Below are 574617 nucleotides of genomic sequence, written 5' to 3'. Positions count from 1 at the left end.
TGCCCCCTCAGGGGTATGCACTTGATGAGCCTCCAACCTGGGGCTCTGGGAAGCCTGGGATCCTCCTGGGGCCGTGACCGGGCACTTGGGGAACTTCTGAGGGCTGGGGGAGGAGGCGGATGGAGAGCAGTATCCTTGCCAGCCACCGAAGATCGCCTCACATCGTGCCAGCCTGTCTGATCCCTGCTGCTGGAAGGCAGGGTGTGCCCATGTCTCCAGGGTTTCCTGGAACCCGAGGCAGGACCCTGGCACCCAGCAACCAGGATGTCCCATATGGAGCCCCACTGCTCATCACAAAATTGAGGACGTCAGGAACTTTGAGGACCCCAGGCCACCATCCCTGACATCCCCTCAGCCCTGGAAAACCCCCTAACTCCTGGCATTTATCTAGGGCTTGCTTCTTCCTGGAAAGATCTGAGATTCTTTCATGATAATTCAGCTTCACATTTGCAGGACGAAAAGCCCACAGCGCAATGTGGTTGCAAGTCGGGGCCTTGGAATCCGCTGTGTGACCACCGAGGGCAAGCGACTTAACCTTCCCACAGCACCACGAGCAAAGGTCTCGTATTTCTAATCCAGCCCAGCAGCGCGGGGTGGCGTGAGGGCCCAGAGTTTGGGCCTTGCTCCTGTCACTTCCTGGATGTGAGGTTGTGTCTCCTTTCTCTGAGTCCTGGTTTCTCAGGACAACGCTGAGAGGGACCCGGAATGCAGGGAGGGGGTGCTGTCATCAGAAGGAGACCCTTCTTGCCCCAGTGGAGCCAGTGACAGGGCCAGCCTGTAACCTGCCCTTGTCCCCTGCCGGCTGGCTCAGAACTTATTTAAAGGTGCTAGCTCTCAGTTTCGTGGCTATTGAACCAAAAAAGCAAAGCAACCTTCTCCTTAAACGCAGGAGATGGCAGCTGCTTGAAGGGGCCTAGGATGGAAGGTGGGGCTACCAGGGAGCAGACCCAAGGCTGGTCTGTCTTCTTGCCCACCCTGTCCCATGTCCCACCTCTGGGCTTGCCTGTCACATCCTCCAGACAAGCTTCTTTTTCCTTCAGCTGGGAGGGCCTGTTAGGTGCTACGGTGGGGCCAGTAGGGCCTTCTCATCTCGAAGACAAGGTCTCAAACCCCAGCTGTGCCACTTCTCAGGAATTCACTGTCGCCTCTCAGTGTTCCCATCTGTGAAATGGGACTCAGAAAACTTTTTTGGAAAAGTTGGTGTGAGGTACAGAGAGGGTAGCAGGCTCACAGTACAGCCCCCCATCCCCAAGTAGAAGACCCTCTGGTCTCCCTCCTCCTGGCTGACCCTGGGGGCCCAGCCCTTACTGAAAAGGGAGAACCCAGTCCAAGCAGATAAGCAGGAAGATGCAGGAGTGTATCTGGGTGTGAGGAACCCTGGAACTCAGCGAGAGCTCCTGGGTGGTGGGCTGATTATCAAGACAGGGGGCAGTGGGGGGAAATAACCATTGCACACATGTTTAGTGGGGATCCACTTCAGGTGGGCCAGTTGGGGACTGTTCTAAGTGCTGTTCTACACCATGGAGCTTATGTGAAAGCAGGAGCTGGCAGATAAGATGCAAATAAGCATTCAGCTATGGTACTGGAGAAGACTCTTGAGAGTCCCTTGGACAGAACAGAGATCAAACCAGTCAATCCTAAAGGAAATCAACCCTAAATATTCATTGGAAGGTCTGATGCTGAAGCTGAAGCTCCAATACTTTGGTCACCTGATGTGCAGAACCAACTCACCAGAAAAGACTTTGATGCTGGGAAAGATTGAGGGCAGGAGGAGAAGGGGGCAACAGAGGATGAGATGGTTGGATGGCATCATAGACTCAGTGGATATGAATTTGAGCAAATTCCAGGAGATAGTGAAGGACAGGGAAGTCTGGCATGCTGCCGTCCATGGGGTTGTAAAGTCAAACACGACTTAGCTATTGAACAACAATAATGTCAGGTGATGTCTATCGAAAGGGCCAAGAAGAAAACTAAAGCCAGGAGTGGGGTGAGGGGAGGGGCAGGGGACCTGATATCTCAGAGAGGTGGTGAGGGACCTGAACACAGAGTGGGGATAGCGAGGATTTGGGGGGATTTCACTCTAAGCAGGGGAAATGGCCAGACCCTGGGGCAGTTCAAAGAAAAGGCCTGTAAGTCTAGGCTAGGGGGAGGGGAGAGGGAGAGAGATGAGATAAGGAGGGCCTGGAAGGCTGTGTTGAGGACTCTCAACTTTAGCTTTACCGAATGCTTCTTCTGACCCTGTTCTAAGATCTACCTGTATTAAGTCATTAATTCTCCCACCAGCCCTCCAGGGACTCTCCTTACTTCTATTACAGGTGAGGAAACGGAGGCTCTGAGAAGTAAAATCACTTGCTGAGGGTCACCCAACTGGTAAACGGGGAGCTGGGGTTCGGACCCAGGCAGGGTTACCTGTCCTCACTCAAGATACCAGCCAGGATGCTCCAAAGTGGACTCCAGCCCACACTGGTCTGTGTTCTGGAGAGGAGCCGTGCAGGGTGGGACAGGGTCTGAGCCTGGGGTCAGGCTTCACCTCAGTTCAGAGCCCCAGACTGGGCAAGACTATGGACTCCATTTGGCCCTGGACACAGGGTTTAACTAGAAAATCAGAACCTGGAACAGGAGAACCTGAACGCTCATACCACCAGGGGTGCTGGACGTCTCCTGCCTTACTCCTAGTCCGTGCAGTGGTGTTGCCTGCCCTTACTAGCGTCTGCCCGGAGAACACCTCTTCATCCCTGTCTGTCCAGCTCAGTTGGCCCCTCCTCTGCAAAGCTTTTCTTTATTTTTAAAAATGTATGGACTTATTTGGCTGCACTGGGTCTTCACTGCTGCACGAGGACTTTCTCTTGTTGCGGTGAGTGGGGGCTACTCTTCACTCTGGTGCTCAGGCTGCTCATTGCAGTGGCTTCTCTTGTTGCAGAGCACGGGCTCTAGAGTCTGGGCTCAGTAGTGGTGGTGGACGGGCTTAGTTGCTCCACAGCATGTGGGATCTTCCCAGACCAGGGATCAAACCTGTGTCCCCTACATTGGCAGGAAGATTCTTAACCACTGGACTGCCAGGGCAGCCCTGTGCAGCTTTTCTGATTCTGCTAAGCGGATTGGCCCCTCCTCCAGCCTCACTTTATTCCCCTCTAGCTTTCAGATCCTTCGATTTTGATTCTTCCTTTCTGTGTCTGGCTCCCAGGCTTGGCCCAGCCTGGGCGTGGCAGGCACAGGAAGAGTGAGTGGGTGGATGCAGCATCTCTATGGCAACCTGCTGGCCTGTTGCAGTGTGGTCCATCTAATCCATTACCACCCTATGAGGAAAGGCCAGGAGAAGCCCCATTCCACCACCCAGACTCCTAAGTGCGGAGTCAGTAGCTCAGTGTCACCCACCTCGTAAGCAGCAGAGTCTGGTTAGAAACCCAGGTGGTTGATTTCAGCCCTATCACACTCTAGCAAGAAAAAGACCTCAAGTGCCTCTGTGCAAATGGGCCCCTATAGCTCCCCGAATCCCTGGGACTCCCAGAGGCCCTGGGGTCCCTGGAGGTTAGGGGAAGTAGAGGGAACTGGATCTGAGCTCACCTGTTGACTGGGGGTCCAGGCTTCCCATCCACCACTCCTAGAGCCCCTCCCCCACATCCGCTGAGTCAGAGATCCAGGGAGCCTGATGCCTGCAGCTGCCTGGGTAGGGCCTGACCTCCCTGTAATTAAGGCAGCGGGAGGCTGGGCGCTGGGATCTCTGTCATCACAGAGGGGTGGTCACGGGTGACAGAGGAGCTTCCCCCAGGCTAGGCCAACCACGTCAGCAGCCACTGGCTGCTCTGGGAGCACTGGGCAACAGCAGGGAGCTGGGAGGGGTCAGGGGGGTGTTTCCCTCCCTGCCACCCCGGCCTGGTCCCTCCTGCCAGCCTCCCAGCTTGTCTCTATCTCCTATTTCACCCCTCTTTTTTTCTAAATTTTTTATTGACAATTTTGGGGGGTGACACCACATGACGTACAGGATCTTAGTTCCCCAAACAGGGGTTGAACCCTTGCCCCTTGCAGTGGACATGCAGAGTCCTAACCACTGGACCCCCAGGGAAGTCCCCCATCTCCCTCCTCTTTTTTAAAAAATATTTTCTTTCTTTATTTAGCTGTGCCGGGTTTTAGTTGTGGCATGCAGGAGCGTTTAGTTGCAATTTGTGGGATCTAGTTCCCTGACCAGAGATTGAACCCCAGGCCCCCAGCATTGGAAGTACCAAGTCTTAGCCACTGGACCACCCGGGAAGTCCCCATCTCCCTCCTCTTAATGTCCCCTCTGCCTCAGCCTCAGGGTCTGTCTCCAAAAATCTGGTCACTGAGGCTCAGTTTCTACTATCCCAGTGTTCTGTGGGGAACAGACAGTTTCTCTGCTGTAAGTGCAGAGTGTTAAAGAGAATTCTGGGAAATGGCTGTCTCCAGGGATACCCAGGTATCCACTGGGATGCAGGCCGTCCTCTGGACAGAGGGCTTTCGAGGCTGCTCGTGCCCCCTGGACCAAACCTGCACTCCTGGGCTGTGATTCCATGTCCACTGGTTCCAGCCCCAGCCACTCACCTGCTCCGACACCCTCCCGGCCCCTCGTCATTCCCTCTGCGTGCTGCTTCCATTTGCTTCGGTCACACCCTTCCTGCCTCTGTGCCTTTGCCTGTGCCATTCTCTCTGCCTGGGAGGCCCGCACCTTCTCGCACTCGCCCATCCCATTCCTGCTCTTCTCTCTGTCCTGTTCAGATGCCTCTTCCCCCAGGCATCCTTCCCTGATTGGGCCCAAATGACACTCTCCCTGTCCCGCAAGCCCCGGGGCCCTGTTGTATTCTGGGTCTGAGATGTGGATTGAAGTACTGCATCTTTGTCCTCCCCACAGCACCACCTCCCTCACCAGCATCTAGGCTATGACCTCTCTGGAGGTTCAGGCCTGGTCTGAAGGCCACTCACAAGCCTCGAACAAGTCACTTCTCCCCTCTCATTGGCCTTGTCCTCATCTGTGAAACAGGACGGGCAGGGTTTTGGCTGGCGGGGTCACTGAGGAGTGACCGTATCCACGTGGGGAACACTGGGACCGGTGCCCGGCTCTGGTGGCCGCTTAGTGAGTAGCACCCAGTGTTATTATAGCTGTGCCCGTAGAGGCCAGTGTCCCTCTCCCCTGGGGACTTGACAGCCCCCGTCCAGTCCTGCCCCAGCCTCTGCCCCCTTATACAGTAACCAGAGAGGCCTTTCTAAAGAACAGCCTGGAATGTCTCCCTCCCATGCGTCATCCCCTGGGTCAAACCTGAGAACCATCCCCGCCCATGAGGCCCTGCCTGATCCCCTCTGCTACTTCTCTCCCACCACCTCTGCCATGGCCGCTGCTCCAACTGCCTGGGACTTATCAAGGAGGTCACTGAACACCCCAAGTGCCATCTCAGTTCAGGGCTTCTGCACAGCACGCTCCCTCTACCCAGCACACCCTCCCCCTCACTCCCTCCTTCTTCAGCTGGCTAATTGCTACTCACCCATAAGGCCCCAGCTTAAGTGCCCAGTCCTCCAGGAAGCCTTCCCTGACCACCTCCCCCTGTCTGGGTGAGGCAGCCCTTTTTTTTTCAAGTTCCCACAGCTCTTAGTGCACACGCTGCATTGCACAGGCCTGTTTACCTGTGAGCTCCAAGAGACCAGATGCTGAGACTTGCTCCCTCCTGCAAAACCCAGCACCTGGCACGGTGTCTGGCGCCGAGTAGATGCTCAAAAAAACTCTAGTGTCTGACTGAATGGATGGATGAGTCAATTTCTGCATCCCCCACACTGCAGGAAATGTCTGTGGAACAGATTTGAGTGGGAGGTTCCAGCAGGGCCTGGGAGAAACCCCTGGGGTTTGGGCACTGGGCGGTGTACAGAGCGGACCCCCCATCCCTTCCTGTGGGTGGGCCAGCCTCCCCCCTTCCCACAGACCCCAGGGTCCCCCGGAGCCACCCTCCAGATGCTCAGCCCAGGCTCACTCTTACCTCTTAGCTTTTCCATTTGCGCAGGCCGGCCAGATCCCTGCAGCCAGCGTCGCGGGCAGCCAGGCCAATCGTCCCGGCGTCTTCCTATTTTAGACATCTCTGCTGCCTTGGTCCCTTCTAATGTTTCCAGCCAGGCTGCGGGGGGAGGAAAAAGAGGTTACTGCTACTTTAAATGTACTGTATGAAGGCGAGGGCTGGAAAGGGGCCTGCGTGCAGGAATACCCAGTCATCTAGTTGGAAAAGCCGCCAGATGGAATACAAAAGGAGAAACCCAGACGCTCATGGAGACAGCCTCGGTTCATAAATCAGGTGGGGCCAGGGGCTGGGGGCCCATACGCCATGGACCCCGACTCCCTCTTGGACCAAGACGACTCCTTCGGTAAGACCAGAGCGCCAGCAAAGTGGCAGAGTGCTGCTCAGGGAGACTTTCTCTGTTTGCTGCGGGAATCCAGGAATGCGAGTTGAAGCGGGGAGGAAGATGGGCACTGCCTGGTGTGGGGACCTGTGGGTCACGGGTGCCGGTGGTTGCGGGGCACAGAGCTGACAGGTCCCCGGAGCCGGCGTTCCTTGGGACCAAGCACCGGCGGGGTTGGGGGAGGGAGCGGGAGTTTCGGCCGCTTCTGTTTTGCTCCTGGAGCAGAAGGAAAGGAAGGAAGTTTGCAGCCCCCTGCCTGTCTGCCTCACTCGAGGTCGTCCCCAGGCCTGCTGGTTGCAGTGGGGGATTTAATTAGTGAGATCCTGCAGATAAATATAGATGGACCAGGCAAGAGGAACGCAGTCTGTAATTAAAGCCAGGCTGCAAGCATTCCCCGGTCTGCAGAGCCCCAGGGGCTGCCCCCGGGAGCGCCCCTGCCGCAGCCTCCCTGCAAACCCTGGGCAGATTGTTGCGCGAAAGTTGCTTGGGATAGAGCCCTTGTTGGGAGCTGGTGGCAAGGAACTTGTACATTTCCCAATGGATCAGCCATGGCAGTTTCTGCAGGCTGGGGGCTCCAGGGTTGCAGGGGTCTAAGACCCAGATTGCTCAGCCCGGTCAGGCTGTGCACTTTTGGTTAGGATGCCGGTGGTGGGGCGGGGTGTGTGGGGGGGTGGGGGGGCACTCTGGCCATCTCTGCGATGCGGGAAGATGGGAAGCAGGAGGGTGGGAGGGTGGCTGAGGGACTGAGGAGGGCTGGGCTGGGGGGACGTAGGTTTTAAGGCTGTGTAAGGAGGGGGCCCTGTTGGCCTCGGAGAGGAGAGCTAGTCAAGAGAGGCATCACTCCAGCTAGGATCAGCCTTTTGGGGACCTAGATCGTCCTGGGCCTATGGTTCCTGTTAAGAAAACTGTGTGCTTCTCCCCCTGGACCCCCACCCCCACCTCAGCCAGGCCTGGCTGCAAGGCACAGATTCAAGGCCAAATTTCCTCCCTCCTGCCGGCTCCAGTTCTTTCCAGGGAGAGGGGCTCTTGCCATGTTTAGAGCTGCACCCCTCAGGGGAGCTTGGCGCCACCTAGCCTGGCCTAGCCCACGGGCCTGGCATCTTCGAGAGGTCGGGTGGCCAGTGGATGCCTGTCAAGTGATCTCCACGTGCCAGGCTCTGTGTCAGGGTCAGGGGTGCAGGAAGAGAGAACTCAAACCTAAGAAACAGTTTGTGATTAGTGAATGGAGAGAGGAAAGAGAGAGCGAGGGAGCAAGGGAGGGAGAAGAGGGAGATGGTGCCTTGGCCCTGGAAGAGCTCCTGGCCTCCAATGGGAGACAAATGATATGAGGCTGGATTCTGAGTGATGAGTTCCTGGGAGGGAGGTGGAGCAGACAGTCTGGAGTGTGGGACAGGCCTGCCTGTCCGCAGAGGTGCCCACCTGAACTTGGCAGGGGGACATCTAGATGCTACCCCATAGAGGGCACAGACCCCTGTCTGGGGGACCAACCCAGAGCCAGGCAAGGCTCCAGATCCCTCTGTCTCCCTACCTGGAACTCACTGGTGTCTCAGAAACCCACAGTCTCCACCTGCTGTCCCACGGGTTTGCTAGCAGCAGTCCTGGGGCAGGGTAAGTCCGGGGCCCCTGGAAACGGAGACTGCTCGCACCATAACCGAAGGGCCCATGCGTCAGCTCCTTGTCCTCCCTTGTCGTGGGAGCCTGTGGTTGGCCTTCTGGAAGCTGGGCAGGCAGTGAGGTGCCTGGGATCTGAGGGGGAAAGACAAGGGGACAGGGGACAGTTCCTCAGGAAAGTGATGAGCAGGAATGGAGGGGAGCCCAAGAAGTCCTTGGGAGTGGCCCCAAGCTGAAGGGGCCATCCTGGCCAGGTCTTACAGTTATTCATCTAACACACTACTTTCAGATCCTGAACTAGGTTTTGGGGTTGGAGAGACAAGTCAAACCTTGTCTCTGCCTTTGTGACACTCCCAGGCTAGTCTGGGAGAGAGGTAAGCACTGATGGGGAAGGCCAAGGCCCCGAGGAATCCTTAACCCCACACTTGGAGTCCAGGAAGGCTTCCTGGAGGAGGTGACTCCCCCACCAAAGAAGTGGATGACTCCTTCTTTTGTGAAACAATTTCTTCACCTGGCTTCTGGGATAGGCCACCCTCCTGATTTTCTCCCATCTATCTCCCAGTCTTTTTTTCTGGTTCCTTCTCTTGGACCCTTCAGTCTCCCTGTTAACCACAAGGTCCCTTCAGCAAGGTTGATCTTTTCTGCCTCCCTCTGTGATCTGACTCTTCTGTCCTCATCCCCTGACTCTATAGGTTCCAGTGACACTGCTCTGTCCTTTCTCACACTCACCAAACTAGTTAATGCCCTCAGGGCCTTTGCATATGCTATATCCTTTGCCGGGAATCCTTTTCCTCTCTTTCTTCATTGAGCTAAATTCCTCCTCCTCCTCCCAGTCTCCAGTGAGAGTCACTTCCTCAGAGAGGCCCTCCTTCGATCACGTTAAAGTGAAGTGAAGTGAATTCTCTCAGTCGTGTCCAACTCTTTTCGACCCCGTGGACTGTAGCCTACCAGGCTTCTCCATCCATGGGATTCTCCAGGCAAGAATACTGGAGTGGGTTACCATTTCCTTCTCCAGGGGATCTTCCCGACCCAGGGGATCTTCCCGACCCAGGGATCGAACCCGGGTCTCCCGCATTGGAGGCAGATAACCTCTGAGCCACCAAGCAAATCACACACATTACTCTGTCAAATTAGAGCCCACTCTCCTACCCTCTCTTCCTTTATAGGACTGGTTCCTAGTCACACATGGGCTTTCCTTATGGCTCAGCTGGTAAAGAATCCGCCTGCAATGCAGGAGACCCTGGTTCTATTCCTGGGAAGATTGAACTGGAGCAGGGAAAGGCTACTCACTCCAGTATTCTGGCCTGGAGAATTCCATGGACTGTATAGTCCATGGGGTCGCAAAGAGTCGAACACAACTGAGCAATTTTCACTTTCATTTTCAGTCTCCTAGTTGCTCGACACCTTATGGTATGTATATGTGTTTAACCTCTGTCCCCCACTCATCTCTAAGTGTCCTGACAGCTGTTATCCCCAGAGCATGGCTCTCTGCCTGGCCTGTAGTGAGAATCCAACAAATGCTTGTGAACGAGTGAGTGAGCAGATGATTCGGTTGGCTCAGCCAGGGAGGTGAGAAAAGACATTCCAGGCAGAGAGAACCTCGGGGGGTTCTCTGACACTTCTGGTGAGAGTGATGCTTCTGGTCAAGGGATGGTGAGTTGAGCTCCTTGGGGACCCAGGATGGGGACAGGGTGGGGAGAGGCACAGCTGAAGGAAGGGCTCTGGGCCGCCCTTCTCTTCTTCAAGCAGAGCAAGACTTTCTTCCATTTGGTGGATATCCTGAGCTCTGATTCCATTCACCAGGTGCTCGGGGCTGAGAGGAGTTTGGCCGCATCCCTAGCCGCTGACTCTGATGTTCTGGAGGCCTCGGCACATTCAGGGTATCTTAGCAGACAGGGGTGAGTAGAGCCCCATAGGGTGTCCTGAGATGTGGGACCTTAGAACAAGATCCTTATGACAATGTCCTTAGAACAAGGTCACTGAGGGCTCAGACCACAGCTGGGGCGAGTGGCACACACAGGAGCAGAGATTTCTTTTATACAACAATCAGGGGCAGGAGGGCAAGTGCTTGGAGCCTGCACACTAACCCTAGCAGAGCCCTTCATGGAGGGGGCTCAGTTTCCCCAAGGGTAAATCGGGGTGAGGACCAGACAAGATCTGACTGACTCCCTCTGGCAAGGGCCTTTCAGAGCTGCATGGAAAGGCCAACCTAGAGAAGCAAAGCACAGTACTTCCTTCTCGTGTCCTCTGATAGCCGAGGAAGGGGACGAGGGGATCACCCAGTCACTGACTTGACTCCCACTCAAGATCCTGAGATCCTTTCGGGCAGGCACTGTGTCTCATTTGCTGCTGTATCTCTAGGGTCCTGCACAGTGCCTGGCCCTGAGAAGGTGCTCCATATGCATTCATGGGATGAATGAATGAATGAATGAGTGAATGACCTGGATCCTGCCCTTAACTTGATCGTGCCCTCAGGCATCTTCCTTCTCTCTGGGCTTCTGGTTCCTTAACTGCCTGATGAGGGTACTGTCCTCCACACCCCCGAATGTTTCCAGCTCTGACCATCTAAGAGTCTAATTCCGACTCAGCACTTGGCACCCTCTTGCCTCCCTGCGGCCTGAGCCACATCCATCCCGGGTGGCCTGGACTGAGTCCCTGCTCCTTGTTCAAACTCAGATTCTTCGTCCGACAAATGGACAGACTCAGCGCTGCCCTGCCTGTGTCCTGGGTTGACTGGGGTCTCCACAGGGGTGATTGAGATGAAACCACAAGAGGCTGGACACCTGTTGGGGGGAGTTTATGATTCATGGGTGAGGGAGCTGGGCTCAGACAGACGGTCAGGATAAAAGCTCAGGAAAGGGCTGGTTGCTCTGGCAACCCTGGGGGTGGAACAGACAGCTCAGAACCTTCAGTTTCTTCTGATGATAACCGCCAAAGGACTTCGGCTCCAGCTGGGGGCCCTGCAAAGAAGCAGATGGAGGTGATTTTGTAAACTTCCAGGTACAGCAGGTACCATAACCAGTCCCATTTATTGAGCACCTGCTGCACGCCGTCCCCCCTCCCCAGGCAAGGTCTTTTAGGTACACTGCCTACTTGAATCCTTACAACAGTAGGCTGATATTATGGCTCCATTTTCCAGATGAGGAAACTGAGGCTCAGGGAAGGGACGTGATACCAAGACCTAAGAACAAGGTCAGTGATTTAATCCAGGTTGCCACAGAGCCCAGGGGCTCCAAGAGCCGTCTCTATGCCAAAGCTGCCACCCAAAATCCTGTCTACCCAGGAGTGTTTGTTAGAGCCATTCAGGGGACGAGTGTGAGAGGGCACGAGCCACCACCGAAGGCGCTGTCAGCTCAGCTGGGGACAGTGAGTGCAGGAGCCACTGTAATGGGAGGGGGTCAGTCTAAAGAGAGGGCTATTTTGGGCTGGAAGCTGTCAGGGAGCTTGATGTCACCACTCCCTGGCCCTTCCCCCGTGAGAGGGGCAAACTGAAGATGTCATAAGAGACATGCCTCAGCTGGTAGCAAATAGAAAATAACCATAAAACAGCAGCTATGTAGCTGGCCACATGCCACACATTCACCATCTCGCTTCCCCTTCCCCTGACCCTGTGAGGCTGGTGTTGTCCTTCTCATGTTGAAGATAAGGCAACAAGTCCAGAGAGGCTGAGTGACTCACCCAGAATCACACAGCGAGGGAGTGGCAGAGCTGAGAGTCCTGTGGGTCTGTCCCACACAGAGCCCGTGCTCTGGAGCAGTACCCACTAGACCCTTCTCTGAGGCTCCTGTGTGGGTGGATCCTTGGGAAGATGGGTGCTGTTCACACCTGCGTTCCACCTCTCACAGGCAAGGGAGGGCCTGGGGCCTCCTCCCGGTTCTGCCACTCAGCTTACTCAACGGCAAGCCTCAGTTTCCCCAGCTGTCAGGCCACCCAGACTCCCTGGGGTAGGGAAGGGAGGACAACCCGGGATTCCTTCCATCTTGCTCTACGGCTCTGCTGTGGACTGGCTGACTGGGCCTCTGGGGACCAGAAAGGAACAGGAGAGGCTACATCCCCACTTGAGGTCCTTTCACAGGTGGAGGAGTCAGGCCAGAGAGGCAGAGTGGGGATCCCATTTCCTGAGCTCTGGCTACGTGTCCAGCTCTGTGCTAAGAGTCCACATGCAATCATCGGTTCCTCACACAGGAAGGAATAGCCCCACTGCTCAGATGTGGCAATTGAGGTTTGGAAGAGCCCAAGGCCACAAGTTAGTGGAAGTACTCATAATTCAAACCCAGGGCTCCTAGATGCCTGTGCTTCTGCCCATTACTCTGGGCTGCCTCTCGGGTATCCTGGCCCTGGTCCGCAGCCCTTCTGTGTGTCCAGAAGAGCCTCAGTCCTGCTGGCCAGCCTCGCCTGGGCCTCTGACCTTCTCCAGCTGGGCAGGTGGAAGAGGGGAGGAGCCCCCCTTCTTGCCCCAGAGGATGCTGGGAAGAGGCAAAATCAGGAAGAAGAGTCAATAAAAGAAGAACAATGAGGCCGGACAGGGAGGGGCTTAAATCTTGGATGCCCCCACACCCCAGCAGCTGGCTTCACAAGAAGGCCAGGGGGAGTGGCCTAAGGAAGGTGGGAGGAATCAGGCCGGCAGAGCAGGGAAGAGGAGCTGCTGTCTGCATGGTGAGGGGCTCCTGGTGGGAGAAGGGGGGAGAGGCAGACTCCAGGTGTTTAGGAAGCAAAGACATTTCACCCTGGGCCCCCCACAGGGGCCTGGGCTTCCATGCTGCTGCACCTCCCCCAGGTCTGGGCCACGTGGCTCATGCGGGAGGACCAGGGTGGTGCCCAGGCGGTGCCTTGTGGTACCCAGGTACAGATCCTTGTTGAATCACTCAGCAGCAGGGACCGTTCCCCTAAGCTTCCCTCCCACCTGGTATATTATTTCTTGGCACATGTTAATTTCCATTTTATGGATGAAGAAACAGGCACAAAGAGGTGAGATCACTAACCCAAGTGTTGGTCTTGTGAGTAATGGGCCCTAACTTATCCCCAGGCTGCTGGACCGTGGCTCTGGGCCCCCCTTATACCGAGAAGGCTGGTGGGCCTTTTCCATGAGGCCCAGTGTGTCCCAGCACCCTCACACTGGCTGTCCTCCCAAATGGACCACTGGGTGCTCTGAGACCCTCCTTGGTTCCCACTGCCCAGCCCGTTCTTCCTACTGTGGGTATGCCCTGGGCTCCTGACCCCACCTCAGGCCTTAAGAAGCTAGAGCTATGCTCCTCCCAGCTGGATTTCCTCCCAAGAGGTCATCTCAGAAGCCCTGGGAGACTAGAGCAAACAGAAAATGGCCCCAAGTGAACAGAGACTCAGGAGAGGGTCTTTGGGGGTCCTCCTGCCCACCCCCCACTACATGGTACAGAGATGAGGGCCTCAGAGAGGAGGAACCAGAACCCCTCAAGGGCCATTCTACTTCCTAAGTGGTCCTGAGCTCTGCCCTGACTATCCACCTTCTGCCGCCATCTCAGGCCACGCCCCATTTGGGACTCTTAGATAGCTGCCTTGTCCCCTCCTGGGGATCCCCATCTCCACCTGTCCCCCAAACTCATCCTCTGTGTGCAGCTAAAGGGGCCACTCTCAGGCATCTGAAAGTCACACAGGGCACTCCACTGCAGCAGGAGAGAGTCTAAACTCATTACCATGGCATCAAGGCCGTCCACCATCTGACCCTTGGATGACACCTCTGCCCTAGTCTCCAGCACACCCCTCTTTCTCTCCACTCCCTCATGATCAATTCATCTCACTTTGTATGTGCCATCCTCACCTTTGTGTGCTCCTCCCTCACCTTTGCACTTGTTCATGCCCCTTGCCTGGAACCCTACTCTATCTCAACTCTTCCCACTACTTCTCCCCCAATCTGGCCACTCTTACTCAGCCTGAGGTCTCAGTCTGGGTAACCTGGGTGTCACCTCCTCCAGGAAGGCTTCCCTGACCATCTTGCTTGACCTTCCAGGCACCCATATGCTGACAGGATAGTACAGTGCCTTGCTTCCCTGCCTGTCTTCATCTCTCAGCTGTGAGCTGCTCTACGCACCAGACTGAAAAGTTGGAGGCTGAGAGGGTGGTGTGAGAAAAGAGGGCAGGATGGCCTGGTGTCTGGCCTGTGTGGCAGGAATGTTGCTGTCTACGTGGAGAGGGGGACCTGGGTGGAAGAGCAGATTCTGGGCGGGAGGGCGAGTGATGTTCTGGGCTTGCTGTATCTGAAGGGCCTGCAGGGCCATCCAGGGGTTTTCTGTAGAAGAGTCTGTGACCTTCTACAGAAGGAGATGTGACCTCCACAGAGGCGCCAGCTCCAGGGCGGAGGATGGCAGCGTCAGGGGCTTTCCCAGCTGCGACAGTACCCCTCCCTTTCTTTAGGCTTTCTAAAATCTTCACTCACCTTGCCAGCCAAGGTGCTGCCACCTCCTCCAGGAAGCCAGCCCTGACCAACGAGGCTTAGGCTGCTCTGTTCTTTCCTTGACTGTCCCCTCCTGGTCCTCTAGTCTCAGGACATCTCGCGGGCTATGTATGTCTTGGAAGTCTTCAAGGATTGGCCACACCCCCTTGTCTCTTGTAGACTCCACGTACCCCCCCATAAGGATCGATACACAGAGACAACGCCAGTGTGGCCAGGAGCCCCGCCCCCTCCCCTGGACGGAGTCAGATTCCCCGCAGTCTCAGCCAGGCAGATTTTGGGAAAACCAAACAGAAGCCTAGAGAGCTTCGGGTCAGATTGACACAGGAGAGCAGTGGGGAGGCAGGCAAGGGGAGGGTACATTTCTGTCCAATCTGGAAGTGTCTGCCTGGATGGCTGGGTCTTCGCAACCCCAGGCCTGAGGCATTCCAGCCGGTGACCTACATCCCAGCGTGCCTCTGTGCATGCGTGCGTGTGTGTCCGTGTGCATGTGTGTGCACATGCACAGGAATGCGTGTAGAGGACACGAGCACCTCGCCAATAGGATGGAGCGCCTGCCTCTCGGCTGGCTGTAAGTGAGCTTATGAGGCTGCGAGCCCAACACTCCCACCCTGGGGTCCACAGACTCGGCACCAGAATGAGGGGTTGCTGGGTTCCAGAAAAACCAGCTCAGGGCACACAGTTCCTGAAATGGCTGGGGTGCCTGTCTCCCCCAGCCCCCCAGCCCCCACCCCACCTCTGCCCTGGGCTCTCTCTCTCCCTTGACCCAAATCTCAGATAAATGGCCTCCCCCCGCCTTAGCTAACGTGGAATGTGAGGCATGGAGAACAGGGCAGTGGAGGGAGGGGACCCAGAGCACGGCTGAACCAGGAGGTGGCGGGACAGCCTGGAGGAGGCACTGTGCCCTCTGGCCTCCTGAAGCCCAGGCTGCCAAATTCAGGGTCGTACTCAGGAGCCCTCCGGAGCTGTCCCAGGTCCGTCCCTGGTTTTCTTCCTGGTACCTGGTACCCCCGTCCCCAACACCTGCCTGGGAAGGGAGAGTAGAGACCCTCTGTCCTGGTGAGACTGTTCTTGATCAAGCGGCTGTATTAACTCCATGGCCTAGAAGTCAAGGCACCTAGGAGGGTGCCTGCTCTGAGATCCTTCAGTCTCCTTTGGCCGACTCTATGGTGGACTGAGTTGGGGTATCTATACCCTAGCTTCTGGGGCTCTTTTCCCAGACTGGGCCTCTGACTTGGAGATGATGGACAGCACCTGTCTCCTGCTGGGCCCGCCTGCTCCAGCCCTGCCCCCTCCCGCACCTGGCCTCATTCAGTTGCACAGACTCTGGGCTGAGGCTCCAGCTCCAGAAGCTTCCCCAGGCCCCTCCCAGGCCCACTGATGTTGGTGCTTCAGCTCTGACTCCTTCCCTCAGCTCCCTGTTGAGGACAGATGGCTCTGGGGTCTGCATCCCCCTCTCTCTGCCTGCCTGGGGACCCCCTGATCAGCCCCTCCACCAGCCCCTTTCTCTAACTTCACATCTCACCCGCTCAGTGCCCCCAGCCTGCTCAGCTCCCTCAGGGCAGCTCCCTCACCTCCCACACTGTCCTCTGCACCATTCCCTGCTCCAGACTGCTCGACCAAGGCTGCCAGTGGAGCCCCGAATGCAGGATGTCCTCCACAGGCGCTGGCTTGCTGCTCCTCTGGGCTGAAAGGCCCTGGTGGTGGGGGGGGCGGTGCAGGTTGCTCGGAGTGGGTGGCTCAGGGCAGGGTCACTCGACTGGTAGCCTGTCTGAGTCAGATCCCTGACCCTTACCAGGCGGTATGTAGCTTCAGGAAAATTGCATAACTTCCCCCAGCTTCAGTTTTCCCTGTCTGTGCGATGGGCTGATTACGCCAGCCCTGTCTACAGGTTACAGGGAAGAGTAAATACTTAGAAAACAGTCCTTCGACACGTTCAGACAGAGTTATTATTACTGGGTTTGTGACTGTTTGAATCTTTCACTACCCGCAAGCACGTGACCATCATGCCCCTCCCCACCCACATCTCTGGTCCCTTCTCAGTCTTCTGCGCAGGCTCCTCTTCTTCCTCCTGTGGCCAAGCCACCCAGATGCCCAACCACGACTCCTCCCTCTCACCACAGTCTCCACCCCTTCCTCACATCTGTGGTCTCCATCTCCCCCCACCCCTGCCCTCTTGTGGCCTGGTTCATGCCCCTACCCCCAACCCCATAGCCAGCCCCACCCCAGGCCTCCTGCCTTACCCTCTGCCTCCAGGCCCCAGCCCCCCAGACCAGGGGACTCTCTGCAAAGTGCTCCCAGTACCCCTCATCTTCCTCTGCTCCCTGTCACACGGGTATCAACCTATCCCTGAGCCCCAGCACATTTTGTTTATATTTGTTAAATGAATGACCCCATATAAGCCATAAAGGGCTCCTCTGATCAATGCAACACATGGCGGGTATTAAAGAGCATCGGAGCTCACTCTCCCGGGGTGTCCTCTTGCCCCCAGGAAGAGGGAGGAGACATGGGCTGATCGTGGTCATCCGGAGGGTTCTAATCCCTCCGGGTTGTCATCGCACCAGCCTCACCCCTAGGGATTTGGACTCAATTAGTCTAGAGGGGTTTGATTCCTGGGTTGGGAAGATGCCCTGGAGGACAGAACAGCTACCCACTCTAGTATTCTTGCCTGGAGAGTTCTATGGACAGAGGAACCTGACAGGCTACAGTTCATGGGGTCGGAAAGAGTCGGACACGACTAAGTGACTTTCACTTACACTTTTTTCACTTTTTCTGTCTACAGCAAGGCTTGGGAATTGGAGTATTTAAACTTTTCCCCTCCCTTCCTCCTCTCCTCCACCCCCGCCAGGGGGTGGAGGGGCAACCACTGAGACTGGGGGAGGAAGGCGCTGGAGCCTGGGGGTCTTCTTTCTCTGCACATGCTTGCGTATGTGCATGCTAAGTCACTTCAGTCGTGCCCAACTCTTTAGCAACCCCATGGACTGTAGCCTGCCAGGTTCTCTGTCCATTGATTCCTCAGGCAAGGCTACTGGAGTGGATTGCCATTTCCTCCTTCAGGGGACCTTCCCAACCCAGGGATGGAAACTGCATCTCGTAAGTCTCCTGCATTGAAAGGCAGGCTCTTCACCACTAGGGCCACCTGGGAAACCCCTGCCCATGTTTACGTCTCTTAGTTCAAGCTGAGCACTTCTCTAGGCTAGCTCACCGTCAGCCCTCGAGGTCCAGGAAGGCAGAAGGCTGAGTCCCTGTCTTCAGGGAAGAGCTCAGGGCAGTGACGTCCCAGGGCAGGCAGGCTGGAGAGGCCAGCAGGGGAGAGGCTAAGCTTAAAGGTAACCAGGGATTGGCCTATGGAAGGAGGTAGTGAGCAGGCTGGGGATGAGCCCACTGGAGACTTTTGAGCAATTTGGTGAGGCTGGGCCCCCAAATCCAGATGAGAGGGGTAGGGGAGTAGCCTGGAGAGGTTAGGGGTCCAGGCTCAGGGGCTTGGTTTCATCCTGCGTCCCAGGGAGCCATGAAGGGGTTCCAGCACGGGAGGGATGCAGTTGTGCTGTTTCCCTTGAATTTCTAGAACCAAAACCACACCTCTCCTCAACTCAGTGCCCGCCTCTGAGCCAGCTCAGCTGAGTTTGGCTGACTGTCTAGTCAGGAGGTCATAGCCCCAGTAGGAGAAGCCTAGTTCAGGGGTAAAGAAGCTGCCTGCGATGCAGGAGACATGGGTTCGATCCCTGGGTCGGGAATATCCCCTGGAGAAGGAAATGGCACCCCACTTCAGTATTCATGCCTGGGAAATCCCATGGACAGAGAGGAGCCTGGCGGGCTACAGTCCATGGGGTCGCAAGAGTCAGACATGACTTAGTGACTGAACAACAACAACAACAATCCTTTTCCAGTAGGAGAAGTGGGGGGTTGAGAAGCTGGGAAGAGCCCCCAGCAGGAGAGAGAGGCCAAGAAGGCCAGGAACCAAGAGGGCAGCAGCTCTGCTGGGACCGCCTAAACAGGTCTCCCAGGTTTCCTAAACAGACCTACTTAGCCTCTGGTTTCCTAAACCTCGGGCTTCAGGAGTCTCCCTTCCCAAGGTCCTTAGCAGCCCAGTGTGAGCTCAACTTCTAGGAAGAAGTCAGAGGACAATCTAATCCTGTTCTTCTTGGCCCCAAGAGTAGATGGTTCTCCACCTGAGATTGGCCAGATTGGTGGGAACCTCAACTAGGTAAACCAGCCAGAAAGGGAACAAGGGATGGGAGTGAGAGTACACAGCTCGTCGAGCTCTTGCTGGAAAACCTACCCCCATTTTACAGAGGGGGAAACTGAGGCCCTGAGATGTTTCACAATTTAACCCACACTGCTAGGAAATGGCAGAGCAAGATTGGATCCCTGGTTCTGCTGGCTTTGTGAGTCTGCACTGAGTCCCAAGTTACCTAGTCCTGTGCCAGGAAGAGGCAGAAGGGAAAGGGCCTGGGGTCCCTATTCACCTGGTCCGCTCATTGCATGTAAGTGTGTGCGTGTGTGTGTGTGTGTGCACGCATTGTCACTTCAGTCATCTCCGACTCTTTGCAACCCCATGGACTATAGCTGGCCAGGCTCCTCTGTCCATGGAATTCTCCAGGCCAGAATACTGGAATGGGTTGCCATGCCCTCTTCCAGGGGATCTTCCCAACTCAGGGGTTGAACCCAGGTCTCATACACATCCTGCATTGGCAGGCAGGTTCTTTACCACTAGCGCCACCTGGGAAGCCCCTACTCATTGCATAGATGTGCAAACTGAAGACCAGAGCTGGCAGTGGCTGCCAATCAGGGACGGGAGGAATTGGGATGAGGGAGTCAGAGCTGGCTACTGGGAGTGGGCAGCATGGGGTGTAGGAGAAGCAGGGGGCTGGTGTAGGCAGCAGAGGAGGGTCCCAACAGGTGGGAGGGGCTGGAAAGAAATGAGATTTAGGTAAGTAGAGGTCAGCAGGGAGGACGCTCCAGCAACAGGAACAGACGGAGCAAGGGTTCAGAGATGGAAATGAGTGTCTGGAGTCGTCCAGCCTCAGCCTGGGGGTGTGACTGGCTGGAAGGCTGAGTCACAGCTGAGGACACGGGGTGAGGAGGCTGTATCCTCAAGCGGGGTTTCTCAACCTGGGCACTATTGATCTGTGGGGCCAGAGAACTCTCTGTTGTGGGAACCAACCTGTGCGTTGGCAGGTGTTTAGCAGCATCCCTGGCCTCTACACGCCAGGTGCCAATAGCATATCCGCCCCCAACCCCCAGCCCATGTCATGACCACCAGAAATGTCTCCAGACATTGCAAAATGTTCCTTGCAGGATAAAATTGCCTCCAGTTAAGAATCACTGTCCTGGAAGCTCCGGTAGCTCAGCTGGTAAAGAATCCACCTGCAATGCAGGAGACCCTGGTTCAATTCTTGAGTCAGGAAGATCCCCTGGAGAAGGGATAGACTACCCACTCCAGTATTCTTGGGCTTCTCTGGTGGCTCAGCTGGTAAAGAATCTGCCTGCAACGCAGGAGACCTGGGTTGGGAAGATCCCCTGGAGGAGGACATGGCAACCCACTCCAGTATTCTCACCTGGAGAATCCGAATGGACAGAGGAACCTGGTGGGCTGCAGTCCATGGGCTCGCAAAGAGTTGGACACAACTGAGCAACTAAACACAGCCACACAGCACAGTCCCAGAGTCAGCAGGAGCCAAGGAAGGGGAGGGACAGGGTCCAAAGCTGTTGTCAGAAATGGTCTGTCCTCCAGCCCAGTCACCAGCCTCTCACTGCCCTCTCCACGCCTCTCCCTTCCCCTGACCTGGGCTCCCGGGGTGCCAGGAAAACCTCCACCAAGGCGGTGCAGGGCTGAGGGTCTAGCTGAGTGGTGGAACAAAAGAGCTTGTGTTTGGGGAAGAAAACTCCTCCCGCTCTCCCACCTCGGTGTGATCAGGCCACGAGGGGCTGCTAGGCTGGGCCAGGCGCTTGCCTGAGCTGGGATCTGGGTAGAAGGTGCTGGGTTGGGGAGGGGAAGCTGACCTGCGTGAGATCTTGTTCACAAACAGGCCCTGAAATCAAAGCATCCCAGTCAGTGGAGATGGGATCGAAACTCGTCCTGACCCTTGGTCCAGTGGGGGTGAAGGGGTCAAGGGCTGCCCTCTCGGGCGGGGGCCAGGCCAGGGCGGAACAGCCCAAAGCCTCTCCTCCCTTCTGTCCACGTGCTCTATCTCTGAGGGAGCCCAGGATGCAGGGAGTGTGCTGAGGGAGGGTGGGGGTGGGAAGGTGACAAAGGAGAGGGAAGTGTGCACACACACCCTCAACCGTGCACAGCCAGATGGAGGAGCTTCTGTAACCCATGTCTGGCCTCCCTATCTGGCCTGCTTCATTGCTCCACTGGCTCCCCGTGACCCTCGGGATCAAGGCTACAGCCCCTGGTCAGCCCTTCCAGGACACCAGTCTCACCCCACCTCCCATGACTCCCAAATCCACCTCTCTTCTGGGCATGGAATGCCCATCTCCTGCCCACTGGCAGTGGCTTCCATGCTGCTGTAACTCCTATTCACGCATTGGTGCCCCTTTGGTCACCACAGCCTCCAGGAAGCCTTCCTGGCTCCAGCGACTGAGTGCCTGAGGGCACTGGTGGCATCTGTCACTCCAGCGTGCAGCGGACTCTGTGTGTGAAGTCGGGCCATTCCCCTGGAAGCCTCAGGCCCAGAACAGAAAGCTGGTGACTGGTGAGCATTTGTTGAAGGAAGGAGGGAGTGGGGGAGGGATTAAAAATCACATGTTTTTAGAAAAGCGAGAGAGGAAACAATGGGCAGAGCTGGGCTGAGAGAGGAGTAGCCTGTCCTTCTGGCCAATATGTCAGGACGGACGGACCCCATGGGTCTCTGGGGAGAAGCCGGGAACATTTCTCTGTGCTGAGGCTCCTGGAAAGCTTCCCTGAGGGGCAGGGGCTTGGGCACAGCCTGGCTTTGCTGACGGGCGCCTTTCCGATTTGCCCCATGATGCTACCAACAAGGCAGAACTGGGGTTCAGGGGGTCGGGAGCTTGCAGGAGGGCATTTTGCGGCCCACCCAGCATTTTGGGTATCACCAGCCATCAGCGGATCCCAGATTCCTTGGTTATAACCTCAGAGCTGAGACACTCTGCCCAGGCCAGTGGTTTTCCAACTGTGTCTGAGAAGATGCCCAGAGGGTGCCAAACAGGAGAGACCCCAGTTGCCCTAACACAGCTCTGCCCAGAGCAGCTTCGCTTTCACCTGGTGTAAAACGTGGGCTTCACCTGACTTTTTTTTTCGTTTGAAATGAAGGTTCTGTAGCTCAGGCAGTTTAGAAAGAACCCTCCTCCTTCTGGAGCAGATAAGGCCAGGGAGGGCTTAGAGAGGAGTGCAATGACAGGGCCATGTGGATTTCCTGGCCTTTCCCACCACAGAACCACAGGGCCCTCTGCTGAAAGCATAAACATGAGTGAATGAACAGGAATCTGGAAGCAGGCTTTGTTTGGTAATGTGGGATGACAGCGAAGGACGCTTGGTTTCTGGGGCGAGGGGTGGGGGACGGGGAAGAGGAACTTCCCCAAAGCGGGAAGCAGAGCTGGGTGGCCCGTTACTGCAAACTTATTCTACATGATACCAGCCTGCGTCTGGAGCTGTTCAAAGACACTGCACAGAGTTCCGGTTTTAGCCAGAGCAGCACTGGGTAAAGAATTGGAATCTCAAGGTTCAAGCCCCAACGCCTCCACTTACTCACTGTGTTGACCTTGGCCAAATCAACCCTCTCTTGGGACTCAGTTTCTTCCTCAACAAAATGGGACTCACAACACTCCTCTGCCCCCCTGTTGCGTGAGGGGTAAATGAGAGCATAGAGTCAAGGTTGAACTATTCCTTGGGGGGGCTCAGATTCTTCTTTATCTGTGAACTTAAAGTTCACCATCTAACGTCTGCATCCCACCTATGCCCTTTACTAGCTGGGCGACTTGGGGCAAATTTTGTAGCCTCTGTGTCTTAGCTTTCCCATCCCTAAATGGGAATAAGAGTAGCACCTGCCTGCCTCACGGGATGTAATGAGTTAATACGTGTAAAGCATCAAGAATGGGGCTGCCTAAGGGTTCGTTATCAATATTTGTGCTCAAGTAACAGCAGAGGTCTTGCAGAGGAGAGATCCCAGAAATGGAGTACCAGAATGAAGAAGATAATGAATGGATGCAAGGAAAATCCAGGTTCTCCCGGGGAATGCCTTGTGGTCCTAATTCAGCCCAGCCCTCACCTGCTGGTGGTGTCTTCCAGGGGTTCCTCTTATCTGGGAGCCCCCCTGCACCTCCCTCTCTCTGGGCCTCTCCCCACATTTTTCTGCAAGCAGGCAGAGGTAGATTCCATTTCACCCCTAGATGACTTTGGGTGATAAAGAAGTAACTTCAGCCTCCTTGAATCGAATCTTCTCTCCAGAACGTGTAACAAACCTGGAAATTGGAATTGCCCTGGAGCTGATTATTCTAGGAGGGCACCTCCTGGCATTAAAACTAAATTAGATCAAGGTACCTCTGTTATTAGCAAAATAATTCCCTGCGATTAGAGAGTGCAGCTATGAATCCTGATGGCAGATGAACTTCAGGTGACTTACTTGAGACAAATAACTGTGCAAAAATCACAGGCTCATCTAATCGCTTCTCCATAGCGTTGCAGTCGGGTAATTATGCTAATGGCTATAAGAAATCACCTTTTGTGGTCTGGGATTGGCAGGGCTGGAGACAGAAGCGTGTGTGGCGGATATTACATGCTCCAAGCTGGAGAGGTTGGGAGTCACGCTTGGTTCCAAAACTGGTCCTTTCTGGGGAGCTGGTTTGGTTCCTTGTCGATTGGAACACAGTCAGGAAGGCAGTGGCTTCATTGTCCGCCTCTTTTCAGGTCATCTTCATATGAGAAATTGAATTTATCTAAGTTCCACTGGTGGGCATGATAATTCCAAGAAGCAATTTAAACGATGAAAGCTCGGGACTTCTGTGTTAATTCGACTCACACATGTGCATTTGTGCCCTGGCAGGATCTAGGCACGGGCAGGGGGAATGCCAACACTGGAGAGAGTGTCTGGCATTTTCTGAACACAATCTCTTGTCCCATTAGCCACTTAAGAGAGGCAGTATTGTCCCCATTTTAGAGACAGAGGAACAGAAGCTCAGAGACAAGCAATGACGCACCAGAGGTGCTACTGCTATTAACCAGAGGAGGTGACCACTCCCTTCCACCCAGAGGGGTCTGAGGGCTTTCTGGAAGTGTGGACACAGTACACAGTGGAGGGAATTGTAGGCAGAGAAACAGTTGATCAAAACCCCCAGAGGTGGGAGATTAAAAGGGGGCGGGTGTGTTCAAGGCTGGGAGGTGGGGTTGGGAGAGCCACTGAAGATCAGACAAGAGAGGGTCCCAAATGACCAACTGATGGTTGGACAATGGGGAGCCGCAGCAGGTGTTTGAGCAAGAGTGGGATAATCTGGACTCTGAGAAGTACCTGGGCCACAGCGTGGGGGACCCCTCCGTGAACCGCTGGTAGAGAGGGGGTCAGAAGGGGATGAGGTAAATAACAGGTAATTTTTTAGTATATCACAAATACAGCGTAGGACACATACTAAAAAATTATTCATTGTTTATTTGAAAGTCACATTTAATTGACTGTTTTGTATTTCATCTGGCAATCCTATCCCCAGCTGGGTTCTGGGCACCAGATGTTTCCTCTTCCTGGTATGACTTTCCCCACTGGACATGCAGCCTGGCAAACTCCTACGCACCCTTTGAGGGCCCGCATTCCCAATTACTGCTGTGGCAACATTTATCAGACACTATTACTGTTACTTTTTTATGTTATCGTTCTAATATCTGTCTTTCCTCTCAGCAGCCAGCCTTACTGACTGCATAAGAAAAAAAAAAAAGGCCAGGCAGGACTGTGTTTAGATCCTGACACTCTCCCCACCCCAAATTGCCTCCAATCTCCACTTCTGTCTCAGGAGGAGTTGGCCTCCGCTCCCAAAACCCTCCTTGTTCCCTAGAGTATGGCTCACCTTTCTCACTGGTGGCTTCAAAGTCACAGTCTCTTCTGGGTCATTCCACCAGCCGGGACACAGAGCAAGTTCTCCTAGGCACAAGGTGGGTTCCCCAGGCAGCAGGCTCTGAGACATATTAGGATGTAGGAGGTCCAGCAGGGCCTGCTGGTGGAAGGGCCTAGGCAGGGCAGGAGAGGGAGGAGTGGCTATACAGTCTGAGAGCAGATCTCAGCATCCCCTATGGAGGTCTGGGAAGGCCCAGGAGCAGGGCTGGCCTTCCAGAACTGTCCTGAGTAGTGTCAAGGGGCTGGGAGTTTATGTACCTGGGGTGACTGGCCACTAGACAGGAAGGAAGGGCACCCTGGGAAGGGGCATCACCTCCAGGGTGGTGGCTCATTTCAGCAGAGGCCACCCCCAAAGAGGGCCCTCTTGCAGCAGCCTCGTTACACCTGGAGGAGTGAAGCCTCTCTTCTCAAAGAGGGGTGTGTTACAAATCATGGTGTCCACCCCCTCCCAACCCAAACTGTTCCTCTTTGCAGTCACCCAATCTCTTGTCTTCCCTCTGAAGAGCTGTCTACCCCATTCCTCACTCCCAGTCAACCCTCCTCTGACTATGCTCTTCGAAGCCTCCAGGCTGCGCCCTTTAAATCTACCTTCCTCCCCCAGATGGAGGGATTTTTGTAAAATTCAAGCATTGGCTGTCCCTCCCTTACTTAATGGACATGAATTTGAGCAAACTCCAGGAGATGGTGAAGGACAGGGAAGCCAGGCGTGCTGCAGTCCATGGGGTCACAAAGAGTCGGACACGACTGAGCGACTGAACAGCTCCTACTTAAGACCTCCCAGGAGCTGCCTGAAGTCACTGCTTCTGGGTGTGGTGCTCGGGGCTCCCCCTGACCCAGCTCTGCCCTGTTTCCTGACCCCCTCCAAGCTGCTTGATCAGAACCCCTGGCTCGCTGGGCCAGGCCAGCTCAGACGGCCGTGCTTTGGCAGAAGCTGTTTCCTCTCCACCTGGTTAACTTCTCTCTCTGCTCCGTCAAGACACTCTCAGAAGTCACCTCCTTGGAAGACTTTCCCCTGGCCTGCCCTCTGGCGCATGAGGATGGCATCAGGGCCCTGACAACCACTCACCTGCCTCAGTCATGAGCACATGGGCTCAGCACCCAGGGGTGCTCCACAGGCCCAGGCAGTGTTGTTGCCTGTCTCTTACTCTGCACACAAGAGCAGCCCACTATTCTGTTGATCTGTGCCCTCAGCACCAAGCCCAGAGCCAGGCACAGAGGGAGACCAAGTGACATGGACTCTGGCGCCCAGGGAATCTGAGATCTGCAGGGGTGGGTGTGAGGAAACTGACAGAATCAAAGGCAGAATCAAAGCACTGGGGGCTGATTAAACTCAGGCAGGGCTGCACCCACCCCACTCCCCAGACAGGCTTGTCCTGGGAACCAGAGCTCCTCCTGTTCAGTGTAATTCAGTGTCCGACTGCAGCTGCATTCTCTGTGCATATTTGATTTGCAAACACCTCTGAGCTTGAAGCGAGGTTTGCATGTTTTACTATTAGTCTTTCGTGACCCTCAGGGCCCTGCACACACTGGATCAGAGCTTTGCTCTGCTCCCTTCTCTCCCTCTCCATTCATGTCATCCTTGCCCTGGGGGTGCCTGTGGACCTGGGTGTTCAATCTAGTGATACTTCAGTCTCTGTGGTTTTGAATCTCACTTCCGTCATTGAGTGAGGTCCCCTCACCCCAGGAGGCAATTGTCATTGGTTAGTTTCCTTGACTATAAAGTGGTTGTGTCGCCTCATAGGCTCTGTGTGCTCAGTTTGCTTTGCGACCCTTCGGAGGTGTAGCCCGCCAGGCTCCTCTGTCCATGGGATTTGTCAGGCAAGAATAATAGAGCAGATGCCATTTCCTCTTCCAGGAGGTCTCCCCGACCCAGGGATGGAACCCGCATCTCTTATGTCTCCTGCATTGCAAGTGGATTCTTTACCACTGAGCCATCAGGGAAGCCTATGGAGATTTGGACACACATGAGTTCAAGGACAGGCGTTGTATTTCCATGCTGTGTGATGTTCTGACAGTTGCTTAAACTCTCCGAGCATCCTCAGAGGTGGCTGTACTCCCACTTGTGTGCGTATCAGTGGGCAGAGGTGTAGAAACTTCTGACAATGAACAGTGCCCAACAATGATAAACAGAGTCCAGTGCTGGAGGTGCGCAAGCAGACTTGGGTTCACTCATTCATTCAACAAACACTCACGGAGCACCTACTATGTGCCAGGGCCTTTGCTAGAGGTGGGGAGTGAGTGAAAGTTGCTCAGTCGTGTCCGAGTCTTTGTGACCCCATGGACTACACAGTCCGTGGAATTCTCCAGGCCAGAGTACTGGAGTGGGTAGCCTTTCCCTTCTCCAGGGGATCTTCCCAACCCAGGGATCGAACCCAGGTCTCCCGCATTGCAGGCAGATTCTTTACCAGCTGAGCCACTGGGGAAGTCCAAGAATAATGGAGTGGGTAGCCTATTCTTTCTCCAGTGGATCTTCCCGGCCCAGGAATTTAAGTGGGGTCTCCTGCACTGCAGGCGGTTCTTTACCAGCTGAGCTATGGAGGGGTACAATAAGGAATAAAACCAGGTGTGATCCCTGTGCTCAGGGACATCTGGCCCTGGGAGGCCGATACATTCATCCAGTGGTCACATAATGGAGGTACAGTCACCAAATGCAATAAACACCATGAAAGACAGTGACTTGTGCCACGGAAGTATAGTGTGCAGAACCGGAAAAGGCTTGCCTGAGGCTGGGGAACCAAGGCTGCCGTGGAAGAAATAACTGAGGCAGGATGGGAGGGGACAGAGGAAAGTGGTCCACAGCAGGGAGCCTTGAGTGTGTAAAAGCTGCATAATGGGAAGGAACATCACATATTTGGGGACTTGGAAGCTGACTGGGGGGCTAAAGGCAGAGAGGGAGAGGGGAGACAGCAAGAAGGGAGATGGAGGAATGAGCAGGGCCGGACCACCCAGGGCCTGGTAGACCACATGAAGGCATCACGAAATCACTGAAAGCTTCCAAGCAGGGGTGGGATGATGGTGGATAGGATTGGATCTGAGCTTTAAAAACCTCAGAGGGCAGACCTGTAGGGAGGGGGCAATGGGGAGAGGGCCCAGGTGGAGGAAGGGAACCAGTTCAGTTCTTCCAAAGCTCAGGCAAGAGATGACAGCCAGTACCTGGACTAGCCTGGAAATAACCATTTGGGAATCACCAGCACAAGGACAGCAGTTGAAGCCAGGGGCCTGGATGCAGCTGAAATTGCCCGTGAAAGAGAGTCTGGAAGGATGAGAGGGAAGCAGACAATCTCCAACTGCAGCTTTTGTAGCCTAGTAATGTGAGGCAGCCAAGGAGAGGAAGACATGACCAAAGAGCTAGGACAAAAGCTGGGAGAGGATGTTGAGATGGAAGGGACCAGAGGGTGAAGTCTGGCCAAGAGATCAGGTGAGATCAAGATAGACGAGTGTCCTTTGGAGTCACCATCAAGGAGGTCATCAGTGACCTCCCTGAGAAGCATCAGGATGGCAGACCTTGAGCCAGATGGGATTTCTGCCTCATGTGGCCATTTTCATGGGACTAAGTGCCAACAACAGCTAATGTCCATGTTATCAGGATAACGTGATATTGTCTAGTGTGATCTGAATCAAAAAGGATCAGCTCATTAGTTCAGAAAATCTCATCTGAACCCATGAAACGCACAGCATTGCTCTTTTCCGGTGACCACAAAGTCCTGTTGACTTCATATATTTGTTTGCTTGTACAACTTGTAACACTGGCCAACTCATCTTCCGGAGTCTGGACTATAAGCAATCTGCCAGCCTGTACTTTGACTTGATGGAAGCGCCCGACAAGTGGACATATGTGGATTTTGCATACAGAGTAAAGACACATTTGGTAAATCGCCTTAGACGCGTCCCTGGGGAGGGTGCTACAGGCTCCGTCGCCCCTACAGATGGAAGCTGGCAAGGAAAAGACAGGTCCAGATTGGGATCCCTGGGCTACATGTGAAAACAGATTGGAGGGGGTCGGAGTGGATGTGGGGGGCCAGGGAGGGGGTGTGTGGTTCTGAAATGCTGTACAGACCCATACCCAGAGGTAGGACAAAGGATAGGAGGAAGGACCACACAAAGCACTGACTCAGAGCATACGTCTGACTCCTCTATCTTCTGGGTCAGCCTCCAGGTGCATGTTTTTGTTCAGAACTGGAGAACATTACCCAGGTATTTCTTTTACCAGCTCCCCACTTTCCTAGGAAACAAACGGTCCCTTCCACACTCCCCTCCAAACATCTCCTTCTTGGTCAATATTCCCATAATCACTACCTGTTCCAAAATTGGGGCCATGCATTTGGCCTCTATTACTTCGGTCAGTTTTAAGTGAAATCAATCCCAAATATTCACTGGAAGGACTGATGCTGAAGCTCCAATACTTCGGCCACCTGATGCGAAGAGCCAACTTATTGGAAAAGACTCTGATGCTGGGAAAGATTGAGGGCAGGAGGAGAAGGGGGAGCAGCAGAGGATGAGATGGTCAAATAGCATCACCGACTCAACGGACAGGAATTTGAGCAAACTCGGTGAGGTAGTAGAGGAAAGCGGAGCCTTGTGTGCTGCAGTCCTTGGGGTTACAAAGAGTTGGACACGACTGAGCAAGTGAACAACATCTCACTGAATCTTTGCAAGAACCCTTGCAATAAGCCCTAGTCCTTTCCTGGTTGTGCAGAAACTGAGCTCAGAGGGATGTAATAGCCTACCCTTGTTCACACAGCTGGCAAATGGCTCGGCCTGGATGTGAACCCTCTCTCTCTGACCCCAAAAGTCACAAAACCTCCAAGGATGCTCCATGAAGACCAAGCAGTCAATCTATATATTGGGATTGCTTTCCTTCTGATAGTTTAGCACGACCTCTTTTATTTCTGAGTATCTGGATCCACTTACCCCTGGTAACATTCAACAGATGTTTCTGAGCCTGGGTGGGACGGCTGCAGTGGTCGCTTAGACGGGGATAATAACCCTGAGGAGTTCACAGTCAGCTGAAGGAGATGGATCCATACACAGGAGCAACAATCCACAATGTGATCAACAAGGATAGTGGGGTGCGTGGGTGCGTGGGTGCATGCGTGGCCTGGGAACCCTCTGCCTGGGAGCCCTGAAATGCCCAGAACTGGATTGTAATAGGAGAAACAGACCTCGTCCCAGCAGAGATGGGGGAGGACTGGGCATTCCAGGAACAGTGAACAGTTTATGAAGGCATGTCAGAGGTTGGGGGTTTGGGAGACCTGATTGCATGGTGATACTTGAGTGAAGGAGTCTCAGCTGGCCGGAACTAGGGTGTGAAGGGCCCCAGTGGAGACTGGGGGGCAAGCTGTTCGTGTTCTTAAGCTCTACTGAGCACGTCATCATGAGTTAGCCTTGTGTTGAGCACTTCACAGACACGATGACCACATCACTTAAATAAGGAAACTGAAGTTCAGAGCCAGAGTGGATTTTATATTTTATATCATCATGCTTGCTCTGTATCTTTGAAAATGTTCTGAAAAGTCAAGGAAACACATGTTCTTCTTCATTCAGATCGAGAAATAAAATCTTACCAATCGGGGTGATGGCTTTTCCTGTCATCCTTCACATCTCCCTCGTCCCCAAGAGGTAAACACTTCCTGAATGGTAAGATCATGGCATCCGGTCCCGTCACTTCATGGCAAATAGATGGGGAAACAGAGGAAACAGCGGCTGACTCTATTTTTCTGGGCTCCAAAATCACTGCAGATAGTGATTGCAGCCATGAAATTAAAAGACGCTTACTCCTTGGAAGGAAAGTTATGACCAACCAGAACAGCATATTAAAAAGCAGAGACATTACTTTGTCAACAAAGGTCCGTCTGGTCAGGGCTATGGTTTTTCCAGTAGTCATGTGTGGATGTAAGAGTTGGACTATAAAGAAAGCTGAGAGCCGAAGAATTGATGCTTTTGAACTGCGGTATTGGAGAAGACTCTTGAGAGTCCCTTGGACTGCAAGGAGATCCAATCAGTCCATCCTAAAGGAGATCAGTCCTGGGCGTTCATTGGAAGGACTGATGTTGAAGCTGAAACTCCAATATTTTGGCCACCTGATGCGAAGAACGGACTCATTTGAAAAGACCCTGATGCTGGGAAAGATTGAGGGCAGGAGGAGAAGGGGATGACAGAGGATGAGATGGTTGGATGGGATCACCGATTTAATGGACATGGGTTTGGGTGGACTCCGGGAGTTGGTGATGGACAGGGAGGCCTGGCATGCTGTGGTTCATGGGGTCTCAAAGAGTCGGACATGACTGAGCAACTGAACTGAACCGAACTGAATGGTTTCTGTGTCATTCATCTGAATTTCCTTATACTTTTAGTACATGTATGCATTCCTAGCAACAGAGAGTATCATTTTGTTTTTAATGTTTTAGAACTCTACATGAGCGAATTACACAACTTGATCTTCTGCAACTTGCTTCCTATTCCCCCACTTATGATGATTCATAAAGGAATTTCTAGTCATTTTCACTGCAGTGTAGACTTTCACTGCCCTGTCTACCATTTGTTTAAGCATTTTGTCCACTGATGAGGCTGTTTTAGCTTTCTTACTAGGATAATGTGGTTGCAGTGAGCAAAAAGTCCTCCAGATTTATCCCAGAAGCCAAGTCTCTGGGTCACTGGGTATCGAGCATCATTTCTAGATATGGTCACCTTGTCCTCCAGAGAGGTGGTACCCATTCCCCCTCTACCGGCAGTGTATCAGAGTTGTCTGTGCTGTACAACATCTTCATCAACACTTTCTGCCATCCTCCCCTTTGCTTGTTGCCAGTCTCACCAGTGTGAAATGGCACTTCCTGTGGTTCTATTTTGCATTTCCTTGACTGAGTGAGGCTGAATCTCTTTTGATATTAGACATTCATGTTTCCCCTTCTTAGAATTGCCTGTTTATGTTTTTGATTCAGTTTTCTCTTGTCTCTTTTGAAAACTGACTTGTAGATCTCTAGTTATCACGTTTCACATGTCTTCTTTTGATAAACAGAAGTTATGCTCTAATTAAATGTATGTTTTTCTTGATAGTTTGTGCTTTTTGAATCTTTAAGGAATCTTTTCCTACTAAAAAGTTTTTGCATTTAAGTTTTTAATCTACCTGGAATTGATCTTGCTTTATGCATGGTGTGAGGTAGGGATTCCATCTAATTTTCTTCCAACATGGATGTCCAATTGTTCCATAAAAACCGTTTATACAAAAGTCTGCCCTTTCCCCAGTGGCTTGCAGTACCACTCTGCCACAGATGAAGTTCCATACATGTATCTATGTTTGCAGCCTCTATTCTAGCCCATTGGCCTATTTATCTATCCCTGGGCTAATATCATACAGTCTAGTTGTACCTTTTTAGACCCTTAGCACCTCCTTGAATTCAAAGAGCTAGTGGCTTCCCCTGATCAGATCCACGTCTATTCATCTTTATGTCTCTTTCATCATTCATTATATAAACATCCACATCATGCTTTTGTTTGCAAAAGCCTTCTGACACTCAATCTCTTGGGCTCCTCTTATGCAGAAGAGGAAACGGAGGTACAGAGGAGATGATCTGCCAAGGTCACACAGCCAGAAAGTGTTCTTGTAGGATTGCAGAGCCGCCCTGTCCATCCATCCATCCCATTTTGCCCAGGCTCTGAAGACCTCTATCTGATCCTCCAGCTCAGCTCATCTGGGGCAGGATTTTCACTTTTCTTTCTTTTCTCAGCAAGTCGATCCTGAGTGGTGTGTGTGTGTGTGTGTGTGTGCGCGCGCCCCCGCGAAATCCCACTTCCGGGAGGCTCTTCCCAGTACTGGAGACCAGTAGGGAGAGTGAGACCTAGGGTGGGCACATTTTCTGGGAAGTCTGAGGCCTGGAGTCTGCAGGAAAGTAGACCGGCGGGGTTTCGGAGTCTATCTAGTAGAGAGCCCTTTCCCTGGGCGTGCCCTTGGGACCCGGGAGCCGCCTTCAAAGAGGACGCTGGCTTCTCCCAGGAATTAGAGGCTTCCTCCCGCCCTCCCGCCTCCCGAGGCAGGAATGCGAAGGATCAGCTTTCAGCCGAGCAGCGGCTGCCGTTCCGGGGAGCTCCCGGTGCAGGCCTTTCCTGAGCTGTCGAATTAACTGGTTCTGTCTGTCCAACTGGGAGAGCAGCTCTTGATAAAAATAGCGCCCTGCCCAGCGCGACCCGCGCTCGCCGGCAGCCCGGCCGCGACAGTCCCAGGAGCCCTGGGAGCCCCGCACCAGGAGTTCCCACCCCGGGGCCTGGCCCAGGTCCCACCCCCGACGCCAAGGCCGAGGCCCCAGGGCACAGCGCTGTCCCTACAGGTGCCGCGGAGGGTGGAAGGCCCGCGGGCCGAGGAGCTGCTGAAGCCGTCCGGGATGGGAGCCGGCGGCGCGGCCTCCCACTCGCTCGCCTGGGCCTCCCTGCCGCTGCTGGGGCCTCCCGCCGGCGCCCTCTGCGAGGACACGCTTTGCTGCCGAGGTAAGACCGGGCCGGCTGCCGGCGCGCCCTTCGCTCTTCCCAGGCACTTGTTGGCGCCTCTTTCTCTTTCCCTACCGGGATCCACGGAGAAGGACGAGGGGCCGGCCCAGCGGCGGGGGACGAGGGTGGGGGTGGGGGTGGGGGGCGGCGAAAACAGGCGTCGGAACCCGAGCAGGGCTTGGGGAGAAGAATCAGGCGCTCTCTGCAAACTCACCTTTGATTTGAAAAAAGTCGCAGTCTCGCCACCACGTTCGAAAAGTTCTTCCCTCCCTTTGGCCTCAGTCTTCCTATCTGGAAAATGGGACAATAAAACCGTCCCGCTTTAAATTTGACTGTGATCCCGAAGGAAGTTGGGGAACCTGCTGAAACGAATCGCAAGCACATTCTGGAGATGTTTGCCCCAACTCTGCTGAGGTTGAGAATTTGTTGGTGGGAGGCCTGGACGTCCCTTCCCATTGACACAACCCCCGCCCTACCCCGACCCCACCCCGCCTCTCCCGGACCTCCGGACCTAGCATCAGTCCACAGCCACTGCGGGTGGAGATCGAAGGGAGGCGCACAGCAGAGTTTAAGGGGTCAACCGAGGGGCGAAAATCCTTGCGGGAGAGGAGGGTGAAGAGTGAAAGAGGGGTGGGTAGCCCACAAGGTTCTCGGGCTAAAGCTGGGATTAATTCCCAGGAACACCGGCCACACAGAGGGCCTCCGCAGGCTAGCCTGAGCCGGGGGAGGGGAGTAGGGGGTGTGGCCAGACCCAGATCGCGGGTGCGAGGTGGTGTGGGATGGGAGGGGGCGTGTGGCCCGGCCTCGATCCCGGGCCAAAGTGGGGACTGGGGGCTTGTGCGGAGAGCGGAGGGGATCGGCCCTGCCCAGTCCGGCCGGGGTGGGTGGTAGTAGCGGGGTCGATTGGCCAAACAGGTGCGCCCCCGCCTCTCCCCTCCCCGCCTCCGCTGGGTCCTGGCCGGGCGGGCGGAGCTGCGGGTGGCGGGGCCTGCGATTGGCGGGGCTGGGCCGGCCGAGTGGCCGGGGGAGCCCGGGAGTCAGAGCACCGCGGTGCAGGCGGAGGCGCGGGGCCGGCCGGAGCGCGCTACCGGGGGCCCGCTGCCTGCCTGGCCGGCTCCGCTCCTCTCGGCCTGGCCGACGCTACGGAAACTTTCCTGGGCTCCGAGACCCCCCGACCTCGCCACCTCGCGACTCCACTCTGCGCTGCTCGGGCTCTGGTGCCTTTGGGATGGCAGAGCCCAGCGCCCAGGCCGGCGAGTAGAGGTAAGAGCTAGGCACCCCCGAGTCAGTATGAGGGGGGTTTCCGAGGTCCTAGAGGGATCGGGGCTTGGAAAGGATCCGGGGACCCTGATGGGAGGTGTAGTGGTGCCTGACTGAGGAGTGGGCTGCGGCTTTGCTTTTCCTACCCTTCTACGCTACAGCCCCCTATGCCGCAAGGACCTTTGCGTGGTGCAGAGATCTTTATAAACTTTTAGTGCGCCTGCCTAGACCGCTGGGTCCTTGGGAGAGTACCGCGCGGTGTTAACAAGGGGTGTTGCAAGGAAAGCACCCCAGCTGGCGGGGGTTGACTGGGGGGTTTATGCAGCCTCCCAACCCCAACGCTTCCAAGTGGTCGCCCCAAACCTCGGTCCTTCTTCAGGTCCCCTCTGGAGGCTGATGACTGGACAGCCACTCCTCTCTGCCTGGAGCCAGGCACCCCAGGGCACCCAAGTGTGGGGTGTTGTTTTGTTCAACCAGTAGCCACTCCTCAGTTTTCAGGGGAGGGGGGCGGAGTCATTGAAGTGAGATTTCTTTTCTGTTTCCTGGGCTGCCTTGAACACTACCCTCCAGAAAATATCTTGAGCAAGCAGAGTGGGAACAGGGACCAAAGCCATCTAGGATCCAGTCCCCAGCCTGGTGGGAATCACTGTGGGCTTTTCTGGTTTCTGAACGGTCCGTTCTCTCCAGGTGTCAAGCTGTCTGGCTTGAGTCATATGGATACTGCACTTCTCCTCTCCTGCCCTCTTCTTTTATGTAAGGCAGAAATTAATTTTGATTTGAATTTAATTTTAACTGAGGATGACTAGGTAGGTCGCTTTTCACCTATGAGGGTCATCCTTTTTGATGATCATCATTATTGCTTCTCAATATCAAAGCCAAATGCCTTTCTATTTTCTTGACCTGAGATGGTCCACTTGAGCGTTAAAAAAAGATACCAGACACAAGCTTTGGAGCCCAGAGAACCTGGGTTCAGACCCCAGCCTGGCCATTCATCCACTGTGCGTCTTCGGGCCGGCTTCCTAACCTCTCTGAGCTCAAAGTTTCCACTCCTGGAGGCTGTGGTGAGGCTTTTGTGAGGTTAGGCATGGAAGGTATCTGACTTAAAGGACAACAGCTTTGGATTGCCAGTCTGCATCCTGGAACTTGGGCCTTCTTGCTGCCAGAGTGACCCAGATCCTTTGTGACTCAGTTTCCTCTTCTCTCAAAAGTCAGTGTGGACCGCTTTCTCAGCCGCTCTTAACTAGTCCTTTTGAGAAAAGTACACAAATGTATGTACCCACCTCCCCAAAGCATATGATTTCAGTGGGTTTGCAGGCCTCAGATTTAAGACAGTCCCATCCATCCCCATCCTTGTCATGAATTATTTGGAAGATATAAGGCCTTCTGTCTACCACAATCTGCTCCCACCCCTCTTGAATGCTAGGTGGTAGCAGCTGTAAATATCAGGGGAAATTAACCAGCACATGGGGAGAGGGGTTGATGTGCAGAATCTGGCCAAAGTCACCTTCAAGATCATCCACCCGCTCCATCCCCATTCTGCTTTGTCCAAGCTGCATCTCCACCTGGTGAGCATCTAGTCTTTTTTGCTGGGCTCCTCGAGTGGCAGCCCACCAGGCAGCCAGTTTCATGATTGGGCAACTCCAGTCTGTTCAAAAATTCTTCCTGTTTGGAGTAGAAGTTCTGTGTCTCTGTTACTTCTACCCACTGGTTCTGGTACAGACCTTCAGGCATCTCTTATTGGCTCAATTATTCACTGTGGTCCCCTGGTGCCTGCATTCTGTTCCTTCCCGGAGGCGTTCAACACACCGAACTGAATCTGGCAATGATCATAACACCATTTATTGAGTGTTTGTTATATGCTGGACCCAGTACTGAGCACTTCACACGTACTATTTCCATATAAGACAGCCCCATGAGGTGGGTTCTTTTCTTACCCTCATTTTGGAAATGAAGAAACACGTTTAGAGAGGTTAAGAGATCCACCCAAGGTCACACAACCCATAAGGAGCGGGGCTACATCCCAAAGGCAGCATCTGCCTTTAGGACCCATGGCTCCACTCCTACTTCTGTCCTGTGCATATAAGAAACACGTCACTCCCTTGAGCTGGTTACTTTCCCTTCCTGGAACATGATGTTATACCCACTGGGGCGGGGAGTGGGGAGGATGACTGCTCTCTGTGAAGGGCTGTGGAAGTCTCCTGGGTGGATGTCACACATTATGGGGTAGGCTCTCGGAGGACAGAAGTACCCTGATAAGGCCTCTCCTGCCACAGTGGATATGCATGGCCATGTGCCCTTGGCTCCCAGGAGGCCCTGAGTGCCATTCCCAACCCCACTTCCACCCCCATCCCTCCAGATATCGAGCCTCTGCTTTCTAGAAGGATTGGAAGATGTTGGATGAAGCCCAGGTGCACAGATTTCTCAGCCTGGGTGATGGGGACCCTGGACAGGTGGGTAGGACCTGCTCCACACACGCCCTCTTCCTCCTCCATGGCCCCACAATGGCCTCTGATCTCTCATAGAGGAGGTTCAGTTCAGTTCAGTTCAGTCGCTCAGTCGTGTCCAACTCTTTGCAACCCCATGAATCGCAGCACGCCAGGCCTCCCTGTCCATCACCAACTCCCGGAGTTCACTCAGACTCACGTCCATTGAGTCAGTGATGCCATCCAACCATCACATCCTCTGTCATCCCCTTTTCCTCCTGCCCCTAATCCCTCCCAGCATCAGAGTCTTTTCCAATGAGTCAACTCTTCATATGAGGTGGCCAAAGTACTGGAGTTTCAGCTTTAGCATCACTCCTTCCAAAGAACACCCAGGACTGATCTCCTTTAGAGTAGACTGGTTGAATCTCCTTGCCATCCAAAGGACTCTCAAGAGTCTTCTCCAACACCACAGTTCAAAAGCATCAATTCTTTGGCGCTCAGCTTTCTTCACAGTCCAACTCTCACATCCATACATGACCACCAGAAAAACCATAGCCTTGTCTAGACAGACCTTTGTTGACAAAGAAATGTCTCTGCTTTTGAATATACTGTCTAGGTTGGTCATAACTTTCCTTCCAAGGAGTAAGCGTCTTTTAATTTCATGGCTGCAATCACCATCTGCAGTGATTTTGGAGCCCCCCAAAATAAAGTCTGACATTGTTTCCACTGTTTCCCCATCTATTTCCCATGAAGTGATGGGACCAGATGCCATGATCTTCGTTTTCTGAATGTTGAGCTTTAAGCCAACTTTTTCACTCTCCACTTTCACTTTCATCAAGAGGCTTTTGAGTTCCTCTTCACTTTCTGCCATAAGGGTGGTGTCATCTGCATATCTGAGGTGATTGATGTTTCTCCCAGCAATCTTGATTCCAGCTTGTGCTTCTTCCAGCCCAGCGTTTCTCATGATGTACTCTGCATATAAGTTAAATAAGCAGGTTGACAGTATACAGCCTTGACGTACTCCTTTTCCTATTTGGAACCAGTCTGTTGTTCCATGTCCAGTTCTAACTGTTGCTTCCTGACCTGCATATAGATGTCTCAAGAAGCAGGTCAGGTGGTCTGGTATTCCCAACTCTTTCAGAATTTTCCACAGTTTATTGTGATCGACATAGTCAAAGGCTTTGGCATAGTCAATAAAGCAGAAATAGATGTTTTTTGGAACTCTCTTGCTTTTTCCATGATCCAGTGGATCATAGAGGAGGTGCTGTTCTCTAACCTCTGGAGGAGGGGAGTGGGGAGGGGGGCCACGTGTTCATTGGTGTTTTTTAAATTATTATTTTAATAAAAAATTCTTTGGCCACACCCTGCGGTATATGAAACCTTAGTTCTCAGACCAGGGATTGAACTTCCACCTCCTGCTTTGGAAGACAGAGTCTTAACCACTGGGCCACTGGGAAAGCCCTGTATTGGGGTTTTAAATTCACTGGAGATTCATTTAAATTCACTGGAGATCCATCCTTTCTGCTGGTCAGTGGGAAGGTCTGCTGACCTGCAGGGAAACAGCTGGAGGGCTGGACAGGGCTGGGGCCAGGAGGGGTGAGGGGTAAAGGAACCGCCTGCCTGGGCCTTGGCCGAGTCCCTGTCCCAGCCTCCTAGCTCTGCTGTACACAGAGCCCTTGTTCCACTTGATCCTTTTTGATCTCCTGAAAACACTGAATTAGTAAACACGCATTTTATGGACGAGGTCATTGGAGTCCAGGAAGCTGCAGTGACAGGTCCAAAGCTCTCCTGTCTGTGTGTGTGGGGGCGGAGGTGGTAAGGTCTAAACTTGAACCTGGGTTCCTTAACGATAGCACACGTGTTTTCTGCACTGTATCCCATGCCTCATTATTTTCTGCCCCACCTGTTTGGGACCTTGGTGCCAGAGTCTTTGACTGGGCCACCATGGGGCTGTGTGATCCTGAGTAGGGCTGGTCATCCCTTAAAGCTTTGGTTTCCTTGTCTGTAATGGGTGGGTGGGGGTATGTTTAGCTAGATCTCTAAGATTCTTCCCAACCTTGACATTCACAGGTTACCCTTTTTTTCTGCATTTCTGGGGGCAGACTTGGGGGTTACTCATGATGGGCTCAGGGCATGGGTGGCTTGTTGGGTGGGGTTGGAGGGCAGAGTGCTGCACGGGTGCTTGTTATGAAACCAGTCAAAAGGGCTTTTGTGGGCTCAGTGTCCAGGACCTTCAGGGAGCTGGGCTGGGGGTTGGGCAGCAGGAAGATTCTCAGGGCTGGGTGAGGTGGCTGACTCTGAACAGTGCAGGAGGGTGATGGTGGGAATGACTGGGGGTTGTGGATGGGGGCTGAGGGGGAGCACAGGGCTCTGAGATTGATCCAGCAGCATCCCGCTCTCAGCCCAGGACAACCTTGGCCGAGAGACCAAGAGAAGATCCTAGTCTCTCTGTTTCTTTTTTTGGCTGTGACACAAGGTATTATGGGATCTTAGTTCCCCTACCAGGGATCGAACCCATGCCCCCTGCATTGGAAATACAGAGTCTTAACCACTGGGCCACTAGGGAAATCCCTGAGAACATCGTAGCCTCTTTTACTCCTTCTGAGCCACTACCGTCTCTCCATGGGGCATCCCCAGCCTTCCCTTGAGTCCAGCCCCTCTCAGCTGGCGTCTGTGTTGGGACTGAGGGGTTTCCAATTGCCTGCTCTCCATGCCAGAGCCGTCTCCCACCCCCCACATTCTGGCTTCCTAAGGCAGGCCCTTGTCAACTGTAGCCTCTGCCAGCCTCCTGCTCTCAGCTTCTACTCCATCGTGCGTCTTCTTCCCTTCCTGGGGGTGGATCCTTGTCCCCCACCCACGAGATCAAACCCGTAACTCCCTGGCCTGGCCATCAAGTCTCCACGCCCACTCCAGCTTCCCTCCCTGCCTCTTCTCCCTCTGTTCTTCAAGCTGTCTGCTTCCCGGTCTCCGTCTGTGACTCCTGTATGGTCTTCTCTTTCGGCCACTGCTTCATTGCCCAAATTCTAACTGCCCCTCGGGATCTGGCACAAATGTCACTTCCACTGGGTCTCATCACCAAGGGGTAGCCATCCCCCTGTGCGGTCCTGGCTTGCAGCTCTTATCAGCTGCCTTGCTTTACACATTGTCATCGGCTTATCTGTCTCCTGAGATGGGTTCTGAACTTCTTGAGGGCAAGGCCCAGCTCTCTCTCTCATCTAGGTGCCCACGGAGTGGGTGGGGCTCGACGAGGGCCTTTCTTGGTCTGGTAAGTGCTCATAAAGCCTTGTAGAGTCGGACACTGGCTTGTAATTGGGCTTGGTTTTTATGCTCTTGGCTCAGAGCTTTTGCCTGCATCCTACTCCCTGGTGTGAACAGGTGGGGGTCCTGTCTATCTGTGTTCTGGGCTAAGCCGGCTCCAGCCGAGAGATGCACAGAGGCTTTTTGGAGAGGCTTTTCTGCCTCCTTTGGCTCGTTCTTGATCTGCTATTTAAGAAAGTCTATTCTGGCTTTGTGGCATCAAAGACAGAGAGGCCCGGAACCAGGCCTGAAAAGGGTACCTTGTCAGCACCCCCACCTGCAGGCGGAACCACAGGTCTCAGAGGAGCATAGCCAAGATGCACCTGATTCTCTAGAACTCAGAAGGGTTTGTCAGGTATATCCAAAGGGTCTGTGAGGTCCTGGGGATTGTCTTGGGGGTCCTGAGACATGGTTCCAGAGGCACCCGGGGATCCCGTGACTTTTCTAGGGCTGCAGAGACTGACTGTCTTTGTGTTTAGCAAAGGTCATTGAGCCAGGAGGGGGGCTTTCCTTGATGACGAGTCCCCATTCAGAATGAGGCTTTTTTCCTTCTAAACTTGCTTCCCTGCTAGCATCATTTGCTGAACATGGTCATAGGTGGTGGGAGGTGGGCAAGGTGGGCCGGAGGGGAAGAAACTTTGGTCAACACCCACACAGCTGGCCCACATGTCCAGGGAAGAGGTCTGTGTCCCCAAGTGCAAAGTCTTCATCTCCTTGTAGGTCACAGTGGCTATTAAAGACCCATCTTGGAGTAAGGTCCAAGGGATGCTGATGGTGCTGGAGGGAGAGAAGCGAGATTGGTGATGGTCTGGCTTTAGGTTCAGATGCTGCCCAAGTCCCTTGTCCGGTTAGAAGCCAGCAAGGGCCCTTGAAGTCCTGTCTCTCCCAGCGTGCCCTTGTTACTGAGTGTCCTGTCACTTTGGTTTTCTCCATTCACTGGTCTCCACCCCTTCCTCTAGCCCCAGACTGAGCATCCTAGCACGGGTCCCTTAGAGCTGACTCTTATCTAGGCTGTCCCAGGCCCCACCTCCTCAGAGAGCGTGGGGTGGGAAGGAGTGGTAAATGAATGGATGAATGACTAAATGCCTTTCTCAGCAGCTTTGGTGACCCTGTCTGTCACCGGCTGGAGAAGATGTGACAACTGAGTCCACCAGGAAATGGCTGTCTGACGGGGGGCAGGGGGACCCAGCCAGACATAATGGAAGCTGGCGCTGGCTGGAGTCGGGATCTGGGAGCCTTTCCCGTCCATCAAAGCTGGCGCTGCTTCCGGGAGGAGAGAATTCCCAAAGGCTCCGCCAGGCCCCCTGATATGGATCTGCCGGGTGTATGTGAGGGATTTGTTTTTCGGTCAGGATGTGGGGAGTTAAAAATAGGCCTCCTAATCCCTTGGGTTCGTGTCAGACTTGAGGCTGTGCAGGGCCCTTTGGCTCCATTATCTCACTCGAGTGGCTCGGCAGCGGCTGACGTGGGTAGAGGTCGCACTGCCCGCTTTATAAAGGAGCACGTGAAGGCCTGCGCCCGAGTTCTGCTTGAGGCTGAACCCAGCGTTTGGTGGCAGAACCTAGGTTTGTTCCCTGGCCCCCTAATGCCTGTGTTCTTTATTCTTGCCAGGGGCCCAGTTGAAGTCTAAAGCCAACATGCGGCAGGAGGGCAGGGGTTGGTTGAAACAATAGGGATAAGTTATTAAGAGACGCTTCCCTGATGGCCCAACAGTAAAGAATCCGGCTGCCAAGCAGCAGATACAAGTTTGATCCCTGGGTCAGGAAGATCCCCTGGAGAAGGAAATGGCAACCCACTGCAGTAGTCTTACCTGGGAAATCCCGTGGACAGAGGAGCTTGGCGGACTGTCGTCCCTGGGATCGCAAAAGAGTCAGACACAGCTTGGCAACTAAACAACAACAGCTGAGTGAAGCAGCAAGGGAGACTCAAGATGGATCAAGGCCCCAGGCGTTGGGGAGCAGCGGGGGGGGGGTGGATCAAGGCCCCAGGCATTGGGGAGCAGTGGGAGGCTGTAAGTGCTGAAGCAGGGATGTGGGGGGAGGTGGGGTAGCAATGAGAGTGAGGCAGAAAAGCACCATCAGGACCTGAGATGGAACCCCTTGCAAGTCATAATAAAGGGTGTGAACCTGATGCTGTAGGCAGTGGGGAGCCATCGAGGATTCCAGAGCACAGCAGTTGCTGCTTTATCAAAGGCGCAGTGCGATGTGCCCCTCTGGCTTTGCTATCTGTGTCCTTTTATAGTGTTTGGTAGAGCAGATTTGGGGAAGGGGGATTTTTTTTTGGCCACACCAGGTGGCAAGCAGGGTCTTAGTTCACCTAGCCAGGGATGGAACCCGCGCTCCCTGCAGTGGAAGCGTAGAGTCTTAATCACTGGATGACCAGGGAAGTCCCAGTAGAGCAAATTTTTATTTTGATCCTTCTTTATCCAGAAGACACCCTGCCCCTCCCCAGCTCTCTGTCTGGAACCTCGTGCTATAGAGGAGGGGGAGCCCCATGTTCTGCTGCCTCTGGGTTCCAGGGTAAAGTCTGTCTGGGCTTCTTGGCTTCCTCCTGTTTTTAATCTCATTCTCCTGCTTGTCTATCTGTCTGTCCTCGCTGTGGTGGGAGGAATTAAGGGAGAGGGAGGAGGCAGTGACTGAAGTTGGCGGAAGGTGCATCTGTCCCAGCCTGATTCACTGAAACTTTTACAGGCTGGGTGAGTGCCTCCTGGCCCCTGGCAAGCTCCCAGACCACCAGGCTCTCCTTCCACACATTTTAGTGACTTTTGTCCTCTAACCCATACCTTTATTGGCTCTTTGCTTCTTCCTCAGGTAGAGGGAGACCCTGGTGGGCAGGATGGGAGGTAAACCAGATCTCTCAGAGCCTTGGAAACCCGTCATCCATCCATTTTAGAGTTGGGCAGACAGAGGCGTAGGTTTGTTGGGACTTGAACGCAGATCTCCAGCCCCGTCCTGGCTGCAACACTGCCCTGCTTTTTTCAGAGCCATCTGCTTCTGGGTGCCAAGAGCAGGGGTTCCCAGCTCTCCATGAATCTTGGTTCTGCAGCCTGGGCTCCTCCCGGGGCTGGGAGCCAGCTGTGCTGAGCCTACGGGTTCCCGGAGAGGGCTCTTGGCGTCTGCGTCGGCTGAGTCACACAGATGAGCTCACTGCTCACCTCGGGATGGGGGAGGATGCCAAGGTTTGGGAACTTTCACTCTGAGCCACTTGTCGATTTTTTGTGTGTATATCTGTAAGAAAAACAAACCTGTGGGTTTGGACTTTGTACTTGGCCCATGAACTGCAGTTCTGGGCTATGCCATCTCTCAGATTCCAGGAGACTGGATCTGTGTCCAGAGCTTGAACCCAGCGTTAGTGTCTGTTCTGCCCCATCCTGGCTGGATGTGAGGGGCAGCACCTTCGTGGGCTGTACTAACCATTCCTAGCAGCTCACACTTTCTATGAGTACTTCCTGTGAGCCAGGATCTGGGCTCAAGGCTTTCCAAGTATCAGCCCCTCTGATTCTCAACAAGAGACCTGGGAGGTCCTGTTATCATCTCCATTTTGCAGATGAGAAAACCAAGGCCCAGAGAGGAGAAGTGACTTGCCTAAGCTCACCCCTCTGGAACGGGCCGAACTGGAGTTCAAATGAAAGTCTTCTCTGCTTCATAGCTTGAGGTGTCAGTCACTGTGCTTTTGTGCCTTCCAGCTGCTAGGCGAACTCCTGTGAAAGCATAAATACAGAGAAATTAGGTGTGATTAGCAGGCAAGGAGCAGGAAGGGGGTGAATGAATGAGGAGTCCTAGATTGACATCATCCCCCATATTCCTCTTCCAGCACTGGCCTCAAGCTGTCAGAGATGAGGAACATAGGAGAGCAGGTATGGCTGTATCCAGGCTCCGGGAGGGAAGGGCATGTTAGAAACCATGGTCCCACAGACAACCAGTCCTGGGCCTGTCTCTTTTCATCCCCTGTAGCTGTTGGCTTTTTCGGTGTTGATGTTAATTCCTTTGTCATCCTCCTCCAGAAGATGCCTTTAAGGCAAGATGGTTGCTGGGGGGCATTTCCCTTTGAGTGGAATTGACTGAGGCTATGTTGATTCAGATTTGGAATAGAGAGGTTTATTGTTGGATGCTAAATCCTTGGGGCTTGGGATAGGAAGTAGAGAAAGAGCCAAGCAGCTTGTTCCCACCCCAGAGGGGCCTGGTGTTGTGGAGAGGCTAAGGGTAGGGGTTAGTCTAGGGTCCATTAAACAGTCCTGGGTTGGAGTCCTGGCCGCTCCACCTACCAGCTGTGTGGCCTTGGACAAAGTTGCCTCACTTCTCTGATCCTGGGTACTCTCGTCTATACATTGGGAACAACAATAATCTCTGTCTCCTAGGGTTGTTGTTGGGGTAAAACTAGACTTGAAGCTAGAGAACACAGTACAATGTCTGTACCTTGTAAACACTTAATAAATGCTAGTGTTATTTACGTATTTATTGTTTTTGGCTGCTCTGGGTCTTTGTTGCTGCACATGGGCTTTCTCTAGTTGTGGCGAGCGGGGGCCACTCTCTAACTATGGTGCTCCGGCTTCTCACTGCGGTGGCTTGCTTGTTGTGGAGCACGGGCTCTGGGGTGCGTGGATTTCAGTAGTTGGGGTGTGTGGGCTCAGTAGTTGTGGGCAGGGGTTTAGTTGTCTTGTGGCATGACGGATCTTCTTGGATCAGGAATTGAATCTGTATAATTGCAAGAAGGATTTTTCATCACCAGACCACCAGGGAAGGCCAGTGCCAGTGTTTTTGCTCTTATCACCATTCATATTAGCACTGTTACTTGGGAACTTCTCAGTCAACTTTGCCTTGGTCTTGGGAAACTCTGGCTAATCCCCTTTCCAGAACTTACTGACTCCGGTCAAGGCAATTCTGAGTATGGAGAAGTCTGATTTAAAATGACTATATGAACTACTTATTTGTTTTTTCTTTTAAAGGTACAGAGTGACAAATTGGCCAAACAAAAACGTTTTTGAATGTGTTTTTTTAAGTGCGATACAGGGATGATTAGAGAAAGGGGATGATGGGGAAAATAGCTCTTTAAAGTGTTGAAAGTCTATCTTGCACGGCATTCACATTACACTCGAGCTTGTTTTTGCTGGTTAAGTCACTGTGGTGAGTGTTTGTCGAAGGAGCTCTGCTGGGTGAGGAGGGTGTGTGTGGGTGTGTGAGGGTGTGTGTGTATGTGTGTGTGCTCAGTCATGTCCGACTCTTTGTGAGTCCATGGACTGTAGCCTGACAGGCTCCTCTGTCCATGGGATTTCCCAGACAAGAATACTGGAGTGGGGTTGCCATTTCCTTCTCCAGGGGATCTTCCCAACCCAGGGATCAAACCTGTGTCTCTCGTGTCTCTTGTGTCGCCTGCATTTGCAGGTGGATTCCTTTCCACTAGCGCCATCTAGGAAACCCTGGGGGTGGGTGGGGAGATTCAAGTCAGTGTGAGGTTCAGCTCCTCCCTCCCTTCAGAGAGCCTCTTGGTCTGTTCCTAGGGAGAAAGCATGCCTAGTCTTTGGAGAGGCCACAGGTTGGTGTGGGGAGGGTGAGATATCAGGAGGGCTTCCTGGAGGAAATGGTGCTGGAGGCGGCCGCACTGGTTTCTGTAAACAGAATTGCAAAATCACTTCTCCCAGTGATTTCTCAGTGCCTGGTTCTCTGAGACAACCCTGCAGCCAGGTCAGCTGGGAGGTCCCAGGCCTGGCAGTCAGGACAGTTGGGGAGCAAGAAGATGTCCAATCCCTTCTGTTTCCCTGTTTAGACCTGTCCATCCCTAGAGCCCCTTTGTCTTGGGCATGCCTGTAGAGAGGGAACGGAGGCTTATGCATGAAGATTCGGGTCTGAAATCAGAGCTATATTTGTCATTTCCATTCTGTGCCCTCAGGCAAATCATTTCGCTGCCTGTGCCTCAGTTTCCCCATCTGTCTTACGAGGATAATAGTGACCCTCAGGTAACCAAGTTGTTTTGAGGATCGATGAGGTCATGCAGGTAAAGTGCTTATCACGGAGCTGGCGCAGGGTAAGTGCCTGTCATTAAAAGCTGCTCTCTGCCTGCTGTTGTTTTTAGCACAGGACACACCTCTCCACCCTGGCCTCTCCCCTCCACTGAGTTCCTGTTGTTGACATCCTCCTCACCATCTAGCTCAGGGATTTTAAGTATTTATATCCTTGCTGGAATTTCTCTTTGCATTGTCTAGTTAATTACCTAATTGAATGAAGGCAAACAATTTCGCTTCGCTTCCTTTCCTGTGGAAGTGCAGGAAGCGGCCGGTGCCTTCTTTTCTGTGATTGAGACGATTATTGAAGTATTTGATGATGATGGTGACGCCTTTCCCCCTTGAGAGGTCCTCTCCCTCTTAGAATAGCTTCTCGACCCTGTAAATCAAGCTGTAGCCACGTGCTTGGGAGGCATATATCTTGTTGAGGATGTTGATGGGTTTGGCCGCTGTTTCTTTGGGTGCCAACATGCTGTTTTGGCACCTTCTTGCCCATTCCAAGAGGGATAGTTGATAAGACAGCTTTTTAAAAATATTCAGAACTAATGACCTCTGTACGTATTTGGGGAGGACTGGCTGATGGAGCATGCATCAAAACCAAGGCTGGGGAAGAAGGCATCCCATGGCAAGGAATCACTGACTCCTCACTTCTGCTGGTGTTGGTGGCGTTGGATTCTGTCCTGCCCCTAGTGGCTCTGGGGTGGGGAAGTACAGTGATTAAGGTCATTTTCTGTTTGTTTGTTTTGGCTGTGCCATGCAGCTTGCAGGATCTTATTCCTGCAAGAGAGTTTGAACCTGGTCCCCAGCAGGAAACCTTCCGAGTCCTAACCACTGGACCACCAGGGAATTTCCAAGGGCATGGGATCTGAACTTGATGTGCTGGGGGCTTCCAGTCCCTGCCCTGCCACCTGGTAGCTGCGTGAAATGGCACAGCTGCTTAACTCGTCCTTGGCTCTAAGGTGAGGGTCCCATAAACCCCATTTCATAGGAGTTGTAAGAATTGTTCTACCCACAATGCTGGCACATGTAAGTACTCATACGAGTAAGCTGGTATATTCAAGGATCTTAAAAAAAAAGCATACCGTGTTCTTTACGCCAAGACCCTCCCCATTTGTCTTACCTTGTTCTTCTCCAGGTAATAACCCCAACCAGCAGGTCTGGGGCTCTCCCTACCTCTAGGCTGCTGCCGGGTGGTCCCTTCTATTTAGAATGTCCTTGTCCTTGCCCTCCCTTGTTCTTTCAAGACTTATCTCAAGTACTGTGCCTACATGGCATTTTCCTAGAGTTCCCGACCAGTCCCCTTAAATGCCCTACTACATCCTTGTTATGCCTTTTATCTGCAACTGTCGTTGGCCCAGGTATGTTTCATGGAAAGGCAGTCTGGAAGATACTTTGTAGAAAAGGAGTTTTGGAAAAGGCTGCATACTTGATGCCCATTCGTACAGTACCAATCCACACTAGCAATTTTAAAGGTTCTGAGAAGTTCTGCAATGCAGAAACCTGCTGAACTTTGCTTGCCCCAGAATTCTCCAAACCTCTGACCTTAGGAGACTTTCTTCTTCTTTTTTTAAAAAATTCTTTCTTTCTTTCTTCATTTTTGTCTGTGCTGGGTCTTCATTGCTGGATGGACTTTTCTCTAGTTGTGGAGAGAAGGGGCTACTCTCTCATTGTGGTGCACGGGCTTCCCATTGCGATGGCTTTTCTTGCTGTTGAGCACAGGCTCTGGGGTGCACGGGCTCCAATAGTTGTGGCTCCCAGGCTCTAGAGCACAGGCTCAATAGTTGCGGTGCACGGGATTAGTTGTTCCACGGCATGTGGGATCTTCCCGGGTCGGGGATCGAACCTGTGTCTTCTGCATTGGCAGGCGAATTCTTCACCACTGAGCCACCAGGGAAACCCTAGGATACTTTCTTCTCGGAATACCTGTTGACAAAGGCTTTGTGACCTCCTCGGGGGTGTGGCCTGTTGTAGACATCTAAAAGTTGCTCAGTCATGTCCGACTCTGAGACCTCATAGACTGTAGCCTACCAGGCTCCTCTGTCCATGGGATTTTTCAGGCAATAGTACTGGAGTGGATTGCCATTTCCTTCTCCAGGGGATCTTCCCAACCCAGGGATTGAACCCAGGTCTCCCGCGTTGTAGACAGACGCTTTACCATCTGAGCCACCAGGGAAGTCCAGTTTGATGCAATCTCCCCATTTTACAGTCAAGGAAACCAAGTAACTGGTCCCAGCTAAACCTGTGTGCCCCTCCCTCACCCCCTGGATCAAGTGGTGAGGTTCTTTATGTGGGTGTTCAGGGCCAGGTGACAAGGGACGGCTGACTGTGACCTGCTCTCAAGGGCCTTTTAGCCTTGTTGAAAGGGTGTGATGGACACATGAAATAGAGAGAGGTTAACTGCCAAACCACGCATCCCTGAGCTGCTGTGTAACAGGAACCCTGGTGCTGACCTGTCTGTATCTTGGCCAAGGAAGGACGTGAGAGTCAAATGTCCTCTGAGAACCTAGCAGTGTCCCCAGCGCTGGGACCCCAGAACTCAGCCACAATGTCTCCCACCCCAACCACCAGGAATTCCTGGGACTCCATTGTGCTCTAGTACTGAGGGGGCACAGTCAAGGAAGGGGAGAGGAGCCAGCAAGGAGGCAACAAAAGAAGGAGCAAAACCTTCTGTTTACCAATGCACACTGCCCCCTTCCTTTCTGGGGAAAAAAATACTTTCTTTTCTAGTCTTTTTTTATTATCAGACATTCTCAGGGGAGCAATTACCTGGCAGTGGGAATTATCTGCTGTCTTTATTCTAGTGCCTGTCTGCTGAAATTCCTTCTTGGAGTAATTGATTTTGGTAATTCAGAGGTGCTGAATATTATTTTAGGAGAGGGTGCCGGCGTAGAGGCAGGGGGATGCCCACGAAGGCGTGGGCGGCCAGCGGAGAGCTGCTGGTGATGGCTATGATAGGGGTGGGGCAGAGACCACAGATAATGCAGTTCTTGCCTTTGAATTTGTTCCGTCTTGTGTCGAAGGTGCGTGGGTTGCACGGGAAGTCACTTGACTGTGGAAACTGGGGCAGGTTTACCGTAGGAAATGAGCTGAGAGGCAAATGTCAGGTTTGGTCACCCCTCACCGTAGGGGCATTGGCCCCAGCCTGACCCTGACGCTGGCTGTCATCCTGTTGTCTCCCGGAGGGCCAGGGAGGTAGCGGTGACTCCTAGGAGAAACTTGAAGGAGAGCAGCTGGTGTGAATTGACCTGACCTTTCCTCTGGGCGGCCCAAGGTGCTGATTCTGGACCCTGGTGCCTAGGGCACCACTGTCCCCTGGGCGGGGAGGGCAGGTCAGGGCGCCCGCTTTGTGGGGATGCTAAGAAGGGCATGAAGGGAGGACCTCAGTGTTATCTGCTCAGTGGATGAAAAAGGCAAGCGTGGGGACTTCCTCCCGGAAATGGCCCCAGCAAATGCCCAGAAAAGGCCCAATTTCAAATGAGTTGAAATTTGAAATTCTAGCCTGGGCTAGAAGGTTACTCAGGTTTTTCTCACCCAGGGGCTTTGATGAGGGGGCGGTGCTCTGCTTCTCCGCTGCAATGGGAGTTGGGGAAGAGGGTCTCCAGGAAAAATTGGGGCACTGGCCCCAAAAGAAGAGGGAAGAAGCACAGGCAACAACAACAACAAGCCCAGAAACACGATGCCCATGTCATGAATGGTTAGTAAGTTCAATGGAGTACTGTAGACACTTTTCCCTCCAGAGAAGGAATTTACATCGAGGTCCATCATCTCCTGTAACAAAACCAAGCAGACCCTGGGCATTGCCAGGGATCTGAAGCCACAGCTTGGCTCAGCTGAAAAGAGCAGCATGGTCAGTTAGTGAGAGATGCCTGCGCCTTGCTGGAGGAGGCGGGACTGTGTGTGCCCTGACAGCCGGTGTGCCATCCCTTATTGGGTCTGAGCTTCGATGTTACAGATGTTTTTAAGGCTTGAGAACAACTGGGCTGAAACTATATCATGTTGAAAGACTCCTGCAAACTTTAAAGGTCCAAATAAAAGTCCTTGGAGCCCTTTGTGGCCGGATATAATGCTCTCTTACAGAGCCAACAGATAAATTACCATGTGATGGGAGGAGATGAAGGGTGATTGTGGGAAGGTGTGGCTCCTGACACTCCGTGGCTCCAGGGGGGCCTTCTTGTCCTTTGACCATGACAGTAGTGAGCTGCAAACCTCTGCCTAGAGGGACACGTTTATTCACTGCCAGGCACTGATTTAGTTTGAGTGCCTACTGTTTACCAGCTCGAGAACTGGTGTGATTTCAGGAGCTTTTCTAAACCAGCTCTTGTGCCTGAAATTCCACCATTAGAGATTGATTTCTTTGGGTTAAACATTGCCCTTTCTAGCTTAGGTGTTAGCTACTAAGGGGATGCTGAGTGGGGATCTCATTTTCTCTAAGCCCTCTCTGAGCTGGAAGTTATTATTTAGAAATGTGGAGATAGAGAAGGTAAACAGGGGACCAGGACACGACGTCGGGCTGGTGGTGGAAGTCAAGATTTGCACGTCATTTGTCACTACGCCTACCCCACCCTGAGCGCTAAACTTAGCAACAGTCAAAAATTTAAGTCATCAAATCATTTTTAGTGGCCATTGTTTTCCAAGTTTGGATCCTAAGGGCAGAATGAGAACTGAAGGTCCTTCCCGCCTCTGGTCCCTTCTGCTCTTCCAGATCCTTCCGCTCAGATGGGCGGCTCCTACTGTGGCTGCCCCGGCCAGCTGCTAGAGGAAGTTGCTGGAACTGCCCTCCCACTCTTCCCAGCTGGAAGAACAGTTGTCTGCCCCTACCTGGTCACCTTCTGGCCCCTAGGGACCCCTTCCGCAATGACAGTATCCACCACTGACCAGTCAGCAAACGCTGACCCTCCTCCGACCCCACTGTTGTTGTTCTAGTTGCTAAGTTGTGTCCAGCTGTTTGTGACCTTGTGGACTGGAGTCTGCCAAGTTCCTCTGTCCATGGAATTTACCAGGCAAGAATACTGGAGTGGGTTGCCATTTCTTTCTCCAAGGGATCTTCCCTACCCAAGGATAGAACGTGAGTCTCCTGCATCTCCTGCATTGGCAGGCAGATTCTTTACTACTGAGTCACCTGGGAACACCCTCCGCTCCCGACCCCAACCCCATACAGTGGTTTAAGTATCTGTGAGCTCTGGAGTCTGGCTGGGTTTAAGACCAGCTGGGTGAATATACAGACTTTGCGGTAAAATGGGATAACAGGGATAACAGTACTAACCCCAAAAGATTTATGGAAGTGTCATTGAGATAGATGATCACATCCCTAGTTCAAGGCCTGGCATGCATGTAAAAGAAACCTGATATGTGGGGTCTTTGATGATCATAATATTATTAGTGCTTGGGGCCTCAGCCAGCCTTCCCGGGGTGGGCACCAGCCTCTAGCCGCCATCCCAGACACGCACTTCCTGGCCCTTCTGACCCTTAGAAGGTCCTACCCTGGATACCCCCTCTTCTCACCTACCAGCTCTCACCTGGGAGCCCTGTTCGTGCCCACGGTGTCCACTACCCTTGAACCTGGACTACTTCCATCCCTGATGGTAAGTCTCTTACTCTAATCCTCCCCGAGTTTTAGGGGGAGCTCCTCCCCGAGTTCCAGACAGAGAAGTGATTTTTACCAGATGCTCTAGAGGTGTATCAATTAGTCCAGTGAGGAAGTCCTTTCCTTTCCACTAAAACCACCTCCTCCCACTCTCACCACCCATCCCCCACCCCGACTTCCCCCTTTCAGGTGAAGGCGGTGCTGACCAGCAGCCCCGAGCCAGGGAAGCCTTGCCTGGTGCTCCACCTCCTTTCCCTCCTTCCTCCTTCGTGAAAGACCAGGAGTTCCCTTGGCTCCAGGTTCTTATCTCCATCCCTGCCTGTACTGTCCACTAGGGGACACGCCGGTCACAGCCTCCTGATGCCCAGCCTCCCCTGCATCCTGCCTCCAGGGGACCTTTCTAAACCTTGATCTGATGGAGTCGCTCCCTCTGTGCCAGGGGCCTCTGCTTCCCATCTCTCTGCTTGGAGGTGATATTTCCATTTCTCAGGGCCAGGGCTGCTGGTGGATTGAGCAATGGTGTGGGTTGAAAGCAAAACAGGGGTGGACAAACTAATAATTAACAGATGTCAATTGTGAATAGCTTAAAAATACCACCAGCGCCGCACCCCCCTCCTCTGGCGAGGGAGGAAAAGCACACTGTCGCTTGGCCCCTTGGGAGCGATTGATTCCCAGCCAGCTTGAGACAGGTTTGGCGGAGAACGTGACAGGTACTGTGGGGTGTGTGGGGGAAAGGGGGGCGGGGTAAGTGCCTTGCCAAGGCCCCTGGGCTTTGACTTACTGTGCTTCCCAGGGCTTTTCTTGGGATGAAGAGAGTGGTTGCTGAATTAAAGAGGAAGATCAGGAGAAGGGGATGACAGAGGATTAGAGGGTTGGATGGCATCACTGACTCGATGGACATGAGTTTGAGCAATCCCTGGGAGTTGGTGATAGACAGGGAAGCCTGGCGTGCTGCAGTTCATGGGATTGCAAAGAGTAGGACACGACTGAGCAACTGAACTGAGGGACTGGTGGTCCAGTGATGAGGATTGCACACTTCCACTTCGGGGAGCGCAGCTTCACCCCTGGTTAGGGAACTAAGATCCTGCATGCTGAAAGGTGTGCCAAAGGGAAAAAAAGAGAAAGATCAGAGAGGTAATTAGGGAGAACCATGAGTCTGTCCAGAGTCGCGGCTCCCGGTTTGATCCAGATCCAGGCTGCTGTTTTCTCTCCTGGCTGATGCTTCTCACTGGACTCCCTCCTCTGTTTGCTCTCCTTGCAGTCTCATCTTTATGGTAACCAGTGTGCGTGCACTTTTCTAATTTAAGGTAGACTGGTTTGGGTTGCTTTCAGCTCCCACTGCTCTCGGAGCCACGTGTAACCTGCCCTTGGCTCCCAGGTCTTGCTGACCCATCCCGGCTCACCTCCCCTTCCCCACCTTCCTCACTGCTCTTCAGCCCTGCTGGCCTTCCCTTCAGTTTTGTCCACCTCTGGTCCCCTCTCCTCCTTGGAAGTTGCCACTTCAGCACTCACTGGAAATGACCCTCCTCCAGAACCATGTGTCTCATCGAGGGTGACCCTTCCTCACCCCGTTAGTCTCTGCCTCAATACCTGTTATTTCCTCTCTTGCAGACATCACAGTCTTAACTGACATATGTGTATACCCATGCTCACATGTGTATATTTATAGTTTCTTAATGCTTATTTTTGTGTGTTTCCCAGGACAGAAAGCCCAAGAGGACAGGCTCTCTGGCAGTTTCTGGTACATAGTAAGTAAAAGTTGCTCAGTCATATCTGACTCTTTGCAACCCCATGGACTGTACAATCCATGGAATTCTCCAGGCCAGAATACTACAGTGAGTGGCCATTCCCTTCTCCAAGGGATCTTCCCAACCTGAGGATTGAACCCAGGTCTCCTGCATTGCATGAAGATTCTTTACCATCTGAGCCACCAGGGAAGCCACTGGTACATAGTAGGTCCTCAGTAAATATTTGTCAGATGAATGCATGATGGGTAAGCAGAGACCTCAAGAGAGGCAGGCTGTTGCCTATGGTGACCAGTCATCTTGATTTGTCCAGGAATGGCAGGGAAAGGGTTCCTGGGACTTGGGATTTTCAGTTTTAAAACCAAGACAGTTACAGGGAAACCGAGATGAGCTGATACCCTGGCCCTGCCCAAGTGCCCATCCCTGGAGGACCGTGATTTTCGAGGTCCACATGTTTTTTAATATTCATAGTCTTTAGAAGGAGACCAGGGCAGATGCATTCCTAAGGATGGTGCGTGGAAGCCTAGGGGGGTGTGCACAGGGGGTGCTGGGCAGGTGGGCTGCCACTCCCCACCTGGCTGCTACGGGCCTCACCTGAGCCTCATGCCATTCCTGTTTAGCTTGTGGCCAGCTCCTCTCACCCCATCTTGGCAGATGAGGTTGACTTGACATGCCAAGGTCAGCTGCAGGTGGCCAGGGCAGGGGCCCTCTCTAACAGCAGGGCTGGATCCCATATGTATTCGTTTGCTAGGGCTGCCAGAAAAAATGCCACCAACAGCGTGGCCTAAACAATAGAAATTTGTTTTCTCATAGTTGTGGAAGCTAGCAGTCCATGATAAAGGTGTGGGCACGGTTCGTTTCTCCTGAGGCCTCCTTGGCTTGCAGGTGGCTGCCCTCTTGCTGTCTCTTCACCTGCTTATTCTCTCTGCACTTGGGCTCCTGGTGCCCCATTTCCTCTTAGAAGGACACCAGTCAGATTGGACTAGGCCCCACCTAGATGGCCTCATTTCAACCTAGTCACCTTTGAAAAAATCCTCATTTCCAAATACAGTTACATTCTGAGATACTGGGGGTTGGGACTTCACATGTGAATTTTAAGGGAACACACATTGGCCCATAAGACCACCCTCGGCCTGAGTGACCCCTCCCAAATATGACCTCGAGGGCAGTGGTGTCAGGCCGGAGGAGCTTCACCCTGGACAAGAGCCTTCCTTTTCCTGGGGGCTGGAGGAGCCCAAGGGTAGATTTTCCGTTTGAAGATTCTGCATTTGCCTCACCTCTGCACAGCTTCTTTCCATTTCTTCCATGTTTGCATATTCTCTCAAGAGAGAAACCACCACGGTTCTTTCACCTGCTTGGGGCCAAAGCAGGTTGGTTTTTCTCCGGACTGCAGTCCAAGATCCTGGTCTCAAAGCTTGGGGGCGGGTCCCTTCTGGTACCGCCAGCCTCATGCTCACCTCAGCGTCTCCTCCTCCTTGAAGCAGCTCTTCTAGGCTGAGTGGGCTCCCTGCTCCTGTGCCCCAGCCCCAGCTAGCCTGTCCCGAGAAAGAGTCTTGTCCCTGGCAGCCCCAGGACTCGGTCACAATCTGACACAGTGTAGGAATCACAGGGTTTGAGGAGACACAGAAGAAAGGTGCGTGAGGAGTGGGCTAGTGTGGCTGCCAAGAGCACTGGGATAGACTGTCTACAGCCAAAGCTATACCGCATTCTGGGTGACCTTGGACAAGTCAGGGCACTTCTCTGAGCCCTGGTTTACTCGTCTGTAAAATGGAGAGGTAATAAAGTTGTTGAGAAAGTGAAGTGACAGGAACGCATTTGAAGGGTTTCATATGGATGTGAGAGGTGAACTATAAAAAACAGCTGAGCACTGAAGAATTGATGCTTTTGAACTGTGGTGTTGGAGAAGACTCTTGAGAGTCCCCTGGATTGCAAGGAGATCCAACCAGTCCATCCTAAAGGAGATCAGTCCTGGGTGTTCTTTGGAAGGAATGATGTTGAGGCTGAAACTCCAATACTTTGGCCACCTGATGCTAAGAGCTGACTCATTGGAAAAGACCCTGATGCTGGGAAAGGTTGAAGGTGGGAGGAGAAGGGGATGACAGGGAATGAGATGGTTGGATGGCATCACCGACTCAATGGAGATGAGTTTGGGTAGACTCTGGGAGTTGGTGATGGACAGGGAGGCTGGTGTGCTGCAGCCCCTGGGGTTGCAGAGTCGGATACGACTGAGTGACTGAACTGAACTGATGTGGTGCCAGTCATGTTCTAAGTGCTCTGTGCATGTTAATTTCTGTTATGTGGGGACCTAGCAGTTGGGTGAAGAGTGTGCCTCTGTAACAGGCCTTCCTGGGCAGCTCTGCAGCTATCATTTCCTGCTCCATCAAGGGCATGGTTTGGGGCTGGTGGAAGAGGTTGGGGGTCCTGACTTTGCCATCCATCCCCTCTGTGATGGGTCTGTGTCCCTCACCTCCTCTAGGCTTAACTGTCACTGATGGTCACAATTCAGAATGAGCCCTTACAGGCTATGGGACCTTTCTTAGGTCCCCAGATCTTTCCCTTATGCCAGCCCAGCATCCACACAACGCCCTGGGAGGCAGGTACTTTTATTATTTTGCAGAGGAGAAAGCAGAAGCTCAGAGAGGTAAAGTCATTTGCTCCAGATCACACAGCTGGTGGCTACAGAGCCAACTGGGCAGCCTTCAGAATGGCTGGTCTTTGAGTGTACTTGGTGGTGAGGTTTGGGTATGGGCTCTGGGGCTGTTTGGGCTGCTGGAATGGCAGGATCTAGGAGGGTGGTTTTGTTTTGTTTCCTTTTTTCTTCTTTTTTAATTGTGAATGCTCTGAATTCTGAGCTGTTGCTCTCTGAGGCCACTCGAGGCAGGTGGACTGGACTGAGTTTGGCCTGCAGCCCTATTTGATGTGACCTGTTTGGTGATTGTTTTAAAATGTGAGTTAGTCGCTTATGTGTCAGGAGGTTTTTACACTAAAATATGGTAGCTGTTCTTGATCAGCTCTTCTGGCCATTGTATGCCTGCTTTCCGGCAGCCCTGCTGTGGGCTGGGGCACGAATGCTTCTGGCCGGCCTGCCTACCTCATTCTCCTCCTTCCCTGGCTTCCACTCGCATCAGCCCTCGAGATTCCTGAACTGGGTGAGCTAGAGGGCTGAGTAGGCACCGGGAATGTGGGCCTCGGAGCCCTCCAGAGAGCTCCCTGCTGCTCAGGGAAGGTAGAGTCATAATTCAAGGCAAAATGAGTGGCCCTGGAGAAATGTCCAGACAGTGCTCGGGGCTTTTAGAAATGTGTCCAGTAGGGCATGTGCTTAATGAACTCTGTGCCAGGCACTGGCCAACGCTGGAGGCTGCAACGAGGTGTTGGGGACACAGACTGTTCTGGGAGAGCCTGCGTCTCAGGGCATGAAGGTGCCCCGAGTGGGCTTTCACAGAGGATGGTGTTTGAACTGACAGAATGAAGGTGCAGCGGCACTCTAGGCAGAGAAAGTAGCACGAATCAGAGTTCAGAGCTGGGACCTCAACAGGGCTCCGCAGTCTGAGCTTTAATTGTCCAGGCCCACCTCCAGCCCCTCCCCACGTGGGAGCCAGGCTGGTGCTTAGGACTTGCCCAAGAATGATGAAGGCGCAGGCAGATTCAACCAGGAGCAGTACTGACTCGGGAGGACATAGTTCTGTGTGTTTTCAAATGTCTGAAGGCTTTTCATCTCGAATTCCCTTTTTAAAAGTGACTGTATTTTTTAGAGCAGTCTTAAGTTCACAGCAAAATTGAGCGGGAAGTACAGAGAGTTCTGTGTTCTCTGCTCCCTACATGCACAGGCTCCTCCACGATCAACATCGTGCACCAGGGTCTGTTTTTTTTTTTTTTCCCCCCAATATATAAGAACAGCTTATTCCATGATTTAAAATGAAATCATTCCAGAAGGGCATAAAGTGAAGACTAAACCTCTCCCCTTGCTTGCCCCAGACTCAAACACACACACACACACACACACAAACACACACACACACTCATCAAAGTAACCACTGTTTATTTTGGAAGAACGTGCAGAAATCAGTTTCCATGCTTCCACGGACCTATCCATCCAGGGGGTCATCCCACGTATCCTGCCCCTCACCCCGCAGTCCCTCCTGTCAGCACTTTCGTCTCTACCTCCTGCTGCAAGAGGGTACCACAGGCTTCCATCTTCAGAGGGGACCGTCATTTATTCAGTCAGTCCCCCAGTGATGGACATAGATATGGTTTTCAGGTTTTTTTTTTTCTGCTGCAAACAAGGGTACAGAAACATCCTTGTTCATCTGCTCTTGCATGCTTGTGAGAGTTTATCTGAGGGATGGGATGGAGAAAGAGATTACATGAATTTAAAGTGGACATTTTATGGTTTTAGTTTTTGATACACTTTGCCAAGGTGCCCTCCACACAGATTGGGATCATTTACACTCCTGCTTATAACGGGTGAGAGATGATGTGGTCGTGAGCTTCTGTGTCAGGAGTGGAGCTGGGGTAGAGTCTGGATGGGCTTTGGGGGGCAGGACCCAGCCAGAAGTGGGGGGGACCCTCAGGTGGTCTTTGGAGTGTGTTTTTCTCAGTGCTGTTTGGAGCTCTCGTTTATACATATGTATCCATGGAAAATCTATGATTCTGTTCAACAGTTTTTAAAAAATCATCTATCATTCTGCAAATTGCTTTTGTTTTTTTACTAAGATGTTTTGGAAAGGTTTTCCTAGTTAGGACATGAACCTCTACCTCACTCTTTGTATGTGCTACATAGAACATTCTGCAGTTCAAGGTGAGACGGTTGACTTAGGCCCCTCCTCAGGTGTCTGAGGCCCCCTGGGGTGTTGCAGGGAGCATCGTTTGTGGACCTCGACAGGCCCAGGTGCCAGCATCCCTTCTGTCTAGAGAAAATGCTTGTTGCTGGAAACGGCACTACTGTTTTTCCCCACTGTGAGCTCAGAGCGAAAGTCTTGGTTCTGCCTTGGCCTTGAACTTGGGTCCGGCCCTTCTCTGTGTTCTTCTCGAGCAATGCGTGAGTCCAGGGCATCTGCTGACTTAGTTCCTTCGGTGCAGGGCTCCCCTCTGCTCAGGGATTTGCTGCAATGCCAATTCCTATCTCCCTTAGCCATCCTGGTTGAATGGTCCATTACCCATTCTGGTGATCTTGGGGCAGCCACCCCCTGCCTGTGGGTAAACAGACCTGCCTCTGATGGGAGATTGGCAGGAGCATTGAGCCAGGAGCTCACTTATTCATCTGCCAGTATGACTTTCCTCATCTTTCCTCTGGGAAGAGCCCTGTGGTGTGTCTGGGTCTGGCTGAGAGCTTGGTGGTGGAGGTGATGGGGGGAAAAGACTTGTTCAGCCCTTACTTATGGGCTGTGCTAGTCGCCATCCCCGGCAGTTTCTGCTAAGGGCTCAGTGGCACTGGAAGGCTTCTGGCCCTGCAATCAGGGAAGGCTTCCTGGAGGAGGTGGTTTTGGAGCCAGTAGGACTTGGAGATGAATCTCTGGTCTCTGAGGGAGCCCCTGGGCAGGACAGGAAGGGCAGGAAGGGGCATGTGGAGGGGCCTGACAAACTTCCTTTAGAGACATTCTTTAGAGAGAATGAGGGGACCCCTCAGAGGCTGGAGGGCTGATAAAGGGGGATTTGGAGGCAGACAGACTAGAGCTCAAACTCTGGCTGTGTCATTTGCCTCCTGTGCACTCACTTAGACTCTCTGAGCCATAGATACCTTGTCTGTGGAATGGGCTAATAGTGCCTCATTCACAGGCTGGCCTTAGTGTTGTCTGAGCTCTTGCCTGGGCAGTGCTTGGCAGAGACCCACACAAGGTAACTGGTGTAGAGTCTCATGCAGGTGAATCAATCACCTGGGTACGGGGTGATGACCAGAGTCGGCAGTGGGGTCTGGGTGAGGCCAGAGACTTCCCGAGTGGCGTCCACAGGACTCAGCGATGGACTCGTGCTGGCACAGGTGACAAAAGCGACAGAGTTGACCCCCTTCCCTTCTCGGGTCTCTCCCCACTGGGGGACACTGTTTGGGGGCCCTGTCTGCAAAAAGCAACCCACTCATGAGTCTTTGCAGGCAGGACCCAGGCTAAAAGGTGACCCTGGGGAATCCCAGGAGGAGGGGAGGTTGACGGAGGGAGGGGAGGTTGACAGCTGCCCCCAGGCTTGACGCTGCACTCAGAAAACACGACCAGAGATGATCTCTGAGCAGCCTTTGGGCGCGTCGTCACGGCGCCCTTTCTTCCTGGGTAATTAATGGTGCTTTCATCCTTACCAAGAGGGCAGTGGTGGGTACAGCAGGGTGGCTGGGTGGGCGCCGGGCAGACAGTCTAAGCCCACTCCAGCCGCCTTTGGTGATTTATCGCCTGTCAGCCCTGCTCTTTGGGGACATAAAACAAGTTCCCTGGGAGGCGGCCAGGGGCCCCGAGGCTCTGGCTGTGCTGTCTGAGGGCACAGTGTCTCCAAGGGGTTATTCTTCAGGGGACGCTGCCAAGCCTACCACACTGAGGGGCTTCAGGATAAGCCGAAACTAGCAGACTTGAGGGCATGGGGCTTGGTTCCTTTGTGATCTGACCGCACAGGTGGGTGGAGACAGAGCTTTGAGAAGGTCAGGGACACTCAGGACGGCGCAGAGTTAGCATCTGGACTCCGGGACAAAGCTTGCTCTTTTCCCTTCAGCCCCTGCCTCTTAAGCCATGGGTTCTTAACCAGCTACCCCAGGAGTCTCTAGATGGAATCTGGAGTGTCCATGAACTTGGATGGGAGAAACTGTAATTCTTTAGTTTATGGATGTAGGTGGTAAACCACACCTACAGTGGTATTATTAACTGTTCTAGAAGTCATAGAAATCACAGAAGCTATCATGTCATAATATAGTTTTGTGGGTATCTTGAATTAATGCTTTTTTCTTCCTACCTCAAAATTATAGTAGTTCTTAGAACTGGATCTTGTTACTTAAGGTATTAATAAAGAAGCACACATATTGCTGTAATTTTTAATAATATTTTGATAGCCATGCATGCTCTTTGAGTCACTTCAGTCGTGTCCAACTCTTTGCAACCCTGTAGATCATAACCTGCTAGGCTCCACTGTCCATGGGATTCTCCAGGCAAGAAAACTGGAATGGGTTACCATTTCCTCCTCCAGGGGATCTTCCCGACCTAGGAATCAAACCCACGTCTCTTAAATATCTCCTGTGTCGGCATGTGGGCTCTTTACCACTAGCACCATCTGGGAGGTCCTTGTCCTTTGATCATCATGTGTGTGAGTGTTCGTCGCTCAGTCGTGTCCGACTCTTTGTGACCCATGGACTATAGCCTGCCAACCTCCTCTGTCCATGGGGGTTCTCCAGGCAAGAATATTGGAGTGGGTTGCCATGCCCTCCTCCAGGGGATCTTCCCAGCCCAGTCATTGAACTCAGGTCTCCTGTATTGTGTGTGGATTCTTTACTGAGTCACCATGGAAGCCCAAGAATACTGGAGTGGGTAGCCTATCCCTTCTCCAGGGGATTTTCCCGACCCAGGTATCGAACCAGGGTCTCCTGCATTGCAGGTGGATTCTTTACCAGCTGAGCTACCAGGGAACCCCTTGATCATATTTCAATGTAATCAGTTTCCTTTGTATTCTTCAGGGTTTTATTGTGTGTATTTAAAAACATTTTTCTTAGAAGAGGGCCTTAGGCTTTACTAGAGGCTGTGAAAGTCCATGGCACCAAAAAAGATGAGATGAGGCACTCCCAGGTTGGGCACCCAGGCCGCTCTTGCCCCCTCCTGACCACTGGTCAAGGTGTCCTGTTGCCAAGGGGACTAGTCTGCACGGAACCAGCCTTCCGGTGTACCCAGCCATGTGCCGGGCCCTGGGCAGGGCTGGGGAAAGGAAGGAGCACTAGTGAGGGAAGGCCTTGTCCTCCAGGAGTTCCTGGGCTCCTTGGTCGGGGAGGAGGGGAGCAAGATCTGCACCTAAACTGGCTAGGGGCCCTGGAGACCTGGTGCTGCTGGGATCCAGAGGAGGGAGAAGTCATTCTACCGGAAGAACCTGATCTTGGGATGACTTTGTAGAGAAGGTGGTATTGGACTTGAGCCTTGAGAATTTTGAAGTAAGAGACATGGGGAGAGGAACTAGCAGGAGCCAAGGCATGGAGACCGGACGGCTGGTGAAGGAGGAGGGAGGTGGTGGGAAAGAGAAAAGAGAGAGTGTGTGAAGGAGGAGGGAGGTGGTGGGAAAGAGAAAAGAGAGAGTGTATGCAAGGCAATGAGCTCTGTGCCCATGCTGTTGGCCCAGGGAGCCCCAGTAAGGCTTTCAGTGGAGAGGCTTGATCAGGTGTGCGGTCCAGGGCAGTCCCTCTGGCTGCCAGTGGAGGGATGGTGGGGAGGGGCTGGGGGCTGGGTGACCAGCAAGGAGACTGGGCAGTCACCTGGTAGGGGACGTGAAGACCTGAACTGAACCCAAACTGACTTGTCTCTTGGGGACAGAGTGGAAGTTGTCCCCGCTGTGGGATGAGGTGAGTGGAAGGTCCCTGAGACCTCAGGCGTTGGAGTCTGAAGTCAGCGTTTGAATCCTGGTTCTGTCTGTTACTGGGCTTCCCTGGTGACTCAGATGGTAAAGTATCTGCCTGCAATGTAGAGACCAGTGTTTGATCTCTGGGTTGGGAAGATCCCCTGGAGAAGAAATGGCTACTCGCTCCAGTATTCTTGCCTGGAGAAATCCTTGGACAGAGAGCCTGGGGCTATGGTCCATGGGGTTGCAAAGAGTCAGACACAACTGAGTGACTAACACATTCTGTCTGTTATTGGCTGTGTGGTCTTGGACACATCGATTACACCCTCTAAGATTCCTTTCCTCATCTGAGACCTTTGGTAATAATCCAGACCGCCTGGCGGGGTTGTCCTGAGTGGGACATGAGATGACACATTTAAAGCCCAGCAAGTGCTGTGCACAGAGGAAGCAGTGGACATGCTGTTACTATAAAAAGTGCGGTTATCTTTCTCCTGGGGACCTGTTGGGTGGTAGGGGCCGCAGGGAGAAGAGAGGCCACGTCTGAGATTTCAGATCAGCACTGAGGCCTGGGCCGAGGAGCTGGCATCTGAGACCAGGTCCACTGCCTCAGCCTGGGCTCAGGTGCCATCTTCCCTGAAGCCCCCGAGAGCTGTGGAGGTGCCCCTTCCCCTGGCTTCCCCTCCTCTGCCTAGCTGTCCCTCAGCCAAGTGACAGCTCTGGCCCCCCAAGTGTAGTCCCCCCAGGAAGGATCATGCCCCAATCTTATATATTTCTGACACCTCTGGTGGTATCTGACCGAGTTCTTTCCGTCTGGGAGGTCCCAGGGGCGGGAAGATGTAGTGAACGAGAGGGGTGCTCAGAGAGTGACATTAGGAGCCCCTCTTTGATTCCAAGCCCCAGAACAGGAAGCATCTAGACCAGCATTCAGCTGGGAGCCCAGGACTCTATCTCCCCGCCACCCCCCGACCCCTGGAAGCAGGGATATCCTAGGTAAGGTGAGTGTTGGGGGAGACTGAGCTTCAGGGTCTTGGAATTCCATTCGCAGCTTCCCACGCTCACCCCAAACCTTCACTGGGAATCCTGCACCCCACGTGACTTCCCTCCCTCCTGGGTCCAGGGGTTCCAGTTTTCACCCCCTGAGTGATTGTGCCACTCTGGGCAGTGGGAGCTCGCTGACGCCCGAGAATAAATTCACCGTGTTTTGTAGAGCATGCGGAAGCACAGTTGCCCGGGGCGGGGTGGGGGGAGTGTTAATCTTCTTAATAAATCGTTCTCAGGTTGTACACTCCTAAACCCCCAGAAAATTCATGAGCACGCTGGGAATAGAGACCTCATCGGGGAGGTTTGACATGAACAACACAGTTAAACGCAGCATCTAAATTGGGTCAGGGAAGCCTCCGAGGCCCAGAGAGAGGGCATTCCGCTCGCCCGGCCCTCCCCGGATCTGTAAATTAATTATGCACACAAACAGGGCCCTGTGCTCTCTTGTCAGAGCTGGGGCTTGTGTCTGGCTGCGTCTGTGCCCACTGACCCACCCCCACTCCCACCTTAGCTGCCAACTGCGTGCCTGGTGCAGCTTTTCAGCCTCTGTGCTTTGTTATTCCTGTGTCTCCAAAGCAGACTGGGTGTCCATTTCAGCAAGAGAGATGTAGGTTAGATAGGAGGACGAACTTCCTGGCTGACTGTGGGGTGGTGTGAAATCCCGGAATGGGCTGCTCAGGGAGCTCTTTTCTTTAGGGATTTTAAGACCAGAGGAGGGCACAGCAACTCACTCCAGTCTTCTTGTCTGGAGAATTCCATGGACGGAGGAGCCTGGCGGGCTACAATCCATGGGGGTCACAAAGAGTCGGACTGAAACGACTGAAGGACTGAGGACATGACTGAAGAGACTTAGCACAGCACGAAGACTTGGCAGGTTCCACCTCTCCACCCGCTTCTGCCGTCTTGGGTGACTTACCACCTGCCGGGCCTAAGATGCCCAGTTAATTCCACATGGGGCCAGCATCCTTTGAGCCCCAGTCTTTACCATGGTCTAACCACGGTGGCATTTGGAAAAGGAAAGTTAAGTCTCTGTGGTTCCCAGGCCGCCGCTAAACCTTAGTGGGTTTGTCCCTTTCCCAACACCATCTGCCTGTTGGAATCCTTCTCAAAGGATTCCTGGCTCAGATGCTGCCTCCTCCATGCAGCCTTCCTTGATTTCTCCCTGTCCTGTCAGTCAGAACTAGTTACTTGCTTCCTCTGCCTTGGGCCCTTGTCAGTGGGTCCCTATAGGAGGTCACACATCCCACCAGACTGCCAGCCCCCTGAGGACAGGGACTGTGTTGGAGCCCCCTGGGCCCCACACAGTGCTCCTCCCAGGATCCTGCCAGAACTTGCGTGGGTGCCAGCTCCTGGGAAGTGTGCCCCCCCAGACCGCAACCCAGTGTGGGAGCTGAATGACCTGGCTTCCCAGTGTTGGCTGTGGGAATCCTGGAGTCTTGAACCCGGAGCAGATCGGGAAAAAGAGGGGAGGCACAGGAGAGAGTCCCTGGCTCTGTCTTCACCCCCTTGATTCTGACATTTCACATTCTTCGGTCCTTTTCCTTCAAGCCTGCTCTGAGCCCCCTGACTCTGCAGGTCTTTGGAGGGAGGTGAAGCCACCCTCAGGCGTAGCCAGGAGCCCCTCCCGGAGCCGCCGTGGCTCTGGGCGTCCCCTGCGCAGGGAAACAAGCCCCATCCCAGCACAAGCCTGGGCAGGCGTGGCGGAGAGGTGAGCCATTTGCAAGGGGTGACGTGTGTAGGTCTGAGGCTGGGCGGGCAGTGGGGGTGAAGTTCGCTGTCAGCACCAGAGAAAGGAGGGGGGCTGGACCCTAGGGAAGGGGAGGAGACCTTTCTTCTGAGGAGAGCACCTCTGGAGGCGTTCCTAGAGCCTCTCACCGACCGTGAGGGAAAGGGGAGGGTCTTGGTGGTCCAGCCCCAGAGGCAGGCATGGAAAGGAAGCAGGTGGTGGAACGAGGGGAGAGGCAGTGGACAGGCTGGTGGGCTGCGCAGCCCTTTCTGCCCCCAGCACGTGGGCTTGGCTGCTCCCTGCTGACTCGGGGCTCAGAGGACCCCTCAGCCCCCTTGGCTGGAGTAGTTAGCCTGCTGCTACTGCTGCGTGTGTGTGTGTGTGTGTGTGCGTGTGTGTGTGTGTGTGTGTGAGGGAAGCTGGTGGCCATTCACTGTGGTGTGGATCACCGCCTAGAAAGGTCGGACCTTGGCATGGAGCTGGCCAGACACAGGCAGTACCTGCCTCGGGAGGTCAGCAGGTGGAGAGAGAGAGAGCCTTGATACCCACGGGGTCATGGGGGCCTCTGGGCTATTTATTGGACGGCACTAATCCAGTGTCTAAAAATAATCCTGGACTCAGCGAAACCCTTTAGAGTTTTCCAAGCTCTTTCAGACCCACAGACTCATTTTGGCCTCCAGCGGCCTGGGAGGAAGTGAATTCCATCCCTGTTCCCAACCACAGAGAACATCAAGTTCTAGAGCAAACTTGGGAAGGGTTGGTGGGTGGCTAGCTAGGGGTGGACCCTGACCTGGAGCCCCGGTCTCTTTGGCAGTGGTTCAGCGTGCGTTCCTGTAGGCGGGCTCGGAGATGGAGTGAGGGAGGCAACAGCTTTGCTGTCCAGAACACCCTGCCTGCAGGGCAGAAGGCCACCTCGGACAAGGGTTAGGATGAGGGGACTGACACAGTGGAGGAGAGAGAGGCTCTGATGGGGTGGGAGGGCTATGGGCCTTGCTGGTGGGGGACTTTGGAGCCAGGCCCTAGGAAAGGAAGGGTATGCTGAAGCAGAGAGTGTGGGGCCTGGGCGTGGAGGCCATCCAAACACAGGGCGCTTGCAAGTGAAGACAAGCAGACTGAAGCCCGGTCAGCTTGCAAAGGCTCAGCGTCCCATGCCGGGCCAGGCTGGGACTCTGTGCAGGAGAGTCACCTTTCAAGAAGCCCACTGTGGAGGAGCCTGTGGGCAGTCTCGCGTCCAGGGGTCATTTGGGGGCAAACTGTGGCTGCACCGGCCCCTTGACTGCACCCCGAAAGAGGTCACCTCTTCCCCAGCAGCCCTGTCCCTCTCTGCCCTCTTTCTCCTGGCCAGACCTCCTGCCCCCACCCCCTGTGATTCTCCCTTTAGCATGAAGAAGAGACTTGCTTGTAAGGAGGGTAAAGGGACTGAGGGAGGGAAACAATCAGAGGAAGAGAGGTGGTTGCTAGGGAAACTATAAAGTGGAAGCAGAAACTTTGACGAGCGGGAGGGCAGAGGGAAGCAGACCTAGTACTTGAGGGCCAGGGGAGTGGGCTGGGGCCGGCTGGACTGCAATGCCCTTCTCTGGCCAACACCCCCACATCCGCCAGCCGGGTAGCACTGGGCCCGCACGTCCAGGGAGCAGGAGGGCTGTCCGGTCGCTCCCAAGCCTGGAGGTTAGGTGCCTGGTTCCGGGGTGAGGTAAGCAGCTTGTGACCACAGGAGGAGCCCGTGTCTGGTAGCCATATCCCTTCACGGTTCAGAGCCGCCGGTCACACTTGGCCAGGAGCAGCCTAAGGGTTTCCTGCAGGTCTTTGCATGACGTCTCGTGCCAATGTCCTAACATGCCAGAGGGACGCAGCCCAGGACCGGACAGTTTACGAGGCAGCTTCCCACGTGTTGCCTCATGCAAATCCCGTGACAGTGCTGGGAGGACGGTATTCATATCAGACAGACGGGGGGCGGGGGGTGCGGATGATGAGGCCCAGAGAGGTTAAGGAACTTCGCCCCAGTCACACAGCTAAGGACCCCCAGGGGTGGGATCACAGCCTCTGACCGTACGGTCTCGAGCGCTCTCTGCCGCTCTGCCGCTTTGTGGTTTTGGGTGGGTCTCTCTGGCTGGAGCTGTGTGCTCCCTGGGGCCTCCAAACCCTTCTCATCCCTCACCCCAGGAGCAATTCCTCCGGACCACTGCCCATTTCTTCCTGTACAAGCCCAGGGAAGTTGCTTCTTTCTGAGGCTTGATCTCCCATCTGTAAAATAGCATAACAGCACTTTCTGCTCCTAAAGATTGTTGTGGTGAGAGAGTTCAAGCCAAGCGCTGGGTACAGAGCCAGCACAGAGGCTGTCCTCAGAAACCTCTGCTGGCTGCGTTGGAGCCTGGCAAGCACCCAGTAGGGGGAATCAAGGCTGGGAGGCAACCTCCCTGTATTTCAGAGACGCTTCTTCATCTGTAAAACGGGTCTGATGGGTTCCTGTCTTGCCTGGGGACTCGGAGAGGGAGATTAAGATCACAGCTGCAGAGCCTCTGGAAACCACTGAGGCTGGTTCGGGGAAGCACCAGAGTGTGCAGTCTGGTCCTAAAACTGGCTGTTAGGGCCCCAGTGGGCAACCGGACATCTGAGCCTTCATTCTTGCTGCCAGGCTTTCCTGCCAGAGGGAGGGGGCAGGGAGGAGTTGGGCTCCTGCCCAGTTAGCCCTGAGTGTGAGGCTCAGACCTGCTTCAGGTTTGGGTCTGAAAAAGAGCCCTGAGAATCCCACGTGGCCTCGTGGGTCCACTCCTGCATCACGGGGCCAAGCCTTAGATTTCTCCCGGGAGAGGCCCCGGCGAGCCAAATGCATCATTAAATGGCAGAAAGGCAGCACGCTGCATGTGAAAGATAATGGGGGAAATTTATTGAATGGGCTATAAATCACAGCATGAAAAGCACCGAAACCTATGGGAGGAGAATTAAAAAGTCCTGAGCTGTGGGACTTGTTTGGGGCGGAGGCCATGTGGCCCCATTCCACTGTGAGCCCGGGAGCTTCATGATGAACAGAGGCCCGGAAGTCTGGGGGCTCCAAAGTATCTTCCGCATCCTCTGATTTCAGGGAAACACTATGGTGATGCCCCCCACCCTGTCCTCCCTTTGATGGGCAGCAGCCATGTGACAGCGCCCTCCTGGGCACCAGGGTTATGACAGTGAGCCAGGCAGATGGGCCTCGACCCTTGGGGGAGCACTGTGCCAAGAGAGACAAATGTGAGATGAATCTTCAAAAAAGAGATGTCACGGCACAATGTGGTGGGCTCCCTGCAGGAAAGGGGCAGGAGCCTGGAGAAAATGACTTGGGAAGCAGTCTGGGGAGGGAAGGGGGATGGACCTTCTGGAAAGGAAGAGTGGGTGGGAGTAGACCAGGAGGCTGGGGTGGTGAGGGGGAGCGACGGGAAGGGTGGATGAGCTGGAAAGGGTGTCCAAAGACCAGTAAGGCCAAGGTGGCTGCTGTTTTCAAAATGCTCGCTCCGGTTGCTTTGTGGAAAATAGATTCAGGAGGGTAAGGCTGGATTTGTGTGCGCGCGGTTGGGGGGCGGGGTGCAGTCAGGGGCTGTGAGAGTCCCCAGAGCTCGAGATGGCGGTGACCTGGATGCAGTAGTGACGGTGGAGACGAGCGGGGTGGACAGACTCAGGCTGGAAGGTGGAGCTGGCAAGAATCCGCTTCACAGAGTCCTGTGTCCTGTGTCGTAGGAGTGGGAATGGTGGGAGCAAAGCCAGGAAGAAGAGAAGTTGGGGAAGGGGGCTGGGGTCACTGTGGCGGAGGAGCGGGAGGTGTTGGGAGTGCTGAGAGGTGACATCGGGGAGGGGTCTGGGGCTGCATCCACTGACCCCCACCCCCACTGGGACTGGAAGCCAACGTCCCAGCCTTTTTGCAACAGGACACCTTTTTACAAATGGCTCTGTCTTCTTGGTGTCTAGATAGGGGCTGACAGGTGAAGTACCTGGGACAGGTAAGGGGAGACCATCTGTGGCAGCACAGGGTCACTATTAGGAGCCAGGCTGCTTGAGATCGAGTCTTGGCTGCTTTCTGTGCCTGTAAAATGTGAGAGGAAGAGTGTCCGCCTCTTAGGATTGGGATAAGGACTCACTGAATTAATATGGCCCAGCAGAGACTAAGTGACTGCTGTGGGGTTAATAACTGTGGCCTGTGTGACCTTAGGCAAGGCTCTTCCCTCTCTGGGCCTTGATTTCCCTGGGTTGGTCTTTGCAAACACTCTGGGCAAGCCTCTCTAATCTCATTGTGCCAGCAGTGTCCCGCTCCACCTCCAGCTCCAAGCTGGCAGTGGTGCCTCCGATGGGACCACGTTCCTTCCAGCCTGTAAGAAGACACCAGGCCTATCGGGGCTGTAAGGGGATATTTTAATCAGCCCACAACCTGGTGAGGTCAAAGGGCACAGAGACCAGGACAAAGGGAGCCAGTCAGGGCTGCCGCCTGGCCTGAACTGACCTGCTGGGCTCCAGAATCTAGACTGGATTTGGGGAGCCCAGGGAGGGAGGTGGAAGCTGGGAGCTTCACTGTGGGATGGGGACAAACTGTCCTCTGTTCTTAGCCTCCGTTTGCCCCTCTGCACTGTGAGCCTGGGCTTCCCAGGTGGCTCAGCGGTAAAGAATCTGTCTGCTGATGCAGGAGAAGCAGGTTTGATCCCTGGGTCAGAAAATCCCCCGGAGAAGAACATGGCAACCCACTCCAGAGATTCTTGCCTGAGAAATCCTGTGGACAGAGGAGCCTGGCAGGCTACAGTCCATGGTGGGTCACAAAGAGTCAGACACAACTTAGCAACTAAACAACAACAGCAGCAATCCCCGCCTGCCTGCCACACACAGGTGCTGAGAAAGGAACAGGCTGCAGTTTGTAAAAGGATACTAACCCAGTTGAAGGGCTAGAGTTCCAGAAGCCTCCACATAGAGTCGAGGGCACCAAGGGAGAGCCATAGGTAGGTCAGTGTGGGACCTACCCTTACACTGCACCACCCCCTGCTGGTTAAAATGCAGATTTCTGGGCTCTTCCCAGGCCAGCTAAACCAGACCCTCCCCAGTGGGCTGGACACCTGCATTTTGACATGCGCCCCAGGGGACTGAAATCGCCTTGAAGTCTGAGAGCTGAGGTTCTGCTCGCCCTGCTTCCCACCCAGTGGGGATGGGGCACGGAGGGGATGGGCTTGTCAGTCACTCAGCAGACTAGGACCCTGTGCCAGGCCCCCCTGGGGCCCTTGGGGAGCACACCCTGGGAACCCTGGGTTGGGCCTCCCCACGGTCCATCCTGCCAGGGCCAAGAAGTGTTTTTTTCCCAGGGTCCTGCAGCCCGGTAGGGGGCAGCACTGGCCAGCACCTCCCAAGGGCTCCAGGCTGCTCTGTGGATCTGGCCTGGCAGGGCTTGGAAGGAGCTCCCGCCATAGGGCATGCCTGGGAAGGCAGGTCTGGACATGCACAGGAGGCTGTGTAAGGGGGGGTGGGTACGAGAGAGGGAGTGCCAGCAGGACACAAGAAACACGACGTCAGGCAGACCAGGTCTGGAAATACCTGAAACTGCCCTGCAGTTTGCTGGGGCAGAGGCCGCAGGGCAAGGGAAGGCCGTGGTGGGGTCAGAGGGGCTGTGTTGAGACCCCTGTAACCAGACTGCCTCCCTAGGGCTGACAGTGGGACCAGGATCAAGTCAGGACCCCTCCCTCTGTCCTCTGGGCTTGTCTAATAAAGGTCAGTGAGAGGTCAGCCCACCCCCTCCCCCAAGCCCTGGCATTTTAGCCAGGAGGGTTCGGGAGTGGGACTGATGCCCAAACATGCATCCCAGCCCTCCAGGTGTGCCTGTAACAGCTTCATCTGCTATTGGAAACAGGGAGTAGCTGGGGGCGTCTGGGTGACCTTGGGCAAGTCCCAGGCCCTCTGAGCCATGCTTGGAGAGGGGGTGCACGCTAGATCCCTGAAGGTCTTCTGCAAGGCCTAGCTGTGAGAAGGCATCTGCACGTTCAGCATTTCTGAGGACAGGGATCCAGTTCAGTAGTGAGCTCCCTGTCATCCAAGGTATGCTAGATGAGGCTACTTGAGATTTGCTTCTTCCTAGGCCTTTGCTGGGCTTCCTGGGTGGTATTAGTGGTAAAAAGAATCTGGCTGCCAATGCAGGAGACGCAGGAAACGTGGGCTCGATGCCTGAGTTGGGAAGATTCCCTGGAGGAGGGCATGGCAATCCACTCCAGTGTTCTTGCCAGGAAAATCCCATGGACAGCAGAGGTGGACACGATTGAAGCAACTGAGCTTAGCACAGGCCTTTGCCTGAGGTCCTGGACAGTCCGCCCCATCCCAACACACACACACTGTGCTATCATTAATTACCAGGAGAGACCCACCTGGGGAAAGGGGCAGGTCCCTAACCATGGCGGGGAACAGGGCACCGATTTCCAGGATGACCTTGACCCCAAACTTTCAGCTACTTCCTGTCTGAGCAGGCACAGAAATTCTAGGATTCCAGCCCTGCCTCCTCTCCCATGGTGGAATTTCCAGTCAAAATGCCATTCCTTGGGTAGGGGCAGAGCCACATTGTTCCCACTCTCAAGGAGAGTCGAGGGGTGACAGGTTGCAGAAGCTGTATTTAATTCTCACTCTGGATTCCAGCAATGGGCTAGGTGGGATCTCCAGGAAAAGCCATTAAGTGCGAGAACCATGGCTCTGGCACAGCCTGCCCCTCCTCTAGCACCTGCTGGGGCTCCCGTTTCTGTTCCAGATTGAGAACAGAAGCCCTGAGTGTCAGTGTGCACGGGATCTGAAAGACCACCCAGGCAACTCCATTTTCTAGGAGAGGAAACTGGGCCTATGAATGGAAAGGGCCTTGCTCAAAGGCACACAGCAAAGCAAAGGCATGTATTCATTCCTTCATTTCTTCTGCCAGCTCCTGCCTAGAGTCAGGAGTTCCATCCTGACCTCCCAACCGGTCCCAGGCTGCTGTGAGTGAAAGTCGCTCAGTCGTGTCCTGATTCTTTGCAACCCCATGGACTATACAGTCCATGGAATTCTCCAGGCCAGAATAGTGGAGTGAGTAGCCTATCCCTTCTCCAGCAGATCTTCCCGACCCAGGAATCGAACTGGGGTCTCCTGAATCTCAGGCAGATTCTTTACCAACTGAGCTTTTAGGGAAACCCCAAGAAATAAAGAGCTTCCCTGGTGGCTCAGACGGTAAAGCGTCTGTCTACAATGTGAGAGACCTCGGTTCGATCCCTGGGTTGGGAAGATTCCCTGGAGAAGGAAATGGCAACCCACTCCAGTACTCTTGCCTTGAAAATCCCATGGACAGAGGAGCTTGGTGCAGGCTACTATCCATGGGGTCGCAAAGAGTCGAGCATGACTGAGCAACTTCACTTTCACTTTTATAATAGCCAAAGACAAATTATCTCCCCACAAATTTAAAACATGCCCAGGCTGCTGCTTGATAGTAAATCGTGCAGTCCACCGTGCCCATGCCATGTGGAGGAGACCCAGAGAGGCGAAGTACCTTGTCCTTGGTTCCCTTCTTAGAAAATGAGTGGTGGCTTTGAGCCCAGCTCCCTTCGCTCTGCTCATTCATCAGCTGCTTTCTGAGCACTGCTGTGTGCACTGGGCACATGCCTGGGCCAGGACTGAGGAGGCCCCTGCCCTCATTAAAGTTTGGGGAAAGACAATTAGTGAACAGTCGAATGCTCAGATAAGACAGTTTCAGGAAGTGATAGTTTAAGAAAATAAAACAAGGCAGTGAGATCGGGTGTGGGGGGATTGGGACAGAGGTACTTGAGATAAGGTGGCAGGGATGTGATATTTGAGCTGAGACCTGAATGGCAGAAAGGAGCTGACATCTGAAGGTCTGAGGTTAGAGTGTGAGACAGTGGAACAGCATGTGCCAAACCCTGAGTGGGGGCCATGTACATCCCATTCAAGGGTTGGATGGGTATCCAGTCTTGTCTAGCACCATCTTAGCCAGTGGTTCCTCAAGAAAACTGCTGGGAAACTTCAAATTCTCCCACTGTGGTTCACAGGCATCTAGCCTAGCCCTAGATTGAAGAAAAAGACTGTAGGCAGGAAAAGAAGATTGGGAAAGATTGAAGGCAGGAGGAGAAGGGGATGACAGAGGATAAGATGGTTGGATGGCATCACCAACTCAATGGACATGAGTGTGAACAAGTTTGGGGAATTGGTGGTGGACAGGGAAGCCTGACGTGCCGCAGTCCACAGGGTTGCAAAGAGTCGGACACAACTGAGCGACTGAACTGAACTGAGCCTAGCCCCACCCTGCAGGCCTGCCGAATGGGACCAGCCTCTCCTTTCAGTTGCAGAGTGAGGATCAGAGAGGGCTGTGACTCATTCAAAGTCACGCAGCCACACAGCAGGCCTGGAGTCCTGATCCTCTGCCTCCCCAGCCAGAGTTCCCTCCTTACCGTTCTATTTCTCCTTCTGGCGGGGCTGCCTGGGCCTCATCCCTCCTTGGATCTATCTCCCATCTCTTCTCTCTACTCTTACCCTTACACACCCCATAGAGCCTGCTCCCCAGTCCCCTGCCTCATCCTCTGTTCTGGTCTCACAGTTCTATATGCTGCCCCCAGTATATGCCTTGCTGTTTTCCATCTTTGGGTCTTTGCTCATGCTGCCAGCCCCTCTAAGAATATACTCCTCTGCTCTCTGTTCCAACTCCTACTCAGCTTTCTAGCTCAGTCACAATGACTCTTTCCTCCAGGCAGTCTTCCAGGATGTCTCCCTCCTCCACCTCTACTCAGTGCTGACTCCAGATCAGATGGGCTCAGCCATTTTTCCCATGTTGCCACCATCTCTCCCAGTAAGTTTTACCTCAGGCTTCTAGCTCAGTCCAATGACTCTTCCTCCAGGCAGTCCTCCAGGATTCCTCCCTCCTCCACCTCTACTCAGTGCTGACTCCAGATCAGATGGGCTCAGCCATTTTTCCCACGCTGCCACCATCTCTCCCAGTCAGTTTTACTGAGAGCCTGCTCTGGGCCAGTTAATGTGCTGACCAGATCTGACTATCCTGCTCTCAAGGAGCCCACAGATTGGCGAGAAAGAAAATAACCTAGAGGGGCAGATGTCAGCCAGTCTGCCCACAGGGCTTTGGTTCACTATGCTATTTGACCCTCTATAACCCCACAAAGTGTAAGTATCATCATGCCCATTCCATAGTCGAGGAAACAGAGGCACGGAGAGGTAAAGGTATTAAGCTGAAGTCACACAGCCAAGAAGTGCTGGTTCCTCACTCCAAATCCCATACTCTTGTAGCTCCCTGCTGAGATGGGAGCCTCCTAGAGGCTGGCCACTGGGTAGGTGCATCTGTCCTCCTCAGTGGGATCTGCAGGGATGGCACAAGACCCCTCCCCTCCCCCCGGAACCCAGGCCAGTGCCAGCCATGAAGTGGTTCACAGATGACTAGGCAGGCCTGCCTGGAAAGGGAGGGGACTCTCTGACCTCACCCTGGGACCATATGCCACCCCCTCCTGTCACCCAGTGGGTGCGGAGCTGTCTGGGCCCATCAGCTGGAAGGGGCGGAAGGAGGCCTGAGACCTGGAGCCTCGGCTCCAGGCTGGGCAGGGAGAAAGAGGAGCCATGGGTCCACCTGGAGCTTGGCAGCGTTTCTGGGTCAGGGCAGGAGAGGAAGTACGCAGAGAGAGTCACTTTGGGCCTGGCCATCTGGGCTGAAATGCCGGTTGCTGGGGTGGGGGTGAGAAGGAGGGGCTGAGGCTGGGGCCTGGAGAGCGAATCCTCTCCTCCCTGGCTACAGACTTGGAGGACTGAGCTGCAGAGCAGTGGGAGTGGAGGCTGGGCACCTGTGGGCAGAACGCGTCAGGCATCTGGGAGGGGTGGTCCAGGTCATTGAGAGGGAAAGGGGGGTCTTGGCATCACTGTTTAAGCCCCAAGGTGGACTAAGCCCCAGCTCCCGTGTGTGACCTCAGGGGAGTCCCTCCCTCCCATGGCCTCATTGCCCCATCTGCGGGGAGCGATCATACTCCACCCTGACTGTGGGGGTGGGATGGGCCATCAGACTCTCCATGTGTGGAGAATTGATGCCAGATCCCAGCTTGCGATGAATTAAAGGCAGGCTTCTCTGGGCAAGTGGCTGTCCACAGCTTCCCCGGTTCCATCACCTGCTCTGAGGTTTCCTTCTAACCCCGACCTTCCAGGATTTACAACAGGCTGTTGACATGTACAAGAGAGATGTGTCCTCTTCTCTGGGCGTCTGGAGGGCGGGAGGAAACACCTAGGTGATGGTTTGGGACTGGAGGAAATTTCTAGATCCCAATGGGATCCATGGAGGTGGATTAGCAGAGATAACTTGTCGTAACATGTGACACCTGGGGCCCAGAGATGTCAAGGGACTTTCTTGGAGTTACACAGGGCCCAAAGAAACACAGTGACCCTGCCCACTGGCCTTTCACCCCCTTAGAGCTCTGCCTCTCCCAAGGGCTCAGCCCAGTTTTGGATGACTTGATTTCAAAAAAACACTCACAGTACCCGAGGCCCTATCTGTGTGTGTTCCAATATCCACGCTTGATTGGTCCCCTAGTTCTGACTGTGTTGAGCAGGGCAGGGCCATCTAAGCCTGGGGTCATCATAGCCCTGACTGGGCCATTTTTTATGAAGGATGTCATTAACTTTGTTGATGGCTTTAGGGAGGAAGTCCAGAGGCTGGTGGAGGTGGTGGACAGCTGGTTGGGCCTCGAGCACTTGAGCGTGACCTCTCAGGCTTGTCTGCCCCTCCTGCCGTGTTGGTGATACCCAGTTCCAGCCTCCCCCATCTGAATGAAGGTGCTACTCGTGGTCCAGCCATATTCCCGGATGAGCAGTGGACACAGGAAGCCGTCATTGCCTGTCAGACAGGCTGCCTCCCGGGGCAGAGACCCGTGACCTCAACCATGAATTTCCCCCACAGCACCCCCTTTCCCACCCTGCCCAGGGCTCCAGCGACTCAGAGATTGGGGCTGGCCTGGGAGGCGGATGTATGCAGGGCTGCCTGGCTGGGGACTTCCCCTGGTCACTACTGCGCACCCTCGTCCCGACAGGAAATCTGACAGGTCTGAACCCTCCAGACACCCATTGTGTGGAGCCTGGCGTGGGCTCCAGTGTTTCCCCTGTCAGGATTCCATCCCTTCTTGCCTCCTCCTTGCCTAAGCTGGTTTTTAAGGAAAGTTTCAGACTGTTGCCCCTCCTCCATCTCGGCATAAAGTCCTGCTCAATCTTAAGACCTTTGCTCTTTCCAGCCTGCTTGAGTTCACATCCTGACTCCTAGTGCAAGCTGTGTGACCTTAGGGGAATTACTTACCCTCTCTGTGCCACCAATATTTTCTGTAAAATGAAGGTGGTGACCATCAAATGAGATAATGTGCATAGCTAAAGTAGTAGTAAGTGCTGAATACAGTTTATTGCTATTAAATCCAAACTTCACCCTCAGACAAACTTGTAGTTTTCCTGTGTTAGAGGTCTCTGGCTCTGGTTCCCTCCAGGCGTGAGCATCTCTCCTCTCTGAGTGGAATCCAGTGTGAGATAATGTTTGTGTTGCTGTTTTTTCCTGCACAACATGGCCCTTCTGAAAAGACCAGCCCCTCCTGCTTTGCTGTGTGCTGTGCTCCATCGCTTCACTCGTGTCTGAGTCTTTGTGACCCCATGGACTGTAGCCTGCCAGGCTCCTCTGTCTGTGGGATTCTCCAGGCTAGAATACTGGGGTGGGTTGCCATGCCCTCCTCCAGGGGATCTTCCCGACCCAGGGATGGAACCCGCATCTCTTATGTCTCCTGCGTTGGCAGGCAGGTTCTTTACCACTAGCGCCACCTGGGAAGCCTGTTAGTTGAAGAATGGGTGATCTATCCTTACACAGGAGGAAACACAGTCCCGGATGGGCAATTTAAGGCTTTCCAGAGGGTAATTCTGATTGTATGCTGTGTTCTCCTTCCTCACACGACTGTAAATCTGACAGCCCATTAAGATGTGAGGCTGCACTGGGCTGGCCCCTCTCTGCCTCTGAGCCCACCTGACCCAGCCCTGGCCTGGCCTGCACTTGACCTGGACTTCCAGCCCAGCAGGATGCTATTCCCCTCCAGACCACTGGATCCTGATGGTCCTGTGCCCACATGGGGAATTCTTCATGTCCATCCTTCTCTGGTCTTCTCCTGTGTCCTCACTCATCAAACCTGACTGGTAGGGTGTGGCAAGGGTGGAGAGAGTCAGGTTGCTTTGATGAGGTGATGTCTGAGCTGGGTCCTGAGGAATGAGGAGAGTTCGCCAGGTGGGAGCAGAAGGGAGACCTTCATGGCAGCCATGTGGCCATCAGGGCAGAGGCTGGAGCCTTTGGAGGCTGAAGCCTTTGGAGGCTGAGAGCAGATAAATCAGAGTGTCTGGCATGGGTTGGCGTGCAGAGTGAGGGGGCTGGCTGCTTTGTGACAGCTTGGTCCTTTGTGGTACTCCGGGAGTTCACCTTTGGGGGCTTTTGAGGGATGATGAAGGTGATGTGCGGTCAGGTTGGATCTGACTTAACTAGCTCCCATCCCCTTGCCTGGCACTTACTAAACATGCAGATTTCCAGGCTTCATCCAGACCCACTGAATCATGCATCTTGGAGGAACCTCAGAAATACACATGTTTAACTAGCTGGGCCATTTGGGGGCTGGAGGCAACGGAGGCTGCAGCCTTGAACACCACCCAAAACAGCATGTGGGGCAGTTCAGGAGACCCTTTGGAGGCAAGACTGTGGTGGGAGAACAAGACCACTGAGGGACTACAGCCTGCAGGGCCCCTGGCTCACCGATCGGAAGGGTCTGGGGAGCCCTTGCTGGCCAGGGCTTCCCCCTGAAGGAAGGTCTGTGGCAGGAAGTGGTGGTGGTATGAGGGGGGGCATTTTTAGGTGCCCCCCCCTCCAGTCTGGGCAGTCTCCGGAAAGCAGCTGCTTCTGTTTGAAGGGAGGAGGCCACAGGGGCATCAGGAGGGGGTAGGTGGCTTGCTCCACAGCGGGATTGATTCCAGATGCTCTGCTGGGTGTGCAGGGAGCAGGCTTTGTCTGCCTGGGGGTCCTGGACCTCCTCTCTCACCTCCCACCCGGCCCCTCCCCTACTCAGCAGCCCAGCTGGTATCTTCTTGGTACTCATCTCAGGCCCGAGGAGATGTTCGGCTTGGATGCCTGGCAATGCCCACTCCATCCCAAGGCCAGAAATGCAAAAGCTCCTCCCTCCATGAGGCAGATAGGTTAGGAGTCTGTAACTTCTCCTTGTAGGCAGGGAAACGGAGGCACAGAGATGGACTTGAGAGCCCAAGCAAAGCAGAGTTGACGCCAGACCTTTGGAGCCCAGCTGTGTTTACAGATGAGATCCTGAAGTCCCCCCTCAGCACACAGTCTTCTAAATCTGCTAGTTGGGGGTCCCAGACCAAGACCCGCTCGTCCCAGCCTTAATCAGCTTGATCACTTGATCAGTCTCTCCTCTCCTTCAGGAAAGCTAGAGACTGGCTAGAACCTGGGAATTCCTATTTTGGGGGAAACTGGGCCAAATGCCTCTTGTCCCCATCCTGAGCTGGGCCTCCTGGGAGTCCTCCTCCCCCCAAAACTAGTGGGCCTGGCTGCAGAAGTTATTCTTTCTGGAAACGCCAAGGTGTGGGTAGGTGGCTGCAGGAGCCCCAGAAGAGTGGGAAGGGTCCAAACTGGATGTCCTGGAGGAGGCTCTAGAACCCGGCCCACCTCTCCTTGGAAGATAGTATTGCTCTACCCAGGGGCCTCTGCATTTGTAAAAGAGGCTCCTGGTAATGTGTGCTATTGCAAATGAGCTAGAGCAGTGCTTTAGCCAAAGGAGGCTAATGGGGGTCCTTGCAGCCCTTGTGGTTTCCCATCTTCCCCAGGGATTGGCCAGAGCTCTGGGGAGAGGGGCCAGGGGAGTTGATGGCTTCTGACAACCCAGACAGAGTTTGGAGGAGCAATACCCCTTCGGCCCCTCCCCCCTGGTCCTGGGAAGGCGCCTGGCTTCCAGCTGTGATCCAGGCTTCTCCTGACCTGGGGGCCCTCCCTTCTGGCTGAGGGAGCTAGGGAGGGGGTCTCCTTTGTAAGGTGCAAAACCTGGTCTGGATTCCTGCCGACCGCCCCACCCCCTCCAGGGCCCCACCTTTTCAGCTGTGCTGGAGGAAGCTGTCCAGACTACCTCAGGCCCCCCATCGGACTCTCCCACCAACACACCCCTAGGACTACTTGTCAGAGTCCCATCTGAGGTCCTTTGTCTCTGTCACTGAGGCAGGTAGCTCTCCCTGCCAGGGCCTCAGTTTCCCCTTCTGTACTTGAGGGGTTGGAATTTAGGCAGATGGTTATGAGGATAATTTTAAAAATAAATGCTGCTGAGGCAAGGTGGTGTAGAGACAGATACTCCCACAAATGGCCAGGGTGGCCAGGGAAAGCTGCAGGAAGTGGGCCCTAGAATGATGGACTTTGGCCAAGCAGAGAAAAGTCGGTAGGAGGCCAGTCCCTTCTCTGTGTGTGTGTGTGTGTGTGTGCGAGCGAAGTGTGTGGTAAGTCGCTTCAGTCGTGTCTGACTCTTTGCGACCCCATGGACTGTAGTCTGCCAGGCTCCTCTGCCCATGGGATTCTCCAGGCAAGAATACTGGAATGGGTTGCCACCTCCCCCTCCAGGGGTTCCTCCTGACCCAGGGATGGGACCCATGTCTCTTAGGAGTAAAGAGGCGTGAGAAGCAGGGGAAGAAAAGAGGTGAGGCTGGGGTGGTTTGAGGGGAACTAGATCGCTGGAGGCTCAAATACCAAAGAAGCTTCTTTGCACTTGTGGCTTTGGGACTCTGGGGAGCTATGGATGGTTCTTGAGCTGGGGAGTGCCTGACTTGAAGGCTTTCAGCAGGATGCCATAGAGGGAGCCTCAGTTTCCATCCCTACAGTGGGGTAGGGATGGTTCTGCCCTGGTCGCAGCCCTACCAGAACTGCTGTAAATGCCCAGCGAGGGAGACCTCACAGCATCTGAGGTGTTTCACTTGGGAGAGGGTTTAGATCAAAGGCTGCCCTTGTGGCTCAGCTGGTAAAGAATCCGCCTGCAATGCGGGAGACCTGGGTTGGGAAGATCCCCTGGAGAAGGGAAAGGCTACCCACTCCAGTATTCTGGCCTGGAGAATTGCATGGACTGTATAGTCCATGGGGTCGCAAAGAGTCAGACATGACTGAGTGACTTTCACTTTCACTTTAAATCAAAGGGACAAAATGTTCAGATTTGGCAAAGCCCCCACGGATACATAGGTGTTCATTCTGTTCTCTCTAGATTTTGTGCGCTTGAAATACACACCCTAATTGTAAATATATAAAAGTAATACATATATCAAACAGAACGATTTTTAAAAGAACAGGTGAATGTCCTGCCTGAAGTGAAGTGTTAGTTGCTCAGTCTGCCCGACTCTTTGTGGCCCCATGGTCAATGGCCCTCCAGGCTCCTCTCTCAATGGGATTCTCCAGGCAGGAATACCAGAGTGGGTAGCCATGCCCTTCTCCAGGGGATTTTCCGGGGATCGAACCCGTATGTCCTGCATCCGCAGGAGGATTCTTTACCGTTTGGGCCACAAGAGAAGGCTTTCTGCCCGGCAGGGCCCCTGGTGTGTCAGGGGGTGTGTTTGTGGGACGGTGCTCAGCCCACGGAGCCTGGTGTAGAAACCAACCCTGCCGCATCGGCCTCATTCGAACCCCAATCGAAGGTGACCAGTTCGAGAGCAGGGTGCCCCCCTGGTCGCCTTGGGTGCGCCCTGCCCCGTGCGGAAAGAGTGCACACACGCGGGTGCCTATACCCGCCGTCGGAGTGGGGCGCCGCGGGCTCCCAGAGGTCCGGCCTCAAGCTTTCAGGGTCGATGACCCTCCTGGGGACCCGCCTGGGGTCTCAGGCACTCCGGCCCGCCTGGCCCCGCCGACTCCAGGCCGGGATTTCTCCCGCACTGACTTTCCGGGCCGGTGCCAGCCCGGCCTCCCGGTCCCCGGCCCCCGCGGCGGGGCCGGCTGCTCCGCGGAGGGCGGGAGCGGGAGGAGGAGTTTGAGCGACTTTGTGGGGCAGCCTTGGCCTCGGCGGCGGCCGCACCGGCGCGCGGGAGAACACCGGGACGCCCGCCGGGCCGGCCGGAGCTGGCGATGGGGCCCTTGTGAGCGCGCCCAGGCCCGGCCCGGTGCCCGGCGGGCGGCAGCATGTCCGCGGGCGGCGGCGCCAGGAAGAGCACCGGGAGACCCTCCTACTACTACCGGCTGCTCAGGCGACCCCGGCTGCAGCGACAGAGGAGCCGCTCCCGCAGCCGGACTCGGCCCGCCAGGGGTAGGCGCCACCCCGACCCCTGACCCCCGGAGCCGGGCGCCCTGGGGTGCCTGGGACTCCAGGTCCTCCTGCTGTCGATTTACCCCGACCCTCTCACCCGCCCCCCGTGGTTGCCCCTTACTGTGTCTACTTGTTCCCCAATCCCCCGGCTTCTCCCCATCCACCACGCTGGAGGTGGGGGAGTCGGGGATGGGGGAAACTGAGGCTTGGAGGTCTCCTCTTGCCAAGGGCAGGCAAAGTGGAGATCACAGTTCAGCTTCTCGCCTCTGAGCCCCAGTTTGGACCTCTGCGCCTCAGTTTATTCAGTAGCGGTGGCGGAGGGGGGGGGGGAGGGATGGAGTCACCCTGAGGGGTTCTGGCTCAGTTCTGGCTCTCCCCAGGCTCGCAGGACCCTGCCCTCTCAGCCTACCCTCCCTCCAACCCCCTTGTGGCTCCTCTGGGACTTAACCAGGACTCCACCATCTCTTGGGTGGAGGGACACATGGGTGGAACTCCGGGGTCCTATTCCAGGGGTCCTTGGCTCCAAAGGAGTGGTGGCTTGTAACATCTGTCCAGGACCTCTCTGAGTGGGTGGGTGAGGGTGGGCGCCACCTCCTTTGAAAGGAGTTTCTCTCTTTCACGGCCAGGAGGCAAGACACAGAGGGGGGAGGTGCAAGCAGCATTTTCTTTTTCCAGTAACAGGATCCTCAGCTGGAAAGGCGTGTGATCCAGGGGGCTGGGTGGGGGCTGGGACTTCCTTCCCTGGCTGGGTAGAAGGGAGTGGGGAGGCCCCCCTGGAAGGAGGAGGCCTTCAAAAGGGCCCTGGGTAGGTTGGAGTCCCTGGCAGAGGCTCAGGCCCACGGAGGTGCCCATGGGTGGGAGGAAGGTGGGTGGGGGAGTTGGGAGGACCTAATGGATACCTGGGCTGTGTTTACATCATCGGGTTATCTTGGGAATCCGGAAGGCTGGCCCGGTGCCCAGCCTGACCCAGAGGAGTTTGAGCAAATCTGTGCTTGGCATCTGGTCAAGTGCCCCCTGCTCCAGGCTCTGGCTTTGTGGCCTGGACCCTGTGGTTGCCCGGAACCTCAGTTTTCTCGTCAGTGAGAGGATAAGTCCGGCAGGCAGGCAGTACAAGTTCATCTGCCTCCCCAGGAATGGGGAAGACTTTTCCCACAGTCAGGGCTCAGCAGCAATGCACGGGGCTTCCTCAGGAAGTGGTGAGTTCCTGAGGTAGTGAGTTCCCCGTGTGTGGAAGGGTTCAAGCTGAGGCTGGGAATGCATATGCGCGTGTGTTCTGGGAATTCAGTCTTCAAGTTCTCCCAAGGCTTGTGATCTCCTCCCCTTGCCTTCCTTGAAGAGGTCCCTGACTGCTCCCTCCCTCCAACCTGGCCCTGGGCCACCAGAGATCTGGGCTCAAGCACTGTGATGCTGGGCAAGGTTTGTCATTTTTCTCAGCTTCCCGGGCTGTCAAAGGGGGCTGGTAGTACATGGAAGATTTGGGGAGAAACGGGTTCAGGTTGTAAGAAGCAGGAGCTGTACAGATGCCCCTGCAAGCTCAGGTCACCGGCAAGCTCAGGGCACCTCCTGCACCTACCCCACCCCTGCCTCATGCCCTCTGTGACCTTCCCTTCACTCTTGACCTCAGCCCAGCTCTAGTCCCGCGGGCACAGAGAGGATCAGAAGCTCCCCCTCCTGCTTAGCCAACTGAGCAGGAGACAATCAATGCATGTCTGGCCATTGCCTGAGCCCCAGCTCCCAGGCTCGCTTGTGTGAGAGCCCCAGCCAAGCACCCAGCTTGCAGGGAGGTGGGAGGAGACTGTTCCTGAACAGAAATTATGTCTGGGGAAATCAGGGAGAACTTCCCAGAGGAGGTGACATTTGGACCGAGTCTCACCACCTGGCTGGAGTTTCCTTTGGCAGAGGGAGTGATTGAGTCAGATGGGAGTTCAAGCCCCAGGTCTGCACAAAGCCATCCTTTGGCCAATTACCTCTCGGCCTCAGTGGCCTTGTCTGGTAAATGGAGGTGATGACGGCAGGGTTGTTTAAGGACTGAGGGCAGGAAATATTGAGCTGGCCCAAAAACTTGTTTGGGTTTTTCCATAAGATGTGATGAGAAAACCCAAATGAACTTTTTGGCCAACCCCATACTTGGAAAGCTAGAAGCCTGTGCTGCTTGGGACTCAGGCCACAATTGATGTTGTGTGAGCTGTGGATGTCCTTACTCTGGACAGAGCAGCAGTCCTTACTGTTAAAGAGCAGAGTAAGTCTTATCCGTAACTAAGTCGTTATCCTTACAGAGCAGAGTAAGTAAGGATGTCCTTACTCTGGACAGAGTGCAAAGACGGGGAGTTGGAAAATGTCTTGATATGGTGGCTGAGATGGTGAATAGTCTGCCTGCAATGCTGGAGACCTGGGTTTGATCCCTGAGTCGGGAAGATCCCCTGGAGAAGGAAATGGCAACCCACTCTGATATTCTTGCCCGGAAAATTCCATAGATGAAGGAGCCTGGCGGGCTACAGTCCATGGGGTTGCAAAGTCAGACACAACTAACTAATTTTACTTTACTTTATTGTGGGCAGAATTCATCCTGGGGTGGCAGAGGGCGTGCATTGGTTAGAGGGGATAGTGGGAAACAGTAGTTGGGGCCTGATTACAGGCCCTTGAGCGATGTGGAATCATGGGTGGGAGCAGGGTAAGAGGTGGAGGTACCCGGCTGGGGGACAAACCTGCCTCCAGTAAACTCCCAGACCCCTGACTATGCCTCCAGGACCTCCTCTCCCCCTGAGGATAGCACCCCGACCCAGGTGGGAACTCTTGCTGGGGGAGCCATCCCGAGGCCTTGAGCTCATTCTTTGTGACCTCAGGCCTCAACCTCCCCCTCTGTGGGGGCAGAGGGGGGCATTGGTCCCACGGTGGTGACATCATCAGGTCCCCAAGTATCCCAGCCCTGATCTGACCCTTGCTTCACACCCATTCCGGCATCTGCCACCAGCAAGGAAGGACAATGACCGAGAACTCAGATGTGTGTTTGTTCAGAAACAGGAAGGAACAGGGGAGAGTTGGCAGGTGGTGGGGACCCAGCTGGGCCTGGCCAGGGGAAGGGTTGTGACCAGTCTGCCACCCGTCTGCCCACTGCCCCCACTGTCTCTCTGGAGTGGCTGGCAGGGAGCTCCCTGCAGGCTCAAGAGGAAGACTTTGTCTCTGGCAGGGCTGCCAGTGCGGGACTGTGTCTGCAGCCCCCTACGGTGTGACCACAGCAGGGCACTAAGCGAGGTTCCTCCCTTTGCTGGGCCCTGAATCCTTAGGAAAGGCAGAGTGAATCTGTTGCTGGTGGGGCTGGGGCACGAAGTTTGATGTGGCTGGAGGCAGGGTGGAAATGGTGACGCTGGTGTGGCGAGGGTCATCTGGCCACTTTACACTGGACCTTGTGGCTCAGACCACTTGAAGGCTGGATGTGACCCATGAATTTGAGGGGGTCCTGCCACCCAAAGTGTGTCACCAAGCCAGGGTACCTTCCCACCTACTCCCACCAAGGTCAAGATAAGCTTTGTCTGTCTGAGCTACTTGTACCCCTGGGAAAACTTGCATTTCCCCCCTGCGTGAATAAAGTTCGCCCATTCACTCAGCTAGCTAACACGGCTTGAGCACCTACTATATGCTGGGAATGGGGCCACATGGGGAGGAGTTGCACAGGCTCCCAGCCCTTGACAAGCTCCCAATCGGCTGGGGAGGCTGGCTTGTTGAGCTGCCATGGGGCACCGAGTCCTTTTTGGGGCACAGGGCAGCGGGTCGTGGGAAATGAGCTCAGATCAGCCACGAGCTAGTTATGTAACTAGGCACATCCCAGGGCCTTAGTTTCCCCATCTGTCAGTTGGGGCTAATCCTGTTAGTTGCCTCCACGTGTCAGGAGGCCTCTTGGAGTGCCCATCCCTGTACTCAGGGGAGGTTCTTTTCTTTATGTCTTCATCTGAGTTTTTCCAGGCATCCAGACACATGCCAGGCCCTGCCTGGGCGCTGCAGTGTTGGCCCATGTTTTCTCCGTAGATGGTCAGTTCCTTTGCCACGCCCCCACACACCCCATGGCATGGGCCTGTGCCTTGCTTGCTGTGTGCTTCTCCTCCCCTCCACCTGGGGGTCTTTCCTGCTAAGCTATGCTGGAGTCAGTGAGAGGGGCCTCAGGAGGGGGCTCCCAGGAGTGCCCCAGCACCCCGCAAGGAATGCAGGCAGGAGGACCTCACAAAGGTGCCCTGGAGGACTGGCGCTGATCCCCTGAGGTGGTGGTCCCCTGCCAGGACTTAGAAGTTGGCAGCTGAGTGATCCAACCCCTGGGGTCCAGAGGGAGATAGTGAGGCACAGAGGGGCCACCTTCACAGAGAGGGGTATGGAACCCCAGTAAGGTGGCAACGTGGTTTGGGGGGGTTGCTGGTTTGAAGAATCTGCTTCCTAACTGGGAGCAATGGTTAGAGAGGTGCCCGAGTGCCACCAGAGGGAAAGACGGGTGCTGGGACCACTCCTGGGGACCCTGGCTTCAGGCAGACCTACTGAGAGGCCCCTGGGCAGCGGTGTGGGCCCTGGGGGCTGGACAAGCCTGAGAACAGCCCTGGTGGGGGCTGCCTGTACCTTGTGGTCCCCTCGGTCTTTAAATGTCCATGCAAGGGCCCCCAGCTTGGCTGAGACCGCTGAGATTGTGCACATACCCTTTTCTGCCTTGTTTCTCCCTTTGTTCCTGCTGAGACATCCCTCCTTTGAGGGGTTGGCCCCAGCTTCCCCAGGCCCTCCTCACCTTGACACGCCCCAGGTCCTGGGAGTTTCACTCCTCCTCATGACAGGTAATAAAGTTCCAATGACTTCTGTCTGCTGAATGCCTGCTCCGTGTTGACAGTGGGCTTAACTCGGTTATTTGCCTTATTTAATGCTCACAGCAGCACTGTGAGATGGATACTGGCATTATTCTCATGTTTTAGGTGAGGAAACCGTGTCCCAGAGAGTGGGAGCCTTGGCCACCTTCAGGCAGCTCAGAAAGAGTGGAGCCCAACTGTGCCTCACTGCACATCCTGAGCCTGTGAACACACCACCTTGTTCCTCCTTAGGCAGATCCTTCTGAGGTCAGGCCTCGGTTTTGATAAGGCCACTACCTCCTCCTATCTGATTTGCACAGTCAACAACTCTACTGAGTGTTCACAGCCATCCTGGCCATAAATCAGGAGGAAGGCAGGGGAGTGACCCCATTGGCATCTGTGTGTGGGGGGCAGGGTCAGTCTTCCTGGTCCGCCTCTCTGTGCCTTGGATGACTCAGGCCATTCCCCAGGCCCAGTCTCTTCCCCTGTCCCCACCCCTGCTCCCATTCATGCCTGCCAACCATGTCCTTTCCCTGGGCAGGTCACAGGTCTTACAGCCTCCACCCTGTTTATCCACCGAGTTCCTTTGTGCTGAGGGCTTAGCATCTCTTGAGGTAAGGTCCCTGGAGACAGGCAGGTAGTTTGAGGCCCACTTCCCCAAGCGGTCTAGGCTCTTGAGGGAGGCCAGAGGCCCCAGTGCATCCACTGGAATGTCAGCCTCTTGGTCTTTGTGTTTCTGGCCCATCCTCCTCACCTCTAATAACAAGGAAGAAAATAGCTTCCTTTTCCCCACCTGACCATCTGCCAGGTCTGGTGCTTAGAGCTTCACCTGACCTTCTCCTTTTAACTTTCCAACCCTCCTAGAGGTTGGGGTCATCACCATCACTTCCCTTTGCCAGGTGAGGAAACGATCTCAGGGTGTGGAGGAAGAGGCCAGGTTCAAACTAAGGCCCATGGCCTCCTGAGCTCATGCTTAGAAGCAGACTTCAGTGGGTCAGGATGGAGCTCTGATTGCCGGGCCCCCTGTCTCTGGCTCAGTGCATTCAGTACTTCCTGAGACCTGGTGACATAGACATGGCCCCAGAGCGTGCTTTGCTTAGCTGCTGATGGGGGAGGTTGGAGGGATTGATCCTGGCCGTCTCTTGCAGCTCCAGCCCTGGGAGCTAACTGTTCCCCATGACAGCTGTGGAAACTGAGGCTCAGGGAGCCAAGGCCCCTTGCCCGAGGTTATGTAAAGAGGTTAACGTGATCCATGTCTGAAATCCACACTCCTTTGCATCCTATTTCGGTATTGATTTTGTTTGTTGCTTAAGATTGGCATGGATAGGGAACTTCCTTCGGCGGGGGCGGCGGGGGAGTGGGTGGCGGCGGTCAAGTGGTTAAGACTCTGTGCTTCCAATGCCAGGGGTGCGGGTTCAATTCCCATTTAGGGAACTAAGATCCTGCATGCCGTGCGGTGAAGCCAAAACATAAAAATAAATTTAAAAATTAAAAAAAAAAAAAAAAGGTTAGCCCAGATGGAGACATTGAGGCAGCTGGGTCTTCTTGGTGGTGGGGGGTTGGGGGAAGAGGGGTTGAATTCCTGTGTAACTTGACCCAAACGTGCTCACGTACCGAACCTCATACATGTTATGCTTTGAAATGACATGTAGCCTTTTGGCTATTTTTAAAAGAAAAGCAATGGCTGTGATATTTCCCCTGCACCTTCCTCTTGAGGCCACTTGGTTAAATGTCAGGAAAGGGAGAGTATTTCCTGGTCAGGAACATTCAGAGCTTGCGGGGAGCTGAAGTTTTGTTTTCTGTTAAGTAGGTGTTTGGGGAGTCAGTTCCCGATCTCCCCCGTCCCACCCCCGCCTGCCTGCCATTTCTCTGGGAAGGTTGTGTTTGACAGTTGCTGGGAGGAGGGTTTTGAGAGGGAACAGCGGAGATGCCCGCGCATGGAGTGGCAGGGTGGTTATTTTTAGCCGTCCCCATCCAGTAGAGGCATTTCAGCGTTTGTTCAATATTTAATTATCCATCTGAAACTGGCCCACGTGGCCTTGAGTTTGGAAGCAGTTCTCTGTGCTGTGGTTTCCTCTGATTGCATAAATAAGGAAGCGTGGGGAATCTCAATAGCCCTCCAAATAATACGAATGAAAAAAAATTAAAAAAGAGTAGACTCGGTGCTCAGGAAAGGATGGGCTTGGTTCCGCAGTCTAGACAGACCACCTGTACGTTAGCAGAAAAGCTGAGCCCGTGAGGACGCCGACCACGTCCTTGGAAACGCAGCCGTGCTTGGTCTCTGAATCCCAGACTCCACAGCTGCCCGGGTTTTTCTTTGGGATGGGCTCTCCCCCCACCTCTACTGGGTTCCTGTGTTGACTTTGACAGCTGCCAGGTACCCGAGAGGAGGTTTGGGGATTTTGGTTTTGGAAGTCTTGTTAGCTTTTATTTCCCTTCTCTCTTCTTCCTGACAGACAGGAGAGCTCTGTCGGCATCTGGGCTGTGTTATTTCTTTCTTCTTGGCCCTTAGAGGTGATGTGTTGACATGGCTGTGAAATGGAAAAGGCAGAGCCCAGGGAGGAAGGTGTGGGGGTGCAAGGCCTTGCCTGCTCCCCTGGGACTCTGGTGCGTGAGGGGAACAGAGGGGAGAGGAAGAAAGCTGTGCCAGAGGGAGCCAGGCAGCCAACGATGGGCCTCCTTTTGGTGTCCTTTGGCTTGGGGGTTTGTAGAACTTGGATTTAGAGGTTGGAAATCAATAAATCGGCATTCTGGGCTAGTCGTAGGGAAAAGGTGTTTTTTTTTTTTTTTAATCCATTTATATCTCTATCCTAGGGCTTCCCTGGTAGCTCAGCTGGTAAAGAATCTGCCTGCAATGCAGGAGATCCCAGTTCGATTCCTGGGTTGGGAAGATCCCCTGGAGAAAGAGATAGGATACCCACTCCGGTATTCTTGGGCTTCCCTGGTAGCTCAGCTGGTAAAGAATCCGCCTGCATTGGGGAAGACCTGGATTCGATCCCTAGGTGGGGAAGATCCCCTAGAGAAGGGAACAGCTATCCACTCCAGTAGTCTGGCCTGGAGAATTCCATGGACTGTACAGTCCATGGGGTCACAAAGAGTCGGACACGACTGAGCAAATTTCACTTTTACTTTTCACTTATATCTCTATCCTGGGGACTGGGTTTGGCTCAGGAGTGTGGCCAGGGTGGGAGTCCTCCTGAGTGCACCATAAATGCTGTGTAACTTCTGGGCTCCAGAGTACTTTGAACAAGTAGATGTGAAGCAACGTAGGGTATCGTTATAGGCTGGGTGAGTTGTCGTTATCTGTTCATTTAAAGCCTGAGGGGTTAATTGTAGCTCTGTTAGGGCTGATCTAGAAATAAAATGTGATGCCTGTGGCGATCGGAACCATCCAGATGGTTCCTTAGCATTCTCTCCCCGCCAGAGGCTGCTACAAGTGTTACTTGTACTTGTTCAGAGCAGCAGAGCTTTAGTGAGCCACCTACTGTTTGCAAGCCCTGTGCCAGGGGCTCCCATAGAGCGTACAGTCAGCCCCCACCCACAGGAAGCCGAGCCTAAGGGGAAGGTGGTCCGGTAAGCGGGTTAGCAGATGGTGTGACTGGAAGGGCAGGCAGGGCCTTGAATGGTGAGCCAAGAGGTTGGAACTCCCCCCTGGCGGGCCAGAGGGACTGAGAGGGAGAATTCTGGAAATAACAGTCATTATAACAGCACCAGCTTTCCCTTTTCGAGTACTCCGTGCAGGTGTCCGCTTCTGAGTTCTTCATGTGCAGTATTTCATTAAGTCCTCATTTTCACAGATAATCTTTGAAAAAAATTTTTTTGCTTATTTATTTATTTTTGGCTGCACTGGGTCTTTGTTGCTGCTTGTGGGCTTTCTCTAGTTGTGGCTGGTGGGGGAGCTACCCTTCGTTGCTGTGTGCGGGCTTCTCATTGCGGTGGCTTCTCTTGCAGGGCACAGGCTCTAGGTGCTCGGGCTTCAGTGCTTGCAACACAGGGGCTCAGTAGTTGTGGCTCTCAGGCTCTAGAGCATGGGCTCAGTGGCTTGTGGCACACCAGCTTAGTAGCCCAGTAGCACGTGGAATTTTCTCGAACCAGGGATCGAACCCATGTCCCCTGCATTGGCAGACAGATTCTTCTCCACTGTGCCACCGGGGAAGTCCTTTCTCACAGATGATCTTATCAGCTCTCTATTGCAAATGAGAAAACTGAGGCTCAGATGGATTACGTGACTTGCTCGGCATCACCCAGCTACTGAGTGGCCGAGTCCTTGATGTTTCACTCTCACTGTACTTACCAGAGCTGCGATTTAGGAAAATGATTTTAAGCCCCCAGCAAGCTAGACTGATGTGATCCAGGGAGCAGGGAGGTGGGGAGAGTGGAAATCAGTGATCGTAGATGACTGTGTCACCCATCCTGGTGCAAGAGGAATGGGTCTGAGCTGGGAGAGAGAGGTCAGGGGCCGTGCTCACAGCAAGAATAGTGGGGGCTGGTGGTGAGATAGGCCTTGGCAAGTGGGGAAAGGGGCCTCCAGAGTGGGGAGCGTGGCTAACAGGCCTGCTCTGACTCTTGATGCTGCAGGGGTGGGAGAGGGACACCGGCCTGCAGTGGTGGGGGGTGTTGCTTTGGGGAGCTTCTTCAGGAGAGTGATAGATAAAGGCTGGAGGCTACAGGGGGTCGAAAAGTTGGGGGTGGGGGTGGCAGGCAGAACTGGACATTGCTGGAGAAGTTGGGTGGATCTGGAGATCTGAGAGAAGCCTGGGTTTGCCATTAACTGTCTGGATAGTCACCGTTCCACCTGGTGTCTAGGGACCAGTTCAGAGCTGTGTGTTTAGCAGCAAGCTGGTTGGGGGCCTGGGGGCCTTCCCCCACTAGCGGAAACCTCTGAGTCCTCCTGGGAGGGGACCCTGGGCTTCTCAGGACCCAGGATGCAGCCCTCTGGTCCCGCCCCCAGAAGCAGAGCCGTTCAAAGAGGGAGGGGCCAGTTTAAGGAGTGGGGGGCATAGGCTGGGGGATGCGATGTTGTGAAAGAGGCTCCTGGGTCACCGATAGTCCCCAGGAGAGAACCCCGGCTATGGGCAAACTCCTCTGTCTCCTTTTTAAAGAATATAAAGTTTATGTCAGTGTTTTGGAGCTTCCCAGGTGGTGCTAGAAGTAAAGAAACCACCTGCCAATGCAGGATACATAAGAGACCTGGGTTCCATCCCTGGGTTGGGAAGATCCCGTGCAGGAGAGCATGGCAACCCACTCCAGTATTCTTGCCTGGAGAATCCCATGGACAGAGAGGAGCCTGACAGGCTGCAGTCTATAGTGTCGCATGGAGTTGGACAGGACTGAAGCAACTTAGCACGCACATACATGCATGTCAATGTTTTGCCACTTTCCCCTCAACCAATGGCACCCCACTCCAGTACTCTTGCCTGGAAAATCCCATGGGTGGAGGACCCTGGTAGGCTGCAGTCCATGGGGTCGCGAAGAGTCGGACGTGACTGAGCGACTTGACTTTGATTTTCACTTTCATGCATTGGAGAAGGAAATGGCAACCCACTCCAGTGTTCTTGCCTGGAGAATCCCAGGGACAGGGGAGCCTGATGGGCTGCTGTCTCTGGGGTCGCACAGAGTCGGACATGACTGAAGTGACTTAGCAGCAGCAGCAGCAGCAGCAGCAGCCTCAACCCCTAGAATTACAAAAGTAATAAAGAAATAACCATTATAGAAGAGAAGAAAATTTTTAAAATTGACTTTAATTCCAGCACCCAGTGATAAGCTCTGGGAGAACTTGGAAGGTTATTTCCAGGCTTTTTCCTTTTCTGAATTTTTGGAAAAATTCTAAAATATTTGAAAGTATAGAAAATCATATTGCAGACACCCATGCACTCATCTCAGACTAAGTGAATGTTAACATTGCCATGATTGTGTCTCTTCTTTTTTCCCTCTTTTCCTTAGAAATAAAATGATTCAGGTACAGCAGGGGATCAGCAAAGCACAGCTAAGAGGCCAGATCCCACCTGTTTTTATATGGCCCACCACCTGTTTTTGTATGACCTGTGAGCTAAGAATAGCATTTACATTTTTTCAAGGGTTGAAACAAAAATCAAAAGAGGAATAATGTTTTATAATGTGAACATTATAGGAAATTCAAAATTTCCATGTCTATAAGTAAAGTTTGTTGGAACACAGCCATGCTCACTCATATTGTCTGTGGCTCTTTTCACATTACCTTGGCAGAATTAAAGAGTTGAGACAAATCTAACATATTTGCTGTCTAGCCCTTTATGAAAAAAAAAAAATTTGCTGACCCTTGAGATATAGCTAAAGCCTCCTACACTCTCCCCAGGAATAATCAGCCTCCTCAAGGCAATGCCTGTCCTGCCCACATGTGCTATTATGCTTTTACTACATTTGCAAATGCTTCCAAATGTGTAGTATTGCACTGTGGGTTTTAAAAATGGGGAGAGAGAAATTGTACATGGTGGAGGAGAGGGAACACTTGTTTCCACGCTGGGACTTCCTTTAGTGTTAAGCGTTAGTCACTCAGTCGTGTCCGCCTCTCTGCAACCCCACGAACAGTAGCCCACCAGGTTCTTCTGTCCATGGGATTTCCCAGGCAAGAATACTGGAGTGAGTAGCCATTCCCTTCTCCAGGGGATCTTCTTGACCCAGGGATCGAACCTGGGTCTCCTGCGTTGCAGGTGGATTCTTTACCAGCTGAGCCACCAGGGAAGCCTTTACTATTCTGAATTCCGGCAACCTGGAATAAATGCCAGCTCTCTGTCTGGCCGGGAATAGGCCCTGTGGCTACAGAGGTGAAGGAGAAAACTTAGGAGTGAAAATGGAAAGGCGACACTCAGCTAAAGTTCTCAGAAATCCTCAGAAAGGCGCCAAAAGAGAATCAAGGACTCTTTGGTTTGTGTCTTTTACCTGGTAAACATCTGAGAAAGGATAGAACAAGCCCTTTTATATTTCAGAAACAGAATAATCACCATTCACCAGTTAAACTCAAATATGATGTTATAAAAACCAGATTCATATCTCTTATATTAAAATCATCAGGTAGAGTTTGTTGATACCTAGTTTGGTACCTCTATTGATATTTACATTTGTGGGATGTAGTGCTCTAAATAGATGTGTAGATTTAGTATCTCGGAAGCTGCTTTTTGGGGTGTTTTTTTATTTTAAACTATTTGGTTTGGGTCAGCCTGGGTTAAGAGAGAGGAATTACTTGTATGTCCTCTATTTATACTTGTGTACAATAAATTTGTTACATAATAGTTTACCTATAGTTAAATGAAATACATGGTTTATTAGCATGTGGTCAATGGTCTATTTGATAATTAAATATATGGCCGTGTACTGAAAAAAAGAAGGCTCAGGGAGGAGAGAAACCTTCAGGCCAGGTAATTCATCCTTGGAAAAGTGAAAGTGTTAGTTGGTCAGTTGTGTATGACTGTGTGCAACCCCATGGACTGTAGCCCGCCAGGCTCCTCTGTGCATGTAATTCGCCAGGCAAGAATATGGTAGTGGGTAGCCATTCCCTTCTCCAGGGGATATTCCTGACCCAGGGATTGAACCAGCATCTTCTGCATTGCAGGCGGATTCTTTACCAGCTGAGCCACCAGGGAAGCCAAATTCATCCTTTGGGAAGGCTGGGGATTCTTTGAAAGTGAGACACATGTCAGGATGAGGAATAGGAAGTTCAGTTCTGTTCAGTCATTCAGTCGTGTCTCACTCTTTGCGACCCCATGGACCACAACACGCCAGGACTCCCTGTCCATCACCAACTCCCGGAGTTTACTTAAACTCATGTCCGTTGAGTCGGTGATGCCATCCAGCCATCTCACCCTCTGTTGTCCCCTTCTCCCACCTTCAGTCTTTCCCAGCATCAGGGTCTTTTCCAATGAGTCAGTTCTTCGTATCAGGTGGCCAAAGTATTGGAGTCTTAGCTTCAACATCAGTCCTTCCAATGAATATTCAGGACTGATTTCCTTTAGGATGGACTGGTTGGATCTCCTTGCAGTCCAAGGAACTCTCAAGAGTCTTCTCCAACACCACAGTTCAAATGCATCAATTCTTTAGCACTCAGCTTTTTTTATAGTCCAACTCTTACATCCATACATGACCACTGGAAAAACCATAGCCTTGACTAGACGGACCTTTGTTGGCAAAGTAGTGTCTCTGCTTTTTAATATGCTGTCTAGGTTGGTCATAACTTTTCTTCCAAGGAGTAAGCGTCTTTTAATTTAATGGCTGCAGTCACCATCTACAGTGATTTTGGAGCCCCCCAAAATAAAGTCTGTCACTGTTTCCACTGTTTCCCCATCTATTTGCCATGAAGTGATGGGACCAGATGCCATGATCTTAGTTTTCTGAATGTATGAATAGGAATAGGAAGTATGGATGGTCAAAGGCAGTTGTTAAGGGAGTCAAGTTAGAGGGACGTAGAGAAGAGCTGGTGACAGTGTCTACAGATACTGAAAACTTTGCAGCACTTACCCTGGACTGTTATTTATGAGGCCAATCAGGGGCCAGGGAGTGAACACTGGTGCTGTCCTTTCGGAGAGACATACACAGGGGCAGGATCTTGGAACGCAACTCAGGGTGGGGAGGGGGCGCATCTTCTAGGCGCTTCCCTCCCACCTCCTGAGCACCTGCAGCCTGATCCCTCCATGTCTCCTCTGAGGAGCTCTCGGGCCCCCACCAAATGCTACATATTGAGGATTCCCAGGGCAGGAGATGCTGTGGACCTCAGCTCCCACAGTCCCCTCCATGCCTTTCTCCCAGCAGACGCCACCTCCACAACAGTGGGCAACCTCCACTGACTCTGAACCACACCTTGAACTGAAAGACAACTTGAACTCTGATCCCAATCCATTTGGAGAAAACAAGCTCCTGCAGTTCCATAGACTCTTTACTCCTTCCCTTCCCCACACCCAACATCGCAGAACCAAATGTACAGTTGAGTGAGGCATCCTTCATCTCTTCCTGCCATGGGTAGTGGGGCTGAGGTGGCACCTGGAGATGGAGAGAGTGGCCCAGGGCAGGGGGGTCACTCAGCCTCCTGGAGGACTTGGAACCCGTTTTACCACCCTGGGGCAGTCCTTTGACTTAGAGATCACCAGGCTAGAATCTCGCCTTCCTCATTTCCTAGCTGTGTGGTCACGGCCCTTTCCACTGATGCTGCTGAACTTCACATTCTTCCTATTAAAGTTGGAGCTGATATTTCCTACCTGGACTCAGTGTGAAGATAAAAATGCTCATCGGGTGCAGTCCTCATTTCTCTTAGATCTGTTTCTCCACATTTCTTGATGGTCCATTTTTATTACCTACAAATACAGTAAATCCCCTACATATGAACCTTCAAGTTGCAAGCTTTCACAGATGTGGACGTTCCCCTCTGTGCCAGCTGTTGTACAGTACTACTATACTTTTCAAGGTTCTGTACTGTAAGATTTAAAACGCTTTATGTTTTGGGGTTTGTTTTTTATGTATTACTTGTGTGAGAAGCACTATCAACCTGTTACAATACAGTACTATATGGCAGATTGTGTTAGTTGCATCCCTAGGCTAACTTTACTGGACTTACGAACCGGCTCTTGGAACAGAAATTGTTCACATGTGGGGGACTTACTGTATCCAATTGTTCTGCTGCTAAATCTGTCGAAAAAACTATCTTTTCCACCATCAATTTACCTTTGTACTTTTTTCCAAAAATCGACTGACTGTCTATATGTGGGACTATTTCTGGACTCTTTATTCTGTTCCATTGATCTATATGTCAGTCCCTGTGCTAATGTCATACTCTCTTGATTACTTTAGTTATATTTCCAGACTATAAAGTATCTCTTGAAACCCTGTAATAAAAGCCCCCAACCTGTTTCTAGTGTCTCCAGATTGCTTGGCTCTTCTAGGTCCTTTGCTTTGCCATCTAAATTTAAAATTGAGTGCCTGTAAAAGGCCTGCTAGGATTTTGATTAGGATTGCATTGAATCTGTACATCAGTTTGGGGAGAAATGCCATCGCAACAAGCCTGAGTCTTCCAATTCTTGAAGGTGGTGTATTTCTCCATTTATTTAGATTTTCTTTAATGTCTCTCAGCAATATTTTTTTAGTTATGTCTTACATTTGTTTTTGTTAAATTTATTCCGAAGTGTTTTTGATCCTCTTTTAATTACTGTGAAGGGTGGGGATTTTACCCTACTTGCCGACTAGCTACTTAGCCTTGTAGAGTTTCCTGGGTGCCCGCAGAAGACACAGGACTCATGGGTCAGAGACAAAGGACTCTACGATTCATGGCCTGTAGCGTGAGCTTGATATTTGCATCGATTTTCTTTCCCTCCAGTTTTGTAGGGCAGTCACACATGTTTTTGTAGAACATAAAGCAATGCTGCTCTTTTGTTTTTCCAAATTATAACTTCATGTACCTTATAGGACCTGATGTACAATCTGTGAGTCAACTGTTCCTCAAGCTAAAAATTATATAAAGAGCTGAAATTCAGTTTGCTTTAGTATTACATCCTCAAATTAGACATTTGGAGATTATTTATTTATTGAAGAACAGTTGATTTACAATGTTGTGTTAGTTTCTACTGTACAGCAGAGTGATTCAGTTATGCTTATGTACCTATCTATTCCTTTTCATATTCTTTTCCATTATGGTTTATTGCTGAATATGAACGTAGATCCCTATGTTATACAGTTGTTAGTTGCTCAGTCGTGTCCAACTCTTTGCGAGCCCATGGACTGTAGCCCACCAGGTTCCTCTGTCCATGGGATTGTCCAGGCAAGAATACTAGAGTGGGTTGCCGTTTCCTTCTCCAGGGGATCTTCCCGACCCAGGGATTAAACCTGCGTCTCTGGAGTCTCCTGCCTTGGCAGGCAGATGCTTTGCTGCTATCTGCACCTGATCCATAATCACATCTTTGAAGTTCCTTTGCCGGATGACACCACGCTTATGGCAGAAAGTGAAGAGGAACTAAAAAGCCTCTTGATGAAAGTGAAAGAGGAGAGTGAAAAAGTTGGCTTAAAGCTCAACATTCAGAAAACTAACATCATGGCATCTGGTCCCATCATTTCATGGGAAATAGATGGGGAAACAGTGGAAACAGTGTCAGACTTTATTTTTTTGGGCTCCAAAATCACTGCAGATTGTGACTGCAGCCATGAAATTAAAAGACGCTTACTCCTTGGAAGGAAAATTATGACCAACCTAGATAGCATATTCAAAAGCAGAGACATTACTTTGCCAACAAAGGTCCATCTAGTCAAGGCTATGGTTTTTCCAGTAGTCATGCATGGATGTGAGAATTGGACTATGAAGAAAGCTGAGCACCGAAGAATTGATGCATTTGAACTGTGATGTTGGAGAAGACTCTTGAGAGTCCCTTGGACTGCAAGGAGATCCAACCAGTCCATTCTAAAGGAGATCATTCCTGGGTGTTCTTTGGAAGGGCTGATGCTAAAGCTGAAACTCCAGTACTTTGGCCACCTCATGCAAAGAGTTGACTCATTGGAAAAGATTCTGATGCTGGGAGGGATTGGGGGCAGGAGGAGAAGGGGACGACAGAGGATGAGATGGCTGGATGGCATCACCGACTCGTTGGACATGAGTTTGAGTGATCTCCAGGAGTAGGTGATGGATAGGGAGGCCTGGCGTGCTGCGATTCATGGGGTTGCAAAGAGTCGGACACAACTGAGCAAGTGAACTGAACTGAACTGATTCATGGGTACTAGGATCAGGACATGGGCTCTTTGGGGGCCCTCCAGTACCCTCTGAGGACTACCTTTCCTCCTTCTCCCAAACATGGATGGCCAAAGCTGGAACTGGAAAAAGCATGTAGGAGACCTACCAATATATCAATACAGTATTTTGGCAAACTCATTGTTCATTTGGCCAACTGTTAATAGCAGATAAGAACAGTACAGATGTGCTTCATTCACACACATACACACACGCACACACACGGTAGCATCTACTGGACTGCTGTATCTGGAAGATTCTAACAATCTGAGAGGTCCATGATCTGCTGCCATGATGACCTTACCTTTGCCTCTTCCTGCAGTTTATCCAGCCACTCCTGCAGTGGGAGAAGATTGGGGCTGGGGACACCAGTTCATTGGCAGCTCTAGGCTTCAGTTTAGTTCAGTTCAGTTGCTCAGTTATGTCCATCAAGTTGGTGATGCCATCCAACCATCTCACCCTCTGTCATCCCCTTCTCCTCCTGCCTTCAATCTTTCTCAGCATCAGGATCTTTTCCAGTGAGTCAGTTCTTCACATCAGGTGGCCAAAGTATTGGAGTTTCAGCTTGAGCATCAGTCCTTCCAATGAATATTCAGGACTGATTTCCTTTAGGAGTGACTGGTTGGATCTCCTTGCAGTCCAAGGGACTCTCAAGCGTCTTCTCCAGCACCACAGTTCAAAAGCATCAATTCTTCGGTGCTCAGCTTTCTTTATAGTCCGAGTCTCACGTCCATACACGACCACTGGAAAAACCATAGCTTTGATTAGACAGACCTTTGTTGGCAAAGTTACGTCTCTGCTTTTTAATATACTGTCTAGGTTGGTCATAGCTTTTCTTTCAGGGAGCAAGCATCTTTTAATTTCATGGCTTGGGGAACTTCATTTCCTCACCCACGAGTTTTTTTCTAAATCTATTTTTTGGACTTTCCTGATCCACTTTCTCTACCTGGTCATTTGGGCTACTATTGATTTAGATGTCATTTGTCTTGTTTTCTGATTTTTTTTTCTTCTTTTCCTTTTTTCTCTTCAGATGTGTTCAGAGGGTATAGTTTGTAGTGAATCATTATACTATCTTTTTCAATTTTAATTTAATATTAAGTTTTGGAAGGCTGAATAATTCTTCATTTGGTAAATGATATTGCTGTAGCCCATCTTATTCTCCAAAGAAAATCGCTGACCAAGTTTTATGATACTGTTTACGATATTTTTCTATGTAAGTTCACACGCATACAAACAGTAAAACAGCATATTAGTTTCATCACGTAGATGGCAAATGTATTTCAGTCTAAAGAGTCCATGGTAAACCTTTGCAGTGGTGTTTACATTCCGTGCCTCTCGCCTCCAGATTGCTGACCACTCTCTCTACTCAGGTGACACTGGATATGAACACATTTCAGTAGTTAGTTTCTCGGATGGAAAATCTCAATTGTTTAGACAGATGTGATTCCATGTATTTCAAGTAGGCTATTTATTAACTTTTTATTTTGAAAATTTTTCCGACGTATAGGCAGTTGTAGAACTGGAACAGAGAGGCACACTTTTACCCGGTTCCCCCTGATAGTTACATCTCTTGTAAATGACACATGCCCTCCAGCTGAAGACCCGCCAGGAACACACCTCCGGCCGCACAAGGTTTATTATTTATTGGGCTTATTATTTATTGCAGTGACAGAGCACACATGCTGTGGGGAACCACAAGGCCTCTCAATCTGATTGTGGTAGAGAGAAACCACTCTAAGATTTGGGCTTTGATTGGGTGAGTTGGGGGGCGTCTAAAGGAAGTGGGGTTCACTCTCGACTGGCTGCTCTCAGAAAGAAGGGGCAAATCTGATCTTATCTTCTCAGATCTTATCTCCAAGGAGAGGAAGCAGCACTGAGATAAATCTGTCCTGGGTAAAGAAGCAGCAGACACTCGTTTTCACCAGGGTGGAGGGATGTTTAGCGTTTTGGGTGGCACGGTGACCAGGCTTTTGACAGCTGCTTAGACAACATGATGAAGTGGTCTCGTTTTGCCTCATTTTATCGTGGTAGGCTTGTCTGAGGTTGGTATCCTGTGAGGTTGTTTATATTCGGAAGGAGAGTAACGTGACAGAGCTGTGAATGCCAGGTCAGCTTCTGAATGTCAGTGCCCGCTTCGCTTCTTTCTCTTTCATCTTTTGTGTGCAGTGGTGCTGTGCGTGCGTCTAACTCTGTACCATTTTAGCATATGCTGATTTGTGCACCTTTGCAGTCAAGACACAAGTTAGAGCCACCTACCTGCCCCCTAGCATCCCTCACCCCTGGAGGGGTAAGGGATGGAAGGGATGGACAACCACCATCTGTTTTGCATCTGTGTGACTTTACCGCTCTGAGAATGCTATATATATAAGATCCTGCATCATGTGACCTTTTAAAAAAATTATTTTTTAGATTGAAGGATTACAGAATTTTGTTGTTTTCTGTCAAACCTCAACATGAATCACCCATAGGTATACATATATCCCCGATCATGTGACCTTTGGAAGCTGGCTTTTTCGGCCGTTTTCAGCAAGCGCGATGCCTTGGAGATCCATCCAAGTTGTTGTGCATTTCAGTAGTGCTGAGTAGTACTTTCTTTGCTGAGTAATGTTCTGTGTCATGTGTATGAGTTTCCCATTGCAGCCATACCAGGTTAAAACTTGTTATAACAGCTTAAACAACGCAGATTTGTCATCTCACAGTTCTGTAGGTCAGAAGTCTGGCATGAGCCTCGAAGGACTAAAATCAGGTATTAGCAGGCTGTGTTGCTTTCTGAAGGCTCCATTGCATTGCCCATTCCTTGTTGGCGGAAGTCAGTTTCCCGTGGTTGTAGGACTGGGGTTCCTGTTTTCTTGCCGGCTGTCAGCCGAGAGATGTTCCCAGTTTCTACACAGAGGCTCCCATGTTTCTTGGCTCATGACTCACTCCTTCCGTTATTCCTCTTGGGTTTCGGATCATTCCTGCCTCTTATTTCATCATCGAATCCCTCAGACCCATCCTTCTGCCTTCCTCTTCCATATTTAAGATTATCCCTTTGTGGGTAATCCAGTATGCATGCCCATCTCCAAGTCCTTAACCTTAATCACATATGCAGAGTTCCTTTTGCGATATCAAGTAACGTATTCACAGGGGACTTTGGGGGGAACATGATTCTGCTTCACACATAGTGGATGTACCGCAGTTTAACCATTCACCTATTGAAACACGTTTTATTTCCAATTTTAGGCTATAAAGCTGTTGTGAACATTCTTGTAGAAAAAAAAAGCATGAATGGATTGTACTCCGTTTGCTGTTGCAATTTACTCTTTTCACTCAACCTCATGTTTCTGAGCATGATTCATGCTGATCTTACAGAGCTGGGTCCCTTGTAGGGGTTCATTGTGTTCCACGTGGACATTGTCCCTTGGAGTCCTATCCGTCTTCCACTGAATGACTGCAGTCATCCACTGGGGCACCCACTCCCCTGTTGGTGGACATTTAGGTTGCTTCCCACATTCTGCTACTACAAACAGTGCTGTAGTAGACATCTCTGTGCAGATCTCCTTGTGCAAGGCTGAAGCATTTTTCTAGACCGTATATGTAGGAGTGGAATTTCTGGTCCCAGAGTATATATGTATGTGTCAGTTTCAACCAGCTCTTTTCTAATTGTTCTCAAATTCTTTTCCTTCTACCAGCAGGGATGAAAGCATTCCTTACAACCCTGTCGACATTTGGGGTCATCGTTCTTGTTCCTTTTTTGCGTCTCCGAAAGCTGTGAAATGGCATCTGGGTGTGTTAATTTGCATTTTCCCGATCACTGTTGAGGTCCAGCACACACACACACCCCCACCTCACACCTCCTCTTTTTAACATGCTGACTTCTTTTCTCTCACTGCAGGTGTTAGAGGTTGCTGCCTCAACCTGTTTTTAAACATTAAGGTCTGGGCAACCCAACAACTGAAATTTGGTGTCTTGTCTGAAATTACAGGATGTTCCTCAGGCCTCCGTGTCTCCATGGGAACAAGTAACAGTCATCCTTCATGATTAGGAGGTATCCATGGCAACCAAGCCAGCAGCATTTGAATGAAACCAATTTTATTTATTTATTTATTTTTTTGCAAACACATGAAGGTTAAAATGTGTTTCTCCAACTGTGGCTTCCAAGAGTAGGGAGGCAGCCTGGTCTGCCTGGTGAAATAGACTCTTTTGACCTCCTAGTGGAAAAGGGATGCAGGATCAGCTGGTCTTGTGACCTAATTTTGTAGACCGGGAGTCTGAGAGGTCATGTGGAGGTCATACAGTGAGTCTGAGCCAAGGGGAAAAGCTTGAATCAGTTCTCTGAGGTTTGGAGGGGGGCAGTGTGGAACTAGGCAGTAGATCAGTTCTCCCTTCCTGGGGTCTGTCCCTGAGGATGTTAGCAAACTTACCCAATGTCTCCAACGTCCTGCTTGTACCAGCTATGTTATTTAGAGGTGGAGGGGCATGAGCCCAAGCCTCCTAGTGTCTGCTTCCTTAAATTAGAAAGGACTTGCTACTCAGTCAAAGGCCAAAGTCAGCTGTGATTTTAGAGGCAGAGTTAGAACTCAGAGGTCTGCTTTCTGCCTTCTTTGTTGGTGTAAAATAAAGAGCAGATTTTTTTTTCTTTTCCTTTCTTTCTTTCTTTTTTTGGGGGGTGGTGGTGGTAGGGAATAGAGGGACTCACTGCTCTAACTCCCTGGCCCACTGGTTTGATGATAAGTCATGAATTCAGGGATGGAAAGGGGCTAGCCTAGAGTCACACAGCAGAGTCAAGGTTAAATCCAGTCTCCTAGTCCTGGCCCCATGTTCCAGGCATCCTCAGCCTTTTCTGAGCCCCTAAGTGTAGGTTTGGGAGGGACAGTTTCAGCATATACTCTTGCTTCTTACCTGGAGAAACTTTAGAGGAAGTCATTTTTGCCTCTCAGAACCTCAGTTTATTCATCTGGAAAATGAAGCTTCCCAAAGCTAAGTTGTTATGTGGGGATTATATTTGAATGGGTCTCAGTGGGGGCAGTATTGCCCATACTGCTGCTGCTACTGCTAAGTCACTTCAGTCGTGTCCGACTCTGTGCGACCCCATAGACGTCAGCCCATCAGGCTCCCCCATCCCTGGGATTCTCCAGGCGAGAACACTGGAGTAGGTTGCCATTTCCTTCTCCAGAGTATGGAAGTGAAAAGTGAAAGTGAAGTCACTCAGTCGTGTCCAACTCTTAGCGACCCCATGGACTGCAGCCTACCAGGCTCCTCTGCCCATGGGATTTTCCAGGCAAGAGTACTGGAGTGGGTTGCCATTGCCTTCTCCAAGTATTGTCCATAAGTGAACAAAAAAATAGATTCTTGGAAGGGGATGTGAAAAAATCTCACTCTTTTTCTGTATAAAGTCTAATATACATGTAGGCATTATATGTATATAAAAAAGAAGCAAGAGAATTCCAAAAAAACATCTGCCTCATAGACTGCGCTAAATCCTTTGACTGTGTGCATCACAACAAACTGTGGAAAATTCTTAAAGAGATGGAAATACCAGACCACCTGACCTGCCTCCTGAGAAACCTGTTTGCAAGTCATGAAGCAACAGTTAGAACCGGACGTGGAACAACAGACTGTGCAGAGGACATCATGCGAAATGCCGGGCTGGATGAAGCATCAAGATAGCTGGGAGAAAATATCAATAACCTCAGATATGCAGATGACACCACCCTTGTGGCTGAAAGCAAATAACTAAAGAGCCCTTGATGAAAGTGAAAGAAGAAAGTAAAAAAGTTGGCTTAAAACTCATTGTTCAAAAACTAAGATCATGGCACCTGATCCCATCACTTCATGGCAAATAGATGGGGAGACAATGGAAACAGTGACAGACTCTATTTTCCTGAGCTCCAAAATCACTGCAGAGGTGACTGCAGCCATGAAATTAAAAGACACTTAATCCTTGGAAGAAAAGCTATGACAAACCTAGATAGCATATTAGAAAGCAGAGACATTTTTTGGTCAACAAAGGTCCATCTAGTCAAAGCTATAGTTTTTCCAGTAGTCATGTATGGATGTGAGAGTTGGACCATAAAGAAGGCTGAGTACTGATGAATTGAAGCTTTTCAACTGTGGTATTGGAAAAAACTCTTGAGAGTTCCTTGGACTGCAAGGGGATCCAACCAGTCCATCCTAAAGGAAATCAGTCCTGAATATTCATTGGAAGGACTGATGCTCAAGCTGAAGCCCCACTCCTTTGGCCCCCTGATGTGAAGAGCTGACTCATTGGAAAAGGAAGGCCCTGATGCTGGGAAAGATTGAAGGCAGGAGGAGAATGGGATGACAGAGGATGAGATGGTTGGATGGCATCACCCTCTCAATGGACGTGAGTTTGAACAAGCTTTGGGAGATGGTGAAAAACAGGGACGCCTGGCATGCTGCAGTCCATGGAGTCGCAGAGAGTCAGACATGACTGAGAGACTGAACAACAATACATGTAGGACAAAAAGATGCTTTTACTGTATATCTATGGTGTTAGAATTTTGTTGAGGGAGAAACTCGGAAGTTAAAAAGACTCCTTAGAGGGAGTCTTAATGAATAAAAGGTAAAGAAACACTGGTCTGTGCCCCTACAATCCATGTGGTTATTTTTACTAACTTTGTGTTTGGAGCTTGTGTTGGCTGCTGGCTCAGAGTGGGGTGCCGTTTGGAGTGTCAGGTCAGGAGAGAGCGTGGCCTGACCCAGACACTGCCCCTATGGTTCAATGTGATCTTTGGGCACATCACAGTTTCCCATCTGTGTGTAAAGGCGTCCCACCAGGTCCATGGGTGGGGCCTGCTTCTCAGGCAGCTGAGATCCCACCTGGTGGATCCATGGGTGTCCAGCAGGAAGCAGATGGTGCTTATACAAGGATGATTTGAGGTGTGGGTGGGTGTGGGGAACCATGGAGAGGAGTGCAGGACCCCAGAGCTAGTAGCAGCTGGGGCTGGAAGGAGGGGAGGAGAGCGTGGTTACTGAGAGGTGAGAACCCAGGAGACCGGGTCATCCTGATGGTAGTCTGGACCTTCGGTGGTGGGAGGTAGCCAGTCCAGGTGATCCCCCTCCCTCCCCTGATCTTCCACCAGGGCTCCCCACTGGCCAATCCCCATGGTAGCCAGGGGCTTCCCTGCTGGTTCAGCAGGCAAATAATCTGCCTGCAACGCAGGAAATGAAGGAGACTTGGGTTCAGTCCCTGGGTCAGGAAGATCCCCTGGAGGAAGGCATAGCAACCCACTCCAGTATTCTTGCCTGGAGAATTCCAGGGACAGAGAAGCCTGAAGAATTCCATGGACAGAGGAGCCTGGAGAATTCCATGGACAGAGGAGCCTGGAGAATTCCATGGACAGAGGAGCCTGGAGGGCTATAGTCCATGAGGTTGCAAAGAGTCAGACACGACTGAAGTGACCGAGCATGCACACGTGCATGGAAGCCAGAGGGCCCAGACTTGGGTTGGTGTGGTCTGCATGGGTCGGGGATCTGCATGGGTCAGCCCCCTGGAGCAGAAGGTGGGGTGAAAGATGCAGAATGGAACTGGGGCCAAGCAGAAGCTGCCCAGAAAGGTACCCATGTTCCTTGTCCTCTGGAGTGCAGGAGAGGGCGTGGACGCCTGCCCTGTCCTGCCCTGCAGCCATCTCTCCATGCTGGGTTTCTACCTTCTGATGCAGATGGGGTACAGCCTGAGCTTTGTTTGCTTAGCTTTGGGTTTATTGGAGCAAAAATCAATTTGAATTGTGCAGTGCCAAACTGGAAGTGGTTAGAAATGCTCCCAAAGCATCTGAATTGAAGTTTATGGCTACTTTGGGAGCACCCATGAGGGTATTTGCTGTCTGTTTACTGTGTTAGGAGCTAGTGGGTAAGTTCCCTTCCTCTGGTCTCAGCCTCCTCCTCTGTAAAATGGGTGGTTGGACCAAGCAACCTCTGGGCACCTCCTAGCAGACCCAGCAGGCAAGGGTGGTGTTCTGCAGAGGTTGTGGGGATATCAGGCTTGATCTTGGAGGAGAGGCAGCCTTGCCAGGCTCTTTGAGTCCCGCCAGTGCCTTCTGAGGGCTCACCTGCCTGGGAAGGAGCAGTGAAGCCGTGGTCAGGCGTATGTGTGTGTGTGTCAGGGAGAGAGGACACATCCCCAAAGGCTTCTGAAGGCCGAGGGCAGTGCCTCACATGTGGATTGGACACCGTGGTTAGTCTGGGAGGACCCCCGGGCGGAGGTGACGGGAGGCACCAGGGATGAGGGGAGAGATGAAGGCAGACAGTGCGGGGGCACAGCAAGAGATTTCTTGGGGAAATCTATGGAGAGAAAGGGTCTTTCCTAGATTGTGACTAGCATAAATGGGGTAGGGGCAGAGATGAGTGAGGAAGGGAGGTTCTAAGTAGGACGCACCATGAGGGAAGCGGAGAGGCCCTAAATCATGGCAGCCAATGGGCCGGAGTGGAAGCCTCTCTAGCAGAGGGGGCCCCAGGCCTGCCTGTTGGGCAGGGGGCCTGAACCCCTCCCCGTGGGTGGCCCACTTCCTCCATTTCCAAAATGGCTTGCCAGGCTTGCCCACCGGCCAGGGCTCAGCACACCACCCTACTGTGTGTGGCTCAGCTCTGTCCTTCCACACCTCTGAGGGCTCCTGTCCAAGCCGGCTGCACGAGAGACTGGGCTGGAAGGTGTAGCACGGCCCCTGGCAGCCCGATCTGCCTTGTGGAAAAGCCTGCCCCTCGTCTGTCCTGTGTGTGTGCACGTCCACATGAGCACGTGTACTGGGAACGGGCCTGAGCGGGTACGCGTTGCAGTGTCTACGTGGATGCGAACGTGTATGTGTGTGTTTACTGGGTGTGCGCCTCTGCACCCGGTGTGTTCCCAGGGACCAGGGAAGTCTCCGCCCTGTCCTTTTTCTTCTCAGTCAACAGGTCTTTCCCAGGCATTCCCCACGCACCAGACTCCAGGCAGGGTGCTGGGGGTGTGGGGATGCAGCCAGCTTAGGCGTGGGCATCAGGAGTTCCACCAGCAAGCAGAGGACACACACACACACACACACACACACACACACACGAGTTTCACCAACAAGCAGAGGAGACACACACACACAGGAATTCCACCAGCAAGCAGAGGAAACACACACACATACACAAAGGAGTTTCACCAGCAAGCAGAGGACACACACACACACACACACACTGTGTGCAAAGTGACAGCAATGATAGGCTGCCCCAGCCTGGCTGTTGCTATAGGAGCCATAAGGGCTCCTGTAAGAGCTAGGGGCGGAGGAGGTTATCGGGTTTCCTCCAGGGCTCACTGAACAGGACAGGCTGGGAGGAACAGGAAGGGGGCTTCTGTGGGGGCCACAGCTGGAACAGTGGAACAGAGATGGCCAGTGCCAAGCACGGTTGGGGAACTGGGGCCGGTGAAGTGGCCAGGTGGACTGACCTGGTTGTTGAAACAAGCATGCTGAGGCTGAGGCTCCAAGTGTTGAATGAGCTGTCACCGTTTAAAAATCAGAATATTTCATATTAAAGTAAAAAACCAGATTCCCACATCCTCTTGAATCTTGGGAAGCTTTGGCTGCACTGAGCCCCCCCGTTGCTATGTCAAAATCACCAGCTGGAGCTGAGCAGCTGGCCGCTACCCTTGACCTTGCTGCCTGCCTGGCCCTCGCATTCCTCTCAAGTTTTAAAGCCTCAAAAAGAGAAGGTCCCTATTGGAAGCCAGAGATCAGAGTCTCGTGTTTGAAGGAACTACTTGTATACCTCCAGCAACAGGGAGCTCATTATCACATATCACAAGATGTGTGTCTTGAAGTGGGAGTTTTAGGAGATCTTTTCTTTTTTTTAAATCATAGTACATACATAGGAAAGATATACATGACATTTGCCATTTTAGTCATTTTTCAGTGTACAGCTCAGTGGTTTTAAGTATGTTTTCAACATCATGCCACCATCACCATAGTCCATTTCTAAATGTTCCCCATTACTCCAAACAGAAACTGTGCCATGAAGCAACAAATCCCCGTGCCCCCTCACCCCCAGCCCCTGGAAACCTCTAATCTACTTTCCTTCTCTAAGAATGTGCCTATTTGGGGTATTTTATACAAGTGGAATTTCACAATATTTGTCCCTCTGTGTCTGGTTTGTGTCAGTCAGCTTGTTTTCAAGGTTCATCTAGGTTGCAACATGGATCGGAAGTTTCGCGCTTTTAATAGTGGAATTACCTTCCATCCACACTGTGTTTATCCTTTCGTCTGTTGAGGGCCCCTTGGGTTTCTACCTTTTTGGCTATTGTGAATAATGCTGCTCTGGACATTTGCATACAGTGTTTGTCTATGTTCCTCTTTTCAGTTCTTTGGGGTATATACCGAGGAGTGAAATTGCTGGATCATGTAGTCATTCTGTCTTTAACGTGTTGGGGAACTGCTAAACTGTTTTCCACAATGGGTGGACCATTTTATGGGGACCAGGGGTGTGTTGTCCCAGCCTGGTCGGGAATGACAGGAGGGCCTGACTTGTTCAGTCGCTGAGTCCTGTCCGACGCTTTGCAACCCCATGGACTGTAGACCGCTGGGCTCCTCCGTCCTCCACCATCTCCCACAGTTTGCTTAAATTCATGTCTATTGAGTGGGTGATGCGACCAACTGGGTGGCCTCCGTTGTCCGTGCTTAACCACCCCTCTCTCTCTCTCTTTCTCTGTTGGCAGAGTCGCCCCAAGAAAGGCCGGGCTCCCGGCGCAGCCTGCCTGGCAGCCTCTCGGAGAAGAGCCCCAGCATGGAGCCCTCGGCCGCCACGCCGTTCCGGGTCACGGTAACTATCCCTGCGTCACCATCGCCACCTGGCCCGGGGGCTGCTCTGCGACCCCGCGGCCCCCCTTCCTGGAGCCTCACGGACCTGGGAGAGCATCCAGCCTCCCTTGCTCTAGGTATCCATTCACTCAGCTGCTCCCCTCTCTGTGGCTCAACCCCACCCCCCGGAGGCCACATGGGGGGCCTGTCCTCTAGGGAGGGGGCAGGCGGAGGACTGAAAAGCCCTGCAGGCTGCTGGACCCAGAGCCGAGCTGTTGTGGGATGAGAAAGGCTAACGTTAGGTCGGATAAGTGCACCCTGACGCATGCGTGCACGCAGCACGCTTCCTTACGATGTATCCTTTTTGTTTTCACATTTTAAAATCTCTCATATAACAGCCTGTGGTGTGTCATAATTTAATTGCTATTTTTTTCTTTCTTGCTGGTGCATAAAACAATGCTGTACCTTACAATCGATGATGATTCAGAATCAACAGAGAATAGTATATATACAGCTTAGCTATTGATTATGGTAGTCCTACCAGTCCACTCTTTTCTTTCAAACCTGAAGGACTTTATGGAAACAGAACCCAGTGACCCTCTATGTCCCCTGCGTCCCAGCCATCCTTCCACACACCTGCAGTTTTATGTCCTTTTACTGCCCTGTTTCAGCACATTACCTCGTGCCCCTCTGCCCATGTGCTAGCCGCTGGAGAAGTAGACAAGTTCTCTTCCCCAGGGAGCTCAGTCTATAGGGGAGATGGATGTTTGATTCATTTGTTCATCCATCCATTCATTCATTCAACCATCCTGACGGCATGCTTGCTGTGTGCCAGGTACCGTTCTTGACACTGGGGTCAAGTGAGAGGAGCTGGCCGAGACAGCGGCAGGTGGATAAAGCCCTTGACCTTATGAGCTGACATTCTTGTGTTGGAGCTATGTGCTGTGAAAGAGAAAAGTAGACTGCTGTGAGAGAGAAAACTAGGAGGGTTTCCTTGAGGCGGTGTGGTTTTCAAGTTATACTTGAGCTGAAGTCCAAGGAATGAAGAGCCAGTCCTCTGGGGATCAGGGGAAAGGAGGTTTTGATGGAGGAAACAGAGAGTTCACAGGCCAGGCTGTCGCTGTATCGTGTGACATGGGGTTTAAGGTGAGGTGGGAGTGGATATCCCCTGGGACTCTTGAAGGGTCCTTGGAAATTGAGCAGGCAGGGACAGTGAGAGAAGGAGTTCCAGGTAGGGAGGACAGCAGTTGCAAAGGCATGGAGGCATGCTAGAAATTGACATGTTTATGCAATGGTGAAATGCTTGCTGGGACTGGAGTTGAGGGGTCCAGAGGTCAGGGTAGGAGGTGAGGCTGGGAAGCTGGATCAGGTCTGGGTCGAGTGCAGCCTCAAGTCCCCAGCTAAAGGGATGGGACTTTCCTCAGAGCCACCAATTCTTCCGCCTGTCTGTGTGTCATAAAAACGCTCTCAAAATATTCTTGGATCCCTTCAAGATTTCCGTGCAATGGGCCAGGGGTGGGGCCTGGATATCTGCATTTTTAATAGGCTCATATAAAAGGCAGTTCTGAGCCCCAGGCTCTGGGTCAGATCAGCCTCTGAGAAAGGATTCCAGATTACCTCCCTGGGTGACCAGGGCCCTTAGGAGATGGTGTCCAGCCGCGGGGAGGACAGGAGGCTGGCACCTGGGAGACTCTGATGGAATCAGCTGGAACAGGCTGAGACCTGCTTTCCCCAGACCCCCCTGGGCCGTGGCCGCCAGGGCTGAGCCTTGGGGACGCCTTAGGGGATGATGACTAATCATCACGGCTCCCCTGCGCTATGTTCATCTCTTTTAATCCGTGAGACAACCCTGAAGCTGATGCTTCAATCACCCCATTTTACAGATGAGAAAACTGAGGCTCAGAGAAGTGAAGTCCCTCACCCAGACTCCAAGTGCTCACAATGTTGGAGCCAAGATTTGGACCCGGGTCTCCCTGACCCCGGTGCACGCGCATGTACTCCTCTGGCTGGACTGGAACCAGAGCAGGAGTACCCTTCCTCCACACCCTTCCAGAACCCCCTCAGCATCACTTTTTAACCTGCTTCCCTTTCTTTTGCTGTTCTAATAGGTGTATCATCACACCTCGACGTTGCTGTAATTTGCAGCTCTTTAATTGCCAGCTAGGCTTGGCTTCTTTCCTGTCGTGGCATCTTCACTGTGTTTCCTGGTATGGAAAACTCCTGTGGCTCAGAGCCAGAGCCAGCACCAGCCTTCTGAGCCACTGGGCCCCCAGACTCTTCATCCCGTGAGCTTAGGGTCTGCAGGATGGCAAGTGTGTTCTGCCGTCACTTTAGCCACTTCTCACAGCAACCCTGAGGGCAGGGACCATTAGTGTCTGCATGTCATGGATGAGGGGACTGAGGCTCAGAGAGGTGAAGTCATTTGTCGGGTGTCACAGCTGCTGTGTGACAGAGCCAGGCACGGATACCAGGACTGCCGGGCATATACTGTTTGTGTCCTTTCCAGGACCAGGGCATATGCGCCTTGGTCCTTTTCTGTGTGCAGCAGTTAAGGAAAGGGGCGTGAGTCGAGTTTCTATCCTGGGCTGGTGCTTGGAGCTGAGAGGGTTTGAAGAGGAAGCTTGGAGGTAGGGATCTGCGTTCAAATTCCAGCTCTTGCGTGACCCACGTGACCTCGTTAGTCGCTCATCCTTTCTGAGCCACGTGTCCTCGTCAGTAAAGTGTGGAATGACTGCTCTTTCTTGAAGGACTTGCCGGACCTTCATGTGTGCACATCAGCCCAGGTCTGACCCATGGTAGGTGCCTAACCCCTGTGCGTGCGTGTGCGTGCATGTGTGTGTGTGTGTCACTTCAGTCGTGTCTGACTCTTTGCAACCCCATGGACCACCAGGCTCCTCTGTCCGTGGGATTCTCCAGGCAAGAATACTGGATTGAGTTGCCGTGCCCTCCTCCCAGGGATCTTCCTGACCTAGGGATAGAACCCATGTCTCTTGCATCTCCTGCATTGGCAGGTGGGTTCTTTACCACTAGTGCCAACTGGGAAGTCCATAGAAATGATGGTGGTGGTGGTTTAGTTGCTAAGCTGTGCCCAATTCTTTGCAACCCCATGTGACTATAGCCCATCAGGCTCCTCTGCCCATGGGATTTCCCAGGCAGGTATACTGAAGTGGGTTGCCGTTTCCTTCTCCAAGGGGTCTTCTTGACCCAGGGATAGTACCTGGGTCTCCTGCATTGCAGGTGGATTCTTTACTGATGAAGCCACCTACAAGCTGAACTGTGTTTCCTCTTTTGGCTCCAGAACAGTGAAGATCTGCGGAGGACAGGGTGCCTTGGGGAAGGTCAGAGGTGCACCTGGCCTGGGCCTTAGAGACGGACTTGACACGACCCTGTGCAGGACCGGAAGCACACCCTCTCCCTGCAACCTGAACTCACCCCACCTGCTCGCACAGGCACATCCTCGTGCTCGATGACTGCTGCTCTGTGTAGCCCCCAAGGGAACCTGGGGAACATGGTTTTGCCTGGAGGAGGCAGGGGAGATGCCACAGGATGTACTTGAGTAACTGTCGTCTTCGCTGCCATTTCAAACCCGGGTGATGAAATGTCACCACCTCTCACAGCAGTGCCCTTTGGCAGTGATGCAGTTTAATGGTGAACCCATGTCGGGATCTATAGGCCTCATTCTTTCTACCTCCTCTGTGCAAACTGAGGCCGGGGAGGGGCTGGACTTGACCTGGGCACCACTCACCTGGGAGCGCTCCTGAGTCTGGGCTGTTTGCACCCCACATGCTGGCCCTCACCCCTTTTGTGAGTCAGTCTAGGACCAAAGTCGCCCCACAGGGGATCAGGGACCCAGTGTTGTTCGCATGTCTGTCTCTTGGAGATCATGTGGCCCTGGGAGAGCCTCAGTTTACCCTTCTATAAAAGAGGGGGAGTGGATTTTGTAGTTTGGCCATACAAAAGGTGCTTAAACACTTTGATGTACTAAGGGAATGAGCCGTAAAGTCAGCAGACCTGGGACCGAGTCTCATGCCAGCATTGTGACCTAGGCAAGATATGGAACCTTTCGCCTGCCTGGTACAACTCCCTTCTCCCTACAAGGGGAGTTGGGGGTGGGGGCGCCATTTCTCCAGGTCACCCAGTGCCAGCTGGCCATCCAGTCAGGACCCTGAGAGCTCTGTGGGGCCTTGGATGAGGGCAGGATGGGGAAGGAGCTGGGAACAGGGGACCAAATGGACCTCCTGCCCATCACTGGCCTCCAATACTTGGGCTCCAAAGAGATGGAGAAGGAAACCCACTCCAGTATCCTTGTCTGGAAAATCTCATGGACAGTGGAGCCTGGTGGGCTGCAGTCCATGGGGTCACAAAGAGTCGGCCACGAGTGAGCGACTAACACTAAAGAGATGGTGAGGCTGAGTTCAAGCGCCGCTCTGTCTTCTCAGCAGCGAATCCTGGAAACGAGAGAGGGTCAGAGGCAGGGACAGCAGGCAGGCAGCAAACTGGGATCTGCATAAGCTGTTGGGTTGGGTCCAGGGGCTCTGTGTGGACCTACTCCTCACCCCGAAGCCCCAGGACCCTCAGCAGCAGCAGCAGGCTGTCCCCGCTCACTGGCCACCCCATGTGTGAGGAATTCATGGTGTGATTGGAGGGTAAGGAGATGAGGACTGCTACCGGTCTCCCCATGTGTCCCTTCAGCCCACCACCCTGGGCAGACCTCACCTCCCCCTGGTGTGGGCTGGGTCCTTCCTCCCTCCTTCCTCTGCCCCCATCTCTCCCACCGACCTTGAGGAGAGCTGGCAGGGCCTGGGTGTGGGAGGTGGCAGAGGCGCTGGGAAACTTGACAGCCAATTGATTCCTCCTCGGGAAGTTGAAAGTGAAGAGTTGTGTTTGAAGGTTTAGCTGAAATTAGGTCTCAGGGCTATTTTTTGCGAGTTGGAGGAGAAGTGTCAGGGAGGGGAAGGCCCAGGGGGCTGGTGGAAGCTGCAGATAAACTCAGTACCAGTTGATTGCAGATGCTTCGAGATGCGGGTCTTGGTTCCTTTCAACCACCCACTTTTACTGGATGCTCAAGTGTGTGCACCCCAGGTGGTCCTGAAGCCTGGTGATGCTGGTGTGCCTGGGATGCTGTGAGAACCCAGAACAAGGGGCAGTTACCTCTTGTGGGCGAGGGTGGGGAAGAATTTCTCAAGGAGGGATCTTTGGGGCTGGGCTTTGAGGGATCTATAGGAGTTTGTCGGGAGCAAAAGGAGAAGAGTATTCCAGTTAGAGTGAGATCTAACTAAATAGGAACAAGCCAAAGGCTCTGTGTGATCAGATGATGTTGAATGAGTTGCAAATATGACGGAGAGGAGCCTGGAGAGAAAAGTGAGTGGGTAAGGGCTTTGGACTTTTCCCTACAAGACACAAGAGACAGAGGGGATGATGAGTGAGAGTGGATAGGGCAGGAGATCTCTGGGATGTGGATCTGAGGTTTCCTCACCTGCTCACCCCTCTTACCAAGGTTTCTCCAAACCATCCCCACATTTCAGCTGTCTTTCTTTCTCATATACAGAGAAACAGGTACAGGACCACAAACATGCAGGATTGTGCGTGACCCCCCTTAACACCATGGTGGAAAGGCTGTTGGAAATTATCTGATCCAACCCTTCCTTCTACAGAGCAGGGTCTGAGGCCCAGAGAGGGGAGGGTCCTTTCCTAAAGTCACACAGCAAGTCTGGAGCCGGGCGTGGGATGGAGCCCGGGTGTCTCTATTCCCCTGTCCTGTGTTCCTCCTGCCTTGCTCCCTCCTGCCCTCTCTTGCCTGCAGCCAGGCCCTTCCCCCGCCCCTGTCAGGTTTCCTGGGAGGAGGGGGCTGAAGGGAATGAACTTTGTGCATCTGACTACCCGTCTGACTACCCTTGGAGGCCCCCAAGGGCTCATCAGCACAGCACCTCCTCCTGGTCTGCCCGTCTGCCCCATTAGTGCCCTTTGTTGGCTAAGGCAACTCCCGTGGACAGAAAAGCTGGTCAAACCCCCAGATCACAGGGGCCAGCTCTGTCCCTGCACAGATGGGGCAACTGAGACCCAGAGAAAGTAGGTTTGCCTGGAATACCTGCTGGGCCTCTCTCCATCACTCCAGGCTGAAGCATATTTACACGGGACACGTCTGTCTGTGTCTGCGGCCCCCAGACTGGTGGAGGGATGTCAGCTACAAAGCATGGCTGGCAGATAGGAGTGCTGGACCCCGGATTGGGTGCCCCAGCACCTCGTGGTACCAGAAATTTGCCTGTGAGTCTGATGTCCCTTGCTTTCTTGAGCCATGTGAGCTGGTGAGCTGGAGTCTTCTAACCCAGTGTCTGGCCATTGTTCTGCAGATGAGAGGGTTGGTGGAGAGAGCAGGCCCCATATCCTCAACCCTCCTCCTCCCATGTCTTTCATGGAGCCTAATTGTTATTAAACTGTTTAAACCCCAAAGGCAAATTACTATCATTTTGGTCTGTGTCCGTTTGGTCTGTGTCTGCCTTCCTACAGGAGGAATGCAGGAGATGGGAACATCATCAAAGATAGCCCAGGGTAGCCAGGGCTGGCCAGGACAGTCTGCAGGGTGGGAGTATGGGGTCAGGGGCTGTTTGAAGCTTTCTGAATCAAGGCCAGGCCAGCATCTGAGGCCTGGGACTATGGACAGGCTGTGGTATTTGGTAGGGTTGGGAGGCTGCCTGCCCCATTAATAAACAAGAAGGCGGTTTCATCAGATCCATTTTACAGATCTGGAAAGTAAGTCTCAGGGAGAAGGGACTGGCCCAGGGTCCGCCAGCCCATGAGTGGTAGAGGTGGGAGTCAAGCTCTGGTCTGCGAGTCCTATTGTGGGTATGCACTAACTTACTTTCCTCCCTCCCTTCGCTGCCTTCCTTTTTTCTTTCTTTTAATAAATTTTTAACCAGCACCAACTATGTTTCAGGACTTCCCTGGTGGCTCAGATGGTAGAATCTGCCTGCAATGCAGGAGACGGGGTTTGATCCCTGGGTTGGGAAGATCCCCTGAAGAAGGGAATAGCAACCCACTCCATGGAGAACTCCATGGACAGAGGAGCCTGGTGGGCTATAGTCCACGGGGTCGCAAAGAGTCAGACACAACTTAGCAACTAACACTTTCAACTATGTTTCAGGGCCTGTGTGGGGCATTGACACACGCAGGAGTAAAAGGTAGTTTCTCCCTGCAGATATACAGGGTTTGCTTGCCTAACAGGCAGGGTTAACTGGGGCTTCATGAAGTCATTTCTGGGCAGGTGAGGAGAAAGGACTGGCAGCCAGGACGGCCTCTCTGAAGGCTGAGAGATGGGAAATACTTGAGCAAGTGGTAGTGGGAACAGGGAACAATGTGAGGGGCTAAAGTGTGAGGCCATGGCTGGAAAACAAGGATCAGCAGATCTATTGCAGCTCACAGAGCAAACAGGATGGGAGGCCATATTAATAGGAGTATGGAGTCCCCAGAGAGGGAGGTGAGGGTGGGCCAGAACTGGCCAGAGCAGATCTGGATGGAATGCTTGTGTCCTTCAGAGCAGCATACCTGACTCGGCTGAGAGAGTCTGGAGCCCCTGGTCTCTGCCCACTCTCCCCTTCCAGAGAGTCTGGAGTCCTGGCAGAACAGCAGTTCTGAGGGCCAGGGATTCCTGTGCCAGTTTACAGACGAAAAAAGAGAGGCTCAGAGTTGGAGACCTGGCCTGAGCGATCGCACAGAGGGAAGCCGTGGGGCTAAGATTCAAATCCTACCCCTCCCAAGTAGACCTATGGGAAGAGTCAGTACTATGTCCCTAGGACGGAGATAGGGGGTGCGGGGGTTCCTGGTGAACAGAGGGAGAAAGATGCCCCCCAATAGCATCAGAGACCAGGACTGAAGTGGGGGATAGAGGATGGGGAGCAAGCAAGCTGCTTTTCTCATCCCTGCCCTCAGCATCTGAGCTTAGAATGCCCTTGCAGGGGTCCCTGAGGGCAGGGCTGGAAGGAAGAACTCACTTCAAGGAGACCTGGAATCTGCTGCCTCATTGCAAGAGGTGCTGGCTTGGGTGGGATGATGGAGAGGGGAATAAGGACAACCTCTGCCCACCCCCCACCCCTTTATGCCCGGGGGTCCTCCAGAAGTACTTCTAGGACGTCCCTGTAAGGTCCTGCACTTGAGCCTGTTGGGCAACAAGGAGCTGGATAAACTGGTCCCCACTAAGGTGTCAGTGGCTGACTCCCTCTGTCCCTGTGTCAAAGGTTCCTTGCACAAAAGGAGACTTATCAGTTGGATGTTTGAGTCACTCACAGTGGAGTGTCAGGCTCTCTGTGATTGGCAAGTGAGATGCTATTGGGGGGCGTCTTTCTCCCTCTCTTCGCCAGGAGCCCCCCTCCTCCCCCTACCTCCTGGGGTCCTCCGTCCTGGGGACATAGTACTGACTCTTCCCATAGGTCTACTTGGGAGGGGTAGGATTTGAATCTTAGCCCCACGGATTCCCTCTGTGGGATCGCTCAGGCCAGGTCTCCAACTCTGAGCCTCTCTTTTTTCATCTGTAAACTGGCACAGGAACCCCTGGCTCTCAGGGCTGCTGTTCAGCCAACAATCTCACACCAAATCTCAGAAAGCCCCGATTGCTGGCAGGCGGGGCTCACCGCCCCCACCCCTTTCCTAGAGCCTCTGGTCCTCCCTGCCCCACGCCTCCTCCTGAAACAACATTGTTCACACAGAGCTCCCAGGCCTCCGCTCTGAGACCAGGAGGTTGAGAGGGGGCAGGGTGCAGGGGTCCCCAAGAGACCAGAGACCAAATTCCCAGGTGGTGAGTACAGATGGAAGGAGTCGGAGGTGTCCGCGCAGGGCACCTTCTGCCCAGTTGGGGGCAGCAGAGGGCAGCGAGTAGCTGCCTGGGCAGTAACTCCCAAAGGAGAGTGGAAGTCTGGGGATGTTTTGTGTGGCCCCCACTTTGGGGCCACGGGGTCCAGCGACACAGCCTGCGGAGCCTCCTGCCGGTTGGACGGAACAGCTCCAAACAGGAGTGCCCGTGGGCAGCTGGGTCTGGCACCGTTGGCTGAGCTGACCGGACTATGTTGACCAGAGAGCTTTAGGACCTGTGAAAGGGGACCTTCATCAGGGACATGGAGAGGGCAAGGTCTGGGGCCCAGGCAGCCTTCCAGCAAGAGGGTCCCATGTGCAGATGGGTGTGCAGTGTGTCTGCGCTGTGGTCACCAGGCTGGACTAATAGACACTCCATCATGGGTGTCCTCTGACAAAGTCCGGTCCACCTGGGTGTGAATCCCAGCTCCTTACTGTCTGCATAAGGAGGGGGGCGTGGTCATAAAGGCTGTTTTACGCAGTCCTCTGGGTCAGGCCTTCCCCTGAGCCCTCACTGGGTATCATCTGATGATACCATGAGGCACATAACACAAATCCCATTTTTTTTTTAAGTGACAAAACCAAAGCAGACAGAGAGTGAAGGACTTGCTGAAGCTTGCTCAGCTCGTGAGCCTGGACAATGAAGGTCTTGCAGAGCCTGGCCCACAACACACAGCCCAGTCTCTGCCGGCCAGTTTGCTAGTCCTTCCGTCTTATAGATGAGAACACTGAGGCTCAGAGAGAGGAGGTGTGCTGTCCCAGGTCACATAGCATATCAGGGATGGAGCTGGCATTTGATCTCATCATGTCCCGCCCGTCTGCAGCTGCTCTGGCCACCCCCTCTACCCCTCCATGTCAGAAGGGACGTGAGCAGGGCAGACACCCTGGGGTGGGAGGAAACTGCTCCCCTCTTCCCACCCCAACATATGGCCCCTGAAAGCCTTCCCCTCTCTTAGGGAACCCAGGAAACGGGGAGTGGGGGGCCAGAGCTCAGATACCTCCTCCCAACCCCATATAGAAATGAAGTGATTGCCTCTGTCACACCAAGTGGCATTTGGGTTGGATCACAGACATAATTATATCTGAGTCTTCGGGTGGGAATTGTTCCCAAGCCAGGAGGCCCTCTTTGGAAGTGGCGGCAATGACATCTGTTTCCGACACAAGGCCCTGCCGGGGGATGAGTAAGTTTTCTCGTGGAATTGCTTAAGGAACATCTAAAACGAGCCATGATTGTTCCTGCCCCCGTCCAGCGCCATCAGTGGCTGCCAGGAGGGGTGATCTGGCTCCCCGCCGGCATCGAGGCCCCCAGGCCTGTCCCAGGGTCCGTGCCTCTATGCAGGTTGGCCCTTCTGCCCATGGTTCCTCCCCATTTCTCTTCCTTGAAAGCTCCTTCCCTCCCCCATACCCACCCCCACTGTGGTTCCTGCAGGCATCCCCACCCCAGGCTCTCGAACGCAGATGCTGTGGCTTCACCATCCACCAGAGAGAGTGTTGACTTTCTTAAGGGCAGTGGCTATTTCTGATTTCTCTGAGCCCCGGGCACGGGGGCAGGGCCTCACCTGTGGCAGACACCGGAGGGGCTGGTGGGATGAAGATGTGTGAGTGATGAGAGGAGTGAATGCATCCAGTGAGTGAGTGTGGGGTGAGGGGAGCGGGTGAGCTAACAACCCCTGGCTCCTGATGGTCCACCACGTCTCCGAGGCCCAGTGGCCAACCACTTGGAAGGGGATCAGGACAGGCCACCTGGACCACTGCAGTCTTGCCTTGAAATTGACCTTGCCTCCGCTGCATGGGTTCCCATGATCCCTCAAGGGCAGGCGCCCAGGTGTGCCTGGCCTGTAGATGGTAAATCAACCCAGAAAGAGAAATAGCCTATAAAATCCTCTCCCTAAATGGTGCGTTTTGTATCCTGTAGTGAAAAGTGCTTTTAAACACACTGCTCACTCAGGTGGATTTATGGGGCTGCCCCCTGCTTCTTGCCTCCCCCTCCCGCTGTGTGGCCTTTGGGAGCACCCTGGGGTCCTGGTACTCCCTGGTGGCTTGTGGTCCAGGGAGAAATAGGATAGCTCCTTTCCCTGGCCTTGATGCTCCAGGGCTAGCCCTGGCCAGCAAGGTGCCTGGGAGTGGGGCAGGGTGAGGCCATCTTACCCAACAGAAGCTCCCTATGGCCCAGCAGGGCCTGAACTTCCACCATGAGCATCCTTCCTTCAGGCAAGCTGTTGTCTCCAGAAGGCCCCCCTTGCAAATGGGTCACCAGGGAGGGGAAAGATGGCATGCCTAAGCTGGAAAGGGATTTAGAGATCAGCTAGGCCATCTCCTCATTTTACAGATAGGGAAACTGAGTCACAGAGAGGCTAAGTTGCTTGCTTAGAGCCTCATACTGCAGTAATGGAATGATGGAAGGACTTGAGCTCTGGGGCAGACTACCTGGGTGGAACCCAGCTCTGCCACTTCCTGGCTGTGCAATCTTGTGCAAGTAGCTTAATATCTCTGAGCCCCCATTTTATTATCTGCACACTGGGCTATGAGAATTAGGGTAAGTCATGTAAAGCTTTGATATAGTGCCTGAAGCTGCGACAGAGCTTAATAAATGCATCTGGCTTACTCTTATTAATGCATTGGAATAGTTCTTGTTACCGTTAATTACAGAGCGGGGTTTTGAATCCAGATTTCTTGTCTCTGCGCATGGTTTTCTTGCTACTCCTGCCAGGAAGCCTCTGTTGAGAGCATTCTCTCACACAGAGCACACAGAGCACAGGACAGAGACGTGCTGATGGGGAAAAGCAGTGAGTCACCCCAGGAAGACTGGCCTGGTGCCAGGGCCTCAGTGACGGGGCCGGTAGGGATGCAGAGGGAGAGAGTAGAGAGCCTGCTGCAGGGGTGTGGCTCCCAGAGGGAGCTGGTTTTACTGAAGCCATGTGGCCTCGAGCTGGACTCGCCCGGAGGTCAGGGCTGGCTGAGGGCTTAAAGAGCTGATGAAGTGTATATGGCCGTCCAGATCTCTGGGGTGGGCTCATGGGGCAGTGAGTCACTCCTGGCTGCTCTGGGTTATCACGGTCTTGCTTGAGACGGTAGGAATGAGTGTCTGGTCTCTGGTCACTGACGTCGCTCAGTCCTGGGCACTGGCAGGTACTGGGATGGCCTCTCTGATGTCCTCATTTCCCCCTCCCACCTTCCCAACTGCACACCCCCTCCTCTATACTCTCAGGGTTTCTAAGGGCCCCCCTCGACCTGGGCATCCTCTGCATTGGGGAGGGGATGTGTAACTTGGAGGTCAGAAGACCTGTGATCACGCCAGGGCCTTCGAAGCCAGTCAGACCTGCTGCTGTCCTACCTCAGCTCTGTTGCCTGTACTGGGATTCTGCCTGGAATACCCCTTATATGGCTGCTCTGCCCCCAGATGATCTCAGCAAGCCCAACTGCTGCCTCACCTTCAGTGTTACTATTATGCCCTCAAAAGCTGCCTCCTCCAGCAAGTCCACTCATATTGACCCCAAGTGGACTCCCTTAAAAAGCCTCTCAGAGCACATTCTCTATCTGCCTTTCTCTTTTTTCTTTTATATCATAAATACTTGTTCATTCATTCAGGAAGTATATATTGAATACCTGCCAGGTGTCCAGCACTGGGGACCCAGGCCACGATGGCCCCCATAATTCTGTAGGGGAGGGAAGTCTGAAACAGACGTATAACTACAACTGTGATCGGTCTGCAGGGAGATCTCGTTCAATGTGAGGGCATCGGGGAGGCCCCTGAGAAGAGACTGAAGGGTGTGCAGGGCCCACTGGGCAGAGGGGGCCTCTGTTCTGGGCAGTGGCAACAGCCTGTGCCAAGGCCCTGTGGCAGGAGCACCGCTGAAGCCCCTGGGATCCGAGCAGGGGGAGATCCTGAGGGGCCTCGGGCCTCACCAGGCAGCTAGGCCTTCACCCCAGGAGCCCTGGGGAACTGTGGAAGGAAGTGCAGCTGGTCCGCGGCATGATCTCATCTGTTTTTCGAAGGGTCCCTCTGGATGCTCTTGGAGAATGAACAGGGGGAGGGTGGCAGGGTTGGAGGCGGCCAAAGCAGCCAGGAGGCTCCTGTGGGTGCCTAGGAATGGCCTGGGCCACCTCTCCAGCTGGACGGAGGGGCCTTTGAGGGCAGAGAGCCAGCTTTTATTGGGGTGCAGGGAAGTGGACCAGCCCCCTTCTCCATCACAGGAGCTCTGGGTCCTAGAGATTGCTCTGTGAGCTGCTGCCCTATGTTTCCTTCTGGCTAATCGCTGGGCTGGCCCCTGGGAGCTGAACAAAGTCTGAGCAATAAAAACAACGACAGTGACAGTCTGATGACAGGAGCTAATATTTCTGCCATGTGCCGGGAAATGGGCTGAGTTCTTTCCATGCATGATCCCATTGACTCATTCCAACAACCTGTGGGGTGGCTACTATCTTTCCCGTTCTACAGAAGAGGAAATAGGCTAGGGCAGTGAGGTCACTGGCCTAGGGCCCACGATGTTAACTGGGGGAACACGCTGCTACCATGCCTCTTGGGGGAGGGGGAGGGAAAGTACTTGCGTTTCACCCAGGGATTCCTTAGCCCTAAACAGCTGTGTCATGGCGGTGTTTCAGGTGCGGTGATGGACAGAGGGAGAGATGTTTGGGGCAGGGGTCTCCAGCTCTGGGTAGGGGTGTCATCCTGTAGAACAACCTGCCAGGCCTCAAGGCACCCAGAAACCATACGTTCAGGGAACCATGAAGGCAGTTATCAGGGTGCGAGAGAAGCAAGTAGGTCGTCCTCAGAGACCGCCACAAAATGATACCCGCCTGATTGTGGAGACCTCTACAGGGAGCCAGTTTCTCCCCTCGGGCCCAAGGTCTGGGCTCCTGGCTCTTTGTGCTTACCTGGCCACCCTCGTGAGTGCACGTGGGCTGGTGGGTTTGGCCTGGGTGTCAGTGTAACTCTACGCGTGCCTGATGACAGCTGAGCATGTGTGTCAATGTGTGAGCCTGTCCCAGTATATTTGTATGTTTACTTGTGTGTTTCATGGTAGTGTGTATTTGTGTGTGTGTTGGTTGGTGTGCACATGCATTTGTGTGTATATCTGGTGGTGTCGGGGAGACCTGTTCTGTTCATACATGCATTTCTTTGTGACCATGTTCCCCACCATATGCTCTGTGCATGTCCTTAAACTTGGGTGTGTTTCTGGCCCTGGGTATTTCTCCTGGGCTTCCCTGGTAGCTCAGACGGTAAAGAATCCACCTTCCATGCGGGAGACCTGGGTTGGGAAGATCTCCTGGAGAAGGGAACAACTACCCACTCCAGTATTCTTGCCTGGAGAATTCCATGGACAGGGGAGCCTGGCGGGCTACAATCTCCATGGGGTCGCAAAGAGTCGGACATGACTGGGCGACTGAGCACAGCATGTTTCTCTGGGAGAACATGTTTGAGTATAGTTATCCAGACACTGTTTTTTTTTTTAAATATTTATTTATTTATTTGACTATGTCGGGTCTTCATTGCCCCCCAGCATACGGGATCTTAGTTCCTCAACCAGGGATTGAACCTGTGTCCCCTGTATTGCAAGGTGGATTCTCAACCACTGGACCACCAGGGAAGTCCCTCTGGGCAATTTAATGCAAGAGTGGTCCTTGAGTGTCAGGCTCCAGTCCCGTCCTGGTTCTCACGGCCCGCGAATTGGTTCTCTTTGGCTGACTTGAGTAGACTGCTTTCTCTGGGTAGGGTGGAATGTGGAGGACTTATATTCAAAGGAGCACTGGCACGGGCTTAGGGAGGGTTCTATGGGCACAGGGTGGCCTGTGAGTAGGTGGCCACCGGGAAGGCACTAACTTGATCCTGCCTTAAAATTCCTCTCTGCTTTCACCTGTCACAGTGTCTGACATTCCCCCATTACTGAGTCATTCCCCAACTGGGACCCTCTTTGATGGTGTGTAGTTCCCAGGGGTCAGAGAAGGCGATGGCACCCACTCCAGTACTCTTGCCTGGAAAATCCCATGGACAGAGGAGCCTCGTATGATACAGTCCATGGGGTCGAAAAGAGTTGGACACGGCTGAGCGACTTCACTTTCACTTTTCACTTTCATGCATTGGCGAAGGAAATGGCAACCCACTCCAGTGTTCTTGCCTGAAGAATCCCAGGGACGGGGGAGCCTGGTGGGCTGCCATCTCTGGGGTCGCACAGAGTCGGACACGACTGAAGCAACTTAGCAGCAGCAGCAGCAGTTCCCAGGGGAGGCGGCCAGGAAGGCCTGGCAGCTTGCTGAGGGCAGAGCCCCCAGAGCCAGGAAAGAGGGCAGGAGGAATTGTGCATCTGAAGGATTGGGGCAAAGCCACAGAATTTGCTGGCGCTGCTAGTGCCAAGCATGGGAGAGCCCAGCTGTGGAAGGCAGCTGCTCTAGCTTCAGAGAATCGTCAAATGTCAGCTCTAGAAAGGAGCATGGTGATCACCCAACCCAGGCCCTCGTAGTACAGATGGGAAGACTGAGGCCTGGAAAGAGGAAACCCAGGGAGCTGGACGGTTCTGAAGCATGCTGATGATGCAAGAGCACTGGGCAAGGAGAAAGGGGAACCTCGGTTGGACCGTGGTTCTGCCACTGCCCTGCTCGGTGACTCTGGGAAAGTCCCCCTGCTCTCTGGGTCTCAGGTGACTCTCTGTGTCATGTGGGCGTTGGCCTGGCTGCCAGCTGTGGGCCCTCCTGGCTGTCTCCCTGTTATCTTGGAAGCAGAACTTCTTAACCACCCCCACCCCTCCCTGGAGCCTGTAGTCAGGTGGAGAGAGTGAGGTGCTCCTTTCAGCCTGCCAGAGCATCAGGTCTGCCTGCCAGCCTCCGGGAGCATGTCTCCTCATCTGGGGCACAGAGAGATGGCAATGTCTAGGTGGAATTGTCCCCTCCCTTTCCTGTTTAGGAGAGTTTTTGGCATTTGCACAGAGCCTCAGAAAGAAATGGAGAGACCTGCCTGTTCAGATGGCCTCCCCCTTTGAAGGATCTCTGTTTGATATGGCCACAAGGGAGAAGCTGGGCGTGGGCTAGGGGACACCATGGGCTTCTGCCTCCATCCTGAGCACTGTCACAGGTCAGGCCCACCCACCCATTGGCAGTGACTCGGAGTTGGTTTGTTAAAGGGGAGAAGGTGATGAAAGCTTACCTTCAGGATGCAGGACCAAATAGATGATGAAGTCGGGGGCTGCTCGAGCACCTACTATGTGCTATGCGTGGTGCTGAGTGCTTTACATTCAGGTGAGAAGTGGGCTGAGAGTCCAGTGGTGACCCGTGACTCCCAGGTGCCCAAGCGCTGTTGCTGGAATGCAAACCCATATACCACCCCCCCACCCCCGCCCTGCCAGATGCTGCCTCCTGGGTAGGGATGGATGCACCCATGAGGATGGGAGTGGGCGAGGCTCCCCTCTCTGAACCTCCAGATCCTCACCTGTGAGCCGCAGGTGACAGCCCTGCACTCAGGGAGAAGCCCACCTTCCCTCCTTTCCTCCCTTTCCCAGGCCCAGCATAGTGCCTTGGGTGTAGGGAGGAGGGGCTGAGCAGTCAACTTCTGTTCTGGCCTTTGACACTTGAGTGTGTGTGTGTGTGTGTAGCATGCATGTATGTGTAAGGGAATCCCTGCCCTGCACTCCTAGAGGCTAGATCTTTCCTGATTACTGTCCCAGCTCATCCACCTAACAGCTCTGCTACTCTCTGCAAGCAGCTTAAATTCTCTGAGCCTCTGCTTACCCACTTGAAAACCCCAAACTTCCTGAATTCTGAAGCACATGTCCTCACGAAGATTCCCCATCAGAGGCATCTGGCCCTCCTAGGATCGCCTCCCCGGGATCCAGACAGGTTGTGTGAGTGCCCCGGGCAGAGCGACTTGGCAAAGCAGGACCTCCATAACTGGTAACTGTATCATCATCATCACCATCACGTGGAATTGATTGAAATGGTGAACAAAGAAATCCTGTGTCTGGAATTCTGAAAGACCTTTGAGAAGGTCTCCCGGAACTTCCTGGAGAAGTGGGGTGCAGCGTAGGGGGACAGAGAACTGGAGTGTCAGAAATAGGGATGGGAGAGCAGCTAAGAACTCAGGTCCTGCCAGCCAGAGACCCCATGGCCTGTCTGTCCTCCACTCCGGACTTTCTTGCCCTTTGGTCATTGACATGGATGGAAGCCCAAGGGGCGTGGAACATTGACGTGGATCAGTGGGAGGGTGGATGTCCACATAGACAGTGAGTTGTCACAGAGATGGGCAGAGGCTTTGAGGGCTGTCCACACCCAGTCACCAAAGGGTTGGGGGTAGTGACACCAGACAGCAGCTCGTGCTAAAGCCCCTGGGGCCATGGCTGACCTAAGCGCAAGGGAACAGGGCTGTGTTAGCAGAGGCAGAGCACCCCATCTGGGGAGGGGGCAGGCTTGGTCCCCGCGGACGGGGCAGGCACCTCGCTGAGCTTTAGACATCAGACCCTGGGCGAGTGAATGAAAGCTGAGGCCTCCACCGGAGCAGCCCCGCCTGGCCGGGCACTTTGAACCTTCACAGTCTCTGTGAGATTGCTTTAGAAGAAAGTGCGTGTTTAAAAGAGTTCAAAACTACCAAACCGAGCCATATTCTGTGTCTGCAGGATAATTCTGCAAGCACGTTCATTCATTCACTGGGCATGACACCAGCCCTGTCCTTGCTGTCACGTTGCTTTTAAGCTCCTCAGAGAGCCTAGACGGACTCCCGCCTGGGGTGGTCACGTACCTTCTCAGGGCAAAAACTGATGGTTGTATCAGAGCCAGCCTAGGGAATAATGATAATAAACCTGGCAACTACTGTGTTTAGTTGCTTAGTATTTACCATTTTACTGACGATAACTTATCTCATTTAATCTTTTCCTTGACCCTACAAGCAGGGTTTCCCAGGTGGCGTTAGTGGTAAAGAACCCATTTGCCAATGCAGGAGACATAATAGATGGGGGTCTGATCCCTGGGTTGGGAAGATCCCCTGGAGGAGGGTATGGTAACCCACTCCAATATTCTTGCCTGGAGAATCCCATGGATGGAGGAGCCTAGCGGGCTATGGTCCATGGAGTCACAAAGAGTCAGACACATCTGAAGCAACTTAGCACGAATAGAGTAGGTATCATCCTTAACCCATTTCACAGGTAGGAACACTGAGGCTCAGAGAGGTCCAGTTATTTGCCCACGGCTTATTTGAACTCGGACTGGAACACAAGTGCTATGGTAGGACTTCAGCTGGCCTGAGGGATGTGATCAGCTGGGCTAGAATATGTAGTCAGAGATGGCCTCCTGGAGAGGTAGATAAACCCAGGCCCTGGGGGTGTGAAAGGCTGGGGGCAGATTTTTGTCTGTCCTACTTCATCCTCCCTGCAGGCCCCACACATTTCTCAGAGAGGTGAGGGGCCTTGCGCAGCATCTTGCAGCCAGCGGTCTCTGGAGCTGGATTTGAACCCTATTTGTGGGCCTCTGGCTCCCAGCGCTCAGCCGTTGGATACTGTTAGTGCAGTGAGTTTCGAGTACCCTTTTTTACTGAAAGAAGGGCTGTGATTTGCCTACTGCCTCTCACTAAAGATCGACTTGGCTCTAGAACAAGATTTTCTGATTTGAAGACCAGTCAGTCCCTCTTTCTGAGTTCAAGCCTGCAGCTGCTTCCAGAAATCATGTCTTGGGGCCTGCCCGTGAAAGGACGAGAAAAGGTCATCTCTCTTCATCCAGGGCTGGTGGGGAGCCACCCTTGTCCCTTCACCCCATGCAGGAGGTCAGTAGGCAAGCTGTGAGGCTGGACAGGGCAGGGAACTGGAGGCCAGAGTCTTTGATTACCCTTGCTGTGTGACCTTGGGAAAGACCCTTCCCCTCTCTGGGCCTTATTCACCCTTATAATACAGTCTTTTGGATCTGAGTCCCCTTGCAGCTGGGGCCTTCTGGGATGATGAGCATTTGTTCAACCTGCCATATGTAGAGCTCTGAGCTGGGTCCTCAGGGGGATTCAAGGTCCTCCAGGGTGGACATGTGTGGTGAGGTGGGGCTTAATGGGGGACTTCTCCATTCCCCCGAACAGTCACCCTCCTAGTGAATCTGAGCTCCCTGTCCTCTTCTTATTCTATATACTGCTCACCTCATAGTGTTCATGGTCTTGGTCATTGTGTCTAGCATGCAGTAGGCTCTTGACAGTGGTGAAATGAGTGAATGTTAGAGTTTGAGTCCGCAAGGTTATGATCAGTTTGGGTGGGTGCCGGGGGGTACATTCAGAATAGACTTCAAAGATGACAAGTAATGCTTACCAGATGAGTATTAAGGGTAACCTTGATGGGTGAGGGTGGAAAGACAAAGTGATATGTGTCCCATTCAACCTCCTAGAAGGAAGAAAACTTTTTTTTAAACTCAGGAATAGGACAGAACTGTCTACATTGCTACATGATGAGCTACATAAAGTGTGAAACATGCTCCATGGTTCTTTGTACCACAAGAGTGTAAAAACTGTAAAATTTTCATCAGGGTGGAGAATGAAAACCAAGAAAAACTATAAATAAGCCCATTGGCAGAACTTGCCTGATGACAACACCTGCGAGAGAACACCTCCAAGTTAGCCAGGTACTTCCCCCTCCTCCGACACCTGGCAAGAGGCCAAGGTTGGGAGAGGCAAGAGCTTATTTGGAGGTGCAAGTCCCTGCTTTGTTGCTGTGTCTCCCAGAAAGCATGCTGTTCCCCTGGCCTGCCACCATTTGTGATACGTCTGCATCATGCCTTGTACTGTCTGTGGGTCACCCCTCTGGAAGAGGGTCCCTCACCCTCTAGTTGTTGAACTGCAGGTGATTAGAGTACCTTGATGGGTAATACCAGACTGTAGAGGTGAGAGGCATTTGGACACCACTACCTGGGAAGGCCTAAATAAGATGGCATTTCAGCTGCGCCTTGAAGGATACGCAGAATTTTGACATGTGGCTACAGGAACTGGTCTTCTATGAACGGGAGAGATTGAGAAGGAGGGGAAAGTAGGGGCAGAAAGATCAGAAAAGGGTAAGCTTGAAGAAAGTGGGCAGAGGAGGGGGGTCCCATGGACATTAGGCAGGCCTGGAAGCTGTGTGTCCTTGGGTGAGTCGTTTCACCTCTCTGAGCAAGGTTTCTTCATTTGCAGAAAGGGATGTTACTCTGTCATTTCTCTTTGTGTGTGTGACCTGAGATGATGTGTGTAATCAACATTTGTCCTCATCACATCTAGGGTGCTAGGGTCAGGGAGATGGCCAGACCCAGCAAGGGCGTGGCCGACAGTAAATGTCCAACTCTCTCTCCAAACCAGAGAGAGCTGCCAAGCCTACCCTTTATTGTGTGATGGATGAAATGTGGTGTTCAGATTGTGTACAACGTTAACTTCTAAATGAGTTAATATCCCATTCCTTCTGTCCTTATATCACCTGGAAGTGAGGCTGGGGTAGGTGAGTCCCCAAAATCCCTACTGGACAACCTGACTCACAGGGAATCCCTCTTCCTTCAGTTTTCCCCTCCCTCCCTGCCTGAAGGTGCCAAGTCCAGAACACCCCAGGCTGTGGCCACTTCAGCCCCCAATCTACCCCATCACCTCTAAAGGGAACGCTGGTTCAACCTGCTGTACTGCTTGCTGTCTCCTCCCTGTCTCTATTAGACCTGGAGCTCTGGGGCTGGGCTCAGCTTAGGCTCAGGTCTCAGAGTCCAGCGCAGCCTGGTAGATGGATGAATGGCTACATGAGGAGCCCGGCTGAGATCTGCCATACTCCTCCCAGGAGCTGAACCACCCACCCCCACCCACCACTGCCCTGAGTCACGAATGGGCTAAGCAGCAGTCCCTCTAGAGAAGGTCCAGCCTCCCCCGAGAGGTGGCTCCAAATCTTGAAACCCGCAGTGTGGATACTCAGCAAACCCTTCAGCTCCTCCCTGAGCTAGATACTAGGTCACCCTGTCCCTAGGGGGGTTGCCCCTGCTGGGGTACAATGGTTCCAGGCAAAGGGGCCCCAAGGACCTGTGACAGTCACCTGCGAAAGGAAAGACGCCCGGGTTAGGGGTCCAGGTGACCAGGAGCTGCGCTGGCCGGCTGTTCCCCAGAGGACCCGACGCCTGCTCGTGGAGAGCCTTAGTTTCCCCCATCTGTACCAACAAGACTTAGAAGATTCACCTCTACCGGTCGAGGCAATCCCGGACCGGGACGGGGGCGTGGCCTCCTCCAGGTGGGTGGGGGGTGTGACCTCGTTACTCTTAAGAGGTGAGGGGGCTGCGGCCGCCGAGGGCCCCCCTAGGACCCCGCCCCTCTGCAGCCCCGCCCCCTCGGCCCCGGGGGCTCCCCCCGCCCCCGCGCCCCGGGGGGCTCGGGCATCCTCGGTCGCGGCCGGTGCGGCTCGGCTCGGCGTCGCCATGGCAACAGCGGCTTAGGGGGCGGGGGCGACGTGGCTGGCTGGCTGGCGGACGGGCGGGTGGCGCGGGGTGGGCTGGGCCGCGCTGCGCGGGCCGGGCCGTCGGCGCTCGGTCGGCAGGCGGGCGGCGCGGGCCGCGAGCTGCAGGGGCCGAGGCCGAGCCCGCGCCCGCCCTCGGCCGCGCGGCCGCCCGAGCCAGGGCGCGGGTCCCGCGCGGGTCCCGGACCCGCCGCCGCGCTAACCCCGCCTCCCCTTCCCCCTCTTGTCGCCCCGCGCGCAGGGCTTCCTCAGCCGCCGCCTCAAGGGCTCCATCAAGCGCACCAAGAGCCAGCCCAAGCTGGACCGCAACCACAGCTTCCGCCACATCCTGCCGGGGTTCCGCAGCGCCGCCGCCGCCGCCGCCGCCTCCGCCGCGGACAATGAGAGGTGAGCCCGCCGCCGGCCCGGCCTCCGTGCGCCGCCGCCCCGGGATGCGCCCGGGAGGGCGCGGGGACAAAGCGAGAGCCGGGACGGGGGCGCGCCGAAAGCGCGAGGGCTCCCCACGCCGCCCTCTGGCAACTTGTGGGGCCATCTCGGACCGGGGAGGAGCGACGGGAGGTCCCATCTCTCTTCCCCCGGGTGGGTGAGGACGAGGTGCCCGAGCCTCGGGTCGAGGCCGGGAGGGAAGTGCCTTCCCCGAGAAGTCCTGCCTCGCCTCGCCGTGGTGGGCATTGTTTCCCGGGCGGTGCAGTGCCCGGCGCTGGGGGCTGAAGTGGCACCTCCACCCCAGGATCCATCTCCCTGCCTCTGGAGCCCTTGAGTGTCCGATACAAAAGGCATTTCGGCTGGGTTTTACGGAGACCCAGCGGTGAGGAAAAGGGTGAACATCTGGAGGGGAGGAGCAGGGGGCTGGGTCGCTTAGGGGACACATCTGCTCTAAGTAGGGCGCGTGCTCCGCTGGGGGCTGGGGCGAGCGAGCGGGCAGTGCCCGAGGCCAAGGAAGAAGGGCCTCATCCTTTCCAGCCCCGGGCAGCTGCTCCCTCTCTCACCTCTCCACTCCCAGGGGTGTCTCCAATTCCCTGTTTCCTTTTCCCGGGCCAGACTGGAGCAGGTGTGGAAATTCCAAGGGGAGGTGGCTTGTGGGGCAGAGGAGAGAGAGGAGATGGTTCAGGCTGCCAGGAGTCACTGGCTAGAGCAGGCTTCAGCTCGCAAGGGCAAGCCATCCTGTCCGCGTGCAGGGGCACTGGGCGGACACAGCCTCTCCTTTCAGGGCCCAGGTTCCCCTCCTTGAGCATGCCAGCCCTGGCACCTTCCTGCTTGGGCACAGACATGGTGATGGATTCTAGTGCCAGTTAGAACGTGTCCCTGCTCGGCTAAGTGGAGGTGAAGGAATGGGCAGGCACTAAGGAGCCTTTTCAGCATTCAGCCTTGTGTCTCAGGCCCCTGGCATCTGCCTCCCTTCATAGGGCTGTGCCCCTGTGTATGATTGGCAAGTTGGCACTCCCTGTAGGGGAGGCACAGGTAGAATGAAAATGTCTCTCCCCTCCTCCTTAGTTCCAGCAGGCAGAGGAGTACAAGTTATAGCCTAACTCCTGCCCAAGGTTGACTGACTGTTTAACTGACCCCTAGCATCTTCCCAAAGAGTACCCCTTCCATCCTCTAGGAGAATTACTAGATCTTTAATTTTCACCCACCGGGAGCTGCTCTCTCTAATGCATCCTAACTGCTGCCTGCGGCTGGTTTCCTTCCCCACGCTGCCAACCCCAGTCCGAGGCAGGACCCTCAGCCTTTCTCTGATGGCCATAGTGCCCCAGGGGACCAGGCGTGTCCTGGCAGGAAGATTTAGCCAGGCCAGAGCTCGGTGCTGGGTGCAGCCACTGCGTCTTTGAAAACCTCGATTCCCATCTTTGTTATTGTCTGGGCGGCAGGCCACCCGGTTTGCTGCCTTCCTCCCTCCGACTGGCCCCTGCCTTCTCCGGCTTTCTCCCTCGGGAACATGCCCTTCGCTGCACTTTCCTGGGTGGTGGTCAGGACCCTCTGCACCCGCATGCGAGACCTTGTGTACGTACCTAGTTTTGTGTGCTTGTGTTGGTGGTCCGGGGAGCAGGAGAGATGGCAGGCGGTCCAGCCTCTGAGTGTGTCTGCCCTCCGGGAGCAGACAGCGTGCATGCTGTGTTTACCTCCCTCCAGCGGGCAGCCCGCACTGAGATGCTGCCGAGCAATCCGCTGGCAACCCCGGGCGGAGGTCGGGACGTGGTCGAGATGACCTGGAGCAGGTCCTGCCCAGCTTGACTTCAGGTCAGCTTTGCCACAGGCCGGAGGGGTGCGGAGTGGGGGCCGTGGTGGGGAGTAAAACTGTGAGTCTGTTTCTAGCGCCAGTGGTGAACGGTAGCTGGAGCAGAAGGTCACTGGTGGCGGTGTGGGATTGTCTTATTAATTTTCTATAAACAAAATCTGGCTTGGAGGCTTCTCTGGCACAGGAAGGGAGCCCAGATTTCCACGGACAGGCAGAGAGATGGAATTTGAAATCCTTCTACCCAGCCTTGGAGCTGAAATAGGCTCTGCTTAGACTGGGATCTCCTGATTTGCTGCCTTGCTTAGAAATAGATTGATCGCTGCCACTGGGATGGACGGGCAGGTATGTCTCTGGGGCAGTCCCTGGAGGCGTCCTGTTTGGAGTTGAGTGAGTAAAACCAGCTCTGGCGACCCCACCCCACCCCCCAAGCTCATGGTCAAACCTGGGTGAGTGCAGAGACGCCTCCCTGCCCCCCACTCTGACGTGGTGTGGTGCTGCTGAGGCTGGGTGGACAGATCAGCTGCCTTCCGACTTGGCCCAGCAGTGAGGAGGGGGTTGAATCCTGGCTCCATGGGACCCCGCCAAGCTGCCATGCCTCTCCCTGGGAAGGGGGTAAGTGCAGAGAGAGCAGCCTGCATGAAGGGATGGGCATGGGAAGCGGGGTGGGGGCCTCTAGGGTGACCAATGTGAGCTGGTTCCTGTGGCCTCCTCATATGGAGAAGGAACACCGGGCACTGGGGGGCGGCCGCCTGGGTTCTGACACTGGGTGAATCTGTCTGCTCTATGGCTGCTGCCGAAGCGGCTTTGTCGCACGCTTTCTGCCATGCTCCGCAAACTGCTGTGTTGGGAAGGTTATTTTTTGCGCCGGGTTCCTCTCATCTGGAGGTTGGGAACCAGTTGGTTCTGTTCTGGGATCTTTCGGCTCCCTGGGAACAGGAGTCTGGTCCAGGTGTGGAGGCGGCGGGGAAAGGGCTGTTGTCTGATTATGAGCCTGGAGTCAAGCCAGCCAGGGCTGGGGAGGGGGCACAGCTGAGCTCTGGGAGGTCCGAGGGCCATAGATTTGAGCCTTTATACTTATTTCCCTGAAAACAGCCTGGGGAGGTTCCCAGCTGGTCTCCAAGATCACTGGGCCCCTCAACATTCATTTCTTCTTTGGAGGTTCTGGAGATAAGCACCAAGGACAGGTAATCGTTCCCCGTGGATAATAGAAATGAATGCCGCTCCGAGGCATCCCAGGTGAAAGGTGTGCTGGCAAAAGCTTTTTTTTTTTTTTTGCAGACTGGAAATTTTCCTGCCTCATTTACAAGACAGTTTTAATGTTGGTAAAAGCGATCTTGGATGTGGTGTTTCTGCCCTCCCAGAAGATAATTTCGAACTCACTCATTTATTTATTAATGTTCCTAAGTAGCTGGGAGGGTCAGCTGGCAATACAGTGCCTTCCTCATTTTTTTCCCTCCGCGGTATTTTCTCTGGGTGATGCTGGCCCTCCACACAGGTGGGCAACCCAGGTGCCGGTACCCAAGGCTGATCACGTGGGGAGCAAGGGCCTGACTACCCCTTCCAGGGAGTATGTGTGTTGCTGGGAGTTCCCACACCTGAAAGTTACTAAGGTAGGATTCCAGGCAGTGTAAGACTAAGGGAGGGAGATAATTTGGAGGTAGGGATGAGGGCTTTCAGGGACCCACCACTGGCCCTATGTAGGCAGAAATCAGTTCTGTCCCTTTGGGTGAGGCATTTCTTGGAGCAGGGAGAAGGAGCTTGGTGAGGAACTGGAGAAAATGGAAGAGGGGATCTGTTTTCTGTTGACAGTAGATGCAAGCTGGGCTGGGCACCCAGGCTTGGGTGTTCTTGACTCTCTCCCTCCCCTGCTGTAGACAGCGAGTGCCTGGTCCTTCTCCGCCTTCTCTTGGGTGATCTCAAGATGATCATGCATTTCAGTGTCTGGGAGTAATGGGAAGTACATGATCTTTGGATTTAAAGCCAGGCAGTTCCTGGGGCAAGTCACCTTAACTGTTCTGAGCCTCAGTTTGCCCATCAGCAAAATGGGTCTGATGATAATCACGTCGTTGGAAACATTAATATTAATATATTCATCGTGCACTTAATAGAAAATGTCCTGTTCAGTGCTGTTTCCTTGGCAACTAACACTGGGTTTTGCACATTTCTTAAATGTTTCTAAAATTTTATTAAGTAAGTTATAACACATGAAAGCGGTTAGACAGCCGTGTTGTAGGTTTTCAGTAAGTGGAAGTTAATATTTGGAGGGGAAAGTCAGTCCGTCTTGGTAAGCCTCCGTTGTCTTCTCTGCAGTGTGGGAATAATAACGTGCAATCACGTTATTATTATTCAAGAGATGGAACTAGATGCTACTGTCCCTTGAAAGGTGAAGAGGGCTGTGTGGAGGATCACAGCTACTTTGAACACAAAAAATAGCCAAGTAGAAAGACCCTGGGACTTGTCTGCACCCGAGAAAGCAAACCTGTTCTATATGTGTTTTAAAAATCGATTTTTGATGTTTGGACCATACTTCTTTTTAGTAATCTAGGCGTTTATGTTATGTCTAGTTTTTCTTTATTAAAAATGGTGCTGGTATTTAATCCTTAAATATGCATCATTTGTCTCCATCTGTGATTGTTTCCATGAGATAAAGTCTTAGAATTACTAGGTCAAAAAATAAGAGCAGTTTCAGGCTTTTGATAAGTATGCTTCCCATCCAGAGCCTGTAGTAATTTACACTCCCCCAAAGATTTTTGAGGGTGCCCACCTGTTTCTTCGCGCCTTTGAAACATTGGGTGTCATCGGTAACACGATCTTTGTCGTTTGTGTAGGCAGAAGAGTGGCATTTCTTTGTTATTTGCGTTTCTTGCTGGTTAGTCACTGAACATTGTTTTCCTGGGTTTAATGGCCAGTAGTGCTGTGCTGCTGCTTTAAAGTCTTGTCTGTTCCTGTCCTTTGCCTTCTGAACGTTCTGACAAGCCCTTCGCAAGAGTCTTCCTTGCCCTGTTTGGCCTTCCTTGGTTCCTTCACCACCATCCATGTAGGTGGATCTTTGTTAAATGGGCCTCTGCCTTCCAAGTGGTATGGCAGGGAATTCATTAATGACCTGCAAGGAGTGCTCCCCAGCTCCCCCTCCCCTGCTCTGCTCTCCATAAGGGAACCAGATTTAATTCTTAATCCGATAATTATCGTAAGGAAGCCTCGCACTTACACAGCACTTTGAGAGGTCTGTTGCTGTGCAGCGCCGGTAAGCAGTGCAGGGGTTGTTAGATTCAGGGAAACTGAGGCACGTGGGCAAAGGCATGGCGGTGGGACCGGCCCAGAAGCCTGGCCTTGCGTCCAGGTCCCAGCCCCCCTGCAGCGTGGTACTCGGAGCCCCATGGGCACCTTTGGGGCAGGGCTGACTGGAGCCTTGCCAAGGAGCACGTGATTCTAGGCTTCGTCTCTAGAGGGAGGGGGAGCCACAGAACATGACCCGGACGTGGAAAAGAACCAATTTATTTCTGCTTTCTCGTTTTTATCGCCCTCCTTTTAGATCTGCAGCTCCCTCGTGTGTATCTTCCAGAGATCCGAGCTGGGCAATATTTTTAGGAACGGCGGAAATTAGCTAGTAAGGATGTGATCAGCCCCAAGCTGGGGTTTTAAAGGCTAGAGAAGCCTTTTCCTGTACAGGTGGCTGTAGGCATGTACACATGCCTTTGACATGCACACGAGTGCATGTCTTTATATGTCTTACAAGTATGCATCTGCCCTCATGAAGGTGTGTATATGTGAACATCCTTGTACGTGTTTGTAGCTCTGAAATGAGGAATCGCATGTAAAGCATTTGGAACAGTGCCTGGCACTTCATGTTGGGTTGGACCACATGAAGTGTTTCTGTAGGTCGATTATGGACATATGGTTCATTCTGAGCGCTCAAGGAGTTCTGGCTAATGTTCTTACTGTGTCTGTTTTCTCATGTGTACGTGTCTGCCGGCATGTACATCTACATGCCCCCTGTTTTACAGTGTGTGTGGTGTGTTCTGTCTTGAGCTCTCACATGTGGGTATCTGTGTGCAGGTGTGCAGTTGCTGTCTGGGCGTGTGGCCGCTGAGCCAGCCAGTTTTGTGAACAAAACTGCCTGCCTTCCTGGGGAAAATCTCCCACGACTCAGCACCTCCCCAGGTCGTCAGGAGACCCCTCGTGCCCATAGGTGCCAGCAGAGCCCAGCCCTGGATGCCAGGCCTGGGAGGTACTGCAGGGCCTTGCCCATTCTCCTAGAAAAACCCTGTCTATTTCCAGGTCCCAGGTCTGAGGATATGCAAATCGACTCTTTAATGGAATTCCTTTGCAAAATATTACTCGAACCAGAAAGTTAATTACCAGGCTCTAATTAATGGCTATTTTAGAGGGCCACAGAAGAGAACTGGAGATCACAGGAAGACCAAAAAGGCAAGAAGGAAAACATCCAGCTCCCACGGCTGGCATGGTGACCTCTCCCCAGGCGGCCGGGCCTGCTTAGCTGCTTGCCAGCCAGGCCTCCTGGGAGATCGGCCACGGTGAGTGGAAAAAGGGCTTCTTGCGTGAAGAACCTCACATGCTGGGTCTTCTGGCCGCTGGTCTATCAGCCTACAAGGAGTGACTTGGGCTGCATTCCCGGCCTGGGGGTGGGGTGTGCAAATGGCCGAGGAGAGCCCGACCAGATTGGGGTGAGGCTGTACCACACCCATCCCCACCCTCTGAAGCCCCCAAAGCAGCCAGGCAACATATCCACAGCCTGGGCTATGGACGGGGCAGTCACCAGCCACTCTACATGGAAACTGACCCTTGTTAGTTAGTTAGTTAGTTAGAACAACTAACCCCTGAGTCGGAAGGAATCTCCGTCCTTTGTGGGCCTTTGCGGGTAGGAGCCTGTGGGTGGATACACAGCGTCTCACACATACCAGGGCACAGTCCTGCCTGCAGGCCACGCCACATGCCCCCACCCTGGGCATACATAGTAAGAACCTCCCTTTGTCACCCCACTTCCTTCCTGCTGCCACTTGAACCTGGAGAGCCTCAGGCCAGGCTGGAGCCAGCGAGTGCAGGGTCACAGGAGCCTGGCTTCTGGCCTGCCCCGCTAACTCACTCAGCGCAGTCTACCTTGGAATAGTCTGTTTCCCCAACTCGTCTCTCCGGATGGGCTGGCAGGGCAGAAATTGACCCAGATGAAGGTTGGGTTTGCACTTTTCCCCACATCAGGCACTCGGAGGGGTGAGTTACTCTTTGTCACGATGATTCCCCCCTCTCTTGTCCAGTAGGCAAACCCCCATGGGGGTCCCGTCTAGCTCTGGCCACCTCCCAGTTCACCCTGGGACCGTCACCTGCCTCCAGCCCTGACCTTTCTTCCAGCCTCAGGCCCTTGTTTGCAAAGCCTGCTTGTAAGAGAGTGCTACGGGCAGAGATATAGATGCCAGCCTGGCAGCACAGGCTCTAATTTGATGCGACATTGTCGTAGGGAGTTTTCATACCGAGGGCAGTGAATGAGTGCAGCGTCTCCCTGTGCCCACTGACTAAGGGGAAGTTAATTTCATGCTCTGTCTTGTTGACATTCGTAATCAAAGCTTCGTGTTGCAGCTGCAGACTGTTAGCACGTGAAGGATGTGTGCGCCTCAGCAATTACTGTTTCCGGCGGGGGAGGAGATTAATAGGTTGTTAACAGCCCCACCCCTCTGCTCCTATTACCTTTCTTTCCCCCTTTCCCCCTTCCCCAGATTTCATCAGGAAACTCTATCCCAGCATCAGCTCTGATAAAATCCCACTCTTGTCTTGGAAACTGAGGGCCTGGCCCCTGAGCCGGACTGACCACCCCACCCCAGGAAGATACCCAATAAAATGTAGATTCTTGGGCCCCCACCCTGGACCTTCTGAATTAGACTCTTTGGCCTAATTGTGTCTCCCCAAGGTGTGAGAACCTCTGTCCAAAGTTTGTGCCTTTTGCCGAGGGCAGGGCTCTGTCCAAGCAACTTGCTTCGGCTTTGCTATATTCTTATTGATTCCTCATGGTAAGAGTGTTTTGTGTTTCTCTTTTCACTGAAACTCCAAGAGGAGAATGTTCCTGGCCCAAAGTCACATACTGGGGGGCCCCAAGCCAGGCGATCCACTTCCTGGTTGAGACCTAGAATCCTCCCATGAGCATGCTGTGCCCTTTTTTATTAGGTTTGTGATGTTTTTTGAAATTACCTTCCCCCTTTGATAGGAGTCCTTCCTGCGCTTGCCCAGGGCTCCCTGCTGTAAAAAGCACTTTCACCCTGTGCTCCAGGTCTCCAAAGGGCACTTGGAGCAGTTAGGGCATTTATGACTATGGTCTGCTTTCTACAGGTGAGGCTCAAAGAGGTATAGGGAATCCGAGCTGGAGCTGGGATGTGTCTCCTAACTCCAGGTCCAGTGCTTGGCCCACCCGAGCCACTGAGGCTCGCTGCTCTTGCAACTTCCCTGTTATAAGTGGTTCAGAGAGGTGTACTCGGTCCTCTCTGGAATTACCAGGATCAAGTGAATAAGATGATTCAAGCCCAGGCCCACTGGGTCAGAGCCCATAGGATAGGACTAGCTAATTTAGGGCTGGACCAGGTGTCCTTGGCCCCACCTGGGAGTGGAGCTCTCTAAGGACAGCCTGGAGAGGCTCAGGGATGAGAGTGGCGGTCTGTGCAGAGGCCCTGAAGGGGCCAGGCGGGCAGCGTAAGCTGTATCCCCAGCTGGGGAGGCCAGATGCCTGCTGAGGTTGGGGAGAAGGCTGGGGGGTGAGGCAGAGGAATGTGAGCCTGGAGGGTGTGGAGCTGGAATATGAACCCACGACTGCCTTACAGCCCCATGCCCTGTACTGCCAGCTGCCGGGGAGGTCAGCAGGTGTAGGCTGGTCCAAGGCCAGCTCCACCCACTGCTTCTCTTTGAACCTCAGTTTCCCCATCTCAACAAAGCAAAACAAAGACTAATATCTCAGTGCCTGGGACTCTGATATTCCTGGAGGGAGGGCGCCCAGCACAGGGGAGCGTCTTGTTTTTCCTGGGCTTTGCTACACTGCCTTCGGGTCGTGAAGTCCCTGGAGGTGGCGTGGAGCTAGGGGGGCCAGGATGCCTTTCATCTCTGCACTCTTCATGGCAAGCTTCTCTGCTGAGTGTTACAGTATCACCACCACCCACTGCCCTGCGTGGCCACCTGCTTGATGGGCCAGGCTCCATGCCCTGTGCCTTTCCTGTGCTTTCTCATGTCATCTTTACACCAGCACTCTGAACGATATTGCTTGTCCTCATTTTTCAGAAAAGAAGATTGAGGCCCAGAGAGACTGAGCCACTTGTCCAAGTCACACAGCTCATGGGTAGGATCCAAACCCAGGCAGTCAGGCTCTATTATCAAAGGCCCCTCCATCCACCACTGTTCTCATGGTATCTGTTTTCCAAAAACAGCCTGCTCAGTCGCTAACGTCACTAACCTGCCTGCCCCTCGTGGAGCGTCTGCCGCGTGCCAGGCGCTGTGTGTTGTCTGTAGGTCATCTCTAATCCTCTTCACTCCCCTCGTTCATCCTCCACCCCCAAGTTACAGGCGCTGAAACTGGCCTCAGAGGGGTAAAATAACTTATTAGGGCTTACCTCATGATGGATTTAGGATCTAGGTCTCTGGACTCAAAGCCAGGATCGTCTCCAGTGTAGTAACTGACATGATGGACAGATCCCGTGGGCTAGGCCTGCTCTCAGCACTTCACAGAGAGGGACTCACTCCAACCTCACGACAGCCCGCGTGCTGCTACTGATTATTGTTATCCCTGGTTTACAACCAGGAAGCGTGGCCTGCCCAGCCGGAATGGCAGAGCTAAGATCCTAACCTAAGAAGCCTGGCTCCCAAGTCTGTGCTCTTCACTACTGCACAGGCCTGCCCCTTCCTATTTTACAAACGAGGAAACTGAAGCTCCAGCAGGTGAAGGCACTTGCCCTGATCAGACTGCAGGTGGGTGGCAGAGATGGGGTCTGTACTTAGATGTTTCCGGAGTTTTACTGGCTCCCACGGGCTTTCTTGGTGGCTCAGCAATAAAGAATCCACCTGCAGTGCAGGAGACACAGGAGACATGGGTTCTATCCCTGAGTCGGGAAGATCCCCTGGAGGAGGAAATGGCAACCCATTCTAGTATTCTTGCCTAGAGAAGCTCATGAACAGAGGAGCCTGGCAGGCTACAGTCCATGGGGTTGCAAAGAGTCGGACACGACTGAAGCGACTGAACACGCACACATACATGGGAGAGTGTCCTGGGCCACCCCAGGCTCTGCAGGAGGCTACTATGGGTGCTGAAGTTCTGGAAGAGTGGAGGAGTGTGGCAGTGCAGGCGGGCCTTCCTACTGGTCTCTGTGGGTGGGGTCCCCATGGTGTGAGGCTAGGGCTGGCTCAGGGACCATACCCCCATTTGCAGTTGCTCAGTGCTTATAAGTGTCTTTCTTCATGGGCACCCCCAGCAGTCTGGGCCCCCACACCTCTTTTGCTCTTGGCAGAGCGAGTGAGCACAGCTGCATTTGGGTCTGTTGATTGATGATCTTGGGTGAGGTGGGGGGGTGACAGAGGTCTTGGGTGGGCTCACTGGCCTTGCATAGCGCACCACCCCCCTACCCCAACCCCCACACTTCCCCAGATCAGCATGATCACTCTCCTCACTGCCCAGGAGGATGAGAGAAAGCTGTGATGCTGGTGGGCAGGGCCTCCCAGTCCAGGCTTTGATCTGCTCATGTGGGAAGACGGGTGCGTCTGGCACCGAGACCTCTGGCTGGATGGGCTGAGGGGGCTGCTATAGTCATGCAGCCAGGTTCCCAGCCCACCCAGCCATCTGTGGACCTGAGATGGCGCTGGGCACCTGCACAACTGCCTGACCTCAGGGCGGGGACAGAGCCGGGGTGGTGACAGCTGGGCCATGGGCGGGGGCTCTGCCGAAAGCCCCACCAGCGCGCGCTCGGTGGTCATGTCTAGCTCCTCTGTGCACGTGAAGTTCACATTTATTGATGATGGTTGTTTATGAGGCTGCTGCTGCTGCATCGCTTCAGTCGTATCCGACGCTGTGCGACCCCATGGACTGCAGCCTACCAGGCTTCTCCGTCCATGGGATTCTCCAGGCAAGAACACTGGAGTGGGTTACCGTTTCCTTCTGCAATGCATGAAAGTGAAAGTGAAGTTGCTCAGTCGTGTCCGACTCTTAGCGACCCCATGGACTGCAGCCTACCGGGCTCCTCCATCCATGGGATTTTCCAGGCAACAGTACTGGAGTGGGGTGCCATTGCCTTCTCCCCTAGTGAAAACCTATTCCACAAATTTCAGAGTCAAGGGATGTTGAACCTGGCGGGGAATTCTGTGAGCAATCCATCCAGAGTTCATCAGACTCAGCTCCTGGTTCCTGGGGGTGAGACTAGAGGTTCCCCTCCAAAGGCGCCGTGGGCATCCTCACTCTAGGCCCTGAGAAGTCCTGCAGGAAAGAAACTGGTTTCATCTTTTTTAATCCGAGGTTTCCTGTCCCCCACCCCCACCCCGGGAGCAGTAGTATTCTGCAGAACCTTCTTGGGTAAACACTAATTTGAGGTGTTACCTCTCCTTAGAAGCGTGGTTTTTAAGAGGAGACTTTGGAAGTATTCCATGCCTTGAGGACCTGTGGGAGCAAGCCTTGAATGCTGGCCTTGCTGGCCTGGCAGCAGCTTTGGGGATATATTATTTTTTTGGAAAAAGGCACCCCCAGGTCTTCAGAGTCAGCTACTAGCTCTTCTGAGTGTGTGGTGGGGTCTAGCTCTGTTCAGAGCCCTCTGTGGGCCCAGAAGGGTGAGGGGTTTATTCCCCCTTTCCTGGGCTGGGTGACTCCCTTCTTGTACCCAGCTGCTTGGGCTCTGGGCACCTCCTCCCCCCTGGACTCCTGCAGAAGACAGCAGTCGGGCAGAGGCTGCCCACTGATTTGCATAATTGCACCGTCCCTGAATAATTAATAAAGCTCTGTCCTTGCTGGGAGCAAAGTCTGTGCCATTATGGATGGGTTTGCCATGGATGGGTTTGTCTGAGCTCTTCCAGGGAGCCAGTGGTTCCCGGACTCATCAGCCGATGCTGGCATGGAGCCCCCCCAGGGAGAGGAGAGGGCACTGGGGTGGAGGGGTGTATCCACGCGGCAGCATCGTGGGCGGGACCGGTCCTGCCTGCTGCCTTCTTCTAGGATCCACACCTGGGGCCTGGACACACAGGCGATTTGAGGTTCTGTTTCACCCACTTCCTGTGGTCCCATAGACTCTTCTACTCAGAAATGGTCAACTGTCGTGGAGCCTGAGCCCTGCTTCCAGGTAGCCTGGAGGAGGCCCTTGCTGACCCAGCGCATGAGGGTAGGGATGGTGAGTTTTCAGGCAAGAGCAGGGAAGGAGGCATTTCTGCTTGAGGCTTGCTCCTTCCTGAGTCCCTCCAAGTTTCTGGGCTTGTTAAGTCCAGAAAAAGCCTGGGAGTGACTCCTCCTGGACATGTCTAAGTCCTCTTTTTACGTTGTCTCACTGAAGTGAGTGTTCCCTCTGGTCATATGGGTTTGTCTCCCTGTCATGCTGGAAAGGGAGGTTGAGGGCTGGGTCTGCCCCTGACTTGTCACTGATGCTGGGGAAGGTCCTATAGTCTGTCCAGTCAGGGTTGTACTTGAGAGTACATTGTACTTGAAGGTTGTATTTGAAAGGCCTTGTTTTCTTCCCTACGTCCCCTATCCATTATTCAGAGCACCCACAGGAACATTTCTCAAACTGGGTTCTGTGGAACCCTACATCCTCGCAGATGTAAATGGGCATTTGTGATGAGGGAATTCAGTAGTCTAAACAGGTAGAGGAGCATCCAATGAACCAAAGCAAGTAAATTGTTTCACTGCTTGACTGCTGGGAGCCTTTCCTCTGCCATTGTGCATCTGGGTACACAGGAGGGGAAACAGGATGCTTTGCTTCCCATATTCATGGGCTATCCAGGGTCTGCTTGCTCATCACCAGTAATGGGGAGATGCCATCCCCTTGGCGAGCAATGCCAACTCTTGGAAACCTTCCCTTTGTTAAGCTTAGCTGGCCAGCATTTAGGTAGCACTTTATCATTTACTGCATGGGGCTCATACCCGCTAGGCAGATGTCAGGGCAGGCATTATTCCTTTTACAGATAAGGAAACTGAGGCTCAGAGAAGGTCATTCGTTATTCCACCCAAAGCCACGTAGAAAGTAGCAGAGCTGGTACTTAAACCCAAGTCTGCCAGCTGGATCTTCAGCTCTTTCCCTTAGCCACCAAGAAGCCATTTGCTCCCAGGGTAAAGATCAGTGTGACTGGTGGCTTTGATCCCTAGGACCTTGGGGATCTGTTACCCCTACAGCCCCTGTCCCACCTTGCCTCGAGGGAGTTTCTGGAATTTGGAGGTAGGAGAAGTGTTAAACTCTGGTTTGATGGGATCCCAGCTGTGGGGCCTGGTTTGGGAGCCATATGAAGATATGGCTCATCACAGATGCCCAGTTCATCAAACCGTCCCTGGCTCTCACCCTTCAACTTTTTGTTTTTACAGGTGGGCCACGTTTGAGGTGCCCCACTAGCTGGTAGGGCCCTTGTCTTGGGCCGGAGATGGTGGTCAGGGGGTAGAAGAGGAGGAAGGTGGGGGGGGGTCCTGCCATTGTGTCTTTCCTTGGGCCTTTCTGAGAGCTACTAGCCAGGCCTGGTGGATGGCCAGGGGAAGTTTGGGGTGGGGACCTGTTTACATCAGGCTGGCTTGGAGGCTGCACTGAGGCAGAGGTGTACAGCCTTAGGACTTAGACCAAGTGTTTCATGTCTCAGGAGTCTCCTTGGGTCAACAGTGCCACATGCCCCAAATCCCATGGAGAGCAAGCCACACAAGGGCGCCCTGATGGACAGAATTTTGCCCTGCCAACACCTCAACCTAGGTCTGGATCCGGCACCCTAACTTCCTGTGTGATCTGGGACAAGTCATCTAATCTCTGAACCTCCGTTTCCTCATCTTTAAAATGGGTGTGATGATGGTGCCTGCCTCCCAGGGTTCTGTCCCTGGGACAGAACACAGGGTCATGTATGTCCCCTGATGACTTCATCATATCATCTCATGTGCACTCAGTCTCACACGTGTGCACACAACCGTGGTTTTGAGCTTCCCCTGGAGACCTCGGAATCCTGTCAGCAGATCCAGCCCCACTCTCCTCACGTCCAGCCCATCATGTAGGAGGAGGCAGCCCGAGACAGGCCTAGAGAGCCGTCGCGCGGACACTTCTCCCACTTAGAAAATCAATATTCTGTGGTCTGCCTAATTGCTCTGTTGCTGCTAAATGAGTCATTATGGAGGGAAAATAGCAAATGCATTGTGAAATTAATGGGAAAAAATAGTTGGCAAATGACTTGCTTTGCTTTTGAAACTCCAAGAAGGTGTTACTACGAGAAATCTGGAGAGCCACGTGGGGCCAAGTCCTGGGAAGCAGCCTCTGGTGGATGGCCAGGGGCAGTTTGGGGTGGGGACCTGTTTACAGCAGGTAGCCTCTGGGGTTGTGAGGCTCCAGAGGTGTCAGACAGCCTGAGAGGGCCCGTGCAGGGCAGGGCGCTGACTGGGGTATCACGGGTTGGAAGCGGGGGTGCCTGAGTGGTCAAGTCTGGAGCCGGGGCGGAACACAGAGCTCCAAAGGCCTGTTGCTGGATATCCTTCAGTTAGGGCTCCCTGTGGGCCAGACCTGTCCTGCAGGTCAGTGTGTGATTGCTGTGAAGGCCTGTGTCCTGAAGGCACTGGGAGCCCTGGAGGACTTGATCTGTTGGGGTGGTGAGGGTGGTGTCCCCAAGGAAGAGAGGGGTGGGCTGAGCTCGCAGTGAAGAGCCTTTGCAGGTGGAAGGGCTTGTGCAGACCTGTGGGTCTGGGAGCAAGGGGTAAGAGAAGGCCTCATAGCATTCCTAGAAAATGCACATTTTCTTCTTTTATGTGTGAGGAATCGGAAGCCGAGGATGGCTAAGAGACTTTAAGAGACCTGCACAAGGTCCTAGAACCTTTAAATGGCCAAGTTTGGACTTGAACCTGAAAAGAAAGAAAGTGTTAAGTCATGCAGTGTGTCCAACCCTTTTGAGACCCCATGGACTGTGTAGCCCGCCAGGTTCCTCTGTCCATGGAATTCTCCAGGCATAATACTGGAGTGAGTAGCCATTCTCTTCTCCAGGGGATCTTCCCGACCCAGGGATCAAACCTGGGTCTCCTGCCTTGTAGGCAGATTCTTTACCATCTGAAGCACCAGGGACTTGAACTGAGGCCTAGGTAACTGTCCATTATGGTGGGTGCCCACCTAACTTCAGGCACCTGGCTTAGGCACTTGCTGCTCTGCAGCCAGCATCAGGGACCCACCCCTGCAGGGCAGGGCTCTGCAGAGGACCCTCCTGAGCTGAGGAGGTACAGAACTCCAGAGGAGCTGGGGGGCCCTACCAGCCGCAATCCAGGCCTCTCTGTCATTACTGGGCTTTGCTTTCTCTTAATGGCAACATGACGTGGGTAATTTTCTTATGATCAAAATACCAAGACCACTAATGGCTCCTCTTTGAAAAAAGATCTCTGTAAGCAACACATTTCTCCCCCATGAATTGAGTTGATTTATTCCCTGCCATTAATCTCAGCTGGCCTGATCTCATTGGGTGGGGCCTACCAGCTGCCTGCAGGTTGACCAGAGGCATGGTCAGCTGAAGGTGCCGTGAGACTGTGGGCCCCAGTCCCACAGGAAGTAGCCGCAGCAGATAGGAGAGACCATGCATGCCTTGTGGGCACTGGGAAGGGGGCCTTGGAAGGCATCAGAGATCACTTTGTGAGCAGCTCTGGGATTTTCCCATCCCTGGCAGGGACCCGTGCCTCTGGGGGATGTTGGCGGTCAGGTGCTCGGTTATCGGGCTACAGAATAGCCCTGGGGCCGGAGATGCCACTGGCTGCTCCAGCTTGGGGAGCCAGGTGGGCAGCTGAGACCCCGACAGGCAGGAAACCTGCCCCGGGTGCTCTGCTCCAGCTGTTGGCCGAGAGTCATTTCAGCCCAAACTCAGCTCGGATTGGCACTTCCCTTCCCCTCATCCAAATATGAACTGCAGCCTCGCTGGTGAGAGGCTGAGTGTTTATTTGGTCTGGTTGAAGAGCCCCAGCCAGGGCCCTTTGTCCTGCTCAGATTCCACTTCCAAAAGAAGTCAGCTGAGTTCTTCTGCTAAACAGCAGGGCGTCTACTGTGGGGTTCCAGGCAGGCCGGGGGCTGACCCTGAAGATATAAAGGGAGTCCAACTGTGACTGTGCTGCCCGTGGCAGGGGGACACCAGTGGCTCCCTGGAGTTGGTGCCTCTAGGTCTGCTTTCTGGTCTTGCTCCTGCTTCTCAGGGAGCTGGTCCCTCCCTCAGAGAGAAAGGCAGACCAGACCAGTGCGAGGGCTCTGACCCTGGGTACCAAATCTCAGGTCTCCTCATAGACAGTCCCTATCCCTCCATGAAGGCAGACTTGGACCAGTCTGGGCCAGGCAGATGTGAAGCAGAAGAAGCCAGGTCAAAGCTTGTCCCATACTTTTTATTCTGCCTGGGCCATGAATGGATTCCAGACCTTAGATCCCTCGATCTCTGCCCGAGCTTGGGCAACGTGGACATCTGCCTTGTTTGCATCTGCTCTGTTAATTTGCAGGAAGATGGTGGGCTGATCTCAGGAGGCTCCATAGCTTCCTACATGGTCTTTGGACAACTTGCTGGTACCCAGGGAATCAGCAGGCAGCCTGGTAATTCGTCACCATTTCCAGTTGGCCATCCTTGCTGTTGTTGTTATTGTTCAGTCACCAAGTCTGTCCAACTCTTTGAGATCCCGTGGACTGCAGCACGCCAGGCCTCCCTGTCCCTCACCATCTCCCGGAGTTTGCCCAAGTTCATGTCCATTGAATGGGTGATGCCGTCCAACCATCTCATCCTCTGTTGCCTCCTTCTCTTTCTGCCTTCAGTCATTCCCAGCATCAGGGCTTTACCATCTGAGCAACCAGGGAAGCATCCTTGCTGTCTCTACCTCCTAAGCCCGAGTGGCCACTTAGCCAGCTGGGTTCCTTCGGTAAATCTCTGCAGCTACTAATGATTAGTGATGGCTGGGACTCTGTCTCTTTTGCTCTTAGTGATTACCTGGAAGTGAGTTTCAGTGAAGGCAAGACTCATACCGTGCCCCGCCCCCAGGCATACACGTTTCAACCATCTCTCCTCTCAGAAGGACAGCCCCATGGCCTCTCGTGTTCAGTTTAGTCACTCAGTCGTATCTGACTCTTTGTGACTCCATGGACTGTGGCACACCAGGCTTCCCTGTCCATCACCAACTCCCAGAGCTTACTCAAACCCATGTCCATCGAGTCTGGCATCCCCGTCTCCTCCTGCCTTCAGTCTTTCTCTGCATCAGGGTCTTTTCCAATGAGTCAGTTCTTCGAATCAGGTAGCCAAAGTATTGGAGTGTCAGCTTCAGTGTCAGTCTTTCCAATGAATATTTCCTTTAGGATTGACTGGTTTGATTTCCTTGCAGTCCAAGGGACTCTCAAGAGTCTTCTCCAACACCACAGTTCAAAAGCATTAATTCTTGGGCACTCACCTTTCTTTATTGTCAATCTCTCACATCCATACATGACTACTGGAAAAACCATCGCTTTGACTAGATGGACTTTTGTCGGTAAAGTAATGTCTCTGCTTTTTAATATGCTGTCTAGGTTGGTCATAGCTGTTCTTCCAAGGAGCAAGTGTCTTTTGATTTGATGGCTGCAGTCACCATCTGCAGTGATTTTGGAGGCCAAGAAAATAAAGTCGGTCACTGATTCCATTGTTCCCCCATCTATTTGCCATGAAGTGATGGAACTGGATGCCATGATCTTTGTTTTCTGAATGTTGAGTTCTAAGCCAACTTTTTCACTCTCCTCTTTCACTTTCATCAAGAGGCTCTTTAGTTCCTCACTTTCTGCCATAGGGGTGGTGTCATCTGCATATCTGAGGTTATTGATATTTCTCCCAGTGATCTTGATTCCAGCTTGTGCTTCATCCAGCCCAGCATTTTGCACGATATACTCTGCACATAAGCTAAATAAGCAGGGTGACAATATACAGCCTTGACGTACTCCTTTCCTGATTTGGAACCAGTCTGTTGTTCCATGTCCATTTCTAACTGTTGCTTCTTGATCTGCATACAGATTTTTCGGGAGGCAGGTCAGGTGGTCTGGTATTCCTTTCTCTTTAAGAATGTTCCACAGTTTGTTGTGATCCACACAGTCAAAGGCTTTGACATAGTCAGTAAAGCAGAAGTAGATATTTTTCTGGAACTCTCTTGCTTTTTCAATGATCCAGCAGATGTTGGCAATTTGATCTCTGGGTTCCTCTGCCTTTTCTAAATCCAGCTTGAACATCTGGAAGTTCATGGTTCATGTACTGTTGAAGCCTGGCTTGGAGAATTCTGAGCATTACTTGGCTAGCATGTGAGATGAGTGCAATTGTGTGATAGTTTGAACATTCTTTGAGCCCCTGCTTTGTCGTTCTGTCCTGGAAAGTGCACCCTGGGTCCTCTCCAGGTGATGCCTGTGTTCCCATGGCAGGAACTGCCATCTTTCTCACTGACTTGGGGACCAGGGTCTTCCACTGAGTGGTGGCACTCAGAGACAGACAGGATTCTGGCCCCCAAGAGGCCACTTGTGAAGGGCTGGTTTGCTGAGCTTGCCTGACTCTCAGAGCAGGTGCAGACACCTTGGCCATGCCCTGTGGGCTTTTTATCAGTGGTCACTTTGGAAGCCACTCATCCCCGTGGTGGAAACACATTTCTGAATGAGAGGAAACGCTGCATCCACGTGGTGCAGTCGTACAGAAAGCCATTTAATGGGCTGGCTTGTCGCTGCCCCCGCACATCACAGTGCTGCCCGGGGGCTCCTGTGAGTCTGCCATGGGTAAATTCACTGAGTTTCACGCGTGTGTTTGTCACATGTCAGTCACCCACCCAAGCGTGCTTTAGCGTGGCCGACATCCTGCTTCCCAGCACACTGGGCTCACAGAACTGCCCGGCACCTTGCCTCTCCAGGCTTGGTCCTCTCCCTGAGCAGTTATTCTTGACCCGGAGGGGTGTGCTAAATGCTGCGAGAAGCCTGGGGAGCCTCCAGGCAGGAGAGCAGCCTCCCCTAGCTGCTCTCCGCTCAGCTCCAACCCCTCCATCACCTTCTTTCTCCCCCCTCAAACCCCCCAATCCAGGCCCCTGGGTTCCCTGCTGCCGCAGGGCTCTCAGTGGAGGGGCAGGGACCCCTTAGTGGTGAGTAACCTCCTGGATTGGCCTGGGTTGTTGAAACTCCTGCCGCAGAAGCCTCAAGCCCCCAGCCCCGTCCCTGTTTGGGATCGTTATGACAAGGGGCTGGTCTCCATCCCATGAGGCAGGCGTGCCCACACTTTCTGTCCGGATGGCTTTTCCTGCCAAGGTTTCAGAAGAGCCAGGCACCGAATGGGCAGGGGGAGGGGGGCTAGCCTAGCCTAGCCGGTGGCCCAGGAGAGAGCAACTGGTTCTAAACCACCCTGCCTGGGAAGGCAGACTCTCCGGGCTGCCCTGGCAACAGCTCGGAGCCAGCCTGTCGGTGTGGCCGCTGACAGCCGCAGCTCCTGACTGGCTGCGGCGCCCTGCTCCTCCCCTGCTCCACGCTCGCTCACTCTCAGCAGCTCCTGCATCCTTCCTTGAAGCAGATGGTGCAAAGGAGGTGCGTGGCTGGGGGTCCTTGGACTCTGTGTGGCTTGCACGCTCCCACGCGTGGGTGGGTCACCCTCAAGGGATTTCACCAACACCACTGGCCCGGGTTGGGTGCCATTCATTCAAGAGCAGGCTGCAGGGAAAACAAAGCCTGACTCTGAAATCTTCACAAGCAAGACTCTCGGGAGTGCCCAGCCTCCCTGCGTCTCCCTCCCCGGAGCCTCTGTGCCCTGGTCACCCCTGTTTACTCGGACACGGCAGGCGGATGCCTCGGATTGCATCCTGGCTCCACCACCCCACAGTGCTGTGACTTTGGGAAACTTGCTTAACTCTGAAATGGAGACACTAGCCATGCCTGTCTCGAAGGTGGTCAAGAGGAGTAAATGAGGCTTGTAGCTAAATGCTTAGCTGAGCACCCTGAGACGTGCCCAGCATCACCAAAACATGTTCACTGTCACTGTGTCAAGGTGTCTGTCTCAACATTGTTCCCTCGCTCTGGAATCCTCTCTTCCCCCAGCTCTTCCTACTTTGATCCTACCTGTCTTTCAAGCCCTGCCTCCTTCTGCTTGAAGCCGGTGCTGAGCCCCCCTCGCCCAATCCCAGGTGAACCTCCCTTTGCTCCCTATTTTCTGTGCTTCATTTTTGGGTCTGCTCCCCTGGTGACAAGTAGGGTCTCTTGAGGGCGCTGCCTGGGGTCTTTTGAACTGTACTTGTCCTGCTCTCCGGAGTGGAACAAGGCTGGATCTGGGTCTAGCTCCTTCCCAGCCTTCCACGACCTTGGGGTGAACCTGGAGACGCTCTCCCCACCCCCAAATAGAGCCTTGTGGAGCTTAGACTGAGGGGGTCTTGAGATCCCTTCACAGGTAGGAAAGCCGTGGCCATGAGTGAGAAGGGGGCTACCCAGGGGCACCAAGGAGTCCAGAGGCACAGCACCCCCTGCCCTGCACTTCTCTGCTCGGGGCATGGGCAGGAGTTGGAATCAGGGAGGGCTTCACTGAAGTGGCAGGAGCTGAGGGTTGAAAGAGGATGAGTTCATCAGATGGCAAAAGAGGGGAGAAGAGCAAGAAGGCAGCGGGCATCCTTGAGTGAGCTCGGGGCGGGAACTTTCATGTCCTCTTGGGACCTGAGGCTGCTTTGGGAGGCAGGAAAGGGCTCAGAGCTTCAGGGGAGTGGGGAGTCATTCAGAGGAGCAGAAGCAGCAGGTGAGGAGAGGAGACACAGGTGAGCTGGGCTCCGGGTGTGGGTGTGTGGGTGTGTGGGTGTGTGTGTGTGTGTTGGGGGGCAGATTATGCGGAGGATGGGTGTCAGCTGAGCACTCCCTCCGTGCCGGGTGCTTTGGGACCTGAGAGATGGGAAACCAGGTGCCCAGATGTTTGGTGAACTTGACCCAGGTCACACGGGCTGGTGAGGGGCACAGCCAAATGGGGGACCCCAGGAGCTGTGACTCTCCAGGCTCCGGTGAATACCACCCTTTGGGGATGGGGCAGCATCACCTCTGGGGGTGGGGCCCATGCGTCTGTATTCTTTAAACCACTCCCCTAGCTGGTGTTGGGGCCACAGAAAGAGTGTGGCCTTAAAAAGCATTGCACAGAGGCTGGCCAGTGTATGTACTGTGTGACTGTTAGTTCCTGGCACACATGTCCGGGTGTACCTGCACAGACGTGGGTTGCTCGCCACACCTGGCAGCTCTGTCTTTAAGCTCAGCTGTCGGGAAATGGGTAGCACGCCATTTCCTACAGCTGGGTGGCCCTGATTCTGGTCTCCACTGCCAGGCAGCCAAGAGGTGGGGGTCTTGTAAGACATGGGTCTCTCACCCCACCTCAGGGAGCCCAGGCCCCCCACAGTGGATCTCATAGCATCCCAATCCTTACTTCTGGGCAGTTTTTCATGGTATGACAGTTGTCTGCAAGCCCCACTGAAAGGCAGACCCTTTGTTCTGGGCCCGGGTACCTTGCAAGCATGGGTACGTGGGCTTCTCCGGTGGCTCAGTGATAAAGAATCTGCCTACAGTGCAGGAGATGTGGGTTCGATCCCTGGGTAGGAAAGACCCCCCAGCCCGCAAAGAAGGAAATAGCTGCCTGCTCCAGTATTCTTGCCTGGGAAATCCCATGGACCAAGGAGCCTGGTGGGCTGTAGTCCATGGGGTCGCAAAGAGTCAGACACGACTGAGTGACTGAGCACAGCAGCACCTTGCAAGCAACCTTGGACAGCGAGGGGCCCACTAAACGTTTAGCCCACAGACGATACATTGATTAGCCCACAGACGATACATTGAGCACCTACTGTGTGCTGGGCGCTGTGCCAGGTGCTGGAATAGTTAAATTCACAACGGCACTCCGTGACTCACAAGCTCCCCCGGGTCCCATTAGGAGAGCGATCGTTTTGGAGCAGGTGTTTATCTCCCCATTTTCCAAATGAGGAAACTGAAACTCCGAGAGAGGAAGCAGGTAGCCTGAGGTCGGCCAAGCCCCTTCTCCTGGTGGGTGCCCCTTCCCGGGCTGGGAGTACACTCTAGGGGCTGTCAGCTGCTGCCCTCCCATCGGCCCTTACTGAGCATAGTGCTGTGGACCAGAGAGGGTGCTCCCAAGTTGGCAGGGAAGCCAGGCCCACAGGGACGCGGTTTCCCAGGAAGCAGGGCCCCAGGGGTGCGACCAACACCTGGCTGGCTGTCAGTGATCCCCTCTCGCCCTCCCCTGCCCAGAATTAGGGCCATCCTCTGCCACCCACTAAGGACCTGGCCGTTGGGGACAGTGACTGTGTCGGGGTGAAGTCAGAGGCAGGAGAACAAAGAGAACCCTTGCAGCCAATGTGACTCTGACCTTGAAAACCCAGAAAAAGGGAAGAGCTGGCTATGGGCTTCAGAGGGGGGCAGGCCTCCTGCAGGTGGGAATGGAGGAAGCCTTGGCTTTGTTAGTTCTTGCTGCCGAATCTCTCCTTCTCAGTTTAATAAAAGTCCTGGGGATCGTTGTTTGTGGGCCGGCTTGGAATCCCGCCACTTTGATTGAAGGCAGGAGATGCCAGGAGCTCTATCTACTCTCACCTTGGCTGGACTCCAGAAGACATGGCTTCCAAAGCAAAGATGAGACATTGGTGAACGTCTCGTCACAGCCCTAGTGTCCCCTCTGGGGGTGTGCCCAGCTGTGTGAGAGGGACGCAGGACGGAGGAGCATCGTCCCTTCCCAGCTTGCGGTCCTGCAGGGAGGCAGACAGCACTCGGGTCTGGGCCCGGCCAGGCTGAGGCTGTGTGTCTCTTTATAATTCCACACGTGATAAGTGAGTCCTTACCGTGCGCCAGGTGTGTCCCTGGGCTGTGTGGTGGGCCCTGCCCCATCCTGCTGGCCGCCACACAGGACCCCCTGGCTGAGGCAAGCGCAGATGTGGTGGACACTGGCAGTCTGGAGGGTGGGTGTCCTGCTAAGGGACAGCAGCTCCCGCCCCATGGCACTGGGCCTTTGGACTCACAAGTCAGAAATCTCTAGTGGGCTTGGGTGACATTTTGAAATTTCACATCTTTCAGTGTTGGTAATGGATTCGAAACTTAAAAATGTCAAACACCGTGTGGGCTAAACAAACATGAGTGTGGACCAAATGTAGCCCGTGGTTTTTAGTTAGCGAGCTTTATCCTAAAGGCTGGACAAAACCCAGACGGGCAGTGGGGAAGTGGGCACAGCGTCAGGGTCGGGGAGCCACCTGGCAGGGGCGTGGCCGCGGGAAACCTGCAGGACCATTGGGACTGAAGCGGGGGGGAGGGGTGGGGGGACTGCAGCGGCAGACAGATGGGGCCATGCCTGTTTGTGGAAGCGGGGCGTGCCTCGCTGATGGTCCCAGTCCTGTGCGGCAGGTCTGACCCAGGCTGCCCTGAGCCTGCTCAGCTGTGTCCCTGGCCCCAGGCCAGGTGCTCCTGCCCACCCTGTCACAGTGCATGAGAGGCTTTGGGGAGAGAAGAGTGCAGGCAGAAAAGGCCGTAAGTCTTCCAGAGGAAGCCCCAGACGCAGGGTGTCTCAGAGGTGTGACTGCACGGCTCTGGGGTCTGTCCCTCTGCCTGTGTGCCTGTGATGCTGTCCACCCCCCTGTCCTTTGCACTTGCTCTCCTGCCAGCTCTGCAGCTCCTCGGGCTCTATAAACCTCTAGAAGCGGGCTCTCCCCGCCCCCCTCACCCCCCACAGGGATCCTGCATTCTTCTGAGGGTTTGAACTGTTGTGGCCAAAGCCTTGTCTGGGTTTCTTCCTGTTCAGACCTAACTTTTGTTTCTCCACCCTGTCTGCCACTCCCTTCATATCCTTTTTTTTTAAAAAAAAAGACGTTTTATTTATTTTTAAAAGATTTATTTATTTATGGGCTGTGCTGGGTCTCTGTTGCTGTGCGGGCTACTCTGGTTGTGGTGCGCAGGCTTCTCACTGTGGTGGCTTCTCTTGTTTCGGAGCACAGGCTCTCGGAGCACAGGCTCTCGGGTGTGTGGGCTTCAGTAGTTGTGCGCCCCGGGTCCTAGAGCACAGGCTTAGTTGTGGCGCGTGGGCTTAGTTGCTCTGCGACATGTGAGATCTTCCTGGCCCAGAGATCGGACCCGTGTCTCCAGCATCGGCAGGCAGACGCTTCACCACTGAGCCACCCAGGAGACCCTGTATCCACGTGCGAGTTTTTTTTTTTTTCTAACTGCTCCCCAGCAGTTTGTCCAGCAGACTCTCATGGGCATCCACCATGCACAGGACCCTGGACCAGAGACAAAAGGGTCAGAGAAGCCCAATGTGGCCAGGGGTGGAGGGAGGAGCCAGAGAGGGACAGCGCAGGCTCCACCTCCAGGGCCTGTGCCAAGGACAGTCAGGCAGCAGATTGGGACGAGGGGAGCTGACTCTCCGGGGAGGTGGCTCCATGATCCCCACGTGGGTGTGTCTGAAGGTGGCGGGGTAGGGGAGGGATGTTCTTGGCTGGTTTCCAGCCCCACCTCCTCCCACTCTTGGTCTCCCACTTAGGCGTTCAGGGCGGCAGCTGGCCCGGGCGAGGCCCCGGGCAGGAGAAACGAAATGTGAGGCCGGCACTTGGCCTTCCGGAGGAACAGGTGCCAGCGCCCGCCAGATTCCTCACCAGTTCTTCTCACTCACTTCCTTTTCCTTGACTTGGCAGTCTTCTTTTTAACATAAAGGTAGTTGGGAACACAAGCACAGAGGGCCGAATTCCAGCCAGAGGAGGAGTGTGAAGCAAGCAATGCAGTTTCTCCTTGCACACCACTGCTACCCCGACCCCGAACCACCACTGACTATTGCTCGGGGCTTCCTCTGTGGCTTATAAAAGAGTTTTCTCTGCTTGTGTGCTCGAGAGTGTGCCGTCTGGCTTAATCTTACCTCCTCGGCCAGTGGAGGGGAGAGGAGGAAAGCTGGCTGCTCCCTGGGTTCCCACAGACCCCAGGCTTCCCCTGCTCAAACCCTTCCTCCTGGCCTCAAGCTCTGGGGGCAGGCTCCACGGGTTGGGGAGGGAAGTGAAGTGAAGTGAAAGTCGCCAAGAGTCGTGTCCAACTCTTTGCGACCCCATGTACTATACAGTCCGTGGAATTCTCCAGGCCAGAATACTGGAGTGGGTAGCCTTTCCCTTCTCCAGGGGATCTTCCCAACCCGGGGATCGAACCCAGGTCTCCTGCATTGCTGGCGGTTTCCCAGGGGAGAGGGATGGTCATTTCCTAGTAGCTTTGCTCAAGCTCAGACATGGTGGGTGAGAGAAGGAAGGAGGCAGGCTGGCCGGCTTCTGGTGCGGACCGGACTCCTCCACAAGGGACCTTTGGGATGGAGTTTTCTGTTTTTGCTCACCCGTGCCCGGCCCTTGGGACAGGTACAGGAGTCAGCTGCGGGGAGGGGTGTGCGCATATGTCTTCTTAGGTGGGGCAGGCTGCAGTGCAGAGGCCCGGGAGCCCGGCCCCTCAGGAGGGCTTTCCTGGGCTTGGAAGGCGCCTAAGATTCCAGGATGCTTTCCTCAGCTTTCGTTCTTCATATATGCCAGAGCCTGAAATACCTCCCTCTCAGCAAGTGAGAACGTGGGCAGGAAAGAACTCGGAAACCTGTGACGCGCAAACGCGGGTGCTGTTGCTTGTTTGGAGTCCAGTGTTTTCCCCAGCTAGCCTGTGTGCCTTGGGCCCTGGTTGGGGCAGAGGAGGGCTGCGGGCTGGCCCCGCCTGGCCCTGCTCAAGGAGCCTGGGCACCTGTGAGGTGGGGCGAGGAGCTCTGCCCACCCCACAGGGCTCTGCTGGGCAGCCCTTCAGCTTTGAGACCAGCAGCGTCCTGGCCACTGCTAGGGGTGACCAAGATGTTGATGGTGACGAGGAGAGAGACGGGAGGAACAAATACTGAGGGTTCCCTCTGTGCCAGGCGCGTCTGAGTGCCTCACAGACAGCCACCACTGCCGCCACGTCAACGCCACCATCACCTCCTGCCGGGACCCTGTGGCCGAGCCCTAGGCTGGTCTCCACCTGCAGCTTCACTCCCTTCCAGTCTGCCCTCCACCCCTACTGTCTAAACAGCACAGCATCCAGGGGTCTCACCCTCTCCCTGGTCCTGTATGGGCAGCTCACGCCTGCCCAGCTCTTCCCCGCCCGGCACCCTGCAGTGCCCCAGCCCTCGATCTTTGCCCTTGCCCCCTCTTCCTGGGTCACTCTTCACCCAGATGTCTGTGACCCACTGCCACTTCATCCAGCCACGCTGTCAAGCCCAGCCTCCTCCCCTCTGGCCTGGACCCTCCTGTGAGTTTCCTGTTATCACTCGAGTTCCCCTGATAATGTCACCAACATGTTTGTACGCCTCTCCCACGCTGGGCTGAGGCCCCAGGGGACAGGGGGTTATTGTCTTGATCCCTAATCTGTCTCCAGTCCCTAGCACAGTGCCTGACACAAGGCTGGCAAGTGAACAGATGAACACAGTTCCATTGCATCTTTCTCCATGATTTGGTGCATTGCTGTCTGCCTTTTACAGATGAGGATGGTAAGCTCAGAGAGGTGGGCTGACTGGCTCATGGTCACACAGCTGCAGCAAGACAGAGCCAGGCTTGGAGGCTGGTGTCTGTAAGCCCAGAGCCGTGTCTTAGGCACTGGACGCTCCCACCTCCTTGGAATCTAGGCAGGCCTGCCCTGCCAGGGAGGACAGAATTGTGAGGGGACAGAAACTAGGTTGGGGGACGACCCCCGGAAGAGGTGAGGGGTGGGGCCAAGGAGGGAGTGAGAGAAGAAACTGGAGGGCTCTGAGGGGGCCCAGGGGCAGGTCGGGGACTCAGTGCTGGTCAAGACAGGGTGCCTCTTCCAGGGGGTCCCCAAGGAGAGTACCCCCTCGGGCATCAATGCTCCTGAGACTGTCGTGGGGCCCAAGTCCAGGCTCCCTGCACTGGCTCTGTTTCCTGGCATGATCTCAGGGGAAGCTCAGGCGTGGCCCGGCTTCCCAGGGCAGAGAAACATGGTGAGAGCATGCATGTGTGTGTGTGTGTGTGTGTGTGTGTGTGTGTGTGTGTGTGTGCGTGTCCAGCCTTGCTGTTTGCGTTGCCATCACATCTTCTTAATCAGCTATTTCTGGGAGCAGTGACTTCATCTCCCGTGATTCTTGACACAGCCATTGTCCAGCGTCCACGGAAAGATCAGGCCTGGCACCATCCACCGTCCCCTAATGAGCTGGGTTGGGAGATCCTGACCCAACCTGATCCCGGGGCTGGGGGTCAGGTCTGCCTCCGAGAAACTCCCCTTTCAGTGGTCTCCCTTAGATCTGGGCTCACCCGCAACCCCAGTGTAGCCAGGGCACACCCTGTGCTGTGGGCTGAGGGGGGAGGGCGGTCACACCCAGACTCTGCCCCTCAAAAGCGTCTCTTGGATGGAGGAGGCAGATCAACGGGTAAAGGGGCTGAAGGGGGATGGGAGGGAGTGGGGGCTCCGCTGAGGCTCAGGGACAGCTCCTTGGAATTGGTGATTGGGTCCCAGGGTGAAGGTCAAGGCTGGTGGGAGGGTTCCCTGGGGAGAGAAGGGAAATCCCCTCTGTTGCTGCACACATGTGGTGTGTGTGGGCCTGGGGAGTGGCAGGGATGGAGGGGAAAATGCTGGGAAGTCCGGACTCTATCCTGAAGGTTGGGATGTGAAGGATTGTAAGAGGAGCTGGGTGGGGGTGGGCCTGGTCAGACTGGTGATTTGTCAGCCCCTCCCCCCCGCCCCCCCTACCGCTGCCCGCATACCACACCACACCCACACCCCCCACACCCCCACATCCCCCCCTCCTCTTACCCCCCCCACCCCGCCCCGCTGCCCATGTGAGGGTGGGGGTGGGAGGGGTCTGGGAGGAGGAGGAATGAGCTGACCATTGAGAGCCCAGCCCTCTTTTCCCTTCCTCCCCCTTCCTCCTTGTGGGAGAGAGTGTCCTCCCACAACCCTGCCCTACACGGCCAGGCGCTCCAGTCCCCGCTCCGAAGGCTGCTGGACTAGGGAAAGGAGGTGATAGGAGGCTATGGGGGTAGGGATTTATGGTGGTCTCTGGAAAATGTTTTGTCTAGGTTTGGGCAGCTCCGGAAGAGGCCTGGGACCCCCACCCTGAACGTACATGCTATTCCAGGCTTATTTATAGCCTTGTCTGGAGGCGGGGCGGGAGGTGGGTTGAATGACTCCTGGCAGGATATTACCCCTGTGAGGGGTAATACATGGTGTCAGAATCTTGGCCAGGATGTGGAGGTGGGGGTCCCCCCACCAACTACCCATCCAGGGGTTCCCTGGGCCCTACCATGGAACAGGCCCCTGAGTGAGACTGCCTGCCTAAACCCAGTTCTAGAGCCTTGAGCGTGTTACTTGCCCGAACTTCACTTCCCCTCTCTGTTAATGGGACACTTGTTCTACCTACTTCTCAGGATATTTGTGAGGATTATTTGTTTTTCAAGGGGGAAGGGCTTAATAGTGCGGAGTTGGGAGGGGTGATGGGAAAGCCAGCAGGTGGAGAGGAGAGGGGAGCACCTACTTGGAGGAGCAAAAAAGGTGTGGGTCCTAGTCTTCACCACTCCCAGACCTCAAGCAAGTCTCTCGTCTCCCCCAGCCTCAATTTCAGGGATCAGGGAAGGAGCGAGAAGAGGCTTGATGGTGGTCTGAGCCCATAGGAGCGGGTGAGGGACTGAAATATCTGTTAAGACTTCTGTTTTCAATTCTTCCAATATTGAGAGTCAGCTAACTGCCTGCCTCTTGAGTAGACACACAGTAGGGAGATCCTTTGAAAAGGGCCCGTCCCAAGCTGAGGGTGGCCATGCTGTCCCTCAGCGGGTGGTCCGCCTTCACCCCTGCCCTGGCCCCACCCATCTTCCTTCGCAGGCCTTTACGATCCCAGCTGTTCAGCCATCGTCTTTTTTGGTAAGAAAAACAGTTCAGCTCAACAAACATTTCCTGAGCATCTTTTGTCTTCCTGGGTCCTTATTGGTCCCAGGGGATATAGGGATGGTGAAGATACTGACCCAGGTATTAATGAGGAGGATGACTGTTGAACCATCTTGTGTTTAAAGGTCTGAATGTGAAAGCAGCCAACTGACGGAGACAGGCTCTGGGTTCTAGTCTCTCCTTTCTGCCTGTGGTACCGTGGGCTAATTATAGGACCTCTGAGCCTCAGTTGCTTCGACTCAGAACCGGGGTCAGTCTCTGATCATCTCCCCTAGTACGAAGGCTCTGTGATCACTGTTGGATTAACTTACTCTGTCCATTCCTGGTAGGTGCTAAGTGCAGTTAGCAGAGCTAAAGAGCAAACTCCAGAGGTGGTAGGCTGACCAGACCCAGGGTTGGATCCACTTCTGCAACTTAATGTAACATCAGGCAAATTACTTCCTAAATCTCTTTGGGACTGGGTTTTCTCACATGTAAAGTGGGTATGATGATAAGCCTGGTATACTATGGCCTGACTCTTGGGGAGCTCACCAGTCATATTAACCATACTGTGAACCTCTTGTCCTGAAAACAGTGCCTGGTTAATGCCAAACACACCCCCAAACCCCCTCTCCTCTTTCCAGCTCTGCACGTCAGAGGGGAACCAGTTAGTAGAGGTCTTCAGCCTGCCCTGCTGGGAGAAGAGGGCTGGGGAGGCAGGAATTGGGAACCCCAGGCCTGCAGCTGACTCAGGAGCCTGAGGACAGGCCCCCACAAATAATTCCAGATGGGACATCAGATCAGATCAGTCGCTCAGCCGTGTCCAACTCTTTGTGACCCCATGAATCACAACACTCCAGGCCTCCCTGTCCATCACCAACTCCCGGAGTTCACTGAGACTCACGTCCATCGAGTTGGTGATGCCATCCAGCCATCTCATCCTCTGTCGTCCCCTTCTCCTCCTGCCCCCAATCCCTCCCAGCATCAGAGTCTTTTCCAATGAGTCAACTCTTCGCATGAGGTGGCCAAAGTACTGGAGTTTCAGCTTCAGCATCATTCCCTCCAAAGAAATCCCAGGGCTGATCTCCTTTAGGATGGACTGGTTGGATCTCCTTGCAGTCCAAGGGACTCTCAAGAGTCTTCTCCAACACCACAGTTCAAAAGCATCAATTCCTCGGTGCTCAGCCTTCTTCACAGTCCAACTCTCACATCCATACATGACCACAGGAAAAACCATAGCCTTGACTAGACGAACCTTTGTTGACAAAGTAATGTCTCTGCTTTTGAAAGAGCAACTCCCCTCCACCCCCCGCCACCAGTGACTGGCAGGGGCCAAATGGTTTTAAACCACCTTGGTTTGAATATATACTAGTTTGGCATTCTGTCTTGCTTTATGAAAAACTGTTTACTAATGAAATTAATAGTGTAAACAAGATTTGAGGAGGGCAGGCGGCCAGGGGAGGGGTTATTTAGCACACACTTCAAAGGACACCCCGCTCCAGCATCTCCGCCGCGCCATTTGCATAGGTAATGATGGTGCTAATTATAGGTGGCCTCATCTGTTAACAACAGAGTTTGCCAGGCTGCGCTACATTATTGTAATCACCCAGTCAGAATTCTCTGGCATGCTTTTCACTGAAGATAACAAGAACAATAATAATAATGCCTATCATGTTTTCCCCCCTTGCTACGTGCCAGGCATCCTACCAGGCCCTTGACAGTCATCATCTCATGTATTCGTCACCACGGCTCTGTGTCCCAGAGATTCTTATCTCCTGTGCAGAGGATGAGACTAGGTACAGAGAGGTTAGATAACTTCCCTGGGCGCACACAGCCTAGAAGTGGAGGGGAGAACCTGGGGTCTCGCTGACTGTCACGCTCCTTCCACTCTGCAGCACTGCTGCTCTGGGAAGACCTGTCATGGGCTCCCTCTATCTGGTTCTTATTTGGTCCTCTCAGGAGCGCCCCCCTTTCTGCAGAAGAGGGACCTGAGACCCTAACCGGTTGCTGGAGGCAGTGCAGGAAGCAAGCCCATGACCTCTTAATTTCTAGGGTAAAACCAGCCTCGTATCTCCATCTACCTGTGTGTGTGTGTGTGTGTGTGTGGCTGGAGGAGTTGAGGGAGAAGGGGGCCCCTCCACCTTCCCAAGGTCTTAGAGGCCTTTATTTTTAAAAAAATAAATTTAATTGGAGTATAGTTACTTGACAATGTGGTATTCGTTTCTGCTGCACAGCAAAGTGAATCTGCTGTACATACACATATATCCCCTCTTTTTTGGATTTCCTTCCCATTTAGGTCACCAGAGAGCATCAAGTCGAGTTCCCTGTGCTGTGCAGTAGGTTCTCATTAGTTGTCTGTTTTGTATGTGGTGGTGTATATACGACAACCCCAGGCTCCCGACTCACCCCACGCCCCCTCTCCCCCTTGGTGTCCATACGTTCGTGCTCTACGTCTGCGTCTCTGTTTCTGCAGTTTCCCCTGAGGTCTGGAGAGACTGGTGTCCCTTGCCTCTCCCACTCCAGCAGGGCTGGGCTTGGCCTCACTGCCAAGGACGATTATGAGGCAATAAACAGGTGGGAGGACACCGCACATCCTGAACGGCTTTCCACGCGTTGTCACTAAGTTGGAAGTTGCACATGGGTGGCTCAAGGCCACGCGTAGCCCATAGGCAGGTTTCGTTTTGGTCTGGGAAGGTGGTAAGGTGATTTTTGGTGTGTTTTTAAAAAATCAGTTTCCAATATTTAAGCACTCCTAAAACATTCACCTTCAACAGTCACCAAAAAAATCTGGATTTCCAGCTTTTCTTGAAAACTATCCAAAAACACAGATGCAGTAACACTGGGCCTATGTTCCTGCGGGGCAGAGAACTGGCCTCCGTGGTTTACACCAGACTCCTTTACTCCTTGGAAAGCCTTCGAGTTTGCTTAGTCTGCACCAGCTCTTCCCAGTGATCCTAGGACGAGTATACGGGAGGATAGTGTTCCCATTCTGTAGATGACGAGCTTGAGACCCGAGTGGACCACCCCACAAGGCTGTTGTCAGCTTGGCCTTAAACCTCCATCCGCACTGACCACCTCGTATGGTTTTCACTGCACCTCACTGCCTCTCAGCCATGTCCAAGCCCACTGTCCGCCAAGGCAAGAAGGAAACCTTTCACAGGCCTAATGACTCAAAAATAACCAGCAGTGAGCCCAGGGAACCGTTCCCGTCTGCCCCCCACCCCCGCCATCTCCTTTTCCACCCTTCCCGAGGCCGGAGGGGACATGGGAAACCTATTCATTTAAACTCAATTATTTTCTCGAAGACAGAACAGAACTGAATTGGGTCAACGGCTATATTTGCTGTGCTCAGCGCTTTCCTGTGCAACAGCATCAGCCACCGGCTGCGTTGCTGGGCTCTGTGCCGCCAGCCTCACCAATTAGAACTCCCTACTGGTGGCCATTCCTTGGCAGACTTGACCCTGAAGGAGGTCGTTCACCCAGCAGGCGGTAGGAGCGGGGTCTGGTGGCCGCCACTTTCCAGTCCCCGGCTGGCTAGCTCCAGTCTGCAGGGGGAGGTGTCTCTGACCGTGGAGCATCTTACAGATGGGCAAACAAAGACCCAGAGAAATTAAGCACTTGCTGGAAAGGTGGGCCCGGAGCCAGACACTACAGGGACCTTTCCTAGCCGTGGTACTTGACTGCTCTGCACTTCTGTCTCCTCGTCTTGTAAATGAGGCATAAGACCTCGACACACCTCCCGGGGCTAGGCAATCACGATGTCCACGTGGCACAGTGTGCCCGGGGCCTTCCCCCAGTCAGCCCATCTGTCCACACTCGTGTCCTCGCACGGGGCGCCAGGCGTAGAGTGTGGCGGGGGACCCCGATCTTAGGAGGAGGTTGCACTGGGATATGCCTCCTCTCTGTGCAGCCTTCCCCAGTTGCTCACACCCAGACTGGGGCTCTTCTTGCCGTCGTCACAGGTCCTCCGTTGGGCCACACCTGCCCTGGATACTTTCACGGGTTCCCCTGGGCCCATGGCCTGGTAAGTGTGTTTTTGCTTGGCACCAGCATCTGTGTGCAGCCCTCCCCCACTGGACTGCCAGCTTCTCAAGGGCAGACCGTGTGTCTCGTTGACCTGCCTGTATCCTGGGGCCCCTCCTTTTCTAGCTGTGTGGCCTCGGACTGCATGTTTAACCTCAGCGGGCCTGTCTGTAAAATGGGAACAGCGGTGCCTCCCTCTGATGCACGTCACAGAGAGGAGGCCAGTAGCGTTCAGACACAGCAGTGCTGCAGCAGCTTCTCAGAAAACATGTGGAAGAAATCAAATCAGACACTTGCTCTCCACCCCTAGACCCAGGAATCTCCGAGAGCGGGGCTCTGAGCGATCCCGGGAGGGGCTGTCAGTGCCGTCTGGCTGCACAACTGCTGTCTGCTCACGTGGAGAAGTGAGGACAGGGCCGTGGCCTGCGGGCCTCCCCTGCCTGCCTCCATCATGTCTTGCTGCGGACAGAGGGCTGGACTTTCGCAGGGGCCTGGCCGCGCCAGCCTCGCGGTTCTCCCCAGGTCACAGGGCCTGGCAGCGTACGTCTCCTTCTGGCAGCATTAGGGCCTGGAGGTGGAGTGGGGCCTCCTCTCTACATCCCCATCGCCAGTTCCAGGGGTCGGGGAGGGGTAAAGGGGACAGTTCAGAGGGGTTTGAATTCCCTAACCTCTCGGGGTGGTGGTGAAATGAGGGGACATGTGTGACCTTGGCCTGATGGAGACGTGGTGTGGTGGTGGCTGTGAAGGAAGGGCCCCACTCCGATGTGGTGGGGCCTGGGCAGTAGGTGACCCCGTCAGAGACCCAGAAGCTGGGCTCTCGATGGGAGTGCAGTGAGCAGCACTGGCATCTCACTGGGACCAGGAGCTTAGGAGTGAGGGGGAATTGACCACAAACTGATCCTGTAGCCGGGGAGGCAGTCACAACCTCGGAAACTGGACCCAACCCCTCTCCCTGGCTTGCTGACAGCACTCAGGCCCTGGAACACCGTGCGGGCGTAGCCCAGGACTTGGCACCGTGACAACCGAGGAAGAGAAGTGCTGACCATGTCTCACCGCTGGTTCGAGTCAGTTTACTCCTGTGTTTTTGCACGAAGGCATCACAGGGGTAGGAATTTACTCCCCCTAAATGCTTAGATGGAAACATTACCGTGTTTTGAGTGAACATGTGTCAACATCACTGTGGGGGGGAAGGTTCCAGGATTCTCTGCCAGCTGAAGTCATTACCACCAGACACTGGTTGGGGGCCTGGCAGATGGGGTGGAGGCAGCCAGGCTGGTTGGGGGGAGGGGGTAGCCAGAGGGTAGGAGTCCTCATGGGAGCGGGGCAGGGGGTCTGAGCAGGTGGAGCGGGGGAGGGAGCTGGTTGGCTGCAGGCTGACAATATACATTAACCTCTCTCTCCCAGGTCACGAAACAGTGGGCTTGGGGAACTTGAGGGCTGGGGACAGAGTACAAAGGCTCTGGAAGGGTAAGCGCTGGCAGCTCAGGCCAGGAAGACAGTCTGGGGTCAGGCTGTTGAGGGGCCTGTAATCGTAGCTGCGACCAGTAACTAGCTGTGTGACCTTGAGCAGCTTTTCCACCCTCTCTGTTTCAGCTTCATCTTAGTAAAACATTTCTGTGGCTACCCACAGCTTAGGGCTCTTTGGAAGTGTAAGAAGGTAATGTATGTAAAATACCCAGTGCTGGGCCTGGCACAGAGCAGGTGCCAGGACACATTTACTGTTTGTTGGTGATGATAAAACCTCACAAGTATAGATGTGCTCACATAAATTAACAGCTGGGACACACTGAAACTGCTACTCAGAAGTGGCCCAGAGTCTGATACCAAGTTTGTTTTCTCACCGTCCACTCAGTGCAGCAGTGGTCTCTTCGGAAGCCCTTGTCCGTGAAGAGCCAGGGCCCGGGGCTGACTCTTCTCTGCGGGGCATCCCTCTCTGGTCCGGTCTGCTTTTGCCCTGCAGACTCGGGAGGGGGTGGGGGAGGCAGTGGGTTACAGCAGTGCCCTTCTCTGGAGGGGGCAGTTCTGGGCAGGCCACAGAGGGCTTCTGTCCTCTACACGGGCTCTAGAAAGGAGAGGCTCCATAGTCACAAGAGAGGTCCTCCCTCCCAGGGTCTGAGCATCACTGTCCCCAAGGGGATGTACAAGCAGTGCCTGGAAGTGTTCCTTGACAGCCTTGGGGCCAGCTCCTTCGCACCCCAGAAAATGGGAACCTCCTTGAGGAAGGCGGGTTCCAGAGTCCCCCAGAGAGCCTGGCCCAGCTGGTGAGACACCTTCAGGTCTGGAAGATAAGGCAACATCTGGGCTCTGAGCTTTTGGAAGAAGACGTCCATCACACATTTATGGAGTCCTAGGACTTGAAGACGGAGAAGGCAATGGCAACCCATTCCAGTACTCTTGCCTGGAAAATCCCATGGGTGGAGGAGCCTGGTAGGCTGCAGTCCATGGGGTTGCTAAGAGTTGGACACGACTGAGCAACTTCACTTTCACTTTTCACTTTCATGCATTGGAGAAGGAAATGGCAACCCACTCCAGTGTTCTTGCCTGGAGAATCCCAGGGATGGGGGAGCCTGGTGGGCTGCCGTCTATGGGGTCACACAGTCGGACACGACTGAAGCGACTTAGCAGCAGTAGCAGGACTTGAAGAACCAGAGATGAAAAGACCCCAGAGAGGGTCTGTTGGGACAGACAGCAGGACCCAGGAGAAAGGGAGGAGGACTGGGGATTTGGGAAGAGAGAGAACAGTTCCTGGTCCTGGGCACACTGAGAAGGCGGTGGGGCAGTGAAGCTGGGTCTTGAAAGGCGCATGAGAATTGGAAATTGGGGCGGGAGGGGAGATCAGGGGGAGCGGAGGTGTGGCTCCCCCTGAAAGAGAGAAAGGGGAGGGGTGCAGGATGCACAGAGAGAGAAGAAGAGGAAGATCCGTGGCTGGAGCGGGTGGGTGTTGGGGGGAGGAGTGTACAGTGGGGCCTAATAATTCAGGAGGTCTGGCCACTGGGGGTACTGAAACCAGGAATAACTGGATCGGGGCAGTCTCTGAAATTCCGAGGATGTTCCCCGTGTTCTCACTCCATTTTACATATTATTCAAGATGGCTCTGAAGGGATCTTGCAAGAGGTTATGCAGTCCCCTGAGCTGAGGCTCGAAGGATTTGGAGGAAGCACCTTATTCAAGGTCAAATAACTGGCAAGTACATCTTCTCACCCCCAGAGAGAAGCTTATTTCTCTTTAACTTGTGACCTTCTCCTGTGACAGCTATCATGCAGAGGGAAAGCCCTGTCACAGGGGCCTGTTTTATTATAAAAAGACATTAGAACTGTGTGGATCCACCAATGGGGATGGCTTCCTGCCTGGGGAAAATCTGGGAAGGCTTCCAGGAAGAGGAGGGTATTAGAATTAGAGAGGGGGTTAAGAGGGGACCAGCATTTAAATAGGTGCAAATGAGTGTCTGGGCTGAGGCAGATCTACTTTCAGATTGTGGCTCACCCAACTTAGGCAAGTGATTGAGCTTCTCTGGACTTGATTTCTTCATTTGTAAAGTGGTTATAGTGTCCTTACCTGATTAATGCTATTATTGATCTCCAGTGAGAGGCCTGCTTGGGGCCTGCACCCTGAAAGAGAGCTCAGAGATAGGCTCCACCCCCTCCATCTCTGGTGCCTTGCATTCTCTAGGAGGGCAAGGGCTTCTTCTGCCCTAGGGCCTCCCTTGGTGACTACAGCCTCACCTCTCCCTTGTTTTGAAATTTTATTCAGTTCAGTTGCTCAGTTGTGTCCAACTCTTTGCGACCTCGTGGACCGCAGCACACCAGGCTTCCCTGCCCTTCACTATCTCCCAGAGTTTGCTCAAACTCAAGTCCATCGAGTCAGTGATGCCATCCAACCATCTTATTCTGTTGCTGTCTTCTCCTCCTGCCTCAGTCTTCCCCAGCATCAGGGTCTTTCCAGTAAGTCGGCTCTCCGCCTCAGGTGGTCAGAGTATTGGAGCTTCGGCATCAGTCCTTCAGATGAATATGCAGGGTGGATTTCCTTTAGGATTGACTGGTTTGGTCTCTTTGCTGTCCATAGACCCAGATGAAGCTGGGAGGGGAAGCCTCACCTCAGAAGGAAGGGACCCACCAATAAGGACACTGGCTAGGAGTTCTCTGGGGTTTGGGGGTGTGAGCAGATGGAGCGGGTGGGTCTTTTTGGATTACCTGTGCTCAGAACAGAGCTGAGCCCAAGCAAGGACACCCCAGGGGATGGAGGGAGTTACTTCCCATGATGGGTATTGCTGTGGGGCTACAGGTAGACAGACCTCTTGATGAGTCCTACAGGTGTCCTACCTGCACACAATAGGTGCCTGACAGTCTGGCACTTAGTAGGAGCTCAGTTGTTGCCAAGGGTCTGGAGCAGGCTGAAACCACATGGACTGGACTGGAGCTTGTAAGCCTCTGGAGTTGAGGCTGTGGAGTAGGCAGGAGCGACCTCAGATGTTCTCCCACCCACCCGTTCATCCGTATTTACCTGGAAGGGGTGGATTACATGATCCCATTGCACCAGAGAGTATACAGCAGCCACTCTAGTTTGATTAGCCCCTCCAGGTGGTGGCTATAAGGGAAGTAGGAGTGATTCTGTGTGTGTGGTGGAGGCTCAATACCTGGAAAAGATTGCTGTGGCTTTCCAGTAGGATGGAAAAGGGGGTGACCCCAGGCAAAAAGGTCGGGCTGGTTGGCTGTGCCTTTCCCAGAGGGATTTTCAGTTCAGTGAGGGTGGTATCAGTGTGACTCAAGGGTGAATCCTAGGCCAGTGGGTCGGGCACCATTTGGGCTCCTGGGTCCGTCTTGTGGCACTCAGAGACCTGGGCAGCTCACTCCCTCTCCCTTCTGCTGCTGCTAAGTCGCTTTAGTCGTGTCCGACTCTGTGCAACCCCATAGACGGCAGCCCACCAGGCTCCTCTCCCTTCTGCTGCTGCTGCTGCTAAGTCGCTTCAGTCGTGTCCAACTCTGTGCGACCCCATAGACGGCAGCCCACCAGGCTCCCCCGTCCCTGGGATTCTCCAGGCAAGAACACTGGAGTGGGTTGCCATTTCCTTTTCCAATGCGTGAAAAGTGAAAGTGAAGTCGCTCAGTCATGTCCGACTCTTAGCGACTCCATGGACTGCAGCCTACCAGGCTCCTCCACCCATGGGATTTTCCAGGCAAGAGTACTGGAGTGGGGTGCCATTGCCTTCTCCGCCTCTCCCTTCTACCAGGCACTAAACCTCCTGCTGGCCCAGCCCAGGACAGAGGAGAATAACCGCCCTTGGAGCTTGAACCCAGTTCTTCCCAGCGAGGGGACCTGTCTAGCTATCTAGTTCCAAGCTGGGGCACGGAGTCGGGTGTCCGGTTTTACTGGGTGACCGTGGTAGACAACCCCTGTGGGTTTGCACCTCCGTCTTTGTTCGCATTTTTTAAACGTCCCTGGAGAGAGAGGGTGGAGAGCCTCCCGGCTGCTGCTGCTCTGAGCCCGACGAATTCCGGCCGGGCATCGTCCCCGCCCGCGTCCGGAGCGTAGCGGCGGGTTGGGATGGAAAGCGGTTGCAGCTGGGGCAGTTGGCGGCAGCTGGCCGCGGAATGTCCCCTGCGGCCGGCCTGGGAGGGCAGGGCCGGAGGCTCGGGGTGGGCGGGCTGGGGGCGGGGCTGGCCGCTTCCGGCCTGGAGCGCGAGGGGTGTGGTGCCAGGTGGGCAGGGGTCGCACCCTGGACCCTCCGGGAGCTTGGGTTGGGGGGAGGTGGTTTGGGTGCACCCCCGTCTTTTGGTCAACACCCCCTCCACGGCCGCTCTCACTTAGACAGCTTTGGCCGGCCTGTATCATACTAGCCAGAAGGAAAGCTAGTGTTCGTTCAGGACACCTGTTAGTGCCTGCTTTGTGCAAGGCATGGCCGGAGGTGTGTCGGACCTACCAGGTGAACAGGTCTGGACATTCTCCCAGGGGGAGGAGGAGGGGGCCCAAGCAAGAGCGTTTCAGATCCGTGTCATCCGGAAGCTGAGTGATAACCTGGGGGTGGGGGGTGGAAGTTACTCCTTTGGTTAGAACAGCCTCTGGTAAGGCGCGCAACGTTTGATCTGTGAGCCTGGCCTAGAGCCAGGGCCACGCGGAGGGAACGGCAAGTGCAAAGGCCCGGAGGCGGGACTGGGGCAGGGTGTGGCACCTTGGAGGCGGAGCGGCTCCCAGAGGACCCAGGGCTAGGTCCCGGGATCTACACCCTGCCCGTGTTCCTTGGGAGGGCGACGTGCTTCTGGCTGGAAGTGCGTATCTTTCCGGACTTCTTGCACCTGGAGGTTGTGCCATGTGGTTACCTGTATGGAAGGCTGTAATTTTCCACTTGTTCCCTGGAGGACCCGGAAATCTCTAGATGTCACCGCTGTGTTTTTTTTTAAGTCATTTTTGAAGTTTCAGCTTGGAAGACAAGTCAGCGTGTGCTTTGCGGGAAGGGAAAGCCCACCTGGTCAACTCCTGTTAGTTGCTGGCTTTGGCTGAGAGGTCCCCAGGTCTGGCCAGGAGAGGCACCTCGGTGCATGCCGGCCGCAAGAATGAGCCTCTGTGGCTTCGGACTCCTCTGTGACAGCCTCGGCAAGATCATGGGCCGGGCTTCTCTGTGGAGATCCCACCATCCTCGAAAGCCAGATGTGGCTCCCGGGCTCCTGGTACCAAGACCCTGTTCAGCCCAGAGGCCTATCCCACTGCCAAGGTCTGTGGATGGCTCTGCCCTGGGAAGCGGGTGCAGGAAACTTCCTGTCCTGTGGGTGGGCTGGCTGGATAGCTGTGGGTGGGGGCTGGAGGGTGTGAGGGCTGTTTCTCCAAGGAGGCCCAGCCCTGGGACCTCACCCACCCTCCGACCAGGGCCTGGTTGATCCTCCACAGTCATTCCTGTGCAGCCTGGTTTCCACACTGACCCGGGTAGAATGAATGGGAGACTCCCTTGGGCTTGGAAGGAAGAGCGAAGGTGGGGACCGGCTCCTGCCTCCTGGGAGCCAGGCCGTGTCCTCCTGGGAGCTTTAAGCGCAGGGGGAGGGGATGGTGAGACACCCACTGACCAAGGAGGTGGAAGCAGACAGGCAAAGCTGTGGGGAAGGAAATCTAGGCGCAGGGAATCTGTGGGGTTGGAAGGTGGGCTGTGAAGAGGGGGGTTTCTGAAACCCCAAGTTTCAGAGCCAGCGACAACCCTCGGGCTTCTCTTTACCTAGCCTGGGGCTCCCAGCCACTGCCTCTTGGAGACAGATTTAATAATCCTAGGCTGTCTCTGTGGCGGTTAGTATTGCAGGAGAGAAGCTTTACTCCTAAAACTTTTATTGATCCAGACACTAATAAAAAGTAAAGAATTTTTTGGAGCAAGGTTTTTTTCCCTTTTTTCTACTAGCGCAAAGAACATCAGGGCCCTAAAACACGGGAGTGTTTTCCTCCTCCTCGTAGATTTGGTGGTGGGTAGGGTTGGCCTCTTTCAGATTTCACCTCTCCAGGAGGCTTCCCTGATCCTGCAGGTCTGCTTTGATGTTTAGTCGCTCCGTCGTGTTCCACTCTTTGCGATCCCATGGCCTGTAGCCCGCTGGGCGGCTCTGTCCATGGGATTTTCCCAGGCGAGAATACTGGAGTGGGTTGCCATTTCCTTCTCCAGGGGATCTTCCCCACCCAGGGATTGAACCCTTGCAGGCAGATTCTTTACCGCTGAGCCACTGGGAAAGCCCACAGTCATCTGTTTTCTCAAGCAGTTAACAGGCTACCACTGTGCCTCTAGTCTGTCCTGTCCCCCAGGAGGGCTGGAGCGTTACCGAAAGCTTTCCTGTGCGCCTGAGACCCCCGGGCTGTGAGCAGCACTTGCTTCAAGGTGGCAGAGGCGTGGCTCTTGACTTCTTGTGTTTTTCTGGGTTGGTGTTCTTTGTTTCTTTGTTTTTACAAGTTCGTTTCATACATACTTACTGAGTTTTTACACCTTGCCGGACCCTTCCATAGGATTTAGAAATACAGCAGAGCTTCCCTTCTGTCAGGAGAGACAGAGCATCATAAATGAGTGGAGAAACAAATAAGTAATTCCAGACTGGGGGATGTGAGTCAGGGTTTTTGTCTGCTTTGTTCAGCACCTAAAATAGTGCCTGCACGTTGTTGTTGTTGTTGGTTTGCACTTAATAAATATTTGCTGGCTGAACGAGCAAGATGATAATGAAGGAAACAGCCAAGTGTTTCTGTGGGGAGGAGCTGGGGTGAGGGGGGCAGGGCGTGGGGAGGGGGCCAGAGCCTGTTGTAGCCGATCCAGCCGATTTAGCAGAAGGGGGTGGAACTGGAGCTCCTGCCTAGGCGTTAGAGAGGACAAAGTCCCTGAGGCGGGAAAGCCTCTGCTTCTAGAGGCAGATGGGGGTTGCCAGATGAGGTCAGAGGAAAGGCAGGTCACACTCGGCCAACTTCTGGTCCTGGGGAGGAGTTTAGTCAGTTCAGTTGCTCAGTCATGTCCGACTCTGAGACCCCGTGGACTGCAGCACGCCAGGCCTCCCTGTCCGTCGCCAACTCCCAGAGTTGACTCAAACTCATGTCCATTGAGTCGTTTGGAGTCAAATTGCTGTCTGGAGTAATTGGAGGGTTTTTAGCCCAAAAGTTAAATAATAGGATTTGCGTTTCTGAAGGGTTCCCCCTGACTCCCAGGTAGGGGGTTAGGGTCAGACTGATAAAGAGGCTTGGACAGGTGTGAGAGACTTTAGAGGTGGTAGTGACAGGATTTTGGCTTCCTTAGTGGCTTCTTGGGCTCCAAAATCACTGCAGATGGTGACTTCAGCCATGAAATTAAAAGACACTTGCTCCTTGAAAGAAAAGCTATGACCAACCTAGACAGCATATTAAAAAGCAGAGATATTACTTTGCCAACAAAGATCTGTCTAGTCAAAGCTATGGTTTTTCCAGTCGTCATGTATGGACGTGAGAGTTGGACTGTAAAGAAAGCTGAGCGCCAAAGAGTTGATGCTTTCGAACCATGGTATTGGAGAAGACTCTTGAGAGTCCCTTGGACTGCAAGGAGATCCAACTAGTCACTCCTAAAGGAAATCAGTCCTGAATATTCATTGGAAGGACTCATGATGAAACTGAAATACTTAGAAACTCCATGATACATGATGGAACTCCAGTACTTTGGCCATCTGATGTGAAGAACTGACTCTTTAGAAAAGACCCTGATGCTGGGAAAGATTGAAGGCAGGAGGAAAAGGCAGCAACAGAGGACGAGATGGTTGGGTGGCATCACCAACTCAATGGACATAAGTTTGAGTAAGCTCCGGGAGATGGTAACGGGCAGGGACACCAGGCGTGCTGCAGTCCGTGGGATCGCAAAGAGTTGGACACGACTGAGCGACTGAACTGAACTGAGTGGCTCAGTGGTAAAGAAATCGCAGGAAACTCGGGTTCAATCCGCAAATCGGGAAGATCCCCTGGAGAGGGAAATGGCAACCCACTCCAGTATTCTTGCCTGGAGAATTCCACAGATAGAGAAGCCTGGTGGGCTATACAGTCCTGGGGTCTCAAAGAGTCGGACACGACTGAGCAGCTAAACAGCAGAGAATGACAGTGATGGGGTGTGTTGATGGATTAGGCTCTGAAGGCCAGGGAGAGGGAGGGTCTGGCCTCTGAGACTCCTGGATTAAGCCCTGAGACAAAGCTCCACTTCAGATATTTCAGATTTGAAGTTCTGTGAGGTGTCCAAGGGCTGTCAGGCCAGCATTTAGATATATACGTCTGGAGCGCAGGGAAGGGGAAGGCTGGGAGAGAAGCTTTGGAGTCTTGAGCACTGGAGGTGTCTAAAGCTGAGGAGTGGATGAGCTCCACAAAGGAGAGGGTTTCACCAAGGGAAGAGTGCCCCCACATCAGCGTCTGACAAACTCCAAGACCAGGAGGAAAGGTGTGCGGAGAGGGGAGGGTGGCGGCCTGGGTCTCAGGGAGGGAGCTAGCTACCCTGTGGAGGAAGGAGGGGACTGGAACTGTGGTTGGCTCTGGTCGCCTGTGGGGCCATCGGGAGAAGGGGGTCGGGCCATGTGTGTGCTGAATAGAAAAGAAGTGAGTTGAAGAGGAGGCAGCAGGGCCTGAGGAGGGCGAGGCAAGTGGGCCAGCCCAGGCAGCCGGGGAGGGTGAGGCAAGTGGGCCAGTCCAGGGAGCCAGGGAGGGCGAGTGAGGGGCTCCCATGCCCTCCGTCCGCACCTTGCTCTCCCGGCCGTGGGCCTCCCCCAGGATCCTCTGAGCGGGATCCCTAGAGTTCAGATTGGGGAGGGCTGGACTGGGCCCCCCTAAGTGACGTCCAGTGGCTCTTTGAGCTCTCTCTCGCTCTCTCCTTGGAGGGCTCGAGTCCCACCCTGTAGTGTCACCTGCCCTTCTTCCCCTCTTCCCACCTGATCGCTCTTTGAGTCCAGGCGCCTAAGGGAGAGCACCGTGAGCCTGGCTCTCCTTGCAAGGCCCTCTACCTTTCCCAGAGCTGAGCTGGACTTGGGCTGCACTGATGGCTTCGCTCTGGATGCTTCTTTTGTGGGTTTGGCCTCCAGAGAAGTTTGAGGTCTATTTCAGAATATTTTGGTGACCCAGATCTTGATCTCTATGCAACACTTAGCCGTGAGGCAGGAACGGTGGGGTGGGGGGCAGTTAGAATGTGTTCGGCTCATTGAGGGGACAGTGTAGAGCTGGGGACAGCCCAAGAGCTAACAGTCTCCAGATGGATTCTGAGTGTCTGTTGAATGAATGGCACTCAGATATTTGAGTCTTTGGGCTCCCAAGTTGTTTTGATAAATGCTTTCTCTGCATTTGGCTAGCCACTGTTTTTACATCTTTTCTCTTCCAAGGATAGCTTGTTTCCTCATTTTATACATGAAGAAACTGAGGCACAGGAAAATAAAGGATTTTCGCAAAGTCCCACAGTTGCTGAGTAACACAATCAGAATCACTACTCAGCCCTGCAGACTTCCAAATCACTCCACCTCCTACTGACAGATGAACCCTATGGACAAGGAGATGATGGTGTGAGTTTAAGGCACCCAGGTCCCTCCCTGCCCCCTCAGAAGCGGTCGTATGCTCTGCCGGGGCTGTCGGGCATGCCTCCTGCCTCCTGATCCCTGATTCTTCTGGTCCCCGCCCCCGCTTCTCCTTCCCCTGCTCACCAAGAAGCACACACACCAGTTGCTTTAGGTTCTAGGAAGATAGAAGAGGCTTCCCAGGTAGCTCAGTGGTAGAGAATCTGCCTGCCGATGATGGCTGCTCAACTCCTCGATAGAAAGGCAGCTTAGCGGCAGCACATCCCCTGGGAGACTCTTAAGGAGGCGAGGGTTCACTCCTCATAGTGGGGAGACTGAGGTCCAGAGCTGGCCAGGTGGGCTCTGCCTGGAGAGGTGATGCCTTTTGCTGCCTCCTGACATGTCCTGTGGCCTGGAGCCTTTGCACCCTCTCACTCCCAACAGATCCCAGTTAGCCTGGGGGTGGGGTGGGGTGGGGCGGGGCAGAGGTAGGGCCTGTTTTCAGGTCGCAAAGAATTCCAACTACAGCCCAGCCTTTTGTGACCTGGGTGCTTCTAGAGGAGGGTGGGCAGCTGGAACGTGTTAAAGGGTGGTCTTGCCTGGGAGTCACTGAGGATCCTGGGTGGACCCCGTCTTTACAGAAATCAGCTGAGGCCCAGAGAAAGATGTGACTCTTGCCCAGAGTCACTACTCAGAAAGTGACCACTTTGTGTCTCCCAGCATATCCTGGGGCAGTGTCCTTCAGCCTAGCTAAACAGGCTGGCCTTTATCAAGTGCTCCTGAAAGTCAGCTTTGTTCTGTAGCTTATTGAGTCCTCACAGCAAGCCCTGGGGGCTGAGCGCTGTTGATGTTATTGCAGAGGGGGAAGCAGGCCCAGAGAGGTGACCTGACTTGTCCAAGAACACAAGATTGGAAGTGGCACAGTCCAGATTTGAACAGTCTGACTTCAGAGCCCATGTTCCTAACCACTAGGGTACACAGCTTCAGACTTACTTGACTGCCAGGCTCCATAGAAACAGACCAAGGGTGGTACATCCTTGAATGACCTGGCCCCTGCAGAGTTAGGCCTGAGGACTGTGCCTGGCCTTAGCCTTTGTGATAGGATGGCCATACAGCACCTCTGGGCTGCCCACCCACTCCTGGTGTTCAGAAGTGGCCCACTCTTCTTGGAGGGCTTGCTAGACCAGGTACAGAGGCCCAGGCAGTCAAGTCTCTCCTGTCCTCTGCTCTGTGTGTGTGTGTGCGTGCTCAGTCATGTCCGACTCCTTGCGTCCCCATGGGCTGTATAGCCCAGCAGGCTCCTCTGTCCATGGGATTTCCCAGGCAAGAATCTGGGAGTGGGTTGCCATTTTTCTTCTCCATTCTTCTCCTCTGCCTGCTCCTATTTTAGCAGCTCACAGGCTATGCCCACTCTTGGAGCCTAGGGGGCCCCAGAGGGCCCCCACCCTTGCAGTCCCACCTCTTCTCTTCCTGTGGACCGTGGTCAGCTTGCCTGAGCCCTGAGCCTGGAAGGATGGGGTACCCCTCCTCTGACTTTGGAGCCAGTTTGGGAGGGAGGGAGGGCCTGGCTGTCAGGGCCTGTGTGCAGGGCTCCAGACCTCCCTCTTCTCTTCCTCCCTCTCCCTGCCGTTCCCGTGCTCATGGTCACTAGTCTTTTCATCTGTGAGAAGGGGGAAAGAACACAACCAAGCTCATAGGGTTTTGAGGCTTAGACTGGAAGCCCAGTGTTGGGGCACCTGTGATGAAAGATGCTAGTGGAGGCGGAACAGATGGGGCCTCCAGAGGGCAGGTGGGAGAAGACGCCTGGCCCTGGCTGACCTCATGTGGCTGGGCCCTGGCCGCGGACTGTGCCATCCCGAGTGAGTCGGGAACCCTCGGGCACCATGACTTCCTCCTCTGAAAGATGTGTCCAGGTGCTACCTGCCTGGCATAGTTGTGAGGAGTCATGAGATGCTGCCGTGAAGGAGTGTTGTGCTGGCCTGTTGTGAGGGTTGAAAAATTTGTCTTTCCCACTCTTATTCTTGAGATGTCGCCATCCCACAGAAAAAGAAGGGCAAGAAGGCAAAGTGGTTGTCTGAGAAGGCTTTACAAGTAGCTGAAGAAGGAAGAGAAGAAACAAGAGAGAAAGGGAAAGATACACCCAACTGAATGCAGAGTTCTAGAGAATAGCAAGGAGAGATAAGAAAGCCTTCTTCAATGAACAGTGCAGAAAAGTAGAGGAAAACAATAGAACGGGAAAGACTAGAGATCTCATCAAGAAAATTGGAGATATCAAAGAAACACTTCACATAAGGATAGGTGCACTAAAGGACAGACATGGTAAGGACCTAACAGAGGCAGAAGAGATTAAGAGGATGTGGCAAGAATACACAGAAGAACTATATAAAAAAGTTGACCCGGAAAACCATGATGGTGTCTTCTCACCTAGAGCCTCAAGTGGTCCTTCGGAAGCATCACTGCAAACAAAGCTAGAGAAGGTGATGGAATGCCAGCTGAAATATTTCAGATCCTTAAAGATGCTGCTGCTAAAGTGGTGTACTCAATACGTCAGCAAATTTGGAAGACTCAGCAGTGACCACAGGACTGGAAAAGGTCACTTTTCATTCCAGTCCCAAAGAAGGAGCAGTGCAAAATAATGTTCAAACTATTGGACAGCTGTGCTCATTTTGTGTGCTAGTAAGGCTATACTCAAAATCCTTCAAGCTAGTCTTCAGCAATACATGAACAGCGAACTCTTAGATGTACAAAATGGGTTCAGAAAAGGCAGAAGAATCAGAGATCAAATTGCCAACATTAATTGGATCATAGAGAATGTGAGGGAGTTCTAGAAAAACATCTACTTCTGCTTCATTAACTATGCTAAAGCCTTTGAATGTGTGGATCACAACAAACTGGAAAATTCTTAAAGAGAAGGGAATACCAGACCACCTCATCTGTCTCCTGAGAAGCCTGTCTGTGGGTCAAGAAGCAACAGTTAGAACTGGACATGGAACAACAGACTGGTTCCAAATTGGGAAAGGAGTATGTCAAGGCTGTATATTGTCATCTTGTTTATTTAACTTACATGAAGAGTACATCATGCAGAACGCTGGACTGGATGAGTCACAAGCTGGAATCAAGATTGCCGGGAGAAATATCAACAACCTTAGATGTGCAGATGGTAGATACCACCCTAATGGCAGGATTAATGAAGGGGCACTAAAGAGCCTCTTGACAAGGGTGAAAGAGAAGGGTGAAACAGCTTGTTTAAAACTCAACATTTAAAAAACTAAGATCATGGCATGTGGTTCCATCACTTCATGGCAAATAGAAGGGGAAAAGTAGAAGCACTGACAGGTTTTATTTTCTCGGCCTCCAAAAATCAGTGTGGATGGTGATTGCAGCCATGAGGTTAAAAGATGCTTGCTCCTTGGAAGGAAAGCTATGACAAACCTAGACAGCGTATTAAAAAGCAGAGACGTCACTTTGCTGACAAAGGGCCATGTAGTCAAAGCTATGGTTTTTCCCGTAATTGTGTACAGATGTGAAAATAGGACCATAAAGAAGGCTGAACACCAAAGAATCGATGCTTTTGAACTGTCGTGGTGGAGAAGATTCTTGAGAGTCCCTTGGACAGCAGGGAGCTCAAACCAGTCAATCCTAAAGGAAATCAACCCTCAATATTCATTGGAAGGACCGATGCCGAAGCTCCAATACTTCGGCCACCTGATGCAAAGAGCCGGCTCACTGGAAAAGACTCTGATGCTGGGAAAGGTTGAAGGCAAAAGAAGAGGGCGGCAAAGGATGAGGTGGATAGATAGCATCACTGGCTCAATGAACGTGCATTTAAGCAAACTCTGGCAGATAGTGAAAGACAGGAAAGCCTGGCCTGCTGCATTCCATGGGGTCACAAAGAGTTGGATACAACCTAGCAAGTGAACAACAACAGGTGAATTTGGATTTTTACTATTGGGCATTTTGTCTAAAATCTTCCCGAGACTTCTAATCTGACCCTGACTTTTGAGGGATTTGGGGATTTTTGCCGTGTTGTGTCCTGTACAGAAAAAGGGAGCTGTGCCTTTAAGTCCTCAGCAACCCCAAGTGGGACACTGGCCCTTTAAAAGCACATTACAGAGAGTTGGAACTTAGCCTTTGTTTAACTAGCCATGTTCAGTCCCAGCGGACAGGGCTGGAGCGGTATGTCTAGGACCAGAGTGGGGTTGGACTGGCTGGGCCCAGTGGGGGACAGCAGGCAGCGGGGGTGGCTGGCCCAGCCCCTCGGTTTCCCAAGCCCGGTGGCCGCACTGAGGGATGGTGAGTGACCTGATGGCCCGAGCGGAGGTCGGGATGAGGGAGGCCGAGGAAGAGGGCGGGGGGTAGCCGCCAGCCTTGGCCCCTGAGCAGCCTCTCGGGCCCAGGGAGCAACTAAGGCCTGTGGGAGCGGCCCATCAGAGAGGGTGTCTGGCCTTGGGAGGGCTTCGGCTGTTCCCCAGCAATGGTGTCTCTGCCCCGCTGCAGGCATCTCCCGCCGGCCCAGAATGTGGAAGCAATTAGGATGGCCCGCCAAAAAAGCGAGGAACGGAGGAGTGTTGTTGCTGTTTTTAGTTTTTAAAAGAGAGGAAATCCAGTGTCAGTGGCCCCTTTCCGTGAGCAGGCCCAGGGGCTGCTGTGGCTGCTCCGAGAACCGGGAAATGAGGAGCCCGGCCTTTGCTCAGAATTGCCGAGTCCAGGGCTGCGCTGGGTGGGGCTATGCTGGGGTTCAGGGGCCGTGTCAGCTCTCCCCCAGCCCCGGCCCCCAGCTGGAGTCTTTCTCTCTCTCTCTCCATCTCCCTGCCTCTGTCTGGTCCCTGATCCGGAGGCTGGCCGTGGGTTGAGCTTGGGGTGTGTTTTGCTCCAACTTAAATGCTTCCAACAGTTGTCAGGAGCCTGTGATGCAGAAGTGTGTGCCCAGGAAGTTACCTCCTCTCGGGGGAAATAGGGGTTTTGGCTTGTCTCGTACTGCCCTGTGGAGGAGAGTGAGCCAGCGCTCTGAAGGTGAAGCCAGCCCTATGCCTGGCTTCTTGCAGGTATCTGTGGTCCTAAACCCTGCCCACCTTCACTGCCACGGCTGGGGGGCTGCCGACCCCTACCAGCTAGGTGGCCTTCTCACTGTTTTCCAGACAGGTGACTCAGGAGGTGACACACCAGCTCTCTCTGGTGACTCACAACTTTTCTAAGTTACCTGAAAGCTGGTGTGTTTGATCGCACAGTTTCTGTAAGTTTGGTGAAAGTCTCAAAGGCATTGACAGGCAGTGGAAAGAGTTTGGAGTTGGAGCCCGGATGCCAGGCCTCCAGCCCTTGCCCCAGTGCCTGTGAACTGTGACCTTGGGCAAGCTCCTGGACTTCACTGAGCCTCTGCTTCCGGGGGAGCGGAGTGTAGAGGGGAAGCCCTGGGGGGAGGAGTCAGTTCAGCTGGGATGGGCGGGCAGCACGGAGGTGGTGGTCTTTGAGCCAGGCATCGACGGGTAAGGCTCACCAGCCTCCTGCGTGTGTTCTAGGTGGAGGTGCAAAACCCAGGATGCCTGAGTTGGGACGTGCCTCGGAGGCTGTATATACAGTGTACGGCCTTACTAGTCGGAATCCCGTGGGCCAGTGGCAAATGACAGGCAGGGCTAGCTTATCCTAGAGTCAGCAGTGTGGGGTGGGAGAAGAGGGTGGGCTCTTGGAGCCTGGCACCCTCTCTGGCCTTGGGAAGCCCCTCAAGGCTTCACAGTGTGTTTTCTTAACTGAGGTTGGGTCGCTGGACCCCCTAAGTGGCAGTGATATGGAGTCCTTTAAACAAGGCGCCAGGGCCCTTCGAGGTGTGCAGGGTGTCATGGGTGAGGTGGGGTGCTGGAGAGCCACGGACGGCTTAGAATCGCTGAGGTCACAAGGAGCAGGAGGAACTTGGCAGCTGCGCCCTGGGCTTGACATGAGTCTGTGCCTTTGCCTGCGACCTGGGAGCTGCTGGCTTGTTGGCAGCCACCCACCCAGCTGTCTCACGCGAGTTTCAGCCTGGGAATCGGAGCTCTGAGGCCCCGCTGGGACTCCCAGATGCCAGGCTTTGGGAGGATGGGGAACCGGGCTCCCTAGGCCCCCCGGGCTCAGCGCTGGCATACTGGAGAGGCGCCCAGTGACTGTATACTGGGGCGCCAGGTTAGCTCAAACCAGGGTGGGGTTGTTAGCGTAACAACCTGCAGCAGGCTCCTGGAGGTGAGGGCAGCCCACTTGTCAGGTGAGAAAGCTGAGAGGCCCACCTGAGGGCTATGCTCCCTCGGCCTGGTGCCCCTTCTCCTTCGTGTCTTTGCCCCTTGTCTCCCTGAAGCCACAGAGCCCCCTGTCCTAAGCGGTGGCAGGACAGGAAATGGACACTGCTGCCAGAACCTACAGAGAAGGCAATGGCACCCCACTCCAGTACTCTTGCCTGGAAAATCCCATGGGCAGAGGAGCCTGGTAGGCTGCAGTCCATGGGGTCTCAAAGAGTCGGACATGACTGAGCGACTTCACTTTCACTTTTCACTTTCATGCATTGGAGAAGGAAATGGCAACCCACTCGTGTTCTTGCCTGGAGAATCCCAGGGATGGCGGAGCCTGGTGGGCTGCTGTCTCTGGGGTCGCACAGAGTCGGACATAACTGAAGCAACTTAGCAGCAGCAGCAGCCAGAACCTACAATGCCCGTCACTCCTTAAATAGGGACTGGGAGGTACCTACTTAAAGCTGAAGTGCTGCAGGGCAGGAAGGGGCTGAAAGCCCCAGGAAAGCAGGGCTCCTGCATGTCAGGTTACACCCGTAACCCCAAAGGCAGTGTTGCCCCCACTTTACAGATGAGAAAACTGAGGCATGCGGGTTAATGAATTTGACTGAAGGCAGAGGAGTGTACATGTGTGTGTTCTTAAGGAAGGTTACCACATTAGACCAGTCACAGCCACACGATGCCAGGAGCTGGGCTGTGTTGACGAGTGATCCGTCTTTGGTTGAGGCAGGAAGTTTAGTGCCCAGGCATGGGGGAAGGACAGTCCCCAGGTCACCTTGTCACTGTAATGTGAACGCACCAGAAGGCCACCTGGCATGACAGTTGTGTCTCGGGTGGTGGAAGGGAGAGGGGAGATGATGACGTTCTTCACAGGGGTCCACTGAGCCTAGGAGGGCTTCCTGAAAGTGGACAGCTGGGAGGAATTAGATGAGCCAGAGAGGAAGTTGTTTCCTTGGGGAGTGGAAGTCCTTGGTTCTTCAGTTCACGCTTCTTTTTCATTTCGTCATCCTTTCCCACTTGGGTCATGAGTCCCCAGGGCCCGAGGCAGCTGTTGGAGGTATTTATGGTCCCGGTGGGGGTGGGGGAGCCAGTCGTAAGCTAGTTGCACCCTACATGATCCGCGGTGCGATCCTTGGGGCCAAGGGGATTCAGGAGCGTGTTCACGCGTGCAAGGAGGAGCAGGGTGCAGCCTAGGCTCACAGGGAGGGACAGCACTGTCCCTTCATCAGGGTCCTCCAAGTGGAGGGGCTCACAGTCCAGCCCCGGACGGGCAGCAGCCTGGTACTCTGGCCCTGGCGAGGGTGGGGTGCGCCAGATGGGGCTGGTGCCGTGCTCCCACATTGGGGTGCTTTCCACGGAGACCTTGGGGCTTGGGGGGTCACTCTGCTTAGTTTTGCTGAGAGGCTGGACAGTTTCTCCTGGGGACCAGGAGTGGGGTGAGGTAGGGAGCTATCCCTACTCAGAAGCAGAAGGAGCACCCAGCCCTCACCTCACTTTCCATTTGCCCAAATCGCATCCTGTTCAATGAGTGTTCCTCAGATGCTCTTCTCTTAAAATTCAGGGCACTTCGCTGTTCTTCTGAGGTTTATGAATGTTTAAAAACTGCTTTGCGGTCCCCAAAGTAATTTGACAAGTCTGACAGCTATTGATTAAAAACCCAAAATTATTCAGGCTGCAGGATAACTTGGGGGAATAGATGGAAAGTGTTTTGTTTCTTCTCTCTCTGTGTGCCCCTTGCCCTTCCTGCCCAACCCACCCTCCCCCCGCAAAATGACATGGGGATGTGGGGAGGTAAATGTGTTCCTGAATGTTCTCTGAAAAGTCCATTAGGCTGCAGAATTAGAAAGGGGGTGTGGGGGATGGTCAAGATGCTGAGGGGCGCCCCTCCTGCTCGGGGGGCTGCCATCAACACCACTCACAGTGGTGGCCTCACCCCAAGCTGTCGTGGGTCAGGTCACCAACAGGGAAGGAGGTATCGCTGACTGCCTTGCAGGTGACAGAGGAGGAATGGATGTGGTTAGCATGTGGTCCCTACGTTAATGGGGAGTTGACATGTTGGGGATTTGGTTATAGTCTCTGAAGTGAAGAAGCAGCAGCCTGGAGAGAGTTCAGAACTTGTTCAGGGCCCTGCTGATCCAAGCAGATCAAAGGTGGAGAGGAAGAGGAAGGAGCCCAGGACCCGCCGGCCAGGTTCCCCTCCCCTCCCAGTGAGAGGGCCGGGCCCCTGCCGGGGTGCAAGGTTGACTGGATCCCCGACCTCCAGGCCTGTCCTGGCCTGGTGTGGGGTGGGTACCATACTGTCCCAGCAGAGGCCGATCGGGCCATTGGGCTCCTGTCTTTCACTTCCTGACGCTGCGCCCCCAGCCAAGCCCCTCCTCTCCCAGCCTCAGTTTCCTCTGGTGTCCTGAAGCCTGCTGCGTCCAGTCCTGTGGATTGACAGGCTGTGTCCCGGGAGGGCCGCTCCATGAGCCAGGGCTCATCAGGTCTAGTTGAGTTCTTTACCCCCTTCCTGCTTGGGTGATCCCTCCTTTCATGCAGGGCGGTTGGGAGAAGACCATCTGATGGTGTGTGTACCTTGGAAAGAATACCTGTGGCAGAGCCGGGCATGTGGTAGGCACTTTGTGTCTGTTGAGTGCAGGCTGCCGTGGCATCACTCATTCAGTGTACACGGGGCACCATGGGAGCGAGGCTTTGGGCTGCATGGAGCCATGGGCCTGTGATGAGCCATCCTGTCCTACTGTCTCGGTCACGGGCACGCACCCTCCTCCTCCAGCTCAGCCCTGCGGTGTCAGGGAGGTGCAGGCTTCCAGGGTGGGGCGAGGCCAAAGACCGGGCACCTCCCAGCCCAGGGAGCTCCCAGCTCAGTGTGCGCACGGGGATAGGGTCACACCAGCTCCAGTGACAGCTGGCATCTGCCCCTTGGCTTTGGATGGCGAGAACCCTGGCTGAGAGGGGCCATGCCTCCAGGCACTGTCATCCCAGGAAACCTTCCCAGGCCAGGCAGCCAACCTCCCTGCCTTTTAAGGACAGGCTCTGTCTCCCCAGGGCCCTGGGGACCACCAGACAGCTGCATTCTTCTCCCCGCCCCTGGGACCCCAGCGGTTCCCAGGCCAACAGGGCAGGCCGGGCCTGGGGAAGATATGACTCTGCTGGATATCCTGGGTGTGTGTGTAGGGGGAGAGGGGGGGTGCTGCCCTGTTTGTGTCCTGCTGCTTGATTCCCAGGAGGTCAGCGCCCTCACCCTGACTGTGCCCAGGACCCGCTCTTTCCCCTGTGGATACAGCTCCCTGGACCTGCCTGCCTGTGACAGGCGAGAGCACGGTTGGCATGTTCTGACCTGACTCGAGTCCACAGGTCCTGCCAGCCCTGCAGTGGGCGCCTCCTCCGTGGAGACCAACCTTGTCCAGGGTGTCTGCCCTTTCCAGGCCTGGCTGTGGGCCGTGATCCAAGACCACACAGGCAGGAAAGTGAGAGGTTGGGGGAGTCTGTGCTCAGAGTCCCAGGCAGAGGGGCTCACCTGGCCCCTCCGTGGGGTCTCCTGCCCCCTCCAGACACCCTCTTTCATCCTTTCACTTTAGGAAGTTAAGAGTTTTTATTGGGGGGGGGTTGTTTGTTTTTGAAAGCATCCCAGAACATTTGGGTAGGTGCAGTTTGTTTACGGGTGGGGGAAGCATGCCTGGCGAAGGTAGGAGGTTTGAGTGGTCAGGGGAAAGGAACAGAGAATTGCCCGCAAAGCCCCCACCTCGCCACCCCAGATGTCAGAAGCGTCAGCTACCCTAGAAACGTCAGTCTTGATACAACACGGGTAACCCTTAATCGGCCTGTTCACAGCTGTGCCCTCGCTCCTTACAGGGCTGCCTGGCATGAGGCAGTGAATAGAGCAGGGGCCAGCCTGCGTAACCGCTGTGGCCACTGGCATTGACCCTGGCTCCCCGGCCTTACCTCAGTTGGCCTCACAGCAGCCCTGGGAGGAAGGTATGTCAGCCCTCCCTACTTAGAGTCGGAGACACTGAGGCCTGGACAACATGTTAAAAGTCCTCAGGGTTGTGTGTTTCACAGGGAATGGAGACTACGTGTGCTCCTGTACCCGGCACCCTTGACACTAGGCTCTCCTGCCTGTTCCCAGCTGCAGGTGTGTGGCTGTGTGTTTACCCCTGGGGCTTACTCTGCTGCCGGTTTGTTATGCCAACAGTCCCCAGCAGCGCGGGCAGCCCCTCCTCGGCATATGTAAAGCTTCCAGCTCCTCGAATGCCTCCAGAGACAGCGTGCCCTCTCCTCTAAATCCAAACTGGGCTGGCCCACCCATCCCAAGGACAGTGTGTCTAGCTGGAATCTGCCCATCCTGTTCTTGGCCCCGCCTGCTGGAGGCATGCACCGCAGCTCCCTCTGCCCCTTTGAGATTTGGAAGGCGATTCTGAGCCTCTGGCTTTCCAGGCCATCCAGTCCCACGCTCCGCTAACCCCACCCGCAGCTGGAAACGTCTTCCCCGTGTGGTCTCATAGGGCTTTTTAATTATCACACATTTTATTTTCAAGTCTCCTCCCTCCTTGAAATAATAGGGAATTTGCTAAACTTCTGTGTCACTAACCTTTTCAGAGAAGAAAGGATGGAGTTGAAAAACAGCTCGTGGGTTGGCTGGAAGGCTATCAGATAAGGCCGAGGCCCTGGAGCCAGGACAATGTCCCCTTGTTCCCGCTGCCCGCCCTCACAATGGACTGCTGTTGGGGCCTGGCCATATCTCCAGCCCCAGCTCCACCCGCGCCTATGGCGAGCCCAAGTTTCCCTGGGCCCTGGGCACAGGCTGTCCGACCCCGGCCAGCCCCCTGGTTTCTTCCTCCCTGACCTGGAGTGAGGGGTCACGGCGAGCAGGTCAGCTGACTGTGGCCCCAGAAGGCCGCCAGCGGGGAGATGGAGGCTCGGGCGGATGCCGTTAGGCTCGGAGTCTGCCGGGTGGGACTCGGGTCCCCCTCGGCCACTTGCCACCTGTGCCATCCTGGGCGAGCTGCCTGGCCTTTCTGAGGCGCAGTCCCTCGGTCCTGACGGTTCTCATGAGAATCGGGTAAGGAGTCGGGTGGGAAAGTGTACGGAGTGGTGTTCAGCCACCCGGCCTGGGTGTGAGCGCTCATCTGTCTAGGGAGACCGGGGACGGTATGATGATGGCCACGTTCAGACTGGGCTTTGAAGGCCGAGAAAGAAGGCCGTTGTTGGGGGAGAGAGACTGGAGGGAAGGTGGGACGCAGAGGAGAGTCTGGGTCACTTGCTGGGGGTGTTGCGGGGGCAGAGTTGCAGGGCGGGTCCAAGCCCAGGTTGAAGCACTGCGGGCCTGCAGGGGCGGGCAGAGGGGCCCATCCGGTGGGAGGGTGCCACCCCTCCTTAGCTGCCCCCAGGCCTGAACCCGGACACCTCCCAGAGGCAGGGCAGGGCAGGGCAGCCTTCCTCCCCTGTGGCCTCGCCTCTCCTGCCTATGGCCTGAGAATCGTGGCATCCCTCGATTCTTCCTTTATGGGAATTGTGAGGATTCCATGCATGGAGAATACAGGTAAAGATGTACTGAGCAGCTGGCCCAGGTGGGGAAAGGGGGACATGGGGATCTCTAGGGGCTGGGGACTGTTGAGGGTCCAGAGATCAGCTGGGTCTGGGACAGTCTTGGGGTGCGGCTGCCCGAGACCAACGCTTGGGTCGTTTTGTCCCTTCTCCTGCTCACCAGCATCTGAGGGCTGAGGGAGGATTCTCCTCTATCCCAGCCGTCCTCCTTCCCTCCCCACAACTCACCTGACCTCAAGGCCTTGGTCCTGGAACTCCGGGGCCCTGAATCTTAGCCCTGTTCCAGATGCCGCCCTCCCAACAAGGAGCCTCCTGCCTGGCAAGGAGACTGCTCTGCCAGGGGTCTTCCAGCACAGCCTGATAAATGTCAGGGTTCAGGGTCCATCTCTGCCCAGGGAGTCTGGGAAGGCTGCCTGGAAGAAGAGGTGCTTTTTGCTGGGTGTTGAAGGTTTTGCTGGGTGCCAAGGAGGCCTGCCTGAGGAAACCATGACTCCTGGGGGAGAGGAGCCCAGGGTGAGGTGGACCCTGGCCAGCAGGGCTGCAGCTGAGCTTATATGGCCTTGATGAGAAACCCTCTCTTCATGACTCCAACGCTTGGGGAGTGCCTCTCCCTGCAGACCATCCTCTGTGCTTGTTACCATTTATTTCCATTTGAGACAGAGGAGTCCTTTCTGTTTCAGATAAGGAAAAGGGTCCCTGGGGGTGGGGGTTGCTGGGGTGCTAAGTGACACCAGGAGGGAGCTGAGACCCTGGGCAGGTCACCTGCTTTCTCGGAGGAGGCCGCTCCAGGGTCAGGTCGGTGTCCACCCCTCAGTCTGTGAGGATTCAGCCAAGCACTGTGTGGTGTCGCCTGTGGGCACGGCCCAGGACAGGCCAGGCCCGGGGAGGAGGGCCAGGCAAGCGGAGCCCACAGCCTGGCGATGAGACCCGGTTCTGTAGCCTCTCTGACACACTGCGGTCATGCAGCGTCCCTGGCAGGGGTGGGTGAGAAGTAGCCCAAACCTGGGCTGTGGGGGTAACCTGCACGGGCAGAGCCCCCTGCGAAGGCCTTTGCCCTCTTCGGTGCCATGTCACCAAGGACAAGACTCTGGTCCCCAGAGCCCACGGGGGGTCCCTGGGGGCAGCCATGCGTGGGCGTGCTGGGCCACCTTCTCTCCCACCCCCGCCTCAGCGCAGCAGGGAAGGGCCTGACCTGGGTGGGGGCCTAGCATACGATAGCCTCCGAGCCCAGGCCCCCAGACCACACAGGACAGCCGTGGGCAGGGCTCCCAGACCAACTGGCCCCCCTGCCCGCAGGAGCCTTGGGCAGATGCAGGGACTGCCGCTCCCCGAGCCCATCTTACCTTCTGTGAAATGGGCAGATGAGTGTTCCTGGCACAGTTGTGTGCCGTGGAATGTGATCAGCAGAGTGCCCTGACCTAGAGGAGGTGGGCGCCCACGAACAGGGAAGGAGCGGGGCACTGTCTCATCACCTTACCAAGCTTCCTGGGAAGGAACATGGTGCCCACTCACTGCCCCCGTGGAGTCTGGGAGCCTGTGATGGCCTGTGCCCTCCCTCCCTCCCGGGATGGGCTTCGGGCCCAGCCTCGGACAAGGCAGGGGCTGGAGGTGAGAAAGGAAGTGCTCAACAATGCTGGCCAGAGCAGAGGCGGGCTGGGTCGAAGCCTGCCCTGGTGATGGATGGGGCTGGAGTCCTTGAGTGGAGTGTTAGGTGCTGTGCTGTGGGCCTGGAACAGAGCTGGCCAGCTTCCTGGAAGAGGTGGTTCTTAGGCTCTGAGGTGGGCCTCCTGGGTCCAGGAAGCATCCACGTGACCTTTTCCCCTCCCTGAGTCCCAGTCAGTCATCTTATCAGTCACTTCCATGGACAGATTCCTTCTGCCAGGAAGTCCCACCCTTCAGGGGCACAACAGACCGGCTCCCCTCTGGGCCCAGAGCTGCATGCCAGGGCCTGATGGATAGGTGCCCCTTTCCCCCACGAGCCTTATGGGGAGCTCGGGGGCAGGTAAGAGGGAAGACTAAGCGTCTGCATGTGAGTCAGAGAGCACAGGCCCACTGGGCCTCCCCATTATGGGGCAGTGGTCAGAGCCCAGCCCTTGACTTCTGTCCCAGAAGCACCTGGGAGATCTAGGAGTGGCCACTGAGCCTCCCGGGGCCCCGCCCCACCCCTCCTCCTGCTGGTCAGCTTGGGCTGCAGGGGTGGGGTGGGGCCCCTGCTCCAGGTCCTGCCACCGAGAGGCTCCCTGGGAGGTGGGGAGGATCAGGGCTAGCCCAGGATGCCTCAGCCGCGAGCTTCCCACAGCGCCTCTGTGCCATCAGGAACCTTCCAGGTGAGGCCCGGGCCAGCCAGGGCATGTTTGTGGAGCAGGATGGTGGGGAAGGAGGAGGGGGGTCTGCAGCCACAGCCTCCAGGAGGCTGTGGCTGCTTTGAGGTCTGCCCTGGGCGTGCCAGGCCTCCTGGGGCTGTAGAACCAGGACACTCCCCCACCACCACCACCACCGGGGTCTCTGTGGGCAGGCCCAGTCCATAGAATAGGTCTCCCTTGCCTTTCCCCAGCTGGCTGGTTCAGGTGCCCCAGGCAGGAGGCGGCCCCAGCCTGCCAGCTCCTCCCCGTACTTCCTGGGTCTGTGCTCCACCCGCTCCGCTCCCAGTATCTTACCTGGACCTGGCAGGGGTTTCCAGGCTGGGCCAGAAAGCAGCCGGATCTTGGTCGATGGGCTGGATCTTCAGCCCCAGCTAGTCTAGGGGCCTGAGTCCCGGCCCGTCGGAGGCTGGGTGATTTCCTTGGTGTCTGAGGCAGGGCGTCTCTTGCACTGAGGTATGGAGCCACATTCCATGAGGGAGGCCCAGGGTGGAATCTCAGCTCAGTGGACGGCAGCTCCACCCACGGCACTGGTCAGCTCTGGGAGGGGAAAGGAGGTTAGGCCACTCGAGCAGGACCTGGGGGGCTCGTCACGGTAAGAAGGCTGTCGGCGCCGCCTGTGGCGTGGCGTGGCAGTGTGTGTGTGTGTTTGTGCGTGTGTGTCTGCATGTACGCAGTGCTGCCTCCCAGAGAGGGCACTGGAGGTGCAGGGGCACCACAGCTGTGTGTGCCATTGGCCTTAGTTCTTGAGCGGGTCCTGGGGAGGTTTGGGTGGGTTCCAGTCGGCTTTAAGACTGTCTCACAGCTTCCCTCTGGTCCATTCATCTGGGAGCCTTCACAAGTCCTGCCTGAGGGCATTGGCTCTGCTCCAGCGACCAACCGGAGCCCTGCCCTATGCCTGCTTTCTGCTGGGCATGGGGGAACACTTAGGGGGAGTCTGACTGGTTCTCTTGGTGGGGCTGTGGGGTCCACAAGAGCTGAGATCCCATTTCTAGCTCTGACTCCCATGCCGCGCATACAAGAGGACCGTTGCCAGGGGAGATGCAGAGTGTTGGGGCTAGAGGGTGGCCTCTGTCAGTCAGCCTGTGGGGCCTTCTAGGTAGGGCCAGTCGAGCTCATCTCTGAACTCCTGGGTCCACACTTAGGGGCCTCAGCTCCTCTTACTGCAGGTGCTTGTAGAAATGGGTTCCAGGGTGTGTGCCCTGAGGGGAGATGTGTGGTGGTCCCACCACGCCTCACTGACCTGAGTGAGGGAGGATCTTTTTTGGTGAGGCAGGGAGAGGCGGTGGCTTAACCCTTGGAGGCCAGGAGCTGAATGGCTGGAGGGTGTTGGAGTTGGGGAGGTATAGGTGAGCTAAGCGCAGAGTTTGGACGTGCAGAGGGCCGTGGCCTGCCCAGCCTCTGCCCTGGGGTGGTCTTAGCAGGCCTGGCTGGTGCTCTGGCTTTTCCTGTGCCCCCGCTGTGGGAGAGGGGCCCGGGTGTCTTGCCTGCTGTGTCCTGTTGACTGTGGAAAGGGAGCTTTGCCTCTCTGGGTGGACTTCCATCAAGCACCAGGTGCCATCTGAGATGCTTTCCGTGGAAAGGGGAAGCCAAGGCTCAGGGAAGGGACTTGCTCAGGGACCCAGGTCCACAGCCAGTCAGGGCCCATCTGTGCTGGGCCCCCTGACCCTGGCCTGGCCTGAGCCCCAGCGCATGCACCCTGTCTCCCTCTTAACGCTCACTGAGTGCCTCTCAGCACTGCAGAGATGGCTCCATCCCTTCCGTTTTGAGCCTCATGGTCCTCGGGTGTGAGGAGGGAACAGAGTCCCACGGCACACCTGCCTCACCTGGGGCCGGTGGGTGGGTGTGCTGGTGTATGTGAAAGGGCTCCGTAAGCAGTGGTGGCCTGGAGAAATGTTGGGACAGGGCGATTGCTTCTGTCTTGCAAGAGGACCAGGAGGGTGGGGAGGGCACCCAACCCTGGAAGACTGCCTGGGTCAGGTCTGCTCTTCCCTGCGGGTCTCTGACTGCCGCACCACCATCACCCCCCACCCTACACACACACACCCCTGAATCTGTCTTAAGACAGAAAGGACTGTGGGCATTGAGAGGTGTGATGGCCTCTGCAGGGGGTTCTGGGCAGGCCTCCTGGGAGAAGAGGGGAAGGGAGGGGACAGGGCAGGCTGACCTGACAGCCCTGCTGCCCGCCCCCAGGTCTCATCTGATGCCCAGGCTGAAAGAGTCTCGCTCCCACGAGTCCCTGCTCAGCCCCAGCAGCGCGGTGGAGGCGCTGGACCTCAGCATGGAGGAGGAGGTGGTCATCAAGCCCGTGCACAGCAGCATCCTGGGCCAGGACTATTGCTTCGAGGTGGGTCTGGGGCGGCGAGGTGGGGCAGGCCCAGGTGTCCTCCCGCAGGAGGCCAGTTCTCCGTCAGCTGCCCTCCTGGAGGGTCCTGTGGCCTCCACTCTTTGGGGGCAGTGGCCAGAAACTGTCAGTGCTTTTGGACTCCCAAGAGACCAGGTGGAGCTGGGAGATGGGGGCTTCCTTCCTGCCCTGTGGTCTTCTTGGAGACTGACCAGCACTGTCCCCCACGTGGGGATGTGCAGGAGTCCCGAGCGGGTGGAAGGGACGTCCAAGGCATGTGTGGAATGGCTCAAGCCTGCTCACCTCTCTGTGAAACCCCTCCAGTGTGGTGTGGGGCCGTGGAGAGAGCACCCCCTTCTCTGGCCTCTGCATGGTGAGAGCCAGGATCTTTCCTGCCCCGCCTTCTGTGACCCGAGGTGTGAGGGCAGAGGGGGTGCCACCCCACCCGGCCAGGCTGTTCCCTGGGGATCCCTGTCCAGTGCCTCCTGTAGACGGGTAATCTGGCCCAGAGATGTCAGAGCTCACAAGGCCAAGTCAGGACCCGGGTAACTAATGTCGCAGGTGTTCCTGGGAGTTCCTAATTGCTTCTCTAATTATTCGTTTTCTCTTCCCACCTCTGTCTCTGGGAAGCCTCCCACCCCCGACGATCTTGCATAATTAGGGGAGCTTTCCGATAGAGGCATGAGCATGGAACTGCTGTGGCAACCTCCTGGCGCCCCCAGCTCCAGGGGAGACTGGGGTGGTACCTGGCACCTTGCCCCAGCCCTGTGCCCCCTTGGGTGCTATTTCTGGTTCAGGACTCCTGGCCGCACTGGAATCCTGGGTTCCGACTTCTCTGTCTGGGGTGGGGGAGAGCCTGATGCTAGTTGCCCACTTGTGCACAGCAGGGGATGCTGTGGCTTGTATGGCCCATGAATGGCTGGATAGGGCCCTCAGCAAGATGCAGGGGACAGCGGGACAGAGTAGGAGCAGCTTGGGCTGGGCTTCCTCTCCCAGAGAAAATTGGAGGATGAGCAAGCCAGACAGGGCAGGGAGGGTAAGGGTTCCAGGACAGACCCCAGGGCCCAGCACACCCAGAGAGACCATTCTCGGTTCTCTAGTCCGGCCTCAAATAGGTTAGCCCTTTGTGACCACCACTGCCGTCACATTCAGCAAGAGAAGCATCGTCAGCAGGTGTCAGCTGAGGACTGAGGCGACCCTCAGGCCGACCCGGGGCTGTCTCCGGGGTGCCTCTGGCGCCAGCGATAGAGGGAGACCTCAGTGTCCTCCGATTCATGCAGAAGCTGTGCCTTCTGTCTCCACCATCTCCAGGAGAATGAGGGTGGACTCAGAGAGATGCTTTCCTGAAGACAGAGGGCCCAGAGGCAGGGCTCAGGCTCCAGTTGGCACGGGGCTGGACGCTATCCTGTCACCATCCTGCTCTGGGACCACAGGCCTCTGGGCACCACCTGCAAACATAAAATCCAGGGGGCACCGTGCATCTCGTCCTGCCTCCTCCCTGAGGCTGCGGTGCCGTCAGACCTGACAGCCGGGGTCCCTCCTCCCACCCCAGCCCCGAAGGTCCTCCATCGTGCCTCCCCCTCCCCGTGACACTGTGCCACCCCCGCAGGTGACGACGTCCTCAGGAAGCAAGTGCTTCTCCTGCCGGTCAGCAGCTGAGCGGGATAAGTGGATGGAGAACCTGCGGCGAGCCGTGCATCCCAACAAGGTGGGCCTGTGTCCCCAGCCCCCAGGGCACGGGGCGGAGGCTGCACCTGGAGCAGAGCACAGGCTCCGACTCAAGAGAGCAGAGGGCGGGGGCTCTGGAGGGGGCTGGGACTGGGGTGTGGTCGGGGCGGGAGCGGGCCATAGTGCTGGGCTCGGAAAGAGGCTGAGCTGCACACTGGGGCGGCCAGGCCAGAGAACCCAGGCTCGGCCTTTTGGATGCCGGTGTCCTGTCTGGAACTCTTGTGCCCCCTTCCCCCCATGGCCAATGCCTGCCTAGCCCTCCATGTCTAGCTTAGCCACCAGTCCCCTCGTCCAGGCAAGCACTGCCGGCCCAGGCTGGCACCCACTGCCCAGTGTTCCCACTGCCGCCAGGCCTCTCCCCAGCTGTCATCACTGCTTTTGGCCGACTCAGCCTGGAGCTGAGTCCTGGTCACCGCGCCATCACTGAGGAAGGACCTCAGCAGTACTTGTCTCCATGTGACTCTGTGGACCAGCAAGCTTCCCAAGAGCCAGTCAGTGGCCGCCACGTGCCAGGCATCGCGCTGGCCTCTTAACTTGCTCTCAGCTTGTGGACTTGCATGACAGAGGGACTTATGGCTTAGATGATCATAGATGGTTGCTTGCCCAAGGTCAGTGAGCTAGTGTACGAGGCAGAGCAGAGATCCGGCCCCACGTCCTTCAGACTCCAGAGCTGGCCCTGAGCAGTTCTGAGCGCTCTTCCCGGCTCCAGGCTGGGCAGGGGGCCAGGTGCCGGGCTCCTGGTAACTGTGCCCCTCTCCCCGCCCATGCCTGTGTAGGACAACAGCCGGCGTGTGGAGCACATTCTGAAGCTGTGGGTGATCGAAGCCAAGGACCTTCCGGCCAAGAAGAAGTACCTGTGCGAGCTGTGTCTGGACGACGTGTTGTACGCGCGCACCACGGGCAAGCTCAAGACCGACAACGTCTTCTGGGGCGAGCACTTCGAGTTCCACAACCTGCCGCCCCTGCGCATGGTCACCGTCCACCTGTATCGTGAGACTGACAAGAAGAAGAAGAAGGAGCGCAGCAGCTACCTGGGCCTGGTGAGCCTGCCCGCCGCCTCTGTGGCCGGCCGGCAGTTCGTGGAGAAGTGGTACCCGGTGGTGACTCCCAACCCCAAGGGCGGCAAGGGCCCCGGGCCCATGATCCGCATCAAGGCGCGCTACCAGACCATCACCATCCTGCCCATGGAGATGTACAAGGAGTTCGCCGAGCACATCACCAACCACTACCTGGGGCTCTGCGCTGCCCTCGAGCCCATCCTCAGCGCCAAGACCAAGGAGGAGATGGCGTCGGCCTTGGTGCACATCCTGCAGAGCACGGGCAAGGTGAAGGTAGGTGCACAGGCCTCTGGCGGGACGCCACCTCCCGCGGGCCCCGTGGAGGCTGGGGGACAGGCGCCAGATGACCTGCCGGTCCCCGCGTCCACGTCATGGATTTCAGCTCTGCTGGAGGCACCAGTCATAGCTAGGTGGGGCCCCTCAATCTGGAGCTGCATCCTGAAGGGTGAGGGCTTTGTGCACCCGCTCCGTGGTTGGAGCTGATCTCAGAGGCTGGTGTGGAGCCCATGGTCTGCAACATGGCTTGCAGCAATGAAGTGGGTTTAGGGCCTCCCCACTGTCCCAGAGGCCCGCCCCTCCCTGAGGCTCCAGGGGAGCAGGCCATGAGGCCCACCTCTGCCGGCACAAGGGTCCCAGCGACCCAGACACGCACGTCTGGTGTGTGGAGTTATCACACATCGCAGCAGGTGACGGCCAGGGTGCAGCCGCTGTCTGAGCCCCAGCCTCCCCCCACTCCCAGTGCACGCACACGGGGCACACAGTCACCGTCGCGGCCGTCTGCTTGGTGGGCAGCCGCCCCAGCTCTGGAGCCCCCTGGAGCAGAGCTTGCCTGAGCCCTCCAGCAGGCCCTGCTCCAGGGCTGGAGGGCCCCTGCTGTCCTCCCCACTGCCTTCCACCTGCCGCCCTGCCAGGCCACGCCCAGCCCCACCCACTCACTGGCCTTTGCAGACAGGTCGGCTCCTCTGGAAGGCTCCGCATGCCTACCTGCCCATCACAGCAGAACATGGTTCCACCCTGTCCCCTGCCCTGGGGGGGCCTTGGGGGAGCTGCTCAAAAGGTGTGCGGTGGAGAAAGGCTGAACATGGGGTCCATCTGCGCTGCAGAAGGCCTTGGGTGCCTGCCCTGGAGGCGAGCCTCTGCCCTCCAGACGTGGCATGACTTGTGGCCTGTGGTGGGGGTGAGGGACTGCCCTCCCTGGTCAGGGTCCCGAGCCCTCAGCCTGGGCTTCGGGGGAGACACAGGTTGGGGCTCAGGCCTCAGCCCCCAGGCAGAGGCCAGGGTACGCAGTCCATCTGTGCTCTTATCCTCTCTCTCTGCCTGATCCAGAAGGTCCTGGCCTCCTTTGGGCCCTTCAGAGCCCCTGCCCGTTGGGCTCGTGGTGGGGGACCAGGAGCGGTACTTCGTGGACGTGGGGCACTCCGTTCCTCTGTGGTTGGACCGCCTCCTCCCCTGGAGAGGGAGGGAAACCAGAGGGAGACCAAGGGAGGCAGCAGAGGCTCCAGCGGCCTCCTTTCTGCCTCTAGTCTGTCCTTTCAGTGAGCGGCCCCTGAGGGCTGGGCCGGCCTGGGAGGCTGACTCTGATCTGAAGGGACCTTTGCTCTCAGGCTCATAGCTGAGACAGGAGAAATCAGGGTGCTCGTTGTGGAAGGAGACGGAAGCCGGGGCTCTGGCTCTTCAGCAGACCTTCTGTTGGGTGGGGGGAGTGACTCAGGCTGCTGGGGTGATGTGCATCTGAGCTCTGAGCCCCTGGGGAGCTAAGGGGTGAGATGCCTCTCTCTGGAGCACGTGCCAAGGGCTCCGAGTCCCGGGAGAGGGCCTTGGGCATGCTTCATCCCTTGTCATCTCCCCCCACTGCCCCCCTCCCCCAACTCAGTGCAGTAGGAGAAATGGGACCTTCATAACAAGACACTCAGGCCAGATTTGGTCCCGGTAGCTGTGTGGCCTTGGACAGGTCAGTTTCCTGTTCTGTGCCTGTTTCCTGCCCCCGCCCCACCCCAGCCAGGTCCTGGCTCTAAGGAGAGCCCCTCCTCACCCCCGCCTGGGCCTCGCACCTGCCCCAGGAGCTCAGGAGGGCCCGTGGGCATGAGCAGAGCAGCACACGCAGTACTGACGTCTACTGTGTTCAGAGAAGGAGGCCCTAGAGGTCACCAGCGGTCAGGAAGGGTCCTCAGGCTATGTGGTCTCCGGGGAGACCAACTGCCACTCTCCCACCCTGGCCCTCCTATTTCTTCGTTGGCCAACCAGGTCTCCAGGGCCCAGAGTTCAGTTCTGTATTTCAAGGCCCACTTGTGATTTCAGAGGGCCCTGAAGTTGGGTGCGTTGGGTGAGGCATTTCTGGAGCATCAGTAGCCCCGGCACAACTCCAGCCACCCGGCCTGCTCTGGCCGGCCCCTGCCTTGTGCCCCCACTGCCCTGGGTCCCTTCCTCTTGCCTCCTGCCTGCCCTCTCCCCTCCCCAGGTCACAAGGCTGGCCGTGGGCGTGAGGAGGCGCAGACTCCGAGGTGGGGGGTGTTTCCACCTGGATGGGTGCAGCAGGTTCCTGTAAGCCTCCCCTCAGTCAGGAGGGAAGGCGTGGGCTCAGGCTCCCTCCTGGGTCTGCCCAGGGAGCTGTGCTGTAGCCAGGCCACCTTCCCACCCAAGCCGAGGTCCGTCTCCCTCCGTCTGAGCCCCGGCTCACTGCCTTTCAGGGCAGCTGGCCCGCCTCTGCCTCTTGTCTTTCTTCCCTGTGAGGCTGCACAGAACGAGCCCCTGTCTGGCGTGGGAGACCTCATCACAGTGATGGGCGGACGGTCGCAGCTGCTTGTACGAGGAGGCAGGGCAGCCTGTTTGTCCTCCGCCCTGGGATGGGGGTGCTCTTTTCGGTCACCCCACCAGGCTGGGGCAGGGCTGAGCAGAGATTTGAGTCCCACGGGTCTGGCCATGATGCGGGGGCTCTTGCCTCGCTGATCCGGGGTCCAGCTCAGATGTCACCATGTCCCCTCATCAGGCTGCCCTGCTCTCACGCCCCGGAAGCCCCCACAGGTGAGACCCAGCAGCTTGGCGATGGAGCAGCCTCCCAGAGCAGGGGCTCCTGGCCAGGGAGCGCGGGTCTGGACCCCTGGGGCCTTACTTGCCAGGCCTGCTCAGGTCTGCTCTCCTCACCTGGCTCCACAGGACTTCCTGACCGACCTGATGATGTCGGAGGTGGACCGCTGTGGGGACAACGAGCACCTCATCTTCCGCGAGAACACGCTGGCCACCAAGGCCATCGAGGAGTACCTCAAGCTGGTGGGCCAGAAGTACCTGCAGGACGCACTAGGTAGGGGGTGTGGGCCGACTCGGGGCAAGAGGGTCAGGGTGGGGCATGCTGACTGGCTCCTCACAGCCCCCTCCTGCCCTCTCGGCCACAGGGGAGTTCATCAAAGCGCTGTACGAGTCAGACGAGAACTGTGAAGTGGACCCAAGCAAGTGCTCGGCCGCTGACCTCCCTGAGCACCAGGGCAACCTCAAGATGTGCTGCGAGCTGGCCTTCTGCAAAATCATCAACTCCTACTGGTCAGTGCTGCCCCCACGCCCACTCGGCCTCTACTGCCCAGGGTCCCATCCCACATCCCTCCCTCTCCCCCCATCCTTCTGTGTAGGCTGGGTGCCTAGAGCATGCTGGGCGCTGGGCTGGCCCCTGTGAGCGTCATCCCATCCCGAGAGCTCGGTGAGGCGCTCTCCTCTGTCATTGCCAACAAGAGAGCTGAGGTTTAACAGGGAGAGGGCGGGTAACACAGCTTCAGAGTCGGCGCCCTGGGATTGGAGTGCACCTTTTTCCTGACCCCGCTGAGTCCGACTGGTCCTTTCTGGGCTCAGACGTTGGAGTGTTCCAGAATGTGTAGGTAGGATGTGCATTGTTGAGGATTCAGACCCAGCAGTCCCTTACACATGCTGGACAGTGGGTACTGCCTGGCACCACTGTAGGTGCTACGGCTGGACAAGAAGCCAGACGCACAAGGCTCTGCTCAGGCACCCCTGGGGTGGGTGGGTGGCTTCACCTGGCCATGGAAGCTGGTGCTCAGGTCACAGGCTTGGAGTGGCCCCATCACGCACCTGTGTGGGGCCTGGACACTGGGTGGGCCTCCTGCTGGGACCATAGAGAACTGAGGAGGAGGACTGGCCTTTACTAGGACCGAGTTCTGCAGGCCCCTGGCGGCCCCAGAGAGGAGTGGAAGTGTGCAGGGCAGGCTGCTCTCACAGGATTGGGCCACAGTCAGTCCCGGGCCATTCCGTGCAAGATGAACGTCCCGGCACATGTGAATGGTGGCCACTGAGCTAGTACAGCCTCATCAGAGACGGCTGTGTGACTGTCCAGGGGACCATACTACCAGCCCCCAGGAGTGGCTTTATTTTCACACTGGAGGAGCTGCCCAGGCTTTTTCCTCGGTCACTGCTCCAGCTCAGGACCTACGTTCCCTTCCCCACCCGAGTGGCTCTCCTGGCCCCATTCCCCCGTCCCGCCTCTGGCCGTAGCTTGCTTCTCTCTTTGGTCGTGTTCTTTCCTGTCCTGTTGGAGGGCCTGTATCTGGCTCCCCTTTCTGGCCCTCCTTTATTATGTCACCAGAGACGGTAGGCTCACCCCCGCAGCCACCCTGGCTCACAGCTCTGCTCCCATCAGAGTGCCCTGAGCACCCCAGGGCTGGGCACCAGAAGGACCTAGCTGCTCCCGAAGGACAGGCACAGGCAGAGGCGGGCCTGCGAGGAGAGCGACAGCCTTGGGTCAGGGCAGAGCCGGCGGGGTCGACGCTGGCGGCCCCAGTCCCCCTGCCCCAGGGTTACACAGGGTGCTCACTGGGCCTCCCTGGCCCTTTGGGCTGAGCTGAAAATGACCCTTGGCACCAGGCCAGGAGGGACAACCAGAGAGTTTGAAGTCTGGAACACACTTCCCACCCTTGGGCTGTGTTTTCACCCAGGGCGGGCCGGGTGTGGGACACGGGGAAACATATCCGTGGACAATGGTTTTCCATTTCCTCTTTCTGGCGTGTGTGCAGGCCCCTCTCAGTTCTGAACGAGGCCGCTGATAAATGTTATCACTCAGCGCCTGCCCCCTGCCCAGTCCTGGGCCAGGCGCTTCAGGGGCCGGGGCTCAAGGTCACCTGCCCTCACTTCCTCTCCAGCCACGTCCTTGTTGTTCAGCCATGTTCACTGCCTGAGTCTGTTGGGCTTGTTGGGCAAAAGCTTTTCAAGCTGATCAAAGCAGCTTAAGACCTTGGGGGTCCCCACCTTCGGATAGATGGCTGTGTGAACTCGGCAGGGATGGCCTTGTTCCCCTTGCGGGAGTGAGGAAACGGAAGCCTGGGGAGGGCCAGGCCCTGGGGCAGAGCACCCTGGAGCTAGTGGGAGAGCCAAGGGTAGGCTGGGTTCAGGGAACACCCATCTTCCAGAGTGAAAAAGATAGGAAGGCCTCTGAAAGGCTGGCCTGGTGGGGCCTCACTGAGGCAGGGTGGAGGTGCTCAGCGGGGACAGCCCCCAGACAGGTACTGAGAGCCCTGCCCACCCTCTCCAGGTCGGCCTAGGGAGGTCGCTGCCTCCGCTTCCCTCCACACCTGAGTTAGCGAGGACCTGTGTTCTTAGCCTGTGGTTAGGATCCGCCCCTCGTCTTGATCACCCAGCTCTGCTGAGAACCTCAGATCCTGTAACGTTATTGGAGCAGAGGGGGTCCCTCTCAAAAGCCGGGGACAAGAACTGAGGAGCGGTGCTCTGTTTCTACCACGTGTCCCTCCCTCTGCAAAAGACCCCACGCCTGCCGGGTGGGGCAGGGGTGAAGCCCCGTGGGACCTGGCCCCAGTGCTGATGTCATCTCTCACTCAGGCCCTCTGAGATACCCACCAACCGCGGCCTGGGCATCCCTGCCCTGTGGTGGCCTGGCCCTGCCCAGCGGATGGTGGATGGTGGAGAAGTGGGCTCAGAGAACTTGGGCATTGGGCCGTCATGTAGCCATCAGGGTGGGCGCGGGACAGAACTCGGTTCCATCAGACCCAGAACCAGCTCCCTGCTCTGGTCCCAGCCTGGCGACTGACTCCCCGACTCCCCCCCATGACCTGTCCCCACACAGCGTCTTCCCCCGGGAGCTCAAGGAGGTGTTTGCCTCTTGGCGGCAAGAGTGCAGCAGCCGTGGCCGGCCGGACATCAGCGAGCGGCTCATCAGTGCCTCCCTGTTCCTGCGCTTCCTCTGCCCAGCCATTATGTCCCCCTCGCTCTTCAACCTGCTTCAGGAGTACCCCGACGACCGCACCGCTCGCACACTCACCCTCATCGCCAAAGTCACCCAGAACCTGGCCAACTTTGCCAAGTGAGTGCCACGTCCCCCCCAACCCCACCACGGCAGGTTGGAGCCCGTCCCTGCCTTCTTGGTCCCGCCTCCCTCCGTCTCTCTCTCCTCTGCACCGCAGGCTCCCCTCCTGTGGTGCGTTTCCTTAGTTTTCAAGGGTGATAAGGCAGGGTATTATTTTTCCTTCTGCTTCTTTGAATGAACGTTTTATCATAAGGATTCTCCCACATACTTAACATTCACGAGCTTCCTTTTGAAATGAGTGACTAATATGCCTTCAAGGGAGAAGGGCCCATGTCTCCTGAACCCGTCTGCTGCGGTTGGGCACCCGGGTGGCTCCAGACTGTCCTTGTCTAAGGCTGCCAAGGACGTCTGTTCGTGAAGCACTTCAGTGTTCTCGCTGTACCTTAGAGCGAGTGGGTGGACACAGATGGGCTGGCTCAGAAAGCGGCTCTCACGAGGTGTGGGTCGAGCCCCTCCAGGCCTTCGCAGGGCTGGGCCATGAATCACCGCTGGTCCCCACCCTCCCAGAGCCAACACTTCAGCAGGGAGAGCGGTGATGGACAGGGGCGTGGCCTCCTAGGAGGGCCATCCGCTTGTTGGAAGAGGAGAGAGGGAGGCTTCCTAGGAGATGCGCTTCCCAGCTGAGTTCAGGACGAAAAGACACAGAGGTGCAGGCCAGGGAGGGACCAGACTCTCTGCCGTTCCTGAATTGTCACGTGCTAGGTAGAGAGAGGTCGGAGACCACCCTAGAGGACAGCAAGGACTTGGAGGCCAGGCAGGGCAGTAGGAGCTGCCAGAGGGCTTTGAGCAAGGTGGCCCTCATCTGTTCCAAGTCCTGCCAAGTTCAGCCCAGCAGCAGAGGGGCCAGGAACGGAGGGAACAAGACTGGCAGCCCTGAGACCAGGAAGAGAGCAGAGTTATGGTCCTGGTAAAGGCAGAGCGGTGGAAGGATTGGGTCAGGGATGATACCAGAAGTGATGGTGATACAGGAGGCCATGGCTGCAAGTTGTGGGGTCATCAGATGAGGCCAGTAGGCCTTGCCGGTTGACGGGGAGGCAGAGGGAGCAGTTGAACACGTCCAGGCTTCTGGATCGGTCTCCTTGGGATGGGGAGCTCCAGAGGAGGGTGTAGGTTTGGGGTGATGAAGGTGACCCCAGACTTGGCCAAGCTGAGGACAAAGGAAGGTGCCTGAAGAGGAACATGCGGAAGGCTTAGCAGAGAGACCTGGCCAAGTGTGGCTTGAGAGTCAGTTGTGCATCAAGGGTCACAGACATTTGGAGGGAAAGAGGAAGGAGATTGAGACTGGCCATGAATGTGGAGTGAGGGCCATGGAACATTCCAGATCCTGGGAGGAAAAGTCCAGAAGGGGGTCTCCAGACTTAGCCATGAGCGCCCTGAATCTGTGGGGGTTGGCTGGCTGGGGAGTAAGTGGCGTGGAAGGCGGCCACAGAGGAGGGATGGGAGCCCAGGGGGCGAGGGTGTCTCCGAGAAGTAGGGGGGCTCCCGGGTAGGGCCCAGAGCGCTCACCCCATCTGCTTGGCTCCAGGTTCGGCAGCAAGGAAGAGTACATGTCGTTCATGAACCAGTTCCTGGAGCACGAGTGGACCAACATGCAGCGCTTCCTGCTGGAGATCTCCAATCCCGAGACCGTCTCCAACACGGCTGGCTTCGAGGGCTACATCGACCTGGGCCGCGAGCTCTCCAGCCTGCACTCGCTGCTCTGGGAGGCCGTCAGCCAGCTGGAGCAGGTGCCTGACCACTTGGGCCATGATGGGGCAGTGGCTGGGCCCTAGGGCACTGAAGCTGCAGGCTGCTCCTCCCGGAGTAACCACGAGGCCCGAGGCTTTGCCTGTGCGGTAGAGATCAGCGGCCCCACCAGGGCGCCAGAGCCCAGGGATCCAGTGCAGGCCCTGTCAGCACGTGCTGGGGAGGGATCTCGGCCGTTATCCTTGGTGGCGAGTGCCACGTTCACGCACTGACATCTGCCAGGGTAGCCCACTCGGTGTACTGGGGCCTCAGCTATGCCTCTGAGTGGATGGCATCCATGGGTGAAGGCGTGCTGTGCTCCCTACCCGTGGGAAGTATGATCAGATTTAGCTGTGTCTCCTAAAATGTCCTTGCTCTGGATTTTAAGGCCACTGATACAAAAAAGATGGACTGGAGATGCTGCACCTCCATGTGTCAGGCAGCAAGTTGCAAAACTTTCCAGAAGTGCCCTTGACCATCTGTTGAAACAGTCATTCCCTCAACACCTCTGACACTGCTACAGGGCCTGTGGCCTGGGTTCCACTGCCCACAGCAGGCCCAGCCTGCACAGTGGGCAGGTTCTGGGCAGCAACTGCCAGGCCTGCCAGGACCCACTTCCAGAACTTCTGCTGCCCCCCAGGGCTCTGAGAGCCCATCTTACAAAAGTTCAGTTCAGTCGATCAGTTGTGCCTGACTCTTGGCGACCCCATGGACTGCAGCACGCCAGGCTTCCCTGTCTTTCACCAACTCCCAGAGCTTGCTCAAACTCATATCCATTGAGTCGGTGATACCATCCAACCGTCTCATCCTCTGTCATCCCCTTCTCCTACTGCCTTCAATCTTTCCCAGCATCAGGGTCTTTTCAGTGAGTCAGTTCTTCACATCAGGTGGCCAAAGTATTAGAGTTTTAGCTTCAGCATCAGTCCTCCCAATGAATATTCAGGACTGATCTCCTTAGGATTGACTGGTTGAATCCCCTTGCAGTCCAAGGGACTCTCAAGAGTCTTCTCCAACACCACAGTTCAAAAGCATCAACTCTTCAACACTCAGCTTTCTTTATGGTCCAACTCTCACACCCATACATGACAACTGGAAAAACCATAGCTTTGACCAGATGGACCTTTGTTGGCAAAGTAATGTCTTTGCTTTTTAATATGCATCGGTCCTTCCAATGAATATTCAGGACTGATTACAAAAGTAGCTGCTGCTGAACCAGAGCTGGAAGGCCTCCTGCTCCCGTCCCATCCTTAGGGGTGAGCACTCAGGGCGCTCTGGTGCGCGGCCTTCTAGGCACTTCTGTGCACATGTTAGGTACCCACACAGGCAGTTCTTACCCTTTTCTGTTAAAGTGAGAACGTAGCGTGCACTGCTGCATGCATTGCTCACTCTTCTCTCATGGGCATCTTTCCCCAACCATACGTGCCACACACCACTGTGACCTTTCTAATGGCACAGACTGTCCAATCATGTGACTGCACCATGCAGTTCACTGGACACTCAGATCAGTCCCAGCTTTTCACTATGAATGGCCATTGCAATCGTTTTTGCTCCTTTATGTCCATTGCCCTTTGGCTCTGAGAGACCCAGGAGGGAGCAACGGAAATGAGGCTCAGAGCCCTGTCTTCTTCCACAGCTGCCAACACCTGTCACTCTGCCACCACTTCCAGAGCCTCTGTGCTGGGGGCCACCATCCCCCATGCGTGCATGACCAGGCGGGAGGTATGGACGGTGGTTTGCAGCCGTCACAGCTGACAGTGTTGCAGCAGGATTTAAAGTCGAGCTGTTTGCTGCTCATGTCTCCCCTCTGTGGACCACATGAGTTTTCATGCTTGCTTTCTGCACATAGCCGTTGGTGGAAGCCGGGACATAATCCAGATGAAGGCAGAGTCCCCCCAACCCCCAACCCGCTCGGCCTAGAAGCTTTACCGCCATTGGTCTAAACCAGGACAGTGGGCTTCAGAGGAGCCCAGGCACCACCCTCTGCCTGACTGGCCACTTGTTTGTCTGACAGGTGAGCAGGAGTGCCTGCTCTGTGCCTGGGCCATCACCCCGGGGACTCGGGTGTTGAAGTGGGTCGGGCCTCAGCCCGCCCTGTGCAGTAGATGACGTGGGAGGGGGCCACCCCAGAAGCCTCTCCACTGGGGAGACAGAGGCAAACTCCAGGATCCTCTGTGGGCCCCTGAGACAGGACAGACCAGGGTGAAAGGCTTGGACTAGGTTAGTGTGTCTTCCTGTGGGCCTTGCCCCCATCCTACAGATATCCAGGGAGCTGATAAAAATGTAATTTGTCGTTTCTGGGCTCCCTACCCCTCCCCAGACCCACTGAATCTGATTGCAGGGGAGCGCGAGCCTGCAGCTCTGACTGGCTGCTTAGTGATTTTGAACACGGTGGCTCCAGTGCATTTGGCCTCCCCAGGTGCCCCCTGGCTCACACCTGCCCCCTTTGCCGTGTCTTTGCAGAGCATCGTATCCAAGCTGGGGCCTCTGCCTCGAATCCTGAGGGACGTCCACACAGCTCTGAGCACCCCGGGCAGTGGGCAGCTCGCAGGCACCAACGACTTGGCCTCTACACCTGGCTCTGGCAGCAGCAGCGTCTCGGCTGGGCTGCAGAAGATGGTAATCGAGAACGACCTGTCTGGGTAAGAGCCGCCAGGTGTGCTGGGTGTGGTGGGGTGCAGGTACAGACCGGGCAGAGCCCATCTGCAGTCTCCTTTGGGGAGGAGGAAACCTATACTGGTGTTTATGAAACAAGTCGAATGAAACTCAGGGTGTTCCTTGGGCCCTAAGGAGTAAGAGTCTATTTGGGAAAAATCAGGGAGGGCTTCCTGGAGGAGGTAGCACTATAGTTTTGAGCTTAAGAAAAGTAGCATTTCCATTGGTGGAAAAGGCATTTTAGGTAGAGGGACTAGCACAAAGGCCTGGAGAAAGACAGTATCTTTTGTCGAGGAACAGTTACTGGTCCCAATCAGCACTAGTCACAGTCACTTTTTTATGTGTGTATGAGCTCGTATTTCCTGGGCCTGAACCAGAGTCTCTGGAAGTAGAGCTCCAGGGTGTGTTTTCAGGAGGAGTTCAGGTGACTCCACGAGGCGTAGAGGCTGGGAGCCCCAGGAAACTAGAGGGATGCTGAGGCCCAGCTCCCACTCTGCACGCCCAGTGCTGGGATGAGTGCCCCGTCAATACACAGTGGAGGGGGAGGCAGAATGTTCTCGAGTGTTGACGTCAGGACAAGGACCTTAGCATTTACAGCAAGCTACCTGTACTTGGGGTCAAACACTCCCCTCGTCCAGCAGGACCGTCTTGGACCGGCTCACGAGGCTGCGGCTGGAGCAGCAGAGCTGGGCGCTGTCTGGGTCTGAGATGGTGGGGACGGCAGGCTTTTAGCAGGCGAGGGCATTGAGATCAAGGACCTGGGGATGTGGTGTGAGGGACTGGAGGCCCAGGAGGAGGCCGGAGATGCAGAGACCTTGATGCCCCTTCCCCCCGGGTCCCTCTACGTCTTGAGGGGCCGTCCCTACAACCTGCCAAGTGAGGCAAAGCAAGAGTTCAAGTGGGGACACGCCTCGGTCGAGAGGTCAGGAGAGCTGACCTGGGCGTGTGAAGGGTGACCCAGGCCCAAGGCTGGTCTGGGTTTCTCCCGACTCCAGCTACTTCCCCCGTCCACTTCTTCTCAGCCCCCAAGTGCCGTGGCCTCGAGTGGCCACAACCTGCCCTGTCCTGTCCCATCACCCCTGGGATGGACTTCCTCTCCATCCCAGGCTAAGCCACCTCCTTTCTAAGCCCACATCGAAGCCCCAGGTTCCTGCTGCCTCCAGCCCACTCAGCCTGTTCAGCTCCCCCTGATCCTTCCCTCCAAAGCCCCCCTGGTTTTGTGCCTCCTTCCAAGGAGCAGGCTTTTCCTGGAAGGGGCCAGGGAGAGGCTAGGGGCCTGGGGTGGAGGGTCAGGGACGTGGCCTACGGCTGCAGGCACAGGCCCTCCCTGCCTGAGTCACGCCATGAGGATCCTCCTCTGATACCTTTTTTTTTTGCCGGAAGCCCCAGCCCCCGCCTGCCAGTCAGACAAAGGGTGGCAGTAGGAGGCTGCAGGTGGAGGCTTCTCTCAGCACAGGCCCCCCACTTTGGTGAGCAGCCTGACTAGGGACGGGAGGGAAGAGGCAGAGGGAGCCCCCCGTGGCTTTGAAGTCATCATTCCTGGTGCAGGACCCTCGGGTAGCAGAGAGCCACTGCACTGTGGGTTTGGATTTAGCTCAGGGGGACTTTCCAGAACACCCCAGGCCCCAGAACCTACTGTCCCAAGATGCCGTGCTGAGCAGGGAAGGGGCCGCTGCTAGGCAGCCTGGCCTCGTGCTGGGAGCTCGGGCCCCTAGTGCAGCGGTTCCGTGTAGGAGCAGCCATCCGCCCCACGCCTTGGTGGTGGCTTCTGCCAGACTCGGTGGCTGTGGTTTGGTTTCGCAGCTGCGCCCCGGGACTCTCCCCTTCTTGCAGCCCCCTCCCCTCCTCTCTTCTCCCCTCCCTGCCTCCCCTGCCTTCCCTCCTCCCCCCTTCCCCCTCCCCGGCTCAGGCCACGGGCAGCAGGTTGGCGGGGCTCTCAGTTGGTCGGGACCCGCCTGGGCCGCATTCACAGTTCTTCTCTTCCCCCTTCTTTCCCTGTGTGTGCTTGTCTCCCTGCAGTCTGATAGATTTCACCCGGTTACCGTCTCCAACCCCCGAAAACAAGGACTTGTTTTTTGTCACAAGGTCCTCCGGGGTCCAGCCCTCACCTGCCCGCAGCTCGAGTTACTCGGAAGCCAACGAGCCCGACCTTCAGATGGCCAACGGCGGCAAGAGTCTGTCCATGGTGGACCTCCAAGACGCCCGCGTGCTGGATGGGGAGGCGGGCTCCCCAGCAGGCCCCGACGCCCTCACCGCCGATGGCCAAGCGCCTGCCACTCAGCTGGTGGCCGGGTGGCCGGCCCGGGCGGCCCCCGTGAGCCTGGCGGGGCTGGCCACAGTGCGGCGGGCAGGCCAGACGCCCACCACGCCGGTCACGTCAGAGGGCGCGCCAGGCCGGCCCCAGCTCCTGGCACCGCTGTCCTTCCAGAATCCCGTGTACCAGATGGCGGCTGGCCTGCCGCTGTCTCCCCGCGGCCTCGGCGACTCGGGCTCTGAGGGCCACAGCTCCCTGAGCTCCCACAGCAACAGTGAAGAGCTGGCAGCTGCCGCCAAGCTGGGCAGCTTCAGCAGCAGCACTGCCGCCACCGCCCCCGAAGACCTGGGCCGGCGCCCCGGGGAGCTGGCACGGCGGCAGGTGTCGCTGACCGAGAAGGGTGGGCAGCCTACAGTGCCACGGCAGAACAGTGCCGGCCCCCAGCGGAGGATCGACCAGCCGCCGCCGCCACCCCCGCCGCCGCCCCCTGCGCCCCGCGGCCGGACGCCACCCACCCTGCTGAGCACCCTGCAGTACCCACGGCCGTCGAGCGGGACGCTGGCCTCGGCCTCGCCCGACTGGGCTGGGCCCGGAGCCCGGCTGCGGCAACAGTCCTCATCCTCCAAGGGCGACAGCCCCGAGCTGAAGCCTCGCGCCGTGCACAAGCAGGTCAGTGCTGCTGGGCAGAGAGCAGGCCATCACCCCGCCGCCCCAGGGTGGGGGCGGGCTGACCCCCCATGTCGTGCTGCTCCTCCCGGCCACGTCATCTCCACCCGCACCCAGCTGCCATCCCATGCTGAATGCCACACTCGGCCCCCTCCCACCAGCTACTTGCCGTGACACCCCCACAGTGGCCCCTGCCTAAATCCTGTGAACCAGCTTCACTGTGGCTTGGGGTCCCTCTGCCAGTTTCCCCAGAGACAGCTGGAGTCAGGGAGAAAGAGGGAGGGATCTGTCTGCCCATCTCCAGTTCCAAAGCCTGTTAAAGCCCAACCCAGGGTAGGAGTCCACCTGGCCCCTGGTCCCCCTCCTGCTCTGAGCTGGTCTTCAGGGCTCTGCGCAGAGTTATGGGTTCTTTGGGTTAGACACCCACCTGCCAGCCCAAGCCCACTGGCTCTCCCCCAGGTGGCAGAAAAGCCATGTTCAGCTAGGCTCCCCTCCGCCCCGGGCTCATGACAGCCTCAGGCTGCGTCAGGAGGCGAAACTCCCCGGGGCCGGGGGTTGTATCAGAGATGCCCATCCATCCCTGTGCCGCACCCGGGACCACCCCCTCCCCACCCCTGCCCTCCCGCCCCAGTCCCTCACAGCTGTGTTTCATCGCAGGGCCCTTCACCCGTGAGCCCCAATGCCCTGGACCGCACGGCTGCCTGGCTCTTGACCATGAATGCGCAGTTGTTAGAAGACGAGGGCCTGGGCCCAGACCCCCCGCACAGGGATAGGCTAAGGAGTAAGGAGGAACTCAGCCAAGCGGAAAAGGTAAAAACCAGACCCTGGCCACTTGGGCAGGGCGGGCTGCCTCCCCGAGGCAGCCAGCAGGACACTGTCTCCCCTCAAGCTGTGAATTCTGGGTGCTTCTCATTCCTGCACATGTCCAGTCCTCTCCCAACCCCTGGTCCCACGTCAGGACGGCAGTCGGGAATTTGGAGGATTTAGCATAAGCCTGAGGTTTCCTCTATGGGCTGCATGTGAGACTTGCCCAGGAACTGTGTTGAATCAGATTCAGGAGGCACATTCCCTCGGTGACTGAGCAGCCAAGCTTCTGGGGCTTGAGGAGAATCCAGGACGTGGGGCTCAGGGTTGCCCGAGACACGCATGGAGACCTCGTGCACCAAGAGGCAGGGAGATAGCGAGGAGGGGGCGCTGCCAGCTCTGGGATGGCCCCTGCCTGTGGCCTGGCTCTGCGCCCTCCTCTCCACCAGGGTCTGGGACAGAAAGCCAGGGGGCGGTGGTGTCCCATGGCCGTGGAGGTGTTTTCTTTCTTCCAGGAGGAAAATCTCAGTCCTAAAACCTCCAAACCCCAGCCCTAGATTACATCTAGCATTTAGTGGGCAGTGGGGTGCTTCCGTTCTCCAAAATTCTTCTAGTTAATGTGGCAACTTCCCCGGATCCCTCATTTCCTGGAGGCCAAAGCTCATACTGTCACAAGGCCCCGCAGAACAGCAGCCACTTGCCCACACGCCTTGGGTGCCCGCAGTCCTCTTGGCCCTGGGAAAGCCTGTCACAGCCTCTCGGGTGAGGGCACATGAGTCAGGGTGTTTGCTTTCCCTCCCACCGGCCTGGGGCCAGGGGTTCATGTCCATGCTGCATTCCGCCGCCTCCGCCATCCCCCTCCTCAGTCCACCACATCCACCTGCTTCCACCATTATTACGTGAAGGGGACCAGGGCACATGGGGCACAGTGCTCCCAGAGCCAGAGTTTGGCTGGGGAGCAAGGAGGGCTCGCCTCACTCCAGGCTCTGCGCCTTTCTGAGACTCCGTTTCCATGTGTGAGTTACGGGGATGGCTCGAAGGATTTCAGGGCTCAGGCTGCAGCTGGTGTGTTCTCTTCCCTTGTTCCTTGGCCTAGGGAGCTGCTGTTTCTCAGACTTCCTTTGCTGTTAACCCTGGCAGGCAGATCCTGGACTTACCTTGTACTCCTTGGACTCTGGTCCTGCCTGTGCCGGGGAGGGCCCTTCTGACACCACTCTGAGCAGAAGACCCGTGATGGGCCTTTTCTCCTGGAGCTGGGCTCTCCTCTGGGGCCAGTTTTGTTCAGGACATAGCCTTGCCATCTCCTGATCTTTGGGCCACCCTTTATTGAGGAGGGAGACCCAAGGAGAGGCCCTTCCTGCTTCCCCACTCTCTGGATTCTCTGGGCCCCCACCTCCCACCTCCAACCCTTTGATTCTGGTCTTGACCCCGCCTCCTCCTCTCTTCAGCTAAAAGGCCTCCTAGCTCACTGCTTCTCTTGCTAATGTACACATCCCTTCTCTTCCCCAAAGGCGGGGAGTGCCAGGCTGAGTCAGACCCAGAGAGCCCTGGACCACTTTGCCTTTAATCTCTCCCTGCACTTGCCATGCGACTCGCCATGACTTTAGGGTCTAATGGAGGCTGGGAGGCTAGTATCTCACCCCAGTAGTCACTCTGCTCCCCATGTGCTTGGTTCACTTCCCTTCTGGACCCAAGTTTCCCCTCCTGTTGAGCCCCCACCTCTCAAAGTGCTCTGATTTCCTTTGTTTACCTTTGTAAGGAGAGGTTTACCTTTGTTTATTAGGAGAAGCTGAAGACCCTTACTTGCGAGATCTGGGCTTGAGTCTTCATCCCGCTCATAGGTGTAGGTCAGGCTTGGGGGTGGGAGAGCCCTGGACGGGGGCCAGGCGTTGAGTCTCACCCCGTACCCCAGCTCTAGCTGGGGTCCCTGGGCGTCTCCCCGCTGTGTGAACTGGGCTGGGCTAGTGATGACCCCTGGGGCATTCCGAGCCAGGCTTCCTCCCACTGGGCTCATGAGCCTGTGCTTTCTGTCCTGGGTGCTGTGCCCGTGGCACGCTGCCCTCCTGGCAGGACCTGGCAGTGCTACAGGACAAGTTGCGAATCTCCACCAAGAAGCTGGAGGAGTATGAGACCCTGTTCAAGTGCCAGGAGGAGACAACCCAGAAGCTAGTGCTGGAGTACCAGGCACGGCTAGAGGAGGGCGAGGAGCGGCTACGACGGCAGCAAGAGGACAAGGACATCCAGATGAAGGGCATCATCAGCAGGTGAGCACGGCCGTCTGGTCCCTGCTCCAGGCCCAGCCCTGGCCCCACACGCGCAGAGTGGCAGACCTGCCCGCTGCCCTCCAGGAGGCCCCAGATCCCCGGGACGGGCTGCTCAGCTGCCTTGATGAGCTGAGTGCGGAGAAGAGTCTGAGGTGGCGGGAATTGCGTGGCACCAGCCCGGAGGAGGGCGGGAGCTTGGAGTGCAGGGCGTCCCCCGTGGTACAGCGTGGGTTGATGGTAGAGTGTAAAGGTGGCCTGGCAGAAGCGAGGTCAGCCGAGGCAGCATGCAGAGGGCCTTGGGGCCCCCACGGGGAGTCACGTTTTCTTAGAGTTTAGAAGCTGGATGGAGAGGGTACCAGGAAAGACAATGAGGACCCATCCAGTCCAGGTCAGGAGAAGTAGGAACACATGTCAGTTACATGCAGCTGGTGAGGGTGGGAGTGAGAGGAGGGAAGCAGACAAAATAACCCTCATTCTTACCAGGAGCATCCAGGTGTGTCATGGTGCCAGCTACTGAGATGAGGACCTTTGGAAGAAGAGCGGTTTGGGTAGGGAGGGGGAGAGGTGAGGCCAGTGTTGGGTATGTTGAGTTTTAAGGTGCCTGTGGGCTACGCAGGAAGATTTCCAGGTGGACCAGTGACTTGAGTGCTGACTCTCATCTTCATTGACGGCTTGTCTTTGTTTCCGTGTTGATTTGCCTCTCTCCCGCTCTGCCCCTGTCGGTAAGCAGGGAGCGTCGTCGAGGTGTAGCCTCCCTCTTCATGGCAGTAATACCAGGTGCGAGGAGACAGTGTGCATTTACGAGTTAGTTTCCGTGGTACAGGGATCTGTCCTGAGCGTAGATTTAGCAGGTGTGCAGTAAATATGATGTTTCCCCACCTGGCCTCGTGCTTTGTCCACTACAAACAAATCCTTCCTTAACCCCTCCTATTTACACTACCTGCTTCTCTGCTCCTGATTATTGTTTACTTGCTTCACCTGTGGGTTTCCTCTTTCTAAAACGGTTAGCGTGAGCAGAGGGCCTGTAACCGGGGCGACAAGGAGCCCACTGTTCACTTAACTGCCATCTCTGCTCTTGGCTCACCTCCTGTGTGTGATTCCAAACAGGAAAACACTTTTCAACCTAACCACTTCCTTCTCACCCTGTTCTCTGAGCGATGCATCTTTTCCTGAATTCGGTGGCTGACTTAACGTTTATTTCTACGACCCAGTCCTGGTGTGTTTCCTCCTTGCTATAAAGGTCAGCCAGGTCAATTTGGTTGATGGTGTTGTTCAGGTCTTCTGTATCTTTAGTGGTTTTTCTGTGTACTCATTTACTGCTCTGCCAGTTATTTAGGAAAGGATAATGAAGTTTCTAATCATAATTACGGATTTATTTCTTCTTTCGTTTCTGTTGGTTTTTACTTTATAGTCACTGAAACTTTTAGGTGCATACAGATTTAGGCTTATTATGTGCTGTTGATGAACTGACCCTTTATCGTTACAAGGTCACTTCATAACATTCCTCATAACATCCTCATAATTATCCCTTATAATATTCCTTTCTGTGAAGTCCACTTTGATATTAATACAGCTACCCTTAACTTTTTTTTTATTGACATTAGCTTGTTATATCCTTTTTCATCCTTACACTTTCAACAAAGCTATGTCCCTCACTCACTACATAAAGTGAGTTTCTATCACAGACACCTTATTGTTCCTGCTTTTTATCTAATCTGATAGTTTCTGCCTTTGAGTTGGAATGTTTAGACTTTTTACATTTAATGTAATTATCAGTATAATTATGTTTAAACCTATTATCTTGCTACTTGTTTTCTCTTTGCACCATCTGTTCCTTTTCCTGCCCTCTTCTAGACTGAGTTCTTTTTATGACTCCATCTTACCTCCTTTATTGGCATATTAACTTTATCTTGTTGCATGAGGGGCAGAGGTTGGAAACTTTTTGTACGGGGTGGATAATAGATATTTGGCTTTGCAGGCCATAGGATGTCTGTCACAGCTGGGTACCTCTGCTGTTGTAGAAGAATGTGCATGGTGTGGCTGTTTACCAAAACTAGCAGTGGACAAGATTTTGCCTTTACATGGGCTATAATAGTAGGGACTATGATAGTATTTTTGTTCCTCTGTCCTTAATGTATTGATATCACTTTTCCTCTGGCTGATTTGCAGATTTTTTTCTTTATCGTCGATTTCCAGCAATTTGATTGTGAAGTGCCTTGCCATGTTTTCTTCACGTTTCTGGAGTTTGTTAAGCTCTTGGGTCTGTGGGTGTAGAGTTCTGCCGCCCCAGCCGTTCTCTGGAATTCTCATTGGACGTGTATTAGTCTTCTTTATATTGTCCCACGTCCTGCTGGTGCTGTTTTATTTTTAAATTTTTTTTCGTGGTTTTATCTTAGATTGTTACAGTGTGCCGTCAAGTTCATTCATTGTTCCGTGTCTAATCTGTTACTCCTATCCAGTATTTTTTTCACTTCAGATGTACTTTTTGCCTCTGAACTTTCAGTTTGGTTTAAATCCCATCCGTTTGTCTTCTCATCCTGCTCATGCTTTTCCTCTGTTCGCTTGAGCACGTAGAATACATTCACAGTGGTTGTTTTAATGGCCTTATCTACTAATCCTGTTGTCTGACATTTCCAGGTCTGTCTTGATTGATGTTCTTCCTGGTTAAGGGTTATGTTTTCCTACTTCTCTGCATGCTTGGTGATTTTTGGTTAGATGCCAGACATTGTGATTTTTTTACGTAGCTGCTGGGTGTCTTGTGTTCCTTTAAGTACCTGGGGGCTTTGTTCTGGGACACAATGAAGTTGAAAGAGTCTTGTTTGATTCTTTCGAGGTTTCTTTATTTGTAAGCTCTGTTGGGGTGGGTCTTGGTTAGTCTTTAGTCCAGAGCTAATCTGGCTCTGCTGTTGAGGCAGTTTCCTTCTGGGGATTCTACTTGATGCCTCCTGTGTTTACTAACACAGGAGTGTTTTTACTGCCTAGAAGAATCGTAAACTATTTTAGGGGTAGTTTTGTGTATTCCTTTCCAGTGGCTCTGGCCTGTTTTCTCACAAGCATGCAGACCAGTTTCCAGCCAAAGCCCCAAGGGGGGCCCCTCAGAAGATAGAGTCTTCTCTGCATTTTCGCCTCTCCACGCCCACCCCCACCCTCCCATCCTCCACCACCACCATCTCATCCTCCCCCACCCCAGCCCCCCATCCTCCCAGGTAGCCTGTCTGTGATCACTTCCGTCCTTTGCTTGCCTGGACACTCTCAGCAGCGGGCGGGGCTCCCCTCACGTGTTCCCATCTCTTGGGAGTCCCGTGCTATACCACGCTGCCTGTGTTTCAGTGTCTGGAAACCTTTGTTTCATATATTTTGTTTCATTTTCTAGTTTGGTGTTTCTGTGGCAGGAGGTTAAACCCAGTGCCTGTTATTCCACCAGAGCCGGGAACAGAAGTTTCTCCCACTTCCTCCGTTGCTTCCACCTCCTCTTCTTCATCCAGGCTTTGCTCAGTGTCTTACATTCCTGTGACAAAGGAATGCCCACCCCCGACCTTGGCAGGATCCCACGCCCCTTCCTCCTCAACCCCGATCCCACTGGCTTTTCACGACGGTCCTGTGTGTCTGCTATGAGATGGACTAAGTGCTTGCCGGGGGGTTAGATGCTGTGCTGCAGGAAGTCCCGAGGGTAGAGACAGAAGTAAAGCTGTGCGTGCTCAGTCGCGTCTGACTGTTCTGCAACCCCATGGACTGTAGCCTACCAGGTCCCTTTGTCCATGGGATTTTCCCAGCAAGAATACTGGAGTGGGTTGCCATGTCCTCCTCCAGGGGGTCTTCCCAACGCAGGGATCCAACCTGCACCTCCTGCATTGCAGGCTGATTCTTTACCCCTGAGCCAGCTGGGAAGCCCAAATAAAGCAGTAAGTGAACTCATCTGAGAAGAGCAACAAGAATGACGGGCTGAGGCAGAGCCCTGGGGAGCCTGAGGTCCTCGGGGCAGACAGGACAAGGCGTCTCCAGAGCAGTGGCCAGGGAGCTAGGATGCAGACCCAGAGAGTGTAGTGGGAAGCTGGGAGTGATCAGCAGTGACTGACAGGTGTGTGAGAGACAAGCAGGGTGAGACCGGGAATGGTCACGGCATGAGCAGCTGGCAGCAGGCCCACGCTGGCCCTCGTTCAGGACTTTTGGACACCGTGATCCTCATGTCGTCCCAGCTCGTCATCCACCCAACAGCCCTTGCCTGCCCTTCGGTGTCCCATTCAGCATGTGCAGCACACTCCACCCTGCGGGACAGTTAGCCGCTTCCTGGTCTCCGTTCCCACGGCTCCACAGCTTCCCATGCAGAGGGTAGCTGCTGTCTCCCTGCGCCTTGAGGCTTTATCCTCCCACCTCGAGTACCTGGTGCAGCCTCAGTGAATACAGAGTGGGTGGAGAAAGTTCTCTGGCCCTGGGGTGCGTGAGGATCTAATACCCGCCCCACCACCTCGGCTCCTGGAGGAACATCAGAAGGGGGCCACGCCAGGGGCTTCTGGGGATTTGGGGGCAGAATCTGGGGCAGGTGAAATGTAAGGAAGGAACAGGCTCAGCCCATGTCGGGTGGCGGAGGCCACCTCCATCCCAGGCAAGTGTGGGAGGTGAGTCTGTGGCCCAAGGAGGGGCTCTCCTAGTGTGTCCCCCTCTGTGAGGGTGTGATGACTTGTTCCCATGAGGCCCCACACTCAGCCCCTCACTGGCAGCCTCAAATGCCGGCCTGATGGTCCTTGTCTCTGGTCACAGGTTGATGTCAGTGGAGGAGGAGCTGAAGAAGGACCACGCGGAGATGCAGGCAGCTGTAGACTCCAAACAGAAGATCATTGACGCTCAGGTGTGGGGCGCTGGCCTTTCGGACAGCCACGGGTGTCAAAGGACCTGGGATTAGGAGCGGGTGGCTTTGGCTTCTTCACATCCTCAGTCATACCCCACTGCAGAAGCGAAGGAGGATAGGAGATCAGGATCTCTGCCCCAAGAAGTCAGAGTCGAGGGTCTCAATGGACCACATGCTCACTAGGACAGGCTTTGAAAAGGGCAGGGCTGCTCCTCCCCTGCTTGGGCAGCTTAGTTAGGTATTACCTTTCACCAGGTGTTCTGACCAGAGTAGAAGCTATTGGGAGGGGAATGGGGAAGGCTGGGTGACAGCCGGTGGGGAGAGGGAGCAAGGGAGCTCTTGTTCAGACCCTTGGCTTCCCAACTGCTTTGAGGGGGGAGGACAGTTGAGAGACTGGCTTCCGGTCTCCTTCATCCAGGTCTGTGCCCTTTTCCTCTCCAGCGCCAGTCCTTGCTCAGTCAGGAAACTGCACAGGCTGATGGGAGCTGTGACCTCTGTGTTGCACACACACATGTACACACACACGTGCACACGCACACGAGTGAGGGTGCCTGCTCTCAGGGCTTCAAGGAGCTGGTACATGACACCACGAGGGCCGCTCGTTGGGGTGAGAAGCAGGTGATGAGGTAGAGACACGAGGAAGGCGGGCTCTGCGCGGCCCTCTCCCATGAGGGCAAGCTGCCTCCTCCCGGCTTCAGGACCTCTGCATCCTCGGTATTTGTCCTCCCAGCCACCTCCCTCCCCTCTCTTCTTGTAGGCAGCCACAGCTCTGGGGAGACCCCTTTCCTGGCACGGACCCCGCGCCCCCCCCCAACCTAACCCCCGCTGACGCCTTCTTTGTTCCACAGGAGAAGCGCATCGCTTCACTGGACGCGGCCAACGCGCGCCTCATGAGCGCCCTGACGCAGCTCAAAGAGAGGTACAGCATGCAAGCCCGTAACGGCCTCTCCCCCACCAACCCCACCAAATTGCAGATTACTGAGAACGGCGAGTTCCGAAACAGCAGCAATTGTTAACCTGCCCGAGGAGGGGAGGACTCTGGTGGCCCAGGGCGGGGTCTCGGCCTGGGGAGGAGCAGCGCCGGGGGCCCAGAGGCCGAGGCTCGCCTCCCCCACTCCACCCACGGCCCAGGAGGCGGCTGCAGAGGGAGCCGCGAGAGACTGACACAGCGCAAGCGGGAGACACCAGCCCGCTCCCCTGAGAAGCGTGTTGGGTGCAGGCTGGGGAGTGGGTGCAGCCTGGCGCGGGCAGGGGCCTGCCGCAGTGTCTCTGTTTTGGGTGTTGAACTTGGTGCACGTCCCCTTTCCTCCTTCACTTGGCCGAGTGCATGTACCTCCTCCCCCACCGACACACCCCTCCTCCGCACAGGGGGAGCCGCCTGAAGAGTTGGAGGGTCAGAGAGCCAGGGGTCTCCTGCCGTGGCTTCCCCTCACCTCCCAGGGACCCAGGACTCCTGGGTAGCCAGGCGCTGCCCTGTGGGACCTGTCACTCAGTTCCAGAAGCCAACCGGGTGGTCAGCAGGCAGGCAGAGGGTGGGGAGGTTGGAGCTGCCAGAGCGCTGTGTCCCCCCGGCCTGTCTCCACCCTGAGCACCTGCCAGTGCATGCTCGGGGCCCCCTCCTGGCTGTGCGGAGCCGAGGCGTCACCCCCACACCTGTCCCCAGCCCCTCGGCCCGCCCCTTCCTGCCCTAACTCTGTCAGATAGTCTATAGACCCAGTGAGGATCTCAGCTCTTTCTTCTGGGCCCTCGTACCCGTGGGAAGATCAGAGCCTCCCTCACTTGCCGCAGGGGCCCAGGCTGATGTGCTGCCCCGCCCCCCCCCGCCCCGAAGCCAAAGATCTGGGCAGAGCTGGCCCAGGTGGCACAGTAGCGGTGGCTGCCTGTCTCCCAGAGCTCGAGTGCCGGCACGGTGGCCCCACAGGGAGTGGCCAGCAGGTGCGCCCCACCCCAGCCCCCCCACCCTCCCAAGAGACAGGCTGAGCTTTCCTGGTGGATGGTTAGAAAAAGAATTCTAGTGCCCACAGGCCCTGAGAAGGTGGATAACTGTGATTTTTTTTCCTTTCACAGTATGCATTAGAAACAAAAGCCCGCTTGCTCGCTTGCTGGAACACAGGGGCCTTTTAAATTGAGCGTGCGCACTGCATGGGAAATAGCGGCCCTGGAGGATGTTAGACTTGCTCCCTCTCCAAGACCGCGGCAGCCTGCACCCACCCCCGTGCGTGCGGCCGGCCTCTGCCTCACCCTCCCGGGCCCACCGAGGACCCAGGCGCTGCAGACAGGGGAGGGGCCCACCCACGGCTGGGGCCGGTTTCCCTCAGCCCCAGGCTGTTCTGTAGCTTGTGGGCCCTCCCCACTGCCCCCCGTACCCAGCCTTGCGGGACGTAAGTGGGCAGGAACTTGGGTCTCTCTCGTCCTTGTTCCCACCCTGACCCTGGGGAATCTGGGGGCCAGAGCTGGGGCGTCCATCCCGCAGCCAGGAGCCACCCCGACTGCCTTCAGCCGTGGGAAAGCTGGGGAGACACCCCTTCCTGCCTCTGAGGCGGGAGCCGCTCCACCAGGACCCAGAGTTGGGGAGCAACAGGGGGTGGGTGACTCAAGACCGCTCTGCACCCCGTCCTGGGGTGGAACCTGCAGTTCAGTTAGCCCAGAGACCTGCTGGTGGGGAGAGGCCAGGACCCCCCGAAAGGTCACAGACCTCAGGAAGGCAGGCCGCGGCGGGTGGAGGCCCTGCCCCACTCTTCTGGCTGCGTAGGCAGGGCCTGGCCCCAGGGACGTCCGCCTCTGGTTCTGACGCACCCCTCTTCTGCCTGGCGAATCCTCCCCACCCACCCCCCACCCCTCTCCCGCCGATGCCTCGTTGAGCGACCTCGGACTGAACTGAGCGCCTCTTAGCAATACAGGGGGAGGGTCCCAGGGCCTGCACAGCCTGACTCCGGAGGCCGGTGCTGGCGGCCCTTGGCCTGGGTTGCGAGCTCTCGGGCCGAGAGCCTTATCTACTTAGTGCAAAAACTGTAAAAGTGTACAGACTCTCTACAGATTTTTATCTGATCTGCAAGTCTGACAATTTTTGTAAATGTTCTTGGTGTTTGACTGTAATGTAACTATTTCACCCAATGGTTGTACATAGTCCTTCCGTCCTGGTGCTGCCGAGGGCTGCCCGGGACCGCTGCTCTCCGACAGTTTTTTATTTTATTTTTAATCTAGAGAACAGTATTGGGCAGGAGGCAGAGGTCGGAGGTCGGGGATCTGGGGGTTGGGGTTTTGCAGCGTGCTGTCTGGGTGGCTGGGGAACACGCGCCCCCTCCTGGGTCACCCGGAACCCGCATCCCCAAGGGAGGGGTCGGGGGGCAGGGGTCCCAAGGCCAGTGCCCCGCACCCCCGGCCACCAGAGAAGGCTCTCCCCCAGCCCTCTCCTGCCAACAGAGAGGCCTGACTTTCTGCCTAACTTTTATGTTTAGGGTGAAGGAAACTGCCAAACTTCCTATGAGTGAAGACTCTTTCCAACCGCCCAGAATGGGGGTGGGGAACCCAGGGCAGAGCTCCAGGTGACCCCCACCCTGCAGAGCATCTGCCCCGGTGTACACCTCTCACCCCCTCCCACCCATCCGTCTGCGTAAGGCAGACCCCAGGGAAACAGCCCCTCTTTTTCTACACACTCCCCCAGCTCCCCTAGCCCCACTCCACCTCCCGCCCCGCCTTTTGTAAGTATGTGAAAAGGAAAAAAATGCAAACGTTGGAGTCTGGCCAGAGTGCCTCCCTCCAGCTGTGACTCTAACTATGTAATAATGTACAGAGAAAGTTGTTGGTGTCTAAGACTGTGTGGCTGTGCAATTTCTGTACATTTGCAATTAGAAATATTAAAGATTTATTTAGCTATTTTAAGCCTGACTCGCCTCTCCATGCAGCTGTGTCTCGAGCTTTTCCAGAGGTGACCCCCAAGTCATAGACTGACACTGTTCTGTACCAGGGGCCCCCAGCACTTGGTTCACCCCAGTGGCAGTTGAGGGCAGGGAAGGAGGATGGGATCTCTTCCTCCCTCTAGTCCCCCAGAGCGTGACCCCCTGGGCTCGCCTGTAGTGGACACCAGCTTCTGCCAGACTCTGCTGCCCCAGCCCCTGAAATCCGGCTCCAGGAGGGAGGGAGGTTGGTCCAGGGTCACCAGCAGGTTGTGACTGAACTAAACATAAAAAAACCCCTGATACCTGAGATGCCCCAATGCGTGACCTCCTTCCTGCCCGCAAGGCTGAACCCAGGGCCTTTGCTGGGAACAAGCCAGTGCCCAAGCCCCTCGGCTGTACCTGCACAAGGTGAGGACTGCAGAAGAAGCACTCCCCTTTCAGACCAGGCCCCTGGGCTCCCATCTGCCCTGTTCTCCACCGTGGTGCCTCTTCTCAGACCTCCCAGCCAGATGCTCTTGCTGCTCTGAGAGCCACCCTCCTACCCCAAGGGGCGGGGGTGGGGGGCGCCACAGTGACCCTCTGCCCTGGTCACCGCCAGCTGGGCAGCCCTGCCCTCACCGTTCCATCCCTGCAGTGGCGATGAGAGAGGCAGCCCCGGCCACCTGCTTTCATCCGTCCTCACTCTTCGGCCCCTGCTGCTGCTGCTCACAGCATTTAGAACACCAGCTCTCCACCTGCTCATCACCTGCTCCAGGAAGGTTTTCTTCCCTCAGACAACGTTTTTTAAAGTGTACTGCCTGCGGGGACCAGCCATCTCCACCTCCTGCCCTTTCCCCAGCCCTCCGTCACCTGGCTTACCTGTCACACTTCTACCACCTCATAGCCAAACCATGGGCCGCCTCAGTGCTTCTGCACCACTGACCCTGGTCCCTCTGCTGGGGTGATGCTCTGTAAATACAAAACTCAAGGAAATAGCAATAGATGCAACAGAAAAAATTTTCTTGTTGACAGAGGCACTTACAATGAAGCTACAGGAGCCACGAACTTCCACATGTAGATTAAGGAGCATCGGATAGAAAGCAAAATCTGCCAGAAATGCAAGAGGAAAAAAATCAACAAAAACACAATTGCATTTGAGACTAACACACCACCAGTATTAGTTTATGACAGATCAAGGAAACATTAAGAATTCAGAGGATTTTAATAATTAATAAAGTTTAATAAGCAGGAATACATCAAGCTCTTACCCTAGAGAGAACACACCTTCTTTCCAGTATACTTGGAACATTACCCAAAACTGACTGCATACATCAAGATAGGAAAACCTTAGAAAGTCGGCCAAAGAAACAGTTTGGGCCACATTTTGTACCTTGAAGCAATAAAACTAGAGATCACTAAAAAGATGTTTACTTGGTTTTTCTATCAGAAAGTTTAAAATCTATTGAATCAGTAAGATTAGGTTTTTAAGAGAAATAGTCTCCTAAACAAGGTATATTGATGACATGCATTCATCTCTTTTCCTTTGCAAGCACCACTCTATTGACAGGAAAGGACCGAAAAGATTCTCACTCACAAGGTCAGAATTAATGTGGAAGGAGATAGCAGAATTTAAGAGAATTTGAAAGGCTTTGGCTGCTGAAAGTTGATGAAAGATTGTTGACTACATTAGCAGAGAGAGAGATGAACCAGAAATGAACTGATTAGCCCTGTGGGGCCCCAGCGTGATGTGGGGCCAAGCAAGCGTCATTGCTTAGTCACTAAGTCATGTCTGACTCTGCAACCCCATGAACTGTAGCTCCCCAGGATCCTCTATCCGTGGGATTTCCCAGTCAAGAGTACTGGGGTGGGTTGCTGTTTCCTTCTCCAGGAGATCTTCCCAACCCAGAGATCAAAGCCATGCATTGCAGGTGGATTCTTTGCTGCTGAGCCACCTGGGAAACCCTCAAGCAAGGGTACCAGGTTGGAAATGGGGGAACCAGACTCCAGTCTTCTCCCTGTGTTCTGCACAGCCAGGAAAAAATCCTCTTTGCCACCTCCCCTTGTAAGGAGCTGGACATCGCCTGGAGCAGTCGAGCCAGGTAGGCTCCAGACGTGGGGACACCAGGCAGAACAGAGAGCTCTGAGAGGTACAGGTCTAAAAGGGGGGAGGGATGAAGTGAGCTGCCCTCCAGAGTGCCCAGCCCACCAGCACCTGCAAGGCTCCTGGAATGCCCAGGACCAGGCATCTGTCCCCAAGACAGATGACTGGAACATTCTTCATTGGAAAAACTGGCTTCAGAGAAAAGACCTCCACATATTTCTCAATGTAAAGACTGTATCACTGTTCCAACATCTTACAATGACACAGATCAGTGTGTACTGGGCCTTTGCGCACATGCACACACACACACACACGCACACACACACACACACACACACACACACACAAAGAGCACAGACAGCCAGGACCCCTCAGACAGCAAAGCTTCCAACAAATAAAAGAAACTAGATATGAATTTCCCCAGGCCTTTGCTTCACTAGTCCTAACAAACTCCCCTATTTGCAAATATAATAGCTTTAAAAAAAAAAGTTTCAAGGAAGAGTCCAAATCAACCGGCCAAAGAGAAGAATGAGAGATAGAGACAATGTAGGAAAGAGAAGAGCATTAAAAACAACCCTCCCACAAAATATAATATCCTTAGGGAGATGATAATAGGATTAAAAAAAAAAAGCCCAGATCACAAACGAGCTGCTATTAGATTTTTCATATCATCCAAAGATAAAATACCTAATGGGAGTGACAGAATACAAAGCTGAAGTATTCTTCCAAAAATAGGAAATGGGCATGAGACCTAGTCTTCAGCCAACACTACAAAGCTACAGTTATCAAAACAGCATGGTATTGGCACAAAAACAGACAGACGGCTCCATGGAACAGAATCCAGAAATAAACCCACATAACCACAGTCAGTTAATCTTGGACAAAGGAGGCAAGAATATACAGTGAGAAAAAGTCTCTTCAGCAAATGGTGTTGGGAAGGCTGGACAACTCTACATAAATCAGTAAAGTTAGAACACACACTCACACCATATACAAAAATAAGCTCGAAATGACCTAAAGACTTAAGTATAAGATGTGATCCTATAAAACTCTTAGAAGAGAACATAGGTAAAACATTCTCTGACATAAATCATACCAGTGTTTTCTTAGGTCAGTCTCCCAAGGCAATAGAAATAAAAGCAAAAATAAATGAATGCGACCTAACCAAACTAGCAAGCTCTTGTACAGCAAAGGAAACCATAAACAGAATGAAAAGACAACCTGTGGGATGGGAGAAATATCTGCAAATGATGTGACTGACAAGGGATTAATTTCCAAAATATACAAACAGCTCATACAACTCAATATCAAAAACAAAGAAACCAACCCAATCAAAAATGGTCAAAAGATCCAGAAGTAGACATTTCTCCAAAGAAGACATACAGAGGGCCAATAGACGCATGAAAAGGTGCTCAACATTGCTAATTATTGGAAATGCAAATCAAAACTACAATGAGGTATCACCTCACATTGGTCAGAATGGCTTTCACCAAAAAGTCCACAAATAACAAATGCTGGAGAGGGTATGGGGCAAAGGAAACCCTCCTACACTGTTGGTGGGAATGTAAATCGGTGCAGCCACCATGGAGAACAGTATGGAGGTTTCCTAAAAAACTAGAAATAGAGTTACCATTCGATCCAGTAATCCAACTCCTGGACACATATCCAAAAATGATAATTCTAATTCAAGAAGATACATGCTCCCAATGTTCATAAAAGCACTAATTATAATAGCCAAGACATATAAGCAACCTAAATGTCCATTAACAGATGAATGGATAAAGAAGATGTGATATATATACACACTGGACTCTTACTCTGCCATGAAAAAGAATGAAATAATGCTATTTTCAGTAACATGGATAGACGTACATTCATACCAACTGAAGTCAGAGAAAGACAAATATATGATACCACTTATATGTTGAATCTAAAAAAATGATACAGGTGAACTTACTTACAAAACAGATTCAGAGACATTGAAAACTAACTTATGGTTACCAAGGGGGAAGAGAGGAGGGATAAATTAGTTTGGGATTAGCAGATATACACTACTATATATAACGTAGATAAGCAACAAGGACTTACTGTATAGCACAGGGAGCTATATTCTATAACTTGTAATAATCTATACTGGAAAAAATCTGAAAAACTATATTTTGAATATATTTTATATGTATATAACCAAAATAAGCATGTGAAATGAGCACAATTGTATAGTAGTTTGAATATTCTTTGGTATTGCTCTTTCTTTGGAAGTGGAATGAAAACTGGCCTTTTCCAATTCTGTGACCATTACTGAGTTTTCCAAATTTGCTGACATATTAAGCACGTCGCTTCAATAGCATCATCTTTTAGGATTTAAAACAACTTAGCTGGAATTCCATCAGCTGCACTAGCTTTGTTCATAGTAATGCTTCCTAAGGCCTACTTAACTTCACACTCCAGGATGTCTGGTTCTAGGTGAGTAACCACATCATTGTGGTTATCTGGATCATTAAGACTTTTTTGTATAGTTCTCCATATTCTTGCCACCTCTTCTTAGCATGTTCTGCTTCTGTTAGGTCCTTACTGTGTCTGTCCAATATCGTGCCCACCCTTGCGTGAAATGTTCCCTTGATATCTCCAGTTTTCTTGAAGACATCTCTAGTCTTTTCCATTCTGTTGTTTCCCTCTAGTTTTTTGCATTGTTCATTGATGAAGGCCTTGTCTGTTCTTGCTATTCTCTGTAACTCTGCACTCAGGTGGATATATCTTTCCCTTTCAAGCTAGGCTTCAGCAGTATGTGAACCAAAAACTTCCAGGTGTACAAGCTGGATTTAGAAAAGGCAGAGGAACCAAAGATCAAATTGCCGACATTCACTGGATCATAGAGAAAGTAAGAGAATCCAGAAATATACCTACTTTTGCTTCACTGACTATGCTAAAGCCTTTGACTGTGTATATCACAACAAACTGTGGAAAATTCTTAAAGAGAAGGGAATACCAGACCACCTTACCTGTTTCCTGAGAAACCTGTATGCAGGTCAAGAGGCAACCATTAGAACACTACATGGAACAACTGGTTCAAAATTGAGAAAGGAGTACAACAAGGCTGTATAATGTCATCCTGTTTATTTAACTTCTATGCAGAGTACGTCATGTGAAATGCCAGACTGGATGAACCGCAAGTTGGAATCAAAATTGCCAGGAGAAATATCAACAACCTCAGCTATACAGATACCACTCTAATGGCAGAAGTGAAGAGCAACTAGGCCTCTTGATGAGGGTGAAAGAGGAGAGTGAACAAGCTGGCTTAAAACTCAAGATTCAAAAAACTAAGGTTATGGCATCTGGTCCCATCACTTCATGGCAAATAGATAGGGGAAAAGTGGAAACAGTGGCAGATTTTATTTTCTTGGCCTCCAAAATCACTGTGGATGGTGACTGCTGTCATGAGATTAAGACACTTGCTCCTTGGAAGGAAAGCTGTGACAAACCTAGACAGTATATTAAAAAGGAAAGACATCACTTTGCCAACAAAGATCCCTATAGTCAAAGCTATGATTTTTCCAGTAATCACATATGGATGTGAGAGTTCAACCATAAAGAAGGCTGAGCACCAAAGAACTGATGCTTTTGAATTGTGGTGGCTGGAGAAGCCTCTCGAGAATCCCTTGGACTGCAAGGAGATCAAATCAATCAATCCTAAAGGAAATCAACCCTGAATATTTATTAGGACTGATGATGCTGAAGCTCCAATATTTTGGCCACCTGATGTGAAGAGCCAGCTCATTGGAAAAGACCCTGATGATGGGAAAGATTGATGGCAAAAGGAGAGGAGGGCAACAGAGGATGAGATGATTAGACAGCATCACTGACTCAATGGACATGAATTTGAGCAAACTCCGGGAGATGGTGAAGGACAAGGAAGCATGGTGTGCTGCAGTCCACAAGGTCACAAAAAGTTGGGCATGACTTAGTGACTGAACAACAACAAAACAATATAACCCAGCATGCAGTTGCTCAGCTGTGTCCAATTTTTTGCAACCCCATGGACTGTAGTCCGCCAGGCTCCTCTGGCCATGGGATTCTCCAAGGAAGAATACTGGAGTGGGTTGCCAAGCCCTCCTCCAGGGGATCTTTCCAACCCAGGGATCTATCCCAGGTCTCCCGCATTGCAGGCAGATTCTTTACCATCTGAGCTACCAGGGAAGCCCAAAAATAAACTATACTTCAATTTAAAAAAAAGAGATACATGTTCCCCAATGTTCATAACAGCAATATTTATATTGCTTGGTTTTATATTTATATTGCTTGGTTTTTCATAACAGCAAAAACCAAGACATGGCCATCTAAATACTTGTCAAGAGATGAATAGCTAAAGTATACAGTCTCTATATATATACATACAGTATATATACTTACTATATAGCACAGGGAACTATATCGAATATCTTGTAATAACCAATGATGGAAAAGAATCTAAAAAACAATCTATATGTATAGACTCACAAAGAGTTGGACACAACTTAGCGATTGAACAACACTCTATATATATACACACACACATAAAACTGTCTCACTTTGCTGTATGCCTGAAATGAACAAAATTGTAAATCAATTATAGTGTAATTTTCAAAATATTTTTAAAAGATAAAATATTAAAAGATGGATAGATTTGGAATGATGTTCGTGATATATTACGTATGCAAGTCAAGCTGTAGATTGGTATACTCATTCTTTTAGAGAAAATTAGTTGGACTTGACTGAGCCACTTAACTGAACTGAAATTACATCACCTATAATGAGTTACATAGAAGAACTAAGGGAAAGCAAATACATACTGTTAATGGTAACTTCCTCTGAGGAGTGGGACTCAGCAGGATGGAAAGAAGACTTGCATTTTCTACTTTATATTCTTATTATTGTTTAAATATTTTATGACCAGTCTTTATTTCTTGTTTTGATATGGAGCCATTTAAGAATAAATAAACCATACCCATATAATGAAACTCCATATAATAAAACATATAATGCAGCCATTAAATCTGTAGAGGAATAATAAATAACATTGAAGATGTTAATAATATTTAGGTGTAAAGCTGATAAAGAATAATAGGTTCAGAAGGATTCTAGATTAATTTTAAAAATCTATTTTCAAAAAAAGTTCTGGATTAGGAGATAGTAATGTAGATAAGCAGAGAAGGTGATGGCACCCCACTCCAGTACTCTTGCCTGGAAAATCCCAAGGACGGAGGAGCCTGGTAGGCTACAGTCCATGGGGTCACTAAGAGTCGGGCACGACCGAGCGATTTCCCTTTCACTTTTCACTTTCACGCACTGGAAAAGGAAATGGCAACCCTCTCCAGTGTTCTTGCCTTGGAGAATCCCAGGGACAGGGGAGCCTGTTGGGCTGCCATCTATGGGGTCGCACAGGGTCGGACACGACTGAAGCGACTTAGCAGCAGCAGCAGCAGCAATGTAGATAAGAGCCGGCGCTCAGGCATAGGGAGGCCTGGGCTTGCTCTTCGTGGCTGTTGATCGGCCTCTGGTCGTAGGTAAACTGGAAACGTCCTCGGTCTGTTTCTTTAACTGTTGTTGTTCAATTGCTCAGTTGTGTCTGGCTCTTTGAGATCCCATGGACTGCAGCACGCCAGGCTTTCCTGTTCTTCACTGTCTCCCAGAGTTTGCTCAAACTCATGTCTATTGAATCAAGATGCCATCCAATTATCTCATCCTCTGTCACCCCTTCTCCTCGGGCTCTCAATCTATCCCAGCATCAGGGTCTTTTCCGATGAGTCAGCTCTTCACGTCAGGTGGCCAAAGTATCAACATCAGTCCTTCCAGTGAATACAAGGAAATGAGCTGATTTCCTTTAGGATTGACTGGGACATGGTGGTAATAGTATCTATACTATAGAGAGCTACTGTGGAACAATTTGCTGAAATAATGCTGGTCACTTCAATACTCAGCACCAAGATTCACACCTGATAAATAAGTGCCACGTGCTCTGGGAGCAATAATTATTATTTTAATAAAATCATAATTATTATTAATGACACATACCAAAGTGTTAACAAAACACTGACCTAGAGATAAATGAGAAAATGAATGACTTTTTATTCCTCCCCACCATCTTGGGACTTAATCATTATTTTTTAAGTCTTTTTTTTTTCTGACCATACTTTTGTTTTTGTAATAAAGACACATTTAAAAACTAGAATATCTGAAGTCAATAGCCAACATTATCCTTAAGAGTAAAACATAACAGCCCTTCCCAATGAGGTAAGAAACAGGCTTAGATACAGGATTCTGCCACATTTCAAGGCAAAAAGGCAGGAGAGAAGATAATTATAACTATTGGGAAAGAGAAGGCAAAAGATAGGGTCATCTTAGAATTTCCCTGGGAAGCAGCCAAAAAGTGCTCCTGGTTCAGTCAAGTGGCTGAACACACAATAAGTACACAAAATTGAAACTGCTTTTCCAGACACCAGCTGGTGCCTGTTAACAGGCTGGGGCTGTAGGTATAAGAGGCAGGTGGACAGGAGACCTCAAATCTGGACAATCTGGTGAGGTTGTACGCACAAGGTAGATGGTGGGTGTACAGGAAAAGGCGAGTCTCCAGAGTATACCTCCGTTCCAATGAATGCTACAATTATACTTTGCTGTTACTGAATTTGTATTAAAACATTTGTGGATTCAACATAAATGTTTAGCATTTACTGCTATTTTTGTGACTCTCCATTGGCATCTTTTTCATATATCCTTGAAACATCCAGAAAGCAAATTAGCCTAGGATGTATTGCCTTTTGAGAGGCCCAGCCAGTCAGAAACATAAATAGTTCTTTCTCCCTAGGATGGTAGTTTGATTTTGGCCACGCCCTCCCTGTAAGCCAGTGACTCTGGTACTGAGAGGACTGGGGACCCCACTCACCTGAGGCACAGAGTCCCTGGGGAAGGCTGGGGTGGGTTCTTGGGGTGTCCATGCTTGGCTGATGTGTGAAGTTTGGCTTCGTGCTCATCGGGGAATCAACATTGCCCAACTGGAAGGGAGACCTCCCTGCAGATCTGAGTTAGATCTCTGGGGAGTCTCTGGAATACTTTCATAATGTTTCTAGGCTTTACCTGAATTATAAAAGTAACAAACACTTGTGTTAAAGGAAAATTTTTTTAATAGGTAAAAGCATAACTTTCACACAAACATAAGTTAAACATATATTTAGTGCTTTTAACTCATTAATTATTTCCCTGGTGGCTCACTGGTAAAGAATCTGCCTGTCAATGCAATGGTGGATTCAATCCCTGGATCAGGAAGACCCCCCTGGAGCAGGAAATGGCAACCCACTCCAGTATTCTCACCTGGAAAATCCCATGGACAGAGGAGTCTATCGGGCTACAGCCCATGGGAGTCTGCGCATGCACAACTCATTCATTAAGGAGGGAACCAGCCAGCTGTCATAACCAATTCAAAGAGCCACACTTAACAGAGGCAACCACAGATACTGAAAAAATTTTACAAATAGAAACACAGGACTAGTTCATCCGCAGGCAATAATCAAGTGTATTCCACCAGACAGAGTTTATTTTGGTTTCTAAGGACAAGTATCACGTGTATTATGATCAGTTTTTTTAATAATATAGTTGACAGAGTTGCACAGTTTCTCAAGGGCAATGAAACTGGTTATGGATTTAGGAGGCCCAATCATCTTTTTTATTTCAATGTTTTTCACTCTTTTTCCTGACTCCCGTTTAAAAACAAAACAAAACAGAAACATACAAAGTTAAAAGGAACTCTGTCATCCACAAATCCCTCTCTCTATGGCTGTTGTTGTTAGCAGTTTATCGAGGCTTCTGGAAGACTTCATTTCTGCGCATACAGATGGTTTTTTTCTTCCTAATGATTATTTTTGCACTTTGTCTAAAATTTCAAGCCCTAGGGTCTTAAGTTTTAAAAGAAAACTTTGGATTTGGAAAGAATTTCAAACTTAGAGCAAGTTTTCTAAAATCAGCAGTATAGAGAACACCCATGTGTCTTTTAATAGATTATCCTGTTAACATTTGTTTTGTTGTTCCCCGTTTATCATTTCCCACCCTCTTTCTCTCCACACACACACACAGGTTTCCCCACCTTCCCCGCCCCCAAACTCCTGATGATAAGTTACATTTGTCCCAGCCCTTTTTACTTCTAAAAACTTCAGTGACTATTTAGTAAGATTAGAGATATTCTCTTACATAATCACAATATACTCACCCACCTCAATTTAACATCGGTACAGAATTTTCTCTCATCTAGCGTTCACATTCCAATGTTCTCTGTAGAACCGACAATATCCTTTTATACTATTTTTTCCCCTCCAGCACAGGATCCAGTCTGGGGGTCAGAGACTGCATTCAGCTGTCATGTCTCTTTAGCCTCGTTTAATCTAGAACGCCTCTATGGTGTTCTTTATCTTTTACGGCATTGACATCGCAAGAATACGACCAACCATTCCTCCCCACACTCCCTTTTAAAAATAGCATTTTGCATTTGTCTGATGTTTCCTTGTGACTAGTTTCTGGTTATTCGTTCTTGGCCAAAAGACTACAGAGAGCATATGGAGTTCCTTCTTAGAGTAAGGCATGTGGAAACACCTGATGTCTGCCTATCCCTCCCTGGTGATGTTAATTTTGATCAACTCATCAGGGTGTCATCCAATTTCTCCACTGTATATTTACTGGGTATTTTTTAAGTCTTGCTTGCAACTAACACGCAGTCCGTGGGGAGATAGTCTGACACCGTACAAATATCCTGCTCATTACCAAAATTCAGCAACGCTTAATGATGGAGTGATCCAGCCTTTACTAGGATGATTGCAAAAGAAGACTTTCCAATTCTAAAACTTCCTCTTCAATGGTTGCCTCAGATATTTACTGTCAGCAAAGGTCTTCCCTTCTTCCCAAGTCAGTGTGGACTCAAATGTCTGTTTTTCAGGGCTTACAGTTCATTACTCAACTTGATTGTTTTGGTGCTCAAACACTCCCCAGTTTGGCCATTGGGAGCCCCTCCAAGCTGATGCCCCTGTCCTGTGACATGCCTTCAATGTGGTTTTTGAACATTTCCTTACTTTCTAGCTTCATCACATGTTCCAGGCTCATCTTGCACCTACCCTGCCCCAGATCTGAGATTAGTCATTTCTCCGTGGAACTCCGGGGAATGCAATTATAGACCAAGATCTGAGAGCTGCTAGAATGTCCTTTCTTTTTGACCTTTCCAGCAGACAGAGCTAGGAAACAAGTATACATTCAAACACATATACATGTGCACATTTTAGAAATCACAAACTTGCATCTGTATGTCTAGTTCCATGGAATCTAAAGTTTAACAAGTGTTCCAAGAGACGCCTGTGTCAGGTGTCAGCTGCTCAGAGGAGGGGGAGAGGGACCTGCTCCCAGACCCTTGCCCCCAGTTGTTGGGGGGGGGGCGGTGCAGGTACAGCCTGAATGGAGGAACAGATGAGAACGCCAACCTCGAGGGCAAATTCCCAGGGAGATTCCTTCCCGAACTGTCGTCTCCACTGGCAACAGCGAGTCTTGCTTTGCTCTGCGCGGTACAGCAGGTCTGAGTGTGTCAGCCTGCGGAAACCTCTCCATAGGTTCTGAATGACGCTGAAATACCTAAAATGATGCTTCCTTTATACATGGGAATGTGCCGAGAAAAAGGTGTGACTTGAAAACAAACTTGGGATTAAAGCGTGTTATTGCTTAGAGTGAAACAGAACACATGTGCTTAAAAGTCGAAGTCATGGTCCTTGCTAGCATATCAGCTTGAAGAATTATCCAAGAATATTGCAAAAGGCAAATAATTGGAAATTTGGAGAATTAAACAGTCATACTAGCAGAAAAGTTGGCAGAGGATATGAAATGGCAGGTCACATAGAAGGCATACAAATGGATAGTAAAGAGAAGAAAATATGCCCATTCACACCAGTAATTCAAGAAAAGCAAGTGACTATAGCAATGAAAATATTTTTTTGGTTAGTAGTGTTTAGGTGATGGAAACAAAAGAAATCTAAGTAGAGAAAAATACATAAAACATTAAGAAAATATAGGTGCTGGGATTCTGCTGTATCAGATGTCACATCAGATTTTCAAAGTGAATTTGTTTTCTGTTATTAGGCTGTAGGATCCAAGTTCATTCAACTTTGCACACTTAGCACCTAACACCATGCTAGGCACAAAGTAGGTTCATAAGAGGAAAGGTCATATTTCTTGACCACAGAGCAATGAAAGTAGGAATTAATAACAAAGCTTTATCTGCTGCTTGGAAATTCAAAATGTGTGTAGAAGTGTATATGTGAGTCTGCGTGTGTATGGGTGAGAGAGTCAGGAACACAAACTGTGATGGGTGCGGCATGGGTCTGTGTAGCCTACATGCTGGGATGGGAGCCGATATCCAGGGGAGTGTTTGAATGCGGTTCTGTCCAGGTGGTCTGTATATCAGTGTGGGTATATGTTGGGCTGTGCCCCGCAGGCCTACAAAACTTGTAGATGCCCAGCCTCTGGACCGAAGAAAAAGAGTCTGGACAGAGCCACAGAGACATCAGTGGCTTAGTGGAGCAGACCAAAACAAAGGGTCCTGGAGCAACACCCCAGTGTGCAGCAGATGGCAGGCAGGAAATGGTAGCAAGCTTGGCTCCTTGGGGGAGGAGTAGGCTGCCATTTATGGCGGGGAATTGACGTCAGATTGACTCAGTCAGCAGAGAAACCAGCAGCTGGGGCACGTCCCTCACTGCCCCTCAGGTTAACGACCATCACAAGGGCGGATTATTTCCCTTGAATAAACTAGCAGGTGGAGCCATTCTGGCCTAGGGACTAGAACAATCACTATGTGCACAGGTGATAGGGTGCAGGAGAAGCGGGGCCTGGTCGATCTGGGAATGCAGAGAGAGCAAGAGAGCTGCCATCTTGAGTGGCCTGACCACACACCCCTCCCCTACATACCCCGCACAACCCTTACAATTTTTTGGCCAGCCCCTCCTTAGAGATATCACGGAGATCAGGTATACAGAGGTGCACGGCAACCAGAGCCCACAAATGCAAGCCGGATACCAGCACTAATGAGGATCGAGAGTAAGCCAGGCACTTATCCGGTCAATTTTTCATGGCAGTCCAGAGGAGGACGACCACAGCCTGTCACTGTAAAGCCAGCTATCAGACTCCTTTTGCAGAGAGGCCACCGTTGTCGCCCAGTCCATGAACAGACTCTCTCCACCCAGCCTGCAAATCTAAGATGTTTAATAGGCATGATACATGGGAGATGGTGATCACTGAGCAGAATACGAGCAGTGATCACATCCTGAAATGACGTCACCCCTGCCGGTAGCCTCTGTCCTGCAGCGTCATATCACGTAACAACCGACTGCAGGGCTAATACAATGCTTTCTCCAGTAGGGGAAACCTGTCCTGTTCCCCACAGGGTAGGGAACCCTAGCCACCAGGGACTTACCTGTTTCAGCCCCAGAACCATCTCATAATGTGCTCCCTTCACAAGGGCAAAAGTGAGTGACTGCCCTGACCAATAGCTGAGCTTGGATGGTGACCAGTTGCCTCTGGGTGAACGTGGCGTAAGTCCTGGGATGATAACTGCTGGGATTCTCAGTGATGGTTCCTGGTCCACGGCTGAGAGTGGCTCCCATCTCTATGGTTACATGGTCCATCATGTTTTCAATTAACCCCGCAATAGTGGGGCTGCAGGACGAGCTGAAACGCCAGCCTGTGGCATTCTTATCAGCCCATTTCTCAACTTCAAGGTGGCTCCTTGGTCACCACTGATGTCCATGGTGGTCCCATATGGTGCACACAACTGTTCTAGATCCCCAGTAGTGGATTTTGCATTGTTCAACCACTTGAATAGGCCTTTTGTAATGTCTCTCCCCTGGAGTAACACACCATAGGCTGCGTATAACTTTGCCCTCTCCTGTGGCTGAGACCAGAAGCCCCAGGCTACTCTATTATTTTGCTGTTGCCACGGGCCCCAACCAGTCCACTCTGGGTAACTAGCCATGTCCAGTTGCCCTCTCTGAGTTAGTGTCCCTAAAGTGTGTCTGTAGTTGTTTAGGGGTGGTGCGTGGGGGCGTATCTTGTCTTACCCAACCAGAGAGCACCCAGGTATTTGATAGATAATCTAGGTCCGTGCATTTTGTCTGTACATCCCCATGTGGTCAGATGAGCCAGGAGCCCGGGGCTACTACGCTTAAACTGGAAAGAGACTGAGTTTAACAGAACGTCATCAACATGGTGGGAGGGAAAGATATCTCTCAGGGCGGTCAGGGGTTACAGGGCCCCATGTGCTAGGGAACGGCCCCCGCCCCCGATGACTCCACAAGTGTTGGTTCCCCATCCTTACTTCCACAACTCTCAGTGTTCGTGGGAGTTTCCTCCGCTTCCTAGAACGTGCTTAGCCACTCAACTGTGTCCGACTCTTTGTGACCCCATGAACTGTAGCCTGCCAGGCTCCTCTGTTCGTGGGACTTCCCAGGCAAGAGTACTGGAGTGGGTTGCCAGTTCCTCCTCCAGGGCATCTTCCTGACCCAGGGATCCAACCCTTGTTTCCTGTGTCTCCAGCATTGCAGGCAGATTCTTTACCACTGTGCCACCTGGGAAGCCCTTGCCTTCCTGGCTGACATACCAATTATTGGGCTGCAGGCCTGCAAGCCTACACGTCGCCCAGCCTTGAGACTGAAGAAAGCCCCTGGATACATCCACAGAGATATCAATGGTTTATCAGATGGGGGAATCTTACACGTCCGAAACAACACCCCATTGTGAGCACAGGCAGGGTGTGATGGCCATCTTGGCCGCTCTGGGGAGAAGGAGGCTGCCATTTATAGGGAAACTGGCTTTGCGTTGCCTCACCAGTCTCCAGGGAAACCAGTGGCTGAGGCCCATTCCTCACAGTGCCTCAAGTTAATGACCATCTCGAGGGCAGATGGTTCCCTTTGATAAACCAGCAGGTGGAGCTGCTCTGTGGCCTAAGGACTAGAACAATCACTAGGGGGTAAAGAAGCTCAGGTGATAGGTGTGGGGGTAGCAGGGCGTGGTCAAGCAGGGGGTGCACAGAGGGCGAGAGAGCTGCCATCTTGAGCAGCTGATCATAAGGATGTGCCACAGTGTAGTCTGAGCAGAGCTGTGACTGGTGCACACGGCACCTGCTGAAGGCAGACGCCCAGGCCTGTGGAGTCCCAGAAGGTGGGACAGAGGCAGACGCACCAGGCTCTGGCCAGGCTGTGGGCATCAGTGGCCGAGTCCCTGGCTAGCCTGTCCGTAGGTGTTGCTGCAGCAGTGGCCAAGGGCCAGGAGACCCGGGGGCAGAGGTAGATGAGCAGGGAGACACAGGACAGGGGTAAGAAGTGTGGGCGACAGAGGGCAGTTCAACGCCTCGAGACTCTTTCTCTGCAAGCAGCATCCAAAGTCAGCCCCAGCACTGGCCCCTGACCCCCTCGCCAGCCTCCCCCTTCCCAGTCATCCCCTCTTCCTTTCAAGCCGTAGACAGGGAGTGAGTTCAAGGTCCTCCCACCCCCACTGGAGGTGTGGGGGAGCGGTCCTGGCAAGAGGCGGGGGCAACGTGTTCATTATAGGAAATGAGCAGCAAGATTGCATTGTAATAAATCAGCGCAGATTTCCGAGCAGCACGGGGTCTCGCGGGCTCCGCGGGCCGTGGAATTCAATATGATATGCTTCAGCCTGTCAGCTAATGGGCTGCTGCTGGATGCCACGTGATCCACCCTTCCCGGGGACGTTAAACGATGCTGAAAAGTGGCCCAGATTTATTTATTGGGACGGTGCGTGCTCCTGCCTGTGGGTGTGTGGGGAAATGACAAGTTGGGAAAACAGGTGTTTGTGAGCAAGGTGGAAGGGGATGGGGTTTTCCAGTTGCCCTGGGGCTTGGGCAGACAGTCCGGGGTCTCCCCACTGGCCCTGCTGCTGGGCTGTGTCGCGCACCGGGGCTGTCACCAGCTCACTAGGTAACACACTGCCCCATGATGCAGAGCATCAGTTCTCCACCTGTTAAATCCTTTCATTTGCTTACTATTCCCTCTCTCACCTCTCCTTCCTTCATTCATTCCCAGAACACTTCACCTATTACGTACTGAGTTGTACTGGTGGGTGCTACCAGGGCTGCCAATGGGATGGTCAAGGCCCTGCCGTCCTGGATGGAGGGGAGACGGCATTAAATGGTGCCATGAGAAGTGCCATCAATTCTGCCTCCTGCAAGCCTCTTGAATCTGTGCCCTTTATCACCCGGGCTGCTGCTACCAGGACTCCTACACAGCCTGCCAACCAGCCTCTCCACCCTACTTCGTAGTCCACCATCCAAATCCTAAATTGAGATATCTTTCAAGCCACAGTTAACCCCTGTTCTTAGTTAACCCCTGTCCAAACATCAGCTCCAGGTGGGCAGGGCCATGTTGGTTTTGCTCGTCTCCTCACCTCCCCTGGGGCAGGCATGGGGCTGGCCCAGGGAAGGTGCTCAGGAGTTAATGACTGGGAGGAAGGGGCAGGAAAGAGAGCGGACTGAGTTGGAAGCAGGCCTTAGCCAGGTCAGAGGGGCCCTATCGGGGCTGGAAGAGCTACAAATCCTCATGGGGTGCGGGGTGAGGGGTGCGGGAACCCAGAGGAGCCGCAGGAGCCAGGCAGGGAAGTGCAGCTGGGAGGACCAATAACCTTCCCAGAGAAGGACTGGTGGCAGCTGGAGGCCTGGAGGTGGGCGGAGCAGCAGGAGGTCTTGCAGGCACATGGGGGTGGGGCGGGGGCTGGTGCAGGGGCACCGTCCTCACTGGAGGGGTTGAGGGCTAGCCCAGGTGGACGAGGGGAAGGGTCTGGGGTTTAGGAGGAAGGACCTGCTTTAGAGCGTCCATGCCACTGGCCCCTACAGACCAGGAAGGGTCCCTGGGTCCCTGTTCCCCTGCGCGTGCCCCGTGGCAGCGGTGTCTGTGCCCACCGTGTCCTCCTGCAATGTGCACCCCCCAAGGGGATTTAGAAGGGGGAGAATAACCTGCCCCTTAAAGGGCTTTTATTTATAATCTGGAAAGAGCCCTAGACCCACTAAATAAAATGGCCTCAGTGCAGACTCTCAGGGGCGACTATAATTACCTGGGAAGAGCCACTTTGCTGCTTTTTAAAAAAAATTGTATTTTTCAAAGTGTTCAATGGATATTTATACAAAAGGACAGCCTGTTGGGTAAGTGCACAAGTTTACATTAGGCTGAGAAGGCTGAGGGGAGGCTGGGTCTTCACCTCTCACACCTTATGTCCACTGGGTTTGGCAGGCAGAGGCCCCGCCTTCACAGACTGGCAGATACAGAAAATAAGCTAGTGGTTTTCAGTAGGGGGAGGGGTAAGACAGGGGAGAAGAGAAAGAGGTACAAATTATTATCTATAAAATAAGCTACAGGAATATATTCTACAGCACAGGGAATATAGCCAATATCGTATAATAACTATAAATGGAGTATAACCTTGAAAAGTTGTGAATTACTATACCTGAAAGTTATATAATATTGTATTGTATGCGCTTGTATACGTCAACTATACCTCGATGTTTTAAAAGTTTCAAAAAAATAAAAGGCCTGTCTTCACTCAGTCCCTCATTTATTCATTACACAAGCATTTCCTGAGCACCTCCGCTGACCGGGGATGGGATCCAGACGTGAATGCTCACAGCCTTACCCCAGAGAGAAAAGCACAGTGCGGTGGGGTAAACGGACGCACCAGTGCTGGCCACGGCCCCCGGCCCCCCACCCCCACCCCCGCCAGCCAAACTGTGAGAGCGAGGTCAACTTTGCAAAGGAGGAAGCTCACCATCACAGGAGAGGAAGTGTGTCAGGGGCAGAAGGAAGATCCTGGACGTAGCCCTGGAGGAGTGGAAGAGATGGGCTTTGAGAAATGGCCAAAGTGTATTGTTTAGTCGCTCAGTCGTGTCTGACTCTTTGCGAGTGCATGGACTGCAGCCCGCGAGGCTCCTCTGTCCATGGGATTTTCCAGGCAAGAATACTGGAGTGTGCTGCCATTTCCTTCTCCAGGGGATCTTCCTGACCCAGGGATCGAACCCGCATCTCGTGCCTTGCAGGTGAATTCTTTACCGCTGAGCCACTAGAGAAGCCCGGGGGAGTCCTGAACTAAGGTTCCTGGACTTATGGGAAGGGGCAGCCGCTTGTCAGGCTGTCCTGTTGTTCACCTCCAGGGGGCGCCCCCGAGGCCTTTTTCCAGATGTCATTGCCCCTTGTGCTGTTCATGACCCTTACGGCTGCATCTGGTGGTCCTGTTGGTCGGACTGTGGAAAGCTGGGCCTCAAATGGGCAGGTCCCCCAAACCAGGTGGGGAGTTTGAGCTGGATCCAGGTGGCAGGAAGCTGTGGTAGGAAGGAGGGTGACACAGTCAGATTGGCATTTCGGAAAGGCCACTCTGGCAGTCTGTGGAAAATGTGTTGGAGGCAGAGAGACAGTTGGCTGCTGAAAAATGGCCCATATAGAACACATATTTTGAAAAAAAAATGACAAAAGGCTAACTCTTTTCATCTGCAAAGTGATGCTACAAATCAACAGCAAAAGACCAATAGGAAAATGGTCAAAGAGCAAGAAGAGCCAGTTTGTAGAAAAGGAAATAGTAGTGGCTTTGAAACACAGAAGAAAGCTTCTCAACCTCATTCGTGAGAGAAACAGATTAAATCTATGAGTGGTACCATGTTTTTTCACCCACCAATGGGCTGTTAGCATTTTGACAACATTCTGTATTGGGGAGGGTGGGGTGATCTGGCCCTTAGCTCGACTGGCCTTATAGCTTGAGTTGGCTTCCTGGACCACCTGTCCCTAGAACTGAGGACCCCAGAGCCTTGGACTGTGTGCTTTACTCCTGCCTGAGATGGGCACACTGTCTGGATTCCTCATCTATTCTCCAGTCCTGGCTCCTAACTCTCTCAAGGGGAAATTTCAGTGACCTGCTTCGGACTGAGTTTTCCAGGGGATGGGAAGTTTTCCCCAGGAGCTTGGAGCTGAACTGCAGCCAAGCTACAGAGCCTAGGATTGGAATTCTTGGTGGGAAGATCCAAGATATTCCCAGAATTCCCTGCAGTCTCAGGAACCCACGTGCCCTCCATCATGTTGTGCTTCCCAAATGGAAAGTCCATGATGGGGGCGAGATGAGATGCTCATGCAGCTGTAAGATAAACACAGTTGTTTTCTTGGAGTAGCAATTTTATTTGAAGATGGAAGGAGAGAAAAGCATTTTTTATTAAAACAAATATGAATTGAAGAAAAACCATACTATGCGTCCACTGAGTCCCATTTCATTTTTTTCAACATGGATACACAGGAAGAACACACTGCCCAGTATCCCCTGCACTTAGATTAGGGCCAGGTAACCAAGTTCTGGTCGAGTGCACGTGTGTAGAAGTGAGGTCAGCGCTCCCTGAACAACCCACTCCTGCAATCCTCCTGTCTTCTCTTCTTCTCAGAGGCAACTGGGAGACCATCCTTGAGGGGAAAGAGCCTAGGCAGGAAGAAGCTGGGACCCTGTCCAAATAAGTGTCATCCTTGATCCGGTGAGATTTGCACAGGGAAGAATAAACCTCAGGGTGAAGCCACTGTGATTTGGGAGTTAGCATCATATGAGTCAGCATCCTGACTAAAGTATGGATATAATATGGAGCCCAAGGCAATAGTTATAGGATTTTTAAAGCTAAGATATGAGGCTTCAAGTAAGTAGCTGCTTGCGCCTGGCATTTCAGCCATGCCCACAGACTTCTGACCTGCCGATCTGGGCTATATTTTTCTCCAAGACCGTCAGGGATAGACCCAGTGACCCACTGGTGCCACAGCCACTGGCCCTGGAAATGGCTCAAAGCAGATCTAATTAAGCACCTGGGGAGGAGCTATTGAAGTTGAATGTCCAAGCAGATCAAATGGCCAGTGCCTGATGACTAGAGCCAAGTGAGAAACAAACCCAGCGCCAGCCTCCAAAACCATTCTCTGGTGCATGAGGGAGAATGATCCGGTTCCTGCCTCAGACTCCGGGGTGAACCCACCCAGTGACTGGTCACTGTTGCCAGCCTGATGCATGCCTTCCAGGATCCAAGTGGCTGGAGCAGCAGCAGGAACCATGGCTGGGCTCAGAGGGTTGGGGGAGGAGGTTGCTATGGTCATGACTTCAAGCCAGGTACTTCTCCCAGACCTCCAGCTTCCTCTCAGGTGAAAAATTGGAAGTGATGATGATGATGATGGCATTTGAAGCTTTTTCCTTACATGCGACTACAATATATAAAACAGAACAATGAGCAAAGAACAAACAAAAAAGAAACAAACAAATTCGGAATTAGCGGAGCTACTCTTGGCTACCATGAAATCTACTTTAAAATCTTTGAACCAGAGGCTGATGCTGGCTTCTGCTCTTCAGATCCCCTTGCTGAGGAGGCCTGAGTGCACATCCCTCCCTTCCCCTCGGTGGGCTTCCGGTGCCCTGTCTCTGAAATTGACTTGTTGGAAAGGCTGTGGCAGCGGATAGAGTCTTGTAACAAAACCCAGGACTTAGAGAGAAAGCTGGAGCTGCCGGGGTTTAAGACAGAGTTGGGTCTGAGCCCTGACAGGCACCACCACATGCCCAGGGCATCTGGGGGAGGCAGAAGTGTGGAAAAGGCCCCTGGAAGGTGTGCCCAGGCTGGCTGCCGAGGGCCAAGGCTGTGCTAACCTCACGTGCGGCTGCGGGGGCCTCCCCACCTGGTGCGGGGGCCGCGGGTGGCAAACCTGGGTTTTTCCAGCAAGGAGTAGGGTGGTAGCTCTACCCTTTGGCTGAGCCATGACCTGCGGGCACAGGCGCTAGGACGAAGGGGCTGGCACAGAGTCAGAGCACGAGGCGCGTGCAGGGTCTGACCCCTTAGGGATCCCCAGGTGGAGACAGAGCCCTCCTGAGTGAACCTCCTCCCGCCCCCCACACTGTGGGAAATGACACCCCTCTGATGCCACTGGGTGTAGTTTCTAGGGGGCAGAGATTCCACTTGATTTATCACTCAAGGCTCTGTGCCTTTCTCGTGCCACCAAATGGTCCAGAGCTTGGAAAGCGTTCTGAGCAGACCTAGGCTGCTCCCACAGGGTCAAGGGCAGGGGTGACGCCAGGATGGGGCCCCCAGGTGTGTCGGCAGCCCCAGGTGGCCTCTTGGCTGCAGTCTGAACCCTCCGTTCTCCAGGGAGCTGCCCTGCCCCAAGCCTCCCCGTGGGAGGAGGCAGACCTTGCTATGCACCCCCACCCAGCCTGGTGCTGTGTGCAGTGGACGCTGCACCCACAAAGCTGGAAGGGGCCACCCTCTCCCCCAGGGCCGTCGCTCCGCCAGTCTCTAAGAGGTGGCCAGTCTAGGGACCCATCACTCCCTCCCTTGGGAGACTGTCCCCAGTGGATCAAGCGTTGGGGGCTTTTCCAAACTCCTTTCTCCATCTCCCCCAGAATCTCACAGGTTCCTTGAGGCAAGATTTAGCTCCCCCCACCGCCAGGCAAACATTAACCATTAGGGGAGGAAAAAAAGTAAAACAAAGGATCCCCTTTCTCCTCAACTGACCCCAAATGAACAAGCCCTGTCCACCTCGCTGGGTTTGCTGCCACAAATTATCACGCAGAAGAAATGGCTGGTACTTGGCAGCCGTTTCTACGAGGGGCCTGTGTGCAGCAGCACTCTGCTCGGTTTTATTATTGCCTTTTACGAAGTTTCCAAGACAACTGAGGCCAAGTAACAGAACCTTGACTTTATGTGCCATGAAAATTTAATAAAGAATTTTTTAAAGGCTTTTAAGAGGCAGAAGCTGCGGCCCAGCAGCAGAGCCCTACGGAGGGAGGAGGCGCGAACGCGCGGCCGCCCACCAGACCTGGAGGAGCCGGGCCTGTCAGGGCCCTTCAGCATGGGCAGAAGTGATCTCTGGCTTCTGTCTAGGCCAAGCCTATGGAGATCGGTCCTTTGCTCAATTAACATTTATTAAGAGTGCCCAGTGCCAAGTCCACGCCAGCCTCTTTCCATTGGTTATGACCCACGTCCACGGTACAGGCCAGGAAGCGGGCAAGGGGCTGGAATCACTGGTCCATGGTCATGGTCACATAGCCAGAGAGCCACAGAGGCAGCCAAAGACCCTCTCAGGGTCCCTGCTGGGATTCTTGTTTTCCTTGTTCTGATGCTAAGGTTTCTGAAGGGAAATACCCGTGGCTGGCTCTTTTCATCGCCCAGCTCCTTGCCTTGTTTCTGCAGCCTGCGAGGGGGCTGGGGGGAGAGGGCGAGGTGGGGACATGGTGAGGGGCAGGCAATGTCCCCATGGCCCGAAACCAACATCCTGGTTGGACTGTTAGCAACCGCCTCATCAGAGGAAACATTCCCCACCAGCCTCCTAAGCATGTTCTATCACTCCAGGGCTGCAAAGACCCCCTTCCGTCTGCTCTCTGAATAAGGCTCAGAAGCAATTTGCTAGAAATGAGCAAAAAAAACATCAGGAATTTTGCCATTTTATACCAAAGCTCAATGGTGCTCAGTGTGTCTGGGCGCGCGCATGCCTACATGTGGAAGCTGTGTGCTCCGTGGATTTCCTAGTTACAGGAAAAGCAAGACTTTTGGTTACTAGAGATGGAGGTAATTGACTGTGTTGCCTGTTCTGCAAAGCTCCTTTGCCCTGGGAACAGAAAAAAAAAAAAAAATTGAACTTATTTCATGAGGGAGAAATTCATATACCATATGGGAAAACGTCTCCCGTATCTGTCAGACTCAGTGGGAGATGGGCAAAAATATCAATCAGAGCAAGCTGGATTTTAGGTTAAAACGCATCTTGCCAGAAGAGGAGAGCTCTGAGCTACTGATGGGGGAATTGCATCATCTCTGAATTTTATTGAAAGGGGCTCAAATGCCAGACAGTCAAGCCTGGTTCTCAATGCCGGGACTGAGGAGTTTAGGATATTTATCAAGAAATGAAAAAAAAAATGTTTAAGCTATTTTTAAAGTAATAGTCTGCCAATCACAAGGCAAATTCCAGGTGTCAGAGGAGCAGCAGAGACCATTTTTCAGCCCTCATGTCTTCAAATATGCAAGGAAAATGAAAGAGGGTGGAGCGGGAGGGGAGCTGAGTGTCTCGACTTCGTTTGTCCTGATGGATTACAGTATTCAAGGAGGAACCTTCTCCCTTTATCCTTTTATACTTTGCAGGAAACCAGAAGCCGGTCTGAGGCTAACACGGCACTCCAGCACTCGGGTCTGCAAAGCGCTCTCACGCGTGTCATGCTTTCCAACTTTCATCTTTTGTTCCCAATGTGAGAGCAGATGTCACCCCCTGGTGCAGCCGAGGAACCTGGACCCCATAGAGTGTACAGGCAAAAGAGAAGGTAGGACCTCCACAAGCTGAGCCCCAGAACCCCAGGACTCCCTGAGCCATCACCCAGCCTCTCTGAGACATGGGTTTCTGCATCTGTGAAAATGGAGCCAAAGCCCTCTCCCTCCTGGCCTGTAGGCCTGTTAAGCCTCCATGCAGAGCGGCTAAGGGGCGGAGAAGGGGTTGGGGGCTGGGCTCTGCCTTCCACCAGCTGCGAGGCCTTAGGCAAGTCACCTGACCTGGGCATTGGTGCCCCTAGCTGTGAAAAGAGGGCAATGAGCAGCCTCACCCTTTGCGAGGTCACTGGGGGGATCAAACGAGAGGATGGAGGCAAAAGTACTGTGTAAACTGTGAAGCATCAAACAGATGTCACCCTCTCGTGGGAAATACTCTTGGTTCTAGAAACGCACAGAACGCCATGCCAATGTCTGGGCTCCTCCCCAGCCTGGTCCTACTCACCCTAACTACATTCACATCAGCATTATCTGCTCTGAACTAACCAAGCCCCTACAGAGGCTGTGGGGCTGGAGAGACAGGCCAGATGTCTGATGGAGGAGCCGTGGTGGACACGATCCAGCCCGGTGACCCTCGGTCTCCGAGACTGAACGAGAAGGGGGTGCCCATGTGGGATGGAGCCCACACCTGGATCCAGGTACAACGGAACCGGGAGAGACTGCCCAGGGTCAGAGGAGCCACTGTCGTGCCCAGGACACGGAGGTGTTCACAGATCCAACCCTCAGGGCTTCTGCAGGGGGAGAACTCAGGCTCCTTCCCCTGGTCCTCTGAACAGTCCTATTATTTCAACTGTACCTGAAGGGCCCCAGCTTGGTGCCCGAGTGGCCAGTGTCAAGCCATCACCCGCCTGATCGTGAAGGAACTCACAGCTTGGCGGACGCGAACACTGACACCACACAAGTATGATCACAAAGGACTTCCCAGTTCTCACGAGGAGGAGGAGGGGGTGGCTTATTGCTTGAGGGATGGCAGTGGAGACACGTGAGCTGGACTTTGAAAGATAAGTGAGTTTCCACTTACTTATGGAAGCTGGACAACAAAAAAGGCTGAGCGCCGAAGAATTGAGGCCTTCGAACTGTGGTGCTGGGGAAGACTTTTAAGAGTCCCTTGGACAGCAAGGAGATCAAACCAGTCCATCCTAAAGGAGATCAACCCTGAATATTCATTGGAAGGACTGATGCTGAAGCTGAACTCTAATACTTTGGCCACCTGATGTGAAGAACTAACTCATTGGAAAAGACCTTGATGCTGGGAAAGATTGAAGGCAGGAGAAGGGGGTAACAGGATAAGATGGTTGGATGGCATCACCGACTCAACAGATATGAGTTTGAGCAAGCTCCAGGAGTTGGTGAAGGATAGGGAAGCCTGATGTGCTGCAGTCCATGGGTTGCAAAGACATGACTGACCGACTGAACAACAAGTTTCCACTGGGCAGAGGGAGGGTCCAACAGAGAGGACAGCTAAACCTGGAGCGCATGGAGCAGATGCGGGCCCTGTGACCACCTCCCAAAGGGTCAGGAATCAGCACCTTCTCTCCAGAGTGGTAACAACAGACACACAGGGCTGTAGGAGCACAGAAGCTCCTCCTGAGATATGGGGGCTGAGCATGGATTTAGGGTGGAAAGGGAGGAGGGGACTTAAAGGTCAAGAAGCTTGGGCTTCATCTGGGAAAAGAGGAGGGTCAACAATTAGGGGATTCGGCAATCAGCATTTTGGTTCTGAGTTCTTCCTGAAATGATAGGGATTGAGGGGGTTAAGAGGCAAAAGACTGATGCAGGGTAGGCCAGAGATGATGAGGTCTGAGCTGGGAGGACAGACGGAGGACAAACAAGAGGGATTTGGGAGTTCTGGGGATGGAGGCGCCTGTCTCCGGGAGGCCCTGCCTCTGCACCTGGGGTGGGGTCCGTTGGGACCAGCGCTGCGAACAGTCCACCTGCATCCTTCACAAGCCCCTGCGGCAAGCTCCACTCTGCCCACGCTGTGGAGACGGAGCTCCTGATGGGAAAGGCAGAGAGGCCAAGGACAGCCCCGGGAGGCAGGAAGGAGGCGAGCAGGCAAGGCCAGCCCTGAAGAGGGAAGGGTAGGTACACCAGAAGTGGCACGGCAGGAAATGAGGCGGCGGGCAGGGTCCAGGGATGCATGCAGCCCAAGATGGATGAGGCTGAACCTGATCTCATCTATTCATTGAACCTGCTCTGGCTGCGGGCCATGACAGTGGCGGGGTCAGTGTGGCCGGACTGTGTGTGAGGGGGGCACCAGCAGGAGGGGAGGAAGGGCAGGAGAGGGTAGGGGGAAAGAGGTACAGATGGCGTCCGTGGGCCCTTCTTGGGGACGGGCCGATCCTACGGGCAGAGAACAGGGACTCAGCTCCACATGGAGCATCTCTCTTCCCGGAGGAAGGAGACGCCTGCTCTTGTGATCACTCCAATTACCCCCTACGCAACGAGCAGCTAATTACCGAAGAGGGTTAAAACAGTGGGACTTCCTATTAAGAACGAGGCGGTGGGGGAAGTCTCCGATCACTCGCTCCGATAATGGAGCAGCCTCTGGTTCTTCCTGATCAGTGGCATCAAGAAAACGCAGGGTCCGCTCTGTCACTTGCTGACCTCCTGTACTACGGCAGCCTTGGTTCCCCAATGCTCACTGAGGGCCACGGGGCTTCTCAAGCCCTGTCCTGCCCTGGAGGGGCTCCTTCTAGACCGTGACCACCCAGCAACCATGCCTCTGGGTGAGAGGCGAGGGGTGAAGGGAGGACGGTCCTCATCCTAGGAGCTGAGGTTCACCCCAAACAGAGCAAGGGGAATTCAGCCTATTAAAACAATTTTTTTATTGATTTAATGTCTTCTTGGCTGTGCTGGGTCTTTGTTGCCGTGTGTGAGCCCTCTCTAGTTGTGGCGAGCAGGGGCTGCTCTCCAGTTTCCGTGTGAGGGTCTCTCTTGTCGCAGAGCTTGGGCTCTAGAGTGCAGGCCCAGTGGTTGCGGTGTACGAGCTTAGTTGTCCTGTGGCACGTGCAATCTTCCCCGATCAGGGATCGAACCCACGTCCCCTGCACTGGCAGGCGGGTTCTTAACCACCGAACCAATAGGGAAGTCCCCTAGAATTCAGACGACTGGTTATTTTTTTTCTAAAAAATTCAATGTGTTTGGTTGGTTTGGAACCTGATGATGGCATCCCATTTTGTCAAGGGCATGCTTTCTGGAAACCGACTTCAAGAAATGATATCAAGTTAGAACTTTGTCTAAAAGATGCTTTGCTGCTCCCAGCTGCTAATAAGCGTGCAGGGACCATTTACTTGGGTCGTTAGCTGTGAAATCCATCTGCTGTGGTCACAGGGTTCTGGGAGAGCGGACAAAGGGTTTTCAAACTCATTTTCTCACAGTGGACAGTTTAGGAACACTGACGGTCCTGACCTGTGACACCAGATGGCGTGGCAGTGTGCAGAGCCCTGGGGGTCCCCAGGCAGGAAGGACCCACCAGTGCTCTGTTTGAAGCTGGATTCATACTCACCTGGGGACACAGAGGGGATGGGGCTCTGGAGTCGACTGACCTGGACTGACACCTGACCTCCCACGTGACCTCCCAGGCCTTGTTTCCCTTCTCTGAAAATGGGAACGGCCTTACATAAGTGCCCTGGACGACTGGAAAACAGAGCTGATGACACCGCTAAAATGGCCCTACTTGGGAGGCACTTGCTGCTCATCAGGTACCTCCCGTCCTTCCCACCTGTGGCCACCCCCTGCTTTTTGCTGGGAAAATAGAGGCATTTATTTTCTTTATAGAAAGACAAAGTCTCCCATCACTTAACAGCCCAGCATGGGCCCTGCAAGGCTCGGGGACTGCCAGGGCCCCCTGGGCGGTGGACGGGCTGCAGACCTGGGTCTGCCCTGGGCTTCTAGGAGAAGGAGGGGAGAAGCAATGGGATGAGGGCATCACATGGGAGCCACCCTGTGGGGGCGGGGGAGGCAGACTTCACACCTTGAGGGAATGGGCGTCTGCCTAGAGGGAAGGTGAGGCAAGGATCAACAGACCCCCACCCCACCCCCTAAACTGCCCAACAGCTGGAGCGATCTTAGATTAACAGCCTTCCCTTTGGGTTGAAAAAAATTCCAGAGAGGATGACTCCCAGCTGGGCATTTCAACAGACACTTTTTGAACACCTATGAGGGACCAAGGTCTGTGCTGGACCTTGATGCAACTGCTCCCACTGGTTGGAGTGAAGGGGATTTGGCTCAGAGACAGGGAGGAGTGTTAGGAGGAAGAGGAAAAGCAGGGGAAGGAAGATGTCTGTGCTGGTCTAGGACACATCTCTGACCCTTCCTGGATCCTACATTCGTGAGCGTTTTCTGAGCCTTACTGTGTGCCAGGCACCATGCTAACGAATGCTGTCCAAGACCCTTCATTCTCCTCCCTCAGAGCCTGATGGTGAGCTCCTTCCAGGGCCCTCCAGGGTCCTTTATAAGTGGGGACCTTCTGGGAAGGGCCATGTTAACCCCAAACCCAACAGCGTTCTGGGGAGATTGGCTGTACAAGGGCAGCTTCTCGTCTGCCTGTGGTCAGCGGGCCCTGGACCCTGACTTGCCTGTGGCCATTTTCCAAAGTGCTCCCTTCCGCTGCTTCTGAAGCTTCCCCTCTGAGACGGGCAGGGTTGGGAGGTGGATATCTGGGGACATGAATGGTAAGGGTCTTGTTGAAGGGAGAATGTGACTCCCCTTTCCCCAACACTTCTAATGTCAAGCTCTGACTCGCTCTGATCCTTACGCAGGGCTTATAGACACATTCCTCCCCTCTGAAGCCTCCACCTTCCCCAGGGCTCCCCACACACTCTGGGCACACATGGTGATTGCCCTACCGTGGAGAGCTGTGATCAGAGGACACATGACTGGGGAACCCCTGCTGTGGGGTCAAACCAAATGGGACAGAAGGTGGCTCACAGGCTGCAGCCAGCTCTGAGACTCCAGGAGCCTTCCTGAGCTGCCTCTCAGTGAAATCTGTATCTTAATGAGTAACACACGGAACACTGCTGACAACAGACAAGCTCATGAAATCAGCCAGGTCGGTCTGTTAACTGCACCCACGCAGCACATGATTGGGGTGGGACAGCGTGCAGGCCTCCTGGGTATTTCCACTTCATTTTCACAGAATGGGGTGGTAGGAAGTCAAATATGATGTTCCTAGGCTCTAACCATATTCTCCCTGGGGGGCCCCCCCGGGCAGACCCCAGATGCAGCTGCCTTGAGTTCTTTCCATGGCCCTCCGTCTTGAGGTTGTTGGTGCCCCCCACCCTGCCCCAAACACAGCAGCTTTTTATCCCCAGTTGTGGCTTCCCACGAGCCTAGAAGAGAAGAGGCCATCTGTTATGTTTTGGATATCATATGTCCGCTGATGGCTTGCGAGCAGGTGGGCCACCAAGAGGTGCTGGGAAGGAGAGCGGGCGAGAATCAGGCGGGCTCGCCAAGCGCAGCTCAGCGGAACGCGGAGACGAGGAGCGGGATCTCGGGCTGGGACTTAGCATCCTGCCATCTCTCCACTAGCAGGAAGCCCGGGGGTGGCGTCTTTCAGGCTCAGCCTTCTTCCGGGAAGACAGAGCGGCCCTCAGGACAGGGTGTGTCTGGAGTGGGAGACCTTGTGGGCGCCGTCTGTGCAGGGCTGGGGCCGGCCCTCGGCCGGTGGGGCTGGAGGCGCGGCCTCCTGCGGGGTTCCGCTGGGCTGGAGCCGGCTCCCTGACGATGTGCCGCTGCGGCCACACACTAGGCGCTTCTCGTCCAGCAAGGACAGGTGATATTCACACAGGTCGATCAGCGAGGCCACCTGCTCGTGGAGCGGCAGCATCTTGAACTTCCTCTGGGCCAGGTAAAAGAAGGCCTCCACGAAGGCCTGCAGGCACATCCCTGTGGACGAGAGACCGGCGTTAGGGGGACTTGGTGTGCGCGCGCAGGCGCCCTGGCTTCCCGACGCCAACCACCAGGCTCTCTCCCCACCGCCGTTTCCTTCGGAGAGGAAACAGGGCCGTCTCGGCCTGCTTGACCAGCGCCCGGCCAGCTGGGCATTCACAACCGCTTGCAGATTCACCCTTTAAGCTGCCCTGTGAAGAAGGTTCAATAACCCAGTTTTACACATGGGGAAACTGAGTCTCAGAGAACTGGAGAGACCTGGGCAAAGTCCAGTGGTAGAAAGCCGTAGGGCTGGGATTTAAACCTAGCCCAATGCCTTATTCTCTTGCATCGCCATCAAATGTTCCCATTAAAACCCAGCCCACAACTTTTATAATAAGGGAGAGGGTGTGAAGATGAGTCCAACTTGATGGCCATTCTATAACCTCATGGAAAGTGCTAGGTGCTCAGTCATGTCTGACTCTTGGTGACCCCATGGACTGTAGCCTGCCAGGCTCCTCTGTCCCTGGGATTTCCCAGGCAAGAATACCAGAGTGGGTAGCCATTCCTTTCTCCAGGGGATCTTCCCCACCCAGGGATCGAACCTGGGTCTACTCATACTGCAGGCAGATTCTTTATCATCTGAACTACCCAGGGAAAGCCCTCATAGGCATGTCAGTTACATTTCTCGAAATCCACAAATTGTACCTTAAGTTAAAATCTGTGCATTTTGCTACATGTAAATTTTACCTCAAAAAGTAAAACATATCTGACCCCTCCTCTATACTCAAAACTATATTCTGAAAGGTATTAATAGGAAACCCCATTTTGTGCCTGGAAGGTTCTTCTATTTTGCCTCGTAAATTCCTACTCCTTCTTGGGATTTGAGCTGAAAATCACTTACTCAGCAAACCCTCCTCTGAGTGCCAGGTAAGATCCAGCCCCTGGTAGAGGCTTCTTGCCTTTTTCTTGGTAGCACCTTTGGCGGCTAGTTCAGGGTTTTATTTGCGCGGTTCACTGACAATCTCTAGCTTCCCTGCTGGACTGTGGGCTCCAGCTCACCTCAGTCCCCCCCAGCGCCAGGTCCCCAGAAGATGCTCCATACAGAGGGACTGACTACGTGAGTGAATGAACGAATGAGTCAGCGCTAGGCGCTTCACAGACATGCCTTTGCAAGGTCACTATTATGATGTCCCATTTTACAGATATGGAAACTAACAATCAGAGACGTTGAGTAACTTCCCTAAGGTCACACAGCCAGAGACCTGTGGCTTGGAAATTCACACTCTGACTCCCAATTCTCTTAACCAAGTTGTGCCTCGCAAAAGGTTCTGAGTCTTCCCAACATCCTAGTGAAAGTGAGCTCCATGACCCAAAATCATGGGGCTCCCTGGGCTCCTTGGGGAAGATGGCTCTAAGGCTGGACCAAATGCCACATGGTACTTTTAGAGAAGCCAGCTCCCACTCGTAATCCACACCTTCCCAGGGGCCTTGCTTCCTTCTCAGACAAACTGGTTGCCTGCTCTGTCACTGTAGGCAGAAGCCTGGCCTGGAGTTCGTAAATATTGGATGATATATGGACCCTGGGATCTGAGAGATCTTTTTGTGTTGGAAACTTGAGCTGAGCAAAGATGTTGCTTTTTTGTTTTTTGTTTCTAATCTTCTAAGTCCATCAAAGCTTTTTTTTACTCAGCTTCTCTTGACTCCAGACGCTCTGCAAGTCCCCTGCTTGGTCTTGACAGGAGCTGATACAAAGAACAGTAACCCTTTTAATGTAAACAGAGGCCTGGTACCGACCAAGACGGAGGGGATGAGGCCTGAGCCTGTATGAGGAGACAGACGTTTTCTAATCACTGACTCTGGGCCAGGGCTGTCCTAGGGTGTGCGTGCGTGTGTGTGTGTGTGTGTGCACGCACAGTCAGCGGGAGGGTCCAGGACATGCAGGCTGAAGAGGCTGGGATCTAAAACCAGAGAAAGCCGGGGCAGTCCCAGCCCCCAACTTCACAAGTGTGTGATCTCCAGAGCGCCGCTGCTCCAAGTGTGGTCGGCAGACGGGTGCCGGGTCCAGGAACGGCATGTCCCTGGTCGCTGACAAGATAAGGAGCTCAGGCCAGAATAAATCACCCTCCTCATCAATCACATTGTTCAGTTCAGCTGGCAGCGCTTTGCGGCAAGACTTTCCGTTTATAAAGGAAGCCGCACGTATTTACATGCTAGCTCGAGTCTCCTATCCAGGACTGGAAAAACAGTGCGTGACTGCAAGTTTCATAGCTCTGGGGTCTACAACCCCCCACCCTCAGTTTAACCACAGTCTTGTCAAAAAATTCAGATTCCAGGATGGGGCCCAAGACCCTGCATTTCTGCCAAGCTTCCCAGTGGTACCCAGGCTGCTGGTCTCTGGAGCACACACTCTGAACAGTGAGGACTGAGCACCTTTTACTCAACAAACACCCATTTCCTTCCCTTAATTGGAGGCAGACTGTGATTAGAGCAATAACACACCCCCCAAAATACAATTAAGACCTCTTTCGGGAGAAAAAAGTATGGCTAAATCATTGAGAAATCATTATCAATATCTCATTATTGATAAAACGAGAAATGGGGTTGACTGTGATATCCTTGGTTTTCTTTTTGCTCATCTACATTTTCGGATTTTCTATTGTACTGCCTGCCAAGTCGCTTCAGTCGTGTCCGACTCTGTGCGACCCCATGGACTGCAGCCTACCAGGCTTCTCTGCCCATGGGATTCTCCAGGCAAGAACACTGGAGTGGGTTGCCATTTCCTTCTCCATTCTATAGTACACACATGTGCAATTAAAAAATAATGCAACTGGAAAATCTAGAGAGTGGAAAAAAGTGATGCTGGGACAGCTGCTTCTAATCATGAAGACTGCTACTATTTGAAGTCATTGCTTTGAAAAATTAGAGTGCAAACTTTCTGCATACATGTTCTGCTTTGATAAAAAGTTTATATAAAGTATACGCACGAGGATGAAGGGGAATGGACATTACTGACTCCTGCATGGGTCACGTACACGATGCCAGTGCTCCGACCCTCACTACACGTCCCACTGTGCAGATGAGAAGACTGAGGCCCAGACAGATCACATAACTTGCCCTCAGGTCACATGCTGGTAAGCGGCAGGGCTGGGATTTGAACCCAGGCCTCAGGCTCTGCTGATTCTGTTCAGAAGCTGTGTTGGAATACGGACTGCAGCTCCACCCCAGGGTTCTTGGTTCTGAAGGTCTGAGAACTTGTGCTTTGAACACATCCCCAGATGGTGACGAGGCTCCTAGTCGGGATCCGACTTTGAGAACCTGTCCCTGCCTCGCCTCCTCCTGCTGCCAGGTTCAGTCTGTTCTTTCTCCACTCTGAAAGCCCATCTGCAAAAAGGGGCCTGCTTGCAAAAGGGCTGGCCCCTGAAACTGACAGAAGCTTGACTTTGGGCTAAAAATGTCTGCCTTTTAAGACACTCTGATTGAAAGCAGACTTGCAATCAGTTATTTTTAAAAGACTAATGATGGAGCTGGAAAAGCATGAACTTGTTCCAACTCTGCATTAAGTCCTCTCTTGGTTTCTGAGAAACCACACATCCCCAGTTTCTTCTAGCGTCACGGCTTGACCACTAATCGGGGGCGGGGGTGGATGGGCGGCAAGCTCTATTGCCCTCTGCCAGGCCCTGCCCTTCTCTGTCTGTGCTGATGGAGTGTGGGCCTGAAAGGTTCTGGTAAGCCAGGCCATAAGGGCCCTGTGGACCAAGGTGGGACTTCGCATCTCATGCTGAGGAAGACAGGTGGCCACTGGGAGGTTTCCAGGTGACATGGTCAGGTGTGTGCTGTGTTGACAGCAAGTGGCAGGGGCACAGGAGAAAAAAATCGGGAAGATGCATTAGGGGGTTGCTGTGCTGGTCCTATCAGGCGAGGGCTGATAGCGACTTGGACAGGGCAGCAGTGGGGGGTGGTGGCGTGGTGAAAGGTGATGAGGTTCTGGATAGAATCTGGGGGTCGTGCCTATGTCTCTGAGGGGCCAATGGGGTGGATGGGGGCATGAAGGCAAGTCAGGAGTCCTCACGAAGAAGGGGCTCTAACAGCAGGCTGAGGGGACTGGCCTTCCCCTCAAGGCCTGTGTTTTGCTAACATTTTATCTGTAAAATAACCTGGGGACCTTGCCGGAAATGCAGGTTCCTGTTCCTGTCCCCTGGAGGCTGTCTGTTGGTGATGAGGCCCAGATACTGCTTGTAACTGCAGCGCTGGGGATCCGACACTCAAGGGTGATCAGGAAGCTTTGCGATGAACATTCCCTCTTGGCTGTCTCTTGAAGGGCTCTTGAGGAGGCAGTGGAGTGAAGAAGTTGAGAGCATGGTCTTTTGAGAAACCTAGCGCTGGACTAGCCCTGCCATGGGTGATCAAGAACCTCTAGGGGTGCAGAGAACAAGCTCTCTCCTCTGAAATCCCACTGCCCACCTGTCTCTACCATCTTCATCTGCATGAGCTGCCAAATATCGTAACACAACACCATAGCCAGGGTGGCTCAGACAACAGTTGTTTATTCTCTCAACAGTTCTGGGGGTGGAAAGTCTGAGATCAGAGTGCTAGCATGGTGTGGTTCTGGTGAGGGCTCTCTTCTTGGCTTGCAGACAGCCACCTTCTCTCTGTGGCTTCCCAAGGCAGAGAGAGAGAGAGAGAGAGAGAGAGAGAGCCAGCAATTTGGCATCTCTTCTCATAAGGACACCAGTCCTATTGGATCAGGGCCTCACCCTTATGACTTCATTTAACCTTAATTACTTCCTCAGAGGCCCCAACTCCAAAAACAGTTATACTAGGGTTCCAACATATGACTGAAAGTGGGGGGTAGGGCATGCTTTAGTCCATAGCGCCCTGGTCTGTAGCTTGGTTCTGCTGAGGTGCAGCCAGTACTTGCAGTCTCTCCTGCCATTTACCAGGTCTTCGAGATTACTTGAGCTATTTAGGAGAAAATGTAAGAAACCCTGCCCCTCTCCCCTGCTCCTCCACCAGCCCTGGCGGATCACTCCTTACAGCTCTGATGCAGAGCTGGAAGCATCTCTTTGGTAACATTGCTTCAGTGACCCATTACAGTAAAAGGGATGAAAGGAAACAATAGCACTTCATATTCTTTGACCCTTCATTATGTGCAAGCCTTGGGCGAAGGGCTGCACTTGCATTATTTAACTGAACGAATCTCTCAGAAATCTCAGGGAGCAAGTGTGACCATCAATCTCGTTTTATATTCAAGAGACTTGTCAAAGTCATATAGCCAATAAGGTGCCTGAGCCTAGGATTGTTCCCGTAACTTTTTGACTCTGCTGAGGCTTCAAGAGCCGTCAAAGAGATGGCCAGGTCAGGGTGTTAATTCCAGTCACTTAGAAGGAAGAAATGACGCTGCCTTGCAGTGAATGAGGGAGCCCACCTCCCACCACTCCCATTTCTGCTGGATGCCAGCAAGGAGGTGCAGAACCGTCCCCCAGGTTTCGCAAACAGGCTTTCCCCTCCTGCCCGCTGTGCCTGAAGATCAGCTGCTGAGTGTTTTTCTAAACTTCATTTGGGTTCATGGATCTTGCTGGAGAAAGCAACCCTTGGAACCTTCCAGTGTAGCCATCCACGTGGCTCTCGCCGAGATGGCCACTTGCATATAGGATGCAGCCCCTGACAGGCTGTGGCCTCATTCTGTCCATCAGCCTGGTGAGAGAGGGCCCACTGGCTCCTGGCCCCCAGCCTGCTGCTCTCCACGCCCAGGGAGGGGCTCTTGATCACTGGACTTAAGGACAGTGCTGGCGGCTGCGCCTTGATAATCTCATCATCTACTCTGGGGCTTAAGGATGGAAACAAGAATAATGTGGTCCGTGTGTAGAGCACCTGCCAGTTTACAAAGAATATCCGTTTTCTCATCTGGTTCTCTGAGTCGCTTTCAGAAGAGGATGTTATTACAAGGATTCCCCACTTACAGTTGAGACCCAGAAAGGCCAAGTGGCTTGTCTAGGTCCCCTTAAGTGGATGAGGCGGCATTTAAACCTTAGCTGACTCTCAAACCCACAGTTCTCTTTCCAACACAGTGTTCTTTCTTAACATCTGACATTTATGTATTATTTTATAGTTTATAGAGCACATTTGCATATATGATATAATTAAATCCAAATCATTGTCGACAGCCAGAGATATTACCCCACACTGAATATGAGATATATTTTTTTTCCCTCTCAAATATACCTGTGCTTCCTTGCTAGTAATTCTATTTCAAAATATTGGTGTGCTGGGTTAGGACAGCTATTCGCTGATTCTTTCTCTCACCCCAACCTTTAAATCTCTTTCTCATTGCTCACCTGGAAGAGAGGTTTCTGTCTCATAGTGACTTTTTAAATGTGCAAGTATACAGGCTTTCTGTTTGGAATCGGTGGTGGGAAATAAAGCTGAGTGATCTTGACTAGAATTACTTTAGTGGTTCCTCTCTGTGCAGCAGAACGCTCCCCAGAAGAGCTATGTGAAGGCTGCACCGACTCAGAGGTGGTTAATCACGAGGATCTGTCTTCTCCCCATTGTTGGGGTGGCTTGCAGTCTGCTCTGATCTGTAGCTGCAGTTGGTCCCCCGAAGCATTACCATAGTCCTTCCCCCAGGCCTGGGGCTGGGGTCTCAAAGGGCTCCACTGCGGGAGATGAAAACTGGGCCTTTCCCGAGAAATGGCATCTGGCTCCATGGAGGAATGACTGATTGGGCTGGCCTGGTTCCCGCTCTGCTGCGTGCTAGCTGTCTAGTCTTTCGGGAGCCAGTTCTCCTCTGGAGGGCTTGGTTTCTATGTCTGTAAAGAGTGGCTTTTATCAAGCACTCCCTAGAAAAAGCCCAATGCAGAGCTTGAAAAATACCAGTCATCTCCCTGCTTTAATGCCTGCCCTTTCACCTCCCGCTGCCTGGAGCGCTATCATGACGCTGGCTTCATTTGCTTCTTCTACTGCACTAACCAACCGGCTCATCTCCACACTAGGCTGTCCTGCGGCTGGGGAGCCTGCGCCCCCATCTCTAGCTGGCACAGAGCAGGCTTTCTGGAAGTGTTTGTGGAATCAATGAGCCATCTGACTGGGATTACAGGAGGAAAAATTATGCTGCAGGGTTAGAGGACCTGGATTATCACCTGGTCTCTGCCCTCTGCGTGTCGTGGCTTTGGGCCAATTACTCCCCCTCTCTGGGCCTCACGTTCCCCTTCAGTAAAATGGGCAGAGGATTGGGTCATTTCTCAGGATTCCAGAAGTGTTAGGAGGGATAGTGGCTTCTGAATGTTTGAAAAATAATAACTGGGCTTCTCTGCTGGGTCAGTGTAAAGAATCTGCCTGCCAATGCAGGAAACACGGGTTCGATCCCTGATCCAGGAAGATCCCATATGCTGTGGAGCAACTAAGCCTGTGCGCCACAACCCCCGAGCCTGTGTGCCTAGACCCTGTGCTCCACAAGAGAAGTCACCGCAGTGAGAAGCCTGCGCACGAACTAGAGAGTAACACCCTGCTCTCCACAGCCAGAGAAAGCCCACGCAGAAACGAAGACCCAGCACAGCCAAAAATAAAATAAACAAATTGTTTAAAAAAAGAATATCTTTAAAAATTCTATTATAATAATTAAAACCTCAAACCACGTTTATTGAAGATGTTCTGCCGCCCCGACTCACGCTGTGCATTTTCCCTGCACGTGTCCCTTCAATCTCACAACAACCCTGAGAGCCTGGTCCTGCTGATATTCACACTGTGCAGCTGAGATGGCTGAACCCAGAGAGGCCTGGCCACTTGCCCAGGGTCACATTTCCTGTGCCCCAGTTCGCACTGTCCAGGGTGGCGGTACTGGGTCCCCCACTGCTGGTCTACACTATCTCATCCCAAAACAGGTGGAAACTTCCTCAAGGCTCAACCTTTAAGGGACAGAGGAGACAGCCATTCCCCTATAGCTGGGGAACGGAAGTCTCACGCACAGAGTTCTTGTATCTAGGCATTGCAGCAGCGAGTCACCATCACCTTGGTCCTTGGCTAGATGGAAAAATTACTAAGTGTCAGGAGTGAACCATAAATAGACCTTGGATAAAAATCATTACCCCCAGAAGCCCGCAGCACCCACATAGCAAACATAAGCAAAGATGAAAGCAGTTATTCCATCATTTCATTAATCGCAGGTCACACCGCTGGCGGGCACAGAGTGGCCTGAAGGTCCCGCTCCAGCCCCAGCCAGGGTCACCCCTGATTCCATCACGAGGCAGATGCAAACTCCTGAGTCATCGTCTGGGGAGATGGGCTGCAGGGCTGGTCACCACTTCCTGCCACCTCCTTGGTGCTCTTCCAGATGCTTCTGGTGGGATTAATGGCTCCCATGGACCTTCTGAGGCTCAACATTCATCCCTCAGCAGGGGTCACGATCTCTGGCTTGGAAAGGACTTCAGAGATCACAGAATCCAGGCCCTTCGAGCACCACAACACCACTCGGTAAGAAGTAATGAGTAGCTGGCATAGAGCGCATGCTTTGTATGCATCAGGCACTGGGGTGAGCTCTTTATGGGGTGCCTCTACCTCACCCTCAAAACAAAATCTAGGGACTTCCCTGGCGGTCCAGTGGTTAAGACTCCACGCTGCCAACGCAGAGGGCATGGGTTCAATCCCTGGTCAGGGAGCTAAAATCCCACATGTCATGCAGTGCGGCCAAAAGATAAATAATAATAGTAACTTTAAAATAAATAAATAAAAACAAAAATACAATTTTTAAAAAGCAAACCTCTTAAAAAAAATCCAGGTGGCTGGTGCATTTCTGATTTCCATTTCACCCTGTGGTTGTTCACCTGTGTTTAGTGATATAGCGAAATTTTGCTTTTGTCTTGGCTGTTTATTAGTTGGATGCTACAGCTTCTGGGGTGCAGGAGATAGAGACGGTCACCTGGAGCCCCACAGCCTGGAGGTGGCGGCGGGGATGCGAGCCCAGCTCTGAATCTGCCCTCCCGACCCCGGGTCACACAGAGAGGCAGGGAAGGGGCCGTAAGTCTCGGGCCAGCAGGAAGAGCATGGTTTCTGGTGCTGTCTCTCTGGCTCCTGCCATTTCCCTGTGAGGTGCTGAGTCAAGGATGCCCACCCTGACATTGCTGATGGTGGTCATCTATCCCTCAGTTGAACATTTCCAGTGATGGGGGGGGGCAGTCTCATCACCTCCCTAGGAGGCCCTGTCTCGCTGTGTGCTCTCTGCCACTGGGGTGAAATATGCAAAGCTTCTGTACTGGCTCTGCTTTTCCAGAGAACAAATCTAACTCTTCCCCACCATGGACTTGCTCTGAGAGGATTTGTGTAAGGCAGCAACTAGAGCAATTCAATTCCACAGACTTTTGCTGACCACCAATCAGGGGGATAAGGAGCCAGGCAAGCCCTCATCCCTCATCTGAAAGGAGGGAGGGAGGAGAAGGGAAGGGAGGGGAGGGAGGGGGTGGGACCAGGAGAAGGAAAGGTTAGACAGCAAAGGAAGAAGCAGATGATGCCTGTGAGAGGCAGGAAAGTGGAAGAGCCTAAGGGAGGAGGGGCACGTGGTCTGGAGTCAGTGCCCAGTGCCCCCAGATCATCAGGGTCTCCCTCCCGAATTGTGCCCACTGGCCAGCAAACAGACCCGGTCTTGCGTTAAAAGGCTGCTTTGACATTGCATCCACAAGTCACCTTTCCATCTCTGCTCCATGCTCAGCCAAATTTCCCAAAGGGATGCTGGTGCAGGCCCCGTCTCCACAGCCTCCCCTCCGGAGCCTCAGGTGGCTGGTTCCCTACCTCGCCACCAAGCTGCTGTCGCCAAATGACTGGCCACCTTCCCTCCCCCATCTTCTTAGCTCGCTCACTCTCTGCATTTGTCCTTGTGGAAGTGACAGGGACAGAGTAAAAGGACAAAGTAGGTGATCACATGGTTAATTCCCCTAGGGGGATTGTAAGTAGAAAAACCATGGGAGACCCCCGTAAGTTAAGGATTACTCAAGAAAGCAGGTTTGCTTAACCATAAAACCAAGCGGGCTTAGCCACAAAAGCAGGTAACACTGGCACGAGACGTGCCCCCAAACAATAAAACAGCAGTGGCAAGGGACCCACATCCTGCCCGGTGGGCTCAGAAAGTTAATGACCCCCAGGATGAAAAGGTACTCTCTGTACAGAGACCTGAAATAATTTTTACAGTCCCGGCTTGACCGTGTAGGGACCAAAAAACTCCCGTGTCCAGCCTGGAAAAGGAGCTGAAGATGGAAGCACGGCATCTACTCAAGAATGAGAAAGAAAGCGGTCTTCTCCACTGCCCCCTCCCCCCCCCCCCCCAGTTTTCCTTTGATTATAAAACTGTAGCTCAGTAAGTTCTCAGGGTATGGCACTCTCTCGCTAGCCTACCTGTAAGCCTCATAAGCATCCTATTGTAATAAATTACTTCTCATCCATCACTTTGCCTCTCACTGAATTCTTTCTGTGCTGAGACATAAGGACTATGGTATTAGAGTTCTTCAGAGCGGTCCCCCCCCAACCCCAGAAATGCCATCTAATGGTTTCAGCAGCCCCTCCTGGGACACTCTCTCCCCTGCTTTTCTTTGTCTGTCTCTGGGAACTCCAGGCTCGGGCTCTCCCAGGCTTCACTGGCTCTGCTGCGCATGGGGTCCTGCAGGGCTCTCCACCTGGGCTCAGCTCTTGTCTCTCCCTGTCATTCATTCCCTAGGCTTTAAATATCCTCTGTGAAATCAATGCCATTGAATCGTTATTTCCAGGCCTCACTACTTTTTCTTTTTTGCCCACTGGGGTGTCTCATCAGCATCTCAGAGAGCCTGTTAGCAATGGATCTCCGGGTCTTCTTTTCCTGACGTCGACCCCATTTAAATAAATTATCTTCACCCTCCTGGTTGCTCTAGCTGGAATTCTGAGAGCCATCGTTGAACCCTTCTCCCACAGTCCCTGCCTCCCCCCAGCACCCCAAATACTTTCCACCCAGCTCCCTACCTCCCTCATCCTCCCCACCCTCTGCCTGCAAGACCATCACTCTCCTGAACCCCTACACAGCCTCCCAGCTGGCTGGTGTCCCAGCTTCTAACACCGCATCCAGAATGACCTTTCAGAAACATGAGTCAAGCTGTGTATTCCCCTGCTTTAAGATCTTCAACAACGTTCAGAACAAATCTACATCCTTAACGTGCTGTCAGCGCACGGTAAGATCCAGGTAGGATCCAGCTCTTGCCTGTCTCTGCAGCGGGGCTGCCCCGTGAGCCGGAGAACCCCCTGCTCTGATGAAACCCTCTTTCCCACCGCCTCTCCCTGGGGAGCACTTGGATCTTGGCTCCAATGTTACTTTTACTGACAGTTTTCCCTGACCCATTTCCTTATTAGGTCTTCTCTGCTATCCTCTTTAAAACTCACTTCCTGGAACTCATGGTAACATGTAATTAAGTGTTTATTTCTGTGTTTCTGTGCTTAATGTCCATCTGTCTTTGCTACCATGCTGTCAGGGGTGTGGGGTCTGGGGGGGTCTGTCCTATTGGTCACTTGCACCTGTGCCTGGCAAGTGGTAGGTGCTCCCTGGCCATTAGCTGACTAACTAAATGAAATCAGTTAGTATAAAGATGTGGAAGCAACAGATGAATGGCTAAAGAAGACACACACACACACACACACACACACACACACACAGTAGAATGTTACTCAGCCACAAAAAGAGAATGACATTTTGCATTTGCAGCAACATGGATGGGCGTGGAGGGCATTGTGCTAAGTGCGATAAGTCAGACAGAAAAAGACAATTCCTGCGTGATATCACTTATATGAGGAATGTAAAAAATACAACAAACTAGTAAATGTAACAAAAAAGGAGCAGACTCACAGATACAGAGAACAAACCAGCGTGTGTGGGGAGGGCCAAGATAAGGGTTGGGCGGGGAGACATACAAGCTATTAGGTGTAAGGTAGGATGGATTGTACACCGTGGGGAATATAGCCAATATTTGGAAATAACTGTAAATGAAAAGTAACCTTTAAAGTTGTATAAGTTTTTCTAATTAAAAATTTTAAATTAAACAAATGAAAAATAAATCATTCTACTGCTCAAAAAAAGAAAGAAATCTATAGGCGTAGTGCGTGGTACACAGTAGGTGTTTGGTAAATGGCCGTCCTCTCCTCCCTTCCTGCTGCTTGGGTCGCTGATGCTATGAGCACACTTTTTAAAAAAAATAATTGTATTTAGTTAGTTATCTTTGGCTGCGCTGGGTCTTCATTGCGGTGCCCAGGCTTCTCGTTGCGGTGACTTCTCTTGTTGCGGAGCACGGGCTCTAGAGCATGTGGGCACGAGTAGCTGTGGCACATAGGCTAAGTTTATGAGCACGCTTTTAGCATCTGTTTAGTGCAGAAGGAATCCAGGCTTTACGCCACACACATCTAAGGTCAATGGCAATAGGTGGCCTCTGCTCATTCACTTCACTCTCAGAGCACATTTTCTGTGTACCCTATCTGGCTCTTGGGTCAGTTCAGTCAGAGGACTTAGATGTTAAGGGGGCCCAGTCTGGCACTTGGAAGACACCCCACAAATCTGAGCTTCTTTCCTTATTATCTTTAGATGATGAAAGGGGCCAAGGCTGGCCCAGAAACAGTGTGCTGCGGTCCTGGAGGGCAGAGGCTCAGAATCACCATCCCATTGTAGTTGCTCCTTATTTCCAGATAATAGGTGACCTGGGGGACGTTAGGTCACCCCTGGTGGGTGGTTCAGTGGTAAAGACTATGCCTGCCAATGCAGGAGATGCGGGTGCAATCCCTGGGTTGGGACGATCCCCTGGAGAAAGAAACAGCCACCCACTCCAGTATTCCTGCCTGGGAAATCCCATGGACAGAGGAGCCTGGTGGGCTACAGTCCATGGGATCGCAAAGAGCTGAACATGACTGAGCGATTAAACAACAATAGGTCACCCTAACTCACCCACCAAATGCAGCCCTCTTCCCTAATCCCCAGGACCAAGGCCTGTCTGTCCTCAAGAAGAAGCCCCGCCAAGGAGCTCCGAGGACCCAGCCTGTCACTTGGAGAGATGATGGGAGGCAGATCAGTGTCAAAAAATAAGACAGAGAAGTGGGTTTCAACTTGACTTCTATTAAGAATGTCACTGTAGAGCACAAATGAGAGAGAGGAGAAATGCTCTTTTATGCGGGAGTTTATTTTTGTCACTTTGTCAGAGAGAAATCGCAGCCCCGAGGGCACTGGAGCTGCAGAGAATTACCCAAAACATTAACATGCAAATTGCCTTCTTTGGAGAAGGTAATTTTATTAGTGCACGAAAATATTTCTTTCATTGCACTTGAGCTTAGAACGGTGCCGTTTGGGGGCCAGTTGGGGCCACAGCAAATGGAGAATTAGGGAGAGCTGTGACCTTGGTTACGATTTTATTACTTCCTGGACCGGAGATCATGCCTAGGACAGGGTACCACGTTGCAGCTGGCTACTGTGGGTGTACCCAGAATGAAAGTGAAAGTGGAAGTGTCAATCGCTCATTTGTGTCTCACAACCGCATGGACTGTAGCCCACCAGGCTCCTCTGTCCCTGGAATTCTCCAGGCAAGAATACTGGAGTGGGTAGACATTTCCTTCTTCAGGGGATCTTCCCAACCCAGGGATCGAACCTGGGTCTCTTGCATTGCAGGCGGATACTTTACCATCTGAGCCACCAGGGAAACACAAGTGTAGAGAACATGTATGTTCAAGACCATACAGCATCCATGGCAGGAGAAGCAGCAGACCAGAAGTCAATGTGTCCTGTGTCTCAAGTAACCAAGGGAGCAAAAGGGGATCATTAGGGGGCTCGGACGTGGCCACTCTGAGAACAGGAAGCGGAGACATTCCATCCAAGCACTTGTTCATTCATTCACTCCTTCAATAAGCTTTTGCTGTGCTAGGCCCTAGGCCCCCAGTATAAAGCACGTATGAAGCACGCCTGAGCATCAGTATCCATGCAGGCAAATGCAGAGGGGACACAGACAGACACTAACACTTATGATCCAGCAAAGTAAGACCTGCAGCGGGGTGGTGTGCCAAGAACCCACAACACAGAAGGCAGTGTGACTGGCAGGGCGGGGGACCTGGAAGCTTCACAAAGGAGGGTCATGCCTGGGGGCATTGCTCAGCCAGTCAAGTTAGGGAAGGTAGACTGCAGGCAGGGAGGCAAGCAGGAGCAGAGCAGAGGTGCAGAAGGAAGCACTTTGGCCTGGCCCCTGAGAAGCACCATGTGTGGCGGAGAGGAGAGAGGGGCTGGGGCGCTGGGGCTGCAAAAGATGGACAGGAGGTTGGCCAGGCCCAGCCCAAAGGCTACAGAGCACAGATTTTACCCTGCAGGTGGCTAGCGTCCCTGCCGGGGCTGTTCGGAAGAGAGCCACGTTCCCTCGAGACTTTAGGAGGGAGGGGTTCCCCCGGCCCTGGAGTGCCAAAATGACAGAAGGTTGCGTGAGGCTGCGCTTATATAAGGCTTCCTCCTCCCTCTGCAGCCGTGATCAGCGAGGAAGTGTGGGCAGAGACACCCACCTGCTACCAAGAAGAAAGCACCTCAGTCATGTAAGGTCTTGCAGAGCACTTTGGGAGCGCACCCTTCCTGGGAGGCTGCTAGCCCTCGCCCTGAGTTGATTGGCAGCTACATCACGTGACCACGGTGGGGCCCCCAGGGAAGTGCTTCCACGCCCCAGGAGCTGTCTTTTAGGAAAGCTGAAGGGAAAATGTGGCCGTTTCAAGCACACAAAGAGCTACTGAGGAGATCCTGACTGAACACACTCCACCTCAGGGCTTCTCGACCTTGCCAGCTTTTTTTAGATTTGGGGCCAGAAAGTTCTTTGTTGGGGGAGGGGGAGTGTCCTATGCATAACAGTGTTTAGAGCATCCCTGGCCTCTACCCACTAGATGCCAATAGCACCTTCTCTCCTTCCTTCCCCAGTTGTGGCAAGCAAAGATGTCTCCAGATATGGCCACACGTCTCCAGGTGACAGGGAGTATCAGCTCCAATTGAGAACCACTGGTCTATCCAGACCTCAGAGAAGACTGATGGAGGTCAAGGAGGCCTGATGACTAGAAGTCTCCTAAGTCTTGCAGTGAGATGGAGGTCACCCAAGGGCATGGTGTCTGCCTTCTCCCCTCTCCCATGGGGCAAAGGATGCAGCAGAACACAAGCTTTAGCACGTGACTATGCATTGACTATTTCAAAAAGAAGTATGTCTAAATTATTCCTAGAAAGATCTAGGACAAACAGCAAGTTAAGGAGGGAGAAAGCCAATGGACAGCAGGGAGTTCAGAGTCTCAGCGTCCTTCACCTGTAAAGCATGGAGGTTGAATAGTGGATCTCTAAGGCCTTTCTGATTTTAAAGACTCTGATTCCATACCAGTAAGATGAGCATACATTAAACGATGCTATTGGTGAATACTGAAGTCGGCTCCATGCGAGAGATGATGAACTAGGCTGGATAAGGTTTTATCTTGGGTTAATTTTCTTGTCTAGAGATGGAGAACTGACGAGATGACTCATGAAGTTCTTACTTCACTCTCAGGTTTAATGATTAAGCCCAGATTTCACCAGGAATTCCATGGAAAACTATGGAACGGGCCTGTATGGTAAACACTTCTGGAATGCTTGGGATTGGTACAGTTTCTTAAAGACCACTGGAGTGGAAGAAAGAATTTTGGCTCTACCACCCATCAGCTGGGTGACCCTGGGCACATTTCTTAACCTCTCTGAGCTTCATCTCTCTCTTCTTTGCAAAACAGATTGGTGTGCAAAGTATAAAACGGTTAGAGAGGACTTCCAGATACAGCTCTGACACATAAAGAGCTTGGAAATCACTGCCATCCTTACAGCAAGAAAAAAGATGAGCAAACCAGAAATGGATGGCTTTTCTTACATCCGTCAGAGAAATGAGGTCACAGGGCAAACTGCCAACCTGAAAATTGGACAGACAAGTGAACACGGAGAATCACAGCTGAGATCAGCTTGCTGGGAACAGAAGTTTCTAGAGCCAGTAACTGATAGGAACATTTAATTGGTAAGTGAAGAACTTCTGGGTGGACTAGACTGAGAGTTAGAAATTCTTGGGCGCTCAGTTTTAGGGTATCCCTGACATCCAGAACCTAACCAGGTTCTTAAGGTGACTATAAGAGAAAAATCTCTCATGCTTCAGGCAGGGGTGAGGAGAAAGCAATCATTTTGACATATGTCCAGAGTATTCTCCATAACAAAAGCCTGCCCTCAAGGGGCAGGCTTTACCTGAGGCTTACCTGACCCGAGGGAAGGGCAATTAGACAACTCCGGCCTCTCCAGCCTTCCTGTCTCACACAAGGGGAGAAAAAAAAAAAAGGCTTTTTTTTTTTTTTTTTTTTAACATTACAGTTCAAGGACTCAAGCCTAGTAAGAAACTGAGATTTAAACAGGTTATCAAATGCTCTCTCTCCCCAACATCTTATCACCACATCAACAGGGCTCCAATATAACAACAATGGATACAAACCAAGAGCTGCAAAACAATTTAAGAAGGAGTTTTTAGGGAAACCCAAAGACAATTGGAAGTAGAAAATAAAACCAAGGAAACTTAAGCCTCTGGCACCTACAGCTGCAGCAAACATTAATTACAGTCCAGCTCCCAGCCAAGTTAACATAAGACCTCACACTTACAGCCTGACTGTCTCAGTTCTTAGTACCTGATACATCACATCCAGCTTTCAACCCCAAATTACAAGATCTGCTAAAAGATGAGAAAAAAAAGTGGTCTGAAGAGACAAAGTAAGCATCAAAACCAGATTCAGATATGACACAGAATTGGAATTATTCAATGGAGAATCGAAAATAATGATGATTAATGTGTTAAGGGCTCTGATGGAAAAAGTACATTCCATAACAGATGGGTAAGGTAAGAAGAGAGATGAATACTTTAAGAAAGAATCAAAAGGAAATGCTAGAAATTAAAAACACCATAATAGAGATGAAGCCCTCAGTGGACTCAGAAATAGATTATCTAAGGAAAGATCAGTGAGCCTGAAGATATGTCAATAGAAATGTCACAAACTGAAATGCAAAGAACAGAAGAATGGGCAAAAAAAAATCAGAATGTCCAGGAAAAATGTCTTTGGACAACCTAGAAGAAATGGATAAATTCATAAAAACAACCCAGCAATACTTAGTCAAGATGAGATCATCTGAACAGGCCAATTAAGTAAGAAAATTGAATCAATAAAAAACCTCCCAACAAACAAAAGCACAGGACCGATGGCTTCACTGGTGAACTCTGCCAAATACTCAAAGAATTAAAACCAGTCCTTCTCAAACCCTTTTAAAAAATAGAAGATGAGGGAATTCTTCCAAACTCATTTTATGAGGTCAGCATTACCTTGATACCAAAATCAGACAATGATGCCATAAGAAAAAAAAAGTATAGATCAGTATTCTTGATGAACATAGATGCAAAAATCCACAACAAATTATTATCAAACTAAATTCAACAATACATTAAAAGGATCATACACCATGATTAAATGGGATTTATTCTAGGTACACAAGGATGGTTCATCAACTGCAAATCAGTCAATGTGATATACAGTAAGTCCCCTACATATGAACCTTCAAGTTGCAAGCTTTCAAAGATGTGAGCTTGCATTCCACTATCATCTGACATGAGTGAAATTGTGGCTTGCCCTCCATCTCCTATTGCTGACGATCCTTCAGCTCCACCATCTCCCACCTCTTCTTCCTCCTCCAGTCAGTAACTCTTCTTGCCTGTTCACATGACACAACTCCTGTATATCAGCTGTTGTACTGTACTACTATACTTTTTAAGGTACTGTACTGTAAGATTAAAAATGCTTTCTTTATTTTCTTGCATTTGTTTTATATGTATTATTTGTGTGAAGAGTATTATAAACCTATTACAGTACAGTACTATAGAGCTGCCTGGGTTAGTTGGGTACCTAGGCTAACTTTGCTGGACTTACAAAAAACTTGAACTTATGAACACATTCTTGGAACAGAACTCATTCATATGTAGGGGACTTACTGTACCACATTAATAACATGAAGGATTAAAAGCATATGATCATCTCAATAGATGCAGAAAAAGCATTTGACAAAGTTCAACATCCATTTTTGATAAAAATTCTCAGCAAATCAGGTATAGAGGGAAGGTATCCCAGCATAATAAAGGTCATATATGACAAACCCTCAGCTAATATCATGCTCAATGGTGAGAAGCTTAAAGTTCTTCCTCTAAGATCAGGAGCAAGACAAAGATGTCCACTCTTATCAGTTTAATTTAATATAATAGGAACATAATAGGAATTGTCCTATCCAGAGAAATTAGGCAAGAAAAAGAAATAAAAGGAATCAAAATTGGAAAGGAAAAAGCAAAACTGTCACTATTTGCAGACGACATGATATTATATTTAGAAAACCCTAATGAATCCATCAAAAAACTGTGAGAAAAAATAAATGAATTCAGTAAAGTTGCAAGATATAAAATCAATACACAAAAATCTGTTGCTTTCTATATATTAATAACAAACTATCAGAAAGAGAAATTAAGAAAACAATCTCATTTACAATCTCATCAAAAAGAATAAAATAATCAGGATGAAATTTAACTAAAGATTTGAAAGACCCATATATTGAAAACTGTAAGATATCAACAAAAGAAATTAAAGAAAAATAAACGCAAAAATATTCTGTACTTGTGGATTGGAATAATTAATATCGTCAAAATGTTCATACTTCTGAAAACAGCATACAGATCCAATGCAACCCCTATCAAAATTCTAATGGTATTTTCCACAGAAATAGAACAAACAATCCTAAAATTTGTACAGAACCAAAAATGACTCCAAATAGCCAAAGCAACTTTGAGAAAGAAGGACAAAACTGAAGGCATCACATTTCCTGATTTCAAACTATCTTACAAAGCTATAGTAGTGAAAACAGTGTGGTATTGGAATAAAAAAAGACTTCCCAGGTGGCACCGTGGTAAAGAATCTGCCTGCCAGGAGATGCGAGAGACATGGGTTTGATCCCTGGGTCAGGAATATCCCCAGGAGTAGGAAGTGGCAACCCATTCCAGCATTCTTGCCTGGAAATTCCATAGACAGAGAAGCCTTGTGGGTTACAGTCCATGGAATTGCAAAGAGTTGGATGCAATTGAACACACACTCATTGGGATAAAAACAGACACATTTATCAGTAGAACAGAGAGCCCAGAAATAAACCCATGCATATATGGTCAATTAATTTACAACAAAGAAGTCAAGGATATACAATAGGGAAAGGACAGTTTCTTCAATAAATGGTGTTGGAAAAATTGTACAGCCACATGCAAAAGAATGAAGCTGGGCCACCATCTAACACCACACACAAGGAATTAACTCAGCATGAAAAAGACTTGAACCTAAGACCTGAAACCATTAAACGTCTAGGAAAAAAACAGGCAGTAAGCTCCTTGACATAGGCCTTTTAAGGATTCCTTTTTTTTTTTTTTTTAATCTGCACACCAAAAGCAAAAATGAACAAGTCAAACCACACCAAACTAAAACATTTCTGCACAGCAAAGGAAACCACCAGCAAAATGAAAAGGCAACCTACTGAATGGGAAGAAATAATTGCAAATTATATACCTAGTAAGGGGTTAATATTAAAAATATATAAGAACTCATATGACTCAATAGTCAAAAAACCTATCAGATTTTAAACTGGGCAGAATATCTGAATAGACATTTGTTAAAAGAAGACATACAGATGGCCAACAGGTACCTGAAAAGATGCTCAACATTATTAATCATCAGGGAAATGAAAATCAAAACCACAATGAGTCATCACCTCATGTCTATTAGAATAGCTATTATCAAAAAGACAAGAAATGATGAATGTTGGCGAGAATGTGGAGAAGAGGGAATCCTTATGCCCACTTGGAGGGAATGTGAAATGGTGCAGCCATTGTGAAAAACAGTATGGAGGGTCCACAAAAAATTAAAAATAGAATTATAATGTAATCTGGCAGTTCCACTTTTGAAAGGAAAAAAGGGAGAAAATCCTGAAACAGTGGAACAATACAAAAGGCTTGAAATACAATAAAAATACCAGAAAGAGAAACAGGAAAGGAACAGAAGAAATATTTAAAGTTATAATGGCTGAGAATTTTCCAAAATTAATGAGGCACCCAAACCACCAATCCAAGATGCTCAGAGGATGACACACAGGAAGAAGTTTATACCTATACATATTATATTCAGACTGTAGAAAACCAGAGACAAAGAGAAAACCTTGACAGAAGCCAGAGGGGGAAAGCATCTTACCTATAGAGGAATAAGAAAAAAAAGTTACATTAGCCTCTCATCAGAAACCATGTAAGAAGAAAATGGAGTGAAACATTTTAAATGTTGAAAGAAAAATCCCATAAACCTAGAATTCTGTATCCAGAGAAATCACCCTTCAAAGGTGAAGGAGAAATAAAGACTTTCTCAGATGAACAAAAACGGAAGGAATTTGTTGCCCATAGACTTGCTTTGCAAGCAGTGTTAAAAGAAGCTGTTCAGAGAGAAAGAAAAGGATCTAGGTCAGAAACGCAGATCTCCATAAAGAAAAGAGCATCAGAAAAGGAATAAATGAGGGTAGAAGAAATCCTTTTTACTTTTCCCATTCTTAACTGATCTAACAGAAAACTGTTCAAAGTAATAATAGCAACAATGTGTTGGTTGGTTACAGCTTAAGAAGAAAGGAAATGAGTAACAGCAATGTTATTAGGGAAGGGAGCGAGGAATTGTGAATGCTGTTTTACAAGGAACCTGCGCTCTCTGGGAAGTGGCATAGCACTGTTTGAAAATGGACTTATTGGATGAAAAAGTACACTGCAGATTCTAGGATAACCACTAACTTTTTTTAAAAAAAGAAGTATAATTGATATATTAAGAGAGAAAATAGAATCATATAAAATGCTCAGTTAAAACCAGTGAAAGTGAAAGTCACTCATTCGTGTCTGACTCTTTGCGATCCCATGGGCTATATATACAGTCCATGGAATTCTCCAGGCCAGAATACTGGAGTGAGTAGCCTTTCCCTTCTCCAGGGGATCTTCCCAAGCCAGCAATCAAACCCAGGTCTCCCACATTATGGGCGGATTCTTTACCAGCTGAGTCACAAGGGAAGCCCAAGAATACTGGAATGGGTAGCCAATCCCTTCTTTAGCAGATCTTCCCGACCCAGGAATCAAACCAGGGTCTCCTGCAGTGCAGGCAGATTCTTTACCAACTGAGCTATCAGGGAAGCCCAGAAAAGGCAGAGAAAGAGGGAAAGACAACAAAGAACAAGGGAAATAAATAGAAATGGTTACAAACATGGTATATAGTTACCAGGTCACCTGACCTGCCTCTTGAGAAACCTGTATGAAGGTCAGGAAGCAACAGTTAGAACTGGACATGGAACAATAGACTGGTTCCAAATAGGAAAAGGAGTATATCAAGGCTGTATATTGTCACCCTGCTTACTTAACTTATATGAAAAGTACATCATGAGAAACGCTGGGTTGGAGGAAGCACAAGCTAGAATCAAGATTTCCAGGAGAAATATCAATAACCTCAGACATGCAGATGACACCACCCTTATGGCAGAAAGTGAAGAAGAACTAACGAGCCTCTTGATGAAAGTGAAAGAGGTGAGTGAAATAGTTGGCTTAAAGCTCAACATTCAGAAAACTAACACCATGGCATCCGGTCCCATCACTTCATGGCAAATAGATGGGGAAACAGTGGAAACAGTGGCTGACTTTATTTTTCTGGGCTCCAAAATCACTGCAGATGGTGACTGCAGCCATGAAATTAAAAGACGCTTACTCCTTGGAAGGAAAGTTATGACCAACCTAGATAGCATATTAAAAAGCAGATACATTACTTTGTCAACAAAGGTCCGTCTAGTCAAGGCTATGGTTTTTCCAGTAGTCATGTATGGATGTGAGAGTTGGACTATAAAGAAAGCTGAGCGCTGAAGAATTGATGCTTTTGAACTGTGGTGTTGGAGAAGACTCTTGAGAGTCCCTTGGACTGCAAGGAGATCCAACCAGTCCATCCTAAAGGAAATCAGTCCTGGGTGTTCATTGGAAGGACTGATGTTGAAGCTGAAACTCCAATACTTTGGCTACCTGATGTGAAGAGCTGACTCATTTGAAAAGACCCTGATGCTGGGAATGATTGAGGGCAGGAGAAGGGAATGACAGAGAATGAGATGGTTGGATGGGATCACCAACTCAATGGACATGAATTTGGGTAAACTCTGGGAGTTGGTGATGGACAGGGAGGCGTGGCGTGCTGCGGTTCATGGGGTCGCAAAGAGTTGGACACGACTGAGTGACTGAATTGAATTGATGGTATATAGTAATCTAACTGTAGCAATAATCACCTTAAATGTGAATGGTTTAAATATATTAATTAAAAGACATAGACTGTTAAGAGTGGATAAGAAAAGCAAAATCCAACTATATGGTGTTTACAAGAAACCCTCTTTAAACATAAGGACATAGATAAAAACTAAGGAGATGGAGAAAGATATCGTGCTAGCACTAACTCAAAGAAAGTTGGAGTAACTATATTAATTTCAGACATTGAAGACCGCAGAACAGAGAAAATTATCAGGGATTAAGGTGGGCATTATTAATGAGAAAGGGGTCAGTTCTCCAAAAAGACATAATCCTTAACATGTATGTATGTAGCTAAAAACAGAGTGTCAAAATATGTGAGGTAAAACAGATAGAACTGCAAGGGAAAATAGACAAATCCACTATTATAGTTAGAGATTTCAACACCCCTTTATCAGTAATTGACAGATCCAGCAGGCAGAAAATTGGTAAGGACATAGTTGAACTGAACAGCACCATCAATCAACTGGATCTAACTGACATGTATAAAATACTTTACTCAACAACAGCAGAATACACATTCTTTTCAGTTCGCACAGAACATTAACCAAGATAGACTACATTCCCAGCCATAAAACACACCTTAACAAATTTAAAACAGAAATCATACAAAGCATGCTCTCACACCCCAGTGAAATTAAACTAAAGATCAGTAACATAAAGATAGCTGAAAAGTCCCCAAATATTTGGAGATTAAATAGCACATGTCTAAACAATATATATAACAAAAAATATATATAACATATTTTATATATGTGTGTATATATGTGTGTGTGTGTATATATATATATAAATACATATATATAACAAAATAATAAAGAGTCAGACACAACTGAGTGACTGAACTGAACTGAAACAATATATGGGTCAAAAAAATAAATCTTAAGACAAATTAAAAAACATTTTTAACTAAGTGAAAATGAAAATAGAACTTATTGATTTTGAGGGAAGCAGTGAAGGTAGTGCATAGAGGGATATTTAGAGCATCTAATGCATATGTTAGACAAAATGAAAGATCTTAAATCAATTATCTAAGCTCCCATCTTAGGAAATTAGAAAAAGAAGAGTAAATTAAATCCAAAGTAGACAGAAGAAAATAAGTTATAAAAATTAGAGCAGAAGTCAATGAAATTAAAAATAAGAAATCAATAAAAATCAATTAAGCCAAAGCTGTTGCTATGAAAAGATCAATGAAACTGATAAACCTCTAGCCAAGCTAAGCAAGAAAAAAAGATTACTAAACTATTAGTTGGTAATTTAAAATTACTAATATCAGAAATTAGCACTACTGATCCCATAGTCATTAAAAAGAAAATTAAGAAATATTATGAATAACTTTGTGCCCACAAATTTGATAACTTAGATGAAATGGACCAATTTCTTGAAAGACGCAATTCACCAAAACTCACACAAAGAGAACCAGATAATCTGAATAGGCTTATATTTATTAAAGAAATTAAATCAATAATTAATAACTTTCTAAAAAAAGAAAGAACTAGGCCCTGATGGTTCCATTGATAAATTCTACCAAACATTTAAGAAAGGAATGATACCACTTCTCTACTATCTCTTACTGAATATAGAAGCAGAGGGAATATGTCCTAACATATTTTATGAGATCAACATTACCCCAATACTAGATAATGGCATTACTAGAAACAAAAACTATGAACTAATAACTCTCATAAACATAGACGCAAAAATCCTCAATATGACAAACAATGAGATTTATTCCAGGTATGCAAGGCTGCTTCAACATCAAAAATCAAGTGATGTAATCTATCACATCAATAGGCTAAAGGAGAAAAATCATATGATTCTATCAATAGATGCAGGAAAAGCGCTTGACAAAATACAACATTTTTTCATGACAAAAAATTAACAAACAACAAACCTAAACATCTATGCAAACTAGGAACAAAGGGGAACCACATTCATTTGGTAAAAAAAAAGCTACCAAATACAGTTACCAAATTCATTCTTGATGCTGAGAAACTACACACTTTCTCCCTAAGACTGGAAACATGACACGGGTGTCCCCTCTCACCATTCCATTCAACACTGTACTGGGAGACTTAGTTCACACCGTAAGACAAGACAAAACAAGACAAGGGTGGAAAAGAAAAGATCGACCGATGGGAAAGGCAGAAATAAAAGTGCCTTTACTCCCAAATGACACAACTGCCAATGCATTAATAGAAAATCCCAATGAACTGACCAAACTTCTGGAACTAAGTGCTTACAGTGAGGTTGTAGGGTACAAAGTAGTTACATAATAGTCAACTGCTTTCCTATATTCCCTGAGCTTCCCTTGTGGCTCAGCTGGTAAAGAATCTGCCTGCAATGCAGGAGACCTGGGTTCAATCCCTGGGTTGGGAAGATCCCCTGGAGAGGGGAAAGGCTACCCAATCCCACATTCTGGCCTGTATACAGCCCATGTGGTCACAAAGAGTCGGACACGACTGAGTGGCTTCTCACTTTCACTTCCTATATTCCAACAATGAACACTTGGAATTTGAAATGAAAAACAATATCAAGGACTTCCCTGTTGTTCAGGGGCTAAGACTCCCCGCCTTCCACTGTAGGGGTGTGTGAGTTCACTCTCTGGTCGAGGAACTAAGGTCCCGCATGCTGAGCAGCATGACAAAAAATTTTAAAAAACAAAACAAAATTCTCATATCATCATTTACATTAACACCCAAATAAAATAGGTATAAATCTAACAGAACATATGAAAAGTGAAAATGAAAGTTGCTCAGTCATGTCTGACTCTGCAACCTCATGGGTATAGTTCATGGAATTCTCTAGGCCAGAATACTGGAATGGATAGCCTTTCCCTTCTCCAGGGGATCTTTACAATCCAGGGATTGAACCCAGGTCTCCCAAATTGCAGGCAGATTCTTTACTAGCTGAGCCACCAGGGAAGCCCAAGAATACTGGAGTTTGGGTAGCCTTTCCCTTCTCCAGGAGATCTTCCTGACCCAGGAATCAAACTGGGGTCTTCTGCATTGCAGGCAGATTCTTTACCAGCTGAGCTACCAGGGAAGCCCTTAACAGAACATATGGAAGATACATATGAAGAAAACTAAGGCTGGTTCAACATTCAAAAATCAAGTAATGTCATCTATCACATCAGTGAAGAACTGATGCTTTCGAGTTGTGGTGCTGGAGAAGACAGACTGCAAGGAGATCGAACTGGTCAATCCTAAAGCAAATCAACCCTGAATATTCAAGGCAAGGACTGATGCTGAAACTCCAATACTTCGGCCACCTGATGCGAAGAGCCAACTCATTAGAAAAGACCCTGATGCTGGGAAAGATTGAAGGTAGGAGGAGAAGGGAATGACAGAGGATGAGATGGTTAGAGAGAATCACCAACTCAGTGGACATGAACTTGAGCAAACTCTGGGAGATGGTGAAGGACAGGGAAGCCTGATATGCTACAGTCCATAGGGTTGCAAAGAGTCAGACATGACTTAGTGACTGAACAACAACAAACCACATCAACTAAAGGTTAAAGAATAAAAATCAGATGATCCTATGCCTATGCATAGGATGCAAGAAAAGCACTTGACAAAAATCCAACACTCATTCGTCATAAAAAGCTAGTAAAGTAGGAACGGAGAGGACACCTTCAACTTGATAAAGAACATGTGCAAAAAACCTATAGGGAACGTAATACTTAATGGTGAGACACTAGAAAGTTTCCCACTAAGATCATGAACAAGGCAACTCCTTTTCAGCATCTTACTGGTTCCTGCTCTTACTAGTTCCTTTACCTGACCCTTCTTTACCACTCTGAGCCGGTTTCCCCCTCTGTGAGTGGGGTCTTGGGAACAAGACCACACTCAGGGGGAGTGTGAGCTTTCAGTGCAGAAGCAGATTGGAAAACTGTTTTGAAATGTGGAAAGCATGCATACACATCAAGAATGACAAAAGTGGTTAAAATAAAGTAAAAAAGAAAAAAAGAGAGAGCCAGGCAAACACTTCCTAACTCAGTCCTTACAACAAACCAAGGTGGATGTCATTGACCTGTTTAAAGGAAACTGTGGTTCCTGCAGATGAAGTGCCAGCACCCCCCGTCCCTGCCACCCCGGGTCTCCTAGATGGGAGGTGGAGGAAACCAAACTCAGCCTGGGTGACTCCTTGGCTCCTGTTTTTCCCACAGCCTCCATCCTGCTGCTGCTGTTTCTGCAGGATCTGGGATGGTGAGCAACAAGTACAAAAAAAGGAGATGGCTCCATTAAAAAATCATCATCCCGCTTTTTCCCTTTTGTCTCTTTTTGGAGGGTGGGGGTAGAACCAGACAACGGCGGAAATCCCCAGGCCCTGGAGGTGAAGGAGAGGATGAGGAAGATCAGGTGCTCGGAGGAGGGGGCTGTGGGGGTGATGGCAGTCTCCAGGCGACATGCGCTGAGGGGAAAGTCATTACAGAAGGTGCAGCGTGCGCGGCAGCAGCCCCAGATAAGCGTCTGCGTGGGGAGGGCTCGCTGGCATTTCTGTTGGCTCGCCTGCTTTTATTAAAAATAATTCTGACGCCGACTATTTTGTAAGCGTGGAGGGCACACATCCAGGGAGGCCCATCTGACTCTGAGATAATTTCAAGGCTGAAGAACGTCGCCCGTGCCAGACACAGCACCGCATGAAACCTGCCTCCCGTCCCGTGGAGGGAGGGGGCCATCCATGTATATGTATAAGTCAGGCTTCGCTAAACCCTCCAAGTAAAAATACTTTTAAATATTTCAGTACGTCGTTAACCACATACATCTCAGTTGGGGCTCATTCCAGCTGGGGGAAAGTAAAGGAGGCAGATGATTTGCATAAGTCGACTGAGGAAATCTGGTGAGAGACTGAACGAGACTCAGACACCCACAGATGTCAGCTGATCGTCAGGGCCCCGCCCCTCGGCCATCCCCCACGTGTGCTGAGCACCTACTATGTGCCAGGCACAGCGCTAGGCTTCCTCAAGGCAGGAACAACTTGATATCAGGGTGATGAGTCTAGCTCAAGGGCCAGAGGCCACACACTCATTCCACAGTGTGTAATTCGAGCTGTGATCAGCATTGTGCATCTGATGGAACCGGATGGGAGGCTATTGGAGCTGATGGAAAGCGGGGATTGGTCCAGCCTGAGGGCGGCTCCTGGAGAGGAAGGCTGGGCAGTAGGGTGTGATGGGAGGGGGCCTCGGGCAGAAGCGAGTGCCCCGATGGAGGGACACCAAACTGGCCGGCCACCTTGGCTGGAGCAAGTGCCTGTCAGGCTAGTGATGAGAAGGGTGGCTGCACCCGCGGAAGGAAGTTGACTACAGGCAGTTGATGGTTGGCTCTGGGTTGAGGGGTGATGCAGGAAGCGGGCTGGAGGCCGCCGCAGCCAGTGGATGGCAGGAGCGCCTATGAGAGTGAGAGCAGATGGGCGGAGGAGCAGGGAAAGCTGGTCTTCGGGGACCAAGACACAGGCCCGGGGCCCCTGATGTGGCAGTCCCACATTTTCTGCTCAAGGTCCCCAGCTTCACAGTATCTACTCTGCCCTGCCCCCACTTGCCTTGGACGCATGGGTTCCTCTTCCTAGCCACCCCCCGCATCAGTACCATGCAAGAGGAAGGGGCAGGGAGGGTGAGGAGGGAGCAGCCAGGCTCCAGGGTGTCACAGCAGTAGCCCAGGCCAAGGGCGGCTGAGGGCCCGCTTGGAGGGAAAGAAAGGGAGGGCTGGCACTCCGTCGGCTCTGAGGGAAAGTCTGTTGCCACCACGTCCCATCCCTCTCGCGCCTGCGAGCATCTGCAGGCAGGCATTTCTTCCTGTCTGTTCCCAGCACCTACAGAGCGCCTGGCACAAGACGTTGCCCAGGAAGCATGTCCCGGGAGACGGGTGCAGTCAGAGCCAGGTGGTCGCAAGGGAAGCAGCCCCTGCTTAGTGAGCGTTTCCAACTGAGCGCCTGCTCTGAGCACTTTCTGCTTTGTCCCATTTCATCCACATCCTTGTCTTTGTGAGGTGGGCACCTTTATTATCTCCACTTTTCAGGAAACGACTGGGAGGCTCAGAGGGCATTACATAACCTGTGGACATCACCTAGTTTGCAACTTATCAGGCTCAGACTTGAAGCCAGGTATGTCTGATCCCAGAGCCCTTGGCTCTGGTTATGCGCGTGTGCGTGCTCAGTCGCTTCAGTCGTGTCCGACTTTTTGCAACCCCACGGACTGCAGCTGGCCAGGCTCTTCTGTCCATGGGATTCTTAGTCAAGAATTCTGGAGTGGGTTGCCATGCCCTCCTCCAGGGGATCTTCCCAACCCAGGGGTCAAACCTGAGTCTCTAGCATCTCCTGTGTTGGCAGGCAGGTTCTTTACCACTGGCGCCACCTTGGGTTAGCCCGGCTTTGGCTACACCGCCAATCAAACCCAGGCAGCCCCACAAGGGCCCGCACAGAGTTTAGGAGTTCTCCAAACAGTGGAAGAAATGTTTCCTATCTTGGCCCAAGAGTCCACAGCACATAAGAGACATTAGCTATGCCACACTTTGATTTCCCGCCACAGGCCAGGTGTGCACTGTGCACGCATGTGTCACACGTGTGCTCACATGGGTGAGGAAAGACTCCAATCCATTCTTCTTGCTTTGCCATCATGTTTCCATTGCTTACTGGGAGGGACTTCTAGCTTGTATTTTTTTTTTTAATTTGTGACTTTTCCCATATAATTTTTTAAGTTGATATATTGTATTTCCACTTTATTCAGTTTAATTTTCTTTCTTTCTTCCTTCCTTCATTTTTTTTTCCCCCACCTTGAAGCATGTGGGATCTTAGTTCCCTGACTCAGGATCAAATCCGAGGCCCCTGCAGTGGAAGTGCAGTTTTAGGCACTGGACCACGGGGAAGTCCCCTAGCTCATATCTTAAAATAGCCAAACATCTGGCTGCTAAGTGAACAGAGCTGTTCTGAAACCCCTAGTTGTGGGTTAGATGAACCAGATACCCAGATGCTGAGCTCAAATGTTCGCTTTGCAAGTGAAATGTTTGTCTCACATAGATGCTGCCAGTGATACTGCCTTTTATTGCCCAGTCTTGATGCTGTCCTTGTCTCTCGCCACAGAGGAGTGACTTCCACTCTGGGAAGAGGGTAGAGCAAAGCCTCAGTGATAAGGAGGCATTCATGAGTGCAATTTCCGTAACAGAACAGAACTGCATCTTCACTGACAAACGTGTTTCTTCATTCGATTCTGGGCAATGGGAGGGCTGCCACACCCCATTTTTGCCGATAACATCCTTATTTAGATTTCTGTGTTCTGTTAGAGGTTCTAGAATTGGAAACTGAAAAAAATTTTTTTTTCTTAATTGACAATTACACTGGCCTGCTGGAGAGTGGGAGACTGCCTCTTATGAAATTCCACTGAGCTCCTAAACAGTCATTGGCATTCTAACAGAGAGGAAGACAGTCTATTTAGGGAGCCATGGGCATGGGATCCAGATGAGGACTCCTCAGGTAGAGAGAGGCAGGAAATGAGCTGGTTTGGCTGGGGGTGCAGAGGGGAGATGAGAGGGAAGAACCACGCGTGAGATGCATGTTATCATCAAGTCCTAGCTTTTGCTTTGGGTCATGAGAGTATGTGGATGCTTATGTCATTCTTAAAAAGAACTAATTCAAGAAGCTAACTAAATACAGCAGGCTATGTGCATGGTTCTCCATGGAAGTGTCTCATGAACCAAGGATTATCATTAACCCAATTCTGTGCACCTGGGGTCCAATTAAAAAGCAATCAATAACAAGCCTATTTAAAAGGATGGTCTGAGATTTAGATTGCACAACAGGCATGCTTTTTCTTACTAGTTGTTGTTTTACTTTTTTTTCCCCCCCTAATCTTTTCAAACACCATTTTTCTTCTCCATTTCAACAGCAAGTTCTCCTCACGCAGGTCAAAGGTTTATAAAGGCCTCAAGCATCAGGAATCTGTTTAAGCCCCTTGGTGGGTACCAGAGTCCCATCAGGGCAGGAGGAGGGTCTCGGCTGGCTTCCAGAAAGGGATGGCGCATTAGCACCTGGACACACTGGGGTCTGGGTGTGGGGCGATGGTCTTATTCCAACAGGGCTGGCATTTTTATGCCAGACAGTAGGATAGCAGAGGGAGACCCCTATAGACCACTGCTAGTATAAGCCATGCTTCTCATCCTTGGAACACCCTGCTTTGGGGACGGGGATATTTTTTATCTTGGCACTTGTCTGCTCACGGAGCATTCACCGGGCACCAAGTGAGATGCATTTGCATGCTCTGGGCGATGTGCCAGGCCCTCGGGGATACAGAACGAGTAGTGAGCGCCTTTTCTGGGCTGCTAAGTGCTCTGCTTGTGTTCTCTGTTCACCCTCACGGCCCCCTCCATTGTGGCTTCCCCCATGGGAGCTCTGGCCCCACCCTGTTACAGCTGCACCCTTTGCATCTGCGTGGCTGGTGACGCAGGGTATCACGGAAGGGCTGTGGCTGAGCTCCGAAGGCTGACTGCTCTTGGTTCAGATCCCAGGCTCCTCACTGTAAGATTTGACATGCTGGCTTAAATTCACCCCTCTGAGCCTCAGATTTCTCGTCCATCAAATGGGAATAACCACCCTTATCTCACAGGGCTGTGTGAAAATTAAATGAAACGATTCACAACAGGCACTTTTGGTTCCTATCACATAGTAAATGTTCAGTACACAATCTCTATTGGTTTTTTTTTTCCCTTGAGAATAGTGTCCATAAAATAATCTCTTTCTATTCCCATAGGACGTGATATGTGGTAACATGTTCATTGCCTGCTTGTTGAATGAATGAATAAGTGCAGCCCTTTGGGACTGAGATCTCATGCTCTGTCTGTCTTCTGACTTCTTTCTTGCCAGCCCCTTTCTCACACAGCACTCACACCTCTGGCCAGGCCTGTTCTAGAACCCAGGGCCTGAGAATCCCTCGGCCCTGCACGATGGAGGGAAGGAAGGAAGGAGGCCTCCCTGGTGTCTCTGCTGACCTTTGCCAAGAGAAAAAAGCACCACTCAATCACAGTGGTCTTCTTTGGACATCCAGTAGCTTTCTGCATGGTTCTGAGAACGCGGCTGACTTCAGAAGCCCCTTCTCCTTGAGAAAAGGAGATGCTAGAGTGAGCTTATTAGGGGGCACTTGGGCCCCAGCCTGCACCGGCTGAAACGGCAGTGGCCCTGAGTCCACGGGCACAGACCAGCTTCTCATCTCTGGCTTTACTGTCTAGCCCACTGCCTATATGCTCCCCCACACCCTGCCTCCAGACCCTGTTATTTCCTTTCAGGAGTGATGGAAACAGGAGTATAAGCTCTGAGGGTGAAGGAAGGGGAGACAAGTGCACGGACCTGGTACCACCTCCCACTCCAGTTCTGTCTTCCATGGGCTCCGTGAGTTGACCTTTCCCTTACTGCCTCACAGGCTCCACCTTCTCCCCTATCACTGCAATGAACAAGCACCATTCTGTGGGGCCCAAGGTTGGGGATCAGGAGGCAGAAGGCTTGAGTTCCAATCTGGCTTCTGCAACTCACTGTCTATGGCATTTCAGACAAGTCACCTTTGTTCTTGGAACCTCAAGACCCTCCTCTGTAAACTGAAAGTGAAGTCGCTCAGTCATGTCCGACTCTTTGTGACCCCAGGGACTGTGGCCTACCAGGTTCCTCCATCTATGGAATTTTCCTGGCAAGAGTACTGGAGTGGGTTGCCATTTCCTTCTCTAGGAGATCTTCCTGACCGAGAGATTGAACCCACGTCTCCTGCATTGCAGGCAGATGCTTTACCTTCTGAGCCACCGGGGAAACCTGTAAACCACGATCTGATTACACATCTCGAAGGTGTGGTGTGAGCATTAGTGCTGATGTTTGCACACCGGAGGTGATCTCAAAACTGCAGTTCCTACTAAGGATTGTTGTTCCACACATCTGGGGGCTGAGGCAGGGCGGAAGGACCTCGAAGGTCCCAGCCCCGGATTCGCGCATCAGTATGTTCTAAAAATAAGCATTTTTTTCCCACCTCCTCAGCACGGTCAGCAGACGGAGAGACCCGGCAGACCCCAGAAAAACCTCACCCGAGCCTGTTATTGTGGGCAGCCCCTGTGGATTCCGCTTACGGGGAACAATTTGAGAGGCAAACAAAACATGAAAAGCTACTCAGAATTAACAATGGGCCAGATGGTAATGCTAGTTTGAAGCAATAAAACATGATAAATAGCTTCCTGCTGCTACTCCTGATCAATTTCAATATTTAATAATTCCACTGCCACCCCACCCCCTCATCTGGCCCCCTCCACAGGCTGCTGTGATAACGACCCGCATTCAGCTCACAGAGCAAACACTCCTTCACTTTCTGAAGGTGTCAGCAGAAAGCTGGCGGCCCGACTGTCAGTCCGTCCTCGAGATAATTCAACTGCCTGCTTCTAAGACACTCCATCTCCAGCCTCTCCTGGTTGCCGGGGAAGGCTGGGAGGGAACTCCGACGATGGAGATGCCATGGAAGCAGGCAGTGGGTGTTAGTGTTCCCTGAGTCTTGCTTTTGAATTTAAGAAAGGGAAGTGGTAGGGAGCTGGGTGGTCCTCTTACTCCAGGACCAATTAGCAGGAGGAGGAGGCAACCAGAAGGGGATGACGGCAGCTTGGTCTTAAAGCCTTACCCACTGGCCATGCTTCTGAACCTCAATCTCCTTCTCTGTATGAAAGAGAGAATCACATCTACTCACAGGAGGAGTCCAGCCTGTGCTGCATGGGTCAAGTGCTGGGCAGCATGCTCTGAATGTGGGAAATGACTTGCAGCAGGAAGCATCATTATCAAACATGAAGCCAATTAGCAAATGATGCCCCAGCACCACTACCCGTGGGAAGGGCTGCTGGTCCTTGTGGTCAGGGAGCTGTGGCCAGGGCAGACGTGGGGTGTGGGGCAGGAACTGGCAGGGAGCACCCAGGGTTCTCTCCAAGTGGAGCCTACAGGCCTTGAGACCCTCTGACACAGGGCATCCCAGAGAGCAGGTGATGCGGGAGCCGTTTACGGAGGAGGAAATGGACAGGACGAAGCGAAATGACTTCTCAAGCTTACATCATATGAAGTGGCATCATCAGTTTTAGTCTGGGTCTTCCAACCTGCCCCCCAAACCCCTCTGATTTCACATCCTCGCTGCCCCACTGCAGGAGAAAACTGCTCCCTGAGACCACCCCCGCTGCATTTTGTCCCTTTTGCAAGGAGGCAGCCGTGGGCTTGCCATCACCTGAGCTGTAGGTTACTAGGCTGTGAAATGCAAGTGGTAATACATACTGCACTGGTTCACAGGGACGTTTAATGAGGGAATATGCATGAGAGCCTGCTGTAATTTTGTGATGAGCTGTACAAATGTCAGGTATGGTTATTACGACTTTTTAGGAAAAAATCCTCTGGGAGGAAAAAAATCAGAAATTCATCCACCAAAGGGTGGATTCTTCTTACCAAATCCTTCACTGGTCCCACATCCTCTAGGGCAGTGGTCCCCAATGTTTTTGGTACCTGTGACTGATTTCGTGGAAGACAACTTTTCCATGGATGAAGTGGGGGGTGGTTTCGGGATGATTCAAGGACATAATATTTATGGTGCACTTTATTTCTGTTATTATTACATCAGCTCCACCTCAGATCATCAGGCAGTAGGTCCCGGAGGCTGGGGACCCCTGCTCCTAGGGCATTAAGATCAAGCTCTTTGGTGTGACCTTCAAGGCCTCGACAGTGCCTACAACCCCATCTCTGCCCCTTTTCCCTTCCATCCTTGCTGCAGACCCTCCAGGCTACTTAGGGTGACCTGAGCCTTTTACCTGTGTCTCTGCCTAGGCCGGGCAACACCCCTGCAGGAGGGGACTGTCCCACTCTGTCCCTCAGCTGATCCCACTCCTCCTTCTACAAGAAGTCTTCCTTGGGTCCCCCCCTTGCTAAGAAGCTCTTCTGCTGGGCTTCCTGATAGCCTCTCTGTGCTTGCCGCCATCCTAGCATGCAGCACCCTACCTACTGCTGCATTCTCATCTGCCTCCCAGCTCTACAGCCCCTCCCTTCTGGGTCAGAACCAAGTGCTGTTCACTCCAGTCTATCAGCGGCCTGGCCCAGCTTATGTCCAAGAACTGTGCACCGAGGAACCAACCAACGAGTAAGTAACCGTTCCCAATATTAATGGAATCAAAGCTTTAGCCAAAGGATTCCAGTGGTGGAATTAAGAATTTGGGCGGGCACAGCCTTGCTAAAGTTACAATACTTTGACCACCTGATGTGAAGAGCCAACTCATTAGGAAAGACTCTGAGGCTGGGAAAGATTGAAGGCAGGAGGAGAAGGGGTTGACTGAGGATGAGATGGTTGGATGGCATCATTGACTCTGAGGACATGAGTTTGAGCAAACTCTAGGAGATGGTGAAGGGCAGGGAAGCCTGGTGTGCTGCAGTCCATGGGGTCGCAAAGAGTCGGATATGACTGAGCGACTGAACAACAACGGCCTTGGTAGCAGAAGTCAGAACCGTGCTTCTGAATTCAGACTCAGTCCAATCCCCTTAGTCATGTCTAGAGCGGGTGGCGTAACCAAGACTTCCCAGGACAGGCCCCCACCCCACTCTATATCCTCTGTCTGCTTTTTGTTTGTAGAAAAACTTTAGTTGCCTAGGTCTTCCCCTAAGTTCCAAAGAGTAAATTTAATCAGAGAAGTGAGAAAATGCAGAAACAAAGGAAAACAGTCAAGCACGACAAACTAATCATCGTGAAGCCATTAAACAAAGTCAAGGACCTTTAGTTCCTCCTCAGAAGGGCTATAGGTAATATTCTGAGCCATATCCATTGAGCTGTTTTACTGAAACCCCCACCAGGTGAAAAAGTTAACTGCATGCCACCCACAAGCACAGAGACCCCAGACAGGTTGGAACCTGAAGGTTGATGATGTGGACTCCTGATTAGGTCACAGCCAACCAATCAGAAGAATGTCCACGAGCTGATCATGGATGGACCCTGCCACTCTCTCTCTCACCCTGCCTTTAAAAACCTTTCCCTGAAAACCAGTGGGGAGTTCAAGCCTTCTGAGCTGCTTGGACCCCTCACTTGGCCTGCAGTGAACACCGCACTTTCCTTTACCACCACCCTGAGTCAGTAGATTTGGCTTGACTGTGCATGGCCAAACACACCCAAGTCTGGTTTGGTAGCAATAAGATGATCATCCTCCTCCCCCATCCTGACCCTTAAGAAGAAGGAAGAGAAAAGGTACTGCCCATCCCTGTCTGTCCTCCCGCAGGACATGAGGGGGGCTGGTGATGAGGTACCTGAATCCCGCTGGTCCATGGTCATGGAGTTCCACCTCCTCGTGATGTCGATGTAGAGGATGTCCACCGCGGCCATGGACAGGCTGCTGCTGCTGAGCTTGCAGCTCCTGCCCAAGATGGGAGAGGACACGTCACTGCCAGACCCGAGCTGACCTGTCCTGCCTGGCCTCCATGCCTTTGCTTGGGCTCTGTTCCCCTCCTGGATGCTGCCCCACCCCCACCCCCGCAGCAGGAACTAGCGAAGGGTGACTGGCAGCAAACCGTTCGCTGCCCTTACAGGTTCCTGTAATGTGTTCATAAGGGCTCTAAAGGGCTGGGAAGAGGAGGGACTTTAGGATGGCAAGTCTTGAGTTGAATCTGGCTCTGCCACTTAGGAGCAAATGGCCCTGATTAAACTAGTTCCCCTTCTTAAGCCTCAGCCTCCTGACCTGTTAACCAGGCAGTCTTTATTATAGTCACTGTGGGCAGGCACGCTGCAAAGAGCATGATTTGGGCATCAGACAGACCAGAGTTAAAATCCTGGCCCTGTGGCTTCTTCTAGCTGTGTGACTGTGGACCATTGCTTTGGTGCCTATATTGGCTGGTCTCTTAAATGAAGAGGATAACACCCGCTCACACGGCCGTTGTGAAGACGACATGAGGTTGTGCATCCTGGGGCCTGGCACCTGGTTGGGGCCATGACAACTGCTGATTTCCTTCCTCATCCCTCTCTAGTTTCCCTCTTTCTCTGCCAAAGCTAGAACCATCTCAGCCCTGTCGGAGGCTACCTGAGGGGCCTTTCAGTGAGGGGCCCTGTCCACTCTGGAGAAACGGGGCTCACCAGTCAGAGCATCTGGGTATGAGGACGAGGGGTCTGTTAGAATGGAGGCAGAACTCAGCTGGTGCAGAGGCACCACCCTTTTGAAGCGGGTCGTGCTGGGAGGGGACTCCCCACCCAAGCTGGATTTGCCCTGGGAATCCTGAAAGCTACACCCTGGAGCCAGCTGTCTGTTGGACTGAACCATATTCCATGCTGCTATCAACCTTCCAAACGTGTCCACGTCCATCGCCCCAGCTAATGATAAAGTGGTTCTTTGGTTTCCCATTTGTCATCATCTCTTGTGTGAATAGCTCCCTTAGGAACCTGAGAGGCTAGGGGTTGATTGGCAAGCAGGACTTGGGCATTCCAGGGGACCCTCTCCAAATCCATGCACACCCCTGGCTTGACTGGGTGGGTGCCCAGCATGGTGCCCAGATGAGGCTGGTGCTCCTTATATGCCAGGAACCTCCTGGCCTCTCGCCTTCCCTCCCTCTTTCCATCCCTCTGGCCCGTCTCTCCTTTCTTCCCCGCCTGTATTCCTCAGGCCATCAATTCACATCCTGCTTCCTCCTGAGCTCCGCTCTGTATTTCCATCACAAGTCACCGTGGCAGACTTCAAAGCACATCAGCGCAGTTATTGAGCCCCAGTAACAACATGTCAGTGGATGCAGAGCTTTTCACATCACCTGTCACCGAGATGGCTATCTCTATTGGGTCCTGCCGGGGACCCGCTCCAGTCCCTCCCAAGGTATTCTGAAAACCCGCGCTGTTCATTTCCCAAGCTTAATTAGAAGCAGCTATGGGTTTTCTCTAATTATCATGTCTGTATTCTCTGGACTACCTGTTCCCCACAGGACAGGCACTCTGCCTGGCTTACCCTGTGGGTTAATAGAGTATAAAAAGGGAAACAAGACTGACCACTGGTATACAGTTATTTTTTTCCTGACAGGCAGAAAATAGAAGTGTCAAATCTTGAGTAGGAGCTGTAATTTACCAAAGATGATTCTCCATCTATCCCCTTTCCAAGGTAACTTGTTCTCCCTAGTGATACCTGGAAATACAGTTGATCATAACATCTGGACTGGGGCAGGAAAGGGAGGGATCCATGCTGGCTGCAGTTGACATGAAATGTTTGTGAGAGTTCTGATTCTGTAGGCACTTTCTTGGGCACCATCTGTGTGCCAGGCTCTTTCCTGCTCATTAGCTCTCTGGAGCTTTATAACGTTTTATGAGGGAGGTGTTCTTAGAGCCATTTCAATGCTGGGTAAACTGAGACTCAAGAGAAGGGACATGACTTGCCCAAGACCACACAGCTGGGATTCACATCTAGGGTTCCCCTGGAGGATAGAGCTGTGGACTTGGGAACTTTGGGAAGAAGTGGCGAAGTGGCCCAGCCCAGAGCTGCAGGAAGAACCAAGATTCCAGAGACAGAGTCTCAAGAAGCCCAGAAAGGCTGGAGCCTCTAGAGAGGCCCTGTTGGGACATTTTGGGATATAAGGCTGGGGGATGGGGTAAGACAACCAGGATCACTAAGTTTTCCTAGGTTTGTCCCCGCGGTCACAAATGGACTCAAGCAGGGAATGTCTTCAAGGGATAAGACTTAGGAGTGAACTTTTCATCCATCCATTCTCAATACAGAATTTATTTTGCGTCTACTATGTGTTCAGTGGTATTCTGGGTCCAGTAAGTGACACAAAGCTTGGATCCAGATGAGTCTTGGATAAGCTCTTGGACGGTAGACGTCATCTCACAGTCTGGGATAAAAACCTGAGGCCTTGGTAGCTCTTGATCATTTGAACCATTTCCCCTTAGGCCCTGGGAGGCAGTTCCTCAAATTACTAATGAGGGATGGGATGAATTCTTCAGTGGAGGAGAAGTCCAGGAAATACAGTAACATGAGGAGCCAGAAAGATTCCTAAGAAAGGATGGGCTAGAAATGTACATGATAAAAATGAGCTTTGGAATCAAATGCACATGAGTTTGAATCTTGACTTTGCTATGAGACCTTGAGCAGGTCATTGATACCCTGCATCTGAATTTCCTTATTTGTATGACGATGTTGTGACTCACTATACAAAGTTATTTTAAGGACTAGCTCAGTGCCTGGCACACATGACGGCTTTCAGCCTTCCTTCATGATGCAGAGCCAGTTTCCAGAAAGGATTTCGGGGTTTTTTTGTTTCTTCGTTTCTTTCCAGAATCAGGAGAACACGGGTGCACAGGATGAGAATCACCAATCGTTCAAGTTCATTAGGAGTCTAAGATTAGAAAGATTTGAAATTATCATCCCCATTTCCTCTCAACAACTACTGACATCTCATGGGAAATTTAGAAACCAACTTTTTCCACTCCATAAAATCCTATTTATAGAATTTCTTTTGTGTTCATCCTTCTCTGTGAAAGAAAAGACGCTTATTTTTTTTCCTGGAGAGCTTTCTGTAAGGTGAAAGTTAACAAATAATCAGTATTTGTTTAAAAAAGAAAAAAATAAACACTATCTAAACACCTTGGCTGGTGGGGATTGGGAAAGGCCACTTTGGTTTATAACTTATCTATTTTTAAGGGCTATTGATATCCCAAGCATAACGTCTCATGATATTACTGGAAAGAGATCATCACGGGAACAGAGGAAATTTTCAAAGTCACTGAGGAGTTAATGACAGAGGGGGAGGCAGGGCCCCCTGACACTTCTGTTCCAGAACATTCTCACACACCCTCCTGCCTCTCAGAGAAGAAACCTCCCCCCCTCCCCCTCCACAGCTACACATTAGGAAGCATATTAATATCTCCTTACGAGAAAAGGCAGCGGAAGGAGGAAAAAAAAAAAAGGCAAAAGAGAAAGCAGTTTTCTAATTTAGAAGGTGCCTGGGATTAGAAACCACAGAGAGGGGTGGGGGGTCTCCAGGCAGTGCGGCCGGGCGCGAGGCGAACGCTCGAGGTATGGAGAAGCTGCCTCCATTTTCCAGAAATAAACTCCGGTTTTGGCGAACCATTTCATCTTCGGGCTGCGGAAATGGAAACCGCAGCCTGTGCCAACTGATGTCAGATTCCGATGGAGGATACGTCTGAGAAACGTGTTCTTAGTGAATTACACAGAAAGCTCCGCAAATGAGGAACCCGATGGGAGGAAAATAACAAAAATGCATTTCCCTCAGAGAAAGCTGTCAAACTGAAGGAGCAGATCATTTCCATTTCTCAGAAAAAGAGATGTCTCCACACCTCAGCAATTATCATGAAATTAAAAAAAATAAAAGGTGCTTAATTCACGGTGATACTTGCTACTGTTATGTGCCTCCTGAGGAAATGACACGACAAGCTGGTTAGATAGAGTTAACTCTAGACAAGAGGACGACAGTTCATTATTTCTCATTTCTTGGCGGAAAAGAAAAACAGAATACGGCCAGACTTGCATTAGCATAATTCACTCCTAAAACTGCTGATCTATGCAATACATTATGAGAGATGGTCACTGGAAATAAATTCAATCGGAATGTTTATTAGTTCGTTCCCTCCAGTTCTCTTCCAGGAACTTGGAGAGGAAGAGTGGGTAGGACAGATGAAAGCCAAGTTCAACTTCTGCCGTTTGTGTGGGAGCTCAGAGAGGAGGGTCTCTAGCCAGCAAATATGTCTCTAGCATGGTGCTCCAGAGAAGGGCACTTGGTTTGATTTAACATATGGCACAAATATTATCAATTCATAATGAAGTGAAATTTAAATCTAAGTGGAAAAGACAGAATAGTTGTTAGCAAGAGAAAACGCTCGCTGTCAAATTTAGCTGGCAAGACGGAATATATTCAGATACAAATCTGAAAGCAGAGAAGATCACCTTTTACGACAAAGTTGCTGTGGGATGTCTTAGTACATTTTTAAAGGAGAAATGTATTGACTGTGGTGAGATGTGTTCTTCGTGTCTTCCTTCATCCTTAATTACCCGGGACGTGTGCCGGGGGAAGTGCTGAGGGAGGGGAGAGGGGCTCACTGTCTGGGTCCCTCTGCTCCAGCTGCCTCTTCTCCCCCTGGAAACATCGTCACCTGTCACAGTCACCACAGCTCCCACTAATGGCACTCGGCCACAGATTGGGAAAGATGGCCCCAGGACCTGCTGGTTGCTAACATCACGTATTCGAGTTTTTCGTGCAAACACTCTTAATTAGAGAGAACAAAGGGATGGAAGAATCATAAAGCCTCTCACACAGAGACCCAAGTTCTAGCAATATCCCTGATATCATCCAGTTCCCGTCTGACTGCCTTTTAAGAACCTTCTTTGCTAGAATGGTTCTCAAATCTTTTCAAGAATCTCCTTTTCCAGATTGTGTATGAGCATAGCAGCCCTCTTAATATATACCTCGGCCTCTCACAGGTCACAGACCGGTGCACCTGATGGGCAGTCACGCTTTGGTTGAACCCCAAATAATTTTCTGAATCACCGACATTCTGTATATATATGAACTGAGATTTCACATAAAAATCGGTATTTCTAGCTTCTCTAGAAAAACCAAAAACTCTAGTGATACTGTTCCCCAACAACCTTTCTTTGTGTCGCAGTTCTGCCCTCCTCATCCTTGTAAATCCCACCGGCTGGTTTGTTTATCCTTCCTGCCTGCACTCTCCCCCCACCCATCCCCCCAGGCAACTGAGATGTGATTCCTGTAGTCTGTCATCTTTTCAAATCTCCCCTGCTCTCTCACAGCTTCATAGCACTGTATTGACACCAGGAAATAAAAGGAAGCATCTGACTGATGTCTTTCGCTCTTCCTTCCTTCTTCCTTTTTCCTGCCTGGAATGTGACCACAGTGGCTGGATTTTGAGCAGCCATCTTGTAACCATAAGGCAACTCGGAAGCTTGAAGCACATGCTCAGGATGGGCAAGCAGAAAGACAGAAATTGGGGAGTTGATCACATTTCAGAGTCATTAACCAGCCCTAGAAGCCCCACTGCCAAGCTGCCTGTTACATGAGAGAAAATTAGACTCACTATTTAAACCACCTGTAGATGGGTATCCATTCCTACAAGTCAAATGTAGTTCCCAAATGAGTCAGAGTATCACGTCAGGTAGTTTTCTCAGGGAAATAACAGTACAGGCCTGTTGACTTTCTTGAAAATTCCCTCTGCCTCTTGGAAATAATAACCACAAGACTCCCATTTCACAAACAGCTCCTGTAAACCAGGCAGTGGGCCAGATCCTTTATCATCTAATACATCCATCCCAACCTCATCACAACCCTGCGAGGCAGGAGAGATGATTACCATTTTACAGATGAGGGAACGGAGACTCAGAGAAGACAAGGGATTTGCTCAAAGCCGCACAGCTATTAAGTAAAGTGCTTGGCTCTGAAGCCAACCCCCCAAGCCTGTGTTCTTTCCACTGGGCTTTCTTCCCACCTGAAACTAACACAAAGCCCTTCTCAGAATCACTGTGTGAGGATGACTTCAGGTTTATTGAGACGGCAAAAATTCCTGCTGATGCTTCTGCATGCTATCCTATCAGGAGTATCAGGGGGCTAGAGTTAGAATTTATAAAATTCGTTTAGAGTAAAGCACACGGCAAAGCGGTCTAATTATTTGCCTTCATGAATAAAACTATGAAGAGGGTGACTTTGAGTTACTAGATAGAAATATTAAAACCAATGATGAGGTAAACAACAGCAACATTGAGCTCTAGCAGACAGTTTCTCTGAGTTGTATAACATACAATCCTAGGGCACTGGTAGTTTCATCCCCATTTTCTAGGACCATCGAGGTTCAGAGACCGTCATTAACTTACCCAAAGTCACACAGCTAATAAGTGCTCCTGTACTGCCCTCAAAGTGCCCTAGAGGGTACAGGCAAGTTAATGAATAATCTGAGGAGGTTAGGCCTGTTTTGTAGGATGTGGCAAAAGCACAGTTTCTTTGTCTTGTTCTTCATGCAAATTTTGTATTATACTTCATAATATAACCACATTATTTTTATGCTAGAACAAATGTATTAAATTATTTATCAACTGAATTATTTAACTTTTCTCTCCTGAAAATGACACTTTGGAAAGATAGGCCTTGCTTCTCTGCTGTGGCTTCATAAACGCTCAGCACTCAGCCATGCACCCCTGGGAGAACTTCACCCAGTTTAGGAAGCGCGAGATCTGTCTGAGTCCAAGGGGCGATTATTCATCTCTGGTCTCAGGGTCCTGCTCAAGGTAGCCCGGAATTGTTTTTAATCACAAGCACAAGGTTGTGAATGCTCTCACATCTGTAGCATTCATTAATTCGTTCAACGAACAAGAGTGTACTATATGCCAGGCCCAGTGCCAGCTGCTGGGCCAATCCCAACCCAGTGGGGCCCAATCTGGCATCACAGATTCTCCCAGGGGCAGTCTGGGAGAAGGGGCCAGCCAGATGTCAGGCTGGTCTCCAGGCTGCCTGAACCCCAGCCAGAGGGGGCTGGTCTCACTGACCTGATGAAGGTACGGAAGCCTGTTGGTCCCAACTTCATCGTCCCCTTGATTCCCAGGAAGCGGATAAACAGGTTTGCCATCCTGTCCACCAGGCGCAGGTAGTTGAACTGCTTTGCATACTTGGGGAACACCTGCTTGAGGCAGATGGAGGGCAGGTGGGCGTCGGGGTTGGCGTTGCCCTGTGAGGCGCTGGCCAGATCGCTGTGAGGAGGATTTTCTTTTGAGGCTAACGACTTCCCCAGCAGCTGAGACCTGTAACACAAGGAGTTAATAATAGAACCAACATTTAGAGTGGGTTTGCACACAGAACACTTTCTCTTGCAAATTCTCCTTTCCTTTAGATTTATAGCAATGGCAGGCGGTGGTGGGGAGTATTATTATTATTCTTTTCTTTAATTAATTAGGCTGTGCTGGGTCTTAGTTGCAGACCAGAGATTGAACCTGGGCCCCCTGCACTGGGAGCCCAAAGTCTTAGCCAACGGACCACCAGGGAAGTCCCTATTATTACTATTCTTAATGTATAAACCAGAGAATTGACCTCAAAGAAGCGACCTGCCCAAAGAGTCATACCTGTATATACCTATGGTATATATATGATACCTAATTCATGTTGATGTATGGCAGAAACCAACCCAATATTGTAATTATCTTTCAATTAAAAAAAAATAAAATTTTTTAAAAAGTTAAAAAATAAAAGTGACCTGCCCAAGCTCACATGGCGAGAAGTTGGGCCCAAGACAGAGTCACGGGACAAGAGATGTACACTTCCCCTGTTTTACCATCTTAGTTTCCCAATATGGACAACTTCCTTTCCTGTACTCATGATTCAAGAGAATACTCAATTATGAAGGAGTCTGGGTATGGTTTCAAATTCCTACTTATGGGTAGTAATTGAATAATTAGGAAATATAAAAATCTCATTGAGGGCTGGCAGGAAGCCATAGGCACAGTTCAATGAACAATTTGCAAAGATACATCAGTTACCCAGTTCTAGGAATAGGCACAATTACGTTTTCTGGCTTAACTATTTTCTTATTTGGAACTAGTACAAAAAAAAAAAAAAGAAAGAAAGAAATGATTAGAGTGTTGTGATTCCTGTCTGGATATTTTATCCTGAAATTTTCCTGAGAGTCAAGAAAGTTCACAGCCACTCACACTCAGATATGCTCCTCCAGCTGGAATGTTCTCACCTGTAGACCCAATGATCACCTGTTTACCTTCCAGGATAGCCCGCAGGTACCTCCCACTGACACGGCTATTTCCCCTCCTCCCCAAACCTGCATTCCCCGTCTCCTGGAAGGTCACCACCATCTGTCAGTGACTCAAGCGGGAAACATCAGAACAAACATCAACCCCTCCTTCTCGCTCTGCCTTCGCAGCCTCCCTAGTGTTTCCTGGAACCCGGCCCACTGTCCCCACTCCCCTGGCCTTGTCTGTCCTCTCCTGGACTCTGGCAATAGGGCCTCCAGCCTCCATCCTCCACAAGGTATCCGAGGCCACCTTCTAAAACAGACCTGGCCGGGATGCCCACTTCTAACACTGGTCATCTTTGAGGTTCCTGAGCGCCCATGTGATCAAGTCCATAGCCTCCCTCTGGCATGCAAGCCCCTTCTTGGTTTCCTCTCTGCCCTCCTCATTTCTTGTTACTGCCCTGGACATGCTGTACCTTTCAAGGCCTTGACAGCTGCCACCGCCCCAGCCTGCTGCCCTCTGGCCTGGCCTGGAGGCAAAGACTCGCGCTTGCTGGACAGCCAGTTCCCTTCCACAGGCAGTGCCCAATCTGCACCTGCAGCTCCGCTTCTTTCCTTGTCTCCTGTCCTGCCCATAGCTGATGGGGTGAGGGTGGGGGAGGCATAACCCTTTCCACCTGTGTGTCCATTCCAGAGACAGAACCCTTGTAATGGGGAAGAACAAATCTGACTCCATATTGCATCTGTTACTTTTAATTTAGCCTTTGTGTTCTATTGTTTTTGCTGCAAGACCATCACTAAAGGGATGTTGCCGATAAGCTTAAATGACACATAACCGTCTGTCTCTGGGAAGGCTGTCTCCCATGGAATGAGTGTCAAGCTAAAATACCTTTATTTAGTTCACAGGAAACCTTCTGACTAGGCCCACCTCTGAATGGCTGCAGGAAGGAAGAAGTTAACACACCCCCTCTGGGGTCTGACTGGAACCAGGACTTTAGCCATTCCCCTTTTAGTATTAAAGGAAGCCTGAATTCTAACTCAGGGAAGATGGCTCTTTGTGATGCCGGTCCACCATCTTCTCGGTCTGCTGATCTTTTGAATAAAGTCACTATTCCTTGCCCCAACAACCTGTCTCTCTATTTATTGGCCTGTCGTGTGGTGAGCAGTATGAGCTTGGACTCAGTAACACCCTGAGCACGGTGTACACAGCCAATAAATACTGTCCAACTGGCTAAGAGATCCAGGAAAAAAAGAGCCGCATCCCACGGCACTGAGATCAATACCAAGGCCATTTTCTGCTCTTCTTTATTAAATGGCCTCATTCTCAGAGCTCCCACTTCCAAGCATGCCATCAGTCACCAAGTCAGGCTATCTTAGTATCTTCGTACCTGCTTTCTGACTCAGCCTTTGAAGTCTTCCTCGGCCCTGGCTGCCTGGCACATTTCTGCTGCACTTTCGGAACCAGCTCATCTGTTCCCTTGACCACACTGAAGATCGTCTTTCAGGTCCACTCCGGGTCCCTTGGACGTCTGCATTTCTCGAGTCACATGCACTGTATTTGCTTACGTGCCAATCCCTCTTGCTATTTTGTGAGCTCATTGAAGGCAAAGGACCACATCTTATTCAACCCTATTTCTATAGGACTTGATACGTATTAGGTGCTTGGGAAATGTTTCACTGAATTCATTGCATTGGGAAAGTGTGCTTTCAATAGCAAGTGAAAGTGTTAGTCACTCAGTCGTGTCCGACCCTTTGCGATTCCATGGACTCTAGCCCGCCAGGCTCTTCTGTCCATGGAATTCTCCAGGCAAGAATACTGGAGTGGGTTGCCATTCCATTGTCCAGGGGATCTTCCTGACCCAGGGATTGAACCCCGATCTCCTGCACTGGAGGCAGATTCTTTACCATCTGAGCCACCTTTAATAGCAAGGTAAGCGTCAAATAAAATATCAAGCTTATGATGCTTTGTATCTACCCCATAGGCTCGTTTAAATAGGAAAGCAGTTCGATAGAGAAACAGTGTACTTGACTACTCTGCCAAAATGGACTTTTGTTCATGCTGGTTCAAGGAGCCCAAGTCTGAAAGAGAACCCCCTGGTGTGAATAAAGGGTCTGTAAGCTATGGTTCCTTCAAAGCGGGTCTCAAAGCCAGGACAGGCAGAACCAGAGCAGCTCAAAACCCCTTCTAAAGTTCAACGGTGTGGATGGTTCAAGGAAACAAACGCACCCTCCTACAAAGGGAAGGGACCTGACTCCTCCAGAGAGCACTCGCTCCCGGGGGGTGGGGTGGGGTGGGGGGAGTGGGATGGGATGGAGGTGGGGGGTGCAACTTCCCTTCAGCTAAACTGGTTTTTATCATCACCTCCTTGAATTTAAGACTGTAAATAAAAGTCAGGTGGTTACTCTTCAGATGAAATAAAATGTTTTCACATTAAGGTTACAAGAAGAAAGATATGAACAAAGAGCAGCCGCGTTACCGGAAATGAGCTCTTAAATTCCTGGATAAGTGGCAATCACTGACTTTATAAGCACTCATTAAGTTTTTGTTAAAGGAGATTTTGTTGAAGGAAATGTACGGTTTGAATGCACTCCATGACAAAGAAAACGGGCTGAGAACTCTTCAATCAACAGAACTGTCCCACTTTGGCGATCTCATTTGCTCTTCTCGAAACATGTGCAGTCCGAAGTGGTTTCTATAGCCCTGTTCCAGATGGAGAAACTGAGGCCCGGTAGGGTGAAGGGGCTCTTTGCCCTGGCTGAACTGGAATTACACTTCAGTTCTCCTGACCAGGCACTTCCCACTTTGCTGCCCTGTTTTTCCAAAGCACATCCTGGTTCACACTGAGGGTTACAAAAACCCAGAGGACTGTTATTTATTTTTTTGTTTTTAAGTAGTTTTTTTTTAAATTATAATAATCATTATGCTCTTTGTAGCCATGTTGAAAACTGTATAAAGGGATAAAAGGAATCAGAATCATTTGCAATCCCACAGTTCAGGGATAAACACTAATGTTTTAATTTTTTAATCTGTATTTATAAGTTAGGATCACACCATGGGTAGTTTAAATCCTTTTTCTTACACTTTACCATTATATCATGTTTTCCTGTGGCCTTAAGCGTGTTTTCATGAGCATAACCTCTCATGGACATAGGCATGTGCTAAGTTGCTTCAGTCATGTCTGACTCTGTGGGACCCCATGAACTATAGCCCACCAGGCTCCTCTGTCCACGGGGATTCTCCAGGCAAGAATACTGGAGTGGGTTGGCATGCCCTCCTCCAGGGGATCTTCCCAACTCAGGGATGGAACCTGAGTCTCTAGTGTCTCTTGCATTGGCAGGCAGGTTCTTTACCACTAGCACCACCTGGGAAGCCCATGTAATATTCCATATTATGTCTGAACCAGAATTTAATCGGCCATTCCCCCCTCAGTCAGATATTATCTACATGGCTTGTCTTTGCTCAATAAGAGTCTGGTGACATACGTCCCCTAAGCCATGTGATCCCTCCCAGAAACATTATACATTATAGCTAGAAACAGCTTTGAGATCATTCTGTCCAATGATGTCATCTATTTTGTTGTGGTCTAACGCACATAACATAAAATTCACCATTTTATTTTTAAATTTTTCTTGCTCTATCTCAAGACATGCTAGCTCTTATTTCCCAACCCAGGAATCAAAACTGCGCCCCCACGCCTTGAAAGCATGGAATGTTAACCCCTGGACTACCAGGGAAGTCCTCAGATTCACTATTTTAAAGCGCACAAGGCACAATGTTATGCAAACCACCGCCTCTGTCTAGTTCCAGAGCGTTTTCACAACGACGTCATTTTAGAGGGAAAAAAATGAGTCCCAGGTAGACAGGACAGTAGCACTGGTAGGTCATCTGACTGCCAGATCATTCATCTGGGGTGGTGGCCGGAGCTTGGGTTGCCTGCTGAGGGGGACCCCACCACCTCCAGGGCACCTCTCAGGCTGGGATGGTTTCCCGGACTGCATGTCAGAGGCTGTCTCCCTCCAGTGTCTGCAGCCTGCCTCCCATCCCACCTCCAGAGCTGCCCAGAAGGAGTCTGCTTTCTCCATGACAGCCTCTCACATTTCCTTCAAGGGTTGCTGCACTTACTGGGTGATTACTATTGCCCTTCCTTCCTGAATTGCAATTAATAACCTCAAGATGAAAAGGGCCCTCAAAGCCACAGATATTTTCATGAACTTGAAACCACAAATTCAGGCGGAAAGGGTTTTACTCAACTGGAAGAAGGCAGTAAAGATACAACTGATACAGAAGAAGAACTAAAACACAGAGAAATGATATTTTGCTCCAGATAATTCCAATTATCACATGGAGATCCAAGGTATCACAAGTACTGTAAAATCCTGTTTTTAGTTAATAGCATTTTAATGGAAAAGTCAGACTTATGAAATAGAAGTGACTGGTAAAGAAAATATAAATCAAGCTTACTAGTCCTTTGGGGCATTTAAAAACAATTGAATTTGGTGTATCTTTGATTCACTAAAATAGGGGAAAGAATCCTGTAATGTTTTATCTATTATGGTTTTTCAAATAAAATGGAGTTTTGCTTTATTAAAACTCCTGTGAAAAACCCCCTACCACCATTCTGTCTGAAAAGAAAATCACTAGTATTTATCGGAGACCCACTCCTGGGGCTTCCCAGGTGGCGCTAGTGGTAAAGAATCTGCCTGCCAATGCAAGAGACGCGGGTTCAGTCCCTGGGTTGGGAAGATACCCTGGAGGAGGAAATGGCAACCCACTACAGTATCTTCCCTAGGAAATTCCATGGACAGAGGAGCCTGGCGGGCTACAGTGCACAGGATTGCAAAGTTGGACATGATTGAGCGACTGAACACACTGTACACACTCGATGTCGAGCAGCTTACTTGATATATTGATTTCATTGGTTTCTCAAGACAATTCTGCAAGGTAGGTAGAAATTAGCCCCATTTTACAGATTAGGAACCTGAGGCCCAAAGAAACTCGATACTGCCCAGTCTTGCCCAATTCCATAAATCAATAGGGGAATCAGAATTTGTCCTCAAGGACTTCCCCCAAAATCCAGTGGATAAGACTCTGCCTTCCAATGCAAGGTGTGTTGGTTCAATCCCTGGTTGGGGAATTAAGATCTCACAGGCCGTGCAGTGTGGCCAAATACATAAACAGAACTCTTTGGAAAAAAAAAAAGATTTTGTACTCAGGACTATCTCAGTACACACCTGAGGCTTTGCTCACTACATAACTCTTGTGATAATTTGATTTAAATCAAACCAAAGACTTTTCTTTGTTGGCAAAGTAACGTCTCTGCTTTTCAATATGCTATCTAGGTTGGTCATAACTTTTATTCCAAGGAGTAAGCGTCTTTTCATTTCATGGCTGCAATCACCATCTGCAATGATTTTGGAGCCCCAAAAAATAAACTCTGCCACTGTTTCCACTGTTTCCCCATCTATTTCCCATGAAGTGATGGGACCAGATGCCATGATCTTCGTTTTCTGAATGTTGAGTTTTAAGCCAACTTTTTCACTCTCCTCTTTCACCTTCATCAAGAGGCTTTTCAGCCCTGGGATTTCCTTGGAAGGAATGATGCTAAAGCTGAAACTCCAGTCCTTTGGCCACCTCATTCAAAGAGTTGACTCTTGGAAAAGACTCTGATGCTGGGAGGGATTGGGGGCAGGAGGAGAAGGGGACGACAGAGGATGAGATGGCCGGATGGCATCACTGACTGGATGGACGTGAGTCTGAGTGAACTCCGGGCGTTGGTGATGGACAGGTAGGCTTGGCGTGCTGCGATTCATGGGGTCGCAAAGAGTCGGACACGACTGAGGGACTGAACTGAACTGAACTGAAAGACTTTTCTTCTGATGTTTAAACAATATATATATATTTTTTTCTTGTAAATTAACAAAATAGGAAGGTAAATAATGAAAGAGCTAGTTTCACAGAAGATGCTTGAGTGCTCTCAGAGAAATAATTCCCTTTTTTTTTTTTAGTGAAGCATCTCTTCAATCATTTATTCATTTATGAACCACTTCCCTAGCTCTTGTCTGTCCCATTGGCCTGGGTTACACAGGTAAGGTTGACACAGTCCACCTTGCTACCCAGAAGCATGTGACCCAGAGTGGGAAGACTAGACCCATCCACAAACAATGTCTGAGCCAGGTGAGAGTGGCTAGGTGAGCATCCAGAGATGGGACCCGGAACATATGGAAGGAGGTCAGTTTAGGGGTCTTAGTCATATACCTATTAAAAAGCAGAGATACTACTTTGCCAACAAAGGTCCATCTAGTCAAGGCTATGGTTTTTCCAGTGGTCATGTATGGATGTGAGAGTTGGACTGTGAAGAAAGCTGAGCGCCAAAGAATTGATACTTTTGAACTGTGGTGTTGGAGAAGACTCTTGAGAGTCCCTTGGACTGCAAGGAGATCCAACCAGTCCATTCTAAAGGAGATCAATCATGGGTGTTTGGAAGGACTGATGCTAAAGCTGAAACTCCAATACTTTGGCCACCTGATGTGAAGAGTTGACTCATTGGAAAAGACCCTGATGCTGGGAGGGATTGGGGGCAGGAGGAGAAGGGGACGACAGAGGATGAGATGGTTGGATGACATCACCGACTTGATGGACATGAATTTGGGTAAACGCCGGGAGTTGGTGATGGACAGGGAGGCCTGGAGTGCTGCGATTCATGGGGTTGCAAAGAATCAGACACAACTGAGCGACTGAACTGAACTGAACTGAGTCATATACATGAAAGCAAGCAGGTCTTTATAGGATCTCACATGTTAAGACTATCAAGCTTGGACTTGGCAGTGTAGGAGATGACAAGGTTGTGGTGGATTTGGGGGAGAAGAGTGGCAAAATCAGAAGTTCAGAGAAGAGGAATGAGTCTGCCAGAGGTATGTATGCTGAATCGAGGGGGCAGGGGGTTGATGATGTAAGGAAGCCATCAGAACATTCAGGGTCAGTGATTCTGAAAGCATGGTCCCCGGACCAGCAGCACCGGCATCACCTAAGACCTTGTTAGAAATGCACATGCTTGCCCCCGCCCCAGACCTATGGCCTCAGAAACTGTCTCAGCAAACCCTGTGGGTGAGTGTAATGAGGAGTGAAGTCTAAGAATCACTGGTCTAGGTGCAAGAAGATGGATTTGGTGTTTGATCACAGGGGACAGAAAGGGAGGGAAGGCCCTGGATCATGTTCCCGGGCAATCCTGTGGCTTGGCAGGAGAACCTGGTGGGCAACGAGGCTGGGCTGGCACAAGGAGGTCGGCAGGTTCCTTTCCCCACCGCTCGGCCAAGTTGTGTCCCCTCAGCCCCTTGGGGGTTTCAAATGCACATTGGCATTCCAGGAGAAACTGCCAACCATGCATCAGAGAAATCCCTTAAATTAGCCTGGCAGCTAATTTAAAGAGTTGGAGGCTGAAGTTACTAAAAATAAACATAACTACCATGCAGCCTGGCTCTGTCATTTGATAAATCTCTTCCATCACAGAGGCTCAATTTGCTTGATGGTGATGCTATCCTATTTGAAGAGAAGGCGATAGATGGGTGAGGCATGTGTTTCAGACTGATGAGGAGAGGGACTTAATGAGAGATCTGGCTGATGTTCCAGTCCCTGTAAGACCTAGATCCATGCTGGGTCTGTTCCCACTGGCTTCCCTTTATGCAACATTCCTCAGAATGCTCATCTGGCCACTTTTGAACCCCCCAATCACTTTCCTCCATAGCACATTGTAACATCAACACCAAAACACAACGGTGATGATACCGGTTATGTGCCAGGGACTGCCATTCTAAATCATTTAATCTCGATAAAATCCTATGCAGAAGGTATTGTTATTCCCATTTTACAAATGCAGAAACCAAGGCACAAAGAGAGAAACTAATACGTTATAAACCCCAGATACAGACCCAGGCAGGCAGGTGCCAATGTCCTTGTTTCTAACTACTGCGCTATGCTGCTTCCATACACAGGGAGTTATCAGGCACTGAGTACCTGAGAGTCAGGTGGGTTATTTGTAACATCTCATTTGACCCTGGCAATCATCCTTATGAATTAGGTATAATAATAAGTGGCTCCATTTTGCTGTTGAGAAATGAGCTTCAGAGAGATTAGGCTACTTTTCAAAGGTCACTCAGCTGTTAAATGGCCGAGTGATATTTGAATAAGGATCTGCTTGAGTTCAAAGCCCAGGCCATTTCCACTCCATCATGTTACAACTCAGTGTACTGATGAAATCTCATTTTCTCCTCCCTTACAATGGAGGTCACTTACTTACGAGGGAGAGTGACTGGGTGGGTGGCAGGGGGCACTTAGTCTAAGCCTAGTTCAAACTTGTTGCATTCTTTAGAATCAAACGCACAGATGATTAGACCTCCAGATGATTCTGCTGCAGCAGAGTGGGTAGGTGGGTGGGTCTGTCTGCTTGTAACTGACCGCAGTATATGTGACAACCAGCGTCTATCAGAATGGGGCTGTTCTGACTGTCCAACAAATCAAGCCCTGTTTCACAGTCACAGGCCCACACAAGTCACTGATGCGCTGCTTCGTTGTGTGTGTGAATGAACAGAGGCCCCCAGCGGCAACAGCAGCGGACTAGGTCCTCTTCCCTGCTTGGGATGAATTCTCTGAGGCACCAGGCTGGGGTGCTGCAGGAGCATCCTCCTGTCGGGCCAGGCAATGAATTAACAAAAGAACAGACAAGTAGATTCAGTCTAATCCCCCCTTTCCCACAGACCCAGAACTTGGGCTGTTTCCAAGCTGGAAGTGCCTTTAGGGTCACCGGGCCCAGCCCCCTCATTTTGCAGATAGAGGAACTGACAGCTCATTTTGCAGGGACCACCCCGCCCCCAATCCGATTCTTTTCCAACAGGGCTCTCTCTGCTCTGCCCCTCTGCCCAGAGCAGGTGTCTTCGCCCCGGTTCCTCTGGCTTTCTTTGTCTTGGGCATGGGCAGTGAGAGTCAGTGAAATGCACGGTCACTCAGGCCAAGGAGTTGGGGAGATGCTGCCAGGCAGCTCTGCCCCATGCGCACGGGTCTGGGGAATCAGGGTGTGGGCTCTGGGGATAGTCTTAGGCATCGTTGGAATCCCAGTTCCATCATTTTAAGCAGGTCATATAACCACAAAGCTTCAGTATCCTCTTATATAAAATGGGAAAAATAATAGTACTTAAAAGCGGCACCTAACTTACGCGTGCGTGCGAGCTGAGTCGCTTAGGTAGTGTCAGACTCTTTGTGACCCCAAGGACTGTAGCCCGCCAGGCTCCTCTGTCCATGGGATTCTCCAGGCAAGGATACTGGAGTGGGTTGCCATGCCCTCCTCCAGGGGAATCTTTCCAACCCAGGGATCAAACCCGCATCTCTTATGCCTCCTGCATTGGCAGGCGGGTTCTTTACCACTAGTGCCACCTTGGAAGCCACCTAACCTATAGGACTAATGTAATTATAGAGAAAATGGATACATGCCACTTTGATTATAATCACCAGCCTCTTTATCTCCCATGTGTCATCATCTGGAGAGGCTCACTGCCGAGTCCCCAGCCTCAGTGGGAGAAGTCCACACATACCTCCAGGAATACAGGGGGATCGAGCATTTCTTTAACCACTTTTGGACATTCTGCCCCACTCCCAACCCATGTAACTAGACACCGGCCTGTCCTCGTGTTCCTCGGACTGCCCAGAGGCCGTCTGGGGGATCTTGCTGCAGGCGGCCTGCGGTCCAATTGCACCTGCCCTCTGTCTGAACCTAAATACATCCCTCCTACATAAGTGAGTCTCATTTTCTCGGGCCTCGCTGGGTGACGGCCCTTCATCTGATAGCCTGGCTCTCAATGACCGTTGTCACAGAATCATGAACACAGAAATGTTCGCTGCGCCCCACATAGAGCAAAAGTTAAACGAAGAGTAGAAGCGACCCTAGTGATCCACTCATCTCAGTTTCCTTTTGAAATAATATTGGAAAGTCCAGGCAAAGTCCTTTGCTTGAGGGGTGGCATCAAGTGAAAGGTGGTAGCAAAGGCAGGCCCAGTTCTCCTGACTTCCTGCTCAGAACCTTGAAAAAAGAAGAAAGAGAAGGGGAAAAAAGAAACCCAACAACCCTACACCACTGTTAAACTAAAACACCAGAGTGGCCCAAACTCTGATTCTGAATGAGAAGCTTTAGACTTGCCGGACCACACTGGCAAGAACGGAGAAGAATCATTTTGCCCCAAGGGCTGCAGAATTCCTCTTTAAACCCACTAAATAGTTGGCCCCTGTCTTTGTGAATGACTGGACTTGTGCTTAGCTTTCCACTGGATCCCGGAGGAACGGTTTTCAGATGACAAAGCCTGGCCCACACGAGCTGCCTAGGCGCTCTGGGCAGGCCCTTACTCCCGGCCAGAGAGCTCCAGGTCTTGTGGGTCTGATCACTGCCTGCTTCGCCTGCCTCATCATCCAAATTCCACATCCATGCGTGCTAAGTTGCTCAGTCATGTCCGACTCTTTGCAACCCTATAGACCATAGCCCTCCAGGCTTCTCTGTCCAGGGGATTCTCCAGGCAAAAATACTGGAGTGGGTGGCCATGCCTTCCTCCAGGGGATCTTCCCAATCCAGGGATTGAACCTGCCTCTCTTACCTCTCCTGCATTGGCAGGCTGGGTTCTTTACCACTAGCACCACCTGGGGCATCCCTCCCTATTTTTGTAAAGGCTTTTCCCCAAATTATCCACATGAGAAACACTCATCCTTCAAATCTGAGATTCCAGGTCACCCTTTTCAAAAAGCTTCCCATAACTTCCAGAGTTAAATGAACCATGCCTTTACATAGGACTTACAGGCTTTGTCCATCATCATCGTTATCATCATCATCACCATTGTTTTTTCTTCCGAGTCATTATCACAATTACACCTACATGGTTATTTGTGCAACCGTCTCTTTGATGCCCGTTTCTCTCACCCCAGACTAAAAGCCCAGGAGGCTGACACCTACAGTTTATGACTGTAGCCCCCATGCAGTTCCTGACACACAGTAGGTGTTCAAAACAGCTGTCAGTGAATATAGTCATCCTTTCAGTGAGTACCCACGACCATGCTATTCGGCCCCAGTCAACATCTAAGGATGCTGAAGCTTTGAGAGGTCAAGTCAGCTGATTAAGGGATGAAGCTGGGACTGCAACCCAGCAGCCTAACTCCCGAGGTCATATTTTTAACCCCTGCACTGCCACACCCCTCCTTCTGGTTGCTGGAATGAATCTTTCTCCTACTTCTCCTCTCCCAGTGACTAGGAAGATCCTGTCTATGTTTGGGGAGAACAAAGATTTCCTGGAAGCGACAGCAAGGCACTGTGTCACGGTTGTAATTAGTGGTTGTATTAGCCTCTGTTTTACCACCTCCAAAATTAGCAGAAAAGGCCAACTTGAGCTTGCGTCACGTAGTTCTGCTAATGAAGGGATCCTTTTAATTACACACTCAGAGCCTATCTGAGATACAAAGCGTTTTAATGCTTAAACACAGCTCTGCACCAAAGTATAGGGCTGCATGAATCCAGACAATAAGTGGGAAAACTCATGTGAAGAAGTCATCCTTGGCCCAGACTCTAATTCTTCTTGGCATTCAATTTCATCCAAATCCAGATCCTCTCCAATGTAATCCTAATTCCCTTTTGTATACAGTGTACACCCAGTGAACCCTTATTCAGGGATTCAGTAGGCATATCCTGGTCAAATATCCTTTTTCCTCCAGATTTCAGTTGAAATCTGTTCACTTTGTGAATTTCACTTGTCACGGACTTGCAGGTCGGCAGCTGGCCAATCTCTGCTGCGAGGGTGTTGAGAGCAAAACCAATCTCACTTGGCCCTGCCCCAGGGGCTCATGGCATTTGCAACCAATTTCACGAGACAAATCTGTGTGTGTCCCTCCCACGCGGTTTTCACTAGTGTCACTCATGGGGCTGGTCCCATAGGCCTCTCTCAGGCCAGGCCTCCCTGACTTCACATTTGCGGTTGGTCAGGGAAATGGAGTAATTCATTGAGCCTCCTTTAGGCCAGGAACCTTCTCGTGCCTTGATCATTCTGCCTAAGCTATGGTGAGACCTTCAGTTCAGTTCAGTTGAGTCGCTCAGTCGTGTCCGACTCTTCGAGACCCCATGAATCGCAGCACGCCAGGCCTCCCCGTCCATCACCAACTCCCGGAGTTCACTCAGACTCACATCCATTAAGTCAGTGATGCCATCCAGCCATCTCATCCTCTGTCATCCCCTTCTCCTCCTGCCCCCAATCCCTCCCAGCATCAGGGTCTTTTCCAATGAGTCAACTCTTCGCATGAGGTGGCCAAAGTACTGGAGTTTCAGCTTTAGCATCATTCCTTCCAAAGAAATCCCAGGGCCGATCTCCTTCAGAATGGACCAGTTGGCTCTCCTTGCAGTCCAAGGGACTCTCAAGAGTCTTCTCCAACACCACAGTTCAAAAGCATCAACTCTTTGGCACTCAGCCTTCTTCACAGTCCAAATCTCACATCCATACATGACCAATGGAAAAACCATAGCCTTGACTAGACGGACCTTTGTTGGCAAAGTAATGTCTCTGCTTTTGAATATGCTGTCTAGGTTGGTCATAACTTTCCTTCCAAGGAGTTAGCGTCTTTTACTTTCATGGCTGCAGTCACCATATGCAGTGATTTTGGAGCCCCCCAAAATAAAGTCTGACACTGTTTCCACTGTTTCCCCTTAGGACAGATATATTAACATAAACTCTGGAACCTTGATGGACTGGGCAAGGTTGGAATCCTTGCCCTGTCCATCACTAGCTGATGACCTTGGGAAAATGTCTTAACCCGCTTGTGCTTTGGTGTCTTTATCTTTATAATGGGGATGAAAATCCTACCTATTGTGATGATTAAATGGGCTAATATATGTGGAGCATTTAGAATTATACCCAGTACGCCGTAAGCACTCAAGAAGCGATAGCTCTTGTTATCTATCAGATGAAACTGAGCTCAGGAAAAATAAAGCACGTACTCAAGGTCATGCCCCCCGTACATGGTTATCAGTTGGTGATCTGGGTTTGTGTGACTTGCAAGAGTTGTTTTTCTTTTCTAGGCTTCCAGCGAGGTTGGGCAGCTCTGGGGGTTTCTCTGACAGCCCTCCACTAGGACTGGAATCACAGCCCTTGCTGGGTGGAGCATGACCTGGAGAAAGTTACTCTGTGCTGAGCCCCTCCTAGCCTCAGGATGAGCAGCTGGCTTCTGCTTTTACTGCTCCAGACTGCCCTCTCAAAGGTTATCCAGGGGCCTCCGCGGTACCCCTAACCCCCTGCTGCTGCTGCTGCTGCTGCTAAGTCACTTTAGTCGTGTCCGACTCTGTGAGACCCCATAGACGGCAGCCCACCAGGCTCCCCCGTCCCTGGGATTCTCCAGGCAAGAACACTGGAGTGGGTTGCCATTGCCTTCTCCTCCTAACCCCCTGACCTTTCCTTAGTTCATTTTCTTCATTGCGTTCCATGCAGTCAGTCACTCGCTTTCTGTAACTCTCGTTCTAAGCCCCTGCATTCTCCCAAGTGTTTTCCATCCTCTGCTTTTCTTCTTCTGAGGACCCTTTGAGGTAGATGGTCCGCTAAGCCTCTGTCCTTGACCTGCTTCCTGCCTGCCGAATCTCCCTGGGTGATCTCAGTTACATGTGGAGATGTGTGTGGCCCCCGAGCCCGGGAGCCTGTGTCCTGCTAAACCCTGCTCACCAGCAGCCGGGCCCCAATCCTGCTCATCCTGCAAAGCTTGCTTCCCTGATCCCTCCTACCCGAAATACTCTCCTCTGGATTCCCCACAGCACTTCATTGGCAGCTCTCTTGTGAAATGTGTCATCTTTTGGACTTATATGATGGCCATTGAAGTCTGTGGCTTCTGTCCCCCTGAGACTGAGTTTGCCAAAAATAGAATCCACGTTTGTTCCCAGTGCTCTACATCTAATAGGTGATGAAAAAAAAAAAAAAAAAGACATGCTGATAAATGACTGTGCAAGAGCAGTATTCTTTAAGACAAATAACATGAAGAATTTGCTATAATCTTACCCGAAGGCAAGAAAACGGGCAGGGTGAACTCTGGGTGTCATTTTCAGCTTCAGGTTCTCTAAAGCCACTTTTAAGGTAATAATGCAACAGTAATAATTTATGATAATAAGAATAATAGTCATTCTGGTTCCACTCCTTACTGAGGGCGTGGCTTTGGGGAAATGGCTCTATCATCCAGCCTCCATTTCTGTTCTGTAAAATGGAGACAGACAGTAGAATCTTGCTTGCGGGGGTGTGGGCAGATTCAGTTGGGGGGGGGGATGTAAAATGAGGTGCTAGCATCTTGGCCAGGGCTTAGTAAGTGAGAAAGTGATTGTAACTGTTATCATTCATTTGATACATATCTAGCAAACACCCTCCTCCAAAATCAAGGACAGAGACTATCCTAGTGGTCCAGTGATTAAGAATCCACCTTGCAATGCAGGGGATGTAGGTTCGATCCCTGGTCTAGGAACTAAGATGCCACATGCCATGGGGCAACTAAGCCCATGTGCTGTAACTACTGAACTCACCACTACACTAGACAGGCCATGCAATGCAACAAGGGATCTGCATGATGCAATGAAGATCCCATGTGCTGCAACTAAGACACAATGCAGCCAAATCAATTAATAAAATACTTCAAAAAATTCGTATAAACTAAAAAAAAAAAAAAGATCATGGAGATCAGGTCAGCTCAAGCCCAACCTTCTCCAAGAAGATTAAACTTGCCTCCTCCAACCCACAACTTTTTTCCTCCAAGAACTTTGGTCCTAATAAAACTAGAGTTTTTAAAATGCAGCTAATAAATTAAGCATGCATATTAGTAATCAGGTCCAGAGAGAAAGTCTACTTTTTTTTTCTTTATGCAATTTGAATTCCCCCAACATAGAGTTGTTGTCAAAATCCATTAAAGTATTTAATTTCTCTTGTCATTGCCTAATTCCCCAAGCAGGCATCCGACAGTTTGCAGTGGTGTTTCTCACAGAGTACTAAATGTTTAGTTATCATGGTACATTTTTTAGACGATGTCTCCCTGATGGCTCTAGAGACCCTGAAGAGATCGTATAAGTTCAAGTACAAGGTTAAGGCGGGATGTCAGAAGGGCAAGAGTTGTAGGAATTACGCAGCAAACAGGTCTGGGTTTGAGCTCCAACACAGCCACTTACCAGCTGAGTGACCCTGGGAAAGGTCCTTAGCCTTTCTGAGCATCAGCTTTCTCATTTGCAAAAGGGGACAATAATATCAATGCACAGGGTCATAGTGAGCACTAAATGGAAATCGAATATGAAGAAGCTCATAAAATGCCACATGTATAAAAGGCAGCTTAAAAATCCCAGCGACCTGGACACACACAGATTGGGGTCTGAAGGCCACGGCGCCCACTCACCACCCCTCCCGGAGGAGGAGGGTATTTATCATGTCACAGTGGCCAGAACCATCGCATCCTGATGCTTTCTCCTTTCACCGTGGTCTCTCCAGGAGCCCGTTCAAATAAATTAATCTCCCCACTTGATGACCTCACCTGGTGGGAGTGAAAGGTTTCCATGCCAACGGGAACATGGTAGGGAACCCCCTCCCCAAGAAAGAAAACAGAAGAGAGTCTGTCACTTAGTTTCCCTGAAACTAAGAGCTGAAGTCAGGGCTGGCCTCTTCCTTGGTCGTCATGGCAACGTTGCTGGACCAACCCCCATCCTGCAGACACAGGAGCTGGAGGGCAAGTGGGACTCCTGGGTGGTGGCGCCCAGGCACGAGGACGGCGCAGCAGAAGCACTCCACGAGGTCCACGAGAGAAGCGTTCTGCCTGCTTTTTCAAAAAACAGAAACCAGTGGCAAAAGTATTCCCCTCGCCAGGGAGTGGGGAAATTCTAGTTTTTATCATACGGTTCCTTGGGTGATGATGAATAGATTTAGAGTCCACCATCAGAGCCAGTTCAAACCTAGTGAACGAGCAGTTATTACTTCCCCAGCCATGACGTAGAGCTAGGAAGCTTGCCCCTGTGCCTCTCCTGTCGTGCTCGGGGTCGGGGGACGTGGCTGAGGCCCTCGCCTGCTGCCCATTGCTACAGTTTGGTGTGCAATCTCTGCAGCGATTTCCCATCCGTGATCTAACGCAACCTGAGCAACAGCTTGGGGAGAAAAATGCAGCATGCCCCTTTTACAGGCAGGAAAATGGAGTGCTGTGACCACGAACCAATGTGTGTGAATATGACTTTCATTTTCTCTTTTCTAGTTTGCTCTCTGCCCCTTCCCACAAAATGCTTTCATCTCTGACAGCACTTGAACTTGCCAAACATGTTCAATTCTTTCCCTTACTCTTAAGCTCTGTGTAGCTTTTAAAAGTCACCTTCTAGACGTCCCTGGTGATCTAGTGGTTAAGAGTTCCCCTGCCAATTCAGGGGACGCTGGTTTGATCCCTAGTCGGGGATGATCCCACACGCTGTGGAGCCACTAAGTCCATGCACCGCAACCACTGAAGCTTGCGTGCCTAGAGCCTGTGCTCTGCAACAAGAGAAGTCACTGCAGTGAGAAGCCCAAGCACCGCATCTAGAGAATAGCCCCCGGCTTACCACAACCAGAGAAAGCCCGAGTCCAGCAACGAAGACCCAGCACAGCCAAGAAAATAAATAAATAAAATAAAAACAAAAACCAAATAAAAGTCACCTTCTAAGTCCAACACCTGCCAGTCAAATCTACCCAGATGTCCCCCTTGCACCTAAGTGCAATAGAATTTATTCCCTACCTATCTCCCATCCCCTATCTCAACCAGCTTCTTGCTCTTTCCATGTTATTATTGGCAACTTCATCCTCCCAGCGAGCCAAGTTCAGAACTCTTAAGTCAGCTTCGGCTTCCTCTTCTTCTTCACCCTGGCTTCTGGGAACCTAAACAGAAACCTCCCCCTGTCCTTCTTTCATTGAGGAGCTCTGATTCGAATATTTGAGGAGTTCCTACAGATGGAAGTATGGAGCATGGTGGTTATGGGCAGAGGTTGTGGAGTCAGGGTGCCTGGGATCTTGCTGATTTCGGGCCCCTCTCATTTGGTCCCACCATAACCTTTGGAGAGTACTGCTATTCTTACTATGATTCCCGTTTTCCACATGGCTCACTTTCCCTTTGAGACACAAGAGTGTTGACATAACTTGCCCAAGGTCATCCGGATCGATGGGACTCCCTCATAACCAATATGCAAAGCTCCTTCCCACCCAGTTGCAGGTTTCTTAAGAGCAGGAACCTGCCTCACAGTGTCTGGGGAGGGAGACGCTGACTGAGAGCCCCTCAGAGCCAGCCAGCCGGGGTCTACTCCCCACAGCAACCCTTTCTCACTGAGTGGCCTTGGGGACACAACCAGATAATAGCTAGAGGTCTGCAGCGAGCCGAATACTGGCCATACATCCCTGGAATCTGTCAATGTGACCTTACTTAGAAAAGGGTCTTTGCAGATATAATCAAGCTAAGGATCTTGAGATTATCCTGGATCTAGAGTAGGCTGTAAGTCCAGCGGCAGGTATCCTTTGACAAGAAAAGCAGGGGGACATTTGACACAGATACACACACAGAAGATGCGGCTATGTGAAGACAAAGGCAGAGATTGGAGCGATGCCGTCACAAACCAAGAAACACCACCCAGATGTGGGAAGAGCAAGAAAAGACTCTCCCCTCGGGCCTTAGGAGAGAGCACAGACCTGCTGGTATCCTCAGATTTGAGACTTCTTCCCTCCAGAACTGTGAGAGAGCACGTTTCTGCTGATTCAAGCCACCAAGTGGGTGATAAACTTATTATAGCAACCCTAGGAAATCAGGGCAAGGTCTCAGTTTCCTCCTCTCTGAAATGGGTGACCTTGAACAGTTACTGTGAAGCAAGGTACCTGAAAGCAACGAGAACAGTGCCTGGTGCCGGAGGCCCTCGATAAATGTGGGTTGGACCAAATGAAATATATTCTGAGTCATTATCTTGGACACTTCTCCCCAGGGCACACCTGGCTGGCTGCCTCTGTCTACAATAATCCCAGGCTTGTGAAATGTTTAGCGTCAGAACCCAAGAGCCAGAAGGAGGAGCCACAGGGAGTCTCTCCTCTGGCCTAGGTGTCTGGGGGGTGAGTTGCGCAGCGGGGGGAGACGGGAATGGATGGGAAGCTGGCTGGGAGGTGTGTGCCCTTGTGAGGCTGGTAACCAAGCGTTGGCCCACTGCCAGCTCTGATGAGCCTGTCACTGTAGGTTTTACAAAACATCTGTTTCAGGAACAAGCCGGTTCTTTCAGGCAAGCTCCAGAGATAATAGTATGTTTTTCCTAGACAGAGCCATGACATGTTCGCTGAAGCTGAATATTTCTAAATGTGACCAATTTCTTAAGTGGCAGAAGCCCATCAGACTCTTCAAGAACATGGATTGCACGTGGGCAGCCGGAACGGTGTCCTATGCCATTCCAGACCTGGGGCCACATCTGCTCTGGCCTATAGGGAAACGGCCGGGGTAGAGGGGCAGGGGGTACTGAGCATTCAGATGCTGGTCCCTCTGAAGGTCACACCTGCTTCTACAAGGGAGTCAGGTTCCTCGGGTCCATGCATATGGACGGTGGCTGAGGCTGAAGGATAATGTGCTGTTTATCTTCCCCCTATTTGGGTTGGCTACTGAGAATTTGACTGGGTAACACTATGATGGTATGCATACCAAAGATGCCCAGGCCCTGATCACAGCTTTGCTGGTTTTGACTCCATTCCAGCCCGAGAGAAGAAAGCTCAGGTGTGGTGTCCTGTGTGAAATGAGCAGACGGCGCCGTGGCATGAGATACAGGTAGGACCAGAAGGCAGACAACGATCAGGAAAGTGCTGGACGCAGCCCTGCAGGTCGAAGGGCAACGTGGGCCGTGGACGAAGCAGACTCCCAGACACCCTCCAAGCAGGAGGCTCCTGAGATGAGACACACAAGTGGTCCACAAGCCATGCCCATCTCCCAGTTAGCTCGGAGCTTCCCTGGCTGAGGAGTCTCCGCTTCTAATCCTTGCACAGCTTTGGCCTCCCATCCTTACCCGGGGTCTCTGCATCCCAGGCTCTTCTTGATCCTGGCATCCTCTCCTTCCTCGTCAACCTGCTGCCGGGGTCCCAGCATCCATGGGTCGGGACCATCCTGGTGGTCACTAAGCTCCCAAGGCCAGGTTGTCTGGTTGATCACAGAAGGCTGTGACTCTGGTCCAGAAGGCTGCTCCCAGAGGGAGCACTGGGGCAACAGAATCAAGGAATTTCGAAGGAAATAGCTTCAAGTCAGAGACTGGCAAGTTCAAGGTCCTCATTTTGTAAGCAGATAGAAGACTGAGCTCTGGAGGTGGGAAATGATTTATCCAAGGTTTCCCAGCACGTGGGTTTTCGCAGAAAGTAAGAATGCAGGTTTGCCAACTGCTCTTGCAATTTGCTAGGACAATGTCCTTGGCCCTTCCTACAGCCTGGGTCAGCTCTTTGCAGCTGGGGCCCCTCTCTGACTCACTGCTGGCTCTGTGGCAGTAGCTCAGGGCCAGACCCAGACCAGTGCCCCTGTGACTATTACTGAGACATGGTCGAATGGGTTTCCTTTGTCAGACAAATCAAGAGACTGACGTGTTAGTGAAACCAACACAAAGGTTTCAGGATTCGGTAAACACCTAGACTACCAGAAGGGAGGTGCTGTTTCTACTTACAAAATAGTGTGGAAATCAATAAAAAATGTTAAATTTACAAATCATGTCACTGTTCATTTTTCCCTTGCCTAACTGTCATCTCAGGTCCACAGAGTAATGGCCTCTGTTTATTAGAGGGAGACCCAGGTTCGATCCCTAGTTTGGAAAGATCCCGTGGAGAAAGGGCTGGCTACCCACTCTAGTATTCTTGCCTGGAGAATCCCAAGGACAGAGGAGACTTACAGGCGACAGTCCATGGGGTCAGACATGAATGAGTGACTTACACTCTAACCTTTCCTCCCGGTCTGGTAGGAACTCTCACCTTTCTTTACAGATGGACACTGAGGCTCAGGCAAGTTAAGTGGCTTGTGATCCAAGGTCACATAACTCACAAGTGCTGGACCATGGATTCCAGTCTGCGCTGTTTTACCAAAGTCAGGGCATGCTGATAGAAGAACGGTAATAAAATGTAATGAGATGTAAGGAGAGTTTTCTCTCTGCCAGGCCTGTGATGTGTATGAGCTCATCTAATCCTCACAACCACACCGTGTTTTTCCTCTCCTGAGGGAAAACAGGCCCAGAGATTTAAGGAACTTCCTCGGGTGATCCCAGCCAGTCTAGGAGATGGGAACAGCTAGAGGCAGAGAGCTCAGGATAAGAAATAAGGGTATGAGAGGACCCTTGGAAGGGGGCTGGATTTGCTGGTTGTGGGATTTGGGGCAAACTGCTTAAATATTTTTTTTTTTAATATTTTCACAAAATTTACCATTTGTATGGATATAGTACCATTAAGTACATTCATATTATCATGTAAGCATCACCACTGTCCGTCTCTAGAACTTTTTCGTCTTCCCAAACTAAAACTCTGTACCCATTAAATACCAACTCCCCATCTCCCACCCCCCTCCACTCTCACTCCTGGCAACTACCATTCTACTTTCTGTCTCTATGAACCGGACTCCTCTAGGGACCTCTTATAAGTGGAATTAGGCAGCATCTGTCCTCTCATACCTGGTTTGTTTCACTCAGCACAATGTTCACAAGACTCCTCTGTGTGACAGCTTGTGTCAGAATTCCTCTCCTTTTAAAGGCTAAATAATATTCTATTGTGTGTATAGACCACACGTTGTTTATCCAGTCATCTGTCAGTAGATAGCTGGGTGACTTCCACTTTTTGGCTATTGCGAATAGTGCTTCTATTCGCAACAACTGAGGCTCATCTTTTGGGGTCTTCCACACCTGAGCCTCAAGCTTTGTCCAAATGCAGAGGCCCATGCCTGGGTCAGAAGCCAGAGAGAGATCCATTGTCCCTCACCCCCACATTGAGTAGCCCGGCCTTGTTCATTCACCTCGATTCGCCCACTCTGCCCATCCCCACTGCTCGCTCCATAATCCAAGCCGCCATCACCTATCACCTCATCGACGGGTCGCCTGAATTCCAAAAGCCCCTGTGCCAGTCTCCTGGCTTGTAAGCTTCCCTGCTGACACAGCCTCTGTGTCACGGCTCAATTGCAGATCCGAGTGGGTCCCCGGAGACCCTACCCTGGCTCTCCTCCTCCTTTCGTTCCAGTGCTTGTAGCGACGGCCCCTCCTCAGACAGGCCTTCCCGACCTCCCGCTCACAGCTTTAACCCGCACTTCCCCAGTGCCCCGGGCCCTTCCTGGCTTCATTCCCCACAGCACTCATCACCATCTACGGGACAGAAATTGTACTCATTTATTTTGTTTACTGTCCACTCCCTGCCTTTTCACTCCAGTAAAGTACGTCAGTTGCTCATAAGCGGGGATTTCCAATGCTTTGTTCACTAATGACTCCTCGGTCCTGGCACAGAGCGAGCACTCAGCGAACACAGGCCGAGTGAGGGAATGCATGAATGACCAACCGTTCTCTGCCTGCAGGTCAGAGCCTTCGCTCTCTGGCCTGGTCAAGTCCTTTCACGTTCTGGCTCTGTATTCTGCTCCCACCCATGTCCCACCATGTTCCCAGGTAAACTCCAGGCAGACAGCACCGTTGGCCACGTCCGCCTGCCATCTGCTAGCTGAGGGCCTCTGCACGTGCTGTGGCCGCTGCCTGGAATGCCATCCCTCACCTCGCCCCGCCCTTCACCATGCTTTACAACACCCCTCTTTACACAGCTTCTGAAGCCCTTTCACATGGTACTATGATCAAACTGCCAGCCCTGAGTTGGGGAGGGGGGTCATCTTGATCTCTCGATTCCCAAGGCCGTGGCCCGAGCACACAGTAGGTGCACAGAAAATGACTAGTGAGGAAAGGGAGCCAACGACTGGAGCCTCAGCTGCTTCAGCCGTGAAACCAGGCAAGGCTAGTCCTGCAGACGCCTGAAGATTAGAGACACCCGTTACCGTAACACCTGCCACAGTGCCTGGCACACGGTGGGCATTTAATCTCTAGTAGCTCAGTCTCCAGAGAAGGCAATGGTACCCAACTCCAGCTCTTGCCTGGAAAATCCCATGGATGGAGGAGCCTGATGGGCTGCAGTCCATGGGGTCGCGAAGAGTCGGACACAACTGAGCGACTTCACTTTCACTTTTCACTTTCATGCATTGGAGAAGGAAATGGCAACCCACTCCAGTGTTCTTGCCTGGAGAATCCCAGGAACGGGGGAGCCTGGTGGGCTGCCATCTGTGGGGTCGCACAGAGTCGGACACAACTGAAGTGACTTAGCAGCAGCAGCAGCAGCAGCAGCTCAGTCTCAGAATAAGGATGGTAAGGACTTGTGCAGGATCTGCTGTTTCCATTGTTCAAGGAGCCTCTAGCTGAAGTCCTGCCATCATGTATCACCTCTGGGGGCCACACCAGTAAGTGTCCACCCAGGAGAGAATTCCTGTCCTGTCCTGCCTTACCCACATTGGGCAGAGGGCAGCTGGCCCGCTGAGCAGAGAAAAACTCCAGTCCACCATCATCTCAGAACCGACTGCATTTATAATCAGCATGCCATGGAACTGAGCACTTCCAGGGACATCAGGAAGTAACTGTGCCCATCTCTCATTTTACACCTGAGGACACAGGTTTTCAGAGAGGTTGACTGACCTACCCACAGTCACACAGCTGGTTTGGGATTTTGCTTTTTCTGTCCTCAATGCAGAATTTTACTTCTCTCTGGTTGAACCTACTGGACTCTGAAGAATTTGATCATTTAGTCTTAAACTCTAATTTGGGCTAAATCTGGATCATTTTCATCACTATACTGATAATTGAAGAAAGTAGTTGTTGTTTAGTCACTAAGTCATGTCCGACTCTTTTGCAACCCCATAGACTGTAGCCCATCAGGCTCCTCTGTCTGTGGGATTTCCCAGGCAAGAATACCAGAGTGGGTTGCCATTTCCTTCTCCAGGGGATCTTCCTGACCCAGGGATTGAACCGGAGGCTCCTACATTGGGCAGGTGGATTCTTTACCACTGAACCACCAGGGAAGCCCAATTGAAGAGAGAGGGGCATGTTTTTAACTTGCATAATCTTCCAACCAGCAGCATCAAGTTAGTTTTAAATGCTGGGCAATGTGTTTACCGAGAATCTCCTCTGCTATTCAAACAGACAAAATAGAGGTGAACCTCGACCCTCTCACTCTTACTGTCTCCCTAGACAGGCGACCCGCCGTTAACACAGGGACAGCAGCGTCCTGCCACAGGCACTGCCACTCTCCTTGAATGAGCCCCTCCGTGGAGAGCCCCGTGGGGAACACCTCTGCCGTCTCCTCTTGGTCTTGGGCACAGGAGCTCTGGGCTCAGCTGTTTGCGTGGAAGGACGCAGCAACAGCAAGCTTGTGGAGCCCAGGAGCCCAGCGTGTTGGCAGAAAGATCAGGGAGACAAGTGAGGGGTGGCCCCGGCTGGGAGTGAACCCAGAACTCCCCTTCGCTGTGAGTCATTAGCCACCAACAGACTAATTCACAACCTCTGGTCCCAGAGGAAATCATTACTCCTAATTATTATTATTAGGCATAATGACTAATTAGTAAAAATAGCTACCATTTACTGGGTGCCAACTTATGCCTGGTACTTAATGCATATTATTTCTTTTTTCCCCCCCATTTCATGCTTCTTGGTTTTCTTTCTATTTTTCTAATTATAAACTCAATATATGTTCAAGGGAAAAAATATTTAAAGATATGGAAAAGCAGAGAAAGGGGAAAAAATTCCCTCTTTGTTTCACCACCTACACAGAGCCAGCCACAGCTAACATGGTGGTGTTTTCTTTTCAGGATTTCTCCTCTGTCTGTCTGTCTGTCTATCCATCTCATAAGTGTGCAAATGTATGTGTGTGCGGTATATAAGGTTTAACATAGCTGTCATCATATTTTTACAAAAAATTACTTTGAACTCTCACAGGGATCCCAGGAGTTGGGTACTAGTATCTCCATTTGACAGATGAGGACCCCAGACTCAGAGAGGGTAAGGAACTTGTCCAAAGTCACACAGCAGATAAACGGCAAGAGAGGGATTCAGATCAAGTCTCTCTGTGTCACCAAAACCGGTCTTTTCCCCATTCTGCCGTGTTGTTTCCCACTCGTGAAGGGAGAATCGGGGATAGTTCTGATTCCATCTCAATCCCTGCTACCCCAACTCCTCTGACCGTGCCGGATGGACCACCCTTTACTGGGAGACACGGCTATAGATATGGGAGACACAGGCAACTCCAGCTAAGTCCACTCAACTGGCCAGTACCTGACTATGGAAAGCTTCGAAAGCTGAAGCTTCAATGAAGACATTCTTTCAGAAACTGGAGGGAATCTGTGTTTTCTGTCCATATAGATATCTGGAAAGCTGAAATCAGAAAGCATAATGAACTCATTTTTGCAAAGCATTTTGCACGAGACAAATACAAGTAACTTCTACAGAGTAGGTGCTGGGGGGCTCGGAGGGCCTTCCCTGGCCTGGCCTGCAGCATCCATGGGGAGCGAACAGTGAGGACCTGGAGAGCATGTTTGCGCAAATGGTTTGAACAAAACTGTAGGTCCTAGACATCCTTAGGCTGGCACTGAGCAGGTCGGCACATGGCACCTCCTCTGTGTTGAACCCTGGCACAGGGCATCTAAAATCAACAAGGCACAGTGTCTGCCTGCAAGGAGCTCACAACTGTTACAGGGAGAGAGGTCCTGAAGGCTGTGGTCAGTGCCAAGACACAGAAACCTCTTCTGTTTCCCAAACCTCAAGGGCAGATTCCTAAAATCTTTAAGATGGGAGAATTCATGGTGGAGAAGAGAAGTTCAGTTCAGTTCAGTCGCTCAGTCGTGTCCAACTCTTTGCAACCCCATGAACCGCAGCACGCCAGGCCTCCCTGTCCATCACCAACTCCCAGAGTTTACCCAGACTCATGTCCACTGAGTCAGTGATGCCATCCAACCATCGCATCCTCTGTCATCCCCCTTCTTCTCCTGCCCTCAATCTTTCCCAGCATCAGGGTCTTCTCAAATGAATCAGCTCTTCGCATCAGGTGGCCAAAGTATCGGAGTTTCAGCTTCAACATCAGTCCTTCCAATGAACACCCAGGACTGGTCTCCTTTAAAATGGACTGGTTGAATCTCCTTGCAGTCCAAAGGACTCTCAAGAGTCTTCTCCAACACCACAGTTCAAAAGCATCAATTCTTTGGTGCTCAGCTTTCTTTACAGTCCAACTCTCACATCCATACATGACTACTGGAAAAACCATAGCCTTGACTAGACAGACTTTTGTTGAGAAAGTAATGTCTCTGCTTTTTAATATGCTGTCTAGGTTGGTCATAACTTTCCTTGCAAGGAGTAAGCATCTTTTAATTTCATGGCTCCAGTCACCATCTGCAGTGATTTTGGAGCCCAGAAAAATAAAGTCAGCCACTGTTTCCACATCTCTATTTGCCATGAAGTGATGGGACCAGCTGCCATGATCTTTGTTTTCTGAATGTTGAACTTTAAGCCAACTTTTTCACTCTCCTCTTTCACTTTCATCAAGAGGCTCTTTAGTTCTTCTTCACTTTCTGCCATAAGGGTGGTGTCATCTGCATATCTGAGGTTATTGATATTTCTCCCAGCAATCTTGATTCCAGCTTGTGCTTCTTCCAGCCCAACGTTTCTCATGATGTAGTCTGCATATAAGTTAAATAGGTAGGGTGACAATATACAGTCTCGACATACTCCTTTTCCTATTTGGAACCAGTCTATTGTTCCATGTCCAGTTCTAACTGTTGTTTCCTGACCTGCATACAGGTTTCTCAAGAGGCAGGTCAGGTGGTCTGGTATTCCCATCTCTTTCAGAATTTTCCACAGTTTAGGGGGACCAAAAGTGGGAACAAATTGATTAAAGGCCTTTATGAAAATCCTCTGTTCATCGAAAGAAAATAATAAAGGGTGAGGACTAAATAATATCCGTTAGGTTGAGCTTCTATATCTTAAATTTAGGAACAAGAAGTTGTCACACTTTGGCCCCTGGACAATTTTCAGGATCTCTTGCAGTTTGAACAAGATGCCTAGAATCTTTCTGGCTTTCCTGCAAAGCAGTGTTTACATGGAGAAGGCAATGGCACCCCACTCCAGTACTCTTGCCTAGAAAATCCCATGGACGGAGGAGCCTGGTAGGCTGCAGTCCGTGGGGTTGCTAAGAGTTGGACACGACTGAGCGACTTCATTTTCACTTTTCACTTTCATGCATTGGAGAAGGAAATGGCAACCCACTCCAGTGTTCTTGCCTGGAGAATCCCAGGGATGGGGGAGCCTGGTGGGCTGCCGTCTATGGGGTCGCACAGAGTCGGACACGACTGAAGTGACTTAGCAGCAGCAGCAGTGGTGTTTACATGGAGCCACATTTCTGCGTGTATGTTTCTGTGTGTGTGTGTGTGTGTGTTTGCACGTGTGTGTGTTCCAGCACCTAAAGGTTCAGACATCTCTAACTGAATATCCAAGAACTGTTGAATTCTACCTTCTGGATCCTAGCAGAGCCACAGGAAGCTGTGAGTGTGAAAAGCTTGTAATGTTCCCGCCTCCAGTTAGGTGCTTAGATACTCAGCAATTTCCCAACATGCCTGCTCCCACATTCTCATCCGTAATTAGTGTGGGGGAACTTCAGCCCTACCTCCTGCCTCCGGGCCAAGGAGCCCACCCCATCGCCCCCTCGCCAGGGCATCCTCTTGACGCGTGTCCATCATCCAGAGCCCCCTGCACCGTCCTCAGCACCCTCATCTCCATCGCAGCTGGAGCTGCCACCGCTCCAGGCCGCCTTGCTCCTCTCCCTGGTGCCCCTTGGCTTCCCACGCCCAGACCGTCTTTTTCTAATCTTTCCCAACAGGAGTGACTCAAGCTTCGCATCTGTGGGAAGGGAAATGCCTGGACTCAGTGAGGGGGCTGGGAGGGCCTGTGAGGGTAGGTGCGTGGACCCCAGCACAGTAGGAGCACAGCCGGAAGAGGAAGAGACACTCACCCTAGCTGGGTTCAGATCCCAACAGTGATGCTGAAATGCTGTGTGACTTTGGGCAAGTAACTTAGCTCTTTGACTGTCTATTTTTTCATCTTTAAAATATAGATTCCTGGGTCGGGAAGATCCCCTGGAGAAGGAACTGGCAACCCACTCGAGTATTCTTGCCTAGAGAATCCCATGGACAGAGGAGCCTGGCGGGCTACAGTCCATGGAATCACAAAGAGTCCGACATGACTGAGCAACTAGATGACATGAAAATATAGATAAAATCGCCTTTGCAAAGTTGTTGTGAAGATTAAGTGATACTTTTTGTATATATATATATAAATATATAAAATATGAGATTATGCATATATATTTTTATAAAATGTTATAAAACACTCATTTTGTGTACACACACCCACACCCCAGGTACAGACAATGGCTGGCTTAGGGCAAGCACCAACTTCTCTGGGTTGGCCATGTCTATACTTCCTAAATCTGTCATGAAGAACAGAAGCCACAGTGTAATTGAAAGGGTTCAGTTCAGTTCAGTTCAGTCGCTCAGTCATGTCCGACTCTTTGCGACCCCATGAATCGCAGCACGCCAGGCCTCCCTGTCCATCACCAACTCCCGGAGTTTACCCAGGCTCACGTCCATCAAGTCAGTGATGCCATCCAGCCATCTCATCCTCTGTCATCCCCTTCTCCTCTTGCCCCCAATCCCTCCCAGCATCAGAGTCTTTTCCAATGAGTCAACTCTTCACATGAGGTGGCCAAAGTACTGGAGTTTCAGCTTCAGCATCATTCCTTCCAAAGAAATCCCAGGGCTGATCTCCTTCAGAATGGACTGGTTGGATCTCCTTGCAGTCCAACGGACTCTCAAGAGTCTTCTCCAACACCACAGTTCAAAAGCATCAATTCTTCAGCGCTCAGCCTTCTTCACAGTCCAACTCTTACATCCATACATGACCACAGGAAAAACCATAGCCTTGACTAGACAAACCTTTGTTGGCCAAGTAATGTCTCTGCTTTTGAATATGCTATCTAGGTTGGTCATAACTTTCCTTCCAAGGAGTAAGCATCTTTTAATTTCATGGCTGCAGTCACCATCTGCAGTGATTTTGGAGCCCAAAAAAAGAAAGTCTGACACTGTTTCTACTGTTTCCGCATCTATTTCCCATGAAGTGATGGGACCAGATGCCATGATCTTTGTTTTCTGAATGTTGAACTTTAAGCCAACTTTTTCACTCTCCACTTTCACTTTCATCAAGAGGCTTTTTAGTTCCTCTTCACTTTCTGCCATAAGGGTGGTGTCATCTGCATATCTGAGGTTATTGATATTTCTCCCGGTAATCTTGATTCCAGCTTGTGCTTCTTCCAGCCCAGCGTTTCTCATGATGTACTCTGCATATAAGTTAAATAAGCAGGGTGACAATATACAGCCTTGATGTACTCCTTTTCCTATTTGGAACCAAAGGATTAGGTAAATGTGAAATACTTAAAGGAAATACTGAGGCACATTTTTTTCCTTCTTTGCTTCGAATGGAAAGATATCCGTCCGTCACTTTACAGCAAGGGCTTTGTGGCTTTTTTAGCACAGTGCAGGGCTACCAAATCCGACATGGGCACAGCACACAGCCCAACTCAGCTTCACACACAAAGTCTGAAAACAAAACCCAAGTGGCTTGAATTCCCACATTCATGACAGTGCTCTCTTTGGAAACAGCATGTTCTCTTTGAAGAAGATGCTCACAGCTAAGAACACTTTCACATTTCATAATGATCATCAAAGGGACATCTACAACAGCTCAGCTCATATATTATTATGTGTTTGATACACTGCTCAATTAGACACATCAACCAGCCCCTCAAAGCTGGAGTCCCGTAGTCCTGAGGCTCCACTGGCCACCTCAGACCTGTCCAGTCTGGGCCATGCTTGGTCCAGCACCTGGATCCTCGGATGCCTGAGCCCCAGTCTTGTTTCTGCTGTCAGCCGGGAATCCTCAGGCCTAAGCTGAACCTGAAGCTCTAGCAGCTCCCAGCCCCATCCTCATAGAGGAGGTCAGTTTCATTTGCTACTTCCCCACTAGTTGGATGCCCTGACCATTATCCCTGCCTTTTTAAAATATTTATTTATTTTTGGCTGTGCCGGGTCCTCACTGCCGCATGAGCTTTTCTCTAGTTGTGGCGAGCTGGGGCTCCTCTTCATTGCAGGCGCAGGCTTCTCATTGTGCTGGCTTCTCTTTGTTGCAGAGCACAGGCTCTAGGATGCACAGGCTTCAGCAGTTGCGGCTCCTGGGCCCGATAGCTGTGGCACGTGGTCGGTCCTTGGCATGTAGGATCTTCCTGGATCACGGATTGAACCTGTGTCTCCTGCATTGGCAGGTGAATTCTTTACCCCCGAGTCACAGGGAAGCCCATTCCTGCCTCTATGACACAGTCCTGCCAAGTCCTTACCTACTTCCTCCACCAGGGCGGCAGACAGCATTGTGCACACTCCTTGGTGCTATCCGGGTCTAGCTGTGAATGATCTGAACTCATGGAACCAGGAGGTCATTATGACTGGTTGCCTACGCCTAGCCTTCCATGCTCCTCTGGCCATCATGGACCCACAGCCATGGACCCCGGTGAATCCAAGTCTGTTTGGTTGTGCGCTTTCATTTGAAAAGCTTTGCTAACTCTCTGTATCATGCTGCCCAGGGCCCCCGACCTCAGACTACACTGGCCTCTGATGTACGTTCCCACCCAGTGGTTCAGGTTGTGGGGGGTCCTCTCAAATATTGTTGGTGTTATTACTGAAAAATCATATCTCTTGATAAAAGACACAAAAAATGTAGAAATATGTAGGTAAGAGAACAAAACTCTCATATATAATCTCACCATCTAGAAATGATCATTTTTAATATTTTGGTAAATTTTCTTCCCTTCTATGAATATAATTTTTTCACACAGTTGAAATCTTACTATGCATACAATTTTGTAGCTTGATTTACATTTAACATTTTATTATAAGCATTTTGCCATATCACCAAAAATTATTTATAGATATCTTTAATAACTGAATGACTATCCCCCAAGTTAATGGACATTTAGATCATTTCGGATTTTTCACTACTTAGAAAGCATGACAAATTTTGCTCACCATATAAAGACCCAGAAGTGAAATTTCTGAGTCAACAATTATGAACATTTTTAAGGCCTTCAATATATAATATGGCTTTAGTCTATGACCCTAGTAAGTTACTAAGGAATAAATTCGTAGTCTCCAATTCAAAGTTTTTCTATCTATAATCTTTTGTTTGCCCTGAAGTTAACTACTGAGATCACAATAAAATAGGGTGACACATTTTTCTATTAATTTCAACACAAATATGGGTTTAAAAATATTTCACATAGGAGTGTGTGAAACTAGAAGTGAAGAGATTAAGCAATATTTTCAAGTGACCCATAGTCACTTTCCCAATAATGGGAAATAGTCATTGAGATTTGTATCTTTAATTATTTTTTAGACTTGTCTTCTCAAAGCTATGAATCTGGGTCTGAGTCAGCACCCTAAACAACCAGAATTGGAAACAGTGAACTCTATTTTTGAGTTTCTTGTGCAGATTATGAACTTGGGATGTCAGCTGCTCAGAATCCATTTATGTAATAAATTTTCCTTAATATCTATCTTCCCATGAACCCTCCCTGGATTCCTCCAGGCAGAATTAATCACCCTGCCTCCCCAAGCTCATCGCCAGTGTCTCATTTAACACTTACTTCGGTCTTTTTGTATTTGAATTATTTGTCAAGTCGCCCACTCGGCTGGGAGCTCCTAGAAGGCAAAAGCTGGTGTGGTTCCCAAGACTAAGCATAGAAATCAACTCATAACAGGATAAGGATTGATGTTCAGCTTGCCAGTAAGCACGTGGGCTGGGCCTTGTTAGGAATCTGGCGTACAGAACACTTCCAAAAGGGGAAGTGGAAGGAGATTCAGTGCCAGCCCACAGGCTGTCCTCAGCAATGGCCAAGAGAAGAGACTATTTCTTCTAAAATGTCCATGGCTCCAAAATGAAAGGAAAATTCACTGGTTATTTTACAGATATTTATGGAGTACTTTCTGGATAGTAGGACTGTGCTAGGTGATGGGATCCAGGGAGGAATAAGAAGTTCTTTCTCCCTTCCCAGAGCTCATGGCAAAATCTACAACAAATAGAGGTTTCCAAGGGCTTCCCAGGTGGTGTTAGTGGTAAAGAATCACCTGCCAATGCAGGAGACATAGGAGACATGGGTTCGATCCCTGGGTCGAGAAGATCCCCTGAAAGAGGAGGGCATGGCAACCCACTCCAGTGTTCTTGCCTGGAGAATCCCATGGAACTGAAGCAACTTAGGACATATGCATGCATGGTCTTACTAAACAGTTATCCACAGGTGAGGGTAAGTATACATGCAAAGACCAACATAGGATAGGAGATCACCTGGTCTTCCACTAACTAGAGACCACCCCCTTTAGTCAGTTGGCTACAAATCTTTATTCAAGATGCCTTCCAGCCAACTCCACGAGCATCTTGAGCATCAGCTCACTTATTTCCATTCCGAAGTAACCTTCCAAGGATAAGTCAGACCTTTGAAATCTGCTAAATCTTACTGCAGATTTCTCTAGGGATTCTCACATGCACGCTGGTTTGCCATGAAAAATTTATTACTTTTAACCAAATGGATATTTTAAAATATGTTCTACATAATTGGGATAAAATGTCGAAGGCCTAGGGATAAAGATCCATTAAGAAAAAGCATGGTGTGGTGGAAAGTTTGGGAGTGAGATGGCTGGGGATAAAACCATCATCGCCACTCTCTGATGAGTAATCCTGTGACACTGATAAGTTACTTAAACTTTGTGAGGTTCTGTACTGTCATCTGTATAATAGGGATAACGAAACATACCACCAGAAGGAGAAAGGAGGAAAAGAAAAGGGAGAACAAAGAAAAGGGCCATCTGGGCAGGTGAGACGGATGCCTAGCATCCAAGCAGAGGGCACGTGGACCATTTAAGAGAAGGGAGGAGGAAACTTCTTCTAGTGGGTGGAAGGATGAGCAGGAGATGTGGCATCCCATGATGCAGATTCCCAGGCTAGCCTGAGTCCCAGGGAAGTCCGTTTCCCTCTAACCACCTCGGTTTTCCCATCTGTAAATTCCACAGGCTGGAATATGTCCTGAGAGCTTGTCCCAGTTCCTACATTCTATCAGGCCCTTTGTTTCTCTCTTCTGAAGTGGGCGAGGCAGGGGACAGATATACAGCTAAGGGCAGTGCCAATGCAGACCTACATCAAAACAGCACTCCCTCGGGCTCTCACGGGTCCAGATTAGAAACCGCTAGCCTAGCTGACCAAGCGGAAGATTTCATGCTCCTGAAAGAGCCTGCTACGTGCTCGTGTTTCGTGAGCAAAGAAAAAAGATCCATCTCCCATTCTGACACTACTGCGCCGGAAATTCATAAAATATTGAAGTGACTGATACAGTCATTTTTCATGTCAGCGGTGGTTTTCTCTACTTCTCTGCATTTGCCTGTCCACCCAGTCACAGATCCCTTCAAGTAATCAGAACATCCATTATGAGGACCACCAAGCAGAGATGTGGCTTGTCGCCTAGGAGCCCGGGTTCCAGGCTTTTCTCTGTGGCAGTCGACTACCTATGTCCCCTCATCGTTTTCTCTTGTGTGTGTGCCTGTGCCTGAAATCTCCTCTCTGTATACAGACGCCAGCCATATTGGATTACAGCCACCATAGTGATCTCATTTTAACTTGATTATCCAATGCCCCTATGCTCCGAATAAGGTCGTATTTTGAGTTACTGGGGGTTAGGACGACAACACAAATTTGAGGGAGGGGGAAGGTGTGACACAATTCAGCCCACAGCAGGCAGTCCGTTTATTCATTCATTCATTTGTCCATTTGCTTGTTCATTCATTCTTCCAACCCTACCCAAGTACATCACATGTGCCAGGCATTGAGACAGGTACTAGATACAAAGCTGAACAAGAGAGTCCTAGCTCTGGATGAGCTCCTGTTGGGTGGAGGCGTGATCCACCCACAGAGGGTTCACTCCATATGGCGTAAGTGTGGATGGAGAGGTGGGCACAGGGACGGGGGGGGGGGGCACTCTGCTCCCCTGGGAGTGCAGGGCAGGCTCCTGAGGCTCCCAGGAGGTAACTGAGAGATGAAAGGCTTGGGTAGAGCCTTCTAGGTGGCAGACAGGAAGAGAGGAAAGCCGGGATTCCACCCAAAGGAAACCACCTGTATAAACAAACTGAGCATGGGAGGAAACAGCCCAGTACTGGAACTCAAGAGATGGGGATGGAGCAGCAAAGACAGGAGAGATTCGGGGTACAGGCTGACTCAGGCCATCACCATGAAAATACTAGGAAGCAGAGAAATCTCCCCATCAGAAGTCAGGCACCCAAACCCCTCCTCCATGTACTCAGAACACAACTAGGAGGCAAGTTGAGGAGTCAAAATCAAGATCTCCAAGTTTACGACCTGAAGTTCCACCCTGTAAGTGGAAGGAGGGCCTCTTGGGGCCTCACTCCATACCTATGTACTCTTACTTTACCCATACTTCTAACACACATGGCGCTCTGATTCTCAGACGGTCACACAGCACCGCTCAGCCAGAAAATGATTAATATTCATAGAAGAGATGAGCCAGGATGCCACAGCCACGCAATCTGCCATACATGAAGTGACAGCTGCCGGCCTGAAAATGGAGGAGGAAGCAGAAAAACTCTCTGGAGCTGATGCAAGACATCTTGGGGCTCTTCAGGGGCACCAACGCATCACAGGACAATCTAAAACCAGTTTGCGAAATCATCATTCAAGTAAAAAGTCAAATTCGCCTAAATATATTTAAGAAGCCAATATTCCCAATAAAAGGGAAAGGGTTTAGTGCTTAAAGGATTAAACACAAGACCAATTAGAAAATATGGGGATCAAAGCCTCATTCCCCCGAGGGTCTCCAACAGCCCAGGTTTCACTGTATTGACAAGGACCAGCTGTGGCTGAACTGTGCTCAGGGACTTCGTTTTCTGTAGGAAGCGACTTCAGAGACCACTTTAGCCAAATCTTCATTTTCAGATCCCAGAAAATGAAGCCCAGTGTGGGGAAAGGACTTGCCCAGAATGGCTCAGTAAGAAAGGAATAGAGGGGCTTCCCTGGTGGCTCAGTGGTAAAGAATCCTCCAGCCAATGCAGGAGATGTGGGTTCAATCTCTGGTCTGGGGAAGATCCCACAGGCTGCAGAGCAACTAAGCCCATGCCCCACGAGTACTGTCTGTGCTCTAGAGCCCGGGGGCCACAACTACTGAGTCCACATGCTGCAGCTACTGAAGCCCAGGGGCCTGGAGCCTGTGCTCCGCAGCAAGAGAAGCCCTCAGACTGCACCGAAGAATAGCCCCTGCTCGCCTCAACTAGAGAAAAACCTGTGCAGCAACAAAGACCCAGCACATTCAAAAATAAATAAAATTATATATATATATATACACACATAAAGGAACAGAGCCAGAGCTGGAGTGGGCTTCTCTTGAACCTGTCTCCTGGGACTCAGGGAGACCCCGGGATGAGCCTGACTGGGGCGGCTCTCCAGAAGCAGAGCCAGTGATGTTTCCAGACAAGAGAAATCTGGAGGGCGTAGAGAAGGGAAAGGGGCATGTAGGGTCGTCAGGGCGGGGGGTGGTGGGGATGGGTTCTGCTAAAGACACACCTTAAAGATCCTTTCTGGGATGCAACACTTCTGTTTGTACTCATCACCTCAATGGACCCTTACAGCAAGGCTGGGAGCAGGGCAGAGATGACTACTCAACGTACAGACTAGGAAACTGAGGCCCCGGGTGGGTAACCAGTTGGTCTGCACAATACAGGGTCAAGTGCAGGACCACGTCATAGAACTGTGGTCTCCTACTCTCTGGAGATTCTGAGGCCCCAGCAGTAGGTCCTTGGGGAAACCAATCTGCTTGCTTTGTGCACATGACCTTGAGTAAGTCTCATACTTGGACACTCTCTCTCAAGGCACATCTGAGATCACTTAACCGTCACTTGGGCCAAAGTAGGTTGTTTATCTGCTGTGAGCAGTGTGGCTTGGTTTCGATTCTCATCCTCAGAGTAATAGTCCTTTAACATTCTGCCTCCGCAGTAACCGTCCCTGTATTTTGTACAGTGCTTTTTAGGAGCTTTGCAACTCCTTCACAGCTTCCTCATCAGCTGAGTCTAACAGTTTGGAAAACAGTGCGCTACCACTACAGCTTCCAACCAAACACCGATTCTAGCCTGGGACAGCAGTGGTTTTCTTTAGAAAACATTTAACGTTAAAACAAAGGGTTGTGGGTTTGGAGAGAAACTGATGTTTTGAGCTGTCAAGTCAGCTGAAAATGCTTGGGGAAACATTGTTTTTAAGATAATGCTTGTTTTGTACAAGTTCAGTGGGTTGGTTTTTTTCCCCCATAAATTAACATTTTTTAGATTACATAGGAAACAACCCAATACCTTTAATAGTCTCAAATATAATAATTGTTTTGACTAATGAGTCATTTTTGCAATACTAAAAAGGCAAATCATTAAATGTAACTATGTGGTTTGCATTTCTTTGTATTTTTAAAGGGCATGTGCTGGGTTTCTTCAATGAGAGAGTCAGTGGTAATTATACAGACATTTTTTTAATAGGTGAGGAAACTGGTTTTTCAACATTGGTGCGAGTTCTAATTGGTATACAACTCTTTGACGATTACGGTGATGATCACAAACCTATATTTCAATAAACCCTGAGACTTTGCCAAGTGTGTTCACCTCTGTGCTACCCCTAGTCCTTAGCGACACTGTGAGGGAGGCAGGATAAAGATGCTCAGATGGGACGTCTGAGCATTTACTCAACAAACATCTGAGGAAGACACAGTGCCCCTCCACCCGGGAGGCGTGGATGAGGTCACAGGCCGGAAGGTAGCCCAGGGACTGGGGGCTGGCCATCTGGACACCTTTTCCAGTGCATTGTCAGCTCTACCACCTGCTTCCTCTCCAATCTGCAACTCCACTGAAGCAACAGCTGGAGTTCCTTCTAGAGGATAGACCTTCTGGTCTGAATGTTTTACACACCTCAGTGGGGTGGCGGGCACCCTGTGGTCCCTGCCCGGCCTGGTGGCCCAGCTGAGGATTATTCAGGGCGCTTTGAATCCAGCTCCCCAGAGGATGCGCCCACATCAAGAGACACTCTGTCCTCGTGGTTCTCCCTCCCCACTCCTCCTCCCTGTCTAGAAAACCACTCTGCCTATAATCCTCCAACTATGAGACACCTCTCTCTACACACCTTTGCCTTTGCCTAAGCCATCCCTGCTGGGCTTCTCTGGTGGCTCAGACAGTAAAGAATCTGCCTGCGATGCAGGAGACCTGGGTTCTATCTCTGGGCCAGGAAGATCTCCTGGAGAAGGGAATGGCTACCCACTCTGGTATTCTTGCTTGGAGAATTTCACAGACAGAGGAGTCTGGCGGGCTACAGTCCATGGGGTCGCAAAGAGTCAGACACAGCTGAGCAACTTAACACTTTGATTACATTTTCGTGCTCAGAATGCCCCTATCTGCTGAGGTGTCGTGCCAGCCTCTCTATGTCCTTATAATTTAGTAGATGTCCCCACTCCCTTCTCTGTGTCACCCCTGTGCCTTGTTGGACTTGTCACTCTCAGCTGTGATTCTCTTATTTCTATGTCTCAATCCCTTCTTGGGTCTGTGAGCACCTTAAGAGAGTCGGCTGTATTTTATGACTTTCTGCATCCTCAGCACTCTGTCTCAAATCTGGCATGATTCAGATATTCAGCAACTATTTCTTATATGTATAAATAATATTAAGCATTCAGCAAGCATCCAGGAGGTGATGAGTTCTAGGCACTAAGGTTATCTCCAACCTTCACAATGATCTTAGGAGGTGAGCATTATTCACCCCCTTTTACAGATAGGACCTTGAGACTCAGAGGAAATATATGACTTGTTCAAGATCAGAGTCTGAAATAAAGAACCAGTATCTGAAGACAGGTTTGTCTGCCTTCAACGCTCAGTCTACACCACCACTCTGATTCAGCTGGGTTTCCTTCACGGGGGTCTTTCCTGCAATGTTAATAAGGAATGCAATGACCCTGGTCACTGTTTCCATTTTCCACTCCAGAGAAACAGAGGCCAAGTCAAGGAGGGGCTTCTGTCTCCGATCTCTGGGTGATGCATTGCTGATACCTCTCTTTCTGTTTGTTTTTTTCCTATGAGCACTTTCTACAGCATAGATCAGAACAACAAGATTTGAAGAACCTTGCTGCTAGTCATCCCGACTCTGAGCTTCATTTTATTGGGGAACAGTCTGACTGATTCTGAAAATGGTCAAAGGCCAGATCTTACCAAGACTAATTATTTCCTTAAGACGTACAGATACATCCGTTGGTGAAAAGAAGACCAGGAGGCAAAGTTAAATTACATAGTACATCACTGTCCCCAGCCCATTCATCTTGCCACTCTGTCAGTGTAAAAATTTACAGCAGAGATTATCTCTTTGAAGGAGTTCGGGTCCTAGAAAATACAAGGTAAATTTTAAATAGATTTTTAATTTTAATGAAAGCTGTAGGGAATGCTGTTTATGTTGCGTATCTTTCATACCTGGTGATTAAGTTAATTTATGCTTAATGGAAAAGGATATTTCTAATCCCCAGACAGGCTTGACATCTGTCTAGGACTGTGTTTTTGGAAGCCTTCAGCTCCTTGTGATGGATGTAATAAAACCAAGATGCTACTCAACTGACACCTGAAGGCTGTGTGCAAGGAGGGCCAGGGATATTTAGTCTCTGCCCAGAACTTGTGTTGAAATAAAATCAAAGTCCCATGCATTTCATTCTGTCAGCCCTTTAAAAATCTTGTCTCCTGCTCTTTCGTGTTGTTCCTTAGACAGGCCTGAGGGAAGGAAGCTGGGCTCTGGGGCTCTGGATGGCTTTGTGCTCCGTGAAAATGAGCAGTGCTGGAGCCCTCCTCCATCTATGCACCTATGCTCTGCACGCACTATCTCATGTAACCCTACAGCAATCCTGAAAGCGATCCTGACGACTACTATCCCCACTTTATATTTGGGGTTCTTTACCACTAACACCACCTGGGGAGCCCATATTTGGAGAACTAAAGCTCAAAAAGGTGGTATATCAGGACTTCCCTCATGGTCCAATGGTTAAGAATCTGCCTTCCAATGTAGGGGACTCAGGTTTGATCCCTAGTCAGGGAACTAAGATGCCACATGCCATGGAGCAATTAAGCCCGATTGCCCCAACTAGAGAGCCCATGTGCTGAAAGTACAGCACCCACGTGCTCTGGAACCCATGTACCACAACTAGACAGACAAGCCTGCACACCACAATGAGAGGTCTCGTGTGACACAGCCAAAAATAAATTAAAAAAATTTTTTTTAGAAAAAGGTTGCATACTAATCTGGAGGATACAGCTTGTACGGGACCAAAGTGGCATTTGATTCTAAGATAGGCTGCTCTTGTTCTTTCCCTGATATTACATACAGGGTCAGTTCAGTCACTCAGTCGTGTCTGACTCTTTGTGACCCCACGAATCGCAGCATGCTAGGCCTCCCTGTCCATCACCAACTCCCGGAGTTCACTCAGACTCACATCCATCAAGTCAGTGATGCCATCCAACCGTCTCATCCTCTGTCATCCCCTTCTCCTCCTGCCCCCAATCCCTCCCAGCATCAGGGTCTTTTCCAATGAGTCAACTCTTCGCATGAGGTGGCCAAAGTACTGGAGCTTCAGCTTTAGCATCATTCCTTCCAAGGAAATCCCAGGGCTGATCTCCTTCAGAATGGAGTCTGCAAACTGTGGCCCTTGGGTCAAAAACGACTTGTCATCTGGTTTTTGTTCTTTTCTTTTGGCAGCATCGCATCAGGTGGGACCTTAGTTCCCTGACCAGGCATCAAACCTGCAATCCCTGCAGCAGAAGTCTTAACCACTGGCCCGCCAGAGAAGTCCCAGCCATCAGTTTTTATAAATAAAATTTTATTGAAACTCCGCCACATCTGTTCATTAATGTATGTCTGTGGCCAAATTAACTAGATGAGACAGAAATAATATGGTCAAGGAGCTTAGTTTACAGGAAGGACTTTCAGATGAAACAGTAAGTCCCTGTGCTTACCATCTCAGCCACCATCCACCAGTAATATCCATTAATGGAGCCAGAGTGTGCCCTGCCCTGTGCCCACCCAGCACATCACTCAGGCTTTCCAGAGAGCTCCTCATGAAGACCTCAGGAGCACCCATGACTGGGGCCGAGCTCTCATCACCAGGCAGTCTGCCGTGCTTCCTTGCCTGCACAGGCTCCCAAGGGGCCGCTTCCACTGCCCACAAGGCTGCTGGGAGAGGAGGCCTCGTTTCTGATCTGGACTGTCACATGAGTGCTGAGCCAAAGGACTGGCTCTCTCTGTTTTCTAAACTTCCAGGCCTTCCACGGAGAGACGAGGAGGGCTAAGAGACGCTGGGCTGGAAGAAGCACAAGCTGGAATCAAGATTGCCGGGAGAAATATCAATAACCTCAGATATGCAGATGACACCACCCTTATGGCAGAAAGTGAAGAGGAACTAAAAAGCCTCTCAATGAAAGTGAAAGAGGAGAGTGAAAAAGTTGGCTTAAAACTCAACATTCAGAAAACTGAGATCATGGCATCTGGTCCCATCACTTCATGGGAAATAGATGGGGAAACAGTGGAAACAGTGTCAGACTTTATTTTTGGGGGGCTCCAAAATCACTGCAGATGGTGACTGCAGCCATGAAATTAAAAGACGCTTACTCCTTGGAAGGAAAGTTATGACCAACATAGATAGCATATTCAAAAGCAGAGACATTAATTTGCCAACAAAGATCCGTCTAGTCAAGGCTATGGTTTTTCCTGTGGTCATGTATGGATGTGAGAATTGGACTGTGAAGAAAGCTGAGTACCAAAGAATTGATGCTTTTGAACTGTGGTGTTGGAGAAGACTCTTGAGAGTCCCTTGGACTGCAAGAAGATCCAACCAGTCCATTCTAAAGGAGATCAGCCCTGGGATTTCTTTGGAAGGAATGATGCTAAAGCTGAAACTCCAGTACTTTGGCCACCTCATGCGAAGAGTTGACTCATTGGAAAAGACTCTGATGCTGGGAGGGATTGGGGGCAGGAGGAAAAGGGGATGACAGAGGATGAGATGGCTGGATGGCATCACCGACTTGATGGACATGAGTTTGAGTGAACTCCGGGAAATGGTTATGGACAGGGAGGCCTGGCGTGCTGCGATTCATGGGGTCACAGAGAGTCAGACATGACTGAGCGACTGAACTGAACTGAACTGAAACTCCTTGAAGCCATGGATTATGTCTTCTTCAACTTTGAGTCCAAGCCTTGCATGTAGTAAGCACTTCCTCAGGGAATTTTCTTGGGATGGTCGAGGCCCTATTCTGAGGGTTGGCGAACTGGTCCTATAAAGAGCCTAACAGAGAATATTTCAGGGTCCAGGGGATATCCTGGGGTCCCCTGCTTTTGCCAAGTATCATACTGGTCCTCTCACCCAGATACATCAGCTCTGCCTCTCACCTCCTTCTCTGTAGCCTCTTAAAAATCAACGCAAAGGACCAAGGACAGGAACAGATGTCGTTTCATCTACATGCCCACCCGCCATGCCGCTCCTCATGTGAACAAGTCCTCTTTCCTAGTGACAGACTGGACAGACGCTGGCGGCGGTGGTGGGAGGGAACCGCTGGTCACTGACTCTATGCAGGTGATCCCTGGATGTGAGATTAAATATTCACCCATATGATGGGTGAAAAGAGAAAACAAATAAGGTGTGTGTGTGAATGAACACGTGGGTCCCTTCTTTCATGAAATCATGCTGACGGTATTAAGTTAGACCATATTCAATTGCAAATATTAGACGATTTTGACATATAAAAGTGTCCATTTCACATGGTTCAGACTAAAGATTGACACTTAATTTTTTTAATGTCCTTAGCTGGAAAAATAAAATGTTGCTTATTTTCTTTATGTTGTCTCCACAATTAGAAAAAAATTTATTGGTTTATAAAGTCTGAAAGTCTGGAAATTACTCATCTTATACCAACAGCAGCTGGTTCCAAAACACACTTATAAAATTTGGCAGTAGCTATCAAAATTTAAAAATCACATACTCTTTGACCCAGAAATTTTCTTTCTAGCAGTCTAGCCTGCAGAAATCTTGGTATGTGTAGACAAAGACATAAGCGCACGCACACACACACACACACGCACACACAGGGATTCCTGGAAGTACTGTTTGAAATGTGGAAAAGTGGAAATAAGTTAAGCACCCAAAATCAGGGTATTGGGCATAAAAAGTATGTTAACTCCCCCAAACTGGTATAAAACTCAGGCCAGAGAAACAATGTCTAGCTCTGGATCAATTGATACTAAAGATGCTTTTACTATATTGATAAGTAAAAAGAACAAGTCATAGAATGCCATGTGTACATTACAGGTCAGAGCATGATTCCATTTTTTGTAATGATTACAATAACAGAATGAATTCAAATAGAAGTTAAGTATCACATTAAAAAGTTGGGAAGGATAAAAGCAAACTGATTACAGGATTCATTACTGGAAAGTAGGGTTGGGATTGAGAGAAAAGCTGAATGGGATGATTTGCCTTTTCAACTTACACAGTGTATATTTGTTTAAATTATTGACAAGGAAGAATTATTATTGCTTTTATCACTTTTTAAACAAACAAAGAAAGAAAAACAAAAGCCTGGATAGACAGTGGTTATACAAAGCAGAATGAAGGGGAATATGGAAAAAGGGAAAATTCATTTTGATTCTGGGGTTCAGGGGGGATGTCAGAGGAAATGCTTTCTGAGCTGAGCCTGGAAAGATGGCCAGAAATAAGAACAGAAGAATAACATCACAGTTGAAAGAATTGTGAACTCACATGAGTCCTGAAGACAGCTAACCGTGTTAGACTTTGATCTGTAACTGATGACAGTCAGAGAGCTGGAAAAATTGTTAGGAAACTTGGTCTCCAGTTAAGATTCTTATTACTTTATTCAGACAAAACTAATCTCTCACTAGGTAAGTGCCTCTTACTTAGAACCTGGGCAGATTTATTTTCAGGTTGGGAAGTTCAACATGACTGACGGCCCATCCAAGGCCTATTTCCTCCCTTCCCTCTTCCTACCAGAACTCACATCTTGTTGAGGTAGCCCTGCTCTTCCTGGTGGCCATGTGCTTCAGAGGAGGCTGACCCCAGCCCCAGGCCTAACCGAGGGAGAGCTCTGATTGGTCTAAGCAACCTTGGCGAGTCCATTCCCCTTGACGATATGGTTGAAGTGTGCTCAGTCGCTCAGTCTTGTCTGACTCTCTGAAACCCCGTGGCCTGTAGCCCACCAGGTTCCTCTGTCCATGGGATTATCCCGGCAAGAATACTGGAGTGGGTTGCTTATTTCCTCCTCCAGGGGAGCTTCCTGACCCAGGGATCAAACCCATGTCTCCCGTGGCTCCTGCATCGGCAGGCAGATTCCTTACCACTGATGCAGCTTGGGACTGTGACCCAATTCTGGCTAATGGCATGTCTGGGTAATGGGATGTCCACTGGGGGGCTTCTGATAAAGGTTCTTTTGTTCCTTTAAAACAATTTTTACAGTAGTTCTTTGCTGGTTATCTATTTTATTTATATTTATTTATTCGACTCTATCAGGGCTTAACTGTGACATGCAGGATCTTCCTTGGGGCTCACAGACTCTCCAATTGCAGTGAGCAGGTTAGTTGCTCTGACACATGTAGGATCTCAGTCCCCCTAGCAGAGATGGAACCTTTTTACTCTGCACTGCAAGATGGATTCTTAACCACTGGGCCACCAGGGAAGTCCTCCTTCACTCCTTAAAGACACATGAACAGATGTTGTCCCCTTTCCTGTCTCGAGATGCTGCTGTCTGGGGATATGATACCTGAGATAGCTGCGGCCATCCTGAGATTAGGAGGGGAACAAACCTGGGGACAAAGCCACCAAGCTGGGGAGGGAAGAACAAAAGGACGGAAAGCCCCTTGGGCATTCAGTGACATCATGAAGCCCCCACACTAACCAACTTCAGAGCTACTAATACTTTTAACTTTTTGACATCTTTTCATGGAAGGTAATACATTTCCTTGTTATGTATGCCAAATTAAGTCAGGTTTTCAGTTACCTGTAGCCAAAAGCATTCCAACAAATTCATAAATGTTCTTTCCAGTGACAGGATTGAATCACATTTGATTCAAATACTCTTGTGTGGGCCAGGAGTCAATTTTAACTTCAATAAATACACTCACCTTTAAAATCTCCTAGAATTGATGGTTAAACAGCATTGTGAATATACTTAGATGACACTGAACTGTACACTTTAACAATAGTTAAAATGATAAATTTTGTGTTATGTATGTTTTACCACAATAAAAAAAAAAGAAAGAAAGAAAGAAAAGCAATCCATAGAACCTGGTGAAGCAAGCCTGAGTAAGGGGTGAGAATGAATATAATCTCTACATCTTAAATTTCTCATTGCTCTACAGGAAATAAATTGCACTTTAAAAATCCACTGGAGTTAAGTGGCTCAGCTGGTAAAAAATCCACCTGCAATGTGAGAGATCTGGGTTCAATCCCTGGGTTGGGAAGATCCCTGGAGAAGGGAAAGGCTACACACTCCAGTATTCTGGCCTGGAGAAGTCCATGGACTGTATGGGGTCACAAAGAGTCAGACACAACTGAGCGACTTTCACTTTCACGTAAAGGAATAATATAAGGCCATTAAAAAGATGTGACTTCCCTGGTGGCTCAGACGGTAAAGCGTCTGCCTACAATGCAGGAGACCCGGGTTCAATCCCTGGGTTGGGAAGACCCCCTGGAGAAGGAAATGGCAACCCCCTCCAGTATTCTTGCCTGGAAAATCCCATGGACGGAGGAGCCTGGTTGGCTACTGTCCATGGGGTTGCGAAGAGTCGGACACGACTGAGCAACTTCACTATCACTATCACTATTAAAAAGATGAGGATACTTTGGGCCATGACAAAGTGATAGCAAACTCACCCCCTAACCTAGATGATTGTGAAACTAGGCATGTTTTTTAAAGTGTTTCAAGCCATTGGACAGCAGGCAGCTTGAACAAAGAAAAATAGGAGGTGAAGCCCAGGTACCCACTCTTCAGCCTGTAGACACTTTATAGACCACAGGCCAGAGATGCATTAAGACAGCGCCTCCCTCTGAGATCCTGAAGCAGGATCAGCATCTGGGGAGTTGAGGCATCTGGAGACGAATGAGTCTGTGCGTGGGGTGGGGGTGGGGGTACCCTGAGCATCCTTGGTTGAGGACTGAATGTTCAGGGAGAGACTCTGAGAGGCCCACCAGAGAAAGTGGATGCTACAGGGCACAGCTCTGCACAGAGTGATGGAAAGCATCAGAGTGGAGGCGGGGAAAGCCCACATTCCTGGACTTCCCTGGTGGTGCGGTGGATAAGACTCTGTCTGCCATTGCAGGGGACACGGGTTTGATCCCTGGTCTGGGAAGATTCCACATGCCACGGAGCAGCTAAGCCTGTGCACCACAGCTACTGAGCCCACACTCTAGACCCCTGCACAACTACTGAAGCGCAGGTGCCTAGAGCCTGTGCTCTGCAACAAGAGAAGTCAATGCAGCAAGAAGCCTGTGCATCACAATAGAGTAGCCTCTGCTCACTGCAGCAACAAAGCCTAGCACAACCAAAAACAAATAATTTCAGAAACCCCCATTTGTTCATTCACTCATTTAACTTGATTTCTTCTATTCCCCTTCTTGTTCCCCCCAAAAGGACATGAAACGACAGCCAAATGCTGGAAATAACCCATCAGTTATAGAATGTAGAAACATATTGTGGTACAGTAAGTATAATTCCATATGACAATAAAAATAAATTTCTGCTACATGCAACAACATGTATGAATATTGCCAATGTAATGTTGAGTGAGAGAAGCCAGAGACAAAAGAATTTATATTGTCCAGCTGTATTTATATGTAAGGTTCAAAGACGGGCAAAAAGAACAGATGAGGTGAGAAATCAGGATGGCAGTTACCTGCGGGAGGAGGCACTGGGCAGCGATTGGGAGGGACCGTCAGGAGGACCCAAGTTCTGCCAGTCCTGGGTTTGTCCTCCTGGATTTAATTACCCCAAAGAGTTTACTTCATGATAATTCATGGAGCAGTACGCTTATAAATGACACACTTTTCTCTGTAAATGGTATGTGTCAATAAAAAAGTGTCAATTAAAATTGGAATATTTTACAGAGATCAGAAGTTAGACTAAATGATGAAGAAAATGGGGGCTTATATTATAAATTTAAGAGTACCCTTTTTTGTGTTTCTTAGTAAAATCGATATTAGACAACTTTAAAGATGGCAATTAAAACTTAAGGGGTTTCATCCCTTTGAAAGATCTTAAAACAGTGTGGGTTTTTACATTGTATTCACTTTAGTTCAGTTTAGTCGCTCAGTCATGTCCGACTCTTTGCGATCCCATGAGTCGCAGCACGCCAGGCCTCCCTGTCCATCACCATCTCCCAGAGTTCACTCAGACTCACGTCCATTGAGTCGGTGATGCCATCCAGCCATCTCATCCTCTGTCATCCCCTTTTCCTCCTGCCCCCAATCCCTCCCAGCATCAGAGTCTTTTCCAATGAGTCAACTCTTCGCATGAGATGGCCAAAGTACTGGAGTTTCAGCTTTAGCATCATTCCTTCCAAAGAACACCCAGGACTGATCTCCTTTAGAATGGACTGGTTGGATCTCCTTGCAATCCATGGGACTCTCAAGAGTCTTCTCCAACAACACAGTTAAGAAGCATCAATTCTTCGGCACTCAGCTTTCTTCACAGTCCAACTCTCACATCCATACATGACCACTGGAAAAACCATAGCCTTGACTAGACGGACCTTTGTTGGCAAAGTAATGTCTCTGCTTTTCAATATGCTATCTAGGTTGGTCATAACTTTCCTTCCAAAGAGTAAGCATCTTTTAATTTCATGGCTCCAGTCACCATCTGCAGTGATTTTGGAGCCCCCCAAAAATAAAGTGTGACACTGTTTCCACTGTTTCCCCATCTATTTCCCATGAAGTGATGGAACCAGATGCCATGATCTTAGTTTTCTGAATGTTGAGCTTTAAGCCAAGTTTTTCACTCTCCTCTTTCACTTTCATTGAGAGGCTTTTTAGTTCCTCTTCACTTTCTGCCATAAGGGTGGTGTCATCTGCATATCTGAGGTGATTGATATTTCTCCCAGCAATCTTGATTCCAGCTTGTGCTTCTTCCAGCCCAGCGTTTCTCATGATGTACTCTGCATAGAAGTTAAATAAGCAGGGTGACAATATACAGCCTTGACGTACTCCTTTTCCTATTTGGAACCAGTCTGTTGTTCCATGTCCAGTTCTAACTGTTGCTTCCTGACCTGCATATAGGTTTCTCAATAGGCAGGTCAGGTGGTCTGGTATTCCCATCTCTTTCAGAATTTTCCAGTTTATTGTGATCCACACAGTCAAAGGCTTTGGCATAGAACACACATAGTATATACCACCTTAGCCATCTTTAAGTGTATAACCCGGTAGTGTCAAGTACAGTCACACTGCTGTGCAGTCAAGACCACCATCCATCCCCATTACTCTTTTCCTTCTGTAAATCTGAAACTCTACACCCTGCTCTCCCCAGCCCCCTGGCCACCACCACTCTACTTACTGTCTAAGATTTGGGCTGCTCTCAGTATCTCATATGAGTGGAATCAGACAGTACATCCCCTTCTGTGTCTGGCTTATTTCACTTAGCATCATATCCTCAAGTTTCATTCATGCTGTAGCCTACTGCACAGTCTCCCTCCTTCTTAAGGCTAATATTCCATCATAGAAATATGCCACATTTTGGTGATCTATTCATTGGTGGATGGACACTTGGGTGGCTTCATCCCTTTGAAACACTTTAAAATATTGTGTGTTTATTTAGAGAAACATATACATGTCCTTTAAAAAGAGTCTAGGAAGTGACTTACAGAGATAGAGAGAGAGATAAAACACTTTGGATAGGGACCTGCATGTAAGTCGTGGTAGATGAAGAGCCTGGGTAGCATCAAAAGATAAAGTTAAGGATGACGTCAGCACAGACAGACACAGGCTCCCAGGGTCTGCACAGGTGCTGGAAGGGGTGGGGTGGTCACAAATTTGGCTCCTAGTGTCCTAAAAGCCAAAGGAAAGAGGGAAGCCGAAAAGTTGAAAGAGGCACATAGACAACAAGACGTTATAATACAGAAGATGTCCCAGTTGCTCAAGGGGAAGGCCCGCTTTTCCTGGAACTGATGCTGGAGAGTAATATTCCCCATGGTGAGACAGCGAGTGACACAGGGCGTGATGCCTCAAAGGCATTTCAGCAATGCTAACAATATATAATGTAAGTTTAAAACAAATGCTTTTTTAAAGTCTCCCATTGCAGGGCAAGCACCAAAGCAGAGTCGACTGAGACAGGCTGCTGGAACGACGATGTATGAGAGCAAAGCCTTCGGACGGTTTGGCTTGATCCAGTGATCAAGACCCGTATCCTCCAAGTAAACCGCTATGGATGTCACTAGGCAGCAAATCACTGGGATGCAGACAGCCTTCTTGCAAATCTAACCCAAGCTAGTTTCTTCCATAGCCAATCAAACTGAAGGGCAGGGTTGATATCCTTTTCTTAAGTTGATGTGTCTAAGAAGACTTGTTCTTTTTTAAAAGTTGTAAAATGCTGTATTTATTTTCTGACTGTGCTGTCTTTGCTGCTGTGAGAGGACTTTCTCTATTCGTGGTGCATGGGCCTCTCGTGGTGGTGGTTCTCTTGTTGTGGAGCACAAGGTCCAGAGCATGCAGCCTCAGTAATTGTGGCACACAGGTTTAGTTGCCCATGGCATGTGGGATCTTCCTGGATCAGGGATCGAACCCATGTCCCCTGCACTGGCTGGCAGACTCTTAACCACTGGGCCACCAGGGAAACCCAGAAGATTTGTTCTTGAAGAGCTGGCCACCCCATCTCAACAGGAGTGGGCTGATGGGGGAATCTGGGGCCAAGCCCAAGATTTCCCTCTGGAAACGGTCATGGGTCTGCTTTGACACAAACACCAGTAGCTAAGACTGCAGCCCCCAAGTTTATGCCACCAAATGGAACCACGGTCATTTCAACCTCTTGCATGATGCGAATGTGTACAGCCCCATTATAGGAGAGGAAATGCTCTCAAAGAGGGAAGAAATCTTTACCCACTATAAAGGGTCAGGGACCCCTTTCCTGGGGAAGGTAAGGAGAACAGGTAAAGTGTGAACTGCCTGCAGGGCATCCTCACGCTTTTGATTTACTTTGACTCCTGCCAACTAATCTTAAAAATTTACCTCTCTGTTGGGACTTCCCTGGTGGTCCAGGGGTGAAGAATCCACCTGCCAATGCAGGGGACATGGGTTTGATGGGCTCGATCCCTGGCCCGGGAAGGAAGATCCCACTTGCCACAAGGCAACTAAGCCCACACACCGTAAAGCCCATTGTCTGCAACGAGAGAAGCTGCCCCAATGAGAAGCCCTTGCACCCCAGCTAGAGAGTAGCCCCGCCCACTGCAACTAGAGAAAGCCTGTGCACAGCAATGAAAGCCAAGTTCAGCCAAAAGCAAATAAATAAAAATTTTAAAATAGATCATCTCCTTGTTGCTAACAGAGGGGTTTACGTAAGGGATAAATTAAGAGAAGTTAACTCGTTTTCAGTTGCTTACTCATCCACATATCTGCTGAGCTGTGGAAGAGGGAGCTCCAAGTAGACCCTTGCTATTTCTATGCACAAAAAGAAAAAAAAAAGAATTAAATCAGATATACTTCTTTCCTTCAGGGAGTTGAGCCTAATTTACAGGTTCCTTCTTTCATTGATTCAACAAACATTCATTTCACATCTTTTTTGTGCCAAGATCTATTTATATCACAAGGCAGATTGGATCACGTGCTAGGCTGAGGCATCACCAATACCCTAATGTCGCTCAGATGAAGGAGTAATTAATCCAGACAGGGCAGAGAGGGGGTGATCAGAGAGAGCTTCAAGGAAGACGTGACATCAGAGCCGGACCTTGAAGGATCAGTAAGATTTGTTTTACAAAAGAGCTCGCCATAGGATTTCTCTAAGTAACAATTACTTTTCCCAGTGCCTTTCAATTACCCCTGGACTGATTTACACACCCTTTTAGAAGCACAGTTGTTGTGAAAATTAAACCTCAGTAATCCCTCCCCAGGGTTGAGTCCCCCTTAGGAGAAATGCTGACACCTGCTGATTTATTTCTGTGTACTTGTTCAGCACCTTGAGAATTTCAGCTTCAGTCATCGCAGTGGGGATGGTGAGACAAAGTGGGAACAGGAGATGAAACAGAGAGTAGGAGAAAAAGCAGACAGCTGAGAAGGGTAGAGTCCTGTAATGATGCCTGGGGCCAGATAAAGGGAGTAAGCCTAAGCTTTAGATGTGCAGGGCTGCCTCTTCAGTTAGAAGGCAGGAGAGCTGAGAAATGGATAAGAGGGGCTGATGGTCCCCCCTGGAGAGCCGACGATGGAAGAACCAGGGAAGCTGGATACCTTCACACACTAAGCCTTCTTCATCTGTGATTCCACTACTCTGAGATAACATCTTTAAGGAGTTTAGCATGCACCCTGGCAGATAGCACTCCTTAAGCTTTAGCTGCTGCTGTGGTGGCTCTTCAATTTCACCTCCTAGTTCCAGAGGAGATTTCAGGAATTCAACCAGTTAGGCTGAAGCAGCTGCATGGGAACAGCTGTGTATCTGTACTGACCAGGGTACCCCAAACCCTGAGGAAATCTCCCATAGACCAGCATTTTTAGCGAGATCCCTGTGGACTCCACAAGTATTTTCCCCTTCTGTATTCATTTACTGATATTCTTCTTCAAAAATGTGAAACAGGTATGTTGCTGTCCCCTAGTTTTCTTTGTGTGCACTTAGGCTAACTATCTGTAGCCTTGGAGCTAAGGAACCAGCTCAACTGTTGAGTTTTTAATGGCACATGTCTCACTGGGGTTCCTCAAAGTATTCTTGGGGTCCAGGAGTCCTCAAGTTTGCAAGCTGCTACATTAGGCTAGTAATTACCTTGGAAACAAGCTGTCCTTGAGCCAGTGGAGACATAAAGCCCACAGGGACAGTTCAGTTCCCCTGGAGTCAGTAGAAAGGCCTCGTTGGCTAATTGCAAGTTTGAGACTTTCTGCATCACTATCACAGCAGCAGGGGCTGCCAGAGGATTTCCAGAAGTTAGTAATAGGGATAGAGTAAAGGGACAGAGTAGGTGATTAAATAGTTAATCCCCCGAAGGGACTGTGAGTTAAAAATATGGGAGACCCTTGTAGGTTAACAATTACTCAAGAAAGCAGGTTTGCTTAACCACAAAACCAAGCCAGCTCGCTTAGCAATAAGACCATGCGACAGAAGCATGGGACATACTCCAAAGCAATGAAAAAAGGGTGGCATGGGACCCACATCCTGCCCAGTGGGCTCAGTGAGTTAAAGATCCCTAGGACATGCTCTGTACACACATAAAAAAGGATAATTTGTGGATCTAGCTTGACCATGTAGGGACAAGAAAATTTCCCTGCTCAACCTGGAGGAGGAGCTGATGATGAAAGCATGATGTCAACTCAAGAAAGAAAAGAAGTTCTTCTCCCCTCCCTGCTCTTCCTTCAGATACAAACCTGTAGCTCAGTAAGTTCTCAGGACGTGGCACCCCCTCACCTGCCCGTTTATAAGCCTCACAAGCATCCTATTGTAATAAATCACTTCTTATCTATCACCGCCTCTCGCTGAATTCTTTCTGCATTGAGACATAAAGGAGCATGGTATCGAAGTTCTTCAGGGACCCCCAAATGACACAAGAGGCTTCATCAGTGCCCCGAATAGGTCCCCATTGCTGTGTGTTTGTCAACGGGGGACTGTAATTCCCTCTGCCAGGCCACATCCACATAACAGTGTTTAGGATTCAGGGCAAAGGGTTAATAACTATACTGAGTGCATACCTGTGTGTGTTTGTATCAAACCTCAAAATCCCAATGGCTAAATGGACAAGAAACATAGGAAAATAACTGTCCAAGTTCCATAAAATAAAATATAAATAGTAAACATTGACAGTTACCAGGAAACATGTTCATACTCATTAACAACCAAAGACACATATGTTTTTAAAATGACCTTCTGCACCCTAAACTGGCAGCTGGTTTTATAAAGGCAGCACCTAATGCTTTGCAGGGGAAGGGGCACACAGGCATGAACAAAGAGTGGCGACAGCCCTTTGCAAAAGCAAAATGGCACTTTGGGGCAAGATCTTCAGAGATAAGCATTCCCCTTGACTCAGTCATTCCCGAGCCGGGTCTTAGCCAAAGAAGGACAAAGTCAAACGCCACAGAAACGTCCAGTGATGGCGTAAGTGGTGGTGAAACAGCCCCCGGGCATAGTCTCCACTCACCATGAATGAACCGGAGGACAGCACAGCCCCGGGGAGGAGAGCTTAAGCCACACCGTCCCTTAAGAACCAGCAGAATTCAAAGAGCTTGTGCATGACAAGAAGATATTAAGGTTCACTTGCCAGTAGACACAGTCCAGAGAAGCAGGAACTTTGTTGGTAGAAGTTGGGGTTGGAGGTGGGGGGCTTTCCTTTTTTTTCCATTCCTCCCCCCCTAAAATTTGGTTTTTAGCGTTACTTTAGTTACTCAGGGCTCAACCCGGTTTGTCTGGCTCCAACTTGAACTTTCTATCCAAGGTCTCACAGCCTCCCTTTGCTCTTGGGAAGTGACACTCTGGTTTTCGTCCTCAAGGGAGAGAATTCTTCCTTCAGGGGCATTTGCTTTCATGCTAGAGTAGACGTTGGTTTCCCACAAAGCTTCCCCAGACATCCCTAACTCTAACCCTAACCCCACCTCGCCTGAGGTCGGCATCTAACTCAGGCTCCCAGTGCTGGACAGTCTGGCATGTAGTAGGTGGCCGGTGCCTAGTGACGCCACTGAATTGGACCCTTGAGGGTCTCCTCCCCTTCCCGGCTCCCTAAAACTGCTGATTTACAAGGCAGGGCAAAGAGGCGGGCAGAGAGCAAGCCGTGGTTTTTGCCCCCATTTCCTGAGTTCCCTACTCTGCAGTGTGCTGTTTGCTGGCTTGTTTTCATCATGATATAAATTCAGAGTTAGAAGTTGCTGAGAGGCAGCCTTTCAGAGGAAAAGAAAAAAAGAAAAAAAACACTTGGCAAATCAAGATGCAGGTGGTGGAAGGGGCAGCTGAGGGTTCCGCAGCAGAGGACAAGAAGTTTGAAAATGAAAAGGAAGATGGCAGGTGGAGGGAATAGCTTTGGGGAGAGCCCTGGAGGGAAAGGCAGGGGTCAGAGTGAAACTGGGCCCTTCCAGAAAGAGGAAAGAAAAAAACACAGGCTCAGGCAATTTCCTGCAGAAATACCTGTGGGGATAGCAAGCCATTTTTTTTTTTTAAACCTGAGCAAAATCGTCAAGCCTGGCTACATTTATCATCTAAAATTCCTTCTGGAGGCTTCCTCCAGCTCTCCCTGAGACTGTCATTCATTACAAGGTGGAAGGAGGGGAACTCACCAAAACGTCTATAAGCAGGTGAAAGAAGTGAAAGCATTAGTCGCTCAGTTGTTTCTGACTCTTTGCAACCCCATGGACTGCAGACCGCCAGCCTCTAGGCAAGACTACTGGAGTGGCTTGCCATGCCCTCCTCCAGGGGATCTTCCCGAATCCGGGTCTCCTGCTTTGCAGGCAGATTCTTTACCATCTGAGCCACCAGGGAAGGCCCGTAAGCAGGTAAGGGGGCTCTACATACTGAAACACATGGCAAAATACTGATATTGGTTTTTTTTTCCAATCCTGTTTTAATCCAACTCTATCAGATTATATCTAATGACAGGAATTTTCTCCCATCACAATGAGGAGGCCAGGCTTTGCTGAAGAAGTGAGACCCAGGTGGCTGGCTTTCTCTGAAAGCCTCTTTTTGCTGCATCTCTAACATCACCAGCACAATTTCATTTCCAATCTTCTTCTATGACATTTCTGAAGGAAAGACCGAGGTATGGAATAATGTGACAAAAGAGGTTTTGTGGTTTCCCCCCAGGGCTGGAGATTAGAAAAAAATGTATTTTTAAACCAGAGAAAGTGAGTTGCTGTCCTTCTGTGTAGGTTGACTGCTTGGAGCCCAGGGCTCAGCCTGGAGCCAGTGCACGCGAGCCTCCTGGCTGCCCTGTCAGCCTCATCCCCATGATTATCTTCACCGTGTTCTGGACACGCCAGGCATGTTCATGACTCAGGGCTTCTGCTCTGCCCTCCCTTCTACCTGGGCTGCCCTCTTTTCTTCCTCTCATAAACACCTACTCGGTCTTCAAATTCCGAGTCTTCCTCCTCCAGGAAGCCCTCCAGACACTCTCAGGCAGAACGAGCTGCTTCCTTCCGAGGCGCACACAGCTTCCTGTACCAAGACTCTTCTCGGGCTCCCTGGGAGCTTCAGCGGCAGGGACCGGTCTTCTGAGTTTGTTCATGGAGCCCAGTCCAGGGCCTGGAGCTGCAGGGTCAGCTCAGGGCAGGCTTTTGGAATGAATGAATGCCCCGCTCCCCTCCCCCAACCTCCTTCTTTGTTGAAGTTCATTCACCCATTGAAGGGAGGAAGCCTGGCATCCAGGGCCTCTAATCTCAGGATGAAAGGCACGGCTGGCTCTTCAGAAGATGAAGCATTCATCTCTCTTTTCCATTTTTCTTGTGCCACGGGAGCTCTGAGAATCCCGCCACATCCATTGCTCCCCGGTTCTGTGTTCCTCTCCGAAAGGTACCCGTTTACCCACGTGAAGGCTCTGTGGTGACTTTGTCTCTTGAGGGGTTTTTTCATCTTTAGAAGCTTTCAGGGGATCCCGACACACACTTTGAAGTGCCCTTTCACACACGCCTGCCAGGAAGTAGCCACGATTTTTTAGATGTGAAGCGACTGTGCTTCAGAGGGGCCCGGGGCTGGGGTCCACTGCCAGGACTGTCCGACACTGCCCCTGTCCCGTTCCCAGCACAAGGCGCTGGGCAGAGGGAGCCAGGCGCTCCGAAACTCTCACTGCCGTCCATGCGCTCTCTCCACTGGGCCCCTGGGGCCCCGCTGGCTGATCTATCTTTGGCTTAGAATCTGGAAATATCTCCCTTCTGTTTAATGCCATCCAGTTTACTAAGGAAATACGTTCATTGATTCCTTTCATTCTCAGCGTTGCCCCACGGAGGGAACAACACCTGGCATCTACTGAGCATCAGCCACATGCCAGGTGCCAGGCTAAGGATGTCACAGACAGGAGCCCCCATCCCACCCATTCGAGCAGGCCCCCATCACCAGTGCACAGGCCAGGAGCCTGTGGCTTAGGGTGGAGTGGTCAGGGTGGGCAGCAGAAGCAGTGTCTGCCACGTCTCAGAGTTGCTCAGTGGACGGCATCTTCCTGCAGCCTGGTGTCTCCCTCCAGTGGTCCCTTCTCCTCCAGGTGGGAGCAGGAGCTTCGGGACCAGACAGACTGGGCTCTGAACCCTAGCAGCATGGCTAGATTTAGGCACAGTATGGCATTACCCAAAGCCTCAGTCGCCTCACCCATCTAGTGGGGAAAACGTGAGTGCCCCACCCTTCAGCACTGTTGCAGAAGTTAATTGAAATAGTGCTTAGAGAGCTCTCGGCGGTGTCTGACTGGGTGTCTCTCTGTGCAGATACATAGCTACACGGACAATAGATAGACAATAGGTAATAGAGACATAGATAATAGGTAGACAAATGGATAATAAATAGATGATAGATAATACAGATACATGGATAATAAATAGAGGATAGATTTTTTTCATTGTCATTTTTATTGTCTCTCTTTATACCTTCCCCTAGAATTTGACCTTCAAGGTGAAACGGAGCAGCAGGACCCTATGGTCCTTGCCCCTCAGCCGTGTCCTCTGCCTGCCTTTTGCCTTGGAAAACTTTAGCCAAAGCATAAGTTTAATCAGAGAAGGGAGAAATGGGGAAACAAAGGAAAACAGTCAAAGGAGACTAAATAATAATAATGCAGTCATTAAGCACAGTCAAGGACCTTCAGTTCTTTCTCAGAGGCTATAGATAATATCCTGAGCCATATCCTGTGAGCTGTCTTACAGACACCAAAACACCAGGGGAAGGAGTTAACTACATCATCACCAGACTGCACCCAGGACTCGAGCTGCCACAATTCTAAGAACTGATCACAAAGAAATGAGAACAAATGGACCCTGGAACTGAAGATTAACTGTACCTAAAACAATCAAGATGATGCTGGTCAGACCACTCATGACCAGTTTGAAGATGACTGTCAGAGATGACTGTGCTGTTTCTGCGTGTAATTCTGCCCCCCCCCCCAGCCACCCCCCCCCGCCACACACACACACACACTCTGTCTATAATACTCTCACCCCCTGCTTGTCGGGGGAGAAGGGAGTCAGCCTTTGGACAGATGTCCACCACCCTCCCGACAACTGTCGGCATCTGAAATGAAGCAAACTTCCGTTTCCACCAACCTGGTCTGTTCACTAACTTTCGAGCAGCGAGCAGCTGGACCCCACCCCGCCCCCCACCACCCACGCATACCTTTCGGTCACAACGGGGACAATTTTTGTTCAACAGATGTCAGCACCATGATCTCTACCAACTGCTAATCCTCGCCCTGAACTCTGATCCAGCCTTTTGGATCGTAAGTCTCAAAAAAAGCACTGATGGAATTCCTGCAAGTACAAGACCTTTTCTTTGCCCCCAGGAAGTTCATAGTCTATGGGTGAAAAGAACATGTAGATTGATAGTTTTGAAAAAAAAAGAAAAAAAGTAAGTGCTGTAAGAGCACAGAAAACGGGCGATTTTTGAAGCTAGGAGAAGACAGGGAAGACTTCTGCCGGACATGGTTGTGAACAGGACAGTGATCCAAGTGGAGGAGCTCGCTGGGCAGAGAAAGGGCTGAAAGCGGGAAGAGCAGCCGCGGTGCTGGGTGTCAGTTACCGTCGTGCGGTACCGCAGTCGGGACGACGGGAGGCGGTGGGAGATCACCTCCTGGTCACGGAGGGGCTTGTGTATCCAGTGGAGTTGAGTTCGGATCTCACCGTGGTGGCCAACAACCCTCAAACTTTAGTGTGCTTAGGCAATCACCCAAGGAGCTTAGTAAAATGCGTGTTTCCAGTCTCAAACCTGGAGACTCTTTTATTGAATTATGCAGCAGTGGGATGCACCAGGAGCCACAAACTTCAGGGTTCGCATTAGATGGTCAAGAACCATGGGGAGGTGGGGAGGAGGGGGAAAGGGGTATCTCACGATTTAGAAAGATCAAGAATTCTGTTTCATATCTACATTCAGTTCAGTCGCTCAGTCGTGTCTGACTCTTTGCGACCCCATGAATCGCAGCATGCCAGGCCTCCCTGTCCATCACCAACTCCCGGAGTTCACTCAGACTCACGTCCATCGAGTCGGTTACCATATGTAAAACAGATAGCAAGTGGGAAGTTGCTATGTGACACAAGGAGCTCAAACCACCCGCCCCCTCCCTGCTCTGTAACAACCTGGAGGGGTGGGGGGAGGGAGGTAAGAGGAAGGGACATATGAATACTGACGGCTGATTCACATTGTTGTTTGGCAGAAACCAACACAACATTGTAAAGCAATTATCCTCCAATTAAAAATTTTTTTAAATAAAATGAAAAAAACTAAAAAAAAGGAATTCTGTTTCAGAACTATGTCTCAACCAGCCACTCCCCGGCAAGCACTATAATCTCCAGAAAATGTGATGCTGTTTCTTTGTGGTCATGATAGATTATCTTAACAACTTTTATTCGATTTTATGTATACATACAACGTGCATTTGTCACACTAGTATAAAATAAACTTATGTCTTCTCATTTGGACAGAAAAAAAAAAAAAAACAACTTGAACCTACTAGAGACAACCTCTGAGATTTTAAGTAGAACATGCACTTTGAGGCAATTTCAACTATCAAAACATAGCCTCCAAACATGAAGTGAGCCCCAAAGGGCCCAGAACTGCAGAGAGTTTCCATAAAATTTACGCGTTTTATTTTAGGAGCGCCGGGGGCATTTGTAGCTTCCCTCCCAGACAAGTAGTGTGTATGAAGGATGTTGTGGGGAGAGGTGGACAAAGCGTTCAGGTCAGACACCAGTGCTAGAAAGCAGAGCTGTTTATGGGGCTATGAGCTGATTCACTCACTGCTTACACAGTGATTAGTGGGCTCTCCGAGCTGGTCCTGTGCAACACAGGCGAGGTCTCAGGGCAGCAATTCATTAGAAGGAGACAGACAGGAAGAAGATGCTGTGGACAGGAACACGAGGCCAGCTCTGAGGACCCACCCTGTGCTCCTCTCCAGCTGTGACCTGACTTTGCTCCTTAAGGCATTTGCAGGAGAAGGGGGAGGGTGGCCATTCTCTTGGGCAGTAAGGGCCTACATACAGTTTCAGTGCAAAGTGACGATCCTAATTCATCAAGAGCATGTTTAACATCTACAGTTGTTAAGAAAACAAATGTGTGTAAGCCTCTGAAAAGATTTCCAATTTTACGTGACTAAACTGTTGAATTTTGGAGATTAGTGGGCTGAGTACCTGTCCTGTGAAAAGAATCCACTTACAGGGACGTCTGCACTCCCCAGACGAGAACAACGGGAGGGCGAGAAATAGCAAATCACAGACTTTGAGCTCTAGGAGTGTTCATCAGAGGGGACCCGATCTACTTCCATCATCTGAGAACACTGATATCCAGGGAAACCAACTCTGACCACACAGCAAGTTCAACGCAAAGAGAGAAGTAGGCAGTGGTCCTAGTGGACCAGGATGAAACTCAGAGGTGTACTACGTCGCCATGGTTTCCAGACCGTGGAGTCAAACGTGCCGTAGCAGCAACTGGGCTCAAGGGGCGAGAGAAAAGCGTTTAGGTATTCAAGATGCTTTGCCCTTAGGAGCTTACTCAAATAGACTGAGAATTTAAGAAAATAGCCCTGAGTGATCATTTGGAGGAAGTACATCTACAAACTGGTTCATTTTCTCAGATATACAATTATAAAGCCATGCTCCACATCTCCAAAGATAACACTTATGAGTGTGTGCTAAGTTGCTTCAGTCATTTCCCACTCTTTTCGACCCCATGGACTTAAGCCCCCCAGGTTCCTCTGTCCGTGGGATTCTCCAGGCAAGAATACTGGAGTGGGTTCCCATTCCCTCCTCCAGGGGATCCGACCCAGGGATCAGTCTGCATCTCTAATGTCTCCTGTGTTGGCAGGCAGGTTCTTTACCCATAGCGCCACCTGGGAAGCCCAAGATAAAGTTTATGGGTGCTGATAAATCAAACTCAATCCCACATCAACCAGAAGCAGAGAATGCTGGCCCTCAAGGCCCCTGGGTGCAGAGGAAGTGGCTGACCAGGGCCAGCCAGCTGGCCGGCAGGAACAGAATCCCAGGCAGAGGATCAGAAGCACCAGGTCTCCTAACTGCTGTCACAACCCTGCTTACTATGGGTTAGAGGCATGCCAAGATGTGGGCACCTCAGCCCTCGAGGGCCCAGGCCACTTACCCCAGTGTGGACACAACCAGACTTTCCAGGAAGTTGAGAAGGCACCTATATCAAGCGGAAGCGGACTCAGCCTGTGACCCCTCGAGCAGGCTCCAGCCAGCAACCCGCCTCTTTCCCCTCACGGGTGAATTCAGAATGAACACCACCTCTGTACCCTGCAGAGTAGCCTGGTGGGGTGAAAGGAGACATGTGCATGGAAGCCACGTGGTTCACAATGGACAGCAGGGAGGGAGTCAGAGCCTGGACTGTGTGGTCAGCAAGTCCGGGTTCGAGTCCCGGGTCTGTCACTCAGCCAGCTGGTCCTGGCGGTCACTACATTTCTCTCTACTACGCTGTTTGCATCTCTTAAGATGGAGCTATTACACCATCCACACCTCACAGGCCAGCTGTGAAGATAAATGCAGACAGAAATGCCTACTTCCTGGCACTGACTCTGGCACATAGCAAGTGCTCATTTAATGCCTCCAGCAGAGGGCAGCTATCAATGTTAAAAGTATTATAATCCCACACTGCCCTTCCTCCTCGTAATTGAATTTGTACTCAGCTTGACACAGTAAGGAGATGGGAGGCACTCAAGCAGAGAAGCACAGCCAGTGGGTTGGAATCCATCTAATTGCTCGTTTCACTTTATTCTACCATTAATTGGTAACATGGCAAGGTTCAAAGACCTAATGATTAGTATTAGCTTTCCCTGTTGGGTAAGGCCAGCTATCTTCCCACTCCACCTGGCTCAGTCATTCACTAGGAAATGGCCTGAGCGGCAGCTGTCGCATCTGTCGAATGCGGAGGGCGCTCGGTAATGATCTAATGCGCTTGGGGCTGGGAGCACAGTGCTAAAGGCACTGGCCCGCTGCCGGCCTCAGAGGCCCTTGTGGGCATGTAAACCTCTCCGGATAGACGCGGAGGAAGCTAAGTGCCAAAGGTTAAAATTAGCTGCCCTCTTCCTAGACTTCTTGTTGGAGGGAGAGTCATGCGCTCTCACGTCTGGCGCTCCCTCGCCAACTCAGCCCTGCCCTTCCAGCCTATAATAGTCACCCTCCCCCACTCCAGATAGAACTAAAATGCCCGTGAACTGTAAACAATTTTGTGAGCGTTGGGAATAGGCTTCAAAACACGGCAGAGGATCCTCCTAGAGCAGCGGTCCCCAGTGTTTTTGAAACCAGGGACTAGTTTCAGGGAAGACAATTTTCCCACGGACTGGGATGAGGGCGATGGTTTGGGGATGATTCAAGCGCAGTTCACAGCAGGGTTTACACTCCTATAAGAATCTAACGCCATCCCTGATCTGACAGGAGGCGGAGCTCCAACAGTAATGAGAGTGATGGGGAGCGACTATAAATACAGATGAAGCTTCACTGCTCACCAGCTGCGCACCTCCTGCGTGTAACCCGGTTCCTACCAGGCCACGGACCAGTAACCGGTCTGCGGCCCAGGGGTCACGGACCCCTGTGTTAGAGGGCCTTGTCCCATTGGACTAGCCACCACAGTCACCCCTCAGTCAAGCTGTCCATTTTTCAGAGGGTTCCACCAGCCCCATCGCACTCTCAACAGAGAAATTCTGGGGCGAACCCCCTGGGCATCATTTCTCAGTGACGCCAGCACACTCAGAGGGCCCTGGGTTCTCTCCTTTCTTACAGCCTGTGCCCTGCATATTGCGGTGTGGGGTCTGGTGAGCTGATGTTCATTTCCACTACAACCCTGTGAGTTCTTGAGAGCTGACCTTCAATACGCTCTTCATCTGCCTCCACTCAGGCCCAGCTGGTAGGCCGCAAGGGGCTTGGCACAGATATGTGTATAAAATAAATATATAGATACACATATATATACCACTGATCCTTGAACAACTCGAGGGTTAAGGGTGCCCACCCTCCCAAGGTTGGAAAATCCACGTTTGACCTAGAGTCGGTCCTCCGTATAGTAGGCTCCTCCATATCTGAGGTTCCCCCACATCCCCAGATTTCAACCACTGTGGATCGTGCAGTACTGGAGGATTTACTACTGAAAAAAATCCACCTCTAAGTGAACTCTCGCAATTCAAACCCACGTGGTTCTAGGGTCAGCTATATTATCGCTATAAAACGAATACGATTCCATATTGCACCTGATGTTTTCAGAGATTTAAATGTTTGGTTTCCAAGGACACCGTGCTCTTCTCTGCAAACCCAGGCTTGTTTCTTCCGGCATCCTTCTCCCTCCTCAGCAGCGAGCACAGCCGGGGAAGGTGCTGGGTTCCCAGGATGCACTTGGATGACACAGTCCTGGGGCAGGATGCGCTGTAGCAAAGACCCCCAGCCTGCTCATTTCACAAATGAGGAAACCAGGTCCTGGGAGGAAAAGAGGCTTGGCCAGCATTATTAGCCTCTAGAAGCTTCCCTCCCAGCCCTTCCTCACCGACAGCACAGAGAGCCTACGCTGTTACAAAGGCCTTCTTAGCAGTTCAAAAAGAAAATCTTGTCAAACCTTTCAGAGCAGGATGGCAGGCTGATAGATCTAGATAACCCACTTTTTTTTTCTTTGCTAAGAAAAATCGAATAATAAGGCTAATTCCCACTGATCCTGTGGAGAGGTGAGGTCTGAGTTTACACTTCAAGGGGTTGGAGCTCAGAGAAAAGATGATGTACCATTAAAATGGGAAGTTTGGCAGATACAAAAAAAAATAAGAAGCAGCAGCACATACTTCAGGGATTTGCAACTACAAGAGACAGGAAAATCGGCCTCATTAATGACAAAATGCAGATGCTTTTCTTCTCAAGCTGAAAAAAAAACCACAGAGTAAATTACACCGGAGCGTGTAAAGAGGGATGTGAGAACCCTCTTAAAAATGTATGAAATCTCAAGGAAAAGATTGATCAATTGGCTCCCTTGGCATTGAAATGTCGGTTAGTTTTTCCTCTCTCTTGCATCAGACAGGTGGTGATTAATAGAATACAACAGACAGCGGAGGAGGTGGTACTTGTAAAATAGGCACAAAGAGGAAATGACAGAGGAGGGACATAATAAGAATTTAAGTCTGAAGGTAAGAGTAAAAGAAAACAGATGAACTATGTTAACACGGAGCCTGTGAAAGGGAGGGAATCAGGCTGGATACGATGACCACAGGGAAAGAGAAGGCCTTCCTGAGCAGTGATGCTGAGAATGAGTAGAGGTTAACAAGAGAATATTGAAGAATAGGGAACAAATATGTTTTAGGCAGGAGGAACTGAATGTTCAAAGGCCTTGTGGCAGAATCTAGTCAGACTGGAAACACTGATGGAGTTATGGAAAGAAGACAGTGTGGAGGGAGCTCAGGAAATATTAGGAATGATGAAAGAAGAGGCTGAAGACCTGGATCTCTGGCTCTAGGGTCTAGATCTGCTAAGTCACTTCAGTCGTGTCCGACTCTGTGCGACTGCATAGATGGCAGCCCACCAGGCTCCCCCATCCCTGGGATTCTCAAGGCAAGAACACTGGAGTGGGTCGCCATTTCCTTCTCCAATGCATGAAAGTGAAAAGTGAAAGTGAAGTCGCTCAGTCGTGTCCGACTCCCAGTGACCCCATGGACTGTAGCCCACCAGGCTCCTCCATCTATGGGATTCTCCAGGCAAGAATACTGGAGTGGGGTGCCATTGCCTTCTCCAGGGTCTAAATCAGTGCTTCTCAAATTTGGGGATCTCAGGAGTCCTTTACACTTACCATCTATCGAGTTACCATAATAGAAATTAAAACAGACAAATTTAAAAAATATACATTTAAAAATAACAATAGGGGGCTTCCCTGGTGGCTGACAATGCAGGAGACATAGGTTCAATCCCTGGTCCAGGAAGATTCCACATGCCACAGAGCAGCTAAGCCCATGCACCACAGCTACTGAGCCTATGCTCTAGAGCCCAAGAGCCTCAACTAGTGAAGCCCATGAGCCTGGAGCCTGTGCTTTGCAACAAGAGAAGCCATGGCAATGAGAAGGTGCGCCTCAGCTAGAGAGTAGCCCCTACTCACTGCAACTAGAGAAAAAACCTGTGCAACACAGCCAGGAGACCCAGCACAGCCAATAAATAAATAAGATTATTAAAAATAACAATAATAAATTCATGACATAAATTAATGTTAATAACATTTTCTGCAAAAAATATTTTTCCCAAAACATCACCAAACATGTAGTGAAAGAGGAACCCTGTGTTAATGAGTCTTTTGCAAACCTCTCCAATGTCTGGCTTTAAGGAAAGACAGTTGGATTCTCCTCTCTGTGTCTGTGTCATCTGCTGTGATATGTCTGGGGTTGAAATACATGAAGGGAATCTGGCATCTACCAAAATCTTGTCAAGTGGTGCTTTCTTAATGGTCAGTTGAAAAAAAAAAAAAAAAGCCGGAATCAGATCAATGAACGTTTCAAAGCAGGTTAGGAAAACCTGTTGACCTCTCGGACCCTTCCAGTAGATCTTTTGCTTATGCAGAATTTTATCCCATCATGTGCTGGACATTTGAATACTGGTTTATACAGATCTTCCAATGCTGAGCACTTCCTTATAGGAAACCAGAAAATTGCTTTCATTAATAGCGCCACTGATCTCATCAGAGAAAAATCTTTAAACTTTGCAAAGCTGTTAAGCTCGTCACGGTGGCAGATACAAATTTCCTAAAATTCTAATTTTTTGTGTAAACATTCTAATTTTATCATTGGCGGCAAATTACTGTTGGTTGGTTTCCTTGAAAAGAGAAACTCACTTCATTTAGTTTCAAGAAAATGTCTGCCAGATGCCCAAATTGGGATAACCGTAGTTTGCCTGCCAATCGTTCGTTCCATGAAAAAAGAACTTTCCAATCATGCCACGACAAAAGGGGCTAGTTCAGCTTGCAACCCAAACAATCACACACAGAGAAGCACTTTAAGCCGACTTGCCATTTTGCCACAGGGAACATTAAAAAGAAGCATACTCAAGGGCTGAGATTTAATTAAATTCATCATCTGTACAGTTTCATCAAGGACTTGCTTAAGTGAACCTGTTTTTGTGTGTGTGTTTGTTTTAACTGTGAACGAGTGCGATGCAGTGAAGAACACAATAACTACAGATGCCGTTTGGCACCACTGTCCTCAGTGGTGCTAAGGAGCCAGCAGTTTTACTCACCATTGCTTTTACACTTTCGCTGCAAAAGTCAACACGATGAAAGGTAAAGAATGTCTTGGTATTATAATGATAACAGTTCTTTCCAAGATACCCCGCACGTATCCTGGAAAGATCTCGGAGAACCCTGGCGGTCCAAGCACCTTACTTCCAGAAACACTGGCCTAGATTCGATCACTGGAAGACATTTAAAATGATTTTATCTGTAGCCCATGAGAAAATGAAAAGATACAGGAAGGGTTTTGAAGCAGAAACCTAATCCAGTTAGATTTAGGTTTGGAAAGGGTCACTGGGGCTGAGTGACATGGATGGAGAAAAGGACTGGGTGAAAGGGAAAGAGTTAGCCAAACTACAGAGCACAGTGACCTGGATGAGAATTAAGAACCCTCATAGCTCAGTGAGTAAAAAATCTGCCTGCAGTGCAGGAGACCTGGGTTCAATTCCTGGGTCGGGAAGATCCCCTGGAGAAGAAAATGGCAACCCACTCCAGTATTCTTGCCTGGGACATCCCATGGACAGAGGAGCCTGGCAGGCTACAGTCCACGGGGTCACAAGAGTCAGACACGACTTAGTGACTAAACCACCACCACTACCTAGGAGGTGAACTCAAGAGGACTCATTGAGAGCTCCTGAGAAACTCCAAGGTTTCTGGCTTAGGTACCAGGATGAACTGAGAAAAGAGCTTAAAGAAATCAAGCCTGTAATGCACAGAGCACAGTGCCTGGCTCTCAGTAAGAGCTGATTGAGAGCCAGCTGCCTAGACCTAGACAGACCACCAAGTCTCCGAAGTCTCCAGGTACACTGACCTCTACTGGCTGTTCCTAGAAAAGCAGTCTCAGGTAGTTACAGTATGATTAGTGACTGGCTGAGAATGAACGGTTCTATGACAACCTACAAGACCTTCTAGAACTAACACCCCCAAAAGATGTCGTTTTCATCATAGGGGACTGGAAAGAAAAAGTAGGAAGTCAAGAGATACCTGGAGTAACAGGCAAGTTTGGCCTTGGAGTACAAAAGGAAGCAGGGCAAACGCTAACAGAGTTTTGCCAAGAGAACACACAGCTTCCAACAACACAAGAGAAGACTCTACACATGGACATCACTAGATTGGCAACACCAAAATCAGAATGAATATATTCTTTGCAGCCAAAGATGGAGAAGCTCTATACAGTCAGCAAAAACAAGACTGGGAGCTGACTGTGGCTCAGATCATGAACTCCTTATTACAAATTCAGACTTAAATTGAAGAAAGTAGGGAAAACCACTAGACCATTCAGGTATGACCTAAATCAAATCCCTTATGATTATACAGTGAACGTGACAAATAGATTCAAAGGATTAGATCTGATAGACAGAGTACCTGAAGAACTATGGATAGAGGTTCATGACATTGTACAGGAGGCAGTGATCAAGACCATCCCCCCAAAAAAGAAATGCAAAAAGGCAAAATGGTTGTCTGAGGAGGCCTTTCAAATAGCTGAGAAAAGAGAAGTGAAAGGCAAAGAAGAAAAGGATGCAAAGATCCAAAAAAGGCCAGGAGAGATAAGAATGCCTTCCTCAGCAATCAGTGCAAAGAAGTAGAGGAAAACAATAGAATGGGAAAGACTAGAGACCTCTTCAATAAAATTAGATATACCAAGGGAACATTTCATACAAAGATGGGAACAATAAGGGACAGAAATTGTATGGGCCTAACAGAAGCAGGAAATATTAAGAAGACATGGCAAGAATACACAGAAGAACTACACAAAAAAGATCTTTATGACTCAGATAACCACGATGGTGTGATCACTCACCTAGAGCCAGACATCCTGGACTGCAAAGTCAAGTGGGCCTTAGGAAGCATCACTACAAACAAAGCTAGTAGAGGTGATGGAATTCCAGTTGAGCTATTTCAGATCCTAAAAGATGATGCTGTGGAAGTGCTGCATTCAGTATGCCAGCAAATTTGGAAAACTCAGCAGTGGCCACAGGACTGGAAAAGGTCAGTTTTCATTCCAATCCCTAAGAAAGGCAATTGTCAAAGAATGTTTAAACTACCACACAATTGCACTCATCTCACATGCTAGCAAAACAATGCTCAAAAATTTCCAAGCCAGGCTTCAACAGTACATGAACCATGAACTTCCAGATGTCAAGCTGAATTTAGAAAAGGTAGAGGAACCAGAGATCAAATTGTCAACATCCACTGGATCATAGAAAAGCAGAAGAGTTCCAGAAAACCATCTACTTCTGTTTTATTGACTATGCCAAAGCCTTTGACTGTATGGATCACAACAAACTGTGGAAATTTCTGAAAGAGATGGGAATACCAGACCACCTGACCTGCCTCTTGAGAAATCTGTATGCAGGTCAAGAAGCAACAGTTAGAACCAGATATGGAACAACAGACTAGTTCCAAAGGAACTCCAAAGGAAAGGAGTATGTCAAGGCTGCATACTGTCACCCTGCTTATTTAACTTATATGCAGAGTACATCATGTGAAATGCCAGGCTGGAGGAAGCACAAATGGGAATCAAGATTTCCAGGAGAAATATCAATAACCTCAGATATGTAGATGACACCACCCTTATGGCAGAAAGTGAGGAAGAACTAAAGAGCCTCTTGATGAAAGTGAAAGTGGACAGTGAAAAAGTTGACTTAAAACTCAATATTCAGAAAACTAAGATCATGGCATCCGGTCCCATCACTTCATGGCAAATAGATGGGGAAACAATGGAAGCAGTGACAGACTTTATTTTGGGGGGCTCCAAAATCACTGCAGATGGTGACTGCAGCCATGAAATTGAAGGACTCTTGCTTCTTGGAAGAAAAGCTATGACCAACCTAGACAGCATATTAAAAAGCAGAAACATTACTTTGCCAACAAAGGTCTGTCTAGTCAAAGTGATGGTTTTTCCAGTAATCATGTATGGATGTGAGAGTTGGACTATCAAGAAAGCTGAGTGCCGAAGAATTGATGCTTTTGAACTGTGGTGTTGGAGAAGACTGTTGAGTCCCTTGGACTGTAAGGAGATCAAACCAGTCAATCCTAAAGGAAATCAACCCTGAATATTCACTGGAAGGACTGATGCTGAAGCTGAAACTCCAATACTCTGGCCATCTAATGCGAAGAACTGACTCATTTGAAAAGATCCCGTGTTGGGAAAGATTGAAGGCAGGAGGAGAAGGGGATGACAGAGGATAAGATGGTTGGATGGCATCACCGACTCGATGGATATGAGTTTGAGCAAGCTTTGGAAGTTGGTGATGGACAGGGAAGCCTGGCGTGCTGCAGTCCATAGGGTCGCAAAGAGTCGGACACCACTGATCGACTGAACTGAACTGAACTGAACTGAGACTGAATCACTTGCCCTCCAAAAGATATCTACACAAAGGGTGGTTTGGTCAGTGCAGTTAGACCCTCCCTGCTCTAGATAAGAGATAAGAGGCTGGAGAAAAGAAAAACACCGAGATGGAGCAGGAAGAAGAAAACCTCACATGGGATTTAGAGTAAGGTCTCTCTTACCTAGGACTACCTGTGCAGGTACTGCTCAGCAAGCTGCAAGAATCAAAGCAGCCCAATCATTAAAGGCTCACAGTATAATCCAGACCATTAGTATCAAGCTGGGTTTGGAAACAAAGGAAACAAGATTCCACTTTTCTTCTGCCCTCCGAGGGCCCACAGCTGGGTTTCTAAGCCCCCGCCCAGCTCCAGCACATGCCTGCAAGTAGGGAGTCCCACCGGTCCCAAGTCCTCTGAGACTTGAAGCCAAGCTGCCCTCTCACAGGTCTGACAGGCAGGCCTTGGCTCCCTGTTTCCCTCCCAGAGCAGACTCATTGTGGAAACTTGGAAAATACAGCAAAGCTTGAAGAAAAAATTAAAATTATGTATGACTTTACATGGTCATCATTCTTAGTGTGTTTCCTTCCCATACATTCTATGCACGTAAGCTATATTTTTTTTTTAATGAATTGGCACTATATGCAAATAACTTTCAAAATATTTACTACATCATCTTATAGATATTTTAAAATATACTGGTAACACCTAAATATTATTTTTTCAAGTATTATTATTAAATGATACTTGCAATCCTTTCTCTGATATTATTATTAAATGACATTTTCAGGTGTCTCTCCTTTTCAAACACCTCAGGCTGTTTCTCTGGGGTTTCTACATGATTTTAAATTCCATAACAACACCTCTAAATGCCAATAAGAATGTGGGTTTAAACCATCTCAGAGAATGACATTCCCTTCCGTCTGCATGATGGTTTACATTTACCACAGCTCTTTTATATACATTAATTTAAAAATCAACATGTTAAGAATATTCTACTAAATGTGTCCATGTGCTCCTATAAGATCTGTCAAACAGTAATAATAACCCATCTCATTATGCAACTGTGAGGATCAAGTGGGAAGATGGACACAGATCATGACAACAGCTCTTCGTGACTGGCTCTCACTCTGTGCCAGATGCCGTGCTCTGGATTTTATGGTACCTTCTGATGCGCTCTGTGAAGCAGACAGCTATTACTAGCTCACTTCAGTGGGTGAGGTTAACTGGATGCTTTAACTAACTTGCTGATGGTGACATAGTTAATAATTGCTGGAGCCAGAATTTTAATCCAGATTGATCTGACTCCAAACCCTGGGCTCCTGGATCCCTGCTGTGCAACGAATTCCCAAACAGGGAGCACTAATTGACAGATTCTTGGAGTCCAGGGACTTGCCCTTTCCCCATCCCACTCTACTGGTATGTGAGAGTTGCTTAACAAACGTGAGCCAATGGACGCAGAAGACAGGCACAGTGTGAAAAGCACACAGAGACGGCTCTCTGTGGAAAAAAAAAAAAGACAAGGCAAACCGCAAGATCCTGAAACAAGTAGGTTTAAAATAATTAAAATTTCAAACAAAGGAAACCAAATCCTAAGGGGAGAAAAATGATTAGGAAAGAAAATAATAGCTTTAAAAAACGAACCAAAGAGATATCTGAGAACAAATCCAAATGAAAAAATAATTTACCATTACCAGTGTTTATCCTAGGTTTGCAAGGATGGTATAAAATAACCCGATAAAAGATGTCTAGCAAAACCAACCACTGACATCATACTCAGTGGTGGAGTGTTAGAGGCATTCCCTTTACAATCAAAGCAAGAAAAGTTCGTCCATAATCATTAGAACAAAAAGACCTTTAAAGAGAAGCAAAAAATATTAGAATTAGGAATTAGAAGAAATAAAACTACCATTCTTAGCAAACAATAAGACTGAAAAACTCTACTATATAAAATTGAATAAACTTCTGCTTATTAAAAGGCAAACCCAAATAAGGTAAAAGGCAAATTACAGCTTGAGTGAGCTTAAGTATAGCCCACATAACCATCAGGGAGTTTTAGTCCCAGCTAAACAAAGCATTTCTACAAATCAGTAAGCAAACAGGAATGGCAAAGAATATGAATAGGTAATGCAAAGAGGAAGCGATCCAAATGGCCAAAAATCTATGATAAGATCATCAATCTCATTAATGATCACAGCGATGCAAATTAAAACAATTTGACACCACTTAATATGTATCAGATTGGCAAGTGTTAATAAATTTAATAAACAAGTGTTGGCAAGAATGTTGGAAATGGAAATGCTCCTATAAATAAACTGGGTGGGGGTGTAAGTTAGCACTATCGTTTTGGGAAGGGATCTATCAGTATTTATTCTTTGAATGGATGTTTACTGACTACTTACCAGGCACTGCTTTAGATGCAACGGCTATAGCAGCAAACCAAACGGATAAAGTCTGATGTTAGAAAATGACCCAAACCAAAGCTCCGCTCTTTCCCGCTTCTAGGTAACGATCGCAGAGAAACGCCTGCATGCGTGCAGGGCATTCACGGCAACACTGCTTGTCACGGCAAAGATGAGAGCAACCTGGCTTTTCCTTAGAAAGAGTAAACTAACAAGGAAGGGATAGATAAACTGTGGCTTATTAAATGAAATATTATGCAGCAGCTAAATCATATGGATCCAGCATAGATCCAAATTAATCATACTGGATAAATATCAGAAACATAAGGTTAAACAAAAAGGCTGGTTGCTAAAGGATACAAGTACAATACTACATCACGTATATAAAAATTGACAAGATAAAATAACCACGTGTATATACTGTGGGAAAGTATATACATATACTTAGCGAAAGTTAAAAAAAAAAAAAAAAACACCAAAAGTGGTTCCTGGGGGCACTGGGGAGGGGGAAGAGAAGGGATGCTATATCTGGAAATGATTTCTTTAAAAAAAAAAGAGAGATCTGAAATAGATAAGACAGCATTGTTCACATCCACAGAACCTCAGAAAAGAGTATGTAAATATGTACTATATTGTTTTCTGAATGCTTAAAATATTTCATAATAATTTTTTTTAGTGTTATAATAGGAAAAAAAAAAAAAAACAAGACAAATCTCCAGCCCTAGGTCAAGCCCCAAAGAAATCCCTGGTACTCCTGGGCGAACCCCTCTTCCTGCACCAGCCAGCCCAGCCTGTGCGCTGCAGGCCAAGTACCTCACAGACATGGTGACAGCTTTGAAAAGCAGTTCATCTGTCTGGCCTTGACTTCTGCCCAGCACAAGGAGGAACAGCAGGCAGAGGAGGGCAGGGAAGAGAGCCTGTGGGGACGAGAGGTGAGCGCATCTCTTGCACCACCTGAAAAGCGAAGGGACGTTCGCTTTCCCTCCTGCAGCCTCCCAAGCAGCCTGGCTTGCCTGCCTTCCTCACCAGGACCTGACAACCCAGCTCATTTTCGTGGTTTTCAACAATGACACGGGTCAAGTATTTAATCCAGTCTCAAAGCACAGCTTACCAGCAAAGAGCTTGTAATAGCTATGTTAGATTTTCTGAGTATGTGTTTGATTGACGGTCATAAATCCTATTTCTAAATTACATGAAACTGCATGCTCGTGGGCAACCGGCAGCCTCGTCCCTTGCCCCACCCCCGTCTCTTTCCCTCCCTTCCTTGGAGTTCTACCCATCTGTGATCCATGACCTCCCCCTTCCTGATTTATCCCTCTCCACGTGCCCACTCCTCATCAGCCGTCATAGGAGAGGTTAATGCGTCTCCAAACTGTCCCCAGGGCTCAGTGCCTGGTTCAGACCTCCTCAGCGCTCCCTGGACCACTGTGACATTACCAAACTGGTCCCGGTTAGACTGGCATCCTCCCCCTTTCTCCCTGGTGTCCTTCCAGGCCTCCCTCAAATGTCACCTTCTCCGGGGATGCTTGCGGGCTCACCTGGCAGTCACTTTCCCCCTCTGAGCCCTGACAGCAGCTTATCACCACCGCTTATCTCCTTGAGTCGATTTCAGTTTCCAGGCTGCCTCCAGTGGCAAACCCTGGGCTGCCTGAGGACCCGGGCCAGGCCTTACTCCTCTCTGGATACCCTGCGTCACCACAAGGTGTGGAGCAACAGCCTCCATAAATATCTGCTGATCCCTTCTTCTTCTGTTTCATATAAACCGGAAATATAATTTTAATTAGATGACTAACCTCTTAAAATATGATTCACCGTTGAACCCGAAATGTTGGCTAAAGGTAACAGGAAAGCTGGAAGCTCCCCAGAACCCCAATTACAGCAGGAGCAGGCTATATTTGGGAGCCAATTAATCTCACAATGTTGAAAATTAATGCATTTAAGATTCTGACGTTCACACTCACTTCTCCCCATTAAAACATTTTTACTGTGCTGAGCCTGTCATTATCTTACTCGTGTGTTCAGAAGAGCTCTCATGAAAAGGGAACCACAGGATTGCCGATTCAAACCATGGCTTACTCCTTGCCTTCTAATTGCAGTTAATTTTGAGAAACTTTCAAGTCAAGCCACATCCATGACAAAAGTGAGCCCTGGATCCCAGAACGTGCCCTTTGCACTGGCTTATTGAAGAAATGGAGGCGGAAGCTGTTTTTTCCCGCTACTCTCCTCTCTTGCTCTCCACACTCTGCCTGGCAGATCCCATCTTCTGCAACGGCCCCCACTACCCCAATGAGCTGATGGCCAGGAGTGACGATGACAAGGATGATGATAGCCAACATTTACTGAGTGCTGACAGCTGGCAGGCACCCTGCTAATCTCGCATGTGTCTCTGTCTCATGCAGTCCTCTCAATCTGTAGCGTAGGTGCTGCACATGCCCCCATTGTAAACACAGAAGAAACTAAGGCTGAGTACCTCACCTTGGCCACTCAGCTGACTGAGTAGAGTTTGCATGCCTGTGGTCTGGCTTCCCAGCCCGTGTTAAAATGTCTCTTGTCTCACGTCTTCGACAGCCTCTAGATTGGTTTGATCTGCATGTCTCTCACGTAACTTAAAGTCAACCTGTTTCAACTAACGTGATATTGTAAATCAACTATACTCCAGTAAAAATTGAGGGCTTCCCTGGTGGTCCAGTGGTTAAGAATCCACCTTGCGATGCAAGGGACATGGGCTTGATCCCTGGTCTGGGAAGATCCCACATGTGGTGTTTCACAACTATTGAGCCTGAGTTCTAGGGCCCGTGCTCTGCAACAAGAGAAGATACTGCAATGAGGAGCCCACGGACCATGATGAGTTGCCCCTGCTTGCTGCAACTAGAGAAAGCCCTTGGGTAGCAATGAAGACCCAGTGCAACCATAAATAAATAAATCTTTTTGGAAAAATTGAACCAAAAAAAAAAAAAAAAAAAAGTCGACCTGTCCCAAATGTCTTTCCCAACTTCTTTCCTTCCCCTGAAATCTATTCTCCCAGCTGCATCCCTGACCTAAATTCATCATTTCACTCTCAACCCTGGCATGAGTGAGTCCTCTACCTTCATACATCAGATCCCAGGGACTCCTCCAGCCTGCTGAGTCGAGCCTGGCAAGGTCTCTATGGTTGATTCCCCTTTCTCTAGCTCTACTGCCAAATGCTATTTCTCATCTGTCAACTGGCCCTGCAGCCTTCGAGCCCTCACTGTCCGGCCCGTCCTGGGGTCTGTCCCTGAAGGGGTATTTGTGTGATACAGATCAGCGCCCCTGTCTTCCCAGGCTCCATGCAGTGGCTCAGGCCAAAATCCCAGAGCATCCTTGACTCCTTGCTCCCTCCCTCCTCCACTGCAGCCAGCAGGAATCCTGTCAACCTTGCCTCTGAACATGCTCCGGCCTTTCCTCTGCTGCTTCCCACCCCCGTTTCCAGATTCATCTCCTGCCAACTTCCCGCTCCGCCCACGTTCCTGGTCTCTGTTGTGCCTGAATGTACTGTGGCTCTCATACTTCCTGCCTCTGCACACATGGCTCCCTCTGCTTGCTGCCTCCCATTCTCTGCCTGACGAGAACACCTCTCCTTCTGCAAGACCCCATCTAGTGCCCCCTCCTTCGAGAAGGCACATCGAGGACCTGCAGCATCTGAACTGTTCATGTTCCCATAGCCTCTCATGCCCGTGCTACAGACCTCAGGATGGATGACAGTAAGCCCTTGGCATCGGCCATCCTGAAGGCCTGGCAAGTAAGGTCGAGTGAGAGGAAATGATAATCCTGCTCACGACTGTGGTTGGGATGAAATGAGACGACATGGGGACCGCACCTCTCCCTGAGGCAGGCATGAATTAACAAGTCATTTAACTAGTGAATGGGCCCAGCTGACCAATGAGCAATTGGTGCATTTCTGCCTAACAGTTAGTAGCACAGTGCTGTGCTCTGCTTAGTCACTCAGTTGTGTCCAACTCTTGGCGACCTCATGGACCGCCAGGCTCCTCTGTCCGTGGGGATTCTCCAGGCAAGAATAATGGAGTGGGTTGCCATGCCCTCCTCCAGGGGGTCTTCCCAGCCCAGGGGTTGAATCCAGGTCTCCTGCACTGCAGGCAGATTCTTTACCAGCTGAGCTTCCAGGGAAGCCCTAGTAGTGCAGTACGTCCCCTACATACGAACCTCCAGGTTATGAACTTTCAAAGATGTAGATGTGCATTCATGTCAGGCATGAGTGAAATTGCAGCTTGCCCTTCATCTCCTATTGCTGACGATCCTTCAGCTTTACCGTCTCCCGCCTCCTCTCCCTCCTCCAGTCAGTAACACTTCTTGCCTGTTCATTAGATGCCAGTCCCTGTATGCCAGCTGTTGTATTGGACTACTGTACTTTGCAAGGTACTATACTGTAAAATTTAAAATGCTTTATTTTTTGTGTTTTGTGTGTGTGTGTGTGAAAAGTATTCTAAACCTATTACAGTACAGTACTACACAGCCAGTTGTGTTAGTTGGGTACCTAGGCTATCTTACTGGGCTTACAAACTCACTCTCAGAACAGAACTCGTTTGTATGGAGGGGGCTTCAGTTCAGTTCAGTTGCTCAGTCGTGTCCAACTCTTTGCGACCCCATGGACCGCAGCACGCCAGGCCTCCCTACCAACTCCCGGAGTTCACTAAAACTCATGTCTGTCAAGTCTGTGATGCCATCCAACCATCTCATCCTCTGTCATCCCCTTTTCTCCTCACACCTTCAATCTTTCCCAGTATCAAGGTCTTTTCCAGTGAGTCAGCTATTCCCATCAGGTGGCCACAATATTGGAGTTTCAGCTTCAACATCATTCCTTCCAATGAATATTCAGGATTGATCTCCTTTAGAATGGACTGGTTGGATCTCCTTGCTGTCCAAGGGACTCTCAAGAGTCTTCTCCAACATCACAGTTAAAAAGCATCAATTCTTCAGCGCTCAGCTTTCTTTATAGTCCAACTCTCACATCCATTCGTAACTACTGGAAAAGCCATAGCTTTGACTAGATGGACCTTTGTTGACAAAGTAATGTCTCTGCTTTTTAATATGCTATCTAGGTTGATCATAACTTTCCTTCCAAGGAGTAAGTGTCTTTTAATTTCATGGCTGCAGTCACCACCTGCAGTGATTTTGGAGCTCCCCAAAATAAAGTCTGACACTGTTTCCACTGTTTCTCTATCTATTTGCCATGAAGTGATGGGATCGGATGCCATGATCTTCGTTTTCTGAATGTTGAGCTTTAAGCCAACTTTTTCACTCTCCACTTTCACTTTCATCAAGAGGCTCTTTAGTTCTTCGCTTTCTGCCATAAGGGTGGTATCATCTGCATATCTGAAGTTATTGATATTTCTCCCATCATTCTTGATTCCAGCTTGTGCTTCTTCCAGCCCAGCATTTCACATGATGTACTCTGCGTATAAGTTAAATAAGCAGGGTGACAATATACAGCCTTGACGTACTCCTTTTCCTACTTGGAACCAGTCTGTTGTTCCATGTCCAGTTCGAACTGTTGCTTCCTGATCTGCATACAGATTTCTCAAGAGGCAGGTCAGGTGGTCTGGTATTCCCATCTCTTTCACAATTTTCCACAGTTTGTTGTGGTCCACACAAAGCCTTTGGCATAGTCAATAAAGCAGAAATAGATGTTTTTCTGGAACTCTCTCACTTTTTCCATGATACAATGGATGTTGGCAATTTGATCTCTGGTTCCTCTGCCTTTTCTAAAACCAGCTTGAACATCTGGAAGTTCACAGTTCACGTATTACTGAAGCCTGGCTTGGAGAATTTTGAGCATTACTTTACTAGCGTGTGAGATGAGTGCAATTGTGCGATAGTTTGAGCATTCTTTGGCATTGCCTTTCTTAGGGATTGGAATGAAAACTGACCTTTTCCAGTCCTGTGGCCACTGCTGAGTTTTCCAAATTTGCTGGCATATTGAGTGCAGCACTTTCACAGCATCATCTTTCAGGATTTGAAGTAGCTCAACTGGAATTCCATCGCCTCCACTAGCTTTGTTCATAGTGATTCTTCCTAAGGCCCACTTGACAACTGAGACTAAGCACAGCAACAGCTCATAGGCTCTTCCGTCCATGGAATTATCTCAGCCAAGAATTCTGGAGTGGGTTGCCATTTCCTCCTCCAGGGAATCCTCCCGACCCAGGGATCATACTTGTGTCTCCTTTCGCTTCAGCCTTGGCAGGTGGATTCCTTACCACAGAGCCAGCAGGGAAGCCCAAAAGATAACTTCAGAGATCAGTCGCTCAGTCATGTCTGACCCTTTGCAACCCCATGGACTGCAGCAGGCCAGGCCTCCCTGTCCATCACCAACTCCCAGAATTTACTCAAACTCATGTCCATTGAGTCGGTGATGCCATCCAACCATCGAATCCTCTGTCATCCCCTTCTCCTCTCGCTTTCAATCTTTCCCAGCATCAAGGTCTTTTCAAATGAGTCAGTTCTTCGCCTCAGGTGGCCAAAGTATTGGAGTTGCAGCTTCAGCATCAGTCCTTCCAAAGAGTATTCAGGACTGATCTCCTTTAGGAAGGACTGGTTGGATCTCTTTGCAGTCCAAGGGACTCTGAAGAGGCTTCTCCAACACTTACACCTCAGTAAAATGACAAATGGCTACATCTCACAGATCTCCATATTGCCCCAAAATACTCAAACTTGTACATGTTAAACCCCCAAATGCCCAGAAACTAAATTTGTATTCATTTGTTGAAATGCCTGTCTCCCCCTCGCAAAGAGAGCACCTCAGAGAAGGGCCACTTCTCTTTGTGCCCATTGCCATCCCACGACCATGCTCACTGGCACCACAGCATTTTTTTTCCTACTTCTCCTAGGTTTGTTTACTGAATGTCTGCCCCTCCTTTGGAAAGTGGGCTCCATGAGAGGGGACCTCACGGGGCTGCTTCACGGCTCGATCCCTCCCCCTAAAACAGTATCCGGCACACAAAAGGTGTTCAAAAAATGTTGGTTGAATAAATGAAAAAAGTGATTCTACAGTCCCGCCCATCTCTTTTTTTCATGTCTGATCAAGGAATACAAATCTATCCTCATATTATAAAAATGTAAACAGCTAAGAGTGAGAGAGTTTTTATTTAAAAAATCAAGTTAATATGATGTTTTTGAAATTCCAAATCAAAAGTGACTCTATGAAATTACCATTTTCCTGGAAGGAGGAACAAACTCTGACCAAATTAATGAAATGATGAATATAGCCTAGGAAGGCTGGTTACACCATGAATAATCATAGAAGAACTAAACTCTTGCCTGTGGGGTAGTTTTAGAATTTGGAACTTCAATGCCGTAGTAGGGAAATATTGAATTTGTTCCTGTAAGTGAACCCAAATGGAATGACAAAAGTCTGGGGAAATATTAGTGGTATTTAATCTACCTCTGTACTATATTTTTAAGTTACATTTAAAAATTATTTTCATTATTTTCCAGATGCTATTGGACTAAAATACAAATTCCTACGTCATAAAAGATGGTCAGTGAAACACAGGCAAGTGGATAGCAACAATACAGAAAAGAGGTTATAGCATAGAACATGGCCAAGGGCCCAGCCTAGGGCTGAGCTTGACTGGTTCTGGCTGCATGTCCTGGGGTGGTGACTCAGCTCTCAGAGACGAGAATTTCCTCTTCTGGGAAAACAGTGTCTGCAAAGGTCCTATGAGAATTCAACAAGACAATAATATTTGCAGAGCACCCAGTTCCGCCCCTGTGCCATAAATAGTAATAGTAACACATAACAGTAACAATGACAACAATCTGACAAGGATCTCAGAAAAATGTGGCAGCAGCAAAGAACCGGATATGCTTTTGCTCAGGGTGGGGGAAAAAAAATTACCATCAGGGTTTCCTCATGGAAAAACTAGCAATTTTAGCAGCCCAATCTGGAGGCCTGTGGTTTAACAAGCAACTAATTAGAAACTGTTGCTCTCTGAGCTCTGAGTGACACCTGCTTTTCCAAGTGCGCACACAGACGGAAGTCAAGGGCAAGGGCAATCATTGGCCATGCCCCCTCTGGAAAATGCAGCTGAAAACAAACCCCAGATGATCTCTTTTTAATAAAATTTTCCCTGAAAGATACTCGGGTTAATAATAGGAACTAAGGAGGTCTTCTGAGGTCCCATCAGTTAATTCCACACTGCATCAGACCAGCCCTGCCAGTTCACGCTGTGATAATGAAAATGATGAAAGCCATAATAATAAGTAAAGGTAAATTATGCAAATGGAGGAAGAGCAGGAACACAAAATGGAGGGGTGGGGGAGGGAGGGGGATTGCTCTTAAGGATGAATGATTTCAGCTGATCTAACAGACCAATCACAGATGAGCCTTATCACAGCAGTGCTGTCCCTTCCCTGACGTGTCTCCAGGGTCCTCCCCTCTGCCCACAAGGCAAACGAAAACCTCCTTGGCCTGGCATTCAAGGCCGTTTATAATTCAACCACTGCCAACCATTCTACTGTATCCCCTCTGCTTCCTGCACATCCCACCTCCTCCATCCCTATATCAAACTATTCAGTTTTCCCAAACTCACCCTAGGTATAATGTTTTCATTTAGGATAATATTGGAGAGGGAAATTACTTTAAAAGTCAAGATCTAAGTCCTTTAAAGCAACAATCCCCAACCTTTTTTGGCACCAGAGACCAGTTTTTATGGAAGACAATTTTTCCAAGGACCAGGGTGGGGGTCGGGGTGCGGGGGCAGATGGTCTGGGGATGATTGGAGCAGACGACAATTACTGTGCACTTTATTTCTATTATTGTCATATCAGTTCCACTTCAGATCATCAGCCGTTAGATCCTGGGGACTGGGGATCTCTGCTTTAAAGAAAGCAGTCCACAATTAATACCATAGTGAGCAAGTCCTGTCATGGGGATTGATCTCCCTGTGGAATTTTTAGAAATGACAACATTCCACTTATTGCCTCCCCCAGACATTCTGGTTTAACTGGTCTGAGATGGAGCCCAGGCACATATAAGTTCACCAGCTCAGCTTGAGAACCGCTGTTTCAAGTATTGTCCCAACTGCCCATGCACAAGCTGTGGTCATCATGTCACTGGCTTGGCCCCCAGAGCACTGAAGTTTGGGACCCATGACTTAGGTCACCTTGTTGAGTCCTCACCATCACCGTGGATTAGTCATTTTTACCATGGTTCATATGAAGAAACCCCAGTTAAGTAGCCAGTCCTGGGTAACCCAGCTCTCAAGGGGGGAAAAAAAAACAGGATGAAAGCCCAGCAATCCTAGGGCTGAAGTTCAGGTCTGAAGCATAGCAGCTGCACACTGCCCCCTTGTGGTGGGGAGCTCAGATCTCAGGCATTTTCCAAACTGGTTGTCACAAACCATCGACAGCTTGAAACGGCAGCAGGAATAAATTTACACCACGGAAATGGGCAAACACTAACAATGAGAGTTTTGTTCTGTTCTGGTTTTTGAGAACCAGTTCACAGAACCCCTCTTAACTCCAAGATACCAAAAAGAAAAAAAAGGGGGGGGGAGGTCAAATTATGTTTTGTTTTGTTTTTAATTTCATGAAGCAGGCATTTTGGAAAGACAAATTCCAAACAATTAAAATTGAAAAAGTTTTTTAGTTTAAAGAAATAAGTCTCGAGTATCTGAAAGGCACATATCTGGAATTTTTAATCTGATACCACCTGGGTATCAATGCTTTATACATGCTTCTATTTGCTAGGTGCCCCAGACTCAGTGTCAGTGAAAAGGAAAATATAAGTGGAACGAGTTATCTGGAGGTGCTCCCTGCCTCCGCCAGCGGGGGCACAATGCAGAAACATCCTCTGAAACGACCCATCCCTCCGGCAGCCCTGCCTCTGCCTCAGCCACGGGATGTGCAGACTTCCAATACTGAACACTAGAGTGGAGCCTCTGAGTAAGGGATAACAGGAGGGCCCAACAGGAGTTACCTGCTCCCTGTGGTCTCTTACCACCTCAGCTGAGTCCAGCTGCACATGCTCCCCACCGTTTAAGACCCAAGTTGTTTTCCCCTCACAGCATGTTCCTGTAATAAGAACAGCTCAATAGCCATAAAGCCTCGTTGTGCTGGTATGATGCTTCTAGAGGATAAAGGAGAGTGTAAACTGAAAAAGAATAAGGCAGGCTCCTGCTTACTGAGTGCCTATGTTTACAGCCAGGCGCTGAGGTAGTCCCTTTCATATAGGGTACTCGAACTGACGTTTATGGAACGACTATTGCGTATCAAGTCCTGTTTCACGTGATTATCTTATTTAGTCCTTAGGTATTAAAAAGTGTAGAAAGACAGGTCGATAATGAGTAGATAGATATATACACACAACACAGATACAGTAAACATATAAACTCAGATGGACCTCTGCCTGCTATTGCATGACTCACAGGCTAATGGTTTTACATTCTTTAATGGTTGAAAAAAAAACCTTAAGAATAATATCTCATGACATTTAAAAATTATATATAATTTTGGAAATTCCCTGGTGGTCCAGTGGTTAGGACTCTGTGCTCTCACTGCCAAGGGCCTGGGTTCAATCCCTGGTCAGGAAACTAAGATTCCACAAGCCATTCAGTGCAGTCAAAAACAAAATAATATAATATATAATTCAAGTTTGTGTCCCTAAATAAAGTTTTATTTGAATATTAAAAAAAAAGAAAAAGATTTGTGAATTGAACCAACGTTAAGTTCCTGTTTTTGACATGTATAGTTACATGAAATGGTCCCAGTGGGACATTTGGTACACAGCACCTCTCTGTAGTAGTATTTGTGCAACTTCCGGGTGGGCTTCCCAGGTGGCACTACTGGTAAAGAACCCGCCTGCAGATGCAGGAGACCCAAGTGACTCGGGTTGGTCCCTGGGTCAGGAAGATCTCCTGGAGGAGGGCATGGCAACCCATTCTAGTATTCTTGTCTGCAGAATCCCATGGACTCAGGAGCCTGGCGGGCTACAGTCCATAGGGCTGCAAAGAGTCAGACATGACTGAATCGACCTAGCATGCATGCCTTCCTGTAAGTCTATAACTTTTCTAAAATAAAAAGTTTAAAAAAATTTAAATCATGGAGTATAGTATATTAAGCTCACTGAATCCTCTCAATTACCCAATGAAGTAGCTACAATTACCCCCCATTTTACAGATGAGAAAATTTGAGGCCGAGATAGCTGTAGACTCTTTCTTAAGGTAGCTCATCTGGAACGAGGCAGTGGCAGAACTAGAGTAATGATTCTGGGGCAGCTGTCTGTACAGGCACACTTCACATTATTGCCTTTCACAGACACTGTGTTTTTCCCAAGTTGAACTTTTCTAGCAACCCTGCAAGGAGCAGGTCTATCAACACCATTTGTCCAACAGCATTTGCTCACCTCGCATCTCTGTGTTACATTTTGTTAATTCTCGAAATAGTTCAAACTTTTTCATTATGATCGTATTTGCTGTGATGACCTGTGATCAGTGATCTTGGATGTTACTACTCCAGCTCCCTAAAGGCTCAGGTGATGGTTAGATTTTTTTCAGCAACAACGAATTTTTTTTTAACTAAGCTCTATGCATTGTTTTTAAAGACATAACGCTACTGCACACTTAATAGACTACAGTATAACGTAAAGGTAACTTTTATATGCCCTGGGAAACCAAAACATTCATGTGACTCACTTTATTGCTATATGCACTTTATTTCAGTGATCTGGAACCAAACCTACAATATCTCCAAGGTCTGCCTATACTGAGAAAAGGAAATACTTCTTTTCTCTCTCCCGTCATTGACTTAAACTCCCACCTTCACTTATTTAACGTTTGTCCCCAAATTGTGTACCTCGATATTACACTCATGGAGAAAATGGTTTTATGTACATTTCTGTAGTTTGGCAAGTTATAGTAATTACACACGGTAGCAACTGACCATGTCTGAGAACCCGAGCACTCACTTTGTTGCTGGTGATGCTATGGCATTCTCTGAACCCTACCATTGCTTGGCACTGGACTAAACAAGCATTTAACAGTGATCCTCACAGTAACTATATATTAAGTAGGTATGGTCCTGATATGGACAGATATGGAAACTGAGGTTTTGAGGGCAACTTGCCCAAAGTCATCAAGCCAGGAAGAGGCAGAACCACTGGTCCCCACAGAGATGCTCAGGATCGCAGAATCCACAGCCCTGACTCTAACTGCCAAGTGGTGGGGCTGTTGCATCCATTCCTGAGTGGGTGACGCTGCAGGGTCACCCAGAACCCAGTGCAGCACTGCTTTCTGAGCACCCCCTCCACCCCGCTGTCTGCAGGAGGTTAATGCAGACACGGAGTGGTACAGGAGCAGGAATGGGATCTAAAAATGCAAGCTGAGGACTGACTCTCTGGGTCCAAATAGACATGCCATAGTCCCAGGGTGAAACATTTCTCACCAAGACTGTAGCTGCCCCAGAAATGCAAACTCTCAGATGAGAGTGACCCACAGGCCAGTGGGACCAACTTCCCATCCAATGCCACCATCACCATTACAATCCTGAGTCTGATTCTCTGTCTTCTGGGGCCATCTCACAAGACTGTGCTTAGAATTAATTGAGATCGATAGCAGTAGTTAATGTATTTAATCTCTCCTTCACTCATTTATTCACTCGACACATTGTTAAGTTGGAGCCTACCATGTACTAAGCTTTACAGATGGGATGCAAATTCAAGTTTAAGGGCCAGTTTTAGGCAGAAAATCATTGGCTCATTAATCAATTCAATCAACACACATTTCATCATTAGGAGACGAGTAGGACACGCTCACCAGTAACTGCAGTGAAACCACAATGAGCATAATTAACATTTTGCAAGATGTTTCCCGGTTCATAAGGCACCTTCACACTTGTCATTGGATCGCTGCATGAAAAGGAGATTCAGATGAGGCAAGGGACCTGCCTGGGGTCACACAGCAAGTGCACAAGTTTGATTCCACTCTGGGTCTCCGCCACCAAAGCCTAGACTCTCTCCTCTACCTCCTCCCTGACCTGGCTCTGCATGGGCCCTTCTGTGACAGACAGCAGGATCCCGAGCAGCCCTGCTCCACTTTAGAGAACCCTGATTATTAGAAAGCTTTTGATGAGACGTGTCCAAAGTCTGCCCCCTGGTATATTCTGTTAGTCTTAGCTCTTCCCCCTGGAGCCCTATGGAATAAATGTGGCTCCCCCCGAATGAGGGTTTCCCAGGTGGCACTAGAGGTAAAGAACCTGCCTGCCAATGGCAAGAGACATAAGAGACAGGGGTTTGATCCCTGGGTTGGGAAGATCCCCTGGAAGAGGGCACAGCAACCCACTCCTGTATTCTTGCCTGAAGAATCCCATGGACAAGAGGAGCCTGGTGGGCTACGGTCCAAAGTGTTGCAAAGAGTTGGACACGACTGAAGTGACTTAGCATGCACGCACGCCCCTGAAAGGACTTCCCACAGGTGGGGATGGTCACTAGTCTTCCCCAAGCCTGCTGTGCCCCAGGCTGGATGGCCCAGGCCTTAAGTCCTTCCTGGTCTGACAGAGCTACAAATCCTTCTCCAGCCCATTCTCCACTTTTCCCATCTGGTCAGCCTCTTCTCAGCCTGTGCCCTGTGATGCTGCTCTCACCGAGCAATACAGGAATCATCGTAAGTGTCCTTCCTGCCCACCGGGAGCTCCCAAGGCCCCGAACTGCTCAGTACTGATAACCACATCACGGCTGCCCTCCCCGAGGGTCCAGGAGCACCAGCCATTGTGGCCCACGACCCTCAGCCACATGAGATGGATTCTATTGTTTCATTTCCACCCTGGGCCTGGCAAAGGGTAGCAGCTCATACATTTTTTTCATAATTGAACACAACTCCAGTGATTCACCCTCACACCTGGGGCCAGAGCACGTGCTTTCTTCACTGCAGCAGACGGCAAGGGGCTGCCCTGAGGACAGAGTGCGGGACTCAGGCCCTCCAGACGGCTCACTCCCTGCAGCGATGCTCCCGTGCTCCCGGCTCCACGCAGGAAACAAATGCTATTTAAAAAACTAAGTAAAACCAAAAATGAGGCTGCTTTTGACCTTAGCAATAATGAAAAGTGAAAGTATTAGTCCCTCAGTTGTGTCTGAATCCTTGCAACCCCATGGACTGTAGTTCACCAGGCTCCTCTGTCTGTGGAATTTTCCAGGCAAGAATACTGGAGTGGTTAGTCCTTCCCGTCTCCAGATCTTAGCAATAACAGTTGTCAGGAAAATGTTCCTGCCTGGTATTGGTGACACAGAAGCAGCAAGGGTCCCTCCAAAGCTTCCTTTCAGGTTTCAGGTTGTCACCAAAGCTCCCGATGAAGAGACCACAGGCTCTGGAATGAATCAAACCTTTCCAGTCCTGACTCTGCTCAAGTCAGTGGGCAAATATGATACCAGTAAAGTGCAGAACTGTAGAGCTGGAGAAGACTCTTGAGAGTCCCTTGGGCTGCAGGGAGATTAAACCAGTCCATCCTAAAGGAAATCAGTCCTGAATATTCATTGGAAGGACTGATGCTGTAGCTGAAGCTCCAAACCTTTGGCCACCTGATGAGAAGAACCGACTCATTAGAAAATAAAAGACCCTGATGCTGGGAAAGACTGAGGGCAGGAGGAGAAGGGGACGACAGAGGATGAGCTGGTTAGATGACATCACCAACTCAATGGACAAGAGTTTGAGCAAACCCCGAGAGATGGTGAAGGACAGGGAAGCCTGATGTGCTGCAGTCCATGGGGTCGCAAAGAGTCGGATGTGACTTAGTGACTGAACAACAATGATAACAAAGTGCGGATAATAAAAACCATACATAGCCAAAATTAGACAAAAAAAGAAGCTGGCCACGCAACACTGAATAAATGTGGTGTGGAGGATGATGACAGAGAAGGATGAAGAGGAGGCAGAGCGAAGCTAGAACAGACCCCTTGACCCCCACCCTGGTTTTCTCCTGAGGGAACTTCAAGGGCTCAAGTCAAAGGGAGCTGTCCCTTGAAGCCTGGTGGTGGAATATGGGCTTGAGAACACTCCAGGCCTATGTCCAATTCCCACTAATGATTTTTCAGCAAAAATTAAATGGAGTGAATATTTTCTAATGACTGCTACAGAATTACATGACAGCTTCCAGAAGAATCTACAAAAATAGCTGAAATCAGAGGACTGGTCATTCGGCTGCATGGGAGCGTCTCGTTAATTCAATTTCTTCTTTCTTTCTGGTGTGTGGATTCTGCTTCGTATTAAGACTTGATAGAAAAGAGACACGTAGCAAGCCACCCAGTACTGAGCCTATTTCAATCAGCCTACATCGGGAGGTGCAAACAGTATTGTATAGCAAGTGGAATTCAATATTATACTAATAACACCACCATCAATGATAATACTTCTTTATATGAAAGTGAAAGTGAAGTCGCTCAGTCGTGTCTGACTCTTTGCGACCCCGTGGACGGTAGCCCACCAGGCTCCTCCGTCCATGGGATTCTCCAGGCAAGAATACTGGAGTGGGCTGCCATTTTCTTCTCCAGGGGATCTTCCCAACCCAGGGATCGAACCCAGGTCTCCTGCATTGCCGGCAGACACTTTAACCTCTGAGCCACCAGGGTAAACTGTATAATTTACAGAGCATGTTTATATACATCTCTTTTGACTTTCTACTCTTTATTGAGTACTTATCATGTGACTTACATTCTAATGGATTATCCTGCTTACCTTGCACAATGACCTTTATTATCACTCCTGTTTTACAGGTGAGGTTTAGCAAGGTGGAGGAATTCATCTAGGATCACACACAGCCTGTGAAAGGAGGCTGGCATTGGAAACCTGGGTCTATTGGCCTCCGAAGCCTATTCTTTTAATCCCTGCTACTCTGCTTCCTGTGAGGTAAATGTGACTGGGGAAGGAGGGGAACCTGGGGAGGCACTTTTCCTCCCACCCACTCTCCGTGTGACAGGAGTGACTTCAGATAACATCTCTGGACTCTGCCCCACCCCTGCTCTACTCCGCTGAGGAAATGAAATGCCTTTTGGATTGGTGGATTTGGAAGAAGAAATTGGATGAAACTAGTTCAGTCCCTTCTTCCTTCCTCCTGGGAGCACAGGTTCTGCTGCTCATCAGAGAGCTGGACCTGGTTCCCCAGTTCTGCCTGGGGATGGAGGGATAGCTGTCTGCATGAGTCTCACTCTGGATCTGACATCAGGGGGCTCATTTGCCCATGGACATAAGACACACTCTCAACATCACCTCTTCCTTGATGGAGGTGATGTTTTAGTCCTTATCTTCTTTAGTCCTTTGTCTTACTCTCAATCAATTCAGAACTTAGGGAGAAAGGAGGCTGCTGATTGGGCCTCCTTCATGGGTTCTCATGATTATAATCCTCATTTTACAGATGAAGCTTAGAAAAAGGCTGAGATCTTTCCTAAAGAAAAAAATGGCTTAAATGTCAGCACATAGGTGATAAATAGCCCAAGACATTATTTGCCATACAAATGTAATTTCTTTAATTCAGATTGGGACACATAGAGAAAAATGGGAGAATAGGGTGATATCACCAAAAGTAACTCAAATGTGAAACAAACCAAAAGAGAAAACACAACCTCAAATGATGGCATCGTAAATCGAGAAAATGTCAAGCCCCCACCAATTCTGAGATAACACATAAAGCAACTTGAATGCTACTAAGAGTATGGAATAGAAAATTAGCCAAAGCACTTTTCATGGCCGTCACCAAAAAGTCTACAGATAATAAATGCTGGAGAGGATGTGGAGAAAAGGGAACCTTCCTACACTAATGGTGGGAACGTAAATTGGTACAGCCACCATGGAGAACAGCATGGAGGTTCTTTAAAAGCTAAAAATAGAGTTACCATATGATTTAGTAATCCTACTCCTGGACTATATCTGGAAAAAATGAAAACCCTAATTTGAAAAGATATATGTACCCCACTCCAGTACTCTTGCCTGGAAAATCCCATGGACAGAGGAGCCTGGTAGGCTGCAGTCCATGGGGTCGCTAAGAGTCGGGCACGACAGAGCAACTTCACTTTCACTTTTCACTTTCATGCATTGGAGAAGGAAATGGCAACCCACTCCAGTGTTCTTGCCTGGAGAATCCCAGGGACGGGGGAGCCTGGTGGGCTGCCGTCTACGGGGTCGCACAGAGTCGGACACGACTGATGCAACTTAGCAGCATGTACCCCCGTGTTCATACCAACACTATTTACAATAGCCAAGGCGTGGAAGCATGATTGTCCATCGATAGATGAATGAATAAAGATGTGGTGTATAAAGGCTTCCCCAGTGGCTCACTAGTAAAGAATCTGCCTGCAATGCAGGAGAGGAAGGAGACGCAGGTTCGATCCCTGGATGGGGAAGAGCCCCTGGGGGAGGACACGGCAACCCACTCCCGTATTCCTGCCTAGAGAGTCTTATGGACAGCGGAGCCTGGCGGGCTACAGTCCGTGGGGTCTCAAAGAGTCAGACGCAAGTGAAACAACTGAACGCACACGGTGTGTAAATACACGATGGACTATTACTCAACCACAAAAAAAAAAAAGAAAGAAAGAATGCCATTAGCAGCAACATGGATGGACCTGGAGACAATCATACCAAGTGAGCTAAGGCAGAGAAAGACAGATGCCATATGGTATCACCTACATGTGGAGTCTTCAAAGATGATACACATGAACTTATATACAAAACAGAAACAGACCCACAGACGCAGAAAACAAACTTACAGTTACCAGAGGGGGAAGCGGGGGTAAATTAGGAGTTTGAGATTAACAGACGCGCACTACTATATAAAAATTAGATAACTAACACAAACCTATTGTATAGCACAGGGAACTGTATTCAGTACCTTGTAATAACCTGTAATGGAAAAGAATCTGAAATAAATACATATGGATAACTGAATCACTTGGCTGTATACTTGAAACTAACAAAACACTGTAAATCAACGATGTTGTTGTTCAGTTGCTATGTCGTGTCTGACTCTTGGCAACCCCATGGACTGCAGCACACTTCCCTGTCCTTCACCATCTCCCAGAGTTTGCTCAAACTCAAGTCCATTGAGTCGGTGATGCCATCCAACCATCTCATCCTCTGTTGTCCCCTTCTCCTCCTACCCTCAATCTTTCCCAGCATCAAGGTCTCTTCCACGCCCCAAATCAACTATACTTCAGTAAAAATAGAAATTAAAAATCCCAAAGCATCTCTACTATGAAAGAGCCAAGAACCAGTTTATGGAGACCCTCCTCCCAAAAAAAAAAAAAAAATGCCAACAATAAACCTCATGAGTGGAATAACCAAGCTCAAAAACTAAGCACACTTTTCAGAGCCATGTGGAATTTGAAACTCATCCAGAGATTTACCTGCTGTCGGAATTCTACCAAAATGCCTACCTAAATAACAAGCCTGAGACTTAATTTTATTAATAATTGATTGAACAGAATGTTGGAACAGAAACAGTCCTCAGCAATCAAACCCAAGCTCCTCCATGAAGGAATGAAAAAAGGCCGGATGATAGAGCTGGACGGAGGAGCCACGCTAAATTTCCTTACAATCCAGAGGTTCCACCCAGAGAAGCAAGTCGGTACCAGAGCCAAGACCAGGACCCAGGTCTGCCACTCCAGCCCTCCTTCCCTCTTCTATGCTTTGCGGCCCACAGAAATACTTGTATGTCCACCTCACGCACACCATGCCTTCAACACTGTTGGGAGTATCACAGGCCATGTCTACAGGCTTCTGAGACCAGTGTAATGGGTGCCCACGAACACCTAGCAGATTTAAGATTTAAACCGTGGGAGACACTGGGCCACTTCTATGACAGCTCAGCACAGAGACGTGCGTCATTCTACCCCCTGATAGGAGCACTGGTTCCCCGATTTCAAAGATGCCAACATTGAACTTGGGCAGAGAATAAAAGCAGAGCCAGCTACCCTCATCCTCACGAAAGCACCCAGATTATAACAGCACCAAAAAAGGCCTTCGGTAGCAGCACTATTTTTAGGAACACAATCCTGTTTCTCTTCTTCAAACTAATTAACGGTTGTAACCGGGACTAAAGTGTCTCTTCTGAATGCAGTGGAGAAGCAAATCATTCCGGTTGGAAGCAAGTAGCTGGATGGAGAGAGACTGTCAAAACCACATTTAGTGCGTGCACATACACTCCAGATGATAAACACAACTTCCAATTAAGCCACCCTCAAATATCTGGCACCTAATACCTAGTGGTTTAAAAGCAACTGGCAAAATGTGCAGTCTAAGGGTTTTTAAAGGATGAAATCTCCCTTTTTTTTAATCTCTCTCATTTTAAAGGGAATAAATCACATGCTCTTAGAGAAGTGCAGCATTTTTGCATCAGACAGACTCTAGAGATGAACAGACCATAGCCCAGAGAAGTGTGGGGACTTGCCCGAGGTCAAGCTCAGAGTGAGGCCCAGGACCTTGATTCCCCCACTTCCCGGCCCTAGTCCAGGTCACCTCCCACATCAGAGCTGCCCTTCCATAGGAAGACTGTTCTTATTTAAAGTTCCCAAACCCGTGCACCAGAGAAGGCAATGGCACCCCACTCCAGTACTCTTGTCTGGCAAATCCCATGGACGGAGGAGCCTGGTAGGCTGCAGTCCATGGGGTCTTGAAGAGTTGGACATGACTGAGCAACTTCACTTTCACTTTTCACTTTCATGCATTGGAGAAGGAAATGGCAACCCACTCCAGTGTTCTTGCCTGGAGAATCCCAGGGATGGGGGAGCCTGGTGGGCTGCCGTGTATGGGGTCACATAGAGTTGGACACACCTGAAGTGACTTAGCAGGAGCAGTAGCAAACCCATGCACAGCAAAGAGGAATTCCTGAAAACCTGGGGGACCCATTTTTATTTTGAGGCACAAATTGAACAAATGTTTTGCATCAGGGATTATCTTAAACTATTTATATGAGCACCTTCGATTTACTTTAATCTTGCTGAATTGCATTTGGCTGTCCATTTATTTATATAAATTCCTGTTGGCTCAAATATCTTAAAAAATAAAACACGTATGCTTTGCATGGTGGAAGATTGTATTTTCAATCTATGTCCACCTGTGAGAATTATAATAATGGAGAAGGGGACGACAGAGGATGAGATGGCTGGATGGCATCACTGACTCGATGGACATGAGTCTGAGTGAACTCCGGGAGTTGGTGATGGACAGGGAGGCCTGGTGTGCTGCGATTCATGGGGTCGCAAAGAGTCGGACACGACTGAGCGACTGAACTGAACTGAATGCTAATAAATGACCATTTATCAGCTTTCCCTGGTGGTCCAGTGGTTAAGAATCCACCTGCCAATGCAGGGAACATGGGTTCAACCCCTTTCTGTAGTCTGGGAAGATTCCACATGATGCGGAGCAGCTAAGCCTGTGTGAAACTGCCGCTAATGCCTGCAGGCCTAGAGCCTGCGCCCTGTAACAAGTGAGGCCACAGCAGCTGAGAAGTCCATGCATCGCAGCTAGAAAGTAGCCCCTGCTCGCTGCACCTAGAGAAAGCCCCAGTGCAGCAGTGAAGACCCAGCGCAGCCAATAAATAAATATTAATGTAAAAAAAAAATGGCATTTACTGAGCACCTGCATGCTCAGTACTGCGATAGGCACTTCACAGAGTAACAACAAGGATAATTATAAAGTAACTATCACTTACCGAATACATAAATGTCCAGTCATTATTCTACGTATTTAAGTACTTTAATTCATGTAACAATCAAAATCATCCTGTTAAGTAGTTATTATCGTTCACATTTTACAGATGAAGACATTGAGACCTGGAGAAGTAACTGCCCAAAATTTCACAGTGAGCAAAAGGAAAGTCAAGATTCAAACCGAGGCCCGCGAGATTCTGGAACCCTTTGTTTTCCATTCCTACCATGCAGTGCTACATCCGCTGTTCAGAAGTATTGCTTCAGGTTCTATTTCCAGCAAGGACGTTTACAGATCCAAGGACAAAGTAAATGACGCTAAGAAGACCTGTTCCCTATAAGTGTCTCAGACTTCTTCTTGATTTGGAACAAAGTAACTCTGCTACCAAATTCCCTGAAGAAAAATCGAGCTCACAGCTTCAGGGCAATCAGATAAGGCTGAAATCTGAAGTGGTTCCAAAATACAATGAAATTTGGGCGTGAAAGACAATTTGTCTATTGTTCCACATTAAAATATTCATGAGGCAAGGAAGCATTCCCATTTTCAATAATTAAATGGCTAAAATCTGCAACCTGATATATTTACTGTTCACAAACAACGCATTCCTAGAAGGGCCTAAGTTCGAATTAGCAGCCCCACAAGCTGTCATGTTACAGAGCGAAACCAAACAAATGAGACAGAAATGTTGCCGTTGCCTAGAGAGGAAATTTTCCCCACCACTTGTTTGGCTGTAGAGAGAGCCTGAGTCAAAATTAAGAAATCATTGAGGACTTTGCCTGCAAACCAGCTGGAAGAGAAGAGACGGAAAAAAAGAAAAATAATAATAACACAACATTTTCCCTCATTAGAAGAACTGTTTTAAAAGGGTTTGATTGTGCCTTAAAGGTTAGATTTTACAATCATTTAATATTTCTTGTCTTCAGAAACCTGCACAGAAAGGCAGGGAAGGGAAATATATTAATAAAAACACGCATTTATGAAGTGGCCCTGTTTTGCTTTTTCGGTCCTGGGATCACATGCAATATATGTGACACCTATGAGCAGAGCTGGGGTGTCTTGTCTCCGTGTTATTGGCAAATTATCTCCAGTGTCTGTCTTCACCAGGGGCATCATCCATGTCTTCTGCATAAGGATGAGTCCTACTGGCTGCCCACCGTCTCCCCCATGGTGCCAAACCCCAGCAGGGGCGGACGGGCCACTGCCCTGAGTCCTCAAGCAGTTTGGGACAGACCCAGGACCTGGCGCTGGCAGGCAAGGGGTTCTCAAATTGTCCTGTTGTGCCTGGACTAACAGTGTTGACATTACCTGGGATCCTGCTAGAAATGCAAATGAATCAGAAACTCTGACGCTGGGACTCAGCCAGCTGGGCCTTTTGGTTTGTGTTGTTGTTCTTTTTTGGCCATGCTGCAGCATGCAGACTCTTCATTCCTGGACCAGGGATCAAAGGGACTTATGCCCCCTGCAGTGGAAGTGTGGAGTCCTACCGCTGGACTGCCAGGGAAGCCCCCAACTGGGCTGTAACAACCTCCCCACCTCTGGTGATTCAGGTGCCAGCGCAGCCTCACCCCTCTGCTCCTGCTCAGTTCTGAGGTCCCGCATCCAAGGACTCTGCCTCCAGACAGCCTCTCCGCCTGTGCTGGCCTCAGCAAGGAGGACAGATGCCAAAGCCCCAGAAGGGGATCTGGGGTAGTCTTGCTGACTCAAACCCAGGATCTGATGCCCAGTTGTGCCATCCCTGCCACCACGCTGGCTATTCTAATAGGGCTGCAGTTGTGTCTAAAACTCCAGGTGAGATGGCTGAGGCCTGTCCTTGGCACCCTCCCCCTGACCTCCAGCACCAGCCCCACTCCCAAGGGGAGGTACTCATGCTCTCACTTCTTCAAATCGGCTGATAGTCTAGAATCAGGGGGCTCCTCCCTGCCACTGCCCGGGAACTCCTATAGCGACCCCCTGCCCACAGATCCTTCCGTGATCATGGGAATGAAACCCTGACCCAGGTTACAGTTAGGGCTGCTGGCCCCATCCCGCACCTCCCCAGCCACCTGTCCACTCTCCCTGTTTCCTGACTTTGTCCCCTTCCTCTCAACCTGTCGCTGAGAACCCAGAATGGCTCATAGAACCAGCATATGCAAGATCACTAAGCACCACCTTAGGAATCTGGCAGAAAATACTGCACTCAGAAGACCTGGCTGCTGAGCCCCTGTCCCGGCTCTACGCTTGAGAGGGTCCTGCTGCAGCCCAACTCAGGCAGATCCCTTCCCAGGGGGCACGGAGTCCTCAAGGCCAAGGAGACATGCTCACCTGGGACCCGTAGCCCAGCCCCTCTGGACACTGACTCTGGATACCAGGAAGTGCCCTCCTAAGTGGCTGGAGTCCACCCTCCCAAGGGCAAATGGTTTTCTGCTGTCCTGTTTCCTAGACAAGGAGACGTCAGGAGAGCCTTGTGGGGCAGGGCTGGTGTGGACAGAGCTTGCATGTGTGAACTGGAGGACCTGCCTAGCCCTTGCAGGGGGCAGTCAGGAGTGGGAAGAGGAGGAGGGCTGGCAGGGGGCTGAGACCACAGGGTGTTCTCTTTCTCAGGCCCCACAAATGTTAGGGGCAGGCCAGCACACAAACTGGTGATGATTAAGCCAGACAACAGACATCACACACAGTCCTACTTGCAGAATGAGTGCACCCAGAGGGCTGCTCTGGCCCCCACTGGACCCTCACAGCCAGCCTGCACCATGACCCTGCCATGCAGATGAGGAAACTGGGATTCAGAGGGGTTGGGTGACCTGCCCAAGGTCACACCATCAGGCACTGAACCCATATCTGTGCTTCTTCCCTACACGTGGCCATTCAGTCTTGGCTTGAATATTTCCAGCTACATGGAGCTCACAACTCACTACTACTTTGAGTCAACCTTTATCATTTCAGGCAAAGTAAGGAGGTGGTGATTTTTACCCCCATTTCCTTAAAGAAAGCTTAAATCTCTCTGCCAATTTCTTTCCTGGTTCTGCCCACTGCGGCCCTCAGAGCGCTTATCCCCTCTCCACATAACCACTTTTCAAGCTACAAATGGTAAAACTGTCCCCTGGGCTGTTTTATTCTCCTTCACTCTCTGCTGCTGGCAGAGGAATTCAAGAACCACTTCCTAATCAGGCTGCTGAGGACAGATTCTGGTCACCACCCATTATTGCAACTTAACGGGTCATGATGTGTAGAAATGCAACCTATCTGAGGCCTTGGCTGGTGGATCTGCATAAACATGCAAATGTTCCCATCACTGGTAACCTCCTGTCATGTGGAGCGTCCAAGAGACCCAGGCCTGTGGAATGTCCCATTGATTCTGTGAGTCTTGTTTTCCTTACCTGTAAAATGGGAAAATTAGAAAAGACCCTGATGCCGGGACAGACTGAAGGCAGGAGGAGAAGGGAACAACAGAGGATGAGATGGTTGGATGACATCACTGACTCGATGGACATGAGTTTGAGTGAGCTCCGGGAGATGGTGAAGGACAGGGGAGCCTGGCGGGCTGCAGTCCATGGGGTCAAAAAGAGTCAGACATGACTGAGCAAGTAAACAACAACAACAACAACAAAAATGGGATGATGGCTCATACTCTGCCTACTTTGCATGGATGACTGACTCTGAAACGACTCTGCAGAACACTGAACAGGTATGGGGGTGGGGAGGTGATGCTGGTGATGACAATGAGCAGAATAGGAGGAAGCTGATGGAAGCCCTGCAAAGCAGTGCTGCAGAGAGAGCCTCCTTGCCCACCCACCCCCAACCCCCAAGCTTACTTCCTCCACCACTCTCCCCACCAGGGCACAGGGCCCAGTGCTTGTGAGAGACACCAAGGCACCTGCAGCGCTCCAAAAGCCGAAAATTAAATTAAGACAGCATGATGGCTTGCAAAAGATGCCCTGAAGACAGGATGCTCCTATGCCCGGCAACTAAGCCAACAAGCAGGGCTGAGCTTTGTGAGCAGGATGCTGGGAACAGAATTATAGAGGGTCAGAAAGACCAGCAGAGTCAGGGTCCGAACCCAGACCTCCTGCCCCAGCTCAGCCCACTTTACCACAGTTGCCGCTGAAATCACTTGACAGGGTTGGGTGCACCATATGGATGTCCGGGTCTACTCCAGGGAACAGCTATCCCCATAATGGGCCCTACCCCCTCAGAAGACCCCAGGCCCTGTACCCAGCTACCCAGCAAATAGTTTACTGGAGATGCGGGAGGTCTCATGACCTGGTATCACTGCCCCCCAGATGCTGCATCCCCAGGGCTTCCTGCCACCAACAGCCGCTCAGTTGCTCAACCAGTCCCCATTTTTGACTCCTCTTTCATCCTCACCTCTCACATCCAATGCATCCCCAAATCCCACCCACCCATTCTCCTAAAGTCCTCTTAAATACAATATTTCTCTCTGCCCCTTCCACTGCCACCCTAATCCACATAACCACCATCTCTCACACCTCTTAGCTACCCCCCCACATCCTCCCTAGCCCCACTACAGTTTGGTGTTCACGCCGCAGCCCAAGTGACCTTTTGAAAACACAAATCTCACCATGTCACCCTGCTGTTTAAAACCTGTCCGTGGTTGAGATGAACAGATGCACACTACCATGGATAAAACAGATAACAGAGGCTTCCCTGGTAGCTCAGTGGTAAAGAATCCGCCTGCCAGTGCAGAAGACACGGGTTTGATCCCTGATCCGGGAAGATCCCACATACCTCGGAGCAACAAAGCCCGTGTGCCACAACTACTGAGCCGGTGCTCAAGAGCCCGGCAGCTGCAACTGCAAAGCCAGCGCCCTAGAGCCCGTGCTCCGTGACAAGAGAACCACTGCGACGAGAAGCCACTGCAACAAAGAGTAGCCCACACTCTCCACAACTAGAGAAAGCCAGAGCACAGCAATGAAGACCCAGCACAGCCAAAAAATAAATAAAATTATTTTTAAAAATAGATGAACAACGACGATGTGCTGTATAGCACAGGGAACTATATTCTGCATTCTGTAATAAACTCTAATGGAAAAGAATCAAATAAAGAATATACATACATACATATATATGTCCAAATCACTTTGCTGTATACCTGAAACTAACACATTATTTTAAATCAACTATACTTCAATCAAAAAATGAAAAGCTTTTCATTAGGATGAAAAGCAAAATGCCTGGTCTGCCCCATTAGACCCTGCAGCATCTGTCTCCTGACCCCGTCCCTGCTTACCCAACATAATCTTACCACACAGACTTCATCTGCATTAAGAGATTGAACACAGCCAGGATCTCAATGACACACCTGTATGTACCCCTCACAGGTCCCTCTCCCACCTATGCCCAGAAGCACCCATCTTAAACTCTCTGATCCTTCTTCCCTTGCTTCCCTTCATATTTTTGCCATGTAGGGTTACATCTCTATAAAATAAAGTTTATGCAACCAGGCAGACTACTATAACTCAGTTCAGTTCAGTTCAGTTCAGTCGCTCAGTCATGTCTGATTCTTTGCGACCCCATGAATTGCAGCACACCAGGCCTCCCTGTCCATCAACAATTCCCGGAGTTCACCCAAACTCATGTCCATTGAGTCAGTGATGCCATCCAACCATCTCATCCTCTGTCGTACCCTTCTCTTCCTGCCCTCAATCTTTCCCAGCACCAGGGTCTTTTCAAATGAGTCAGCTCTTCACATCAGGTGGCCAAAGTATTGGAGTTTCAGCTTCAACATCAATCCTACAATGAACACCCAGGACTGGTCTCCTTTAGGATGGACTGGTTGGATCTCCTTGCAGTCCAAGGGACTCTCAAGAGTCTTATCCAACACCACAGTTCAAAAGCATCAATTCTTTAGTGCTCAGCTTTCTTCACAATCCAACTCTCACATCCATACATGACTACTGGACAAACCATAGCCTTGACTAGACAGACCTTGTTGACAAAGTAATGTCTCTGCTTTTTAATATGCTATCTAGGTTGGTCATAACTTTCCTTCCAAGGAGTAAGCGTCTGTTAATTTCATGGCTGCAGTCACCATCTGCATTTGGAGCCCAAAAAACTAAAGTCAGCCACTGTTTCCCCATCTGTTTGCTATGAAGTGATGGGACCAGATGCCATGATCTTAGTTTTCTGAATGTTGAGATTTAAGCCAACTTTTTCACTCTCCTCTTTCACTTTCATCAAGAGGCTCTTTAGTTCTTCTTCGCTTTCTGCCATAAGGGTGGTGTCATCTGCATATCTGAGGTTATTGATATTTCTCCCAGCAATCTTGATTCCAGCTTGTGCTTCTTCCAGCCCAGCGTTTCTCATGATGTACTCTGCATATAAGTTAAATAAGCAGGGTGACCATACACAGCTTTGACGTACACCTTTTCCTATTTGGAACCAGTCTGTTGTTCCATGTCCAGTTCTAACTGTTGCTTCCTGACCCGCATACAGGTTTCTCAATAGGCAGGTCAGGTGGCCTGGTATTCCCATCTCTTTCAGAATTTTCCACAGTTTATTGTGATCCACACAGTCAAAGGCTTTGGCATAATCAATAAAGCAGAAATAGATGTTTTTCTGGAACTCTCTTGCTTTTACATAGCATTTAATATTTTTCTGTTAAGAAAGTAGAATCTTTGGTTTTTATTAAAGTAGAATAAAAAATAATAAAGTTTAGTTTTTCCCATTTTGAGTTGGAACTATACTCTAGATATTCTTTTATGATTTGCTTCTTTTTCTCAGTGTGAATATCACCGCACTGGAAGTACATCCTTCATGCATTTCCATTGATGTATAGTATTCCAGTGAATGAATACCCATCAATGCGGGTATTTTCCTGTTGGTGGATAGATTGTTTCCAGCTTAGAGCATTTTACAAACCCCATGGCTGGAGTTCTGGAGCTCTTCCTGTGCTTTGAGAGTCCAGTGCTCTGGCCTGCCTTCAAGCCCTCATGGGAACCATTTTCCCTGCCGAGGCCTCTCTTGCCAGCTCCATCCCGCCCACCTTGCGGAGCTCCTACTCCCAGGCATCCTGCATCTCACAGAGGCTCATCCTGACCCAGCCTCTAGCCGGGCCTGACGCTCATCCATCCACGCATGCGCGCACACATTCATTCACACAGGTCTCAGCAGCTTCTCCAGGCTGACCCCGGGTGCTGCCCAGGCCTGGACAGACTAGAGGAAGAAAGCGAGCCTCTCTGAGCAAATGAAGGCTCCCCCGAACAAGCAGTCCCCAACCATGACCTCGCCCCACAGGAAGCGCACACCCTGAACAGGCAGTCTCCCACTTCGCCCTGTTCAGCTAGGATGCCAGCGCAGCGCAGGATGAGCTGGGGGGCGGATGCCAGCTCTCCGAACTGTTGGATTTCCACCCTCTCCCCACTCCCTCTCGCAATAGCCTCTGTGATGAGAGTTTCAAGGGTCTCTTCTACTGCTTAAAAAGGGAAGGAAAAAAAAGGAAACTGAGTAAAAAGGAAAGGAAAGAAAGCAGCTGGAGAATGCTGCCCAGCATTTGGTGTAATAACCAGGGGCTTTCCAATAACAGCTAAAACTGGCTTTGATTTCAAGCTTTCCTTTCTTTTAATCTAGCAGATAATTAGAGGGAAATCAAATCCAGCCTGGCAGCCGAAGATCAACCTGTCACTGTTGGGATCAATTCCCACTTATTTTACCATCTTCTCCTTCACACATTTAAAAAAAAACAAAAAACAAAAAAAACCACTTCCCCAGGTTGTATATATCATTTGACTTAAATAATGTACTTATTATTTAAATACTACATTTAGAATGGATATTTCCCATGATAAATACTCTCTTAAGAATAAGCAGCATCTTCTCTCCCTCCAAATAAAGAACTCCTTGCTTTGCAGATTTAAAAACATCCAACTGCAAACACCCTTAAATAGATGAGAAAGATCAAAGTGCAGAGAGGGGAAGAAACTCTGTACCATTTATGGCTGCAGATGGCAGTGACGGGATTCACCCCAAAGCACCGGCTCCAGGGCTCCGATTCTTACCACTCTGCTCTCCCACCAGGGCATTGAGAACAGCAGGGCCTCTCCAGTTCCGCTTCCTGAGGGGCTCTCTCTAGCCTAAGACGGACTTCTAAATAGCACACAGAGGATTTCCCTGGTGGTCCAGCGGTTGGGAATCTGCCCACCAATGCGGGGCACACAGTCTGCTGTGCACCGCAACTACCGAAGCCCTTGTGCCTTAGAACCGGTGCTCTGCAATAAGAGAAGCCACCACGACGAGAAGCCCGTGTGTGACAGCTGAAGAACAGCCCCTACTCGCTGCAACTAGAGAAAGCCAGCGTGCAGCAGTGAAGAGTCAGCACAGCCAAAAACAAAATAAACAAATAAATAATTTTAAAAGTAAAATAAATTAGTAGCACACAGAGCTTTAAGCACAAGATGTTGGAAATAAACCAAACATTGCTCCATACGGAGGCAGACTCTGACCCAGCCACTGATGAAAATGATGTTTACCGAGCTCTTAATAAGAAGGGGAAATTACTGTTGCATAAAATGGAGAAAAATAAAAACAGTATACAAAAATTAGATAGAGAGTATGGCCTCAGCTATAAAACAATATAGAAAGAAGAAAATGATACCATTTTTATGAACTAAAAAGTTAATCATGATTAGCTCTGGGTGGTTGAATTTGAGGGAGATTATTATTTCATGCTATGCACTTTGGTATTTTCCCTTTTTTTTCTATAATGAGCATGTATTACTTTTATAATAAGAAAAATTTCAAGAAGCATCTGTCACAGAAGCAAGATCTGTCCTCTCCAACCCCAAGTGCGATTTTGGAGGCCTGATGGATTGTCCTCCGGGACCCTGCCTAACTCCTACGCTCAGCTTCCTGCCTCCATCCTTCCCTCCCCCAAGCTTATTTATATCTTTCTCACCCAATCAAGGCCAAGAAAATGTAAGCCCCACCTCATTCACCATGGTTGCCTTGAGCACTCCAGGCCAGCTATTAGTTGAATCATAGGAAAGTGTCAGTAGTTGTGGGTCAGAGAAAAAAGATCTAATACCTGTAATTTCGTACGATCCCACCTCATCTGTGGCTCATCCTGCCCTCTTCTGAGCTTCTGGCATGTTCCCAGCCTGGGATGCCCTACTGTACACAGATAGTCCGGATCTGTTTCATTTGTTAGATGGTGCTTTAAGCTGGTCGTGCATTGGCTTACATTTCATTCATTGTGAATCTTCATTAATTGAAGCGTAGTGAATATGAAGCAGCCACCTGGCTGGCCACGGAGCTCCCGCACGTGGACCTGATCGATCTCTCACGAGCACCTACTTACGTTCAGTGACTGAAGCTAAAGGGATGCGTCCCTGCCTTAAAGTCTGGGTGAAGACAAGCCCAGTCAGGTAAGGACAGTGCCGTGTGGGTGCACAATCTCCTCAGTGCACTTAATACCTTCACATCCACTCTCTCGAGGCAAGATCTAGACACACTTGGCTTTGAATCTCAGGCTGTCGCTTTTAAGTGCTGTGGTCTTTGGCCTGTCACTCACCCTCCCCAGGCCTCAGTGTCTGTCCTCTTAAAACAGAAGCAGCTACAGCATATGGCCATTGGGAGGACGAAACAGGAATAAAGGTAAATACCACCGTGCCGTGCACAATAAGCCGTCTACAAACAGTCCCTTGTAACAGAGGCAGAGCTGCTACTATTACTCCCTTTTTTCCCCTTATTTTGTTTGTTGTTGTTTGCTTTTTTTGCTTGTTTTTGGTTTGGGTTTTTTTGTTTTGGTTTGTTTTAATGAGGAAACTGGGTTCAGGGGAGTCCAGTGACTTATCTGAGGCCAAGCGGACCTGGTATCTAAACCTCCATCCTCAGCCCAGACTGCAAGGCGTCCTTCCAAAAAGCCAACGACGCCTCATTTAAGAGCCCATGAACATTTAAAGCTCACTGGCACAGCTCATGAGGAAATTTCCAAATACATTTGCTCGCCCGTCACTACCTGGAATAACTCTGGAAGGGCCCACGCAGAATTCCACTCTGCCGTTTCCCCAGAAGTGCTGACTGACGGGCCATATGCTCATCTCGGTGCCCATCTGCTCGGCGCCCGGGGGGACAGGGAGGAGCAGCCTGCCCACTGGCGGAGGGGCCCGGCTCCTGTCTAATGGTCCCCGAAACGGCTTTTCGGCCCAGGAAACCCGCCTTCCCCATAAGCCCCGAGAATGGTTCCTGCTCAACACGCTGCAGGCAAAAGAGGCTTTCTACTGGTTACTGCTGACTTAATGCTTAAACGTTTATGGATGGGAGAGAGCTGTCTGGTTTTATTTCTTGCACATAACGCACGTATCATTAGTCATTTCCTGTCCATCCTTACTTAAAAACACATGCGTGTTTTTCTAATTTGCTGAACGTGAAGCCTGGCCAGGTACGGTGGGCGTGACGGATCCTGAAGCCATGACACCCCGAACCCCGAGGGGGCAGATCCCTCCAGCTCCCTGGAGTCTCCAGTGGCAATAGGACTGATGGGTTCTTAGCTTTTTGAAAATATGATGAAAAGTTTCTGACCTTTTCTCCAGGAAAAAGAGACACGGACATGAAATTTTGTGTCGTTACGGGGATCATGGACCCTCCGGAGGCCTTCGTGTTTCTGAATCAGGTCGAAGACAAGCTTGGACTGGCTCAGCCTGTCACCCCAGGTCACCCACCTCTGGCCTCTGGATCTGCATCTCCCTCCCCACCAGCGCCCCTCTCTACTCATCCGCCTCTGCCTCACCAGCTGACTTAACTCCTCACATTTTCCCCAACAGACTCCCGTGCCTTTGTTTCCTTCACCAGGGAGACTCTTCCATCCGCGTGTTCCAAACATTACTCATCCTTTAAACCTCAGTTTCCTCGCCACCTCTTCCTTGTCTTTTTTTTTTTTTTTTTTTTAACTCTTCTCATCAGGAAATTATCTTTCCTTACATTTTCTTCCCTCGTTACTTCATCTTTATATTTCGGGCGCCTTGTAACTTTCCACCTCATAGATATCTGTGAATCTTGCCTCCCTTACTGACCTGTGAGCCAATTCACTTCCATAGTCTTCTGCCTGGGGCTTTCCCTGGTGGTTCAGATGGTAAAGAAATTACCTGCAGTGCGGGAGACCCAGGTTCGATCCCTGGGTCAGGAATATCCCCTGGAGGAGGGAATGGCAACCCACCCCAGTATTCCTGCCTGGGAAATCCTCTGGACAGGGGAACCTGGTGGGCTGTAGTCTGTGGGGTCTCAAAGAGTCGGACACTGTCACTTCACTTTCAGTCATCTCCCTGGCACACAGTGAGTGCTCAATAAATGCTCTAAATAACCAATAGATGCTCTAAATAACCAGTATCTGTGTATGTGATCCTGATACAGGTTGTAAAATGAAACCCCAACAAGTGTGCAAATATTCATCTCTTTGTGACTCTGATTTATGTGAAATCTTCAGAGGTTCTTGGGGTCAGGGCATGCTTGTCTGTAGGGGCTTGCCACAAAGAAATCATTAGGGGGTCAACAAAGCCCCAGAATTTCAACAAATGTCAGCTATGTGCAAGTGGATGGGCCATTTGACAGGGTGGTTGGATGATTCTCCTGAAAGAATGCTTGCTTCCAGAAGACTACTCTGAAAAGTAAGAAAGATACTGTTCTACATTCACAAAGGCATGTTTAGTCCAAATAGTTTAGAAACCCTTCTTTTCTATCACTGAGGGGATTTCAGTTGGGACGTACTGCCAATTTAAGGGGTAGAGACCTGGGCTTGAGGGAATTTCTGGTTAATGTATTTTTGATACTGTTCCCCAGGACAGGACGGAGTTACATTCCTTGATCAGACTACAAGCCCTCAGCTGTGAAATCGAACCACTGGGAGATTCCTTGATCTCTGTTCTCTTAGAATGCGTGTGTGCTAAGTCACTTGAGTTGTGTCCGACTCTGTGTGACACTATGGACTGCAGCCTGCCAGGCTCCTCTGTCCATGGGATTCTCCAGGCAAGAATCCTGGAGTGGGTTGCCATGCCCTCCTCCAGGGGATCTTCTGCACCGAGGTATTGAACCGGCATCTCTTTGTGTCTCCCGCATTGGCAGGCGGCTTCTTTACCGCTAGTGCCACCTGGGAAGCCCTAAGAACAGAATGTTATGTTAGAATGTTTCACCTTTATTCTCGATTCTACATAGAACCAACCTAATTTGAGGATTCACCTAGTGTGTGGGTTCTAAACACGTCTAAACAAGATCCAAGGGATACACTTGAGAGTCAAGGTAAGAAGTGAAGCCTGATCTCCCAGTGAAGCCTTCAGAGGATGAACATCTCTGAATTGGGGATGAAGCTGTACTGGCAGGCTGACTCCACCCTTCATATAAACTTGGTTGTCATGGTGATAGGAGGTAAGTGAAGCTGGGAGAGGACCATGAAACACTGCTGTGGGAAAAGGGGCTTCTGTGACTTACATAGTCATGTTCCAAATGTACACTTTTGAATAAGAGGCAAGCGGCTCACAGCTACCCCCGGCTCCCCGGCACTGAATGGCATCAACAAATCCCCTCAGAGTCCTCCAAGCCTGTCCCCGGCTTTATATTACTCTGGGGTCCTAAAGGGTAATGATCCCTAAGAAAGGAAAATGGCTACTAGAAACATCTACATCCAGGAAAAGGAGCAAAATGCTAGTAAAACGGTTCCACCAGGGGGTAAACCCATCTTCCAAAAATTAATCAGTTGATGGAATAATCACTTTGTTTATAAAATAGGAAAGCAATTTATCCTCTTCTGGTTCTGACAGAAGTGTTTCAAAAGAAAACCTTAGGCTCCCCAAATACCTTGAGAAAAGAGGATAGCTTCTGTTGTTTTTCCTGATTTCCTCCCCCTGGCAAGTGATGGATCTTCTTCATCTTAGTTTTGTTTTGTACAATTCAGACAGGTGGAATCATTACATACACAACTCCAACAGGCTGCTCCAGGAGCTGCGACTTACGTGTCACTATCAGCATAACTTTCAAACAAAGCCTGATTGACCACGTGGTGACCCTAAGAACTAGCATTTGTCCAGTACCCTCAGATGCCATGAAGGCCTCTCGTACGTGTCATTTCACATGATGCCAGTGACAGTCCAGGCAAGGAGAGCCCTTGAGCCCTTGATCATTTCAAAGATGAGATCAGAGAATAAAACGACTTGGCCAAGCTCGTCGTGCACTGATCAGAGATTAAGGACTTTAATCCAGACCTGGCTGATGCCAAGTCCAGTGCCTCGTCGGGACACAAGCTGCTCCTCTGACATGGATGCTTATGAAGGACGTTCTTGAGCCCAGGAGCTGGTTTCTAAGGTCCCTGCAAGTTCTGTGCCTCTATCGATAAAATGATGGGGCTGGATTAAACCAGGGGCTTTAGAAACTTCTTGTAGCAGAAAAGATCCTTCCCGCTCAGAGGAAATCTAGAGAATGCCAAAGTATAAAATAGGTCATCCCAGCTCCCCTCTGGTTAAAAAAGAAATGACTCCCCCGGAAATGTCCATCAAGTGACGAATGGATAATGTGGTATATCCATAGAATGGAACATTATTGGGGCATAAGAAGGAATAAAGTACTGACACATATTATAACATGGGTGAACCAAAAACATGCTAAGTGAAAGAAGCCAGCCACAAGAAACTCCATTTACATGAGATAACCAGAAAAGGTAAATCCAGAGATAGAAAATAGGTTGGCAGAGGCGGGAATGGGGAGTGAGTGCTTAATGGATAATGGATTACCTTTTGGAGTGACAAAATATTTTGGAGCTAGAAAGGGGTGCTGGTTGTACAACATTATGAATGTGCTAAATGTCACTGAACTGTATACTTTTGTAAGGCTAGTTTTATATTGTGTGAATTTTACCTCCATATGTGTGTGCAGAGATGTATGAGAGTTCTAGAATCCTATCCCATCAATCGCCCTTCCCCCGCCCCTGCAGTGCCTCCAAGGACGCCTAGTAAGTAAATCAATAGAGTCATCAGATATTACAAAAAGTCATCATAGTTCAAAACAGCTCTCATATGACAGCTATTTTGTTCCTTCAGGGGCCAAAGGTATATTTTCTCCTAACCCAACAAATAAATTTGTCTGGGCGAGTGACATCATACTACATGGAAACAAAATTTTCCATTGCAGTCAGCTCCAATGTCAAGTCTAGTTGCAGTGGCCCAACAGCTTTGGTTTTAGGATATGTCATTGGTTTTAAACTCGAAAGTCTATTTAAGTATACCAGAAAAGAGCATGGTAAGCACTTTCTGTTTGTTGGTTCAAATTATAGTAGATAATTTTATTGGTGAATCGTAAACTAAGCATTATTAAGTGCCTACTATATAGTAAGGTGGCTCAGCAGTAAAGAATACGCCTGCAATGCAGGAGACCATGCAGGAGACTCGGGTTCAATCCCTGGGTGGGAAAGATTCCCTGGAGAAGGGAAAGGCAACCCACACCAGTAGTCTTGCCTGGAGAATTCCATGGACAGAGGAGCCTGGTGAGCTACAGTCCATGGGGTCACAAAGACTCGGACATGACTGAGCATACACACACTATATAGTAAGTCTTGCATGTTGCCTCACTTAAACATCATTATCTCCATTTTATAGAAAAGGATACTGAGGCTCAGACTAGCTCTCCACATCTTCAACATCAAGATTTGAATCTCAGTCTCTTCAGCTCAGGAGAAAGTTCTATCTACTACACCCACTCAGTAGGGTCACAGGTCCTTCTCCCCGTGGAAGGCATGAGGATTGCTCTCTGCCCCATCAATATATGGACCCCAGCCTATATGACCCCCTACTTCTGGGGTGTGTGAAGATGCAGGACACACAGACACAGGTGTCTGATACCCTTCCAAGGCCTCCTCTGCACCTTTCTAGAGCAGTTTAGAGCAGTTTAAACCTTTTTGCTTCAGTCTGTGCAGGAAAAGTGAAAACTATCTTCAACAGTCTTGCTGGCAAAGTGTATTCAATGAACTGATGAGGGACACATCAAACTGCCTCTTGAGAAATCTGTATGCAGGTCAGGAAGCAACAGTTAGAATTGGACATGGAACAACAGACTGGTTCCAAACAGGAAAAGGTGTACGTCAAGGCTGTATATTGTCACCCTGCTTATTTAACTTATATGCAGAGTACATCATGAGAAACGCTGGGCTGGAAGAAGCACAAGCTGGAATCAAGATTGCCGGGAGAAATATCAGTCACCTCAGATATGCAGATGACACCACCCTTATGGCAGAAAGTGAAGAGGAACTAAAAAGCCTCTTGATGAAAGTGAAAGACGAGAGTGAAAAAGTTGGCTTAAAGCTCAACATTCAGAAAACTAAGATCATGGCATCTGGTCCCATCACTTCATGACAGATAGATGGGGAAACAGTGGAAACAGTGTCAGACTTTATTTTTTGGGGCTCCAAAATCACTGCAGATGGTGACTGCAGCCATGAAATTAAAAGACGCTTACTCCTTGGAAGGAAAGTTATGACCAACCTAGACAGCATATTCAAAAGCAGAGACATTACTTTGCCAACAAAGGTCCGTCTAGTCAAGGCTATGGTTTTTCCAGTGGTCATGTATGGATGTGAGAGTTGGACTGTGAAGAAGGCTGAGCGCTGAAGAATTGATGCTTTTGAACTGTGGTGTTGGAGAAGACTCTTGAGAGTCCCTTGGACTGCAAGGAGATCCAACCAGTCCATTCTGAAGGAGATCAGCCCTGGGATTTCTTTGGAAGGAATGATGCTAAAGCTGAAACTCCAGTACTGTGGCCACCTCATGCGAAGAGTTGACTCACTGGAAAAGACTCTGATGCTGGGAGGGATTGGGGGCAGGAGGAGAAGGGGATGACAGAGATGAGATGGCTGGATGGCATCACTGACTCGATGGACATGAGTCTGAGTGAACTCCGGGAGATGGTGATGGACAGGGAGGCCTGGCGTGCTGCGATTCATGGGGTCGCAAAGAGTCGGACATGACTGAACTGAACTGAACTGAACTGAACTGAAGAGAAAGGCAAGGAAACTATTTGTTTTTTAAATATTTAGGTTGGATCCTATTCAAACACAAGAAACTCCAGCTTCTAAAGTTAACTGCTGGCCTAGAAGTCCTTGTGACGTCACTTCCTGCAGTTGGCATGACCTGGTCCCAGATTTGAACACACAGTTCAACCCTACAACACTGTGCCTTATCTATGGGCACAAATGCGGTGCTTTTCCAAGTTATTCTGAAACATTTAGAATTGAGAATAATTTCAGCCTTTTGGTTTGTATGAAAGTGTTAGTCGCTCAATCGTGTCCAACTCTGTGATCCTATGGACTGTAGCCCACCGGGCTCCTAAGTCCATGAAATTCTTCAGACAAGAATACTGGAGTGGGTTGCCATTTCCTTCTCCAAGGGATCTTCCCTACCCAGGGATCGAACCCTGGTCTCCCTCATTGCAGGCAGATTCTTTACAGTCTGAGCCACCAGAAAAACCATTGGTCTGTATAGCAAAGTTATCAAAATGCTGATAATAATTCTGTACATATAACGCACTTTACAGATTACAAAATGCTTTCATGGACAATCGTTGCTTGTTTTTGTTTTTTTAAAAAAAGGTATAATTAAGGAAAAATATCAGTAAATGCCATTTAGGTATTAACATACACCCTTATATTGTAGGTGGAGAAAGGGTGAGATGAAAGCATTTTTCTATTAAGACTGAAGTCAGGTTCTTGAAGCTCTAACTGTTCTTGGTTATCAGTTAGAAAAAAAAAAGAAAAGTCAATGCTTTTTAAATTAAAAATGAGGTGCTGCTACTTATGACTTGATAAGTCGTAAAATGCCTTTCCCATCCCTCCCAATGGTCCTGGGCCCATTTAAATTGCTTTTAACTTTTAGATCTGCAGCTCATATGGATCACATCGAATGCCAGGTGCCAGTAAAAAGGAAAAAAAAAAAAAAACAACAACTAGAACCAGAAAATGAAAGCTGATCATGTTTTGAGGCCATCTAATGTGAAATACAGCAGTCCCCTTTCCTCTCTTCCTGGTTTTGGTGGCAGAGGTTAAGAAGGCTTAGGCCACACAATAGCCTTTGAACTTGTTCCCACCAAAGGAATCAGAGGGTTAACGTGTCAAGGTCCTCTTTAAAAATCTATCCCCCTGAGCCATCCTGGCATGATAGCCACCAAAATCTCCCTGCAGTGCCCCCCTGTCACTCAAGACCTAATCTCTACCAGTGAGATCAATAACCATTAGAAAGTAGATTTTTGAGAAATGAATTACATTGCAATGAATCTGACCAAACTGCAATTAATCCACTGCTTTTCCTCAAGGATGGCTAAAAAAGGCAGCTGCATGTGGGTACGAGTAGATCCATTATCCAGCTGCCATGAGCTGCTACCGGGAGGGGTTCCGCAGACCTGACCCACCACCACTTTGATGCCCCCGTCAGTGGAGGCCACGCCTGGCAGGATCAGCCCACGTGAACCACAGGTGAGCGTTCTCAGTGAGCCTTGCTGGCCTTGGATCTGTGCCTCACACAGCAAAGAATGCTCTGGAGGAGAACTCAACCAAGCAGGCACCATCCAGCCTGACTCAGAATATGACAAATGCTCCTTCAGAGTGACATTTCCTGCAGGGCAGCGGTGCCCAGCCTTGGCTGTGAGATAGACTTACCTGGGGAACCTACACTGTTTCCATGGTCAGGTCTCCAGCCCAGGCTGATTAAAAGCAGCATCTCTAGAAGTGGGGGCACTTGCACTGGTATTTACGAGAGCTCTCCAGATGGTTCTGATGTGCAGCCAAGAGGAGAAGCTCTATCAGAGGGTGATTCTGACAATATCTGGGCTTGAGCCCAGTTGGTGAGGGGCAGCAGTAAGAGGAGCCTGCGAAGCACCACTTGCTCAGGCAAGTCAGGGTCCTCATGTTCCTAAACCACAGCTGACACATGCTTTACTTGTCTAGGGGGGTGTCGGGGTCCAACTGATGTGTCAGGGGTACCAGGAGTGCTGTTTGAAATGCTTGTCTTTGGTTTTTCTGCCTAAAACAGGCACCATGATATTTACTCAGTCCTCACTTTGCAAAAGCCAGGAATTTGGTGAAAACAAAACCAACAAAATACCCAAGTGACATTCCATGATTCATGACATCATGGAATCAGGGGTGATTCCATGGAGGGAGGGGCGGGCACATACTCCCATCAATATTCCAGTTAGATGTTAACTGGGTGGGTGGGATGAACAGGTATTATAAGGTTGTAAATATTATAGAACTGCCACAGGTTCGACAATTGGTTCTGCAGATTTTGAAACAAAAAGTTTACGTTGCAAGAGAGTTAACATCATGAAGAAAATTAAAAGAAAGCGATCCTTACTACACACGTCCAAGTTACCCGTGGCCCCATTCTCCAGCATTTTGTACTCTTTGCCTATGTTTGAGTGTCACAGAGAAGCACCACGTGGGCAACGGTGAGGAGGGGAGATTCTGTCACTGGGGGAGAGTGGGTTTTCAGAAAGACTTTCCAGACTCAGGTAAGGATTGGATAAAAATTCACCTGCTGAACTGCAAGTGTCTCCATCTCTTGACTCTGAGTCACTATATCTGGAGGGTGATACTCATAGGTGAAAATACGATTTATTAGATTGTTAAAGGTATAAATCTCACTCACGATGCTAACATGTTTTGAGAACTTGGCTTACCTGCTTAGGACATGGGAAGCAGAATTGATAGAAACAAATGATATAAAAAATACTTACTGGCTCTCTCTTTTCTTTTTAAGTGGGTCCATGAGACGCAGTGTGTCTCTGATCACGGCCACTTTCACTTCTTCATCGACAAGACTGGGGACATTCTCAAATACCCCTGGAGAGAGCTTGAAGGGTAAGGATTCCATGTTATGGTAGAGACAGTGATTCGGCACCAACTGACCACAAGCACCAGCCCCAGTGGTTGTACTGTCAGAATTGTTTAAAGGCTCCCTTCAGTCTACCTTTAAAATGTCAGTTTCCTTTTACAAATCAAAATACACGAAGGGGGAAGAATAGCACTGGGTTTTTCTCATTATCAAAATGATATATGCTCATTGTAGAATATTTGAATATATGGAAGAGGTGAAGAAAAGAACCTTCATAATCCACCCCCACCCAAAACCCAGGATTAATAGTCGGTGTATTTCCTTCCAGTCTTTTTTAATGCATTCTTAAGAGGGGGGTGGAGGGGCAGGTGGGGGGAGATAAGCACTGCTCAATGTACTATTTATCTTAGGGACTCAAGCATGTCGACATGGCTAAATCATATTCATAGAATTTCAATTAGTTCATCTCCTGAGGCTAACTAATTAGTTCACGTCAAAACTGATGGAAAGGCTCAGCTGCTTCTCCATTTGCAGATCTTCAGAACTGGAGAAGGGCACGCGGGGAAGTCACCATAGGTCAGATAGGTCTTATATTAATAGACGATGTTCTGAGCTCAACAAAACTGAAGTTATTTAGGCAGGAACAGAACTTGGCCGGGCAAATCTGGCAATGTCGAATCTTGTTTAGCCAAGGGAGCAGCGAGAAGAGTGGGACCATTCAGTTTGCCTGGTACTATATTCAATGAGATACTCAAAATACTTACTTCTTGCTCGTGTTCGATTCTCATGCTGGGATTTGCATTTACTTCAAGTAGTATAGGCTTCAGATTTTTCATGAGAAGAATGTCAAAGCCTAAAATCTGGATAAACATAATTCAGAATTAGTTGCAGTGTCTTTTCAGGAATTAGGTACTATATTAGGGGTATTAAGGTGAAAGTAAATTCCACCTCCGCCCCCAACCTGGGCCTTGACCCTGGCTTCTCTCATCCATAGCCCCTCTTCCTCTGGATGGACTTGTCAGGCCAAATGGACAGCAGAAAATTTTATAGGGGTCTTGGTAATGGGATGAGGTCCCATGGTTCATTTCAGCACCATCGGTGTTGTCTGAAGGGCTGTAAGATGATGACCTCGCTCTTCTTTAACAGGTTTTTTATTATGTTAAGGATCAGTAATTGTCCATCAATTTCTCCCTCTCCTTCTGTTCTCCTCTTTTAAGTTGCCTCTTAGCTGGATCTCTAAAAAACCCGAGACTATGTTTCTTAACCTCGGGTATATATCAGAATCACTTAGGGACCCCTTTCAAAACCACTGCTCATCCCTAACCCACACCTGTGAGTCAGAGTCTTTCAGAGTGGAACGCAGCCAGTGTATTTTCAGTAGCAAATCCCCTGGATAATTCTGATGGACCCTCCTACCCAAGAAGAAGGGAATATTTATTAGGTGCCCACTAGGCACCAATTATGATACAATGCACCAATTATTCACAATCTTGATTCATTCTCAAGACAGCATATTTGAAGTAGGGATTGTGCTCTGCATTTCACAGAAGCAGAAAGTGAGTCTTGGAAAGGCCAGTGGGTTTCCCTGAGACTGCTCCTCTCATAAAGGACAGAGCTGGATTTCAGAACTGCAGAACTGCTATGCAGTTTGTGGGACCTGGTGCAAGATAGAAATGCAGTGTTCAAAAAGTATTAACAAATTTCATGATGCTGAAACAAGAGCATTAAACCAAGCATGGAACCCTTTGGAGTGTGGGGCCCTCTGTGACAGCCCAGCCCATATGCCCCTGGAGCCAGCCTGCACCCATGGCCAGCTTTAGCACCCTTGCCAACCGGCCAACCTCCTGCTCTTGAACCCGGCATTCTGCCTCAGGTGTGGCTTTGTCTTGTGGACTGTTTCAATTCCTCAGGAGTCCCCTGCTTGGGATAAGTCACCCTGTGCATTTCATTCCCTAGGCCTGAAATAGCCCTTTATCTAGATAACATCTCCTCACCCTTGAGATCGCAGTTTCTAATTGGATTCAGACGTGGACTATGAGGATGCAAGATTCTCGGGAGGACTGTCATTATCTCTCTAGGAGATGATAAGGTAGAAGAAAACTTCTAATATGAGTGATATCATTCCAAAGCTTCCAAAAGTAACATGGAGAATAAAGGAGGGGAGAGAACAAAGACACAGCTGCATCGCCTCCTCTGTGGACTCAAGAAGAAAATATGAGGGGAAATCCATTTACTTGTCTATCTAGAATATGCATTAGTTAAATGATAATTATTAAAGTGTAGCTTCATCCTTATTAATGAACTCAGAGCCGGAATGACCATTTGGGGGTGGGGGGCAGGGTGTGTAATTCAAGATGAGGCTATTCTTCAAGAAAAGACAATAAGGATGAAAAGTTGGGAAAAGTCATCCTCACTCTATTTTTCTTTTCCTGGTCATAAGAAGAAAGGAATGGAAATTCAGTAGAAAATGTTACATGTATTATAGATCCGCTTAATAATATATGACAAGTGGATATGAGTAATGAGGCCTGTAAGAGACTCTGGTGACATCATCAGTCTAACTTCAGACCTGGTCTGAGACCTGATGTTGATGAGCCTACAGAGAACAATGGGAGGCAGTGTCAACGTTTATCATCCTGAGTCACGGACGCTTACTTTTTGCTACATCTTAGAAGCTTGGACTTGTCCTTTCTTGGCCTGGTGGATTCATCTCAGCTTAGTGCACAGGGATTTCATGAATCCACAGCTATGGGAAAGCTGCAGAAGAGGAGTAGCACAGCTTCGCCAACCGTACAGACCCGCACCCAGCAGCAGCACAGAGCTTTCCAGGGCCTAAACTTTGGTGCATGGAGTTGACTGTGTTGAGTCTTGTGTACGAGTGCTTTGGAGCCAGACTTGGGCTTCAATCCAGTTCAGTCTCTCATATTTGCTACACAACTCTAGGCCTCTGTGAGCCTCACATAACTCATCTGGAAAAAAATGGGCCTAACAACAGCTACCTTGCAGGGTAGTTGACAATGGAAGCAAAAATGTCCCTAGAGTTATGCCCATCTTAAAGAAAGCACTCAATATACACTGGCTCCCTTTCCGGTTTCCTACTGATCCCATCAACAAGAAATGACATTGTTAGCTTTGGAGTCCAGGAGAACTCATTTCAAATCTTAGTTCTGCCTTCAACTTGTGTAACTACCGGCAAGTGACTTAGCAGCTCCAAGCCCCAGTTTCCTCATCTGTAAAATGGGCATAAGAATAGTGCCTACCTTAGTCCATTCATTCATTAAGTACTGAATGCCTCCTGTGCCCTAGAGGCTCTTCCAGCTTCTGGAAATACAGGAGTGGACTAGACAAAGTCCTTACCCTCATGGAGCTTACACTCGAGTTGGGGAGATAGGAGGAAGTAAAGATAATGGGATGTAAAATGTTTTGCATGGTACTTGACACATAGTATTTAATGAAAGTCATCTTTATAGTTCTTCACGAGTTCAAGGAAAGATGAATTTTCCCCCAAAGTTTAATGAAAAATGCAGCAGCAGTGGATCTCAAGAAACAGAATCACAAAACTTGGAGGAGCCAAAAGTTGGTCTTTTCATAAGATCCCAGAATGTCAGATCTGGCAGAAAATCAGGAATTTATTTGGTTCAGTGCTTTTCAATATGAGATTATTTTGAGGGGGAAGCACTGGGGAGACCAGATCAGATCAACTTTTATCTTTTTTACATCCTGGGGTTCCCATGGGAAAAGTATATATTTATATCTACACATCTATCTATACTAGATTCAGTTCAGTTCAGTTCAGTCGCTCCGTCGTGTCCGACTCTTTGCGACCCCATGAATCACAGCATGCCAGGCCTCCCTGTCCATCACCAACTCCAGGAGTTCACTCAGACTCATGTCCATTGAGTCAGTGATGCCATCCAGCCATCTCATCCTCTGTCGTCCCCTTCTCCTCCTGCCCCCAATCCCTCCCAGCATCAGAGTCTTTTCCAATGAGTCAACTCTTCGCATGAGGTGACCAAAGTACTGGAGTTTCAGCTTTAGCATCATTCCTTCCAAAGAAATCCCAGGGCTGATCTCCTTCAGAATGGACTGGTTGGATCTCCTTGCAGTCCAAGGGACTCTCAAGAGTCTTCTCCAACACCACAGTTCAAAAGCATCAATTCTTCAACACTCAGCTTTCTTCACAGTCCAACTCTCACATCCATACATGACCACTGGAAAAACTATAGCCTTGACTAGATGGACCTTTGTTGGCAAAGTAATGTCTCTGCTTTTCAATACGCTATCTAGGTTGGTCATAACTTTTCTTCCAAGGAGTAAGCGTCTTTTAATTTCATGGCTGCTGTCACCATCTGCAGTGATTTTGGAGCCCAAAAAAATAAAGTCTGACACTGTTTCTACTGTTTCCCCATCTATTTCCCATGAAGTGATGGGACCAGATGCCTTGATCTTCGTTTTATGAATGTTGAGTTTTAAGCCAACTTTTTCACTCTCCTCTTTCACCTTCATCAAGAGGCTTTTTAGTTCCTCTTCACTTTCTGCCATAAGGGTGGTGTCATCTGCTTATCTGAGGTGATTGATATTTCTCCTGGCAATCTTGATTCCAGCTTGTGCTTCTTCCAGCCCAGCGTTTCTCATGATGTATTCTGCATAGAAGTTAAATAAGCAGGATGACAGTATACAGCCTTGACGTACTCCTTTTCCTATTTGGAACCAGTCTGTTGTTCCATGTCCAGTTCTAACTGTTGCTTCCTGACCTGCATACAAATTTCTCAAGAGGCAGGTCAGGTGGTCTGGTATTCCCATGTCTTTCAGAATTTTCCACAGTTCATTGTGATCCAAGTATATATACATATATATACTACTAATCCTGGCTTCCCTTGTGGCTTAGTGGTAAAGAATCTGCCTGAAATACAAGAGACCTGAGTTCAATCCCTGGGTTGGGAAGATCTCCTGGAGAAGGAAATGGCACCCCACTCCAGTATTCTTGCCTGGCGAATTCTATGGACAGAGGAGCCTGGTGGGCTACAGTCCATGGAATTGCAGAGTCAGACTGAACAACAACACTACTAATCTAATCTAACATCCACTTTGCACATTAGAAACTTGCAGCTTAGAAACAGGAAAACCTCCCTCTAGTTTGGTGGCAGAGAAGGAAATGTCAAATGGAAAGAGAGAAAAAACTTTTCAATTATGTGATACTCTCCACCCTCCAAGTCATTCAATCAGCAATGATGTGTTGCTACTTACAGGGTGCCCTGGGGACTCAAAGATATCTTGTCCTTCATCCCTCACTTCCGGAAGCTTCCAAAGCAAGCTGGAGAAAAAAGGGCCCTGAGCCATTCATTGTAAACTCAGGTAAAGCCTCCAACCTACATTCCAATGAGGGAATTACCTCCTGAGCCCCAGAACTACACATCCATCTGCATCCAGAATATTCCCAACTTGGAGACCCCACACCCCTCACATTCAACATAACCAAACTCACTATCTGTGATCAGCAGACTAAGATAGTCCCAATGATACCACCTCCTGTATTCACACCCTTTTGTAAGCCCGTTTCCCTGAGAGTGGGCTGCACCTAATAATGTTTTTCTAACAAACAAAACAAGGCAGAAATTATGGGATATCATTTCAAATATGGAGAAGGGAATGGCACCCCACTCCAGTACTCTTGCCTGGAAAATCCCATGGGTGGAGGAGCCTGGTAGGCTGCAGTCCATGGGGTCGCTAAGAGTCGGACATGACTGAGCGACTTCCCTTTCACTTTTCACTTTCATGCATTGGAGAAGGAAATGGCAACCCACTCCAGTGTTCTTGCCTGGAGAATACCAGGGACGGGGGAGCCTGGTGGGCTGCCATCTATGGGGTCGTACAGAGTCAGACACGACTGAAGTGACTTAGCTTAGCATTTCAAATATTAGGTTATATAAAAAGACTGTGGCTTTCATCTTGAGATGCATTCTCTTACTCTCTTGTTCCCTCAACATTAAGGGAAGCCAGCTTCCACGTTGTGAGCTGCTGGATGGAGAGGCTGAGATGGCCTCTGGAACTGATGTCCCAGCCGATAGCAAGGGGGACGTGAGGCCTGCCAATAGCCATGTGAGTGAGCTGGGGAGGGGATCTTTCCCCTGTAGCCTCAAGATGACTGCAGTCCTAGACAATATGTTAACTGTAGCCTGTGAGGGACTTTGAGCCAGCAGCAGTCAGCCAGAAATCTCTCCTTCCTTCACATCTAGCTGTTCACAGGCTCTGTACATTCTACCTCCAAAACAGCTTTCTAGACCTGGCCCAATCTCCCTGTTCTTAGTCTAGATCAAACCCACACCATCTTTCACCTGGACTACTTTAATACCTTCCCCCATTCATTTCCCTGCTCTCAAAATCACCTCGCACAAAGGGCTACCAGAGTAATTTTTCTAAAATGCAAATAAAATGTTAGGACCCCCTCCACCTAAAATCCTGGCTTACAGGAGGAAGCACAAGTTCCAGAGCATGTCCAATAAGTTCCTCTATGACCAGCATCTCTGTCAAACTCTAGCTTTATTTCCTCCAACTCAACGCTGCATGTCTTGGGCTCTAATTGTGCTGAACTGTTAGTAATTCTGGGCTTCCCAAGTGGTGAAGAATCTGTCTGCCAACGCAGGAGACCCGAGTTCAATCCCTGGGTCGGGAAGATGCCCTGGAGAAGGAAATGGTAACCCACTCCAGTATTCTTACCTGGGAAATCCCTTGACAAAGGAGCTTGGCAGGTACAGTTCACAGGATTGCGAAAGAGCTGGACGTGACTTAGCAACTAAACAACATTAGTCGTTTTAGAATGCTTTCCTACTCTCTGCTGTCTTCTACTTGGAAGACAACTTTATTTATCAAATATTTATTGAGCAGCACTACGTAGTATTCCAGCCACTGGGGATAAAGCAGTGAAGAAGACAAGGTTCATTTTAACTCCCGCCCTCTTGGAGCTTACATTCTAGAAGAAAGACCACAAGCAAGTAAGTATCTATGACCAGGTAAGAACACAGAGTGTGTGCAGTGGATGGAGGGAAGGGCTTGGTGGTCAGGAAAGGCCTGGGATTTGTGAGATTTGTCATCCTGCTGTCTTCTGGTTTGCACTGTTTCTGATGAAAGGTTTTCAATTATCCTTCATTCCTCTGAACATAATGTGTCTTTTCTCTCTAGCTGCTTTTAAGATTTTCTTATTGTCACTGATCTGACTTTGATAAGCTTTGGTGTGTGTGTGTACACATTATTGTATGTGTGGCCATTTCTTCAAATATTTTTCTGTATCTTCCTTGTCTCCTCTGCTCAGGAAACTCCAATTACACAGATGTTAGACCATCTGATATTGTACCATAGGTAACTGAGGGTCTGTTCACTTATTTTTCCTGTCACTTTCCTCTCTGTTTCATTTTGAATAAATTCTATTGCTATGTCTTCAAGTTTGTTGATCATTTCTTCTACAGTATCTAATTTGCTGTTAATCCTAATCCAGTGAAATTTTCAATATAGATATTGCGTTTTCTTCCATTTGGTTCCTAGAAGTTCCATTTGGTTCTTTTTCATAGCTTCATTTCTCTCTACAGTAAACTATTTTCCTTTAAACTTTTGTACACAGTTGTAGTAGCTGTTTTAACATCCTTTTTCTATCAGTTTCATTATTTCTAATATTTATGGGACTGTTCCTATTGATTTTCCCCCTGGGTATAGGTTACCTTTTCTTGCCTTGGGGAATATCTAGTGGCTTTTTATTGGATACTGGACATTTAATGCTCAGTATCTGGATTTGTCTTCTTTTTAAAAAGTGTGAAGTTTTTAGGCCAGACCACCTTACCCGCCTCCTGAGAAACCTGTATGCAGGTCAAGAAGCAACAGCGGGAACCAGACATGGACCAACAGGCTGGTTCCAAATTGGGAAAGGAATATGTCAAGGCTGTATATCATCACCCTGCTTATTTAACTTATATGCATAGTACATCATGTGAAATGCCAGGCTGGATGAAGCACAAGCTGGAATCAAGATTGCTGGGAGAAATATCAATAACATCTCAGATATGCAGATGACACCACTCTTATGGCAGAAAGCGAAGAAGATCTAAAGAGCCTCTTGATGAAAGTGAAAGAGGAGAGTGAAAAAGTTGGCTTAAAACTCAACATTCACAAAACTAAGATCCTGGCATCTGGTCCCATCACTTCATGGCAAATAGATGGAGAAACAGTTGAAACAGTGACAGACTTTATTTTCTTGGGCTCCAAAATCACTGCAGATGGTGACTGCAGCCATGAAATTAAAAGATGCTTGCTCCTTGGAAGAAAAGCTATGACCAACCTAGGCAGCATATTAAAAAGCAGAGACATTACTTTGCCGACAAAGGTCCATCTAGTCAAAGTGATGGTTTTTCCAGTAGTCATGTATGGATGTGAGAACTGGACCATAAAGAAAGCTGAGTACCAAAGAACTAATGCTTTTGAACTGCAGTGTTGGAGAAGACTCTTAAGAATTCCTTGGACTGCAAGGAATCAAACCAGTCAAACCTAAAGGAAATCAGTCCTGAATATTCAATGGAAGGACTGATGCTGAAGCTGAAACTCTAATACTTTGGCCACCTGATGTGAAGAATTGACTCATTTGAAAAGACCCTGATGCTGGCAAAGATCGAAGGCAGGAGGAGAAGGGGACAACAGAGGATGAGATGGTTGGATGGCATCACCAACTCAATGAACATGAGTCTGACTAAGCTCTGGGAGTTGGTGATGGACAGGGAAGCCTGGCATGCTGCAGTCCAGGGGGTCACAAAGAGTCTGACACAACTGAGCGACTGAACTGAACTGAAATTTTTAGGTACTCAGTTATTTACAGATTATGCTGATACCTTCCAGGCCTATTATTTAAGCTTTACTAGGAACCTGGAAGGCTGCTGTCTATGGGGTCGCACAGAGTCGGACACGACTGAAGTGACTTAGCAGCAGCAGCAGCAGGTTGAGTCTAGAGTAACTTTCATCCCAGGGAAGATTCAATCCATTAGGACAGAACTTCTCTGCAGTCTCCCTTGAATGTGTCCAGTAACCACCAAGCACTCTCCACACTGACTCTTTGGAGCTTGGACATCTCCCTGCTCTGTGTGAGCTCTGGTTCATCTTCTCAGTTCCCTGGTCATTCTTGCCCAACGCTATGGATTAACCCTCTACATACGAATAGCCCAGCACTCAGCAAAGGTGTACAGGGATTCCCATGCAGGTTCCTGTAGCTCTTTTCCTGCTTGGGTCCCTCCTTTAAAGAATTCTGCCCACAGAATTCCAGCCACCTTGGCATCACTAAAATGCTTATCTCCATCTCCTCAACTCACTGAGGTCACAGGACTCTGTTTAGGTGCACTCTCACCCCCGCCCGTGTCTTAGAGAGTGCCCCCAGACAGAAAGCTGAGGCAACGGTAGACACATCTCGGCTTTTGTTCCCCACTTTCCTTTGGGATTATGATGCCGAGCTGTCTGTGGTACAAAATCTGAAAACACTTCTTTCGTGTATTTTGTCTGGTATTCTAGTTGTTTTCAAAAGAAGGTTAAGTCCAGTCTTTGTTACTCCATCACGACCAGAAGCCAAAGACTCAGGAGGTGATGTATGAACAGGGACTGAGTGAAGTGAGCAAATAAGTCATTTGAAGAGCTGAAGAAGAGCGTCCCAAGCAGAAGGAACGGCAAGAACACAGGCCACTTCTGATGAACAGCAAGGAGTGAGAGGGAGGGAGACAGGAGATGAGGTCAGACAGAATGGCAAGGGATAGATCATGTAGCATCTTGCAAGCCATGGTAAGGAGCCAGGATTTTAAGTGCAATGAGAAAGCCATTGGAGACTTTACACGGGGAAGTAATTTAATCTGACATGTTTTAAAAGAATCACTTTAGCTACAGTGAGAAAAATAGGCTACAAGCAGCAAGGGTGGGAAAACGAACATCAATTAGGAGGCAATTGCAGTGATACAAGTACAAGATGACGGCTGTCTGGACTGGGATGGAGGCAGCGGTGTTGGTTAGAAGTGGTCACACTGGGATTTCCCTGGTGGTCAGGTGGTTAAGACTCTGCACTTCCAACGCAGGGGGTGCAGACAAGCTGCCTTGTCTGTGTTCTCCCATAATCCTGCACATGTCCCTCCATGGTGCTCACGACTCCCACGTGGCAGTGCTCCCCAGCACACCGCGCACCTCTTAGGAGCAGGACTGCAACCTCGCCCATACCACACGCCCACAGCTAGCTCAGGGCTTGTGTCAGTGGGCGGCCAGCATATGTGTCTTAAAGAAGGAAAAAAAAAAAAGCTTACATGTCAAAAGTGGTCGAGGAAGGCTTTATGGAGAAGGTGGGATTCAAGCTGTACTTTGCCAGCACTAGATTTTACAAGAGAGGGAGAAGATGAGAGAGCGTGGCAGAAGACAGAGTGTGGCAGAAGGGGCCAAGCCAGGAGAGAACAAAAGGGCAGAAGTGGGGAAACATGGAGGATGTCCAAGAGACAGGAGTCAGCTGTGTTTGGCAGACTCGCATGGATCTGGGAGGAACGGGGAAGCGAGGCTGGGGCCAGGCTGGGAGGCAGCGGGGGTCAGGACCTGTTTCTCAAACTGTGCTCCTTGGAACACCAGTGTTCCATTAAGTTGGAAATGTGACTTGCTTCCTGGTTTCCCCCTAAGTTCAAGGCACTTCTTCGTAGACTAGTTCGAGAACAACTGTCGTGACCGATAGCAAACGATATGACCTTATTTATTAAGTGATTGCCTGCTGGGTACTCTTCAACACAGTTTTCTCTCACTCAGTCTCACAACAACTCTGTGAGGCAGGGACCAATATTCTATTTGCAGATAAGGAAACTGAGTCAGAGAAAGGTTAGCTTGCCAAGCTCTCCAGCTGGAGCTGCTGGAAGCAGGAGCTGGGGTTAGCTCAAATCCAGGGCATCTGAGAACTAAACTCAAGCCCATGTGTGAGCGCTGGGATGTTCCTTCCCCTCCTTCCTGTGGGGTGTTTGGGGCTGATGGTGGGGGAGATCAGAAGAGCAAAGAAGGGAGAGAAGAAGCACCTTAGCACTCACAGAAGGTGCCTCTTCCAGACACTGAAGGGAAAGGATCACAGCTAAGGAGAGAAGTGGACCCAGAGCGAGAGGACGACAGAAACCCAGCTGCAGAACTGAGATAGAAAAGTTCACGAGAGCTGAACTCTGCTGGAAAGCTCTCCGCTGCGTGTGCATTTCTGCCACATGAATCGTCTACACCCAGACGGGCCTGACTCTCTCAGCCGGGGTCACAGAGCTGCCCTCCAGAAGACTGACAGGGGGAAATGTTGCTGAGGGCTGTCTGGGCAATGACAGGGGGACAGACCAGAATGACAGGGCAGCCACGTTCCTAGGCAACAGATTACAGGAAACCTGCCCACAGCCCAGCCACGCCAGCCCCTGCTCCGGGCCATCACAGTTTCCCAAGTAGTTATTGTGGCTGTGATTGGAAAGGGGTCACAGTCACATGTTTAGGATAAATGTAATTTTGTTGGCTTAGAGTGTATGTTCTGGAATGCTGCAGTCTGGGCCAGGCCTGGCTACAAGCAAAAGGGGCGTCCATGACAAAGAAAAAATGCATTATATATGCACAAAACATTATAGTTTGCAAAGCCCTTTATCATCTTGATCTCATGTGAGTTGGACGACAACCCTGTGATGTAGGTGAGGAAACGGAGGCACAGAAAAGTCAAGCGGCTTATAGAACGTCACACGGCAAGTCCATGTCAGAACCATGTGCTATCCCCAGATCTTTGGGTTCCAAGTTAGTTCAGGTGTTTGAGACCTAAACTAACAAGTGTTTCAACAAGTGATAAGGATAAAGAAAGCAAGAGAGGACTCCAAGGAGAACAAAACACTGTTTTCTCAATCACTGTGAATCTGAAATGTACTTTAAAACAGATTTCAAGTATCTAATGCTTTGTGGGCTTCCCTGGTGGCTCAGTCGGTAACAAACCCTCATCCAGTTCAGGAGATGTGGGTTCGATCCCTGGATCAGGAAGATCCCCTGGAGAAGGAAATGGCAATCCACCCCAGTATTCTTGCCTGGAGAATCCCATGGACAGAGGAGCCTGATGGGCTACAGTCCCTGGGGTTGTAAGAGTTGGACACGACTGAGCAACTAAACCACCACGTGCTTTATACCACATCAAAGGATTTCACCCTCATTACTTCACACTGCTCCCAAGATGGCAGGTAAGGAGGTGAGTGTAGGTGATTCACAGAGAAAGAAACAGAGGCTCGGGGTGGTGAGGAAACGTGCCCACGGGACCCCCAGCCGGGAAGAGGATGAACTCCTCCCGGAGGGTTGCTTCCGGCGCTGTGCTCCTCTCCTGACCCCAAGCCTGGCAGCACTCAGCGTGGTCGAGCAATGGAAAACGCTTACGGGCCTGTGGTTCATGTGCCAGCTGTGCTCTGTCCAAACCAGCGGCTCCCTCTCTGTCTGCCCTGCAGCTGGGGCCCTAGTTCCAGCCCATGGCCTCACCATGCCACTGGTCCACAGCAAGACAGGCAGAAAAACCACGGCCTGGCCCTCCACCCTGCACCCTCGCTGTGCCAGGGCTCTGCGGCTTGGCCACTCACGAGGGCCCACATGACGCTCCCGGAATAGCTGTCACTGTCGAACAGATGTGACCACGCAGTCCCCTGGGATGACCCCTGGATGCCTCCACGTTGCAACTCTCTCCTTCGCCCTCACCTTCCTGTGGCTCAAGCCAGGATTTGTTTTCTCTGGTCCTGCCTCTAAGTTGTGCCCACCTCCCCTTTCTAATGCCCTAAGCCTGATGGCTGAGCTGGACATCCTGCCTGGGGTCCAAGTGCCTAAGGACAGATTTTGGATGACAATTACCTCCACCACCACGACCCCCCACCCCACCCCCCAAACTGACCACTGCCTGAATGCCCCGTCAAAGGCTTCCACCGGCCTTCCCAGAAAGCCCGCTGACTGGTGCCCACTACTAGGGTAGCCTCTCTGGATCTGGGGCTGTATCCTGGGGCCAGCCTCCTCTCCTGCTGCCGAACGAGCATCCTCTCCGTCAGAGATGCCGCCCCGCTGCCTCCCCCTCCCCCTTCCTGTTCCACGCTACCTGCGTCTCTCCTGCCACAGCCTTTAAAGGACTAGAAACAACTCAAACGTTCAATGATAGAAGAACCGATGAACAAAGCGTGCGTATTTACAACGGGATGTACAACCGTGCAAATGAAAGCGAACCAACGACCTACCTCCACATAGAGCCGAAAAGAGAGTGGTAGAAGACTATGTGCGTGATTGCAGTGTTTTTATGATGCTCGGAAACAAGCAAAACCATATATTCCTCAGGGATATATTCGCATATAATAAAAGGTTTTTTTTTAAGCAAGGAAATGATAACGAGAACATTCGGGACGATGGTTACCTCGGGGTGAGGAACGGGATCAGGGAGCAGCACTATAATTGGGGACCTTGGGTTGGGAGGTAGGTTGGAGATGATGGTTTCCTGCTTCTGCTTCATAGGTTACACACATGTTCCACGTATTCTTTCTTATATACTAACTGCTTCAAGATTAGATCACGGGGGTCCCAGAGGTGGTGTTTCGTATCATCTGCTCCCTACTCTAATTTATCTGCAGGAAACTGTGTCCCCACCAAGCACCTAGACTCCAGGTCTCCCCCCACCACCTTCATGGCCAAATGACCTGGAAGGATGCACCACCCCCGTGTCCATCTCCTCCCTGCCCACTGGCTGAGCCAGTGCTCCACACATCACCCTGTCCCTTACTGAATGGCGGTGCCCAAGGGGGTCTTCTCTGGCCTCTGCTCACCCTGCAGCGTCTCACGGCCCCATGACCATCTGAACACTGATGCTCCCCATCTCTGTCCCGCCCAGCCCTCCCGCTCCTGTACTCCAGGATCAGATGCCCAATGTCCACCTAACCTCCCCACTTGGATGTCACACAGGCCCTTCAGAGGCATGTTCAAGTCCAACTCCTGACTCCTGCCCACAAGCCTGGCCCCCTTCCGGCGGCTTCTCTTCATCCATCCAAGCACCTAAGCCAGCCAGGAGTTGGTCTGGGTTCCCTGCATCTTCCCCGCCACGGTCTCTCCACTGTCCCCCAGCCGCAGCCAATCACCAAGTCTGGTTGTTTGACCCCTTTCATAGTTCTCACATGGGCTTCCTGCAAAGCTCAGTCAGTAAAGAATCTGCCTGCAATGCAGGAGACCCGGGTTCAATTCCTAGGTTGGGAAGATCCCCTGGAGAAGGAAAGGGCAACCCACTCCAGCATTCTTGCCTGGAGAATCCCACGGACAGAGGAGCCTGGTGGGCTGCAGTCTGTGGGGTTGCAAGAGTCAGACATGACTGAGCGACTATACCACCACCACCACCATGGTTCTCACATCTGTTCTTTCCAACACCACCAAGCCCTTCACAACCCAAGCTGGCATCCTCTCTTGGTCATAGGAAAGCACTCAGCTCACCAGTTCTCCCCACAACCCTGCTCCTAGCCTCCCCTCAATCTGGTCTTCACCCTGTGGCCAGTTTGATCCTTGTCACATGCAAACCTGAGTGCATCTGTGTCCGTTGGGCACCCTCCCGTGGACCCCATTGCCCTCAGCTTTCCATGACTTACCCCACCGACCTCTCCCACCTCAACTTCCTCATCTCCCTCCATGTCTCTGCTTCAAACCCCACCCTCCATCCAGACTCACATCTGGGGCTGCAAGCATGTCACCCCCAGGATTCTTTGTCTCCCCAGCACTCTCCAGTCTAGCCTGCTCCATCTAACTCTTACTCCAGGTCCTAGTTTAACTGCTGCTACTTCTGGGAAGTCTTCCCAGACCACCCTTGTTCCCACTCAGAAAATGTTAGATGGCCCCACAATCTCACAGCACCTGGTATGTTTCCTGGTGTGTTTCCTCTATTCCAGCACTCGTGACACTTCATACTAATGGCTTTTTTTCCGTTTTCTGGCCATTCTACACAGCATGTTGGATCCTAGTTCCCCCACTGGGTAATGAACCCAGGCCCCGTGCACTGGAAGTGTGGAGTCCTAACCACTGGACCACCAGGGCAGTCCCTATACAAATTGCTCTTTAACTTATTCATCTCCCACAAGAGCACAGATTCTCTGCATCAGCCAGCAGGGACCTGACTTCCTGTCTCACTAGTACCTCGAACAGTGCCTGGCCCCTGCTAAGCAGCTGGTGAAAACTACAGGAAGAAAGAATGAACGGGAGGCACTGGGGCTTTCCACACTGCTCATTTGACTCTTACAAGCATCCTTTAAGGGAGGTTTACTCTTAGTCTCATTTTACAGGTGAGAAAATGGAAGTAACTTGCCCCAAGTCACACAGCCAGCGAATAGAAAGCAGAAAGTTGGACCCTGCTTTCACACCAAAGCCCATTCGGGCAACCATCCCTCCACCCCTCTGACCACCCCGCCCCCATCCCTCACCCCACAGGAGACCAGGGAGAGCCGGGTCAAGACCAAGAACTCCGGCTGGGAACTGGCGCTGGTTACCTGGAAGCAGGTGGGGCCCGGCCTCCCCGCGGGTATATCTGACTGGTGGAACACTTTGAGTTGTGGAGTCAGGGCAATGACGGTCTTGATCACCAAGGAGATGATATCGGACCAGACCTTCTTGATGTCAACACCCTTGGAGGACAACCTATAGAGAATGCTAGAAAAAGTCCTTTTGCTGCCCGTGCTAGTACTGTCCGAATGGACGAAGTTCCCACTGTGGACGTTCAGGGAGTAGTTGGTCAAATGCATGAAGATGTGGTGCAGGTTTTTGGGGTTGGGCTCCTGGTACGGCTCCGTACAAAACCGAGAGAGTCCGTCCTTGGCTATGTAGATCTCTAAGGGCTCTAGAGACTTTAGCAGGACGTACAGACGGATGTCGAACTTGAGTTTGTCGATGAGGAGGGGCTTGCAGATGTACTCCTGGACCACCGCCGGCCTACTCTGGAGCGTCCCTGACAGGCGGATGTCACTGGGGTCTTTGATGAGGTAGATTCCGTCACCCTGACAACCACTGTCAGGTTTCACAATAAAAGTGGGCTTCCAGGAGGGGTCCCCATCTTTCACCATTTGAACCTGGAGAGAGAAAAAGGACGGTTAGCACCATATTCCTGTCCCCTGTGGTCCCCGAGACACAGCAGGACCTTGGCAAATGGTGAATGGGTGCAGAATGACCCCACCTATGTAAGGACTCACTCAGCACCTGCCAGACGTAACTCTGTGCCAGGCACTGAGACAGTCACCCGCAAATGGCCCCCGATCTTGTTCCTTTCAATGCGGCCAGTTTGCAATCATGAGACCGGGGTTCCACCCCAGGTATTGGCTGGTTATTAGCTATCACCCTGCGCAAGTCCTGATAGCTCAGTTGGTAAAGAATCCACCTGCAAGGCAGGGGATCTGGGTTCGATCCCTGGGTTGGGAGGATCTGCTAGAGAAGGGATAGGCTACCCATTCCAGTATTCTCAGGCTTCCCTAGTGGCTCAGCTAGTAAAGAACCCACCTGAAATGCAGGGGACCTGGGTTCGATCCCTAGGTTGGGAGGATCTGCTGGAGAAGGGATAGGCTACCCATTACAGTATTCTGGCCTGGAGAATTCCATGGACTGTATAGTCCATGAGGTCGCAAAGAGTCGGACGTGACTGAGTGACCTTCACTTCACTTATGTGTGGGGACTATTTGAGGCACTTTACAGAAGTTATTTCATCCAGCCCTCGCAGAACATATGGTTGTTCCCTTTTCGTAATATAGGAAACAGGGAACGCAGGCCTGGAAGTCAGACTGTCTGGGCTCAGATCCCCGCCCTGCTACTTCCTGTGTGACCCCATGCAAGTTACATAAATTATCTGTGTCTTTTCCGTCTGTAAAATAGGAGCAAGATTGTTCTGAGGATTAAATGAGAACACATGCAAAAGCTGAAGCCCACTGAAGCTGACACATAAAAGGCAGCCATAAAGCCTGGGTGTTGCTGGTTGTGTTTGTTTGGTTTTTTTTTTTTTTTGAAACTTTATAAGAAACTCCAAAGTCTTTATTTAAAGCGATTATAGTGTTGCTGTTTTTTTTTTAAAGATGAAGTAACTTTCTGGCAGACTGAGGGGCAGAACCGGGATTGAAACCAGATCCAGGGCTCTGAGGTGTGTGCACCGTCCTCTGTACTTCCACGTCTCAGTCTCCTCGTTCTAAAAACGGGGATATAAAACCTTCCCCCTCCCCGGATCACTGTAAAGAGGAAATAAACTGAAATGTGCACAGGGCGGAACGCGCCACTACAGCGAGCTCGCGCACGGGAACCATTGGTTTCAGCTTCTGTGTCTCTCATTAGGTTCATCTGGTAGACTCACTCAATCCTTTGATCTGTTGAGACCTTTTGAAACTAGATTCCGTCATCCTAAGATGTGCTCTCCTCCCAGCTCCAGGTCAGCAGGACACCCACATAATTACCTGGGGCGCTTGACCGGCTCAGACACTCAGCCTGACTCTGCACCACTCACACACACCCAGTTTCCCCCAGACACTTGTCTGATCCTTGAGAGGTTTTCTCTAGGGCAGGGGAGCTGGAGGAAATTTAAAGGTGGATCTGGTTTTCCCTTGTTGCTGTTGTTTTTAAGTTTTTAATGCCTAAAAAAAAAAATTTTTTTTTTAATGTGGACCAATTTTAGTCTTTATTGAAATTGTCACACTATTGCCTCTGGGTTTTTATTTATTTGTGGCTTTGCTGGGTCTTCGTTGCTGCACGGGCTTTTCTCTAGTTGTGGTGATCGGGGGCTACTCTGTTGAAGTGTGGGCTTCTCACTGTGGTGGCTTCTCTCGCTGTGGAGCACTGGCTCGAGCATGAGGGCTTCAGTAGTTGCTGTGTGTGGGCTCAGCAGTCGTGGTTCTTGGGCTCTAGAGCACAAAGTCAGAAGTTGTGGCGCACGGGCTTAGTTGTTCTGAGGTATGTGGAAGCTTCCCAGATCAGGGATTGAACCCATGTCACCTGCATTGGCAGGCGGATGCTTTACCACTGAGCTACCAGGTAAGCCCCTTTCCTCTATTTTATCCTTTGGTTTTTTTTTTTTTTTTTTAGCTGCAAGGCATGTGGGATCTGCATTCCCTGATCAGGAATTGAACTGGTATCCCCTGCATTGGAAGGCGAAGTCTTAACCAATGGACCACCAGAGAAGCCCCTTACTCTCTGCAGCTTCTGCCTTGAAAGAGCCCGAGAGAGAGCTTTCCTTCCTTGCTGAACCTTAACAGAGCTGAGCCGGCGTGCCCCAGCGCTGGACTTGCCTGGCCGCACACCTTTGCTGCGTAAGCCCAACCCAGGACATCTGTGCTCTGGGTTTTACTTATCTCTCTGACCAGCCTATATTTCTAAGTGAAGCTTTTGCCAATTCCTTGGGCACTATCAGTTACCCCGGGCTTGTAAAAGATCGTTAACAATGGAGGAAACACTTAAAGCCTTAATAATGGTCCACATCCATTGTTTCCCCTCGTCAGCAGGATTCGAGGATAGAACTTCACGGGAGATCAATGCCGGCCTCCCAGGGCCCTCCACCTAGCCTCCCTCGCAACAGTGACCTTGACGCTTATGTAGTTATTTAATATTCATCTGAAGCATTCATACGTTTGGCCCTTTACAGTAAATATAAGCGTACGGGAGAAATGGCAGTTATGGATCAAGAAGTGAAAAATGTCAGGTTTGCACTGATGGGTAATTTTTCCCTCTGGAAAGCTTTTGCTATGCTGAAGATACTAACAGTTCAATATATTATTGGCCACAATATTTTCTCCTTTGAATTCACTGTATATGCCTTAAATAAATTAAACTACATGGTCAATAGTCTCTGTCATTCACTGCATTACTGAATATTTCTTCTGCTCTTTGCCAGGGTAGTACCATACAAATCAAGATTATTAATACCAACAGGATCATGGAACCTTTAGAACCGGAACGATCCTCGGAGATCAATGGCACACAATCCTCTCATAATTCAAACGGAGCAGTGGAGGCTCAGAGAGGTGACATGAGTGGCCTTGGGTCCCCTAACTGGCTATGGGGACGGTTAGGATGAGAACTGGGGCACCCCAGGTGGTGCAAGTGCTAAAGAACACCCCAGCCAATGCAGAAGAACTAAGAGACGCAGGTTCTATTCCTGGGTCGGAAAGATCCCCTGGAGTAGGAAATGGCAACCCACTCCAGTATTCTTGCCTGCAGAATCCCATGGACAGAGGAGCCTGGCGGGATGCAATCCATGGGGTCGCACAGAGTGGGATACCACTGATGCCACTTAGCACACACACACGGGATGAGAACTGAAGCCTTCTGACCTCACAGCAAGTTCTTTGTGCCATCTTTATCTCTGACAAAATAAAAAAGGTCTCTTTTTCCCTGAATGCTATTGGAAAGATTCTCTTAATACGGCCACACACCGAAGAGTTTGGCCTCTGAGCTTGTCCTTCTTGGAACTGCCATCATAGATCCTGAGTTTGCCAGGCCTGCCTCAGTCCCAGATCTTCTGTCTGGGCTCCTGGCTTGCTCCAATATAGGCACTATTTATGGGAAAGCTTCATAGCTGTTCTGAATGTCATTCCCCAAGCCACCAGACCCCTTCAGTAACTTCTATTTTAAAAAGAGAAAAAAATTCTAGAAGTCACATTCACTTTCCTCAGAGGTTTTACTCAAAGGTGACCTCTTCCCCCCAGTTATTAAAGTTATTAAAGAACGAACGCATTGGTTCTTAGCAAGAAGTCACGGACCAGAATCTAAAGATAGTCTATATAACTAGGCCCCAGGCCCAGAAATTCTGACTTAACAGATCTGGGATGAGACCTGAGCATATACGTATTTGAGAAAAAGCATGACGGGTAATTCTGGTGTTCACTCCGTTTGAGAATCACTGAGCTAACATGAATTAAATAAAAATGCAATCTGGACCCCAGATACTGAATAAAGTTTTACGCATTAATGCTAGCCAGAATATGAGAAAAACTTGCACTTGGGCTACAGCTGACGGTATCACCAGTTTCACCCACACATGCCCTTGCATGTGAAATTCATTATCTTGTAACTGTGCACAGAGAACCGAGAGAGCTGTGCAGAGGACCAGGAGACCAGATTGCCAGGCACTCGCTGGCGCTATTGAAAATTGTTATGTCTTTTACTGCCCCCTAGTGGATATTTAAGAAATGTGACCGGGAAAGACTCACCGCCCCCCCCCCGCCCCCCCCGGCCCCCCATTCAAAATGTGACTCTTGTCATTTGGCCACCTGGTGCAAAGAACTAACTCATTAGAAAAGACCCTGATACTGAGAAAGATTGAGGGCAGGAGGAGAAGGGGACAACAGAGGATGAGATGGTTGGATGGCATCACCAACTCAACGGACATGAATTTGAGTAAATTCCAGGAGGTGGAGATGGACAGGGTGCTGCAGTCCATGGGGTCACAAAGAATTGGACACAACTTAGCTACTGAATAACAACAACAAAAGCACTCTACAAAATGCTAAGGGTTGATCCCTGGGTCGTGAAGATCCCCTGGAGAAGGAAATGGCAACCAGTATTCTTGCCTGGAGAATCCCATGGACAGAGGAGCCTGGTGGGTTATGGTCTACAGGATCACACAGAGTCAGACACGACTGGAGCAACTTAGGATCCACGCACACAGTCTTAAAGAAGCACCACAAAAATCTCTCTCTGCAGTACTGTCAAGGTAAGCTCATACTTTGAATGAATAGAATCTCGAGAACGCCATGGTTAGCCAAGGTCATGCTCAGTTCTCACGCTGTCTGTCCCTTACAAACACTTCAGGTGTTCTCCTTAATACACAGATTGTTAAAAAGTCTCCCTCAATTAAAATCCTCTGTCTGTATAAAACTTTTAGAATTATGGGCAACATGAGTATGAAATACAGGAGATACATACCAGGTAAAATTAGTGACGTTTGTATTCTTCAAGGTGGTTTTTTGTTGCTGTTGTTCTTTTCCAAACTTACCATTAAAAAAAAATACCAGTAGCAGCAAGTGTCTCTGAATATATTTTCATAAAGGATAGCTCTTGGCAAACAGATGTTTGTACGCCCATGTCCATAGCAGCTTTATTGTCACTAGCCAAAACGTGGGAGAAACCTGAGTGTCCATCAACAGATGAATGGATAAACAAAATGTGGTATGTACATACCATCAAGTATTATTCAGCTATAAACAGGAAGGAAATTCTGACATACACTACAATGAAACTTGAAGACAGTGTGCTAAGTGAAATAAGCCATCACACTAAAGGAAAAAATACTATATGGTTCCACTTGTATGAGGTACCTGTATGCTATGCATGATAAATGGCTTCAGTCGTGTCCAACCCTTCGTGACCCCATGGACTGTAGCCCGCCAGGCTCCTCTGTCCATGGGATTCTCCAGGCAAGAATACTGGAGTGGGTTGCCATGCCCTCCTCCAGGGGATCTTCCCGACTCAGGGATGGAACCTGAGTCTCTTATGTCTCCTGCGATGGCAGGCGGGTTCTTTACCACTAGGGCCACCTGAATCAGGTATCTAGAGCAATCAAATTCAGAGAGACAGAAAGTTGAAAGGTGGTTACCAAAGACTGGGAAGGGGGAGGACTGGGGAGTGACTGTGTGATGTATACAGTTTCAGTTTGGGAAGATGACAAAAGTTCTGTAGATAGATGATGGTTACAGCTATACAATAATATGAATATATTTAACACCACTGAACTGCACACTTTAAACTGGCTAAGATGGTAAATTTTATGTTACACGTGTCTTACCACTTTGAGTTAAAATTTTTTCATTGAAAAAAAAAAAAAAGGGAATAGTTTTCGGTGAGTTAGAAAGAGTACTGAAGTGAAAAACAAAATCTGGATTCCAGTCCCAGTTTAGTTAGGAAACATCTGACTGCGTGACCGTAAGAAAGTCACCTGACCTCCTAGACTCTGTTGTACTCACCTATACAATAAAGGGGGTCACACTGAGGTCCCTGGCTCCCGCCAGCTAACGGGTTCTGAACAATGATTTATCTTGACATCACCCAGCGGAAGGCTGTGTTACAAACACGAGAGTGATGTGAATCAGAGGAGGAGGGCTGAGGCAGGGCTGCGGTGATCAGCGCACAGGGATGATCTACGGGATCATGAGCCCCCCCACCCCACCCCGGATGGGAGATTTGTGATGCACTTGAAGGAGTCGGCAGGGCAGCGGGGGCACTCAGGCTAAACTATTTCGAGAGAGAAATTCAGCCACCGGAATACCAAGCCACAAAACATTATTAGCAGTGAGGGGGCAGGTAAGGGGACAACTGCCGAAGAAATACTGTGTCTGCGATAGCGGGGACGTCAAAGCCAGTGACAGCGGTCCTCTGTCACTCGGGTGGATTTGCATCCAATCTTAGCAACCGAGACCCCTGGTGTCGCAGGCACAGGGAGCAGCTTGGCAGCGAAAAACAAGACTCTGGTAGACAAGCAGATGTTATACAGTACATGTCGGGCAGGGGCAGGGAGCAGCCCCTCCCGGTCTCAGCCAATCCATCCTCACGTGGCCAGGGGCAGGGATGGGGGGTGAGGGGGGAAGGAGGGGTGCAAATTCCTCCTCCCAGTGTACCATGTACCAGGCAATTTCTGAGTCAGGAGAGGAGGCGGTGGTCTGCAGCTAGGTTACTGAGGGCCAGGCAGGAAGGGGCATGGTGGAAGGCAGCCAGGTAAGGCCCAGGGGAAGAACAGGCAGAGTGCTGTAGCAGTGGAGTTTTGAGAAGGCAGGAGACAGCAGGATTCATTCCAGACTCCAAACACCTTGTGTTTCTACATGATCTGTAGGCAACCAGTGGGTTTTAAACTGCTGGGTGACCTAGAACACACATCACTCTGGCATCTGAGGGGGGATGCTTTGATGGGGACAAGATTAGATGCAGGAAGATATGGGGCTATCCAAGGCCCAAGGGGCTGAGCTGGGCAGTGGCGATGGGATTGGGATGCAGAAATGGGACAGAGGTGGATTCAGGGGCAGCTGGTGGCTGGATGGAGGTGAAGGGGTGGAGGGCTGGTGCCACTTACAGATTTACGGGGAACTCAGGAACAGGAGTGGGTCCTGGTGGGGAGGGGGGTGAGGAGTTCACCTCATTGACTGACTTATCCATTGAGCACCTGCAGCCACAAAGCCAATTTAAGATTTTCTATCACCTCCTCCACAAGCCCCTCACTATTCATCAGAACAGGACCACATTGTTCAATATTTCATGCAGATGATTAATATTGATATAGCAACTCTCCTGGCATTAGCAAAAATAAGAACTGCTGGCTGGCTGGCCTGAGACACCAATTTTAAACTCAGATGGGGAACATCTTGAACTGGAGGAAGAGAATCCAAAGAAACTGCTCAGCCTAGCAGTTACTGGGAGCGGGGGTACTCTTACTACACCTGTCAAACATCTTCCCACTCCCTCGCTTTTGAAGAGATATAATCAACAAACTGTGGAACATTCTTAAAGAGATGGGAATACCAGACCACCTTACCTGCCTCCTGAGAAATCTGTATGCAGGTCAAGAAGCAACAGTTAGAACTGGACATGGAACAGGCTGGTTCCAAATTGGGAAAGGAGTACATCAAGGCTGTATATTGTCACCCTGATTATTTAACTTATATGCAGAGTACATTATGCAAAATGCCAGGCTGGATGTAGCACAAACTGGAATCAAGATTGCCGGGAGAAATATCAATAACCTCAGATACACAGATGACACCACCCTTATGGCAGAAAGTGAAGAGGAACTAAAAAGCCTCTTGATGAAAGTAAAAGAGGAAAGTGAAAAAGTTGGCTTAAAACTTAACATTCAGAAAACTAAGATCATGACACCTGGTCCCATCACTTCATGGGAAATAGATGGGGAAACAATGGAAACAGTGACAGGCTTTATTTTTGGAGGGGCTCCAAAATCACTGCAGATGGTGACTGCAGCCATGAAATTAAAAGATGCTTGCTCCTTGGAAGAAAAGCTATGACCACCCTAGGCAGAATATTAAAACGCAGAGACATTACTTTGCTGACAAAAGTCCATCTGGTCAAAGCTATGGTTTTTCCAGTAGTCATGTATGGATGTGAGAGTTGGGCCATAAAGAAAGCTGAGTGCCAAAGAATTGATGCTTTTGAACTGTGGTGTTGGAGAAGACTCTTGAGAGTCCTTTGGAGCGCAAGGAGATCCAACCAGTCAATCCTAAAAGAAATCAGTCCTGAATATTCATTGAAGGACTGATATTGAAGCTGAAACTCCAATACTCTGGCCACCTGATGCGAATAACTGACTCATTGGGAAAGACCCTGATGCTGGGCAAGATTGAAGGCAGGAGGAGAAGGTGACAACAGAGGATGAGATGGTTGGGTGGCATCACCGACTCGATGGACATGAGTTTGAGCAAGCTCCAGGAGTTGGTGATGGACAGGGAAGCCTGGCATGCTGCAGTGCATGGGATCGCAAAATGTTGGACACGACTGAGCAACTGAACTGACTGACTGAATTGAGAAAAACCTAAATGGTAAGACAAAACAAACAACAACAACCAAAAAAAGAAAAGCCTGTTGGTTTTGATCACTGATGAGTGTTTGGGGTTTACTTGAACAGCTTAAAAGAAATAATATGAATTATTCCCAAGGATGTACAGCTGACCACTCCCATGCAACTCCTTAAAATGGAGTGGCTTAAAAGACCCTCCTCCCTGGGCAGAACTGCTCCTGGCATCTGAGCAGCCTCACTTCCTGCCCCTCCTGCTCTGCCCATCCCTCTTCCACACCCTCTAATCCTTACCTCTAAGTCTTCCTCCCCCTTCTTCGATGGCAGGGCTCCTGCTCAGCACCAAAGGCCCAGCTCAAAGGATCCCTCTGAGAATCCTTTCCTGCCCTAGGAGCCTCCAGGCAGAATGTCCCTTGCGTCTGTCCTCTGTGCTCCTATGGTTGTGACCTCTAACCCGTCTCCAGCACGTCTCCATCACACTGTAACGCAACTGCCTGTGTGCCTTTTAAGTCTAGAGCTATGGTGTTCGATAGTTGCATCTTTAAGTCTATCGTGGGAGCTAAGAACACAGACTCTGCCTGCAGTGCTCCAAAGCCCAGCGCGCTGCCCTTTCCTAGCTGTGGAACCCTCGACAGTTTTTTGACCACTCTATGCCTCAGTTTGCTCAGCTGGCAAATGGGAGTAACAGCAGCGCCTCCGCCATGGGGCAGTTGAGGGGATTCCACAAGTTAAAGCGTGTGACTTGCCCGGGCTAACATATGGTGGGCTATTATTGTTATTTATCGTGTTCTCTCTCCCACGAGCTCATTGAGGATCAAGACCACGTCTTATTTTCCTCACTAATCCCAGAATGTAGCACCATGGGTGCTCAAGAAACATTTTCTGAAGTGAAATTATTAGGAAGCTTGATTTCAATGGCATTTATGAGCCCCAGGGACATTAGTTAATAGGTATCTAGTTGACAGATTGCCAGATAAACCAGCTTCTCCGGAAAGAAACAAGATTATTCTAGTAAGAAAGAAAGAAAATAAAGGGGAAACAGCTATTTGTAGAACCCATGCCCTGTGCTCTCTGCTTTATAGCCATGATCTCCTGAATCCTCACAACCCACAAGGAAACTGAGGTTCAGAGAGGTGGAGACCCAGAGCTGCCGCCACACAGCCAAGTCTAAAGTCTGAGATCTTTCCGTGACAACCACGTCCTTTGGGAAAACTCCAAGCAGTTGAATGTTTGGTTTAATAGGTAAAGTGAGGAAAGAGAAAGGTTGTGGGACTGGAAAGTGACATTGTGTGATAATTGACAAAGTGTCAGCCCAGCTGACAGGGCCTTGCTGGAGCCCCCATGGTAAGAAGAGGCCTTTTCCACAGCCCAGAGCCCCCTTGAGCCTTCACGGCCTGCCTCCACCCCCAGAGAGGAACCATCACACACACACACACACACACACACACACACATATATACACACATATACTTTACAAACAAGAAACCAGGGACTTGCCCAGGGCCATACAGCCAGTGCTTGAGGCAGAACTAAAACAGAAAGCCTCCAGATTTCAACCCAAAGTTCTTTCTACCCTAATGGATTCAGCACCTGAAGAGGTCTTTGGGAAGGGACCTTGGGTGTATGTACGGCTGAGTCCCTTCGCTGTTCACCTGAAACCATCCCAAGGTTATCTGTTAATAGGCCATATTCCAAAACAAAATAAAAAGTCAAAAAAAAGAAAAAGAAAAAGAGAGAGAGAGACCTTAGGAGTAAGTCCTCTCTCTTCGCTCTGAATAGTAACATCACGTTTGTTTGGTATTAATAATAAATTTCACTGCTTTCCAGGCAGACCACCTTATTGAAGCCTTGAATCTCCATCCTGGGGAGAACGAGAAAATTGAGGACCAGAGACTCAAGCCTGAAGCCAGCAGTCACCCAGCAAGAAGGCAGAGGCAGCAGCCCTGGCTCCCCTGCCCTTTCTTCTGAGGATGGTGTCCCATTTACCTGGGAGGCAGACACAGCATCCCCTGGACTGCAAAGGAGGATAGAGCACTTCTGCTCACAAGACAGGATCCTCTCCATCAGCTTTCCCCCAAACCCAGCTTGTTGTCAACGCAATTTAACGGATCCCACTTTTAGTGAACAGCAACTTTATGTGGGCCGTAATCTATCCATCATTAGCAAGCAATCAGAAAGCCACTCTGGATAGAACACACCTGGGACTATAAAACCTGCTTAATAGAAAGGAACCAGTCATTTTGTGAAACTGCCCATTTTCCTCTCAGGTCCGCCCACAGCATCCAACTCCTTACTGCTGGAGCTAAGTGGGGGGCAGTGGGGGGCGAATACAGGGACAGCCAGCTCGCTGCCTGGCCTCCCCACCCGCTCCCCGCCACTCTCATCCCCCTGGCACGGGGGGCTCTAACCAGGCTGGCTGAGGATGAGCCTATGGGACTTGGGGGTCCCTGAGCCCACGGGGGCCCCCAGGCTGCCTGACCTTCACCTCCGCTGGGTCCCTGGGGCTTGAGTGTCTGTGGGGAGCGGCAGAGCCCAGGTCATGGGCTCGCGTCTCCGAGCCACTGCTGAGCTGGACGGCCCTGGCCAAGCTCCTCAACCTGTCTGCATCCAGCGTCCTTACCCGTAAACCTGGAAGAACAGGGCCTGCTTCCTACAACCACTGTGAGGATTAAACAGTGTCTTGCCTTCGTACTTAACACAGTATCATTTTTTGTTATTTCACTTGACTTCAATGTTATTATTCTGCCTCCATATTCTGATCACCCTTCTGATTCCCAACTCATCCCTGACCTTCTGGGCTGGAGTCTGAACGATTGTGGGTGCTGTGCACCGCGCTGCCCCTGGTGACCTGTCTCTGACCCTCAGCTGTTGGCTGTTCCCCTTGGACAGCAGCCTCACATTCCCATGCTCCTGTGTGGGTCACCCCTGGCCTCACTGGCCTTACCCCTCCCCATTTCCTCTCTTCCCCACAGTTTCCGACTGAGATTCCAGAAGCATTCCAGCTGGTCCCACCTGGAACGTACCACCCTGGGTTGCTGAGTAAGCGCCCCCTGCCATCTAAACACATTTCTCCAGTACTGAGGGTTTCCTGCTAAAGAATGGACTGAATAATCTTGAGCTTACTTCCAGATACAGACGGGACGAGGTTATCATCAGAAGGGCCTCAGGCCACCAGCCCTAGCTTTTCCTCCTTCCCAGCACCATAGTCCTGATGTCTGCCCCTGGCGTTCTTGCCACACTTTACACTGAACTTTAAAAAAATGCAAGAAGATCAATGACTCATTTTACAACACTGAGACCATGTCCTCCCTCTGATGTTTCAGCTCTTCAGGCTAAAACAGCACTGCTGTTTGCAGGACTGATTAGCGCCAAGCTTCAGGCTAGACTCATCGGGATGTATCCATGAGATCCAAGCCTACAAATGGGCAATGGTATTTTCACTTTTATATTTTGTAACCAGAGGTCTCCCCTACACGCTCCAAGACCCTCAAAAAAAAAAGGCTGAGTTAACTCAACCGCTCATTCCTCCAGGGCAGAGAACGTGACTCCTACCTCTCTAGGTTCTCCTGCCCCGTCCTGTCCCCACCCAGAAGGGAACCTCTTTGGAACCCGACTCACCCTCTCACTTTGTTCAGTGTGGTTCTGTTTGGTCTGGGATCACAGGAAACAGGACTTTAAATGCTCACGCTGGGTAATCTCTGCTGTGCCCAGGACTTCCGTTCCATACGCCCTGGATGCGGGTAACTCCTGGCTTTCTGTCCGTAGGCTCCAGCCCCATAGAATTAGACATCTCCACGGGCATCACAAATTCCACGTGGCCAAATACTAACCCTTTGTCTCTCTCCTCACATCTATGCCTGCTGTGCTTCCTGCATCAGTAAGTGGTACCGTGTCCCCTAGCTGGAAACCTGGGAGTCACCCTAGCACCTACCTTCCTCCACATTCCCCATCCCATGTAGTCCCCCAACTCTGACTCCTTTACACATCATTCAGACCTCAGCGCCTCTCGAATTCCTCACCTGTAATACCGGAAAAGCTTCCTAAGTCACCTGAGGCCCGGCAAAACAGGCTCCGTCCCGAGTGGTCCCGTGTGTGCTCTTCAGTCCTTACAAGCAACCCCACGAGTCAGGCATTAAAGGGTAAGGAAATCGCTATTTTTATAGGTCAAAAACAGCCATATGGATTATCAGCAATTTCATACGGTCCAAACTAATATTAATGCAATTATTGTCCCCCTATTACAGGTGAGGAAACTGGGACTTAAGGGGTAAGTTATTTCCCCAAGGTCAAAGAGGTTGTACCCTGGGGGGCTCAGGATCTGAACCCAGGTGTGGGTTCACATCCCCAAAGGCTATACTTCTCTCTGCTAAACTGTACCATCTTGCAGGATTCATATATCAGTTCCTAGAGGAAAGCTCACCACTTCACATTTTAAAATATAATTAATAATAATATATTAATGACTACCACATTGGGCTTTCCAGGTGGCTCAGCGGTAAGGAATCTGCCTGCAATGCAGGAGACAAGGTTTCAATCCCTGGGTTGGGAAGATCCCCTGGAGAAGGAAGTGGCAACCCACTCCAGTATTCTTGCCTGGAGAATCCCATGGACAGAGAAGCCTGGCGGGCTACAGTCCATGGGGTTGCAAAGAGTTGGACATGACTTAGCAACTAAAGAAAAACAACAACAAACGACCATTTATGAGCACTTACTATATGCCTTACATTAATTATTTTACCTAATTTCACAACCATGCTATGAGAAATCTACGGATATTGAATTTTCTGTTTGGTTTATTTTTTTATCTTTTTGTGTTCTTGGGCAAAACATCTACGTTCTCTGCCTCATTTTCCTCAAGAATGTGATGGGGATAATATATTTACCCCATCCATATGATGGGGATGTTTTGAGGACTGAATGAGTTCATGTATGTGAAGGTGTCTTAAAATATGGTGCTGTGAAGGTGTCTTAAAATATGGTGCTGGGCATATACTAAGTGCCACATGCATGGGCATGCTCAATTGTGTCTGACTTTTTGTGACTCCATGGACTCTACACTGCCAGGCTCCTCTGTCTATGGGACTTTCCTGGTAAGAATACTGGAGGGGGTTGCCATTTCCTCCTCCAGGGGATCTTCCTGGATCAAACTCACATCTCCTGAGTCTCCAGCATTGCAGGCAGATTCTTTACCACTATGCTACCGACGAAGCCCTAAGTGCTATGCAAGTATTCCTTATTACTATTTTTAAGAGGGTAGGACGATCAAATTTTCAGTTTATGAGCTATCGCTTCTTCACTTCAGTTCAGTCACTCATTAGTGTCTGACTCTTTGTGACCCCATGGACTGCAGCACACCAGGCCTCCCTGTCCATCACCAACTCCTGGAGCTTACTCAAACTCACGTCCATCATGTTGGTGATGCCATCCAACAATCTCATCCTCTGTCATCCCCTTCTCCTCCCACTTTCAATCTTTCCCAGCATGAGGGTCTTTTCCAATGAGTCGGTTCTTCACATTGGGTGGCCAGAGTATTAGAGCTTCAGCTTCAGCATCAGTCCTTCCAGTGAATATTCAGGACTGATTTCCTTTAGGATGGACTGGTTGGATCTCTTGCAGTCCAAGGACTCTCAAGAGTCTTCTCCAACACCACAGTTCAAAAGTATCAATTCTTTGGCACTCAGCCTTCTTTACAGTCCAACTGTTACATCCATACATGACTACTGGAAACACTATAGGCTTATAAGCTTTTTAAAAATTAAAACACAATCACATGAAACATTATATTGGGCTTCCCAGGTGGCTCTAGTGGTAATGAACTCGCCTGCCAGTGCAAGAGACGGAGGAGACGCAGTTTCCATCCCTGGGTCGGGAAGATCCCCTGGAGGAGGGCATGGCAACCCACTCCAGTATTCTTACCTAGAGAATCCCATGGACAAAGGAGCCTGGCGGGCTACAGTCCATTGGGTCTCAAAGAGTCAGACATGACTGAAGCGACTTAGCATGCACACACAACACTGTATTAGCTTCCAGGTAGTACAGCATAAGTTAAGTCTTCGTCATTCAGTCGTGTCCGACACTTTGCCACCCCATGGACTATAACTTACCAGGCTCCTCTGTCCATGAGACTCTCCAAGCAAGAATACTGGAGTGGGCTGCCATGCCCTCCTCTAGGGGATCTTCCCAACCCAGCGATTGAGCCCAGGTCTCCTGCATTTCAGGCAGATTCTTTTACTGTCTGAGCCACCACATAATGACTTGATATTTGCATATATTGCAAGATGATCACCACAATAAGTCTAGCCAACACCTTCCACCCTACATAATTAAAAAAAGTTTTCCTCTTGGGATGAAACTTTTAAGATATACTCTCTCAGCAACTTCTAAATATACAATACATGGCTGAGTCCCTTCACCATTCATCTGAAACTGTCACAACATTGTTTGTTAATCGGCTACATGCCAACACAAAATAAAAAGTTTAAAAAATAAAATAAAAAATAAATATACTATACAGTTTATTCACTACAGTCACCACGCTGTACATTATATCCCTGGGACTTACTTATTTTATAATTGGAAGCTTATACTTTTGACCACCTTCACCCATTTCATCCCAAATATTTTTATTTTTTTGTTTGTTTTAGTCTTTTTAGTATCTTTTGTGTACGTACATGATTGTGTATTGTTAAATAAAAGGCCTATGGTTCAGAGAAGTCAAGAGCCCTGTGAATCACAGTCAGGAAGTGACGTCAAAACATCAGGAGGGAAAAACAGTGAACAGCGAGGGTGGGAGGCAGGGAAGCCTGAGCTGACTCCAGGGACCCGGGCCGTGAGCCTGGGCGCTTGCTTCCCGAAGTCCCGATGGCACAGTGTCTGTTGCTGGGCCCACCGGGCTCGGGGTGGCTGGTTGGCCGTGGACAGCAGTGAGGTGCTGATGCTGCTGGGTGACGGTGCTGACTCCACCGGAAGCGTGCTGAATGGAAACCGACCAAAAAGCCACTCTCCTCTGAGAACCTGGCCTGGCAGCCAAGTGCCTGCCCAGGAAGGCCTGATGATTCACACCAGGAGAGTGAGAAGGAGACCTCCTGCAAGCCCCAGGATTTCAGCCACAGGTTTAAATTTCAAGAAGTGTGATGGTGTTGACATGTAAGGAATTACTTTTACACACCTTTGATCACTCTGCAGCGCTGTGGCATTCTAAGTGAGCCTGATGGTTGGAAGGCAAGCTGGGAGGAGTGTTACAAAGAAACTCCTACTGTGCCCCTAGAGGTCAGCTCCACAAGCCACTTTTCCTTAAATAAATACCATTTCCCTCCCTGCTTTACTTCAGTGGTATACCAGGTGGCCTGGACAACGGGACCTTTGGTTAAGTTCTTGGATGGGCTTCTGGTACTATTGGCCCAGTGCCCCCTTCCTGACCTTGGTGGGAAACTTCTCTGCTTCCTTCGTGAACCATAGAGGGGTGGTGGAGGTGGGAACAAGCTCCCCTGACTGTTCCCCCAAATCCACCTTCCCCTTGGGGATATCTCACAAGTCACTGTCCCCACCACGGACAGGAGGGGACAGTTTGATCCCCCTTAGTGCTCTGAACCAAGTGTGGGCTCTAACCCTCCTCAGCTCCCCCAAAGCCCAGATGCCACCAGCCTCTCAAAGACTTTATTAATGAGTCAGGGAGAGGAGGAGGGAAATAAACACAAAGACGAGCTAACAGATCATTCTGTTTACAGACACTCTCATCCCAGCATGACAGGGCTCTTCCATGGGCTCTCAGCTGGCAGAAGACAGTGTCTTCTCATGACCTAGGAGCACAGCCAGGTTCCTTGGAGGCTCGGCCAACAGATCCCTTGACGTTGAGGGGGAGAAGACTGCCCTCTCCAGGGGAGGCCTCACCTATGACCCATGAAGTCAGGACAGCTACCCTGCAACCTCACCATGACAGCTTTAAAGGATCTCAGGATACAATCCCATAAACTAAACAGCCCAGAGATTTATGTCTAAGAAATAGTAGGGTTTCTAACACTAGAGCATAAATATCTTCACCCATCAAATGGGGGTTAGAATAAACCTCTCTGGTCCAGGATTTCCCAGACTCCAGTGACCAGGGAACACTTTAAAAATTACAGCGTACTTAGAGAACACCGGAGCAGCTCACATATATTCAGGTTAATAATGTGAACTGACTGTAATTTTTTTTTTTATTTGGCTGCACCAGGTCCTAGCTGTGGCATATGGGATCTAGTTCCCTGACCAGGGATGGAAACCCAGTCTCCTACATTGGAAGTGTGGAGTCTTAGCCACTAGACCACCAGGGAAGTCCCCCGACTATAATTTCAGTGTATAAGATATGGTGATATGGTGACATTAATTAAGGGTGACAGGAATCAATACGTATTATAACATTAAACATACAACAGTTAATCTGAGAGTCCATCTACTTTTTTGGCTTCGACTTGAATCCAAATAGGCATCATCTCTTGGTCAGTGTTTTGCCTATATCATTCTGGAAGTACCCCACGGTTATCTAATAAAGGTCAGGAGCAGCAGAGACAACTCTGAGTGGCTTTACTCTGATGAATCATTTTATTCCAAGCGTTAAGCCCTGTCTAAAGATCTAGAAGTCGCTTCAAGCATGTCACAGTGGGAAGGGAAAGAATAAGAGAAAGACGTGACCATTTCTTGAGCATCTGCTGCCAGGTGCTGTGCGGCGTTCTTATTTAACCCTCCATCTCGTGTTCATCGACCAATAGCCCTACAGGGCAGTCCTTGTCTGAATTTCATGGAGATAATTCAAGGCCACACGTGTAGCTGTGAACGGCACCACTGCAGGTGTGGCCGGCTCCAGGATGCAAGCTCTTCCACGAGACCACTTTGGAAAGGGGAGCGGGGGTATTCAGCCTCAGCCCTCCGTCCCTACTGGTGTAGATACCTGCCTTCCTACTACACTAGAAGTGACGTGAGGACAAGAACTACGCCCAGCATGTTCACCACAATAATCTCAGTGCTGAGTACAATGCCAGAGACCGAGAGCTCAGGAGACATGGGTACCATTTTGAAATTTCGGAAAGGCTGTCATAGGGTCTATGGGGAACATACATGTTCCACGGGACCACGAGGGGAAAACTTTATCCAGCGGGGGCAGGGACGTAGAAAAGTTTCAACTCACGAGACTTCTCTGGTGGTCCAGTGGTTAAGAACCCACCTTCTGATGCAGGGGACATGAGTTTGATCCCTGATCCTGGAAGATCCCACCTCCCACGGGGCAACTAAGCCCGGGTACCACAACAACTGAGTCGGTGTCCCATCAAAGATCCTGCATGCTGCAACTAAGGCCTGACGCAGCCAAAGAAAGAAAGACGCTCCAGAATCAAAACAAAGTAAAACTGGAAATAATCCTCTAGTACTTATTAAAAAGAAAATCCACTCCAGTACTCTCGCCTGGAAAATCCCATGGACGGAGGAGCCTGGTGGGCTGCAGTCCATGGGGTCACTAAGAGTCGGACACGACTGAGTGACTTGACTTTCACTTTTCACTTTCATGCATTGGAGAAGGCAATGGCAACCCACTCCAGTGTTCTTGCCTGGAGAACCCCAGGGACGGGGGAGCCGGGTGGGCTGCAGTCGATGGGGTCGCACAGAGTCGGACACGACTGAATCGACTTAGCAGCAGCAGCAGCAGGAGTGTTTTAAAACCTAGAACTGTCACAAGGTGGCATGAACCGCCTAGAAAAATATCAAATTGCCCATTTCTGAAGATGATAACCTGCCCAGGCACAGAGGGGATTCACCCAGAAGGGTGCAGCGGGAAAGTTCTCTCAAGTCCTTTCCGATCCCTATGGTTCTTTGGAACCAGTTTCTTCAGCTCTAGAGCTGAAGATAATCAGTATCTCTGATGTGCTGTGTGACTTGGCCAAGTCACCCTCCCTCTCTGGGCCTCAGTTTCCTCACCTGTGCAATGGAGGTCTCTGTCTGCTTGGGGCTACCAGCATTCTCCCTCCACACTCTGATGAACAAGGTTTATGACGAGACTGCCAGCACGATGGGGCTGTGCCCTCAGAGGGCACAGACCCTCCTCCCTCCCACCGACACCCTCCTGCAAGGCAGTGAACTAAGGCTGCTTCCCCACCCAGGCAGAGGATCCGATCAGGGTCAAACTGTAATGTGTAATGTAGACATAATTCTGGAAACTGTTCGAAAAACTAAACACCTTCAAGCAATATAACAGGATTTGTGTTTGAAGGAAGAGGGATCAAAGTGTTTCTGTTCCATAGAGATGGATCCACGGTTCTCAACGAGGCTGGTGCTGCCACCTAGGGAGGGTTTGGGGAATTTCCAGGAGCGTGTTTGCTGATCACAGTGAGTGCAGTGCACCGGGCAGCTGGGAAGGGAAAGATCTATTTACAGCAAACATGAAAAGAGCTGAGACCCCAGCTCCAGGTCACATCAAACCCAGAGAATTTTCCACACAATTTAAATGGAGCATCAGAATTTTCCAGGGATACAACGTTCATGTAAACAGATGGAAAATTATACTTTGCCCTCTTTTTTGTTTTTTTCTCCTGGGATTTTTGTCAAGAGTTGTTCATTATTTACTGATGACTTGGTGGCTTATGGTATCTGAGTCACCCACACAATGTGCAGTGTTTCCTTATGAAAAATAGCTTGAAATGTCAAAAATTAGGAAATCTCAAATATATATATATGCGTGTTTGTGTGCTTGGTCACTCAGTCGTGTCCGACTCTTTGTGACCCTATGGATTGTAGCGCACCAGGTTTCTCTGTCCATGGGATTCTCCAGGCAAGAATACTGGAAACACTGGAGTGGGTTGCCATTTACTACTCCAGGGGATCTTCCTGACTCAGGAATCGAACCTAAGTGTCCTGTGTGCCCTGCATTGGCAGGCAGATTCTTTACCACTGTGCCATCTGGGAAGTCCCATATATACGTATATATACATTTTATATAAATATATATATATATAGTCCATGGGGTTGCAAAGAGTCAGACACGACTGAGTGACTGAACTGAACTGATATATATATATATATGTGTGTGTGTGTGTGTGTGTGCGTGTGTGTATACGCATACATACACAGAGGGAGAGCAGGGGAGACAGCGGGTATGTTTAATCAAATTGTCTTATTTTCTTATATCCAAATGTATTCATTGTAGGTAGATCCAAGCATTTGATTACTTCATTGTGTTGTTCAGTGTAATGGTGCCAAGGTATTTACTTATTAAAATGTATGACATATAGAACTTTTCCTTATTTTCTGTTTTAGAGAATTATTTAGGGGGAGTTTGATTGTTTTTTCTATGTGTGTAGGTTGATTGTATTTCATTTCGGGATAGTAAAGGGGATGTCACAAAATATTTTTTATAAAAGGAAAAGGGTGCTATTAGCAGCAAGCACGCTTAGCACTCACCAGAAGAAACCAGGGCTGGCTCCTTGGAGATTTGGATGATTTCAAGGCTGCTGTGGCAGAAACAGAAGAAAAGCCTGCAGGAACATCTTTTTGGGGCAAAAGTAAAAAAAAATTGCCCAAAAGAGTCACAGGGAGGGACTTCCCTGGTGGGGCAGTGGTAAAGAATCTGCCTTCCAATGCAGGGGATGCAGGTTCAATCCCTGGACAGGGAACTAAGATTCGACATGCTGCAGGGCAACTAAGCCTGTGCGCTGCAACTAGAGAAGCCTATGTGCTGCAATAAAGACCCAGCACAACTCCCCCCAAAAAAGAGAGAGAGAGAGAATCACGGGAACTGCTAAAAGGACACAGGAGTCTACTGGCCAAATCTTGGATAATTTGACCATCGAAATAAATAACAATAGTAAAGGATTGCAATCCATTCAATAAAATAAAATTTCACAAGTCCACACTAATATGCTGCTGCTGCTGCTAAGTCGCTTCAGTCATGTCCAATTCTGTGCGACCCTATCAACGGCAGCCCACCAGGCTCCGCCATCCCTGGGATTCTCCAGGCAAAAACACTGGAGTGGGTTGCCATTTCTTTCTCCAATGCATGAAAGTGAAAAGTGAAAGTGAAGTCGCTCAGTCCTGTCCGACTCTTAGCAACCCCATGGACTGCAGCCTACCAGGCTCCTCCATCCATGGGATTTTCCAGGCGAGAGTACTGGAGTGGGTTGCCATTACCTTCTCCAATAGGCTCCATACATAGTTAAATAAATGAAAAGGTCAAGTTCTTCCCTACAGTAGGAACTCCACTAACAAGTGTTAAAGGAATGATGGAATTAGATAATCACCATCTGGCAACCATCACAATAACTGATTCAAGCAAGGATCATTAACAGAGGTTAAAACTAGATTTGAAAGTTTGAGGAGTAATAGCATAGTAGGTAGTCTTAAAGCATCTTCCCACAAGATACATTATTAGAAAGGGGGAAAAGAGTAAATTTTCAGTGGAAATCTGGCAGATACTGCCTTAACCAAACGACTGAAGTTAACATCACCAGTAATAAGACACGCTGACATCATGCACCCCCAGAGATGATACCCCTGCGAAAAACATAGCACTGCTTCTGCACTGGTCCTGCTGAACATGCATATCTCCAGTTTAACCACGAGGAAGCCCTAGACAAAGCCAGATGGAGGGGCAGCCTGCTTACTAACTAACCTGCACTCGTCAAAAATGCCTATGTCATGAAACACACAGAGAGACAAAGAAGCTCTTTCAGCTTCCAGGAGGCCAACCAGATACGACAAAGAGATGGAACGTGCGAAGAGGGAACTTTCTAGTGCTACACAACAGTGGGACGATGGTCCAAACCCGCGTAAATTCTGGATGTGATTAGACTAGCTGATAGTGTCGGTTTAATATTCATTTCACAATGTTGATCATTACACTGTGGTCATGTAAGAAAACACTCTTTTATTGAGGAAAGTCATGCAGAAGAGTTTAGGGATAAAGGGACATCAGATATGCAACTTCTTCTCAAAGAGGAGAGGGAGAGAGAGGGAACGTAAATGTGGAAAAATGTTAATATTTGGGATCGAGTGAAGGATGTATGAAAATTCTTTATACGTTCTTACAATTTTCCAGTAAGCCTGAAATTCATCAAAATAAGACACTGAACAAAAATAGAAAGGTGCCATTAGGTCCAAGAGGGTAGAGAAACACTGCTGTTAGATCCGTCTCAGCCAAAGAAATGCTTGTATCTTACTCTTCTGACGCTTCTAGAAAATGTAGGGGGTAGTTTCAGAAGGAGGGGGGAAGCAGGGGGCCATGTCTGGGTGACAGGAAAGGACAAGAGAGTGATTTTATTAACGAGGCCAGAGAATTCGATTACAGCCCCTTTCTAAACACGAATCTCTCCTTTGCCTCTCCTTTCATTAGGCCTCCTCCAAGAAGCAATTACACAGAAAGGAAGTGGAGCGAAAGAGCAGGAGAGATTTTTTTTTTTTTTTCGTTTCTTTGGCGATGAGGAAAGAAGGTACAGGCAAGGGCAATTTTCATAATTTCCCTTTGAAACAGGCTCTGAAGTCAAGACTGACTCCAGCATTTTCTTGTAGAAAATTAGACATCTCGACTCAAGTGATGAAGGGGACATCACCCAGAACTTTTGCAGAAAGAAATGAAAGGACAGAAATTGAAGGGTGAGAGATGACCTTTTACTTGCTTTGGGAAGCAGGGTTTTCTTGACCTTTAAAATAGACTCCCAGAAAAATGTTTACCTCTTTCACTCTTTTTTTTTTTTTTTTCTGTAAAGCTTGCCATTAGAGGGGAAAAAAAAAACACATTAAGGCAATGGCGCTCTAATGATCACATGCATCGCAAAATTTCACATAACGGATCAGTATTGCAAAGCAGCAAGATTATAACAGTTGTGATTTAAAACACTAAATGCACCGGGGGCCCGATTGAAGTTCAGAAAATTAAACAATAGAGCTTCCACTCTTAAACAGCATGAATGCGCAGGGCTGTCTTGGGAGGGGGAGGGGTGGTGGGGAAGCTAAAGGGAAAAAGAAAGTTAAGCCAAGCTGGGATGCCATTCTGTCAAAGAGAAATCTTAGCTCTTTTCCTCTCCTAAATGATCTATCATTGAATAATGAGATAATTAGTCTCAAGACTAGATTTTTCATTAAAAATTAAAACAAGACCATTTCCACAGTTCCCATAAGCCAGAAACACCCAAAATGCTTTATCTAACTAAGCATTCCTGGTTCCAGCTTAAATTTCCATCTGAAGACTGCAAAACCTTTTTCAGCGTTCATTTATTTCAAATGCCTGCGGGTCCTCTTTGTGCTGGATTTGGGGGAGATGGAGATGAACGTAACCAGGTTCCAGCTCCCCGGGGTCCCTAGTCTAACAGGGGCAGCAGATAAGTCGAGGTCCATTCACCAAGGGGTACAGGGTTCTCATAGCATTCCTCTGGTCTACCGAGGCGAGGAAACCGAGGCTCAGAGGGACTGACTTACCCAAGGTACATACGGAGAAAGTGATGAAAGAAGAGTTTTAAGCTAGTTCCATACTGACCCCAAACCTTTGCCTCATTCTCAACCAGGAGCACTGAAAGAAAACGCTGAGTTTGGGGGGTCCTATCACTGAGGTAGAATTGAGGCTCAGAGGAACGGTCCCTGGGTCAAGGCGGCAGGGGAGGGGGCAGGGAAGGGGAAAAGACTTAGCAGAAAAAGTCTTCATAGGTTTGTTGACATCACCTCCGACACAAGGAAACTTAGTAAGAATTTGTCGAGTAGACAAGCTTAAGAAGGGAATCCCCAGCCAAAGAAATACAAGGGGCGAGAGCCTGGGCAGGTGTGAATCTTTCTGAATGGGCATTGGAGGGAACCAACAGGAAGGATGTCTTGGCTTAGCCAATATTTGCCCAGACCCCAGGATGACTCTGGAAGGAAGGTGCAGACACGGCTTCAGTCACTCTCCTCGGAGGGGGCGGGTGCAGGTAAGGGGACTGTCGCTGCCCTGGGGGCCGGGGGCGGGGCTCAGCCAGCCTTGAAGGGCAGGTCCAGAAGCAACTGTAGGTCCACCTTCATCAGCTGCACTTCACACCCCAGGCTACAATGAGCTGCCATTAGCAAGAAGATGATTGGCTACATAAGGCCGACTGAGACCCGGGCAGCAAAAATTTGTGCAGAATGTTAACCCCAGCGGGGAGTTTCATGGATGTCCAGAAAAGCCACACTCACGGAATCATAGAAGATTCAAACTGGAAGGGACCCAGAGATGCTGTACAATCATCTCCTCTTGCAGAGGAAGCACAGAAGCCTCGGGGATGAGGAGACAGATGATTTGGCCAGATTCCCAGAACCAGTTAAGGGGTGGCACCAGGATATGACACCAAAAGCACAAGTAACAGAAGCAGTAATCAACAAGTGAAAAGATAGCACACTAAAAAGCTTCTGCACAGCAGAAAAAATAATAATAAAATGAAAAGGCAGCCTAGGAAATGGGAGAAGACATTTGCATACCATATATCAGATGAGGGGTGAATATCCAAATTATATAAGGAACTCATAGAACTCAATAGCAAAAAAAAAACAAACCCAAATAATCCAACTTTAAAATGGACAGAGGATTTGAACAGACATTTTCTCAAACAAATGATATACATATGGCCAAGAGAAATATGAGAAGCTGCTCAGCATCACTAATCATCAAGGAAATACAAATCGAAACCACAATGAGAGGCCACCTCACACTTCTGGGTGAGAATGTAAGTTGAGAGTCACTACGGAAAATAGTATAGAGGTTCCTCAAAAAATTTAAAAAAGAACTACCATATGATTCAGCTATCCCACTCCTGAGTATATATCTGAATGAATTAGAATCAGTATCTCAAAAGGTTATATGCATCACCATGCTCACTGTAGCATTATTCACAATAACCAACACATGAAAACAGCCTTAAAGGTCATTCAATGAGTGAACAGAGAAAGAAAATCTGATATATAGGTATAGATATGTATCCTTGTTTGAGTTTTGTATGTATTCACACACCCCCCAAACACATAGAGGAATACTGTTCAGCCACGAAAAAGAAGGTAATCCTTCTATTTGCAACAAACCTGGATGGACCTTGAGGGCATTATGCTAAGTGAGATAATACAAATATTGTGTTATCTCATTTAGATAGTGAGAAAGACAAATATTGGATGATGTCACTTAAATGTGGAATATTTTAAAAAGTCAGATTTACAGAAACAGAGAATAAAATAATGGTTGCCAAGGGCTGGGGGATGAGGAAAATGGGCAGATGTTGGTCAAAAGGAGCAAACTTCCAGTTATAAGATGAGTCAGTTCTGGGGAGCGAATGTACAGAGTGGTGACTATAGTTAACAGTACTGTATTATATACCTGAAAATTACTAGGAGAGTAGATATTAAATACTCTCACCACAAAAAAAAAATCGTAATTATGGGAGATGATGGATATGCTAACTATAACATTGTGGCCATCATTTCACAATATATATGTGGACCAAATCATCGTGTCATACATCTTAAACTTACACAATGTTATATGTCAATTACATCTCAATAAAGCTGGAGGGGGGAAGAAAAATAAAGAGGGGAGCCAGGAATTGAGCCCAGGTGTCGTGACTCTGGTCCAACATCTCATCCCACATTAAGGGATCACATAGGAGCGTTTCCTGATGTCCTCCATTTCCCCAAGCCATTACTCTGGCTCCCATAACACCTTGCACTTAATTCCATCACAGTCTTTATCAGCTTGGACCATCTATCTCCTCTATTAAGCAGAACCCTCCCTTTTAAGCAGAGACCCTCAACTTTCAGCTTTGACTCTCCAGTCGACCAGTGCTGGACCCATAAAAGAGAATCAGTAAAAATTTGTTCATTAAAGGAAGCTGGGACAGTCAGAAGACATAGGTCTCAGTCATGGCTACACATACCTGTAAGCCATGTGACTCTGAGCAAGTTACTTACCCCTCTGATTTTCAGCTCCCTCATCAATAAGATGATGAATAAGAACACGATGCAGTGGAAAGAAAATGAGATCTGGACCCCAAAAAACGTCTGAATGAATGAATGAGTGATCACTCTTCTATACCAGAAATCACAAAGGCAAGGATACATCTAACTTGTTTTGTATCCCCAGCATACTTGGCTGGTCTCAGAAAATGTTTGAAGTAAACCAAGTCAGAGATCTGAGGGCACTAAACAGTTGTAGAGTCAGGGTACAACCATGACCAAGTACCTTCAATTCTGAATCTCTATTTTCTCATCTGTAAATTGGAGGTAGTGATACCTCCCCAAATTGAGTGAGGAGGAAGAAAGATCAGGTCTATAAAAGGCACTTGGTAAACAGCAAAGCCCTGCACAGACGCCAGCTTTCTCCTGGGCTATTCACAAGGACTTCCTAGTGAGCACGACCTAAGGATGTTCATCCAGAGAGGAGCAGCATCTTGAGTTTCGGATGATACTATTTCTCCAATAAACAAACTGAGCTGTTAAGTGAGGGGGCACAAGAACAGCAGGACAGATCTAAGCAGGAGGTGAAGTTCTATTCTGGGCAACAAAGAAAATAAAACTTGAAGCAGATGGGGAGGTGAAGACAAGGCTCCTACAGAGTCTCTGCCAGCAGCCCTGAATCATCTGCCTTCTTCTGACAGCTGGAGTCCCCTGGCTTCCATCTCTCATCTCACTAGTTACACACGACCCTGGGCCACTGCTTCAGCCTCCCAGGATGCCATGCTGCACCAGCAGAAGGCATTCTGACCCCCGTGTCAGCTCTCAAGGTTGCTGAGGATGCATGAGACCTCTGGATGTGAGTGGGGGTTGGGACATCACAGGGGCATCACCGACCACCTGACGCCCTCACTGGCTGGCATCACTTTGGTGAGTTCTTCACGGCTCAAGTCAGGCCTGCCCTCCTGTGAAGCTGACAGGCTGGGTCATGCTGATACCCTTGGCTGCAGAGAAGCTAACTTTTGATGACTAAAGTCACAAGAGATGAAACTTTTAAACCAGAGTGTCTGCACATTAATCTGAAGTTCAATTTAGCAAATATACTTGAGTTCCAGCTGTGTGCAGGCCCCGGGATAGGCAACAGGCACACAAAGGTAAATAAGATGAATCCAGTTACTCACTGCTCTTGTGGTCCTTAGAGCAGGAGAGAAAAATAATTAGACGGGTGGTCACTAAGCAGTGTGACAGGCGTAAGGACCGTGAAAAGGAGGAAAACAAAAGTACACCCACAGCTGTGGGGGCACAGAGCAGGCTTTATAGAGAAGGTAAAAGATGAGCAGGGGTCTGAAGAATTAGCAAAACATGTCAGGTGAAAGAAGGCAGCCTTGGAGGTGAGAGCAAGTGTTCCAGGCGCAGGGAGAACAGAGGAAGCAGAGGCTACGGTGCTGCTGAGGGCATACAAAAGTTGAATATGGGACTTCCCTGATGGTCCAGTGGTTAAGAATCTGCCTGCCAATGCAGGAGACACAGGTTCCACACCTGGTCCAGGAAGATTCCACATGCTGCAGGGCAATTAAGCCGGTGCACAACTGCTTAAGTCAGCCTGTCCTGAGCCCAAGCTCTGCCACAAGAGAAGCCACCTCAATGAGAAGCCCACACACCACAACTAGAGAGCAGCCGCTGCTCACCGCATCTAGAGAAAGCCTGCGTGCAGCCACAAAGACCCAGCGCAGCCAAAAATAAACGAGTCATTTTTGTTTTAAAGTCGAATACAGAGGAGACCGGGGAAGAGGTCAGAAATGGTGCGAGCTAAGGCTGCAGAGGTGGGAGGGGCTCTACATGGCAGGTGCAGGAGTTCAAGCTTCATCCTCTGGGTAAACCATCAGGTCGCCCAAAGTCAGCCATATCAGCATCTCGTGTGTATGAAGGGAAATGATTCAAGTCATCAACTCGCCAGAAGGTTCTTTGATAAGCGTGGAATCAGGACAAGGAATATAAGCTCCACATTGCAGGTTTTCTTTCCGCCTTGACTCTGACCCACTTACAACTCCACATTTTCAGAGTTCCTAAACCCAGCGGAGAACATTGTTCTCTGGGGGATTTTTTTGCAAAGAATGCATTTCATTCAGCCTCAAGGAGCTGAATCAATAAAAACTAACTGAGGATGGAGCCAGAGAGGAAAATGGAAGGACCCCATATTCTCTGGCTCCCTCCAAGAAACTGCAAAACATTATTGAACAGGTTTGGGGGCTTGATTTGCTGAAAAATTCTTCTGCGACGAAATGCAAACTCCTTTGCCATAATAAATGCTGTTGTGATAACAAAACTGTACTTTTCTCAAATACCCAGATGGAAGACCATATGCAAAATAAACTCCAAGGATTTTTTTTTTTATTGGCCATCTGCGCAAATTGGAAAGAAAGCCAGCATCCTCCTCTAGACGTCCCAAAAATTTCCACTGAGAATCCTACTTTCTTCTGTCTACTGCCGCCTGCTGATGGTATTTGGGTACCACTTTTGCAAATGGATTGCAGGGCGGGGCTGGGCAGGGGGAGGTGTGGGTCTCCCCTCCCTCTTGAACAAAGTTAATTTAATCCTAATTAGTGGGAGAAATAAAATACCCACAAATTGCCAGGTTTTAGAAGGCTTTACAACTACTCATACCTCTTCCTGTTGTTGGCAGGAATTCCAAAGCAACACCCCACACACACTCACACCTCTCAGGACTCACTTCCTAGGCGCTGCGAAGACACTGTGAGACAGCCTCACAATTAAGTGTGCAGTTAATGAAGCCTCATGTTTGACTCTACATGTCACAAATGTAAGGGTGCGTGCATGCATGCTAAGTCACTTCAGTCATGTCCCACTCTCTGTGACCCTGTAGATTGTAGCCCGCCAGGCTCCTCTGTCCATGGGATTCTCCAGGCAAGAATACTGAGTGGGTTGCCATGCCCTCCTCCAGGGGATCTTCCTGACCAAGGGATTGAACATAGGTCTCCTGCATTGGTAGCCGGGTCCTTGACCATAGAGCCACCTGGGAAGCCCCAAATGTAAGTGTACATACCCTTTAACACAGCAATACCATGTTGAGATTTCTATTTGAAGGAAATGCTGGTGCAGGTGTCTAAAAATACCTGTAGGAGGGTGTTTCCCTCAGGTTGAACCAAAAAATATGAGAATTACATCATAGTCATCAACAGGGGAGTGCTTTTAAAAGTTAGGGTGTATTCGTACAATGGTATACTATGTGGTAGGGACATGGAAAGATGCCTCAAACATATTCAGTGGGGAAAAGGCGGGCTAGAGAAGAGAGTAATCCTGTGTGTTAAAGAAACAAGGCTGTGCGTGTTACAGTGTATGTTTATACACAGGAAAAGCTGGAAGGTTACATACTACTTATCCAGTAATTTCTGAGGGTAGGGACATTTTTCCACTTTTAATTTATATATCTTATATTATTTGAATTCTTAATATGAATACATTGCTTTGTGTTAAAACAAATGAGATATTAAAATAAGAATGCTAGGAGTTTTATCAGGTTTGCAACCAAAAAAGCATTTCATCATCAAATATTCATTGAATGCCAACATCATTCTGAAGTTATAGAGGCACTTCCCCACACAGCAGCAGATGGAGAAATGGGACTGAAAAGAGGAGGGACTTGCCTGGGACCATGTAAGGAATAAGTGACCACGAGGCCAGGGCTTTGCAGTAAACAGCAATTGGCGGGGGGTGGGGCAGGAGGCGGTTATAGTCTTACTCTGCCTGTGCCAGACCCTGATTCAGCAGATTCTAAATCTGTGCTATTTTAGAAGACAAAGAAATCCTTCTTTATATTAGACAACAATCCTCGTCTAAACACCTTTAACTTCTCCCACCTGAAACAACCAAAAAAATGGAGAAAATACATTAAACAGTGATTTTCAAGGCACTGGGACACCAAGCAACAAAGAACAGTGATTCCTGAGAGACGGGCATCAAACGACATGATTGTCTCCATTTATTATCTTGTGAGAGATTCTGAGCTGTAGCACAGAAAGAGAGAGAGAACTCCAGTGGAGTCCAGTGGACAATCTGAGTCGAGGAAATGAAACTATGAGTCAGGGAAATTAAGGCAGCCAGAGTTCTCAGGGAAGAGTACTAGAGAGACTTCTGCACAAAGAGAGATCCACCGAGATCTGGGGGTCCACCGAGGGTCTCCCTTGTATATTTAGCTGAGTACAGATCAGTGCATGCAAGACTGGGGACCACCTGAGGCCGAGGGAAGAGGATTCGAGGCAACAGTGCCTGGAACCACACAGAATCTGCAATAGTGTCTGTTTTTACCTACCAGACTGGAAAACACCATGATGCACAGAGTACTGAGTGGAGTCCACATAGGATTCTTGCCTCAGTGGTGAGGAATAACTAGCCTGAGACGGAGCACTACTCCAGTCCTGCCTAGCAGACTTTGAAAACAAGACTCCAAACCTATTTCCATCTAACTTACTTGGATCCCACAACAAAGTTCAAGAATATTTATGAGAATACAAAAGTATTCAACATCCCAATAAGTTAAGATTCACCACATCTGGTATCCAGCTAAAAGTTATCAGGCACAAAAAGAGGCAAGGAAATATGAGTCATAATGCGAAGAAAACCAAAGAAAACCAAAGGAAACAGGAGAAAAAGGACACATTATATACAGAAGATCAAAGATAAAAATGAAAAAAGAGTTCTTGTCAGAAGCAATACAAGCAAGAAGACAGAGTAATATACTAAAAGCACCGAAAGAAAAAAATGTCAACCAAGAATTCTATACCTAGAGAAAATCTTTCAAAGTCAAAAGCAAAATAAACTTTAACATTTAAGGATTCATCACCAAAAGATTCCTTAACACAAAAAGTACTAAGGGAAACTCTTTAGTATAATTAGACTAAAGAAGAATTATACAAACAGAAATGTGAATTGACAAACTCCGATACTTTGGCCACCTGATGCGAAGAACTGACTCATTTGAACAGACCCTGATGCTGGGAAAAATTGAAGGCAGGAGGAGAAGGGGATGACAGAGGACGAGATGGTTGGATGGCATCACCGACTCAACGGACATGAATTTGAGTAAACTCCAGGAATTGGCAATGGACAGGGAGCCCTGGCGTGCTGCAGTCCATGGGGTCACAAAGAGTTGGACACAACTGAGTGACTGAACTGAACTGAGTATAAAGGAATAAAAACCACTGGAAATGGTAACCATATGAATACATATATTATTTTCTTGTTGTTATTTAAATCTCTCTAAAATAAAATAGATTGTTTAAACAAAAATAATAATAATTTATTGTTGGGTCTATAATATATGTATAAAAGTAAAATATATGACATTAAAGCATAAAAGCCAGGAATGGGAAGATGGGAGCATGGTATTGTTCTCATACTATAAGTAAAATGACATAGTAGCATTTAAAAAATAGATTGTCATAAGTTAAAGGTACATATCATAAATCCTAAAGGAACCACCAAAAAAAAAAAAACCAATTAAAACTACAAAGCTAACAAAGGAAGTAAATAAAACTGATAAATTTCTACCCACACTGATGAGGAAAAAGAAAGAACATAGATTACAAATGTTAGGAATTAGAAAACTGACATCAGTAAAAGTTCTGCAGATAGTTAAAGGATAAAAGGTAATATTATGATGACTTTATGACAATAAAAGCAAAAACAGGAAAAAAAGGACAAATTCCTTGAAAGATACAAACTGTCAATGCTTATTCAAGAGTAGATAATATGAATAGCCTATGTCTGTTAAAGAAATTGATTTTAAAAGGTTAAACAAAGCATGCATTCCTAAGGCAAATTCTACTTCATCATGACATATTATCCTTTTTATATATGATTGGCTTTGACTTATTGAAATTTCGTTTGGTATGTCTGAATCTATATTCATGAGGAATATTGGTCTGTCGTTTTAGTTTTTCTTTTTAGCAACATCTTTGTTTGACAGTGAGGTATTGGCTTAAAGACTGAGACATACATTGATAGAATAGAATAGAGAATTCAGAAATACACTCACACATACTTGAGCAACTATTTTCAACATGAGTGCAAAAGCAATGGGGGGAAAGGTTAGCATTCTCATCAAATGTTTCTGAAGCTGTTGGATATCTCATGTTAGAAAAAAGTGAACCCATATCTCACATCATATTAAAAAAAAAAACTAACTCAAAACAAATCATAGACCTAAACTTAAAACTACAAACTTGGAGACAGAAACATAAGAGAATATCTTTGTGAACTTAGGTTAGGTAAAGATTCCTGCTACATGACACCAAAAGTATGATCCATAAAGGAAAAAGTCAATCAATTGATTCATCAGATTTTAGAACTCGCTCTTCAAAAGATAATGTTACAAGGATGAAAAGACAAGGCACAAACCGAGAGAAAATATTTGTAATTGGTATAGCTGATAAACACACGTGTTCAAAATATACAAAGAACTTTCAAAATGCAATAGCAAAAATAACTCAGTTCTTAAAATGAGTGAAAGATGTGAATAGATATTTCATCAAAGTATACATTTGGATGACAAATAAGCACACAAACAGATGCACAGAATCATTAATAATTAGGGAAATACAAATTAAAACTAATGAGAAACCACTGCACACCTGTCAGGATGGCTGAAATTAAAAAGAATGACTATTACCAAGTGTTTGCAAGGATGTGGAAGAATTAGAATTATCATATGTTGCTCTTGGGAATACAAAATGGCACAACCTTCTTTGGAAAACAATTGGTAATTTCTTTAAAATTAAATGGACACCTACTCTGTGATCCAGACATTCTATTTCTAACCTTTTATTCAAAAGAAATCATATGTCTACACAAACACTTATACAGGAATGTTCATAGAATATTTATTTGTAACATTCTGTAACATCCAAAACCTGGAATCAATAAAAATATTCAGCAGCAATTGAAGGTATAAACAAACTGTGGTAAATACATTTAATAGAATACTCTTTACTAACAAGAGGGCTTCCCTGGTGGCTCAGATGGTAAAGAATCTGCCTGCATTGCAGGGGAGCCAGGTTTGATCCCTGGGTCAGGAAGACCTCCTGGAGAAGGAAATGGCTACCCACTCCAGTATTCTTGCCTGGAGAATTCCATGGACAGAGGAGCCTGGTGGGCTACCATTCATGGGGTTGCAAAGAGTCAGACATGACTGAGGACCTAACACTTTCACTAATAAGGAATTAATTACTGATGAAACTACAACATGATGAATCTCAAAATAATTAGGTTGAGTGAAAAAAAGCCAGACTCTCCCACCCCCAAAACACATACAGAAAAGTATCTCTGTATGATTCCATTTACAGAAAATTCTAGAAAGTACAAACTAATCCTGACTGAAAATACATCCACGGTTGCCTGGCGATGGGAGGTAGAGAGCAGGGAGGAGAAGAACGAAAGGATTACAGTGGAACATGACAAAACAGTTTGGGGTGATGGATATGTTCATTAGCTTGGTTGTGATGATGGTTTTACACATTTTTACATATATCAAAACATACCAAACTGTACACTTTAAATATTTGCAGCTTAACTGTACCTTAATTAGGGCTGTTGTTTCTGTTTTTAAAGTATGAGACAAATAGGCTATCTGCACAGTCTCAAAATATCTCCCCACAAGATACTTAATGATTACAAAGGAAAAATCGTATCTGTACAGGAGAGAAACTTAGTAGATACTACCTTAACTAAGTGATCAAAATTAACATCACCAGAATTAAGACATCTTGACATCCTGTGTCTGCTAACAGACTGTATTGAGAAGGTCATAACATTACAAAGATGCCAAGGTAATTCAACGTGGAAAATGAAAATCCTTTCAGCAAAGAATGATGAAGCAACTGAATATCCATATGGGAAAAGTAAACTTCAATTTTAATCTCATGCTGTACATAAAAACTAACTTGAAATGGATCACAGGCATAAATGTAAGACTAAAAGTATAAAGCGTCTAGAAAAAACAACATAAAGTTTTCACAACCTTTAGTTAGGCAAAAGTGTCTTAGGCATCACACAAGAAGCACAAACTATGAAAGAAAAGAACTGATACATTCAATGTTATAAAAATTAAAAACAGGGAGCTCAAGCCCGGTGCTCTGGGACAACCGAGAGGGACAGAATGGAGTGGGAGTTGGGAGGGAGGTTCAGGAGGGAGGGACATATGCAACTGCACGTGTGTTCAGTCATGCCTGACTCCTTGTGATCGCATGGACTGCAGCCTGCCAGGCTCCTCAGTCTGTGCGACTCTCCAGGCAAGGATATTGGAGTGGGTTGCCATTTGCTCCTCCAGGGGATCTTCTCCACCCAGGGACTGAACCCACAACTCCTGCATCTCCTGCATTGGCAGGTAGATTCTTTACCACTGAGCCACCTGGGAAACCTGGACATATGTATACCTATGGTTGATTCGTGTTGATGTTTGGCAGAAACCAATACAATATTGTAAAGTAATTATCCCCCAATTAAAAACAAATAAATTTTAAAAATTAAAAATATTTGCTCTTCCAAAGACAGAATTAAAAAGTGAAAATTCAAGGTTAAGATTGAAAAGCCAAGTGTGAGAAAATATTCACAATATATTAATACACATCACAATACATATACAAAAGAGTTGTATAGAAAGAACCTACAACTTAAAAATAAAATGCTAACAAAACGAGCAGAAGTTTGAATACGCACTTAACCAAGGAAGATATTCACATGGCCCAAAAGCACAGTGCAAAGGGGAGGTGTAATTAAAACCATAAGGAGATACAATTATACAATTGTATTAATATAATTATACAATTATACCTGAGTGTATAAAATTCAAAAGACTAACTATACCAAGTACTGGCAATGACGCAGAACAAAGGGAATTCACGCACTGCTGGAGAGAGTGTAGAGTGGTCCAGCCACTTTGGAAAACAATTTTTCGATTTCTCACAAAGTTAAACACACACATGCCATATGATCCTGCAATTCCACTCTTAGGTTTTACCCATGGGAAATGAAAACCTAGATCCACAAAATGACTTGTATATGATTAGTCATGGCAGCTTTATTTATAATATCTCCAAACTGGAAAAAACCCAGATGAACATCCATTGGTGAGTAGATAAACAAGTTGGGGTATATTCATCATGTAACTCTATTCAGCAATAAAAAATACTAACTACTGATTCAACAAACATGGACGAAACTCAAAACCATAATTCTCAAAAAAAAAAAAGAGTACATACTGTGTGATCCCATTTATATAAATTTCTTGAACAGGCAATACTAATCTATAATGAGAATGCAGATCAGCAGTTACCTGGACTAGGGGTTGTGGGGACTGACGGAAAAAAGGCACAGAGGGACTTCTGGGGATGACAGCAATGCTCCTCTCACTTATCTGGTTTGGAAGACATAGTTGGTATCCCATTTAAACTCAGCCTTGCAGAATACTTAAATAATGAGTTGTAGAAATGGGACAGAAAGGTATTCCACATACTGACAATTGTCTGAGCAGATCAACAGAAGTGGGAAGTTGAGGGGTAAGGATAGGGACCAGCCAAAATTTATTTTTTTAATTAACTGCAATTTGCGTACAACAACTGCTCCCATTTTAAGTTAATAATTTGAAGAATTTTAAGAAATGTCTACAAACCCATGTAACCACCATTCCAGAGAAAGGTGCTTTTTCAAAATTACCATTTCAAGTTTTTTTTTAAGTGTTTGGATACGGAATGGGTCACTGGAAAATTGATTCTGGATCAAGTTCAAAACAGGACACTTAAAAGGTTTCCCCCTCCATTGGTCAGACCTACTCACTGGCCTTGAAACAGAGCCTGACCTCCAATGTTTCACATCACGAGATGCCAGGGAGACCACACCTTTGGGATTCACCCGAACAGCCCCAGTCCGCTTGTGGGCTCAGCCGCCTGCTTCCGCTGTGTCTCCGTGGCTCTTCAAATGCCCTGACTCCATGATTTAGCTCCTGATAACCATCCTCAGGCCTGTCTCCTGGTGTCAGGACCCACTTCCTCAGTTTACCTGTCATCCCATCTGTTCATTTCTGCAAGCTGCCCTGATTGCTGCAATATCTGCTATGTCCTGTTAAGACACACCCCGGGCCGGTCTGAGCTTCCTAGGGACCCCTTGCCCCAGCTCCCAGCACACGTGACCCAGGATCCAGTTGCAGCCTTCATAGAATTCACGGGTCACGGGGATGGGGTGCTACCTACCTGAGCCACAAAGAGCTGGAACTCATCAGGCAGAATCCATGAGCGAGGGTAGAAGTTGTACTCCTCTGGAAAGAGATTCTGCATGATTCTCACGGCTCTGCTCAGTGTAATTTTCCGCACCATCTCCGTCATGCCTGGGGAGAAGAGAAGTTGTGGGGTTTCAACAACAGTGGGCCACTAGCTATAAAACAGCCATTACTGGGGACTTTTAAAACCACCCACCCGACACATTCACTTTTTCAGAAGGGATTTTTAAAAAAGGTATGAGTAGTTTTCCGCAGCGGTGATTCATGGTTTGGAAAGACCTGCCAAGTTAATGAAAAACTTGAGGGAATAGACAGATCTTTTTCTTCTCCTTGTAAAAATGAAGCATCAATTTGAAGGAATGAGTTTCCACCTAGTTTATTATTCCATTCTTTGTCAGCCCCCTAGATAACGAATAAAGAGAAGAATTTATATCTTGCACTTAAAACTTAATATCCTCTTTAATTTTGGGCCACCACACATACCTCTGGGATTCTTTCCATCTTATACCCTGGAGAATATTATCTAGTGGACTCTGGCTACATTATGAGAAGCTTAATTAAGTTGCTTTGTTTTAATCTTTCATGAGTATTAAAGGCATAAAGTAGAAAAATATATACACCTTTCAGCAGAAAATCTGTCTCCTTGAAATCAGGACAGGAAGTAGAGAGGATATTACAGTATAATTTAAGGGGAAAAAAATGGAAACTGTAGGAGTTCTTCAGTTATTTAAGTACTGACACTGACATTGATCAGATCTCATTAATTTGCCCAGAGGGAATAGAAGAGTCTCACTTATAAAACATTTTCAAAGATTGGTAGATTTTTTTCCTTGTAACATCTTTAGAAATGCTGACAAGAAAAGGAACTTAGTATATATCTTAGCAAATTTTAGGCAAATAGGTAAAAATTAAACTTTAGCATGCTTACTTCCCAAGGCAAATGTCACTGCTCAAAAAAAAATAAAGGACACTAAAAATGGCCTTCACCCCAAAAGAGGTTACACAATTCCATTAATGACTTGAAATTTGCCAGCAAAGTAATTTTTACTAGAAAGTACAAAGTTCCACATCAGCTTGGCATATACAAATTACCACATTCCAATGGGCAAAGTCAGAATGCATGAGGTTTCTCTAAACTCCCATGTTTAAGAAGCCAAGGGTGTTTGAGATGAAGGTTTTAATAATCTACTTCTTGCTTCCCCCAGAATATTAAAAAGAGCCATAAAAATCTAAAAGATCACAGCTTGAAGATGTCAGGTTCTTACTTCTTGTTTAGAAGGAGCTAGGGAAGGATTGGAGAAGGGAATGGCAACCCACTTCAGTACTCTTGCCTGGGAAATCCCATGGACAGAGGAGCCTAGTAGGCTACAATCCATGGGGTCTCGAAGAGTCGGACACAACTGAGCGACTTCACTTTCACTTTTCACTTTCATGCACTGGAGAGGGAAATGGCAACCCACTCCAGTATTCTTGCCATGAGAATCCCAGAGACAGAAGCCTGGCGGGCTGCCGTCTATGGGGTCGCACAGAGTCGGACACGACTGATGTGACTTGGCAGGGAAGGATTAAGTAAGAAATAAAGGAGCTTTACGGAGAAGGCAATGGCACCCCACTCCAGTACTCTTGCCTGGAAAATCCCAGGGACGGAGGAGCCTAGTGGGCTGCCGTCTATGGGGTCGCACAGCGTCGGACACGACTGAAGCGACTTAGCAGCAGCAGCAGCAAAGGAGCTTTAAAGGTGCTAATAAACTGTGTCCTAACACGGATTCTCTGATATTAGAGAAAACACTGAGGACACTTTGGGAACTTCTAAGAAATTGGTATGAGTTCGGGAAATTAGAGCTATTTCCTTTTATTCCCCCACAAAATTAGAAGTTTTGAGTTATAAACATGGGAGCTGAATATAAAGTACACAAAATTCCAACTTCTTTGGAGATTTCTTAGTTGAATTTCAAGTTTTAGTTTTAGTATTAAACTAAAAACCTTCATAGTGAAGTGACAAGTGAAGTCGCTCAGTCATGTCCGACTCTTTGCGACCCCATGGACTGTAGCCCACCAGGCTCCTCAGTCCGTGGGATTCCCCAGGCAAGAGTACTGGAGTGGGTTGCCGTGCCCTGATCCACCAGATCTTCCCGACCCAGGTATCAAACCCATGTCTCTTACATCTCCTGCATTGGCAGGTGGGTTCCCCACCTGGGAAGCTCCCTATAATATAGCATCTTACAGCAAATACATGATGGGCCAAATAGTGCCGGGGTGTTTTCCCCATTTTAATGGCCATGTGACAGCAGGGAATGTTTGCTTGCAGAAATCCCTCGGCCTGTGGAAGGACTCGCACAACACAAATAGGAATGCTGTGAGTACAGGAGTGTGGTTCAAATGCTCCAGAGAAGTCCCATGGAAATCAGTGTCCAGCAAATTGAACAAACACTTATTTGAAATCTGTGATGGCTCCTTCTGTCATGTGGATCGCTTATCCCCCACACCGGCTAACAGATCTGTTTTCTGAGTTTACACTTGAATCTGTCTCCAGGTAGTTCTCTACAAACAACAGCCAACTTAAGAAGCCATCCCGACAAGCCATGGCTACTCTTCCCAGGTGCTCCTGACCCGCAGGCTAGACAGCTCACCCCTAACCCTGCCTGAATGCCTGTCTCCAGAAGGCAGCAGTGTAGACCTCCCTCAGTCCAGTTACAGCTGACACCTTGGGTCCTCCGCCATCTCTAAGCTGCTACCCAGTTCCTACCCAGTGCTTTGGGACAGTATCTCTGAGCCCCCGCTAGGCCCCAGGAGGAAGCTCCTAGCTAGCCCTGCCTGGGGCCACAGCTCAAAGTCAGATGTGGGCTGTGCCATCGCTCAGAAAGACGCTGATAAGAGTAGCTGGGTTTCTAGCTGGGCCAGAGCGTACATTCCCAGAGTAAACATGTACAGAGGCAGGTCATTGCCAGACCCTGCTGGCTGCAGACTCTGCCTCCCTTCTCTAGGGTTGCTGTAATACCTGACCCCTATCTGTGACCCCTGCCCAAGGCTCTGGGACCCATTCTGACCTGAGGTAGAAGCTCTGGGTCCCACCACCAGCTCCCCTTTGCTAACACTGTGACTCTTCCTTTGTACTCCAGCTAGATAAGGAGGATATTTTTTAATTAATGAATTTACTTATTCATTCATTTTGCTTGTGCTGGGTCTTTGTTGCTGCTCACGGGCTTTCTCTAGTTGTGGCAAGTGGGGGCTGCTCTTGGTTGTGGTCCCTGGGCTTCTCATTACAGGGACTTCTCTTGTGGAGCATGGGTTCTAGGTGCACGGGCTTCAGGAGTTGTGGTGCACTGGCTTAGTTGCTCAAGGCATGTGGAATCTCCCCAGACCAGGAATAGAACCCGTGTCCCCTGCATTGGCAGGCGGATTCTTAACCACTGTACCACCAGGGAGGGCCAGATAAGGAGGATTTTAGCTATTTCTCTGAGGTGCCATTGCTTGTCCTCAAATGTTGGTCACCTGTTCTTGGCTCCTGGTGCCTAAGTGGCTGCCTCAGCAATGCCTTTGCCCAATGTCTCCCATGTTGCCCCTAAGCCTCCGCTGCAAGGGCTGGAGTCCTCCTGTGGCTTGAGCCCAGGGGCTGGGCTCCTGCTGTCCTAACAGGTTCTCTTGAGGCTGACTGTCTACCTGGGCTTCTCAGGAAGGTCTGTTCTTAGATGTCCTTGTTGTAGCCGTTCCCCTACCGGGTGGGAAATACCCCTCACTCAGGCTAAAGCTTCTCATCCAAAAGCTTGCCTCCTGCCATTGCTTCTGAGCCTGGGTTTTGCTGTCTGCCTCACTGCAGTCTCACAGCCTGGGGCGGTAGAGGCGGAAGGTGGGGGGGTCTCAGCCCACTGGAGTTACACAGAAGTGTAACAGTCTGATCCTCTGGCCTGTCTACACAGACCTAGTTAACCCAAATTAAAAACAAAACATAATGTGAGCTATGTTGGGAGTACTACTCAATCCAAGTATCGCTTATAACAATAATTCTTGGCAAAAACACATAATAACCATCAAGCAGCAAACAATACTTTCAGATTCTGAAAAATACAGTAGCCTCTTAGCTGTTTCCTCTCTCAGCCTCTCTACGCCCCAACTCCTCCACCTCCACCTCCAGTGCATCCCCTCTGGAATATCTTTCCATCTGCACACCGGCCCGTGTCACTCTCTAGCTTGGAAATTTCTCAGTGACTCCCTGTGACCTTGGTCCCTGCCTCTCACCTCCCCACTGTCCCATCACACACGACCCTTTCTAACAACCACAGGCCGCTTGCCTTTCACTGCATGTGCGACCCCATAGACGGCAGCCCACCAGGCTCCCCCATCCCTGGGATTCTCCAGAGGCAAGAACACTGGAGTGGGTTGCCATTTCCTTCTCCAATGCATGAAAGTGAAAAGTGAAAGTGAAGTCGCTCAGTCGTGTCTGACTCCTAGTGACCCCATGGACTGCAGCCTACCAGGCTCCTCCGTCCATGGGATTTTCTAGGCAAGAGTACTGGAGTGGGGTGCCATTGCAACATGCAAATCACTCTACACCTCTGCACCACCTCTGCGCCCTTGTCTAGCGTGGGGGTCAGGCCCATCCAGCCCTGGAGGCTCAGTTCACACTTGCAATCCTCTTCTCCAGGATCTCTTGCCCCACCTTCCCCCCAGGCAAATCTGGGTCAGGTCACATGCTCTTGCTCCTTATTCTCACAGCACCCCAAGCTTCCTCTGGCATAGTGCTTATCTTGTATTTAACTTCTTTCTTTAAGCGCTTTTCTCCTCATCTTTATATCCCTAGCCCAGACCAGAGATTAGCAGACAGCCGCCCCCAGAGATCCCTCCCTGGGGCCCCCTCCTCCTCTGACAAAGTCCCCTTCTCATGGTGGGCTCTCAAGTGCCACCTGCCACGTGCTGTCATATATTCCAGAGCCGGCAACTCAGCAAAAGAAAAAACAAAACCCCGTTGTTTGTAAAGTCGAGAACTGACAGTTCTGGGCTTTCTTAAAGTAAAGACCTATCTAAATCAGATTATTTTTAGTGAAAGTTTTAATTCATCAGTTAAGATATAATAACATATCTTGAAGGCAATTGCCCATAGAAAAGTGGCTAAAATCTAACATGCTGACATGAACAAAATAAATTACTTCCATATGTTTATCCAAAAGTTTTCAGCTTATTCAGCATGTGCAGTGCTTATCCTTGCCTGGCACATCCTCTGGAACTTGCTCTAAGTAATACATGATGCATATGAAATGCAGCTTTGGAATAATGGGATGTATCAGAGACGGAAGATAAGCGTGGACACCAACCCGAGCACAGTTCTGGGATCGTCGCTAAGCACGTTGTCTTTCACAGGGCAGAGGGTGTGGCAGCACTGGTCTGCTGCCTAGAGGTTCCAGAGCCTTCTTTGTCATTAAAGCTAATAAGTGTTCTTGCCTGGAGAATCCCAGGGACGGGAGAGCCTGGTTGGCTTCCGTCTATGGGGTCGCACAGAGTCGGACACGACTGAAGCGACTTAGCAGCAGCAGCAGCTGGTGTTAGTAAAGAGGATAATTGTATGTTCCTATCACTGGCACTTGGAATATGAGATGGGGCGAGCGTTCTTCTTTAGAATGAATGTTCTTATATCACCTTTAATGAAACTAGTCCTCTGAAGGTAATTTTTCCTGTATTTCTACCTGCATCCCAAATGTCAAGCTATAGCGACTCCTTCCTTCCTGCTCTCAGCCATCAGATGAAACGAGAAAATGGGCAAAATGTCAGTGAAGCCCATTTGATGATTCATGTCTTGGGAACTCTGCCCTCATTCAAAGAGTTTCTTTCTTCCAAATTTTGCTCCCCCAATATCACAGTAAGTCCTGTTAGTGGCATTAAAATGTCATCTTTTTTCTCAAAAAGATATTTATCTATGTATTTATTTTATTTGGCTGCATCGGGTGCAGCAGGTAGCCTCTTTATCGCAGCTCATGGGCTTCTCTCTTGTGCGACATGGGCTCTACACTGCACAGGCCTAGTTACCCCATGGCATGTGGGATCTTAGTTCCCCAACCAGGGATCAAACTTTTATCCCCCAAACTGGAAGGATTCTTCTACTGGACCACCAGGGAAGTCCCCCAAAAGTCATCTTTTATGAGCAGCCAGACAGAGAAAATGATAGCTATCCCATTAAAACCATGCAAGAACCCTGGCTGCAAGAGTTCTCCTCGTCCTCAGACAAAAACCTGCCTCCTCCAAGAACCTATCTGATCTTGAGTTAATTTTCTAGCTCTGTTCCCCAGGAAACCGATAAAGGGGGAAAGTTAGCTCTGTGACTAGACAACAGAGCATATGGTTAAAATGATCATTTACTGGCATCTCACATAAATACCTTGTCAGGAGCCATAGCTCTGGGCTTTCCTGAGTGTAATGAATCTTGTAACTTAGCATGACCCTGGCGGGGACGTTGGAAGCTATGCTACGGAGGAGCCGCGTGGGCTATTGGCTCCTTCCGGGTTTCTGAGTCAAGGCCGATCCACAGCCACCAATATGGATCGTGTCTCCTTGCACCTGAGCTTTCCCTGGAGGAGCCAAAGACTTAGCTCTGGAACCCTTGTAAAGACTCAGCTAAAAAGAAACGCATGACATTGACTGGCTGGCAAGCTGTGCTTCCTGTCCTGTGTCCTTCCAAGTGAATCTGAGCCAAGGGGCCTATGATAGTCTGTTGGCTTAGTTGAAAACCGCCCCTAGTGGACATAGTATAACTTGCCACTGTATAATGTATGGATATTGGGTTTTCTAAGAGGTATTTTCTTAACCATATGGCACGGACTGCCAAAGAAAAAGACCAGTTGATTCTCCTCTTAAAAATAAGCATAAATGAAACACTAGAGCAAACATCTTATAGTCAGGCAACTATGTAAAAATGATACACAAACATGATTAAGGTTTGGGAGGAAATAAATATAGAAAAGAGTCAGACACGATTTAGCAACTAAACAACAATAAATAGAAATATTCACATCATGGTTTCGTTCAATGAGGAATGGGATTTGGGTGATGTTCCCTCTCTCTCTCTCTTTTTAAAATATGAACCATTTTTTAAGTCTTTATTGAATTTGTTACAGTATTACTTATGTTTTTATGTTTTGGTTTTTTTGGCTGTGAGGCATGTGAGAATCTTAGCTCCTCAACCAGGGATCGTTAGAAGGCAAAGTCTTAATCACTGGACTGCCAGTCAAGTCCCTGTTCTTTTAAAAATTTATCTGTTATCGTATTCTAAATGGTTTGTGTCTTATGTAAAAATTTCTGAAAATGAGTGGCACCTCTTTCACTGAAATCATACCCTGATTAACCAAATGTTCATTTCTCCTTACACACTCCCACTCACCTTAACCCCTCCTCTCCACTTAACCAATGGAAATAATGAATAGTAATCAGGGCAGAAGAAGGTGGTAGAGGCTAAAAGGAAAGGGAAAAGTTATATGATAGGGTGGCTGGGAACGGAATGGGGAGGTCTCCTAGAGTGTTGGCTGTGGCACTTATCTGGCACCAAGTCTCCCATGCAGTCTCACTAGATAATCATCTCACTAGATAATGCCCTCAGGGTATGAAGACAGACGCTGCCCAGACCTCCTGTTCCCAGGATGGAGATGCTGCCTTTTGATTTTAAAACAGCACCTCCAGACATGGCACTTAAAGGAAATGGCAACTGTGAATCCCATTTCTGGGACAAAGTCCTGGAATTTTAGTACCTCTGTCTCCTGCAAATTAATTAGAAATTTAAATGGTTTGTTTACTTATTGTAGTGCAACATGAAGCTTTTATTAATGTTAGACTAACTCTGTAGGGGAAATGGTTCATTTTATTGCTTTGATGTCAGGCTTTCTCGTTCCCTGCGATGAGCGTAAAACTGGGGCTGCCTCTGAGTTTCAGTGAGTCAGTGAGAAAGCAGTTACAGAGCACCTCAGGTGTGTCCAGAAGGGTTGCAGGAGCCACAGGAATCTACAGAGGTGCGGGAGTCATGGCCCCTCCCAGGAGCTCATGATCTACTAGAGAAAGCCACACACATAGAGGCATTCAGAGTCCACACTCACTGAGTCATTGAAGTGTTCCAGAAACTATGGTGAGTTTTTTCATTTTGAAAATATCGTCCCTCCATGACACACCCACATTATATGAAAAACCCCAAAGTGAGAGCCATGGTCTTCCAGCAGTGGGATTAGGCCAGAAGAACCAATCTCTTCACACTTTGGAACTTCCAGTCTTTAAGCCCTTGGTGGGTTAAGTCCTGATCATCTTCCCTCCCAAGATCGCAGCACGGTGGCAGCCATTCCCAATTAAGAGCCCTCCAGTTTGATCTCAAAACACTGGCATATTTTTGTCCAAGAGTGTACCCTGAGACTCAGCCCTAGACACATTTTTAAATGCCAGCAATAACAGTAGATACCTGGAAACTTGTTCACTTGACCGGAGAATATGTCATTGTCGTGAAATGAAACTCCGTGCCAGTAGATGTCACAAGGCAAGCGTCGGCCAAATGGGAACTGGAAGAAAGAGGGGAAATGTGATTAACTACCGCCCTGAGTGTCTCTTCTGTACTAATTCCCCACACCCTGGCACACACCACGTGACTGGATGCTTGTAACAAGCCTGTGAAGTTGCTGACATTCTTTCCTGTGTTACAGAACAAATTCAGTCAGGCTAAGTAACTTTCTCAGGGTCATGACCACTGAGAGGCAGGGTTCTGATTCAGCATGGCTGGCACTCTACAAGTGATTTTATAGGCACCCATTCATTAGAATCCCCATAACCATTCTAGAAAGGATGATATCCATTTCACTGATGAGAAAATCGGGGATGAGAGAGGTAAGGTAACACACCCAAGGCTGCACAGAGCCGGTAACAGGCGGATCTGAATCCAGGTCTATATGAATTCCAAACCATACTTCTCTTTCTCTTAAAACTGCAATGTGCAAACTGGTGCCCCTAAAACAAGTTCTCACAACGTCTCTCTCTCTCTGTTTCTCAACACACACACACATACACAGTCCCCAAGGGCAGGATGTATTCCCGGGAGCCTAAAACTGTTCCTGGCATTCAACAAAGACTTTTTGAATGAATAAATGAACAAACCAGGAATAGTCCTCTGACTCATGATGAGATAACCAGATTCTCTCTTCCAGGAATATGGAAATCAGAGATGCCCAGCAGCCTCTGCCGGCCCTTGAACTGAAAGGGATCAAACGCCAGAGCCGGGCAGCTGTGCTTGGCCATGTGCACAGAGAAGCAAAGGCAGCCAGTCTACTAAGAGAGGAGAAAGAAGCAGGTGCAAAGAGAAAAGCAGAGACAAGGCCATGTGGCCCTGGCGACACAGACCGAGTGACCTCAGTTCCCAGGGCTTCTAGACCCTGGGCCCAGGCCCTTCTGAGCCCCACTGTCCCTTCTGTCCTTGGATCCTGTGAGGCAGTCTCATACCCTTGGAATGCATCCCCTTTGCTCAAGCTAGAGGGTTTCAATTACTTGCAACCAGAAAATCCCTTGCTAAGACCAAGGGGCCTGCTCTTTCTACATCTTATTTCCTCTCCCAGTTATCAACAAGCTCTGCATTTACACAGTGTATTTTTTAAATGCATCACTTGACTCTCCTTAAGGGAAAAGAGCAAGGACATGTTAGTTCATATTTAGAACCTACTTGTTAGAAGTCCAAATGAAGAGAAATATCAGCATATTAAGTAAAAGCATCCAATTTTCCCATCCTAAGACTATAGTTAATCAGAATTTTTATCTGCTCCAAGCTAAGAGGGTGAAGTTCCAATGAAAGAACATGGCGTTACCAATGAAATGGCAGTGACTCAAAGCTTCCCAATGATTCCAAATTAAAATGAAGGCAAACAGACTCAAGCCCTTTACATCATTCACATTGTCTCAAAACTGTGCCAAAGTGAGGCATATGTTACACACTCTATTAGCATTAACAACTTCCATCTATAATTTATAGCACTTCACTCATTTTCTTTATATCCAGTGGATTGAAGTTATTAATTCGGCAGTCATAAATACAAGGAGATACAACATATGTTATTGTCTTCCAGCTGTTAAGTACTAATATAGAAGAGGGAAAAATAACTTTATGAGGAGGTTCCTCTATAAAGCATACTATCCAAGCAACATTTACTAGGATCCAAGTGGCTTTGCTGCCCACGCTGTGGGATTGACACCTGATCAATACACAAGACCCTTTAAGGTCTTAGCAAGGGATTTTCTGGTTGCAAGTAATTGAAACCCTCAGTGGATAACCTAGGAATCCTTATCACCCTTAGGATCACCTTTCAATCCTTGACACTTTCATGATTTCTAAGTTAACCTTTCATTCAGAGAGCCCCTAACTCTATTTGAGAAACTGTCTTTCTAAATCAATTTATTCAATAACCTATGTGCCAGGCACTTTGCTCAGTGCTGAGAAAACAGAGAAACATGATATTAAGTAGGTCCCAGCATCTTGTCTCTCAGGCTTCCCTGGTAGCTCAGTTGGTAAAGAATCTGCCTGCAGTGCAGGAGACCTGGGTTCAATCCCTAGGTCTGGAAGATACCCTGGAGAAGAAAATAGCAAACCACTCCAGTATTCTTGCCTGGAGAATCTTGTGTACAGAGGAGCCTGGCGGGCTACAGTCCATGAGGTTGCCAGAGTCCGACACAACTTAGCAACTAAACCACCAAACCAGCATCTCATAATCCCATGTCTTTTTAAGATCCTTTGAAAAACCGCTTAAACAGCTAACATCAAGCTCAATGGTGAAACTGAAAGCTTTTCTTCTGATATCAGGAAGGAGACCAGGAGACTCACTTTTGCCACTTTCTATTCAACATGGTATTGGAAGTTCTAACCAGAGCAATAGGCAAGAAAAAGAAACGAGACATCCAAATTGGAAAGGAAGAAGTAAAATTATCTGTTTTCAGAGGACATGATCTTATATATAGAAAATCCTAAAGATTACATACACACACACACACAATAAATGAACTCAACAAAGTTACTAGATACAAAATCAATACACAAAAAAATCAGTTGTTTTTCTATATACTGACCATGAACATCCAAAAAGAAAATTAAGAAAACAATTCAATTTACCACAGCATCAAAAAGAATAAAATAATTAGGTATTAACCAAGGGGACAAAGACTTGTACACTAAAAATTACAAAATGTTGCCAAAAGAAATGGCAGACACAGATAAGTGGAAAGATATCCCATGTTCAAGGATGAGAAGGCTTCATATTATTAAAATGTCAACACTACTCAAAATGATCCTCAGATTCAATGAAATCCCAACCAAAATTCCAGTAACTTTTTTTTTTTGCAGAAATAGAAATATCCTTCTTAAAATTCACATGAAATATCAAGGAATCCCAAATAGCCAAAACAATTTTGGAGGTATCACACTTTCTGATGCCAAAACTTATAACAAAGCTATAGTAATCAAAACAGTGCATAAAACAATAATGAGATACCACTGCACACCTTAAAATGCCCAAAATCCAGAACACAACACCACCAAGTGCTGACGGGGGTGAGGAGCAACAGGAACACTCATCTACTGCTGATGGGAATGCGAAATGGTACAGCCACTTTGGAAGACAGTTTGGAAATTTCTTACAACCCTAAATATACTCTTATCAGATGATCCAGCAATTATGCTCCTCGGTATTATTCAAATTAATTAAAAACTTATGTCCACAAAAAAGCCCTCCATGTAAAGGTTTATAGCAGCTTAATTCGTAATTGCTAAGGCCTGGAAACAACCAAGATGTCCTTCAGTGAGTGAGTGGATAAATAAGCCATGGTACAGCCAGGCAATGGACTTTTCTTCGGTGCTAAAAAGAAATGAGCTACTGAGCCATGAAAAGACATGGAGGACCCTTAAATGCATATTATTAAGCAAAAGAAGCCCATCTGAAAAGGCTACATAAGGTATGATTCCAGTTATCTGACTTTCCGGAAAAGGCACAACTATGGAGACAGTGAAAGGATCAGTGGTTGCCAGGGGCTAGTCTTGGAGGGATGACTAGGCAAAGCACAGAAGGTTTTTAGGGCAGTGAAACAACACTCTCTCATACCATAACGGTGAATTCACACCACCATAGCTTTGTCTAAAGCCACAGAATGTACATCACCAAAAGTGAACACTGATATAAACTACGGACTTCGGGTGACAATGATCTGCAACAAAGGTTCATTGATTTTAACAAACCTATCGCTTTGGTGTGGGATTTTGATAGTGTATACGTGAGGGCGGTGATTATTGGGAAATCTCCATCCCTTCTACTCAGTTTTGCTGTGAACCTAAAACATCTCAAAATTAAAAATAATAAAAATAAATTAAAAACAGTGTGGAACTAGCATAAAGACAGTCATATAGACCAATGGAATAAGACAGAGAACTCAGGAAAAAACCCTCCCATATACGGTCAAATGATTTTCGACAAAGATGACTAGTCTATTCATTTGCAGAAGGAGAGTCTTTTCAAAAATTGGTGTTGGGAAGGTCGGATATCTACATACAAAAAGGTGAAGCTGGACCCTTACCTTACACCATAGATAAAAATTAACTCAAAGTGGGTCAAAGACCTAATCATAAGAACAAAAGAAATGAAACTCATAGAAGATAATAGAGGCGATAAGTTTCATGACATTGGACTTGGGAATGATTTCTTAGACATGATACTAAAAGCATAGGCAACAAAAGAAAAAATAAACAAAGTGAAAAGAAATGTTAGTCACTCAGTCATGTCCAACTCTTCGATCCCGTGGACTGTAGACCGCCAGGTTCCTCTGTCCATGGGATTCTCCAGGCAAGAATACTGGAGTGGGTTGCCATTTCCTCCTCCAGGGGATCTTCCCAACCCAGGGATTGAACCCAGGCCTCCAGCATTGCAGGAAGATTCTTTACTGTCTGAGCCATCAGGGAAGCCTCAACTTCATCAAAATTGAAACTTTTGCATCAAAGGACACTGTCAACAGAATAAAAGGGCAGCCCATGGAATGGGAGAAAATATTTGAAAATCATAAATCTGATAAGGGATTAATATTTCGAATATATTTTTAAAGACTCCTACAACTCAACACAAATAAGCCAATTTAAAAAATGGGCAAAGGACTTGAACAGACATTTCTCTATGTCTATTCAAGAGAAGATATACAGATGGCAAATAAGCACATGAAAAGATACTCAACATCACTAATTATTAGGAAAATGCAAATCAAAACCACTTCACACCCATTAGGAAGACTATTATAAAAAGAATAATACAAAGGAAATAGGTGTTGATGAGGATGTAGAGGAATTGAAACCCTTGCACAGTGGGAATGTAAAAAATGACTGGGAAAACAAAAATTACCACATGATTCAGCAATTTCTCTTCTGAATTTCTCTTCTGAATCCAAAAAGGATTGAAATCAGGGACTCAAACAGATACTGGTACAGCAAATGTGATAGCAACGTTATTGAAACAATCAGAAAGTAGAAACAGCCCAAGTGTCCACTGACTATCCATCAGTGGATAAGCACTATGTGGAATACAGGCACACTGTGATATCACTCAGCCTTAAGAAAGAATGGAGTTTTGATGCTTGCTACAACATGGATGAACCCCGAAGACATTACACTGTCAAGCAAGCCAAACACAAACGGACAAACACTGCTTGACTCCACTTTTGTGAGGTAGCTTGTTGTTGTTCAGGAGTTCAGTCGTGTCCAGCTCTGTGCAACCCCATGGACTGCAGCATGCCAGGCTTCCCTGTCCTTCACCATCTCCGGGAGTTTGCTCAAACTCACATCCACTGAGCCAGTGATGCCATCCAGCCATCTCATTCTCTGTTGTCTCCTTCTCCTCCTGCTTTCCATCTTTCCCAGCATCAGGGTCTTTTCCAATGAGTTGGTTCTTCGTATCAGGTGGCCAAAGTATTGGAGCTTCAGCTTCAGCATCAGTCCTTCCAATGAATATTCAGGGTTGATTTTCTTTAGGATAGTGAGGTAGCTGCTGCTGCTGCTGAGTCACTTCAGTCGTGTCTGACTCTGTGCAACCCCATAGATGGCAGCCCACCAGGCTCCCCCATCCCTGGGATTCTCCAGGCAAGAACACTGGAGTGGGTAGTGAGATAGCTAGAGCAGTCAAATTCAGAGCCACAGAAAATAGAATGGTCATTTCCAGGAGCTTTGTTGCTGTTTAGTCACTAAGTCATGTCCAGCTTTTTGGGAACCCCATGGATTGTAGCCCACCAGGCTCCTCTGTCCATAGGATTCTCCAGGCAAGAATACTGGCAAGAATACTGGAATGCCATTTACTTCTCCAGGGGATCTAACTGACCCAGAGATTGAACCTGAGTCTCCTGCACTGCAGGCAGATTCTTTATCACTGAGCCACCAGGGAAGCCCATTCCATGAGCTGGGGGGAGGGGAAAATGGGGAGTTATTGCTCAGTGTGTACAGAGTTTCAACTGGGGAAGATGAAAAGGGTCCTGGAGATGGTTGGTAGTGATGAATGAACAACTCTGTGAATGTATTTAACACCACTGTACTGTAAACTTAAAGATGCTTAGGATGGTCAGTTTTATGTTATATTTTACAATAAAATGACAACAAAACTGTCTGCTTATGCCCCATCACCACCTCCCCCCCAGGCTAAGGGGCCATTCATAGCTCTACTAGGACTCTCTGGAGCCTGGAACACTGCATGGATTGTCACAGGCAACTGAAAACTGACAAGTGCTTCTCAGACTCCCCACTCCCCATTTTTCTCAAGTTCATCACCATCCTCCAGGTTACCTGGGAATTATCTTCCCTTTCCTCTTCTTCAAACCCTTTTGGAAAAAGCACTGGATTTGAGGGGTCAGAAAGCCTGAGAATCCTAGACTTGTCTCTGTTCACTTACCAACTATAAGAGCTTAAGCAACCAGGACCTCTGTTCTGTGTCCTTGGGAGACCCAGAAGAGAAAACTGTCAGGTACTGAGAGGGACCAAACAAGATAATGGAAACGAAAACACCTTTAGGCACCACAGAACAATACAAATCTGAGTTCATCATTAATTGTTTTACCCATTAAGTGTTAAGCACCTACTTAGTGGCACAAAGTGTCTCAGATGCCGAAGACACAAGGGAACATGTCTGCCTTCCTGGGGCACACAGTCCATGGGGATAAAGTGGTTTTGAAAGTTAGTCATTCAGATCAGATCAGATCAGTAGCTCAGTCATGTCTGACTCTTTGTGACCCCATGAATCGCAGCACGCCAGGCCTCCCTGTCCAACACCAACTCCCGGAGTTCACTGAGACTCACGTCCATCGAGTCAGCGATGCCATCCAGCCATCTCATCCTCTGCCGTCCCCTTCTCCTCCTGCCCCCAATCCCTCCAAGCATCAGGGTCTTTTCCAATGAATCAACTCTTTGCATGAGGTGGCCAAAGTACTGGAGTTTCAGCTTTAGCATCATTCCTTCCAAAGAAAACCCAGGGCTGATCTCCTTCAGAATGGACTGGTTGGATCTCCTTGCAGTCCAAGGGACTCTCAAGTCTTCTCCAACACCACAGTTCAAAAGGATCAATTCTTCGGCACTCAGCCTTCTTCACAGTCCAACTCTCACATCCATACATGACCACAGGAGAAACCATAGCCTTGACTAGACGAACCTTTGTTGGCAAAGTAATGTCTCTGCTTCTCAATATGCTATCTAGGTTGGTTGTAACTTTCCTTCCAAGGAGTAAGCGTCTTTTAATTTCATGGCTGATGTCACCATCTGCAGTGATTTTGGAGTCCAGAAAAATAAAGTCTGACACTGTTTCCACTGTTTCCCCATCTATTTCCCATGAAGTGGTGGGACCAGATGCCATGATCTTCGTTTTCTGAATGTTGAGCTTTAAGCCAACTTTTTCACTCTCCACTTTCACTTTCATCAAGAGGCTTTTGAGTACCTCTTCACTTTCTGCCATAAGGGTGGTGTCATCTGCATATCTGAGGTTATTGATATTTCTCCCAGCAATCTTGATTCCAGCTTGTGTTTCTTCCAGTCCAGCATTTCTCATGATGTATAGCAGTTAAATAAACAGGGTGACAATATACAGCCTTGATGAACTCCTTTTCCTATTTGGAACCAGTCTGTTGTTCCATGTCCAGTTCTAACTGTTGCTTCCTGACCTGCAAACAAATTTCTCAAGAGGCAGATCAGGTGGTCTGGTATTCCCATCTCTTGAAGAATTTTCCACAGTTTATTGTGATCCACACAGTCAAAGGCTTTGGCATAGTCAATAAAGCAGAAATAGATGCTTTTCTGGAACTCTCTTGCTTTTTCTATGATCCAGCGGATGTTGGCAATTTGATCTCTGGTTCCTCTGCCTTTTCTAAAACCAGCTTGAACATCAGGAAGTTCATGGTTCACATATTGCTGAAGCCTGGCTTTGAGAATTTTGAGCATTACTTTACTAGATGAGTGCAATTGTGTGGTAGTTTGAGCATTTTTTGGCATTGCCTTTCTTTGGGATTGGAATGAAAACTGATCTTTTCTAGTCCTGTGGCCACTGCTGAGTTTTCCAAATTTGCTGGCATATTGAATGCAGCACTTTCACAGCATCATCTTTCAGGATTTGTTAGTCGCTCAGTCGTGTCCAACTCTTTTCGACCCCATGGACTGCAGCCTGCCAGGCTCCTCTGTCCGTGGGATTCTCCAGGCAAGAGTACTGCAGTGGAAGGGTTGAATCAAAGTCACGTTGGTGTATCGCTACAAACCATGGTAAAGGCTGTGAGATGAGCCCTGGAGAGCAAGAGAGCACACGGGACTGAGCAGATCCAGGGAGTTGGAGAAGTGTACCCTGAGTCAGGAGGCCCCACGTCCACCAGCCAATGCCTGGCTGACGCAGTGTCATCATAAATAGCACCTCTTTTTGCTTTCAGATATATCCCAGTTTCAGCAACAAATTAAATGGTCATCCTATTCCTGAGACAGGGCTATTAGAGCTGAGGTTGGGAGGAAGATCGGATAAAAGATGGGGAGGAAGAGTGCTCCAGGCAGAGAGGAGAAGCATGTGAAAGCCTAGGGCAGGACTGACCAGGGCACACTGGGAAGCCTGTAGGAAGGTCAGCGAGGCTGGATCACAGAGGGCGAGAGGAAGGTGTGAGAGGCCAGGCTGAAGACTGGGGCAGAGGCCACCCACATGGGCCTAGACCCCGGGGCGCAGTGGAGCAGGAGGGAGGTCTTGGGGGAGGAGGATGAACATGCTGAGCAGAATGAGTAAGAGGGACTGAGAGAGAGAGCGAGAGCATGAGGCCTAAACAGCCAAGGGGGATAATGTGAATGTGGCCAGGAGGTCAACCAAGATGGGAACTAGGACATGGTAATGTGGAGAGCCTCAGAGCCACATCAGCCCACAATGATCTCCACGCTGATCGATTCAGCAGCCACCAATGCTTACATTAGAAGGACTGATGTTGGAGCTGAAGCTCCAATACTTTGGCCACCTGATGCGAAGAGCTGACTCATTTGAAAAGACCCTGATGCTGGGAAAGATTGAAGGCAGGAGGAGAAGGGGATGACAGATGATTGGATGGCATCACCGACTCGATGGACATGAGTCTGAGCAAGCTCTGGGGAGTTGGTGATGGACAGGGAGGCCTGGCGTGCTGCGGTCCATGGGGTCCCAAAGAGTTGGACATGACTGAGCCACTGAATTGAACTGAACTGATGCTTATAACTGGTCTGCCCTGTTAAGTATTTCATGTGTAACCCTGACCCCCAGATAACACTGTGAATTTCTGGGACCAGAACAATGGGACATACTGTCTCAGGTCTCCAGTGATATCTAACCAGGCGTTCAGTGGACCCTCGGCCCACAGAAAAGAAAAGCATAATCCTGAAAACCCTCCAGACGCCCTCTTCCTCCCCCAAATCCCACTGCTCAGCAAGTCTTCAGATTTATCTCCTTATTTATCTTTTTAAAATATTTATTTATTTATTTGGCTGCAATGGGTCTCAGTTGCAGCACACAGAATCTAGTTCTCCGACCAGGGATTGAACCCAGATCCCCTGCATTGGGAGCACAGAGTCTTAGCCGCTGGACCACCAGGGAAGTCCCTCTTCTCATTTATTGAAGTTGCCTCTCCTTCTTTAATCCCCACTGCCTTACTTCAGGGCCTCCTTTCACACCAGGATGAGGGCTACACTGGCCTCCTCCCCAACCTTCCTCCTCCCCACTCCCACCAAGGCCTCCTCTTCTGGTCTACCTGATACACAGAGGAATTTTTTTTTTTTTTTTCAAAGCTCTGACCACGTCACTCCTTCGCTTACAACTCTTCCCATGCCTAAGCTCCAAGCCTGGACTCAAAGATGCTTCTAAAACTCTCCTCTGCCAATTTGCTTGCCTCAAGTTGGGCCACATACTCCTTGGGCACTTGCACTGTTACTGCCAGCCTACTTTGACTTTAAGTATGTAGCACTTTTTCCTTTTTATGCTGGTCATGGGATTCTCACGGTAGTCCTATACGGATGTAAGAGTTGTACCATAAAGAAGGCTGAGCCCCGAAGAATTGATGCTTTCAAACTGTGGTTCTGGAGAAGACTTGAGAGGCCCTTGGTCAGCAAAGAGATCAAACCAGTCAATCCTAAAGGAAATCAACCCTGAAAATTCATTGGAAAGACTGATGCTGAAGCTGAAGCTCCAATACCTTGGCCACCTGACTCACTGGAAAAGACCCTGATGCTGAGAAAGATTGCAGGCAAAAGGAGAAGGGGCGACAGAGGATGAGATGGTTAGATAGCATCACTGATTCAGTGGACATGAATTTGAGCAAACTCCAGGAGACAGATGGTGAAGGACGAAATCCTGGCATGCTGCAATCCATGGGGTCGCAAAGCCACACACAACTTAGCAACTGAACAGCAACATACTGCACTTCTCTGTTTTGCAGCCTGAGTTTCTGCATGCTATTCCTTCTGCTTGGGATCTTCTGACTCAGCTTGACCCTCCAAGAAGCTGTCTTACCTGCTCTCCCCTCTGTGTGGCCTCCAGCACTTACACCCTTCACAGGTCATTCAGCAGCAGCTTGCCTGTTAAGTCTGTCTGCCTTCATACTCTGTGGACTCTTTGCAGATGAAAGCACCTTTCTAATCTGGTGTATCTCTCTCTTTTTCTTTTTTTTGGCCACCCCACAAAGCTTGTGGGATCTTAGCTCCCCTACCAGGGATCAAACCTGCGCCCCCTGCGTTGGAAGCTCAGAGTCTTAACCACTGGATCAAGCCTGAGACTATTTTTAACCTTTGTGGGGTCAAGGAGCACTTTGAGATTCTCTTTAGAACAGGCACAAAATTTTCCATGTGATTTTAGGAGAATTTAAAGACTCCATGAAACCCCTATGTGTTCATAGACACCATTGTTAGCAACATCTGCAGCTCGTTTCATGAATGAACACATGAATAAAAGGATTTGTGAATAGCAGCTACTCAAAGACATTGTCATCACCATCATCATGAAAGAGAGCTGTTATGTGAGGCTTATTTCCAAGTCTATGTTAAGAGTCTTTACATATATCACCTCATTTAATCCTCACAACAACCTCTTGAGAAGGGGGCTCCTATAAATCCTATTTACAGATGAAGAAACCAAAGCTTGGAGAGATTAAATAACTCTCCCAAGGACACACAGCTAGTAGGACCAGTTGCTGTTGTGGTTGTTTAATCTCTCAGTCATGTCTGATTCTTTTGTGACCCCTATGGAGCATAGCCTGCCAGGCTCCTCTGTCCATAGGATTTCCCAGATAAGAGTACTCTAGTGGGTTGCCATTTCCTTCTCCAACTAGAGGCAGAGTCAAGAGCAAATCCAGTCCTGCCTGATCGCAAGGCCCAGGCTCTTAACCACTGCACACAACTGGTCTTGAGCTGATCGCTGCGGTGGTAACTTGTCAGTGGTGGACTATAGTAACTAACCTAGTCTCAGCCCACACGCTACCATCTTTGCCATAAGGGAAGTTCCTCCCTCAGTGCATATGCCTGTGTGGACCCAAATTCTCTTCCCTCTTGCCCAGAAGGGCTTTAAAAAAAAATGCTTGCAAAATAGCTGGGTTCTAACAAGAACTGAAATTGTTATGTCCTTTGAGCATATTTGCATTTGAGGGACTGATGTTCCGGTCAATCTTCTAATGGCCCAGAGAGGAAGTTCAAGCCCCCCGAGGGATTCTGTAAAATTAAAAGTTCACAGTAACTGCTGATGAAAGCACAATTCATGTTTCTATACTTTGTGAATGATTTTCTCCATAAAGCCTCTTCATGAACAGAAAACCTTTCAAGGGACTGGATATAAAAGTAGCAAATAAGCTTTGATATGGGCAAGCATATGTGTAAAAAGCATCTTCGAGGGAAATGACCCAAACTGCTGCTTTAAAATGAGGGATCCTGGGACTTCCCTGGCAGTTCAGCGGTTAAGACTTCACCTTCCAATGCAGGGGGTGTAGGTTCAATCCTTGGTCAGAGAGCTAAGATCCCACATGCCTTGGGGCCAAAAAAAAAGACATAAATATTGCAACAAATTCAATAAAGTCTTTAAAAATGGTCCACATCAAAAAAAAAAAAAATCTTAAAAAAAAGAGGGGCCCCAAGCATTTGGAGAAGGGTGATACAAGGAAGGTATAGCAGCCAGAGCAACACGCTCGGACTAGGAAGACCCTGGCTCAAGTCCTGACCCACCACAACCCTTCCAGAGACCTTGACACACTGACCTTGCCCCTCTAAGCCTCAGCAGCTCATTTACAATGGAGGAAAATGGCTGCAATAAAACCTGTCTACCTTCCAAGGCTATTATGTAGACTGAGGTAATGCACGGGAAAGCACTCTGTAAACACGCAATTGCTGTTATATGGGATAGTTATTATTTTTAATGTCCAAGGAAATCACCCCAATGAGCAAGTTCAATTAAAAGAGAGGCCCACCAAATATCAAGCATCATTAGGACAGCTCTTGGATAAGAACACCAACACTACGGTGGACTCGCACTTGGGAAACCTTCCACAACACCCTCAGGCAGGGCTGATAGATTTGTCTGTGCTCCGTGGATGCCTGCGGTGCAGCCGCTGCCTTGCAGGGTGTTCGTGTCTACATGACTTCTTCCCCCTGAGACAGGAGGCTTCAGGGTAGAGATTTTTCTTCTTTTTGCTCTCTCCCCCACCTACCCATCGGTGGGAGGCAGCCTCTAGATGGTCTCCACGGATCCCTGCCTCCTGGAATTCATACCCTGTATCGTCTCCTCTCACACTGTCACAGGCTTGATCCATGAGACCAGTAGAGACAGAGGAAGTAAGGGAACGAACCTTCTGAAGGGCGTCTCTATATAAAGACTGCGCCCTTCTCTCTCTCCCTCTCCGCCCTGTCTCCCTCTCTCTTCCTCTCTCTCCTATCCTTCTCTCTCTCATTATCGCTCACTTTGAGAAAGCCCAGGGAGAGGTAAGAAGTCCAAGCCCCCTGCCAACGGCCAGGAGAGTGAGCTTGAAAGTGGATCTTTCCATCTCAGTCAAGTCTTCAGAGACTGTGGTCCTGGCCGACAGCTTGACCACAGCTTCCCGAGAGGCTCTGAGCCAGAACCCCCAGCTGAGTTGCACTAGGATTCTTAACCCTCAGAAGCTGCTGTGGTAAGCTGCTGAACTGAGGGGAAACTGGTTACACAGCGGTAGACGATGGATATACCATGCCAGTTCTAGAACAGGGTCCGAGAGAAAGAAAGCATTCTGAGGGTGAAGTAATTTAAGACTCATATATCCTTAAAATGAATATAATGCTATTTATTGAACGCTTAGTTATATGCCAGGCATCTTACATATATGCCTCCATTTTGACATGAAAAAATACAATCCCATTGCTAATTAAAAAAAAATTCAATCCCAGAATTTACAGCCATGTTGGATCTATTTCCAAGGATTGTGCTCTTTTCACTCCACTAAGTTGGATGGTTTGATAGATGGATTAACTATGAAAAACAAATTACGGGGATTCCCTGGAGATCCAGTGGTAGGGCTCAGTGCTTTCACTTGGCATGGGCCTGGGCTGAACTCCTGGTTGGGGAACTAAGATCCTGCCAACTGCCTGGCACAGCCCAAACAAACAAACGAGCACACACATGTATTAGTAAAGGAGTTGTGGCTGACACTTCACGGAAGAATGGAGCACAGAAGAGTCCACAGGAGGCCACTTAAGATAAGGAAAGCGAAAGTGAGGGCTTCTCTGGTGGCTCAGCAGATAAAGAATCTGCCTGCATTGCAGGAGACCTGGGTTGGGAAGATCCCCTGGAGAAGGGAATGGCAACCCACTCCAGTATTCTTGCCTGGAGAATTCCATGGACAGAGGAGCCTTCCAGGCTACAGACCATGGGGTCTCAAAGAATCAAAGACAAGGACGTGAAGTGAAGTGAGTCGCTCAGTTGTGTCTGACCCCATGGACTATTATTGTCCATGGAATTCTCCAGGCCAGAATACTGAAGTGGGTGGCCATTCCCTTCTCCAGGCGATCTTCCCAAACCAGGGATCAAACCCAGGTGTCCTGCATTGCAGGCGGATGCATTGCAGGTGGATTCTTTACCAGCTGAGCCACCAGGGAAGCCCAAGAATACAGGAGTGGGTAGTCTATCCCTTCTCCAGGGGACCTTCCCGACTCGGGAATTGAACCAGGGTCTCCTGCATTCCAGGCAGATATTTTACCAACTGTGTTATCAGGGAAGCCCCAAAGACAAGGAAAGGACCAAGCAATTGCCCTTGAAGGATGGACTGAAAATCCAGCACTCTTTTCTTCAACGGAGAGAGCAAGCCGACAGAGAAAACTCTGGTGGAAATCCACCAAATTCTGAAGGGTGTGCCCAGATGGAACACGGTTCTATCTGCCAAGTGTGAGTGAATCCAAAGAAGGGGAGCCCCTCTTGAGCCTGGGAGAAGAAGGCTGGTTCACCCTTCTCTTCTACTGCTGGAATCCCAGCTAACAGCATCACTCTCCTCCCAGACGGATGACAAGAGACCCAGCTAAGGGGCCACCCACTGAGGGGCCACCAGGAAGTTCTGAGGTAGGAGCTAGACGGGCTCCAGATTGGACATGTACCATTGGCCAGCCTCCTCTTTGCACTTCCTGAGGTGAGAGATAGGTGGGCTCCAGTTGAGTAATTTACAACCAGCCCCCTGTTTGCTCTCAGAAATGGAAGTAACAACAGAAACAGGGAAAATAGTCAGTTTTCATATCCTGTAAACATCTCAAGGGAATAATCAAGAACAAAAGAGGAAAAACCCTGAGTAAAGGATAAAGGAGACACTACACATGTGCACAAGGGCTCCTTGGAGTCAAAAGTTAGGGGATAACTCCAGGCTGCTCCTCCCAGAAGCCTTTCCTTGGAGATCCATCATGGCTGAGGGGTGTGTGTGCACCTCAGGGGAGGGTCCCAGAGTAGGTCAGGTGTGGAAAAAGAAACCAGATAATTGGCCTGAAGGAAGACAAAAGACCCGGAGGAACTGACTTATATAAATGACTTAACCACCGCTTTGCTGTGCTTCTCTCCGGGCTGGGGGATGCCCACACCCTTTCTCTCCGGGTGCGCATCTCTGCCTTGCTTCTGTCTCAACTAAACAGTTTCTGTCTGTGCTCTCCCACTTGTTGTTGTGCTCTGTCTCTAATAATAAACTTTGTACCTGCGTTTACAGTTTCTGCCTCTGTGATAAATACATTTTTCACTGGGGGCAAAGACCCAGGGAAAATTAGCTTCTAGTCTCTAGCCCTTGCCCGTTTGGTGGCTAGGATTCCTGGTTTTCATCCAGGCTACCCAGGTTCAATTCCTGGTCAGGGAATTAAGATCTTGCTTCACGTCACCGCTCACTGCTGCCTCTCCGAAATCAGTTCCAGGCTTCCTCTTGCCAGTGGAAAACGTGGTTCATGAGAAAAGGCCTCCCCATGCTGGCGAGGGACCTGCGAGCTTCCTTAAGGCAGCATCCTGGGATGGGGCTTCAGGGAAAATCTGCAGGTGGGGCAATTCCAAGCGTGTTTCCTCAGTGGGAACAATCATGACAACATGATTGGGTTATTAGATGGATTAATAATGTGTTTAGCACTGTGCCTCACACACAATGGGGCTTCCCAGGTGGCTCAGTAGTAAAGAATCCGCCTGCAGTGCAGGAGATGTGTGTCAGATACCTGGGTCGGAAAGATCCCGTGGAGGAATAAATGGCAATCCACTCCAGTATTCTTACCTAGAGAATCCCATGGACAGAAGAGCCTAGCAGGCCACGGTCCATAGGGTCGCAAAGAGTCAGACACGTATGAGTAACTGAGCACACACACACTGGCACACAATGCCTGGTGCACACACACGTGTTTGAAGAAAAAGCTAGTTTCTTTCTTTTCTTCCATTCTCTCTCATCACCCTTTGTCATACCTATTGACTGGTAAGATATCACCCAAGGAGCCGGTGGACGAGGGTGTTCTCCAGGATGAGCCCAAGGTTGAATGTACAGAAGTTAGCTCAGGGCAGGGACAGCCGTGCAGGTCTTCCTGTGTGTGCGTCTAGCTCTATGCACATGCACAAAAGCCGCTTGACTGGAATTCAGGAACCTGGATTCAAATCATAGGCCTGGCAACTACCAAGGGCCTTTTTTCATCATCTGAAAAAAGAGGCCTAGCAAGCCTGCCCTCTCTCAGAAGGTGCTGGAAAGATGAAACACAACCCCACAAGTGAAAGGATGTTTATGAACAGCCTGGCACACAGTAGGAGCTAAATTAGTCCAATTTAGAATATTGAGAGCAGACCTCTTAGATTGTTCTTCACCTAATGAAGTTCCTCGGCGAGAAGGGCAGAGAGGGAGGGTCCCAGATTTTTTTCCCTGATGATAGAGAAAGCAGAGGCTGGCCCTGCATAAATACACTTCTTGAAAAACAACAGTGAATCAGACATAGCTCCAGGGATGTGGGGAGCCAGCCTGGGGGTAGAGGCAGATCCTTAACAGATGAACGGGTTCTGTGTGACAACATGCTATGTCCGAGCCCAGGAGAGCCACTGCTCCAGCTCCAGGTGAGGGAAGTTTAAACCAAGGAGGGGTCATTTGAGCTGGACGTGAAGCAGGTGTCTGCCAGGCAGAGATGAAGAGAAAGAAATTGGCCGAGGGGAGAGTGTGGGCCAGGCAGGGCACCTGGAAGAGCAAGGGGTGCCCACAGCCCAGGGTCAGTAGAGAGACTAAGCTACAGGGATCCACATGGTCCGATGGATGGTGAGGGGCTCACAGAACAGGTGGAGGAGCTTGAACTTGATTCTTCAGGTGGAAGAGAACCAGGGACGTGCTTAATCAAGCAAGGCTGTGTGGACCCCGCTAGAATCTAAACAGAGACAAGGCAGAGAGGGACTGGAGGCAGCCAGACCCAAGAAGGAGCCAAGGCTGGGAGAAAGGGGCTGGAGTGATGGGGGGGGGAGGCGGGCGGGCAGAGGGGGGAAATGACCTGGCAAAGAAAAGAAGGATATGCTGGGAGTAGGTACACGGGGAAGGCACAGGAGGGAGGGGGAGAAGAGGAGGAAGGGGAAAGCCCCTCAGTAGTTCAAGAGAAAGAACTGCTCTGACAGCCCCCTTCACTTTGTTTTTTTGATGTGAACCATTTTTAAAGTCTTTATTGAATTTATTACAATACTGTTTCTGTTTTATGTTTTGGTTTTTTGACCGTGAGGCATGCGGGATCTTAGTTCCCTGAAGGGGGAGTGAACCCACAGCCCCAGCATTGGAAGGCAAAGTCCTAATCGCTAGACCACCAGGGAAATCCCAGCCCCTGCACTTGGAAGGAGCCATGTCTTCTGTGCACGTGGGCTGACTTTTCTATCTCACCCCCTCCTAGATTCTGGCCACTGGAGACTGGAGAGGATCCTGCAGGGATAACCAGCCCTTTAAGGAGACTTCCCCTGTAGCAAAGGCACCGCCTGGCTCCAGTGGATTCCCCAGGAAGACAGTAATTCCTCATCCTCTAATAGAGCCAATAAATATTGTGAGAGGGTAAGTAATTAACAACCTTTCGCCGGAAAGGAGCAATTCTTGTGATCTATGGAGTTTCTTTTCCTGTTCACTTCTTTATTGTTGCAAATACGATACTTCTGGTAAGCGTGCGGTGCGTTGTTCGCTGAGTTAATCGCCAAAGCATGTTGTATTTTTTATTAAATCCATTCATTACAATCGACTCATATGAATTAAAGCTGGAGGAGCTGCGGTGAGAGCTGTCTTCCACCTTTGTGTCTGCTTCTGATCTTAATACTTTTAATGAGATCAAAACGGTTACCAAATAATTTAACCACAGGAAAAAAAAAAGCCTATGTTAGCAGGCGAGGAAGATAACCTTGCCCCTTTTGTAATTTCCATGCCCTGTAGCAACTTCCTTTGGTTATTTATTCTGGTGTCTGATTTCCCACCCGTAAAGAAGCTTTATTAGTGGTAATTATATTAGGCAAAGGGAAAAGAAAAACTTTGCAAACTTCTAAAGTGATTTACCTCTTGGCTTGCAGTTTTAATTAAAATTCCAGTTTATTTAGCAAATAGCTCTGAAAAGATTAGATACCAATTTAGCGCTATTTTTTTTCCCCACTTTCCAATTCATCAGGGTGACACAAACAACAAAACAACGCATTTAATGACTCTTACTCCATCTCATCATAACTCAGCCTATGGAAAAGAGCTCTAATATCAATTATAAATTATAAATTAACTCCATTATGCTTTGCAAAAATCTCAACAGTAATCTCCCTGCTCTCTACTCCCTCCCTCACTGTGAGTAAATGATCTCAATTCACCACAAGGCCTCAAATTACCCAGTCTCTCCCAAGTCAAAACTTCAAATGTGCTTATTAACTGGAACGGAAACAAAGAGAATCAGGTTTCTGTTTCATCAGCCTTTCCTCCTATTGGGGATTGTTGTTATTAATAGCTAAGGTGTGTCTGACTCATTTGTGACCCCATGGATTGTAGCCTGCCAGGCTCCTCTGTCCATGGGATTTCCCAGGCAAGAACAATGGAGTGGGCTGCCATTTCCTTTTCCAGGGGATCTTCCTGGATCAGGAATTGAACCTTCATCTCCTGTATTGCAGGCATATTCTTTACTGCTGAGCCACTGGGGAAGTCCCCCCAACTAGGGATACCAAACAACTTTTCCTGAAGTCATTCCTGACAGCTTGTCCCTAGTTGACCCGCTACCCAGGCCAGTTGAATGGTTTCCATGATGGCAGTGCCCTCCAGAAATTCAGTCTAAATGCACTGTGTGTAGCTGCAACATCAATTCATTCAACATACAAGCAAGTCAGGCCTTTGAGGCGGGTGGCATGTTCAGGGAATGCTGAGAGGTCTGATATTATAGGGGCAGAGGGTTAATGACAGGAGACAGAGCTGGAGAGGTGAAAACAGGAGGGTAAAAGATGCAGCCCTTACCTTCAGGGAGCTAGTAGTACAGCAGGTGAGTCACACATATAAACAGATTGCTGTAATGCCTGCGGCCACATCTTACTCAGTGCCTGTGTCAGAGCCAAGCTCTTTCCTCACACTGTCACTCTCCGTCTCCACACAACCTGGTGAACAGCAGTGCAGCCCCATTTCACAGAAGAGGTGACTGAGGTTCAGAGACCTGACTCTTGGTGAGAAAGAGAGAAGCTGGCAAGAAGACTAGACAGGGAAAAGGAGTCTCCATGGGGGGAAGCAACAGGATATGCAAAGACCTGGTGAAGAGCAACCGACAGCCTGGGAGATCCTGTCTGTGGCCGCTTGGGCGTCATTGGATCTCTTGAGCCTGTTTCCCCACCTGGCACAAGCAGGGTATTACCTATTAGGTAAATCTGTAAGAGCCTGCTCTTCTTTTCCAATAACGGACTATGACTTGGGCCAACCCTAAAGTACCAGTGCTGTCTTAATAAGGTACCCAAGGGACAAAGAAGAAGTTTCCCAGAGGACTTGCCCCACTAAACTCATCTGCTCCTCCTGACCCACAAAACCAGTCCATCAATTCTCATAGACACGCCACTGCCATGGGAACCTCAAATCATACCATTACACCTTACTAAAAAGAACACAATGTTTCCAATAATTTCTATAATAATAAACATTGTAGCTTCTATTCCCTGAGTTTATATTATGTGCTGTGTACTTTACATGTGCTGTCTCAATTCACCCTCACAACAGCACTTTGAAGTAGGTAGCTACACTGCCATTCTACTTTATAGAAGAGGAAACTGAGGCTCAGAGCAATTAGACAACTCAGTCTTTGATAGGGCATCCAGTTAGCGATTGAGCAAAGATAGGACCCAGCCCCGTTAAGTCATCAGTCCCCAGAGAATTAAGCCTGGAAGAAATGAATAAGGTTCCTCTAACAAGCATAGGACTCCAATGACTAGGAAGTATATATGAGGCGGATGTGTGCAGGGAAGGTGCAGGGGAGGGACCAGAGTCTGGCAGCTGGCCCCACTGGGAGCTCTCCAGAGTGCTGAACTGCCTCTGCCAATGTCCTCCGATTCACAGCGCCTGCCACCTGGGCACCCGTGCCCGTCCTAACCCTCACCTCCTGGTTTCAATGTCTAATACGGCAGTGATGAAATAGAGTGAGTGGAAGTGGGAGAACACCTGGGAGAGAGAGAGCTAACTTCTAGAGTTAGCGAGCTTGAGGGGATGACGGGACACCTCACTGGAACTATCCCACAAGGGATTAGAAATACAGGAGCGGGAGTGGAGCGAAGTCAAAGCAAGAGATGCAAACTTGTGAGTTAGAGAAGACAGTACTGGAGACAGACTGAGTGCGTTTTTGGAGTGGCTGCTGAGGAAGAAAAGCAAAGGGCAAGAAGCAGAGAGGGAAGGGGACTCCTCCTAGCAGCCCTCCACAGGGGGTACCAGGAGCAAATAACTAGACTCTCCAACTCTGATATTTCATGAAAAGGTGTTCAAAGAGGGCAGAATTGTGTTGCCTATAGGTTTGAATCTGTGAATAAATTATTGCCACTGCCCTCAACCCCTCCTCCCCTCACTCCCTGAAAAAGGAAGAGAGAATGACCAAGTATTCAAGGGAAAAATAGAAAATAAACTGCCGTATGGTCACATGATTCTAGTTAATCAAGATCATACCCACTCTTACATGAAGTAAAACACTTCCTTATAAATTTGAGAGGTCACCCAGAAAGCCTGTCTTTGACCTTTCAGAACCACAGATCCTAAAGGCTTACATGATGGGACATTTATTTATAAGCACATCTCTCCCCCTACTGGCAAAAGAGATATTAGAAAAGCACATTTATTCTCTGGCTCCATCCCTACTTCTCCTCTCCCACACACCTTTCATAAGACTAGTTATCCTCTTTTATTAACCTAGTCTTTCATTCAAGCATCAGTGCAATTTATGCATCAACTCAATGTCAAGCATTGGGAATTCTGAGAAGAATGAGGCACAGTCTCTGTCCTTGGGATGGGTACTTGTAAATACATCACAATGCAAAGGGGCAAACACTCCAGCAGATTCCTGTTTCCCCATTTGGGTTAAAGGGCTATAGGAGCACGAAGCAAGGTGTGAGTTATTGAAAGATGAGCTGGAATTTGTCAAGCCCAGAAACCAGGAACATAGTCTAGGCTGGAAAAGGAGCCCTGTGTGCAAAAGCAGAGCATGGTTAGGAGCCTCTCCGGGTTGGGAAAAACAACTTAATTTTCTCTGAATTCTGGGTGCCTAGCCCAGTGCACATAACAGATGCTGGAGGAACAGATGGCATGAAGTTGAGCGTGGAGGAATAAAGTATGACTGTGGAGTCCTGCAACAGAAGAGAAATTGAATGGAACCAGAATCTATAAGCCTCAGAACAAATTTTGATGTGAAACTGCTCAGCCTATAGCAGGTGCAGACTTTGGTCATTCATTTCTCCAGCCCAGGGCTTGATACTAACTGACGTATCCATCTTGGCAAGTGAACAGCGGAGGGAATGCACACCCTCAAAGTGGCCAGTTCAAGAATGAGGCGCCAGCTCACAGCTAGAGTCTACCTTACTGATTAGAATTTTAAAAGGAATTACCAGGACTTTCCTAGTGGTCCAGTGGTTAAGAATCTGCCTGTCAGTGCAGGGGACACGGGTTCGATCCCTGGTCCAGGAAGATTCCACATGCCGAGGGACAGCTAGGCCCCTACACCACAACTCCTGAGGCCCACGCACCCCAGAGCCTGTGCTCTGTAACAAGAGAAGCCACTGCAGTGAGAAGCCCACACACAGCAGCTAGAGAGTAGCCCCCACTCGCCACAGCGAGAGAAAGCCTGTGCAGAGCAACAGAGTCCCAGCACAGCCAAAAGTCAATCAATTTTTTAAAAAAGGCATTATCAACAATTACAATCCAAATGTGATGGGTAGGGGTATATCTGAGGATCTTGTATCAAATTTTGGTTATCTTCTTTGTTTTTGAATGTTGAGTTGTATTGTCAACTTCCAAATCTCATTTTTCACAGCTCAACATGGCCAATATCTGTGACAAAAAGTCCTGCTTTCACTAGCTCCTAGAGATGAAAGTTGTTATTCCTCTCCTTTAAGTATTTAAGCCGTACCTTTTAATTTACTTAATGAACTCAGAACAAACTGATTGATGGCCCAGCTCAGTTGGCAATGACAGCTGCTATTTCTCTGATGACCAGATAATTAGGCAATTGCATTAAGTGCATGTCACCCCGATCAAGCGACAAGGTCTATTAAGACAAAGCCAGCCTACTTGTGGCTTTCAGTCGGCTTCAGCAGAGCACAGGTTTTTAAGCACTCTGGTACCAGTTTAAACACCTTTGTGTTTTCAGTGTTATGAATCAAGTGCTTTCTCAGTGCACTCTGAAGAAACTGGGCCAGTAAAATTAGCTTTGTATCCTATTGCAAATAATGATTAGTAGAAATGTTATTAGATTAAGATCAGGAGACTGAGGTTCTAATTCATCCATCCATCCACCCAACAAACATTAATTTAGTGCCTATTACATGCTAGCTACTGGGCTAAGTGCTGTATTGTTCCTGTTGTTGGTCAGGTCCTAGGTCACGTCTGACTCTTTGTGACCCCATGGACTACAGTGCACTAGGCTTCCCTGTCCTTCACCATCTCCTGGAGTTTGCTCAAATTCATGTCCATTGAGTCGGTGATGCCATACAACCATGTCATCTTCTGTCATCCCCTTCTCTTGCATTCATATTTTCCAGCATCAGGGTCTTTTTCGATGAGTCGGCTCTTCTTGGGTCTAACAAAACCATCACCACTACATGTGCTGAGCATCTTCTGTGTGCCAGGCATGGTTCTACACTTCACAGAGTCATTTAACACACCTTACAACCTTGGGGTATAAGTACCATTATCACACCCATTTTACAGATGAGGACAACGAGGCACAGAGAAGTAAAACAACTTACCTCCGTTTTCAGCCTCACAAGTGGCAGGGCCAGGGACCAAACCCAGCCAGTCTGACTCCAAAGACAAATAAGATGTAGTTTCAGCCTTAGAGGAGCTCAGAGTTTCCTGGAGGGATACATAGACCTGTGCAATCAATGGCTCTATGTCCCAGGAAAAATCTTTTCCTCTCCCTTACTAGTTTTTCATTGCTACACAAAAAATACAAATACAAGCCTAGTGACTTTATACATAGTCATTTATCGGCTCAGAGTTCTGTAGGTCAGAGGCCCACCATGACTTTAGCTGAGTCCTCTGCCTGGGTCATCACAGGCTGAAATCACAGTGTGGGCAGGGTTGGTGATTCTTGTCCTGGCTCAGGGTTGTCTTCCATGCTCAGTGGAAGAATTCATCTCCTTGCAGCTGGAGGGCTGAGGTCCTCATTTTCCTTCCAGCTGTCAGCCAGGGACCACATGTAGCACTGGTGACTGTCTGCAGTCATTCTGCCATAACGCCCCCGACAGGTGTCAGCCAGGGACCACATGTAGCACCAGTGACTGTCTGCAGTCATTCTGCCATTATGCCCCCTACAGGCAGCCCAGAAAGTGGTGGCTCACTTTCTTCAGACAAGCCAGATCACATCTGTCTGCTTCCTCTTCTGCAACCAGCCAGAGAAAACTGTCTTTCTTTTTTTTTTTAAATTACAACATTTTATTGCAGCATCAGCAAAGGTCAGATTTCTGAAGCTGATGAAGATCGGGCAGCATTTCCATGTGAAATGTTACAACTTTACAGTTTTGTTTCTTATTTAATTCTACATGCAGAAACTAAAATATGGTAAAAGAAAAAATGCAAAACAGCTAGAAAAAAGATGTAATCAGGTTGTAGCTTACAGATGTGCTTGCTCTTCAACTAAATTCACTATGCCTACTGGAAAGCAAACGAAAGACAACTATCCTAATAAATTAACAGATTGGCCAGAAACAGACTAAGAACTCTCGTTTCTATGTAAGTGGGGGGAAAACAAAACAAAACAAAAACAGAAGCAAAATAAAAGCTCTACTGTTTCCATACTTTGTTTAGAGACAGAGGCTGTAAACCCATGAAGGTCAACATCATCTCCGGATCCCCCTCTTGCTGTCCTTCGTCCATCTTCAGTGGTGTCTGCCTGGCACACTGTTTGTTTTCAATGATACTTACAATGGGCTCGAGGCTGGTGTCAGACTCCCCAAGCCCTCTGGGTTCATGCTGTGTGTGCGAATCGTCTTCACATTTTCCCTTTACCCTAATAGGCAATGTTGTATTACTGACTCTGATGGATAAAACTGATTTTTCTCCCCCATTCCTTGTTCCTCATGAAAGAGATTCCTAAACAAAATCCTTCCTGGTGGATTATCTGGTACCTGGATGTCTTTCATCATTTTGCTATCCTGCATGTAAGTTTTCACTAGAAGATTTTACTGCTTGCTCTATACTTTTCTACTGTAGTTCTGGAGCCCCCAAATGTATCTTCTTTCAACATGGGATATTCAATTCAGAGGCACTAAAACTCAAATCAAGTTTAAACTCAAGTTCATTTCCCCCAGAAAACTGTCTTTCAAGGGATCACCTGATTAGGTCAGGCCCATCAAAGGACAATCCCCTTTGGCTGTATAATGGCACATAGTCATGGAAGTAATATCTCATCATATACACAGGCCCTGTTGTTGTTATTCAGGCGCTAAGCCATGTCCAACTCTTTGAGACCCCATAGACTGCAGCACGCCAGGCTCCCTGTCCTTCACTGTCTCCCAGAGTTTGCTCAAACTCATGTTCATTGAGTCGGTGATGCCATCCAGCCATCTCATCCTCTGTTGTCCCCTTCACCTCCTGCCTTCAATCTTTCCCAGCATCAGTGTCTTTTCCAATGAGCCAGCTCTTCACATCAGGAGGAAAGAAAAAATACTTGAACTTCAGCTTCAGCATCAGTCCTTCCAATGAATATTCAAGGTCGATTTCCTTTAGGATTGACTAGTTTGATCTTTCAGTCCAAGGGACTCTCAAGAGTTTTCTCCAACACCACAGTTCAAAGGCATCAATTCTTCAGTACTCAGCCTACACAGGCCCTGCCCACACTCAAAGGGGAGAAGACTATCCATGTGGGAAAATCCTTAGGGGCTATTTTAGGATTCTGCCTATCATATTTTCTGCTTTTTTTTTTTTAATTTTCTGTTTTGCTTTCCTAGTCTGAGGCTAGACTAGATAACAGTACTATCTACTACTTATATAGTGATTTACATTTATTAAAGATGTTTTCACATATTTTATCTTATTTGAGCCCTACAATCCAGAGATTTAGGTGCTCTGGGAGCAAGGTTAGTCTCACTGTCTGTCAGAAAGAGGAATCCAAGGGTCAGAGGAGTTAACCTTCCCCTTGCCATGCTGGTAGAGCCTGGGAGACCAAAGCCTTAGTGCCAGTCCTGATTCTAGCATCTGGGCTTCCTCCTCAAGCCCGTGCTGGCAGGACGATGTAAGAGGACTGGAAACAACTGAAGCAGAAAGAACACAGGCTTTGGAGCCAGACATACCTGGGTTCAAATCCAAGTTCTGCTCCTTATGAGCTCCAGATCTTGGGAAAGTCACTTCCTCTGTCTGGGCAGCCTCATGTTTAAAATGGGGGGAGTTGGGCTACTCAGTCTCCAAGGGCTCTTTCAGCCTCAGATGAGGACAGAAATGCTTCAGATGCACAGTGGAAGACTACTGACTCCATGAGTCTATCCTCCTGGTTGAGGGAGAACCTCTAACTATACCCTTCATCCAGGTATGCCTGTGGTTTGGGGAAATCTTTCCATTTCATTATTCTCCCAGGGCCAACATGGCTTAAGCAACAGAAGTTCATATTCTCACAGTCCTGGTTCCCAGAAGTCCATAATCAAAGTGCTGGCAAGGCTGGTCCCTGCACAGGACTGAGAGAGAAGCTGCTCCATGTCTCTCTCCCGTTCCTGAAGGATGCTGGCAACCCTGGAGGTTCCTTGCTCTGCACATGCATCACTTCAGGTCCTGCCTTTGTCTCCTTATGACCTTCCCCCATGTGTCTCTGTGTCTTTTTCTTTTCTGTTTCTTGCAAGGACACTCATCATTGAATTTAGGCCCCATTAATCCGAGATCATCTCATCTCAGGATCCTTAATTTAATTAGATCTTCAAAGACTCTATTCCCAAATAAGGTCGTATTCACAGATACCAGTTAGAACTTGGACATATCTTTTGAGGGGGACACAAGTCAACCCACATCATAAATTGATTTATGGATACCATGGTTGATGGAATAGAGGTGATTTCCAATTTTTCCTTATTACGAAGAACACTGCAGTAAACATCCTCATTGCGTCTCTTTGTGTACACGAACAAGAATTTCTGTAGAAGTGGAATTGATTGGATTACAGAGTGAACACGTTTTCAGCTCTGCAAGCTACTGCTAAATATTTTTGCCAGTCTAAATGATGTGAAATGGTATCTCATCTTCATGATTATACCAGTGAGATCGAATATTTTTGCAAACATTTACTGGACATTTGGGTTTCCTCTTTGAAGATTTTTTTTGAACTCTAAATAAGTGGTTCCGTATCAGGATTATCCAGGATCATCTCAAAAGAGATGGTGATTTAGCAGAGGCGAGCTGCTAGAAATCTGAATGCTGAAAAGCACACCAGGAGACTGAAGCCTAGACCCAGGGAAGGTACATTCGTGCTCAGTTGCTCAGTCATGTCTGACTCAAGGACTGTGGCCTGCCAGGCTCCACTGCAGGCAAGAAATATTAGTGTGGGTTTCCATATCCTTCTCCACGGGATTTTCCTGACCCAGAGATTGAACCTGCATCTCCTGCATTGGCAGGCAGATTCTTTACCACTGAGCCACCTGGGAAGTCCCTCCCAGAGAAGAAGCACTGTATTAATGGTAGTAACTGCTTTATTGAGGCTTCCCTGGTCATAGAGTGGTAAAGAATCCACCTGCCAATGCAGCAGAAGCAAGTTCGATCTCTGGGTTGGGAAGATCCCCTGGAGAAGTGAATGTCAACCCACTCCAGTATTCTTGCCTGGGAAATCCCATGGACAGAAGAGTTTGGCGGGCTACAGTCCATGGGGCTGCAGAGAGTCAGACATGACTTAGCAACTAAACAACAACAAATACATCTATGTGCGTTAAGCCCTTTCTTTTAAAATGGAACTTAAATTTTCAAGATTCACCAAAGATAATATCAGTTCTACTGTTGAGATTAACCTGAAAAAAATAGTTCAAAGATGAACTATTTACAAAACATCAATGAAGATGATTAAGACTAGAAAATGGCAGCATTTCAAAGCTGTAGCCTGAAATTCAGGTGCAAAACATACAGGACTGGGTTTTTGTTTGTTTTTAATTTTTATTGGAGTATAGTTGATTTACAATATTGTGTCGGTTTCAGCTGTACAGAAAAGTGAATCAGTTATACATATACATACATCCACTCATTTTTTTATTCTTTTCCCATCTAGGCCATTACAGAGTATTGAGTAGAGTTTCCTGTGCTATACAGCAGATCCTTATTAGTTATCTATTTTATGCATCTTAGTGCTTGTACGTCAATCCAATCTCTGAATTTATCCCTCCCTCCCAGGACTGGGTTTTACAGTACAATACACATACACACACCATTTGTTTCTAAATGATTGTCACAAAGTTTTAAAATTATTATTATAATTTATTAATATTAATATCTCATAATATTACTATAAGACCACCTATATCTAGTTTAGTAGCTTTAAAAGTTAAACTAACTTTAAAAAACTTTCAAAAAATTTTCAAAAGGCAGTTTTAACTTCTTGTGGCTCCTGTATTTTCTAAAACAACAGGAAGGCTAACGCTTACCTCGCTGTTACTCTATCAACAAGCTCCTCTGCACTGAAGTGGAGAGCCAACCAGCTCATCCCAGTTTTCCCAGGACTATCCTGACTTTAAACACGGAAGTCCAGCATCCTGGATCCCTCTTATTCCCAGGCAAGCTGGAACAGCTGGTCATCCCAGCACAGGGGCAGCTTCCTTTCACTGCATGGGAGGAAGGCCTGATAGTAGCAAGCCCTTCTCCTGTACTTTAAACCTGAAAAGTAGTCATGTGTCTGAGAATTATTCCTTACTGGTAGGGAAAAAAATAAAATTCTGCATGTGGTTCACCTGATAATACCAGCCTGGATTTCACAGCCAAAGGGTTAGAAGAAACCTTCACAAGTCAATGTTCTTAATTCTCTTCTGAAGAATTCCAGGAAACGGATTCCAAAAGGCCACCTTTGAAACCCATGCTACCACCCATGATCCTTTTAAAATATTCAATTCTATCTACCATCATATCATTTTCATTCTCAGCACTGAGCTGAATAAAGAAACCTTAAAGATATGCTACCCACAGGAAATCAGGTGAAATTATTACAGACCTTGAAACGGGCACCAGAACAAAGGCTGGTAGAAGCGTCTTTGGACTTTGTGCGGAAAGAAGACTAGGTTCTAAAAACCTTAAAAATAAGAATACTAGAGACTTTTTAGAACAGAGTGTCAAGCAAACAGCTTTAAAGCCTTGGTTATAATCTGCTGTATTCAGTACAGTAATTCTAAATGGGCTCTCCAAAGGAAGGCAAAGACTACCATTTATGAAATGCCTACTGTATGCCAGTTGCTCTCATGCTTACTATTTCATTTTAATCTCCTAAAACCCCAGTGGAAAGATCATATTTTTCCATTTTTACAGAAGAGGAAAGCATTCACACCACCCTATGCTAGGTGCTGGATGTGCAATAATAAACATGGAGTCATAAAGATAAAATGATAAATAGCAAACATGACATTCACAAATAATAAAAATGAGAGTCATGGTTCCTGCTTTCATGGAACTTCGAGTCAAGTGGGGAATGCTAGACACTTAAAAATTATTACAAAAACAATTATGAGTGACCCCGCACAGGGGGAAATCAAGGCATGTGCTGGAGAGCTGATGAATAAAAGGACACACGCCATGATTAAAAAAAAGTCTACAAACAATAAATGCTGGAGAGGATGTGAAGAAAAGGGAAACCTCCTACACTGTTGGTGGAGATGTAAATTGGTGCAGCAGCTATAGAGAACAGTATGGAGTCTCCTTAAAATAAATTAAAAAAAAAAAAAAACTAAAAATAAGAGCTACCATATAATCCTGCAATGGAGAAAGAAATGGCAACCCACTCCAGTATTCTTGCCTGGAGAATTCCATGGACTGAGGAGCCTGGTGGGCTAAGTCCATGCGGTCGCAAAGAGTCGGACACAACTCAGTGACTAAACGACAACATAATCCTGGAATCCCACTCCTGGGTGTATGTTCAAAGAAAACCATAACTCAAAAAGATACATGCATCCCTATGTTCACTGCAGCACTGTTTACAAAAGCCAAGACGCGGAAGCAATCTAAATGTCCATCGACAGGAATGGATACAGAAGATGTGGTACATACATACAATAGAATATTACTCAGCCATTAAAAAAGAATGAAATAAGGCCATATGCAGCGACATGCATGGACCTAGAGGTTGTCATACTGAGTACAGTAAGTCAGAGGGAGAAGGACAAATATCACATGATATCATTTGTACGTGGAATCTAAAAAAATGGTACAAGTGAAGATACTTACAAAACAAAATTAGTCATAGAAAACAAACTTATGGTTACCAGCACAGAAATTAGAGGGAGAGATAAAATGGGAAATTGAGGTGGACACATATATTCTACTATATATAAAATAGATAGGGCCTTCCCTGGTGGCTCAATGGTAAAGAATCAGCCTGTCAATGCAGGAGACATGGGTTCCATCCCTGGTCCAGGAAGACCCAACAGAGCAACCGAGCCTGCGCACCACAACTATTGAGTCCGTGTTCCAGAGCCCACGCGCTGTAACTACTGAAGCTCGCACGCCCTAGAGTCTGAGCTCCACAAGAGAAGCCACTGCATTGAGAATCCCGCGCACCACAGCTACAGTGGCCCCTGCCTGCCACGACTAGAGAAAAGCCCTCGTAGCAACAAAGACCCAGCACAGCCATTAAATAAATAAATTTTTAAAATTAAAAAATAAAATAGATAACTAATAAGGACCTCCACAGGGAACTTTTCTCAATACTCTGTAATGACCTCAATGGAGAAAGAATCTAAAAAAGACTGGATGGATGTATAAATGATCCACTTTGTTGTACAGCAGAAACTAACACAACATTGTAAATCAAACTACACTCCAATAAAAAATAAATTAAATATATGTGCGTGTGTGTGTGTGTGTGTGTGTGTACACTGGGGGAAAAAAAAAGAATAAGAGGACAGGAGTTGAGAAGAGGTGGGAGAGAAAGGCAAACAGTCTCCTGATTCCAGGTACAGGAAGCAGCAGACATCCCAAGGGGCGAATGCTCAGCTATGTGCCCGAGACAACACAATGTATCAGTGGGTCAGACTGGGGCTCTGAATCCTGTGCTTTCTGACTGTAAATACGATGTGACCAGCTGTGCTTCAAACCTGAAAGGGACAGTCCACAGAGTGGAGCTGGTTCCCAGCAATGATACTGCGTGTTTCCCAAGCTAGTCTGATCAGAAGAATCAGTCCACAGGGGCTTGTTAAAAAAAGAAAGATTCGCCTCAGTCCTACCCCTACTGGGAAATCAAAGTTTAACAAATGCCCCAGGTGCTTCGTAGGATCAGACGGAGTTTGAGATAACGCTGAGTCATGGCTTTGGAAAACCAAAAACCCAACACGCTGGCAGTTTACAATTGTAATCGCCTGGACATTTTTAGGAACTGGGTGGAGCTCCTGGAAGTAATTTAGCCTTTCAAAAGGAAAACAGATGGGCAAAAAGTAAACAAAAACTCTCTAGAGATCCATCAGTCAGCCAAATAAAATGGTCTCCCTCTCTTCCAGATTTTCTATGGATTTCTACCGGCTCTTCCTACTGGATTTAAGTAGTGTCTTCTCAGTATAATTTTGTGACTGCTGTCAAAACAGGATCCATTTCCACACCAGAAGGCTCAGCAACATGCTGCTAATTTGGTGTCATCACTAAGGAGTTGACTACAGGAACTGAAGCAGCAAGACAGTAAGAAACCACAAGCCTTGGCTTTCATCTAGGAGGGGTTATGGATTCAGAATCCAAACACTTGGGTTCAAATTCCAGCCCTTACCACTTACGAGATGGACAAGGTCATGAACTTCTCTGAGCCTCATTTTACCCAGCTGCACAGGGGGCAAATAACACACTCTCTGCGGAGTTATTCTGAGGAATACGTGACTTAATAGAGTGGTGGTCTGTCTGGCTCAGCCTTAACAAATGTTTGTTAATAAATAACAAATAATAAAACAAGGGCCCTCCAGCAGGGCCAGACAGAAGGGAGGGCAGAGGGAAGGTGTGGAAAGGCCAGGGACACCCTGCCCCGGGTGGCAAGGACATGCCAGACTCCCCAGGCTGTGTGTGCCAGGGCAAACGGACAAGCTCCTGCCTTTGGGCGCTGCAGGTCTACACGGGTGGACGCTGCTGACCCACACTGTTCGTCCTCTGCACAAAAGCGGGTCAGTGCTTTTCTGGTGGAGGCAGGTGCAGTGGGAGGAGCAGTCGCCGTGGGGTCGGACCAGGGCTGGGGTTCCAGTGCCACCCCCAGGTCCACTTGCCCGCTGCTACCAGTAAGGCAGCTCCCACTTGGCGCCTGGCCCCAGGCGGACCCTGGATGATGCTTGTCCGCTTCCCTTTCTCCTCAGGAGGAGAGCCATGCCTGGGCGTTGCCTCTTCTTTTATCTCCACACAGCCTGAATTTGATTTAACTCTGCATCTTCCTCCTCAACGAGGTTGAAATATATTACTGTTTACTTAATGGCCCATCAAGCAACGAGGCCTTTATTAAATAGCAGCGTGGTACCCAGGCACTGAGGTGTGAGGAGCCCACAAATCTCTCCCCACTGCTTTGCTGAAGACAGCTTCGTGGGTCCCAGGGTGCCTCCACCTCTCGATGCCTGGAGGGTCGCCGGAGATGCCCCCGTGGCTGAACGCCTGAGCCCCCACCCCCGTAAGAAAGGATGGCAGCGGTCCCCAGGGGAGGGAGGCTCCAGGGAGCCAATCCTCTGACAGCGTGGCTGTCTGCTCCCCCAAAACCCCCGGCGTGGAGTGCAGGACAGCACACTGGACTTGGCGTCCACAGAGACCTGGGTGTGGGCCTCCGCCTCAGCTTCCTCATCTGTGATGTGGAGCTAATGAGGTCTACCCGCCTGGCCTCAGGGGGTGGCTGGGAGGCCCCCTAAAGCACGGCAGTAATTCTGCTGTCACCCTGCAGTGAGGGCCGGTGCTGGCCGGTCACACAGTACCTCAGCGCTGACCAGGCCCCGGCCACTCACCAGAGGCTGCAACTTGACCAGGACGTGTCTCTCTCTGCCGCTGGGGAGGTTTTCCCTACTTCCAGTTCACCACACCTAAACAGGCCTTCCACACCACACAGAGGGCTCTGATCTAGATGTGTGGCTTTTGTCTCTCTCTCTCTCTCTCTCTCTCCAGAGAGGGCAATGGCACCCCACTCCAGTACTCTTGCCTGGAAAACCCCATGGATGGAGGAGCCTGGTAGGCTGCAGTCCATGGGGTTGCTAAGAGTCGGACATGACTGAGCGACTTCACTTTCACTTTTCACTTTCCTGCATTGGAGAAGGAAATGGCAACCCACTCCAGTGTTCTTGCCTGGAGAATCCCAGGGACGGGGGAGCCTGGTGAGCTGCTGTCTGTGGTCGCACGGAGTCAGACACGACTGAAGTGACTTAGCAGCAGCGGCAGCAGCTCTCTCTCTCACACAGACACACACACGTGTTGAAGTCCCTCCAGTGGCTCCAGCTCTCAGCGTGCAGATGGGACCTTGAGGACGTGGCTCCCGCCTACCTCTCAGGTCACAGGTTCCCTTGCTCTCCCCTCCTCAGATCCTGTATTCCAGCCCGAGTGACATGTTTGCCCGGGTTCTCACCTGCCACTGTGCAGCCATGCATGCTGAACCCTCAGCCCACCTCTACCCCCAAAACCTTGCTCACCCCTCTCTTCCTTCCAGACTCAGCTCAGAGACCCCTACTCTGGGAGACCCTCACCGACCCTGCATCTGAGTCAGCTCTACCCCGCCTCACCCCTGTTCACACTGCTGTTCCTCCATGGGGGTGCAGTAACCAGACAGTGAGCTCCCTGACAGGAGGGGCCCATGGGGTGTCATTTCTTTGCTCACTCAGGGCTCAACGGAGTCCATGGCACAAAGTAAAGAGTTCAGGTAATGTTTCAGGAATGGATGAAAAAATCATTTCAGCCAATGTCTATGAAGCTTATTTTCTGGCCATTGCACACTGGAGTGTGAGTGACAAACAGATATGGACAGATATTGGCCCTTTCACTAAGTAAATAAGTGTTAGTCACTCAGTTGTGCCTGACTCTTTGTGACCCCATGGACTGCAGCCTACCAGGCTCCTCTGTCCATGGGATTTTCCAGGCAAGAATGCTAGAGTGGCTTGCCATTTCCTTCTCCAGGGGATCTTCCCCACCCAGGGATCGAGTCCAGGTCTCCTGCACTGCAGGCGGATTCTTTACTGACTGAGCTACAAGGGAAGCCCTTCCACTGGTTGAATTTAAAATCGGGTGGGAAAGAAAGAAAACAAGTCGTAAAATAAAGTCGATTCGTGCTGTGAAAGCAGAGACCTGGAGAGAGAAGACAGGAGACGCTAGGCAGGAGGAGAGGTCAACATAGAGCATCTAAAAAGAGAAGCGCCTCGCTAGTCTGGAGCTCAGCCAGGCTACTTGACTTAAACAGAATGTAGCAGGAACCCAGAAAGAAGGCTTCTAACAGTCAAATATGTCCAAAAGACTAAGCCCCTTACTTACCTGAGTGCCTCTCACACACAGCGGCCTTTGCCAATACCTCCCATTTCAGCTCATCCCGCCTCCCTCTGTCTCCCAGCACCTTCGTGCATACTTCTAATAGAACTCAGCGTCTCGCGTTGGAACCACCGGCTACGTCTGGACCCCCAAGACGGGGCCTCCCAAGGCCACCATGTGTGGCATCTAAGCCATGCCCAAGGATGTGGTGATGCTGTCCATGTGCAGGCATCTTTAGTATCTGGAATACAGTACTTTTCACATTTCACATTTACAACAAATGGATTATTGATGATAACAAATATAAGCTATAATACTTACATATTATTACAATGAAAGTATCTGTTGATTTAAACTGGGAATTCAGAAATATTCTGGTTTGCTAAACAGACAGACTAAATCTGATGATTTAGTTTGGGCCAATTTATATTTATGATGAGAATTTTCTGGCATGTGATCGTCAAGTGTCTCATGTTAACAAGACAATGTATATTGTTCCCCTTTGACAAACTAGATTATCAAAATACTGTTGATCTAATAAAACCTAAAACAGACTGTATTTCTAAATAAGGTCTGTTTTTACTTCTAACATATAAGTGGTGATTACTTTCACTTTTAAAATCCTTTTTGGTCATGGCATGTGGGGTCTTGGTTCCCCAACCAGAAAGAAGCCTGGCCCCACGCAGTGGAAGCATAGAGTCCTCATCACTGGACCACTGGGGAAATCCCTACTTTCAGCTTCTGAAAAAGATCCCTCATTGGTATCAGCACACTAGCTACACCTGAAGTTTCATATTGTAGTTCAATCATCTGATGTGTATTGTGCCAGAATGTTTCTGAATTCTAAGTTTAGATCAGTAAGTACTTCATTATGATATCGTGCACGTTATTTAATAGATAATATTCACTTGTCCTTAATCCATTTGCTGGACTTTCAACAACAAATTCGTTGTTGTTGAGGAGAGGACACCTTTCTCTAATTCACACAAAAGGTACACTGTGGGCCAGGAGCGATCCTGGGTCAAGGTCTGGGATGGTGTTTGTGTTTTTAGAGCCAGTACCTTGCACAGGGTTTAGGGCTCAGCAAACAATGTATATTTGTTTAAATAAAAATCCTCAAGGTCTCAGAATTTAAAATCATATCAGATCAGATCAGATCAGTCGCTCAGTCGTGTCCGACTCTTTGTGACCCCATGAATCGCAGCACGCCAGGCCTCCCTGTCCATCACCAACTCCCGGAGTTCACTCAGATGCACGTCCATCGAGTCAGTTATGCCATCCAACCATCTCATCCTCTGTCGTCCCCTTCTCCTCCTGCCCCCAATCCCTCCCAGCATCAGAGTCTTTTCCAATGAGTCAACTCTTCACATGAGGTGGCCAAAGTACTGGAGTTTCAGCTTCAGCATCATTCCTTCCAAAGAAATCCCAGGGCAAATCTCCTTCAGAATGGACTGGTTGGATCTCCTTGCAGTCCAAGGGACTCTCAAGAGTCTTCTCCAACACCACAGTTCAAAAGCATCAATTCTTCGGCACTCAGCCTTCTTCACAGTCCAACTCTCACATCCATACATGACCACAGGAAAAACCATAGCCTTGACTAGACGAATCTTTGTTGGCAAAGTAATGTCTCTGCTTTTGAATATGCTATCTAGGTTGGTCATAACTTTCCTTCCAAGGAGTAAGCGTCTTTTAATTTCATGGCTGCAGTCACCATCTGTAGTGATTTTGGAGCCCAGATAAATAAAGTCTGACACTGTTTCCACTGTTTCCCCATCTATTTCCCATGAAGTGGTGGGACTGGATGCCATGATCTTCGTTTTCTGAATGTTTCTCTAGAAACACTTCTAGTCTAATGGAATGAGTGTGCCACATGTGTCTGACTCTTTGTGACCTCAAGGACAGTAGCTCACCAGGCTTCTCTGTCCATGGGATTCTCCAAGCAAGAATACTGGAGTGGGTTGCCAAGCCCTTCTCCAGGGAATCTTCCCAACCCAGGGATTGAAGCTGCGTCTCTTATGTCTCCTGTATTGGGAGGTAGGTTCTTTACCACTAGCACCCCCTGGGAAGCCCTTCTAATGGAACAGTAATGCCTAAACTCTCAGAACAAGAGGTCCTAAGTGGCCAGCTGAAGCTTATTTAACTGTCACCCAGCAGGGACCAGTTGCCTCTCCTTTTGTTCGTTAGATACACTTTTGTTCCTTAGAACACTTTTTCCCAGAAAGAATGTCTTAGGAGTCAGAGGTTTTCACAGTTATAACATATCATTAGAGAAACATCTTTGCAACCTGCCTAGGGAAGAAAAAAATCTGTACGATGGTAAGGCTTTATGTAGGTAGTTTCAAGGAGAGTCTGAGATTCCTCAAGAAAGAACAAGTGCAGAGGCTAAAAGAAAACTATGCTATCATGGAAAGAAAACCCAGCCAACACTGATGACTGGCAGGGGCTTACAAATAGCTGGCTCTCCATTTCCGACTTGAGCTTCACAATGCCAGAGACAGGACGAGTTCACTGCCTGAATGCATTTATGTCATTTCCCTTTAAAGAAAGTAGTCACTTTGAAGGCAGTCCAAAAAAACAGAACTAGAACCATTCCTAATTACACAGTTCAATTCAGTTAACTGTTGCTGAATGCCTTCTGTGTGCCAGGCATGAAGGACTCAAAGATGAATAAGACAAGCTCCCTGTTACTGAAAGCCTGTTACTGAAAATCTAGGGAAAGAGAAAGACCATCTCAATCAATAACCTCCCCCGCCACCACACCCCCCCACCCCCCACCCCCCCACCTGCCGTGCCATCCAGGCCCAGGCAGCACTGTCTCTTCCTTGCGGTCTATAATAGCATCCAAACTTGCCTCAGCCTCCACTCTGGAATTCTAACCCATTCTCTGTAGGGCAGCCAGAGTGAACTTTTTAAAACGTAAGTGGAATTATCTTTTCCCCTGTACACAGGCAATAGGCAATGGTCTAACCTCTGCATGTAGTCTGGCCCCTGAATATCATCTGCTGGCAAGATGGGAGTCACATTGGAAACTCCGTATCAAGCCAGACCCTCTGCAAGGCTGTATCCTCAGAGGGTGAAGTAGAAGAAGACCTGCCTTGTCTACAAGGCTGTGGCTCGGGGAAGGGGAAACAGAAGGAAAGAAGTCTCCTTTCAGACTGCCACTGTAACACCTTCCTCATGCAAGCCTGGATTCAGAGCTCAATTATACCGATAACTGGAAAAACCTAACACCTAAACTTTGGTTTTCAGTGTTCTGGGTTAGTAGAGCCCTTTGGGGCAGCTGCAAAAGATGAAAATCCTCACTTTCAACCCAAACCTCAAAGAATTATCAGAGATTAAAATTCCAAGGAACATTCGTGTGTGTGTGCTCAGTCATGTTCGACTCTTCTGTGACCCCAGGGACTGTAGCCCGCCAGGCTTCTCTGTCCATGGGATTCTCCAGGCAGGAATACTGGAGTGGGTTGCCATTTCCTGCTCCAGGGGATCTTCCTGAACCAGGGATCGGACCCATGCCTCTTGGGTCTCCTGCATTGGCAGGCAAATTCTTTACCACTGTATAACCTGTGAAGCCTGAGCCCACCATTAAAAAAAAAAGTCTAACAAATACCTAACTCAGAACTCCAGGAAGAGAGAAGAGAAAGATTGGGTGAGAGACTATACCAACTGAGAAAACAGATGAGAATTTTTTAGAATTAATAAAAGATAACAAACCTCAGAAACAAGAATCTCAACAAATAAACAGAATCTCAATAAATCCCAAGCAGAAAAGATAAGTCCTGCTGCTGCTGCTGCTAAGTCACTTCAGTCGTGTCCGACTCTGTGCGACCCCACAGACGGCAGCCCACCAGGCTCCCCCGTCCCTGGGATTCTCCAGGCAAGAACACTGGAGTGGGTTGCCATTTCCTTCTCCAATGCATGGAAGTGAAAAGTGAAAGTGAAGTCGCTCAGTCATGTCCAACTCTTAGCGACCCCATGGACTGCAGCCCACCAGGCTCCTCCATCCATGGGATTTTCCAAGCAAGAGTACTGGAGTGGGGTGCCATTGCCTTCTCCGAAGATAAGTCCTAGGAAGTCTTAATGACGCTGAAGACATCTAAGACAAAAAGAGGATTTTAGAAGCAAGCAGAAAGAAAAAAGACACTTTACGAGCAAAACAAACAAACAAAAAAACCGACTGAGGGCTGACTTCTCAACAGCAAAAATGGAAATGATTAAACAGTGGCATGTGGGCTTCCCTGGTGGCTCAAAAAAAACCGACTGAGGGCTGACTTCTCAACAGCAAAAATGGAAACGATTAAACAATGGCATGTCGGCTTCCCTGGTGGCTCAGTGGGAAAGAAACCACCTACCAATGTAGGAGACGCAGGTTCAACCCCTGAGTCAGGAAAATCCCCCAAGGAAGCAAATTGCAAACCACTCCAGTATTCTTGCCTGGGAAATCCCGTGGACAGAGGAGACTGGCAGGCTACAGTCCGTGGGGTCACAGAAGAGCCAGACACAACTTAGGAACTAAACAACCAAACAGTGGCGTATCCTCAAAAGGCTGAGATCACATAAACATTAACTTAGCAATGCCTGCGCAGCAATACTCTCTCTCAAGAGTGAGGGCAAAATGAAGATGTAATTTTGAACAAATAAAAAACATTAGTCTACTACAAATAGTCCCTTACTTAGTGAGTGAAAGTCACTCAGTCATGTCAGACTCTTTGCAACCCCATGGACTATCCAGTTCATAGAATTCTCCAGGCCAGAATACTGGAGTGGATAGCCATTCCCTTCCTCAAGGGATCTTCCCAACCCAGGGATCAAACCCAGGTCTCCCGCATTGCAGGCAGATTCTTTACCAGCTGAGCCACCAGAGAAGCCCAATTCCTCACTAAAAGAACTTCTAAAAGATTACCTTCAGGAGAAAGAAAATAATCCCAGCAGGTCTGAGTTATAAAACAGAATAATGAACAAAGAAAATGGTAAACGTGTGGGTAAATCTAACATACACTGAGACTGGGTAAAATAAGGTTAATGTCTACTTTGTGAAGTCTAAACAAAGACACAGTATAATAGAAGTAAAATATCGGGCAACAAGAGCACATAAGTCAGGAGAAATGCAACCACAACGAAAGCATCCTAAGATCCCTGTGTTATTAGAAGGAGAGTAAAGTTACTTTGCAAAATTATTACACATATTAAGTTTTCTAAGATAACCCCTAGAAGAACAAAAACAGATTGCATAACTTCCAGACTAGTATGGGGGGAAAATGGAAAAAGAAAAAAAAAAAAGAATTTAAAAAGATATGCAATCTATAATCACAGAGGGAAATGTTATTAATAATATAATTCTTCAAGTAATTAATAGGTCAGACAAAAATATTAAGGATACAAAATTTGTACTGTGCAATACACAAGATAATCTAATGTACATATATAAAATACTGCATTTAGTAACTAGAGAATACACACTTTTAATCACATACATAACCATGTATTAGGCTATAAAGGAAAAAAAATTAAAACAAAAAAGTAAAGATAGAGGACATGAAGAAGGAAGGAAAGAAAGAAAGAAAGAAGAAAGAACATCCTTTAACCACAATGCCATTAAATTAGAAATTAATAATAAAGTAAGAAGAAATAACCTCATATGTTAGAAACTCAGAAAGCCATAATCCAAATAACCTGTAGGTCAAAGAAAAAATTTTCATGAAAATTTAAAATATATAGAACTAAAGGGTGATTCTTTTAATGCTACATAGCAAAACTTGTGGGTGTAGCTAAAGCAGCACTTAAGAGGCAAGTCTGTAGTCCTGAATGCTTTTATTAGAAGATGGTAGAATAAGCATCCAACCTAATGTCGGGGGCGGGGTGGCGGGGGGGGGAGAGAATAAACTTTAAAAAGTCAAAGAAAAGAAATAAACAGCAGAAAGCCATGAAACAGAAAACTAAGTTACAGTGGAGATGATCTTTGAAAACTTATCAATTGAGATACTTGAAGAATGTGTAAGAGTTAGCCAAAGAAAGGACAGGGACATTCTAAGGAAAAGGAAAACATGAACAAAGGGAAATGGCCCAGCATGAAGGTTCAAGATGTCATCAGTGTGGTGTTGGCAGATAAAGTTCAAGGCATGGAATATGTGAAGTGAAGCTAGAGCAGCTTAGGGCCAAATGTGAATTAAAAAACAGTCAACTGTACCAAGTATTCATAGGCTAAGTACTTTACATGATTCCCTAGAGAAGGAAATGGCAACCTACTCCAGTATTCTTGCCTGGAAAATCCCATGGACAGAGGAGCCTGGCGGGCTACAGTCCATGAGGTCACAAACAGTCAGACACAACTGAGCGACTTCACTTACTTACTTTACATGATTATATAAACTCTGGCAACAAAACAACTCCATGAGGCATAACTGTATTATGCGTATTCCACAGATAAACTGAGGCCTGGAGTAAAATTTCTCCAGGGTTACACAGTGTACAACAGTTACTGAACACAGTTGTTCAAAACAGTGACAACGAGGCTGAAAAGCCCATGCTTGTAATTGCCGTGCAATACAACATCACTGAAGGGCTTCATAATGGAGCCTCCATAACCAGACCAAACTTTATTCTTCAGGCAAATGTTTGAATCCCCCCAAAAAACAAAACTCCTTCTTATCATGCAAGTCTGGGGTGCTGTTACAGCTGCCACTGCTTTATGTCACCAGGACAGGATTCTGCTAGATACATGTATCCAAGGAGTCCTGTACTGCTAATAGGCAACATTGTAACACAGAACTAACATGTGGAATTAACAACAGGAGGCACTGGACTAAATTGAGTTCCTGAAGCATATTTCCAATTACTACCGAGAAGACAAGTACTGTTCAATGATGAGAACTGGATCAGCAGACAGCATTTTTTTCAACAGCTTTATTGAAATATAATTCACAGATCATACAGTTCACCCATTTAAACTGTACAATTCAACATTTTTCAGTATAGTCATAGAGTCGTGTAACCATCAGTCAACACATTTAAGGACATTTTCATCACCGCAAAAAGAAATCCTGTACCCACTAAGTCACTCCTCACTCCTCCCACCAAAAGCCTCCCTCATCCTCAGCTCTAGGCAGTCACTAATCTACTTTGTGTCTAAAGATTTCCCTACTCTCAACATTCATACAAATGGAATCATGGCCTTCTGCGACTGACTTCATTCACCTAACACTGTAACACAGAACTAACATGTGGAATTAACACGTTATAAAGCTTATCCATGTTGTGGCATATATCAGTATTTCATTCCTTTTTACCGTCAAATACTATTCCACTATATGGATATTTCACATTTTAGTTATCCTTCAGCTGACGGACCTTTGGTTGTTTCCACTTTTTGTCTATTGTGAATAATGATGCTATGAACATTAGTCTACAAGTGTTTGTGTGGACCTATGTTTTCAGTTCTCTTGGGTGTACACCTAGGAGTGAATTGCTGGCATGGGGCAATTCCGTGTTTAACACTTGGAGGAACTGCAGAATTGTTCTTCAAATCATTTTACTTTCCCACGAGCAGTGTACGAAGGTTCCAATTTCTCCACCTTCTCACCAACACTTATTATCTGTCTTTTTTATCACAGACACACTAGTGCATACAAAGTGGTATTTCATTGTGGTTTTGATATTCACTTTCCTAATGGCTAATGATGACATGACATTTTAACTGGCTCTTAATGTAGCCTTTTTTCACACAAGAGGTATTTTTGACAAAACCTAAGAAATCCCATGGATGGAGGAGCTTGGTAGGTTGCAGTCCATGGGGTCGAGAAGAGTTGGAGACGAGTGAGTGACTTCACTTTCACTTTTCACTTTCATGCATCAGAGAAGGAAATGGCAACCCACTCCAGTGTTCTTGCCTGGAGAATCCCAGGGAAGGGGAGCCTGGGGGCTGTCGTCTATGGGGTCGCACAGAGTTGGACACGACTGAAGCGACTTAGCAGCAGCAACAGCAAGAAATGCCCTTGGAGACTTCCAGCAATTTCCCTGCCCAACTGTACATGCAATGTCCAAGCCTTACCTCACGGGTAGAAGAACAGGGGTGGGATAAAAAACCAGATACAAGGAGAGGGTCAGGGATGGGTAGAAAATCAAGCATGTCCACTGAAAACATTATTTGAAAAGTTAAAAGTGGCTTATATTTTGATATGGCTATTTTGATTTACATATAATGACTATACCAAAAGAGCCATGTCAAAATGCCGTGCTTTGAGCTAGGCACTGATTATTAGAATTAGATTTGGTAAAGACAAAGAGAAGATTCATTTATTTCACTCTTTCCCCAATATTTGTCATTATATTCTTCAAACTTTAGCACTTACAGGAACTCTCATACACTATTAACTGCTACAACTTTTTTGGAAAGCAGTTTGGTAATACATTCCAAAGGCCTTAAGATGTATATGCCTTTTAACCTAATTATTTCATTTCTGGAAAGTTGTCTTAAAATAATGTGAAATAAAGGGGAAAAAACTAAACCATAAATTTTTTCACAGAAAAATCAATCTAAACATTTAATAATATGGAAATAAATAATGAAATACATTTCACTGAATGAGATATTTTATACAGTTAAAATGACATTTATGACAAGTTTGTATACTGTGAAAAATGTTTATAATGTGGGTATTAATACTAACATAAAATAATATTAGCTTTGTCAAACATTAACATAATTTTATCAGCTTTATAAAATATAAAAATATATGCCTATAAGAAATATTGGAGTCAAATTCTTCAAAATAAAAAGTCATTGCATCTCAGTGGTGGGATGATAAATGGGTTTTTTTCTATTTTTTGCAAATTTTTAATATTTAAGCAATGTACAAGGATGATTTACATAAGTGATAAATATGGTTTTAAATAAAACTAACAACCAGGCTCAAAGCCCAGTCCTGCACTGAACGATTTCAGTAAACACCAACTTCCAGTGGTCTTGCTTCCAAGAGCCAGGAAATCATACCCCACTTAGGGAAACAGTATGATCCACTGAACAAGATGTGGCCAGAGAGCCAGGACTCTGCCCTCAAATTCCAAGCAGTGTGTGACTTAACACCTTTGAAGAAGGGGAGAGTTGAAACAGATGACATACTTACTGCATACTGACTTTGGAATATGGTTACGTATGTTATTAACGTGGGACAAGTATCACAATGCCCCCTGTGACAGACTAATAGTGGTGGGGATTCAAACGCAAACCTAACTCCACTCCACACTGACACCTGTGAAACAGAAATAAGGAGTCTACCGTGCTTACTGCACAAAGTAAAAGTCAACTGAGATAAATGTATGTGACAGTCCCCAAAATATTTAGTTCCTTGAAAGGTAAGACTCTAACGCCCTCCACTGCTGCTGCTGCTGCTAAGTCGCTTCAGTCGTGTCCGACTCTGTGCGACCCCATAGACGGCGGCCCACCAGGCTCCCCGGTCCCTGGGATTCTCAAGGCAACAACACTGGAGTGGGTTGCCATTTCCTTCTCCAATGCAGGAAAGTGAAAAGTGAAAGTGAAGTCATTCAGTCGTGTCCGACTCTTAGCGACCCCATGGACTGCAGCCTGCCAGGCTCCTCCGTCCATGGGATTTTCCAGGCAAGAGTACTGGAGTGGGGTGCCATTGCCTTCTCCTAACGCCCTCCTAATTCTCTAAGAATTTAATAGCACTTGAGGATGAAATTGTGTGTTTCCTCTGCCTTCTTAAGCTAACAAGTCAACAATAGAGATTGCTTTTAGTGACTAGCGAGACAAAAATGTTTTAAATTATAATAATGTAAATTATGCAAGGCAAATGAGTATTAGATGTCTAAATGTCAACAGCAGGGGAAATATTTACAATACAAATGGGAAAAAAAGTAACCACTCATAATATTTACAAACCAATAAGAAAAACATAAACACACAAAATATCAACATAAACAACCCAAAAGATAAATGAACAAAAAATACACATGTAGGTATTTCACAGATGAAACAGTACAAATGACTAAAAAACCTACACAAAAATCCCAACCCTCATGACAATCACAAAAATGTAAATTAAAAACTCATATTTTTACCTATTAGTTTGGCAAAGATTTAGCAGATTAACAGGATACAGCATTGGAGATGATATGAGAAGACAAGCACTTTCAAACACTACTGGTGTTTGACAGTAGTGTTTGACAATAACTATCAAAATACAAAGTGCACATAACCTTTGACCCAACACGTCCTACAGAAGCATTTGCACAAGTAAATACTTAATGTCTGAAGAGGGATGTTTACTGCACCATCTTTTGTAATAGCAAACAAAACACAGAAACACATCCATCAATACATTTGATGGTGGTACATCCATCAGATGGGCTCTTTGGTTGTTAGCAAAATGAAATGAACCTGTATGTACTAACAGAAAACGATGTCCACAAAGTACTGCTAAAGAAGCACTTGCCAGACACCATATACACTGATGGTGGCATTTAAAAGAACATGAAAATTGTTTCTATTTATATATATACACACTTGTGTCTCTACACATGATGTCTAGTTGGTGGTCATTAGCAGGATGTTCTGATTCTCTTTGCACACTCATGGTAGGACTGTACATCCCAGCCCCACTGAAATTCACCAGGCTAAGGATTTTGCTTTGACAAATGAGACGTGAGCACAATCACCTCCGAGTCGAAGGCTTAAAAGCTGGCGTGGCATTTATCATGTTCCCTTCCTCCTGGTGACTCACTGAAGCAGGTGCCGAGCTGGAAGCCTGGATCCCTGGATAATCAAGATGGTGGCAGACGCTTGTCCCCACACCCCCACCCCCAAGTGTGAGCAAGAAGGAAACTTCTGTTGTACTTCTGTTGATACTCCAGCACAATTGAGTGGTCCTGATACACACAGGAATAAGAAAAAATGTCTGGAAAAATACATACCAAACTGTAATCTTGATGTTACCCTAAGGAAAAGAGATAGGATGGGAGACAGAAAGGGCAGGGAATGGGGGGGGGGGTTGTTGGGAAGCACTCTGGGGTTTTACTTTATATACTTGGGAATTATATAAATTTTCATAAGCACATATTGTTTTTAGAATTTGAACACAAGGTATTTGTAAATAATGGAAGATGTCCAAAAGTTTTTAGATTGTTGCTTTTAAAAATTCCAATAACTGCAGTTCTAACACAAAGAGAAATAAAATCTCCCCGTGACCATAAGGAACAGAATATGAAAACTGGCCTCTGCAAGAGTTCTAGGCAGAGGGACTGAAGGGCTCCTTTGAAAAGTAACACTGTACTTAGGGATGCACACGAGACAAACCGCCCTATTCTTTCAGCTCCATTAAGGGTGCAAAGGTTTTACTCAGATGACACAGAAGCAGATGGGGGAAGAGAAGGAGCCATCAGCAAATGGCTGCTAGCTAGGATTTAGGCAGCATTTATAAAAATTACTGGATGACGGTTCCCAAACATGCAGAGAAACAAACATGCACGCAAATGGCGGCCAAGGCAGCTGTGAAGGCAGGACCCGATATGATGTGATGCAGAACGAGAGATGTCAGTCCATCTGGAACAGAGAAACAACATCATCGTTCTCTCTGGCAAAACCACAGCCTTTGTGGAGGAATCTCAGGGAATGACAGGGCTGCAGAGGAGCAACCACGTGGAAAGGAGGGTTCAAAACTAATCAACGCAATAAGGTTATTTGCCTGTTGATGCCATCCATTTTGTATTATAAAACTGAATTAAAATGTCATGGAAATTCATCGGAGGGAAAGCCAACTAATGGGTATTCTTATTTGAAAGTACCAGGCACTTTCAAGATTTTCAGAATTAATCCTCACAAGCCTACCACCTATTTTATGCTCTTTCTTAGAGATGAGGAGCCTTTGGCTCAGAGAGGTAAAGGAACTCGGCCGGGGCCACAGAGCCAAGTTTCACACCCATGTCTGGTATGGTCTTTCCAGGGTCAGTGGGGAGGGCTGCTTAGGGATGGAAGGAAGAAGTAAAGACATCGGCCCAGGGAATTTGCTTCTCTGTTCACATCAACAACCTCCTTATTTGTTTTATGACCACAAAAGTTAAGTACTGATGTCACTCAAATAGCTAAAATAAACTTCCAGTGTTGACATACATAGTTAATATACCAGAGTATGAGACTGGCACCAGGCTCAGAATGGAAGCCTTAAAATGTTCAGTTAAACCCATGAAACTTTAAAAGTATAATTGCCTTCAAAAGAAAAGAATTTTAAATCAGTGTTATTAAAAAAAATTTTAGGGACCTCCCTGGCGGTCCAGTGGGTAAGACTTGGCCTTCCAATCCAGGGGGTGCAGTCTGATCCCTGCTCGGGAAGCCATCATCCCACAGGCCTCGACCAAAAAACCAAACCATAAAACAGAAGTTTTAACAAACTTAAAGTTTGTAATAAACTCAACAATGACTTTAAAAAATGGTCCACATCAAAAAAAAAAAAAAACTTAAAAATTTTTTTCAACCTAAACTACATCACATTGATATTTGTGCAAAATGTACCTGCCCTTATCACACAGAGGTCTCTGGGTGTGTTTGTTATCTGCTGTATCCCAAGAACTCAAATATAGCCTGGCACAAAGTAGGTCTCAGAGTATTTGTTAAATGATTCAAATGAGCTGTCAAGTGTGTTTAACCAGTAACCTACATATGAAGATGGAATTCTATACTAGTTGTCTTCTGGTTTAAAATACATATATAAAATCAAATAGCCAATGTCTATAGTTACCCAGTAAAAGGAAAAGTACCGTTAACTGAATGCAAACAATGTGCTCAGCACTGGGTGAAGGCAATTCACATACGTCCCCTCATTTAATCTCACAAGGACTCAGCAGGAATCACCGCGGCCCACCGATACAGTTGAAGAAACTGACACTCAGAGTGGTTCTGTATGCAGGACCCAACCTGCTTGGTCACACAAGGAATTAGTGGCAAGGATTTTAACCCATCTGTGTGAATTTCAAAGTCCCTGCTAGCTCCAGGACGTACTACTTTCCGTCTAGAGAAGCCACTTAAAGAGTGGCCAATTACTTTTATAATATGTTCTTTTCAAGGGATAGATTTAAAAGAAAATGTATAATTGAATTTTTGTATTCAACTTCTGACAGAAAACCGGAATACTTCCAAAATCGAGGCTATTTACAATAGAGAGCATATTTCTGTAACACAGAAAACTGCTCTAACAATTGCAATACCTGCTTAAAAACTAAAATTTTAATTTGTACTAGTTATAGAACTGGAATATGAGCTCCTGGAATACACTGTCTTTTAAATGAGAGGCATTAGTGTGGATTCATGAGGCTTTTATACATATTGTATTGTTCAAGTAGGAGTGGTAGTGAATTGTGATTTTTATGGCATGACAAGTTTAACTTGCGAAGGAAAAATTCTAGTGTGCTAGGTGTTAAAATAACATGTCTGTTGAAGGAGAACATTGGATGCAGTAGGCTATAAACTGTCCTTAAACAAGGCTGTTTTCAAAAACTGGAAAGTAAATTGCAATGACTATCATTAAAATGAGGAAGGCGGGGAAGGTTAAACTATCCAATTTTTCATTTTCTAATCTGCCTTCATCCACCAAGAGTCTGCAACACGGCGGTTCATGCAGCAGGCTCAGGCCCCGCAGAGGAGCAAGGCCACTTGGCTAGTCAATGCACCAGAATCTCTTTCCCCTCGTGGGCAGCCACGAGATAGGATTTGGAAAGTGCAGACACCAAAGGCTCCCTCTGCCAGGCGGGATATATTTCAGTACGTTTTATTTTAAGTCCTATTTGCAACGTCAGCCTCCTGGTTCTAAGTGACACCATTGCCATTCGAGAGTTATGAGTCAGATGAGGAACGGGAGGGTTCAGAAGTGGAGGATTATACAACACACTGAAAAGTGGGCTTGGGAACAAGGCAGACTGTTTGAACCCTGACTCTCCCACTTCTGAACCCAATTCCATTTCGTCAATTGTTATCTGGGGGGCAATTCCCTGGCGGTCCACTGGTTAGGACTCCATGTTCTCACTGCCAAGGACCCGGGTTCCAACCCTGGTCAGGGAACTAACATCCCACAAGCCTTATGGTGCTGCCAAAAAAAAAAAAAAAAATGTTATCTGGGAATAGTAATAACAGAATAACTCCTTGCAGGGTGGATTTTAGCAAAGGACTGGCAAAGAAGACAGTAGAGGCTTGTGTACTGGCTGTACGCACAGGCCCTGGATGGCTCAGACACCTGTTGCCTGCGTGGCCTTGGACTACCCCTGAACCAACCTCCTCTCCACCTCGGTTTCCTCAGCTGTAAACTGGAAATAATGGGGAAAAATAAAAAGGAAGTAATGGGATCCACCTCAGAGGGCTGCTGTGAGGATTAAATAAAATAATACATAATAAGTGTTCTATATAAGTTTTAATGAGCAGAAAGCACTTAGAACATAAAGCCTAGCATGTAATATGATGTTTCAAAGACAGTAACTAACATCACGCAGGTTGTAAGTAGGATGATATCCTAAGTATATACATGCTTCGAAGAAAGGCTGGATACATTTCTGAAAACAACACATGATTTGGACACTCTTGAAGCAAAGAGCTCACTCTGTAATAGATCTTGTGAAAGTCACTCACTCGTGTCCAACTCTTTGAGACCCCATGGACTGCAGCCTGTCAGGCTCCTCTGTCCATGAAATTCTCCAGGCCAGAATACTGGAGTGGGTAGCCATTCCCTTCTCCAGGGGTCATCCCAACCCAGGAATTGAACCCAGGTTTCCCACATTGCAGGCGGATTCTTTACTGACTGAGCCACCAGGGGAGCCCTAATAGATCTTGGGATAGGGCTTATGCCAACTGTTATCAACAAAGGTCCCTCTATCAAATCTCTCAGCGCCCTTGATCATGTTAGCTGGTGTCCATGACACCACCACGTACGTATACACTGACATCTCCAAGGAGAGCAGCTCGCAAAAACAGTGGCATCTGCTCTCCACGGTGTCTTTTCCCTACGGTTTTCTTTAATGAGGGCGTCCAAACTGCAAAAAGAAGATACAGGAGAGGCAGAGAGAGGCTCACATGATTAGAAGAGAAGCACGCATTTGTGTAAATATTTATTGAGCTTCTACTATGAGCGAGGAACCATGTCTCTCTTTCACGTCTCAACTTCACAGTGACTCTATAAACATGATTTTGCTCTTCTAAAGTAAACTTTCATCTTACCTGCAAATGTGCAGAGCTAACATTTATGAACTGTCCTTTGAGAAACATGGTGGGCACCATTGCATTAGACCTCACCGAGTGGATACAACTGAAAACTGAATCGTTTCAGAGAGTTGGTGTGGCTCCCTTGAGACTGACAGCGTGGGCAAGGGAAGCATGGTCTATAAGCGGCAGGAATCTGTGATCATACTCAGCCAGAAGCACAAGCTTCCTGGCATGGCCTTCAGCGTCCTCCAATCTGGCTCCTTCTTCATCTCTCTCTGCTCTCTAAGCCGCCATCACCCCATCCTGTGTATAAAACCAAATCTCCCTGCCTTGGCTCCTCCTCTGTATGGAATGCCCTGTGCCCAACTCCACTCCCAGGCTGGACTGCGATTGTCAGTGTACATGTCTGTCCCTGGAGGGTACGGAGAGAATCCCATTTGTGTCTATACCTGCCACCCCCCAGGGTCCACCAGCATCAGCCAGCAGGGAGCAGTGGCAAGGGCACAGAACAGGAGGCTGGTTTCGAATGGAAACCTGTTTCAGATGCCAGCTCTGCCCCTCACCAGCTGTCTGACCTCGTGTAAGTTAACCTCTGGGTACTTTGATTTCCTCCTGTGTAGAAATGGAGACCAAAGGGTTGTTGGGAGAATCAAATCCTTGGCTATATGTGGTGTACCCAGAAGAGTGCCTGGCACAGGGGAAGGGCTGTGGAAGGATTCATCATCGTTGTTCATTATCACTGTCACTACTGGTTACTGTTGTTAAGTGTCTGTTAATAGAGAAAAGTGGGGGAAGAAGGGGGATTGAGCTCTGAAGCCAAGCAAATGCGGAGCTCCCTCGCTGGCTCGGTGCCGCCCTGCCGAACGGCCCAGTGGTGGAGCCCCTCACCACTTACTCGCAAAGGAGACACAGACCTTTCACTCTGGGTGGTACTCATGTCCTTGTTTCTCACTTGGGCTGCCCACCTGACCCCTGCCAGAGCCAGCTGGCTGGGGACTCCCACATCCCGCAGTGACAGCACAGCATGACATATGAAGGACGCTGCAGTTCAGTTCCTTGCAACCCAGCCCCCAGCAGGGTTCCTGCTGCTAGAACATCAGTGCTGAGCATTAGAGGTAAACCCTTCCAACAGCACCCCTGTAACAGATGGGGAAACAAGCCTGGCGAGGTTGTGTTTGCATTTTGTTAGTACCCAGTTTGTTTATATATATATATATAGATGTTACCTCTCATGAAGCCAACTTTGCTGCAGGTACTAAGAATACCATAATCATCGTTTAAACCTGGAAGGAACTTTCAAGTTATCCTAGCCTGGCACTTTTCGAACTCCACATTCTATGGTGTGAAGATGAGATGTCAGCTCTGTGGTTAAGTCATCCGTTCATTCATTTATGGATCACCCACCACCTGCTGGGCATCAGGGACACAAGTCAGAAACCACTCCTGTCCTCAGGACCTCACAGGCAAACAGGGAAGCGTGATGGTAGGTAAATAATCACACCTCTAATAGTAAAGTCCTGTTGGGAGTAAATTATGTTAAAACATCCTAGAATGAGCACCTCCACTTACACACCAGTATGAGCAGGAGAACAGGCAAAGCAGGGCTTGGAGGGAACAGTTACGGGTAGCACCTCAGAAACCGCTCACCCCTTCGAGTTCATCGGCACGAGGGCCTCACACAGACTAACACTACCATTATGTGGCTGCAGCAGCAGAGAGACTGGGAACCACAGACCTAGCTGGACCCACTCCCATTTGACAGACAGGCAAACTGAGGCTTAAAGAATTGAACTCACTTGCCAAAGTCCCAAGGCAGGTAAATGGAAAATGCTTAAGGTTTCGTAGTGGCTCACACAGGCTTCCCAAAGAGTCCACATCCCACAGCGTGGCACACGACCTGACCCCTGCTCACCCCTCCTGCCTCTGCTCTCACCATTCTGCCGCCCACTCTGTGACCCAGCCCTACCGAATTAGGTGTGAACCCCCGAATGCATCTCTGCTCTGTCTGTCCCACCCCCTGTGCCAGGGATCCAAAATCAACGATCCCTAATAATAATAATAAATAATTCCCAGAACTCAGCTCGGGGCTCTCTCCTCCAGGACATGGCCCTGACATGACGCTCCTCTACCTCCTAGAGCAGGTACACCTTTACACAGACACAGAAACACTCATCACGTAAGGCGTTCATCCATTCAACACATATTTATTGAGCACCTTCTGTGTGCCAAGCACCTGAGGAAACAGCAGTACATAACACAAGGCCCTTGCCCTCATGGAGCTTACATTCTAGTGAGGGAAACAGACAATAACCAATACAAAATCCAGTGTCACTAGAGTTCAGTGCTATGAAAAAATCAATATAGAAGAGCAAGCATCAGTTCAGGTGGGTGGGGGGCGGATACAGGTGAAGGCCTCTCTGACGGTGTGGCATTTGATCAGAGGTCTGAAGTGATAGAGAAAGCCATGGCAACAGCTGGGAAAGGAGCATTTCAGGAGCAGCAGCAGAGGCCCTGTAACTACTGCAGTGATTTCTTACTTGTGCCTTATCACTTACTGAACTTGGAGGTCCTTGAAGGCAAGGGTTACATCTTAAGCATCTTTGCTTCGCAGGGCCCAGCATCCACAGCAGACACTTACAGAATGAGTGACTGAAGCTGGACCAGCATGTGTGGCTGCTTATTTCTGAGTCTGAATGGCTCCATCTCTTGAGATCTGGCCAGTTCTGTGTGTCTCTCCCCAACCCTTGCCCCAGGGCTAAGCTAAGTACAGGCCATGCTTGGGCCAATCGGCCTTCCTTCATTCTGTGGCCTGGTCTCAGCCCCTGGATCCTCCCTTCATTAGGGCTATGGTACTGACAAGCTCTCCATGTTTATCTCCTTTTGGTCTTCGTATCTCCCACCTTGACCTAGGTCCCTGTCCCAAAACCCAGACACCTAGTACTGGGAGCCACCCTCACTTTCTCCAGATTTCATGGGCATGAAAGCCCTCCCCTTATCCCCAAGCCCCAGGGCTGGGGGGCCCTGACACCTGGAATCAGACTACTCAAAGGCTAACCCCTCCCTTTCTGGAAATCTGCCCTGTCTGACTCTCAACTCCCCTCCAAACCACATGACTCCTACTGCTGGGACAGCAATCCTCTGACCTCATTAATTCTGTCTGTGGCCATCTCTCTGCATGTTCCACCTTCATTATACCATTCCTGAAAGTCTTCTCTAGCCAAGGCCCAGGGCTGCTAAGGTCCTGCGTCCTCGTGTCTGTTACAGATTTGGGTCCAAGCCTCCAGATTCGACTACCCTGAACCACATCCTGACACTCCCCAAAGCACATTAAATAACGGTGAGTAAGTGAGTGAAGTCACCCAGTCATGTCGGACTCTTTGCGACCCCATAGACTATAGCCTACCAGGCTCCTCCGTCCATGGGATTTTCCAGGCAAGAGTACTGGAGTGGGTTGCCATTTCCTTCTCCAGAGGATCTTCCTGACCCAGGGATCAAACCCGGGTCTCCCGCATTGTAGGCAGATGCTTTACCGTCTGAGCCACCAGGTAGGCACTGCAAATAAAGTCACATCCACTCAATCAACTACAACAGATTATCTCTGGATGTCACTGGTGCTTCAGCCCAACCCCTTCCAGATCTAAAATAAGTTCAAGGACAAATAACCCATTCCTTCACTCACCCTTTTGCCCACCAGTTCCTGATGCCTGTTTATATGCCAAGCCTTGGGACATAAAAAACCCAGCACCTACACTGTTGACAATGATACTGACGGTGATGTGATGTTGATGGTGGAAAGGAGAGAGGAGTGGGTGGTAAGATGAGTTCCCATTTATTGCAGACTTGGGTTATATTATAATACACAGTGAGTCTTCTAATACTAAGAAAACTATGAGGTAGGTACGTTTAGCCTGACTTTACAGAGGAAGAAATAGGCTAAAGAAGTGAGGCAAGTTGCTCAAGGTCACACAGCTAAGTGACATGATGCTGAGACCCTAGTCTTTCTGCCTCCAAAGTAGGGGTTCAACCTCCTCAAGGGGCCACCCAGTAAACGACTGAACAAATAAAACTTAAGGAAGAAATGAAAGAGAGAGAGGATCGACGGCTTCAGGGACTCACAGCTGCTGGAGGAGACAGACATAAAAACAAATGTCTACAATGTGGGGGAGGCGAGAGCTGATGGCTGGAGATCATGGAGCCAAGGGTAGCTGCAGGGGAGCTAGAGGAAGGACAAACTAACTCGACCTGGAGGGATCTAGAGCAGTCTTGAGGAAGTGACTTGGGGGCTAGGCTTTGAAGGAGAAACAGTGAGAGGCTGACACGCGTGGCGCACAGCAGGAGCTTGGCCCTGAGACCTAGCCTGAGCCAGCAGGCTCCTCTGAGGTCTTCCAGTCCACCCCCCTGTGCCCACGCGGCCGGGCCGGGCCTCACCTCCTTCCACTTGAGCTGGCGGATGCTGATCTTCAGGGCGTCCAGGGAGGTCCTGGCCTTGGAGCTGTCCACGGTGACCGGCCGCAGAGAGCAGTACTCGTCGGGCTGGCCCGAGCTCCGCTTGCAGCTGCGGCCCTTGATCCTAGACTTCCCGTGCGGGCAGAGGCCAGACGCCGGCTCCGGCTTCGCCAGGGACACGGGCAGCGTGGGCGGCGGCCGCGGGGGAATGCGGGCGTCACCTTCCTCGGCCGCGCAGGGTGGCGCCGGGGCCGGCTCCTTGGGCTGCTCCTCCCCCGCCTTGCGCTCGGGTTCCCCGGCCGCGCCGGGGTCCACGCGGACCTGCTCCTTCGCCGCCTGCGCTTTGGTCGCGGCCACGGCCTCCGCCTCCCACCAGGCCGCCAGCTCCCTCTCGGGGCTGCCCCGCAGCATGGCCCTCAGGGTTGGTGCCAACGCCAGTGACGGAGCCGCCGCCGCCGCCGCTCCGCCGCCCCGGCCCCCGACCAAACTGCCGTCGCTGCCGCCGCTGCCGCGCGCTCCCCTCCCGAGCCGGTTGCCATGATCGCTCAGGCTCCGGTTGACAAGGGCAGTCGCCCACTGGACGGGGCCCGAGAAGGGACAATCGCCGTCACAGGCCCGGCGACCTCATAGGCGAGGCTGCTCACGTGGTCAGGCCTGTCACAGAGGCGGCGGCGGACATCTTGGAAGAGGGCGGAAGCGGCCTCGGCCCGCCCACTCCAACACGCTGGGTAGCTAGCTGAGCTCCCAGAACTTGGAGCCGACACGCTGGAGATGAGCTTGAGAGTGGAACAGCTATCCGAGCTTGCAGGGCTTCTGAGCCCCGGGACTGGGCCGGAGAGACGATAATTTCAAACAGGAAACCCACTTTCCTCCACTCCACGAGCACTCACCGGGATAACTCCTGATCCGATGGAGGAGGCACAACCTCATCCATTCTAGGCACTTCCACCCTCAGAAAGAATCTCAGCCTGATGATGGAGATAACAAGTCCAGACCCTCAAGGAGCGGCTGCTCGTTTGAGGAAATCGCTTTCTCGTCCTGGGAGAGCCCCCAGACTGAGAGAGGGGACACCTTTCCCTGTTCTCAGGGAGCTCGCAAAGGAATGGGGCAGCCATGGGAAACCTGCAGATTTGCGGTTTAGTTGAGGGCATCAACCAACCCCTTTTCATATTATGTCATTAAGAAAGAAATTTGGTATCAATAAAATACACATAAAATCTGTCATTTTAACCATTTTTTTAGGTATAGCCAAGGGCGTTAACACAGTCACATTGTGCAAACATCACCATTTATCTTCTGAACTTTTTCATCTTCTCCAACTGAAACTCTGTACCCATTGAACTCTTAACTCACAGCCCCCGGACCTCCATTCTCCTTTCTGTCTATATGAATTTGATAAACTGCCTCATATAAGTGGAATAATCTAACATTTATCCCTTCGTGTCTAGCTTATTCATTCAGCATAATGCCTTTGGGGTTCATCCGTGTTGTAATATTATCAGAATTGCATGCCTTTGTAAGGCAGAATAGTGGTCCATTGTATGGATAAAACTGCATCGTGTTTATCCATTCATTCGACAGTGGGCATTTGGCTTGTTTCCACATTTGTCTATTGTGAATGATGCTGATATGAACATGAATACACAAATACCTATTCCACTCCCTGCACTCAATTCTTTTGGGGTTGCCCTGTAGTTTTAAAGCCAATCCAAGGAGAGGGCTTTCCCGTCTCGCCTCAGGGAACCACATTTCGTTTTTTCAGGGGATGGAGCTGGGAAGGGAAAACACCTCATACTGAGGACAGTGGCTGTGGCAGCCCTCACTGGCAGCCACACTTTGCAGATGAAATAATGGTACAAGAGATGGAAAGCAGAGGAATCACAAGGAGGTATGCAGTTAAGTGCCAAATGAGCCAAAGAGTTAAAAAAAAATTAGGAGTTCAAAGAATGGAGAATTTACTGAGAATTAGAAAGTTAGATAAAACTTCATATAAGAGAGGGAATATAAACTGAGTCTTCAAGATAGAGTAAGAATCAGGCTGATAGAAGGAAAGGGATTTCCTTGTTGGCCCAGTGGCTAAGACTCAATGCTCCTGATGCTGGGGGCCCGGGTTTGATCCCTGGTCAGGTAATTAGATCCCACATGCCATAACAAAGATAGAAGTTCCTGCACATCATAACTAAAAGCCAGAGTCAAATAAATAGATACATAAATAAAAAGAAAGCAGGTGGGGTGGTCCTTCCAGAGGCTGTGGACTTGGCAGCCGTGTACAGTCATGCAGATGACCCGGGGGCCTCAAGGGGGCTGAAATGCAACTTGCTCTCTGCCCACCAAGCCTCACCCATTGAGGCTTTGTTCTGAAGAAAGGGGCACCTTTGCTGATTGGTTCAAAGGCTCCCAGGGCTAATGGAGGCCCTGTGCTGAGAGGGAGCTGAGGAAAAGGTGCAGTACAAGTAGATTTAAGAAGGGAATGGTTACGGTGATCAGCTTGAAATGTATAGAAATATCAAATCACTGTGCTGTGTACCAGGAACTAACATAATATTGTAACTCAATTATACTACAAAAACAAATTCAGAGAAAAAGAGGACAGATTCGTGGTTACCACATGGACAGAGGAGCCTGGCAGGCTATACAGTCCACGGGGTAGCAAAGAGTCAGACAGGACTTAGTGACTAAGCACAGCACACAGAGTTGGGGAGGTGAAGGGTTTGGGGGAGGGAAAACTGGAATAAGGCAGCCAAAAGATACAAACTTTCAGTTATGAGGTAAATAAGTATTAGGAATGTAACCTATTACATGTTAAATATAATTAACACCATTGTGTGTTATATATAAACATTTTAGAGTAAATCCTGTGTTCTTATCGTAAGAAAACATTTTTTTCTGTTTCTTTAATTTTGTACCTATCTGGGATGATGGATGTTCAGTAAATTGCTGTGCTCATCACTTTGTGATGTATGTAAATCAGATCATTATGTTGTACACAAACTTATACACTGCTTATGTCAATTATATCACAATAAAACTGGGAGGAAAAATAAATTTATTAATCCTGTAAAAAGGGGGAGGAGGGGATGATTGGTGCTTTCAAATTGTGGTGCTGGAGAAAACTCATGAGAGTCCTCTGGATTGCAAGAAGATCAAACCGGTGAATCCTAAAGGAAATCAACCCTGAATATTCATTGGAAGGACTGACGCTGAAGCTTGAAGCTCCAGTATTTTGGCCACCTGATTGGAAGAACTGACTCATTGGAAAAGACCCTGATGCTGAGAAAGATTGAAGGCAGGAAGAACAGGGGAATACAGAGGATGAGATGGTTGGATGGCATCACCAACTCAGTGGAGATGAGTTTGAGCAAACTCCTGGAGTTGGTGATGGACAGGGAAGCCTGGCTTGCTGCAGTCCACGGGGTTGCAGAGTCAGACACAACTGAGCGACTGAATAGCAACAAAAGTCATAAGCCTTTTCAGGAGGGCAGGGAACAGACTAGAATTGTGGAGACACAAGCCTTAGAGGCAAATCCCATTAGGGCTCCCAGGCAGGGCTCTGAATGCTGTGGTGACCTCTGACTTCTCAGGAAATTCTAAAATGTGTTGGTGGAAAATCCAAGCCCTTGTGGGTCTCCTCACAGAGAAGCTTCAGCTATGGCTGCAGAGGAGCAAAGAGCAGCAGAGACTCAGGGACCAGGAACACTTCCCCAAACACAAATACATCAAGAAGTACCTCTCTTTCCTTCACACACTCACGTCTTAGAGTCAGAGTTAGTTGTTTGTTTGCTTATGATGGACTGTCTCACCCACCAGAGTCCCAGTGCCACAGGTAAGGGTGTCCTGCCCTCGTTTACCATATCCCAGCACCCAGTCAGTGCCTGGCAGACCGTAGGCATTCAACAACCATTTTTTTGATTGATTAATGAATGAGTGAGTGAATGAACTAATGAATGAATGAGCCAAACGAATGAATGAAAGAAATTGCTCAGATATTTGACGATAAGAAAATACTTAGGCAAATAATGGCAAATGTCAGTCGCAGCTTTAGCCGTGTAGGATAAACATCATCCTGGTGATGTAACATCAAGGAAACTAGTGCAAGCCTGGTAATCACAATGCTTAAAGACTGCTCCGAGTAAACAAGGCCTGGGAGAAGCTAGAGACAAATGAGAACAGCTGTGATGCTGGAGTCATGAGATCTTGGTTGAGATTTACCCCTCAGGTTTGGCAAACTCTATCCACCCAGAGGCTCTTCCTACCCCTGGTTCCAGAAATTCATCCCATTTCTAGAGGTTTCTGTTGTGAACCAGAAAGGCAGGCTAAGTCTTCCATGGTGACCTAGTATCCATGAGAACCCTCTCTGTCCTGAGCACTCACTGTACTAAGCATTTTGCATATGTTGTGTCATTTAAGCTTCACAGCAGCCCTGCAATCAGCACATTTTACAGATGGTGAAGGAAATTGCTGCCCAGAGAAGTTATTTGCCTAAGTCACACAGCTCATAAAGGCAAAGATACAATTCAAACTCAGGATTATCTGACACTTACACCCAGCTCCCAAACCCACACTAACCCCCACACCAAGCCTTTGTTCACAAAACATAAGCCACATATGTTTAAACATAACTGTGTCCTTATATATGTATATGTATTTATACCATATATATGTGTGTATATATATATACATATATATATTTGTGCTTCCCAGGTGGTGCTAGTGGTAAAGAACCTGTCTGCCAATGCAGGAGACATAAGAAATGCAGGTTCAATCCCTGGGTTAAGAAGAGCCCCTGGAGGAGGGCATGGCAACCCACTCCAGTGTTCTTCCCTGGAGAATCCCATGAACAGAGGAGCCCGGTGGGCTATGGTCCACAGGGTCACAAAGAGACACAACTGAAGCAACTGAGCACACAGTGCATGCACACACACACACACACACACACACACACACTAATCCTCAGTGTATGTGGATTACATGAAAATTACATGCAGAGAAAATCTCTGGATTCAAAGATGTCAGTATCTTAGTCAATATATGTAAAATCCACAAAAGACTTGTATCTTGAAAATATAAAGAATTATTTATATAACAAAGAGATGCTCAAAAATGGGAAAAGACAAAGATGCTTCTGCTGCTAAGTCGCTTCAGTCGTGGCCGACTCTGTGTGACCCCACAGACAGCAGCCCACCAGGCTCCCCCGTCCCTGGGATTCTCCAGGCAAGAACACTGGAGTGGGTTGCCATTTCCTTCTCCAATGCATGAAAGTGAAAAGTGAAGTCACTCAGTCGAGTCCAACTCTTAGAGACCCCATGGACTGCAGCCTACCAGGCCCCTCCGTCCATGAGATATGCCAGGCAAGAGTACTGGAGTGGGTTGCCATTGCCTTCTCCTCAAAGACAAGGATAGTCATTCACAAAAGAAGATATCCAAATAGCCAATGAACATAAGGAATTGAGAAACTTCCTGCGTCATCAGGGAATTGATCATTTGAGCCACAATAGGTAAGTGGAAAAGACTAACGACACCAGCACATCCTTTGGCAAAAGAAGCCAGCCATAAAACAGTATTTTTATTTTTACATAAAGTTCCAGAACTTCGTGATGTTGGAAGTCAGCTTAGTTGCTACAGTTGGGAAGGAGGTTGGTGGATGTGGTTGGAAAGGGACAAAAAGAGGCTTCTAGGATTCTGGTATTGCTCTATTTCTGGGTCTAGTGATGGTCTCACTGATATTTTCACTTTGTTATAATTCATCAACTTGTATGAGTTGGGCTTTTCTGTAGGTTATATATATTTCAATAAAAAGTTTGGATAACAAATTAAAAAAAAAAGATGTCAGTATCTTAATAGTGGTTACTCTGAGCAATGGAACGAAGGGTGACTGTTTCCCTCTTGATTAAACTTTTGTATATTTTCCCAGTTTTCTACAATGGCCATGCTTTGTTTTGATAACGGGAAAATGTAATCCTTAAATAAAATTTCTTGATGCTCGTTCTATCGCTTTTATAGCAAGTCCATTTCCAAGGAGAGAGCCAGGAAGGGACAGTTCAGGGGACAGAAGTGTGGGTAGCATTTACTCCCATTGGTGGTTTCTGCCCTGTTGGTATCAGAGGCTGCCACCAGGTGGCGCCTGAGGTCCGGGTTTTGAAGAGGTTGAAGGAGGAGAGGCAGAGAAGATCCCCTAGCAACAAGCATCTGAATCAAATCCAACAGCCCCCTCGCCCCACCACCACCACCACCACCCACCTCGGCCGGCCTCTACTTGCAAACACACACTTTTGCACCTCTAGGCTTTTGCTAGTGTTGCTCGCTCTGCCTGGTACATCCTCCCAACGGCTCCCTGTCTGCTAAGTGAGCTGTTTATTCTTAAGGCTCAGATCCAAAATCTCCACCTCCTCCTAGACAAGGTGTGATAGAGCACCTGGGAGCACCCGAGTTCCTGGAAGAGCGACTGGGCAATCCTAATGAGTGGACAAAAGGCTTCGTGTGCAGTTCTGGGTTGACTGCTTCCAGAATAGGTGGTTTCTTTTTGACTAACAATAATAGCCATCTTCGCTGAGCACACCTGCATATCAAGCCCTGTTGTGTACTCCAGCACTTTACTCCTCCCAAGCAACTCTCCAGGGAGGAATGTACCGTGTTCCCCCACATGACTGGGTTGGAGTTTGTGTTCTTCTTTGTGACCTCAGGCAAAACTTATGACTCCTCGGTCCTTGACTTCCCTCATCTGAAAATTGGGCTGATGATAACAGTTCCTATCTCAGAGTGCTGTTGTAAAAAGTGAGTTGAAACAGAGAACTTGCATTTAGTGGCCTATGAATGTTGGTGATCATTATAGTTCCCATTTTAGAGGTGAGGGGACTGAAGCTCACCAAGAGGAAGTCAGTGACTAAGTAACAGAACTGAAGTCCAAAGTTCAGTGTGGCCAGCATGAAGCCCAGGCTCTTTCCATTCCACCTGTACTTTGTGCCATCACCTCCAGGTAGATCCTAACCCACTGAGAGGCCCTGACCTGGCCTTGTACCCTCTGGGCTTCCGTTTGCCCCATGCCAAGTGAAGAAGTTGGCCAGGATGCTCATAAAAAGTATGACATTTTAATAAACTGGTGAAGAAGATGGTGTGGAAATGCTGGGTCTTGAGCTCCCGGCTCCATGCACCATGCATCTGGGCCATCAGCCTTAAGCCTAGAGACAGATTTCCTACTTCCCTGGCTGGACTCTCACACCACCCCTTGGAGAAGAGGAAATGCACAACCCTCTACCTGCAGGTAATAGAATCACGGCCAGGTCTGTGAAGCTCTCAGCCAGAAATAATGTAACTGACAATACGATGCCACCTTGCATTCTCCACATGCTTGGTGGAGATGGAGAATAAACAACACCTTTCAAAATACTTTTCCTTAAAGGTCAAGAGAAGTTGAAAGCCACTGCACTCTTCTAACAACAGCCTTCGCTCCTGGAGAGCTGTCAGGGTTTAAAAATATTTTATAAAGCAATCATCGGTATGCAATCAAGAGAGGTGCCTCCCCAGGTCAGAAAGTGGGGCCTGCTGGAGTGTTTCAGTGGAGTTGTGTTAGGGGAAGAACACAGTAGCAACAGTTCTAGCTTAACGCAACTTTGGAAAGCAGTGCTTTAAAAAAAGAAGGAAGGAAGGAAAGAGAGGAGGGGGAAAGAAGGAAAAAAGGAAGGAAGGAAAGGGAAGGAAGGAGGAAGATAGGAAAGAGAGAGAGGAAGAGGGGGAGGGGAAAAATAAATCCCTAATATTCCCACTGGCCTGGGATGGAAGAAATCCTTTTTCCTGGTTGGTTCAGGGATGAATTAAGCAGGGGCAGGGGGTGGGGGGTGATTGCCTTCTGTTTTTGGAGCCTGGCTCTTTCATTTCCCATACCCCTCCATAACCAAGTAGCCACCAAGACCCATATTGACTTCCATGGAATTTATCAAATGGATTTTGAAAGAGCTTGTCATTTTCCTGAAAGGTTGGTTATGAGAACTAGATAGGGGATTCCAGCAGCCCTATGGTCTCTTGTGTTGAACCCGAGTGTGTGTATCAGTCAGCAGAGGCTCTATGTTAAGCTGCAGTGACAAACATTCCCCAAATCTCAGTGACCTAACAGAAAAGTCTATTTCCCACTTCATCACATATCCAGGGCAGGGGCTCTGGACCTATAATCACACCAGATCATAGTCTATCAGAAACTCCATTTCAACATGTGCTTCTCTGACCACCATGGATGGGAAGAAAGGCAATGTGGGGACTTACACACTGACTTGTAAAGCCTCTCTTGGAAGCGACGCATGAAAGCTCTGCTCATGCCGATTTGACCAGAGTAAGCATAACATCAGAGTAAGGGAAGATAGGCAGCCTTCCCATGTGTTAAGGGAGGAAAACCGGAGATGTCTAGTGAACTGTCTCATGACAACCACCATGCACCTCAGAGAGGGACCAGGAACCAAACCTCAAAGGACAGTCTATGAAATTCAGGAAGCTTCTAGGGTGAGAGCAGATAAAGTGCCCAGGTACCTGCTAAGTGAAGCTGCTCAGTCGTGTCTGACTCTTTGCGACCCCATGGACTATAGCCTACCAGGCTCCTCCGTCCATGGGATTTTCCACGCAAGAGTACTGGAGTGGGTTGCCATTGCTACCTACTAGGCATTCAATCAGAGAAGGCAATGGCACCCCACTCCAGTACTCTTGCCTAGAAAATCCCATGGACGGAGGAGCCTGGTAGGCTGCAGTCCATGGTGTCGCTGAGGGTCGGACACGACTGAGCGACTTCACTTTCACTTTTCACTTGCATGCTTTGGAGAAGGAAATGGCAACCCACTCCAGTGTTCTTGCTTTGAGAGTCCCAGGGACAGGGGAGCTGCCATTTATGAAGTCGCACAGAGTCAGACACGACTGAAGCGACTAGCAGTAGCAGCAGGCATTCAATCAGATCAGATCAGATCAGATCAGTCGCTCAGTCGTGTCCAACTCTTTGCGACCCCATGAATTGCAGCATGCCAGACCTCCCTATCCATCACCAACTCCCAGAGTTCACTCAGACTCACGTCCATCGAGTCAGTGATGCCATCCAGCCATCTCATCCTCTGTCATCCCCTTCTCCTCCTGCCCCCAATCCCTCCTAGCATCAGAGTCTTTTCCAATGAGTCAACTCTTCACATGAGGTGGCCAAAGTACTGGAGTTTCAGCTTTAGCATCATTCCTTCCAAAGAAATCCCAGGGCTGATCTCCTTCAGAATGGACTGGTTGGATCTCCTTGCAGTCCAAGGGACTCTCAAGAGTCTTCCCCAACACCACAGTTCAAAAGCATCAATTCTTCTGTGCTCAACCTTCTTCACAGTCCAACTCTCACATCCATACATGACCACAGGAAAAACCATAGCCTTGACTAAATAAAGCCTAACCTGGTCCCAAAAGGATGCTAATAGAAGACTAAACATCCTAAAGGTCTTAAAGGTCATTTAGCCTAAATTTCTGAATCAGAAATGGGGAAGGAGAAAGAGGAAGGGACAGATGGGGAGTGGGGAAAGGGGGGTAGATTCTTCTCACCTGCCCTCTCCAAGCAGCAAAGCCCTGCATTGAGGGGAAACCCCTGCTGTTACACTCCTGGTAGGAAATAAAAAGTACCACTCCGTAGTCCACTGATTCAGCAACAGGTGTCCCACAGGAGGGTCTTTTCCTCAAAGGCCCAGGCTCCCAGGGGCAACACGGGTGCTCCACACAGAGTTTGGAGCTGGGTGTCTCCTTGACAGTTCCATCTGCAGATTCCATTAATTGGACAGGTCTCAGTTCTGGCTGGGTCTTAGGTTCAGAGCAAGGGGATCAGAGGTCACTTGGAACTGCTTTTGACTAACTCAGCTTGCCTTGACCTGACAGGTAGAGAGGATCCACAGTTGTAGTTAGCGCCATTTCTACAAAAGTAGACACGACCATGGTGGACAGTTACACGGATGACCCCAACGAACAGATCAAGTAACCGACATATGGCTTACTTTGGCCAATGAAATGTTAGGACGGATGATGTGAGCAGACATCCAGGAGGGTCTTCCACACTAGGACTAGTCTCCTTGGAATGGCCCCTGATGGATGCCAGGGCCACACTCTAAAGATGCTCAGGCAAGACTGCAGAGTGACGAGAGGCCACGTGGAGAGACCCTTAAGGACGAGAAACCCCAGCTGGGCTCCCAGCTGAATGCAGCCACTGAGGGTCCTCAGCTACACTGCACGGAGCACAAGAACATCCCAGCAGAGCTCAGTCAGTCCTCTGACCAGGAAATCAGTCAATTCTCATTATTTTAAGCAACTTTGTCATAAGGTCGTTTATCAGCCCTGAGTGCTCACGCCTTATTTTTGGAAGGTGAGGCAGGTAAGATTCCTGCTGCTCCCGTGCCTAGCTCTGAGACACCTGTCGAGTAAGTGGCTTAGTTTTCCTATTGGCAAAGCCAGGATGGCCTCATTGCCCACATCCCAGGGCCAGAGGGGGAGATTCAGAGACATAGAGTGAGTGCCCTTGTTCTCTTGGCACTCAAAAACATCACCTGTTGATGTGACTCTCAAGGGTTCATGGCCTCTGCAGGGGAAGCTGCCCCTCCTGGAATAAACCTGAGATCTAAGTAGAAGAGGAGATGAGGGCCCAGCCTTATGACTTGATGGAAGGAGAGAGAGAAGAGGAGGGATGGGCAGGGTGGGCTTCCTGGAGGTGGCAGCCTTGAAGCTCAGCCTTGAAGGGTGGGTGGAGGTGTATCAGGAGACCTGTAGTGTGATCTCTGGGGGTTGGTGTGGGCTGGAGTCCTCCAGCCAAGCCCCTCTCCCTTCTGCCCTTCTGGACTCAGCCCCCCTCCTCCACATGAGAAAGAGAGAAGGCTTATCAGGTACGGGGGCCCTGTGGGGTGGTACCTGATTCAGCTGGGTCTGTGGACATCAAGACTGGGGCCAGTGATGCAGAGCTGACTGGGAGGCATCCCAGGCTGCCTCTATCTGTAGGAGTCTGTGGGGAAGGGGCTTCTCTCCTCTGCTCTCAGCCTCCCCCCAACGCTGGCTCCCTCTCCCCTCCTTCCTGGCTCTATAAGATTCTCCCCAGCCTGGGGTCGAACGGACCTCCCCAAAGTCTCTGTTCTCTTTCCTTAAGCCTGCTCTGCTGCTCACGGGCTAGGTGGGGAGACAACACGGGAGGGAGACAGAGGGGCTCTGCGTGATGCCCAAGGCGGGGGCCACTGGCTGCTCTACCAGCATGTACAGGCCCCAGGGCTGCCCTTCTGCTGGCCCCACATGGTCCCCTCCACCCTGTTCTTGCTTCATCGGCAGCTGTGACTTGGGGCTCCATCTGGTGTTTGGGGCCGTGAGGGGAGAATTATCAGTCTGGCTCTTGGGCCTGTATCCCCAGTCTGATTCTATCAATCCTTCAGCACAGGGGTCCCCAGGACCTAATGCCTGATGACCTGAGGTGGAGCTGATGGAATAATAATAGAAATTAAGTACACAATACATGTAATGCACTTTAATCATCCCGAAGCCATCCCTACCCCACCCATCCATGGAAAAATTGTCTTTCCTGAAACCGGTTCCCAGTGCCAAAAGGGCTGGGGACCGTTGCCAGCCCCCCCACATCCTCCACCCTCCCACCAGCACCCAGGTTTCTCCGAGGCAGCCTTCAGGTGCTTGGCCTGCTGGAATCCCATTAGAACAGCCTCGGGGGAAGTGGAGTCCCCTCAATTGATATTTACCATCACAGTAGAGCTCAGTACTGAGAGCCAGGGAAAAGCAAACTCTGAACTGAGCCAAAGCTCACAGCTGTCCCAGGAGGGCAGAGTTCCTTCTCTTTCTCTTCTACAGATGAGCATCCCGAGGTTCTCATGAATCATTCATTCGTTCACATTATGATGAAGGCATGGGGACGTCGTGGCCACCAGGCAGGCAGGGCCCCTGCCCTGAGAGGAGCCCAGGGACACTGAGGGAGTCATTCTTAGCATGAGGAGGAGGGTACATGGAGGGGAGGGGTCAAGAAGTCTGCACAGCAGGCAACCGAGAAGCTGAGATGTGAAGGAGGAGGACCGGGAGACAAAAAGGCAGGTCAGAGAAGCAGCTCAGGTTAGCATTCACCCACCACGAATCAGAGCCACGACTAGACCCACTGGACTCCGCTTCCAGTGCTCTTCCCAGGGATCATGCGGCCGCACCGGCTGCCCACATGGCCAGGCCTTAGGCCTAGGAGGGCTTCCTAGAGGAGGTGACACGTAAGCTGGATCTTAGAAGATGGGTAGGAGTTTGCCAGTCAGAGGGCTGTCCCTGCAGAAGAAGTAAGGTGTGCAAAGGCCCAGAGATGAAAGTGTGATGAGCATTTTGAGGGCCTCACCCTGGGGAGATGAGTGAAGGAAGGGGATATGTCAGGCAGGGAGCCTCTTTCAACCCCTGTGGCTTCATCAAGTCGAGGACGAACCCTGAAGAGACCAGAGAGAACCAGGCAGGAGGAAACACTGGAATTGAGAAGGGGAGTGAGGCACCACGCCAGGCCTGCCCGTGGGGAGGGGACCAGCTGTTAGCAATCCAGTGCCCGTGGGCTCCTCCGTTTATCCCCCAGGCTCTCTCAGAAACTGATTAGCAATTGTTCCTCCAGCTTCTTAAGAGGCCAGGGGATTGCAGGGAGGGTGCCTGGGGAAAGGCCAGGCTTCAAGAGAAGGGTCCAGATGAAACTTGAGAGGCAGAGGAGACCCTTCTGAACCCACCTCTGACCATCCAAGCTCCCTCCCTTTCCAACCAGAGCTGGCAGAAGGGGAGGGAAAACAATTCCTAAAAATACAGAAACAAACTGAAGCACATTCTGAGGCAGAGGCGATTAAAACCCTGGAGATGGAGGATGAAGAGGCCAGTGGGGGGAAAAAAGTCCTTGGATCATCGGACAGACAGGCCTGAATTTTCTCTCAGGGCATACATCCTGTGTGACTTTAGGCCAGCAGCCTAACCTCTCTCAGCCTCACATTCCCGGCAGAGTGGTTGAGAGGTTTGGGGAGACAATGCTGGCACCGTGTTTGGCAAACAGTTGTCCTTGTTCAGTCGCTAAGTCACATCTAACTCTTTCCAACCCACAGGCTATAGCCCGCAAGGCTCTTCTCTCTTCCACTATCTCCCAGAGTTTGCTCAAACTCATGTCTATGGAGTCGGTGACGCTATCTAACTATCTCATCCTTCTCCTTTTGCCTCCAAGCTTTCCCAACACCAGGGTCTTTTCTAATGAGTCGGCTCTTCACATCAGGTGGCCTAAATATTGGCGCTTCAGCTTCAGCGTCTGTCCTTCCAAAGAGTTGATTTCCTTTATGATTGACTGGTTTGATCTCCTCGCTGTCCAAGGGACTCTCAAGTCTTCTCCAGCACTACAACACAAACAGTAGCTGCTCAGTAAGGGGCTTCCCAGGTGGCATTAGTGGTAAAGGATCCACCAGCCAATGTAGGAGACACAAGAGACGTGGGTTCGATTCCTGGGTCGGGAAGATCCCCTGGGAGAAGGGGATGGCAACCCACCCCAACATTCTTGCCTGGAGAATCCCATGGACAGAAGAGCCTGGTGAGATGCCATCCACAGGGTCGCAAAGAGTCTAACACAGCTGAAGCCACTTAGTGCACACAAGCTCAGTAAATGCATAATGTAAGTGACTGGGGGAACTCAATCAGATCAGATCAGATCAGATCAGTCGCTCAGTCGTGTCCGACTCTTTGCAACCCCATGAATCGCAGCACACCAGGCCTCCCTGTCCATCACCAACTCCCGGAGTTCACTCAGACTCACGTCCATTGAGTCAGTGATGCCATCCAGCCATCTCATCCTCTGTCGTCCCCTTCTCCTCTTGCCCCCAATCCCTCCCAGCATCAGAGTCTTTTCCAATGAGTCAACTCTTCGCATGAGGTGGCCAAAGTACTGGAGTTTCAGCTTTAGCATCATTCCTTCCAAAGAAATCCCAGGGCTGATCTCCTTCAGAATGGACTGGTTGGATCTCCTTGCAGTCCAAGGGACTCTCAAGAGTCTTCTCCAACACAACAGTTCAAAGGCATCAATTCTTCGATGCTCAGCCTTCTTCACAGTCCAACTCTCACATCCATACATGACCACAGGAAAAACCATAGCCTTGACTAGACGAATCTTTGTTGGCAAAGTAATGTCTCTGCTTTTGAATATGCTATCTAGGTTGGTCATAACTTTCCTTCCAAGGAGTAAGTGTCTTTTAATTTCATGGCTGATGTCACCATCTGCAGTGATTTTGGAGCCCAGAAAAATAAAGTCTGACACTGTTTCCACTGTTTCCCCATCTATTTCCCATGAAGTGATGGGACTGGATGCCATGATCTTTGTTTTCTGAATGTTGAGCTTTAAGCCAACATTTTCACTCTCCACTTTCACTTTCATCAAGAGGCTTTTGAGTTCCTCTTCACTTTCTGCCATAAGGGTGGTGTCATCTGCATAGCTGAGGTTATTGATATTTCTCCCTGCAATCTTGATTCCAGCTTGTGTTTCTTCCAGTCCAGCGTTTCTCATGATGTATTCTGCATATAAGTTAAATAAACAGGGTGACAATATACAGCCTTGATGAACTCCTTTTCCTATTTGGAACCAGTTTGTTGTTCCATGTCCAGTTCTAACTGTTGCTTCCTGACCTGCATACAGATTTCTCAAGAGGCAGATCAGGTGGTCTGGTATTCCCATCTCTTTCAGAATTTTCCAGTTTATTGTGCTCCACACAGTCAAAGGCTTTGGCATAGTCAATAAAGTAGAAATAGATGCTTTTCTGGAACTCTCTTGCTCTTTCTATGATCCAGCGGATGTTGCCAATTTGATCTCTGGTTCCTCTGCCTTTTCTAAAACCAACTTGAACATCAGGAAGTTCACGGTTCACATATTGCTGAAGCCTGGCTTGGAGAATTTTGAGCATTACTTTACTAGCATGTGAGATGAGTGCAATTGTGCGGTAGTGCCGGGAGCCGGCATATTGCATATTGAGTGCATATTGCATATTGCATATTGAGTGCAGCACTTTCCACAGCATCATCTTTCAGGATCTGGAATAGCTCAACTGGAATTCTATCACTGCCGGTAGCCAGCGTGAGGAGCTCCGCCCATGACAAAGGTCATGAGGAAGGAGGCTCGGCATATGCAAAGGCGGGATCGAGCCTCAGGAGTCCCCCTGGAAATTCTCGAGCATTTACACCCAAAACCAGAGTCTGCCTACTTTCTGCTTTATGCTTTCACCTACACCTCTGACTTTGCGGGGGGCTGTCCCCCACTACCTCTCTGAAAAAAGAGTTAGCTTACAGCTCCAGTTAATAATTCCTGGGTGTGACAGTGTTTCAACCTACAAACTCCTTTGGAAATCCTCTAGCCTGCCTGAATAGGTTTTTCCGGCCACATGTGATTGTTCAGAGCCTCCCAACTGTGAGAGGCAGGAGATGTTCTAAACTGTCTAAACACAGATTCTTTTGAGTAGTTAAAAGATTGATTAGAAATTGTATTGGTGAAGGGATTTTCACTTGTTGGGCCAATGTTTGCTGCTAAGTTTCCATATCCCTTACCTGCTGTGTCCCTGGCAGTGTATTGATTAATATAATTGGTGTAAATAGTAGCTTTAATGTTTGTAACCTGGGACCCTTGAGTTAATTCTTTTTCTTGTTATAGCCCACCACACCTTTGCTCTGTAGGAATGCAACTTTATCTAATGCTTTTGGAGGGTGGCTCCTGACCAATCACCTTTAGAGAAAAATAAGTTTTCTGAAGAAAGGGTCTTAAAATGTTAACAGGCCTCTGGGCCAGAAGATGATGTAAATCACCTAAGCTTTTGCATATGATAAGTTTGCAGGAAGAAAGCCTGGCTTGCTGCCTGACTCTACCCCTTCCCCCATTATCCTCTATGCATAACTTAAGGTATAAAAACTACTTTGGAAAATAAAGTGCGGGCCTCGTTCACCAAAACTTGGTCTCCCCATGTCGTTCTTTCTCTTACCTTCTGGCTGAATTATTCAGCCTCTTTTCTACACTGAATTTCCTCACTGAGCTATCCTCATTCTATTACTCTTTATATCCTTAATTAACGTTTAATTAAGCAATTGTTTCCTGATCTTCGCCTACGCCGTCTCTCCTTCGAATACCCTGGATCAGCCGGGGCTGGTCCCCGGCACGGTAGTTTGAGCATTCTTTGGCATTGACTTTCTTTGGGATTGGAATGAAAACTGCCCTTTTCCAGTCCTGTGGCCACTGCTGAGTTTTCCAAATTTGCTGGCATATTGAGTGCAGCACTTTCACAGCATCATCTTTCAGGATTTGGAATAGCTCAACTGGAATTCCATCACCTCCCCTAGCTTTGTTCATAGTGATGCTTTCTAAGGCCCACTTGGCTTCACATTCCAGGATGTCTGGCTCTAGGTCAGTGATCACACCATCGTGATTATCTGGGTCGTGAAGATCTTTTTTGTACAGTTCTTCTGTGTATTCTTGCCATCTCTTCTTAATATCTTCTGCTTCTGTTAGGTCCATACCATTTCTGTCCTTTATCGAGCCCATCTTTGCATGAAATGTTCCTTTGGTATCTCTGATTTTCTTGAAGAGATCCCTAGTCTTTCCCATTCTGTTGTTTTCCTCTATTTCTTTGCATTGATCGCTGAAGAAGGCTTTCTTATCTCTTCTTGCTATTCTTTGGAACTCTGCATTCAGATGTTTATATCTTTCCTTTTCTCCTTTGCTTTTCGCTTCTTTTCTTCTCACAGCTATTTGTAAGGCCTCCCCAGACAGCCATTTTGCTTTTTTGCATTTCTTTTCCATGGGGATGGTCTTGATCCCTGTCTCCTGTACAATGTCACGAATCTCATTCCATAGTTCATCAGGCACTCTATCAGATCTAGGCCCTTAAATCTATTTCCCACTTCCACTGTATAATCATAAGGGATTTGATTTAGGTCATACCTGAATGGTCTAGTGGTTTTCCCTACTTTCTTCAATTTCAGTCTGAATTTGGCAATAAGGGGTTCATGGTCTGAGCCACAGTCAGCTCCTGGTCTTGTTTTTGCTGACTGTATAGAGCTTCTCCATCTTTGGCTGCAAAGAATATAATCAATCTGATTTCGGTGTTGACCATCTGGTGATGTCCATGTATAGAGTCTTCTCTTGTGTTGTTGGAAGAGGGTGTTTGTTATGACCAGTGCATTTTCTTGCCAAAACTCTATTAGTCTTTGCCCTGCTTCATTCCGTATTCCAAGGCAAATTTGCCTGTTACTCCAGGTGTTTCTTGACTTCCTACTTTTGCATTCCAGTTCCCTATAATGAAAAGGACATCCTTTTTGGGTGTTAGTTCTAAAAGGTCTTGATAGAACTGTTCAACTTCAGCTTCTTCAGCGTTACTGGTTGGGGCATAGACTTGGATTACTGTGATATCGAATGGTTTGCCTTGGAAACGAACAGAGATCATTCTGTCGTTTTTGAGATTGCATCCAAGTACTTCATTTCGGACTCTTTTGTTGACCATGATGGCCACTCCATTTCTTCTGAGGGATTCCTGCCCGCAGTAGTAGATATAATAGTCATCTGAGTTAAATTCACCCATTCCAGTCCATTTTAGTTCACTGATTCCTAGAATGTCAACATTCACTCTCGCCATCTCTTGTTTGACCACTTCCAATTTGCCTTGATTCATGGACCTGACATTCCAGGTTCCTATGCAATATTGCTCTTTACAGCATCGGACCTTGCCTCTATCACCAGTCATATCCACAGCTGGGAATTTTTTTTGCTTTGGCTCCATCCCTTCATTCTTTCTGGAGTTATTTCTCCACTGATCTCCAGTAGCATATTGGGCACCTACTGACCTGGGGAGTTTCTCTTTCAGTATTCTATCATTTTGCCTTTTCATACTGTTCATGGGGTTCTCAAGGCAAGAATATTGAAGTGGTTTGCCATTCCCTTCTCCAGTGGACCACATTCTGTCAGATCCCCCATTGAGTTCCCCCAGTCTCTTACATTATGCATTTACTTAGTGCACACAAGGTCAGTAAATGCATAATGTAAGAGACTGGGGGAACTCAATGGCTATCTGCATCTTCAAATCTCAGCAGGGCTGTCCTGGGGAGAGACAGCCCCCATGGGGAAGAGGTGTGGAGAGAGGGCAGGGCTGGCTCAGCACTACAGACAGGAGACGACAGCCTCCGTCACCCCCAAGACACTCAGGAGCAGAGGCCCTCTGCAGTGTCTTGACGTGACCCTCCTGGGGCCAGCATCCCAGGCGTGGTCCACAGCTTCGCTGGGGCAGGGGTGCGATACAGCCCGTGCTCCCCTGCCTCTGCAGGGCTTCCCTTCCCCTCCCGTTCCCAGCTCCGCCCCCTCCTTGGGTGTGTCCCCACGGCTGCCCCTCCCACATCTCTCTTTGTCCTCTGTCTCTGCCTGCTTTACAACGGTCCTATCCACTCATCTCTCCCTTGCTCGGCGTGTCTGTTTCTGCCTTTTTTCTGCCGCAGGATCTGTTTCTCGTGTTTCCACTTTTGCTTTTTGTCATCTGTTCCACCAGAAACAGAAATTGCCCGAGTCTAAGGATTGGAAAATGGCCACTTTGTCCAACGTGTTCCACTCCCGTCGTCCCGGCCCCGGCGGCATCTCTGATGTTGGGTGGAGGGTGGACCACCCCGCGACCCGTAGGCTGTGGGGGCGGGGCCTGGCTAAGAACAGAGGCCACGCCCTCCTGGATAAGACAGCTTCCTACAGTGCTGCCATGCGCCCGACACCTTGTGAACTAGCAGTGTCGGGTTATGAAGTCCTATGCACTTGAACTCAGTTCCTCTCTTCCTGCCCTTGCTCTGGGTCCTCACCCCTTTCAGATAATCCCCAGGTCTCTGAACCAAGGACCTTCTGCAGTGCCTGCCTCCCAGGCTACCCATCCTCCGCGGCCACAGAGGGCTCCCCAGACAGGCTATCCCCTCTCCCTCTCTTGTCTTGGCATTTTCCAGCTTTTCCACTGGCCTTCCTGCCACTTTTTGGCCCTCAAAGCCCAGCTCCAATGGCCTTTCCTCAGCAAACAAATGCGTCATTCTAGGCTCTGTGCTGGAGAAGGCAATGGCACCCCACTCCAGTACTCTTGCCTGGAAAATCCCACGGACAGAGGAGCCTGGTAGGCTGCAGTCCATGGGGTCGCTGGGAGTCGGACACGACTGAGCGACTTCACTTTCACTTTTCACTTTCATGCATTGGAGAAGGAAATGGCAACCCACTCCAGTGTTCTTGCCTGGAGAATCCTAGGGACGGGGGAGCCTGGTGGGCTGCAGTCTATGGGGTCGCACAGAGTCGGACACGACTGAAGCAACTTAGCAGCAGCAGCAGCAGCAGCAGGCTCTGTGCTCCCCCAACCCTGGTCATCCTTCCACATGACCTTGAATTCTCTGCCTTGTCTCCTGGTCTGCCTCCCAGCAGCTCCTCGTTTTGGGGGCTGCACAAGGAAGCGGCTCCAGCAGGCAGATGAACCCACCAGATCCTGCAGGGGTCTGTCTGCAGCCGCCCACCCCTGCCAGCCAGCCCAGGACGGAGGCTTCAGGCCAACCTCCTGGGGTACGTAGCCAGACTCCTCGAGAGACAAGGACATCTTCTCTCCGGCAGCTGCCCAGCCAAGGACCTCAAGGGCTGATCTTTGGCCAGTAGCAGTCCCAGCCTCTTCAGAGCTGTCCCTGGAGACCCTACGGATGTCTTGTACCAATGAAAGAAAGAAAGAAAGTGAAGTCGCTCAGTCGTGTCTGACTCTTTACGACCCCGTGGACTGTAGCCTACCAGGCTCCTCCATCCATGGGATTCTCCAGGCAAGAATACTTGCCTGGGTTGCTATTTCCTTCTCCAGGGAATCTTCCCAACCCAGGGATGGAACCTGGGTCTCCCGCATTGCAAGCAGACGCTTTACCCTCTGAGCCACCAGGCGTCTCTGGGAGCAAAATACCACTCTTGTGCAGCACATCAGCCTTCAAATGATGGGTCAGGGGCGCTGGCTGGAGTGGGTGGGGTTGCTGAGGGTGGGGCTCCCCCCATGTATCATGTGAGCCTCACCTCTTGGTGGTATCTGCCAGCTGGCCATCTCAGAGGGGCAGGGGTTGTGGGGCAAAAGCAGGGCCGGGAGGCCTCAAAGCTGGGACCCAGTCCTGCAGTTCCAGACCTTGGGCTGCGTGACCCTCTTGTTTCGGAGCCTGCTCCCGTCCAGGACTCAGACAGGATGCCCCGAGGGGCAGCAGAGCAGGGCAGTCATGGCCACCACCTTGCACCACCCCCCTCCCTTCCAGGCTTGGGCTCAGACTTCTTAGTGGGATTAGTACATCAGACTAAAGGAAATCAGTCCTGAATATTCATTGGAAGGACTGATGTTGAAACTGAAACTCCAATACTTTGGCCACCTGATGCGAAGAACTCATTTGAAAAGACCCTGATGCTGGGAAAGATTGAAGGTGGGAAGAGAAAGGTATGACAGAGGATGAGGTGGTTGGATGGCATCACCGACTCAACGGACATGAGTTTGAGTAAACTCCAGGAGCTGGTGATGGGCAGGGAGGCCTGGCGTGCTGCAGTCCATGGGGTCGCAAAGAATCGGACACGACTGAGCAACTGAACTGAACTGAACTGAAATCAGACTAAAGCCTCTCAGCCTCAACCTTCTTGCCATCAGGGGATGGAGGCTGGACTCCCTTCCCCTGTGGAGGCCTGACCTAGGTAAGGACAGAGGTCACACCCTCCTGGGTAAGACCGGGGGGACTGTCTTCTGCTTCGTAGGGTGTTTAGCAGCATCCCTGTAGCACCTTCTGAGATGTGACAACCACGAATGTCTCCAAACATTAACTAACATCCCCCAAGAGTAAAAGCACCCCTGGCTGACGATGTCTGCCCTGGACAATCTACCCATTTCCTTTACCCTCTGTTTCCTGATACGTAAAAGGGGAATTAACAGTGGTCCAGGAGAAAAGGTAACTTGTATTAAGTGCTCACTGAATATGTTCAAAGTTACTATGAGTTTTAGGTTTTAATTCATTGAATTCTCACTGTAGCCTTAAGGGTGGGCTTTATTCTCTCCATCTTACAGGAAAGGAAATAAAGGCATTCAGAGGCTGAGTAGCAGCCCCCCAACCCAGGGTTGTACAGCTAAGAAGTGGCAGATTTGAGCAAGGCTGCTTGACTTGCAACCCTGGGCTCATAACCAGCAGGGCAAATTTCAGGCTGAACCAGGTAATCCGTGGAGAGTGCGTTGCACTGTATCTGGAATGTCTAAGCTCTCAGTGAACGCTATCACTGGCCTGCGGTATCTCCAGTTGATTCTGAGACAGCTAAGAGTTACTGAGACACAACTCTGCACCGAGTTACCGCTCTTCATCCTGTGAGAAAGAACATTCTCTCTCCAGGTTGCTGAGGGCAGGTGGAGACTCAGAGAGGGGCAGGGCGTGGGCCAGGGTCACACCCCGAGGTGCAGGGCAGCCTGCCTCAGCGTGGCTGGTGGCTGGACCCAGGATGCGCGGGACAGGCTCTCCCCACCCCAGCCAGAGCCGTCAGGAGGAAGGAGGTGGGCAGAGTGGCAAAGGTGCCCACCTCCCCTCCCTTTGTGTTAAACCACACTTTCCGGGCTGTACAGCATTGAAAACCAGCTGTGGTTAGTTACCAACAGTTAGAAACCTTCAAAATGTTGAGATTTCGCATTAAAATCTGTATTTACTGCTTTTCTCTGAAAAGATTGTTTAAGTGGTAGTTTACCGGTACAGGTAATAAGAGCAGGCGCCGTGAAGTCAGACAATGTGGATTCCGATCCCACCTCCGCCACTGACTTGCTGTGTGTCCTTGAATTACTTAACCTCCCTGTGCTGTGGTTTCCTCATCTGTATAATGGGGATTATGATAGTGCTTGCCTCGGGATTGCCATGAAGACTACATGAGAAGATGCACACATATCACTCACTTCTTTAGGACAGCCCTAGGAATTCCCTAGGCTTCCCTGGTGGCTCAGATGGTAAAGAGTCTGCCTGCAATGTGGGAGACCTGGGATCAATCCCTGGGTCGGGAAGATCTCCTGGAGAAGGAAATGGCAACCCACTCCAGTGTTCTTGCCTGGAAAATCCCATGGATGGAGGAGTCTGGCGGGCTACAGTCCATGGGGTTGCAGAGAGTCAGACACGAATGAGTGACTAACACTTTCACTATTTCAGGAATTCCCTGGCGGGTCAGTGGTTAGGACTTGGTGTTTTCACTGCTGGAGCCCAGGTTCAATTCCTGGTCAGAGAACTAAGATCCCATGAGCCATGCAGTGCACCCGCTCCCTCCGCCCAAAAAAAGAAAAACTCTATACACAAAAGAAGCATTTAAGATGTTAGCTGTTATTGTTTTTATCATTGTTTGCCAGTGTTAGTATCAGGCAATGCTGACTCCACATTCTCCCTCATGCATCGCAGCAAAAAACAGTCACCGCTGAATTATGCTGCCTATCAGATGGGGAGTGAGATTTTCCATTACCTGCAGCTCCCCACACCACAAACCCCAAGCTGAGGCCCTTAAAAGGGCACTATACAGGGCCTGACTCTTGGTTGCCAAGTGAGTCTGGATGGTCACTGTGTCTGTCTGGGCCACAGTTTCCCCTTTCATAAACAGAAGCACAGAAGCTGGAAAACTGACAGAAGCCAGACACAGAAGGCCACACGGGGTACGGCACCCTCGGAGCGTGATGTCCTGAAAAGGCAAATCCATAGAGACAGTCACATGAGTGACGGCCCAGGGCTGGGGGATGGGGAGTGACTCTCAAGGGTACAGGGTTTCTTATGGGGCAGAGAAAATGTTTGGGAACCAGACAGAACCAGAAAGAATTCACATAACCCTGCAAATATACTAAGAAGCATGGGATTGTGCACTTTAAAATACTGAGTTTTATGGTAGGTGAATTCTATCTCAATTTCTAATGTTCCAAAAGGGGAGTGCCAAGGCTCGCCTGGTATGAGGTTTGATGGGATCAAGTGAGAAACGGATTACAAAGCACCAGGCCCCAAATGGGGACATTCCAAGTACCCCGGCCACAGCTGACTTGGCCCCCTTCTTGGAAGCAGGGGCTGGGGGCTTCTGACCTCTTGCCTGGATTTCTTTTCTTCCCTCCTAGAATCCTGTGTGGTCAGGATCTGGCTGGAATCTTTTTACCTTTGGAGGCCAAGGCCACAGCCAGTCTTGGCTCTGGTCAAGGACCGTGTGCAGGGCAGGGCTGGCCAGCTTCCCTGCAGGTCACAACTGCCCTCATGCCCTGAGGAGCCCCCATTCCCATGGAGAACTCAGGTAGCCCCTAATGATCCTGCCCTCTCTGCGCTGGGCCTGGGTCTGTTCATTTCCTGAGTGGGAGGCTGGGACCTCACAACTCTTAAGGGCATGGCCTGGCCCTTCTCATATCTCACATCTCTCTGCAGAGGCCAGAGCTGCCAAAGGATAAGGGCTGGGCCCTACGGCTGTGTGATCCCATCCACAGGTCTGGAGGCCCCTCAGCTGAGCCTCAGCCCCTGACCTGTCTGGGCTCAGCTCCCACCTGGCCTGGTGGCTGCCAGGTGTAGCTCATGCTTTACATCTCCCTGTTCTCCAGAATCTTCCATGCGTGCCACGACTCCCTGGACCTGGAGACTTTTGACTACATCACCCAATATGTCCCTCAAGACACCCTCTATCATCATGTCTTCCAAGAAAAAGGTGAAGCTCCCTCCCCCAGGCCTATACACACCTACCGATGTTCACACTTTCGTGTTCGCTGATCTAGGCCTGTGTGTGTGTTTGTCTGCACTACTGTAGCCCTGCTGTTTACACTTGCCTCAGCCTGAGGGGCTGTGCTCCTAATGCCTGCCCCCACATCGGTGTACACAGCCTGTTTCGTCTGCACGGAGCCTGCCAGCCCTCACCGGCACCCACTGCACATGGCAGACCAGACCAGCGACACGCCATGGATGTTCAAACACACACAACTCCAGCATCACCATGACCAGCAAGACCAGCAGTACTCCCAGGCTCCAGGGGGTCCCAGATCCTGGAGGGCCCAGACAAGCTGTTGGCTTCAACTGCCTCAAGGTATTCAACGCAGGTGGGCAGGTGCAGCTGGGAGGCTGCCCACAGGTGGGTGGCGTCTAGGCATAGGGATAAGGAGGTGCTTCCGGTCTGAAGAGCGTGGAGTTCACAACCCTCCCCCCTCCTGAGCTTCTCCCAGCACCTGCCTCTCTCCTCTCTATGGGGCACCTGCCGTGGCTCCAGACCCTCAGTCTCACTCCAACAGCAGCAGATACAGAAGGCTGAGGCACGCGGGACAATGGCTAGTGGGCAGATGAGCAGGGTGGGTGGGTACCATCCTACTGACTCAGGCCTGACTGGCCGTGGCCCCTGAGGTCAGCTCCTTGAGGCCCAGCTAAGCACTGACATAGTGGCCTGCTCATGCATTGAGACAGGAAGCCCACACTCCTGCCTACTTGCACACTTGTGGCTTGGCACTCTGCATCCCTGCTCACATTCCAATAATGCCCAACTGCCCCATTTTGCAGGGAAAGAAACTGAGACACAGGGAGCTCCAGATCACCCTGCAGTTAGTCATTCAGTTCAGTCGCTCAGTCGTGTCCGACTCTTTGCGACTCCATGAATCGCAGCACACCAGGCCTCCCTGTCCATCACCAACTCCCGGAGTTCACTCAGACTCACGTCCATCAGGTCAGTGATGCCATCCAGCCATCTCATCCTCTGTCGTCCCCTTCTCCTCCTGCCCCCAATCCCTCCCAGCATCAGAGTCTTTTCCAATGAGTCAATTCTTCACATGAGGTGGCCAAAGTACTGGAGTTTCAGCTTTAGCATCATTCCTTCCAAAGAAATCCCAGGGCTGATCTCCTTCAGAACGGACTGGTTGGATCTCCTTGCAGTCCAAGGGACTCTCAAGCACCTTCTCCAACACCACAGTTCAAAAGCATCAATTCTTCAATGCTCAGCTTTCTTCACTGTCCAACTCTCACATCCATACATGACCACAGGAAAAACCATAGCCTTGACTAGACGGACCTTTGTTGGCAAAGTAATGTCTCTGCTTTTGAATATGCTATCTAGGTTGGTCATAACTTTTCTTCCAAGGAGTAAGCGTCTTTTAATTTCATGGCTGCAGTCACCATCTGCAGTGATTTTGGAGCCCCAAAAAATAAAGTCTGACACTGTTTCCACTGTTTCCCCATCTAGATCGCCTTGCTGCTGCTGCTGCTGCTAAGTCGCTTCAGTCGTGTCCGACTCTGTGCGACCCCATAGACGGCAGCCCACCAGGCTCCCCCGTCCCTGGGATTCTCCAGGCAAGAACACTGGAGTGGGTTGCCATTTCCTTCTCCTTGCCAGGATCTGGGAAATACAGTTCTTAATGCAGAAGGCTGGGCCAAGGAGTGACCTGCTCTCATGCTACCCCCTCGTGGTCAGATGAGGGACTGCAGCCAGCTGCTCAGTCGCTCAGCTATTCCCCTGCAATGGGTCCACTGATGTATTGGTCTACTTTGCTCCCTCCCAGGCCACCTCCCATCAAACCCCACCCTGGGGCACCATCTACATGCTGTTTCTCAGTCTGGAGGAGCCTTGATGTCAAAGGGCACTCCTGTTTCCCCATGCCAGGCTGCCCCTATAGGGGGGCCTTGTTGCTGAATGAGGGGTTGCAACAGAGCCCACGTGAAAGTCCCACTGCCACGTCTGGGGCACATCCTCAGTCCTCAACTCTGCCTCCTCTGATCACACTCTCTTTCTTGAATTCTGTCTCCTTGGCCCTGATGCAGAGAGGCTCTCCTGGTTTTCTTCCCACCTCCCCGACTGTTCCCTCTTGGATTTGGGGGGGCCTCTTGTTCCCTTCTGTCCCTGAGCCTCTGACCTCCCATCTCTTACCTGGACTTGGAGCTGGACCACCCAGCAGATAGGCAGGTAGGTAGACAGCCTCACGGTGCCATCAGACCAGCAGCCCCAAAAAAGAAGACTGTGAGGAAAATGTCTGTTTCTATGAACGCATCCATTTGGTGATGATGAAATCTTTATAATACCTGTAAGTGCTATGTTTTACAATTTAGCATCCTTCTTTTTCTAACGGAGATAGGACGAGGGCCCCATCTGAGTGACCTTATCTATTTGTTACTTTCAATCACCTGTCAACAACCTTCCAGCTCCCAGGATGTCACCAGACCTGATTCCAACTGCCTCCCGGACTTCTCTAAATGTCCCCAGGCTCTCAGCCTCACCAGATCCAAACCATTCTCATCATCTCTCCCCCAACCCCCAGCCAGCACTGATATCCCCCAAGGTGACTCCACCATCATGCTCACTTCCTCCAGTTCCCTCCCATCACAGCCAATTCCTCAGCAAAACCTGCTGGCTCAATCTCCTTAACAGCTCTGGCATCTTCATCCTTCTCACCACCCCACAGCTGCCCCTGCCCTGGTCCAGGCCACCACTGTGCCTCCCGACTGGCTCTCCCACCCCAGCTTCGTCTCATTAGCTAGCTCTCACATGCCCATCTGATCATGTTGCTTCCTTGTCTGAGCCTGTCCCTGGATCCCTGACACCCCCAAATAAAGCATTGGTACCTCCAATGCTCTCAAAACTGGTCTTGAAGCTCCCCAAGACATGGCCTTGTCACCCCTGTGACCTCATCTCCCATCATCCATGATCTCACATTGCTGCTCCGTGTGCTGAGAAGTTCTCAAAGTTGAATAGCTACTGACTAACTGAACAGGAGGGTGTCTGGACTGGGTGGGGGTGGGAAAAGCCTGGACATATCATCCCAAGCAGGTGATGACTTCCACAGTTGTCTATTCTGCCACTTAAGGCCACCATCAGGTCACCAATCTTCAGGGGGCTCTAGCTCAGTTTGTACACCTCCAATGATGGGGAGCTCCCTTCCTCTTCGCCTTGCTAAATGGGTCCTATGTTAGCAAGCTCTGCTCCTGGAATACCTGGGGATAGGGGCAGGGAACTGGAACTGTACAAACCCTCATCCTCAGGGGCATTTACATGCTTCTTCCTCCCTGGGAGTCCCAGTCCCTTGGCTCTGGGTGAGCCCCATAACAGCTCAGCTGTGGCTCTAGTCAGTCTGGGTCTTACAGAGAGACGATCATAAAGGCCACCAGAGGGCAGTGCTGCCCCATACACAGCCTCTGGGACCAGTCTGTCTTTGTGTCTCAGATGGTGTGGGTTTTTCAGCGAGTGTGTGTGTGTGTGTGTGTGTGTGTGTTACTTTGTGCATCTTCAATGAGGTTATTTATCCAGGCCAGTTTGTATGCGGTTATCCATTTTCGCCCACATCTTAGTCCCCCAGTTCCCACCCCATCAAAGAGTGTGTTGGTCACTCAGGGAACCCAGGAACAGACATCGGGAAGCACAGCCTCACCCCACGCAGTCCTCACCCTCTGAAAAGCCCCCTGCCACCATCACCATCATCACGAGACTCGCCGCCACACCTGAGCCTCAGGCACTTATCAGACTGGGTCAATGACCCTAGTTGGTGAGAAGGGGTAAGCAGGCCTGATGCTGACTGGAGGTCCAGGGCTTTGAGACAGAACGGATTGTGACCTGTGGGGTCCGCGTGGGCTTGGCGCCCCCAGGCCCTCCCTCCCAGCCTCATATCTACAGCTGCCCACTGATATCCTACAAGGAGGAGTGGCTATATACCCATCTGCCCACTGACACCCTACAAGGAGGAGTGGCTATACACCCATATTACAGAACAGGCGTGTTAGTCTGGTCAGTGTCAGCCCTGAGCTACCCACCAGGGCATCAGGAAGACTCAACCCTTGTTCCCAGGCCTCAGAGGTCAGGCCCCCAGAGAAGGATGCAGGCACAACTCTGCCTACGGCTGTAACAGAGAGACAGGCCTGGAAATGAGGGTGCCTGAGGGAGGGAGCCATCCTGTTGCCTATGGTGATGAGACGGCAGGCTTCTTAAGACCATACTTGAGATGGGTCTTGGGGGACAAGACAGAGTGCCAGCAAGAGAACAGCAGGTGCAAATGCCCTGGGGCTTCCCTGGTGGCTCAGCTGGTAAAGAATCTTCCTGCAATGCAGGAGGCCCCTGTTCCATCCCTGGGTTGGGAAGATTCCTTGGAGGAGGGTATGGCAACCCACTCCAGTGTTCTCACCTGGAGAATCCCATGGACAGAGAAGCCTGGTGGCCTACAGTCTGTAGGGTCGCAAAGAGTTGGACAGGAAGGCAGCACTGAGGTCTGAGTGCAGAGGCTGGCCGGGCCGGGTGCCCTCATGGGTTGGGTGCAGGTGGTGTTCCGGGGAGACAGAAGATGCAGCACAGGAGGAACGTTTCCCCAGACACCCGGTTTGGGAGACTGCCAAACCACCCCATCCTCAAAGCCAAGGCCAAGTGGGCTGCTCCTCCTACCTCCAGGGCCTCGGCAGAACCGGCAGGTCCCCATCACTGCCCCCATTGTTCCTAAGGACCCAGGAACCCAAGGAATTTCTGCAACTGAAGGGGGAGGGGCGACAGGGCTGAAAAGAGTCCAAGAGATTCGCACACACGGAGTTAGAGACTTAGAATCCAAGAAAAGGTGACAGACAGAGAAGGAAGAGAGCAGAAAGGCATAGAATCTGGGGGAGAGAAATAGGAAGAGAGAAAAGGAGAGAGTGAGAGATGGGGAGCGCGAGGAAGGCAGGGAGAGGACGGAGAGAGGGGTGCAAGGCGGGGGGTGTCAGGGCGAACTTTCTAGGCCTCCCTCCTCGTGCCTCCGGGGCGGGCGCGTGGCCGGCAATCAGGCCGGCAGGAGGCAGGTGGTCGGGGCAGACAATGGCGCGGAGGAGTGCGGAACCTGGGACTAAATTTGGCGCTGCCTTTGCAGGGCGCGGGGCCGCCCGTTCATCTCGATGCAAAGGAGACACGAAATGAATATGCAGCGCGGGCTGTAATTGGGCCGCCGTGGCCGCCGCCGCCGCCGCCGCACTATAATTTTCCAAACAGGATCTTGCAATCAGGGCCTTATTCATTAGCGCATAAACAATTTTGTTTCTCGGCACTCGAGCCTGTCAATCACGCCGAGAGGGAACATCTTGGCCGGAGGCGCGGGCCCCCGCGCGCGCTCCCACGCGCGCCCCCTCGAGCGGCGCTGCGTGGCTTTGTGCCCGGAGGCCCTAGGGTGCTGGGGTTGGAGGGCACGGAGCCCGCGGCGGGGTCCTGGGCCAAGCGGATTGAGGAGTGGGCGGCGGAGGAGAGCACCGGCTTGGGGAGCCCAGAGACCCAGGTTCGAATCCTGCCTCTGCCATCTCCTGGCTTTGACCTTGGACGGTCCGGCTCCTCCTCCTCGTAGCCTTTGCTTGCTCCCCTGAGGGAGGCGCTAACTGTACCCCCGTTCAACAAGACGGGTATCTGCTGAGAGAAAGGATGCCTGGTGCTTTGGATGCTGGGGCTGGGGGTGCCGGAGAATGGAGGAGGGGCCATGGAGCTCCTTCTTTTTAAAAGAGGGGATCTGGGTCCCACAGAGGGCTGCTCATCGTCCCAGGCCCCACCCAGGGAGGGCTTCTGTCGCGTTGTGTGTGTCTGTGAAAAGCGGTTCTTCAAGGAGCTGGCCACGGCCCTGGGCCCTGTGCCCTGTGCCCTGTGCCCGTGTGCACACTGGGGCACCCAAGACTGTGCAAGTCAGCTCTGTGCCTTTGTGGTTGTGTATGCATGTATGAGTGTGTGTGTGTATGAGTGTGTGTGCACCCGTCCATCTGCAGATACATCTGCTGAGTGCGGGGGGCTGTGATCACGCATGTGTGTGTGTGGTTGCTTGGTTCCCTGTGAGATCACGGAGCTGAGTTGGCTGCCCGCTGATGGCTAAGGAACAGGGCCGAGTGTGGCTGTGTGGCTGAGGGGAGGCTGTAGCTGTGGGGCTGTGTGACTCTGGGTGTATGTCTCTTTGTGGATGTGGGTCCTCTGGAGCCATGACCCAGAAGGATTGTGTGTGTGTGTGTGTGTGTGACTCAAGCATGGGGCGGGCGCTGTTTCTTTCAGGACAGATGACAACTTCTGCCCTCCCTGATGGCCCCTTCATCAGCTTCACTTCCCCTGCACAGACTAGAGAAGAAGGCAGCTTTTGCCCTCCGGGCAGGCTCTGTGGCATGGAGGGGTTCACCTGTCCAGCCCTCACTGCGTCCTTCAGTCAGCACCGGGACTCAGCCCCCGTCCATCAGCAGAACCCTAGGGCCTCTAGAATTTCAGATCCAAATGCTCTCATCAGCTCAGCTTTACATTCTTGTTGTTGTTCAGTCGGTAAGACCTGTCCGACTCTTTGCAACCCCAAAGAGGTTTACATAGATGACAGCAGGTCAGAGCTGGACTGACCCATTGCGCTGACAGGGAAACAGAGGCCCAGGACTGGACAGCCCACCACAGAGATGCCCCACTCCTCCCCTACCCCCGGCTCGCCACCCCACCCCCTTCTCTTCTGCAGTGCCCTACGCCCACCCCTCTGCACACAGACTCTGAGGATGTCCTGGCAGCCAACTGACAGGCCATCAGTCAGTGCAGACACTCTCTTCACAGCAGCCCGGATACCCCTCCCCACCCACCGGTCACCCCCAGGACCAGGCCAGGAAGGGAGGCGGCCGGGGAAGGGGCTGCGGGGAAAGCACGAAGTCCGGAAGCCCCGAGGAACAGGCTTCAACCTGTGGATCCGGCCGCACCCTCCCTCTCAGCCTCCCTGCCCCTGCAGCCTGCGTGTCTAGTTGCAGGGCTGACCCCGGCCCTGGGGGACCCAGGCTCTCCGTGAACCTGCTGCCGTGAGCAGCTCCAGGAACAGCCAGTGGGCACCTCGGCGTGCTGGGCAGTGGCCAGAGGGAATGGCTTTGAATGAGGAGGCCAAGGGGTAACGTCCAGCCCTGTGGCTTCCTGGCTGGGAGCCCTCGGTTTCCCCATCTGTAAAGAAGAGCTGTTTAACCTCCTCCGCATCCACATGCCCCTTGGTGCTTGGTATTGACAGAGTGAAGAGAGCGCGAAGGAAGAGACCCTCACCTTAGGCCAGATTCATCTTCCCAAGTCCCTACTCCAGACACGTTTCAGAGCTTTCACTCTTGAGGAGCCCCTGCCAGGTACCCAGCTGCTGGAGGCAACTCAGTCAGGGTTTCTAAGCAAAACTCACACAAGTTGGTCTTTCTTGAAAAACAGTCATTTTCCAAGCCGTTTTTCTTCGGCTGCACCATGGCACGTGGTGTCTTAGTTCCCCAACCAGGAATCGAACCCCTGTATTAGAAGTGGGGGTCTTAACCACTGCACAAACAGGGAAGTCCCTGTGTGACACTTCTTTAAGACCATGTGTTTTCAGAGCCATCGTGTCGCCTTATGCTGGAGGATAGACTATTTGCTCATTTATGGAGGCAAAACCCAAAGAGACTTGAGGGCCAAAGCCTCTTCCCCAAGGTCACCAGCTGGAACAACAGGAGTCTAGACTTGAACCCACTAAGAACAGTGCTTCCCTTGCCCCTGCTCCTACCTCTCTGCTGCCTGGGTGAGAGATGGGCCTTCCTTCAGATCTGGGATGTCAGGCTGGCTCCAGCCCAGCCTCTGAAGCCAGCAGATCAGCAGTGGACACCAGTCACTGTCCCTTTGGCAGGGTTGCTGGAGAGTAGAACCCAGTAAGAAGGAGGCCTAGATGGAGGTTCATCAGGAAAGAGTGGTTCCAAGGCCCAGGGCATCAGAGCTTAGGTGGTGGAGAGAGAGGGGTTGAGGAACAGGGGAGGGAAAGCACCTCTCCAGGGAGGTGTAGAGCCCAGAGGCCTGGGTCTCCTTGGGGAAGACCATCTGTAGATCCTACCTGTATACCTCCACCTCCTCCATCCTGGGGGCTTTATTTGCATCTATGATTTGCATCCAGGTGACCCATGTGACATGGGCTCAGGGAAAAGGGCTCAGGGGGTTCCTCAATTACTACCCCATGCCCATCTCACTCATACCTAGCCCAGAGCCTCACACATAGTAAGTGCTCAATAAAATTCTGTCACCTGAGCCAGTGCGTGAGAAGGGCTGAATCTGAAGAGAGCAACAGAAGAAGCCTGGGCGTTGACCCTTATCGTTCCCTTCTCCCTGCCCAGCCCCCATCAGTTGGCGTCCCTGAGCACCTCTACACGCTCAACAACCCCCACCCAGAAACTCACTTCTGGTGAGTGGGCTCCGGGGTCTAGAGCTGTGCTGTCCAAGGCAGTAGCCCCTGGCCACGTGTGGCTAGTGAGCTCTTGACACGTGACTAGTCCAAATGGAGGTATGCCGTCAGTGTGGAATACACCCTGGTTTTCAAGGTGGTTGTTGTTCAGTCACTCACTGTGTCCAACTCTTTGTGACCCCCACGGACTGCAGCACGCCAGGCTTGCTCAGACTCATGTCTTTTTTTTTGGTACCAAGAAAAGAACATCAAATGTCATGTTCAGATTCTATGTGAGCCAGCGTGCCACATGCCCCAGCGTCTTCCCCCTCAGAGAGGCCCAGCCGGGTGCAGGAGCTGCCCAGGTATGTCTCGACTTCCCAGAGCCTCAGCAGGAACAGGCCATGCGATTCAGGAAGTCGCCATGGCAACCAGCGAGTCCTTGTGCCATCTCCTGCAATCAGCGCTGGGACCTGGCCACCCGCTGGGCTTCCTGGAGATTTGTTCCCTATAATGGGAGGCTGGGCAGGGGGGCTCCTAACCCCCTCCCCATCTTCTTCTGTCCTCCCCTCCCCCGCCCTCAGTGTGGCAGGGCTGTCAGGATGGGACAGAGGGTATTTGAGAGAGGGCTCCTTGAACTGAAAGCAGGGACTGGGATTCTGGTCTCCAGTAAGCCGCTACATGGGAGGGGCTTCCCACGTGCTCCTAGTGGTAAAGGACCCACCTGCCAATGCAGGTTGATGTAAGAGACACAGGTTCAGTTCCTTGGTCGGGAAGATCCCCTGGAGGAGGGCATGGCAGCCCACTCCAGTATTCTGGCCTGGAGAATCCCATGGACAGAGGAGCCTGGCCAGCTACAATCCATGGGGTCGCAAAGAGTCAGACACGACTGAGCAACTAACACTTTCACCGTCACTCCAATCTCAGAGCCCTCCTCAGGGGACAGAACCCTGAGGTGGGAGGCCTGGGGTCCAGTCTTGACTGTCTCTGAGATCTTGGGGGAGAGAGAGGCACTTGTCATCTCCTGACTCTAGATTGTAAGGTAAACCAGATGACCCCAAGGGCACTCACTCATACAGGCTGTGGCTTCTATTCTATAGCAGGACAAGTTCAAGTGGCATTACCACCCTGGATGACACCAACCTATGAGTTTGTCGAATGCCAGGCATGGACCTCCCCTGCCAACTGAGGGGCCTGGCTTCACACACCCTCTGTAAGGTTGGGCAACAGAACAGTGTCTTTGTTCTCCCAGCTCTACCAGAGCCGTGAGTTTCTTAATTAGGCTGCTGCAGTATCTGTTTCTCCATCTCACTCCAGCGCCAGCCAGAAAAGTCATCAAAGTGAGGGGAAATGCATCATGCACTTGCCTGGTGCCCTGTGGTCCTCCTTTCATGCCTGTGACCCCATTTAATTCTTACAACCACCCTACAGAGTAAGTTTTACTGTGTGCATTTCATGAGTGAGACAACAAAGGCTCAGAAAGATGGAGTGACTGATTCAAAGTCACACCGCCAGGAAGTAGCAGAACTGTCATTAGAACCCAGGCCCATCTGATCCCAGAGCCCAGAAGAAAGACCATCCTTGATTTCTGCTCTACCAGCTGCCTTGTCCCACCCTCAGTGACAGCTCTGCTCCCTGGAGATCTTCCTCCCTTTCCTGGGGCCCCAGGTGCTACCTACAAGAGCCCTTCCTCCTTGTCCAGGCAGGAAAGATGCTTAGACTCAGAATTCCAGAGCATCAGGGGTGAAATAGCCATTTGGGGTGACCCACACCAGCCCAACCTGACCTGCTCTGCCTCCATACATGGTGGAAGCTGGGACTGTGTGAGGGAGAGCCAGGCCTGGACCCAGGATTAAAGACATAGACTCCTATCATCCCGCATGGGATGTGGAGGAAGATGTCCCATCCAACAGGACTCAGGGGTGCTGGTGGAGCTCAGGTGATGCTGTCTAGCAGGCAGGTCTGCTGATGGAGTCTTGAAGGGTTTGGATTTGGATTAGCTGAGAGTAGGGGGAGGTGGCCAGACACGAGGGTGGGGGGGGGTTGGGTGGCCTGGCTGAACTGAGGGGTCAGGCAGCCTTGGCGGGGCTCCCATCTCCAGCCCCAGGGCGAGCGCACGAGGTGGAGCTGAAACATTCAAGCAGCTTCCTCTCCTTTGTTGGGAGTGATGTCGCCCATTTCCTGGATGTCCAAGAACCGGCTTCAAACAATAGCGCTGTCAGGAAGCCAGGAAGGGGCTGCTGCCCTGCGCCTGGCCCTGCCCCATCCCTCCCCACCTCCTGAGACCTGGCCGGGCCATCCTTTCTGCTTATCTCTTGGAGTCTGAGGCCTCACTCTGTCACCAGCCAGCTGTGTTCCTGTGGGCCGGTCACCAAACTTCTCTGGGCCTCAGCTCCCCATCCTGTCCTCACCCTGCCCACTGAGCAGAGGAGATAAGGACGATGGTGGTAGCAACAGTAGCAGTGAATACCCTGTACGTAGACAATATACCAGGAAGTGATTGGTACTTTGTAGGCTTTTGAAAATGTGACTTTGGCTCTGAATCCTGGAAACAGTCAACTCACATTTTCGAGTCTACTAAGCATCAAGCATCTCCACGTGCTGTATCTATGTACCACGTGTGAAGGCCTACAGTTTTGGAGTCAAACAAAATTGGATAAAGTCCCTGGTGACGCCGATGGCAAAGAATCTGCCTGCATTGCAGGAGACCTGGGTTCAATCCCTGGGTGGGGTACATCTTCTGGAGAAGGGAAAGGCAACCCACTCCAGTATTCTTGCCTGGGAAATCCCATGGACAAAGGAACCTGGTGAGCTACAGTCCATGGGGTTACAAAGAGTCAGACACGACTGAGCAACTAACATTTTCTGCCAATTATGAACTGTGAGGCTTGGGACAATGTCGTGGCCTTTCTGAGCTCCAGTTTCTTTTGAAATAAAGCAAACTAAGAATAAACAAATAAGGACGTCCCTGATGTCCAATGGCTAAGATTCTGAGCTCCCAATGCAGGGGGCCTGGGTTCCATCCCTGGTCAGGGAACTAGCTCTTGCATGTCATAACTAAACATCTGGCACAGACAAATAAATAAATATTTAAAAAAAAGAAAGAATAAATAAAGTAGATAGGAATAAAAAGACTCCCTATTTTGTGGCATCAAATGAGAAATAAATGGGCCAAGAGATGTCAAGCCTGGCAGAGCAGACACCCAGTAAGTGTTAGCCCCTTCTTACTCTTTCTACCATGGGCCTATTTTCCTGTTTGCTCACATTGTTGCCGCAGCCTACGAGCCCTTCCTCTCTGCTGTCCACGCCTCCACCTCTGCACAAATCTTAAGCATCCAGTTGCTGCCCCACAGGTAATCCAGGGTGGGGACATCAGAAGTGCTAACTTCGCCCTGAGCCCTTCCTATCTGCAGGGCTCCATTTCCCCATCTGGGAGCTGGTTTCTAAGTTCCCCTCAATTCTGATGATCCAGAAGGCAGCCCAGTCCCCAGTTACATCCCCAGTCACTGGACCTGCCACAGACCCAGCACGAGAGGGTGCCTGTGTCCCTGGTTCACCAGCAGGCCAGACTCCTCCCCAGGAGATGAGTGCCGCACAACTGGTTCAAGCTCCACAGGCTTGGGAGCTTGGTGGGTGCCTCTGTCCAGCAACACGGCCTTTTCATTAGCACCATTGTCCACCAGTTAGCCCAAAGCTGACTCACAGGGAACACTGCACTGGGGGCCGGCTTCGGTGGGCACTGTGTTCCCTCAGCCCTTCTCCTCCTCCGCTGGAAACCCTTGGCTCCATTGCCCCTCCAGTTTGCCCTACACCTGACCCGGGCGCACCTGTCCACCTGAGAGGGTCACAGTCACTGTACACCAACATGGTGCTGCGGGATGCAGTCATCTTGCGACCCAATCAACGAAACCAGCCCAGAAGGGGGGCACCATTGTCATCCTCATTTCTCAGAGAAGTCACGAGTTTCTCTCTGTCCCACTGGGAGTGAGTCATCTCATGATCAGCAGTCTCTAGAGCAGCCTTTGGGATCCTGTTTGTCAAATGAGCACAGAGCAGTTTGGCCCAGGACAGGTCGCTTCCTTCTGAATTTTCTCTCCTATCCCTCCTTGAACTTCCATCGTCTGATTCACCAACTCCAAACTGACAGCTCAGTGTGGAGCAGAGTAAAGAACTCCAGGTTCTGGAGCCAGTTAGGCCCAGGTGATAATTCTGTTTCTGACAGACATAAAATACACCTAGTTTCTGGGTTTTGAGTTCAAGTCCAAAAAGGAAGGTAGACCAGTAGGCAAATAATCACCATGTAACTGGACATACAAGGAGCCATGTTGCTGTTGTCTGTTTTTTTGTCGCTAAGTCATGTCTGACTCATTGTGACCCCATGGACTGTAGCCTGCCAGGCTCCTCTGTCCATAGAATTTCCCAGGCAAGAATACTGTCGTGGGTTGCCATTTCCTTCCCCAGGAGATCTTCCCCACCCAGGGATTGAACCCACATCGAACCCACGTCTCCTGCATCTCCAGCATTGGCAAGTGGATTCTTTACCATTAAGCCTTGAGGGAAGCCCTACAAGGAGTCACAGCTCTTAGTAATCTTCCAGGGTCAATGGAGAATCACTTCATCTTTTTATTGGTTGCCAGGACTGCATGGTAGGATTCTAATGCATCTCATTCAACTGCTCTGCTACTACTGATGTAGGCTGTTCCTCTCTCTCTCTGTCCATTTTTACAAACAATGCCACAGTGAACATTCTTGAACATTCTTGTACACATCTTAAAATACTTCAGTCAGCACTTCTGCAGTATGAAGGCTGACAGGTGTGGAATGATACATACACTCTGATAGATGCAGCAAATTGTCCTCCAAACATAATGGATCAATGGACCAGTTCTACTCCTATGGGATCTCATTTCTGCAAATCTGGGTCAATACTTGATATTATTGTCAATTAGTTTTTGCTAATAAAATGGCATCTCACTGTGACTTTATGAGCATTGTTCTGACTACTCTGGAGGTTAAGCATCTTTTTACATGCCGATTGGCTGTTCTGATATTCTCTCCTGCAAAGTACCTGTTCCCTGCTTTTGTGGATGTTTCTATGAGGTATCTGTCTCCCAACCAGTCTCTGACTTGGTGCTGCCTGTTTTGCCCACTTCTACCCTTTTGGCATCCAGGGCTCAGGTCCACTCTCATATTCCGAGTGCTGCAGCCCACTTCCACAGGTGAACTATTTCCCCCGCCCCCAGCCCTCCGTGGTGCAGGCAGGCTCCACGTCAGCCAGCCTGAACCCACAACAGCAGAGGGTTTCACACCAGGCTTAGCCCAATCAGAAGGCAATTCAAGTAGAAGATGATCCCCAAAGGTTTCCTCCTTTAATTTCTAAGATAAAAGACTTTGTAATAATCCTCTGAACAAACTCAGCTTCAATTAACAAGAAAGTTGCACGAAACAATTTTGAAGTGGAGGACAAAAATCCCCAAATTGCTTCCATCTCATGTTCTTTAAAAGGCAAGAGTGGGTGATTTATCTAATACCAAGGCCCAAAATGCCCTTCTCATTTTAATGAAATGTCCAGAATGGACAGTGCAGGTCATTAGATCCACCTTAAGAATATCATCGAAATACCTCCATCTCAAAAAACAACAAAAAAACACCTCCATCTTTCCCAATAAATTGGCTAGTGGAAAAACTATGTTTCATATAATTCTTGGCATGGAAGAGAGCCCAGATAATCATCTTAGTCCATGACTTCACTTTTTAGTTAAAGAAACTGGCTCAGAGGGGAGAGTGTTTTGCCAAGGCTGCAGAGCAAGGTCAGAGATAGCACGGGAACAGCATCTCAGGCACCTCCTCCAGCTAGCCTGCACCCCATCAAACTGATATAGAAGAAAAGAGGCCAAGGGATGTTCTTAAAGTTTTTTAGTTTGAGTTCAGCTTCTTGGAACCCAGCAACATAAAGGTACTGCATGCTCCACAGACAATAAAACAAACACGTACCTAAAACCTGTACATCAGATGACTGTCAAATCATGTAATACCCTAGTTTATCATCATTTTCTTTTTAGCTTCAAGTCTTCCACCAGAGCAGCAGAATTGATTAAAACAAGGCTTCCAGAAAAGGGCATGCCTGCTTAATTTGCATTCAACCCTCAAATTAAGGGAATACTGGCATGCAATTATATTTCTTATTACCATAGCCTAATCTGACCTTTTATGAATCCTCCTCCCTGTAGTTCACAGACGGCACTTTTTACTGCCACCGTGACAGGGATTTCTGGGCTCCTTTTGAAAAATAAAAACAAAAACAAAAAGCCCGAGTGTTGCCTTCTGTCTTCAACGGCGCTAATCATTATGGTAGAACCCTGAGCCTCTCTTAGAATAGAAAACACCCTCCTGTTTACATAGAGGAGTACACAGTTAAGGATTAACTAGGCTACTCCTTTTTGGAGAGGCCAATGGCTGTGCAAGATTCATTCAACAATCAGGCACTGACATTCACCAGGCGCTTTGCCTGAGGGGGTAGCCACGTGGAAAACAAGAGAGATGGCTCACTCCCAAAATGCACAGCGGCTGATGTACAGAAGATGCATCTGAATACGGAGGAAGGTAAGATTCGCTCTAAGGGAACTTGAAGGATTCTTCATCAAGGAGACAGGTTTGAGCTGCATTTTGAGGGAAAAGTTCACCAAGAAGAGGCAGAGGAGACCTTTGGGGCAGAGGATGCAGCACAGGGAAAGATGCATATATCTGAGATGGCACAGATCCAGCGTTGGGGGACAATGGTGGGAGACAAAGCTGGTGAGCTCTGAGTCAGACCCCAGACCAGCTGTCACTTTGAGGAATGTGGCTTCTCTCCTGCAGGTTGTGGAGACACCAAGGACAGGAAGTGTCCCCGTCGCGTTAAAGGCAGAGGTGGGGAGTTGCGATTGCACTGGGCTCATTCCCACAAAACCACACTCCGGGCAGACTGTTCCTAAAGTACACGGAGGCCCGTCCAGCGGTCCCCCGAGGCTCGGACACACTTCCATCAGCCCTCTAACTGGCTGCTCCTGGAGGAGGAAGCTCAAACAGCACTTCCTTTGAGAGACCCTCCACGGCCTCTCTTCCCAAACAGTCCTCACCCCCGAGCTATTCCTGGTCACATTGGCCCCTCACATCGGTTCCTCACAGGACTCATCGCAATCTGCGGCCACCTTGTTCCTGTGTTTACCTGTTTATTGTCTCCCACACTGGGATGGAAGCCCCATGGAAGCGGGGCCCCTGTGTGTGCAGCTCATCACTCGTGCTTAGAATGGTAACTAGCGCAAAACAAGATGTAAAATATTTGTTGAATGAATTAAAGAATGAATGAATGCATTTCCAGGGTTCTACCTGCTACTACACCCCTTCCCTCCCATTGAAGAAAGTATGTGTGTGTATGCGCTAAGTCACTTCAGTCTTGTCCCACTCTTTGTGACCCCATGGACTGTAGCCCACCAGGATCCTCTGTCCATGGGATTCTCCAGGCAAGAATACTGGAGTGGGTTGCCACTCCTCCAGGGGATCTTCCCGACCCAGGGATGTATATTTGACTGTAAATGAGCAAGAATGATATTATTTGTTAGAAAATCTGTATGCCCAGGCCACCCCACAGAACTACCAGGGACTGGACTACCAGGGAAATCCCAGCAACTGGTATATTTAAAGCCCCAAATAGGTCATAATCCATTTTGGAGCCTAAGAATACATCTTTGATTATACCCAACTCGTCAGTTAGGATTTGATACCTACAAAGACGGTAATTTAATCTCAAAGGATTACTCCTATCTCTACAAAGTTAAGGGGCTTCCCAGGTGGCATAGTGTTAAAGAACCTGCCTGCCAATGCAGGAGACACAGACTCAGCTTCAATCCCTGGGTTGGGAAGATCCCCTGGAGAAGGAATGGCTACCCACTCCAGTATTCTTGCCTGGAAAATTTCATGGACAGAGGTGCCTGGTGGGCTACAGCCCATGGAGTCGCAAAGAGTTGACACAACAGAGCACGCATGCACATACTCCACAGTTCATGTGTTTATTGTTCCATACCATGGAGGGAGTTTAGAAGTTCTTTGGGAAGATAAATTCAAAAGTGAAAGTCGCTCTGTTGTGTCTGACTCTTTGTGACACCATGGACTATACAGTTCATGGAACTCTCCAGGCCAGAATACTGGAGTGGGTACCTGTTCCCTTCTCCAGGGGATCTTCCCAACCCAGGGATCAAAGCCAGGTCTCCTACATTGCAGGCAGATTCTTTACCAGCTGAGCCACCAGGGGTGTCTTTCATGTGCCGGGCACTAGAATATGGAAATATAAATAAGATAAAAGTCCAGATCGTATCGTAGTAAGACCAGGAGAAACAAGATACACTCTGCCATGACAGGTGTTACTCAAATAGAGTGCTGTGACAAATGACTTTCATTTACTCGAGGACTTTTTAATCTTGAAGGATCCTTAAATTTTTTCCATTTATAAAAGCTTTATTGAATTTGTTACAATATTGTTTCTGTTTTTGTTTTAGTTTTTTGGCCTAGAGGCATGAGAGATCTTAGCTCCCTGACCAGGGATTGAACCTGCACCCCCTGCTCTGAAGGCGAAGTCTTAACCACTGGGATGCCCCAGAAGTCCCAACAATTGCTAGCATCAGCCAACACTATAACACAAAGCATTTCATGTGTAAACCTCATTAAATCCTCATAGCCATCCCAGGCTGTGGGTACTATCCTGGTCTCTCCCATTTTACAGATGAGGAAAAGAAAGTACAGAAAGGTTAAGGAACTTGCCTAGGGTCACATAACTATTAGACGACAGAGCCTGGATTCAGATCCAGACAGCCCAGCTTCAGAGTCCTTGTGCTCAAACCTCAGGCCATATTGTGTCACGAGAACAAAGGGGCAGGAAAGAGCACTCGTGCCTGTAGGAAGGGACACTTCCTGGGGAAGACAGTGTGAGTGTTTGCCTTGAGAGATGGGTCGACTTTCAAGAGGCAGAGACAGGGCAGGGCTGTTTCCCAGCAAGTGCACAGCAGCGGCATAAGTGGATATTTGGAAGTTGGACAACACTCTTGAGCAACGGCATTTGGGAGACTGTAGGGTCCCTGATAAGGAGAAATAAGATAGTATTGAGGGACATGGGCCAGGAGAAGGCCAGATTATGTCAGGATGCCAGTAAGGATCTGCGTTTTGGTTAATAGCCGTTTAGGAGTCACCGAAGGTTTTCTTCTTAGTTAATTTGGCTATGCTGGGTCTTAGCTGTGGCATATGGGATCTAGTTCCCTGACCAGGGATTGAACCGGGGGCCCCCTGTATTGGGAGCATACAGTCTCAGCCACTAGACCACCAGGGAAGTCCCAGCATTGAAGCTTTTCAAATGGTAGGGGCACGGCACAAGTTGGAGCGTGGTCCAGAGGGTGAGAGGGTGGCAGGAGACCAATTTGGCAGCAGTATTAATAATCCAAGCCCAGGGAACAAAAACAGGCTAGGAACAGTGACAGGGAGATAAAAGAGGAAGTAACAGACGTGAGAGGTTATAGAAGGACTTGGTGTGGGATTGGAACACGGAGAGCAGTGAGCGGAAGGAGCCACAGGAGCGGCCCATGTTTTGACACTGGAAGGATGGAGACACCATTCCCTCCGATAGGGAAGACAGGAACAGGCCTGGCGGAGCAAAGGGGGCAGATAAATTTCCTTTGGGAGCGTAAGGAGTCCATCTCATTATTCTTAAGCCAAGCCAGCGGGAAGATTTTCTGACTATTATTTGAAGCCCCGCTCGGAGATTCTTTGCACCAACTGCTTTCAAATTGTTCCATGACCTTTTACCTACTGAAATTGTGAATCCATCTGTGGCATGGGATTTTAGGAATTCTGTCTTTACTTAATTATGACTCTTCAGCCCTAGAAGGCTGTGATGTGGTGTAATTCCATCAAGAATACAGGAAAGCCAGAAGTGAGTTTCTTTGTTCAAGGAATTCAAAGCAAGGTAGGAGGGTGGTGAGCTTCTGTCCAACTTGGGCAAAAGTTAAAACATCCTTGAATTGAATTTGAAGCCATTAACAGTTCAAGACTTGTTGCTCTGGACTCTATAAAGAGGTGATGAACTTTCAGGGAGGGCCTGGTGTTAGACCCTGTAGCTAGATAGATTAATCATAGATGCTATCCACAGCATGGTTTATTCTCTCGTTACCCAAAGTGTGGTCCATGGACCAGCAGCGTTAGCATCAAGAAACTTACTAGAAATCTTAGGTGCCACTCCAGGCTTATGGAATTAGAATCTTCATTTAATAAGACCTAAGGTGATGTACATGCAGTCATACAGATTAAGAATATAGGCTTTGGGAATTTCCCTGGTGGTTCAGTGGTTAAAATTCCGCCTCCCAATGCAGAGAACGTGGTCCCTGGTTGGAGGACTAAGTTTCTACATGCTGCAGGCCAACTAAGCCCACGAGGCAACTACTGAGCCTGTGCTATAAAGCCCAGAGCAGACAAAAAAAAAAAAGAGAAGAGTATGGGATTTGGAATCAGATGTATCTGGCTTTAAATCTCAGCTTAGCCATTTAACTACCAAACCTCTTGAACCTGCTTCATGTATAAAACCAATCAGTGGCCCTAGACTTTGGTTTCACCTTAAGAACTGGAGAGCTTTCCAAAACCACCATGGCCTGGGCATACTGCAGACCAACTACATCAACATCTATCCCAGGCAGGCTCCTGACGTCAGAATTTAAAGGCCTCCAGGGGATTCCACGACTGAAGCGACTTAGCAGCAGCAGCAGGGGATTCCAACGTGTAACCAAGATGGACAGCCACTGATGACTTTGAAGGACAAGGGTGTGGCCATTGGAATCAATCTTCATAATGTATTCCAATTCTACTATTTCACATACGAGGACTTAAGTTTCCCTAAGCTTGAGCTCCTCCATCTATGAAATGGCACGACATGTTAGAAACTCTAAGGGCTCTGGGCATTGAAGGAGTTGACACATGTGGCCACGATGCACAGTGCTCAATGAGTATTTGTTGTTTTTTATGGAAATGGCAACCCACTCCACTGTTCTTGCCTAGAGAATCCCAGGGACGGGGGAGCCTGGTGGGCTGCCGTCTCTGGGGTTGCACAGAGTCGGACACGACTGAAGTGACTTACCTTACCTTACCTTATGCAAGTCCCAGCTTCCTTTGCAGAAAGAACCTAGGAAGCAACACTTGGTTTGCAGTTATCACATGAACGCCAGTCCGTGGTCATGATGGTGGTGCTTTCCCCACCAAGGCTGACTTCCAACAACTTGGCCTTCAAGAGGTTAATGGGTGTTGCCTTTGCTGTTGTAAAAACGTAAGAACCTATTGTTTTTCTTACATTGGAGAATGAGGCAAAAGTGGCTGGCAAGGAGCTTTCGCAGAATGGGTGAGAGTGAGGTTTACATAAAATGCTCCCAACTGTGGGGTCGGGGTGGGGTGGGCGCAAGGGCAAGGCAGATCATGCAATGCTTGGTGTCCTGCTTCCCAGAGCTCTGCAGATGGGAAAGCAAGGCCTGGGGAGCTGAGACTTACACACAGTCACGTGCAATTTAAGGCCATGAGCAGAAGATGTAAAGTGACCCCCGGTCAGATGGAGAGGAAATAGCCTAGTTGTGAAAAAGGAATTGAACGAAAGGGAAAATAAAGACATTAATACGGCTTTGAACCAAAGAGCTTTTAAAATACTTGTGGCTCTAACCTGCCCAGGAGGTAGATAAGCATGTTCCCTTTAGTTTGTCCTCAAATTCAACCTCTCATAAGAGGTTAAGAAACACACCCAAGGCTGGAACTGACACTCAGACCTCCCGACTTCCTGGCTTTGGAGCTGGGAGTTCAGCCTCCAACTCCCTTGTCTATCAGGAAAAACATCTGGGTTATAACGCTTGAGGATGGGATATCGAGGGGAAGTGGTGGAAGTTTGGTTCTTTAAGGAACTTTGAGCGAGACTGCAGAAGACCCAGCCAGGCGCCCCGCCCATGGCCTGAGTCACAGGCGCAAATGTTTCTGTGCTTCTTCTATCCTGGATGCTTCCCTTGTATGACCTTCAGGGAACTCTATTTGTCTGAGACGTCGGATGGGAAGAAAAATGGAGATTTCAAAATGTGTGAATACAGACTGGTCCTGAGGTGCTGTCGCAGGTAACAAAGCCTCTCCTTTACACATTCACCTGTCCGTGATCCCATGAGGCTCCCCTACTGCACTGGCAGTTGCCTACTTAAAACAGAGAGAGCGAGCGAGGGAACAGGCAGGACCACAAGGAGAAAAAGCAAGGGGAAGTCATCTTTAAAGGCCAGAAGGTTATAGAAAACATAATAAAATACAACTGTTTCCTTTAAAATTTTTAATGGGCAGGAAATGGTATAGAATAACTGCCAAGTCACATAAATTAACGTTTTGGTTAATGTTTGTGATCCCGGAAAGAGCCCTCTATCGGTTGATGCAAACGGTGGGAGAGTTCACTGCCCGCTGCCTGGGCGCGTGCCTGGGTGTGGGGCCACGGACCCATCTTCACATGGTCCAGAAAAAGAGGCGGCTGCCGTGCCTGGCGGGCTTCAGATCGCCTTCCACCTCAGGGTTGGGCTCTGGCCTCGCTCTTGAGTGATAGGGATTCTCTGGTAAAGGCCGGTCTGTTTTCACTTTGGTGACCTGCGGAGGGAAGAAGAGGAAAAGGGAAGCTGAGAGTCAGGTGTAGGAGCTGTGGCCACAAACACACCTACCGGTCTCCTCTCTGCCCCTGCCTCCTCATCTCTGAAGCCCTAGCACATCACACTCCACCCTGAATACACACTGAAGAACGCCTACTCTGTGCCACTCCGTATGGAAGAAGTTAGGATACAGAAGGGAACAAGATTCACATAGTCCTCGCTGCGGGAGCCAGACAGGAGGCCATACCCGAGGGCTTCCCAGGCAAGTCACGGGGGTGGGGGGCGGGAGAAACAGGACCTCCACCCACCCGCTGTCCTCCAGGGGCCCCAACTATTTCTGAAGGGGGAGTATTTAGCTCCATCTTGAAGGATGAATAGGAACCAATCAGGAAGGCAGAGAAGAAAAGACCTTCCAAGTAAACCAAGAGTACACAGATAGGGAGGGAGGCACGTCCTTAAACAGCCAAAGGACAGGCTGTGCGCCTGGTCCTGTCGTTGAAGACATTATTCCAGTTCGTGCTGACACTCCTCAGAGTCAGCCTGCAGCTTCAGTGGGGCCACCAGGCCAACAGCGGAAGCACCGGGACTTGAAGCCAGCTCTGCCTGCTCCAGAGCCTGTGCTTTTCACATGTTGAGAGATGCTGGGACGCAGGAGCCAGATGATGAAGGGCGGTGAAAAATATGCAAAGACGTTTGAATTTTAATCCAGTGGCAACAGATGCTACTGGAGCAAGGAAGTACTTAATCACATCTGTAGGCCAGGACAGAGTGTGCAAAAGCTAGACTGGGGGTGCTGAGCCAACGGGCCAGGTGAGGGTAGAGCACAGAACTGGGGTTCAAGGGGAGAGGAAGATGGAATTTTACACCCCCATTAGCCCACAGAAGTCTCCATCAAACACCCAGCAGAAACTGTTCTCACTATAAAGATGAGGAAATGGGCCCAGAGAAGCAGAAAGACGGAAGGCCACAGTTATTAACGGTCTTGTTATCTAGTGGTCTCCTAAGCCGCCCCATGTGATACAACCAGATCAATCTTCCCAGATGTACAAATTCAAACACCATTTATTGTGAACAGAGCTTTCATGGACACAGTCTCACAATTCTTATTATAATCACCCTCCGAGGTATAATTATCTCCAGTCCACAGAAGAGGAGCAGAGATGCTGGCATGTCTAAGATCAGGACACTGTAAATGTCAGAGCTGGAGCTAGAACTCCAGTCTTCTGACTACAAGTCCAGAATAGTTTTTCATTTGCTTTTAAAACAGTTTTCTCATCTCTCCGCTATAATTAGAGATCACTAATGGTTCCTTGTTGCTTGACAGAGTATTCCAAATGCCTCCAGCTGGCATTTGAAGCTCCTTTAAGGAATTCAAGATGTCTGTGAAATAAATCTAGAGAAAATAAAAGGGCCCCTTTAAAGGACAAATTACTGTGGAAGGGACAATGAAACAACTTCCTCTTCTGCACCAGACTCAAAACAAAAGGAGCAGAAGCATGTGGTCAAACTAATTACTAGGTAAATGACCTTGGGGATCTGACTGAACTTTCAATTTCCCATCTGTAAACGGGGTCAACAGTAGCTCCCAGGGTTATTAGAATAACACACGTGAAGCGCCTAATGTATGGAGCAGATGCTTCATTAGTTATTTTCAAAATTAACATTATCAGGGCAAAGGAATTACGGGAGAGAGAGCGCAATCCTACCTAGGAAAGGCAGAAACTTCACAGAGACCCGACACCTGAGCTGCGACTGGACGAGGAATTCACCAGGTGCACGTGGCAGGCCAGGGGCCAGGACGCACGAGTGAGCGATGCTGAGTACAGACTCTGTCGGCCAGTTACGACCCTTCTTAGAGACTAAACTCAAGTATAACCAAAGCTGGTAATCTTCTTATGAAATACACTTCTGGAAAGAGTTCAGTAACAATACCTTTTTCTTTGCAAGGTTTTTTAAAAGGGTTAATACAAAGATTCAGGAATAAATATACTTTCTTAACAGCATGATTTGTAAATTCTCCTTTCATGAGACAGAAATAAGAAAAGGCAGTTTTCTTTATTAGAGGTAAAAGTTCTACCACTTTCCAACTTAGAATTATCAACTATTCAAAATAACTTGGTAGACTTCCCTGGTGGGCCAGTGTATAAGACTCTGAGCTCCCAATGCAGGGGGCCCAGGTCCAATCCCTGGTCAGGGAACTAGATCCTGTGTGCCGTAACTAACAGATCTTGTGTAATGCAAAGAAGATGGAAGATCCCGTGTGCCACATTACTAAGACCCAGCGTAACCAAAATAAATAAATACTAAATAAAAATAATTATTTCTTAAAAAAGTAAATAAAAATAATTTGCTCACTTTGGATCAGAATATATACACTACTATATATAAAACAGATAACCAACAAGGACCTATTGTATAGCACAGGGAATTATACTCAGTATACAATAAGAGCATCTAATGATGAGAATATGTTTTAAAAAAGAATATATATACATATTAATATACATGTATAACTGAATCACTTTACTGTACACCTGAAACTAACACAGCACTGTAAATCAACTATATTTCAATAAAAATTTTTCAAAAGTAAAAATAAATAAGTTGTTCACTGCAGCAAAAGAAGGTATCTGAAGGAAATATTTGCCAGATACCAAATAAAATTGCTAAATCATTCCTCTACTTCTGGCAACAAGCTTAAGACCCAACTATCACCCACAGATGCCACACACAAAGGGAAGGAAACATGAATAATTATGGGCCTATGGGTCAACATCATGCTGGGGCTTCACATAACCTCCTTAGCTTAATCCCCACAGAAAAACAGGGACTAATACTGGTCCCATCTTATAACTGTGGTAGGAGAGGAGAGGGTTAGCAATTTGCTCAAGATCCCAGAGCAATGAAGTCATGAAACTAAGATTCAAACCTACTTTCAGATTCCTTTCAAACCAGTCTTTCCCGCCACGCCTTGCTACCTATGCTTCCCAGAAGGAATGGAGGAGACGATGCTTAAGAAGCAGGGACAGTTCAGATCACAAAGGGCCATGCGTCTCAGGATACAGAGGGGATGCTCAGTTTTATGAGCAAATAAGAAGCCCCTTTGAAAAGTTTTTTTTTTTTTTTTAATGGATAGTCATATTTATTTTCCACACAGATCATGCCTATAGTCATCCACCCTGCCCTCCCAGAAGCTCATGTAGCCCAGTTAAGAACGCCTGTCCAGGAAGTGAGGACAGTGTGAGGTTTTAAAATAATATTCCAGGAGATGCTGATCTAGAGGAATTGAGGACTGGATAAAGGAAGACAGAGGGCTAAGTGAAGAAGAGAGATGTTTAGGTTTCTTCTAGCTCTGAGGTTTCAATAGATGGTGGTATCACAGCTGAGACAGGAAATAAAGGAGAAAGTAGGAAAACATGCTTTTAAAACTACAGGTATTACTTAAAAAAAAAAAATCTCAGGTATGCTCCTGAAAAATCAGGCATAACCTCAAACCCATTTCCCCATAATAACCTCAATGTTTTCAACTGACCGAGCCCCTTAAACATTTTATCCTCATCTACTCCCTACTGTTCTTCAGTTAGCTACTAATAATTAACCAATAAGAAACCTGCTCATGCTGGAAGATCTATGTAAAGGCGCATTTCTACTAAGTAAACTCTGGGCTGTGGATAATCACTCCCTAGCTGAGCTGTCTGGTCAGTTTGGATCTGTCACATCAGACCTGAACTCACAAAAGACCCTTTCTGGACCTCCTCCTGCCTTTCCCCACCCTCAGGGAGAGAAAGACCAGCAGGAAATCATGTTACCTTTGACAGGTCCCCCAGGTCCGGCCGCACCCAGCCCAGTTTGTCCAGCACACACTCGTCAAACTGCGCCTGCTGTTTGCGACAGCGACGAAATAGCTGCAGGCCGGAGTAATCGATGCAGGTCCAGTATTCCGTAAAAGGCTCCGCACAGTGCCGCTTTATCTGCCTGGAAAAGAGGGCTTGGTTAGGAGTGTGCGTCTGTGTGTGTGTGTGCATGTGTGCATGCACGTGCGCACTCAGTCACGTCTGATTCTTTGCGACTTCATGGACTGTAGCCTGCCAGGCTCCTCTGTCCATTGGAATTTTCTAGGCAAGAATACTGGAGAGGGTTGCCATTTCCTACTCCTGACCCAGGGATCGAACCAGCATCTCCTGGGTCTCCTGTACTGACAGGCATTTTCTTTTCCACTGCGCCAGCTGGGAAGCCCTTGGTTAGGGGAAGCTCTTTGCAGAACCATGAAAAACAAAAAAGTGGGGAAAAATTTGATACAGACCTCAAACACACAGCCTTGCTTTCTGAAAGGTATGAGAGTACTCTTACCTCACTTGCAAGGCAACCTGGAGATCCTCAGGTTGAGGATCAATATGTAAAAAAAAGATCTGAGGCACACGACCTAATTTCTTTATACAGCAAAAATAAATAAAAAGAAATTCCAAAAGACTGTCACCTGGGACTTCCCCGTACTCTAGTGGCTAAGACTCCATGCTCCCAATGCAGAGGGCCTGGATTCAGAACTAGATCCAACGTGTTGCAACTAAGACCCGACACAGCTAAATACATTAATAAATACATATTTTTAAAACAAAAAAGGTCTAAGGTGTATATATTTTCCTCAGATAACTCACTTGGGACCTATTTATTCCCCTTAGATCCAATTCTAAAGTTTACCAGCTTTGAAATTTTAGAAGAGAGGGAGGCATACTCAGAGATGTGGTGCTGACAGAAGTCAGAGGCGACAGAAAATGACAAAGGAGGAGACGGAATTATAAAAAGCAAATTCACAAATTGACAAGGATCTTCTGATCTTGGGGGCCAATCAGTGTAGAGGCAGACCACTCTCCACACCTCCAAAGCTCAAGGACTTCATTCTACTTGTGCACTGAACAAAAACAGAGATTAATTCTTGTCATTAATAAGGAAGTTAAACTATATTTGCTCTCTTAAGAAGCAACATAAAATATAATTCATTTTGTGGTCACCAAAAGTGGTTGAAGGAAAAGTAACTTGTGTATGAAAGGGATAAGCCATTATTTTGCAAAATTCCCCTTCTCTTACCATTCAACCTTGCTAGTAATCAAATAAATGCGAATTCAGGCAAGAATAAAATACTGTTATTTTATGTAAAAGGCTATCTGAGGCAGTGGAAGAAGCGTAGAGTGCCTCCTTCCTCTGTTGGAATAATAATGAAGAACTTACTTGTCATTTTCCAAGAACCTAGCTACAATGAACACAGGAATCATATTTAACATAAGAACTTCAGAGGTGGCTGAAGAAAATACAAAAGAAAAACTGGCTTTTCATTCCTGCTCAGTCCCGCTCCTGTAAGGCAACCAATGGATATCAGTTTCTTACACCCTTCCAGGGTGTAACTGACACCCTTCCAGGTATTTTGAGAATAACCTTTGGAAGGGTGACAGGAGGTACAAGAGGAAGGAAGAAGGAATGTCAAAGCCTAGGGAGCTTTTCAGAGTTATCTCTAGTCTCACTAACCTAGACTTCTATGGTACGGGGGCAGGAGGAGAAGGGGACGACAGAGGATGAGATGGCTGGATGGCATCACTGACTCGATGGACATGAGTCTGAGTGAACTGCGGGAGTTGGTGATGGACAGGGAGGCCTGGCGTGCTGCAATTCATGGGGCGCAAAGAGTCGGACACGACTGAGTGACTGAACTGAACTGAACTGAACCTTGACTAAAGAAACTAGGAACTAAAGAGCCTCTTGATGAAGGTGACAGAGGAGAATGAAAAAGCTGGCTTAAAAGTCAACATTCAAAAAATGAAGATCATGGCATCTGATCCCATCACTTCATGGCAAATAGATGGGGAAACAATGGAAACAGTGACAGACTATTTACTTGGGCTCCAAAATCACTGTGGACAGTGACTACAGCTAGGAAATTAAAGGAGCTGCTTGCTCCTTGGAAGAAAAGTAATGACAAACCTAGACAGCATATTAAAAAGCAGAGACATTTCTTTGCCTACAAAGGTCCGCAGAGTCAAAGCTATGGTTTTTCCAGTAGTCATGTATGGATGTGAGAGCTGGACAATAAAAAAGGCTGAGTGCCGAAGAATTGATGCCTTCGAACTGTGGTGCTGGAGAAGACTCTTGAGAGTCCCTTGGACAGCAAGATCAAACCAGTCAATTCTAGAGGAAATCAATCCTGAATATTCATTGGAAGGACTGATGCTGAAGCTGAAGCTCCAATACTCTGGCCACTTTATGCTAAGAGCCGACTCACTGGAAAAGACCCTGATGGTAGGAAAGACTGAAGGCAGGAGGAGAAGGGGACACCAGAGGATGAGATGGTTGGATGGCATCACTGAATAATGGACATGAGTTTGAGCAAGCTCTGGGAGATGGTGATGGACAGAGAAGCCTGGCATGTTGCATGCAGTCCACGGGGTTGCAAAGAGTCGGACACAACTGAGCGACTACACAAAACCTTGACTTGAGAATCATGCTTGGTAGTGAGCTAGCACGACCAGTTGGAACTTTGCACTCCTCCAATATGCTGTGGCACAAGAAGGGTGCAAACCATTACTCTGGCACTGAGGCTGTGATCTGGACTCTGCTACCCTGGCACCTACATGAACAAACAATTATCTACTAGTTCATACAGCAGGAGACTTCAGCATCCTGGAAGCTTGTGAAATCCAAACACTTCTCACTTATACATACTTTCTTTGAGTCAAAGGAAAAATGCTTTGCCAAAGTTCTTAGAAAATAAAAAGCTTTCAAATGAATACATATTCCACCTTATTAGCAATCAAATGAATACAAATTCAAGCAGGAATAAAATACCATTTTGTACCTATCAATGTTTAAATCAAATGCAATGCTGGTGACGCATATCAGGATACAGTGCTGAGTACAGCATAAACTGACCCAACTTCAAAAGACAGGGCAACTGTAATTCAAGAGCCATAAATCATGTTCAAAGCCTTTTAAAGAATAATCTCATTGCGGGAAATGTATGCTAATTTATTAATTAAAAAATGAAAATGATCTCTACACAAATATAACCACTGCAGATTTATCCAAAACAATCAAAAACAGAAATCAACAATGATGTTTAGTAACAAGAATCATAAGGTACATTATGACTGGTTTATCTACCAGTGGAATATTAGACAGCCATTAAAAATGCCCTTATGGCAGAAAGTGAAGAGGAACTAAAAAGCCTCTTGATAAACGTGAAAGAGGAGAGTGAAAAAGTTGGCGAAAACGAAGATCATGGCATCCGGTCCCATCACTTCATGGGAAATAGATGGGGAAACAGTGGAAACAATGTCAGACTTTATTTTTCTGGGCTCCAAAATCACTGCAGATGGTGACTGCAGCCATGAAATTAAAAGACGCTTACTCCTTGGAAGGAAAGTTATGACCAACCTAGATAGCATATTCAAAAGCAGAGACATTACTTTGCCAACAAAGGTCCATCTAGTCAAGGCTACGGTTTTTCCAGTGGTCATGTATGGATGTGACAGTTGGACTGTGAAGAAGGCTGAGCGCCCAAGAATTGATGCTTTTGAACTGTGGTGTTGGAGAAGACTCTTGAGAGTCCCTTGGACTGCAAGGAGATCCAACCAGTCCATTCTGAAGGAGATTAGCCCTGGGATTTCTTTGGAAGAAATGATGCTAAAGCTGAAACTCCAGTACTTTGGCCACCTCATGCGAAGAGCTGACTCATTGGAAAAGATTCTGATGCTGGGAGGGACTGGGGGCAGGAGGAGAAGGGGACGACAGAGGAGGAGATGGCCGGATGGCATCACTGACTCAATGGATGTGAGTCTGAGTGAACTCCGGGAGTTGGTGATGGACAGGGAGGCCTGGCGTGCTGCGATTCATGGGGTCGCAAAGAGTGGGACGCGACTGAACTGAACTGAACTGAAAAATTATGATCACAAAGAGGGAGCAACTTGAAAGAATGTTTCCAATAGTTTCAAGAGAAAAATGAGTATTTCAAATGAACACACACACTATGACTTTTAAGTACAAAGTATCTCTGCTTGTAGACAAAGACAGCAAAAGCAAGAAAGAAGGAAAACAGCTATTGTGTGAATAGCTCTTACGTCACTGTAGGGGACATCTGTTCATTTGTCTAGTCAGCAGTCATTCCCCATTCTTCTGGAACATCCTTCAGATTCTCCTTTGGGGAACAACCACTCCCTATGGCTTGGCAATGTGATTCATATGAGTCTAAGTCTACTCCCCACTTACGGCAAGGCTTGCCCAGTCACAGTATTTTCTCTCTCAAAACCTAACTAATTCAGAGACACATACATGAAGTCGACCAGCCAGGACAATGAGACTCAGTTCCAGGAACCTCAGCTCATGCTACTGGGGGGCACTCCATCTGGGTCTGCTAAGTAAGGAGCCTAGAAGCTTCGAGTGGCTAGAGGCCATTTCTGCTACAGCAAGGAAAGTCTCTTTGAAAATGAGTTTGATAGAGAAAAGCAGAACTAAGAAACTGAGGGGAGAAGAGGTGAAGCAAAAAGACACCAAGTAGTTATGAAATTATTTAAGCCCTTGGATCCAGCCCTGCCTGATGCCAATCCCATTTTTGGACTTTACACTTACATGAGTCAATTCCTTATGAATTCAGTTTCTGTCCCCTTGAGTTCTGACTAATATGGTTATTAAAACATTTTCCTACAATTACAATTTGGACTTTTTCTACTTACAGTACTCAGTGGCCTATCTAAACATTTGACTCTAAACACACCTTCCTTTCCATCATAACTGTGTGTCCTACAGTAATGATGATGATAACAAACTAGTGAATGCCTGACAGCTAGCAAGCACTGTTCTTAGTTGCTTTTATGTGCCTTTTCAAATTTCTCACAACAATCTTATATAACAGGTATTACTCTATTTTGGAAATTGTAATTCACAGAGATTAAAGAACATGCCAGTATTCACAATAGACAAGACATGGAAAACAACCTAAACGCCCATCAATAACTGAACAGATAAAGAAGATGTGGGAGGGTGGGTGTACACAATGGACTCCTGCACGCTAAGTGGCGTCAGTCGTGTCCACCTCTTTGCGACACCGTGGACTGCAGCCCATCAGGCTCCTCTGTCCATGGGAGTCTCCAAGCAAGAATACTGGAGTGGGTTGCCATGCCCTCCTGCAGGGGAGCTTCCTGACCCAGGGATTGAACCTGCATCCCTTTCATCTCCTGCATTGGCAGGTGGGTTCTTTACCACTAGTGCTACCTGGGAACCCTGTACAATGGAATCCTACTCAGCCATAAAACAGAATGAAATAATGCCATTTACAATAACACAGACAGACCTAGAGATTAAACTAAGTGACGTCAGACAGAGACAACTACAGTATGATATCACTTATCTGCAGGATCTAAAATACAGCACAAACACACACATCTATGAAACAGACTCACAGATACAGAAATGCAAATTATTATATGTGGGATGGATTAAAAAAAACAAGATATTACTGTATAGCACAGGGAACTAGAGTCAATATTCTGTGATAAGCTATAATGGAAAAGAATATTAAAAAAAAAGAACACACATATATATAACTGAATCACTCTTGTCGTACAGCAGAAATCAGTAACATTGTGTAATGCCACATTAACAGTATAAATCAACTCAACTTCAAAAAAAATTAAAAAAGAAAAAGAACATGCCAAATAATAAAAACACATAACAATTGTGAGCTTTATAGTGGTCTATCTGATTGCAAAGCCTTCTATTTCCTACCAGAATTAGTAAAATTATCCTTCCACTTAATTTAGCTGGACATTCACCAAGAAGATAACACACACCTTGATGATTCAGCCCACCCGCACTTAGGTGAAAAGATCCTACCTGAAGAACTCCAGGGCACATTGGTTGACAAGCTTGCCTTCCTCTAAACATCGCCGGGGGTCCTTCTCTTCCCACCGGCATAGCATGAACTCCTTGTTGGGCTTGTCGCACTGAGCTCCGTAGTGATGGGCCGCAGCTTTCAGCACAGACGAACTGACTTTCACCTGGGGAGAGGGACGGGGGAGAAGGATCACAGATTCGTGACCAGAACACCAGGTCCTCAACCTCTCCTTGAGATCATCAAGGCAGAGGGAACAGGAAGGTACTCTTGTTCTGACTTGACCCAGAAAACACACCTGTGTAATAATCTCATCAGGCTGATATCACCAACTTCCACTTTAGACATAAGGGAACGGCAGCCCCAACAGAATCCTTAGATCTTTGTGAGACAGAAAGCAGAACTCTGAAGGGAGATGGAGGCTTCGGGGATGTAAGGGGAGGAACCAACCCTGAGGAGCATGGATGAGTCTCCTTTCCAGGAATAACAGTGGAAAGATATGTAAAATTTCCAGAAGATGACAGAATCCCCACAGAAGATTAGAGACCAGAGGGGACCAATGAGAGCTGATAGTCCACCAAGTTATTATTAAGAATAAAGTACTGCATTTGTGAACTTTGTGAAGTTCAGAATGTATTCAAGGCAGCCATCCCTACAACTACACCAGTCGCACTCACTCGCAGCCCAGCAGTTTCTCGAGAAGCACAGAGTAGCCAGCCAGCTCACCATACTGCCCAGAGCCTGTCTAGCAGCTGCTGCAGCAGGGGTCCCGCTGGCCTCTTTTCCGGTACCAGTACCGCGGCAGTTTTAATTACTGTTTGTTGTCTGGGAAGACCATCTTCCTCAGCAGCCCTCCTTTTCAAAACTGGTCCAGCTGTTCTTACAGATGAGCACCCCTCCCCCGATAGTTTGCATTGCAGTCGTGCTAAGTCTAGTTATATATCAAATTAGAATGGAAAGGGCACTTTTACAATACTGGGTCTCTGCTCACATTTTATCTCCCCAGAGAGTCTCTCCCTGATCATCTTAGATAAGCTAGCACCTGTGGTCACTCGATCTGTGACCACTGGAACGTAAGCTCCAAGAGGGCAGGGGTTTTGTTTTCAACAGAAGTCCACTACTGTAGAGATGCCCATTCTCCCTAAATTCTAATTAAGGTGATATTTACCATGGTCCACCAAGCACCCAAAACAGTGCTGAGCACAAGGAGCTGTCACAAATGAGAACAAGACAGGGTAAAACAAGGCATTAAATACTTGGCTTGTGATGGCAGCTGGGGAACGAGAGCAGAAAGAGAAATTGGGGAAGGGGGGCAGATTTTTCTAGCCGTGGGAAGGAAACCCCTGACACAGAGGCCTGGAGAGGATGGGGTGGAGAGACTGGGTTTGTGTGGCTGAAGGAGGAAGTATGGACCAGGAGTGGGGAGATGAGGCTGGTACAGCCAAGGGGCTGGTCGTGTAGAGGGTGCTCTCTGGGGGCACCAGTGGCTTTTATACCTGGTGCATAGCACTCACTCCAGACAGGCAGCAAGGGATGTAACAGTTACAGGAGAGGTTAAGACTATCTGGGCGATCCTTCTCATCCAGAACATAGTTATCAGTATGTCTCTCCAGTTAGCTCATTCTCACTTCCCTCGGTTAAAATTAGTTTCCCATACAGGAATCTTGCATGTTTCTTATTTATTTCTTAATGTTCTCATATTTTGGATACTCTCTAGATAGGTTATATTTCCCTTACATTTTCAAGTTAGTTATTGCTAGTCTGTACACTGCATCTTCTCTACAGCCATACTTCACTAACTCTCATCAGTTCTGATAGGCAACTCCAGAGGATTAACAGAAAAGCTTCCATGTACAAGTAAAAACTGCCTCCCTTCCTCTCTGATGTGCTTAGTCGCTCAGTTGTGTCCGACTCTTTGCAACCCCAGAGACTGTAGCCCACCAGGCTCCTCTGTCCGTGGGGATTCTCCAGGTAAGAATACTGGAGTGGGTTGCCATGCCCTCCTCCAGGGAATCTTCCTGTCCTGGGGACTGAACTCAGGTCTCCCACATTGTAGGCAGACTCTTTACCATCTGAGCCCCCAGGGAAGCCCTCCTCTCTGATAGTTACTTCTTTACCTTCTTCTCCTTTCCTCTCTTAATGCTCTGACCAGAAGTTCCAGGATGACACAGAGAAACAGCAATGATGGCAGGCTTCCCTGCTTTGTTCCCAACTTTAAAGTAGTTTGGCATGATAAGGGCTGTTGGTGTCTGGGATATACTTGCCTACACGTTCCTCATTAGGGAAGTTTCTTTCTAATCATAACTGGCTTTGTTTCACTGCTGATTCCTCCACCAGGAAAGACTGAAATTTTCAGGTTTATTTTTCATTAATCTATAAATGTCATGAAGAGCATTAACAGATTTTCTAAAACCGATCCAGTGTACTCGAGTAAAATCTAGTCTGTCCTCGTGCATTATGCTTAAGATACCACTGGATTTGATTTGTAAATATCAAGAATTTTTGCATGAGAATAATTTTATATTATTTATAATAATAAAATTTTTATTATTTCATTTTTTACAAACTTCACATAGCCTTAGGTTAAGTTATTATTATTTTTAATAAGACCAAAGGCAAGAAAAGATGAAAAGATAATTCATCTAAACACTATAGGAAGAGAATAAAGTTATGGCTGTGACTACTATTACATGGGCTTTCCTGGTGGCTCAGATGGTAAAGACTCCACCTGCAATGCAAAAGACCTGGGTTTGATCCCTGGGTTGGGACGATCCCCTGAAGAAGGGAATGGCTACCCACTCCAGTATTCTTGCCTGGAGAATTCCATGAACAGAAGAGTTTGGCAGGCTACAGTCTATGGGGTCCAAGAGTCAGACATGACTGAGCGAGCGACTAACACGACACTAATATTACAACTGTTAAAATTATCAAAGCAAAGGTGAATTTAGGATGGAAGTGAAATTTGCCATGACAATTCTAATAAGTTTCTTTACACATCTGTTAAAATTCTGCATTCCAGTTTTTGATAACAGTTTATTTCAGTTAGTTGAGTGGTACATGCTTGCTTGCTGTATTATCTATAGAGGGCTGGGAGACTAAAAATCAAGACAAACTATTTTTAAAGCCTAATATATTTTTTAAATTAAGTTAGCTGTATTGATTTCCTTGTTGAATGCCTTAGAACATCTTTAAATGGCTGATTTAATTACTCTGATGCTTCCACAGCTATCATGCCACCAAAAGTCTATGGCTTTCTTTGCCTTACTTCCTTGCCAATGTCTTACTCCAATCTAGGCATGCCCATGCTGTTGAGCACATAATAGAATACCCTGTTGCAGGGAAATCAAGGCTGAGAACTCACTGAACTTATTTCCTGAGGAAGAGGAGCCAAGTGCTCAAGATGGCATGGCACATCAGTGGCAAGCAGAGAACTGGCAGGAGAGACTGTGACCTCCCGTTGCGCGGCTTGCCACTACATCGCGACCACGGATGTTGCCAACAGCCCTCACCTGCTTCTTCACTAAGACTGATTTGAGTTCCAGCATAAACCACATCCTTGCACAGCTGTTTACCGTGAATACCCTCTCAGATCCATTCAGCTCCCTTTGTCTCAAAAGAACACAGAATTTCAACACCCTTCTTTATCTGTCCCCGTAACAGCCTCACTGCACACCAGGTTTATACAGTCTGCAGGTGTGGAAAGGGGGGCAGAAAAAGTCCCACAATCTACAAGCAACCTTCTAGTCCTATTCTCTCTTCCTTACACCCAATCGGCACTCTTTTTTTTTATTGGAGTACTTAATTTATACTAGGCTTTGTATTTTGCTTAATTTACATAAAATGGAGGATGACAGTACTCAGCTGATGGAACTGTTGTGAGGCTTAAGTGAGTCAATACACATAAAAATATTATGAAGTGCCTAGCACATAGAAGTGCATCGTAAATAAGTTCAGTTCAGCTGCTTAGTCGTGTCTGACTCTTTGTGACCCCATGGACTGCAGCATGCCAGGCTTCCCTGTCCTTCACTAACTCCCAGAGCTTGATTAAACTCATGTCCATCAAGTTCGTGATGCTATGCAACCATTTAATCCTCTGTCGTCCCCTTTTCCTCCTGCCTTCAATCTTGCCCAGCATCAGGGTCTTTTCCAATGAGTCAGTTCTTCACATCAGGTGGCCAAAGTATTACAGTTTCAGCTTCAGAATCAGTCCTTCCAATGAATTCTCAGGATTAATTTCTTTTAGGATTGACTGGCTGGATCTCCTTGCAGTCCAAGAGACTCTCAAGAGTCTTCTCTAGCACCACAGTTCAAAAGCATGAATTCTTTGGCACTCAGCTTTCTTTACGGTCCAACTCTCACATCCATACATAACTACTGGAAAAACCATAGCTTTGACCAGATGGACCTCTGAAGGCAAAGTAATGTCTCTGCTTTTTAATATGCTGTCTAGGTTGATCACAGCTTTTCTTCCAAGGAGCAAGCATCTTTTAATTTCATGGCTGCAGTCACCATCTGCAGTGATTTTTGAAGCCCCAAAAAATAAAGTCTCTCACTGTTTCCCCATCTACTTGCCATGAAGTGATGGGACTGGATACCATGATCTTAGTTTTCTGAATGTTGCATTTTAAGCCAACTTTTTCATTCTCCTCTTTCACTTTCATCAAAAGGCTCTTTACTTCTTTGCTTTCTGCCATAAGGGTTGTGTCAGCTGCGTATCCGAGGTTATTGATATTTCTCCTGGCAATCTTGATTCCATCTTGTGTTTCATCCAGCCTGGCATTTCAAATGATGTACTCTGCATGTAAGCAGGATGACAATATACAGCCTTGACATACTCCTTTCCCAATTTGGAAACAGTTTGCTGTTCCATGTCCAGTTTTAACCGTTGCTTCTTGACCTGCATCCAGATTTCTCAGGAGACATCATAAATACTGGCCATTATTTTTATTCAAAATGTTCAATGTGTCCTAAGAGTTTCCTGCACAAAGCTTCTGACTAGTCTTCCAGAGGCATGTGTCATTAACTCCAAGGTCAATGAGGTCCAAAATAGGTTTAACTTGCTTCTCAAACCCACTGCTTCTGGCTCCCTCAGTCCTATTGTCAGGGTGCAAATCTGACATTGATTCCTCAACCTTTCCTGCCTCTGCTAAGTCATTGCTAAGTCTGAGCAATCCTAGATAAACATGTTCTTTCCTCTCTGTAAGCACAGTCACCAATCGTATTGGAGTCAATAATATCTTCCTCAGTTATTTCAACAGCCACCAAGACTGGTCCCCTTGCTCTTCTTATTCCTCTCTTTCAATCATTCTTCATAGAACTGCTGTCCTAAAAGACAATTCTTACGTTACTCTGCTATTAAATCTGCGACAAAACCCTTGAAGGAGTCACGCTTAACAGCAGACTAAAGCCTAAGTTTCTTACAAGGTATTCAAAGCTTTCTGGATCCCAACTATCCTTCTGCCTTCTCAATACACCAGACTTCAAAAAAGTACTGGCTGTTCTCTAGCACCCGGAAC

The 574617-nt window shown here is 49.7% G+C and overlaps 3 protein-coding genes and 6 long non-coding RNA genes across 32 annotated transcripts; 4 read left to right on the top strand and 5 right to left on the bottom strand.

Annotated features, from left to right (window-relative positions):
- Positions 1 to 5609: 5609 nt before the first annotated feature.
- On the bottom strand, positions 5610 to 6113 carry LOC147362651 (uncharacterized). Its single transcript, XR_015136380.1, has 2 exons — positions 5979 to 6113; positions 5610 to 5791 (listed from the first exon to the last, which is right to left on the bottom strand). It is a non-coding gene; the product is annotated as an uncharacterized LOC147362651 (long non-coding RNA).
- DAB2IP (DAB2 interacting protein) lies at positions 5803 to 218385 on the top strand. Of its 22 annotated transcripts, none has more exons than XM_086325424.1 (17): positions 34015 to 34233; positions 108077 to 108180; positions 129642 to 129787; positions 190040 to 190193; positions 191800 to 191898; positions 192695 to 193249; positions 196130 to 196274; positions 196366 to 196510; positions 199053 to 199289; positions 200818 to 201019; positions 203478 to 203656; positions 205755 to 206592; positions 207247 to 207399; positions 209464 to 209657; positions 214416 to 214503; positions 215352 to 215422; positions 216571 to 218385. In XM_086325424.1, exons 2-17 carry the CDS (start codon positions 108145 to 108147, stop codon positions 216578 to 216580), a joined length of 3252 nt encoding a protein of 1083 aa, XP_086181550.1. In that variant the 5' UTR covers positions 34015 to 34233; positions 108077 to 108144; the 3' UTR covers positions 216581 to 218385. The 22 variants fall into 22 exon arrangements, with proteins under 22 accessions (XP_086181555.1, XP_086181554.1, XP_086181561.1 ...); XM_086325423.1 differs by having other exon boundaries at positions 205689 to 206592; XM_086325430.1 differs by lacking the exon at positions 34015 to 34233 and adding an exon at positions 80321 to 80853.
- On the bottom strand, positions 10786 to 14748 carry LOC147362650 (uncharacterized). The gene is made up of 2 exons (XR_015136377.1): positions 14414 to 14748; positions 10786 to 10964 (listed from the first exon to the last, which is right to left on the bottom strand). It is a non-coding gene; the product is annotated as an uncharacterized LOC147362650 (long non-coding RNA).
- LOC147362649 (uncharacterized) lies at positions 110830 to 114614 on the top strand. The gene is made up of 3 exons (XR_015136379.1): positions 110830 to 110953; positions 111049 to 111169; positions 111457 to 114614. It is a non-coding gene; the product is annotated as an uncharacterized LOC147362649 (long non-coding RNA).
- Positions 218386 to 219335: 950 nt separating the features above from the next.
- On the bottom strand, positions 219336 to 228899 carry LOC147362647 (uncharacterized). The gene is made up of 3 exons (XR_015136378.1): positions 228720 to 228899; positions 227399 to 227589; positions 219336 to 219488 (listed from the first exon to the last, which is right to left on the bottom strand). It is a non-coding gene; the product is annotated as an uncharacterized LOC147362647 (long non-coding RNA).
- A 17981-nt stretch (positions 228900 to 246880) lies between these two features.
- Positions 246881 to 515014, bottom strand: TTLL11 (tubulin tyrosine ligase like 11). 3 transcript variants are annotated; one of them, XM_086325418.1, is made up of 9 exons: positions 514437 to 515014; positions 460971 to 461067; positions 452520 to 452653; positions 416369 to 416944; positions 401606 to 401701; positions 400744 to 400859; positions 290643 to 290894; positions 283411 to 283517; positions 246881 to 247732 (listed from the first exon to the last, which is right to left on the bottom strand). In XM_086325418.1, the coding sequence occupies exons 1-9, from the start codon at positions 514863 to 514865 to the stop codon at positions 247437 to 247439; spliced, it is 2103 nt and encodes a 700-aa protein (XP_086181544.1). In that variant the 5' UTR covers positions 514866 to 515014; the 3' UTR covers positions 246881 to 247436. The 3 variants fall into 3 exon arrangements, with proteins under 3 accessions (XP_086181544.1, XP_086181545.1, XP_086181546.1); XM_086325419.1 differs by lacking the exon at positions 283411 to 283517; XM_086325420.1 differs by lacking the exons at positions 400744 to 400859; positions 401606 to 401701; positions 416369 to 416944; ... (1 more) ...; positions 460971 to 461067; positions 514437 to 515014 and adding an exon at positions 316198 to 316303.
- LOC147362646 (uncharacterized) lies at positions 291991 to 292943 on the top strand. The gene is made up of 2 exons (XR_015136376.1): positions 291991 to 292128; positions 292732 to 292943. It is a non-coding gene; the product is annotated as an uncharacterized LOC147362646 (long non-coding RNA).
- A 37865-nt stretch (positions 515015 to 552879) lies between the features above and the next one.
- On the top strand, positions 552880 to 553912 carry LOC147362644 (uncharacterized). Its single transcript, XR_015135684.1, has 2 exons — positions 552880 to 553162; positions 553418 to 553912. It is a non-coding gene; the product is annotated as an uncharacterized LOC147362644 (long non-coding RNA).
- A 5178-nt stretch (positions 553913 to 559090) lies between these two features.
- NDUFA8 (NADH:ubiquinone oxidoreductase subunit A8) lies at positions 559091 to 572655 on the bottom strand. Its single transcript, XM_086328361.1, has 4 exons — positions 572611 to 572655; positions 569104 to 569267; positions 563037 to 563202; positions 559091 to 559228 (listed from the first exon to the last, which is right to left on the bottom strand). Exons 1-4 carry the CDS (start codon positions 572653 to 572655, stop codon positions 559091 to 559093), a joined length of 513 nt encoding a protein of 170 aa, XP_086184487.1.
- Positions 572656 to 574617: the final 1962 nt, after the last annotated feature.

The sequence above is a fragment of the Bos grunniens genome, chromosome 11 (assembly GCF_055505025.1).
Source record: "Bos grunniens cultivar Pamir isolate PY7600 chromosome 11, Bosgru_T2T1.0, whole genome shotgun sequence".
Lineage (NCBI taxonomy): Eukaryota > Metazoa > Chordata > Mammalia > Artiodactyla > Bovidae > Bos > Bos grunniens.
This window is presented reverse-complemented; position numbering and strand designations above follow the sequence as displayed.

Coding starts and splice junctions, on each gene's coding strand:
- DAB2IP (XM_086325425.1), top strand. CDS start 80,730: ATGTCCGCGGGCGGCGGCGCCAGGAAGAGCACCGGGAGACCCTCCTAC. Junction 80,854..108,076: donor CCGGACTCGGCCCGCCAGGG/GTAGGCGCCACC, acceptor CTCTGTTGGCAG/AGTCGCCCCAAGAAAGGCCG. Junction 201,020..203,477: donor CCGTCAGCCAGCTGGAGCAG/GTGCCTGACCAC, acceptor GTGTCTTTGCAG/AGCATCGTATCCAAGCTGGG.
- TTLL11 (XM_086325418.1), bottom strand. CDS start 514,865: ATGCTGCGGGGCAGCCCCGAGAGGGAGCTGGCGGCCTGGTGGGAGGCG. Junction 461,068..514,436: donor GCCAGCTCAAGTGGAAGGAG/GTGAGGCCCGGC, acceptor TCTTTCTTCCAG/TTCCCATTTGGCCGACGCTT. Junction 401,702..416,368: donor CGGGCCCCACCTGCTTCCAG/GTAACCAGCGCC, acceptor ATGTTTATCCAG/ATTTTAGGCTTTGACATTCT.
- NDUFA8 (XM_086328361.1), bottom strand. CDS start 572,655: ATGTGGTTTATGCTGGAACTCAAATCAGTCTTAGTGAAGAAGCAG. Junction 569,268..572,610: donor CAGTCTTAGTGAAGAAGCAG/GTGAGGGCTGTT, acceptor CCCTCTCCCCAG/GTGAAAGTCAGTTCGTCTGT. Junction 563,203..569,103: donor TGTGCCCTGGAGTTCTTCAG/GTAGGATCTTTT, acceptor CCTCTTTTCCAG/GCAGATAAAGCGGCACTGTG.